The sequence below is a fragment of the Anomaloglossus baeobatrachus genome, chromosome 1 (assembly GCF_048569485.1).
Source record: "Anomaloglossus baeobatrachus isolate aAnoBae1 chromosome 1, aAnoBae1.hap1, whole genome shotgun sequence".
Lineage (NCBI taxonomy): Eukaryota > Metazoa > Chordata > Amphibia > Anura > Aromobatidae > Anomaloglossus > Anomaloglossus baeobatrachus.
In genome coordinates this window covers 775003214-775579929 of record NC_134353.1, presented here as the reverse complement: position 1 = coordinate 775579929, position 576716 = coordinate 775003214, and the positions used below count along the sequence as shown (strand labels likewise).

The 576716-nt window shown below is 45.6% G+C and overlaps 2 protein-coding genes and 1 long non-coding RNA gene across 8 annotated transcripts; 2 read left to right on the top strand and 1 right to left on the bottom strand.

Annotated features, from left to right (window-relative positions):
* Window positions 1-152099: 152099 nt before the first annotated feature.
* Window positions 152100-325374, bottom strand: C1H5orf63 (chromosome 1 C5orf63 homolog). 5 transcript variants are annotated; one of them, XM_075324762.1, is made up of 5 exons: window positions 325301-325329; window positions 299355-299481; window positions 204611-204712; window positions 184306-184362; window positions 152100-152717 (listed from the first exon to the last, which is right to left on the bottom strand). In XM_075324762.1, exons 2-5 carry the CDS (start codon window positions 299454-299456, stop codon window positions 152541-152543), a joined length of 438 nt encoding a protein of 145 aa, XP_075180877.1. In that variant the 5' UTR covers window positions 299457-299481; window positions 325301-325329; the 3' UTR covers window positions 152100-152540. The 5 variants fall into 5 exon arrangements, with proteins under 5 accessions (XP_075180877.1, XP_075180897.1, XP_075180885.1 ...); XM_075324782.1 differs by lacking the exon at window positions 299355-299481 and having other exon boundaries at window positions 325301-325374; XM_075324770.1 differs by lacking the exon at window positions 184306-184362 and having other exon boundaries at window positions 325301-325343.
* Window positions 173664-178255, top strand: LOC142251738 (uncharacterized). Its single transcript, XR_012725330.1, has 3 exons — window positions 173664-173865; window positions 175661-175776; window positions 178049-178255. It is a non-coding gene; the product is annotated as an uncharacterized LOC142251738 (long non-coding RNA).
* MEGF10 (multiple EGF like domains 10) lies at window positions 321815-498626 on the top strand. 2 transcript variants are annotated; one of them, XM_075324747.1, is made up of 25 exons: window positions 321815-322049; window positions 380277-380407; window positions 383808-383909; window positions 387372-387472; window positions 400566-400658; window positions 426984-427230; window positions 430261-430381; window positions 433814-433950; window positions 434210-434422; window positions 453911-454085; window positions 458721-458841; window positions 459929-460092; window positions 462578-462680; window positions 468257-468403; window positions 468492-468626; window positions 468757-468885; window positions 471777-471905; window positions 474985-475113; window positions 475368-475496; window positions 478064-478300; window positions 479105-479232; window positions 481688-481811; window positions 483484-483690; window positions 488356-488384; window positions 491743-491840. In XM_075324747.1, exons 2-25 carry the CDS (start codon window positions 380295-380297, stop codon window positions 491752-491754), a joined length of 3225 nt encoding a protein of 1074 aa, XP_075180862.1. In that variant the 5' UTR covers window positions 321815-322049; window positions 380277-380294; the 3' UTR covers window positions 491755-491840. The 2 variants fall into 2 exon arrangements, with proteins under 2 accessions (XP_075180862.1, XP_075180854.1); XM_075324739.1 differs by lacking the exon at window positions 488356-488384 and having other exon boundaries at window positions 491743-498626.
* The last annotated feature ends 78090 nt before the right edge of the window (window positions 498627-576716 follow it).

The following is a 576716-nucleotide window of genomic DNA, read 5'->3' as shown; positions in this document are numbered from 1 at the left end:
ACAGCTACACACAGCTTAAAAATTTAAAAAAAATCTCACCTTCTAGCACTCGCTCCACCGCACGGCCACAAGACGCCGGCGCCGCCTGCTGATGCTCCTCCATCTCCTAGGCAACAGGCCTGCAGCCCAGGAGAGGAGGCATGTCAGAGGGAGGAGAAATGTCTCCTCTGCTAGTAAACACCACTTTGAACTGCCGGCGCGATCACATCGGCAGTTCAAAGTGGCTGATTGTGGCGACAGCGCGCGTGCCAGAACAAAGGGCTCTGCGTGCCCAGTCTGGCACGCGTGCCATAGGTTCGCCATCACTGCCATAGGGTGTAGGGGCGACATGACAGCCCGGAGGGTAGGGAGTTGATAGGGTTAAACAGTGTTGGTTCGTTTAGGAATGAGGAAAAGAAGGTGATTGGTTAGGGGGTGGAGTGTGGTGGTAGGAAAGGAGTGAGCTTCATGGTGTATATAATAGGAGGTGGGAGTCAATTACCTCCTCTTGCACTTCCTGGATGACAGCTTCCCACCCACCCTCCCTTCTATTGTGTATTGTTATTATTGGTGTGTTTATATGCATGTATAATTATTCAATTTTAAGAGCCATTAAAAAAAAAATGAGAAAAGAAAGGATTGGAGAAAGTGTCGTGGAAAAAATAATAAAACAAAAAAAAAAAACGAAAGAAAAGAGATTATTTCTTTGTGGATTGTGATGTATATTGTCATTTGGGATTCTTGTAAGTGGGTGAATAAGATGGGTGGTAATGTGGGAATATATGTACAGTTAGGTCCAGAAATATTTGGACAGTGACACAATTTTCGCGAGTTGGGCTCTGCATGCCACCACATTGGATTTGAAATGAAACCTCTACAACAGAATTCAAGTGCAGATTGTAACGTTTAATTTGAAGGTTTGAACAAAAATATCTGATAGAAATTGTAGGAATTGTACACATTTCTTTACAAACACTCCACATTTTAGGAGGTCAAAAGTAATTGGACAAATAAACCAAACCCAAACAAAATATTTTTATTTTCAATATTTTGTTGCGAATCCTTTGGAGGCAATCACTGCCTTAAGTCTGGAACCCATGGACATCACCAAACGCTGGGTTTCCTCCTTCTTAATGCTTTGCCAGGCCTTTACAGCCGCAGCCTTCAGGTCTTGCTTGTTTGTGGGTCTTTCCGTCTTAAGTCTGGATTTGAGCAAGTGAAATGCATTCTCAATTGGGTTAAGATCTGGTGATTGACTTGGCCATTGCAGATTGTTCCACTTTTTTGCACTCATGAACTCCTGGGTAGCTTTGGCTGTATGCTTGGGGTCTTTGTCCATCTGTACTATGAAGCGCCGTCCGATCAACTTTGCGGCATTTGGCTGAATCTGGGCTGAAAGTATATCCCGGTACACTTCAGAATTCATCCGGCTACTCTTGTCTGCTGTTATGTCATCAATAAACACAAGTGACCCAGTGCCATTGAAAGCCATGCATGCCCATGCCATCACGTTGCCTCCACCATGTTTTACAGAGGATGTGGTGTGCCTTGGATCATGTGCCGTTCCCTTTCTTCTCCAAACTTTTTTCTTCCCATCATTCTGGTACAGGTTGATCTTTGTCTCATCTGTCCATAGAATACTTTTCCAGAACTGAGCTGGCTTCATGAGGTGTTTTTCAGCAAATTTAACTCTGGCCTGTCTATTTTTGGAATTGATGAATGGTTTGCACCTAGATGTGAACCCTTTGTATTTACTTTCATGGAGTCTTCTCTTTACAGTTGACTTAGAGACAGATACACCTACTTCACTGAGAGTGTTCTGGACTTCAGTTAATGTTGTGAACGGGTTCTTCTTCACCAAAGAAAGTATGCGGCGATCATCCACAACTGTTGTCATCCGTGGACGCCCAGGCCTTTTTGAGTTCCCAAGCTCACCAGTCAAATCCTTTTTTCTCAGAATGTACCCGGCTGTTGATTTTGCTACTCCAAGCATGTCTGCTATCTCTCTGATGGATTTTTCTTTTTTTTCAGCCTCAGGATGTTCTGCTTCACCTCAATTGAGAGTTCCTTAGACCGCATGTTGTCTGGTCACAGCAACAGCTTCCAAATGCAAAACCACACACCTGTAATCAACCCCAGACCTTTTAACTACTTTATTGATTACAGGTTAACGAGGGAGACGCCTTCAGAGTTAATTGCAGCCCTTAGAGTCCCTTGTCCAATTACTTTTGGTACCTTGAAAAAGAGGAGGCTATGCATTACAGAGCTATGATTCCTAAACCCTTTCTCCGATTTGGATGTGAAAACTCTCATATTGCAGCTGGGAGTGTGCACTTTCAGCCCATATTATATATATAATTGTATTTCTGAACATGTTTTTGTAAACAGCTAAAATAACAAAACTTGTGTCACTGTCCAAATATTTCTGGACCTAACTGTATATGTATATGTATATGATGTGTATGATGTATATGTGTATGGTCAGCATAAATAATGGGGATTATGTCCTTTGTCACAGCAGCGGGGGTAGGTCTGGTCCAGAGGAGCTCTAATTGTTACTGGTGTTTGGATGGAGAGCCACTGGGGAAGGTACAGTGGCTCCGGTTACTGGTGACCTGCAGGTACAAGGTTGTCTGCAGGGAGGAGGTATTGCTCCGTTGGTGATTAATGCCTTATATATGGGTCAAGGTTGTTGCCAAGGATTATATATTAAGGAGTTGATGGTTGCCAGGGAGTCACAGGTGGCTACAGTGGCCCAGGTGATAGGTAATAGAAAGTACGGGAGTTTTTGGTTTGGGTAAGGGTATTACTCCTTTGGTGACTTTTACCTCATTTAAATATGGGACTATTGTTATGGTCAGTGATCCATTTTGGTGAAATGGTATTCGCAGGAGGAGTCACTAGTTGGGGTCATGGTTCTGGATCCAAGTGCAGTGCAAGCACGTGGTTCTGCAAGGCATAGGGGTTTTGATCCGTAGGTGATTAATACCTCTTATCTCTGGGCTGGTTGCAGCCGGGGATGTTGTTGGATTAAAGTCGCTAACGGGCTTTAAGGTTTTTGAGGTCACAGTTACTGTTATGCACATGGGGGATGGATCCGTAGGCGATTGATGCCTCATATATCTTGGCTGGAGGTTGCGGCCGGGGATAATATTGGGCTGGAGGTAAAGAGAAATGTAAGGTTTTGAGACACGGTTGATACTTGATGCTTCTTGGGGGGGGTTTAATCCGTAGGTGATTAATGCCCCCATCTCTGGGTCGGTGTGTTGCGGCCAGGGATCGTGTTTCTGACGGTTGTGTGATTGAAGGGTCACTTGCGGAATACAGTGGCTTTGGTTACAGGGATCTTGCAGGCATGGGGTCCTGCCAGGTTGGGGTATTGATCCGTAGGTGATTAAAGCCTCGTATCTCTGGGTCGGTGTGTTGCGGCTAGGGATTGTGTTCTGGTGGTGGAGTATGGCTTCTGGACCGGACTTATGGTAGTGGTAGGTCTGGTCCAGAGGCGGTTTAACGGATAATGTTATTTGAGTGGAGAGTCACTTGTAGGATATAGTGGCTCCGGTTACAAGGATCTTGCAGGCATGGGTCCTGCAAGGTGGGGGGTATTGATCCGTAGGTGATTCATACCTCATCTCCGGCCCGGTGTGTGTTGCGGCCAGGGATCATGTTTTGGTGGTGGAAGGTGGTTTCTGGACCGGGCCTACCCAGGGTTACGTATTGTATTACGTACTGTATTATTATTATTATTATGGTATTACCTATTGTTAAATGTTGGGGACGCCCGTTGGACGGCGCCCCCTTGTGTAAGTGTGTAAACAATAGGCAATAAAGGGCTGCTGTGGCCATTTTTACCAAGTTGCAAGCAGTGTCCGTGTATTATTGATACCGGGTAAGGGTAATTGGGAATAATATAGGAATCAACGACCGGAAAATACCTCCTGGAAATATCATGGGAGAAGTTAAATGTTTCTTTGTTGTACTCTGTACCGACAAGTCATGGCTGGAAGAAGTAGTCATGGCGGTCTGGCCTAGATGGAAAAGACAAGAAATGTGAACAATTCCATCAGAAAAAACGTCGCCTGTACGTCATCACCTATAACAGTACCGTGACCTCTTGTAATTGCTGCAGGGCTAATATCTACCACTATATAGTCACCATATAGCAATAATTAATAATAATAATTAATAATTTTATTCATTTATATAGCGCTGGTAATTCCACAGCGCTTTACATACATTGGCAACATGTATTATTTAGCGATATATATATATATTATTAGCAATAATATGTGTCATCTGCTGAGGTTCCCCTATACCCATGATTAGACTGCGCCACCGTAGTTACTATGGTTATCTGGTTATGGGCCCACTGATATGTTTAACCAACCCCCCATGAGCTGAACTCTTTGCTATGCCTCTGCCCTAGCAGAATAATGAGATGGTGATGGTTTAGTAGTAGTGATGAGCGAGCATGCTTGTCACTACTCGGTACTCGCACGAGTATCACTGTACTCGGGCTGCTCGGCGGGGACCGAGTAATCTCGCGATACTCGTGCTTTACTCGTGGTCTTCATTTCTGCATGTTGGCGCTCTTTTGAGAGCCAGCCCTCATGCAGGGATTGGCTGGCAGACCACTGCAATGCCACAGCCCTGTTAGTTGTGGAATTGCAGTGATTGGCCGGCCTGCACAGCGTCACCGAGCCTTTATATCGGCCGGCGCGCTGTGCTCTGCTCACAGCTATTCTGACAGTGAGTGTAGGGAGAGTGTCGCTGATTCAGGGAAAGCTTTGCGGCCCTTTATAGTTAGTTCCGGAGCAGGGCTGCAAACAGTGTGACCAGAAGTCCTTCTCAGGACTATTCTAGTTGTATACAGGCAGGCAGGGTATAGCCAGGTCGGAGTACAGTAGCAGAGTCCTTCTCAGGACTATTGTTGCTATATACAGGCAGGGTATAGCCAGGTCGGAATACAGGCTAGTGACCAGAAGAGTCCTTGTCAGGACTATTGTAGCAGTATACAGGCAGGCAGGCAGGGTATATATAGCCATTCCTAGTGGTGACCGTATACCAGCCTTCATCATATCTGGGGCTGGTGTACACAGTCTAAAACAGTCCAGATAGTGTCTGACTTCTCAGTAATTGTCGCTCCTAAAAACCAGTTAGGTTCTTATTGCGTCCGTGCTTGCATTTAAAAACAGCACGTGTGTGGCAGTCGGTGGCAGGGTACAGGTGCGCGTTTTGCACAAACTATTATATAACGCACAAGTCTAGTGTATAATACACGTCAGTCAGCAGTGTCTGATAGTGTCAGACTTCTCAGTAATTGTCGCTCCTAAAACCCAGTTAGGTTCTTATTGCGTCCGTGCTTGCATTTAAAAACAGCACGTGTGTGGCAGTCGGTGGCAGGGTACAGGTGCGCGTTTTGCACAAACTATTATATAACGCACAAGTCTAGTGTATAATACACGTCAGTCAGCAGTGTCTGATAGTGTCAGACTTCTCAGTAATTGTCGCTCCTAAAAACCAGTTATGTTCTTATTGCGTCCGTGCTTGCATTTAAAAACAGCACGTGTGTGGCAGTCGGTGGCAGGGTACAGGTGCGCGCTTTGCACAAACTATTATATAACGCACAAGTCTAGTGTATAATACACGTCAGTCAGCAGTGTCTGATAGTGTCAGACTTCTCAGTAATTGTCGCTCCTAAAAACCAGTTAGGTTCTTATTGCGTCCGTGCTTGCATTTAAAAACAGCACGTGTGTGGCAGTCGGTGGCAGGGTACAGGTGCGCGTTTTGCACAAACTATTATATAACGCACAAGTCTAGTGTATAATACACGTCAGTCAGCAGTGTCTGATAGTGTCAGACTTCTCAGTAATTGTCGCTCCTAAAACCCAGTTAGGTTCTTATTGCGTCCGTGCTTGCATTTAAAAACAGCACGTGTGTGGCAGTCGGTGGCAGGGTACAGGTGCGCGTTTTGCACAAACTATTATATAACGCACAAGTCTAGTGTATAATACACGTCAGTCAGCAGTGTCTGATAGTGTCAGACTTCTCAGTAATTGTCGCTCCTAAAAACCAGTTATTTTCTTATTGCGTCCGTGCTTGCATTTAAAAACAGCACGTGTGTGGCAGTCGGTGGCAGGGTACAGGTGCGCGTTTTGCACAAACTATTATATAACGCACAAGTCTAGTGTATAATACACGTCAGTCAGCAGTGTCTGATAGTGTCAGACTTCTCAGTAATTGTCGCTCCTAAAAACCAGTTAGGTTCTTATTGCGTCCGTGCTTGCATTTAAAAACAGCACGTGTGTGGCAGTCGGTGGCAGGGTACAGGTGCGCGTTTTGCACAAACTATTATATAACGCACAAGTCTAGTGTATAATACACGTCAGTCAGCAGTGTCTGATAGTGTCAGACTTCTCAGTAATTGTCGCTCCTAAAAACCAGTTAGGTTCTTATTGCGTCCGTGCTTGCATTTAAAAACAGCACGTGTGTGGCAGTCGGTGGCAGGGTACAGGTGCGCGTTTTGCACAAACTATTATATAACGCACAAGTCTAGTGTATAATACACGTCAGTCAGCAGTGTCTGATAGTGTCAGACTTCTCAGTAATTGTCGCTCCTAAAAACCAGTTAGGTTCTTATTGCGTCCGTGCTTGCATTTAAAAACAGCACGTGTGTGGCAGTCGGTGGCAGGGTACAGGTGCGCGTTTTGCACAAACTATTATATAACGCACAAGTCTAGTGTATAATACACGTCAGTCAGCAGTGTCTGATAGTGTCAGACTTCTCAGTAATTGTCGCTCCTAAAAACCAGTTAGGTTCTTATTGCGTCCGTGCTTGCATTTAAAAACAGCACGTGTGTGGCAGTCGGTGGCAGGGTACAGGTGCGCGTTTTGCACAAACTATTATATAACGCACAAGTCTAGTGTATAATACACGTCAGTCAGCAGTGTCTGATAGTGTCAGACTTCTCAGTAATTGTCGCTCCTAAAAACCAGTTAGGTTCTTATTGCGTCCGTGCTTGCATTTAAAAACAGCACGTGTGTGGCAGTCGGTGGCAGCGTCAGGCTCCACGTTGTCCCTGGATAGAGACGTGCATGAGGGCCTCAAAACATTGTTCCCATTGCAAAGGAGTGGGTCTCCTGTCGTTGTAATGTCCATTCTGCAAAGAATGGGCGAAAAAATTTACCACTGGGGGTATACCTGAAACAAAGGCCTAAGTATTGCAATTTGTAACGGTCATCATCATGGTGGCGCATGAGGAGAAGGAGGAGCAGTCCAGCGATTAGCCAAACTCCAGAAGTGTGTACCCATGGGTGAGTGGAGGTACATGGCAAACTTTAAATTCCGCTCTCATTTGCTGGTGGTGTGGTGAAGTCTGGCCCAATCCAACCCTTGTTCATCTTGATCAGAGTCAGCTTGTCAGCATTTTCAGTTGACAGGCGGGTGCGTTTATCTGTAATGATTCCACCTGCGGCACTAAAAACACGCTCTGACAAAACGCTAGCAGCAGGGCAGGCCAGGCCTTCCAAGGCGTAGAGAGCCAATTCATGCCACGTGTCCAGCTTGGATACCCAATAATTGTAAGGCACAGAGGAATGTCGGAGTACAGTTGTTCGATCTGCAAGGTACTCCTTCAGCATCTGGGCAAACTTAGGATTTCTTGTGGCACTACCCCGCACCTCAGGGGCTGTGGTACGTGAGGGGCTGAGAAAACTGTCACACATCTTAAAGACTGTTCCCCTACCTCTGGCGGATTGGACTTGTGCCTCTCTCGGCTGTACGCCTCGGTTGTCCACTGATTCATGACCTATGCCGCTAGCGTTTTGTGAGGGGAATGCTTTGCCTACTTCCGTGACTATGGCCTTCTGGAACTGCTGCATTTTGCCTGACCTCTCCGCCTCGGGAATAAGAGACATAAAGTTCTCCTTTTAGCGTGGGTCTAACAGTGTTACCAACCAGTAATGATTGTCGGCCAAGATGTTCTTAACGCGAGGGTCACGAGACAGGCAGCTTACCATAAAGTCAGCCATGTGTGCCAGACTCTTAACAGCCATCACTTCAGTATCCTGACCGACACGATGACTGAACATGCTGTCCTCCTCCTCCTCATCATCTACCCTGTCCTCTGGCCAGCCACGCTGAACCGAGGATATGACTGCATGTCATATCCTCAATTTGGCCAGAGAGTTGCTCCATGTCTTCATCCTCCTCCTCGTCATAGCCCTCCACTGCACGTTGTGATGAGACGAGGCTGGGCTGTGTGTTATCATCACCCACACCCACTACTGTTTCTTGCTGAAACTCATCGCGCTCCGCCTGCAATGCATCATGTTTGTTTTCTGAGCAGAGACCATTTTAGAAGGCAGAGAAGCGGTATGGTGACGCTAATAATGTCGTCATCGCCGCTCACCATCTTGTTGTAGTCCTCAAAGTTTTGGCGGATGGTGCATAGGTCGGACATCCATCTCCACTCCTCAGGTGTTATGTGTGGAGTTTGACCCATTTCCCGACGGCTTAGGTGATGCAGGTACTCAACAACTGCCCTCTTCTGCTCACATATCCTGACCAACATGTGCAGAGTTGAATTCCAACGCGTGGGGACATCACACACCAGTCTGTGTGCCGGAAGATGCAAACGGCGTCTTAAGGCGGCAAGGCCGGCTGAAGCAGTAGGTGACTTTCGAAAATGTGCAGACAGGCGGCGAACTTTTACCAGCAGATCAGACAGCTCTGACTATGACTTTAGAAACCGCTGAACCTCGAGGTTGAGCACATGGGCCAAGCATGGAACATGTGTCAGCTGGCCTCGCCTCAAAGCCGCCACCAGGTTCCGGCCATTGTCACACACCACCTTTCCTGGCTTTAGGTTCAGAGTTGTGAGCCAGTGATCTGCCTGCTGTTTCAGAGCTGTCCACACCTCTTCTGCATTGTGGGGTTTGTCACCTATGCAGATTAGCTTCAGCACTGCCTGTTGCCGCTTCGCCGAGGCAGTGCTGCAGTGCTTCTGTGTCGCCTTGGACAAGCCAGGGGCCACAGAGCACAACACTTAAACACCCCACACTCCCTGCAGGCATATCATAGTCAAAACACAAAATCCTTGTTGCCTTCCCCAGGGGCTGTTGTCCACACCAGGGTGTGGAGCCAGGCGGTTGGTCTCCACCCACCGAGGAGGAGGGAAAACACAGGCAGTGAGAGTTAAGCTAAGGAAGTGGAAGGAGGAAAGTAGTAGAGAGGAGAAAAGTGACAGCAAAGAGCCTGAAGTTGGTCCGGGTGTGTGGCCTGGACAGGACAGCAAGGTTGGCAGGATGTGGTGACCGTCTGCAGTGGAGGCCGATTGGAGTCTGCCGTAAGGACCGTGGACGGGTGGTGACCCGGCCGTACCGGACCGGTATACAAAGCGAAGCCAGCACCATTGGCAGAGGACTTTCGGATCCCGGCAAGGCTTGGTGTCGCCGTGAATTTGCCAAATCCGTTATTGAAGGGGACCTCAGGGTTTCCAAACAGCCAAGTCCAGATAGAAGGCAACCGTACAACCGTGAAGGGGAGACACAGCCACCGGCAAGGGCAACCGTCTCCCAGGGCCAGCGCCTGTGGGCAAAAGGGGCTCCTCCGGCCCATATCCAGGTCAGGGAGCGGGTTACCGTTGGGAAACCATCACTACCAACACTTAACTTCGGTGCAGGGAGAGACAGTCATCACTAACCTGCAGGGAGGAACAACCGCAGCCGTCCGAGTGACCCGTCCATCCAGCCACTTGTTTTACCCTGAACTGTGTCATCATCATTGGGCTGAGTGAGTACCTCCGTGCCGTGCGGCACAGCGCTGCCCCTGCGACCATGCACTTCATCAGGCCCCGCAACCCGCCTGTCATCCATCTCTACCCCATCACCAGGCCCCGGGACAACCAACCCCCCTACCCACGTAGGGGAGAAATAACAACAAAGCTGCTCCCTGTCACAGGCTCCCGGGATCCCCGTCCAGAGCAGCGGTGGTGTCCACACAATCACCACAACCGTGGGTGGCGTCACGGACAATATCCCCAAAACCCAAACCACCCCTTTTCACTCACGGGCGAGTAGCGCCGCTCGAGTCCCCGGGATCCGGCCATCGCTCGAGCCAACGAGCAGCAGCAGCCGTAGAGCTGCGTCAGCCGGACCCGAGCAGTGGGAGAGCGCACCGTCCCCTCCTCCGCCAGCGACACTTACAGCTTGGGACTGGTGTGGAGGGTAAAGTGGATCAGGATGCGCAGGAGGAGGAGGAGGCTGAGGAGCATGACATTCCGGAGCTGTAGAGTGTGTGTGAAACCCTGACTGAGGTAGGGCCTGCAAAACTTGGTGTGTGAAGGACGTATTCCGTCCCTCGCTCAGACTGGGTCCCAGCTTGCACAATATTAACCCAGTGTGACGTCAACGAGATGTAGCGGCCTTGCCCACATGCACTTGTCCACGTGTCTGTGGTTAGGTGGACTTTGGCTGAAACAGCGTTGTTCCGGGCACGTGTGATGTTTTGTGACACGTGGTTAGTTATGCAATGCGGGGACGGCACACAGGGAGAAATAGTGGCGGCTGTGGACCGAGTAACGTGGGACAGCTGCCACCATCAGTTCGCGGAATGCTTCTGTCTCAACCAGCCTAAAAGGCAACATTTCCAGCGCAAGCAGTCGCGAAATGTTAGCATTTAGAACTGTGGCATGTGGGGTGTTGGCAGTGTATTTGCGCCTGCGCTCAAAGGTTTGCTGAATGGATAACTGAACGTTGCGCTGGGACAAGGACGTGCTTGATGATGGTGTTCTTTCTGCGTAGGCAACTGCAGGTGCAGGAGTGGAGGAGGCTTGTTCGCAGGCAGCATGGACAGGGGATTGGCTCGCATGCACAACCAGCGAAGACGTAGCAGTGACATCAGCAAGCACTGCTCCTCGACTCTGTTGTACTTCCCACAAAGTCGGGTGCTTGGCTGACATGTGCCTGATCATGCTGGTGGTGGTCAGGCTGCTAGTTTTGGTACCCCTGCTGATGCTGGCATGGCAGGTGTTGCAAATGGCCTTTTTAGAATCATCTGGAGCCAACTTAAAAAACTGCCAGTGTCAGAGTTCCTGGTTTTCCAGTTTTCTTTTGAAAGAGCTTGCCCTTTGTTAACATGGAGTTTTCTGTTATGTTGCCCTACTTCCTGTCCATCTGTTTAAAAGCCGCCCCTAAAGCTTAGTCCAGTGCCTGAGTATACTGCTTCCTGTGTGCTCCTGCCCTGCTGCTTTTGGTTCCTGATTGTTATTCGGATCCTCTTGGAAAACAACCGACACCGACTCTGGACTTCATCTGGTATCATCTAGCTGTACCTGGACTCCGTTTGCCGTCTTTGGTCGGAACTTCTGCCCGGTTCCTTCCGTTTAATACCACTCTGGACTCACATCACGTACAGACATTTTTCGACTTACCTATTGCCCTTTTGTGTCCCGGCTGCTGCGCATTTAGGGCTTCTGGGGTGATTGCCAGACAGTCCCTGTATAGGGGTTTGCTGTTGGTGGTCTCCCTGGGGGAGTCCGGTGCGCGGTACCGGGAATTCCCTTTCGCTCAGTCCCTGGAAGGTATTTCCTGTATTTATGTTCTACTGTGTTTTTGTTCCGTTTATGTACATATTTGCTGGTTGCATATTATAAATGTCTTGCACCAAGAACTCGTCTCTGGTTGTCATTGCCCTAACGCAATCGAAATCCTCAATACATACAATAGTATTACAGCCAGACTCGGGAAGACCTAACATTTGTACAGGCACCTTGTGTCGTGTTGTTCCGGGGAACAGTTGACTGACGTCTGCCTGGGGCCACCACTCTGCTTCTTACTGCCTGTTGTGATGCTACGCCTCCCTCCCCCTGTGCACTGCTGTCCTCGCTCTGCATATCCTCCTGCCAGGTTGGGTCAGTTACTGGATCATCCACCACGTCGTCTTCCTCTTCCGCACCCTGCTCCTCCTCCTGACTTCCTGACAATTGTGTCTCATCATCGGCCACCCCTTGTTGAGACACGTTGCCAACTTCGTGAGAACGTGGCTGCTCAAATATTTGTGCATCTGTACATACAATCTCGTCATGGCCCACTTCAACAGGAGCTGGCGAGAGGCCAGAATTTGTGAATGGAAACGTGAACGAACAGCTATTCCGAGTGTCCAAGTGTGGGATCAGTAATGTCCGTGGACGTGTACTCGGCCTGGTGGTAGGAAGGAGGATCAGGTTCTGAAATGTGCGGTGCAGTATCACGGCTACTGACACTTGACCGTGTGGAAGACAGAGTGTTTGTGGTGGTGCCAATCTGACTGGAAGCATTATCCGCTATCCAACTAACAACCTGTTGACACTGGTCTTGGTTCAAGAGGGGTGTACTGCTGCGGTCCCCAAGAATTTGGGACAGGACGTGCGAGCGACTAGATGTGGCCCTTTGTTGTGGCGAAATTAGAGCTTGCACACAACCTCGGTGTCTGCCTGCACCACCATCACGTCCACTTCCTTGTTCGTTGACAACGCCCTTGCGCATTTTGCAATGCTGTGCTGATGTGTATTCACTAGACTTGTGTGTTATATCCAAGTTTGTGCAAAACTCACACAAATGCAGCGGAAAGCTGCCACCAACAGGCACACACGTGCGGTTTTTAAATGCAAGCACGGAGGCACTAAGAACCTAACAGGTCTCTATCCAGGGACAACGTAGAGCCTCCCAATGTTTGGCTTCCCTGCCTAAGGGCTATACTATAATACACCCACTTCCTTCCAATGGGCACTTCAGGTTTACAGGCCTTCATGCACGTCTCTATCCAGGGACAACGTGGAGCCTCCCAATGTTTGGCTTCCCTGCCTAAGGGCTATACTATAATACACCCACTTCCTTCCAATGGGCACTTCAGGTTTACAGGCCTTCATGCACGTCTCTATCCAGGGACAACGTGGAGCCTCCCAATGTTTGGCTTCCCTGCCTAAGGGCTATACTATAATACACCCACTTCCTTCCAATGGGCACTTCAGGTTTACAGGCCTTCATGCACGTCTCTATCCAGGGACAACGTGGAGCCTCCCAATGTTTGGCTTCCCTGCCTAAGGGCTATACTATAATACACCCACTTCCTTCCAATGGGCACTTCAGGTTTACAGGCCTTCATGCACGTCTCTATCCAGGGACAACGTGGAGCCTCCCAATGTTTGGCTTCCCTGCCTAAGGGCTATACTATAATACACCCACTTCCTTCCAATGGGCACTTCAGGTTTACAGGCCTTCATGCACGTCTCTATCCAGGGACAACGTGGAGCCTCCCAATGTTTGGCTTCCCTGCCTAAGGGCTATACTATAATACACCCACTTCCTTCCAATGGGCACTTCAGGTTTACAGGCCTTCATGCACGTCTCTATCCAGGGACAACGTGGAGCCTCCCAATGTTTGGCTTCCCTGCCTAAGGGCTATACTATAATACACCCACTTCCTTCCAATGGGCACTTCAGGTTTACAGGCCTTCATGCACGTCTCTATCCAGGGACAACGTGGAGCCTCCCAATGTTTGGCTTCCCTGCCTAAGGGCTATACTATAATACACCCACTTCCTTCCAATGGGCACTTCAGGTTTACAGGCCTTCATGCACGTCTCTATCCAGGGACAACGTGGAGCCTCCCAATGTTTGGCTTCCCTGCCTAAGGGCTATACTATAATACACCCACTTCCTTCCAATGGGCACTTCAGGTTTACAGGCCTTCATGCACGTCTCTATCCAGGGACAACGTGGAGCCTCCCAATGTTTGGCTTCCCTGCCTAAGGGCTATACTATAATACACCCACTTCCTTCCAATGGGCACTTCAGGTTTACAGGCCTTCATGCACGTCTCTATCCAGGGACAACGTGGAGCCTCCCAATGTTTGGCTTCCCTGCCTAAGGGCTATACTATAATACACCCACTTCCTTCCAATGGGCACTTCAGGTTTACAGGCCTTCATGCACGTCTCTATCCAGGGACAACGTGGAGCCTCCCAATGTTTGGCTTCCCTGCCTAAGGGCTATACTATAATACACCCACTTCCTTCCAATGGGCACTTCAGGTTTACAGGCCTTCATGCACGTCTCTATCCAGGGACAACGTGGAGCCTCCCAATGTTTGGCTTCCCTGCCTAAGGGCTATACTATAATACACCCACTTCCTTCCAATGGGCACTTCAGGTTTACAGGCCTTCATGCACGTCTCTATCCAGGGACAACGTGGAGCCTCCCAATGTTTGGCTTCCCTGCCTAAGGGCTATACTATAATACACCCACTTCCTTCCAATGGGCACTTCAGGTTTACAGGCCTTCATGCACGTCTCTATCCAGGGACAACGTGGAGCCTCCCAATGTTTGGCTTCCCTGCCTAAGGGCTATACTATAATACACCCACTTCCTTCCAATGGGCACTTCAGGTTTACAGGCCTTCATGCACGTCTCTATCCAGGGACAACGTGGAGCCTCCCAATGTTTGGCTTCCCTGCCTAAGGGCTATACTATAATACACCCACTTCCTTCCAATGGGCACTTCAGGTTTACAGGCCTTCATGCACGTCTCTATCCAGGGACAACGTGGAGCCTCCCAATGTTTGGCTTCCCTGCCTAAGGGCTATACTATAATACACCCACTTCCTTCCAATGGGCACTTCAGGTTTACAGGCCTTCATGCACGTCTCTATCCAGGGACAACGTGGAGCCTCCCAATGTTTGGCTTCCCTGCCTAAGGGCTATACTATAATACACCCACTTCCTTCCAATGGGCACTTCAGGTTTACAGGCCTTCATGCACGTCTCTATCCAGGGACAACGTGGAGCCTCCCAATGTTTGGCTTCCCTGCCTAAGGGCTATACTATAATACACCCACTTCCTTCCAATGGGCACTTCAGGTTTACAGGCCTTCATGCACGTCTCTATCCAGGGACAACGTGGAGCCTCCCAATGTTTGGCTTCCCTGCCTAAGGGCTATACTATAATACACCCACTTCCTTCCAATGGGCACTTCAGGTTTACAGGCCTTCATGCACGTCTCTATCCAGGGACAACGTGGAGCCTCCCAATGTTTGGCTTCCCTGCCTAAGGGCTATACTATAATACACCCACTTCCTTCCAATGGGCACTTCAGGTTTACAGGCCTTCATGCACGTCTCTATCCAGGGACAACGTGGAGCCTCCCAATGTTTGGCTTCCCTGCCTAAGGGCTATACTATAATACACCCACTTCCTGCCAATGGGCACTTCAGGTTTACAGGCCTTCATGCACGTCTCTATCCAGGGACAACGTGGAGCCTCCCAATGTTTGGCTTCCCTGCCTAAGGGCTATACTATAATACACCCACTTCCTTCCAATGGGCACTTCAGGTTTACAGGCCTTCATGCACGTCTCTATCCAGGGACAACGTGGAGCCTCCCAATGTTTGGCTTCCCTGCCTAAGGGCTATACTATAATACACCCACTTCCTTCCAATGGGCACTTCAGGTTTACAGGCCTTCATGCACGTCTCTATCCAGGGACAACGTGGAGCCTCCCAATGTTTGGCTTCCCTGCCTAAGGGCTATACTATAATACACCCACTTCCTTCCAATGGGCACTTCAGGTTTACAGGCCTTCATGCACGTCTCTATCCAGGGACAACGTGGAGCCTCCCAATGTTTGGCTTCCCTGCCTAAGGGCTATACTATAATACACCCACTTCCTTCCAATGGGCACTTCAGGTTTACAGGCCTTCATGCACGTCTCTATCCAGGGACAACGTGGAGCCTCCCAATGTTTGGCTTCCCTGCCTAAGGGCTATACTATAATACACCCACTTCCTTCCAATGGGCACTTCAGGTTTACAGGCCTTCATGCACGTCTCTATCCAGGGACAACGTGGAGCCTCCCAATGTTTGGCTTCCCTGCCTAAGGGCTATACTATAATACACCCACTTCCTTCCAATGGGCACTTCAGGTTTACAGGCCTTCATGCACGTCTCTATCCAGGGACAACGTGGAGCCTCCCAATGTTTGGCTTCCCTGCCTAAGGGCTATACTATAATACACCCACTTCCTTCCAATGGGCACTTCAGGTTTACAGGCCTTCATGCACGTCTCTATCCAGGGACAACGTGGAGCCTCCCAATGTTTGGCTTCCCTGCCTAAGGGCTATACTATAATACACCCACTTCCTTCCAATGGGCACTTCAGGTTTACAGGCCTTCATGCACGTCTCTATCCAGGGACAACGTGGAGCCTCCCAATGTTTGGCTTCCCTGCCTAAGGGCTATACTATAATACACCCACTTCCTTCCAATGGGCACTTCAGGTTTACAGGCCTTCATGCACGTCTCTATCCAGGGACAACGTGGAGCCTCCCAATGTTTGGCTTCCCTGCCTAAGGGCTATACTATAATACACCCACTTCCTTCCAATGGGCACTTCAGGTTTACAGGCCTTCATGCACGTCTCTATCCAGGGACAACGTGGAGCCTCCCAATGTTTGGCTTCCCTGCCTAAGGGCTATACTATAATACACCCACTTCCTTCCAATGGGCACTTCAGGTTTACAGGCCCTCATGCACGTCTGTATGCAGGGGCATTGGTGAACCTCACAATTTAGGACTGCCCTGGCAAAGGAAAATACTACAAAGACTCACTTCCTCAAAATGGGCACATTAGACTCAAGAGGCCTTCATGTACGTCTCTTCTCAGGGACATCGAAGTGCCACACAATGTTTTCACGTAAAATCTTTCATGTATTGATCTCAAAAAGTAACATACACCAGCTCTATCTCACTATTGGGTATGTGCCCTTAACATTTCCGCCATGAAAAATCATTTTGGGGTCATTTTGGAAGGTTTTCTGGTGAGTCCGTAAAAATGGCGTAAAACGCGGACAAAATTGTTCACAGCTGTGACTTTTGAGTGATAAATGCTTCAAGGGGTCTTCCCCATGCTGTTGCCATGTCATTTGAGCACTCTTCTGAGACTTTTGTGACATTTTTAGGGTTTCTCCATGCTGCCGGGAGGTCATTTCACAAAAATACTCGGGTCTCCCATAGGATAACATTGGGCTCGTTGCTCGGGCCGAGTACACGAGTATCTTGGGAGGCTCGGCCCGAGCTTCGAGCACCCGAGCTTTTTAGTACTCGCTCATCACTATTTAGTAGCTGAAATCATCTGATTGATATGTTCCATTTAAAAGGAATCTGTCAGCAGGTTTTGTTACCCCATCTGAGAGCACATTATGTAGGGGCTGAGGTGTTGATTCTAGTTATGTGTCACTTACTGGACTGATTGTTGTAATTTTAATAAAACCGTTTTAATAAAATCGCTGTTTTATCAGCAGGAGATTATCACTACAGGACTAGGAAATCGGCTGACATGTAGTCCTCTATATTCATACACTTTGTTAAACCCCGCCCACATTAATGATTGCCAGTTTTCTGCCTATTCACAGTGTACACAGAAAGCTGCCAATCAGTGGTGTGGGTGGGGTTATACAGAATATCAGCATTCAGAAAACTGCAGCAGATATGTAGCGCCCTTGAACCACTCAGGGCACTACTAGGTACTGCATCCTCACCAGGATGCAGGGCCTACCCCCAGGGACCTGGAACACCAGTGTCAGTAACACCTGCACACATCAAAATCCCGGTTCCCACTCCACACCAGGGCTAATTGGATAGTCACATACCAGAGGGATGACCACCCAGAGGGCGGAGCCAGTCCAGGGGACTAGACAGCCTGGTGCGAGGGGACAGTGAGCAGTCAAGTAGTAGTGAGGGAAGTGGAAAGACGTTCTTAGAGCTGTGTCGTGTAATGGTGACCAGGGGGCACAGAAGAGTGGTCGCCAGGGTAGGTACACCCGAGTATCACTGTGACCAGAGCACCGACGGGGCACAGGGCCCTAGGTCAGGTGACAGTTTCATACGGCCTGGCAAATACCTGCACAGTGAGGGGACCGTCACGGACCTCACTGACCCACAGTTCCGGGGGCACCAGCAGTAAAGCAAGGATCAGGGTTCGGAACACGGACCGGCCGTACAGGGTCAACACTGCCCGCCGTACGGACAGGGAGACTGCCAAACAGGACATTCGGGCCCCAACCCAGATCCAAGCTATGGGAACCCAACCACACTGAGGGTGCCGGGGACAGAGCAACTGAGTCATCCAACTGGCACTGGAACTACAGGGACCTAAACCAGCCGTACAAGGGTCCACAGTGAGTAAAGACAGTTAACTTACAACCCTAGTGTGGCCTCCCTTCTTTGGCGAAAGTCTCCACCATTCATCTCCCATGGCTCAGCCCTACTTGCAGAGGGCCTACCACCATGGCTGCCATTACCAACAGCCCTAGGGGTAACCAACTCAGCAGTGGCGGTTCCATCATCTTAACCGCGTCCCGCAGGCGGCGACACACCAATGACTTTCATCTCGCCTGTAAATTCTTCCCATTAAAAAAGCACCCAGGTCATGGGATCAGGCAACGGCCACCAAAGTGACATTGCCCAGTTATAAACCGCACAGGACCAAGTACCCCACAACCCTGGGCGACACAGATAAAACAGTGATTTTATCAAAACAGCAGCAAATGATACAGCACCGGAATCAGGTTCTCTGCCTCTACAACAGGCCACTAACATATAGGGTAGCAAAAGCCTAGAGACAGATTCCCTTTAAACATTGGGCATGACTCGTACAGACCATACTCCCTGCATAGCACATTGATAGTTATACTAGTCAGTAAAATAGGAAAGGTATATTGCAAGTGTATAAGGAATTGACCTTTGAGGCATTTTGTGTCGCTGTGACTGATGGGATGTGATGAAAGAATGTGTGAGGCTGATTAGAAGCCTGGAAATATGATTAGACATTTTTTGAGATGTGAAATGTCTCTTATGCAAATGTGACTGTAATTTCCCTTTATAGGAATAAGATGGATTAAAGAAAACCATGAGAGCAATAGCAAGAAGCAGGAAAGTAATCACATGCTGCAATCAGGTCCACGTAACCTGCTCACATCTCATTAGGGCCTGATGTGGCACAGCATGCCATGGCACGCGCGGGCTCAGATGGCGAGCAGTCAGGGTGGCAATAGGAGGCACGTCTGGAGTCGGCACAAATACTATACCGGTATCTACAGCACAGAGGTTTCCTTGTCCCAAACACACATTAATATCAGGATGAAAGCTCCTTGGCAGCGCATGGGTATATTTCTATGTCCTGACAATGATATGGATGGCGTGTAGAATACCTTTCAAAATTGTTCATTCTAGCTGAGCTGAAGCCATAAATCTGTCACAACAGAACAGCTCATTTGGTGAGCACAGTGCTGCATGCCGCAACAATAAAGGATGAGATCATGTCTGTTCATATGAATGGCCCAGATGGTGCCCAATGCCTTGCATGTTTTCCAGGAGGTGGCTCGTAGCGGACCAGTAGACTTGGCTTATTTTTCGGATACCTTGGAGAGATACCCAACCTGAGCAGCATGATTTATATGGTGCGCTCAACCACGTATATGTTTGCAGGTAATAGACACACTTTGGTTTAGCTGGGGTACGATGCCGTGCGGAGTCAGACTCAGTGGTGATCTACTCGCAATGACAAATGGTTTATAGTTTCACATTTCTCTTCCGGGCTCCGCTGCCTCTGCGTATAGTCTAGGTAGAAATGGAAGCGAATGATTTAAAAAGCCAAGGGACCTCTTATCATATTGGATGAAAATGCTAAGTAGGAGAAACACTGAACCCACGGCAATATATGAGCTGCACTATCCAACGCAATATTCGGAAATTCCTCCATTCATTACGTGGTGTGTGTCACAAGATGAGGGATCATATCTAATACCAAACCCAAATTATACACAGGACACTAACCTGCAGAAAGGGAACCGAGAAAATCTACCCACTGGTGAGACGGCGTAGAAGTACTACACAGCTGAAAGCTTAGAAAGCTACTTACTGACATTATTACCAATTGCAATTTATAGAAATTTGCTAATGTACTGTCATACTGGAAGCGCGGAAGTCATTTAAAAGTAATACCTGAAGATAAGGGAACAGATCGTGCAAATAATTTTAGATTTGCTGAAGATTAATGTAAATGTATTTACTGCAGAGTGGTAACAATGTTCTCAGACTGCAATCCCAGAGAACATGTTCCTGATATGTCGCTTTTGTGAACACTTCAATTTCCCATAAAAAAAAGAATTATGGAGTATCATTGTTTAGAACTCTGCATTATGTTATTACTCTGTTGTTCCTCCGGGAAAGTATTCATAATAAACAGCTGGTTGTTATTGTGGCGCCCCTGACCTGGTCAGGCACCACTGAGTACTGCACCCATGCTGGGGACAGTACAATACAGGTAATCCAGAAGGCTGACAGGGGTGTGGAACACAGGCGCATAGTGATCAGGTCTCACACATGTACCCATGAGAGGACCCCTGGGGATCCCAGGAGGGGGCAAAGCCTATACCTCCACTGGAATAGTGGCAGGGGGTTAAAAGCCTCCATCTCCTCTCAAGGGGTGTGGTGGAGAGTCTGGTTGCTAGGTGGCGTAGGCAAGAACAGGAGAGGAGGAGCAGTGAGTCAGTTAGAAGGAGAACTCCAGAGGGCTCAGTGAGGAGCAGACCTGTGGAGCTGATGCTGTCTAACAGCGCCCGCGCAGTGACTACAGACGGGGGAGAACGGTCAACTAGGAGTGCTGCCTGAAAGCCAGCTTCAGCTAGAGAGTGCACGGAGTGGGAAGTAAGGAGACTGCTAGAGAGCACCAGGCCCAACCGGGCGGCAGATCCCGAAGCGAGGATAGATTCACCTTTCCCTGCTAAACCTGCCGGTGTGGGGCTCTTACAGCCCACACCACAACTACAAAAGCCGCAGCCACGTAACCGCAAGTAGGGCCCATAGGTCACAGGAGGCAAGAGGCTGGAGTGGCCTGGCCCGGGGAACAAGCACACGGCAAAACAAGAAGGGGAGAGAGGCTTGGAGCATCTTCCCTGGGTGACCCCCATAGGGACTCAAAGTCGGGGTCACCCCAAACCACCAAGGGCTAAGGAAGGCGAGTTTGTAGTCACCCTCATACAGTCAGCCGGAAGGATACCTGGTTCCCACCTGGTTCATCCCAGCTACGCCCGGGTTACTCACCCTGCCACCTGAAGTGAGTAAAAACCCTGAAAGACACTCTGCCTGTGTGTGGTCATTCTGCGACTTGTGGTACTACAGCTTTACAAAGGGCCCTGGGGCTTGCCTCACTCTCAGGAGGCTACTACACCCGACTGCACCCACCATCGGCCCCAGGTGCCTCCTAATCTGCAGTGGCGGTCCCCTCTGACCGCAAATCTGAGAGTGGCGTCACGATCAAGAATAGAAGATTCCCTACCTGTGACCAGCACCAGCTACGTGGAGTCCCTGAAGGTATGCACTGATACAACACCTGTGGGGCTTCACATCTGGCGCTGTGAACAGGATAAGGACTAGACCTGTTCAGACAGGTGACCATGTGCCTGGGCGGTCCGCTTGAAAAATTGGAAGCGCCGCCATATTGCCACCATGAAAAGCGCGCTGAAAAACAACAGCAGCCCGCGCTGGAAGAAGTTACCGCCCACGAAGAGGTGTGGCTACCCAGAGATCCCCTGCAGAGTTCTGACCTTGCCAGCTATGAGAGTGGAAGCGTCGAGAAACGGCGGAACAGAAAGGGAGCCACAAGCCTGCTGCTGGGAGCGGAGCTGCTGAAAGAGGCAGAGCAGAAACTGGACAGCTTGTTACAGGAGGCAGCGAAGAGTCCACTGCTGGGAGACCGTGCAGAAGACGGCGCAGAAGAAATGGCGTCTGACCGCAGGAACCCAGAACCAGGCTCCGCTGCCTGGTGGTACCAAGAGCTGGCCCAGTTTTGCAACCGGCTGGAGACCCGGGTCGTGGAGCAGATTCGGGAGGAACGGATGGAACTGCAGGAGCTGACCGCGGCGGTTCGGGCCTATGAAGGGAGAGCTGCATGCCGGGTGTCAGGCGGGACGGCGACGACGCAGACCCCAGTGCTACCAACAACGGGTGAGTCGAATGATGCCCCGGCCCGCGCAAGTGCCCCGACCCCTGCTGCCACGTCCGCGGTCCCTGAAGAGGCGTCCGGTGCGGCGACGCTGAAGCAGGCCGCAGCCACGCCAGGTGCGGCCCTCCAAGCCCCAGCGGCTGCAGCGATGCCCTGCTCGGCCCACCAAGACCCAGTCCCTGCAGCGATGCCCTGCCCGGCCCGCCAGGACCAGGCCGCCGCCATCCTGGGCGCGGCCCGCCAAGACCAGGCCGTCGCCATACAGGGCGCGGCCCGCCAAACCCAGACTGCTGCAGCGACGTCCAGCCCAGCCTGCACAGAGCCCCCTGCAACAGCGACACTGATCCAGGCCGCCGCCATGCCAGGCGCGGCCCGCCAAGACCAGGCCGCCGCCATGCCAGGCGCGGCCCGCCAAGGAAAGACTACCTCAGCATTTACCCCGGCCTGTAAGGCCAGAGCAGACACCGCTCCCCGGTCCACAGAGGTTCCTGATAGGCAGCCCACGGTGGGTGAAGACCCTGCATATTGGCAGATGAAGGCTGACCTGGAGGCCAAATTTCCACAATGGCTGGTGAGCCAGTACATACCCCCTCCGCATACCCCAAGGAGTCTCCTGCTAACTCCTGCAGCAGCTACACCAGAGAGTCCCTCACCTGGGCCGGCCGAAGAGCAGCCATCCCCGGCACTGCCACAGCTGGAGTGCCAGGAAGAACTAAGGGGGAGAGGAGGCCAGGAAGCAGAAGGGTTGACTCCGACTCCAGTGCCACCAGCAGCAGATGTGTATTCAGAGCCGGAAATGCTGCCATACTCCCGCTGGGACGAGGAGGACCTGACCCCCTCTGCAGAAGAAGATCTGCCCCAAAGCTTCACCTGGGAGCCCACAGGCATGGACCCAGCCCGCAAGACACGGCGCAGAAGAACACAGTTTGCTCCAGCACCACAGTCTCCTGAACAGAGAGCAGTCACCGCCAGAGACCTAAAGGAGAAGCGTTTGTTGAGAGAGTCCAAAGCCCAGGCTAGAGGACCCCTGTGTTATGGCGTAGTGGAAGATTTCAACTTGAAAAGTGGTTATGGCTTCATTGTAGCACCAGGAATAAAAGAAGGGATATTTGTAAACCGCAGAGATGTGAACGCTCATCTGCCAAGAGGACACCCTTGCAGAAATCTGAAAATGGGAGATTTGGTACAGTTTACCATGCACCAAGGTGAAAGGGGATTGTACGCACTTGATGTAACCTTACGTCCCAGCAAACCCTACAGCCATCCCATGCAACAAGAAAGACAAGAAAGACAAGAAAGACAAGAAAGACAAGAAAGACAAGAAAGACAAGATAGAGATAAAGAACCAGATGTAGAAACAGATGAAGACCAAGAACGGAAAGATAAAGATCCTACAGATGAAGAAAGAGACAAAGAGCAAGAAAGTCACAGGTGCCAGTGCCCAACGTGCCCTCGCCCTAGTGAAAAAGAGGAGTAAAGTAAAGTACAGAAAAGAAGTACAGAAGTTAAAGTTTTGAAAGTTTTGTTTGCAACGTTCAAGTTCAAGTAATGCGCCCACAAAAACTATTGTGAGAAATAAACTTTAAGGCTATGAACTTGCTATAGCCACAAACTCTCGCAGTGTAAATAGTTACACCAGTGGCACCACCACCAGGGCCAGCCTGTTTAGGGGCTTGGCTCGTCTGCAACCAGGGGGGCCCGTCCGTAGAAAAGGGCCTTGGCTCACCTGCGACCAGAGAGCACGCCTGTTTATGGGGCCTTGGCTCACCACCACAAAGAGGGTACCTGGTCAGCACCAACTGTGGAGGCCGCCTCTGAATCCTGCCAGAAGAGGCTGACGGCGCGGATCCACCAGGCCAGGTATACCCTGAAACCACCAGCCCATGAAAGCCGCCTCTACATCCTGCCAGAAGTGGCTGAAGTCGCGGCCAACGGGAGAGGAAGATTGGAGGAAAGGTCTGGGGAAGTAGATGGCCCAGACCTGGTTACCAACAGGACCGGTGACCTGCCTCCTGAGAGGGTTTTGGGTGGGTTAACGGACTTGTGGGTGGAGGATGGTGATGTCTGATACCTGGTGCTTTTAAATGTTTTACATGTTTTAATGTTTTATGCATTTTAAAATGTTGTCTTGCAGCCCGAGGACGTGCTGGTGATAACTAAGGGGGAATGTGGCGCCCCTGACCTGGTCAGGCACCACTGAGTACTGCACCCATGCTGGGGACAGTACAATACAGGTAATCCAGAAGGCTGACAGGGGTGTGGAACACAGGCGCATAGTGATCAGGTCTCACACATGTACCCATGAGAGGACCCCTGGGGATCCCAGGAGGGGGCAAAGCCTATACCTCCACTGGAATAGTGGCAGGGGGTTAAAAGCCTCCATCTCCTCTCAAGGGGTGTGGTGGAGAGTCTGGTTGCTAGGTGGCGTAGGCAAGAACAGGAGAGGAGGAGCAGTGAGTCAGTTAGAAGGAGAACTCCAGAGGGCTCAGTGAGGAGCAGACCTGTGGAGCTGATGCTGTCTAACAGCGCCCGCGCAGTGACTACAGACGGGGGAGAACGGTCAACTAGGAGTGCTGCCTGAAAGCCAGCTTCAGCTAGAGAGTGCACGGAGTGGGAAGTAAGGAGACTGCTAGAGAGCACCAGGCCCAACCGGGCGGCAGATCCCGAAGCGAGGATAGATTCACCTTTCCCTGCTAAACCTGCCGGTGTGGGGCTCTTACAGCCCACACCACAACTACAAAAGCCGCAGCCACGTAACCGCAAGTAGGGCCCATAGGTCACAGGAGGCAAGAGGCTGGAGTGGCCTGGCCCGGGGAACAAGCACACGGCAAAACAAGAAGGGGAGAGAGGCTTGGAGCATCTTCCCTGGGTGACCCCCATAGGGACTCAAAGTCGGGGTCACCCCAAACCACCAAGGGCTAAGGAAGGCGAGTTTGTAGTCACCCTCATACAGTCAGCCGGAAGGATACCTGGTTCCCACCTGGTTCATCCCAGCTACGCCCGGGTTACTCACCCTGCCACCTGAAGTGAGTAAAAACCCTGAAAGACACTCTGCCTGTGTGTGGTCATTCTGCGACTTGTGGTACTACAGCTTTACAAAGGGCCCTGGGGCTTGCCTCACTCTCAGGAGGCTACTACACCCGACTGCACCCACCATCGGCCCCAGGTGCCTCCTAATCTGCAGTGGCGGTCCCCTCTGACCGCAAATCTGAGAGTGGCGTCACGATCAAGAATAGAAGATTCCCTACCTGTGACCAGCACCAGCTACGTGGAGTCCCTGAAGGTATGCACTGATACAACACCTGTGGGGCTTCACATTATTGCTCCTGTTGGACGCAGGTGGTCCAACAGAAGGACGCAGGTGGTTCGTCGTTCCTGAGGCAGCACACATCGCTACATGTGACACCCCATGAACGACGAACACCACCGTACCGGCGTCCTCTGGCAACGAGGTGGGCGTGACTTCCATGCGGTTGCTCTCTGCCCCTCCGCTACTATTGGACGCCTGCCGTGTGACGCCGCACGAACCGCCCCCTTAGAAAAGAGGCTGTTCGCGGGCCACAGCAACATCGCTAGGAAGGTAAGTATGTGTGACGGCTCCTAGCGATATTGTGCGCCACAGGCAGCGATTTGCCCGTGACGCACAAACGACCCTGGGAAACTGGTGTCCTGGCGGTGGCGGTGTCTCCCCTTCACGGTCGGGATGTTGCCTTCAATCGGGACTTGGTTGTTAGGAGACAGACGTCCCCTTCACTGACGGATTTGGCAAATTATGGCGACTCTTAGCCTTGCCGGGATCCGAAAGGCCCCTGCCCTGGTGCTGACTGTTCTTCGTATACTGCTCCGGTACCGCCGGGTCACCACCCGTCCGCGGTCCTTCCAGCAACCTCCAAGCAGTCCCCCTGCAGACTATCACCGCCGTCTGCTGACCTTGCTGTCTCAGTCCGGGGCACACACCCGGACCAACTTCAGGCTTTACTACTCTCACTTTTCTGTCACTTCAGCTTTTCTCCTTAGCTCCACTACTACTTCCTTCTACTTTCACTTCCTTAACTGTTCTTGCTCCTCACTCAAGCTCTGCCTGAGCTAAACTGCCTGGTTTTCCCGCCTCCAGGGCTGTGAACTCCTCGGTGGGCGGAGCCAACCGCCTGGCCCACCCCCTGGTGTGGACATCAGCCTCTGGAGGAAGGCAAAAAGGATTTTGGGTTAGCTTGGTGTACCTGCAGGGAATGTGGGGTGCGTGTGGTGTTGTGACCTGTGACCCCTGGCTTGCCCAGGGCGTCACACTTTCACAAGCAACATTGCTAGCAATGTCGCTGCATGTAAAGCCCCTTAACTCTCGCTTTCTCTGTACTAATTAGACCTTAACTAGTCGCAGGAGTGCTTTTTACTCTGACTAGTCGGCCCTCTTTCCATGTTATCACGTCCCTGTGGGTGTGATAACATGAATTCCACAGGCCAGCATCATCATCATCTCCTGGAAACCTCGCGCATGTGAACGGCTCATATCAGCAGCGTCAGTGCATCTCAGAAGAAGAGTGGACTTTTCCTGGTTTCATTAGGCGCAATGCAGATGACCAGATGACACATCTATAAAGCCGGGAAGCATACACCATGCTTCTGCGATGCACTGACGCTGCTGAAATGAGGTACGTACATGCGCGAGATTTCCAGGAGTTGGCGGTAATGCTCATGGAAATCATGTTATCACACCCATAGGACTGTGATAACATGAGAAAAGGGATGACTAGTCAGGGGAACTAATGCCTCTGCGGACTAGTGTGACACCCTGGACTAGCCAGGTAGTCACATACATATCAACATACACACCCCCACCCTAGACAGTTACAACAGTCAACCAAAAACCCTTGTTGCCTTCCTCCAGGGTCTGATGTCCAAACCAGGTGGGGCGGAGCCAGGCGGTTGGCCCCACCCACCGAAGAGTTCACAGGCCTAGAGGCGGGAAAAGCAGGGAGTTAGAGTTTGGAGGTGAAAGTAGGAGGACACGAACTGCAAGTGTCTGGGTCGGAACCCAGGCACTGAAAGCAAGGTTGGCAGAGGGTGGTGACGTCTGCAGGAGTTAGTGGAACTCTGCAGAGCCGTAAGGACCGGGGTCGGGCGTTGGCCCGCCGGTACCGAACCGGGGAGCGGAGTGAGGCTAAGCACACAGGCAGGGCCATCGGACCCCGACCAGGCTTAGAGCCACCGTCAATAGTCAAATCCGAGTGTGACAGGAACCCCAGGGGTTTCCCAACAACCAAGTCCCAACAGAAGGCAACCGCTCAACCCGTGAGGATATACAGCCACCGCCACAGGCTAGAGATCCAAGGGCCAGTGCCTGCGGGCAAAACGGGCTCCTACAGCACCTATACGCCGGGGAGCGGACTACCGGTGGGCAACCACAGGAGTCAGAACATTGTAAAAGGTGCAGGGAAAGACAGCCACCATCAGCCGTCCGGGGAGAGCACAACAACAACACTGCAGCCGGCTGCGGGACCCGTCCGTACGGCCGTTTGGTTTACCAGAGACTCTGTCATTGATTTTCTGAGTGAGTACACCAGTGCCGTCCGGCACCGCGCCATCCCTGCAACCCTGCACTCCAGCCATCCAGCCTCCCCGTTACACCACCGGGCTCCGGGATCACCAAGCCCCTACCCACGGAGGGGACAACATTCTAGCTGCTCCCTACCATCTCTCCCGGGATCCCCGTTACCAGCAGCGGTGGTGCCATCATCACCACGTCCCGTGGGTGGCGTCACGAACAATCTCCCTAACCAAACCATCCCTATTCACTCACGGGTGAGGAGCGCTGCTCGAGTCCCCGGGTCTGGCCCACCGCTCGAGCCACCGAGCAGCAGGCCTAAATAGCATAGTAATAGCAAGATTTATAAGTCGTTTTTTTAAACATCCATATTAGTGAATAGCATTATACAGGGCTGGTTAGGCAAGGAATTTGGGCATACAGGTATGAATGCTGCTGGGCTGGAGGACATAGGGGACCTGACAGGATCCCTTTAAAAAGAATGCCAAGTCGGTGTGGGAGAAATTATATGCAAGACAATGCTCCCTGAAGAAAATGAATGCAAATAATCTTTTCAAGGAAGTAAAAAGGCTGGCCCACTGGTGCCATCAATTATAAGTGGGCACCAGTCATTGTTGACCCTATAATAAGCTTTGCCACATCATTGGATAATCAGGCCGACCAGATTCTTCAGGAAAAGACCTGCATCTACAAACAGATGTTTTAAGGATCTTACCCATTATCAGTGCAGAGTAGGATACTGGTTGGCTATGACATAAGCCCTCAAAGGAGTTCTAGGGGTAACATTTTTGCTTAAGGACAGCACAGAGCTGATGTAGGGAGACATATGTACCAGGCAATGTTTAGAATGTAGAGTTCAAAGAAATGCTCCTAAACTGTTATTTCATGGGGAATCCATGGGCAAAATTGAGTAAAACAGACTTGTCCTGTGGCAATAAATGATTAGGTAAATATTGTAATGATGGCCAGAGCCAGCTCAGTAGATAACGATTTGGGATACACTGGTACGTGAAGAGCGGTTATACCATAGACAACATATATACCGTATTTTTCGGACTATTAGACGCCCCGGATCATAAGACGCACCCTGGTTTTTGAGGAGGAAAATAAAATTTTAAGCAAAAAATGTGGTCATGAGACACTGTTATGGGGCGAGGAACTGCTGCCTACACTGTTATGGGGGTAATGTCCCCAAATTCTCTGCTAAGGTACCCCATCCTGGTAATGATCCTCCTGCCTTGTATATGTACCCCATCCTGGTATATGCCCTTATCCTGCTATATACTGGCATCCTGCTATATACCCCCATCCTGCTATATACCCCTATCCTGCTATATACTGCCCTCCTGCTATATGCTCCCCATCCTGATATATACTGCCATCCTGGTATATGCCCTTATCCTGCTATATACCCCCATCCTGCTATATACTGCCATCCTGCTATATGCCCTTATCCTGCTATATGCCCTTATCCATCCTGCTATATACCCCCATCCATCCTGCTATATACCCCATCCATCCTGCTATAAGGCCCCATCCTGCTATATGGCCCATCCTGCTATATGGCATGTATCCTGTATCACACAAAGAAATAAACGTTTATACTCACCTTTCCTCGCTCCATGCAGCATCGCTCCTCCCCCTGTCTGTGGCGGTAGCAGCGCCGCTGATCTGTGTGGAGCCGTCACTGTTCCCTGCAGCATTGCTCGTCCTGCTGTTTGCCGGTCAGCTGACCTGCGTGACTAGCGGCGCGCACAGCAATGACGTCATCGCTGTGCTCACCGCTTGCTACACAGATCAGCTGGCCGGCAGACAGGAGGAGATTGCGGTGCTGCAGGGGAACGGTGATGAGTGAGTGTACTGATTCACTGCCCCCGGCGCTGACCTGTGTGGAGCCGTTCCCCTGCAGCATTGCGATGTCCTCCTGTCTCCCGGCTGATGTGTGTGGAAAACGCGCACAGGGATGACGTCATCTCTTTGCTCACTGCTCGCTACACAGACCAGCTGGCCGGCAGACAGGAGGAGATCGCGGTGCTGCAGGGGAACGGTGACGAGTGAGTGTACCGTACTTATTCACTGCCCTCCGCGCTGATGATGATGCGCGGGGGGCAGTGAATACAGCTGCATATGATCACTCCAGGCTGTAGTTGCCAGGGATGATCACAGTCGGCTGTTTAATATGCGCACCCCCCGCTCATCATTCCGCCCAAATCTCAACGCTGAGGGATGATGGGCGGGATGATGGGCGTGCATATGTAATGAGCGGGCCCACGTGGTCACGGCAGGCGCTCCCACAGCTTGCTCGTGCCGCCGATGACCCGCTCCACCGCAGCACCCTCATTCCCGGCCGCAACCCTATATTCAGACCATAAGACGCACCCCCTACTTTCCCCCAACATTTGGGGGGAAAAAAGTGCGTCTTATGGTCTGAAAAATACGGTATGTTGACACCTCTCAATTTTTTAGTCTCTAAAGGTCTTTAACACCCTTCAGCTTCGTGATGTCATCATGGAAGAGTGGATGAGGCTTCCAGTTGCTCCTGTGAAGCTCTAGTGAACTCCATGCTCAAAAAAGTTACGGTAGTGTTTGAGAATAATGGTGTACTCACTTTTGTGATATATTACATATATATATATCTATATAGATAGATATATATATATAGATATATATACATACATATATACAGTGGGTATGGAAAGTATTCAGGCCCTTTACATTTTTCACTCTTGCTTTCATTCCAGCCATTTGGTAAATTCAAAAAAGTTCATTTTCTTTCTCATTAATGTACACTTTGCACCCCATCTTGACAGAAAAAAACAGAAATGTTTTTGCAAATTTATTAAACAAGAGAACTGAAATATCACATTGTCATAAGTATTCAGACCCTTTCCTCAGACACTTATATTTAAGTCACATGCTGTCCATTTCCTTGTGATCCTCCTTGAGATGGTTCTACTCCTTCATTGGAATCCAACTTGGTTTAGTTAAACTGATAGGACTTAATTTGGAAAGGCACACACCTGTCTATATAAGACCTCACAGCTCACAGTGCATGTCAGACCAAATCAGAATCATGAGGTCAAAGGAACTGTCTAAGGAGCTCAGAGACAGAATTGTGGCAAGGCACAGATCTGGCCAAGGTTACAAAACAATTTCTGCAGTACTCAAGGTCCCTAAGAGCACCGTGGCCTCCATAATCATTAAATGGAAGAAGTTTGGGACCACCAGAACTCTTCCTAGACCTGGCCGTCTAGCCAAACTGAGCAATCGAGGGAGAAGAGCCTTGGTGAGAGAGGTAAATAAGAACCCCAAGATCACTGTTGCTGAGCTCCAGAGATGCAGTAGAGAGAAGAAAGTTCCACAAAGTCAGCTATCACTACAGCCCTCCACCAGTCAGGCTTTTATGGCAGAGTGGCCTGACAGAAGTCTACTCAGTGCAAGACATATGAAAGCCCACATAGAGTTTGAAAAAAAAACACATGAAGGACTCCCAGACAATGAGAAATAAGATTATCTGGTCTGATGAGATGAAAATGGAACTTTTTGGTGATAATTCTAAGTGGTATGTGTGGAGAAAACCAGGCACTGCTCATCAGTTGCCCAATACAATGCCAACAGGGAAACATGGTGGTAGCAGCATCATGCTATGGGGGTGCTTTTCAGCTGCAGGGGCAGGATGACTGGTTGCAATTGAAGGAAAGATTAATGCGGCCAAGTACAGAGAGCGCAGCTCCCCGAGGAAGGTCACGAAACGTGCACGTCGGAGCACGCCACATTGGTTAGTCAGCACATATGGGTAAGTGTTTCACATTTATTATGGCTCTTTGACTTTAAATCCTGACGGTATATTTATATATGAGCTGGTAAATGTGAAACTAAGCATATTGCTCCCTATACACGCATATTATCAGCAGGTTGATGCCGTTTGATATTGTTGATGTGTACCTCCTGGTACATCCAGAAATAACCTCCTTGAGATACAACTTAGTTGTGTTTCAGCCTTAAAATCATTCACCTTTATGTGGACTTGGTTCTTTTTTCCCTCCCTCTGTGGGTTATGGTCTCGGTCATTGTTATCTGATTGTGATTTGCTCAGGTTAATTTTTGCATTATTAACTCTCTCTCAGCATTGATTTTTGGATCTATACCTATGCAATATAGCTTGAGCATCTCCATCTATGGTGATTTATTTATTGTCGGACTTTTCAGTGACTTCCACCATCCACATAGGGAGTTCCATTTATTCACTAAACGCTGGACATTGTCTATTTTTTCTGGTCAATATAACATCTTATATTTATGCCTCCTGCTGCACTCCTATAACGTTGTGTTATCCTCTATGTGCACTACCCGATAATTCTGGTTCTTGGTATGCCGGTTTTAGCCTCATTGTCTAGTATACCTATTATATTTATATTACTGGATGAATTTTTTCCTCTTATGTCTGCAATTTTGCATTAATAAAATATCATTGAATTTTCTTAAGAGGTTGATTTACTGTGTATTATTTTTGACCACTTTGTGGCCTCACTAGTAGAAGCCCCATTTTCTCTCTCTTGTTTTTCCAAGTACAGAGATACCCTGGAAGAAAACTTCTTCCAGAGAGCTCTGGACCTCAGACTTAGCCAAAGGTTCACCTTCCAACAAGACAATGACCCTATGCACACAGCTAAAATAACAAAGGAGAGGCTTCAGAACAACTCTGTAACCATTCCTGACTGTCCCAGCCAGAGCCCTGACCTAAACCCAATTGAGCATCTCTGGAGAGACCTGAAAATGGCTGTCCACCAACGTTCACTATCCAACCTGACGTAACTGGAGAGGATCTGCAAGGAAGAATGGCAGAGGATCCCCAAATCCAGGTGTGAAAAACTTGTTGCATTATTCCTTCATTCCCAATAAGACTCATGGCTGTACTAGCTCAAGATGGGGTGCAGAGTGTACATTAATGAGAAAAAAATGAGCTTTTTTCAATGAAAAAAAGAGTGAAAAATGTTAAGGAGTCTGAATACTTTCCGTACCCACTGAATATATATATATATATATATATATATATATATATATATATATATATATATATATATATATCCATACACTGTATAGAGCACTTTATTATAGTTCTGGCAATGGGGGGTTCTAAGCCCATGGGCAATTGAAAATTCAATCTTATGTACCAAAGTCTAGACATTCCTGTAATTACACCCCTATACTAATCAGGTACTTGTATTAGCACTCTTTCATGATATATAAGAAATGGTGTGTATTTAATGTGTTCATCCTAGTGTAGGACCCCCGATGACAGTGAGTGAATGGTAATAGGGCAATCAGACTCATTATAGATGTATTACATAAGGAAATTGCCTGTCCTGCTAGGACATCATTTACTTTTACAGGGTTGCTTCACTACAGGAAAATCAATAATGAAAGACATACAAAACTGCTTAAAACCTGCTCAAGTCACGGCTTGAAAACAGATCCCTCAGGAAAGATTGCAAAGTGATGTGACCTATGTACTGGAGAGGATCAGGAGTATGGGGGTTCAAAAAGCTGTGTGAATTTAATTTGCTTCTTGTCAAAAGGTTAATATTTTACTAGAATATGTCTGGTGTGGCAATACTCCTGGATGAATCACATCTGACAATGGTGCTGAACATTTTACAGAATATAAAAACCCTGCAGGTTTTTGACAAAGGCACATTATCACCAATATTTTCAAGCATGTCCTAGTATAGTGCTGTCAAAAATAACATGCACGTCCTGGGGTAACAACCATACCAGAAATAACAGATGCCTAACAACTAAGGGGCTACATTTCACTGAGACAAAAGGTCCAATTACTAATAGCTAAGGAAGGAAGGGGTGATGGAGTCACATTATTAAACCCGACGTGCTCTGTACCCCTCACTGCAACATTACTGTTTGAGTTATTCCTGTTGTACTGCAGCATTATGTGGTCATTATATAATACCTCTCAAAAGTGTGGACATATTTATTCATACAAATGATCTCCATGTCCTTATTCGAATGTGCACATTGTAAATTCAGACTGAAGGCAGCAAAACCATAGAGATGCAAAAACAGTCTTGAAAAAGTTCCCAAATGAACTCTTGAGGATGCATACCTATTCAATGGAAGCTATTCCAGGTTACAATTTGAAGAAGTTACTTGAAAGGAAGCCAGAGGGGAGTAAAGCTGTCATCAGTCTGAATCTACAATGTTCACATTCCAATGAATGTGTCCTAACTTTTGACCAGTACTATATTTTCATGTGACATCATCATATTTTATTGTCATTGTGCTATGAGAACAGAGTGCACATATTTACATTTTAAGGTAAATGCGACTCCATGGATAACGCAAATGCAACAAGCAAGTTCTAAAAAGTCAGACCCTGTATCATGTCCAAAATAGCCGTGTTGAAACAGCATAAACCCATAATATCGTCTGGATGTTGGAGATAAGGGAGACAAGGCAAGGCTTCCATTCCACTCATTCATGTTTAGAGCTGACTAATTAGTCTTGTTAATGAAGAGCTGTGAGGGTTTCTTATATGTAATTGTGTTTAATCACACAAATGTTTTCCATTCTGAGGAATAGGCAAAGGCTTTTGGGAGTCATCATCACCATGAGTTATTGAATAGATGATGATGTTGTGTTTCAGTTGACGGTTTGTTATTGCTGTACTGTGATGCATTGATATTCTATGCATGAAGGTAACGCTTGTTATGCTCCTGATATGTATCCCATGAATGGATTGCATGATGTAGCTTGTGGACAGTGGCGTACCGTCAACAGAGGCAGGCCACGCCACTGCTATGGGGCCCCATGAGCTGGGGGGCCCGCTGCGGCTGCCCACATGTACAGTGTCTAGGATGAGTTTCTCCTGCTCTGTTCCGCGTCTCTGTGGCTGAATTTGCATGCACATGCCCCTGGCTGATGCAGCACTATCCAGAGAGTGGAGGTTTGGACTCGGTGGCAGACAAGTGAGCAGCAGCATTGGTAATGGCTACTGCTTGTGGGCGGCTCTGCACGGCATCGACACTCAGCAGGGAGTCAGGCAGGTACAGTCACAAAACTGGAGACAGTAGCCCGGGCCCCAGCGGTGGTAGTAATCTACTTACGGGACGGTAGATGCTGGAGTGTATGGGTTCCGTCCAGGTAGAGCTGGAGTGTATGCGCCCCGTCCAGATAAGGCTGAAGTGTATGGGCTCAGTCCAGGTAGGGCTGAAGTGGATGGGCTCCGTCCAGGTAGGGCTGAAGTGAATGGGCTCCGTCCAGGTAGGGCTGAAGTGTATGGGCTCCGTCCAGGTAGGGCTGAAGTGTATGGGCTCCGTCCAGGTATGGCTGGGGTGTATGGGCCCTGTCCAGATAAGGCTGTAGTGTATGGTCTCAGTCCAGGTAAGGCTGAAGTGTATGGGCTCTGTCCAGGTAGGGCTGAAGTGTATGGGCTCTGTCCAGGTAGGGCTGAAGTGTATGGGCTCCGTCCAGGTAGGGCTGAAGTGTATGGGCTCCGTCCAGGTAGGGCTGAAGTGTATGAGCTCCGTCCAGGTAGGGCTGAAGTGTATGGGCTCCGTCCAGGTATGGCTGGGGTGTATGGGCTCCGTCCAGGTATGGATGGAGTGATAATGTATATGCTACCCCCCCCTTCCCGTAACATGTAGGCCCCATCCCATCAATAATGCATGGATGTCTATGCAGGGTGCATTATAATGCGTGGAGGACTATGCAGGGTGCATTATAATGCATGGAGGACTATGCAGGGTGCATTATAGTGCATGGAGGACTATGCAGGGTGCATTATAGTGCATGGAAGACTATGCGGGGGGCATTATAATGCACGGAGGACTATGTGGGGGGCATTATAATGCATGGAGGACTATGCGGGGGTCATTATAATGCATGGAGGACTATGTGGGGGGCATTATAATGCATGGAGGACTATGTGGGGGGCATTATAATGCATGGAGGACTATGCGGGAGGGCATTATAATGCATGGAGGACTATGTGGGGGGCATTATAATGCATAGAGGACTATACGGGAGGCATTATAATGCATGGAGGACTATGCGGGGGGCATTATACAATGTGGAGGGCTAGTGAGGACCATTATACATTGTGGAGGGCTAGTGGGAACCATTATACAATGTGGAGGGCTAGTGGGAACCATTATACAATGTGGAGGGCTAGTGGGAACCATTATACAATGTGGAGGGCTAGTGGGGACCATTATACAATCTGGAGGGCTAGTGGGGACCATTATACAATGTGGAGGGGTAGTGGGGACCATTATACAATGCGGAGGGCTAGTGGGGACCATTATACAATGTGGAAGGCTACTTGGAACCATTATACAATGTGGAGGGCTAGTGGGGACCATTATACAATGTGGAGGCCATTATACTTTATGTAGGTACATTATACTGTATGTAGGGTTCTTTATACAGTGTGGAAAGGTGTGGGAGTCACAGTTGGGGGATCATACTGTGTTGGAGTAGTTGAAGGGTGGTAAAGTAGGGTCATCATACTGTGCATGTGGAGTGTACTGTGGAGGAATTAACTGTGGGGGTATTGTGCAGTTTGTGAGACACTTTTGTTCGCATCAATCATACATTCTGGGTGCAATGAAAGGGAAATCCAGGGTCTCAATAGGAGGAAAATTAGTTTGTAACGTCTTCAAAGTTGTGCGCTATGCTCTCGATGACTAGCTGAATATATATATTTTTTTTTTGGGGGGGGGGGGGCCCAATTAGAAATTCTGCTATGGGGCCCCATGGTTTCTATGTACACCCCTGCTTGTGGACTGAGTCCTCAGTGCAAATAAATGCCTGCACCCTCCGCATAATAAGCAACTATATTGTCCAATCTTGTGGTCACAGTGTGAGTTAGTAGACTTTAGCTTAACCCTTTAACTTTAAAATGGATTGTCCAGTGAAAAGAAGTCATCACCTACCTAGAGGCTGGATGATAACAATTTGATTGGTGGACCTGCACTGATCAGCATAATAGGACACTTTTATCTCTGTTAGAATGGAGCTCATACCTTACCGTTCCATTCATTCCCTGTGGGGCTGCACTAAGCTTTTTCCAGCAGCTCCTCAGAGAAGGAATGGAATGGCGGTCAGCCATATGCAATGATGCTCCATTCTAATGGGGATAAAAGTGCCCCATCAGGCCGCATATCAACCATTGATATGTATTAAATTTGGACCCCACTGATGTGCTGGAATTTTCCAAGGGGGAATGTGGCAACCCTAAGGCATCAGGTGCCACAGGGTACTGAACCTGATCTAAGGTGCGGTGCTCATCCCGAATTCCTGGGAGATCAGTGCCGGTTCCACATAACACCACATACTTCACACCGCAGACTGTCCTCCCCAATGGGGACTGGGACCAGTACGGGTCACAAAGGTGGTCACCACAGCTGTTGGGTGTATAGGATGCCACTGCACCTAGGGGCTCCCGATCCACTGGGTCCAGGACTCATGGTCGGGGAGGAGGGGTCACCGGAGAGTGGGAGGATCCAAAGAACAGTTAGTGACAGAGTGGGGAGTCAGGAGGGATTTTGGTCGAGAGAGGAACTTACCTAGTGACGTCGGTGGGATATAGGAGTTACGGTCGCCAATGGGATACGTCAGTTCCCCGGGACCGGCGCAGTTGGGGTGCAGAGCCCTAGGTTAGGGGACGCTTCAAGCTTGCCTAATAAATCTACCGGGAGAGGAGATTCCACATTTTTTCACCCACCACAGTGTCCGAGGCACAGCCTGGGAATTGAGACTTAGATCCAGCCCACTACAGGTTTGCGTTGCCTGCGAACGAACCGGGACTTTTACACACAAGAAGGGGACCCCAAGTAGCTTTATGCCACGAGAACCCACCAACAACAGAGCGCATAGAGGAAGGGCCCACCAGTCATAATACCGGCACCGGGATCCGAAGAGTTCGGGATCTCCTATAGCCCATCTTTGTGGAGACCAGCACCCAATGGCATAAAAGACAACCAGTGAGTAAACAACTTAAACCACAATAAAAAAAATGGCACCAGAGAGCTGTGTTCCCACCCATGAAGGGTAAACACCCTCTGACCTCCAGCCTGCACATAGCGTCTGTTATTTTCACTGGCTGCCACTGTGTAAAGTTTAATAAGTTCAGTTCACTAATACACAGTACTCATCAGTGCTTGGCAGAGCACGGGACAGGGCTTATCTTTGGGCACTTTTTCTACTGCTCTCTGTATGCACGCAGTTTAATGTCTGTAATGCAGTAATGGTGGCCCGAATCAAAGTTCATTAAAATCAGTCCAAGGCACACGTTACCCGGGGTTACTGGGTCTGTTCACCCTGTTCGTGACGCCAAATGACACACCCGCCCCAGGGCCTTAGGCGATACTCGGAACCGGGCCAGGCTGGACTAATCCGGGGATGTCAGCGGTGGCGGGGCCCGACTCCGTGACCCTGGCGGTGTGTTATAAATGAAGAGGGGTGATGATTATATACAGTGGAATAAAGTTTGTGACGCCACCTGTGGTTTTTCGGCTATGTGAGCTGCCGCTGTGCTGTGGGTTTCCCGGGGCAGGTGATGAGGGCACAGCTGAGGTGTTTTACTCCCCACAGGTGGACCCGAGATAACCGTTGATTAAATGAAAGTCTATGATGGCAGGTTGTGACGCAGTAGGAATGGAGACAACACCAGAGTTTTGCAATAAGTCTTTTACTCACTGTATTGATTCAAGCTTTACAGTCTTTTTCGTCCATGCACAGTGTGCTGGGATCCTCAGTGATGGGAAACCACTGATCCCGAATAAGTCCGACCCCAGTAATGGTTCTCCTTTTGTTTGCCTATCCTGGCCGTCTCTCTGCACTAATTTTCTCCCTCCTGTCCTGCGCCTCCACACACAGTGCCCTGAGCCAGGGGCCGCGGACCAGCAATGGGACTTCTGCCTGCCTGGCTCCCTCTGGGGACTTTCAAAGGGATTTCTGCCTGCCTAGCTCCCTGGTCCTCTGTGGCCCCCTTCCAGCGGATTCATGTGCTGCGTATGGCCCAAAGGTGCGTACAACCACCCTGGCCTCTGGTGTTACTAGGAAGTCCTGAAGTATCATCCTAGCCTAGGGACCGGGACTCCGTTTGCGACCAATCCCTTCACTTTGAGCTACTGTCTGTGAAATGTGACGTGTCGCGGGCGGGGAGGAGGGCTCACCCCTTCTGCTCGGGTCCGGCGGCTGCTGCTCAGTGGTGGCTCGAGCGGTAGGCCGGATCCCGGGGGCTTCTCGAGTGGCACTCCTCGCCCGTGAGTGAAAAGGGGATTTTGGTTGGGGAGATTGTTTATTGTCCGTGACGCCACCCACGGTTGTGGTGATTGAGTGTACACCACCGCTGCTCTATATGGGGATCCCGGGGATGGTGAGGCGGAGCAGCCAGTTGTTGTGTTGTCCCTCCGTGGGTAGGGGTTGGTGATCCCGGGGCCCAGTGGGGTGCAGGGGCGCAGGGGCAGCGCTGTGCCTTGCGGCACTGAGGTACTCACTCAGCCAGTAAACACGACACAGTTCTCGGTAAACAAACGGCTGGTTGGACGGGTCCCTCGGACGGTTCACGGTGCTGCGGTTCCCTGCAGTTAGCGGTGACGGTCTCTTCCCTGCACCTTTGAAATGTCTGTTTGGTAGCGATGGATCCCCACCGGTTACCCGCTCCCCGACTACAATCTGGGCCGGAGGAGCTCCACACTTTGCCCGCAGGCGCCAGCCCTGGGAAACTGGTGCCTTGGCGGTGGCGGTGTTTCCCCGTTGTGGTTGGACCTTTGCCGTCAATCAGGACTTGCTTGCTGGGGGATCTACGTCCCCTTCACTAACGGATTTGGCAATTTACGGCGACTCCAAGCCTTGCCGGGATCCATAAGGCCCCTGCCTTGGTGCTGACTGCCCTTTGTATACCGCTCCAGACCCCCGGGCACACAGCCTCCGTGGTCCTTCCAGCAACCTCCAGACAGTCCCACTGCAGACCTTCACCACCGTCTGCTGACCTTGCTGACTCCGTATGGGCACACAGCCACAGACCAACTTCAGGCTTTCTGTCACTTCCACTGATGTTTCACTTCACTCTAGCTCCCTCCTGAGCTACACTCTGTTCACCTCCTACTCCTTCCTCTCCCTGGCTTAACTCCTCACACAAGCCCTGCCTGGGCTAAACTCGCTGTTTACTCAAGCTCGTCCCTGAGCTGACTGCCTGGTTTCTCCCCGCCTCCAGAGCTGTGAACTCCTCATTGGGCGGAGCCAACCGCCTGGCCCACCCCCTGGTGTGAATCATCAGCCTCTGGAGGAAGGCAACAAGGATTTGTGGGTTAGCTGGTGTACCTGCAGGGAATGTGGGGTGTGTGTGGTGTTGTGACCTGTGACCCCTGGCTTGCCCAGGGCGTCACATTCCCCCTTAGCAAAACGCAGACCGTCCTCGGGCTGCCCGTCCAACACCGGTTTTATTTTCCTTTTTGTTTTCTGTAAATGTAAAAAGGGTATAACATGATAAACGGTAAATTATGTACATTTTTAATAAATCTTCCCTTAACGGGAGGCACATTTCTTTAACGTTGCAAACGGTTTACGGTTACGGTTTCCGCTCTCTCCCACCCAAGCAACCTGGCCCTGATGCTGCCCCTAAAGCCAAGGCAGCACCCCTTGACCCACAGTCCAGCACAAGTTACCCGAGCGGGATCTGTCCTTTCCCTCCAGAGGGTAGCCACCGGTTCCTTTGGTGGCTGGGCCCCAGCCTGCTCTGCTGAGGGCCCTCCCTCCAACCTGCCTCTCCGGAGGCGGCATTGCGGAAACGGTAACGGCAAACAACTTATTTACAAGCCACTTAACGTTTGTGGTTGCCCTGCAAGTTCACGGGCTTGTCCATGGATAGTCCTCCATGCAAAACAACTTTGTAAACGGTCCCCACGGGGACAACGGTGCCGGCTCCAGCCGGTTGCAAATCACGGTAAATCAGGTGAGGTACTCAGTAATCATTTTCTTATCATTTTCAGAACTTTTTCAAACTTTTCAAACTTCTAAACAAAATGGTGGTCCCAACGGGGACTGGACAACGGTGCTCCGCTGCCCTACTCCAGGCCTTCAGCTTCATCCGAGGGAGGGGGTGCAGGACTCACTCTGCTCTCCTGGCTGCCCCGCAGCTTCACATCCAGGGCAAACCACCCCCTCTCTCCGCAGTGTCGGGTGTACCGAACAAGGTCTCCCGGAATTAGGTTGCGGCCGGGATGCTCCTCAGGCAGGTGGGCATTCACATCCCGCCAGGCTACAAACAATTCGGCCTCCAGGCCCGGCTCGTAGATGAACCCGTAGCCCCGGCGGACATCAAACCGCCTCACCTGCCCCTCGTACAACGGGCCCCGGACACGGAACGTGGCCTGGCGGAGATTTTCTTTTTCTCGGATAGCTCGGGCCACCAGCTCGGCCTTCTTCCGCTCCCTCTCGGCGATCTCCAGGCCCAGCGGTACCGGCTCCCTATCCCAATACGGCACTGCCACCAGCGCCGGCGCACGGGTCGGGCCCCGCGGGACATCTTGGACGTTGCCCACTGTCAGGAATCTGGGCGGCATGTCCCACGGTGTCTTGGCCTTGGGCGCTGCCTTGCAGCAACAACCCGGCGCTACCTCAGCCGAGGTGTGGGGGATGGGCATAGGGGCTTTCCGCTGCTGGGCCTTCGGCTCGGAGCGGATCATCGGCTCCGGCTCGGGGGATTTTTCAGGGGATGCCTCCGGTTCAGCTTTCGGAATCTTCCACGGTAACACCTCCGGAGTACTGCGGGCTCCGGCTACAGGTCGGCCCGCCTGGGCGGGGACGCTGGGTACTGCTACCGGTTGCGGTGGTAGCAGGCCTAGTGGCGGGGTCACGGCCTCCGGAACGAGTGGCGAGGGAGGCAGCGGGGGAGAAGGCTTGGACCGGGCCCCACAGCCGCGATGACCGGCCCTTCAAGGGCATCGGGACGTGGGTCACTCACCCTCCCTTTCTCCGCCTCCTCCTCGCGTCTCCGCACGGTGGCTATAACGTCCGGCATATCGGCCTCCCACTCCTCCATGAGGAGCTGCATCCTGACCTGCAACCTTTGGTAGAGCTGCGCGGTTCGGATTTCCACCCACGCCGCGGTTCCAGGCGCGGGGGCTACGGTGTCGCGGGACGGCATCCACATGATGGCTTCTTCTTTACTTCCAGGAACGGTATCTTTGCAGAGTCCTGGCGTCCCTGCTTTTATAGCCGCAGCTACATGCGTCCAGCCGCCATCGCGTCCCCCTTAGCTCTTTCCGGCCCCTCCTCTCTCGGGGCGGGGTTTTGGCTTTCGCGCCTCTGCTACTCGAGAAGACGCTCGAGCGGGAACTTTTCGCGCCAAAGATGGCGGTTTCTGAAATTTTTCTGCCGGATACCTCCGGCGGTAACAAGGCGCACCTCTACCAGACGGCAGAGCGGTAAGATCCTGTTCGTGACGCCAAGTTGTCGCGGGCGGGGAGGAGGGTGTGTCAGCACACTACGCTCACCCCTTCTGCTCGGGTCCGGCGGCTGCTGCTCAGTGGTGGCTCGAGCGGTGGGCCGGATCCCGGGGGCTTCTCGAGCGGCACTCCTCGCCCGTGAGTGAAAAGGGGATTTTGGTTGGGGAGATTGTTTATTGTCCGTGACGCCACCCACGGTTGTGGTGATTGAGTGTACACCACCGCTGCTCTATATGGGGATCCCGGGGATGGTGAGGCGGAGCAGCCAGTTGTTGTGTTGTCCCTCCGTGGGTAGGGGTTGGTGATCCCGGGGCCCAGTGGGGTGCAGGGGCGCAGGGGCAGCGCTGTGCCTTGCGGCACTGAGGTACTCACTCAGCCAGTAAACACGACACAGTTCTCGGTAAACAAATGGCTGGTTGGACGGGTCCCTCGGACGGTTCACGGTGCTGCGGTTCCCTGCAGTTAGCGGTGACGGTCTCTTCCCTGCACCTTTGAAATGTCTGTTTGGTAGCGATGGATCCCCACCGGTTACCCGCTCCCCGACTACAATCTGGGCCGGAGGAGCTCCACACTTTGCCCGCAGGCGCCGGCCCTGGGAAACTGGTGCCTTGGCGGTGGCGGTGTTTCCCCGTTGTGGTTGGACCTTTGCCGTCAATCAGGACTTGCTTGCTGGGGGATCTACGTCCCCTTCACTAACGGATTTGGCAATTTACGGCGACTCCAAGCCTTGCCGGGATCCGAAAGGCCCCTGCCTTGGTGCTGACTGCCCTTTGTATTCTGCTCCAGACCCCCGGGCACACAGCCTCCGTGGTCCTTCCAGCAACCTCCAGACAGTCCCACTGCAGACCTTCACCACCGTCTGCTGACCTTGCTGACTCCGTCTGGGCACACAGCCACAGACCAACTTCAGGCTTTCTGTCACTTCCACTGATGTTTCACTTCACTCTAGCTCCCTCCTGAGCTACACTCTGTTCACCTCCTACTCCTTCCTCTCCCTGGCTTAACTCCTCACACAAGCCCTGCCTGGGCTAAACTCGCTGTTTACTCAAGCTCGTCCCTGAGCTGACTGCCTGGTTTCTCCCCGCCTCCAGAGCTGTGAACTCCTCAGTGGGCGGAGCCAACCGCCTGGCCCACCCCCTGGTGTGAATCATCAGCCTCTGGAGGAAGGCAACAAGGATTTGTGGGTTAGCTGGTGTACCTGCAGGGAATGTGGGGTGTGTGTGGTGTTGTGACCTGTGACCCCTGGCTTGCCCAGGGCGTCACAGACGCACCGGACTAGTCGGGTCGTCCCAGGTAGTCACACACAACACCACACCCCCTTCCGATTAGGTAACACCAGTCAAACTAAAAACCTTGTCACCTGCCTCCAGGTTTGATGTCCACACCAGGGGGGCAGAGCCAGGCGGTTGGCTCCACCCACCGAGGAGTTCACAGGCCTGGAGGTAGGAAAACAGTCAAGTTCAGGGACTAGAACACACTAGTTCAAGTGCGAGTTGAGAGCAGTCAAGGTCACGGGCAGTCCTGTGTCCGGGCCCTGATAAGATACTACCAGGTGGCTGGGTCAGAGCCCAGTCGCCATTGGCAAGGAGGCAGACGGTGGTGGCCGCCTGCAGGAGACCGGGAAGACGACCGGTGGAACCGTAAGGGACCGGGACAGGGTAGTGGCCTGCCAGAACCGAACCGGGGAGCCAACTAGATACCGGAGCACCAGGCAGGGTACTCAGACCCAGTACAAAGCCCTGAACCGACAGGGCTGAGTCGAATCAACTGATTGTGGACTGGACTTAAGGACCTATCCCACACAAGTCCCGTTAGAAAACAACAGCCCAACCATACAGGGTAAAGCCACCGCCAAGGCATAGAGACCCAAAGGGCCAGCATCTGCGGGCAAATGGGCTCCTACAGCATATAAAAGTCAGGGAGCGGACTACCGGTGTCTAGGCATAGGAGTCAAACATTTACACACAGAGGTGCAGGAGAAAGGCGGAAACCACCACCTATTCTGGGAGAAGCTGCAGCCGGCTGCGGGCCCCGTTCATCACTCTGTTTGGTTTACCAAAGACTCCAGTGTCAGAGTGAGTACACCAGTGCCATCAGGCACCGCACCGCACTGCACCGCAACACTTCACCCTGCACCCCAGCCCTCGCCTACCGGGCCCCGGGACCAACACCCCCTACCCACGGAGAGGTCAACATCTAGGTGCGCCATTACACCACTCCCGGGAGCCCCCATACCTTCACAGCAGCGGTGGTGTCTACAATCACCGCAACCCGTGGGTGGCGTCATGAACTATCATCCCAAAACAAACCACCGCGGCCCCAGCCGTGGGACTCCTCACCCAAATCCCCGCATGTAGCGCCAACTCCCTTGCAGAGCGACGTGATCCCCGGGTCCGTGAGAGGCTCGAGCCACCACCCGTAGTACGAGCACGGATCCAAGCGGCTCGGCGGTCGCAACCGAGCCCACGGGGCGGTACAGAAACATGACTATAGGGGTATCTGACACACATCCCCTAAGTCACTGGGATCCTTTCTTACATCTCTTCAGAGCAGAGCAGGACCCCTAGGGCCCTCACCCTCTAAGGACCCCAGACAGCTCACCCTCTAAGCTCCACCCCCTGGATCATTCTAGAGACAGTGCATGGGGCTTAAGTGCCATAACCAGACTACTGGTCGCTATGTATTAATGGGACCTGCCTCGGCCCTGATCTAATGTGTGAGCTAATAATTCGGTGTCTGCAGGTTTTTGGTGCGTGAGCTGATAGATGGCCTCTCTCTTACCCAGGATGGGGCACCACACCTCTGACTGAGGTGCAGTACCGCGATGGTAGCCTCAGGGGCGCCATACTATCACCTATACCTTGGATAGAGGATAACTTGTTTTCATTGGACAACCCCTTTAAGGAAGATCTTTCTCCTTTTTTTTATTTTACCTTCCATTGTTGAGCTATTTCTAATCAACAAGGTTTTTGTTTCCTGCATGAAATTGGGTGAATCTTATCGGAATTTTCATGCTGAGTTCAAGAATAACTTCAGAATTACTCTATCACGTAAGATTTTTGAGAAAAATGCAATTATATGTATGCATTGAATACTGTCAAATTTGTAGTGGCATGTGATATTCTGAATGCAAAATCAGCAACAGCGATCAAGTTTAGAAATGTTTTGACATTGATTTTCGTTTATCACTGTCCGAAGATTCACGGACAAGATTCCAACAACAAAGAAGTAACAACCCCAGCACTCAAGTAGTAGACAAATATGGTAATTTTGAATATTTTTATTAGTATTTTTTGATAATCTGCAAAAAAGTGCACCAAGTAATTTAGCAAAACACCCGACGTTTCTGCTCCTGGAGCCTTTTTCAAGGACTCTTCCTCCTCCCCAGGCCCTCACCTACAGAAGCATTACATTTCCATCATTTCCTGACCTTAGGTCGAATTTGATATACTGCAAAAGTGTGGCACCTCACAGCATGTCCTTGATGGCAGTCCGCCAGTGACCCATGTCGCCTCTCTTTTACCTACACGCAAAACCTTGAAAAAGGCTCCAGTAGCCGAAACGTCGGGTGTTTTGCTAAATTACTTGGTGCACTTTTTTGCAGATTATCAAAAAATACTAATAAAAATATTCAAAATTACCATATTTGTCTACTATTTGATTGCTGGGGTTCTTACTTCTTTGTTGTTGGAATCTTGTCCGTGAATCTTCGGACAGTGTTAAACGAAAATCAATGTCAAAACTTAGTTTGTCTATTTACCCCAATAGCACCCCTATTTACTTATAGTGGTTGAGCCTGGCTTATCCTGCCTGCAAGATTCCAACAACAGTCACCCAGCATCGAGGGACTCCACCTTCCCTGATACCGCTTCTCCATCTGGAAAATGTCTTGATGAAATCTTTCACCATGTTCATCACTTACAGCGCTGAGGTTTAGTGGGAAAAAATCCAAATGTGAATAAAAGAAGTGTATTTTTAGTGACATGTTGCACTTCATTGACTTGTAAGCCTGTAGAAGACTTTCAACCTGTTCAACATAGTGTGGCGACTTGTAGTTGCCTAGAAAGTTGAACATGACATTCTTGAAGACCGACCATGCGACATGTTCTGCACTATGCAGAAGACCATCAAACTTACTATCATTTACTAGGTCTCGGATTTGTGGGCCAATGAAAGCCACCCTCTTTTATCTTGGCATCACTGATGCGTGAAAACGTCTGTCGCAAGTAAGCAAAGGCTTCAGTTTACTTGTTCATTGCTGTGACAAAGTTCTTCATTAATCCCAGTTTGATGTGCAGAAGCGGAAGGAATATCATCTTTTCATCTACCAATGGTTCGTGTTTTACATTCTTCTGCCCTGGAATCAACTTAAGCGGGCTTTACATGCTGCGATATCGGTACCGATATCGCTACCATGGATACCCGCCCCCATCTGTTGTGCAACACGGGCAAATCGCTGCCCGTGCCGCACAACATCACCCAGACACGTCACACATACTTACCTGCCCGGCGACGTCGCTGTGACCGGCGAACCGCCTCCTTTATAAGGGGGCGGTTCGTTCAGCGTCACAGCGACGTCACAGCTGCGTCACGGAACCGCCGCCCAATAGAAGCGGAGGGGCAGAGATGAGCGGGACGTAACATCCCGCCCACCTCTTTCCTTCCGCATAGCGGCTGGGAGGCAGGTAAGGAGAGGTTCCTCGTTCCTGCGGCGTCACACGGAGCGATGTGTGCTGCCGCAGGAACGAGGAACAAGGAACAACTTCATTACTGCTGCAGTAACGATATTTGAGAATGGACGATGCAAAATCGCTCATAGGTGTCACACGCAACGGCATCGCTAATGCGGCTGGATGTGCGTCACCAATTCCGTGACCCCAACGACTTTGCATTAGCGATGTCGTAGCGTGTAAAGCCCCCTTTACTGCGTAGTGGCCAGTCCTTCCTGATATAATGTGAATCTCTTGTGCGACTGTCCCATTCGCAAAGATTGTGTCTGGGCATACCTGAGAGTGCACAACTAATGCAATGCATGATTAGACAGGGCTTAAGTGCTGTATATTATAATAAAGAGAGTCCATGTTATGCATTTCATTGGTTTCTACCAAAAATGCACTTCTGAAATGAAACATTAATATAAGTGGCAATTTATTATTCACTATGTACAGTCCTTATTGTGACACCTCACCGAGCCCAAGATAGGAGCTTCAATCCTAACCTGGTATACCAGTCACCGGGCCAGTGGTTTGTAGAACAAAATATGGAGAACCCCGGCACACAACTGTGCCGGGGTTCTCCATATTTTGTACTGCTTTTTTCTCCCGAGCACCAGGTTTCTAGCAGTTGAGCCCAGCTTACCTCCTATCAGTGGTTTGTAGAAGTCGTGGCCTGGCCCGGTTCCATGGCCCCGTAGTGCACACTAAAAGGGGATTAGCAAGGAGTGTTCCAGGAGTGGTTGTCACCGGTTACAGTGGCGACTGGGGTCCCAGCCTCCTCCGCTGTGGACCCTTCCTCTGACCTTCCGTCCTCCAGGAGTGGAACGTATGATGTCGACTACACCACCTGTGGTATGCAGCTGGGATAAGGCCGCCGCTGCAGGTTACCTTGCCGGGGAAGATGTTGGGGTGTAGCCTGGATAGTATCGCTCCCCACAGGTGGAGCGGCCCCTGGGAGGGAGAACGGGGAACTGGAAATCGCCGTATCACAAGGCGATGTCAGAGTCACTGGGTTGAGGTTTTCAGGACCAGGATCCAGGACCCTCCAGGTATCCAGGTTTGGAGAACTATTACGGCAGTCTGATCCAGGTGCGGGCTGTGGTGCCGAGCTTACCCTCCGGCCACCACTTGCCAAGACTCGCACCCGGTCAGTCCATGTCACCTCCCCTTCTTTTCCTGGTCCTGGGGAGGCGGGGTTCCCAGCTCTCAGTGTGAATATCCAACAAAGGGGCGGGCACTGGTTTTTCGCGTCCCACTGCAAGGGCGGGCAAGTCCAGTCTCTGTTGGTACTCATGGCGCCCATCCCATTCTAAACGGATGCCATTTTACAGTCCCAGTCTGGTAGTCATGGTGCCCATGGCCATGGGCACAAAATAAACATACGACACATTCCAGTAAAGGCACGCAGTACCCATTGAATTGGGCACACAATCCTGCCGACTACGCCAATTGTGACACCCCATGGAGCCCAAGATAGGAGCTTCAATCCTAACCTGGTATATCCGTCGCCAGGCCAGTGGTTTGTAGAAGTCGTGGCCTGGCCCAGTTCCGTAGCCCCGTAGTGCACAGTAAAAGAGGATTTGCAAGGATTGTTCCTGGAGTGGTTGTCACCGGTTACGGTAGTGACTGGGGTCCCAGCCACTTCTGCTGTGGACCCTTCCTCCGACCTTCCCTCCTCCAGGAGTGGAATGGACAACTACACCAATTGCGACACCCCATGTGGCACCTGCCCCCCAGTGGTTGTCTTGGTGAATGGGAAGCTATTGGATGGCTAACTCTCCCTGTCCACCGAAGTCCACTCCCCCCTGTGGGGAAGGCACCTAACTGCATGTGTCATGTGTATTGGTGTGAGCACCGGCAAACCACCTGTCACTTACCCCAGATAGATACTGCTCCTTAATTCAGTTGCAGTACACTGTAGCGACCAGAGCCTCAGGGGCGCTACATTATCATTATAATTGTAAAATGAAAATATCTCGGAAATGGTATGTGCTACAGAAATTCTGATTACATTTTTTTATATCAGCGCCTCAAAATACATAAGGACAACATAGTTTAAATTAGGAAACAGAAAAAAAGTTAAGATTTGTTGACCAGTGTTTTTTTTTAAAGTCCAAATACACAATACCACAGGAGGGAAAGATTTCACTGGGGGCGTGTACTTCTTCATCTTTCTAACCCTGACCAATCATAAGCAAGCAGCAACACACTGGGGAAAAAATAACACACCCAACAACAGCAGTGACAAACAGTCTGAGTCTTCTCACTGCAGAGTGATGACGTGCTGGAGCACAGCGTGTGATTAACTGATAGCTTTCACCTCTCATCTCTGAGAATCAGTGTGGGGGAAAGGGGCAGTACTGGAACTCTGCTGTGCTCCAGAACATCATCACTTTGCACTGAGGAAAACAATTTGTTTATTAGTGATAACAGGGCAGAGAAGGGATCACATGTAGGCAGGTATAGTCTCTGGTGCAGCCAGAATGGCCGAAGCAGAAAGGATGGCTGGTACAAGCAGGTATAGAAGGTAGGGCAAGTACTGACAGGTGTAGGTTATGGAGCACAGGTACAGGTGGCGGGCACAGGATACATGGGACCTGACAACTAGCTAGCAAACAACTAACTAAGCACGTTGCTCAGGCACCTCCCTAGGGAGAGGATGCGTTCAATAGTCAGCTATGGCTGAGAGTCACTTCTGGGTAATAGTTTGCTAGCCTTTTAAGAGTAGGGAGAAAGCATGCACATGCCATAAGTGCACTACCTTGAGACCTGTGCAGCATGTATAGGTCCCAGGAGCAGGAGACACCTGGAGTACCCCCTCCCACCCTTACACGACCTCTTCACTGTTCCTGAAATAAATTTAAACCCCAGAAAGATGTCTACAGAGTTGAAGGGAATAGGAATGGCTAGTAGAAGGAGTAAACTGGATGTCTGCTGCTTAGTAGGCTATTTCCCAGCCCCTGAATGACTGATGAAACTGTTGCTAGAGTAGTCATCTCAGAGGATTCAGGAACACATTGGGATTCCACTCACCACTTGTCAAAGTCAAAAGCATCAGACAGGAAGCAGAACAGGATGGGAAGGTGGTACCTCAGAAGACCAGGACGGATGAGCACTAACCAGCACCCCTAGCTGATCACCTCTCTGCATTTTCAGTCCAGAACAGACTCGTGAGTATGGAGCCAAGGCAGACCCAGAAAAAGCAGGCAAGACAGGTTTGGAAGCACCAGGAAGGAAATCTCCGAAAGTGAAGTTCCCCCCATAGTTACAGGATCAGAAACAAAGCGTATGGGTTCCGACAGGAGTACTCCATCCACAGATGTGGTGTCTCAAGGGATTCTGAAGGTGTCGGATGGGAATTGGGTACCAAGCTACCACAGACTGTTTTATGAAGTTACCAGCAGATCCGGAATCTAGGTCAACCGTCTCAAAGAACCGAGAATTTCCATACGATACAGACATGGACAAGACCAATTGAGAAGAGCGATTGTTCCCGCCTAAGGTAGCCCCTGGTACTGACCCAAGACAAGAGAGCCAGGGCCTCATGAGAGAAACATGAATGAAGTATTTTGTTCCTCCGCAGTAGAATCACAGACCCTTGGTTCGATAATGTTCTTGTTGTTGCTCGGCCATCTTGATACAATTAACCTACATCAGTTCAGGAGCAGAAGTGGAAACTGGGAAGCCAGAGGCCTCTGGAGGAATGGAACTAGGCATATAGGTCACTTATCACGTCACCTCCATCGTTCCTGGAACCTGAGATTGATCCCAGTAGCCAAGAAAATGAGATCTGATACTGACTCAAAGTCGGAATTCATTGATGTAGCTGCAGGAGAGAGGATGCAGCAGGAGCGACTAGACCAGGCTTGTAAAAAACTTTCCTAAAGGCCTCCAGGAAGTCTAGGACTTCGGAGGTAACCGGGTCTCTTCTTTCCAAAAGAAGGTTGACCCAGGCGAGAGACTCTTCACTGAGGTGTGAAGTTAAGAATGCCACTTTGGCCCAGTGTGGTGGGCCAACAGTTCAAAGTGCACTAATGGATGAACCCTCAGCACTTCTTCCGCCATCAAAACGTGGTTGTCAGAGTTCCGGGATTTCCAGTTTTCTTCTGAAGGATCTTGCCCTTTGTTAACATGGAGTTTTCTGTTCTGTTGCCCTACTTCCTGTTCATCTGTTTAAAAGCCCGCCCCTAAGCTTAGTCTAGTTGCCTGAGTATACTGCTTCCTGTCTACTCCTGTCCTGCTGCTCTTGGTTCCTGATTGCTATTTGGATCCTGTTGAAACACCCGACACCGGCTCTGCAGTTCACCTGGTCTCATCAAGCTGTGCCCGGACTCCGTCTGCCGTCTCTGGTCGGCACTTCTGCCCGGTTCCTTCCGTTTCATATCCACCCTAGGACTCACATCACGTACGGACATTTTTGGACTATACCTGTTGCCCTTTCGTGTCCCGGCTGCTGCGCATTTAGGCCTTCTGGGGTGATCGCCAGACAGCCCCTGTATAGGGGTTCGCTCCTGGTGGTCTCCCTGGGGGAGCCCGGTGCGCGGCCCCAGGAATTCCCCTTTGCTCCGAACCTGGCAGGTATTTACTGTGTTTATGTTCTACTGTGTTTATGTTCTGTTCTGTGTACATATTGTTGGTTGCATATTATAAACGTCTTTGCACCAAGTACCCGTCTCTGGTTGTTATTGCCCTAACGCAATCGAAATCCTCAGTTCATACAATAGTATTACATTGGTGGAGCAGACAAACGAGGCTTGGATGTGGTCAGTGCTGGAGGTGCAGGTTGGACAGGTGCTGATACAGCTGGTCTCACCTGTGAGACATATCCTGGTACAATGCTGGAAGCGTAAGGGTGGCGGAGGCCATGGCCTCAGCAAACTGTAATACTCACCTGGGAGGCAAGAGGAAGTGGACCCACTAGACCACAGGGGAACTCGGGCTTACCATGACATGGGAGGGGCTTAACTAAGCACCTACTGGATATTTACCAGAGTCTTTGATGCGGAGGATGGGCTTGGTTGCTGGTAGACGCCAAATGCCACCCTCAGGGCAGTGTCCGGGACTGTGTCAGCTGACCCCGGGAGCGAGGATGCAGGGACGGGATCAGATGCAGACAGGATGGATGGCGCAGGCAGGTACGCAGGGTATGGAGATACTGAAAGGTATGGGAAGGTGAGCACAGGTATGGGTAATGGACACAGGAGACAAGGGACATGACAACTAGCTAGCAAGCAAACAGTAAACTGACTAAAAGCATGCTCAGGCTCATTCCTGGGAGACGTGTTAGGTGGGCACACTCCCTGGAAACATGAGGCAACAGGAGAGCATGTTGAAAGCCATGGAGGGGCAGGGATACACTCAGTCTGGCTGCGGCGGTGAGTATGTCAGTGTATGTCGGTGTCCCTGGCAAAGGGGAGAGGCATGACAGTGCAGGGATACTGGCATTACAACACTGTATATGTTTCCCATTTTATATATTTATTTTCAGAATAGCCTTAATTTTATGTCATTTATAAGTCATGATTCCTCCTGGGCATCTTGGTGCAATAGGTGACTTCTGCACTTTAGATTCCGGGTGTGTTGATCTGTCAGTATGCTGATTGACAGCTCAGATATCCAATCTGGTGCAAGGGCGTGCTAACCTTTTGATGTTTGCAACTGTCCAATCTAAGACTAGGAGGTTCTGGGTTTTCTAGGTGTGCCCTGTTCAGTCTGGTAGCCCAGCTATTTAGCTGAGCAGTCAGTCTGAGAACATTGCCAGTTGTAAGCTTCTGCTCAGTTGTGCAAGTTGGTCTCTTGAATCTGTTCTCTGGGAATTGATCTTTTGCTGTCTGACAATTGACTTTGACCGTCCTTTTGCCTTGTTCCTGTGCTCTGATCAGCTATCCTACAGGTATTCTGGCTCTGGGCCGTGACCTGTCTATGCCTCTGCCTATCCCCTTAATCTTAATGTGATCTCCTGGTATCTGACCCCAGAACGTTTGCTCACAACTTGCAGGTGTAGTGACTAGAGTTGAGCGCAGTTCGCGGTTCGAGGTTCTCCAGTTCGCGGCTCGAGTGATTTTGGGGGCTATTCTAGATAGAACTAGAACTCGAGCTTTTTGCTAAAGCTCGATAGTTCTAGATACGTTCGAGAACAGTTCTAGCAGCAAAAAGACCAGCTAATTACTAGCTGGCTTTCCGCTGTAATAGTGTAAGTCACTCTGTGACTCACACTATTATGAAATTTCAATGTATAGTGTGCGGGAACAGCGCATTCAGATCACTGCTGTATGGATAATGGCGATCGCCATTTTTTTTTTCCTTGTCTTCCTTCCCTAAGCGCGTGTGTGTAGTGGGGCGGACCAGCATGTCAGCCAATCCCAGACACACACACAGCTAAGTGTACTTTTAGCCAGAGAAGCAACGGCATGTGTGATAGGATGTTCATGTCACATGTCCCTGCATTATAAAAACGAGTATCTGCCCGTCCGGACGCCATTATCTCTTCTGCGTCCTTGGTGTCAGTCACCGCTGGCGCAGCGCCTATCTCCGAGACTGCTGTGTACGCTCTATACACAGCGCTGTACAGAATAGGGATAGCACTTTCTATCAGTCCTTTTAAGGGCTAATACCGGCAGGGTCAGAGCCATAGGTGACAGGTCAGTGAAAACAGAGTTTAACAGCTACACAAGATGACAGCGTCTGTGTAGCTAAGGTCAGGGATTTCCTCGCTGCATTTCCCCATTAGGAGGGATAGAAAGGCAGGCTTCCTTTCCTCTACCCAGACCCACAACCCAGGCACTGTACCCTCCTGCCCTTTGCACACTCAAACTCATTGTTACTAAGCCATTATACTAGCAAACACTGAGTGAACTTAGTGGCATCCTAAATGTGGCTGTTGGACTTCTGTATTGTCCCACTAGTGCAAAGATATTTGCAGCACGTCTGCCTGCATTGCACACTCAAACTCATTGTTACTAATCCATTATACTAGCAAACACTGAGTGAACTTCGTGGCATCCTAAACGTGGCTGTTGGACTTCTGTATTGTCCCACTAGTGCAAAGATATTTGCAGCACGTCTGCCTGCATTGCACACTCAAACTCATTGTTACTAAGCCATTATACTAGCAAACACTGAGTGAACTTAGTGGCATCCTAAACGTGGCTGTTGGACTTCTGGATTGTCCCACTAGTGCAAAGATATTTGCAGCACGTCTACCTGCACTGCACACTCAAACTCATTGTTACTAAGCCATTATACTATCAATCACTGAGTGAACTTAGTGGCATCCTAAACGTGGCTGTTGGACTTCTGTATTGTCCCACTAGTGCAAAGATATTTGCAGCACGTCTGCCTGCATTGCACACTCAAACTCATTGTTACTAAGCCATTATACTAGCAAACTATGCTGCCAGTTTAAGGGCCGTAGTTGCATTGTCAGGGATAATTATTGTTTATTCTGATGTTAATAAAGCTAGACCACCGCTGAAATCTACACCACCTCTCAATTTTTACTACCACATTTTAAGTGCACAATCTTGTCGCAATCAAAATGAGTGGAAAAATGACAGATGCTGGTGGAAAGGGGAAGAGGCGTGTTGGAAAAGGAAAAAAAGGGTTTGTCCGTGGGGAAGGTGGCAAAGCTCCATTAACATCTGCTGAAGATAGACCATCTTCCAGCAAAAGTAAGATGTCTACTACTTACCGTGGACAATCCGATGTGCTCCCTTTTTTACAGACACGAACAACTGGAACAAAGGTAGATGATGGCCAAAAAAGGAAAATGCTTGAATGGATCTCAAGTGGTCCAACAAGTGCCCTCTCCGCCACCTCAACTACCGCATCCAAAAAACACCAGTCCTCTGAGTTGTCATCCCAATCAAACTTGCTTTCTCCCAGCTCTGAAGTCTCCATCCGCCCTGCACAGTATGGTGGAACTGAGATGGCTGAGTCTGCAGAGCTGTTCAGTCACACTATAGCCTGGGAATCAGAGGTCTGCTCCCAAGCTACAGTGAGTACAGACCAGGAAATGGTCTGCAGTGATGCCCAGAACCTTTGTGACTCTGATTCAGGCCGTGAGGACCAAGTTTCTGAGCATAATGTTGACCCTTTTTCACAAACTGTAACACCTACTGTTATAGACAATGAGGAACATACTGATGACGATGAGACGCAGATACCAGATTGGGATGACAACTTAAATATTCGGTTAGGGCAAGAAGAGGCTCAGTCTGAGGGTGAGGGGAGTGCAAACACAACAATTGATGAGGAAGTTCTAGATCCCACCTACTGTCAACCCACAATCAGGCCCTCGAGGAGGTCAACAGAGATGGTGGAGGAGGATGCAACTGACGACGAAGTTACCTTGCGCCTTCCTGGACAGAGTAGGAGTACTGGTAGCACGTCTACAACTGCATCCTCAGCCACCCCTGTGCCTCTGAGCACTAGTCGGGGTGGATCAGCAGGTCGCATGCCCTCTAAGCCTTGCCTAGCCTGGTCCTTTTTTGACATAGCAAAAGATCGCCCAAAATATGTGATCTGTGCAATTTGTCATGATTGTGTTAGTAGAGGGCAAAACCTCAGCAGTTTGACAACTTCTTCCATGAATCGTCACATGAATAAATATCATATGTCCCGGTGGGAAGCTCACCGTGCTGCAATGCGGCCTAGCAAAGCGAACCATCCACCGCCTGCCCCTTCTAGTGCATCCGTGCGCTCTTTATCTTCTAGGACTGTGGGGACAGCTGTCACACCTGGTTTTCCACGCACAACTTCCACCACTGTAACCGCAACAGGCAGTTTGCTTGGTAGGTCGTCAGTTGGTTTGGAAGGGGAAACAAGTACGTGTGTACAGCTCTCTCAGACATCGATAGCACCAACGTTGGATGAAGGCGACATCATGTCTATGCCTGCACTTTCCTCACAAAGCTGCATTTTTCCAGGGACACCCTACTCAACACCGTCTACACACAGCAGCCAGATCTCTGTCCCTCAGATGTGGACAAATAAAAGGCCATTTCCTGCGACCCATGACAAAGCTAAGAGGTTGACTTTGTCCCTCTGTAAGCTCTTGGCTACCAAAATGCTGCCTTTCCACCTGGTGGACACACAGGATTTTAGAGACCTTATGTCTGTCGCTGTGCCCCAGTACCAGATGCCCAGTCGCCACTACTTCTCTAAGAAAGGTGTGCCCGCGCTACACCAGCATGTCGCACACAACATCACCGCTTCCTTGAGAAACTCTGTGTGTCAACGGGTGCATTTCACCACCGATACTTGGACCAGTAAGCATGGACAGGGACGTTACATGTCGCTGACTGGGCACTGGGTAACTATGGTGATAGATGGTGAAGGGTCTGCTGCACAAGTCTTGCCGTCCCCACGACTTGTGTGTCAATCCTCTGTCTGTCCAAGTTCCGCCACTGCTTCTGCCTCCTCCACCTCATCTGGGTCCTCCACCTCCGCCCCAAGCCTGCCTGGTCAGGCCACCAGCATTCGCACTGCGCAGAAGGAATCACGCACCCCTCATTACTATGCTGGCAGCAGAGCGCAACGGCATCAGGCGGTCTTTAGCTTGACATGTCTTGGGAATAAGAGTCACACAGCTGAGGAGTTGTGGTCAGCTCTGCGGTCCGAGTTTAATAAATGGTTGTCTCCACTCAACCTGCAGCCTGGTAAGGTCGTGTGCGACAATGCTGCAAACCTGGGTGCGGCCCTTCGCCTGGGCAAGGTGACACACGTGCCTTGTATGGGTCACGTGTTGAACCTTGTTGTCCAGCAATTTTTAACACACTATCCCGGCCTAGATGGCCTTCTGACCAGGGCACGAAAACTGTCTGCTCTTTTCCGCCGTTCAACCGCCGCAGCTGAGCGACTTGCATCGCTCCAGAAGTCTTTCGGCCTGCCGGTTCATTGCCTGAAATGCGATGTGCCGACACGCTGGAATTCGACTCTCCACATGTTACAGCGACTGTGGCAGCACCGCTGAGCCCTGGTGCAATACGTCATGACGTATAGCCTGGGCCAACGAGATGCAGAGGTGGGGCAGATCACCCTGATGGAGTGGTCTCAGATCAAGGACCTATGCACCCTTCTGCACAGTTTCGACATGGCGACGAATATGTTTAGCGCTGACAATGCCATTATCAGCATGACAATTCCAGTCATTTACATGCTGGAGCACACGCTAAACACTATTCGGAGTCAGGGGGTGAGACAACAGGAAGGGGAGGAACTACAGGAGGATTCATATGCGCAAGACACAACAACATCACCAAGGTCCAGACGTTCATCATCACCAACGCGGCAGGCATGGGACCATGGGGGACAGGGATCAACAAGGGCGCATGGTAGCAGGCGAAATGTTGAGGAAGTTGCACGAGAACATGAAGAAATGGAGGACGAACTGTCCATGGACATGGAAGACTCAGCGGATGAGGGAGACCTTGGTCAAATTTCTGTTGAAAGAGGTTGGGGGGAGATGTCAGAGGAAGCTAGAACGGTTAGCACCTCTATGCCACAAACACAGCGTGGACTTGGTCCGCATGGCTGCGCAAGACACATGAGCGCCTTCTTGCTGCACTACCTCCAACATGACCCTCGTATTGTCAAAATTAGAAGTGATGATGACTACTGGCTTGCCACACTATTAGATCCCCGGTACAAGTCCAAATTTTGTGACATAATTCCAGCCATAGAAAGGGACGCACGTATGCAGGAGTATCAGCAGAAGCTGTTACTCGATCTTAGCTCGGCTTTTCCACCAAACAACCGTGCAGGTGCAGGGAGTGAATCTCCCAGTTGTAACTTGACAAACATGGGATGGTCTCGTCATCTTCAACAGTCTACCCGTACCAGTAGCACCGTATCTGGTGCTGGTAACAGCAATTTTATGGAATCGTTTCATAATTTTTTTAGACCGTCCTTTGCAAGGCCACCAGAGACAACAAGTCTGACACATAGTCAACGGCTGGAGAGGATGATACAGGAGAATCTCCAAATGAACATAGATGCCATGACTTTGCAAATGGAGCCTTGCTCATTTTGGGCTTCAAATCTTGAAAAATGGCCAGAGCTCTCAACTTACGCCTTGGAGATTTTGTCGTGTCCAGCTGCCAGCGTTGTCTCTGAACGTGTCTTCAGTGCTGCTGGGTGTGTGCTGACAGATAAGCGCACGCGTCTGTCCAGTGACAATGTGGACAGACTAACGTTCATCAAAATGAACAAGTCATGGATCCACAAGGAATTTACTACCCCTGTGTCATCCTGGGGAGAGTAAATGCTTGTGGATTTGGAATGTGCTTGATGCAAATCAAAACATCCTGTTTGCAACTAGGGCACAAGTGCTGCCACTGATGAGGTGTCTGTGTGGCCCAATTTTTGGAAAAAAGGGAGACTCCGCTTGGAGTAACCCTTGCTTACATTGTTTTTAAAAATGATCCAAGATGAACAGAGCTGGGATCAGGAAAGACTTAGCTACCTACCCCGGTGTCATGCTGGGGACGGTTAATTATGGCGTATTTTTGAATGTGCTTGATGGAAATCAAAACATCCTGTTTGCAACTAGGGCACAAGTGCTGCCACTGATGGGGTGTCTGTGTGGCCCAATTTTTGGAAAAAAGGGAGACTCCGCTTGGAGTAACCCTTGCTTACATTGTTTTTAAAAATGATCCAAGATGAACAGAGCTGGGATCAGGAAAGACTTAGCTACCTACCCCGGTGTCATCCTGGGGACGGTTAAGAAAGGCGTATTTTTGAATGTGCTTGATGCAAATCTAGCTGTGAAGTGTACAACTGGGGCACAACTGCTGCCACTGAAGGGGTGGGTGTGTGTGTGGCCCAATTTTTGGAAAAAAGGGAGACTCCGCTTGGAGTAACCCTTGCTTACATTGTTTTTAAAAATGATCCAAGATGAACAGAGCTGGGATCAGGAAAGACTTAGCTACCTACCCCGGTGTCATGCTGGGGACAGTTAATTATAGCGTATTTTTGAATGTGCTTGATGCAAATCAAAACATCCTGTTTGCAACTAGGGCACAAGTGCTGCCACTGATGGGGTGTCTGTGGGGCCCAATTTTTGGAAAAAAGGGAGACTCCGCTTGGAGTAACCCTTGCTTACAGTGTTTTTAAAAAGGAGCCAAGATGAACAGAGCTGGGATCAGGAAAGACTTAGCTACCTACCCCGGTGTCATTCTGGGGACGGTTAAGAATGGCGTATTTTTGAATGTGCTTGATGCAAATCTAGCTGTGAAGTGTACAACTGGGGCACAACTGCTGCCACTGAAGGGGTTGGTGTCTGTGTGGCCCAATTTTTGGAAAAAAGGGAGACTCCGCTTGGAGTAACCCTTGCTTACAGTGTTTTTAAAAAGGAGCCAAGATGAACAGAGCTGGGATCAGGAAAGACTTAGCTACCTACCCCGGTGTCATCCTGTGGATGGTTAAGAATGGCGTATTTTTGAATGTGCTTGATGCAAATCTAGCTGTGAAGTGTACAACTGGGGCACAACTGCTGCCACTGAAGAGGTTGGTGTCTGTGGGGCCCAATTTTTGGAAAAAAGGGAGACTCCGCTTGGAGTAACCCTTGCTTACAGTGTTTTTAAAAAGGAGCCAAGATGAACAAGTCATGGTTCAGCAAAGACTTTGCTACCTACCCCGGTGTCATTCTGGGGACGGTTAAGAATGGCGTATTTTTGAATGTGCTTGATGCAAATCTAGCTGTGAAGTGTACAACTGGGGCACAACTGCTGCCACTGAAGGGGTGGGTGTGTGTGGGGCCCAATTTTTGGAAAAAAGGAGACTCCGCTTGGAGTAACCCTTGCTTGCCGTGTTTTTAAAAAGGAGCCAAGATGAACAAGTCATGGTTCAGCAAAGACTTTGCTACCTACCCGGGGGTCATCTTGGGAACGGTTAAGTATGGCGTATTTTTGAATGTGCTTGATGCAAATCTAGCTGTGAAGTGTACAACTGGGGCACAAGTGCTGCCACTGAAGGGGTGGGTGTGTGTGTGGCCCAATTTTTGGAAAAAAGGGAGATTCCGCTTGGAGACATCTTGCGGTGTTTTACATGATTTTAGAAGGGTGTGCCATGCCTATATCTGTGTCTCCTCCTCTTTTTCCTTGTCCAGCTCTTTTGTTTTCGCATGAGTATATGTCCTTGTCACTTTCCCATGTGTTTGTGTTGTGTTGTGAGTTGTTTGTCACCTTTTGCACACCTTTGAGGGTGTTTTCTAGGTGTTTTTATGTGTTTTTGATTGCCTGCCATTGTTTCCTATGCGGTTCGAGTTCGGTTCGTCGAACGTTCGACGAACTGAACTCGAATGAGACCTCCATTCGACAAACCGAACTCGAGCCGAACCACGACCGGTTCGCTCATCTCTAGTAGTGACTAGAGTCACCATAAGCATAATTGTGATCACTTTCAGTACAGTAATAAATATAAATAAGGGTATGCCAATGGCTTCCATCTGAACATATGCCAAAGGGACATTAAGGGACACCTTACACTCTGTAGCCCTGTACAGAATGTGCATTTTGGGTATTCCAAACCAAACGCAGAGGTAAAAAAAAGATGTTCATTTTTTTTTTCTTTAAATGCATTTTGATTTTTTCAACATGATAAACATGTAAACCATGCCAGCATAGCAATAAACACATTGCACACTGACACATTCATTTCCTATGGGCACGCAACTATTGTTTATGCTTCTGAGACACTTAATATTTACAAGCAGATATTTGATATATACTTTTTCTAGTATTTTACCTAGCTATTTAGACTGAATGCAGATTAGTTCTGAACCATTAATCTTCACACTTAGATGATATTGATTTTTTGATATGGTTTACGCTAATCTGGCAAGGTGCGCCTGAATAGCTGTCAAATTTGCAAGATCTGTGAGCTATAATGTAATACGTGAAGAAATGTCTTGATTTACAAGATGTCTGAGACTGTGGTGTATCTATAACTCTTCCACGATCGATAAGGCTGCTAGATTTTGAACAGCAATAATCTCTAAAAATACCTTCTGTTAAAGCAAACTGAATCGCTATATTAATTGTTTGATTGCAAATAGAATGCAGATTGCAGCCATCACATAATACTCAGAAGCAATAAAAGTTATGTGTTCAATATGATGTATGGATAACAGGGAAAATAACCTAGAGAGGGAAATAAAATAGTGCACATAATAAAAAAGAAATCTTTATTACTTGATCTTAAAAAGACCATATACTATATCAATATATATATATCAATATATATATATATATATATATATATCTCAATATATATATATATATATATATATATATATATATATATATATATATATATATATATATAAACAAAGTAACTCTCTACAAGGGCCTCTATGCTCGCCTGCACAAGTAATACCAGATCACTATAGAAAAAAATACCAATTGCTATTCAAGTATGCAAGTATGTTTGGTAGACCGGGTGGCAATTACATGGTAGAGCATATGAAAGAGACATAGTTAAAGGGCTATCATATGTAAATTACAGAGATCAATGTAATGTTAACAATGATCAGCAACAATTAAATATTAATAAAAACTGTACACTAGTAAAATAACAAGTCCAGGTACAACAAGAATCAATGCACTGAAGAAAAGCATTAAGGAAACCACTTAGGTGCCAGAAAACTATTGGCACCCAACTTTAAAGGGAACCTGTCACCCTTTTTTTCCCTAATAAACCAAAATTATCACCTTCTGCAGCTCCTGGGCTGCATTCTATGAAGGTGCACCTTGTCGCTGGCCCCCCTTGCAGACCCCAAAAAGAACTTTATAAAATCTCACGTTTCCTATGCAAATGACTGTGTTGGCCAGATGGGTGGGCTCTTTTTCGGCTCTTGTCCTTCCCTCTGGCCTTGCTCACCGTCCCCCTGTCATGATTTACATGGATGACGACACCCCCATCATCGTCCACGCTGCTGGCAAAGTCTCGCACAGGCGCAGTTCGCTGTGCCCCTATTGCGGGCCTGAGCAGAAATCTTCCTTCGCCGCCCCGGTTCTCCATGCGGCCAATCACCAGCCGCTTCACTGTCCCCTCCTTCAGACATATCAGACATCTGGAGGAAGTCAGAGAGCACTTCCTCCGGATGTTGGTTACATTCAAAGGAGAGAACAATAAAGAGGTGGCTGATTGGCCACAGTGATCGCGTGACATAACATGCCAGGTGAGCCCCAGGAGAGCCAGTCCGACACCACATGAACAGCACTGGCACCGAAGATAAGTATAACTGTTATCACTTTACTTGGTGGAAACATAGGAATTGTGAAGGGGTTTGAGAAGGTCAAGCTCTTTAAGTTTACGTTTTTCTTGTATAAACGTTTATAATTTTACATCCTTTTCTTCTTTAGGCCCAGACCACCACTCACCATTAGAATGAAGGAGTTACAGTATATCACTCCAATTAACAATATAGCTCTCTGATTTCATTAGGCGATTTTTTGCTCCAGTCTTCACTACCTAGAGCACCACAGCACCTCTTTACCCGTAAACATAGAGGTCTTGTCTTAAGGAACCTTAGTGACATAAACTGATTTGTCTCAGTTAAATTTAAAGGGATTGTTATGCATTAAAAATAATTATGGCCACTTGCTTCCAGAAACAGCAGACCAGAAATAACATTCACAACCTGGGAACAGGTGAGGCTCTTTTCTAAAGGAAACAGACATATTTTTCTAAATATGGAGAATACTTTTAAATGCTCACTGACTTTCCAACAAACTTTACATAAATCAACAGTACAAGCGAAATGATAAAAAAAAATTAGTAATTTATCAGTGAAGTTTGCTTACGTTTCACTTTCTAATTATGAGCCTCATCCTAAACTCACCATTCAAAGTTCAAAACAAGATGGAAAGCAAACTCACTGAGGAATCAGATGACAGCTGTTACGGGGCCATACGGCCAGGTCTCAGGGCTGGCAGGCCAAGGGAGGTCAGGAAAGCCGTGTCAAAGCACGAATTACAGAACAAAATCACCAGGTAAAGAGATGGTTAAAAACAAAGCTGGGGTCAGAACAGGATAATTACAAAAACTGACTGAACAAAGGAACCCGCAGCACAGCTATATCTGGCAGCCATGGAAGGTAACTTGAGGGTTTAAACAGCAGAAACCTTGCCAATGTGTCTAGCAGAAACTATAATAATCCCTGAAGTACCACCAGAAATGAAGGAGACAAGTTTGGTTGCAAGTTTGGCCATAAAACTGGGCCATCTGGTGGACCTGGCCGGTGTGACAGGCATGTGTTCACACACTGATGTTACAACAGCTGCCTGTTTAACACTAGAAGTCCCAGGGAGGGGTCATTTGACATTTCTACCATTGGAACCCTATGGAGCTTGAAATTCCTGGGACTTCTAGTGTTAACTCTACATAGAGAGGGAGGAGTAGCAAAAAAAGAGTCATAGACAAATCCTGCTGCTTCTTCTTGCATTTTTTCCCACCCCACTACTGGAGCTGCAACTACATTGCTGAGTACTGATGGATATGCATCTGCTGCATCTGTGCAATATAGAGACAGAAGAGCAGGAATTTCTTATACATCTGTATTATGTGTATGGGAGAGAACATAGCAGCTATTCTCCACTGATTAGTTCAGAGACAACTCAAGATATAGATAAAGCCTGCAGAGAGAAAAACTGGTGAAAAAAAAATAGGATTAACGTTATATAATAGCCAGAAATAGTGTTAATTCTCATGTAATGTCATACCAGAGCATACGCTCAACGTGCGGCACAATACAGGGGTAACAACGGGGTTGAAGGAAGGCCCTGGTGATAGGGAGAAGGGAGAGGGGACGCCTGCTGTCACTTACCTGACACCATATATATTGTTAGCAACAACCATCTACATATGGTTAATATTATATGACATTCAATACATGAATAATGTTTGAAAAATAATTAATTCAGTAAAATAGAAACTACCATGTAGAACCGGACAGAAAAGGGCTAATCGCTGTATGCTAGACTAAAACACCATGAAGAAAAAAACGATCAAGCGCCCATATTTATAAATATGGGCACTTGATCGTTTTTTCTTCGTGGTGTTTTTGTCACTTACCTGAGTCTGTACCCTATGCTCTCTAATGTCCATATAGGAGCCACATGCCTAGGCCCTCGCTTGCTCTGAACTCACCTTGGCTAATGAGAAAGCCAGCAAGACCACTGGTCTCACCACTGCAAAAACATAACACAAGGAAAGGGAGACAGACAAAGGAAAATAGATACAAAAAGGAAACATAAAGTAAAACACCCCAAGCTTCTCCAATGCAGCTAAACACCACAGCTGCAATTGTCACAATTCCTCATTTTCTTCCAGAGACTGGCTGCTTCCAAAATGGACAGCATAAGAATGAGATTCTATAACCATCATTAGATGGTAAGACACATGACTTTTTATAGCAAAGTGGAGTGGTCACAAAGAGATGTACCTGAGATTAAGGCTACAAAGGATAGCCAGATAGGACAGAGTCCTTAACCCCTACAACATAAAAAGAAAATTGCAGACCTGCACATAATAAGGCGTTGTGATTTGTGACCATCTGGTCTTATTCTACATATCAATGCGTCTTGATAAATGGCAGTAATGTCCATGGCTGCCCTGTCTACAGCTGCATCCTACTGCAATGACATTAATGAGTGATTAATGATTAGTTAAGTGTAGTGATCCCAGCATATCCGTGTAAGTTACTGACATTCTCAATGTTGGTCTGCACAATAAATCAGTTATATGAAACTATTTGTAACCAAATTAATTTAATAATATGATAGATTTATGGTTTGCAAGAAAATTAGACTCAGGACATTTTTGAGATATAATTAGATTAATTGTTGGATTGATGACTGGATTTAATGATATCTACCTCATTTCTAAAATAAGAGACATTCACACACAAATCTGTGCTGAGATAGGAATTAAATATGTGTTCGATCTGTTGTCTTTTGTTAGCCCCTTCTGCAAAATTCCAAACATCACAAACCTCACCAGTAAGTCCTGCAACTTTTTTAGAAAAAAAAACGGGGACAACAAAAGACAACAGATTGAAAATGTATATTTATGTTGCGTATTACTTGGATGAGTGTAATAAGACAAAAAAATTTGCATTGCACTTGTACCAATGTTAATCAATGAGGCAGCGGAACTGTAGTCTACATGAAAAATTCACAGCATGCTGCTAGTGTAAGGGCCCAAATGTTCCCTACTATCCACCCCCACAAAGTATCCACAGCTGATGGACAGTCCACAGACACGGTCTTGGGGATAACAGTTGCTTTAATATAGCAGGAACAAAGCAAATCAATACGGAATATATGTTTCACAGTCTCTCGTGGGTAGGCCACGGCAAATACAGCTTGGAGTTGAATGCTGAAGTGCAATTAGGGTACTGGAGCTTTAAGTGCACGATTTGTTTCAGAATTAATACTGGTATGCTTTAGGTTCAGAGTCTCTTGAGTTTAGAGGGTAGATATGATAAGATTGTACAGACCTGGAGTCCTGGGGTTAATTTCACTGCTAGTTCAGACACGTGCAGTACTTGTAAGCAAATGAAGACAGTTGCCCAGCGTGCTACGGGGAGCGGACGGCTAGTGCGTGGACAATGGCATGAAAGCCACTAATATTGCAGTGGGGCGGGAGACCCTCAAACGTCCCCAATCTGCGTGCAGTAGGGTCTGGTATATAGTCAGTATGCCCTACTGTCTGAAGAGATGCACAATGTCAGGATAGGAAGCCTTCAGCATATTGGCTGTAAAAATCAGGAAATGATAAAATTCTAGGCCTCGGGCCTAGGAGGAGTCTTGTGGTGAAGAGATTCTCCACATAATGTCTTCCCTCAGAGGAGACTCAGCCAGAACCAGCTCATTCCAGTTGTTTCTAGACAGAGGCTGGAGAATAGCTCCAACTATTGAGCCATGTGACCAAGAACTAGCCAATAGGATAACACCCAATGAACACTTCAGATTCTTACAGTTTTCACCAGTAGATGGTGCTAGAACACAACAAATGAAAAATGCTTTACTCATAACATATAGCATAATATTACATATAAGTAAATGTACTTAAAGAAACAGACACAATCTGGACCGGGCCACTACATACTCCCCCTCTGAAGGTGAGCCGTCCTCGGCGATTGTGCGATCGGAGGACTGCTAAGAAAGGAAGGAAATATATATTTAAGGCACAGTAACAATAAGGCAATGAACAAATGCAAAACATGAATGTGGTAGTGCCAATATGAGATAGAGTCTCTTTCCGCAATATACTATCGTCCATATGAAAGGCTCTGGAAAGGCACTTTAGTGGTCCAGTTTATAAGTCCATGGCTGTATACAGAAAATTGTGCAAATAATAAACAAGGTGCTTGGTATTACTCAGGTGCAGAGGCTTAAACATTACTAAACTGACCATCCAGCTAAATAAATAAACACAAGATTATATACTCATGGAAAAGGATATGACCTTTTAGTCTCTGTAGCGGGCTGGAAGTGTTCCTTTTGTGCTTCGCTCTGAACGCCTCAACACTTGATCTTCCTCTTGAGCAGGAAAGATATTGTTTGCTGGCTCAGGTGAAGTTGGCAGAGGAGCAGCAACTGGAGCAGGAACCGAGACGGGGACATATTGATAGCATGGAAGGATAAATTGAGTGTTGTAGAGGGACTCATCCACAGTAGGTTGTCTGGCTGGTGCTTCCATTGCAGGAATAGGTGTGTAGACCAGCAAGACTTGTGGAGGAGGTGATGACATCACTAGTAGATCCTCTTTGGTGCATAGCTTCATGCGGTTCCTGTGCACCATCTGTGGGGCCATTCCGGGTTTATTCACTTCATAGACATCTGACTCAGGATATGGGATAGCTGTAACTGTGTATGGCTCTGTTTCCCAGAGTGAGTCGAGTTTTCCTGTACGGTGGTACTTCTTTAGCCATACCTTGTCTCAAACTTGAAGTGGGGAAGCATTAGCTCTTTGATTGTAGCTCTCTTCTTGTTGACGGTAAGCTTCACCCATGCGGTAATCAACAATCTGTTGGGCTTCGTGTATTGTTCGCTGATGCTCTGAGACCCAATCAGTTTTTGGCAGGGGATTGATCACGTCAGGGACTTGGATTCCAAGAGAACGATCTTTTGGGAGCTGACCTTGTCTTCCAAACATCAGATAATATGGGGAGTAGCCTGTAGGACAGTGGACAGTTTGTTGTAGATTTCCACTAACTCGTCAAGCAATTGAGGCCATTCAGCTTGTTTGGTAACAGATGCTGTTCGCAGCATATTGATGAAGGTCTGGTTGACTTTCTCACAGAGGCCATTCCCTTGGGGATGATAGGCGGTTGTTCTCAGCTTTTTGCACTCATGGAATTGGCAGAGTTCTTGAAATAATTGTGACTCAAAGGCAGATCCACGATCTGTGAGGACTGCTTCAGGGCAACCGTAATGTCTCACATATTCACGGTAGAAGGTGATAGCTGTAGTCCGAGCTGTAAGGTCTTTTACTGGCACAACAGCAACCCACTTAGTATAGTGATCCACCATGGTTAAGGCATACGTGTAGCCTGAACGAGTTTGTGCTAGCTTCACATGATCAAGAGCGACTAGCTCGTTTGGTTTCTGAGAATGGATTGGATGGAGAGGAGCTCTGGCATCTTTCTTACCGACTTTGGTGAGGTTGCAAGCTGGACATTCACTACACCAATTTTCTATGTCTGACCGCATCCCAATCCAATAGAAGCGTTGGCGTATGGTGGCTTCAGTTTTGTGCACGCCAAAGTGTCCAGACTAGAGTTGAGCGCGGTTCGCGGTTCGAGGTTCTCCAGTTCTAGGCTCGAGTGATTTTGGGGGCTGTTCGAGATCGAACTAGAACTCGAGCTTTTTGCAAAAGCTCGATAGTTCTAGATACGTTCGAGAACGGTTCTAGCAGCAAAAAGCAGGGCTTTTTACAGCTACAGTGTGCAGGAGCCATCGCTGGCAGCCTGCCAGAAGCTGGTAACCAAGATAAACATCGGGTATCCAACCAAAGCGCTTTGGTTAGTAACCCGATGTTTATCCTAGTTACGTGCAGGAAGCCCACACTTCCCCGCTCAGCTTGCTCCGCCCCCTCCTGCCCGCGGCATGTACACATACACACACACACACACACACACACACACACACGGTCCCTGTCGGCTTACCTGCGGTGATGATGTCCCGCCATCCCGACCTCAGCGCTGTCACTGTCCTCCATGGCCGCCGCTTGTCACATCACCTTCTCTCGCTTCCAACCCGAGACTGACTAGCGGTGACGTCACGGGCCTCTCGCGATACTTGGCGTGAAGGCGCCGGTCATTGAACTCAGTGACAGGGGCTGTCAGTGTGCTGGAGATCAGCGCAGGTAATGTACCTCGCTGACAGCAGCACTTGTCATCCCCTGCAGTGACCTGGGCTGACCCATTGATGTTAGCTCAGGTCACTGCACTGCTCTCCCAGCCAATGGGGAACATCCTGCTCTTCATTGACTGGGACAGTGTGGATCGTCATGGCAACCCCTTGGATTACACCAGACCTGGATTTGTTTTTCTTTCTAATAAATTGGTTAAAGAGGGAATGTTTTGGGGAGTGTTTTTTCAAATAAAAATGTGTTTGTCGTCTATTTTTTTTTATTACTGACTGGGTTGGTGATGTCGGGTATCTGATAGACGCCTGACCTCACCAACCCCAGGGCTTGATGCCAGGTGACATTACACATCTGGTATTAACCCCATATATTACCCCGTTTGCCACCGCACCAGGGCGCGGGATGAGCTGGGGCGAAGCACCAGGATTGGCGCATCTAATGGATGCGCCACTTCTGGGGCGGCTGCGGCCTGCTATTTTTAGGCTGGGGAGAGTCCAATAACCATGGACCTCCTTAGTCTGAGAATATCAGACCCCAGCTGTCTGCTTTACCTTGGCTGGTGATCCAATTTTGGGGGGACCCCTACGTGTTTTTTTTTTTTTTAAATTATTTATTTAATTTAAAATAACAGCGTGGGGTGCCCTCAGTTTTGGATTACCAGCCAAGCTGAGGTTGCCAGCTGTGGTCTGCAGGCTGCAGCCGTCTGCTTTACCCTAGCTGGCTACAAAAATAGGGGGAACCCTACGTCATTTTTTTTTTTTTTCATTTTTTTGGCTAAATACAAAGCTAAGCACCCCTTAGTGCCACATGAAAGGCACCAAAGGGTGCAAAATTACAAAATGCAGGAGAGTGGGACATTATGTGTCTTTCTGCCATTATAATGACAGAAAAGACTGATATGAAGTGCACAAGCACAAGAAAATCACCAGAGCGCTCTACGCTGTGAAAAGCAGTAGAAAATGGCACTGGAGTGAACATGTGACCGCCTCATGTAGGATGAAGCTATGGATCCTGGGTAAATTTATGCATTTACCCTCCTTCAGTTTTTTTGCAGTACACAAAAAAACGGAAGGCACACGGATGACAAACAGATGACATACGGACCGTCTACGGAACAGAAACGGATGCCACACGGATGCACCCGTGAAAAAAAAACGGACTGTTTTTTGCAGACCACAAAAATGGATCGGTCGTGTTAATGTAGCCTTATTCTGATCTGCCGTTTATAAACAGCAGGCAGAAATAAGTGAATAACGCCCCCCAGCGTCAGAAAATCTCCGGGGTTTCAGGGCTAGCTGAGACCCTGGAGATCATGATTTAGGACGGTTTTTCCGGTCCCTGCTCACGTGATCACAGGTATACACCGTACACCGATGATCACGTTACAGTAAATGACAGCGCCGGTAAAAAATTATTTATCTCCCATCTGGCATGAACAAACACTTCTCCACTTCTTCTCCACTTCTCCACTTCTTCTCCACTTTTTCTCCACTTTTTCTCCACTTTTTCTACTTTTTTTCTCCACTTTTTCTCCACTTTTTCTACATTTTTTCTGCTCCTTTTCTCCACTTTTTCTCCATTTTTTCTCCATTTTTTCTCCACTTTTTCTCCACTTTTTCTCCACTTTTTCTCCATTTTTTCTCCACTTTTTCTCCACTTTTTCTCCACTTTTTCTCCACTTTTTCTCCACTTTTTCTCCATTTTTTCTCCACTTTTTCTCCATTTTTTCTCCATTTTTTCTCCACTTTTTCTCCATTTTTTCTCCACTTTTTCTCCACTTTCTCTCCATTTTTTCTCCACTTTTTCTCCACTTTTCTCCACTTTTTCTCCATTTTTTCTCCACTTTTTCTACATTTTTCTCCACTTTTTCTCCACTTTTTCTCCACTTTTTCTCCATTTTTTCTCCACTTTTTCTTCACTTTTTCTCCATTTTTTCTCCACTTTTTCTCCACTTTTTCTCCACTTTTTCTCCACTTTTTCTCCACTTTTTCTCCATTTTTTCTCCACTTTTTCTCCACTTTTTCTCCATTTTTTCTCTACTTTTTCTCCACTTTTTCTCCATTTTTTCTCCACTTTTTCTCAACTTTTTCTCCACTTTTTCCCACTTTTTCTCCATTTTTTCTCCACTTTTTCTCCACTTTTTCTCCACTTTTTCTCCACTTTTTCTATATTTTTTCTCCACTTTTTCTCCACTTTTTCTCCACTTTTTCTCCATTTTTTCTCTCCTTTTTCTCCCCTTTTTCTCCACTTTTTCTCCATTTTTTCTCCCCTTTTTCTCCACTTTTTCTCCATTTTTTCTCCACTTTTTCTCCACTTTTTCTACATTTTTTCTCCACTTTTTCTCCACTTTTTCTCCACTTTTTCTCCACTTTTTCTCCACTTTTTCTCCATTTTTTTCTCCACTTTTTCTCCGTTCTTTTTCTATGGTCGGTCTACCCATTAGCTCTGCCATGCATAGTGTAGCTCTATACCTACTGCACATGTTACTTTATGATTAACATCTCTTTCATACCAGAGCTGTCTAAGCCTACTCTGACCCCATATTTGTCATTACTATATTGTCCTTGTACTGTATTATGACATTTGTATCATGTGTTTCATTTCTTGCTGTGTTGCAATTTTTTTGCTGCATCCCAATTGTACCTCTACATTGTTCGAGTTTATGTTATTGTTCTCTCACTCTTATGTGATACTGATTATTGTCATTTTTCATGATTACATGCAGATAAGTCCAATCTGACGAAGGCTCAGGCCGAAACATCATTTGTAACTTGTTTTGGACAAAAACATATATGCTTATGAAAAAATTTTTTTTCTTAATACGGACCAATAAAGAGTAATTTTGCATTACTATCCGTTGTGACTTACTGACTTAGTCTGGGAGATTTAGAGTGCCGAGGTTACTCACTAATTTTATCTATTATTACCTCTGAGCACCTATATACCAGTGAGCAGAGCTTCCTCTACAGTAGTTCTCCTGATTAGGCATGCCCTTACCTCATGAGCAGGGCATTGCAGCTTTGGTAGCAACCATTACGACATGGACTCTGCTGCTGTGGACCCGGGGAGAGTGAGTGCAGATTCATTGCACCCACACTCCTCACATGAAGGGTCCGCACTCCTAGAAAATAGGGGATACGTTCCCTGAGTGTCTCCCCCCCATATTCTAGATGGTCCAGAGTCGTCGTGGGACCCCTTTATTTTTTTTCTTACAATAAATTGGTGAAAGAGGAAATGTTTTGGGGACTGTTTTTTCAAATAAATTTCTTTTGTCGATTTTTTGTTTTTGTTAGTACTGACAGTTTATGATGTTGGGTATCTAATAGACGCCATGACATCACAAACTGCTGGGCTTGATCTCAGGTGACTTTACAGCTAGTATCAACCCGATTTATTACCCCGTTTGCCACTGCACCAGGGCACGGGATGAGCTGGGGTGAAGCGCCAGGATTGGCGCATCTAGTGGATGCGCCACGTCTGGGGTGCCTGCGGCCTGCTATTTTTAGGCTGTGAAGGCCCAATAACTATGGACCTTCCCACCCTGAGAATACCAGACCACAGCTGTCCGCTTTACCTTGGCTGGTGATCCAATTTGGAGGGGACCCTACTTTTTTTGTGTAATTATTAATATTTATAAAATAATTATAAAAAAAGAGCCTGGGGGGACCTGCACATTGGATCCCCAACCACGGTAAAGCTCCCAGCTGTGGTTTTCAGGCTACAGACGTCTGCTTTACCCTAGCTGGCTATCAAAAATGGGGGTCCCAACGTCATTTTTTTTTTAACTATTTTTTAAATAGAAAAAATTAATGGGCTTCCCTGTATTTTGATTGCCAACCAAGGTAACGACAGGCAGATGGGGGTGGCAACCCATAGCTGTCTGCTTTATCCGCGCTGAGAATCAAAAATACCGCGGAGCGCTATGTCATTTTTTTTTAAAGATTTATTTTTACAGCACTGTGATGTCCAGCAATCAAAATACAGGGAAGCCCATTTTGTTTTTAGTTATTTAAATAAATAATTAAAAAAAATATATATGGGCTCCCGCTGCATTTTTTGTATTGCTAGCTAAGGGTAATCCAAGCAGCTACTGGCTGCTAACCCCCACTGCTTGGTGTTACCTTCACTGGCAATGGAAAATCCAGGGAAGCATTTTTTAATTTTTTGGCCAAAAAACTACAAAAAAAAGGACGTGAGCTTCGCCATATTTTTGTATGCTAGCCAGGTATAGCAGGTAGGTGCTGGAAGAGTTGGATACAGCGCCAGAAGATGGCGCTTCTATGAAAGTGCCATTTTCTGAGGCGGCTGCAGACTGCAATTCGCAGCAGTGGGGCCCAGAAAGCTCAGGCCAACCTGTGCTGCGTATTCCAATCCCCAGCTGCCTAGATGTACCTGGCTGGACACAAAAATGGAGCGAAGCCTACGTCATTTGTTTTCTAATTATTTCATGAAATTCATGAAATAATAAAAAAAGGGCTTCCCTTTATTTTTGGTTCCCAGCCGGGTACAAATAGGCAACTGGAGGTTTGGGGGCAGCCGTACCTGCCTGCTGTACCTGGCTAGCATACAAAAATATGGCGAAGCCCACATAATTTTTTCAGCAAAAAACTTCTGCATACAGTCCTGGATGGAGTATGCTGAGTATGCTGAGCCTTGTAGTTCTGCAGCTGCTGTGTGTCTGTATGGAGAAGAGCAGACAGCAGCTGCAGAACTACAAGGCTCAGCATACTCCATCCAGGACTGTATGCAGAAGTTTTTTGCCCACCAAAAAAATGACGTGGGCTTCGCCATATTATTGTATGATAGCCAGGTACAGCATGCAGCCACGGGCTGCCTCCAACCCCCAGTTGCCTATTTGTACCCGGCTGGGAACCAAAAATATAGGGAAGCCCGTTTTTTTTAATTATTTCACTTATTTCATGAAATAATTAAAAAACAAATGACGTGGGCTTCGCCCCATTTTTGTGTCCAGCCGGGTACAACTAGGCAGCTGGGGATTGGAATCCGCAGCACAGGTTAGCCCGAGGTTTCTGGGCGCCTCCGCTGCGAATTTCAGTCCGCAGCCGTCCCAGAAAATGGCGCTCTCATAGAAGCGCCATCATCTGGCGCTGTATCCAACTCTTCCAACAGCCCTGGAGCCGGGTGGCTTGTTGTGTAATCATGAGTTAATACTGGCTTTGTTTTACTAGCCAGTATTAAGCCAGAGATTCTTAATGTCAGGCACGTTTGACCCGGCCATTAAGAATCTCCAATAAAGGGTTAAAAAAAAGACACCACACAGAGAAAAAATACTTTAATAGAAATAAATACACAGACACATTAGAGACTCCATCTTTATTACCCCCTGTCAGCCCAATACATCCCCAATAAACCAGCGCTTAAAGAGGCTTAAAGCAGCAATTTCAGCGTTCCAAGTGCCTTTAAATGAATTTGAAGAAACTGCACTTCAGGATTGTAGTGAGGATTGTAGTGAGGATTTCTTGATGGGCTGGGGCACCTCATCCTCACTACAATCCTCACTACAATCGGGAAGCAGCGTGCAGCCTTCACTCCGTGAGTGATCAGTGCTGCTAGCGGTAACAGCGGTAACGCTGACAGACGCGTTACCATATCAACGGTGCTCCCGGAGCCGCGGTTAGCGGTGACGTCACTGCTAACTGCGTTGCTATGGCAACGGTGATCTCCGTTAATGACCGGCTGTGTCAGCCGGTCCCTAACGGAACGGGGAGTCGACCGTGTGCTAGAGCATATCGCCGGTACACGGCGATACACAAATGTGCACCGTGTACCAGAGAGATGCACTCGCAGGTCCTACATGATGTGTCATAGTCATGTGACCAGTCTGTAGCCAATGAGATAATAGCCACGTGACTGGTCACATGGCTATTTTGACGTCACGATAGGTCCTGCTTCTTTGCTGGCAGTGCCGGTCACCGGGAGGATTCAACGATCATCGGATGGAATAGCGGCAGGAGACAGAGTGCAGGAGGGATCGCGGGGACCGGTAAGTGTTATGGCAATGTTTATTAACTGTTTGTGTACATTTATCATGCATTTTTATGTGTTTGTGATTGCCTCCCATTATAGCCTATAGGTTTGAGTTCGGTTCGTCGAACGTTCGATGAACCGAACTCGAACGGGACCTCCGTTCGGCGAACCGACCTCGAGCCGAACCGCGACCGGTTCGCTCATCTCTAGTCCAGACTGGTCGTGGTAGGCATCAAGAACAATTCTGGCATCTCGCCGTGGGATTAGAATCTGATGTAGCCTTTCACCTGAAACCGGGTCTAAGGTATTGCGCAGGATCAAACCCTTTTGAATGAAGAGTCTTTTGCGCTGTCTCCAGAGACGATTAAGCTCAACATCAGGACATCTTCTGCGTCGTCTGAAGGGTATTCTCCCAGTAGTCAGGTAATCATAGATCTCACCTAGGACACGAGACTCATTTTGAAGAGTTTTCCATCTCGATGGATCTTGGAATAGGTCAGGTTTCTGTGGAGAAACATCATCAGTTTGTGTAGCAGCAACAGCATTTTGTGTAGCAAACCTTTGATAGAAGGGAGGCATCTCAACATCTTCCCACAGATCTTCCTCAGGAGACTCTTCTCCTTCGGCAAACGGGATAACATATCAGCATTGATGTTGATCTTGCCACTGCGATACTTAATATCAAAGCAGAAATTCGCTAATCTTGAAGCCCATTTCTGTTCAAGAGCACCTAGCCGTGCAGTATTGAGATGAGCGAGAGGATTATTGTCCGTGTAAACGGTGAAGGGTGTAGCAGCGAGGTAATCTTTGAACTTCTCTGTGACTGCCCACACAAGAGCTAGAAGCTCTAACTTGAACGAACTGTAATTGCTATCGTTTTTCTCTGCACCTCTCAAGCTTCGGCTGGCATATGCAATGACTCTCTCTTTGTCACCCTGGACTTGTGATAGTACCGCTCCGAGGCCTTGGTGGCTGGCATCCGTGTAGACACGGAAAGGATGATGGTAGTCAGGGTATGCCAGAATTGGAGGTGAAGTCAATAGACTTTTCAACATCTGAAAGGCAGTTTCTTGTCGCTCAGACCAATTAATTGGAAGTCTTCTGTCGTAGTTTTCTCTAGGGCAACCTCGTAGGAGCTCTGTATGGGGTTCTGCTATTTGCGCAAAATGAGGTATGAAGCGGCGGTAGTAGCCTGCAAAACCTAGGAAACTTCTGATTTCTTTGACGGTTCTTGGGGTGTTCCAGTTGTTCACAGCTGAGATCTTTTCAGGGTCAGGCTGGATACCTTCGGCACTTACAACATGACCCAGGTAGTTGACTTTCGGCTTGAGCAGATGACACTTTGGCGGTTTTAGTTTCAGGCCATGTTCAATAAGTACCTGGAATACTTCTGCAAGGTGGCATAGGAGGTCTTCATAAGTGCGAGAGTATACGACAACATCATCAAGATATAACAGAACGCTCTGGAAGTTGAGGTGACCAAGACATCTTTCCATGAGTCGCTGAAATGTAGCAGGTGCGTTGCATAACCCAAACAGCATACCGTTAAACTCAAAGAGTCCCATTGGGGTGGTGAAAGCTGTCTTCTCTCTATCCTCAGGAGCCATGGGTACTTGCCAGTAACTGCTGGTTAAATCAAGAGTGGAGAAGTATGCAGCTGAACCAAGAGCGGTGATAGATTCTTCAATCCGTGGAAGAGGATAGGCATCTTTGTGTGTAACATTATTGAACTTTCGGTCGTCGACACAAAATCTGATGTTACCATCCTTTTTCTTCACCAGGACGATGGGTGCAGCCCATGGGCTTTGACTTTCTCGGATGACTTCAGAATCTTTCATCTCTTTTAACAGCTTCTTTACTTGTTGATAGTTAGCAGGAGGTACTGGACGATGTCTTTCTTTGATAGGAGGATGATCACCTGTGTTGATCTTGTGCTGGATCAGAGTAGTCTTGCCGAAGTCAAGGGGGTGTTTGCTGAAAGCTTGGCTGTGTCGCTTAGCAAGTTTAGTTACACCATTGATGTATTCGATAGGAGTGTTAACATCTCCAACATTAAGTTCATTCCACCAGAAGGTAGTGGGTGTATTAGAGCCTTTGGGAGTGGCTTTTAATGACTTTTGATGAGCAAGTGTCTCTTCATCTATGATGTCTTCTGGATCAAGACTATACAGTTGAGCAACTGAATTAAACTTGTATAGCTCGATAGGAATATCACTTAGGTTGACTAGCCGTACTGGTACTCTACTGTTTGAGCCGGTGACAATACTTCTGGCAGCTTTTACCAGGGGCTGTCCTTCAATCTGGATGGAGTCAAGAAGAGCTACATAGTCCTCATTGTCAATTCCTGGTCGAGCTCGACACCAGACTAGAGTCTCGCTGTTGGCTGAGAGGGTAACTGGTCGTGCGTCGGTGATTCGAACACGGCAGATCTCACCTTTACTGTTGGCAAACTTCTGTTGGGCGCAGAGCGCTTTGATAGTCCGCTGAACAGCTTGCCTGTAAGGGGAAGAAGCAGAAGGGAGAGAAGCATGCAAGGCAGCGAGCAATTCAGCAAACACATGGCGAATGACATTCATGCCTAACACTACTGCTGTTGTATCTCCCTCAGCCTCAGTAACAATTACACCTTGACCTGGTAAATTGCGATCACCAATTTGGATTGTGGGTTCCCAGTAGCCTAGCTGGGAAATAGGTTGACCATTACTTGCAATTAAGTCTAACTTTGCTTTACCCACTGGATTCAGGAGATCAAAGTCCCAATTCTTTTCAAAGGCTCGTCGCTCAATTGTGGTGACTTGTGAACCAGTGTCCACTAAAGCTTCTAGAGGTACACCATCGATCCATATGGTTATATACGGGCATTTGTAGATGAACCGGGAAATCCATTGTGATTGTCCCTTTGGGCCCTTGTATTCCCCTCCCGAGGGATGGCCCTTGGCCTCGGGGGTGTCCCGTTTAACTTATAACATTGATACTTGTAGTGTCCAAGATGCTCACAATAAGTACAGTACGCACAATCACCAGATGGAGGCCTTCCAGGAGGGGGCCTATCAGGACTTGACCTACTAGAATGTGGCTCTTGGGACAATGTCCGATTTTCAGATGATTCACATGATGCAGGAGGTTGGCCTTTTAGCTCCTTTAAGGCTTGGCATACGGATTCAAGGACTTGGACAAGTGCATCCGTGGTAGGAGGTGCATGAATGAGAGTAGGGGCTTGCACAGACTGTGTGGCCTGCATAGGGGAAACAGGTGAAACAGGAGATACAGTAGAAGTTCCAGCAGTAAGGTTTGTGGAACGAGGCGCAAGAGCATAGCTGGTACAAGGTGAGTCAGTACCCACTACTCGCAGGGCTAGAGCTTTAAAGTCTAAGAAAGTCATGTTTGGATTTTGTGCTGCTAGCATGTGGAGTTGACTTTGTACTAGCCTGGAGTCCACACCTTCTATGAATCTGTCGGTGATTATGTTTTCTGCAGCAGCAGGATCTATAGTGTCTATTTGCTGTAAGGCCCTGTATGCAGACTGAAGGGCTAGTGCGTAGTCCCTAAGAGTCTCACCTGGTCCCTGACGTCTGTTGTAAAATTTGAGACGAACCTCGGTGGGTGATTGGCGTTCAAATTCTTTTCTCAGGCGGGTAAGGATCTGTTTTACATTGGTTTTCTCAGTAGATGGCCAGGAACGGACTTCCTCAGCAGCTGGTCCATCAAGCTGTCCCAGGAGAAGTTGTACCTGCTGATGGGGAGAAAGTGAGAAAAGCTCAAGAATATGCATCATCTTTTCTTTGAACCCAGCAAGTGTATGAGGATCTCCTTTGTAGCTTGGGAGACTAGAGGTTCCAATGAAGAATGGCATGCCGGTAGCCATGACAGGGACTGGAACTGGGTTGGCGGCATTAGCCCGTTCCACTGGAGCACTAGCTGATGAGGATGATGATACAGAGTTAATAGACTCGGCCTGGCCATTATGAAGAGGTTCAGACATTTTGGTGATGATGCAAGTACTGTCTCTTTAAGAATAATGATGACACTATAGCTTTAAGGGATGCACTGTTATGCACCAACACAGTCTCTGAGATGGAAGGCTCCCCCTCTTGAAAATAGCACTGCGGTGAATGAGGATTTGCACTTATTTGAGTAACTTGAAAGGCAGCAGAGTAGAAGAGCTGGTGCTGTTAACCCCAGCATGAAACAGGAAACAGTCTTTGGCAGTATTCACTGGCAAGATAGAGGTTAATGAGCAATGCTGAGACTTGTAGTGCAGTAAGAGAAGATAGGCACAGAGGAATGATCCTGTTCGTGACGCCAAATTCGACCTTTGTAAGGGCCCAGATGTTCCCTGCTATCCACTCCCACACAGTATCCACAGCTGATGGACAGTCCACAGACACGGTCTTGGGGATAACAGTTGCTTTAATATAGCAGGAACAAAGCAAATCAATACGGAATATATGTTTCACAGTCTCTCGTGGGTAGGCCACGGCAAATACAGCTTGGAGTTGAATGCTGAAGTGCAATTAGGGTACTGGAGCTTTAAATGCACGATTTGTTTCAGAATTAATACTGGTATGCTTTAGGTTCAGAGTCTCTTGAGTTTAGAGGGTAGATATGATAAGATTGTACAGACCTGGAGTCCTGGGGTTAATTTCACTGCTAGTTCAGACACGTGCAGTACTTGTAAGCAAATGAAGACAGTTGCCCAGCGTGCTACGGGGAGCAGACGGCTGGTGCGTGGACAATGGCATGAAAGCCACTAATATTGCAGTGGGGCGGGAGACCCTCAAACTTCCCCAATCTGCGTGCAGTAGGGTCTGGTATATAGTCAGTATGCCCTACTGTCTGAAGACATGCACAATGTCAGGATAGGAAGCCTTCAGCATATTGGCTGTAAAAATCAGGAAATGATAAAATTCTAGGCCTCGGGCCTAGGAGGAGTCTTGTGGTGAAGAGATTCTCCACATAATGTCTTCCCTCAGAGGAGACTCAGCCAGAACCAGCTCATTCCAGTTGTTTCTAGACAGAGGCTGGAGAATAGCTCCACCTATTGAGCCATGTGACCAAGAACTAGCCAATAGGATAACACCCAATGAACACTTCAGATTCTTACAGTTTTCACCAGTAGATGGTGCTAGAACACAACAAATGAAAAATGCTGTACTCATAACATATAGCATAATATTACATATAAGTAAATGTACTTAAAGAAACAGACACAATCTGGAGCGGGCCACTACACTAGTGGATTCATAAATCGGATGAGACTCGCCAATGCAAGTCTATGGGTGCGACAAGAAAATAAAGCAGCCACTTAGATGATCTGGATAGTGTACAATTTTTATTCACACATCTCAAAATAACCAGGAAATAGCATCATCCAAGCACAGCAAGTTTATAGCCAGAAAAATCCTGGCAAACAAGAAACAAAAATTAAACATACGTCCATGGAGAGAATGGAGAGAAAAGCAGACCATGTTGAGGAGAATATATGTGATGCTGCTCATTTTTATTGTCCAGGACAAGTGTGAACTGTGGGACCTCCGGGACCAAGACTATGTTGACCGGACAAGAACGGAAACAACCTGATGAAATATATGCCGCATAATATTTCCAAATTATGATGACAGCACACAAGAGGTTCAAAGTGTAAATAGGTGTTTTTTTATACGGTACAGTGTAATCCATTATATTCTACCAAATATATAAGCCGGCCAAATAGATTAGAGATAAAAAGCAATTCAACGATACAGTTATAAGTGGGCTACTACAGCCACAACTCTCCATCCATAGAATGGTGACTGAACCCACACCACCCCCATAACTGAAACCGGAGCATTGCTGGAAAGAATAAAGTTAATTTTCTTCCTGCAGCATGGTTTAATGTTCAGGCGTCGGGCAGGATCAGAATGCTATTAACCTGCAGACATCGTGGGTGTGTCACGGGTGACAGACAGTCCTGTGTTGTCCATCTATAGAAGGTAACAGCGTTTGGCAGCGCAAACTTCTCACTGACCTATTATTTCTGCTTTGTTTTCATCCCTTTCCATTTAGGGCTCTGTAGAGTTCCTCAGCCTGTCAGTTGATTTTCATCAGCACTTCCCTTGCTGTCTTTATGTACCTTCACTTCCTATTACTCGGTGCTCGTGATAGCTCTTATACCCTTAACAAGTCTTCAGTGCAAGCAGTCAGCTTGTATACATCTGTTGAAACTTTGTGTTTGTTGCAGTTTCTCTCCATGAGTCTTCTGGAGATATGATGTTTGTTCATTTTGCCCCTGTTTGTTATTCTTTCATCTTTAGAGCTTAGTGGGGTTGACTAAGCGCTCATCCCATCCGTTCCTTACCTAGGGCCTACTTGAGAGTTAACCAGTGTCAGGTATCCAGCTTGGCGCATAGGAGCAGAACTTATCTGAGGTGAGGGAAACCAGGGCCCAACGATAGGCTTGGTCAGGGGTCACCATCTTCCCCTTCCCTACACACAGAGTTTGCCTTCCCTTCCCTTTCACCGTTCGGTTAGTACTTCTCCATACCTAGCGTGAGAGCAGAGTAACTGACTGCCGGGTTGCCAGACTGCTGTGCCGCCATGTCCCACAATCCAACAGTCTAGCAATCTGGCAGCAGTTCAACTGCTGTGAACTCTAGTAAACTGACTGCAGGTTTGATAGACTGCTGAGCTGTCGTGTCCCGCAATCAGCAGCAATTTCAAACTAGTTCACTTAGAGCAGTGGGGAGCCCCAGGCTGTGAACTTCGGTGAACTGAGCGATGTCACTGATTCTCACAGCCATAGGCTTCCCCACTGCCTTTAGTGTGTCCCAGAGTGTGCAGTGATTAGTTGCGTTTTGCATCACTACAGCCTATGGATGTAGCAGATTCGGGAAAATCGTGTTGATTACGTTAAACTTGCAAGGGTGTATTATGTGTTACTAAAGCAGTGAAAGAGGATGTATGTATTTTTTATTTCAAATAAAGGATTTTTCTGTGTTGTGTTTTTTTATTTTGACTTACACCATTAGTGATGGGGGTGTTTCATAGACAACTCCCCTTTACTAACCTAGGGCTTGATAGCAGCTTTGATTTTTGAAAAATCAATCAAAACTATCAGCAACCTCACATATTAGCCCAATTGTCACCACACTAGGGCAATTGAAAGTCGGGTAAAGCGTGAGAATTTCCGCATTTAATGCGATTCTCCACTTTTGGGGCGGCTACTGGCTAGTATTTTTAGGCTGAGACAAGCCAATAACCATGCCAGCCTGATAATACCAGCACGCAGCTGTCAGCTTAACCATGATTTTGTTATCTAAAATGGGGGGACCCCATGCCATTTTTTTAAATTACTTAACTAATTTTAAAAAATGGAGTGGAATGCCCTCTATGTTTTATAACCAGCCACAATAAAGTGGACCGCTGGAGGTTGCAGTCTGTTGCAGCTGCTTTACCCACGATGGTTATCAAAAATATGTTCCAGCATGACATCCCAGATGCTCCCTACTCTTTTCCTGTTTACCATGGCTGCAGACATGACTGCCAATATATCACTCAGGCCAGTAATTTGTCTCAATCGTCTTGGGGAGTACTGAATATTGGTTGTGATGTCTGCAGGCAAAGTACAAAGAAGATGAGAGAGGAGCATCATGCACATGTTGTTAGAACATCAGGGAGTAAAAAGTTTTGTATATATTATTTAAAGAGGTTATTCACTACTATAACATTGATGGTGTATCATTAAGTTATGGTCACGAATGTCTGATAAGCCAAGGTCCGACACTCCGCACCCCTGCCAATCAGCAATTTTCGGTGCTCGTAGCAGCAGCAGGCAGGTGGAAATGCTCAGTTCAACAGCTGCTCTGTGTTCTAATAGTGTCCGCGGCCGGGTACTGCACATATGCCTTCTATTGATTTGAATGGGAGGCAGATTTGTAGTACCCAGCTGCGATCGCTTTCACTTGACTGAGCATTTCCGGCTGCCGCTCCCAGGACAGAGAACAAATGATTGGTGGGGGTGTGGAGTGTTGGACCTTGTCCGATCAGACATCGATGAACTATCCTATTTTAGTGGATTATTTTTTAAAAGTGAACCAACCTATTCCCATCATTGGATATAAAAGTACTACTAGTGATATTACATCCTATTTCAGGTGCAAGTGTATGGAGCAGGCTCAGTTGTAATATACAGCTGGCACCCACTGCTAAACAACAGCAACAGTAACTTGCTCCTATAGCTGCTGTTTAATCCCTCAAGCAATATTCTCAGTCAAAATCCGAAATGACTGCGTCTTTAAAAGATTAAAGTTAGGAAAACAAAATCTCTCAAAAAATCAACTTCATGAAGCAAATTTCATATTTGTTATTATTCCAAATTTTAACTTCCCACAAAGAAGTGAAAAAAATATACCGTGTGCAGACTTATTAGGCAAGTTGTATTTTAGAGGATTTTTTTTATTATTGATCAACGACAATGTTCTCAATCAACCCAAAAGACTCATAAATATCAAAGCTTAATATTTTTGGAAGTTGGAGTGGTTTTTTTTAGATTTGGCTATTTTAGGAGGATATCTGTTTGTGCAGGTAACTATTAGGGTATGTGCGCACGTTGCTTTTTACCTGCTTTTTACCTGCTTTTTTGCTGCTTTTTCTTCTGCGCTGTTTAATGCCAAAATGGATGTGTTCTTCTATTCAAGCAAAGTCTATGGGAATTTGGGTTTCTTGTTCACACTATGTTGTTCAAAATGCTGCCTTTTTGTGGCAGAACTTTGGTCAAAAACTCAGCTTTGCAGTGCAAAACCCAAATGGCAAAAACAATTGACATGTTGCTTCTTTGAAAAGCTGAGTTTTTGACCAAAGTTCTGCCACAAAAAGGCAGCATTTTGAACAACATAGTGTGAACAAGAAACCCAAATTCCCATAGACTTTGCTTGAATAGAAGAACACATCCATTTTGGCATTAAACAGCGCAGAAGAAAAAGCAGCAAAAAAGCAGGTAAAAAGCAGGTAAAAAGCAACGTGCGCACATACCCTTACTGTGCAGAATTATTAGGCAACTTAATAAAAACCAAATATATTCCCATCTCACTTGTTTATTTTCACCAAGTAAACCAATACAGTATAACTGCACAAAATTTAGAAATAAACATTTCTGACATGCAAAAACAAAACCTCAAAAAATTAGTGACCAATATAGCCACTTTTCTTTATGATGACACTCAACAGCCTACCATCCATAGATTCTGTCAGTTGCTTGATCTGTTTACGATCAACATTGCGTGCAGCAGCCACCACAGCCTCCCAGACACTGTTCCGAGAGGTGTACTGTTTTCCCTCCCTGTAGATCTCACATTTTATGAGGGACCACAGGTTCTCTATGGGGTTCAGATCAGGTGAACAAGGGAGCCATGTCATTATTTTTTCATCTTTTAGACCTTTACTAGCCAGCCACACTGTGGAGTGTTAGATGCATGTGATGGAGCATTGTCCTTCATGAAAATCATGTTTTTCTTGAACGACACCGACTTCTTCCTGTACCACTGCTTGAAGAAGTTGTCTTCCAGAAACTGGCAGTAGGTCTGGGAGTTGAGCTTCACTCCATCCTCAACCCGAAAAGGTCCCACAAGTTCATCTTTGATGATACCAGCCCATACCAGTACCCCACCTCCACCTTCCTGGTGTCTGAGTCGGAGTGGAGCTCTCTGCCCTTTACTGATCCAGCCTCTGGCCCATCCATCTGGCCCATCAAGAGTCACTCTCATTTCATCAGTCCAGAAAACCTTTGAAAAATCAGTCTTAATATATTTCTTGACCCAGTCTTGATGTTTTATCTTATGTTTCTTGTTCAAAGGTGGTCATTTTTGAGCCTTCCTTACCTTAGCCATGTCTCTGAGTATGGCACATCTTGTGCTGCTTTTTGATACTCCAGTAGCGCTGCAGCTCTGAAATATGGCCAAACTGGTGGCAAATGGCATCTTTGCAGCTTCACGCTTGATTTTCCTCAATTCATGGGCAGTTATTTTGCGCCTTTTTTGCCCAACACGCTTCTTGCGACCCTGTTGGCTATTTGTCATGAAACACTTGATTGTTCCGTGATCACGCTTCAAAACTTGGCAATTTCAAGACTGCTGCATCCCTCTGCAAGACATCTCACAATTTTGGACTTTTCAGAGCCAGTCAAATCTCTCTTCTGACCCACTTTTCCAAAGGAAAGGAAGTTGCCTAATAATTAAGCACACCTTTTATAGCATGTTGATGTCATTACACCACACCCCTCCTCATTACAGAGATGCACATCACCTTATTTACTTAATTGGTAGTTGGCGCTCAAGCCTATACAGCTTGGAGTAGGACAACATGTATAAAAAGTATCATATGATCAAAATACTCATTTGCCTAATAATTCTGCACACGGTGTATAAAAAGAAGCCAATTACTTGTTTTCTAGCGACCACTACTCAGCCCTAGGTATATTTTATAGGCTGTAGAGTGGTGACAGGTCTTTGAAGAGAATCTCCTTCAAAGGACCAAGAGCAGTAAGGAGTCAGGACAAAAAAACCTTTCATGATAGCATAATGCAAAAGAACTGATAAAAATACATGTAAATAATTTATTCAGAGACTTCACAAAGCCGAAAACATTGTTACTTCACAATTTACACAGCTACGTCACATAAATGTTCTCGAAAAATGAAGGAATCTTGGCCGTTTCACCAGTTTAATGTCTAAATTTACTGTGGCATTGACAGCCCTGGTTTGTCATCTGGCAAGATATAAACTGCACTCCATAAAAAGTGCATAGAAATTACATCAATAAAATTCAATTATAATGTTATATATATTCTTTGCTAGATTTTAACCTGAATGGTTAATTAACGCAATAAAATGCATACCTCCTTCCAGGAATATCTCCTAAAAATGACATAGTAAAAAGGAGCCAATATGTACAGAATAAATGAGTTAGGATTTCTTTTCCATTTATTCCACCCAGTGTTAAGCCTCATCATCGTCATAGAGAACAATGTAACAATAAGGCTGAGTAATGCCCACAAAGGGTTTATTTTTGTCTTTCTCTATTTTAAAGCCACGTATTTCATTAGATATGGATTAAATGGAGATATCATTTTTCTTGTGTATTGATCATTGTCTTATGCGCATGCTTTTCCATCCCAATATAGTTTTGCTGTTTGTATCCGTGAATATTGCACATTCTTTATTCTAAAGGTCAATCAAGTAAAATTAAAGATCCTCTTTTTTGTCTTTTACCCTTTATTGTGCCTTTTCAGAGCAAAACAAATGCACAATACTTTAAAATGTCATATCTTAGTCTTCAACTGTGTGAAAACAAAATTACGGTAGACAGGGCTCAGGCGGCAGGGAGGAGGGAGGTGAGCAGCTGACTGCTGAATAGAAATGAGTGGGCTGGAGAGAGCTCACTGGGATCTTAGACGTTAATACCTCAGCATGGAATGTAGTTACTGCACATACTTGGACAGACTCTGGTTGTCGGTCTCCTTGGCAACAAGCTGTACACTATGTCAGATTAAATCTCTTGTAGTAGATCGACATCAGATAGTAAAAGCAAGTTAATTGCAAACTTGCTTATTTTTATGCTGTATAATTTACTACACTAATTTGATAACATGAGAGTAACCCTTTAAAAAAAGGCTCAAATTAATGAATAAAGTGCAAACATAAAAGTTATTACAACAGCTTTTTTTACTGCAGAAATCAATGCACATTAACAACAATTAATTGGGGCCACAATGTCTATGTCACGATGATTGGGGAAAGCAGGGAACAGAGGCTCCTAGACTGACCCTCAGACTAGGGAGACCCTAGCTATCACTTATCTCAGAGTTACCTCTGAAGGTAAGGATGTCTGAGCCTCCTTCCTGACCTTGCTTCTGACCAGCCCTGATCCTATACCCCCTCACCCCCACCCCAATGGATGCTGGGAAAGGAGTGTGATAAAACCAACAGACATAGGCAAACAGGGGAAACCAAATCTCTATCTCACAGCAAGCTCACACAATGGTATAAGACAATAAGAGGTAAGGAGGAAAATAAGAGAAGGGAGGAAACAAGATGATTATAGAATTTTACAACAACTCCATGCACCGCACAATATAACTACCAGCAGGACTGACACACAGCAGCGCAAAGACCAACAAAGCAGTAAACTAGAGTTGGTGTGGAAAGACAGATTCCACCATCTTAAAAAGGCGGGGAGTACATGTGATAGGTTTCCAACAACATGTGATCCTAGAGGTAACCCGCAGGCTAGCAGAGGTTAACTCATGCTTCCCTGACCATTAATGACCACAAAGCTGGTCTATGCCTAAGCCTGCCTGTGAAACTCAGAAAAACCAGAGAAACCATAGTGTGGAGTGTTAGAATCTGTAGTGTGAACAGCGTCTGTTGCCGCCATGACACTTGGAGTGTTTTGAGCAAAACTCCATGTGACAGTTTAGCAGTACAGAAAATTCAAGATTCTGATCCTAAAATTTCTTGAGAATATGAGATTATCACATCTCACTTACAGTACACAACATACTTCAATGATAAATAGAAAAATACACTGGCGCTCACAAATAAGTGAATAAACAAGTTCTGTGACTCGCACAGAAAAGTTTATTACACTGCAAAAATAGTAGTAATAATAATGTTAGGAGCTACAGGTAGAATACAGGGTCTGTGTCAAGAAGTCCTGTCAAAATGGGAAAAACATATAAAAAAATAATAGCTACCGCGCTTCCAGATAAAAATAAAACACTTTGTAAAAGTGATGATAAACTTGCCTGATACGTCTTATGGTTATACCCCAGGCGCTCTGTCCTTCTAGTCCATGGCTGAGTGTATGCACCTTAGGTGTTCTGAGATACACTGGGGATAACCATTGAGAACCTAGGGGTAAGGTTGCTGAAAAACAAATTGCATAATTATATATAAGAATTTAAATTACTTTTGTTAATATACTGTATATAAAAAATATACATTTCTCAAAAAAAATATACATTGATTAATGGCCTCTGTTTTTTAAGAAATGTATATTTCTATTAGTATATATATATATATATATATATATATATATATATATATATATATATACTAACGAAAGTACTTTAAATTCTTATATATACTTATGCAATTTGTTGCCAGCAACCATACCCATGGGGTATAACCATAAGACATATCAGGCAAGTTTATCATCATTTTTACAAAGTGTTTTATTTTTATGTGGAAGCGCGGTAGCTATTATTATTTTATACTTCAATAATACTTACATCTTGATCAAGTAGATAACCTGTGTGCCAATTTATAGTAGCACTCCAGAACATAAAATTCTTTCAGTCTCTGACTTCCTGTAAGATACAAGCTGAGATCATCACCTGTCAAATCCTTCCTGGCAGCTTTCTGACCCTTATGCTTTCCATAGAACCCCAACTTCCTTGGTGCCCTGTATGTTCCCGTCATGCATGTTGTCATGTTGTACTGTAGTGCAGGCTTGGTCTGGCCCACCGGGGTACCGGGGAATCCCCCGGTAGGCTCCGGGCCCTCAGTGGGCTCCTGTGCCTTACATAGTGCGGGGCGCTTTATAGCGCCGTGGTGCCGCCGGTTTCTCGGGGCCGGCGTTATTTGTAGGCAGGGCCCCCACACTCTGATGGCTCCCCCCCTCCCATGCTCTGAGGGCCCCCAGCCTTTTAATCACAAACTGCAGCGATAGCACAAGTTCCGTTCTATCGCTGTAGTTTGCGTGTCTGCAGAAGGACCTGCGGTGACATCACAGTCATGTGATATCACCGTAGATCCTGCACTGCGGAAGTACCAGACCGCACCGCTATTCAAATGTACGCACATCTTTCAGACGCGCGTACATGTGAACAGTGCGGCCGGTGACAGGAGGCAGAGGAGCTGCTCAGCCTCGTACCGACACAGCGGCCGCCATCACACTGCCGCCGGAGCAGCAGAGGAGAGGACGCGCAGGGCTGCAGAGAAAAGGTAAGTTCTCAGAAGGAGCCGAAGGAAAAAAAAAAGTATATTCTCACCTGCTCTCCTCTGTTCCCGCGCTGACCACAGGACACAGCTCCGGCTGTGTGCTCCCATGCACGTCCCATCGCTGCAGGAGCTGCCGGTAATCACCTGACGCATCAGCTCATCGTAAGTCTCGCGGTGACGCCGGCTTAAACGATCAGCTGATGCCGTCAGGAGACTGCATCACTGATTATCGGCAGCTGCTGCAGCCATCAGACGGGAGTATTTTTTTTTTTTTACACTGATGCATCAGCTGATTGTATAAAATACTTTTATACAATCAGCTGTGTCAACCAATACACATAATTGAACTTGACAGATCATCTGATCGCTTTGCCTTCCAGCAAACTGATCAAATGATATTGGATCCGGATTGGACTGCGCGGGACCCTTAACCCAGGATTACTGCGGAGAAGGGGGGTTCTTTATTTCAATAAAGATGGAGTCACTAATTGTGTTGTGTTTTATTTCTAATAAAAATATTTTTCTGTGTGTTGTTTTTTTTTATCTGTACTGGAAATTCATGGTGGCCGTGTCTAATATTGGCGTGACACCATGAATTTCGGGCTTAGGGCTAGCTGATAATACACAGCTAGCCCCAAAACCCATTATTACCCAGCGAGCCACCCGTCACCAGGGCAGCTGGAAGAGTTGGATACAGCGCCAGAGGATGGCGCTTCTATTAAAGCGCCATTTTCTGGGGTGGCTGTAGACTGCAATTCGCAGCGGGGGTGCCCAGAAAGCTTGGGCACTGTGCACTGCGGATTCTAATCCCCAGCTGCCTAGTTGTACCTGGCTGGACTCGAAAATTGGGCGAAGCCCACATCATTTTTTTTTTTTAAATTAATTCATGAAATTCATGGAATTAAAAAAAAAAAAAGGGCTTCCCTATATTTTTGGTTCCCAGCCAGGTACAAATAGGCAGCTGGGGGTTGGGGGCAGCCCATAGCTGTCTGCTGTACCCGGCTAGCATACAAAAATATGGCGAAGCCCACGTCATTTTTTTGGAGGCAAAAAACTCCTGCATACAGTCCTGGATGGAGTATGCTGAACCTTGTAGTTCTGCAGCTGCTGTTTGCTCTCCTGCATACACTATTGGATGGAGTATGCTGAGCCTTGTAGTTCTGCTCCCCCTGCCTCTCCCTCCAGCATACAGTCCTGGATGGAGCATGCTGAGCCTTGTAGTTCTGCAGCTGCTGTCTGCTCTCCTGCATACACTAGTGGAGAATGAAGAACATATTGAAGAAGGAAATGACATCAGACCTTTTTTTCTTCAACAATCTTTAATGGCATTGTTCACTGATTAAAAAACGCAATGAGCAAAAACGCAGCGTTGTATTGTATAATGGGCATATAAGTGTCCTGTCAGGGATAAAAGTTCCCCAATCTTCCGGTCGGTGCGGTTTCCACTGGTCTGGTTCCACCGATCAATAAGTTATCACCACCTGTGCTTTACAGTCAGCGCTAAACTATAACGGGCATAGCAGCTAATAGATATTTGCATGTAGCTGTAGAGTGGTAGGCCCCTAGAGTTATTTCCCCTGGTAGGCCCCAGACACCCCAGTCCGACCCTGTTGTAGTGATATAGTAGATGAGTTCATACAATTTTTACCTGTAGATTACAAAACTCCTGTGACTCTTGATGTCTCTCTATGGTATCTGTGTCCAGAATTTTCCAGTATATGCTCTCACGTGGTTCTAGCAGGGAGTTACATCAGCATTCAGAAGAGAGAATGGTCAAGAGACAACAGGATCGTAGCGATGAATGGAAGTAAAACCCGCTTTACACACTGCAATGTATCTTACAATGTGTCGGCGGGGTCACGTCATAAGTGACGCAGATCCGGCATCGTAAGGTGCATTGCAGTGTGTGACAGGTATGTGCGATTGCGATTGAACGTTAAAATGTTCATCGCATACACATCGTACCTTTCTCTAGAATTGCACGTCAGATTGTTCATCGTACCCGGGGCAGCACACATCGCAGTGTGTGACACCCCGGGAACGATGAACAGATCTTACCTATGTCCTGCGCTACTGGCCCACAATGCGGAAGGAAGGAGGTGGGCAGGATGTTTACGTCTCGCTCAGCTCCGCCCCTCCGCTTCTATTGGCCGGCTGCCACGTGACGTCGATGTGACGCCGAACGTCCCTCCCACTCCAGGAAGTGGATGTTCGCCGCCCACATTGAGGTCGTATGGAAGGTAAGTGCGTGTGACGGGGGTTAATCGTCTGTGCGGCACGTTCAACAAATTAAACGTGCCGCACATACGATGGGGGCGTTGCAAATCACATACGATATTGTATGCGAAATTGCAACGTGTAAAGCAGGCTTTAAAGTCAGCCGAGGAAGATTTAACCAATAGGAATTGACTGCAAGAAAGACAACCCTTATGCATTAAGATGAAGGAGGAATAGTGAATGAAGAGTGATGTACAATACTTGACAGGGACACAGACCTATGGAAGACTGAGGAGACGCAAAAAAGGAATGTAAAAAGCCAAAAAACAATGGAGGGTGGAGATAATTCAGAAGAGGACCAGGAACTATACTGTTGAATATAAGGATAAATGACTAAATGACTGTGAATGAACATGAGGAATAGGAGATATTAGCAAAATAACATGTGACACTTGGTTTTAAAAAATGAACAAAAGAAAAAAAATGTTAATACAATTATTTAGATTATAATCATATCATATATAATAATTATAAGGGGGCTTTACACGCTATGACATCGCTAATGCGAACTCGTTGGGGTCACGGAATTGGTGACACACATCCAGCCGCATTAGCGATGCCGTTGCGTGTGACACATATGAGCGATTTTGCATCGTTGCAAAAATGTGCAAAATCGCTCATCGGTGACATGGGGGTCCATTCTCAAAAAAGATTACTGCAGCAGTAACGAAGTTGTTCCTCGTTCCTGCGGCAGCACACATCGCTCCGTGTGACACCGCAGGAACCTCTCCTTACCTGCCTCCCGGCCGCTATGCGGAAAGAAGGAGGTGGGCGGGATGTTACGTCCCGCTCATTTCCGCCCCTCCGCTTCTATTGGGCGGCGGTTCAGTGATGCAGCTGTGACGTCGCTGTGACGCTGAACGAACCGCCCCCTTAGAAAGGAGGCGGATCGCCGGTCACAGCGACGTTGCTACGCAGGTAAGTATGTGTGACGAGTCTGGGCGATGTTGTGCGGCACGGGCAGCGATTTGCCCGTGTCGCACAACAGATGGGGGCGGGTACCCACGCTAGCGATATCGGTACCGATATCGCAGCGTGTAAAGTAGCCTTTAGTGTCGGGTCCATTTACTGGGTTTCCTTCAGTCTTCATACAGTTAGGTCCAGAAATATTTGGACAGTGATACAATTTTCGCGAGTTGGGCTCTGCATGCCACCACATTGGATTTGAAATGAAACCTCTACAACAGAATTCAAGTGCAGATTGTAACGTTTAATTTGAAGGTTTGAACAAAAATATCTGATAGAAATTGTAGGAATTGTACACATTTCTTTACAAACACTCCACATTTTAGGAGGTCAAAAGTAATTGGACAAATAAACCAAACCCAAACAAAATATTTTTATTTTCAATATTTTGTTGCGAATCCTTTGGAGGCAATCACTGCCTTAAGTCTGGAACCCATGGACATCACCAAACGCTGGGTTTCCTCCTTCTTAATGCTTTGCCAGACCTTTACAGCCGCAGCCTTCAGATCTTGCTTGTTTGTGGGTCTTTCTGTCTTAAGTCTGGATTTGAGCAAGTGAAATGCATGCTCAATTGGGTTAAGATCTGGTGATTGACTAGGCCATTGCAGAATGTTCCACTTTTTTTCACTCATGAACTCCTGGGTAGCTTTGGCTGTATGCTTGGGGTCATTGTCCATCTGTACTATGAAGCGCTGTCCGATCAACTTTGCGGCATTTGGCTGAATCTCAGCTGAAAGTATATCCCGGTACACTTCAGAATTCATTCGGCTACTCTTGTCTGCTGTTATGTCATCAATAAACACAAGTGACCCAGTGCCATTGAAAGCCATGCATGCCCATGCCATCACGTTGCCTCCACCATGTTTTACAGAGGATGTGGTGTGCCTTGGATCATGTGCCGTTCCCTTTCTTCTCCAAACTTTTTTCTTCCCATCATTCTGGTACAGGTTGATCTTTGTCTCATCTGTCCATAGAATACTTTTCCAGAACTGAGCTGGCTTCATGAGGTGTTTTTCAGCAAATTTAACTCTGGCCTGTCTATTTTTGGAATTGATGAATGGTTTGCATCTAGATGTGAACCCTTTGTATTTACTTTCATGGAGTCTTCTCTTTACTGTTGACTTAGAGACAGATACACCTACTTCACTGAGAGTGTTCTGGACTTCAGTTGATGTTGTGAACGGGTTCTTCTTCACCAAAGAAAGTATGCGGCGATCATCCACCACTGTTGTCATCCGTGGACGCCCAGGCCTTTTTGAGTTCCCAAGCTCACCAGTCAATTCCTTTTTTCTCAGAATGTACCCGACTGTTGATTTTGCTACTCCAAGCATGTCTGCTATCTCTCTGATGGATTTTTTCAGCCTCAGGATGTTCTGCTTCACCTCAATTGAGAGTTCCTTAGACTGCATGTTGTCTGGTCACAGCAACAGCTTCCAAATGCAAAACCACACACCTGTAATCAACCCCAGACCTTTTAACTACTTCATTGATTACAGGTTAACGAGGGAGACGCCTTCAGAGTTAATTGCAGCCCTTAGAGTCCCTTGTCCAATTACTTTTGGTCCCTTGAAAAAGAGGAGGCTATGCATTACAGAGCTATGATTCCTAAACCCTTTCTCCGATTTGGATGTGAAAACTCTCATATTGCAGCTGGGAGTGTGCACTTTCAGCCCATATTATATATATAATTGTATTTCTGAACATGTTTTTGTAAACAGCTAAAATAACAAAACTTGTGTCACTGTCCAAATATTTCTGGACCTAACTGTATGCATCTCATAACTATAACCCTTCCAGAGCGAATACCCAAATCTAAACTGAGAAATATAGAAAATAGTGTAATCCCTACCTATACCTCCCAGGATGGTCTGGATCACAGCAGGAAACCACAATCCACAATACTGTAAATTTGAAAGCAGAATGCATGCTGCTGTTCATACCCTGCTGTATTTTGACTTTGGAACAGCAGACACAAAAGAGCAGCCATAGTATTTCTTATCCACATCATTGTAGGTTCTTCTATTCATTTCTAATGTATAAAATGGCAAAATATTCTAACTATTCCTGTTAAGGTGAACTCTTAACCAGAGATCACTAGTTGCCTACTGCCTGGCCGAATTGATATGGGCCAAGTGCATGCATAAAAGAATTCACACCAGACACAGTCGGATATGAAGTCTCTTCTTAGTCACAGTAGAAAATGGCACCAAACAGACAGAGAAGAGCATGCGTCCTCTTGATATAGGCTAGGGGCGTACACTAGTTCAGATATGCCCATTTAGTGGGACAGTCCATGAGCTAGCCAATGGGGAGATCCGTGTTGCTGTTGATGGGCGGGTCTGACTCCAGTGGATGAAACCATAATAATGGGAGGGACGTCATTTAGTGGATCCATGCTGATGGTTTGGTCTGTGATGTCTTCTGATCTTTTTGTTGGTCTTCTCTTATATGGTATCTTCTTACACCTGGACATTCCTTGCATTCCAGGCAAGGTGTGGAGAAACAGGCAATGACAGCCACCTTTATATCTGTGTCATGTATATGATCTGAAACCTGAATTATGTAAGGCAAATCGACATATTTCCCACAATGCCTTGTCAAGAGGTTAATTAAGTATTTCATCTTATGGCTCTCCTCAACATTCCTCTGGTTGAAATAAAATGCTTATTTAATAAACTTAGATTGCAATCTATAGCTGTTATCAATATTTAACACCATATACTATAGCGGTTGTGTTTAGAGAATGGTAAATGCAAATGTATGGATTATTCATTAAGGCAATTAAAGATCATCAAAATAAAGATTAACCATCAGCATCAACGTGTCAGATTACAGTAAACTGCTCTCATTTTATCTCTGGGTAAGTGGGCTTGTAATGTGAGAATTGTAGAAATTAAGAGAAATCATTTAGTAAGAATTACAAGAGATGCTGATTATTAAAACATGATAATGAAAAACCTTTTATACCCCAAGTAACTTCCGAATTTGGCTTTAAAGAGAACCTGTCACCTCGGAATATACTATTTACCTGCAGATATGGGGTTAATCTGCAGGTAAATAGCGTTAGGCCTAAGCCACACGGCGAGAAAATCGGTGCGAGTGGAGTGCGATAAAACATCGCATTCCCCTCGGACCAATTCTAGCCTGTGTGATAGCACACATGAGCGATTATTTTCTCAGCCCTAATCGGACCGAGAAAACAATCGCAGCATGCTGCGATTGTAATCCGAGACTCTTTCTCTCGCACCCATTCAAGTGAATGGGGCGAGAGAAAAATCGCACTGCACTCGCGGTACACCGGTGTACCGTGCGTGCAGAGCGAGAATGTCTATAGCCGGCTACACAGGCGAGAGGGAGAGAAATCCCTCCCTCCCCTCCTGAGTGCCGGCCCGCCCCCCGCAGCTGAGGTCTGCTCGCACGAACGGACCTCAGTTGCAAGGACACAAGCATGAGACTCGGCTCTGCTGTACTGCCAGCACGAGCCGAGTCTCATGCAAGGGGATCGCAGTAGTCCCCGTGTGGCCCCAGCCTTAGAAGGTTACTGAAAGTGTGGCTAAAGGGTGAAATTGAATTTATTTTCTCTAGAAGCCGCTTTCAGTCATGGGGGTGTTTAGGGAGCGGTACAGTCACCACTTACAGTACCATTCAATGCACTGTGAGCTGCGGCTGTTAGTACACCCTGGCACACTGATTGACAGCCGACTCTACAGCACATGTGCAGAAAGGCTCCATAGAGGTAGCTGAAGCGTGTTCAATACTTATTTCACCCGCTGTATATATATATATATATATATATATATATATATATATATACATATACAGTATGTAGTTATGTTTGTCTCTGATCGCTGTGGTGTTTTAGAAAATGACATACTGTACTTTAAAAGCTGCCAGGTACCAAGCAGCACAGAAGGCTAGCCGGACAGTGGACCCTGGTGGCTTCTCTCCAACTGATCACCCTGTGTGACAGGACTCTCCCTGTCTGCATGTAGAGGGAGAGATCTGTCAGTCAGTAACATCGGGCGGGGAGAAGCTGCCCTGTCGAGGATCTGCCTCCAAATGGTAAACCCCCCACTTATCAATCCATCTAGTTAGGGATAGACTCGGTAAGATTCTGCTGTATGAAAACATTGATGCAACACTGTCGGACAGTTTAGAAACTTTTTCTGCCATATGGAATCGGTGGATGGATTTGCATAAAGACCACGGCAACGACCTATATCATGTTTTACACCTATCTCCATGGTCTACCTTTGGATACAGACCTCTTCATGACTACAACCAAGTTTCAATGGCGTAGACACACACTTGTACCCCTCTTCCCCTTTTTCTTACACCTCAACCCTATAACTTCTCTCTAAAGGCTACTTTACACACTGCGATATCGGTCCCGATATCGCTAGTATGGGTACCCACCCCCATCTGTTGCGCGACACGGGCAAATCGCTGCCCGTGCCGCACAACATCGCCCAGACCCGTCACACATACCTGCCCGGCGACGTCGCTGTGACCGGCGAACCACCTCCTTTCTAAGGGGGCGGTACGTGCGGCGTCACAGCGACGTCACTGAGCGGCCGCCCAATAGAAGCGGAGGGGCGGAGATGAGCGGGACGTAACATCCCGCCCACCTCCTTCCTTCCTCATAGCGGCCGGGAGGCAGGTAAGGAGAGCTTCCTCGTTCCTGCGGCGTCACACATAGCGATGTGTGCTGCCGCAGGAGCGACGAACTATATCGTTACTGCTGCAGTAACGATAATCGAAAATGGACCCCCATGTCACCGATGAGCGATTTTGCACGTTTTTGCAACGATACAAAATCGCTCATCGGTGTCACATGCAGCAACATCGCTAATGCGGCCGGATGTGCGTCACAAATTCCGTGACCCCAACGACTCCGCATTAGCGATGTCGCAGCATGTAAAGCCCCCTTTAGTCTATCTCTTCTCTATTCCACTTTTTTCTTGAATTACCTTATTAGTTTGTATATGTTTTATTATTTCCATTTAATACATGAAATCATCCATAGTAATCCCCGTATATGCAAGTATATTATCTGTATTGTTGGAGAATTAATAAAAATAGTTTGAAACTAAAAAAAGTCATTTAAATGTTGAAATGCCACTATATGAGATAAATGAAAAATAAATACATAAATTAATGAATAAATAAAAAGCAGCAAAAATAAAAATATATATGTTAATATATACAATATGTGGAAAAAATGTGCCTGGTCAGGAATAGGGGTAAAAGGTCTAGTTTTTAATTGGCTATAACCAACCTTTGTTTTCTATCACTGAGTCACTTGTTAATTTAATTACACATATTTCCCCTGGTCCCAATGTTCTCAGTGTGTGTGCCAACTCTTCATGTGGCAGTATAAAAGCTGATCAGATTAGTTTGACAGTACCGATCCCTCAGAAACCCATGTTCATGCTGGATTGTGAGGTTATTCGGTCTTAAAAAACTCTGATAGAGGTTAAACTTAATGGTCTATAGATTCTTGGTTCACATTTCGACACTTTTTTTGAACATTCACATCATATTTGTATGAACAAGAACCAGTTGAAGTTTTATACTTAAAGGCGTGGTCCACTTTTATGACAACCCCTTGTCATTCCCTAATTTTGCCCCCATTAAAATATAAATACTCACCTCCCGTGCTGGCGACCTTCCAGTGATGTTGGCATTCAAGATCCGAAAGCTCAAGTGAGGTTGTGACGTCACGCAAGCCCCGCGCCCAATCACCACTGGTTTCTTTCCTTGCCTTTGAACATATGAAAGATCAACAGGAAGTGAGCGACCATCAAAGTCAGCTGATTGACTCAATTAAAGATGTTGGCCACTTTTTTTTGTTAGTGCAACTTTCCTCACAAACTGAAAAGAACTTGTGTCCATACAGTGGCTGCTCGTGGAAGAGCATGTGACCAGACCTGTCCATCAGCCTTTTAGCCTTTTACAATTGTAAAACACGTCACATGGTAAAGCTGCTTTTCCGTTGAAGGAGGCTCAAGGACAGGTCTGGTCACATGCTCCTCTGCCAGCGGTCATTTTATGGACTGAAGTTCTGGTCAGTTTGTGAGGAAAGCTGCATGAAGAAAAGAAAGCAGCCAACCTCTTTACCTAAGACTCCATCAGTGAACTCGTTCCGAGAGTCTAACAGAAAGTTTGTACCGCTTTTTCATGTCTTTTTTTCTGAGCTCCTCTGCGATGATTTATGACCACATATTACATAAAAGACCACTCTAAATCCACTGACGGACACAGACAGAATAGGGCCCATGTGCAAACGCAATATTTGGGCCCTTTGCAGCCCAAAAGCTCATAAAAATGTAAAATTGCACCTGCTATGAAGGTGGAAATGGGCCTCCTTACCTCATAGGCTCTTGTGCAGCAGAACAGATTGCACCAATGATATGTCATCCTCACTTCACAGACACTGTGTGTCAGCAGCCAGGAATAGCAGTCACGTGGCTGCAAGTATGCAATATACATACTTCCAGACAGAATCCAACTAGAGGGCGGCAGCCTCTCTCAATACATTTGGATTGAGTGAGACTATGCCATTCTAATCGGAATGTGGCCAGGACTATGTATACCATATGCTTGCAGCCACTTGACTGCCGTTCCTGGCTCTGACAGTGGAAAATCCACCCACCACATACTGCATGCGATGTGAGGATTTATACGTCTGAAGTCACATAGGTTGACTACAGACTTATGGATTTAGAATGGACAACCCCTTTTATAGTTAAAGTTAAATGAGCAGAAAAACTAAAAGTGTGTAAAAGCAAAAATGGTGCAAAATTTGTAATGAAACCTGATTGCAAAATAACTTTTTTTATCCCAAAAAACATGCATTTAAGTAAAAAATATACATTAATAATATATATACATATAACAAAAATAAGGAAATTGGGGTTCTCCAAAAAAATAAAATTCTTGCTTTTATTAAACCATATTAAATCCATGTTAGGCAGAAAGATAAAACATGCAAACGTGTATATGTATACTGTATGTATGTATATATCTATATATATATACATATATATTTACAGTTGAAACCAGACTTTCACATGCACTATCTAAAAAAACACGTATGCATGTTTTTCTCACTTTCTGTCATTTATTAACAAAAAATATTTATATTTGCCAAATGCCAGTATAATGAAAGCAAGAAAATGTTTTAAGGCATTTTTATTACTTTCTGCAAAGTCAAAAATTTACATACATTTCAGTACTATTTTGTACTATTGCCCTTAAACTGTATGACTTGGGTCAAATATTTTATTTTGGATATCCTTCCACAAGCTTCTCACAATAGTTGGTAGGAATTTGGGCCCATTCCTCCTGACAGAACTGGTGTAACTGAGCCATATTTGTAGGTTGCCGTGCTCGCACCTGCCATTTCAGCTTTGCCCATATATTTTCGGTAGAAGATCAGGGTTTTGTGATGGCCACTCCGAAACATTGACTTTGTTATCCTTAAGCCATTTAGCATCCAGTTTGGCAGTATGCTTCGGGTCATTGTCCATTTTGAAGCAAAAATACAACTTCGGCACTCAATTCTTTCACTACCAATGTTTTGTAGTTTTTGGCATTTCACACTTCTTTGGTCCTTTTTGTTCTACTTATATCCTTTTCATCTCCCCTTGTCTCATTAAATCTAGATCGCTCAGTTTCCTCCCATTGTTATATATTGAATAACTATATTCTGTGGTCTTCTACCTTTTTAAATGTATCAAGATGATGTTATATATAAAAAAATATATTTCTGTTATGTATTATATTGTAAAAATTCTATGCTATGTTTATGTCATTCAGACAGTTTATTGAAAAAGGTATAGCCGTAACGTCTTGGACGCTGTCATTTCTTTGAAAATCAAGTTTGAACCAATAAAAACAGAATTATTGTATCTGGACTTGTATTTCCATTTTTCCATCTATTGAGTGCCGAAGTTGTATTTTTTACTTGTTTGAGTTTTTTACTGCAGAGCACCAATTAACAGTTGAGCTAGGCCTCTTCTTGCATATATTGTCCATTTGGAAGACCCATTTCCACTCAAGCTTTAAGTTCCTGATTAATGTCTTGAGATGTTCCTTCAGTATTGCGACATAATCTTCTTTCCTCATTATTCCATCTATTTTTTGAAGTGCATCAGTTCCTCCTACAGCAAAACAACCCCACAACATAATGTTACCACCCCTGTGTTTCACAGTTGGGATTATGTTCTTAGACTTCAAAGTTTCTCCCTTTTGCTTCTAAACGTAATGATGGTCATTGTGGCCAAACAGTTCAATTTTAGTTTTTTCAGACCACAGGACAGGTCTCCAAAAATTAATTTATTCCTGTGTGCATTTGCAAAATTAATCAGGATTTTTTATGTTTCTTTTGGAGTAATAGTTTCTTTATGGTAGAGTGGCCTTTCAGCCCATGTTGATACAGTACTCGTTTCACTCTGGCTAATGGCACAATCTTATCAGCTTCCGTCATCATTTTCACAAGGTCTTTTGCTCTTTGGTTGATATGCACATGTCTGACCAAAGCACGTTCATCTCTGGTACACAGAACACGTCTCCTGTGTGGTATGATGGCTGGACATTCCCATCTTGTTTGCACTTGTGTATAATGGTTTGTACAGATGAACAAGGCACCTGCAGGTATCTGGAAATTGCAACCAAGGATGAACCAGACTTGGGCAAGTCCACAAATCTCTTCCTGAGATCTTGGCTGATTTCTTTTGACTTTCCTATGATGCTATACAAAGAAGCAGTGTGTTTCAGGTGTGCTTTAAAATACATCCAGAGGTGTGTCTCTAATTAACTCAGATGTTGCCAATAAACCTATCAGAAGCTTTCAAAGACATGACATCATCATACAGGCTGTCCCATGTTATTTAAAGGCAAAGTACTCTTAAGGCACCATCACACACTACGATATATCTAACGATATGTCGTCGGGGTCACGGAATTTGTGGCACACATCCGGCATCGGTAGAGATGTCGTAGCGTGTGACACCTCCGAACGACTGCTAACAAGCAAAAATACTCACCTTATCGTTGCTCGTTGACACATCGTTCATTTTCATAATGTCGTTCCTCCTTCTGCGCGCTGGTTGTTCGTCGTTCTTGAGGCAGCACACATCGCTACATGTGACACCCCAGGAACGACGAACACAGCTTACCTGCGTCCTGACGGCAATGAGGAAGAAAGGAGGAGGGTGGGGTGTTCCGGCTGCTCATCTCCACCCCTCCGCTTCTATTGGGCGGCCTCTGTGTGACGTCGCTGGGACACCAAACGTCCCACCTCCTTCAGGAAGAGGATGTTCGCCACCCACAGGGACGTCATTAGGGAGGTAAGTTGTGCATTGTGCGCCATGGGCAACGAATTGCCCGTGAAGCACAAACGACGGGGGTGGGTGCGATCGCACGATATATCATAGCGTGTAACGCCGCCTTTAGTGTATGGAAACTTTTGATTTTGCAGAAAGTACTAAAAATGTCTTAAAACATTTTCAAACTCTCATTATTCTGGCATATGGCAAACATAAATCATTTTGGTAATCCTAATTGACCTAAAACGGGAAAGGTTTATTCTGAGATCATGTTAGATAGTGAGAAAAACCTGCATATGTGTCTTTTTAGATAGTGTATGTAAACTTCTGGTTTATATACTGTATATACATTGTAATATGGCTGCCTGACACATCATGGTGGGGTCATATGTATCACAGAGGTGGTTATTCTTTATGATGTAAGCACCAAAGCAAACTCCAGTACTTATAGTACTGAGAGTGTTAATAAGGCGCGCCATGGACCGGGTATACAAACAGTCAAAGAGATGGGTGGGATTGGTTGCTCACATACTCCCACTCTGAAACATGGTATGCTGAACATAAAGTCTAGGTGAAATCATTACTCGACTGTATGCAGAGGTAAGAATTCCTTCTGTATGAAAACGCCACACTTGGACTAGTATGCAGGACTAACTCTGTAGTGTCACTTTAGTCCAAACAAGGTGGCACTGTGAGACTGGAGTAAAAGGAAGCCAAAAAGGATGGTGAGTGTAAGAATGGAGGCAGGGGACTTACATTTAAAGTGCTGGAGTAATGCTTTAAGTAGGCCCAAACAGGAAACAAAGTTCCACAGGTTCAATATCTGCCATCTTGGCAACTGGCTATTGCAGAACACAACAGCAGCCTCCAGTGGTAAGGAGAGAAATGCAGCACAACATCAAGGTGAATCATGTGAATCATAGTGGGAAGCTTATAAAAGTGTCTCATTTTCTTGTGTACTTTCAATTTTGAGGATATTGTCCCAGTTTATGGCAATAAAATAATCTCAGCCACTAGAAATGATCCTTCCTCAGGTTTTGTAGCCCCTATATTAAACATTGTATAAAAGGATGAGTGAAACATTTAGCTAATTTATCCCCAACCTATACATTTGATATTCAGTCCAGCGTATTGGTCAATGTTAGGTCTAAAAATGCCTCCTTCTTGCTGGGTCCTGTTTTTAGCAGGACGACCTTCCAAAAATTTGGGATAATAAAATATTTCAAAGAGGTCTCGGGATGTGCATGAAAGCTTGAGTTCTGCCTATTGTACAGTTGACATAGGTTATTATAAAATGGTTGCATACAGCATGGTGATATATCCAGTAACTAGCTTTAATAAAGCTGTTGAAAACCACAGCCTTATAGGGAACCTATCACATCCCCAAATGCTATCAACCTGCAGATGTGGTGTTAAAGCTGCCCAGACGCCACACTAAAAGTCTGTCTGCCAGGAAGAAATTATCTTTATTCCTCCCAGCAGCCTCTGGCTTTTTGTCATATAGAGTCAGCTGATTTGTCTTCAATCACTGCTCAGTACATAGTGAGCGATGGCTGGTACCACAACTCCTGCACTGACAGCCAACTTACCACAGATGAAACAAAGAGCCGGCTGTCAGTCTGTGCAGGAACATGGCTATGTACTGAGCAGTGGCTGAAGCCGTGCCTCTATGACTGAAAGCCTGAGGCTGCCGAGAGGAATAAAGTTAATTTCCTTTTGGTAGTCTTGTCTTCAGTGCGTTGGCAGGGCAGCATTAACGCTGTTAATCTGCAGATTAACACTATGTCCACAGGTTAATAGCATTTGGGGACACGACAGGACTCCTTCAAAGGCTCATTCCAACAAGTGTATTTTATGCCTCATATAGGTTGTGTCTTCACATGTATTTGTATATTTCAGTGTATGGATACATGTGCTGTATAATATTTTTTCAGTGTTTTGGGTCTTATTGAGTGCCCATACTGTTTTGTATTATACATGTCTCCTATCTTGGACAATTGTTTTGTTTTTGGCGATTTAAAGTGTTTTTTTTTTGTATTTAATACAATTGTTACAGTGTTGTGCTTATCAGCTTCTTTTTTTCCCTCCAGCTTTTTTTTTCACTTTGATTGACTTTGCATGGTAACTTAGGCCTTCAGCTTTCAATGAGAATGTGTGAATCAGTTTGCAATGCCAGATTAAGTGGCCGAATCAGTAATTTTTGTCCACTGAATTGAAGCCCTCTTTTGATTAGTCATACTAATGTAATATTATGCCAAACTGGTTATTCAAAAGAAGAGCAGCAGATACTGTACTCTAAGAGGTGGTTCTCAAGGCTCCTGTCCAGTGGCCACAGATTACTGACTTGGCCACTGGACAAGGTCCCATGAATCAATTTGCACCAAATCACTTCTCTAACAGATCATTCGTTGGAGAGAAAAATGTTACATAACCGATGCACTTCAGGCTAGAGCTCCATAGTGAAAAAGGGTTTCTTAGGCTTACTACAAAAAAGAAAAAATTATTAAATAACTAATTTGCAAGATCAAGGTTTTCTTATGCGTAAATAGGTCACAAATACCATTACTAGTGGCATGCACATTGTAACCTCAATGAAGAATATTAAAGGGTCTCTCATTCAGACATCCATTATTTTGCACGAGTGCCGTGTTTTCATGGATAGCACTCATACCTATAGTAGTAAATGGGGTCATTCACGTCTGTGATTTTGTACATACCAAGTGGAGCCGTATCAAACTTGGCAATGTAAAGCCTGCTTTACACGTTGCAATCTTGCATACGATATCGTATGTGATTTGCAACGCCCCCATCGTATGTGCGGCACGTTCAATTTGTTGAACGTGCCGCACATACGATTAACCCCCGTCACACGTACTTACCTTCCATACGACTAGAGATGAGCGAACCGGTCGCGGTTCGGCACGAGGTCGGTTCGCCGAACGGACCTCCCGTTCGAGTTCGGTTCGTCGAACGTTCGACGAACCGAACTCGAACTGCATAGGAAACAATGGCAGGCATTCACAAACACATAAAAACACCTAGAAAACACCCTCAAAGGTGTCCAAAAGGTGACAAACAACTCACAACACAACACAAACACATGGGAAAGTGACAAGGACATATACTCATGCGAAAACAAAAGAACTGGACAAGGAAAAAGAGGAGGACACACAGATATATGAGTATATGCAAGGAAACATCGATGCCATTACTGTGCAACTTGAGCCCTGCTCATTTTAGGCTTCCAATCTGGATAAATTGCCTGAGATTGTCACGTACGCCTTGGGGATCTTGTCGTGTCCTGCAGCCAGCATTCTCTCAGAACCTGTCTTCAGTGCTGCTGGGGGTCTGCTGGCAGATAAGCACACGCGTCTGTCCACTGACAATGTGGACATGGCTCTCAGAGGACTTTTCTTCCCCTGGGTCAGCCAGGGGATGGGAAAGGCACGCGTATTTTTGAGAGTGCTTCATGCAAAGCATCTTTTTCTTTTTCAAAAGGGGGGTCAACTGATGCCAGTCAAGTAGGGTGTGTGTGGCCCAATTAGTGGCAACGAGGGAGACTGTGGTTGGAGTCCCCTCGCTGTGTTTCTAAAAGAACCAAGATGAACAAGTCATTGCTCTCAGAGGACTTTTCTTCCCCTGGGTCAGCCAGGGGATGGGAAAGGCACGCGTATTTTTGAGAGTGCTCCATGCAAAGCATCTTTTTCTTTTTCAAAAGGGGGGTCAACTGATGCCAGTCAAGTGGGGTGTGTGTGGCCCAATTAGTGGCAATGAGGGAGACTGTGGTTGGAGTCCCCTCGCTGTGTTTCTAAAAGAACCAAGATGAACAAGTCATGGCTCTCAGAGGACTTTTCTTCCCCTGGGTCAGCCAGGGGACGGGAAAGGCACGCGTATTTTTGAGAGTGCTTCATGCAAAGCATCTTTTTCTTTTTCAAAAGGGGGGTCAACTGATGCCAGTCAAGTGGGGTGTGTGTGGCCCAATTAGTGGCAACGAGGGAGACTGTTGTTGGAGTCCCCTCGCTGTGTTTCTAAAAGAACCAAGATGAACAAGTCATGGCTCTCAGAGGACTTTTCTTCCCCTGGGTCAGCCAGGCGACGGGAAAGGCACGCGTATTTTTGAGAGTGCTTCATGCAAAGCATCTTTTTCATTTTGAAAAGGGGGATCAAGTGATGCCAGTCAAGTGGGGTGTGTGTGGCCCAATTAGTGGAAACGAGGGAAACTGTGGTTGGAGTCCCCTCGCTTTTGAAAAAAGAACCAAGATGAACAAGTCATGGCTCTCAGAGGACTTTTCTTCCCCTGGGTCATCCAGGGGACGTGAAAGGCAAGCGTATTTTTGAGAGTGCTTCATGCAAAGCATCTTTTTCATTTTGAAAAGGGGGATCAAGTGATGCCAGTCAAGTGGGGTGTGTGTGACCCAATTAGTGGAAACGAGGGAGACTGTGGTTGGAGTCCCCTCGCTGTGTTTTACATGATTTTCGAAGGGCATGACATGCCTAAGAGGTTGAGTTTCATCATCTGCAACTTGTTGGCAACAGAAAGGCTGTCTTTACACCCTTTTGAGACCGAGGATTTTCGAGACCTTATGCCCATTGCAGTACCCCAAGAGCCGATGGCAAGTCGTCACTCCTTCTCCAAGAAAGGCGTGCCCGCGCTACCACAGTAGGTCACACACAACCTCACCGATTCCTTGAGAAACTCTGTGTGTGACAGGGTGCATTTCACCACAGATACTTGGACCAGTAAGCATGGACAGGGGAGTTACATGTTGCTGACTGGGCACTGGGTAACTATGGTGAGAGATGGAGAAGAGTTTGCTGTACAAGTCTTGCCGTCCCCACGACTTGTGTGTCAATCCTTCCTCTGTATGTACAAGTTCCTCCACTGCTTCTGCCTCCTCAACCTCGTGTGGGTCCTCCACCTCGGCCCAAACCCTGTGTGGTCAGTCCACCCTTCCTTGTAACTGCGCCCAAGGAATCCCACACACCTCCTTACTATGCTGGCAGCAGAGCTCAAGGCCATCAGGCAGTCAAATGTTTACTTTGAAATGTAGGGGAAATGTGAGACACCGCTGAGGAATTGTGGACGGTTATCTCTGGAGAGTGAGACCGAGTTTCATCAATGGTTGTCTCCACTCAACCAGCAGCCAGGGAAGGTCGGGTGCGACAATGATGCAAACCAGTCTGCAACCCTTCTTCAGGGCAATGTGGCACACGTGCCTTGTATGGCTCACGTGTTGAACCTGGTTGTCCAGGAATTTTTAAAATACCATCCCGGCCTACATGGCCTTGTGCAGCGGGCACGCTGCTATGTGCTTACTTTCATCCTTCGCACCCAGCAGCTCAACAACTTTCATCGCTCCTGAAGTCTTAGGGTCTGGCGGTTAAACGCCAGAAATGCGATGTTCCGACACGCAGGAATTGGAATCTGCACATGTTGCAGCGTCTGTGGCAGCACCGCAGAGCCCTGCTGAAATACGGTATGATGTATATGTGACGCCCTGGGCAAGCCAGGGGTCACAGGTCATGCACCAACACACCCTACATCCCAGTCAGGAACACCAAAGCTAACCAAAAATCCTTGTTGCCTTCCTCCAGAGGCTGATGATTCACACCAGGGGGTGGGCCAGGTGGTTGGCTCCGCCCACCGAGGAGTTCACAGCTCTGGAGGCGGGAGAAACCAGGAGAAAGCTCAGGGGGAGCTTGAGTAAACAGCTAGTGAAGGAAGTAAAGTGGTAAAGGAGGAAAGCAAGAGTGGTGACAGGAAAGAAAGAGAGTGGAAAGCCTGAAGGGTCCAGCTGTGTGCAGGACCGGGTCAGCAAGGTCAGCAACGACGGTGACTGTCCAGAGGGGTGACTGTTCGGGAGTTCCTGGAAGGACCGCGGACGGGTAGTGACCCGGCGGTCTGGAGCAGCGTGCAAAGGACAGTCAGCACCAGGGCAGGGGCCTCTCGGACACCGGCAAGGCTAGGAGTCGCCATAATTTGCCGAATCCGTCAGTGAAGGGGACGTCGATCCCCCAACAACCAAGTCCCGATTGAAGGCAACAGTCCAACCATTAAGGAGGAACACTGCCACCGCCAAGGCACCAGTTCCTCAGGGCCAGCGTCTGCGGGCAAAGTAGAGCTCCTCCGGTCCAGCTTGAAGCCGGGGAGCGGGTTACCGGTGGGGACCCATCGCTACCAACTTAGAACCATCAGGTGCAGGTCAGAGGGACATCACCGTTACCTACTGGGAGAGCAAGTGCAGCCGTCCGTGGGAACCGTCTTTCCAGCCGTGTGGTTTACCGTAAAACTGTGTCAACGTCTCAGGCTGAGTGAGTACCACAGTGCCGCAAGGCACAGCGCTGCCCCCGCGTCCCTACGCCCACCAGGCCCTGCATCTCCCATCTCATCACCGGGCCCCGGGATCACCAACCCCTACCCACGGAGGGGCAACACAACACCTGGCTGCTCCGCATCACCATCCCCGGGATCCCCACATTGAGCAGCGGTGGTGAAATCACCACAACCGTGGGTGGCGTCACGGACAATAAACTATCCCCACACCCAACAACCCCCCATTCACTCGCGGGCGGGGAGGACGGTGTCAGCACACCACGGTCACCCCTTCTGCTCGGGTCCGGCGGCTGCTGCTCAGTGGTGGCTCGAGCTGTGGGCCGGATCCCGGGGGTTCTCGAGCGGCACTCCTCACCCGTGAGTGAAAGGGGGGTGTTGGGTGAGGGGATAGTTTATTGTCCGTGACGCCACCCACAGTTGTGGTGATTTCACCACCGCTGCTCAATATGGGGATCCCGGGGATGGTGATGCGGAGCAGCCAGGTGTTGCATTGCCCCTCCGTGGGTAGGGGTTGGTGATCCCGGGGCCCGGTGATGAGATGGGAGATGCAGGGCCTGGTGGGCGCAGGGACGCGGGGGCAGCGCCGTGCCTTGCGGCACTGTGGTACTCACTCAGCCTGAGACACTGACACAGTTCTTAGTAAAACACTCGGCTGGATGGATGTTGTTTCTCCCCTGACCCAGTTTGGTGGTGTAAGTCCTTTCTTCTACTTCCGTGCACCCTTCTCCTGCACTCCGGCTTCCAGCTGGCTCCCCGACTCTGTACCGGGGGGCCACTGCCCAGCCCCGGCTACCTGCGGTTCCACCAGCTGTCTCCCCGGCTCCCTGCAGACGGCACCTAGCGTCTGCCAGACTCTCTCTACGAGGCCCTAGGCTCCAACCTAGGCCCCTGGCTCTGTCTGCCTCTCTGCAGACCTTCACTCTTCCTCTCCTAGGACTAGACTGGGCTTGTTTCCTGTCTCAGGTCAGCTCACACCAGGGTGGGCGTCCCCATCTCCTCACTCCGCCCACCTGGTGTGTCAGCCCGAGGCAGAGAGCAGGTCACTTTGGGGATGTCTGCTGTGAACTGCTGGGGGTGGGGGTGTGTGTGTGTTGTTACCTGTGTCCCCTGGCTTGTCCAGGGCGACACATATACCCTGGGCTAACTTGATCCAGAGGTGGTGCAGATCACGCTGCTGGAGTGGTGTCAGATCAAGGACCTATGCACCCTTCTACACAGTTTACAAATGTCGACGAAGATGTTTAGCACTAGCGATGCCATTCTCAGCGTGACAATTCTGGTCATCTACAAGATGGAGCACACTGTAAGCATTATTCGGAGTCAGGTGTTGGTTCAAAAGGAAGGGGAGGAAGTACAGGAGGAGTCATATGCAGAAGGGATAATAAGATGTACAAGGTCCATACGTTGAGTGGCACCTAGGCGGCAGTCATGGTGGGGGATAGGGATTAACAAGGGCGCATAGTATCAGCAAAAATTGTTGAGGAAGGTGCAGGAGCCCATGAAGAAATGGAGGACGAACTTGCGATGGGCATGGAAGACTCAGCAGATGAGTGAGAGCTTGCTCACATTTCGGTTGTGCGAGGTTGGGGGGAGAGGGCAGAGGAAGGAGGCACGATTCTCACCTCTCTGCCACCAACAAACAAAGGACTTGGTCCTCCTGGATGCACAAGACACATGAGCGCCTTCTTGCTGCACTACCTACAACATGACCCTCGGATTGTACGAATTCGAAGTAATGCTAACTACTGGGTTGCCACACTGTGAGATCCCCGGTACAAGACAAAATTTGGCGAAATAATTCCTGCCATAGAAAGGGACGCACGTATACAGGAGTATCTGCAGAAGGTGGTACGGATTCTTAGATCTGCTTTTCCAGTAAACACCAGTGCTGCACAGAGTGAATCTCAACGCTTTGTCATGGATAGGAGGAAATGGGCTTTTACTTGTCCACATCTGACGGACCGAGGGCTGGCTGCTGGGCTGAGATGGCATTGAGTACGGTGTCCCTGCAGAGTTGCACTTTTGGTCATATACCAAATGAGTTGAAAAAGGACAAATGCTGGTGGAAAGGGGAACAGGTGTGTTGGAAAGGGGAAAAAAGTTTTTGTCCGTGGGTTTGGTGGTTAAGCAAAAGTAACATTTGATGAAGAAACACCATCTGTTACGGTGGGACTGGCAGATTTGGATAAGGTGGTATATAATATGTTAGCAGTATATAACGAAAATTAATAAGAAAAGAAAGAGAAAGGTATATATCCCCATCAGCAGTCAATGTCCACCGTGCTCCCAGATGGAAAAGGAGAGGTTGGCAAATGGAAGGTTAGGTGGAGGATACAGATCTGTGTGGCTATGAAACTAATAGTTGCCTGAACCGAGTTAGACGCCACTCGGATCTTGAGACTGGGAGCCCTGTTAGCGTCACAGGGTCCACACGCCCACCCAGCCCAGGAACTCCCTGTTAACATCACAGGGGCCATTGAGTACGTTGACCGTGTGCATTGGGGCCACACCTGTGGACAGCAGGCACATCAGCAGCAGCAGGCCTGTTAATGCCACTGGGCTGCACAAGCAGGACTTGTAGGACAGGAGCTGGTCTTAACCGTTCTGCATTACCAACTGTGGTGGCGGCCTGCATCGATGCCCTATCCCTGCCTACCTCTGGCCTAAAGCCGCAATGGGTTCAACACATGGAGGTGTGCTCTTTCGGAGCATAATAGAAGACTGCGCACCTCCTTGTTGGCTCCAGCCCGTTTTATAACCTGGGTCCGCCCCAAACCAGGGTGGACCACAATGCACCTCCTGGAGACAAAAGCAGAGTGACACGTCATGAGTGGCTTAACTAGCGTCCTATTTGGAACCGCAACTTCAATAATGTCCTCATGGCTGCCACGACACAAACACCTCACCAGTCATCGTCTGACCATCAATAATGAGGTGACAAGTCATAGGGGCGGGCCTCTGCAAGCCATTTGGGAGTGGCCTGGCCACATCGTCAGGACACCTGATGCCCTGTGGTCTATATGGGCCCCCCACATCAGGGGCAGGGCCAAAGAGTTCATTACCGGACCTAGTTTCTGATGCAGTAAGTGCCTGAGCATGGTCAGTTGCATGAAATAGAGTCTCTGAAAAAAGACTATCAGCTTTAGCATGGTGTCTCGGCACAAAACAGGACTTAGACCCGGCACGGAATGCAAGTACCTGTGCAAAGAGGCTTTTCACACTAAGTGTGGGAGCATGCGCTGTATCCCGAAATGAAGACTTAAGGCCCAGTCATACTAAACAACTTACCAGCGATCTCAACAACGATCAAACCTGATAGGGATCGCTGGTAAGTTGCTAGGAGGTTGCTGGTGAGATGTCACACTGCGACGCTCCAGCGATCCCACCAGCAACCTGACTTGGCAGGGATCGCTGGACCGTCGCTACACGAGTTGCTGGTGTGCTCACCAGCAACCCAGTGTCCCAGCCCCCAGCCAGCAGCGCCGTGTGGAAGATGCTGCGCTTGGTAACTAAGGTAAATATCGGGTAACCAACCCGATATATACCTTGGTTACCAGTGCACGCAGCTACACGTGCAAAGAGCAGGGAGCAGCGCACACCGCTTAGCGCTGGCTCCCTGCTCTCCTAGTTACAGCACACATTGGGTTAATTACCCGATGTGTGCTGCAGCTACATGTGCACAGAGCAGGGAGCAGCGCACAATGCTTAGCGCTGGCTCCCTGCTCTCCTAGTTACAGCACACATCGGGTTAATTACCCGATGTGTGCTGCAGCTACATGTGCACAGAGCAGGGAGCAGCGCACAATGCTTAGCGCTGGCTCCTTGCTCTCCTAGTTACAGCACAGATCGGGTTAATTACCCGATGTGTGCTGCAGCTACATGTGCACAGACCAGGGAGCAGCGCACAATGCTTAGCGCTGGCTCCTTGCTCTCCTAGTTACAGCACAGATCGGGTTAATTACCCGATGTGTGCTGCAGCTACATGTGCACAGAGCAGGGAGCCGCGCACAATGCTTAGCGCAGGCTCCCTGCTTTCCTAGTTACAGCACACATCGGGTTAATTACCCGATCTGTGCTGCAGCTACATGTGCACAGAGCAGGAGCCGGCACTGACAGTGAGAGCGGAGGAGGCTGGTAACAAAGGTAAATATCGGGTAACCAAGGACAGGGCTTCTTGGTTACCCGATGTTTACATTGGTTACCAGCCTCCGCAGAAGCCGGCTCCTGCTGCTTGCACATTTAGTTGTTGCTGTCTCGCTGTCACACACAGCGATCTGTGCTTCACAGCGGGACAGCAACAACTAAAAAATGGCCCAGGACATTCAGCAACAACCAGCGACCTCACAGCAGGGGCCAGGTTGTTGCTGGATGTCACACACAGCAACATCACTAGCAACATCGCTGCTACGTCACAAAAGTTGTTAGTTGGCAGCGATGTTGCTAGCGATGTTGCTTAGTGTGATGGGGCCTTTAGCGTCAGGAATGGCACCGTCAGGCTGAGCATACTCACTAGGCGAAACACTGTAGTTAGGCTCCAGCTGGGGTAAATCGGCACACGCATGCGCACTAGCTGCCTCTCCACACTTACACGTGGAGGAGAAATTGCTCTTCGGGTGTGGACTTGGAGATGCTGTCTATGAACAGAAGGAAAAGCTAAAGAAAGCCTCACTTTCTATCCCTCCGAATTATCAAATGCAGCAATGAATTCCCTGAGTTTGCTATAACATTAGCGTAGCAAAATGTGCATGAGGGTGTGATGCAGAGGTGCTAGAAATAGCTTGGCACCAGTGGGACAATAATGGAATACAACATCCAGTTCTATGATGCCACTAAATGGCAGTATATTTTGCTATCAATATAGCTTATTAAAAACAGAGCAGGAGGGTGTCCTGCACAGGTGCTAGAAATAGCTTGGCACCAGTGGGACAATAATGGAATACAACATCCAGTTCTATGATACCACTAAATGGCAGTATTTTTTGCTATCATTATAGCTTATTAAAAACAGAGCAGGAGGGTGTCCTGCACAGGTGCTGCACATAGATTTGCACCAGTGGGGCACTAATGGAGTACAACAGCCACTTCTTGTATGCCACTAAGTTTACTCAATTTTTGGTATTATAACGTCTTAGTAAGTAACAATGAGTTTGAATGTGCAATGCAGGCAGAGGTGCTGCAAATATCTTTGCACTAGTGGGGCTATACAGAAGTCCAACAGCCACTTTTAGGATGCCACTAAGTTTCCTCAGTGTTTGCTAGTATAATGGCTTAGTAACAATGAGTTTGAGTGTGCAATGCAGGCAGACGTGCTGCAAATATCTTTGCACTAGTGGGACTATACAGAAGTCCAATAGCCACGTTTAGGATGCCACTAAGTTCACTCAGTGTTTGCTAGTATAATGGCTTAGTAACAATGAGTTTGAGTGTGCAATGCAGGCAGAGGTGCTGCAAATATCTTTGCACTAGTGGGACTATACAGAAGTCCAATAGCCACGTTTAGGATGCCACTAAGTTCACTCAGTGTTTGCTAGTATAATGGCTTAGTAACAATGAGTTTGAGTGTGCAATGCAGGCAGACGTGCTGCAAATATCTGTGCACTACTGGGACTATACAGAAGTCCAATAGCCACGTTTAGGATGCCACTAAGTTTCCTCAGTGTTTGATAGTATAATGGCTTAGTAACAATGAGTTTGAGTGTGCAATGCAGGCAGACGTGCTGCAAATATCTTTGCACTAGTGGGACTATACAGAAGTCCAACAGCCACTTTTAGGATGCCACTAAGTTCACTCAGTGTGTGCTAGTATAATGGCTTAGTAACAATGAGTTTGAGTGTGCAATGCAGGCAGACGTGCTGCAAATATCTTTGCACTACTGGGACTATACAGAAGTCCAATAGCCACGTTTAGGATGCCACTAAGTTCACTCAGTGTTTGCTAGTATAATGGCTTAGTAACAATGAGTTTGAGTGTGCAATGCAGGCAGACGTGCTGCAAATATCTTTGCACTAGTGGGACTATACAGAGGTCCAACAGCCACTTTTAGAATGCCACTAAGTTTCCTCAGTGTTTGCTAGTATAATGGCTTAGTAACAATGAGTTTGAGTGTGCAATGCAGGCAGACGTGCTGCAAATATCTTTGCACTAGTGGGACTATACAGAAGTCCAATAGCCACGTTTAGGATGCCACTAAGTTCACTCAGTGTTTGCTAGTATAATGGCTTAGTAACAATGAGTTTGAGTGTGCAATGCAGGCAGAGGTGCTGCAAATATCTTTGCACTTGTGGGACGATACAGAAGTCCAACAGCCACGTTTAGGATGCCACTAAGTTCACTCAGTGTTTGCTAGTATAATGGCTTAGTAACAATGAGTTTGAGTGTGCAATGCAGGCAGACGTGCTGCAAATATCTTTGCACTAGTGGGACAATACAGAAGTCCAATAGCCACGTTTAGGATGCCACTAAGTTCACTCAGTGTTTGCTAGTATAATGGCTTAGTTATAATGAGTTTGAGTGTGCAATGCAGGCAGACGTGCTGCAAATATCTTTGCACCACTGGGACTATACAGAAGTCCAATAGCCACGTGTAGGATGCCACTAAGTTCACTCAGTGTTTGCTAGTATAATGGCTTAGTAACAATGAGTTTGAGTGTGCAATGCAGGCAGACATGCTGCAAATATCTGTGCACTACTGGGACTATACAGAAGTCCAATAGCCACGTTTAGGATGCCACTAAGTTCACTCAGTGTTTGCTAGTATAATGGCTTAGTAACAATGAGTTTGAGTGTGCAATGCAGGAAGACGTGCTGCAAATATCTTTGCACTAGTGGGACTATACAGAAGTCCAACAGCCACTTTTAGGATGCCACTAAGTTTCCTCAGTGTTTGCTAGTATAATGGCTTAGTAACAATGAGTTTGAGTGTGCAATGCAGGCAGAGGTGCTGCAAATATCTTTGCACTTGTGGGACGATACAGAAGTCCAACAGCCACGTTTAGGATGCCACTAAGTTCACTCAGTGTTTGCTAGTATAATGGCTTAGTAACAATGAGTTTGTGTGTGCAATGCAGGCAGAGGTGCTGCAAATATCTGTGCACTACTGGGACTATACAGAAGTCCAATAGCCACGTTTAGGATGCCACTAAGTTCACTCAGTGTTTGCTAGTATAATGGCTTAGTAACAATGAGTTTGAGTGTGCAGAGGACAGGAGGGTACAGTGCCAGGATTGTGGGGCTCTGGGTAGAGGAAAGGAAGCCTGCCTTTCTATCCCTCCTAATGGGGAAATGCAGCGAGGAAATCCCTGACCTTAGCTACACAGACGCTGTCATCTTGTGTAGCTGTTAAACTCTGTTTTCAGGACCTGTCACCTATGGCTCTGACCCTGCCGGTATGAGCCCTTAAAAGGACTGATAGAAAGTGCTATCCCTATGCTGTCCAGCGCTGTGTATCGAGCGTATACAACTGTATCGGCGATAGGAGCTGCGCCAGTGATGTCTGACACCAAGGACGCAGAAGAGATAATGGCGTCCGGACGGGCAGATACTCGTTTTTATAATGCAGGGACATGTGACATGGACATCCTATCACACATGCTGTTGCTTCTCTGGCTAAAAGTCCACTTAGATGTGTGTGTGTCTGGGATTGGCTGACATGCTGGCCCGCCCCACAAGACGCGCGCGCTTAGGGAAGGAAGACAAGGAAAAAAAAAAAAATGGCGATCGCCATTATACATACAGCAGTGATCTGAATGCGCTGTTCCCGCACACTATACACTGAAATGTCATAATAGTGTGAGTCACAGAGTGACTTACACTATTACAGCGGAAAGCCAGCTAGGAATTAGCTGTTTTTTTTGCTGCTAGAACCGTTCTCGAACGTTTCTAGAACTATCGAGCTTTTGCAAAAAAGCTCGAGTTCTAGTTCGATCTAGAACAGCCCCCAAAATCACTCGAGCCGCGAACTGGAGAACCACGAACCACGAACTGCGCTCAACTCTACATACGACCTCGATGTGGGCGGCGAACGTCCACTTCCTGGAGTGGGAGGGACGTTCGGTGTCACATCAACGCCACGCGGCAGCCGGCCAATAGATGCGGAGGGGCAGAGCTGAGTGGGACATAAACATCCCGCCCACCTCCTTCCTTCCGCAGAGCTGGCCGGAAGCCGCAGGACGCAGGTAAGATCTGTTCATCGTACCCGGGGTGTCACACGCTGCGATGTGTGCTACCTCGGGTACGATGAACAATCTAACGTTCAATTCTAGAGAAATGAACGATGTAAGTGCGATGAACATTTTAACGTTCAATCGCAATCGCATGTACCTGTCACACACTGCAATGTACCTTACGATGCCGGATGTGGGTCACTTACGACGTGACCCCGCCGACACATCGTAAGATACATTGCAGCATGTAAAGCGGGCTTTAGTCTATGGGTCCATGAAAAAAAAAATCAGACAGCACTTAGATACCATCTAAGTGAGGTCCGATTTTCACAGACTCCTAGTCAGGAAAATAATAATTTTTCATGTTTTCTTTTCATTTTTGAAAGAAACTGATGACCTAACTCTGATGACACTCGAATGAAAGTCATGCAGAAAAAAAATGGACATTTGAATGAGGCCTAACTTTCATATAACTTTTGTCAACCATTGGAAAGTCAGAGTTTTAATTGGGGGGGATCTGGGTGCTAAAACATTAAAGAAACAAATGAAGTAAATTGGGTAAACTGTAATGATCATGAGTGCGAGCAGGAGTGGACCTACTAGGCCGCAGCACCGGTTCACCTGAGGGGCGTGACTAGGCGCTTTTTGGATCTTCAACAGAGCCTCTGATGGTGAGGTTGGGCTTGGCTGCCAGTAGCCTTCACATGCTACTCAAGAAGACACGGTATTGTGACTGCTGGCCTCGGGGGCAGGGGTAAGGCTGAGGACAGTCTCTGATGCAGGCAGGTGTAACTGGGACAGCAGATGCATACTGTCATTTGCAAGGATGCAGGATTTAGCTGGTGTGGCAGATGTAGCGGATGCGGCTGGGATAGCAGGTACTGATAGGTGTAACACATTTGGCTAGCACAGCAGGCATGGATGGTATAGTGAGTGCAATATGTACCGTGGGCACGACAGGTACGACAGATATAGCAGGAACGGCTGGTAGAGATAGGTGCAACAGGTACATCAGATACTAGGATACAAACTCGTGTTAGAGAACTCAGCAACAGTACAGCAAACGGATACGAGACCTGGCAACTAGCAATGTGTCTCTAAGGATAGACCACATTGCCTAAGCTCCTCCCATACCGGTATGATGCCTTAAATACCTAGTTCCTCTCATAGGCTGAGAGGCAGTTCCAGGTTAGAGTGCGGTGGACCATTAAGAATATTGCACAAGCGCCCTAATTGTGCTCCCAGGTGACCTGTGTGGCATGCGCAAGCCCTGGGAGCCAGCAGCAGGGATCAGGGACACAGAAGCCACCACTGAGCGGTAGGATGAATGGGCCAGTGTTCCCGCCAAGGGAGGGGTGCAGGAGAATGTGGGGATGCCAGTAACGGTGTTACACCATGTATGTTAGCTTATTATTAAGATCAACTAGGTTGCTTGTCAGTAGAACAGAGACAGAAAGACTGAAGAATAGTGATGAGCGAGTATGCTTGTTACTACTCGGTACTCGCACGAGTATCACTGTACTCGGGCTACTCGGCGGGGACCGAGTAATCTCGCAATACTCGTGCTGTACTCGTGGTCTTCATCCCTGCATGTTGGCGCTCTTTTGAGAGCCAGCCCTCATGCAGGGATTGGCTGGCAGACCACTGCAATGCCACAGCCCTGTTAGTTGTGGAATTGCAGTGATTGGCCGGCCTTCACAGAGTGACCGAGCCTTTATACCGGCGGGCGCGCTGTGCTCTGCACACAGCCATCTCATATTCCATGCTTTCCACGCCCACAGGCGCCTATGATTGGTTGCAGTGAGACACGCCCCCACACTGAGTGACAGGTGTCTCACTGCACCCAATCACAGCAGCCGGTGGGCGTGTCTATACTGTGCAGTAAAATAAATAAATAAATAATTTAAAAAAACCGGCGTGCGGTCCCCCCAATTTTAATACCAGCCAGATAAAGCCATACAGCTGAAGGCTGGTATTCTCAGGATGGGGAGCCCCACGTTATGGGGAGCCCCGAACCCTAACAATATCAGTCAGCAGCCGCCCAGAATTGCCACATACATTAGATGCGACAGTTCTGGGACTGTACCCGGCTCTTCCCGATTTACCCTAGTGTGTTGGCAAATCGGGGTAATAAGGAGTTAATGGCAGCCCATAGCTGCCACTAAATCCTAGATTAATCATGTCAGGCGTCTCCCCGAGATTCCTTCCATGATTAATCTGTAAATTACAGTTAAAAAACACACACACCCGAAAAATCCTTTATTAGAAATAGAAAACACTAACAAAGTCCCTCATCACCAATTTATTAACCCCGACAAACCCTCCATGTCCGGCGTACTCCACAGTCCTCCAGCGTCGCATCCAGCTCTGCTACATTCAGGTGACAGGAGCTGCAGAATACACCGCCGCTCCGGTCAGCTTCACACAGCAACTGAGGTGAGTAGCGCGATCAGCTGCTGTCAGTCAGGTAACTCACGGCCACCGCTGGATCCAGCGGTGCCGCGATTAACCTCAGTGACAGCAGCTGATCGCTATACTCACCTCAATTGCTGCATGGAGCTGACCGGAGCGGCGGTGAGTAGCGCGATCAGCTGAGCTGTCACTGAGGTTACCCGCGGCCACCGCTGCATCCACCGCTGGATCCAGGTAACCTCAGTGACAGCTCAGCTGATCGCTATACTCACCTCAGTTGCTGTGTGAAGCTGACCGGAGCGGCGGTGTATTCTGCAGCTCCTGTCACCTTCATGCAGCACAGCTGGACGCGACGCTGGAGGTCCGTGGATTACGCCGGACATGGAGGGTTTGTCGGGGTTAATAAATTGGTGATGAGGGACTTTGTTAGTGTTTTTTATTTCTAATAAAGGATTTTTCGGGTGTGTGTGTTTTTTAACTGTAATTTACAGATTAATCATGGAAGGAATCTCGGGGAGACGCCTGACATGATTAATCTAGGATTTAGTGGCAGCTATGGGCTGCCATTAACTCCTTATTACCCCGATTTGCCAACGCACTAGGGTAAATCGGGAAGAGCCGGGTACAGTCCCAGAACTGTCGCATCTAATGTATGCGGCAATTCTGGGCGGCTGCTGACTGATATTGTTAGGCTGGGGGGCTCCCCATAACGTGGAGCTCCCCATCCTGAGAATACCAGCCTTCAGCCGTATGGCTTTATCTGGCTGGTATTAAAATTGGGGGGTCCGCACGCCGTTTTTTTTAATTATTTAATTATTTATTTCACTGCACAGTATACACACACACACCGGCTGCTGTGTTTGGGTGCAGTGAGACACCTGTCACTCAGCGTGGGGGCGTGTCTCACTGCAACCAATCATAGGCGCCGAAAAGCAGGAAAGCAGGGAATACGAGATTGTTTAATCTCCGGCTTTTTCAAAAGAGGAAAAGCTACCGGAGTTTAGTGAACACAGCTGTGCAGCGCTGCGGCAGTGATCGGGGAACGGTAAGTAAGAGAGAGGGGGGAGAATGACTGACAGACTGTGAGAGGGGGACAGACAAGACAGAGAGAGACCGACAGAGCGAGACCGACCGACGGGAGATAGAATGAAAAAAAAAATGACCGACATCGCTAGTAAAAAGCACAAAACGTGCGTTTTGGACATCGGAGTGCCACACAATGTTTTACGTAAAATCTTTCATGTATTAATCTCAAAAAGTAACATACACCAGCTCTATATCACTATTGGGTATGTGCCCTTAACATTTCCGCCATCAAAATTCATTTTGGTGTCATTTTGGAAGGTTTTCTGGTGAGTCCGTAAAAATGGCGTAAAACGCGGACAAAATTGTTCACAGCTGTGACTTTTGAGTGATAAATGCTTCAAGGGGTCTTCCCCATGCTGTTGCCATGTCATTTGAGCACTCTTCTGAGACTTTTGTGACATTTTTAGGGTTTCTACATGCTGCCGGGGGTCATTTCACAAAAATACTCGGGTCTCCCATAGGATAACATTGGGCTCGGTGCTCGGGCCGAGTACACGAGTATCTTGGGATGCTCGGCCCGAGCCTCGAGCACCCGAGCTTTTTAGTACTCGTTTATCACTACTGAAGAAGTGTACTACAAAGTAAACTATTATGTTTTAGCTACATCTAAAGCCTCATTCAGATATTTTTTCATATGTGTACTAACTTTTTTTAACAAATAACATATGGACCAATTATCTGCAAAAAACCCCAGATGTCCGATTTTGATATGATTTTTGGGTCTAACACCTATTTAAGTGAAGGACTTAGCAAAAAATAGAACAGCAAATGCATAATTTCTTAGGTACATGCTAGTGCCGTCCGATTTTCGTTGACTGTTTAAAGAGAAGTTAGAGAAACCTTCCCCAGTTTTTTTTTTGCTTTTGATAAAAACTGATGAAACACAGATAGTAAAAAGTGATAAACTGTTCACTGACGAAAAATCATTCTGTTTAACGAGCAAGAAAAAATTCTGATGGCGGAATTATGTCTTAGCCATTTTCAAGACTATGATGTCGCTCTCTGAATTGCTTTACACTCCTTTTGAAATTATTTCGTAGTACGACCTTCAACTTTTCAGTATAGATTAATTGATTGGTGGACATATTGTAAATCCAACCATCAAGTTTTGACTTTTATATCTCATTGAGCCTGGTGTGCTGTTCATCCTACTATGTTCTGAGTTGACTTTCTCAGTAGAATACTGGTAGGCAGGCTTAGTACACTGAACTACAAAAGTAGTGCAGGTTATTGTGTAAATTGATCACAAGTTGAAATCTCCTTCTGGCAATAATAAATATTGTAAAGAAAAAAAAAACTTTGTTACAGCTATGAAGTACAGTATATTACATATAAAAGATGCTGTAAATCACTGGGCAGCTGAGGTGCGGCGTTCATAAGTCGTCTACAGCATGTCCTTCCTAGGGCAAGTACACAAAGACTTGTAGGAGGCGCCAAAGTGACAGCAGAAAAATGGTGTGGGATTCAACAGTTAAAGAGAATCTGTAAGTCAATCAGCCTCTCTCTATGTTTATGATCTGCAAACGTTTTCCCTGAAACACGAGCACGTTTCAATGAAAAACCTACCTGGCTGCAATTGTGCAGCTATACTCTTATTACTCATAATTTGGCAGATAAATGGTGATTAGAGATGAGGGAACCGAAGGTTCCAGGTTCAGTGTCCATACCAATCACTGACTTTACAAAAAAACAGAGTTCGGAGTTCCGGTGGCTTACAAATGCAAACCACTCGCTTGAGCATCACTGTGCTTGGCTATGCTCAGTGCTCAGCCCTGTGTGAGCCGCTTGCAGTATTTGATCGTCTCACACGGGGGGTAGCAACAGCATGATAGGATGTAGTGTGCACCAAACAAACAAAAAAAATGGAAAAACTCTGCCCACCCGCCCCTGGAAATGATCTGTTTATGGCTGCCTGCATGTGGTCAGTGAGCCAAACTGCCCAATTAGTGACTTACATTTTGGTTCAGGTCAAGTCCGAGTCTCAGACCAAACTTTACCTAAAGTCCGGTGGAACCTGCCAACAAACTGAACTTCCACGGGTCAGCTTATCTCTAATGATGATGATTTCTTGTGCCTATTCCTGATACACGTAGGTTACAGCAGGCACATGTGGCACAATGTATTATGTTCACAGAACCCAAGGGTGAGATTGTTTTTAGCCTGGACAAGCCCTTTACCAGGATAAGGCTAAGTCTACACACTGCGTCTTCTTGACGCTGCGTTTTTTGCCTCAAAAAATGCACAAAAACGCACCCGTGGCAAAAAAAAATGCATGCGTTTTTACCGCGTTTTGGTGCGTTTTTTGCTGCATTTTTGCTCACTGCGTTTTTATGTGTTTTTGTTTATCAGTGAACATTGCCATTAAAGATTGTTGAAAAAAAAAAAAAAAAGGTCTGATGTCATTTCCCTCTTCAACTAGTTCTTCATTCTCCACTAGTGTATGCAGGAGATCAGACAGCTGCAGAACTACAAGGCTCAGCATGCTCCATCCAGGACTGTATGCTGCAGGGAGAGTCAAGGGGAGCAGACCTACAAGGCTCAGCATACTCCATCCACTAGTGGATGCAGAAGAGCAGGCAGCAGCTGCAGAACTACAAGGCTCAGCATCCTCCATCCAATAGTGTATGCAGGAGAGCAGACAGCAGCTGCAGAACTACAGGGCTCAGCATCTTCCATCCAATAGTGTATGCAGGACAGCAGACAGCAGCTGCCGAACTACAAGGCTCAGCATCCTCCTTCCAGGACTGTATGCAGGATTTCTTTGCCCTCCAAACAAAAAAAATGACATCGGCTTCGCCATATTTTTGTATGCTAGCCGGGTACAGCAGGCAGGTACGGGCTGCCCCCAGCTGCCTATTTGTACCTGGCTGGGAACCAAAAATATAGGGAAGCCCTTTTTTTTTTAATTATTTCATGAATTTCATGAAATAATTAAAAAAAAAATGACATGGGCTTCGCCCCATTTTTGTGTCCAGCCAGGTACAACTAAGCAGCTGGGGATTGGAATCCGCAATGCAGGGTGCCCAAGGTTTCTGGGCACCCCCGCTGCGAATTGCAGTCCGCAGCCACCCCAGAAAATGGCACTTTCATAGAAGCGCCATCTTCTGGCGCTGTATCCAACTCTTCCAGCTGCCCTGATGCCAGGTGGCTCGCTGGGTAATAATGGGGTTAGGGCTAGCTGTGTATTATCAGCTGTCCCTAAGCCCGAAATTCATGGTGTCATGCCAATATTAGACATGGCCACTATGAATTTCTAGTAAAGATAAAAAAAAAAACACAACACACAGAAAAATATTTTTATTAGAAATAAAACACAACACAATTAGTGACTCCATCTTTATTGAAATAAAGAACCCCCCTCCGCAGTAATCCTGGGTCAAGGGTCCCGCGCCGTGCAATCCGGATCCAATATCATCTGATCGGTTTGCTGGAAGGCAAAGTGATCAGATGATGTCAGGATCAAGGAAGTGATTCACATCACACAGCAGCTGATTGTATAAAAGCAGTTTATATGCATCAGTGCAAAAAAAAACAAAAGCAAAAAAAACCCAACTCACTTATGTGCTGATTACCGGCAGCTCCTGGAGCGGAGTCTGATCCCGTCCGATCGCTGCAGGAGCTGCCGGTAATCAGGGATGAAGTCTCCTGACGGCATCCGCTGATAGGTTAAGCCGGCCGGGCACTAAAAAGCCGGCGACACCGCTAGAATTACGATCAGCTGACGCGTCAGGTGACTGCATCAGGTGATCCATCGCCAGGTCCTGCAGGCATACGTACCCGGGGAGACTGCACACAGCTGGAGCAGCGGTACCAGGAGGAGGAGCTGGGAGTGGGCATAGCACCGGGAGTCTGCAGACAGGTGAGTATGACATGTTCACTTTTGTTTTCGCAGCTGCCTCCACCTCCAACCCAGACATGGCGCCGCACGGGAGCTGACATGCACAGGACTGGAGGTGGACGCAGCGGTGACAGTACCAGGAGGATTCACGCTTCTGTATTTACTGACAGAAGGAATCCTCTTCCTGTACATGTCACTTTACTACTTGTGCTTATAGATGCGTTTTTAGTCATAAAAACGCACTAAAACGCAGCTATATTTCCAATTTGCGGTTTTCATTGCGTTTTTGAACATCTCATTGATCTCAATGGGTGGAAAACGCAGTGAAAAACGCAAAAATAATTGACATGCTGCGTTTTTGTGGTGCCCACAAAAACGCAGCTAAAAAAACGCTGTGTGCAAACAGCAAAAATGAAAACTCATAGACTTTGCTGGGGAAGCAAATTCATGCAGTTTTCTGAGCAAAAACGCCGAAAAACACGCAAAAACGCCGCGAAAAACGCACTGTGTGAACTTACCCTAAGAAGAAAAAAAACCCTACAATATGCTTTAATCATGGTACCATCAGTACAATGCTCTTATATCATCCTAGGTTTAAATATATCAGATTGGAGTCAAATGGTAAAAATAACATTTAAGTATTGAATAGCAGTACTTAATCTTCACGACAAGTGAGAACAAAGAACTGAAGGTCACCATTGGGAACGCACAAGGTTCTTTTATTGAAGGCTGGCTGTCCTCCAGCGGGCAGGACGCCCCTCCAATGTACCTATCACATTAGGATTTGCGCATTGCATCAAGACAAGATTTTATTGACACTTTTGGGAAGAAATGTGATCAAAATACTAATGACTTAGCTGAAAAAAATGATATTTTACATAAGTGGTAAAGAATTTAATCTATACAATGCATTATGTGCATTGGGAAGTAATATAGCGCTCATTGCCATTTACAAGCACCAAACTCACTTTGAAGGGGTTAAGTTTTAAATTTCATCATTTTTCTCTCTAAATTACCACTTGATGTAATAATACTGTTTAATGGCCTCTCAGTTCTCCCCGGCATTAACATTTCACTTTGGTAATAGATATGTGGTTTCTGCTTTTCATTTATTAACCGACCAAAGGTCTGTTGCACAAATAAAAGTAAAAATCTTCATAAAATAAAAGACGAAAAGACAAAACTATCTGCTGAAAAACATTCTTGTAGCTCAAACCGCAACATCACAGGCATGAAAGGACTGATACTAAAAGGATATTTCATGTCTCAGGAGAGTCTGGAGGTACAAACGCAAGTCAACCTTTGCCACAGTCCAAACAGGGATGAATGGATTGATATCGCTTTATATCACTTAATGATTGCCCTTCACTGACATAGCGGGGACATCATGGCTACAGACCAGATTGCACTTAGAGGACAATCATTTCACACTTATCTGAACTCTGTGGGGGAGATTTATGTAAGATGCATTTACAATGCATGCTTAGGTTGGCCATTAGATGACTTTTGGCTGATTGGTTGACAGACATCTCAGCCGACTGTCCCATACATAGTAGCGCTTGCTCGGCCAAGCAACATTCCTGTGTTCTCCAAGAGAAAGCGGTCAACTGACACATTGGTCAGTGGCTTATCTGAAAAATAACACTGTGATTGGTAGTCTGTAAACAGAAAAGCGTGATCAACATCTCTGCTGACTGTCATGCTCCCCGGTCCGACCGCGCCACCCACCACCCGTTTGGCCGGATTTAGGCATGTGCGACTTGTGCGATCGCACAGGGCACCGACGACCATGCTTCAGGGGGGCGCAGCAGAGAGGTAAGAAGTTGTAAATTTCCTGGCTCCCCCGGTCCCAGCACTGCGTTTTTACTGTAACCGCCACCGGTTAATTACTTAGCTTTATGTAGCCCCTGGCCAGCCGGGCCCACCACCTTCACCAAGCCCCAGTCACAGCTGCAGCAGAAGGGCGCGGTGTCGCTTCAGCCACTACTGCAGTTGTACCACCCCGCGGCCTCGGCTGCGGCCACCGAGCCGCTCGGATCTGTGCTCGTGTACTGCGGGTGGTGGCTCGAGCCTCTCACGGACCCGGGGGTCACGTCGCTCTGCAAGGGGGTTGGCGTTACACGCGGGGATGTGGGGGTGTTTGGGTTTGAGGTGATAGTTTGTGACGCCACCCACAGATTCTGGCGATCGTGGACACCACCGCTGCGGTGAAGGTACAGGGACTCCCGGGAGCGGTGTATTGGCGCAGCTAGGTGTTGACCCCTCTGTGGGCAGGGGATGTTGGTCCCGGGGCCCGCTTGGCGAGGGTCGGGGTGCAGGGTGCGGTGTTGCGGTGCAGCGGGGTGCGGTGCCTGATGGCACTGGTGTACTCACTCTGACACAAGACACTGAAGTCACTGGTAAACCAAACGGAGTGATGAACGGGGCCTGCAGCCAGCTGCAGCTTTTCCAGTTAGGGTGGCAATGTCCGCCTTTCTCCTGCACCTGTATGTGAATCTTGACTCCTGTGTCTGGGCACCGGTAGTCCGCTCCCTGGCGTATAAGTGTCGTAGGAGCCCGTTTGCCCACAAACGCTGGCCCTTTGGATCTCTTGCCTTTGGCGGTGGCACTTATCCGGACGGGTTGGGCTGTTGCCTTCAATCGGGACTTAGGTGGGAATGAACCCCTGAGGTCCAGACCGCAATCAGTTGATTTGACTATGGTGGTGGCTTATAGCCAAGTTCGGGGTCTGAGTACCCTGCCTGGTGCTCCGGTATCCAGTTGGCTCCCCGGTTTGGTTCCGGCGGGCTACTACCCTGCCCCGGTCCCTTCCGGTTCCACCGGTCGTATTCCCGGTCTCCTGCAGGCGGCCACGACCATCTGCCTCCTTGCCAATGGTGACTGGGCTCCAACCCAGCCACCGGAGTAGTCTGTGGCAGGCCTGAGCACAGGTCTGCTTCTGGACACAACCTCTCTCAACTCCCTCCAACTTGACTCTTCAGAGCCAGACTACAACTCTTTTTTGTTTTCCCGCCTCCAGGCCTGTGAACTGCTCTATGGGTGGAGCCAACTGCCTGGCTCCACCCCCCTGGTGTGGACATCAAACCTGGAGGGTGGTGACAAGGTTTTTGTGTTTGACTGGTGTTACCTAACTGGAAGGGGTGTGATGTTGTGTGTGACTACCTGGGACGACCTAGATAGTCCAGGGCATCACGTTCCCCCTTGGTTTAATGCAGACCGTCCGCGGGCTGCCCGTCCATCACCGGTTTTATTTTTCTGTAAAAGTAAAGAAATAATCAAAATTTTGTAAACAGTATTACTTTGTCAAATCTTCCCTCACGGGAGGCACATTCTTGAACCGTTACAAACGGGAGCATTTTTATTAATAACAGGGGAACGGGTCCATGTCCTTCCGCTTTCCCACCCAAGCAACCTAGCCCTGATGCTGCCCCTAAGAAGTGGGCAGCACCCCTTTTCCCCAGTCCGGAAACAGGAACCTGGCCAGGCTACCCCAGCAGGGATGGGTACGGTGCTTCGCACCCGGCAGTCATTCAGAGGCACCACGTTCAAGGGGACCCCTGACCCAGAGGATGGTCACCGGTTCTGATGGTGACCGGACCCCAGCCTGCTTTGCTGCAAGTCCCTCCTCCAACCAGCCTCTCCTGAGATTGGCAGTTGTCGGAAGGGCAATTGGAGCATTATTTACAAGCCCAAAAGTTATTGGGTGGCCTGCAAGTTCTCAGCCTTAAAATATATAGTATAGACAGATAGGGGAAAATACCATAATATAATCTCATCCTAGTGGATTAAATATCATACCCCAATAAACGGATGTCATAGAATATACTCCAAAATTTAACTCAAAAACTCATGTAAAACACGTGTAGGAGACTGATTCAGATTAAAAAATATCAAATTTTATTAAATAACAACCAAAAAGGTAAATTCATTATACATACATGCAGATATGAGGTAAGTGGATTCTATATTCACCCACCCATCAATGAACCACCGAGGTCAACCCATCATAGTATCAAGACCATAAGTAAACAGCCAGTGCAGCAATAATAAAGACACACCATGTGATCAAAATAGTCACATCAGATAACAACAGTTTATGGACTTACCCATGGTGTGAGAATGGGGAGCCAGACAGTGGTGGTTCAGAGGTGGATAGGCAAATATCCTTCAACCCGGGTTGAATCAGTCTCCTACACGTGTTTTACACGAGTTTTTAAGTACTCAGCCTTGTTCATGATTACTCATGCAGGGTTTAGGGGGTGTGTGAAACGGGGACATCAGTCCTAACAGGGACGGGCACTTCAGTAACCAACGGGCTACCACAAAACAAACTGTTGGTCCCAACGGGGACTGCCCTTTTTGCAACGGGACAAAACTTCGCTGCCGACGCAGCCTCTTCCAGTCACTTTCCCCTGTCCACCACAGGGCAGCACGGGTCCCCAATGCCACGCTCACTCATGGTGGCACTGTCCATAAAGACCCCGTCTTCCACTGCCTGCGGTGCGGGTACGGTGGACTGGGCTCCACTTGTTGAACTGTCCTCGCTCCTTGAACTCCCTGCCGTCCTCCACCAGGGGCTCCGACCCCTGATGGCGCCCTCCGCGGCTCCGACCGCAGCGACGTTCATCAAGTCAGGCAGGGTCCGCCTCCTTCCACCCGGCGTACCGGATGGCATCCCACGGGGAACTCGGGGACGTTCAACAAAGGAAGACGGTGATGCAGGAACGGGACCTTTTTTTTAAAAAACTTCAACTTTAAAATATTGAACTTGAAACTTCAGGGGTTAATTCTTGCAACTTTAAGGTTCAGCACCGCTGGGACACACTCTGGCAAAGTGCCCGGGCAGGCCGCAACGCCTGCAGATTGGTACCAGCATGGCGGGTGGGGACTCATCTTCAGAGACGGAATCCGTATTATTGATTTTCTAAGGGAAATGCTTTATTTTCTGGAACAACTTCAAAGGTGCTAACACTTTTGGCCATGACTGTGTGTGTGTGTGTGTGTATATATATATTTAATACACACACATACGTTTTTCCAAGAATGGTGGTGAGTGTGGAGGGCTTGAGGGGTGGAGTCGGTGCTGGGGTGGGGTGTAATATCCATGGATTCGGCATAAATGGTTGAAATCGGAAGACCTCTAAAAAAACGAGATCAGACGTGGTGACATTAATGTGGATTTGAGGTGCAGATTCTCCAGCACAAATTTGTAATTTATTGTACATTTGAAGAGATCAATTTTCTTAGGATATAAAAAAAGATGGCCTCCTGTCCTCGTTTGTTTCCTGGGAAACTGGGTAAAAAATCAGTAGGGGGGCACCAAAGGGCAGTTTTGCACAGGGCGCCATTCAGGTTAAGGCCGGCCTGGAGCCTGGGGACCCCGCTCCCCGCTGAGCCCACTCTCCTGCTACATCGTCCATACCTTTTCCCTGTCAGTCCCGGCCCCGCGCCGCACACTCATTGCAGCCACCTGCGATCCAGCGTCCTGCCTCTCCTCCTGTGGTCTCAGCTCTGACTTCCGGGTTGCAGTCCTCACACATGCACACTAGAGGGCGCGCGCGTGCACTCACCTAGACTTAAAAGGCCAGCACAGCTGTCCGGGATTTGACTACTAATGAACCTTAGGTATTTAAGTCTTCCTATTCCCCACGGCCAGTGCTTGTTTAACGCGTCCCTGTAGTTTGTCTCATGTACCAGTTGTTCAGGTCCTTCTATGCCTGTGCTCGGTGTAACTCTGTCTATGCTTGCAGATCCCAAGTACCATTCTGAGCACACACCACAGCATGATCCCTGTAACCTGCACCAGTCTTTGGTTCTGGACTTCAGCCTGATCCTATTAACCTGCACCAGTCTCCGCTTCTGGACTTTAGCCTGACCCTGTTAACCTGCACCAGTCTCCGCTTCTGGACTTCAGCCTGATCTTGTTAACCTGCACAAGTCTCCGCTTCTGGACTTCAGCCTAATCCCCGTGAACTGCACCAGCCTTTACATAGTTACATAGTTACATAGTTACTTAGGTTGAAAAAAGACCTAGGTCCATCTAGTTCAACCTTCCTCCACCAGTTCTACATTTAGTCACTAAGTCATTTATAACCAACAATGTTTTGTGTACTGAGGAAATCATCCAGCCCTTTTTTAAAAGTTTAGTTCTGGACTTCTGCCTGATCCCATTAACCTGTACCTGGTTCAGATCGGATCCTGTATCCATAAGACTCTATCTAGTGACTCTTGCTGATCCTGGCTTCCGTGCATCTAGGCCCTCTACGGTTACGCCCGACAGTCCCTGTATAGGGCTTCGCTCGAGGCGGCGTCGCAGGGGAGTCCGGTGCATGGTCCAGTGGGCCCACTCCCAGGACTATCATTACACTGACCATCAGTTGGCCGGCACCCCAATACACATAAGACCATTGGCTGAACCCATCCACATCGGTAGGTTCAGCCGACTTTAATCTAATCTTTCTTGTGAATTAACATTTCTTCGGAATGCTTGCGTGGCGCCCTGGACAAGCCAGGACATCACAGGTACAGCAACAACACACCCACACCCCGGTTAGGAACACCAGAGTCACACACAAATCCTTGTTGCCTCCCTCCAGGGGCTGATGTCCACACCAGGTGGGGCGGAGCCAGGCGGTTGGCTCCACCCACTGAGGAGTTCACAGTCATGGAGGCGGGAAAAGGAAAAGAGAACAGTGAGAGACAGGGAGAGTGAAGGAGTGAAGTGGAAAAGGAGCAGTCTGACCGTGTCCGGGTACGTGGCCCGGGCACCTACAGCAAGGTTCGCAGACGGTGGTGACCGTCTGCAGGCGAGGCCGATTGACGCACAACCGTAAGGACCGGGGACGGGCGGTGGCATAAAATAAATAAAATGCAATAAGAAGCAATCAAAACATCATAATTGCCCCCAAATGGTATCAATAAAAATATCAGCTCAGGACACAAAAAATAAGGTCTCAAATTTCCACATTTTTTTTCCCCACTTAAATAAAAACAACAAGACCATCAATGTTTGTTATCTACAGTATATCACAGAAGTGAGTACACTCCTCATATTTTTGTGAGGACAACACTGAAGATATGACACTTTGATGTAGTAGAAAAGTAGTCAGTGTACAGCTTGTATAAGTGTAAATTTGGTGTGCCCTATAAATAACTCAAAACACAGTGTAAGATGGTTGCCAGACAAGTAGTTGATGGGCGGTATATATCGCAGAGGTACTTATCCTCTGTGATGTAATCCTGGGGGTAAACTCCAGTAGACTTAGTACTAAGAGAATTCTTAGGGCTCATCAAGGCCGGGCTTTACGAGCAGACAGAGAGATGGGTGGGTCTGGCTGCTCAGATACCCCCACCTATGAGTGTTGTACATGGGTTAAAATGGAGACTGTTTCACACAGGGTCTCTGAGTGTGGAGGTTGGAACACCTCCTGTGAGATCTCTTCATATGAGATTATGAGAGGTCGAATTCCCTAACGGACATATACATTCTTCTTGATACTTTATGCCAGAAAAAGGCTATTTTTGTTTCTAAATTACTGGAGCAGTTTATGAGGGTGGAATAAACCTGCTGAACCTAAATGAAAATTATTCCCGTCATTACCTCAATCAGCAGCCAAACGAGCCAGGGCTTTACAATTGGTGCTAGAGTGCGGGCAGTGTTCCCATGGACGTTTGATTGCTGCAGATGAACTGAATGTCATGCGTGAAGCCAGAAAGTGCGGGTGAACAGCATGGAGGACTTGAATAAACACCTAATCTAAGTCTAGCAGTAGCAATAGCAAGTGCAGCAACATCTAGCACAACAGAAAACAATAAGCTGCTGATGCAACAGATAGAGAAGCAGCAGGTGTTGAGCAGCAGCGGCAACAGCAGCAGGACCTGGAGCAGCAGATGGATCTTCTAGCCGAGGCAGTCCGTGGCAGGGTGAAAGCCCCACCCCTAATTCTAGGTGAAGACTCACACATCCAAAAAGCAGTCAAAAGAGCATTACAAAAGACGATCCTGGGGAATTTTTATCGTTTTCAAAAAGGTCGTTGAACGGGAGAAACTCCCATCAGAGCCGTGAGCAGAAGTGCTGGCGCCATATCTAGCTGGGGAGCCATGAAAGGCCTATCATGACTGGCCTTACAAGATGGCAAATAATATGAAAAATTAAAAACTGAAATATTGGCAAGGCTGGGTGTGACAATGACTATCAGGGCACAACAGGTCCACTGTTGGGTGTATCATTGTAAAAAACGCAATCATTCCCAGATGTTTTATTTGCTACTTCTGGTACAAAAATGGCTGGAGCCGGAGTCCTCCACCCCAGCGCAGATGGTGAAGTGGGTGGTAATAGATCAGTTTGTCCACTCCCTTCCAAGGCTGGTGCAGACATTGTTTGCCCAGGGAGATCCCCAAACCGCAGTTCGCCTGGTCGGTCTTGTTGAGAAGTACCCTTCTCATACTGGGGATCCTAAAAAGGGGGTGAATACCTAAAAGGAGGTGGTGAGTCCGAGCTCCAAAGAGGCGGCTGAGGTAGGGCCGAAGGCCAGTTTGCTGGACACGTCTTGACCCAGATCATATAGCCGCTCATTGTCCCCTGACCACTGAGCAGACAGACTCTAGCCTGGGTCCACAGTGTTCATATTACGCATATCCAACCTGCAGTGATGGACCATATGCATCCTATTAAAGTAAATGGTGTGCTGTGTTTATTCATGCAGCCCCAAACCATGACACTCCCACCATGTTTGACTGTAGACAAGACATAATTGTCTTTGTACGCCTCACCAGGTTGCTGACACAAATGCTTTACACCACCTGAAACAAATAAGTTTGGTCTCATCCAACCATTGGACATGGTTCCAATAATCCATGTCCTTAGTCGGCTTGTCTTCAGCAAATGGTTTGTGGGCTTTCTTGTGAATAATCCTTGCAAGAGGCTTCCTTCCGGGATGATAGCCATGCAGAACAATTTGATGCAGTGTGAAGCGTATGGTCTGAGCAGTGAAAGAATAACCCTACACTCCTTTAACCTCTGCAGCAATGCTTGCAGCACTCATACATCTATTGGGAAAAGACAACCTCTGGATATGACACTGAGCACGTGCACACAACTTCTTTGGTCGACCATGGTGAGGCCTGTTCTGAGTGGAATCGATTTTAACTACTGTATTGTCTAGGCCACTGTACTGCAGCTCAATTTCAGGGTGCTGGCATCTTTTTATAGCCTACGCCATCTTTATGTAGAGCAACAATTCTTTTTTTCAGATCCTCAGAGAATTCTTTGCCATTAGGTGCCATGTTGAACTTCCAGTGACCAGTAAGAGAGTGTGTGAGCACTAACACCAAATTTAACACAAACTGCTCCTCATTCACACCTGAGATCTTGTAACACTAATGAGTCATATGACACCAGGGAGGAAAAATGGCTAATTTGGCACAATTTGCCCATTTTTATTTAGGGGTGTACTCACTTTTGTTGCCAGCGGTCTAGCTATTAATGGCTGTGTGCTGAGTTACATAGAGGACACACCAAATTTACACTGCTGTACAAGCTGTACAATGACTACATTGTATCAAAGAGTCATATTTTCAGTGTTGTCCCATGAATGGATATAATAGAATATTTACAAAAATGTGAGGGTGTATTTACTCTCATGATATACAATTTTAAAGTATAATGAACAAAAAAATAAAAAAAAAACAAAAAAAATGTGAAATTGCCCTTATTTTTGCAATTTCAATGGAATTGGAATTTTTCCTGCTTTCCAGTGGATCACATGATAAAATTAATGGTGGGAAGTACAATTAGTTCCACAAACAAAAAGCCTTTACACAGCTATGTGGACAGAAAAATAAAAAAGTTATGCCTCTTGGAAGAAGGGGAAGAAAAAACAAAACCAAATACAAATCAAAATTGGCGGTGGCATGAAGGGGGTTATATGAGGACAATTATTCAACATGACATTAGTGAGAGACAAACGTATGTGAACGTTTAGGATTAGAAGATAATTTGAAGGTAAAATGAGGCTATGTGCGCATAGTGCGTTTTTCGCGGCGTTTTTGCGCATTTTTCGGGTGCGTTTTTGGCCTCAAAACTGCATGACTTTGCTTCCCCAGCAAAGTCTATGAGTTTTCATTTTTGCTGTCCGCACACAACTTTTTTTTTAAGCTGCGTTTTTGAGCTTGAAAAAAAAAATGGACATGTCAATTCTTTCCTGCGTTTTTCTGCGTTTTCCGTCCATGCGATGCATTGGAAAAACGCAGCAAAATGCAGGGATCAAAAACGCAGCAAAAAATGCACCAAATCGCGGTAAAAACGCATGCATTTTTTGACGCGTTTTTCGACACGGGTGCGTTTTTGTGCGTTATCGGCCAAAAACGCACAAAAACGCAGCGTCAAAAAAACGCAGCGTGCGCACATAGCCTTAGGGGTGCTTCACACGCAGCGAGATCGCTACTGAGATCGCTCATGAGTCACGTTTTTTGTGACCTCATTAGCGATCTCGCTGTGTGTGACACTGAGCAGCGATCTGGCCCCTGCTGTGAGATCGCTGCTCGTTACACACAGCCCTGGTTCGTTTTTTATTATTGTTCTCCCGCTGATAAGCACACATCGCTGTGTGTGACAGCGAGAGAGCAACAATCCTGAATGTGAAGGGAGCAGGAGCCGGCGTCTGATAGCCTGCGGTAAGCTGTAACTAAGGTAAACATTGGGTAACCAAGGTGGTTACCCGATATTTACCTTCGTTACCAGCCTCCGCAGCTCTCACGCTGCCAGTGCCGGCTCCTGCTCCCTGCACAGCTAAGCTAAGCGGTGTGCGCTGGTAACTAAAGTAAACATCGGGTAACCATACCCGATGTTTACCTTAGTTACCAGTGTCCACAGCTTCCAGACGCCGGCTTCGTGCAAGCGCAGCGTCGCTTGCACGTCGCTGCTGGCTGGGGGCTGGTCACTGGTCGCTGGTGAGATCTGCCTGTTTGACAGCTCACCAGCGACCATGTAGCGACACAGCAGCGATCCTGACCAGGTCAGATCGCTGGTGGGATCACTGCTGCGTCGCTAAAGTGTGAAGGTACCCTTAGAGTGGCGTTTTCCATCAATTGGAGTACAATCAGATGTGAGAGGGCAACTTGTTTTATTCACAGGACAAGGATCTATCAGAGTCTGTTGTTTGCAACACATCATGGTCTGTACAATGGAGAGTCTTGATGCTTATTAGATTGGAAAAAGTTACAAAACCTTATGTAATGAGCTTGGACTTCACTAATCCACAGTCACACAGATTTGTGTATAAATGGAAGAAATTCAAGACAGTTATTACCCTCTACAAGAGTAGTCAACCAACAAAAATCACTTCAAGAACACAGCATATGATAGTCAAGGAACCCCAATTAACTGATAAGCAACAAAAGGTCTATATAACATTAGCTAATGTTAACAAAGGTGGGGATGGTTCCGGAAAAACACTGCTCTCCAAAGAATAGTGCTATCCCGCGGTATCCATCTGCAGTTTGCTAAAGATCTGGGGGACATATACCAGGATAGGGCCCAGGCTGGGGGACACATATATACCAGGATAGGGCCCAGGCTGGGGGACACATATATACCAGGATAAGGCCAAGGCTGGGGAACATATACTGTATATACCAGCATAGTGGCCAGGCTGGGAGAAATATATATACCAGCCTGGGGGACACATATACCAAGATAGGACCCAGGCAGGGGGACATTTTATATATATATATATATATATATATATATATATATATATATATATATATATACAGTGCCTACAAGTAGTATTCAACCCCCTGCAGATTTAGCAGGTTTACACATTCGGAATTAACATGGCATTGTGACATTTGGACTGTAGATCAGCCTGGAAGTGTGAAATGCACTGCAGCAAAAAAAAATGTTATTTTTTTTTTTTAAATTGTGAAAAGTTTATTCAGAGGGTCATTTATTATTCAACCCCTCAAACCACAAGAATTCTGTTTGGTTCCCCTAAAGTATTAAGAAGTATTTCAGGCACAAAGAACAATGAGCTTCACATGTTTGGATTAATTATCTCTTTTTCCAGCCTTTTCTGACTAATTAAGAACTCCCCCAAACTTGTGAACAGCACTCATACATGGTCAACATGGGAAAGACAAAGGAGCATTCCAAGGCCATCAGAGACAAGATTGTGGAGGGTCACAAGGCTGGCAAGGGGTACAAAACCCTTTCCAAGGAGTTGGGCCTACCTGTCTCCACTGTTGGGAGCATCTTCCGGAAGTGGAAGGCTTATGGAACTACTGTTAGCCTTCCACGGCCTGGACAGCCTTTGAAAGTTTCCTCCCGTGCCGAGGCCAGGCTTGTCCGAAGAGTCAAGGCTAACCCAAGGACAACAAGGAAGGAGCTTCGGGAAGATCTCATGGCAGTGGGGACATTGGTCAATACCATAAGTAACGTACTCCACCGCAATGGTCTCCGTTCCAGACGAGCCCGTAAGGTACCTTTACTTTCAAAACATCATGTCAAGGCTCGTCTACAGTTTGCTCATGATCACTTGGAGGACTCTGAGACAGACTGGTTCAAGGTCCTCTGGTCTGATGAGACCAAGATCGAGATCTTTGGTGCCAACCACACACGTGACGTTTGGAGACTGGATGGTACTGCATACGACCCCAAGAATACCATCCCTACAGTCAAGCATGGTGGTGGCAGCATCATGCTGTGGGGCTGTTTCTCAGCCAAGGGGCCTGGCCATCTGGTCCGCATCCATGGGAAGATGGATAGCACTGCCTGCCTGGAGATTTTGGCCAAGAACCTCCGCTCCTCCATCAAGGATTTTAAGATGGGTCGTCATTTCATCTTCCAACAAGACAACGACCCAAAGCACACAGCCAAGAAAACCAAGGCCTGGTTCAAGAGGGAAAAAATCAAGGTGTTGCAGTGGCCTAGTCAGTCTCCTGACCTTAACCCAATTGAAAACTTGTGGCAGGAGCTCAAGATTAAAGTCCACATGAGACACCCAAAGAACCTAGATAACTTGGAGAAGATCTGCATGGAGGAGTGAGCCAAGATAACTCCAGAGACCTGTGCCGGCCTGATCAGGTCTTATAAAAGACGATTATTAGCTGTTATTGCAAACAAGGGTTATTCCACAAAATATTAAACCTAGGGGTTGAATAATAATTGACCCACACTTTTATGTTGAAAATTTATTAAAATTTAACTGAGCAACATAACTTGTTGGTTTGTAAGATTTATGCATCTGTTAATAAATCCTGCTCTTGTTTGAAGTTTGCAGGCTCTAACTTATTTGCATCTTATCAAACCTGCTAAATCTGCAGGGGGTTGAATACTACTTGTAGGCACTGTATACACCAGCATGGGGTCCAGGCTGGTAGATATATATATACCAGCATGGGGCCCAGGCTGGAGGACATATATATATACCAGGATAGATTCCAGGCTGGGGGACATATATAAACCAAGATAGGAACCAGGCTGGGGAACATATATATACCAGGATAGGACCCAGGCTGGGGGACATACAGTTAGGTCCAGAAATATTTGGACAGTGACACAAGTTATGTTATTTTAGCTGTTTACAAAAACATGTTCAGAAATACAATTATATATATAATATGGGCTGAAAGTGCACACTCCCAGCTGCAATATGAGAGTTTTCACATCCAAATCGGAGAAAGGGTTTAGGAATCATAGCTCTGTAATGCATAGCCTCCTCTTTTTCAAGGGACCAAAAGTAATTGGACAAGGGACTCTAAGGGCTGCAATTAACTCTGAAGGCATCTCCCTCGTTAACCTGTAATCAGTGAAGTAGTTAAAAGGTCTGGGGTTGATTACAGGTGTGTGGTTTTGCATTTGGAAGCTGTTGCTGTGACCAGACAACATGCGGTCTAAGTAACTCTCAATTGAGGTGAAGCAGAACATCCTGAGGCTGAAAAAAAAGAAAAAATCCATCAGAGAGATAGCAGACATGCTTGGAGTAGCAAAATCAACAGTCGGGTACATTCTGAGAAAAAAGGAATTGACTGGTGAGCTTGGGAACTCAAAAAGGACTGGGCGTCCACGGATGACAACAGTGGTGGATGATCGCCGCATACTTTCTTTGGTGAAGAAGAACCCGTTTACAACATCAACTGAAGTCCAGAACACTCTCAGTGAAGTAGGTGTATCTGTCTCTAAGTCAACAGTAAAGAGAAGACTCCATGAAAGTAAATACAAAGGGTTCACATCTAGATGCAAACCATTCATCAATTCCAAAAATAGACAGGCCAGAGTTAAATTTGCTGAAAAACACCTCATGAAGCCAGCTCAGTTCTGGAAAAGTATTCTATGGACAGATGAGACAAAGATCAACCTGTACCAGAATGATGGGAAGAAAAAAGTTTGGAGAAGAAAGGGAACGGCACATGATCCAAGGCACACCACATCCTCTGTAAAACATGGTGAAGGCAACGTGATGGCATGGGCATGCATGGCTTTCAATGGCACTGGGTCACTTGTGTTTATTGATGACATAACAGCAGACAAGAGTAGCCGGATGAATTCTGAAGTGTACCGGGATATACTTTCAGCCCAGATTCAGCCAAATGCCGCAAAGTTGATCGGACGGCGCTTCATTGTACAGATGGACAATGTCCCCAAGCATACAGCCAAAGCTACCCAGGAGTTCATGAGTGCAAAAAAGTGGAACATTCTGCAATGGCCAAGTCAATCACCAGATCTTAACCCAATTGAGCATGCATTTCACTTGCTCAAATCCAGACTTAAGACGGAAAGACCCACAAACAAGCAAGACCTGAAGGCTGCGGCTGTAAAGGCCTGGCAAAGCATTAAGAAGGAGGAAACCCAGTGTTTGGTGATATCCATGGGTTCCAGACTTAAGGCAGTGATTGCCTCCAAAGGATTCGCAACAAAATATTGAAAATAAAAATATTTTGTTTGGGTTTGGTTTATTTGTCCAATTACTTTTGACCTCCTAAAATGTGGAGTGTTTGTAAAGAAATGTGTACAATTCCTACAATTTCTATCAGATATTTTTGTTCAAACCTTCAAATTAAACGTTACAATCTGCACTTGAATTCTGTTGTAGAGGTTTCATTTCAAATCCAATGTGGTGGCATGCAGAGCCCAACTCGCGAAAATTGTGTCACTGTCCAAATATTTCTGGACCTAACTGTATATATATATATATATATATATATATATATATGTATATATATATATATATATATATATATATATATAATATATAAAGCTGAATGTGTGCGTGTATGTATGTTTGTGTGTGTGTGTGTGTGTATGTCCGGGATTGGGATCTGCACCGTCGCAGCTACAGCCACAAAATTTTGCACACTCACACGTCTGGACCCCGAAAGCGTCATGGGCTATGTTGTGAGACAAAATTTTAACCCTGCGCGTTCCAATTTACCAATCAATTTTGCCCCTATCGACATAATGGGGAAAAAGTGAAACGAAAAGTGTATCCGCACCGTCGCATTTACAATCATGAAATTTTGCACAGACACCTCATGTGACCCAGGGAACGTCGTAGACTATGTTTTGACAGGAAAATGTAACCCCGTGCCTTACAGTTACTCTCCAAAAAACATGGCTTCATTAAAGTAAATGGAGCCTGGAACTACAGGTTATTAGTAGGAGCTGTGATTGGTTGCTATAGGAACAAAAGACATTCATAGTATAAGAAGCTTATATGTGAGGTAATAAGATGTCGGTGGGGAAACGGATAGAGAGAGACAGAAAGAGATACAGACAGGGAAAGAGACAGAGAGATAGAGACAGACAGGGAAAGAGACAGACAGAGACAAACGGTGAGACAGACAGAGACAAACGGTGAAAGAGACAGACAGAGACAGACCTTGAAAGAGACAGACCTGGAAAGAAACAGACCTGGAAAGAGACAGACGGGGAAAGAGACAGACGGGGAAAGAGACAGACAGGGAAAGAGACAGACGGGGAAAGAGACAGACGGGGAAAGAGACAGACGGGGAAAGAGACAGATGGGGAAAGAGACAGATGGGGAAAGAGACAGACAGACATGCATACAGGGACAGAAACAGGCAGACAGGGAAGGAGGAGACAGTCAAAGAGACAGACAAAGATAGATGGGGAAAGACACAGACCTTGATAGAGACAGACAAGGAAAGAGACAGACAGAGACAGGCAGACAGGGAAAGAGACAGACAGGAAAAGACATAGTCAAAGAGACGGGGAGACAGACGGGGAAAGAGACAGACCTGGGAAAGAGACAGACCTAGAAAGAGACAGATGGGGAAAGAAACAGAGAGATAGAGATAGACAAAAAAAGAGACAGACAGACAGGTAGACAGGAAAAGAGACAGACGGGGAAAGAGACAGATGGGGAAAGAGACAGACAGGGAAAAAGACAGACCTGGAAAGAGACAGACCTGAAAAGAGACAGACCTGGAAAGAGACAGACGGAGCACATTACTTGGCAAATTTAGTTAAATCTGTGTGGAATATCTGTGGTGTTGAAATATATGTTGTGAAATGCTTCTATTAGCTTAGTTTTTGGCTTTTTTTATAAGTACATTTCTATCTATTTGTTTTGTGGTTTTTGTGTGCACAATAAATTTTTGTTAATACATTCTATTTTGTTAACAACAGTTATTAACCCGGGCGGAGCCGGGTAGTACAGCTAGTATGTATATATATATATATATATATATATACATACTAGCTGTACTACCCGGCTCCGCCCGGGTTAATAACTGCTGTTAACAAAATCGAATGTATTAAGAAAAATGTATTCTGCACACAAAAACCACAAAACAAATAGATATAAATGTAATTATAATGTCTCCTCCCTCTGTATATATCTCTCCATCTCTATCTCTTTGTCTGTCTCTTTCCCTGTCTGTCTCTAACTGTAAAGCGCGGGGTTATAATTTCCCCTCAAAACATAGCCTATGATGCTCTGAGGGTCCAGAAGTGTGAGTGTGCAAAATTTTGTGGCTGTAGCTGTGACTGTGCAGATACCAATCCCGGACACACACACACACACACACACACACACACATTCAGCCCTGTCTGTCTCTTTCCCTGTCAGTCTGTCTCTTTGTCTGTGTCAGTCTCTTTGTGTCTGTCTCTTACTTTGTCTATGTCTGTTTCTTTCCCTGTCTGTGTCTGTCTCTTTCCCTGGCTGCATTGTGACATGCCAACATTCCATATAAGGGCGTGGCCGCGCATTCTTCTGAAGTTCTGGCTGCACTGTGGCTCCCAGCTCCATTTGCTTTAATGGAGGCAGGTTTTTTGGTGAATAACTGTAAAGAGCGGGGTTAAAATTTCCCCTCAAAACATAGCCTATGACGCTCTCGGGGTCCAGAAGTGTGAGTGTGCAAAATTTTGTGGCTGTAGCTGCAACGGTGCGATTATTATTATTATTATTTATTATTACAGCGCCATTTATTCTATATATATATATATATATATATATATATAAATCAGGCAGACAGGAAAAGTGAATGACTCCATCAGAAAGAACGCCAGCTGTAAGTCACTATCTCTAACTGTACTGCCCTCTCTTGTATGTGCTGAAGACTGGATAAAAAAAAACAAATAAACCAGCTCAACTCAAAAATGGCATGTATTATAAGATGTGCACTGCACTGAAAATTCCAAACTGTACTATTTTAAAATTTGAGATTTTTGGCAAAAAATTGCAATTTCTTCAGTTACCCTACCACGTCATGGCAAATCTCTTTGGGGCAGTCCTACACTAAAATATTTTTATATAAATGTGCCATACGGCCTCACATATGAAAAAGTAGAACTGTTTAAAGCAGCACTTGCCTGGTGCTTTTCAATCCCGTACCCATGACTGAATCATGGCTGTGGGTGGGACAGGCCCAAGCAAATGCTGCATGAATTAAATAGCTTGTGGACAGGGCTTGATGGCTGAATGTGAACGGGCACCAATTGCCAAAATCAAGACAGGTGGAAAAACAAACCAAATTCAGGTGCACGGCAAGGTGGAGGTCAGCCACAGCTGAGGACTGGATACCTGGATACCAGGATGGGAGACATATGTACCAGGATTGGGGAAATTACTGCATAATGAAGGGGGGAGGCAATTCATATGTCTTTATATTATTTAGAATGGTACAGGAGCTCAGATGTATGAGTACCTGTACATACAAACATACATCTGAGCAACGTCCGGAGGGGGGCCCAGGTCCAAATTTCACCCTGGGGCCCATTGTACTCTAGTTACGGCACTAGTCACACCAAATACTTTAAACAAAGGTTCACATACTTCTGCAGCTCTCAGGCGTGATATATCACTTTCAATGAAAAAATGGAGCACTAGAATTTTTGACCTCAGATAAAAAGTACAAAATCAAACAAGTCAAATTTATACAGAAATATGGAATATTCTGAAGGGTTCTCAGGCTATCAAGTACCATTATATTCTCCCTGCTCATATTGAAAAATCAGCTTTTTTTCATTTGTCATTATCGCTTTGTCTTTTTTGTTTAGCTCTGTGACTCTTTAGTTGTTATTTTACACCATGCCTGATCAAGAAACCTCATTGTCATGCATTGCTCCCTTAGGCTCCACACTAAGCATATAATGCAGTGTATATTTATCTTTGAGTATTTTCTTATGATAAAAGTATGGCGTATGTAAAGCTGCTCAGGAGAGGATCACATATAAAAAGTTAATTTTCATAATACGGTATGAACAATTTCTAACATTGCAAATTGTTTGGGAAATGGTATAGAATTTGCCTCACATGTACTGTGCCTGGACAGTATAAAATGGTTTGTTTTTTTTAATGGACTTGTTTAGATAGCTAAACTTTCCATTGCTAATCATTTTAGTTGAGCAAAAAGATTTGCAAGACTTTTGTTACATACAGTTGAAACTAGAAGTTTACATACACTATGGAAAAAGACACATATGCAAGTTTTTCTCACTATCTGACATGAAATCAGAATAAACCTAGGTCACTTACGATTACCAAAATTATTTATATTTGCTAAGTACCAATATAATGAGAGACAGAATGTTTTAAGGCATTTTTATTACTTTGTGCAAAGTCAAAAGTTTACATACATTTTACTAGTATTTGGTACCATTGCCCTTAAATAAACTGTATGACTTGGGTCAAACATTTTGGATATTCTTCGACAAGTTTCTCACAATAGTTGGTTGGAATTTGGGCCCATTCCTCCTGACAGAACTGGTGTAACTGAGCCATGTTTGTAGGTCATCTTGCTCGCACCTGTCTTTTCAGCTTTGCCCATAAATTTTCAATAGGATTGAGATCAAGGCTTTATGATGGGCTCTCCAAAACATTGACTTTGTTATCCTTAAGGCTAAGTTCACATTTCCGCTAAAATCTATCAGTCACAATCCGCTGCTCTTGTAAACAGCGGAATCCGTTTAGCGGATTCCGCTGCTCCCATAGACTTGTATGAGCAGCGGATTGTGACTGGTGATGCTGCGTTGCACCCTCCGCCCGACTGATCAGTCGTGGAACGACTGACCGCCGGGCGGGAGGAACGCAGCATGTAACGTTTTTTGAGCAGCGCGATCCGTCGGATTTCGCTGCGCATGCTCTCTGGCTCCCTGCACATGTCACCAGCTTTGGTTGGTTACCCGATATTTACCCTGGTTACGGTGCAAGGAGCCAGCGCTAAGCGGTGTAGGCCCGTAACCAAGGTAAATATCGGGTAACCAAGGTAAACATCGGGTGCTTTGCTGTTACCCGATATTTAGGCTGGTTACGTGTGCAGGGAGGCCGACACTTCCCCGCTCGGCCCCGCCCCCTCCCGCACTCCGCACATGTATGTACACACACACACCTGTCCCCAGCCATGCAGACAAGCACTGACACCCTCGTCTGGCCCCGCCCCCTGCTCGGCTCCGCCCCCTCCCGCACTTTGCATGTGCACACACACATACATACATACATACATGCACATACACACACTCACTCACTCACACATACACTCACCTGTCCCCAGCCATGCAGACCGCAGCACTTCCACTGACATCCTCAGCGCTTGGCCCCGCCCCCCGCTCGGCTCCGCCCCCTCCCGCACTTTGCATGTGCACACACATACATACATACATACATGCACATACACACACTCACTCACAGATACACTCACCTGTCCCCAGCCATGCAGACCGCAGCACTTCTACTGACATCCTCAGCGCCTGGCCCTGCCCCCCGCTCGGCTCCGCCCCCTCCCGCACTTTGCATGTGCACACACATACATACATACATACATACATACATGCACATACACACACTCACTCACTCACAGATACACTCACCTGTCCCCAGCCATGCAGACCGCAGCACTTCCACTGACATCCTCAGCGCCTGGCCCCGCCCCCCGCTCGGCTCTGCCCCAGAACTCCGCCCCCCACACACAACGGAATCCGACAAAGAATTCTGTTCTTTGCCATCCGTTGTACAGCGTTGAACAGCGCATCAGTCACATGCGTCAAGCGACGCATGTGACTGATACAAATCAACGGAAATGTGAACTTAGCCTAAGACACTTTGTAACCAGTTTGGCAGTATGCTTCTGGTCATTGTCCATTTGGAAGACACATTTCTGCCAAAGCTTTAAGTTCCTGGCAGATGTCTTGAAATCTATTGCCACATAATCTTCTTTCCTCATAATGCCATCTATTTTCTGAAGTGCAACAGTCCCTCCTGCAGCAAAACAACCCCACAACATGATGCTGCCATCCCCGTGTTTCACAGTTTGAATGGTGTTCTTAGGCTTCACAGCTTCTCCCTTTTTCCTCCAAACATAATGACGGTCATTGTGGCCAAATAGTTCAATTTTAGCTTTGTCAGACCATAGGACATGTCTACAAAAGTGAAAGTCATTGTTCCTGTGTGCATTTGCAAACATTATTCTGGCTTTTTTATTTTGAGTAATGGCTTCCTCCTGACAGAGTGGCCTTTCAGCCCATGTTGATAAAGTACTCGTTTCACTGTGGAAAATGACACAATCTTACCAGTTTCCGCCAGCATCTTCACAAGGTCTTTTGCTTTTGTTCTTGGGTTGATATGCACGTGTCTGACCAAAGCACGTTCATCTCTGGTACACAGAACCCATCTCCTTCCTGAGCGGTATGATGGCTGAACATTCCCACCTTGTTTGTACTTGCATAAAATTGTTTGTACAGATGAACAAGGCACCTTAGGGTTTCTGGAAACTGCACCCAAGGATGAACCAGAGGTGTGCAAGTCCACAATTTTCTTCCTGAGATCTTGGCTGATTTCTTTTGACTTTCCTACAATGCTACACAAAGAAGCAGTGTGTTTCAGGTGTATATTACCATACATCCACAGGTGCGTCTCTAATTAACTCAGATGTTGCCAATAAACATATCAGAAGCTTCCAAAGACATGACATCATCATATGAACTGCCCATATTGTTTAAAGGCATAGTACTCTTAGGGGTACTTTGCACGCTGCGACATCGCTAGCCGATGATAGCGAAGCCGAGCGTGATAGTACCCACCCCCATCGCACATGCGGTATCTTGTGATAGCTGACGTAGCAAACATTATCGCTACGGCAGCTTCACATGCACTTACCTGCCCTGCGACGTCACTCTGGCCGGCAACCCGCCTCCTTCCTAAGGGGGTGGATAGTGCGGTGTCACAGCGATGTCACACGGCAGGCGGCCAATAGAAGCGGAGGGGGCGGAGATGAGTGGGATGTAAACATCCCGCCCACCTCCTTCCTTCCGCATAGTCGGTGGAGGCAGGTAAGGAGATGTTCCTTGCTCCTGCAGCTTCAAACACAGCGATGTGTGCTGCCGCAGGAACGAGGAACAACATCATACCTGTCGCTGCAGCGATATTATGGAAATGTCCGACACTACACAGATCACCGATTTACGACGCTTTTGCGATCGTTTATCGTCGCATCTAGGCTTTACACGTTGCAACGTCGTTACCGGCGCCGGATGTGCGTCACTTTTGATTTGACTCCGGCGATATCGCAGTAGCGATGTCGCAACGTGCAAAGTACCCCTTAGTGTATGTAAACTTTTGACTTTGCAGAAAATAATAAAAATGCCTTAAAATATTCTCTCATAATTCTGGCATTTGGCAAATATAAATACCGTATTTTTCGGATTAAAAGGTAGACTTTTCCCTCTAAAAATTTGGGAAGAAAATGAGGGGTACATCTTATAACCCAAATGTAGCTTATGCAATAGCAGGGACTAAAACGTAACCTTTAATATAACATATAAAATTGAGTGCAATGCATTAGACAAAATACAAGGTGCTAAAAGGGAAATAATATGGATAAATCTCACCCGATCTTTCTCCACAGGCAAGGATAAGCACCAATCGTAAGGATATCAATCACAGGCTGGAATGAACAGGGTCAGCAGTCAGGTTATCATGTATCAGCCCCTATCGTGCCCCGTAAATAGACTTACGCCCTGACAAGGGCAGCACGCTAGTAGGCTGTCTGCCCCGCAACCTCATCAATGAAACGCCCTCCCGACGCGTTTCCCTCTCAATAAAGAGAATTCATCAGGGGAAAGAAAAATATCAACTCGCAATGGCAGGGATTGGTACAAAAATTAACAAGTAAAAAAACTTGTGTGTGCAGAGATAGACGGTGGTACCATCTTTTTCTCTCCCCTGATGAACTCTCTTTATTGAGAGGGAAACGCGTCGGGAGGGGGTTTCTTTGATGAGGTTGCGGGGCAGACAGCTTACTAGGGTGCTGACCTTGTCAGGGCATAAGTCTATTTACGGGGCACGATAGGGGCTGATACATGATAAACTGACTGCTGACCCTGTTCATTCCAGTCTGTGATTCCTCTCCTTACGATTGGTGCTTATCCTTGCCTGTGGAGAAAGATCGGGTGGGAATTATCCATATTATTGCCCTTTTTGCAGCTTGTATTTTGTATAATGTACTGCACTTTGATACTCCATTTTATATGTTAGATTAAAGGTTAAGTTTTAGTCCCTGCTATTGTATTTGCACAATTTAGGACTACTGGGCGCTATCATCCTGCTTGAAGATTTTGCTTTTGTTTATCCAAATGTAGCTTACCCAGAGGTAGTGAAGAAGGCTGGCAGGAGGCAGGGACAATGCTATGGGCTGCCGGTGTTTTGCTGGGGGCTGCTTGCGCTGTGCTGGCAGCTACTGTGCAGGTGGCAGCTCCTGTGCTCGGGGCCTCTGAGCTGGTGGCTGCTGGGGGCCACTGTGCTTGTAGGCAGTGGCCATCCTTAGGTTGGCGGTGCAGCTTCAAATAATTGGCACGTGCGCAGGAGTCGGCGTGTGCGCAGATGAAGCTGTCAGCTTAAGATTTCATCTGCGCACATCCGCCTCCAGCCCAGCAGCGAAATTACTGGCGCCCGAAGGTGGCACGTGCATAGATGAGATCTCTGCTTGTCATTGAACCGATAGCTTAATCTGCGCACATGCCAACTCCAAGCGCCATTATTTGAAGCCGCACAGCGGCCCCCAGCATCTAAGGATGGCCCCTGCCTCACCAGGGCACCAGCACAGCGGCCCGCAGCCCACAGCAGTTTCTGGATCTTGCCTGCCTCAAACTGCCCGCAGCGAGCATCTGGGACACCCGCTGCACCAGTGCCCTGCTCCACCAATGCCCCTGCCTCCTGTGACACCGCTCCACCACCTCTGCCGCCCCCCTCCGGTAAAACACCACCAGATTATAAAACGGACCCTTTTTCCCCCATTTTTTTCTCTAAATTTGGGGTGCGTCTTATAAACCAAAAAATATGGTAATTTTGGTAAGCCTAATTACCAAAATTATTCTGATTTCAGATCAGATAGTGAGAAAAACTTGCATATGTGTCTTTTTAGATAGCGTATGTAAACTTCTAGTTTCAACTGTAGTTACATGGGTTGAAAAAAGATCTAGGTTCATCTAGTATAACCTTCCTCCACCAATTATAGATTTTGTCACTAAATTATTCATAAAAGACAATAGTTATATAGTTACGCAGGTTGGAAAGAGATATAGGTCCATCTAGTTCAACCAGTTTTCTAGTTTCGTGCAGCGGTCATGTTTGTAGTTTGTCGCTACTGGATCAGAGCATTGAGAACCACTTGGTACTGGTGACATACCAATGCCTCTTTCAATAAGTAGGCCTCATTTTCAAAAAATGAATTTTCGTCAACTGTCATGGCAGCGTCAGGATCTGTGAAAGTACAGATTCTGGCACTCTGCCTGCTAACTTCTCTGATGTCTGTGATCAGCCCAGGGAGACATGGGGGTTGAACTACAGACTTAAGGGTACTTTACACGCTGCGATATGGGTACCGATATCGCTAGCGAGCATACCCGCCCCCGTCAGTTGTGCGTCACGGGCAAATCGCTGCCCGAGGCGCACAACTTCGCTAACACCCGTCACACGGACTTACCTTCCCTGCAACGTCGCTCTGGCCGGCGAACCGCCTCCTTTCTAAGGGGGCAGTTCATGCAGCGTCACAGCGACGTCACACGGCAGCCGTCCAATAGCAGAGGAGGGGCGGAGATGAGCGGCCGGAACATGACGCCCACCTTCTTCCTTTCTCATTGCCGGTGGACGCAGGTAAGGAGATGTTCATCGTTCCTGTGGTGTCACACGTAGCGATGTGTGCTGCCGCAGGAACGACGAACAACATCGTACCTGCAGCAGCAACGATATTTGGGAAAGGAGCGACGTGTCAACGAGCAACGATTTTTCACGTTTTTGCGCTCATTGATCGTCGCTCCTTGGTGTCACACGCTGCGATGTCGCTAACGGCGCCGGATGTACGTCACTAACTACGTGACCCCGACAATATATCGTTAGCGATGTCGCAGTGGGTAAAGCACCCTTTAGGCAAGGTATCAAGAGTTAATCTGTGCTGGGCTGTTTGTTAGTTCTCTTTGATCACATTCTGTAGTGAAACCAGTCATGTTCACTCCTCTACTATAAATGCTAGCTGGACTATTGTCTGTTGAGATGTTGTGATTCATACATAGGCTATGTGCGCACGTAGCGTTCTGTCCCTGCAGAAATTTCTGCAGCGATTTGAACAGCACACGTGCGCTTCAAATCGCTGCAGAAAGAGTCCGTAATGAAAAAAAAAAAAAGCCAATTTCATGCACTCTGACTGCAGCCCCTCCCATAGACAGAGCGGGGGATGCATGCAGAGCGCACGGAATAAGTGACATGTCACTTCTTCGAACGCGCGCTTCGGGCAGCAGCCGAAGCGCTGCGCTCTAATACGCCACTTGCGCACGTCTCCTGCATAATCTTCATAGATTATGCTGGGTACGCAGGACGCATGCAGTTACGCTGCGGTGCAGATCGCAGCGTAACTGCATGCAATTACGCAACGTGCGCACATAGCCTTACTAGAGGTTGTTGTGCATTACTGCGATTGTGGTGCTAACCCATGTTGTCTTTTTGATGCTGCCCTCCTGCTTTGCTTTTCTCTTTTGTCTCTTACTGTTTATTCCTCTGAGTTTGAAGTGTTTTGGGTTTGCCCTGTCTGTCCTTAATCTATGTTTCCATCACACTCCTGCCCCTTTCCATTCCTGGGGGAGGAAACAGATTAGATCTAATCCGGAGAAAAGTAAGGCATGGCACTCTGGCATCTCCACCTGCAGGTCAGAGATAGCTTAGGGTCTCCTAGCGTGAGGGACAGTATAGGAGCACCCTGTCCCTCACTACACTGTGTGCCGAATTATTAGGCAAATTGTATTTTAGAGTATTTTTTTATTATTGATCAACAACTATGTTCTCAATCAACCCAAAAGACTCAAATATCAAAGCTCAATATTTTTGGAAGTCGGAGTGTTTTTTTTTTTTTAGATTTGGCTATCTTAGGAGGATATCTGTTTGTGCAGGTAACTATTACTGTGCAGAATTATTAGGCAACTGAATAAAAACAAAATATATTCCCATCTCACTTGTTTATTTTCCCCAGGTAAACCAATATAACTGCACAAAATTTAGAAACAAACATTTCTGACATGCAAAAACAAAACCCTAAAAAATTAGTGACCAATATAGCCACCTTTCTCTATGATGACACTCAACAGCTTGCCATCGATAGATTCTGTCAGTTGCTTGATCTGTTTATGATCAACACTGCGTGCAGCAGCCACCACAGCCTCCCAGACACTGTTCCGAGAGGTGTACTGTTTTCCCTCCCTGTAGATCTTACATTTTATGAGGGACCATAGGTTTTCTATGGGGTTCAGACCAGGTGAACAAGGGGGCCATGTCATTATTTTTTCATCTTTTAGACCTTTACTGGCTAGCCACGCTGTGGAGTAGTTGGATGCATGTGATGGAGCATTGTCCTGCATGAAAATCATGTTTTTCTTGAACGATACCGACTTCTTCCTGTACCACTGCTTGAAGTTGTTTTCCAGAAACTGGCAGTAGGTCTGGGAGTTGAGCTTCACGCCATCCTCAACCCGAAAAGGTCCCTCAAGTTCATCTTTGCTGATACCAGCCCATACCAGTACCCCACCTCTACCTTGCTGGCGTCTGAGTCGGAGTGGAGCTCTCTGCCCTTTACTGATCCAGCCTCTGGCCCATCAAGAGTCACTCTCATTTCATGAGTCCATAAAACCTTTGAAAAATCAGTCTTAAGATATTTCTTAGCCCAGTCTTGATGTTTAATCTTATGTTTCTTGTTCAAAGGTGGTCGTTTTTCAGCCTTCCTTACCTTGGCCATGTGCCTGAGTATGGCACACCTTGTGCTTTTTGATACTCCAGTAACATTGCAGCTCTGAAATACGGCCAAACTGGTGGCAAATGGCATCATGGCAGCTTCACGCTTGATTTTCCTCAATTCATGGGCAGTTATTTTGCGCCTTATTTGCCAATACGCTTCTTGTGACCCTGTTGGCTATTTGCCATGAAACGCTTGATTGTTCACTGATCACACTTCAAAAGTTTGGCAATTTCAAGACTGCTACATCCCTCTGCAAGACATCTCACAATGTTGGGACTTTTCAGAGCCCGTCAAATCTCTCTTTTGACCCATTTTGCCAAAGGAAAGGAATTTGCCTAATGATTAAGCACACCTTATATAGGGTGTTGATGTTATTACACCACACCCCTCCTCATTACAGAGATGAACATCACCTGATTTACTTAATTGGTAGTTGGCTCTCAAGCCTATACAGCTTGGAGTAGGAAAACATGTATAAAAAGTATCATGTGATCAAAATACTCATTTGACTAATAATTCTGCACACAGTGTATCCTGCAGACAACATCGTGACACTCATAATGTCATTATGTTGAGGTGCGATGCTCTGATTACGTCACAGGGGTCTATTAATCAGAAGAGGAGCTGTGGATGCAGCAGGTACTAAGAGGTTCACATCGCTCTGGTCCAGGGGCCACAACTACCAGTGTGGTTGCCACACTCTACTAATAATCTCTATTTGGACTATCAATGATCAAGGTTAGTTCAATGACAATTGTTATTAAGCTTATATTCAATTCACATTATATGGGTTTTTCTCTACTGACATGAGGTAGCGCATGGAATATTGAAGAATATTATACGACATTTTAATACAAATAATGTACACTTATATAAATAGAAGCTAAATAAAAAGAAAAAAACAAAGAAGCAAGAAACCTTAACAGACCAGATAAAGTAAATTGTTGTAGAGGTAGTTGACCTTTGGTGTTTCTTTCAGTTAATTTAGTGTATTTAGATCAATTTGTTCAGAGTATCGGGAAGTGTACAGCTTCATGGTACAACAAAAGAACAGCTGAAATCGATCCTTCAAACACCAGCAGCTGTGTGTGGCCGGCCATAATGAATGTGCCCGCACTAGTAAGTAATACAAGACATACCCTAAGGCTACAGCTGCACACAGACTTTTTGCAACAAGCTTTTTTCATTTCAACTATTAAAGTGGATATCTGTCTTCAACATTTATTTTTTTTAGCGAATTTGCTACACAGTGTTGCATTTTAAACCATAACACGGAGGATAATCTATGCTCTTTTGCTGAGCGAGTTGGAAATAGTGGTAAGACATGTAGTGCAAGCCACGTAAAGCAGGTTTTGGGTGCTTTGTAAATCTGCCCCAATGTGTTTCTTTAGACTGGTTAAAATTTTGGTAAATGGTTAAAATTCAGAAAATATCACTAAAATAAGTCTGTGTTTAGCAGCAGCAGCCTGTGGCTGAAATCACAAATGGCAATTTTGGTGCAGCTATTTGAGTCAAAACTAGGAGTGGATTCTCAGGGGTAGGAGAGAGAAGCAGTGTCCTAGTCCAGTACTGCAAGTGTTTCTGTAGCTTACTTGCAGCAGTTGCTTAGGACTCGCTGTTCTCTCATTTTCCCTTATTGTGATGTCATATCTGGCCTGCCTATTTAGTGAGGGGAAAACCAATCACAACATGTCCATGCTGCCTCCTCCTTCTTCTACCTCCTGTGGCGTTTGGTTATTGTCCTGCCTTCCAGTACTGACACAACATCTGCCAGTGCTGCCTTTTTCTAATGGCTGCCAGCTTATTGGGATTAGTTGGACAGGCTGAGCCTACACGCATTTAAGAAAAGTGGAAGGTAGTGCTCTTTTTGTCTTTTAACTGGTTTAAAAACTGGAAACAACCTTATGTAAATTAAAATGGTGATATTTCTAAAAATTCCCCCCCACACCTGACCAGGTTGGCAAAAGGGATCTAGAAGTGTGTCCCTCCAAATCGTTGTGTGACAGAGGGTCTCGGTATATGGGGCAGCAGCGCACAGTGATACTAGCATTGGATTAGTAATCCTATTGATCCCTGGTGTGTGCTGGAGAGGACTATAAATGTGTAGTTTGAAAAGAGCGTGGTGAGTTCTAAATACAGGAACGGAGCTAATCCCTATTGAACTGTGGTTAAGTGCTATACCTTTTGCTTTATGGCTAAGGTAGCAGCCTTACTATATTTTTTGTACCACCTCTCTGTGCTGTCTATGGTCACCTTCACCATATGCCACTGCTGCCTCACTGCCATATATACATTTGGCCACCTGCCTCCCTGCACACCAGGCATCTCTTCTTATGCCATGGACTTCCTTGCCCACTAAAAACCTTGTTACCTATGATGAGGTCTTAAGTTCCTAGACATCACTACTTAACCCTTTAAAACCCTGAAATTGTATTACTTTTCCTGAGCCATGTCCCCACCCACCAGCTGCTTCCATGATCCTGATGATGCCTTCTAAGAATCTTCCTGGTTGTAAGGAGCCTGACTATGACTTTCTACTACTTAAGGAGCCTTTCTACCAGTCGGGTGACTAGTTGCCCTGATAACGCTTTCCTCACTTATACCTGCAATAGAATATTCCTCACTTGCCAATTGCCGCCAGCACTTGGCACCTTCTGACCTGGAACGGCAATTAGACATCTCAGTGCATCTAATTCTACCTCTTTTATCTGTACTTCATTACATTCTCCCACAGTGCAGCTATAAAATACACATCTTACATATGTATGGTATATGCAGTATTATGTATTCTTTTTAGGTAGGCTCCTTTAGACAGAACACAGCAATCTTATGGCACGCTATACAGTATATTGAAGAACACTAAAAGGTCTAACATATTAGTAACATTTTATTTTGTATCCGTTAAATGATTATTGTTCCTAGGTGCATGCCTGTTAATAAATGCTTCAGTTGGAATAATATAACTATTTCAATTTTTTTTGCACCTTTTTGCCCACAGGATCAATATAAAATTAATTCTGATCTCAATGTACAAATTTCATGAAGACACTAGAATATCTATGGGCACAGAAAACAGTATATAAACAATATCAGTTTCAGTCTATATCTGGACAGCTGGACTGCATTCTGACCATCAATACAATAATTTACATTCTTAGCATGAGTTTTGTTTGTATTGCTATAGTTCTACTGCGTCATTGTGTATGGTAAACTCTGTACTGCAAACAGTCCAATGTTCAGTAATTATGTGTAAATAAATGAAATTATATTATATTTCCATCAAATAAGTAAAAAGAAGACATCTCATGAGTCATTTGACGTCATCTTCCCGCTCGAGCTTGCTTAGGTATCTCTCCAATTTCTTAATGTTTACTCTGTGCATCATCAGGAACTGTCCGTTTAGATGAAATACAGGAATATCATGTTTATAGCGCTCATACCAGGCCGTGTTCTCCGGGTGTGTGATATCCACTTGTTCTAAAACAAACTGAAACAAATAGAAAATAATACAGTGTTATCCACAAACTTCATTCATGATGTAAAATCTATGTAATGAGTTCTGTTATACAACTATAATATCAATGTAGGGATCTATCGGAATATGATCGTCTCATTATGGCAGGTGAGCTGGCACAGTCTGATTATAATGTACTCCGGCCTATTTATTACAATTTATCAGGAGCTGATCACAAACTGATGACTGATGTAAGAAATCAATAACAATACTTTATCAGACGTAAACAGAGATATTTTTTTACTTTGAAAATACAAAAATATCTATTATCCCATTTGTTCAACATAACACAATGGGGTGAAACATTAAGCATAATGTGCTAGAATTCCAGCTACATCTGAAAAGAAGAGTACATGATGTTTCAAATTGATTTTTTCGACAATATTTACTCCTCCGTCAATAGTTTTGAAAGGAGTGTAAAGAAGGAAACAGTCATATAATGTCCCAATATAGTAGTAGCACTCCAGGATTTGTTTTTCTTAAATTTCTCCATCTGTTAGCTACCAGTAATGAAAAGACATGGACACAATTATTGGTATGTTTTTATAGGGGTGTCTAGCCAAAAATGACGGGCCTGAAATCACTCTGTGACTGCAGACTTGTGAACCCTCACATCATACACACTGTCGTCAGCACTGAGAACAGTGGTCACGTGGCTGCGAGTATGTGATATGCATTCTCCCTGCCAGAATCTGGCTAGATTGTTGTGGTCTTGCTCAATACACTTACAGACTTGTCATTTTAGACCGGACAACACCTTTAAAGTACCCACAATGGTCACTGAAATAACTTACAAAAGTAATTTTCAATTTATATTTAATGAATATCAACTAATGAAAATCAGACATTAGTTTCCAATTGTGGTTCAAAAGAAGAACATAAAAAAAAAAATAATTTGTGAAAATGTCCTCGTCAGAAATGATACTACCACACAGAAAAGATTAAAAATAATTTAAACAGACACATAAGATATGCTGGTACGTCTCCCTGACTTTGATGCGGTCTTGCCAGCTGAACCTCTATCTGCCTCTAACAGGCGAGTGTGGAGTAGGGCTCTGCCATTGGCTATTAACCAGTTAAATGTTGCGGTCCATCCGTGTCAGCAGCATTTACAGCGCGCCATTCTAACTGCTCATCTGCCCTCACATGACTCAATTGCAGGACATGGATGTGTTGCTGTGACAGCCGGTGGACAACTGAAGACCCCAGTGCCTGTCATGATGGTACTTTCTGTGAAAGCCAGCCCGTGGCTGGCATCCATAGGAAACCATCATTTTTGCTACAAACAGGAATACTGTGGTTAAGTAATATTGAGTATTGATTAAGATGCCTCTCTCTGATCTTCAGGCTACTAGCATAACCTTTTTATTTTGTCTCTGAAATTATGTCTGATGAATTTTCTACTCAGCCGATAAACCCCCCCCCCCAACACGAACTCATGTCCACCACATTTAGTCTCCTTGGTAGCGGTGCTGAATCAGGGTTGCCAACTTGACTTTTAATATTTTCTGTACAGCTTATCAAAAAATAAAGAACAATTTTGGAAAACCACACTAAATCATTATGATTATAAGTGATCCATGTCTACAGCCCATAATTCTGATCAAAAGACATCAGCTGCATTCACTATGAGCTGTAAAATAATGATAATTACAGCTGAATTCATGTGTTTCCTACTTCCATGCCCTCATCTCCTTATTTTTCAGTACTTATCAAGGTTAACCCCTATCTTCTGTTTCTAGCTTGTATGATCTGTGCAGCAAAGGAGGTAAGTGTAAAGCCCTCATACTCTCCATTTTTTTTGTGTTTAGTTTCCCTTTGGCTTTTTCCCTTTACTCTTTTCCATCTATAACATGTACTAAATATAATTCCAGACCCCTTGTCTGTGAACCCCCCAATCTTCAACTTAAAAGGAAACAGTCACGTCAAATAAAGCTATCAACCTGCAGATATAGGGTTAATCTGCAGGTTAATCGCATTAGAAAGAAGCTTTGCCTCCATACTTAAAGTTCAGCATCTGAGAGTAAATGAACTTTGTGCCTCCCGTAGTCACCGGCTTTCAGTCATACAGTAGTGCTGTTGTGACTACAGTCACTGCTCGCAGTTGTAAGGGCGCCCTGACCCTTGGACAGCCAAATCCTCACTGGTATACATTTAGTATGGCAACCGGGCACATTTCTAACATTATTAATCGCACATCTGCAGGTTATTAGTGTTAACCAGCATGGCAGATTCCCTTTACGGAAATTTGTAATTGATTGATTCATAAGGAATGTGCTAAAGCACAAGTTCAGTATGTATGTGGTCAGTATTTTTCCTCAGTATTTGTAGCCAAAACCAGGAGTGGTTGAATAATGCAGAAGTGGTGCCCATGTTTCTATTATACTTTTACTTTGCTTATTATGCGATCTGCACCGCAGCGTAACTGCATGCGTCCTGCGTGCCCAGCACAATCTATGAAGATTGTGCCTAATCCATGCCCACGTGACGTATTAGAACGCAGTGCTTCGGCTACTGCCGAAGTGTTGTGTTCTAAGAAGTGACATGTCACTTCTTTCGTGTGCTCTGCATGCAGACCCCGCTCTGTCTATGGGAGAGGCTGCTATCAGAGCACATGAAATCGGCTTTTCAGTAAGGACTATTTCTGCAGCGATAGAACGCAACGTGGGCACATAGCCTTAGGGGTACTTTGCACGCTGCGACATCACAAGCCGATGCTGCGATGTCGAGCGCGATAGTCCCCGCCCCCGTCGTACGTGCGATATCTTGTGATAGCTGCCGTAGCAAACATTATCGCTATGGCAGCTTCACATGCACTCACCTGTCCTGCGATGTCGCTCTAGCCGGTGAACCACCTCCTTCCTAAGTGGGCGGGTCATGCGGCGTCACACGGCCAATAGCAACAGAGGGGCGGAGATGGGCATGATGTAAACATCCCGCCCACCTCCTTCCTTCTCATAGCAGCCGGGACGCAGGTAAGGTGATATTCCCCGCTCCTGCGGCTTCATACACAGCGATGTATGCTGCCGCAGGAACGAGGAACAACATCGTACCTGTCGCTGCACCGGCATTATGGAAATGTCGGAGACTACACCGATTATACGATAACGACGCTTTTGCGCTCGTTCATCGTATCAAAAAGGTTTTACACACTACGACATCGCAAGTGACGTCGAAATGTACGTCACTTTCGATTTGACCCCACCGACATCGCACCTGCGATGTCGTAGTGTGCAAAGCCGGCCTTAGTCTGAGACACTACACCTCAAAGTTCAACATAGAATAAACTTTAGCTAGTATGGGTGGAAGGTTTGAACTAGCATAAATAGGAGAACAGCATATGTGATAGGCCTCCCCACAACATGTGACCAAAGGAGCAAGCATACCAGCAGAGATTAACTCATGCTAGCCTGCATGAATCAGAATACAGCAGGCTGACACCCGAGTCTGCCTGTGTTGATCGCAGATACCATGGAAACCATTGGGCGGATTGCTATGCAGGCGTCACACGAGATGATCTATCGTGCGATGCATCGTCAGGGTCACGGTTTTCATAACGCACATCCGACATCGTTCACGACGTCGTCTTGTGTGACACCTACGTGCGATCGCAAATCAGTAAAAAATAGTCGATCATGTATTCGTCGCTTATTTTTAAAAAATCGTTTATTCTTAATAGCGCCGGTTGTTAATCGTTCCCGTGGCAGCACACGTCGCTCCGTGTGACACCCCGGGAACGATGAACACAGCTTACCTGCGTCCCGCGGCACCCACCGGCTATGCGGAAGGAAGGAGGTGGGCGGGATGTTTACCTCCCGCTCATCTCCGCCCCTCCGCTTCTATTGGCCGGCGGCTGTGTGACGTCGCTGTGACGCCGAACGACCCTCCCCCTTCAGGAAGAGGATGTTCGCTGCCCACAGCGAGATCACTCAGCAGGTAAGTGAACGTGACGGCGGTTTAACGACTTTGTACGACACGGGCAGCGATTTGCCCATGACACACAAATGACGGGAGCGGGTACGATCGGTCGTGCAATCGCACGATAGATCGTACCGTGTGAAGCCTGCATTAGAATCTGCAATCTGAATAGGGCTCAACACTATGACAGTCTGCGAAGTTTGTGCAATACTTTATGTGACAAAACTCCTGCCCATATTGTCCTTTAAAGACGCTGTTGAACTGTGCTTTTTGGTGCATTTATTCTTGCAGAAAACATGTGAACACTAGCAGAAAAGAAATGCATAAAAAACGCTACATGTGTACACTGCCATATACTTTCATCTCTTGGCGCTTGTGTGGAAAAATGTGGGGACACATTTTTATTGAGTGTCAGGATTCAAAGGCTGGCAAGAATTCCAGGAAGTGTTGCCACAGAACGGTCACGGGAAGAGAGTGCAGCCTTTATTTTCTTATCTATACTAAGTTTAAAAAAAAAATTTATATTAAAATCGAACATCGTATATAATTTAAAAAATAAAAAAAACTGAGATTTTATTTTTTGTCAAAATCATCCAGCCCTAACCCAGCCCAGAATATTCTCTTCGAATGTAGAATATCATTTGCCTATTGGCCATATTCTTTGAGACAACAGCCATTCTAAAAGGCCAGTTTTCTCATCAAATGTAGGTGGTCATCACAAAGAAGTTCTACTTTACTTCATTCACAAAAGAAATTCACTTGAAAATGTTAAAATAATCATTATACTTTAATGAAAAGAAAATTTGGAGCCAGTGACTAAAGAACTCAGCAAATTAAAAGGGACTATATCATTATAGACGATCCCTTTAGTTATGTTCACTGGTAACAGACAAAGGATGAATGACCTCTATATGAATGTTCTAGAAACCTTTTTCAACAGAAAGATTTTTGTTAACTGGAGAATATGGGATAAAATTTCAAAACACGTATTTTCTAAATTTCACCAATCAAATAATTGTTCTGATTGGAATCAACTGTGTTGATCCATTTTATACATATGTGTACTCTTACCCTAAGGCTATGTGCGCACTTTGCGACGAGGTAGTTGCAGTTCAAAAAGCATCCTCTGGCAGAAAGGACAATGCTTTTGGCTTTAAAAATGCATGTAAAACGCAAAGAAAATAGCCTATGTGCACCTTGCGGTTTTCATGAGTGTTTAGTGCTTTTCCGGTGCTTTTAGAAACGCTGCAGTTTTGTATTAAATTGAATGGATGGGAAACGCAGCCAAATTGGCAAAAACAATTGACGTGTTGCTTCTTGAAATGCTGAGTTTTTGCCCAAATTTATGCAAATTAAACGCAGCGTTTTGAACAGCAAAGTGCGCATAAGAAAGCTCAATGTCCCATTGACTTTGCTTGAAAAGCATAACGCAAGAATTTTGGCATGAAAACGCTGCAGTTGAAAAAGCAGTGGAAAAGCAGGTAAAAAAGCTAAGTGCGCACATAGCCTTAGGGCTTGTCCAGATGAGCGTATCATTGCTTCATGTGTGCCATAAAAAGCACAGAGAGAACAGCGAACCATGATATCCTGTGTGCCAGTGGACATGGCCAATTTCCACACAGACCATCACAGGATCCACTATTCTGGTCAATTTTATGAACCATAAAAATGCATGAAAAAAGAAAAAATGCCAGCTTACCAAGTTGATTCAGTGAATAGGCAGCTATGTCATACAGACACTCAGCATCGGATAAATGGCAGGAGCTCTTGCCAGCAATTGATATAAAGGTAGGATAAATCCAGCGAGCCAGGCTTGTGATGAATAAAAAATCTTTTTCTTTATTTCAAATGTAGATTAAAAAATCTTTTCAATAGCAGCATAGTACAAATACAGGCAAAGATGAAAAATTACTGCTGTAGAGCGCACGGCAAGACGCGTTTCAGCTAAACCTTTATCATGGCAATGATCAATATTTTGTGTGGTCAGCATTACTTGCAAATGCTGCTTTAACTCTTTGGGGCATGGAGTTCACTAGAGCCTTACAGGTTGTCACTAGAGTCCTCTTCAGCCAGGATCACTTATGCAGCCCCAAACCAAGGCACTCTCACCACCATGATTCACTGTAGGTAAGACATACTTGCCTTTGTACTCCTCATCTGGTTGCCACAACACACGTTTGACACCATCTGAACCAAATAAGTTTATCTTGGTCTCATCAGACCACAGCTCATGGTTTCAATAATCTATGACCTTTGTCTGCTTGTCTTCAGAAAACTCTTTGTGGGCTTTCTTGTGCATCATCTTTAAAACAGGTTTCCTTTTAGGACGACAGCCCTGCAGACTAATTTGATGTAGTGTGTGGTGTATGGTCTGAGCACTGACAGGCTGACCCCCCAAACCCTTTAACCTCTGTAGCAATGTTGGCATCATTAATATGTCTATTTTCAAAAGACAAATAGGAATAACGTTTAGAACACCATTCTAAGTCCGAACTGGGAGCAAAAACCTAAAAAAACATCACTATGGGGAGATAAGGTATGCACACCAGTGACTATGTAAGGGGAATACATGAAATAGCAGAAACTGCTGTGTGAATACTGACATGAAAAATTCAATAGCTATATGTAAGAGTGAAAATGTGAAAAATGGAATCTGCATTACTGCCATGAACATATGAATCAAGAGAAATTTAGCTATTGAATTGATCAATGCAATAGAGCCTCAACACTACGCCAAAGTATTTCTCTACGTTGGGGTCCCTAGCTTGTGTGTGTCCTCTCATGCAGTTAAAAAACCTACCGTGTATGGGAAGCTGAGACCCAGGCTATTTATGCGTATGATATGGATTGGCAATAGGTGTGGTTGGGGAGGGTTCACAAACGAAAAAATACTAACAAATAGAATGGTGTTCCAAACGTTATTCCTATTTGTTAGTATTTTTTCATTTGTGAACCCTCCCCAACCACACCTATTGCCAATCCATATCATACGCATAAATAGCCTGGGTCTCAGCTTCCCATACACGGTAGGTTTTTTAACTGCATGAGAGGACACACACAAGCTAGGGACCCCAACGTAGAGAAATACTTTGGCGTAGTGTTGGGGCTCTATTGCATTGATCAATTCAGTAGCTAAATTTCTCTTGATTCATATGTTCATGGCAGTAATGCAGATTCCATTTTTCACATATTCACTCTTGCATATAGCTATTGGATTTTTCAAGTCAGTATTCACACAGCAGTTTCTGCTATTTCATGTATTCCCCTTACATAGTCACTGGTGTGCATACCTTATTTTCAAAAGACAACCTCTGGATATGATGCTGAGCACTCATCTTCTTTGGTTAACCATGACCAAGCCTGTTTTGAGTGGAACCTGCTAAATCACTGTATGATCTTGACCACCATGCTGCAGCTCAGTTTGAGAGTGATAGCAATCTTCTAATAGCCTAGGCCATCTTAGTGTAGAGTAACAATTATTGTTTTCAGCTCCTCAGAGAATTCTTTGCAATGAGGTGCCAAGTTGAACTTCCAGTGACCAGTATGAGAGAGTGTGTGAGCGATAACACCAAATTTAACATATCTACTCCCCATCCACAGCTGAGACCTTGTAACACTAATGAGCGATAGGACAATGGTGATGGAAAATGGCTAGTTGGGCACAATTTGGACATGTTCACTTAGGGGGTGTACTTACTTTTGCTGCCAGCACTTTAGATATTAATAGCTTTGTGTTATTTAGAGGGAATCAAAAATTTACACAGTGTACAAGCTATACACTAATTACTTTACAGTGTATTAAAGTGTTATATCTTTAGTGTTGTCCCATGAAACGTTATAATAAAATATTTGCAAAAATATGAGGGATTTACTAACTTTTGTGATATACTGTACTACAGCATCACATTTTTACCCCGCACCTATATTCAAGCTGACTGTACAAGCCACTAAGGTCAGTGGAAATATTACTATACTTTGCCTACTTGTGCAACTTGTCATTTTACATTTAAAATGTATTTTACATTATCTGGGACCCTGTTGAACTGAGACTTGATTGTCCTGGTGTCAAACCATTATCGGTCTGCGATCCTGCTTCCTGCAGATAATATACATGTACACTCCTCATCTCCCCATGTACCGCCCATTAAGGTCAGCTCTTTGCGATCTGCCATGTCACTGATATGAGTGACATAATGCTGTGACTGATAACACTGAAAAACCAACATCTGCAGAAGGATGGGCTCATTTAGCATCTTCTATTCCATCCTATTAGGTGTAACTGACACAGCAGAAGCACGTAGGGAAACATCTAGTATACAATGTATATAGTACTATGAAATGACAGCGCATATCTGAGCAAACTTTATAATTAGTCAATAAATTCTGTGCTTAGCTTGTCTAAATTCTCCTATATCTTATGGCATGGTGTGCATTCATAGTAAATTCAGTCCCTCTAATTCGTACATATCACATGAATTATCCTGTTATTTTAGGCTTTCCATTTAGGTGCTAAATAGGTCTTCATAGATTTGACTTTGGACCATACACTAAAGGATAATGCTATTCAACCATTATGTTCGTGCTAACATGATATGTGAAAGCTTTCTGCAAACCTCTTTGTGTACCACTCTGCCCTGCAAAGCCTGTAAATAAGAGATCTCGTCTTGTTAAATATTTCATTCAGCTTTCTAGGAATGAAAAAGGGCAATGAGTGCAGAATTACAGGGTCAGATCATCAGACAAAGAAGGCAAAAATACTTAAGTGACAAAAACATTGTCCATCTCTATCAAAAGGGTGCTTTACATGCTGCGACATCGCTAATGATATATCGTCGGGGTCACGTCGTTAGTGACGCACATCCGGCGTTGTTAGCAACATCGAAGCGTGTGACACCTAGGAGCGACGATCAACGATCGCAAAAACGTCAAAAATCGTTGATCGTTGACACGTCACTCCTTTTCATAATATTGTTGGTGGTGCATGCCGCTGGTTGTTCGTCGGTCCTGTGGCATCACACATCGCTATGTGTGACACCGCAGGAACGATGAAAATCTCCTTACCTGCGTCCACCGGCAATGAGGAAGGAAGGAGGTGGGCGGCATGTTCCGCCCGCTCATCTTCACCCCTCCGCTTCTATTGAACGGCTGCCGTGTGACGTCGCTGTGATGCCTCACGAACCGCCCCCTTAGAAAGGAGGCAGTTCACCGGCCACAGCAACGTCGCAGGGAAGGTAAGTCCGTGTGACGGGTGTAAGCGATGTTGTGCGCCACAGGCAGCAATTTGCCCATGACGCACAACCGACGGGGTTGGGTATGCTCGCTAGCGATATCGCAGCGTGTAAAACCCTAGAGACTCTGGCATCTCCAATTTTATAGCAGACACCACAGCTGTATGGTAAAATGGATCTGAAAAAATGTACACTTAAGGCATGGACTTGTAAAATGTAATAAAAATATTCAGACTCCTCCAATTGGAAAAGTCTGGTCATATGCTCCTCCCCCAGCGGCCATTGTACACACAGAAGTGATGGTCAGTCCATGAGGCAATCTGCACGAAGAAGAGAAAGTGGCTGACCTCTTCATCTGAGAATCCACCAGCCTCAATAAAAGTTCCAAAGAAATTCAAGCTGTCCTGCAGGCTCAGCTCAGCACAAACTCTCCATCGACATTTGAATTAAATGAAATGTTATAACAGGAAACCCAGGAAGACTCCACTGCTGACACAGAGACATTAAAAAGATAGTTTGCCAAAATGTACGTGAGTAAGCCAAAATCATTATGGGAAAGAGTCTTGTGGATAGATAGGACCAAGACAGAGCTTTTTGGTAAAGCACATCATTCTACTGTTTACCGAAAACAGTTGTAGGCCTACAAAAAAAACAAAAATAAAAAAAACACAGTATCTACATTCAAATAGGTTCAAAGATATTGTGGGGGATGTTTTACGCCCTTTGGCACTGGGTGCCTTAACTGTATGCAAGACAACATGAAATCTGAAGATTATCAAATTATTTGGGGGTCACAATCTAATCCCCAGCATCAGAAAGCTAGGTTTGCATCATAGATAATGGGTCTTCCAGCAGGACATTGACCCTAAACATACTTCAAGAATCCCCCAGAAATAGATGGAAACAAAAGTGCTGGAGATTTTTAAGTGGTAGCAATGAGTGCAGATCTAAATCCCATTGAACATCTGAGGAGAGATCTTAAAATTGCTGTTGGAAGAAGGCGCCTTCAAATATGAGAGACCTGGAGCAGTTTGCAAAACAAGAGTAGTCCAAAATTCCAAGGGAGAGATGTAAGAAACTTGTTGATGGTTATTGGAAGTGATTGATTGCAATTATGTATTCTAAAGGGTAAGCAACCAAATATAAAGTTAAGGGTGCCAACAAATTTGTCCAGTCCATTTTTGAAGTGTTGTGTGAAATGATGTCCAACTTTCCTTTTTTCCTCATTTTTTGTGTTGTTCCAATATAGCAAAGTCCAAACAACTCACCACCTTAATGCTTCCACCTCCACTTGTAAATCTTTGTAGGAAAACTGGCAAGCCCATCGACCACAACTGGGCACTAATCATAGAAAATTTAGAAAAAAGATCCAGTGATTCTATAATTTTTTCTTTATTTAAACATAATAAAATTATTCCATTGGTCAGGGAAGGTATATATGTTATAAAAGTGCATCTCAATAAATTAGAATATCATCAAAAAGTTAATTTATTTAAGTAATTCAATACAAAAAGGGAAACACATATTATATTAAGTCATTACACACAGAGTGATCTGTTTCAAGTGTTTATTTCTGTTAATGTTGATGATTATTGGCTTACAGCCAATGAAAACCCAAAAGTCTTTATCTCAGATAATTAGAATATTATATAAGAACAACTGAAAAAATGATTTTAAACTCCGTAATGTTGGCCTACTGAAAAGTATGTACTGTAAATGCCTCAATACTTGGTCGGGGATCCTATTGTATGAATTACTGCATCAATGTGGCGTGGAATGGAGATCAGCCTGTGGCACTGCTGAGATGTTATGGAAGCCCAGGTTGCTTTGATAGCAGTCTTCAGCTCATCTGCATTGTTAGGTCTGGTCTCTCTCATCTTCCTCTTGACAATATCCCATAGATTCTCTATGGGGTTTAGGTCAGGTTGTTAAACCAGGAATTGGTACTTTTGGCAGTGAGGACAGGTGCCAAGTCCTCCTGGAAAATTAAATTTCCATCTCCAAAAAGCTTGTTGGCTGAGGGAAGCATGAAGTGGTCTAAAATTTCCTACATATTGCCCCTGACAGGTTCTCTTTAAGGGTGCCAACACTTTCGGCCATGATTGTATATACTGTGTTTATATGGGATTCCTCTGGGTACTCCAATTTCCCCCCACACTCCAAACACATACTGATGATAATCTCTGTAAAGTGATACAAAATATGATGGTGCTATATAAGCAATGCATAATATATGGTATATATGTATTTTTTTTTAAATTCATGTATTTTGTTCTAAAAAAAATTTTGAGACTTTACATAATCCTCTGCTACTTACTCTACGCATTAATATTTAGCACGACTTATCCAATAACTGAATTATAATGTAATTGTAGATGTGTAGATGCTTGTCATCTTTCCCTTTTTACGGGATTTCCCTCTCCTTCCTGCTCTTTACCTCTTCCCTAATAAAGATTTCCTTCCCTACCTTTCTCTTTCCCTTCCTCTCCTCCCTTATGTTTCAGATTCCTATTTGTTAAATGTTTATGTACAATATGAGTAAGTAACTAGGTTATGGCAAGCTTTTAATTGTTATTTATTACCGTATTGTACTGTACTGTATATATCCTTATGTTCAAATTATCCTATAAAAATATTTAAAACACATAAAAAAAATATTTTGTAATAATGTTTCACAACAAATTTTTTGTAGCCTATTATATATCAGCTGAGAGGAACTTATAAAAAAGTAAAAAAGAGGGACAAACTTTCCTGTCAGGGTACATGTCCACGATCAGGGTTCAGAGTTTTGGACGCAGCGTATTTCAGCTGCAGTATGTTTCAGCTGCGTCCAAAATGCTGCATTGTACAGTACAAGGACAGTGGATGGAATTTATAGAAATCTTATGCCCACTGTGTGTGTAGTGCCCGCAGTGTAAACTGACCTGCGGTGCAGCTCTCCAAGCCCCAATCATGTAAATTCTTTGCTGCTGAGTCACATGCGTCCTCCGTAGGGAGAACATAGCGAGAGACCACAGCGCCCCGAACCCTGATCGTGGGCACGACTCATGGCCCCGCAGGTCAGGATCCGCCCCGTCCAGGACGCAGCTGGTTCTGATCGAGAGCACATACTCTTAGACTGTCAGAAGGAGCTCCCTGACAGATTCTCAGATATCTGAGGTTGGCTACTTTCTCTTCTTCGTGCAGCTCCCCTCACAAACTGTCCAGGACTTCGGTCCCTAGAATGGCCGCTCCTGGAAGAGCATGTGACTAGACCTGTCCATCAGCCTTCTGTAACAGGAAAACAGCTTTCCAATGTGAGGTGTTTTTATAAATGGAGGAGGCCGATGGAAAGGTCTGGTCACATGCTTCTCAATGAATAGCCATTTTATGGACAGAAATGCTAGTCAGTTAGTGGGAAAAACTTCACTAACAAAAGAAAGTGGCCAATACCTTTTGGCCGCAATCACACATTCAGTATTTGGTCAGTATTTTACATCGGTATTTGCAAAATACTGACCAAATATTGTATGTGTGCACGTGGCCTTAAAGTAGCAATACAAGGAAGGAAGGGGAATTTAAGCACCAAGAGAATAGTGATGATCAGCAGCTTGGAGGAAGGCGAGCTCCTGCTGAGTCCAAAAGGGGGAGAGATGAATCCAGCAGAAAAGTTACCTAAACTAATGAATACTGACAGCAGGAACAATGGAAATTCAAAGAGCACTTTGCGCAGCCAAATGCTGTGACCTTCTATGGCCAGAAACCACATGACTGTCTCTCACCCGTGACAGTTATTTAACGTGCGCAGATGCACACCTTTCCCCACCGTTATTGTTGTCCCCATGATGTAATCACAGGGTGCTGATGGGTTGTCTTGACAGCCAGGGGTCAGCTGATGACCCCTGCCATTGTCATGACGAGCTTCCTGTGAATGCCAGCATTCACAGGAGATCAGCATTTCTGTCCTTTGAAAATAAAACAATTATAAAATACATCTATTTGGTATTGTCTGGTTTAGAAATTCCTGACCTATCAAAATATAAAATCAATTAATCCGATTGGTAAAGTGCGTAGCGAGAAAAAAAATTCAAAATTGTGTCCAAATCCATATGAATGCCTATGGATGTAGAATGGGATGTCATAAAAGCTCCTGTAGGTGTAATAAGTAGGTCCTCTAATACTTTTGCCCATGTAATGTATTTGCCACTTGAATTTTTCTTTTTAAGGGCGAATACTGTATGTCCATACATAAAGGCCCAGATCCATCATGACTGGTGTTTTGCATGCCAGACTTCATTTACTTTGGTAAGATGCGCCAAATTTACTAGAAGGCGTTTATCTCTTAGTAAAGTGTGAGACTGCAAGATATGTACTCCAGTCATAGTACATTTCTATTGTAATTCACTTTTGTGGCGTAAATTATAATGGAATTGCCGACTATGCTCAGCTACACCCCTTTCTGACTAAGTCACACGCACTCCTCAAAAAACTTTGGTGGAACAGTCTGGTGCTGATTAAAAACTTTACAACTTTTGTTACTTTTGCAACCAGTTTTACGACATTTCAATCACTTTTTAAGTCTTCCGGTTTAGTATATTGCATTAGTAATTCAATCGCAGAACCAAGAATGGAATCTGTGCTCATATTTGGTGCTTTGAACCCAATCCAGATATTGACTGTTCAGTGGTATACCGCCAATGGCAGCAGGCCACGCAACTGCTATGCGGCCCATGAGTCAAGGGGCCCAGTTCCAGCGCTGGCACCGGGCCCGCAGCCGAGTACCACACTGTCAACTGTATCGGCATCGCAGATGCCAATGCAATTGAAAGCATTGTTGAGAGAGAGAGAGCACTCTGTCTCTCATCATTCTCCGCTGTGTCTGCAGTGCTTTGGCTTTGACTTATCAGCACAGTGGAGCACGATGATGTCACTACTACATGCTGCTGTGAAGAGCAGCACAACAGTGGACACGCTGAGGAGACCAGAGCAGCGGGGGAATGAGGATAAGTATTTAATCACGGTTGCTATAAGATTTTGGGGGTGCATTAAACGATATGGGGGCTGCATACTACTATATGATATGGTGGGTGCATAATACTACATGGGGGCTTCATACTACTATATGGGGGTGTATAATACTATATAAGGGTTGCATACTACTATATGGGGGGTTGCATATTACTATACGAGGGCCATAATATATGAGAGCTGCATACTAGTATAAGCAGGCTGCACAATACTATATGGCGGTTGCATAATACTATATGGGGCTGCAAAATACTATATAACGGAATATAAGGGGTGCATAATACTATATGGAGGAAAATAACGGGTGCATAATACTATATGGAGGAATATAAGTGGTGCATAATACTATATGGAAGAATATGGGGGCTGAATAATACTGTATGGAGGAATATAAGGGCTGCATACTAATACATGTTGGTTGCATATTGCTATATGGGGGCTGCATAATACGCTGAGGAGGCCGGAGCAGCAGGGGAATGAGAAGAGAGTATGTATTTAATCACAGTGGTCAGAGGACTTTGGGGGTGTATTAAATGATATGGGGGCTGCATACTACTATATGGGGATGCATAATACTATATCGGGGCTTCGTACTACTATATGGGGGTGCATAATACTATATGGGGCTGTATACTACTATATAGGGGTGGTATATTACTATATGGGGGTGCATAATGCTATATGGGGCTGTATAATACTATATAGGAGCTGCATACTACTATATGGGGGTGCATAATACTATATGGGGCTGTATACTACTATATAGGGGTGGTATATTACTATATGGGGGTTACATATTACTATATGGGGCTGCATAGTACTATATGGGACTGCAGAATACTATATGGGGGCTGCGTAATATTATATGGAGCTGCATAATACTATATGGAGTGCCTAATAATATGCACTATAATATGCACTATAATAATACTATAAGGGTTGCATAATACTACATGGAGGAATACGGGAGCGGAGTAATACTATATGGGGCTGCATAATACTATATAGAGGAATATGGAAGCTGCATAATACTATATGGAGGAATAAAAGGGCTGCATACTTCTATATGAAGACTTTAAACTACTATATGGGGTTGCATAATGCTATATGGGGGCTGCATAATACTATATGGAGGAATATAGTCACTGCATACTATTATATATGGAGGAATATGTGGGCTGCATACTACTATATGGAGTAATATGGAGCTGCATTATATATGGAGGAATATGGGATGCATTATAATACATGGAGGACTAAGAGGAGTGCATTAAACTAAATGAAGGACTATGGCGTGCATAATACTATATGGAGGACTATGGAGAGTGTATTATAATATATAGAGGACCATGGGGAGTGCATTATAATAAATGCAGGTCTATGGAGTGCATTATTCGATATGAAGGACTATGGAGTGTGCATTATAATATATGGATAACGAGTGAGAATAATAATAAATTAATTACTATGGGGTGCATTAAACTATATGGTGAACTATGGGTGAAGCATTATAATATACAGTAGGGGTGGGGAACCTCCGGCCCGCGGGCCGTATGCGGCCCGCGACGACTTTTCCTGCGGCCCCCGAGCTGATTCCCGGGGACTGCAGTGCTGGAGCGGCAGCCGCATCTTGCTGGCTGCTGGCCCTTTAAAACCCCACACAGCGCGTTCAATGCTGAACGCTGCATTTCTTATACCTGAAAGACTACGTCCCCACGCTGGCACTGCCTACGTGGGGACGTACTTTGTAGGTGGGGTCGGCGTGAGGAGCGCTAAAATCAAACAGGAGAGGATTGACTGTCAATCATCCCCAAGGCCTATTCCCAGCGGCGGCAGCTCCCTGTACCCGGTGGTGGTGGCGGCTCCCTGTACCCGGCGACGGCGGCGGCTCCCTGTACCCGGCGACGGTGGCAGCTCCCAGTACCCGGCGGTGGTGGTGGCTTCCTGTACCCGGCGTCGTCGGTGGCTCCTTGTGCCCGGCGGTGGCTCTTTTTACCCGGTGGTGGCGGCTCCCTGCACCCGGCGGCGCCGGCTCCCTGTGTCCGGCAGCGGCGGTGGCGGCTACCTGTGCCCGGTGGCGGCGGCTCCTTGTGCCCGGCAGAAGCTGCTCCTCTCTGAGCACGCCAGCAGCGCTCTCCGTGCCCGCAGCCACCTCTAGCACTCAGTGATCCAGGCCTCCCCCAGTTTTCTAACTGCCTCCAAGCTCCCCCGGGTCTGCCTGTGCCCCCAGCGCTCTGTGCCCCTCCTTTCTCCCCAGTGATCTGTGCCCCCCCCAGTCCCCCCCAGTGATCTGTGCCGTCTCCCCAGTAATCTTTGTGCCCCCTCAGTCTCCCCAGTGATCTTTGTGCCCCCTCAGTCTCCCCAGTGATCTTTGTGCCCCTTCAGTCTCCCCAGTGATCTCTGTGCCCCTTCAGTCTCCCAGTGATCTCTGTGCCCCTTCAGTCTCCCCAGTGATTTGTGCCCGCCCCCAGTGATCTGTGCCCGCCCCCAGTGATCTGTGCCCGCCCCCTGTGATCTATGCCGTCTCCCCAGTGATCTGTGCCGTCTCCCCAGTGATCTGTGCTGTCTCCCCAGTCTCCCCAGTGATCTGTGCTGTCTCCCCAGTGATCTGTGCTGTCTCCCCAGTGATATTTGTGCCCCCTCAGTCTCCCAAGTGATCTTTGTGCCCCTTCAGTCTCCCCAGTGATCTCTGTTCCCCCCCAGTCTCCCCAGTGATCTGTGCAGTCTCCCCAGTGATCTCGGTGCCCCCCCCAGTCTTTCCAGTGATCTCTGTGCCCCCCCAGTCTCCCCAGTGATCTCTGTGCCCCGAGCCTCTCCCAGGTCTGTCTGTGCCTTCATCTTCTCCCATCCTTCTCTGTGCCATCTGTGCCCCCAGCATCCCCCAGGTTTGTCTGTGCCTCCAGCCTCTCCCATCATTCTCTGTGCCCCCAGGGCTGTCTTTGTCCCTCCGGCATCCCCCAGGGCTGTCTGCCCCCGGCTATGTATATAACCCCAGCAATGTTTATGCCCCCCAGTCTTGTCTGTGCAACCCAGTGATGTGTATATACCCCCAGTGATGTATGTACCCCCAGTGACGTCTATGCCCTGCTGCTTCCCTAGTGATGCATATTCCTCCCAGCCCTCCCCAGCAATGTTTATGCCCCCAGCTATGTCTGTGCTCCCCATCAATGATGTATGTAACCCCCAGTGATGTCTATGCCCCCAGCCTCCCCAGTGTTCTATATTCCTCCCAACCCTCCCCTGTGGTGTATATGCCCCCATACCCTCCTGTGATGTACATACAGCAGTCCCAAACAACTCAAACCTGGAAAAGCAGTTGTGAAAAGCAACAAGATCAACATCGCCTAATATTACAGCTGCACCAAAATGTAGAACTCCAGCCGCCACAGTGAGATAATTGTTTGACCAAATATATTAGAGTAATTTTAAAGTTGATAATTTTGTGCGGCCCCCGAAGGTTGGTAGAAATTTCCAAATGGCCCCCGGCAGAAAAAAGGTTCCCCACCCCTGATATACAGTATGGAGACCTATGAGGTGCATTATAATACATTGATGACTACGGGGTACATTAGACGATATGTAGGACTATGTGGGGCCCATAAGTTATGGAGGACTATGGGGAAGCACATTATACTATATGGAGGACTATATGGGGTCCAGTACTCTATGGAGGACTATATGTGACCCATTATACTAACAATGGAGAAAAAGACATGGATCACACATCCCAAAAAATACATTGATCTAAAAGCCGCTAGGCAAAAATTTAAATAGAACATGAGGTTCTTAGTTACCATTCTGATCAGACTGTATTAAGCCCACTGCCACGTCACGGCGAACCTCTTGAGTGGGTCCCTATTCTAAGCCTTGTAGTGCGGCACCGTGCACCAACCACTGCTACAGCGACAAAGCGCCAACAGGGCAGACGACCTGGTGCCTCACAGCACCCATGCTGCAAGGCAAAGCCCCCAAGGCTCCAGGCCGGACCGCCCCACCGACACGCACCACCACAACAGCGGCCACTACACGGTACCAGCACACAGTGAGAGGAGCTGCGCACTCACCTCCCACTGGCTCCCATGTGTGAACTGGGAGCAAAAAAAGGCTGACCCCTCTTGCAGTCTCCTGCTGATTAAAAACACCTGTGCCAAATGGGGGGAGTGCAGATCCAAGCAAAATAACCCATTATACTATGTGGAAGGCTTTGTGGGGCCCATTATATTATTGGAGGGCTATGAGGGAACTCTTATACTTTATCTAGTTATTTGAGGGCCATTATACTATACAGTTAGGTCCAGAAATATTTGGACAGTGACACAATTTTCGCGAGTTGGGCTCTGCATGCCACCACATTGGATTTGAAATTAAATCTCTACAACAGAATTCAAGTGCAGATTGTAACGTTTAATTGGAAGGTTTGAACAAAAATATCTGATAGAAATTGTAGGAATTGTACACATTTCTTTACAAACATTCCACATTTTAGGAGGTCAAAAGTAATTGGACAAATAAACCAAACCCAAACAAAATATTTTTATTTTCAATATTTTGTTGCGAATCCTTTGGAGGCAATCACTGCCTTAAGTCTGGAACCCATGGACATCACCAAACGCTGGGTTTCCTCCTTCTTAATGCTTTGCCAGGCCTTTACAGCAGCAGCCTTCAGGTCTTGCTTGTTTGTGGGTCTTTCCGTCTTAAGTCTGGATTTGAGCAAGTGAAATGCATGCTCAATTGGGTTAAGATCTGGTGATTGACTTGGCCATTGCAGAATGTTCCACTTTTTTGCACTCATGAACTCCTGGGTAGCTTTGGCTGTATGCTTGGGGTCATTGTCCATCTGTACTATGAAGCGCCGTCCGATCAACTTTGCGGCCTTTGGCTGAATCTGGGCTGAATGTATATCCCGGTATACTTCAGAATTCATCCGGCTACTCTTGTCTGCTGTTATGTCATCAATAAACACAAGTGACCCAGTGCCATTGAAAGCCATGCATGCCCATGCCATCACGTTGCCTCCACCATGTTTTACAGAGGATGTGGTGTGCCTTGGATCATGTGCCGTTCCCTTTCTTCTCCAAACTTTTTTCTTCCCATCATTCTGGTACAGGTTGATCTTTGTCTCATCTGTCCATAGAATACTTTTCCAGAACTGAGCTGGCTTCATGAGGTGTTTTTCAGCAAATTTAACTCTGGCCTGTCTATTTTTGGAATTGATGAATGGTTTGCATCTAGATGTGAACCCTTTGTATTTACTTTCATGGAGTCTTCTCTTTACTGTTGACTTAGAGACAGATACACCTACTTCACTGAGAGTGTTCTGGACTTCAGTTGATGTTGTGAACGGGTTCTTCTTCACCAAAGAAAGTATGCGGCGATCATCCACCACTGTTGTCATCCGTGGACGCCCAGGCCTTTTTGAGTTCCCAAACTCACCAGTCAATTCCTTTTTTCTCAGAATGTACCCAACTGTTGATTTTGCTACTCCAAGCATGTCTGCTATCTCTCTGATGGATTTTTTCTTTTTTTTCAGCCTCAGGATGTTCTGCTTCACCTCAATTGAGAGTTCCTTAGACCGCATGTTGTCTGGTCACAGCAACAGCTTCCAAATGCAAAACCACACACCTGTAATCAACCCCAGACCTTTTAACTACTTCATTGATTACAGGTTAACGAGGGAGACGCCTTCAGAGTTAATTGCAGTCCCTTGTCCACTTACTTTTGGTCCCTTGAAAAAGAGGAGGCTATGCATTACAGAGCTATGATTCCTAAACCCTTTTTCCGATTTGGATATGAAAACTCTCATATTGCAGCTGGGAGTGTGCACTTTCAGCCCATATTATATATATAATTGTATTTCTGAACATGTTTTTGTAAACAGCTAAAATAACAAAACTTGTGTCACTGTCCAAATATTTCTGGCCCTGACTGTATGCAAGCACACATACAGTGTGAAGGTTTGTATTGGATCTCTCATACTGTGCGGAGGACTATGTAGGGGCCATTATACTATTTGGAGGGAAAGTAGGGGCCATTACACTATATGTAGGCCCATTATACTGCATGGAGAGGTATGTGGGGGTCACAGTTGGGAATCTTATTGTGTCGGTTTCACCATTCATTGCCAGGGTGGTTGAAGGGGTGGTACAGTAGGGTCATCATACTGTGCATGTGGAGAAATTTACTGTGGGGTTTCATACAGTGTTTGTGGTGCCTTTTCTGTTGCCATCATACTTTATGGCTGCAATGAAACAATGAAAGGTAAATCTAGGGGCTTCAATAGGAAAAAAATTACTGTGTAACAACGACTGTAAAGTTGTGAAGTATGCCCTTCTGTGACCCAGCAGAATATTTATTTTTATTTTTTGAGGGGGGGGTGGAAATTAGAAATTCTGCTATGGGGCCCCATGATTTTTATCTACGCTTCTGTGACTGCCACCTAAGCCTCTGCCATTTACACGAGCCACAACTTCCACAACAGCCTCCTATCACAGCTAACAGCCTTTGTGTACAATCGGACAAATCAATGGATAGAACATGTCTACTGCTTCTAGAATAAATGATGCTCAGTAGAATGGTTTAGTATCTCATTTTTCCATTTTCTAAGCCCATCAAATAATAGCAGCGAAGATGAGGCCACCTGGAGAGTCAGCTAAGTGGAAAATAAATAGTCAGGATATTCATTATATATGAGAGCTAAATACTAACAGTAAAGATGGGAATCTGCAGTCTTATTTTTGTGCGTGATACAAAGTGTCTACTTCACATATTATCAAAGATTGATGGCTGCAGAGACGACTACAGAAGACACAGAAGGGGGAAAGCTGTGCTAGAATGGGACAATTCGAGCATTTTGTGACTGGTAACATCACTACTTTTGCAGTTGTGAGCGGCTTCGGTGCTCGATCAGACACCTATAAACAACAGCTGACAGATTAATCAGCCGCACAACATGTGCCAGATGGAGATCGGTGAGAGGACAGGTTTTTCTTACACACCCTGATTGATGGCTTATTTGATTGTGGATAGATGTGGAGAGCAGACAGGTATCCACCTGACACAGCACGCTACTATGTTCTGCGCGTCTGCGCAGCATGTGCCCTGTAATGCCAGATTTCATGTATAGATACACATAAGGAAATGGCAAATAGTAGTTTTTCATGATTTAAATATATTTTTATTAGAGATTTGATGTTTCTGAAACATTTATTATGATGACCAGAAAACTTTTCATGTGTTGACATTTGACAAACTCCAATTTTTTTTTTGTTTTTCTTCCACCCTTACTAATATTGTATAGGTTATATGTCTAATATCAGCTACCTGTGTATGGAGCGGGCTCAGAAGCTGGGTCTGCACCATACCCGGCAGATACCGACTGCATTCCACACTTGGCATCTACCTGTAATAGCAGCAATTAGATCAATAGCTCCGATTTCTACTGCTAGTCGCTGAAATGCTGTGGTCAGTCTCTGACAGTGGCATCGGGGTGTAAAGTGGGCTATTTCATGTGCACATATATCCCCGTGAAGTGACTGCAAGGTGGCTAGGGGTTGCCATGAAAGTCGGGGTGCTGTTGAAGGGCCTGATTTTGCCATGGCAATACTTCTTTGAAGCCCAGCCACAGGCTTGGCTTCATATGAGACTGTTGTTTTCTCGATATACTGCAATACCATTGTATTGCTTATATACTGTAGAACAAATGATCAGAGGATTGAAGGTTCAAGTTACCTAAGCGGACAAACACTTACGTGATAGTTAAAAAGAAAAAGATATTTAACAATAAAAAAATAATGAAAATTTGAATCACTACCCTTTACCCTATTTAAAAATAAAGAAATAAAAAATAAACATATTTGGTATCTCCATGTTTTTAAATGCCAGTCTATGAAAATATAAAACTGATAAGCCTGTGCTAATCTGTGTGGCAAAAACCGGAAAGACAAAAAAATTGAGTGACCAGAAATGCAGTTTTTCAGTTGTTGTAACTCGACAAAAAAGTGGAATAAGAAATGATCAAAACATAACAGTGACCCTAAAATGTTAGCAATGAAAATTCAGCTCTGCATGTAAAACAAGCCTTCGCCCTTGTGGTTTTCAAAAAAATACATTTTTAATTTTTTTTTTTTTTTTTTATACAAATTTGCAATTTTTTTTCCCATCACTTAAATAAATAATAAAAAAAAACCTTTATGAGTTTGGTATTGCCATAATTGTAATGAGCTGAAAAATCATGTTTCCAAGTCATTTTTTTCTTTGCAGGATGAAAAAATATTTCAGTGCTACCATTTATTTTTTTATATGACTTTTTGATCAGTTATTATTCCATTTTTTTCTGTCAATATAATGAAAAAGCTACATTTTTTTTATGGTGTCCATTGTACGGTTTGTAGTGCAGTTTTATAGCTTGGGTTATTGTGGACACAGCGATATATTGTTTTTACCTAAAACAGTGTTTTCATTGGTTATTATTTTGAATAGGATAGAAGAACGCAAAGAATTTAAAAAGTCTGTCACCGCAGTGCTTATAGTAATAATGAATCATTAGTTTATTAGGGCTATAAGCACTTTTTAAATTCTTTTTTCAACCTGAAGAAGGCTCTTTTAATGAGTTGAAACACGTTGTCATATATGGCATATCTATATGCACATGGCCATTTGTGTCTACGAAGTTCAATCTGTCAATACATATTTATAAAGTTTTTTTTACTAAACTGCTTTATTTCTTGGGAGCGCCAATCGCGGTCTTCTATTTCGTTCATGCAGCACCTGTGGTTTCTCCGACGGAGGAGTCTACTTACGCCTGATTGACCCATCAGCAAACCAAAAAATAGAAAAGTACACCAGAAATTTATGGTGACCTTTTATGCTTTTAAAATCAGGTGAGTGCATACACCTTTTTAGGCGCTTTTTATTTAGACACTTACAGTCATATGAAAAAGTTTGGGCACCCCTATTAATGTTAACCTTTTTTCTTTATAACAATTTGGGTTTTTGCAACAACTATTTCAGTTTCATATATCTAATAAATGATGGACTCAGCAATATTTCTGGATTGAAATGAGGTTTATTGTACTAACAGAAAATGTGCAATTCGCATTTAAACAAAATTTGACCGGTGCAAAAGTATGGGCACCTCAACATAAAAGTGACATTAATATTTTGTAGATCCTCCTTTTGCAAAAATAACAGCCTCTAGTCGCTTCCTGTAGCTTTTAATGAGTTCTTGGATCCTGGATGAAGGTATATTTGACCATTCCTGTTTACAAAACAATTCCAGTTTAGTTAAGTTTGATGGTAGCCGAGGATGGACAGCATGCTTCAAATCATCCCACAGATGTTCAATGATATTCAGGTCTGGGGAATGGGATGGCCATTCCAGAACATTGTAATTGTTCCTCTGCATGAATGCCTGAGTAGATTGGAGCAGTGTTTTGGATCATTGTCTTGCTGAAATATCCATCCCCTGCGTAACTTCAACTTCGTCACTGATTCTTGCACATTATTGTCAAGAATCTGCTGATACTGAGTTGAATCCATGCAACCCTCAACTTTAACAAGATTCCCGGTGCCGGCATTGGCCACACAGCCCCAAAGCATGATGGAACCTCTACCAAATTTTACTGTGGGTAGCAAGTGCTTTTCTTGGAATGACGTGTTTTTTTGCCTCCATGCATAACGCCTTTTTGTATGACCAAACAACTCAATCTTTGTTTCATCAGTCCACAGGACCTTCTTCCAAAATGTAACTGGCTTGTCCAAATGTGCTTTTGCATACCTCAGGCGCCTCTGTTTGTGGCGTGCTTGCAGAAACGGCTTCTTTCGCATCACTCTCCCATACAGCTTCTCCCTGTGCAACGTGCGCTGTATTGTTGACCGATGCACATTGACACCATCTGCAGCAAGATGATGCTGCAGGTCTTTGGAGGTGGTCTGTGGATTGTCCTTGACTGTTCTCACCATTCTCCTTCTCTGGCTTTCTGATATTTTTCTTTGCCTGCCACTTCTGGGCTTTACAAGAACTGTACCTGTGTTCTTCCGTTTCCTTACTATGTTCCTCACAGTGGAAACTGACAGTTTAAATCTCTGAGACAACTTTTTGTATCCTTCCCCTGAACAACTATGTTGAATAATCTTTGTTTTCAGATCATTTGAGAGTTTTTTTGAGGAGCCCATGATGCCACTTTTCATTGGAGATTCAAATAGGAGAACTACTTGCAAGTGGCCACCTTAAATACCTTTACTCATGATTGGATACACCTGCCTATGAAGTTCAAAGCTCAATGAGGTTAGAAAACCAATTTAGTGCTTTAGTAAGTCAGTAAAAAGTAGTTAGGAGTGTTCAAAACAAGAAATTGATAAGGGTGCCCATACTTATGCACCTGTCAAATTTAGTGTAAATGCGGATTGCACATTTTCTGTTAGTACAATAAACCTCATTTCAATCCAGAAATATTACTGAGTCCATCATCTATTAGATATATGAAACTGAAATAGCTGTTGCAAAAACCCAAATTGTTATAAAGAAAAAAGGTTAACATTAATAGGGGTGCCCAAACTTTTTCATATGACTGTACAAGCTCAGATAAGAGCCGCACTTTTTTGTTCCATCACTATCTGCTTGGTTATTATTTTATTTTTTCATACTTTTTTTAACCTTTTTTAAAATCTAATTTACTTTTTTTTTTATTGTCCTTAAATGAGCTTGAACTTTTACTTGCCTTATCGCTGATCTAATATACTGCAATACGTCTATACTGTCACATTGCATAATGTGTCATAAGTCTGTTGTTGTATTAAATACTTCTATACTGTAGGTTATCAGATGCCGGTTTTATACAGTTAGACCCTGCTAATTACAGAGCCTTACAGGCCACCGTAAGTCCATTACCTGGCCTCAGGTTATGATGCGACCCACATATTTGAGACCCTTGATCTTTAACTTCTCATAATTTTGTCTTTGACCATCATCTTGCTTGTTTAGTCGGTGTGTTGTAGACTGACATCATGGAACACTTTGATTGCACACACATAGACCTTTATTGAACTAATTATTGCTTTTAGTTGTTTTTTTTTTCATTCAGCTGTAACAATTTGGACTATCTCATGAAGTCCAAAAAATAAAATCAAATTTAAAATCCATTTTTATTTCAGTTTGTTATGAAAAAAATAAAAGGAAATGACAAGAAACGGTCTTATTAAATAACAATAGAAAGTAAAAAAAGTTCCATAAGACTCACAAGACTCCGGCTGAAGACCTGAAGGACGGCTGCCTGGAGAGTACTGCAACGGACGAGCATCCTCCGGTCTCAGCAGGTGTGAACCCAGCTAACAAAAATGTTGTAAAACGTATGGTAAATTTTTAGAGATGATATTAGACATACGGATCATCACCACGTCTATACTAATTCCTGATATTTCCCGATACTTACATCTCACAGCATTAAAGATGTCTGAATGCAAATGAAATACTTCAGAAGTGTGACAGCTCCTTGTAGCAGGCAGAGATCAACCCATACTGCTCAATTCCAGCAATCATCACCATTAATTCGTTCTGACTTATGTTTTCCATTAAGATATCAGATTACTCTCATGGTTCCTACTTGTACAACTAAATATGCTGAGATCCAGGCACAGAAATCTGAGCCATCACTGATCCTGAAATATGGTTTTCAATAAGAAAGCAAATCTGATTAGAGATGGTATATTATGTGAAATTTGATTCATGAGTCCAATTTATTTACCCATATATAATGTATTATTCCTGCTGAATGGATTTTGAATATTAATATTCTGATCTTAAAGGGAGTCTTGCACAAAATATTTTCTTCATCTAATGACTTTTCCATTACAATAAGACATATTGCATATAAAATTAGATGTTTTAAAAATAAATGGAACAATTATTATCATAATATATAGATTTCCTCCTGGTGTGATAGAACCCACTGGGTGATGGAATAAAATATCTCTCCATTATTATTTTTAATTTTATTTATTTACTAGCTGTAGTACCTGGCGTTGCCCGGGATAGTAACGGTTTCTCTCTCTCCCAGTCTCTGTCTGTCTGTCTCTTTCCCTGTCTGTCTCTGTATCTCTTTGTCTCTCTTTGTGAGTCTCTCTCTGTTTCTGTCTGTGTGTTTATCTGTGTGTCTGTCTGTGTCTGTATGTCTATCTCTGTCTATCTCTCTGTCTCTATATCAGTCTGTCTGTTTCTTGCTATCTGTCTCTGTGTGTCTGTCTCTTTCCCTGTCTGTTTATTTCTCCATCTCTCTGTTTGTCTCTCACTGTCTATTTCCCTGGCTGTCTCTTTGTCTGTCTGCCTGCCTGTCTCTTTCACTGTCTGCCTGCCTGTCTGCCTCTTGCCCTGTCTGCCTCTTGCCCTGTCTGCCTCTTGCCCTGTCTGCCTCTTGCCCTGTCTGCCTCTTGCCCTGTCTGCCTCTTGCCCTGTCTGTCTCTTGCCCTGTCTGCCTCTTGCCCTGTCTGTCTCTTGCCCTGTCTGTCTCTTGCCCTGTCTGTCTCTTGCCCTGTCTGTCTGTCTCTTTCCCTGTAAGTCTCTTTCCCTGTAAGTCTCTTTCCCTGTAAGTCTCTTTCCCTGTAAGTCTCTTTCCCTGTAAGTCTCTTTCCCTGTAAGTCTCTTTCCCTGTAAGTCTCTTTCCCTGTAAGTCTCTTTCCCTGTAAGTCTCTTTCCCTGTAAGTCTCTTTCCCTGTAAGTCTCTTTCCCTGTCTGCCTGTTTGTCTCTTTCCCTGTAAGTCTGTCCCTGTCTCTCTGTCTGTCTCTTTCCATGTCTGTCTCTTTCCCTGTCTGCCTCTGTCTGTATCTTTCCATGTCTGTCTCTTTCCCTGTCTGCCTCTGTCTATATTTTCCCATGTCTGTCTCTTTCCCTGTCTGCATCTGTTTGTCTCTTTCCCTGTAAGTCTTTCCCTGTCTGCCTGGCTATTTTTTCCTATATGTTTCTGTCTGTTTGACTATGTCTCTTTCCCTGTCTGCCTCTTTCTCTGTCTGTGCCTGACTGTCTCTCTCAGTCTGTCTCTCTCTATCCGTCTCTCCACCAACATCATATTACCTCACACATAAGCTTCTTATACTATCAATTTCCTTTGTTCCTATAGCAACCAATCACAGCGGCTATTAGTCCATTCACTTTAATGGAGGCAGGTTTTTCTGGAGAGTAACTGTAAAGAGCAGGGTTACATTTTCCCATCAAAACATAGTCTATGACATTCCCTGAGTTACATGGGGTGTCTGTGCAAAATTTCGTGATTTTAAATGTGGCGGTACGGATTCCTTTAGCGGACATACATACACACAAACACACAGCTTTATATATTAGATTTATATATCAATTTTTTTTAAGACAAGAGCTTGAGAAATAGCAATGTACAGCCATATATGAAAGCTTTCAGAAAAGGTCTGAAAAATCTTTAGTAGGAGTTGATGCTATTAGAATGAATTGAGTCAAAGTTGGCGGCTCTCAAAGTTGGCCGCATATCTTTTAATCTTTAACCTCCTCTCTTGGCCTTTCACAAATAACTAACTCTCCTACACATGAAGACAGGAATACATTGGACCTGGTCTTCTCTCGACTCTGCTCAGTGCATAATCTTACTAACTCCTCTCTCTTGCTCTCTGATCACAACCTTCTTTCATTCTCTGTCAAGAAATGTCAACCAACTCAGGACTAGATATGCGTGAACCTGCTGTTCAGGCCAAACACCAACTTTAAAAAAAAAAAAAAAAAGAAATCAGAGTTTGGGTTCGGAAGCTTTACATATGCTGGACACTGGCGGGAGCATCGCTGTGCTCGGGTACGCTTGGTGCTCAGCCTGCTGCAAGCTGCTTGTAGTGTTTGAATGGCTTGCACTGGGGGTAACAACAGCATCATTGGATGTAGTGTGCAAACACCTCCCATCCCCCAAAAGAAAAAAAAATTGAAAATTTCCGCTCACACTTGTCCGGAAGTTTTCTGGTTATGGCTGGCTGTATGTGGGTGGAAACTGAAACTGCCAATCAGTGACTTCATTGGGGATCGTGCCAAGTCCAAACCAGTGGAGGTACGGTTCAGCTGCAGCTGCCGAACCGACCTTCTATGGGCCCATCTCTACTCAGTATGCCCCCACCTACCACACTTTAAGCAATATACTGTACATATCATTAATATCAAGAAATGTATGAAGAATTTGTAGTCATTATTGGCCCCGATCTCCTCCCTCTCATATCCTGACTCTGCTCTGAATCATGATAATGAAACACTACAAAATACCCTGAATGAAGCTGCACCTATCACACACAGATCAATTCAGCAGAGATGGCACCAACCCTGGCACATGTTGCAAGCATATTTTCTCCAACGGTGCTACAGTTGTGCTGACCATCTGTTGGGAAAATGTAATCTAGCCGAAGATTTCATCTATTATAAGTTTATGTTTAAAACATAATACACCTTTCCAAACAAGCTTACTTCAACACCCTTATAACCTCACTATTCAACAATCCTAAACGACTCTTTGACACTTTTCATTCCCTCCTTGGTTCAAGAGTGCAGGCCCCAGCCACAAATCTCAGCGCGGATGATCTGGCCAATTATTTTCAAGAAAAGTTTGACCATATGGAACAGGAAATTTTCTCCCAGTCTCCTAATACCACGTATTTTCTTCCCTCCTGCACTACATCTAGCTCATGTTTAGAGATGAGCGGACCGATACTTTAAAGTTCTGTGTTCAAAGCAAACACAGATTTTACAAAAAAAAATAATAAAATCAGTGTTGAGTTTGAAGTTCAGGTGTTTAACGTATGCAAACCACTAGATCAAGCATCACTCTGCTTCCTCCTGGACGAACCATTTCATATGCGAAAAGTGCGTTGGGACCTTGCCCCTGTCTAATGAACTCTGATTTGTTAAGTGGATATTTTTCTATGTGATGCTGTGGATTTATACATAGACACACTTGTGTCTTTAATACTACTATTACTTTAGCTAGGTGCTTTTTTGTAGCGGCCCTGAACCCATCAGGGCACTACTAAGTACTGCATCCTGTCATAGATGCAGGGCCTACGCCCAGGGACCTGGAAGACCAGTGCCGGTAACATCAAAACATAAAAACATCCTCACCCCCCCATTAGGTATGACTAACTAGTCCGGGACCCAATGGATGGCCGCCTAGAGGGGGAGCCAGTCCAGTCCACTAGAAGGCAGCCCGGAGGGAGGGCCTGGGGCCAAGTACCCCATAGCCCTGGGTGACACATTTTCCTATCCTGCCTTACTCCTGTGTGGGATTGGGTTCATACATTGGGCACACATACATATACTTTGAACATCTACGTGCCCCTGTGCCTTTATTTGGATACGACCCATCCAGCCTTCTAAAAAATATCCTTTTCGCTATTGGTTATTTATTTATCCATTTAATATATATATATATTTATTTATATATATAAAAATTGGTATATAAATTATCTAATGATATATATCCATAGTGTTCTTCATACCTTTTGATTCATTGTATACATATATTTTTTTTTTATATACTACTTAGCATTACCACTTTTTTCAACATTCCAGCACTGCTGTGAGCCAGTTGCCTCCCATTTCATCTATTTGTCCTTGCTTGTTGTAGTTTCTAGTTTTATTATATCCTTTTTAATACATTTCAATAAATCTAATTATTTTATGGGGGTAATGCTCATGGTCAGTGTAAGGGCAACAAGTGGGATTAGTGAATCCACTGGAACATAGGGGGGATCCGGGCTTAACTAAGCACCTACCACGAGGCGGACACTAGGTACCACTCCCAGGGCAGTGACCAGGACTGTGGCAGCTGATCCCCAGAAAAATAGATGCATTCAGGTATAGGCACAGGTGCAAACAAGTACAGGCGGGTTGGCTGAGGCAGACAGGCAGGTGTGTACAAACAGGTATGGTGGGCACGGCAGGGAATGACAGGTATGGGAAGGCAGTTACAGATGACAGACACTAGAATAATATTAAAAAGAAAATGGCACTTCCTTCGTGTGGATTTAGAGAATAATGGGGTGCACTTCAGGTTCCAAAGCCATATAACGAGAAGTAACAAGGCACTCCCAGAGTAAGTTGAAAGGTATATTTTTTATGTGCGAAACAGAAGAACGTTTTCGGTCCAACATGGACCTTCCTCAGTAGCACATATGTGAGAGAAACTTAGCATGGACTGTCAGGCGCAGAATCCACCGCCGCATGGGGGCTGCGGTGGATTTCGCGCCTGACAGTCCATGCTACGTTTCTCTCACATATGTGCTACTGAGGAAGGTGCATGTTGGATGGAAAACGTTGTTCTGTTTCGCACACAAATAAATTTACCTTTCAACTTACTCTGAGAGTGCCTTAGACACTGGAATAATGGGACAGGAATAACGGGACAGGAGCACAGAACAACTAGCTAGCAGACTGAATACTAAAGTAATTGTACTGGTCCCTCCCCAAATAGGAGGGTGCTTTGAATACATGGTGCCTCTCATTCATTTCCCGGAAATAGCATGCCAGATCTTTAAAAGGAGGGTGACTGCGAGCACACGCGTACTAGGTGCGTTCCTGCAGAGCCGGTGTCCCACCTGAGAGCAGCATGATGTAAGCAAAGAGAACCTGAATTCAAGGATGTATCACTTAGATTACTGGGAACAGCCATTCTGAAACAATCAGAATTTTTAGATTGAGCCATCTTGATGAGCTGAGTAAGCTGCTCCTGCTTACATCACGCACTCAATACAGATTGGGCACTGACTCCTCACAGTCAAACAGACAAAGGGACATGCTGGACTGCCGTGCGCATGAAAAATTAGTCCGAACAACTTTGATTAAACAAACATAGCAAATGAACAACAGATCAGACTTTTTTAACCTTTGAAGCAGGCTGGCTTCAGCTTACATAGCAAAAACCTGCTCACAGATTCCCTCTAACAATGCATATTAGCCCTCACATATGGATTGTGGCGTAGGTGTGTAGTGATATTTGGGAGATGCCAAATACTATGCTTAGTGGATTATATTTGGTTTTCTAATAGACTCTGACGAGTTGTCTGGGCAGAAATTGAGTTTTATTATTCTTTGCTTATATAGCGCCATTACATTCTGCAGCGCTTATCATACATTATCATCATCTCCTTTGGGACTAAAAAGTATGTCTTTGGAGTGCAGGAGAAAATCCAAGTACACATGGGGAGAGCATATAGAAGATGGTGGGCTTTGAACTCAAGACCCAAGAGTGGCAAAGCAAAAGTGCTAACAACTACATGCTATGTAGAAGAACTAAATAAATAATGTATGCAGTTTGTATTATGAAATCTGGTGACAGATTTGTTTAACACTTTCTGATTATAGAAAAGTAGTTATGCTATTATTACAGTATGTGCATAGACAGACGTGATTATACTTTACCCTATCCATGTATGGTAGAAGAACGTCTTTGGCTTCATCACACAGCGGACATGGATTCTACAAATGACACATTCAAACACATTTAGCCACAAATGTCTACTAGCTGTAGTCAAATATTAAAGTGCTTTGTAAGAAAAATGACTGCAGTATAGATCAAATAAAATGACAATGTCAGTGGTTTTATGCTTTGTTTTTGCTGTTGTCTTTAAGGGTCACCTGATTTTTGCTCCCCCATCTAAGAGCAGCATAATGTTGGGACAGAGACCCCCGATTCCATCGATGTGTCACTTACTGAGCTGTTTGCTGTTATTTTGATAAAATCAATATTTTCTCTGCTACAGATCTAGCAGTTATACAGAGCTCATGAATATGCTGGACTAGTAAGTGACACACAGCTGGAATCAGGATCTCTGCCCCTATGTTATGCTGCTCTCACATTAGGTGGTAAAAACCTGGTGACTGATTCCCTTTGAAGTGGTTGACCACTACTCTGATATCCCCTTCTCAATCAGAGTGTTTGACACTATTAAAATAACACCTATAGTCGTTCTCCAGGGCCCACATGACGTAAGAACGTAGCTTATTGAACATCATAAGGAAGTGATATTTCATTTGTGTGAAGGTGGGGACAGTGAAGACAGCAATGATTTGGTACACGTTCGCATGACGTGACAACATCGCGTGAGCCCTGGGAGAGTAGGTGCCATCACCGCTGGAGTATAGGTGTTATTTTAACGGGGCAAACACTAATTGAGAAGGGGTTGTCTAGGTAGTGGACAACTCTTTTAAGAATTGTTTGAATTATTCCAAGGAATATGCAGATCTAAGAAGCACCACAGATACAATCATCTAGATACACCATTAGTGTTATATCACTCCTTGATTATATAGCGCAGTATGAAAGTCAAGGTAAATCAGGGATACCTATCTGAAAGGAAGTGAAGAAGGCCTAACACTTACATATATTTTTAAGTTTACAGTACAATTTAGATGCATTACTCTTACCTACAATGCTTTCCACAGTGCAGCACCATCCAACAAAATGGAGAAAGAAAAAGAGCAAGGGCACACGTTCCCTAAAAATATGACTTTATTACAAGGCAAGAGATTGAAGACATTGGGAGAATAGACTACAGCCGTTTCGCATGACTAGCATGCTTCTATTGTAGACCTGTATGCTGCTTGTTTTCTAAAGTGAACACCACGGATTCCTGGTAATTTTTGCCTCAAATATTTTGCCTATGAAAGTGGGTAGTGCCGGATTTTTTTCCTGTTTTTGGGGACCGTGCAGCACCTCCCGATATTGCCTGCCTTATCTATGCCCACCGCTCTACTTGTGCTCTAGCTTCATAATTCAGTCCTCCCATTCTCATCTTCAAGAAATGTTTCCTTGTTGCACCAGATCTTTTGTATGCGTTTCCCCAAAAATAGTTTTCCAACATCTACAGTTTTAAACTTTGCACTGAATGGTGGCTTTACAAGTTCCAAAAGAGACAGGATAACTTTATAATTGCTGGGGGAAATGACTCTAGAGCTCCAGCTGAATGGTGCAGAGGTTAATCAGGAGCACCACTGCTTCATTTAATCTAATAAAAGTGACGAAGATCAGCTGGAGTGCTGTGCTCAGCAATCTCTGGTGCTCCCATTAAGAATTAACGTAGAGGAAGTACACATAATTAGTGATGGTACTGTAAAAGTACGGATCCGCATGAGTTCAAAAGTACCCAACCACCGACCCCGGAGTTCTCAGGGAAACGATACAGGTCCAGCAACTTGGGTAATTAAATAAACAATAAAGAAAAAATAAAGAAAAAAAGGGTAAAGCAGGCGTATTAAACTTACCAAGTCTCTCAAGCAGCTGTACACTGCTTACGAGCTGCTCATTAACCTCATGCATATGCATTGCTTCCCCCGCCCACCGGCAGTCCGGCGTCTCTGGTTGCAGTCAGACGCACCCCCACCCTGTGTGACAGCGTGTCTGACTGCTTTCAATCAGAGATGCTGTCTGTCTATATTGGTGTAACAATAAATAAATAAATTGAGATACGGTACCCCTATATTATAATACCCAGCTCAGAAAAAGCATACGGCTATAGGCTGCAACCCCCAGCTGTGTGCTTATCTTATCTTGGCTGTGTATCAAAATAAGAGGGAACTCATGCAGCTTTTTTATTTTTATTTCAAATATATAATTAAAAAAAAAAAACGTTGTGCGGTCCCCCCAAATTTTGATACCGAACCATGATAATGCCAACTGCTGGTAGCTGGTAATCTCCGGCTAGGGAGGCCCATGCTTATTGGGTCACTCCAGCATAAAAATAGCAGCCTGCAGCTGCCCATTCATTAGATGCAACAATCCCGGAACTATAAACGGCTCATTCTGATTGCCGTGGTGCGGTAGCAATCAGGGTAATAAGGGGTTAATAACAGCTCCCAACTGCCACTAAGCCCTAGATTAGTAATGGGAGGCATCTATGAGACCCCCCCATTACGAAATTGTAAGTGAAAAAAAATAAACACAAACATTTGAAACATCCTTTATTTGAATTAAAATACAAAAAAACCCACCCTCTTTCACCCCTTTATTAACTCCCAAAATACCCAGGTTGGACATAATCCACAGCAAGGTCCTATGAAAATTTAAGCTCTGCTACATTACTGAAGGAACGGCACATGGACATAGAACACGACCACCTTCTGTGGGATTCAGGCAGAGACTGAGCCACAGTGATGAGCTGTGACATCGCTCAGGTTATTTGCAGTTAGAGCTTGTGGTTCCCATTGTTTTCTACCTGCGACCGCAGATAACCTGATTTCAGCTGACCTCATTAAACTGTGTGACCTTACTTCAGCTGAGTTCACAAACAGAAAATTGATGGGGTTTTTTGCCAAGAGATGCAGATTTGCTGCTGAAATTTCAACACCATATTCCTGCACCCAATTCACACCTCCTGGAGAAAAACAAAAAAAAACCCATGAAAACACCATACAGTTTTGATGCGATAGTAATGCGATTTTTTTGCCAGGAGGTGTAGATATAGTGTATAAATGTCAGCACCAAATCTGCATCTCTTGGTCCAAAAATGCACAAAAATGTTTTTTACGCCATTATGGTGCAGTTTTCTGCCAGGAGGTGTAAATTTGGTGTTGAAATCTGATGCAGAGACTTCACCACCAAATTTGCACCTCCCGGCAGAAAACCGCACTGAAACGGCGTGAAAACTGTTTTTGTGCATTTTTTTGCCAAGAGATGCAGATTTGGTGCTGACATTTTTACACCATATTCCTGCACCTAATCTGGCACTAAAATCGCATAAAAACTGTAGGGTTTATAATGCTGTATTGATGGGATTTTTTTTGCCAGGGGGTGTAGTTTGGGTGCAGGAATATAGTGTAAAAATTTCAGCACCAAATCTGCAGTTTTGTGCCAGGGGATGCATGTATGTGAACTCAGTGACCTCCCTGAGGTTACTGTGTTTAATGAAATTACTTGGTCAGGTTACCTGCGGTCACAGGTAGAGGACCGTGGGAACCACCAGTTGTGACCACAAATAAACTGAATGACATCACCGCTCATTGCTGCAGCTCAGTCTCTACCTGAATCCCACAGCGGGCGGTCATGTTATATACCCTTCAATAATGTATGTGACAAGGCAACCGGTTATATTGGGAATGACAGGTATGTACCACGGAAGTGGTGTGATCCTGGGATTTCTTTCTGGTACTTGTAGTGCCACAGACATTTTCTATAGTTTTAAATGGGCCAGGATTACGGAAGGCTAAGAGATGGGTGGGACTGGCCATCCACATACCCTTGCCTATGGGTGTGTCTGACACAGGTCTTAATTAGCTTGTTTGGCACATGGAGTCAGGGAGTGTGTTTTGGAGCAGTGTATGAGAAGCACTGCATGAGGAGCAGCCTCTGAGAGAAGAGAGGCTGTTTATCTCAGGTAGGTCAGAAACCTCTGGAAGGAAACCCACCTGAAGGAGCAGAGGGTTGGCTTCACACGTGAGTGAGTGGAGGCTGAGAGAGCCCCATTCAGATACACTTTATCTGAACTGTGAGGGTCTACAGTGACTATAACGGACCTATTCAAATTGTCTCTCCAGTAAAGGAGACAAACTCTAGCACAGCGCCACCTATTGGAAGTAGCGATCCTAAAAGTCACAAGTGGATTTTTAACAATCCTTAGCAATATGACTCAGGATATATAAGCCAGATCAGAATCCGAATTTGCAGACACAGTGTTTCGGGGTGCTTGCCCCTCGCCAGTGCAAAGTATGGGGTGTCTGATCTGGCTCATGAGAAAGCTATAACGAACCTGAAATCTGTCTGTATTTATGTTATGTTTTGAGGAGCGGTTTATGGTGTTGTTTTATTTTAAATAAACCGCTTGACTTTTAAAGGGATTTGTGTTCCTGTGCTATCTCGGAAACGCAGCTAAGTGAGTGTCCCCCATCATGTGAGCAGGCAATCGCTTACAGTAGCAGAGCTGGAATCGTTGTGGAATTTTGTGTGGTTTATGCCATACTTGAGTGTTTTGGGGATTAATAAAGGTGAGAAGAAGGGTGAGGTTTTTTTGTATTTAATTTAGAAAAAAAGGGATTTTTTTCGCTGTTGGACCCACCCCATTACTAATTTAGGGCTTAGTGGCAGTGGTGAGCTGTTATTAACCCCTTATTACCCCGATTGCCACTGCACAAGGGCAATAGGGATAAGCTGGGTAAAGTTCTGGGAGGATTGTCACATCTAATGGATGCGAAAATCCTGGGCTTCTGCTATTTTTAGGCTGGGGTCCCAATAACTATGGGTCTCCCCAAGCCTGAGAAAATCTTCCCCCAGTTGTCGACTTTATCATGATAAGGTATCAAAATTGCTGATTTTTTAAATTATTAATTTAAATAATTTTAAAAAAGCTGCATGCAGATCCTCTTTGTTTGATACACAGCCAAGATCAGCACACAGCTGGGGGCTACAGCCTGTAGCTGAATGCTTTATCTGTGCTGGTATCATAATATGGGGAGACCCTACGCCAATTTTTTTAATTCTTTATTTTTACACTATAGACATACAGACAGGGTCTGTGATTGAAAGCAGTCAAACACACTGTCATACAGGGTGGGGGCGCGTCTGACTGCAACCAAACGCTGGGATTGCCGGTGGGTGTGGGAAGCAGTGCATATGTATGAAGGATAATGAGCAGCCCCTGGGAGTAGTATGAGCGGCCTTGGGAGAAGCATTATAGCCACACAGCACACTGGTAAGTATATTGCGCCTGCTTTTCTCTGTTTTTGCCCTTTATATTTTAAAATTACCTGGGTGGCTGGATCCGGATCGGTACCCGGTGTTCCCTGAGAACTCCGGGCCCGGGGTTGGTGCACAGGTACTTTTGAACCCGTGCAGATCTGGACTTTTACAGTTCTGGTCCACCCATCATTATTCAAGAGCCATGGACATCTCTGTTTATTATGCAATAGCTATGAATGGTACTGCAAACGCTCTTACTTGTTGGGAGAGAGTTTATTGTACAATTTTTAGTCACTAAACAATGTACAGAACTTCTGGCACACTGCGGACCATTTGTATGATTAATGGGGGTGTCATGAGTTGGAACCCTAGCGATCTAAGATTGATGACCCACCTTAAAGGTAGGTAACCAATATAGAAGTCCCAGAAAACCACCGCAATGACTATCATTTAATGTTTTATATTGTTTGTCTGTGAACCCTCTAAATCAGGGGCCCCCAACCTGTGGCTTGTGAGCCACATGTGGCTTGCGGGCTTGTGATGTATGGCTCCCGACTGTCTTCCAGCTTGATGCATAAACACCAGGTTTAACAAGCTTCTATGAAGAGGACGTATCAATTTGTTAACGTTTGTGAGTAGTCCCAAATAGAAGAGAGATCTAATTTAACGTAGGTACCCCTGGATCTTGGTATACTGCCTCAGTGTGATTTCTGAGAGAAAGCTTTTGCTATCATTATACTGGTAATAGGGGCTCTGGGTGTCACTACTGTGAAGAGGGTGAGGGCTGGATGTGGCTTGCAAACCTCTCTCAGAGCTGAATGTGGCTCGCAAACCTCTCTCAGAGCTGAATGTGGCTCACAAACCTCTCTCAGAGCTGAATGTGGCTCGCAAGATCAGAAAGGTTGGGGTCCTCTGCTCTACAGTGTAAAAGCTAAGGAATATGTTGGCGATATACTATCATTGTATTAGTACTTATTTAAAATGCTTGTATCTTAGATGTGTTTAAAAGACTAATTATTAAGACCAGCAGCAGCTTAACTGGCAGCACATATAGGTTTAGGAATATTTATTGCTGCCTCCACTCCAACTTTTAAAAAGAAGGCTCATTTTGTTCGGCAAGATAGACTGTTTGATGGTGAGAACTTAATAGTATTTTCTGGCTGTTTATCATTCAGAGATTGAGCGTTTCAGAAGAGAAATTATTTATGGATGTATATAAAGGTTGTCAGCATTGCAAACTCCATTTTTCATCTGATACGATGTTGTCATGCACTGCCAATTTACAGGAGCTCTGCTTATTCAAATTACACTCTCAGACAGGAGAAAAACGGATTTATTTCCCTCTGATTACAGCCCATTACAGTTATAAGTCAAGAGAAGATTAGAATGCATTCAGAGGCAGAGCCAATCTTTTCGTCATGTGTATATATGACAAGAGTATAAAGAAACAAAAAAAATAGAAAATAAATTATGCCGAGATTTTTGCTTCAGTGAATGAAATAAAGAGCATTATCTGATTTACAACTGGCAGCATACATTTATACAAAGCCTTCATCAGAAATAGACTTCTGCACCAACAAAAGGCTCATATTAGCACAGCTCATCTTAGCACCGGCGTAGCCTTTAAGGTGACAGCACTTTAACCAGAAAATAGTGTCGATTTTAGAGATCATAAAAAATGAAATCACATTGAGTTTTATTTGTACTATTGATGTGTACAGCTTCATTTGCAGAAACATTTATAGCCGGTGTCTGGTGTCTCACTTTCACATTTCAATGTTCATATGCACACACTGGGCAGATATCATGATCCGTCCTAAAAAAGGACACAATATCTGCTAAAATACAGTGTGTGGACAATTATTAGGCCATTAGTATATAAGTTCAAAAAGTTAATAATAGTGATGAGCGAGCACTACCATGCTCGGGGTGCTCGGTACTCGTAAGCAGCAGTTGGATGGTCGGATGGGCTAAATTCGAGTATAATGGAAGTCAATGAGTAGTGTGAGCATTTGTCCCAGAAATCTTTTGGAAAAATGCTTGTGTTCCCCATTGACTTCCGTTATGCTTGGGTCATAGGTTGTGCCCATCCAACCATCCAAGTGCTAGTTATGAGTACCGAGCTCCCGAGCATGGCAGTGCTCGCTCATCACCAGCTAATAATTGTGAATATTTAAGAAAAGTAAAAGTGAGGTTTTGTCTTTCTTATGAGAATATCTATGTATGCAGAAAAATTAGGCAACTAAATGAAAAATGTACATTTTCCCATCTCAATTGTTTATTTTAGTTTCTTAAAATGAGAATAATAACCAAACAAATCAAAATGAACAAAAATAAATTTCTAACGTATCAAATATATACCGTATTTTTTGGACTATACAACGCATCCAAATTTGGACAACAGAAAATATTATTAAAACTACCCTGATGACGTCTAAATCTGTGCTCATGCCCTGGTGCTCTGGGAGAGAAAAGGAAGGTGTAATTAACTATTTCAAAGTGACAGAAGTATATTAGGAGGGTTGTAACTCAAAAATAATGTGTATTATATACTGTCCCCAACAGTGACATGACAAGGGCTCATGCAGTATACTTTGGTTGTAAAGTAAAGAATATAATACAGCCACTGGTGAAAGTTATCAAATGTCAAAAACAGCAGATTATAAAATTTAACTTTTATTGAGAGTTTCTCTAAAAAAAGGAAAGGAGAACCTTGCCTTTAATAAAAATAATGCCACGTGAAAGGTAAAGGGTGAAGTACTGTATAGCCCTTAAAAGACTGCAGAAGGGCCCATACACCCTATCATATGGCATAAACAAACAAACACAAAGGCTGGTTATTTATAACAACTGAACCAGGAGCACATGATTGAATTAGTATAAGCAGAACTCCAGACCTCAGGGTCGTCTCACCCTAGTGCTGCCTGCCTACAAAATTGTACCAGACCACATCCTCATATACCTGGTAAAGGGGATAGGTACACCACCACCTGTAAAGGTGTTGGAACAATCAAATAGAGCCCAATGATTCAAATCAAATCGACAAAGCTTCAGGGTTAATAGTCAAATCCCCACTGTATTTTTGTCTGATTAGTAAAATGGAACGATCTCACCCATGTTGGTGTATCTTGTTTCCATACAAACAGTTTGCCACCATCAACGGCGTATCCACGGACCCTTCCACTCTGGATCCGGGACCCCTTCCAAAGTGACAAGACCTGTTTTTATCCCCAATTCTCCTTCTCCCGACGCGTTTCCTATATGCTATTCTTCAGGGGAGTCTATATAAGGAGATGCAGGTTTTAATGAAAAAACCTCAAAGGGTTCACTATAAAGAGAAAAACGGGATAATAAGTGGGAGTCATAATTACAAAACCCCTATATGCATCCGATCTTTAGAGAAAACAAGGAAAAGTAAGCGACTTACCAGATGGTGACAGCTAGAATCCTCTCCGCTGTACACCTCTGTCCATAACAACCAGGTTTAAATGGTCGCCGCTTACCCGCCGGCGTCTGACATCACTTCCGCTGATGCGTCCACCGCTTCCGCTCCATGTAACGCAGCGGTGGAACGCAAGTCCCACATGAAGTCACGTCATAGCCGCCCGGCGCACACATGACACCTACAAAGGTAGGATGTATGAGTGGGACGCAGATGCGCCCATCGGGCCCGCCCCTTCGCCGCATACAGACAGCGCACTATTCGCGCATGCGCTAAGTCTATTTAAACGGACATTTCTTGCTTATCTGCTCTTTTAGCATATAGCAGACAGCGGAGCTAGGGTCCAAAAATACCAGATAATATGCACAGGTTTCTAAACCCAGGAAATTGTCTAAAATAACACACAAAACTAGATCTCAAAAAGAAGTTAATTCCCAAAAACAAATTGATGAAACATGAAGGGATAATTTCTAAAAGACGGCTAAAATGCCAGATAGCAAACAGAAGTGAATAACCCTGAGAGCGACTGGAGAGGCAAAATTGGCCGAGGATAACCAAATGAACCAGATGGAGAGGGAATTAATATTAGCTCAAGGTTTAAGATTAAAAAGCCCCCTTAGAGGGAGGAAAGGAAAAACTACCTGACACTCCACCACCAACTATAGCTGACTCACCCGGCTCGACCTACCTACCTGCGGAGGTCGGCACCCTAAAAAGACGGTGGTTGGCGCCCCCGCTCGTCCGATGACTCTCCCTCCTAACTAACAATAATCCTTCCATCTACAAAAAGGGTGCATAAGATAAAGACTCATTTAGACCATTAGGATAAACCGTATTGAGCCGAAAGATCCATCTACACTCTTTCTGGAGGATCTTTTTGTCCCAATCACCTCCTCGCTTGAGTGGTGGGACAACATCAATACCCTGAAAGGTGACATGGCCAGTATCGCCCCCATGAAACATGTTCACATGCTTCGCCAAAGGGGTATCATTTCCCAACCTGATGTCCCTAAGGTGTTCTCCTACACGCCTTCTGAATTCTCTCTTGGTTTTGCCTATGTACTCTTGTCCACAGGAACAGGTGACTTTATATATAACCCCTTTCGTCCGACAATTGACAAAACAACGTATCTCATATTCCTTCTCTGTATTCCTACTCCAGAATTTCTTTCCTACTCGCACCACACTGCAGGCCACACACCCATTACAACGAAAGCACCCCTTTAGACCGCTCCCAAGCCAGTCGCAACCCGTGCCTCTGCTGTCAAAAAAATGGCTGTGCGTCAACCTATCCTGCAAAGATCTAGCCTTTCTGTAGGTTATCTGCGGTTTTTCAGGGACAAATTTGCCAATGTCTGAATCCATTTTAAGGATCGACCAATGCCTCTCCAGTACCTCTCTCATAGCTCTTGAACCGTTGTTGAATGTAGTGATGAAGCGTACCAGCTCAGCCGCATCCCCCACTTTTGGCGGAGGGTGCAGGAGAGCCGGCCTTCCAACTCCACTAATCTCTTCTCGTGCCTGTTTAACAATCCTACCAGGGTACCCCCTCTCACGGAATCTACCTTCCAGATCGTCGAACTGTAGCATACACTTCTCTTCATTAGAGCAATTTCTCTTTATTCTGGAAAACTGTCCCTTAGGGATGCCCTTTTTCAAAGCAAATGGATGAGCACTCTCCCATCTCAATAGAGAGTTGGTTGCTGTCTCCTTACGATGGGTGCTGGTGACAATACTCCCTCCATCAGATTTTTCAATTAGGACATCCAAAAATGGCAGTCTTGAGTTGTTAACCTCGAAGGTGAAGAATAAACCAAGATTGTTCGTGTTTAACTTCCCCACCATTTGCGATAACTCAAGTTCTGACCCCCTCCACAAGATAAAGATGTCATCAATAAATCTGCACCAAAGCAGAATTTTATCTGTGGGGAGGCCAGAATCATCGCCAAACACCAGTGTCTCCTCCCACCAGCCCAGGAGCAAATTTGCGTACGATGGCGCACAAGGGCTGCCCATCGCGGTGCCCCTGAGCTGGTGGTAGAGTTGGTTTCCAAATGTGAACACATTACGTGTAAGGCAAAATTCCAGAATTTCCAAAAGGAAGGCATTATGTTCATTAAATTGCCTGCCCCTACCATTGAGAAAATGTGCCACAGCTCTAAGACCCAATTCATGTCTGATCGAGGAATACAATGATTCGACGTCAATACTAGCCAGTATAACGTCTTCTTCAAGGGTGATGTCTTCAACTTTTTTTAGGAGATCCGTTGTATCTTTTAAGTACGAATTAAGGGAGATGACGAAGGGTTTGAGGAGTTCATCCAGATATATTCCCAAATTCTGAGTAAGACTGCCCACTCCCGAGACTATCGGCCTCCCCTTGAGTGGATTTGTTTCTTTATGTATCTTTGGAAGACAATAAAAGGTGGGGGTCACCGGAAATCTCGGGAGTAAGAACTCAAATTCTCCTCTATCAATCAGACCAGCTCCCTTTGCTCTCACAAGGATATCCCTCAATTCACCCATGAAAACCTTCGTTGGGTTAACGGCAAGTTTGCCGTAACTCTCAACATCATTCAGGATGTTCAGGCACATGTCTCTATAGTCATCAACATTCAGTAGTACAATATTACCGCCTTTGTCCGATTTTTTTATAACTAAATCGGGGGAGCGTTCCAGCGACAGCAAGCCCCCTATTTCACTTTTGGAGAGGTTGAAGTCGGGGGAACGACCCACCCGAAGATTTTCAAGATCACGAGTGACAAGATTACAAAAGATCTCAATCGAGCCCACATCACTCAATGGCGGCGGCATCTTCTCACTCTTCTTTTTAAGGCGTGTAAATGGACCAAGGCCACTCAGGTTAGGATCAACTTCACCAATGTCATACAACAATCTCACGTCCTCTAGAAAGTCCTCAGATATACCCAACTCAGCACTCTGTTTTCTATTTTCTCTGACATAAAATTTCTTCCACTTCAATTTACGGATAAAAAGATTCAAATCTTTTACCCCTTCAAATTTATCAAAATCGGATGTAGGTACAAACCCCAGACCCTTACTCAAAACTGATCTCTCTGCTTCAGTAAGGTTATGTCCTGACAGATTAATTACTTGGGTTGACCCGGTGGTGGAATATTGCTTTGTCGTTGTTTGTTTCTGAGGGAGTAATGCGTTTGCTCTAAAAAACGGAAATTACCCCGTCCTTTCCCTTTATTTTTCCCTTTTCCACGAAAAGCAGTATTCCTACCTTCCACATCCGATACTTCTGTATCAGTCGAGGTGCTTTCAGGCTCACTCTGTCTGACGGGTCTACTGGAGAAGAAAGTATAAGCCTTATTATCTCTGAACTCCTGCAAATCTCTAATATAGAACTTATGCTTCTTTTCTTTAAGATGATATTGAAACTTTTCGATGGTGTTCTGCAGAGTCACCTCTTTTGCCGCAAATTCACCATCACCTGAAAAATTTTTTGTTATATCAATCTGTTCCTTTAAAGCTAATTCTAGATTTGCTAGATTTTTTGTTCCTCCTCCAGTAAACATGTCATCAGTCTGAGCGAGCAGTCAGTCACCTCCCTCTCCCATTTAAGAGCCAGTTCTGGGCTTTTGTACCTGAAACCGGGCACGAGAGAGATCCGTAGATATCGGGGACAATTTTATCCTTCAAATAATTTTCGAGCGACTGTACTTCCCACCATGAGGTGGTTCGCTCCCTATAAATCCTAGTCAGATCATTGAAAGCGCCATTGAGAGTTGGGGTATATTTTTTCTGAACAAAATTTCTTTCTGAGAACACTTCCTTGGCTTCCGAAATCCAGCTATTTGTATCTATACCTGTGGTCAAGAAACCTGCCATATCACAACGATCAGAAATCAATATAATACAGCCACTGGTGAAAGTTATCAAATGTCAAAAACAGCAGATTATAAAATTTAACTTTTATTGAGAGTTTCTCTAAAAAAAAAGGGAAAGGAGAACCTTGCCTTTAATAAAAATAATGCCACGTGAAAGGTAAAGGGTGAAGTACTGTATAGCCCTTAAAAGACTGCAGAAGGGCCCATACACCCTATCATATGGCATAAACAAACAAACACAAAGGCTGGTTATTTATAACAGCTGAACCAGGAGCACATGATTGAATTAGTATAAGGGCTAAGCCACACGGCGAGAAAATCGGTGCGAGTGGAGTGCGATAAAACATCGCATTCCACTCGGACCAATTCTAGCCTGTGTGTCAGCACACATGGGCGATTATTTTCTCAGCCCTAATCGGACTGAGAAAACAATCGCAGCATGCTGCGATTGTAATCCGAGACTCTTTCTCTCGCACCCATTCAAGTGAATGGGGCGAGAGAAAAATCGCACTGCACTCGCAGTACTGCAAGTGCAGTGCGAGAATGGCTATAGCTGACTACGCAGGAGAGAGGGAGAGAAATCCCTCCCTCCCCTCCTGAGTGCCGGCCCGCCCCCCGCAGCTGAGGTCTGCTCGCACGAACGGACCTCAGTTGCAAGGACACAAGCATGAGACTCGGCTCTGCTGTACTGCCAGCACGAGCCGAGTCTCATGCAAGGGGATCGCAGTAGTGCCCGTGTGGCCCCAGCCTAAGCAGAACTCCAGACCTCAGGGTAGAAACTCTCAATAAAAGTTAAATTTTATAATCTGCTGTTTTTGACATTTGATAACTTTCACCAGTGGCTGTATTATATTGATTTCTGATCGTTGTGATATGGCAGGTTTCTTGACCACAGGTATAGATACAAATAGCTGGATTTCGGAAGCCAAGGAAGTGTTCTCAGAAAGAAATTTTGTTCAGAAAAAATATACCCCAACTCTCAATGGCGCTTTCAATGATCTGACTAGGATTTATAGGGAGCGAACCACCTCATGGTGGGAAGTACAGTCGCTCGAAAATTATTTGAAGGAAAAAATTGTCCCCAGATATCTACGGATCTCTCTCGTGCCCGGTTTCAGGTACAAAAGCCCAGAACTGGCTCTTAAATGGGAGAGGGAGGTGACTGACTGCTCGCTCAGACTGATGACATGTTTACTGGAGGAGGAACGAAAAATCTAGCAAATCTAGAATTAGCTTTAAAGGAACAGATTGATATAACAAAAAAATTTTCAGGTGATGGTGAATTTGCGGCGAAAGAGGTGACTCTGCAGAACACCATCGAAAAGTTTCAATATCATCTTAAAGAAAAGAAGCATAAGTTCTATATTAGAGATTTGCAGGAGTTCAGAGATAATAAGGCTTATACTTTCTTCTCCAGTAGACCCGTCAGACAGAGTGAGCCTGAAAGCACCTCGACTGATACAGAAGTATCGGATGTGGAAGGTAGGAATACTGCTTTTCGTGGAAAAGGGAAAAATAAAGGGAAAGGACGGGGTAATTTCCGTTTTTTAGAGCAAACGCATTACTCCCTCAGAAACAAACAACGACAAAGCAATATTCCACCACCGGGTCAACCCAAGTAATTAATCTGTCAGGACATAACCTTACTGAAGCAGAGAGATCAGTTTTGAGTAAGGGTCTGGGGTTTGTACCTACATCCGATTTTGATAAATTTGAAGGGGTAAAAGATTTGAATCTTTTTATCCGTAAATTGAAGTGGAAGAAATTTTATGTCAGAGAAAATAGAAAACAGAGTGCTGAGTTGGGTATATCTGAGGACTTTCTAGAGGACGTGAGATTGTTGTATGACATTGGTGAAGTTGATCCTAACCTGAGTGGCCTTGGTCCATTTACACGCCTTAAAAAGAAGAGTGAGAAGATGCCGCCGCCATTGAGTGATGTGGGCTCGATTGAGATCTTTTGTAATCTTGTCACTCGTGATCTTGAAAATCTTCGGGTGGGTCGTTCCCGCGACTTGAACCTCTCCAAAAGTGAAATGGGGGGCTTGCTGTCGCTGCAACGCTCCCCCGATTTAGTTATAAAAAAAACGGACAAAGGCGGTAATGTTGTACTACTGAATGTTGATGACTATAGAGACATGTGCTTGAACATCCTGAATGATGTTGAGAGTTACGGCAAACTTGCCGTTAACCCAACGAAGGTTTTCATGGGTGAATTGAGGGATATCCTTGTGAGAGCAAAAGGAGCTGGTCTGATTGATAGAGGAGAATTTGATTTCTTACTCCCGAGATTTCCGGTGACCCCCACCTTTTATTGTCTTCCAAAGATACATAAAGGAACAAATCCACTCAAGGGGAGGCCGATAGTCTCGGGAATGGGCAGTCTTACTCAGAATTTGGGAATATATCTGGATGAACTCCTCAAACCCTTCGTCATCTCCCTTAATTCGTACTTAAAAGATACAACGGATCTCCTAAAAAAACTTGAAGACATCACTCTTGAAGAAGACGTTATACTGGCTAGTATTGACGTCGAATCATTGTATTCCTCGATCAGACATGAATTGGGTCTTAGAGCTGTGGCACATTTTCTCAATGGTAGGGGCAGGCAATTTAATGAACATAATGCCTTCCTTTTGGAAATTCTGGAATTTTGCCTTACACGTAATGTGTTCACATTTGGAAACCAACTCTACCACCAGCTCAGGGGCACCGCGATGGGCAGCCCTTGTGCGCCATCGTACGCAAATTTGCTCCTGGGCTGGTGGGAGGAGACACTGGTGTTTGGCGATGATTCTGGCCTCCCCACAGATAAAATTCTGCTTTGGTGCAGATTTATTGATGACATCTTTATCTTGTGGAGGGGGTCAGAACTTGAGTTATCGCAAATGGTGGGGAAGTTAAACACGAACAATCTTGGTTTATTCTTCACCTTCGAGGTTAACAACTCAAGACTGCCATTTTTGGATGTCCTAATTGAAAAATCTGATGGAGGGAGTATTGTCACCAGCACCCATCGTAAGGAGACAGCAACCAACTCTCTATTGAGATGGGAGAGTGCTCATCCATTTGCTTTGAAAAAGGGCATCCCTAAGGGACAGTTTTCCAGAATAAAGAGAAATTGCTCTAATGAAGAGAAGTGTATGCTACAGTTCGACGATCTGGAAGGTAGATTCCGTGAGAGGGGGTACCCTGGTAGGATTGTTAAACAGGCACGAGAAGAGATTAGTGGAGTTGGAAGGCCGGCTCTCCTGCACCCTCCGCCAAAAGTGGGGGATGCGGCTGAGCTGGTACGCTTCATCACTACATTCAACAACGGTTCAAGAGCTATGAGAGAGGTACTGGAGAGGCATTGGTCGATCCTTAAAATGGATTCAGACATTGGCAAATTTGTCCTTGAAAAACCGCAGATAACCTACAGAAAGGCTAGATCTTTGCAGGATAGGTTGACGCACAGCCATTTTTTTGACAGCAGAGGCACGGGTTGCGACTGGCTTGGGAGCGGTCTAAAGGGGTGCTTTCGTTGTAATGGGTGTGTGGCCTGCAGTGTGGTGCGAGTAGGAAAGAAATTCTGGAGTAGGAATACAGAGAAGGAATATGAGATACGTTGTTTTGTCAATTGTCAGACGAAAGGGGTTATATATAAAGTCACCTGTTCCTGTGGACAAGAGTACATAGGCAAAACCAAGAGAGAATTCAGAAGGCGTGTAGGAGAACACCTTAGGGACATCAGGTTGGGAAATGATACCCCTTTGGCGAAGCATGTGACCATGTTTCATGGGGGCGATACTGGCCATGTCACCTTTCAGGGTATTGATGTTGTCCCACCACTCAAGCGAGGAGGTGATTGGGACAAAAAGATCCTCCAGAAAGAGTGTAGATGGATCTTTCGGCTCAATACGGTTTATCCTAATGGTCTAAATGAGTCTTTATCTTATGCACCCTTTTTGTAGATGGAAGGATTATTGTTAGTTAGGAGGGAGAGTCATCGGACGAGCGGGGGCGCCAACCACCGTCTTTTTAGGGTGCCGACCTCCGCAGGTAGGTAGGTCGAGCCGGGTGAGTCAGCTATAGTTGGTGGTGGAGTGTCAGGTAGTTTTTCCTTTCCTCCCTCTAAGGGGGCTTTTTAATCTTAAACCTTGAGCTAATATTAATTCCCTCTCCATCTGGTTCATTTGGTTATCCTCGGCCAATTTTGCCTCTCCAGTCGCTCTCAGGGTTATTCACTTCTGTTTGCTATCTGGCATTTTAGCCGTCTTTTAGAAATTATCCCTTCATGTTTCATCAATTTGTTTTTGGGAATTAACTTCTTTTTGAGATCTAGTTTTGTGTGTTATTTTAGACAATTTCCTGGGTTTAGAAACCTGTGCATATTATCTGGTATTTTTGGACCCTAGCTCCGCTGTCTGCTATATGCTAAAAGAGCAGATAAGCAAGAAATGTCCGTTTAAATAGACTTAGCGCATGCGCGAATAGTGCGCTGTCTGTATGCGGCGAAGGGGCGGGCCAGATGGGCGCGTCTGCGTCCCACTCATACATCCTACCTTTGTAGGTGTCATGTGTGCGCCGGGCGGCTATGACGTGACTTCCTGTGGGACTTGCGTTCCACCGCTGCGTTACATGGAGCGGAAGCGGTGGACGCATCAGCGGAAGTGATGTCAGACGCCGGCGGGTAAGCGGCGACCATTTAAACCTGGTTGTTATGGACAGAGGTGTACAGCGGAGAGGATTCTAGCTGTCACCATCTGGTAAGTCGCTTACTTTTCCTTGTTTTCTCTAAAGATCGGATGCATATAGGGGTTTTGTAATTATGACTCCCACTTATTATCCCGTTTTTCTCTTTATAGTGAACCCTTTGAGGTTTTTTCATTAAAACCTGCATCTCCTTATATAGACTCCCCTGAAGAATAGCATATAGGAAACGCGTCGGGAGAAGGAGAATTGGGGATAAAAACAGGTCTTGTCACTTTGGAAGGGGTCCCGGATCCAGAGTGGAAGGGTCCGTGGATACGCCGTTGATGGTGGCAAACTGTTTGTATGGAAACAAGATACACCAACATGGGTGAGATCGTTCCATTTTACTAATCAGACAAAAATACAGTGGGGATTTGACTATTAACCCTGAAGCTTTGTCGATTTGATTTGAATCATTGGGCTCTATTTGATTGTTCCAACACCTTTACAGGTGGTGGTGTACCTATCCCCTTTACCAGGTATATGAGGATGTGGTCTGGTACAATTTTGTAGGCAGGCAGCACTAGGGTGAGACGACCCTGAGGTCTGGAGTTCTGCTTATACTAATTCAATCATGTGCTCCTGGTTCAGTTGTTATAAATAACCAGCCTTTGTGTTTGTTTGTTTATGCCATATGATAGGGTGTATGGGCCCTTCTGCAGTCTTTTAAGGGCTATACAGTACTTCACCCTTTACCTTTCACGTGGCATTATTTTTATTAAAGTCAAGGTTCTCCTTTCCTTTTTTTAGAGAAACTCTCAATAAAAGTTAAATTTTATAATCTGCTGTTTTTGTAAAGTAAAGAGCACAAATACATGTATTGTGGAAACAACTTTGTTTAAATAATTAAAAAGCCACATGGGGTCCCTCTTAATTTGATGTACAGGCAAGATAAGCACACGGTGGGGGGCTGCAGCCTGTAGTCTTATGCTTTATCTGTGCTGGTAATCACAATATGGGGGAGAAATCCTGGGTCAATTTTATTTATTTATTTTTACACCAATATAGATATTCACACAGCACCTGTGATTTCAAGCAGTCACACACACTGTCACACGGGGTGGGGGTGTGTCTGACTGTAACTAATCACAGATGCTGTGACTGCCGGTGAGCGGGAGAAACAGTGCATATGCATGAGGTTAATGAGCGGCCCCGTAAGTAGTGTTATCGCCATGCGGCAGACTAGTAAGTATAATGTGCTTATTCTAATCCCCCTATCCCTTCTACCACGATTTTAAAGCACATGATTCGGGTCCCTATGACTTATATGGGGACCGGCTTCCAGCCAGATATCCAAGATCAATTCCGGGCCTGAACCTGTTTTATTTATTTCTTTTTTTTAAATACAGTTGGACTCACTGATCCTGGTTATCGGCGGATTCGCACATCACTAGTTGGCAGTTTTACCCCCTTGACAGAGCAGCTTGGAGGAAGACTAGCTGCTCTGTTGAGGTGGAACAGCTGAATCAATGACAGGAGCGGTATAGGTTTGCCCTGTGCTGGGTACAAGAGGCAGGTGGTGGCCTCAGTTCTTTTTTACTATGAGCCTAAAAACTAAGTCCTGGACAACCCCTTTATTTATTCTGCTGTAAAAGTTAGCCACGTCCTTTTGTACATGCCCCATTCTTTGGAAAAATCCAGTTCTATTATTTGTGACAGGTGTCTCCTAGGTTGACATCTCTGTAACATTTCTGCTCCTACATTTCAGCAATGGGGCTCTCTGCACCAATCCCACCACTGATGAAAATCACTACGTGTCTAACATGTGAGAGTGTTCTAATAGTGCAGTTACAAACTCAGGTATACTATGTTTATTGTAAGAGAAAACCAAAACACTGCCCATTTATGTGGAATAGTGTGGAGACGCAATGCTCCATTGCCCTTTATTCATTCTTGTTCTCTACTCGGATGACTCACTGTTATTACAGAGGCTATAGTAAGATAGCCACTAGCCTATCCTACAGCCAGTTAGAAGCAGAACAAAGGGCGATACAGGGGGGTTAAGAACAGAAAAGCTGCTGTCATCCGAAGTATCCTTGTCTCAGTAGTGTTCCTTGTAAAGTCTTGTGGGCAATGCTCTTGTTCTAAGCAATGTTGGATGCCTCTGACAAATCTCCAGATACATATTACTGCCGATGCTACTGTTCAAGGAAATGTTTCTAGCCTTCAAAATAAAATGTTTTTAAAAGTTGACAAGAACCAAGATATGTGACAAATGTAAAGATTTATAGTCTATTTCTGACATTTCATTCAGATTGCAAAGCAAATCACATACTAAAGCTGACAAAATGTCAATGTAACTGCAGATCCTCACAAGATGTGCAGTTTACCACAGAGTAAAGCTGATTCTTAAAATCTGAAGACGAAACGTCTCCCTTCATTTACATATTTTATGTAGAAACGCTGACATTAGTCCTAGATACAAAAGGTCAAGGTAATGCTGTTCCTGATTATTTTTCACATTTTCACATTCTAATAAGGTGATCACATGGAAAATGTATGTTTGCAGTCACTATGTGACTGAGGATTGCCAAGTCCTGGTAGCGTGCAATATGCACACGGTCAGGATTTCACTCTGTTGTCTGCTCGAGGAGTGGTAACTTGACTGTGATTTGTATACAGAAGATCATGTGCCGACTAGCTTCTCATGCGCGTTTTTTTATAGTACATTGCGAGAAGCAAGAAAAGTTGGTACTCAGCATGTGACTACTACTATATATTGCATATTAGTGGTCACATGACAACCAATAAAGCAGGCAACATAGTGAATCCAGACAGTGTGCCTGCTACACACTGTCAGGAGTAGGCAATGTGTAAGATTGACAGCAGAAATTTAGCTAAAGCCCTAAGTTGTTATGGTCACATGCATTTTTAGCTGGTTCTTCATAGGACGGTTGGTTAAAGATGCTATTTTTTTCAGAAAATTCCATATTATTGTTACACTAATGATAATGCATTTCATAGTTTTAAGATTTCAAATGACAGAAGAAAAACTAAAAACGTTATTAGACACACATGCACATACCTTTGTAAAGAGCGTGAGCACTGGCTTCTCCTGTGCATAATGTCTTTTTCTCCATTGAACTGCTATAGGTTTTATTCTGTGCACATGTCTTAAATGGAACATCTGTGATGAGAACACATAGGGAGAGAAGAAGAGAGAGAAATGATTTAGCAGAATTCTTTGAATGTTGTTTGATAGAGCTCTCATTACATATATTTTGACTAAAGGTCCATTTAGATCCGTAAGACTAAATAAAATAGGATCTCTCATAAGATTTCACTATGCTAACTGTACACATTATAAATGAGATCTTACACCTGATGAGGCTGGTGTATATGCAATGAACCATTTAAAAGGATGGCACTCATCATCTGAACAGTACTGCCTCTGTTCTATACTTTGGTTGCACTAAATGAAATAATAACATTTTCAAAGTATACATCACAGCTACGTGGTCCTATCCTATCCCTAATCTCAGGGATACTCCTAATGGTGGAGATGCCAGAGTCCCATTTCTGGCCCTGCTCCTGACCAGACCTAGTGTGATTTTACCCCTCACTCTCCCACAAGGAAAGGACGGGGCAGGAGTGTGATGTTAAACACAGATGAAAACAGACAGGGAAAACACAAGACTCTGACACCCTGCTGCAGGATGGGACAATAAAAGATTCAGGAGGAAAACAAGAGTGGGAAGGAAACTACAAATGACAACTGGTATTTTTAACCATACATCTTTTTGTGGACTTTAAATGGCCAAATCACCTTACCACCACTAAAAAAATATATATACTCATGAATGATATTCCGACTCCTGTCTATAAATATAGCAATAATTTTATTTAGAAACATATACAGACAGAAAAATTCATCATAAATATAGAAATATAATATGTGGAAATTACAATATAAACAATCAGATAATGTCACAAATTCATATGAGAGACAAGAAAAATTGTGGGGACACCAATTCAATCCCTAAAATTAGAATCAAGCCTCTCAAGGAAGATCAATTCAAAACGTACGTTGGGGTTGAGCGCACCCTGGCACCAGTGCTCACGCCTGATTTAAGTATGGGCAAGTCCGGATCATTGTGGTTGTAGTTGTCAGCTTCACATGGTGGTTAGTCACTCTGTATAGTCAGAGGTGTGGTATGATGCTATTTTAGCACCACCTAGTGACTTGCTTAGGTATTGCGGGTATTCAGTTTTGTTCCTGACACTTTTTCCAATGTCTTAATTATATATATGGACTTTGACCCTACGTATTTGAGCTCAGGTGCCATGGTGCTGTTCTAATTTTAAAGCTTGAACTGGTGTCCCCACCATTTTTTTGACTCTATGAATTTGTGATATTTTCTGATTGTTTATATAGTAGCATTCACATATTATATTTCTATATTTATAATGAATTGTTCTGTCTGTATATGTTTCTAAATAAAATTATTTCTATATTTATAGACAGGAGTCGTAATATCATTCAAGAGTATATATATTTTTTTAGTGGTGGTAAGTTGATTTTGTTGTTTAAACTCCACAAAAAGGTGTGTGGATAAGAATATGTGTATATATGGGGAGTGGCCTGATTATACAGTGCCTTGCGAAAGTATTCGGCTCCTTTGTGGGCGTACTAACATGCTAATGAATGCGCAGCGTCAGAGGATGGTCGCGCTCACCTCTTCGCTGCCATCATGTCCAACGCTGGATTTCAGCTCAATGCGCATGACCCCAGAGTTTCGATCATGAGCACTATGAAGCTGGGTGTACGCGTCCTGGCTTCAAACTGAAGTACTGCGCATGACCGGAAGTTCGAGATCATATGAACTGAGCCGAAATCCAGCGTCGGACGTGATGGCGGCGGAGAGGTGAGCGAGATTATCCTGTGACGCTGCGCATTAATTAGCATGTTAGCACGCCCACAGGGGTGTACTAACATGCTAATGGGGCTCAGTAGCCAGGGGAACTAATCCCCGCACTCATTAGCATATGGTAAAAGATCTTTAGAAATACTTTTTCTAAAGATCTCTTTATCTATCCTAGTGTATACAGGGACGGTTATGCAGGGATTAGCAATATGCACCCAGAACAGCTCCTGGTTCTGGGTGCATATTGGACCTGACCGGATCCCTTTAAATAATTTTGATACGCCACTATTACTAATCTGTAAGTGGAAGTAAATAAACACAACAAATCCTTTGAAATAAAATACAAAAAAACCCACTCTTTTACCCCTTTATTAAGCCCCAAAACACCCCTGCGAGCCCGACATAATCCACACAAGGTCCCATGACGATTCCAGCTCTATTACATCTGAAGTTCACAGCGAGCGCCGTAGAACATGACTGCCCGTTGAGAGCTTCAGGCAGAGACAGAGTCAGCCACGCTATCAGCGGTGACGTCGCTCAGGTGATTTGCAGTCACAGCTGGACATTCCCACGGCCCTCCACCTGTGTATGCAGGTAACCTGACCTCAGGAGTCCTCAGTAAAGTCAGTAACCTCACCTGAGTGAGTGACCATTATTCCATTTGCCGTTTAGCAGAATTATAACTCCCAGCATATCCTGCACATCTTAAGGCATGCTGGGAGTTATAGTTCACCACAAGTGGTACAGCTTTTCGTTATGGTACTCTCTTTTAAATTAGTACTTAATCCTTGCCTCTTAACAGCTTCTCCGTGTGCTCAAATTAATGATTTCTCAATGCCCCTGCGCAAGACAGAAGGAAATGGACAGTGACATCCAGATTTTGAGCGTCGCTGATGAAATGAAGAGGCAGGGTCAGGGGGACTGTACGCTGTGCTGCTCCGGCCCTGCCTCTTCATTACGTCACTACAGCTTGTGATCTAGACGGATGACCTCTCACTTCCTCCTGTCTAGTGCAACGGCAGTGATTTCAGCAGGCCCAGGCAGAAAATATTAACCTGAACGCAAGGCTGATGAATGATGCCTGGCATGCTGGCTGCTAAAAACAATTTGTACGACTGCGGCACTGACAGACCTGCTGCCGCAGACACCCTGCTCCTGCCTCCTAGAAATCGAAAATGAATATTCACTGCTCCCCATGCCCATAATCCTGCCCACCTCTTGGCACTGGCAAGAGTAGCAGTGAATATTCATTTTCTTAAATAGTGGGTACAAGTGACTGTCCCTGCCATTTGCTTCCTGCAGGTGACACTGCTCCTGCTTCCTGTGACCCCGCTCCACCACTACCCCACAGAAGCCAGGTACGTTATAACTGGTCAATAGGACACACCCCACTTTACTCCCAAATTTTTTGGGAAAAAAGTGCATCTTATAGATAAAAAAAATACAGTATAGATGATCATAATATTACAGCTACTAATCTACTTTATTATATGCTGTATCATCAGGAAAAAAAGCAAGTTACCCAGTAACGTCCATAGTCACAGTAATTGAAACTGGTGTACTGGTCTTTTATATTATTGAAGAAGGAATGGGCACACAACATAGCTGCTGTCATTTCATATCTACCATTTCACACATTTAGAGTGAAATGCATAGCCGGCTTTAGATATGCTCAATGTAAAACGACTGGAATATATTACAGTGGATACACAAAGAGCCCAGCAGCAAATTTCTGACTCGGAATGAAAATAATAGTGTGAGTCTATGCAGTATTATATAGAACTTATATTACATGGAACTGGAGACCCAATCAAAAAGAAAAATACCGACAGCTTCTAACTATACAGCATAGGAAAACCTAGGCTCTGTCACAAGATTTCACAATGCAAACTGCACACTTTGTAAATGAGATCTCTTAGACCTGATGAGGCTAGTGTATTTGCAATGGAGTATTTTAAAAGACAAATGGCTGTACTCATCATCTGAACAGTACTGTCTCTGCTCTGTACTGGTTGCAATAAATGAAATAATAACATTTTCAAAGTATACACCGTACGCTACATTGGTGATTTAAGTAGGATGAATGAGCTTCTGCGAGTCATTGATCTCTTACATATTATAGCGTAAGGCTTGCAACATTAAAGAATGAGTATCCATTTGATCACAAATAGAAGCAGGCAATGTCTGAGAAAGGAAAAAAAATAGCTGAGGGGTGGTGGGGAGGGAAAAAAAAAATAATAAAAAAAAAGAACTATTAGGGTATGTGCACAGTATTTGAAAGCAGAAATGTTTGCATCTCCTGGCAGGAAAAGTGCAGAAGTAAAAACATGGATTTTTGCTGTGTTTTTGGACACAAAGGAATGCTACAGAGAGAGAAATAGATACAGATATAGACAAACATAATTGCACAACTCCTGACATATAATAAAATTGCACCCTGTGGAGATTATTGGACAGATCTTTAGAATTAAATAAATGATGTGCCCCCACATTTTTGAAAATCAGCAAAGGTAAAGCAGACAGCTTATATTATAAATGCATACAGTTGCACACTGAAAAAGCCAAAGATGTTCAAGGGAGAATATGGCACTGCATTACTGCAAAAGAGAGATATTTAGTTTATGTATTGGCTAATGCATGTATGCCCGGAATCCAACGGCAAGGTATATCGGCTTACATGCATTGGCCAATACATAAACTAAATATCTCTCTTTTGCAGTAATGCAGTGCCATATTTTCCCTTGTACATCTTTGGCTTTTTCAGTGTGCAACTGTGTGCATTTATAGTTACTATGTTTTTTTCAGTTAGCACCTGTTCACATTTGTTGGATGTGCGGGTCAGTTCTTTGATATTTCTAGTGAGTCTCTTTCTGTCTGGGCACTCCGCCCTAAGACCTGGCTGTTCAAAACCATTATAGCAGGAGCCTAGCTGCCCATACATGGAGGTTTGCAGTCCAAATAGTGGCATTTTGCCCAGATACGGATGTATTTAACCTAGATAGTGGCATTTAAGTTAGGTTCCTGGATTACAGAGATATACCTTGCCGTTGGTTTCCTGGCTTACATGCATTGGCCAATACATAAACTAAATATCTCTCTTTTGCAGTAATGCAGTGCCATATTTTCCCTTGTACATCTTTGGCTTTTTCAGTGTGCAACTGTGTGCATTTATAGTTACTATGTTTTTTCAGTTAGCACCTGTTCACATTTGTTGGATGTGCGGGTCAGTTTTTTGATATTTCTAGCTGATATTATCAGGCTGGGAAGGTCCATGGTTACTGGGCCCTTCCCAGCCTAAAAATACCATCCATCAGCTGTCCCAGAAGTGGCGTATGACAATAGATGCACATATTCTGGCGCTTCACCTCGACTCTTTCAGATTGCCCTGTTGTGGTGGCATTTGGGTTAATGGTAGTTGGTTGATGTCAGCTGTGTAGTGTCAGCTGGCATCAAGCCGTGGACATCAAATTACTAACCCAGTAAATAAAAAGAGAAACATACGCACACAAAATATTTAAATAAACACCCCCACACTTGCCCAGGTTCACCACTTTATATATACAGTGTGTCCACCCATATCCTGTCTACCGCCATTAACTTGAGAACGGCGGCAGCTATAGGCATAGGAGTGGTGTCTAGGTACAGTAAAGTAGCCATGCGTTACGCAATGAAACCACATATTATATATATATATATATATATATAAATATATATAAAAAAATCCATGCAGGCCAGTCGGTCGTAGTCTAGGAATTCTGCCGTAGAACAAAGGCTCTAGAAAATCAATATGGCTACCCCCTAAAAAAAATCCAGTGAAATCTGTGCTCCCAAATCCAAATGCCCTCCTCCTTCTGAGACCCTCTGTGGCTAAACTGTAGTAAGCAGCTATGTGGGTGGCATTATTGTAGTGGGGAGAGCTCACTTAATTTACGTGTCCTCAGAAGCAGAAGCTAGGCACAATATATGGGGGCACAATGTACAGTCAGGGCCAGAAATATTTGGACAGTGACACAAGTTTTGTTATTTTAGCTGTTTACAAAAACATGTTCAGTAATACAATTATATATATAATATGGGCTGAAAGTGCACACTCCCAGCTGCAATATGAGAGTTTTCACATCCAAATCAGAGAAAGGGTTTAGGAATCATAGCTCTGTAATGCATAGCCTCCTCTTTTTAAAGGGACCAAAAGTAATTGGACAAGGGACTCTAAGGGCTGCAATTAACTCTGAAGGCGTCTCCCTCGTTAACCTGTAATCAATGAAGTAGTTAAAAGGTCTGGGGTTGATTACAGGTGTGTGGTTTTGCATTTGGAAGCTGTTGCTGTGACCAGACAACATGTGGTCTAAGGAACTCTCAATTGAGGTGAAGCAGAACATCCTGAGGCTGAAAAAAAAGAAAAAATCCATCAGAGAGATAGCAGACATGCTTGGAGTAGCAAAATCAACAGTCGAGTACATTCTGAGAAAAAAGGAATTGACTGGTGAGCTTTGGAACTCAAAGGCCTGGGCGTCCACGGATGACAACAGTGGTGGATGATCGCCGCATACTTTCTTTGGTGAAGAAGAACCCGTTCACAACATCAACTGAAGTCCAGAACACTCTCAGTGAAGTAGGTGTATCTGTCTCTAAGTCAACAGTAAAGAGAAGACTCCATGAAAGTAAATACAAAGGGTTCACATCTAGATGCAAACCATTCATCAATTCTAAAAATAGACAGGCCAGAGTTAAATTTGCTGAAAAACACCTCATGAAGCCAGCTCAGTTCTGGAAAAGTATTCTATGGACAGATGAGACAAAGATCAACCTGTACCAGAATGATGGGAAGAAAAAAGTTTGGAGAAGAAAAGGAACGGCACATGATCCAAGGCACACCACATCCTCTGTAAAACATGGTGGAGGCAACGTGATGGCATGGGCATGCATGGCTTTCAATGGCACTGGGTCACTTGTGTTTATTGATGACATAACAGCAAACAAGAGTAGCCGGATGAATTCTGAAGTGTACCGGGATATACTTTCAGCCCAGATTCAGCCAAATGCCGCAAAGTTGATCGGACGGCGCTTCATAGTACAGATGGACAATGACCCCAAGCATACAGCCAAAGCTACCCAGGAGTTCATGAGTGCAAAAAAGTGGAACATTCTGCAATGGCCAAGTCAATCACCAGATCTTAACCCAATTGAGCATGCATTTCACTTGCTCAAATCCAGACTTAAGACGGAAAGACCCACAAACAAGCAAGACCTGAAGGCTGCGGCTGTAAAGGCCTGGCAAAGCATTAAGAAGGAGGAAACCCAGCGTTTGGTGATGTCCATGGGTTCCAGACTTAAGGCAGTGATTGCCTCCAAAGGATTCGCAACAAAATATTCAAAATAAAAATATTTTGTTTGGGTTTGGTTTATTTGTCCAATTAATTTTGACCTCCTAAAATGTGGAGTGTTTGTAAAGAAATGTGTACAATTCCTACAATTTCTATCAGATATTTTTGTTCAAACCTTCAAATTAAACGTTACAATCTGCACTTGAATTCTGTTGTAGAGGTTTAATTTCAAATCCAATGTGGTGGCATGCAGAGCCCAACTCGCGAAAATTGTGTCACTGTCCAAATATTTCTGGACCTAACTGTACAGACACTAAACTGGCATATTTGTAATTCTACAGAAAAAAAGTGTGGTGTGGATGCTATAAAATAGTCAATGAAATTGTGTAACACATTATGAAGTCCATTTTTCCCAATACCTATTGTCAAGATTAAAAATTTTAAAATAAAATAACATTTTAGCTGAAAGAAAAAACATAACTATCATTTTCACATACACATTTTAAAAGTTGTGTGAAGCACCTATGGGTTAAAAATGCTCATCGCACCCCTGCATAAACTCCTTGATGAGTCAAGTTTCAAAAATGAGATTACTAGTGGGGGTTTCTCATGTTTTCATACTTTAGGGGATCTGCAAATGTGACATGTGCCCACAATCTATTTCAGCCAAATTTGCTTTCTAAACTTCAAATATTGATCCATCCGATCTGAGCCCTCCCGTTTGTCGACATGTGGGGTATCCCCACACTCATGTGAAATAGAGTAACAAACTGTGGAATCCAGTTCTTGGTGGTACAAAGTGAAAAATTTTGTGCTAAAGCAACATTTTTGTGAAAAAAATGAAAATTGTCAATATGATGACCTAATGTTATCAAATTTTGTGAAATACGGTACCTGTGAGTTTAAAATGCTCACTATAGCCCTCTATAAAATCCTTTCCAATATGGGGTCACTTGTGTGTGTGTGTGTGTGTGTGTGTGTGTGTGTGGATGAGTGGAGGGGTTAGGCACCTTAGGGGTCCTGCAAATGCGACATGGTGCCCACAATCTATTTCAGCCAAAATTTACTTTAGAAAATTCAAATATTGTTCATTCCATTCCAAACCCTCCGAAACGCCACACTCATATGAAAGTGGGGAACAAACTGTGGGTCCACTTTTTAGTGTTGCCTCTTGTAAAAGTAATATATTCAATACTAAAGCAACATTTCTGGGAAAACAAATAAAATGTTTAATATGATGACTTAATGTTATCAATCTTTGTGAAGTACCATATTTTGTTTTATAGGACGCACCACAAATTGAGAGAAAAAAAAAGAAAAAAAGGGGGGTTCATCCTATTATCCGGTGGTGTCTTACCAAAGTGGGGGAGCAGCGGTGGTGGAGCAGGGCTGGAGGAGGCAGGGGCGGTGCTGGAGTAGGGCATACTGCCATTGGTGCAGCAGGTTTTCCTGCTTGCTGCAGACGACGGCGCTATAAGGCAGGAGGAACATACAGGAACTGTCGGCAGTGCGGGTTTCAAAGAAATGGTGCCCGGAGTCAGAGAGTGTGCAGATTGAGCAATCGCCTCAATCACAAGCTGAGATGTCATATGCGCACGCGCCACCTCCGGGCACCATTTTCCTTAAAGCCGCTGCTGGGAGATCAATGGGCTGGAGATGGCACGTGCGCAGATGAGATCTTGAGTAGAGAGCGCCATCTGTGCACGCGCTGACTTCAGGCGCCATTATTGGAAGCCCGCACCACTGACAATCAGGATGGCAGCCTCTGCCTCACCACCTGCAGCGCAGCAGAGCCCACAGAGCACAGCACAGCCCACAGCATAGCCCCTGCCTCCTGTGATCCTTCTCCAGCACAAGTTACATTACATTTGGCTTATAAGACGCAACCTTCATTTTTCTCCCAAATTTTTGGGAGGAAAAGTGGGTCTTATAATCTGAAAAAAACGGTACCTATGGGCTCAAAATGCTCACTATACCCCTGTGTTTTGAGTACTTTAAGGACTGCAGTTTTAGAATGGTGTCACTTTTGAGTATTGTGGTTGCTAAAAAAATAGTTTTGTAAATTGTGTTAAAAAAAATGAAAAATTGCTGATAAACTTTGAACCCTTCCAACTTCCTAACAAAAAAAGTGTTTCAAAACCGGTGCTGATGTATGGTAACACATGTTTATTATTAACTATTTTGGGTGACATAACTCTCTGGTTTAAGGGCATAAAAATTCAAAGTTTGAAAACTGCGAAATTTTCCCCAAACTGACGATTTTTTCACTGATGCAAAAATCATCAGCCTAAATTTACCATTAACATCAAGTACAATATGTCACAAAAAAAACAATCTCTAAATCACTGGGATTTGCTGAAACGTTCCAGAGTTATAACCTCATAAAGTGGCACTGGTCAGATTAAAAAAATTTGGCCTGGTCATTAAGGTCAAAATTGACTCATTAAAGGGAACCTATCAGGTCACATATGTGTTCTGACCTACAAGCAGGGTGATGTGTGGCCTAGTAACCCCTTCCTACCCATCCCTATGTTGTAATATTGTGTAATATGAATGTATAAAAAAAAAAAAAACGTTTTATTACTTACATGTTCCCTATGTAAATGATCAGAGAGGATAGTCCCCTGGGAGTTGCATTGCCACGTGGGCATTTGCATACTTTTCGTGGTATCACGCCCCTGTGGGCGTAATACCATGGATCTACATGAGCGATGTCACCGTCAGCTCCTTGAGATCCTGTGCGTGCACACTTACCATTCGCGCTGCCTTGTTTTCCGGGGGCTTGCTCTCTGCATTCTGCGCATAGTTGGAACCGCAGGAGTCTTCTGAGCAGGTGCAGTGGACGTCTGAAGCCGAGAAGCAAGCACCCGGATATCATGGCCGCGGGAATGGCAAACGCGTACGCACGGAATCTCAAGGAGCTGATGGTGACATTGCTCGTGTAAATCAATGGTATCACGTCCACAGGAGCATGATACCTCAGAAAGTATGCAAAAGCCCACGGGGCGATGCGACGCCGAGGGGCCTAGACCCTCTGATCATTTACATAGGGAACATGTAAGTAATAAAACATTTTTTATAAATTCATATTACACAATATTACAACACAGGGATGGGTAGGAAGGGGTTACTAGGCCACACATCACCCTGTTTGTAGGTCAGAATGCATATGGGACCTGATAGGTTCCCGTTAAGGGTTTTAAAAAATTCAAATAAAAAAACCAGTGACTCAAAAATCACAACAAACCAAAATGCTCTGTACATAGTATGTAACATCTGGTCACAACAAGGAAAACTATGTATATGCATCCTGCCAGGGGTTGAATAATTTTATCTCAGTATACACACTTTCAGTAAGAGAACCAGACAGCATTGTAATATTACTAACCTGCAGATTAACCCTATATCTGAAGGCAATAGCTTTTGGGGACAAGACCGATTCCCTATAACTACTGGAAATAACATTTGTGTAGTTTACCTCATTCCCCCCCTAAGCCTGTTTTCCCCTTCCTCACCAGGCCAAGTTTTACAATGCTGACCAATGTCACGGAGTGGTAATAACTACGCTTCAATATAGTCTAGTGATTCTGAGAATTTTTCTTTTGTGACATGTTGTTCTTCTGCTAGTGGTAAATTCTGATTGATGTGAATTGGGTTTATTCATGAAAATATAGAAAATTTGACAACAAAAATGTGAAACTTTCGGAATTTTCAAACTTTTAATTTTTATGCCCTGAAACCAGATTATTCAAATGCAAAATCGTTTTTCCAACAAAATTTACAAAACCAATTTTTTTAGGGATCGCATCACATTTGAAGTGATTTTGAGAAACTAAATGTAAATGCCTAAAAGTGACACCATTTTAAAAACTTCCCCCTCAGTGCTTAAAACCACATTCAAGACATGTATTAACCCTTTAGTTGCTTCACAGGAATTAAAGCAATGTGAAAGTAAAAAAATGAAAATTTTACATTTTTTTTCAACAAAAATATTGCTTTAGCCCCAAATTTTGCAATTTCACAAAGACAACAGGAGAAAATGCACCATACAATTTGCTGCACAATTTCTCCCGTGTACACGAATACCCATATGTGGTGGAAAACTACAGTTTGGGCACATGGCAGGACTCAAAAGTGAAGGAGCGCTATTTCATATTTAGAGTGCAAAATTGGTTGGAATAGATAGTGGATGAACCCCCTCCCAGCGTGACCCCAATTTGGAAACTACACTTTTCATGGAATTTATTTAAAGCTGTAGCGAATAGGAGAAAACGAATGGTACAAATTGTTTCCCAATTTCTCCGTATGCAAATACCAGATATGTGATCGAAAAATAGTTTTGAGGAAGAGTGCAAAGCTCAGAACGGGAGGAGTGTTATGTTGGCGTGCAGATTTTGCTAGAATGCTTTGAGGGTGTCATGTCACTATTGATTTTTCTAGAATAGTTTTCAGACTCCATATTTGAAGCCCAGAGGTGCCAGAAGAACTGACTCCACCTCAAATGTCCCCATTTTGCAAACTACACCCCTCTGGGATTTTATCTACAGGTGAAGTGGTGATTTTGACTCTATGAGTGTATTCCATAGACAAGCAGCAATGGATGTTGCCGAGTGAAAATTGGAAATCTGCCATTGTCGTGCCCATTACATTGCGCCCAGGTCGTGTTTCTGCAGACAAGCACCCTGTAAATTAAGCTGGCTCTCCTCACTAGAATAATGTCAAACATGGACACTAAATGTGGTTTGGCATACTGTGGGGCTCAGAAGTGAGGGTGGGCATTTGGATGTTGAAGTGCAAAATTTGCTGGATTGGGGAGAGCCATAGTGCTTTTCCTGAGCATTTGTATTAGCAGTAACATGAAAAACTTGTTTTCTGTGGATTGCGTTGAAGATTTTATTGGGAACACTTTACATAAAATTTGAACCACATTTATCCTGTGCTCTACGTTGAGCACTAACATCAGGGTTTTCATCTAAATCTTCAAATAATGTGATTCACATGACACTCCGAGAAATTCATTGACTATAATGAGTTACTATGGACTCTGTCTGGCATCTGTTCAGAGTTGTCCATTTCAAAACAACACAAACCTGGTTTTCCATGCTTTTATGCACACTTAAAAAGACGGACACCACCGGATTATAGGCTAGAGAGAGTCCAAAATGACTGCCTCTGCCTCCTTACAGGAAATCTTCCATTGGAAATTATGTCTGAATGATATATTTCAGAGATTTACATGGAAACCCTGTTGTAAGTGCTCAGCCTAGAGCGCAGGATAAATGTGAGCCGAGACTTACTGCAATCTTTCAGAGGCAAAATGAATAAAACAACAGCAGGTCAAGAATTTGTCTTATTTATTTTTCATGCCGTTCTCCATGTGGAATAAGTAATAAGATGTCTTTTTCCTTTGGGTCCATGCAATGCAATTAGAGTGATACCAGTTTTTTTACAGATTTTTTTATGCTTGGTTACTATCACACACTATAAAAACTCTTCTTTATTTTTAAAAAAAAAAACCATATGAATTGTCATAAGTTATAATGTTTATAGATTTTGCCGACAGTCATCTGAGAGCTTTTTTGCAGGATGAGTTGACATTTTTATTGGTAGCATTTTCGAGCACAACATTTTTTTTTATTACTTTCTATTCAGATGTTTGGGAGTCAGAATGAACGTGAAACAGTAATTTTTTTGGAAAAATTTTTCTTACACTGTTCACTATGTGGTAAAAGTGATAGTTTTATTCTTCACGTCAGTAAGATTGCCACAATATCACATTTATATGATTGTTTTTACAGTATGTTTTGCCGCTTTTACACAATAAAAACAATTATAGAAAAAAAAATGTTTTTACATCTCTATTCTGAGAGCTATAGCATTTTTATTTTTACTCTGACGGAGATGTGTGGTGGCTTTTTTGTTGTGGGACAAGATGACGGTTTTAGTTATATAATTTTTCTATACATATGACTTTGTGATAGCGTTTTATTCTACAGTACTTTTTTTCTGCAGCAGGATGAAAAATCATAGTTTTTGCCACTTTTTAAAAAATGTTTTGACAATGTTCAATGAAAGAGTTAACTAGTTTAACAGTTTTATAGATCGGGTTGTTTTGGAAATGGCGATATATGCACTTTTTATTATTTTTGATTTTACATAAAAATATGTATTGGTATAATTATTTTTACTTTTAATGTTATTTATTTGGGGATTTTAAAAAACATTTTTATTTTTATTTAGTCCTTCTATGGTATCACTGGTATAATGTGTTGCAATGCACAAACATTGCAACACATTACACCTGTCAGTGTGACAATGACAGAACGCCTTTTAGACCATGATCTTGGCATGGTCTAAAGGGCCACTGTAGCCAGCAAACTCGGATATCATTATTTGACCTATTATTTGACCTCAAATTGCCATGGCAATGACCGGCAGCCATTATTTGACCTCAAATTGCCATGGCAATGACCGGCAGCCTCTTCCAGCCAATGTTGCCATCGCTATTGATTCATGTCATTTAGAGCATGGAACCAACCCTGGCTGTGACAGCCAGAGCTTGGCTTACGCTCTCAGTCGCGATTGTTTGGGTACAGCCTATGTGCCCGCACGATCGCCATGATGTAGCCATATGTCCTAGGTCAAGAACCGCTTCAAGACCATGATATATGGGCATGTCAAAGGTCAAGAAAAGGTTAATAATTTCTAGAAATGTTGCTCCTGATTGTACCTTTGAACACTATTGAGGTAGAGCAGTAACAGTGCCCTAATGCTTAAAATCTTCAACAGAACATGTACATGATTAGTTAAGTAGCAGCATGATCTGTAACAAAGCCCTAAAAAATCCTGGTCCCATTTTTCTTTACTGCAGTTGGGACCAATTGAAGCAGATGGCTGCCTCTCCATTCAGTGTCTATCGGACTGATAGAGATAGTCAAGAATAGCAAGTGGAGCATCCATAGCTTTAATGGAGCAGCAATGGTTGTTACAATACCACTCCATTCAATCTCAACCTCAGTGAAGGGGGACAGGTAATTAACTAGATATTTATCACATATCATTAATAGCTAATAAATATCCTTTGTGAAAAGCCACCAAAGTTCACCATCCTCACCAGGCCAAAATTTGAAAACCTGATATGTCACTTCATGTCGAAATAACTTTGGGAAGTTTCTAGTAATTTTTTTTTTCAGGACACATTGTATTACAGTCCCTGACAGAAGTTCTGTCGCTTATCCATGTTATGTAAATACCAGCTTATTACCTGACTTTAAATTCATCCTTTGGTTTTATAAATTGCTCTTTTGAAAGCTGAAACCCTCCCACATTTGGTTTAGGTTATGAAAATAAAGTTGCTGCAAAGCTGAAATATTAATCATTTAATGAACACAGAAAGATCAGATTTTGGCAAGACAAAAGTTCTGTCGCCCACAGAAAGTAATGTGAAATTCAAACAAAGAATTAACTTCTAATACAAAGATATGTTGCATAACATTGGTGAATGAAGTTGTGGTGCTATTAGAGCCATATTTAATATTTTGTGTGACTTCCATGAGCTTGAAGGACTGCGTCCATGCGGTTCAACAATGATTCATACAATTTATTGATGAAGTCATCAGGAATAGCAAAGAATACAGTCTTACATGCCTCCCAGAGTTCATCTAGATTCTTTGGTTTTGTCTTCCAAGCTTCTTCTTTCATCCCACCCCAAACCTGCTCAATGATGTTCATGTCTGGTGACTGGGCTGGCCAGTCCTTGAGCACCTTGATCTTTTTTGCCAGGAATAACTTTGTTGTAGAGATGGATGTATGAGATGGAGCACCATCCTGCTGGAGAATTTGACTCCTTTTATGATTAGAAATGTAAAAGGTAGCTAATACTTCTTGATATTTTAGGCTACTGATATTGCCTTCCACCTTGCCAATGTTTCGCACACCCCCATACTGAATGTAACCCCAGACCATGATATTTCCATCATCAAACTTAACTGTTTTCTGGGTGTATTTTGGATCCATATGGGCTCCAGTAGGTCTCCTGCAGTATTTGTGATGGCTGTGGTGTAATTCAACTGAATATTCATCAGAGAAATCCACCTTCTGCCATTTTCCAGCGTCAATCTGTTTAGCAGGCTGTGGGACTTGGCAAATGCTTTTTAATTGCCTTTTGTTTAGTGCTGGCTTCTGGGCATTGATTCAACCATAAAGGCTATTTTGAGACAGAATCCTACAAACTGTTCTAGTTGACACAGGGACTTGAGATAACCAGGCCTGTTGGAGCTCTGCTGCAGTGGAAGTGGGGCTGCCTTTGGATTTTTTAACCAACAATCTTTTTTTAATTCTTTCTACTTGACGCTGAGACACATTAAAGGTGCCAGCCACCTCTCCAGTGGATCTGGTCTTCAGCCTCTAGATAATCAAGGCTTTGGTCGCAGGGTGGATTTTTGGCATGTTGTCAGAGGTCAAGTTGCAGGTCATGTGAAGGTCTAGGGTGCTGGGTTTCTTTTAATACACATCCACTAATTAACCGATCATTTAGTGAGCACAGGTGAGGATGTAAACTAGGATTGAGTGCATTATATGACAAAGCAACAAAACGTTTGTCTTGCCAAAATCTGACATTTCTGTGTTCATTAAATGATCAATATTTCAGCTTTGCAGCAACTTTATTTTCATAACCTAAACCAAATTTGGGAGGGTTTCAGCTTTCAAAAGAGTAATTTATAAAACCAATGGATGAATTCAAAGTCAGGTTATAAGCTTTTATTTACATAACATGTTACTGATAAATTTAGGTCAATATAATTTGCACTTAGTTATGAAAATATAGGAAATTTGAATTCGTTCAAAATTTGAAAAATCCCAAACTTTTCAAATTCAAAATTCTATCCTGCTAAAACATATAGCTAAAGCAAACAAAATAACTAATACATAACATTTATTGCATGTTTGTTTTATAAAACAGAATTTTTTTTCCAACAAAATTTTCAAAACCTTTTTAAACTGACTCTCACCGGTATGTATGGAAAAAAAACCCCACACAAACTTCATTTTAAAAACTACAGCCCTCAAACCGCATTTAGAAAGTTTGCTAACCCTTCAGGTGCTTCACAGAAAGTAACACAAAGTGGAGCAAAGCAAAAAAAAAAACAAACTACACAGAACAAAGCAGGGCTCAGAAGGGAAAGAGTGCTATCTAACTTTTAGGCTATGTGCGCACACTGCGGAACTGTTTCTTCAGCGAAAAACGCACCTACCTGTGGAAAAAACGCACCAAAAACGCATGCAGTTTTACCATGGTTTTGTTTTTGGTGCGGATTTACCGTATTTTTGCCTGCGGTATTGTCCCTGCGGTTTTTTAAAGGAAAAACACAGAAAAACGCAGAAAAGAAGTGACATGCTACTTCTTTTTGCTGCAGAACGTCTGCAGCAAAACCCGTAAGAAAAAAAAAACGCAGTGTGCGCACAGCATTTTGGATTTCTCACAGACTTTGGGGAAAGACTGCATGAAGATTATGAACAAAAACTGTACCAATTCTGCAGCAAAAATCATGGCAAATCCGCAGCAAAAACCGCAGTGTGCGCACAGTGCCTTTTTGGCTGGGATAGACAGCAGTTGAGAGGTCACATTGCAGAACCCGTAATGTGTCAAAAAAGCAGAAACCATCCACAAGTGCCCCATTTTGGAACCTACACTTCACAAATGGTGACAATTTCGCCAAAATGTGTGCATTACGAACACATCCTTTTTTAGCTATTTAGTGATAAAGCATCTACTCTTATACACGGCGATCCCCTGATGATTCAAAGTACTCAATATGGGTTTGAAGATATGCGTAGGGATATTTAATTAGGGTAGATAGCTATAATCGAGTCTACTAGTGTTTTTCTACACCTAGGATACTTTTGCTCTATCATTTCATTTTTCCCCCCTCTTGTTGCTATCTAGCAATAGGGAAAGCTTTAATAATTATTAGGTTTTAAAGCAATTATCGTTTTGGGAGATAGTACTGTTCACACTATTTGATCAGAGTAGTGAATTGATATTACCGGCGCTCCTATTTGCCTTTGGGAGTTTTCTACATTTCTATAATTGATCTCATTGTGGTGTTTATATCTGCTCGTAGTTTTAATTATAATTTATTCAAAGTTCAGTTTTAGTTTTAATTTATGTACTCCAACTGAATGAACAGCAAATTACTACACCCCTCAAGGAATTTATCTAGGGATATAGTGAGCATTTTGCATCCGTAGGTGCTTCACAGAATGTTAACATAGGATGGTGAAAATTAAAAATTGTGGACATCATGTCATTTACAGACACCCCCCACGTTGCCAAAAGAGCAGAAACTCCCCACACATGGAGTCGACACCCCTCAGAGAATTCATCTAGGCATGTGGTGAGCATCTTCGTCCTACAGTGTTTCAAGTTGGGCTGTAAAAGTTTTGATTTTTTCTACTAAAATGTTACTATAGGACCAAATTTATCATTTTCGCATGGGTAAGAAGAGAACATAGACCCCACAGCTTGTTTTGCAATTGTTTATGAAAGTAATAATATCCAATATGTGGTCGGAAATAATGTTTGGCCACACTGCAGAGCTCAGAAGATTTCACAGGAATGGTGAAATAGTGGGTGCTAGCTCATATTAGCTAAGCCAATGGCAGACCACCACCAAATGTTACCCCATTTTACAAACTTTACCCCTTAATGAATTCATTTAGGGGTCTAGGAGGATTTTGACTTCACAGGTATTTCAGTTTTATAACATCAGGTTGGGAAGATGAAAAGTTATTTTTTTTTTTAGTAAAATAGTGCTTTAGTCCAAAGGTTTTCATATTCACAAGGGTAACTTCTCGCTCGCCAGTTTATAACAGTTTTTCCTGAGTTTGCCAATACTATGTGGTCAGAAACTACTGTTTGGGCACACTGCATAGCTCAAAAGGGAGTATGGATTTTGCTGGAATGCTATGTCATATTAGCAAGGGCCCTGAGGAGTCCAAACAGCAGACTTTATTCGACTATTTTTAATACTACCAATAAAGAGACCAGATAGTTTCTACACCAATTACAGTATGTTGGCTTCATTCACGTGAGCAACAGTCGGGGTTCCCCTTCGAATAGTTTTTTTTTATGATTCCAATAGAAACCCCAAAGCAGTTCTTGGCAATGAGCCCTGTAAACGTATCAACCTAACCTAAATCAGAAATGAATAATCATGGATTTGTACACTTTGAAGCACTCTTTCATGCAAAGGCCATCTTTGTTGGGGCAGGTATTGCACTGATAAATAGTGTCCTTTCTTATTCCCCTTTTACGACAGATTATACTTTTTGTGCGACCTTCCTGTCCTTGAAATTTAGAGGCACTTACCAAAAATAAGTTGATCTGGTACAATACTGGAAACTTTAGTTTCAAAAATACTGGAGAGCTCCCTTTCCTATGTTTTGTAAGATTAAAAGCCCTAGTTAAAGGCCCTAGTTTCTACCTCCTGAAACTTAAGGAATGCATCAGTCTGGCTTGCAAATTGTGATAGCATGTAAGCATTATACAGTGCCATCTATACAATGTGCATGTCCAGTTAATTGTACCATGCTATTTTTTCCCTGCAGGGCTTTGGAAGGCTTGAGGAATAAATCTGCTAAATCAATCCATTCCATGTTCTTATTGTACTAAAAGATGCAATCTGGTTTGCAGGGATGTGCAGTCGGTAATCCAAATTTCCCTGACTCCAACTTCACGACTCTGACTCCCTCATACAGTTGGAACCAGAGATTTCCATCCACTATCTATAAAGACACATCTGCATGTTTTTCTCACTCTCTGACATGAAATCAGAATAAACCTTTCCCATTTTAGGTCAATTAAGAACCAAAATTATTTATATTTGCCAAATGCCAGTGTGACGGGTTCTTTCTCCCATATCACACAATCAACAGAGCAAGAGATGGCTGCACAATCCAAAGAGCATTTATTTCAAGCAAATCAAATGGTCCATAACATAATCCACTATACAGAGGGTAAAAATAGTAAAGAAACACGAATATAGACCAGTAATGGGATAAATGTCCAGGTCTCTGAGGAGCCACAGCTTTTCCTTCAGAGGTTCAATCCTGCTTCTTCTCTCTTGTAAATCTCACCCAGAATGACAAATCCCCCAGGTAAGCAGAGAGTTTAGGTGGATCCCAGGCCCCCTTCCCCAGTCTTAGGGACAGGAACACTACAGGGGGTGATTACCTACAGACAATACAATGTACACACAAGCAATTCAAATAATGGACAGTGAACCAAACATAAAATATGGACCTACACACCATGATACACAGTACTAGAGTTGAGCGCGGTTCGTGGTTCTCCAGTTCGCGGCTCGAGTGATTTTGGGGGCTGTTCTAGATCGAACTAGAACTCGAGCTTTTTTGCAAAAGCTTGATAGTTCTAGATACGTTCAAGAACGGTTCTAGCAGCAAAAAACCCAGCTAATTCCTAGCTGGCTTTCCGCTGTAATAGTGTAAGTCACTCTGTGACTCACACTATTATGACATTTCAGTGTATAGTGTGCGGGAACAGCGCATTCAGATCACGGCTGTTTGGATAATGGCGATCGCCATTTTTTTTTTTTTTCCTTGTCTTCCTTCCCTAAGCGCGCGCGTGTAGTGGGGAGGGCCAGCATGTCAGCCAATCCCAGACACACACACAGCTAAGTGGACTTTTAGCAAGAGAAGCAACGGCATGTGTGATAGGATGTCCATGTCACATGTCCCTGCATTATAAAAACGAGTATCTGCCCGTCCGGACGCCATTATCTCTTCTGCGTCCTTGGTGTCAGACATCACTGGCGCAGCTCCTATCGCCGATACAGCTGTATACACTCCATACACAGCGCTGGACAGCATAGGGATAGCACTTTCTATCAGTCCTTTTAAGGGCTCATACCGGCAGGGTCAGAGCCATAGGTGACAGGTCCTGAAAACAGAGTTTAACAGCTACACAAGATGACAGCGTCTGTGTAGCTAAGGTCAGGGATTTCCTCGCTGCATTTCCCCATTAGGAGGGATAGAAAGGCAGGCTTCCTTTCCTCTACCCAGAGACACACAACCCTGCCACTGTACCCTCCTGCCCTTTGCACACTCCAACTCATTGTTACTAAGCCATTATACTAGCAAACACTGAGTGAACTTGGTGGCATCCTAAACGTGGCTATTGGACTTCTGTATAGTCCCAGTAGTGCACAGATATTTGCAGCATGTCTAGATGCATTGCACACTCAAACTCATTATAACTAAGCCATTATACTAGCAAACACTGAGTGAACTTAGTGGCATCCTAAACATGGCTATTGGACTTCTGTATAGTCCCAGTAGTGCAAAGATATTTGCAGCACGTCTGGCTGCATTGCACACTTAAACTCATTATAACTAAGCCATTATACTAGCAAACACTGAGTGAACTTAGTGGCATCCTAAACGTGGCTATTGGACTTCTGTATAGTCCCAGTAGTGCAAAGATATTTGCTGCCAGTTTAAGGGCCGTAGTTGCATTGTCAGGGATATTTATTCTTTATTATTCTGCTGTTAATAAAGCTAGACCACCGCTGCAATCTACACCACCTCTCAATTTTTACTACCACATTTTCAGTGCACAATCTTGTCGCAATCAACATGAGTGGCAAAATGACAGATGCTGGTGGAAAGGGGAAGAGGCGTGGTGGAAAAGGAAAAAAAGGGTTTGTCCGTGGGGAAGGTGGCAAAGCTCCATTATCATCTGCTGAAGATAGACCATCTACCAGCAAAAGTAAGATGTCTACTACTTACCGTGGACAATCCGATGTGCTCCCTTTTTTACGGACACAAACAACAGGAACAAAGGTAGATGATGGCCAAAAAAGGAAAATGCTTGAATGGATCTCAAGTGGTCGAACAAGTGCCCTCTCAGCCACTTCAAGTACCGCATCCAAAAAACACCAGTCCTCTGAGTTGTCATCCCAATCAAACTTGCTTTCTCCCAGCTCTGAAGTCTCCATCAGCCCTGCACAGTATGGTTGAACTGAGATGGCTGAGTCTGCAGAGCTGTTCAGTCACACTATAGCCTGGGAATCAGAGGTCTGCTCCCAAGCTACAGTGAGTACAGACCAGGAAATGGTCTGCAGTGATGCCCAGAACCTTTGTGACTCTGATTCAGGCCGTGAGGACCAAGTTTCTGAGCATAATGTTGACCCTTTGTCACAAACTGTAACACCTGTGGTTATAGACAATGAGGAACATACTGATGACGATAAGACGCAGATACCAGATTGGGATGACAACTTAAATATTCGGTCAGGGCAAGAAGAGGCTCGGTCTGAGGGGGAGGGGAGTGCAAACACAACAATTGATGATGAAGTTCTAGATCCCACCTACTGTCAACCCCCAGTCAGGCACTCGAGGAGGTCAACAGAGGCGGTGGAGGAGGATGCAACCGACGACGAAGTTACCTTGCACCTTCCTGGACAGAGTCGGAGCACTGGTATCACGTCTACAACTGCATCATCAGCCACCACTCTGCCTCTGAGCACTAGTCGGGGGGGCTCAGCAGGTCACATGCCTCTAAGCCTTGCCTAGCCTGGTCCTTTTTTGACATAGAAAAAGATCGCCCAAATTATGTGATGTGTAAAATTTGTCGTGATTCTGTTAGTAGAGGTCAAAACCTCAGCAGTTTGACAACTTCTTCCATGAATCGTCACATGAATAAATATCATAGGTCCCAGTGGGAAGTTCACCGTGCTGCAATGCGGCCTAGCGGAGCGAACCATTCACGGCCTGCCCCTTCCAGTGCGTCCGCGCGCTCTTCATCTTCTAGGACTGTGGGGACAGCTGTCACACCTGGTTTTCCACGCACATCTTCCACCACTGTAACCGCAACAGGCAGTTTGCTTGGTCGGTCGTCAGTTGGTTTGGAAGGGGAAACAAGTGAGTGTGTACAGCTCTCTCAGACATCGATAGCACCAACGTTGGATGAAGGCAACATCATGTCTCCGCCTGCACTTTCCTCACAAACCTGCATTTTTCCAGGGACACCCTACTCAACACCGTCTACATACAGCAGCCAGATCTCTGTCCCTCAGATGTGGTCAAATAAAAGACCATTTCCTGCGACCCATGACAAAGCTAAGAGGTTGACTCTATCCCTCTGTAAGCTCTTGGCTACCGAAATGCTGCCTTTCCGCCTAGTGGACACACAGGATTTTAGAGGCCTTATGTCTGTCGCTGTGCCCCAGTACCAGATGCCTAGTCGCCACTACTTCTCTAAGAAAGGTGTGCCCGCGCTACACCAGCATGTCGCACACAACATCACCGCTTCCTTGAGAAACTCTGTGTGTCAACGGGTGCATTTCACCACCAATACTTGGACCAGTAAGCATGGACAGGGACGTTACATGTCGCTGACTGGGCACTGGGTAACTATGGTGATAGATGGTGAAGGGTCTGCTGCACAAGTCTTGCCGTCCCCACGACTTGTGTGTCAATCCTCTGTCTGTCCAAGTTCCGCCACTGCTTCTGCCTCCTCCACCTCATCTGTGTCCTCCACCTCCGCCCCATGCCTGCCTGGTCAGGCCACCAGCGTTCTCACTGCGCAGAAGGAATCACGCACCCCTCATTACTATGCTGGCAGCAGAGCGCAACGGCATCAGGCGGTCTTTAGCTTGACATGTCTTGGTAATAGGAGTCACACAGCTGAGGAGTTGTGGTCAGCTCTGCGGTCCGAGTTTAATAAATGGTTGTCTCCACTCAACCTGCAGCCTGGTAAGGACGTGTGCGACAATGCTGCAAACCTGGGTGCGGCCCTTCGCCTGGGCAAGGTGACACACGTGCCTTGTATGGCTCACGTGTTGAACCTTGTTGTCCAGCAATTTTTAACACACTATCCCGGCCTAGATGGCCTTCTGACCAGGGCACGAAAACTGTCTGCTCACTTCCGCCGTTCAACCGCCGCAGCTGAGCGACTTGCATCGCTCCAGAAGTCTTTCAGCCTGCCGGTTCATCGCCTGAAATGCGATGTGGCGACACGCTGGAATTCGACTCTCCACATGTTACAGCGACTGTGGCAGCATCGCCGAGCCCTGGTGCAATACGTCATGACGTATAGCCTGGGCCAACGAGATGCAGAGGTGGGGAAGATCACCCTGATGGAGAGGTCTCAGATCAAGGACCTATGCACCCTTCTGCACAGTTTCGACATGGCGACGAATATGTTTAGCGCTGACAATGCCATTATCAGCATGACAATTCCAGTCATTTACATGCTGGAGCACACGCTAAACACTATTCGGAGTCAGGGGGTGGGACAACAGGAAGGGGAGGAACAACAGGAGGATTCATATGCGCAAGACACAACATCACCAAGGTCCAGACGTTCATCATCACCAACGCGGCAGGCATGGGACCATGGGGGACAGGGATCAACAAGGGCGCATGGTAGCAGGCGAAATGTTGAGGAAGGTGCAGGAGAACATGAAGAAATGGAGGACGAACTGTCCATGGACATGGAAGACTCAGCAGATGAGGGAGACCTTGGTCAAATTTCAGTTGAAAGAGGTTGGGGGAGATGTCAGAGGAAGAAAGAACGGTTAGCACCTCTATGCCACAAACACAGCGTGGACTTGGTCCGCATGGCTGCGCAAGACACATGAGTGCCTTCTTGTTGCACTACCTCCAACATGACCCTCGTATTGTCAAAATTAGAAGTGATGATGACTACTGGCTTGCCACACTATTAGATCCCCGGTACAAGTCCAAATTTTGTGACATAAATCCAGCCATAGAAAGGGACGCACGTATGCAGGAGTATCAGCAGAAGCTGTTACTCGATCTTAGCTCGGCTTTTCCACCAAACAACCGTGCAGGTGCAGGGAGTGAATCTCCCAGTTGTAACTTGACAAACATGGGATGGTCTCGTCATCTTCAACAGTCTACCCGTACCAGTAGGACTGTATCTGGTGCTGGTAACAGCAATTTTATGGAATTTTTTCATAATTTTTTTAGACCATCCTTTGCAAGGCCACCAGAGACAACAAGTCTGACACATAGTCAACGGCTGGAGAGGATGATACAGGAGTATCTACAAATGAATATCGATGCCATGACTTTGCAAATGGAGCCTTGCTCATTTTGGGCTTCAAATCTAGAAAAATGGCCAGAGCTCTTCAGTTACGCCTTGGAGATTTTGTCGTGTCCAGCTGCCAGCGTTGTCTCTGAACGTGTCTTCAGTGCTGCTGGGTGTGTGCTGACAGATAAGCGCACGCGTCTGTCCAGTGACAATGTGGACAGACTGACGTTCATCAAAATGAACAAGTCATGGATCCACCAGAAATTTACTACCCCTGTGTCATCCTGGGGAGAGTAAATGCTTGTGGATTTGGAATGTGCTTGATGCAAATTTAGCTGTGAAGTGTACAACTAGGGCACAAGTGCTGCCACTGAATGGGTGGGTGTGTGTGGGGCACAATTTTTGGAAAAAAAGGGAGACTCCGCTTGGAGTAACCCTTGCTTGCTGTGCTTTTTAAAAATGATCCAAGATGAACAGAGCTGGGATCAGGAAAGAGTTTGCTACCTACCCCGGTGTCATCCTGGGGACGGTTAAGTATGGCGTATTTTTGAATGTGCTTGATGCAAATCTAGCTGTGAAGTGTACAACTAGGGCACAAGTGCTGCCACTGAATGGGTGGGTGTGTGTGGGGCACAATTTTTGGAAAAAAAGGGAGACTCCGCTTGGAGTAACCCTTGCTTGCTGTGTTTTTTAAAAATGATCCAAGATGAACAAAGCTGGGATCAGGAAAGAGTTTGCTACCTACCCCGGTGTCATCCTGGAGACGGTTAAGTATGGCGTATTTTTGAATGCGCTTGATGCAAATCTAGCTGTGAAGTGTACAACTAGGGCACAAGTGCTGCCACTGAATGGGTGGGTGTGTGTGGGGCACAATTTTAGGAAAAAAAAGGAGACTCCGCTTGGAGTCACCTTGCGGTGTTTTACATGATTTTAGAAGGGCATGCCATGCCTATATCTGTGTCTCGTCCTCTTTTTCCTCGTAACGCTGTTTTGTTTTCGCATGAGAATTTGTCCTTGTCACTTTCCCATGTGTTTGTGTTGTGTTGTGAGTTGTTTGTCACCTTTTGGACACCTTTGAGGGTGTTTTCTAGGTGTTTTTATGTGTTTGTGATTGCCTGCCATTGTTTCCTATGCAGTTCGAGTTCAGTTCGTCGAACGTTCGAAGAACCGAACTCGAACGGGAGGTCCGTTCGGCGAACCGACCTCGAGCCGAACCGCGACCGGTTCGCTCATCTCTACACAGTACATCATGTTCCACCATCACACCAGAATAATGAGGGATAGAGAACGTTTTAAGGCATTTTTATTACTTTCTTCAAAGTCAAAAGTTTACATACATTTCATTCAGTATTGGTACCATTGCGCTTAAACTGCATGACAATTAATTAAATATTTTAGGAGTCTGAGTCGGTCCATTTTATACCGACTCCAACTCCACCAAAATGAACACCAGCACTGCTGGTTTGGGGGTCTGGGTGAAGGTACCTCATACAGCAATTTCGGTGCTCTCATTTCCATGTATTATGGTTAAGATAAAGACATCTCAGCATGTTGTCACTATACTGACCCCTTTTTTCACACTTTCTAAACATCTGCCCAATAAGCGTCTTAGGACGACATCTCTGATTTCTGCTCACAGTTCAGCATTCTGGTAGCTCTAGCAAAGAGGGACTTGATGAGGGTATGGTGGTAGAGAATTTATCCACGTAGAGGTGTTAACGTGGGTGTAGTAGTGGGTGCACCAATTCCTACACAATTTTCCCACTCCCTGGTAAGGTGAATTTCAATGGGTTTATTCTGGGTGTCCTTCCCTTCATAAACACTAAATCTGTGGGTACATCCTGTGGAACACTTGCATTTTTATGCATTTTGATTTTGTACCTTGCAGCTATTCTTGGAATTTAACCCACCTCTTGAAATGATCTAAGGACTTAATTATGCAGAAGTTCCTTTGGGGAATGTAGACTTAAGCAAATTTGTTGATGAAGTAATCGATGACAAATTTTTAATATTTGGGTACATCTTGAGATGGACACTGTAAGTTATCATTATAATGCAGAAACTTGAGAATGGTCTCATAGGTCACACCCCACTGGGAAAATTGGAGTGTTATATAAAACAGCAATACCAATCAAAATGGTCCTTACCTTTAGTGACTTGCATCACTTTGTATAAGCAGGCCTCAAAATAGATGGGGACGGGCAATTCCCTTTTGGGCTGTTCACCCCGTCTATTTGGCTTTCTACAGGCAGATGCAAAACATAGTCAGATCCAGGTTCTGCTATGCCCCCATCTATTTTGAGGCCAGCTGGCACATAGTGAGGTGAGTTGCTAGAGTTGAGGACCATCCTGATCGGGTATACCTGGAAGCAGTGGGATGGCTTTTATGCTTTTTTGATCAAAATACTTTTAATGAAGTACGCTATGGTTTTTTTTTATGTATTACTACTTATTTACTTAATGCAGAGTATCTAGTCATTGTTTTTATTCTAGATTTTGTTTGGTAATGGCAGCGGTGTGAATGTGCAAGTTTTCAGATTCTGCAGGCTATGGTACCATATTTATACCCAGCAGGCTGCCCATAGTATCGTGGGCAACATTTGACGCTGTGGTTATGTTGAAAACGGCTCCTGGTACACTTTGGAGAAACGGCTGTACTACTAGTTCCACCACAAAATCAATTTAATGTAGAGTTGTTAGTTTACCTGGAATGAAGAGTAGAGGGGTCTGGCTACAGTACATTATACTACCTGATACCATAATACCAGGAGTAGGACTAATCTGATGTTTCCTTATTAAAGCCTCTTCATGACATTGCCAAGTGGTTTCGAGTTGGAAACTGGAATGGAGCAAAAGCAGTCCGGGATGGAGTTCTATGCTCTTCAGAAATTCCCGATTTTGTCTTGGATGCAATGAGAGCCTGAAGACCATTTGTGCACTGCCATGAAGAGGCCTACTACAAACTATGCTGTCTCTATTATCTTTTTTTTCTATCCTATTTGAAAAAAAATCCTGCAGCAAAATGTTAACATGAACACGTGCAATACTGATCAGAGCACAGTGGCCGCAGGCTGCGCACACAGAAGTGGTATGTATAAAATGTAAAAAAAAAAAAATCACAAAATGGAAAAAAAACAAACTGCTAAGCTTGGATGCTGAATCTTGATGTATGTCCCCGATCAGCAGGCCTCACACATAGGAGTGGCGTGAATGCAAAACCTGGCCAGAAATTGAGCATGGATTCTGATCCGTGATGGGCGGCACTCAACGGGACGAAGCAGCTGCAGGACAAGTTCACAGGGAAGGGTTTCGGATTTGGGAAGAAAGGAATTAGGAGACAGGACCCAGATTAGATATCAGCGATCAGGAGATTCAGGGGTCTGTCTTCAGTGGGATAAAACACCACAAAAGATAGTTGTAGTACACAAGCGTTTGTGTGTTGCAGGTAACGGAGGAGGGTAGTAGTGATCTAGCAGTGTACAAACTAAAATACGCAGAAAAGCATATAAGTAGAATATGTTGGCATAATTTTAAGTTATTGAGGTCCATCTACTAAAACATGTACAACATGGGTTTCGAGTATTACAATCTAGCAGAAGCTTGTTGTATCTCTAGCCGGGAGAGACAACTGGGAAAAAAGGAAGAGAAAACAGGAGATTGTAACAAATTCAGTCTTTACTATTTTCTGTTACATGTCAAATGTATAAAGCGTAGTTTTGCTTTACAAATGTGTTTGACCCAAGTACTTGACAAAAACCACTTTTTTGTTTCTCTATATTTTTCCGTTTCCTTCTTGTATTCACTAAACCTAACGTCTTTTATTATGTATTACACTTGATGTAATGTATGTCAGTTTTCCCTTGTTAAACATAAAACTGCAATAAAAAGGAAATAGTAAAGAGCATGAAAAATGTATTTACAAGGTGCAGTCATTTGGTCAGACAATAAGTGCTTGGCTGTAAGACAATCTATGCAGTTGAGCCTGGGAAAAAGGGAGCAGACAGATGATTACCGTAAAGTTAAACTTAAACTACACTTCATAAAATGCTTTTAGAAACAAAAAAAAAAAAAAAGAATATAGCAGGCAGCTTGTATTACAAAGCTCCAAGTTGCCATTGATGGCACCAACCAGTCAAACATTCAGACTATGTTATGTAATCGTAGATGCCCGAGTGCCACTTTAGACTACAGAGTTAAGGGCCATTTACACGCTGCGACATCGCTAACGCTATATCGTCGGGGTCACGGTGTTTGTGACGCACATCCGGCGCCGTTAGCGACATCGCAGCGTGTGACACCAAGGAGCGACCTTAAACGATCGCAAAAGAGACAAAAATCGTTGGAATATGAGAGGTAGTTCATTTACCAAAAATCGTTATATCGTACGTAGCGAGGTTGTTCCTCGTTCCTGAGTCAGCACACATCGCTGTGTGTGACACCGCAGGAGCGACGAACATCTCCTTAGCTCCGTCCGCTGGCAATGAGGAAGGAAGGAGGTGGGTGGCATGTTCCGGCCGCTCATCTCCGCACCTCCTCTGCTATTGGACGGCTGTTTTAGGACGTCGCTGTGATGTCGCTGTGACGCCGAACGCACCACTCCCTTGAAGGAGGGATTGTTCGGCGGTCATAGCAACGTCGCTGAACAGGTATGTGCGTGTGACGCTAACGTAGCGATAATGTTCGCTATGGTAGCGATCACCACATATCGTACCAACGACGGGGGCGGGTGCTAACGCTCACGACATCGCTAGCGATGTCGCAGCGTGTAAAGCACCCTTTAGTTTACCTAGACAAGGAAAATCAAGTTTCCATGATTCATGCCGTTTTAATGCTCAGATTGCACACATTTCTGCATTACACTTTTTAAAAAAGGATAACCGTGGAGGCCCATGAGATTACAAACATGACGGAGAAATCATTACTTGATCTCCTATTTCTTAAAGGGCAGGTCTACGTTTGATATGAATTTTGTTTTTGGTTAAATGCCCAAGTGAACAGTTAGCATAGAACATTGCATTAGAAGGTGGCCCCTGCCCACAATGAGGATAACACTGGCCGTAGGGAAATGTAATTGCTTTCCAAATTTATGAACAACTGCCTGACGGTTTTACCACTTCCAGCAGGGAGTATACAGGCAAAATGGTGCATATCGACATTTCTGATTATTGTTTGGCATTTGAGGTTTTAGAAAAAATGCTCCCAAATCAAGTAAGTTCACCAAATTTACATATAACTGGTGGTCATTATACCGTATTTGTCGGATTATAAGACTCACTTTTCCTCCCAAAAATATAGGAGGAAAATGAGGGGTGCGTCTTATAATCCGAACGTAGGTTACCTGGAGGTAGAGAATGGATTTTGTGCTGGCTGCGGTGGTGGCTGTGGGCGCGTGCTAGCTGTGTGAAGCAGGGCGATGCGGCCGGTGTCACAGATGATCTGTTGGAGGTGCGGGCTTCAAATAATGGCACCCAGAGTCGGCGTGTGCGCAGATGGAGCTCTCGGCTCAAGATCTCATCTACGCATGTGCCGCCTCCAGCCCATTGATTTCCCAGCAGCGGACCTTAAGGAAAATGATTCCCGGAAGTGGCGCATGCACAGATGAGATCCCAATCTGCTCATGCGCCAGCTCTGGGCGCCATTTCTTTGAAGCCCACACCGCTGACAGAGAATCTAGGACACCTGCCGCACCGCCTGCTCCACACAGCCCCCACCGCAGCACCTGCAGCATCACTCTACTCCAGCACCTCCCCTGCCTCCTGTAACTCCGCTCTACCACCGCCGCTGCCCCCCCCCCTCTCGTAAGACACCACCGGAGTATAAGATGGACACCATTATTTTTTTTTTATCTCTAAATTTAGGGTGCGTCTTATAATCCGGTGCGTCTTATAAAACGAAAAATACGATAATTCATTCTCCTTTAACAAGTATTGTATATTGTTCTGTACTGCACAAAACTCAAGCGCCAAATGCTAATAAGTCTGATTAACTTTTTTTCCCCCTTGCATAAAAATAAACCTACCCCCTGGAGTGGTATAATGAAATCTCTTCTGGGGACTATAGCAATATGTCCATGATCGGCCTTAGTCTGAGTGGTGCCCTTTGCAGGACTCTCCATTCTCCCTTATCTCCTCCATAAGGTAAGGACAAGTGTTCGGTCACTTACCCTCCACAAGACTGTTGACACACATCTATCCATGTAATACGACATAGTTGTATAGAAAGACAAGAACCGCACATCCAAAAAACATATTTTGATGCCGTTCAGCAAAAATGTATACACTTGAACATGAGGTTCTTGGTTTAACATTCTGATCAGACTATATGAAGTCCACTACCACAGCACTGGCGAATCTCTGAGTAGGTCAATAACTTTTTGAGGTCTCAAAGGTACGGCGCCATGTGCCAACCATCGCTGCAATTACAGTACACAAGCAGGGCAGGTGACCTGATGCTTCACAACACCCAGGCTGCAAGGCTGAGCCCTATGACTCCAGGCCAGACCACCCCACCGACACATAACTACCACAGCAATGGCCGCCACACAGAACCAACACCCTGTGAAAGGAACTGGACAACTCACCTTTTACGGGCTCCCAGTATGTGAACTGACAAAAACAAAGGCAGAACCCCTCTTCCAGTTTCCTGCTAACTAAAGATGCCTGTGCAAAATGGGGAGCGTGCTAGTCCAAGTAAAAGAAAAACAGAGCATCCATCCATAAGCTAAAGCACAAAAAACAAACAAAGCAACTAACAATCACATACACAGCCATCTTCGCACGTGTCCACCCTTTTTCCTGGACTCTATATTTACTCCTCAAAAATAAAAATTTAAAATGATGCATACAATTATTAACATGAAATTCACAGAATATTTTTCCAGACAGTTTAGGACAATGAATAAGCGCACAATGCAATAATTCAATATAATGGCCACCAGCTGGGAAATGACAATAGCCAAACGGAAGCCATTTATGTGTAAGGTTTTAAATATAGAAGATTTCCATGGAAATGACAGATCTAAAGTTCATAAGAAAGAACTTTTTTTGCATAACATTTTCCCTCCAACCCTCTGTCTGGAGAAAACACTAATAAGTCAGTGATGTGAGCACATTACAACATAAATTGCACACTCTAGTATTCCTTTCTTCCGTGTGTTTTAAAACACTGTGATAACCTTGCACCCCCTCGTTAGGTGACAATGAAAGTGAAAGCTAGACGTGAACAATGGGGGGTACAGCATATGGTTTTTTCTGCTAAAGCAACATTAAAATCAGCCCAAAGAGTAAGCTTTCAGAGGAACGGGCTTTTAATGTTCTTAAACCCGCTGCTTTGTTAGGCTCAAATAGGAAAAGGCAGAATGTTAGACTTCATAAGCACAGTGCTTATTAAAGATAAAGGCATTGATTCATGTAGCATTGAGACGGGCAGATTGGCGTACGGCTCAAGACTTTAACCTTCAAGTTTAAGGGTAATTAGTAACAAAACCGCCATCAAGACAAACCGCCAGCTACACGCGAACCTTAACACCTGAGCGCCCAGAGCAAGAATATTATGTGGTCTAACACAAACCAACCTTCATATACCGGAGGATCACATGTCTAGTTAATGGTGGAGCATGGCGAAGTGCCCCTACTGCCTCTAAAAATATGCCCCCTCACTTTGCCGGATTTACAAAGGGATTTCATCTTAGGGTGGCAGGGAATCACCCATACAAGCAGACAGAAATATGGTTAAACACAGTGATAGGAAAGGACCCACATTGGGGCAAATTTATCAGAATGGTCTAATTTTTAGCTAGTGCAAATTTAATCTGGACAGTCTAAATAGTGATGAGCGAGCACTACCATGCTTGTGTGCTCGGTTCTCGTGACGAGCAGTCACAGGCTCCAGTCATGTACCAAATATAATGGAGGTCAATGGGGAACTCAAGCATTTTTCTGGAAGATCGTGTAGATAAATGCTCAGGTTCCGCATTGACTTCAATTATACTTGGTACAAGAGTCAAGGACTTCCGAGTGTGTTACGAGTATCGAGCACGACAGTCCTTGCTCATCACTAGCGATAAATTTATCAAGGTGCTTTATGCCATTTAATAAACTGTTTTAATTTCATAGACTGTCCAGTTTACATTTACACTACTTATCTTATTTTGTGCCAAAAATGTGTGCAAAAAAAGTCATAAAAACTCTCTAAAACAAATAATTATGTTACAAGTCATCAAGGACAGGTTTTTTTTTTGCTTGATTTTATGGCAGAACTCTGGCAGACTTAGGGCGGCATTACACGAGACGATTTATCGTGCGATCGCATGAGCAATCGCACCCGCCCCCATCGTTTGTGCAGCACAGGCAATTTGTTGCCCGTGGCGCACAAAGTCGTTTACCCCGTCACACGTACTTACCTCCCGAACGACCTCGCTGAGGGCGGCGAACATCTTCTTCCTGAAGGGGGAGGGCCGTTCGGCGTCACAGCGACGTCACACAGCGGCTGCCCAATAGAAGCGGAGGGGCGGAGATGAGCGGGACGTAACATCCTGCCCACCTCCTTCCTTCAGCATTGCCGGCGGGACACAGGTAAGCTGTGTTCGTCGTTTCCAGGGTGTCACACGGAGCGATGTGTGCTGTCTCGGGAACGACGAACAACCGGCGCGCAGAAGGAGGAACGACTTTATGAAAATGAGCAACGATAAGGTGAGTATTTTTGCTCGTTCACAGTCGTTCGTAGCTGTCACACGCTACGATATCTCTAACGATGCCGGATGTGGGTCACTAATGACGTGACCCCGACGACATATCGCCCGATATATCGTAGCGTGTAACGCCGCTCTTAGTCTGATAAATCTGCCCCATAATGTCTTCTTTACCTCCATATAATGTGGGTATGGGTCAGTTCTGAGCAATGTAGTATCAGTGTTCTGTCAGTGTTTGTTTCAGACACAGTTAGACTATGTGCGGACCCTCTGAAAGATTACCGCACCTGTGGTTAAAAAAAACGCAGCAAACCGCACCAGAAAACCGCATGCGGTTTTACTGTGTTTTTTCCACGGGTTGTTCCCTGCGGATTTTGACCATTAACTAATGCAAAAACCACAGGTACCTGCGGATAAGAAGTGACATGCAATTCTTTTTGCTGCGGAAAACATGCAGCAAAACCTGTTGGTGAAAAAAACGCACTGTGCGCACAGCATTTTTTTTTTACCATAGGTTTTGCTGGGGAAGGACTGCAGCAAGGTTATGAACATTTTCTGCAGGAAAACATGCAGCAAAACCGCGGTAAAAACTGCATTGTGCGCACAGGGCCTTAATCTTTCATCCATAAACAGAGAAAATAAAGTACAACTATGGACAAAGTGGGCCTTCAGACTGGCATACTGATATTAATCTGTAATACCGAGCCACAATAGGATCATATAGTAAAACAGGGTGGCTTTAATCACAGGAAGAACCAAAACAGAAAAAAACTACAAATGCAAGATGTCCACCTGTTCTGTGTATGTTAGCTACAGTGCAATATTTGGTTTACAAATACTGATGAAATATTGATGTATGAACACTGCTCTGACTTCAAAGACTACTAAATAAACTGGCGTCTGTCTGATTTCCGCTTAAAGCACATTTAATAATTTTTATTTTTTTATACATAAAACCTCATTATTTTCAATGCCATCATTCTGCTTCAGTTTACATTTGCATGTTATGCAACGCATCCGTTTTCCACAAGAGTTCTGCTTCTGTTACCAAAATGGAACTCAAAAGAGTTGATTAAATATAAAAACAATTCCAAAGCTTTTCTTAAAGAGAATCTGTCATCCCCTTTGATAGTTTTAAGCTATTATTATGGGGATATAGGTAATAGGAGGGTGAAAGTAGTCTTACCTGTATGCCTCATAGTAGATGCCTTGTTCCACAAATATTACTTTAGATCACCATATGCAAATTAGCTTACCGGGCTACTGAGCGGTGTGTTTTGGCTACTGGGCAGTTGCTTCCCTGTAAGAAATCCCCGCCTCAGTGCTGCATCATCCTTCCAGTCACCTCCTTCCAGGGTCACAGCTGGCAAATACCATGTGTGTACAGTAGTGTGTTCTTCAGCTTGCGCTCATTCACCCCCATTGAATCTACTGCATGCGCGCTGGTGATTCAGCTTCACTTCCAATATCGGTGCACTGTTCTAAGTTGTCCTCCTGACTTCCTGCCTGCAAGTAGACAGACACACACTGTATACACACACACACACACACACAGGCAATTTTGCAGGCAGGAAGTCGGGAGGACAACTTAGAACAGCGCACCAATAACAGAAGTGGAACTGACTCACCAGCGCATGCGCACTAGATTCAATATGGGGTGAATAAACGCAGGCTAAAGAACACTCTACTGCGCACGCACAGGATTTAACAGCTGTGACGCTGTGACTCTGTCACTGACAGAAAGTGACAGGTAGAATAATAAAGCAGGGAGGCGGAGATCTCTTACAGGGAAGTAACCACCCAGTAGGCGAAACACACCGCCCAGTAGCCCGGTAGGCTAATTTGCATATATTGCTATCTAATGTAATATTTGTGGAATAAGGCATCTACTATGCGGCATACAGGTAAAAGTAGATTTTGGGTACTCACCGTAAAATCTCTTTCTCGGAGCCTTCATTGGGGGACAAAGGAAACCATGGGTGTATGCTGCTGGCACTTGGAGGCTGACACTATGCAAATAAAAAGTCGGCTCCTCCCCAGTAGTATACACCCACCGACCGGAGCTGAGAAGATCAGTTTGTGTAAAAGCAGTACGAGGAGAAGCTTGAAAACCAGAACATTCCGGATCCACTGAAGTCTTAGAAAAGGGCTGTGTCCCCCAATGAAGGCTCTGAGAAAGAGATTTTACGGTGAGTACCCAAAATCTACTTTCTCTATCGCTTCATTGGGGGACACAGGAAACCATGGGACGTCCTAAAGCAGTCCCCAAGGGTGGGGAAAGTAAGATCCGAAAACAGGGTAAGCAGAGACGAGATTCTGTGACCAGAACCTGGTCCTAGACACCGTAAGGAACCCCTACCCGGCCAGGAGCCGAAGTATAGGGGAAGAGTTAGAGTACTAGGGAGTACTAAGAACTAGTGTAAAATGCGTGTGCTGGGGATTAGGATGATCAGGGAAAAATGCATCCTCTGAGATCTGTACCTAAGAAAGCTAAGAATCTAAGGCGACTGACAACAATAGGTCGGGCTAAGAGAAAAAAGCCCGACAGGCCATGGTACTACGTTTGAGAGTGGAAGAATGAGCGAAGAACTAGGGCACCTGGTAGAGGTAGGTGCCAGGTAAGCGGAGGCCAACGGAGCCTTGGCCCTTTACTGCCGCAGGATGACTAAAAGGGCAAACCGACTGCCTAAAAGGGTGCAGGGGAGTCGAGATACTCGAGAAGAGTGTAAGGGAATTCCGCCATAGGGGAACTTGACCTGTTGATTACACAGCACCTGAGGGAAGCGATCTGACCCTAGTGGACGAAACAGCCTGCAGGCGGAAAATTAATACGGGAGATAATTCCCCTGTGTATGGAAGGGGTCCAGAGAACTTGTGAGGTCCGGAGAAAAATGACAAGGTTAAGGAGCCAAAGGAATTCCAATAACCAATTTCCACTATGACGTGACAGACAGGAAAACGGAGTCAGAGCATCTACAATGGCGTGACTGGGAAAACTCAAACTCTGGAATCGGGTACTAGGTGACCATTGCGGTGAATTACTGGAAGGAGAACCCCCTATGGGGGAGGGCTCCTGTGAATGAAAAAAGGCACAAGACTTGGGATGTATGACCTGGAATGGGAGAAGGAAGAACCCTTTCAAGGGGGACTCAAGGAAGGGCTCGGACTATGTCACCGGCCTAAGCGCTAGCCGACCAGAGGAGTGACGTCTATCCCTGGAAGGTGGCAAGGAAAATGGGAGAGTGACGGAAGAATTAATAAAATATTATTATTATTATAAAATGCGTCATCACGTCACAACTAGAAGTGACGACGAAGGGAAGGAAATGACCGAGAATATGTGAGTTTAAATGGTCTGGCAGGAACTCTGCTTGAAAAGTGCAGGGATGCACAAGCGTCTGAGACCAAGCGGTGGAGAGCGGTCGTGGAATTTGGTATGGCGGAGACTACGGAGAGATCTAGCATATCTCCAAGAGCCATCTAGAATGGCTACGAGAGAGGGAAAGGGAGGCAGACCCGGGACAGGGGAAATGAAGACCCCTCTTGGCCTGAAACTGAAGCAGGTCATGTCTAGGTGTTAGCGAAGATTGGCAGATCAGACGGGGACCACTCGCTGTAGTGTTGAGTGTTCGGGTGGAAACACCCAGTGGCCTGAGCCTTCAGGGCTCCCTGAAGGATTCTGTTGCGGAAAGTGGACAGAAGACAATCTTTGAAACCTACAGCTTGTCCGGAAGAGTGAGCCCAATGACTGGGCCGTCAGGATACTAGAAGTCCCTTGGGGAAACTGGTCCTCCGTGGAATCGATAATGGTTAGACGATCCTGTGTCTGGTTCTTAACTTCATCTGTTGACTGTTAAGGGACTGAGGAATCTGATCTCTATCTGAAAGAGAGAGAATGTAAGTAACGACCTATGGTTTTAAACATATACAGTACCTGACCGGAACCCTAGTGGAGGGCGCAGCCAAGGCTGGTCTAGGCCAAATAATAGGCGGATACCAGAAGTACTATGAACCACCCGAGGAAGGTGGCAGGAAGTAAAACGGACAACATACTGGTTAGCAGACAGAGCTGTACCTTGCTTACCTCATTTGAGAACCAAAATGACTGCTGCTTCAAGAAACGACGCAGCCAACGTACGGTCAAGAGAGAAGAAGCAGCCTTACCTCGTGGTTACCTTACATGAATGGTGCGAGGTAGGAGAAGGTCCCGGGCCACTGGGAAGCGACTAAAAGAGAGCTGCTGCTGTGCTGCGTCATGGGGTCCGTGTTTGCTGCCGGGAGTGAATCACACGACCCTCCAGTCAGATGGTCGCGTGTTACCTTACCTCGAGGTCACGCCAGACGTATGGATGCAGATCAGAGAAGTGAGTAAACAGCTGGTGCAGAAAGGAAAGACAATGAACTGGTCCAAAGGACCATGGCTTACCTCCTGTTCACCTGAATGAGTGGTCTGAAGTAGGAGAGAGCCCTGGGTCACTGGGAAGCAACTTAATGACAGTTGCAACCATGCCGCATCATGGGGTCCATGCAGAACACAGTCCTCGCCTCAGTCGAAGATGAGGGAGATACATGACCCACTAGGTGAGCTAGTCTGTTCGACTAACTGAGTCGTGAGCAGAGTAACACATACCTGTTACGGTATCCAGCTTCTGGTCTGGAGAAACGCTAGCCCATTGGATAGCGGGCAGGATCATCGATCTTGAATACTGGCACTGAATGTGACAGCTGCTGGCGTGCCAACTCATGGGGCAGTGATGGATGGAGCTCTCGCCTCGGTCGGAGATGAGCGGAAAAGCTGGACAAAGCACTTAAGCCTGTTGCTGTATCCGGCTTCTGGTTCACATAAGTGCTGGCCCATAGGATAGTGGGCAGGCTCATCAAATCACTGTCACGCTGTAGTATACAGGTGCATATAGAAATACTGGCACACAAGATAGAGGGCACATTCAAGAAACACTAGCACACCGGATGGTGGGTAGGTGCATAGAGACACACTGGATAGTGGATGCTGGCATGGCTCATCAAATCACTGTCACGCTGTAGTATACAGGTGCATATAGAATACTGGCACACAAGATAGAGGGCCAATTCAAGAAACACTAGCACAGCGGATGGTGGGTAAATACATAGACACACAGGATAGTGGATACTGGCACCCTGGAAGATGGACAGACATATAGAGACACTGGCACACAAGCAAGTGGACAGGTCTGTGGAACTGTCAATCTGGATGCTGGACAGGATGATAGAAAAAAAATTATTTTGCCCGCAGAAACAGACAGGTGCGAGTAGAGACCTGACACCCTAAACAGTGGGTAGGTTCACACAACACTGGTACAGTGGTGTAAACAGGTGCGTAAAGAAACAATGGCGCACTGAATAGTGAGCCGGCTCGAGAAAACACTGGTACACCAGAGTAAACAGATGCACGCAGTAACGCCGGCCCACTGGATAGCGGGCAGGATCCCAAAGGCACCTGGGTATTGGAGCACACAGGCATGACACAGACACTTGCACACTGGATAGTGGACAGGGAAGCGCTGGCACGGAGGTGTAGGCCAGTGCGTAGAGACGCTGACACACTGGATAGTGGACAAGTAGGAGGAAAACGCTGGCACACTGGTGTAAACTAGCACATAGAGAAAACACAGGCACACTGGTGTAGGCCAGTGCGTAGGGAAACGCAGGCACACTGGATAGTGGGCAAGTACATGAAGACACTGGCACACAGGTGAAGACCACGGGCACACTGGTGTAGACCAGTACAAGAGAAACACTGGCACACTGGGTAGTGGACAGGTACATGGGGACACTGGCACACTGTATAGTAGACAGGTACTTGGGGACCCCGGCGCGCTGGTGTAAAGCAGTGCATAGAGAAAACACTGGTACACTGGATAGAGGACAGGTACGTGGAGTCACTGGCACACTGGATAGTGGACAGGCTGAAGTTGAAAAAGTGGACAGGTAAAAAGAACACTGACCCTGTGGTAGATACAGTGCCTACAAGTAGTATTCAACCCCTGCAGATTTAGCTGGTTTACACATTCGGAATTAACTTGGCATTGTGACATTTGGACTGTAGATCAGCCTGGAAGTGTGAAATGCACTGCAGCAAAAAAGAATGTTATTTCTTTTTTTTTTAAATTGTGAAAAGTTTATTCAGAGGGTCATTTATTATTCAACCCCTCAAACCACAAGAATTCTGTTTGGTTCCCCTAAAGTATTAAGAAGTATTTCAGGCACAAAGAACAATGAGCTTCACATGTTTGGATTAATTATTTCTTTTTCCAGCCTTTTCTGACTAATTAAGACCCTCCCCAAACTTGTGAACAGCACTCATACTTGGTCAACATGGGAAAGACAAAGGAGCATTCCAAGGCCATCAGAGACAAGATCGTGGAGGGTCACAAGGCTGGCAAGGGGTACAAAACCCTTTCCAAGGAGTTGGGCCTACCTCTCTCCACTGTTGGGAGCATCATCCGGAAGTGGAAGGCTTATGGAACTACTGTTAGCCTTCCACGGCCTGGACAGCCTTTGAAAGTTTCCACCCGTGCCGAGGCCAAGGTTGTCCGAAGAGTCAAGGCTAACCCAAGGACAACAAGGAAGGAGCTCCGGGAAGATCTCATGGCAGTGGGGACATTGGTTTCAGTCAATACCATAAGTAACATACTCCACCGCAATGGCCTCCGTTCCAGACGAGCCCGTAAGGTACCTTTACTTTCAAAGCGTCATGTCAAGGCTCGTCTACAGTTTGCTAATGATCACTTGGAGGACTCTGAGACAGACTGGTTCAAGGTTCTCTGGTCTGATGAGACCAAGATCGAGATCTTTGGTGCCAACCACACACGTGACGTTTGGATACTGGATGGCACTGCATACGACCCCAAGAATACCATCCCTACAGTCAAGCATGGTGGTGGCAGCATCATGCTGTGGGGCTGTTTCTCAGCCAAGGGGCCTGGCCATCTGGTCCGCATCCATGGGAAGATGGATAGCACGGCCTACCTGGAGATTTTGGCCAAGAACCTCCGCTCCTCCATCAAGGATCTTAAGATGGGTCGTCATTTCATCTCCCAACAAGACAACGACCCAAAGCACACAGCCAAGAAAACCAAGGCCTGGTTCAAGAGGGAAAAAATCAAGGTGTTGCAGTGGCCTAGTCAGTCTCCTGACCTTAACCCAATTGAAAACTTGTGGAAGGAGCTCAAGATTAAAGTCCACATGAGACACCCAAAGAACCTAGATAACTTGGAGAAGATCTGCATGGAGGAGTGGGCCAAGATAACTCCAGAGACCTGTGCCTGCCTGATCAGGTCTTATAAAAGACGATTATTAGCTGTAATTGCAAACAAGGGTTATTCCACAAAATATTAAACCTAGGGGTTGAATAATAATTGACCCACACTTTTATGTTGAAAATTTATTAAAATTTAACTGAGCAACATAACTTGTTGGTTTGTAAGATTTATGCATCTGTTAATAAATCCTGCTCTTGTTTGAAGTTTGAAGGCTCTAACTTATTTGCATCTTATCAAACCTGCTAAATCTGCAGGGGGTTGAATACTACTTGTAGGCACTGTAGGTATATGACAGTAGATAGGGACATGAGGAACATTAACCCACAGATAGCGACCCTACGGTAGATAGGGACATGAGGAACACTGACACACTAGATAGTGGGTACAGGAGAGTAGGCAGAAGTACGAGACACACTGACAGTGGAAGTGGACAGGACCACAGAACACTGGAGTACCCCTAGAAATGGAGAAGGGTGACCTGCCAGAGGACCGGTGGCCCCTAGCATAGAGTGTGTGGAGAAGAGTGTTATCCCGCACTTGTAGAAGTGGGGGGGGGGGGAACTGGCACAAGCTGTAGCATGAGGTTGTTAATACTCCCAAGCTGAAGTAGCTCTATAGGCATGTAATATGTGTTAGAGGGGAGACAGCTCACTGTAAGTGAACGGCACTCCGGGATCAGGAGTAGATGCCTATGGTAGTAAATAGTGCTACCAACAAATAATAGGAAAATCGGTTTTGAGGTATGCTTAAGGCTTTTTTTTTTTTTTTTTACACACATCAGTCTTGCAGAGACTGGGATCAAATAAGTGAGGCCCAGGAGAGGAGAGTGGTGCCCGGGCAGCCCGGAGCGGTGACTGCGGGGGAGCTTGGCTGCAGGAAGTGCAGAGATCCATCTGCCTGCGGGGGTGCGCTGGGCCCTGAGTCGCACTGGCTGCCTGCGGGGGGTGCTGAAGCTGCAGCGGCAGCGTTACTTACCAAGCCGGGAGGCTGGAAGTGCGGGCAGAAATGACGTTCCCCGGGTGTCTCGGCGCCGGGAAGTGACGTCAGGCGCCAGGAAAGAGGGGGGTGGCGCTTGCACAAGAGAGCAGGAGGGCCGGATTGGGACCTCGCGCGATAGGGGGGATGGGCCAGAGTTTGAAAAGCCCGCGCGCGCGGACAGAGTTCCCGGCTGGGGGCGTGGCCTGGAGGACGCGCAGACACTGAGAGGGCCGCAATGGAGCCGGGGGCTAAATTTTAAAGGTAGGCCGCCGGAGGGGACGCCAGGTAGTGGACGCCACAGCAGAGGGGCCGACCGGGGGAGCACAGGGAGGCCACACTACAGGGGAAGCAAGCTACAGAGTGGCCTGTGGTGGAGGCTCTAAGGGAGATATATGACCCCCTGACCCAAGTGGAGAAGGGGCTGTGGGGTTTATATATATACACGGGATCCCTCCACCCATAACCCGGGACAGGGAAGAAGGAGGGGGGGGGTGCAGAGTACTTATCTTGAGGTCCCGGCTTGTCCTGAGGTGATCCTGGATCCATCCTGGAAGGCAAGAGAAGACATCTCGACGGTCATCCCGGGCATAGTCGAGGGGAGACCGGAAGGGTACCTCTCCATCCCAGGTACGGTCTCCGTCCTCCTACCCCACAATCAGGCTCGGGAGCGAGAGAGTTTGGGGAGGGGGGCAGGACCCTCCGCCTTTATCAGCGACGTCACACTTTTCCTCAGTGCAGATGCACCTCGAACACTCTTCTGTGTTGGAGGGGCTGGGTTCACTGCCAGAAAGACACGGAAGACAACAGTAGTGGCGGACGGACCCCACTCTGTGCGACCGGTCTCTATGTGGGAGAGCAGGGTGAGCGATTACACCCTGTCGCCCGACGAGCTGTGTCTGAAAAACAAAGGGAAAACATTAATAAAACACAACAATACAAATCTGAGGGGCTGAGAGCAGCCCCTGCGTGTCCAACCTCCTCAGACACTAAGCAAAAACTGATCTTCTCAGCTCCGGTCGGTGGGTGTAAACTACTGGGGAGGAGCCAACTTTGTATTTGCATAGTGTCAGCCTCCAAGTGCCAGCAGCATACACCCATGGTTTCCTGTGTCCCCCAATGAAGCGATAGAGAAAACTACTTTTACCCTCCTATTACCTGTATGGCCATAGTAATAGCTTAAAACGGTCAAGAGGGGTGACAGATTCCCTTTAAACTTGCTTGCTGTCATGCAGGGAAGCATTCTTATTTACATCTACAGGTTGAAATTCTGGGTTCAGTATTGTGCAGCCCTTCCACATGCCCCAACATACAACACGGCCCCGTAAAGTCTACAAATGGCTCAACGGTGTGAAAAAAGTCCAGCAGTGTGTCCAGTTGTACGTGAAAGTTTGCTAACTCAGAATTTTCCATATTTCTGCATAAATTGTACCTAAATCAGATTTTAACTTTCACACAAGTCCTAAAAGTAGATAAGGTGGAACCAAATGAAACAAATAATAAAAAAAATAGTTTAATCATTTTTACTTAAGGAAAATGATCCTATTCAGGTAAATTAGACTTTGGTGTTTTAAATCACTGGGATAACCAAAAGGTGCGAGTGGGCGACCTGATATATTTAGGCTGCGTTTACACACACTGGTCATGCTGCGGCTTTTAATTGCAGCAACCCTGTGCTGATGTGGTCTCGCCACTATTTTCCTTCACAGCCATTTCACCTGAAAGAACACACGGCTAAGGCCGCGCTCAGATCAGCTGTATTTTACCGCAGGTCCGGATCCGGTACAAATGCGTTTCAGCTCCATTCATTTAATAATCTATATATATAATTGCCTTATTCTGTCTGTCTGTCTGTCTGTCTGTCTGTCATACTCCGAAATTGTGTCCTTACGGTGACACAAAGCTGATTGGCCGCTGGGCTCGCCATGGCCCCGCCCCCCCCCACGGATTGGCCTCTCGCCCCGGCTCTCTGCAGGCCACGCCCCCCTCACGCAATGCACGCTCGCTCTCTCTGGCCCAACTGACACGGAGCCCCGATTCCCAGGTGAGTACACACACACATCAGATCACACTCACTCTCACACTCACTCTCACACACACCTCACACATCACAACATGCTGGGATATCGCTTGCTTCTACACCGGCTCCGTCAGGATCCCAGCAGCGCCAGACATAACCTTGCGATGCTGGGATCTTCACGGAGGCCGTGAAAGCTGGTAACCATTATACACATCGGGTAACTAAGGTCCCTTAGTTACCCGATGTGTATCATAGTTACCAGTGTACACCGGCTCACACTCACTCTCACACACACCTCACACACACATCACATCGCATCCACACATCAAGGTCCTGCAGCGCCGGAAAATACAGACACATAACAGCACACACACATAACAGCACACACATACACACACACAAATCAGATCACACTCACTCTCACACACACATCACATCGCATCCACATACTCACAACATCCTGGGATATCGCTTGCTTCTCGGCGGCGATACTGGCTGTTGTGATCTTCCAGGACCTGCCGGAGGATCACATGGCCAGAAGCATGTGATATCCCCGGATGTTGTGAGTATAAGCGCGTATGTGCGATATCGTCAGTGTCTGTGTGTGTGAGTGGATGCGATCGGGTGTGTGTGAGTGGATGCGATCGGGTGTGTGTGAGTGGATGCGATCGGGTGTGTGTGAGTGGATGCGATCGGGTGTGTGTGAGTGGATGCGATCGGGTGTGTGTGAGTGGATGCGATCGGGTGTGTGTGACTGGATGCGATCGGGTGTGTGAGTGTCGGCAGAGGAGCACGGCGTGCTGGAGGAGGCTGGGAGCAGAGAGGCTGATCATGGGGAAGGCTGGGAGGAGAGAGGCTGATGCTGGGGGAGGCTGGGAGGGGGAGGCTGGGACGAGGGAGGCTGATGCTGGTGGAGGCTGATGCTTGGGGAGGCTGGGAGCGGAAGGCTGATGCTGAGGGAGGCTGGGAGAGGGAGGCTGGGAGGAAGGAGGCTGGGAGGAGAGAGGCTGATCCTGGGGAAGGCTGGGAAGGGGAGGCTGATGCTGGGGGAGGCTGGAAGGAGAGAGGCTGGAAGGAGAGAGGCTGATGCTGGTGGAGGCTGATGCATGGGGAGGCTGATGCTGGGGGAGGCTGGAAGGAGAGAGGCTAATGCAGGTGGAGGCTGATGCTTGGGGAGGCTGATGCTGGGGGAGACTGGGAGGGGAAGGCTGATGCTGAGGGAGGCTGGGAGGAGAGAGGCTGATCCTGGGGAAGGCTGGGAACGGGAGGCTGATGCTGAGGGAGGCTGGAAGGAGAGAGGCTGATGCTGGGGGAGGCTGGAAGGAGAGAGGCTGATGCTGGTGGAGGCTGATGCTTGGGGAGGCTGATGCTGGGGGAGACTGGGAGCGGAAGGCTGATGCTGAGGGAGGCTGGGAGAGGGAGGCTGGGAGGAAGGAGGCTGGGAGGAGAGAGGCTGATCCTGGGGAAGGCTGGGAAGGGGAGGCTGATGCTGGGGAGGCTGGAAGGAGAGAGGCTGGAAGGAGAGAGGCTGATGCTGGTGGAGGCTGATGCATGGGGAGGCTGATGCTGGGGGAGACTGGGAGCAGAAGGCTGATGCTGAGGGAGGCTGGGAGGAAGGAGGCTGGGAGGAAGGAGGCTGGGAGGAGAGAGGCTGATCCTGGGGAAGGCTGGGAAGGGGAGGCTGATGCTGAGGGAAGCTGGAAGGAGAGAGGCTGATGCTGGGGGAGGCTGGAAGGAGAGAGGCTGAGGCTGGGAGGAGAGAGGCTGATGCTGGGGAAGGCTGATGCTGAGGGAGGCTGGGAGGGGAAAGCTGATGCTGGGGAAGGCTGGGAGGACGGAGGCTGGGAGGAGAGAGGCTGATCCTGGGGAAGGCTGGGAGAGGGAGGCTGATGCTGGAGGAGGCTGGAAGGAGAGAGGCTGATGCTGGCGGAGGCTGATGCTGGGGAGGCTGGGAGAGGGAGGCTGATGCTGAGGGAGGCTGGGAGGAGGGAGGCTGGGAGAGGTAGGCTGAGAGAAGAGAGGCTGATGCACACACACACACGCGCGCGCACTGCACAACACACCACACACACACACACACACTGGGAACCACAAACAACTGCCCTACACAGACACCCACACACACAGACAACGCTGCACACACACACAACACCCAACACACAAACACCGCGGCACACGCAAATATACGCACATACCGCACAACACACACATTGCTCAAAACATACCTCCCCCCAAAACACACCACACACACACAACGCTACAGACACACAGCGCTCCACAAACAACGCAACACACGCAACACACATACAACACCGCTCTCACCCCCCGTCACACCCAGACAACACCCAGAACATGTACAGCGCCTACACAAACACTTGGTAACTACAGACAACAACATCTCTCTCTATATATATATATATATATATATATATATATATATATATATATATATATATATATATATATAACAAAAATCATACAGGAACTACACAATACGTAAATTCTAGAATACCCGATGCGTAGAATCGGGCCACCTTCTAGTAATATAATAATAAGTTTTATTTCTATAGTGCCAACATATTCCGCAGCGCTTTACAATTAAGAGGGGACATGTAAAGACAATATGAGACAATACAAAATAACAAAATTAAGATACCAGGAGGAGTGAGGACCCTGCTCGTAAGCTTACAGTCTATGAGGAAATAGGGGAGACACAAAAGGTGAATGGGGGGGAGAAAAACTTGTCATATATGGCCCAGCCATCGATTTAATAGGGTATTCAAAAGCAGCTGCATGAACCCGTCGGTGAGAATTTATACAGGTACAGGGGACGAGAACTGGAAGTAACATTTTTTTGAAGGGCAGAAAGGGACTAGATTAGATCAGGGCAGTGAGGTGATAGGCTAGTCTAAAGAAATGCGATTTTAGGGCCCGCTTAAAGGTGTGGATGTTGGGAATTTATCGGATTTCTCTTGGTAGTGTGTTCCAGAGCATAGGCGCAGCTCGTGAGAAATTTTGAAGACGGGAGTGGGAGGTTCGAATTATTGAGGATATCAGTCTTAAGTCATTAGGAGAGCGGAGGGCATGGGTGGGGTGATAGACAGAGATGAGGGAGGAGATGTAGGGTGGTGCGGAACCGTGGAGAGCTTTGTAAGTGAGAGTAATAAGTTTATATTGGATTCTGTAACGGATAGGCAACCAGTGCAATGACTGGCACAGAGCAGAGGCATCAGTGAAGCGGCTGCAGAGGAAAATGATCCTGGCTGCGGAATTCAAAATAGATTGGAGAGGGGAGAGTTTAGTAACAGGGAGACCAATTAGTAAAAAGTTACAATAATCCAGGTGAGAATGAATGAGAGCGACAGTAAGAGTTTTTGCAGAGTCAACGGTAAGAAAAGGTCAAATTCTTGAGATGTTTTTGAGGTGGAAGTGACAAGAACGAGCAAGTGAACGAATGTGGGGAGTGAAGGAAAGATTGAAGTCAAATATAACCCCAACACAGCTAGCGTGCTGCTGGGGTGTAATGAGAGAACCACAAACAGAAATGGTAATATTGGCTTTCAGAAGGTTAGGAGAGGGAGGAAACAGGAGAAGTTCAGTTTTTGACAGGTTCAGTTTTAGATAGGAGACAATTGGTAGTATTTTGTAAGAGTGCAGGGGTGATGTCAGGAGAAGATGTGTACAGTTGGGTGTCATCAGCATAGAGATGGTACTGGAAACCAAATCTGCTGATTGCTTGTCCAATAGGGGCTGTGTATAGAGAGAACAGGAGGGGGCCTAGGACTGAACCCTGAGGAACCCCGACCGTAAGGGGAAGAGGAGAGGAAGAGGAGCCGGCAAAGGATACAGTGAATGAGCGGTCAGAGAGGTAAGAGAACCAGGAAAGAACGGTGTCCTTGAGCCCGATAGAGCGGAGCATAGTGAGTAGGAGCTGGTGATCCACAGTATCGAATGCAGCAGAGAGATCCAGGAGGATCAGCAGGGAGTAGTGACCATTAGATTTAGCTGTTAGTAAATCATTAGAGACTTTAGTAAGAGCAGTTTCAGTAGAATGTTAGGAGCGGAAACCGGATTGTAGAGGGTCGAGGAGAGAATTATCTGACAGATAGCGGATTAAACGGGAGTGGAGCAGGCGTTCCAGGAGTTTGGAAAATGAGAGATTAGAGACAGGTCTGTAGTTAGCGGCACAATTTTGGTCCAGGGATGAATTTTTTAAGTAATGGCTGTATGCTGGCATGTTTGAAGGAGGAGGGAAAGACACCGGAGGAGAGAGAGAGATTGAATATTTTACTTAGCTGAGTGGTGACAGCTGGGGTGACAGATTTAAGGAGATGTGAGGGAATAGGGTCACTGGTACAGGTAGTAGGGCGAGAAGATGCGAGGAGCCTGGTGACTTCTTCTTCTGTGACCAGATCAAAGAGTGAAAGTGAGCTAGATGAAGTGTAGGAGGGCAGACAATGTGTGGTGTTATGAGGCTGGGAGGAAATTTCCTGGCGTATATGGTCAATTTTTTCAATGGTCAATTTACTATGGAATCACGGCAATATGCGGTCACATGCGGTGCATCCCGTCGCGACTCCATTGGAGTTGAATTGAGCTGAAACGCATTTTTACCGGATTCGGCCCTGCGGCAAAATACCGCTGATGTGATCAGCGCTTAAATCTAATGGCCACGTAGTATTGCAGAGGAAATAGCAAATGTTGCAGATAATTCCCTACAAAATTAAAATGGTTTCCTCACAAAGTTGATTTTAATCAATATATCTTGGAATTATAATTTTCACAATTGTATGGGGTTTTTTTTTTAAAAAGTGTTCCTGTGCTGAGATAATCTTATATATGTGTCCCTGATATGTGCTGTCTAATGGCTGTGTCTGACCGTACAGGAACATGGTCTGATCATAGCACAGCTCCTGGGCAGGTGAAGACGTAAAAAAAACTTTACAGATAGCACAGCAGCGGTTCGCAAATATTTATTTCTATGAGGTAAAATATTTCTTAAAAACAGGTAGGGAAATGTTTTACCTCACAAAAGGAATCAGCTATGATCCTGAACTGTCATGCCTGTATGCTCTCTCTTTCTTCCTCCCCGGCCCAGGAGATGTATGATCAGACCATGTTCCTGTACGGTCAGACACAGCCATTACACAGTACATAGCAGGGACACATATATAAGATTATCTCTGCACAGGAACATTTTTATATAACTTCCAACTGCGGCAAATATTATTCTAAGATCTATTGATTAAAATCAATTTTAAAATTAAGTTTGTCAGTGGGTAAACTCCTTTAAGTGATTGTGAAGTGAAAAAGTGGTAAAATTGCTACTCCTGTAGTTAATAGCTGCTACATGACCGCTGAATAGGAATGCAGCCTTAGGTTATGTGCGCACTAGGCCGTTTTACCCGCGGATTTACCCGCGGATTTGCCGCGGAAATTTCTTGAGAAAGATTAGAAATCTTTCTGCAGACATTTCCCAGCAAAACCTAAGGGGAACAAAAAATAGCTGTGCGCATGCTGCGGATTTTTCTCAAGAAAATTTCTTGAGAAAATTTTCTCAAGAAACTTTCTTGAGAAAATGAGCATGTCCATTATTTTCCGCAGGTACCTGCGGAATACCCCCGGAATTTCACTCCATTCACTGTAATGTAATCGCGAAATACCGGGGGTATACCGCAGGTAGCAAATGATGTGCTGTATACCCCCGGTATAGCCGCGATTTAACTGCGGTAATGCTCATCGCTCCCTGCGGTTTTGCAGGGAGTGATGTCATTATGCCAGGAAGAGGAGGCGGAGCAGAGTAAACACAGACGTCACACTCCCTGGACGCCGCACAGAAGCGCTTCCGTGTGACGTCCGGCGGGTGCCCGTGCAGTCTGTGTCCTGCTGCAGCCCCGCGGCTGCCAGCACAGCAGTGTCGGTGTCTGCCCACAGTGTGTCAGTGTCTGCCCGCAGTGTCAGCAGCTTGTCACCCTGCAGCGCAGGTTAGACACTGACACACAGCAGTGCATGCAGCCGCGGGTGATGCCAAGCGCTGCTGTAAGGAGGTGAGATGAGATCATTACCTGCTGTGACGATCTCCTGCCTCCTGACATCACCGCTGTCACTGCTGTCTATGCCCGTCTCGCGAGCGGCCCGAGACTGTCACTAGCGGTGATGTCACGGGCTCTCGCGATACTGCCGACAACGCGGCAGGCATAGAAGTCAGTGACAGCGCTGATGGCAGGACTGCAGGAGATCATCACAGCAGGTAATGATCTCATCTATCCTCCTGACAGCAGCACTCGTCATCCCCTGCAGTGACCTGGGCTACTGATGTTAGCTCAGGTCACTGCATTGCTCTCCCAGCCAATGGGGAACATTCTGTTCTTCATTTACTGGGACAGTGACTATGGTATGGATCGCCGTGGGACCCCCCCTTATTGGATTATGCCGGACGTGGAATTGATTGTTCTTTTCAATAAATTGGTGAAAGAGGCTATGTGGGGAGTGTTTTTTCAAATAAAACTTTTTTTTGTTGTCTATTTTTTCTTACTGACTGGGTTGGTGATGTCGGGTATCTGATAGACGCGTGACATCACGAACCCCAGGGCTTGATGCCAGGTGACATTACACATCTGGCATCAACACCATATATTACCTCGTTTGCCAACGCACCAGGGCAACGGGATGAGTTGGGGTGAAGCGCCAGGATTGGCACGTCTAATGGATGCGCCACTTCTGGGGCGGCTGCGGCCTGCTATTTTTAGACTGGGGAGTATCCAATAACAGTGGACCTCCCTAGTCTGAGAATATCAGACCACAGCTGTCCGCTTTACCTTGGCTGGAGATCCAATTTGGGGGGGACCCCATGTTTTTTGTTTTAAATTATTTATTTAATGTAAAATAACAGCGTGGGGTGCCCTCTGTTTTGGATTACCAGCCAAGGTGAAGCTGCCAACGGTGGTCTGCAGGCTGTAGCCATCTGCTTTACCCTAGCTGGCTACAAAAGATAGGGGGGACCTCACATGGTTTTTTTTTTAATTATTTATTTATTTTATGGCTAAATACAAGGCTAGGCACCCTTTAGTGCCACATGAAAGTCACTAAAGGGTGCCAGGTTAGAATATGCAGATGGGTGGGACATTATATAGGTCTTTCTGATCTATCTATCTATTATCTATCTATCTATTCATCTATCCATCTTTCCCTCTATCCATTATCTGTCTATTGATTATCTATATTATTTATTGCAGTAGTTACAGCATAAAAAAAACGCAGGGACCAACCTGCGGAAAAAACGAGGCAAAACCGCGGCAAAAACGCATGCGTTTTTCCCGCGGATTTGGTGCGTTTTTTTAACGCAGGTGCGGTAATCTTCAACTCCCAGAAGTTTCTCAAGAAATTTTCTTGAGAAAAATCACTTTTCTAGTGCGCACATAGCCTAAGGCTGTATTTCCACAATAACGTTTAGGTGAGTTGTCGTTAATCAGCAGTAGATTATCATTAGAGGACTACTTGGCGTGTTACCAGCTAGTCCAGCATGTTCATGAGCTCTGTATAACTGCTAGATCTGCAGCAGAAAAAACATTGATTTTATCAAAATGACAGCAAAAGCTTAGTAAGTGACACATCGCTGGAATCAGGGTCTGTGTCTCTATATTATGCTGCTCTCCGATGGCAAAAAGTTGGTGACAGATTCCCTTTAAGACCATTATTACCCTCCTCAGCTGTAGTCAATCAGCAAAGACCACTTTAAGAGCAAGGCATTTAATGGTTTATGCACTCCAAAAACATTGCTGCCTGTATGTCATTTACTAAAGATCAGCTGGATAAGTCAGAAGGATATTAGAAGAATGTCTTGTGGACAGATGAGAAAAGAACAGAGCTCTTTGATTTAAATGATAATTGTTATGCTTGGAGAACAAACCCCCTGACATCGTAAAATCTTCAAGTGGGTGAAGCATTAACCCTAAGAACACAAAGCGTCCTACAAAAAAATGGTTAGAAAAGAACAAAGTAAAGATTTTGGAATGGCTATGTCACAATTCTAGCTTTAAAACGCACCAATCACCAGGATTTTCCTATATAACCTAAGGCCTTTGCTATACTGGCACTATCAGGCTGAGTCTATACCTACCTTTAGTTGTCAGCTAGGATGTATAGGTTTTGAAACGCAAGTAAAGCTTGTAAAATGAACAGTTTTTTGATTGGCAGCAGCTGCAGCAGTTAATAGCTGGGGTGGGGTTTGATAGGGATTTCCACCCCCTGCCTGTCAGTCCTCTCCCTATCTATTATTTATACAAATGCCATTATAGAAGGTTGTGTCTATAAATCATGGTGGCTAGAAGGACATTGCTGATGTCATACCCATGTGACCAGAAGGGGCGGGGCCTCAGCTAACAAAAATAATGTTGCTTCCTGGTATCAGCTATGTTGGTGGAGGCTCCGCCCCTTCTGGTCACATGGGTATGACGTCAGCAAGGTCCTTCAAGCCACAACCATTAGTAAAATGCTTCTACAATAAAATTTGCATAGATAGGGGGAGAACGGGCAGTCAGGGGGTGGAAATTAGTATCAAAACCCACCCTAGCTATTAGCTGCTACCAATCAAAAAACTGTTCATTTTACAAGCTTTAGTTGCTTGTGTTTCAAAATCTATGCATCCTGACAACTAAAAGTATGTAGAGACTCAGCCTGATAGTACTAGTATAGCACTGGCTTTAGCTTATATATGAGATTGGTGCGCTTTAGTTCTATAGAAATGATGTGAAAGGACCTGAAGTGAGTAGTTCATGCGAGAAAACCAACCAATATAACAGAATTGTAGCTGTTTTGTAGGGAGGAATGGGCTAAAATTTATCCAAGCTGATGTGCAGGACTAATCAATAGTGATGAGTGAGCAGTACCATGCTCGGGTGCTCGATGGGTGTGACTCGAGTATCCAAGTATAATGGAAGTCAATGGGGCACTCAAACATTTTTTCCATGAAATTTTTGGGAAAAATGCTTGAATCCCCCATTGACTTCCATTATACCCGGTACACTAGTCCATCTGAACACCAAATGCTCATTATGAGTACCGAGCACCCGAGCATGCTCTCTCATCACTGCTAATTAATTACCAGAAACATTTAGATGAAGATATTGCCGGACCAGATACACAGTAAAGGTTCACACATACTTTGACTCATAGCCATGTGATACTGGATCTGTTATCTCAATAAAAAAGCTAACTTTTTGTTACTCATTTTTATGATTTTATTCTCTACTTTTAGGACTTGTATGAATATTTGATCTAGTTTTAGGTTAAATTTATACAGAAATACAGAAAATTTTGATGGGTTCACAAACTTTCACAATTGCAAATATACCTTGGGTGTGTCATGCTGTACAAAGGCTAGGAAGACATAGTACAGCATAATCCTCAGGTGGCAGCAGAGTAGTGAAGGAGAGACAAAGAAACACTAACGGGAAAGGCAGCTGAAGTACAGCAGAGTAACTTCAGCAGGCAGTTAACAGGCGAGCCACCAGGGGGCAATAGAGTAGTCAAACAGTCAGGGTCTAGCCAGGAAAGACGAGTCACTGCAAAGGGAGGATCAACATCAGGTCAGAAAACAGAACTGAGTTGGAAGCCGGGAGATCAGGTATACAGAGGGAAACACAAACAACAGACAGCAGCGGGGAGTCAGGGACCGGGACAGGCAGACGAACGGGGGAGGGTCAAAGTCAGGACACAGTAGCAGGGAGGCAGAACAGATCAGGAACACTCACCAGAGCCAGTATATACACTGCAAGGCAGAAATATCACTGGCACTGAGCCATAGGTAGAGAGGCAATATATAGTGTCCTGGGATCCAGAGCGAGGCAAGGGAAGTTAACCCCTGACATGACCAGGCCAGAGCTGGGTGTAACCAACAGCAGGGAAAAGCCAGCCTGGATCATCACAGGGTGATCCAAATATGACTGTTTATGAATCTTTCATATAGGACTGTCTCAGCACACCACATCCCAGCTATGACATTGGCCCACACTTTACTCTCTGGGTTGTCTGTTTTTTGCTGTTATTGGTAAAATGATTTCAATAGAAAAAGGATATCCAGCATCCCATCAGAAAAAAAAAGCTAAAAATGACTTTCTCTCTACGAAACTTATCTATGTGTCCTGAATCTGTGAGGTTCTTAAAAAGGAACCTGTCATCCGAAATTTAGCTTGAAACCTAAAAGTTTCCCCCTCTGCAGCTCGTGGGTTGCATTCTAGCAAGGTTCCTGTACTTTTTGTGCCCCCTTTGAAACCAAATTAAATACTTTATAAAGTTGTACCTTTTTGTCTGCAATTCTTGTAAATTATCCATGGGGGCGGGCTCTCTTGCGTCCGTTGCTGTCCCTCCTGCAGATTGACATCGTCCCCCCACGCTCCATTTCATATCTCTGGATGCCGCCCACTGCGCCCGAGGTCCCGTGCATGCTAGGACCGCTGGTGACGTGGTCGCAGGCACGAGATTATGGGCGGCGCTGTGATTGCATCGCAAGTGCCCGCCCATAATCTCGTACCCGCCCTTTTCCCTCTGCCTCCAGCGTTTTGCGCAAGCACTGGCCAAATGACCCGACGTCACCTCCTTCCCATCCTGCCTTGCAGCAGGAAATATATGGGAGGAGCAGAGCAGGCCACCACAGGTTACAAAAAAAACCAAAACGTTTAGTGCTTTTCACTTTTCAGAAGACAATGTGTGTCTTTGTTTGATTTTACATGTTTTTTTTACTGAGTACGTCGCTCAGATCCTCTGCGCGTCTCCTCGTATCCTGTACTGTGCTGCTCCGCTCCTCCCATCTATTTCCTGCTGCAGGGCAGGATGGGAAGGAGGTGACATCGGGTCATCTGGCCAGCGCTTGCGCAGAACGCAGGAGGCAGAGGGAAGATCGCGGTCACGAGATTATGGGTGGGCACTTGCGATGCAATCACAGCGCTGCCCATAATCTGGTGCCTGCGACCACGTCACCAGCGATCCTCGCATGCACAGGACCTCGGGCGCAGTGGGCGGTGTCCTGAGATATGAAATGGAGCGTTGGGGGACGGCGTCAATCTGCAGGAGGGACAGCAACGGACGCAAGAGAGCCCGCCCCCATGGATAATTTACAAGAATTGCAGACAAAAAGGTACAACTTTATAAAGTGTTTAATTTGGTTTCAAAGGGGGCACAACAAGTACAGGAACCTTGCTAGAATGCAGCCCACTAGCTGCAGAGGGGGAAACTTTTAGGTTTAAAGCTAAATTTCTGATGACAGGTTCCCTTTAAGCGAAATTCTTGTTAAGTGGGTTACTCGTTAAGCGAGGTTCCACTGTATAGTGCAAGAATAGTATGTAGTGGATTCTTATTTGCATTTTATTGTTAAAAAAAAAAGTATAAAAATACTAATAAAATTTTCAGTGAATCCTGCTAAGTATGCAGTATAAATATATGAAAATTTTTAGACTTCATACTAATTTTAACATGACGATAATTAACAAGCAAAGCTTTCTGTAAATTTGTAACTCGGTTTACGAGAAAGCTTTGCTGTACGAGCAAAATCCTCACCGCACACACTTTTGGTTCCGTACATCCACCGCGCTCTGACCCGCACTTGCAGTCCACACAAACACACACATGTACACACAAAACACCCACAAACACACATATGTACGCACAAAACACACACACACGTACAAAACACACACACATGTACGCACAAATCACACACACACATGTACGCACAAAACACAAACACACATGTACGCACAAAACACACACACGTACGCACAAAACACACACAAACACACACATGTACGCACAAAACATACAAACACACACATGTACGCACAAAACACACAAACACACACATGTACGCACAAAACACAAACACACACATGTACGCACAAAACACACACACATGTACGCACAAAACACACACACACACATGTACGCACAAAACACACAAACACACATGTACGCACAAAACACAAACACACATGTACGCACAAAACACACACACATGTATGCAAAAAACACACACACACACATGTACGCACAAAACACACACAAACACGCACAAACAAACACGCATACACATACAGTATTATGCTCAGTTGCTCACCTTACCTTCTGTTCCATCGCCGGCCTCATGATTCTTGTAGTCCGCCGGTGCATTGCGACAAGGGAGGAATCCTCGCGGCGAAATACAAGACCCAGGAGGCCAGCGATGGAACGGAAGGGAAGGTGAGCATAATATGTGTACCTTCCGTTCCATCGCCGGTCTCCTGGGTCTTGTAATTCGTCGCTCCAGGCTGTGTATCGGTAACCATCGGCGACGAGGCAGGAACTTCCGCTGTCAGATGCTACTCAAAGGCAGCGCGCTGACCAATCAGAGGCTCCTGTCTTTGACGTCAGCGCTCTGGGTGCAGAAGTTCCTCCCTCATCGTCATGGTTACCCGATACACAGCCCGTGCTACAGAACAGCAAGTCCCAGCAGACTGGCGATGGAACGGAAGGAAAGGTGAGCATATAATATGTGCGTGTGTGCTTGTGTGTTTGTGTGTGTGTGTGTGTGTGTATGTTTGTGTGTGTTTGTGCATGTGTGTAAAGGCCCAATAGGGGACCAGGATGGGACATTTAACAAGTTGTGGAACGAATCGTCTGCATTGTAATGATTTCCTATGGGAAATCTTGCTTTGCTGAACGAGTAACTTGGTTAACAAGCACAGTCCCAGAACGGATTGTTCTCGTTAACCAAGTACCATTGTACTTGTATTTTTTGAGTTAGTGCCATTTTTGCATGCTCTTATATGGCATTTTCTTGAGTTTTGGACATGACAATAAATGACACTAAAATGAAAATCCCCAATCGGGTGTTATGTAGAAATAAATTTATTGGCGCTATAAAATGCGTTTTCCAGGCATCTCGTATCATGTTCCACAATTCGAGCAGAAGTAAAACACTACTGCCCATAAAGTAACAATCAGCCAACACGATGGGGAATTGCAACAAATGGATTCCGCATGTTCTCTCTAGAAAGTAATCTGTCAGGCTTGTCTCAGAAGCAAAACATTCTCTAGTGTTAATTAATGTGTTGCTACATATCACAAGCGTCTCCTTATGAAAACATTGCAGCTTCTGCTACTGATATCCGACTTCTCCTATTCCATATGGTAATTTATGCAAGATATGAAGAGCATTGTACAATCCAACTAAATTACATCTGACCCCTCTATACCCCTGGGATCTGCACACACATCATCCTCACTGACCGATGCACATGGCCATTTTGTGGCTCAGTATTATGTACATAGCTATAATAGGGCCCTCTGCATGGGCTCTGTGCTGTGCCTCTAATGTCACACAAAGACACAGGGAGGTCTTTTCTATCAGCTTACGTGAAAACCTAAAAGCCGAACAAAAATGTGTCATGCTCTATCAGATGCCGTATGTACTGGGGTATGCTACCCGAGAATCATTGCTCTTAGAGGAGAGTGAGGGGCTCCATAATATTGACTCTGTTTGGTGTCTAAGTACTAAGGCCACTTTTAAAGGGAATTTGTCAGGTGATTTTCTAGTACAATAATAATGTTTTCTTTAAATAGGGCTGAAGCTCTAACAGGATCAGTAAGTTTTATTGCTGTACCTTCTCCTGTTATCTTGTTGTAAGCTCTGGAGAATTCAGTGTGACGTAGGTGACATGGTTACCCGATATTTACCTTGGTTACCAGCGTCCGCAGCTTCTAGAAGCCGGCTCCCTGCACATGTAGCCAAGGTACACATCGGGTAACTATAAGCAAAGCACTTTGTTTAGTAACCCGATGTGTACTATGGTTACCAAGCACAGCGTTGTTACACGGGTCGCTGGTGGCTGATCTCTGTGGAGATCAGCCTGATTGACAGCTCACCAGCGACCATGTAGCGACGTTCTAGCAATCCCTGCCAGGTCAGATCGCTGGTGGGATCGCTGGAGCGTCGCTAAGTGTGACGGTACCTTAAGCCCTATTTAAAGATAACATTACTATAGTACTAGAAAATGACCTGACATATTCCCTTTAAGCAGTGCAGATTCAGTCTGTATATTGTGTTATTTAAAGGCCAAAACCACGAATGGGATAAAGACACAGAAAATGTAATTGGAAAAACTTATTTTTCTTTAGAACCTTTGATGCAAACTATTTTTATGTGTGATTACTCAGCAAACACAACTATGGCAGCCAATCACTAGACACAATGCATACATGCTGCATCTACTGGTATTAGCACTGCCTAATCAACCACAATAGTTATGTGCAGCACCTGCACCACTAGTGATTGCTAATGCAGGTAAACAAAGTTCAATGGATGTTCACGAGGGATTTAACAGATAAGAGGTTTTTTTGAGGATTTTGTTAAATATTGCTCCTACACAGATCGCTGTTGGTCTATATGCTGGTGCACATGGGAGATTTTCCACACGGACTTTAGATCTGCCTGGAAAAATTGCAGCATTATATAGTATTAGTCAGGTCCGATTTAGAGAACAGACAGGATCATATAGACAGTAAGCATATGCTAGATAGACCAACACATGGGGCAAGTGATGCGGACATGACTGGGCTGTAAAGATTAACGCTCATTTGAACTTTACCTAAGACTCACTTAAAGAGGGCCTCTTACTAGCTCCACAGTGCCCAGCTTTTGCTCTTATTCTATTCACACAGAATTTATCATTTATTCCATGGTTCCAGAGATATGGACATTTCATGTAGTTACTGTATTTTTATGTTCTTTTCTAGGTTTATTTACCATGATCGTGCTCTATGCCTTCAGCAATGTAGCAGAGCTGAAATTGTCATGGGACCTCGTGTTGTTTACATCGGACCTGCAGGGATGTTTTTGGGGTTAATGAAGTGGCGAAAGAGGGTGTCATTTTTGCTTTTTATTTCAAAGGATTTTTTCGGTGTTTGTGTTTATTTCTTTTCACTTACAGATTAGTAATGGAGGGGTCTCATAGACTATCCCTATCACTAATCTAGGGCTTAGTGGCAGCTGTGAGCTGCGATTAACTCCTCATTACCCCAATTGCCCTGGTGTGATGGCAAAGTAAAGTGCTTAGGCAGCTGCAGGCTGACATTTTTAGGCTGGGGGGCCCCAATAATCATAGCCCCCCGCCTGAGAATACCATCCCCCAGCTGTCGGGCTTTATTATGACTGCGTATCAAAATTGGGGGGACCGCACGCTGTGTTTTTTTAATTATTTATTTACATAATTAAAAAAAAAAGTTGCATGTGGTTCCATTTATTTTGATACACAGCCAAGATAAGCACACGGCTGGGACCTGCAGCTATAGGCTTTATCTGTGCTGGGTATCATAATATGAGGGAACCCTATGACAATTATTTTATTTTTACTGTATGATAGACCCACAGACAAGTGTCAGATATGCTGTGGGGGAGCGTCTGTCTGCACCCAACCACAGATGCCGGTGGGTAGAGAAATCAGTGCAAATGCAATGAAGATAATGAGCAGCCATGGAAGTGAATGGGTGGCCGCGGGAGCAGTGTACAGCCGTGATGGAACCTCAGTAAGTACAGCCAACTTGCATTATTATTTTTTTTCTTTATTCTTCCCTTTTGTTTTTTTTTAATTACCCAAGTGCCAGATCCGGATCAATACCCAAAATTCCTTGAGCATTTTGGGCCCGGCACTCGGGTACTTTTGAACCCGCGCGGGTCGGGACTTTTACAGTCTGGGTTCGCCCATCACTACTAATGACTCATTGAGACAATCCAATAATTGGTCCTAAAACGTTCATTTAATATTTAATCAAGTGTAAAAATCTTCATCATCGGCAGCACATTGCCCTTTGTGACCCACATCTAGACGGGTCTTGTTCATGCCGGTCTTGATCAGGAGATGTGCTGGACGTAGACCCTCCTGATTTATGAAGCGTGCCCCTCTTTATGATCAGGAGCGCTGATGAGTGATGTGTCTCTCTGTGTGCTCCTTGCCACAAATCCTACTCCAGTCCCTGCTGGAATAGAATTTGTACGGTAGTGAACACCGTTCTGCCTACTTTGTTGGAGCTGGGTGAAAATGGTGTGAGTGCAAAAAGTCAAATAATTTTAGCGTAGCCGCCAGTTGTGCCAAAATGATGTGACCTTTCAATGCTTATTACACTAGAACACTGGTGCAAACTTTGATGAATCGGGCCCATAAAATATTTGTTGGCCTGTCTACACCTGCCATCCTTACTGATCATAGAGGCAATGAGCAGCTATTGAATGGCCTGCATCAATAGTCTAAATGGCACACAAGGACCGGTTATCAAATTAATTGTAGGGTAGAAAGAATATGAATATGATAAGAATATGTTTGCAACTCAATAGGAATTATCATTGTGGCCCTCAAATAAAAACCTGTCCTGGTCAAGTGATCTCTCACATGGGAAAAATACGGCTGTATACACACAGTGAGCTCAAAAGAGGATTTTTATATGCAATATATATGATTTGCAAAAATCACATAAAAAAACAAAGCAAATATATTCTAGTTTTTCATTTATGTGTCATCCAACGCTTGTTTACAGACCTGGCACAGAGGATGACGAGCAGTAATGTGGACAGAGCAGTTGCTAATCTGATCGTTCTGTCCCCATATACAGTACATGCTAATAACAGAATATGTCATTTGTGATGCACGACTGATAATGATGTTTTCTTTGCCAACACCATCGAATCCCCTGATGAACGCTCGTTCACCGATTATCCACTGATATAAATTACTGCACCGTCACTCGAACAAGTTGAGACACTGAGTTCATACAGAAGATTAGAAATTGTATACATTTTATCATAAAAGAATGACCTTTATTAGAGGAAATAAAAATACCCCTTAAATCACATGCAAAAATGCCTTTTCTGCAGATTTCTGCACCAAAATATGTTCTGAAAATCTGCTCTGATTGCATTTTTTAGTTTAGGAACACTGGGATTCTGCACTTAAAGGGGTGGTCCACCCATTTTTTTTTTCCCCCAATGATTTTCACTTACCATTGTCTGCATCTTCTTCAATAGCCTCTATTTCCATTTCTGGCACTGAGCGGCGCTATCCTGCACGCTCAGTGCCTGTCACATGACCCCCTGGAGCTGTGGCCGCCGGCATCCTCTGACGTCCCGGCATTTCCGGGCTCTCAAACAAGACGGGTACGTCACAGGATGCCGGCGCCACTCACAGTGACTGACAGGGCTGTGGGCGGTGACTACCGCACGTCACAGCACAGCATCGAGGGGAGGAGCCGGAGAACTTTACTGTGGAGCGGTGAAAGCAGACGCTTACCAGCATTCAGCTGTGGCAGGTACGGGCTCCAGTGTGGAGTACAGGGGGGGTTTCCTCCACTGAAATCCCCCCTGTCACGCAAGTATCTGATCACACTGTCCACTCGCCCGCTCTGCTCAGCTGTCAGGAGAACGGGCGGTGTCGGCAGTGTGATCATATACTCCCACCAGCAGCACAGCTGCATGGGACCAATCTGCTCCACTCTGTCACCTGCACTACAAGTTCCAGAGTGGAGACAGTGACATGCTCTGCTCTGACACATAGTGTGCTGCATGTCACTAATTGTCTCCACTATGGGACTTGTAGTGCAGGTGACCGGATGATACATGTCACTGTCTCCACTCTGTGATTTCTGCTGCATACTACCAACTGTATACACTCTCACCTGCACAACAAGTCCCACAGTGGAGACAGTGACATGCAGCACACTATGTGTCAGAGCAGAGCATGTCACTGTCTCCACTGTGGGACTTGTAGTGCAGGTGAGAGTGTATACAGTTGGTACTATGCAGCAGAAATCACAGAGAGGGGCAGTTAGTGACATGTATCATCCGGTCACCTGCACTACAAGTCCCACAGTGGAGACAGTGACATGCAGCACAGAAAGACCAAAGGATAAAAGCTCTATTACCATGATTAGGCAGTGCACACAGGAAGGAGGGGAGGGAACTGTTGTGGTGGAGATCTGAGGGGAGGGAACAGTCAGAATGGGTTGGGAGATAGATTGCTAGTTACTGCAAAGGATTATGGAAGTTGTAGTAACTGAACACAGGAAGTTAAGAGAGAGATTAACTCCATCAGAGCTGGAGCCAGAAATGAAGATGTTATGCTAGACCATGATAAAAGATAATATTGGTAAAATAACGTGATAGATGTGTTTAGAGGCACATAATAGCAAGATTTATCAAAAAAAAAAAAAACAGTTTTGGTAACTGGACAACTTCTTTAACACGCTACTGCATTCTTTACACACCATTTTTATGGTCTGCATTAAAGCCTAAAAGGAAAAATGCACCAAAAATACACACAAATCAATGGAGTCCGTAAATACTTTTCATGAGATTATATTCACTCTTCTTGCATTGTTAAACATTGCATATTTTCTCAAGCAGGAGAGTCAGCACAAAAATTGCAGTATGTACTGTGTGAACATTGCCATAAAGCCAAGCGCGCACAGGACGGACAAACGCACAAAAAGCCATGTGAAATCCAACCATAATCTGCATCTTGTATCCACCTCCCGGTTCACGAGCATTAGAAAATTTCTCTGGGAGTTTTAAAATCAAAAATAAAAATTCACAGTAATAAGTAACAAGCCATTTATTCCTGGAAATCCCACATAGAAAAGCAGAAAATTATTCACACTGGGGGTAAATTCAGATTTCTCATGCATTTTTGCGGGATGGGGTGTTGGCATTTTTTTAGCCCCTTCAAAATATGCGGGGTTTTTTTTTTTATTATTATTGCTTTATTTTCAATGGGGCAAAAAGGGGGTGATTAGAGCTTTTGTGTTTTGGATTTTTTTTTCATATTTTAAACAATTTTTTTTTATACACTTTTTATTGTTGGGGATTTGAAGCTGATATACTCCAATTGCTTGTTTTGTACAGCAGAAATACTGATCTCCTGTGAATGCTGGTGGTCTGATGACGTTCACAGGAACTATCGTATTTTTCAGATTATAAGACGCACTTTTCCTCCTAAACAATTTGGGAGGAAAATGAGGGGTGCGTCTTAAAATCTGAATATAGCTCACTGGGGGGGCTGTCTGTACGGCGATCGGGTGCGTTCAGGGGGCCGGCTGCCTGTGGCTGCCTGCGGGCGGTCAGGTGCCTGTGGCTGCGTTCGGGCAGCCGGCTGCCTGTCGGTGCCAGCTACCTCTCTGTCCTGGAGGCCGGCTGCCTCTCTGTGGGGGTGGGTGGGCGGCCTGCTAGCTGCCACTCTGTGCGTGTGGCTGTGCAGACTACGGTGACTGTGCGGTAGGTGTACCAGTGTGTCCGCGGTCCCAGATTCAAATGATGGTGCCAGGAGTTAGCGCGTACGCAGATCGAGCCCTTGGATGAGAGCTCCATCTGCGCATGCGATGCTCCAGGCATCATCATTTGAACCGAGACCGCGGACAGACTGGGACACTTACCGCACCAGTCTGCTCCACTACTGACCCACCGCCGTTGCTGTCACTACTGCCACTGACCCGCCGCCGCTGCTGCCACTGACCCGCCACCGCTGCCACCACGGACCCGCCGCGGCTGCCAGCACAACCTCTGCCGCCCCCCTCCGGAAAGACAACACCGGAGTATAAGACGGACACCATTTTTATTTTTTTTTACTTTTTTTTTTTATCTGGAGTGTGTTTTATAATCCGGTGCGTCTTATAAAATGAAAAATACGGTATATTATGACAGTGACATTGGTTATCAGTAGAGATGGGCGAATAGTCAAATATTCGGGTTCGGATTCTTTGTGCTGAAACTTTTTTATCTACCTTGGAAGTAGATCTGAGAGGGCTGTAAAAATGCTACAATGGATGGAGAAGTGCTGAAACAGAATGGGAACAGCACGGGGAAGATGCCTGGATGCATTTCTGACTCCCATTTGTTTTTTGGTAATAATGTTGCCAAAATACTACAGAGGTTAAAGCAGGAGAGTAAAGGGTGCTTTACACGCTGTGACATCGCTAACGATATATCGTCAGGATCACGGTGTTGTAACGCACATATGGCGTCATTAGCGACATCGCAGAATGTAACACCTCTGAGCGACCTAAAAGGATCGCAAAAGAGTTGGTATTGGAGAGGTCGCTCCAACACCAAAAATCGTTGACAGGTGAGTAGCGAGGTTGTTTGTCGTTCCTGTGGCAGCACACATCCCTGTGTGTGACACCGCAGGAACGAGGAAACTCACCGTACCAGCGTCCACCGGCAATGAGGAAGGAATAAGGTGGGCGGGATGTTTGGCCCGCTCATCTCCGCCCCTCCGCTTCTATTGGCCGGCCGCTTAGTAGCACCGCAGTGACGTCGCTATGACGCCGAACGCACCTCCCCCTTGAGGGAGGGATTGTTCGGCGGTCACAGCGACGTCGCTGACAAGGTATGTGCATGTGACGCTGCCGTAGCGATAGTGTTCGCTACGGCAGTGATTACCACATATCACACGAACGACGGGGGCAGGTGCTATCGCTCGCAACATCGCTAGCAATCGCTAGCGATGTCGCAGCGTTTAAATCACCCTTTAGATTAGGCCAGAAATCTCAAACCCACCGAATGACAGCAGCAGAACATAAAGTTAATCCAAATGTTCCATTTTTTTCTGGTGCCTTCCCATGCATTCATTCCCACCCAAAAAAAGGGTATATGTGCTGCCCCTACGTCAGCAGCCGGGCTGCTCGGATCTGCAGTGGCTGTCGCAGCGTGTAAAGCACCCTTTATACTTACTGAGTTTCCCTGGCTGTCACATTGCTTCCTGGTTCAATCATTAAAGTACATGAATATGCACTGCTTCCCCTGCCCACCGTCTGTAGCAGTGTGTGGTTAGTTGTAGTCCTGCTTCCCCCACCCACCCTCTGTCGTTTGTGATTAGCTGCCATTACACTAGATCTCTGGGTCACCAGAAGTGGAGTGTAAAGATAAATAATTGGAAAAAATGTTGCAGGGTCCCCCATATTTTGATACCCAGTACTAATAAAGTAGACAGCTACAGGCTCCAGCTGTGTGCACTATCTTGGCTGTGTATCAAAATATGAGGGACCTCATACTTTTTTTTAATCATTTAAATAAATTAAAAAAAATACATTGTAAGGTCACCCCAAATTTTGATACCCTTGCAAGATAAAGCAGGCAGCTGGGGGCTGGTATTCTCAAGCTAGGGAGGCCAATGTTTTATTGGGCCCTTCCCAGCCTAAAAATAGCTGCCTGCAGCCACCCTAAAATTGTTGCATCCATTAGATGTGCCAACTCCAGCACCTTACTAGGCTCATCCCAATTGACCTGGTGTGGTGGAAATCGGGGTAATATAAGGGGTTAATGACAGCTGTGAGTTATCAATAATTCACAGATGGCATCAAGAGTAAGGTTAATAATGAGGAGTGGTCTATGAGATCCCCTCATTACTAATCCTGAAAAATCAAAAGAAATTAACACAAAATACAGAGAAAAATCATTAAATAAAAAAAAAAAAACACTCCCTTTCTCCAATTTAACCCCGAAAACACCCCTGCAGGTCCAACGTAATCCACAGACATGATGTCCCACAATAATCCCAGTACTGCTATATTTGAGGTCACAGTGCATGAACACAAAAAACGTGACTGAGCACTGCGGCGTCAGGGACACACTAACAGAGCTACAGCTGCGACCTGAGGTGAACTCATTGAACTCAGTAACCTAACCTCAGGTGAAGTCATTGAACTCAATGCCGGATTAGGCATGTGCACACGTTCAGTATTTAGTCGCAAACATTTCTGCACCATATCTACATCTCCTGGCAATAATCCGCACCAATATTGCATGCGTTTTGGTGCCAGGAGCTGCAGATTTGGTGCAGAAATGTCTGCAACCAAAAACTCAATGTGCTCGTATTGCCTACTCCGGTAATCTGGCATGGAGTTCAATGGTTTCACCTGAGGTCACAGCTGGTGTTTCCATGGTAACAAGTGTTATCACCGGTGAATCCACTGCCAGATCGCTGGACTGCCTGATTGCGGGACACAGCAGTCTGTCAGTCAGTATACCAGAGTTCACACTAGGGGCTCTCCCGCTGCCCTCAGTGAACTCAGTTGAACCTGCTGCTGGATTACTGGACTACTGTGCGGCCGTGTTCAGGAATCAGAGTCCAGCAGCAGGTTCAATTGAGCTCACTGACAGCAGCAGGGGAGCTCCATTGACCTGACTGCCGGACTGCTGGACTTTCAGATTGCCTGGCACGGCAGCACAGCAGTCCGGTAGCTGTGAGGCCCAGAAACCTTAAAGAAGTCTTTAAGGGAGATGTTAATGTCCCTTGACTTTCCAGCTGCTGGGATATCTGTCAGTAAGGTCACTGGAGCTCACACTCGGGGCTCCCCGTTGCCCTCAGTGAAAATTGATCCTGCTGCCCTCAGTGAAAGTTGAACACGCTGCATTCAGTGAAAGTGTAACCCATTGCCGAGCGGCCGTGTCCAACAATCAGACAGTGCGGCAATGGGTTCCACTTTCACTGAAGGCAGCAGAAAGCCCCGACTGTGAACTCCGATGACCTAACTGGCAAACTTTTGTGGTGCAGTGTTCCGTAATCCGGCAATGGGTTCACTGGCGGTCATACTTAGTACCATGGGAACTCGGCTGTGAATTCCGGTAACCTTACTGACGTCATATCTACTCACAGTCGGGTCTCCTGCTGTCTTCAGTGTGTCCCAGCAGCTGCAATGATCGGTATTGTTTTCCACCAGAGCAGCTTCTGGATGTAGCAGAGCCAGGATCGTCGTGGGACGTCATGGGGATCATGTCGGTCCTGTGGGGGTGTTTGGGGGTTAATAAATTGGTGAAAGAGGGTGTGTTTTTAATTTTAATTTAAAATAAAGTTGTGTGTTTGCTTTTTTCTTTTTACTTACAGGGTTGGTAATGGGGGGTCTCATAGATTCCTCTCCATTATCAACTCAGGGCTTAATGGCAGCTCTGATTTTTTACAAATCACAGCTGTCATTAACCCCTTATATTACCCCAAAAAAGAGAAAGAGAGACCTTCAAAAATTCATGATTAACACACCAATATCATAATAAATCCAAGAAAATTCCATATCAAGATAATAAGGTGCAATTTAATTCATTATATGACAACAAAATTGACAATGGATTTAAGGGATGTCATTTGGACACATAAAGTGCAGAAGTGCCTGTAAAATCACAACCAGGGAGGTGTGCCTGAAAGACCAGACCAGGGGTTTGGTAAGACATAGAAATACATAAGGACTATTACAGTAACAGGTATACAAAGTTCTATGATACAACGATTATATACAACAATTACATTTCATCAGGTTGGCTAGGTGTATAACACTACCCACTGTTCAGCAATCATAGATCATAATAAAACATGATATGCAGAATATAATATTGTACTTATGTATAAGAAAGTACATGCAGAATAAAGTATTCACCCTATGCATGGAGAAGTGCTGTCACAGCCTAAATCATGACCGTGGCAACCAGGGATCACAGAAACTCCCTTAGTGTATTCAAAGCAGGACCAGCAGGAAAAGTAACCTACCACAATGACCCCTGGACCTGGTACAGACACACCACCCTGCACCTCGACGCGTTTCGCTGTCGCTTCGAAGAATTTTTGATTGCTATCAGATTTGGCTACACAGCAAGGCTATGTGCGCACACTGCGTCTTTTTGACGCTACGTTTTTGTGCGTTTGTGGCTGCTAAAAACGCACAAAAACGCACCTGCGTCGAAAAAACGCATAAAAAACGCATGCGTTTTTGCCGCGATTTGGTGCGTTTTTGGCTGCGTTTTGCTGCGTTTTTCAAATGCATTGCATGGGGGGGAAACGCAGAAAAACGCAGGAAAGAACTGACATGTCCATTTTTTTTTAACTCAAAAACACAGGTAAAAAAACAGATGCGTGCGGACAGCAAAAATGAAAACTCATAGACTTTGCTGGGGAAGCAAAGTCCTGCAGTTTTGAGGCCAAAAACGCACCCGAAAAACGCACAAAAACGCACTGTGCGCACATAGCCCAACTTTGGGTGCAATAACGCTGCTCCATGGCGGCAAAACGCAGATAACCGGGGTCAGATCCATAAGGAACCACAAGAAGCAAATCACAAATCACCCAGCTGCCTCCGATCTCCTGCAGTGCAGCATCTCCAGCATTACACTGCACAGTACACTGAACAGCTCTGCAGCACACAGGAGTGCTCTGCAGCACACAGGAGTGCTCTGCAGCACACAGGACTGCTCTGCAGCACACAGGACTGCTCTGCACATCCCCCTCCCCCCAGTGTCGCCCCTCACATTGACCTAAGGAATGCACAGACCTACACAGCTGTTACGATCATACACTAAGGACCAGTTACATGGCAATGGCCGGGGTCCTGCGCCCCACGCGTGCTTCACCCACCCTGTCTGTGTCCCACGGAGTCACTCAGCCCTGGACAAGAAAAGCAGCAGCCGAGCTACTTCCTGGTGCCGGAGCTGATCAGACACCGCCCTCTAGTGGGGAGCGGACTCCAGCACATGCTGCAGGCTGAGCACAGCCACATTCCCTCACAAACAAACTCTTTAAAGGGAACCTGTCAGGTGTAATATGTACCAAGAACCACGAGCAAGTCTGGGTGTATACTGCTAATCCCTGCCTCACCATCCCTGTATAGACTAGAATATATAAAGGGATCTTTAGAAAAAGTATTTCTAAAGATTTTTTACCATATGCTAATGAGTGCAGGGACTAGTCCCAATGGCTAGTTGGCCCCATTAGCATGTTAGTATGCCCTTGTGGGCCCCTGTGGGTGTGATAACATGCTAATGCATGTGCAGCGTCAGAGGATGATCTCACTCACCTCTCCGCTGCCATCACGTCCGACGCTAGATTTCGGCTCAGTGCACATGACCCCGGAGTTTCTGGGCATGCGCACTACCTCAGTTTGAAGCCAGGACGCGTAACACGGCTTCATGGTGAGTGAGATCATCCACTGACGCTGCATATTCATTACCATGTTAGCACGCCTACAGGGACTCACAAGGGCATACTAACATGCTAATGAGCCGACTAGTCCCCCGCGCTCATTAGCATACGATGAAATAAATATTTTTTTCTAAAATCTCTTTATCTATGCTAGTGTCAGTGGCGTAGCAAGGGGGGGCAGAGGGGGCGGTCCGCCCCAGGTGGCACGTGTCAGTGGCGAAATCGCGGCCCCGGAGTCTCGGTGGTTGCGATCGGTGTGCAAAAACCTTAGATTTGGGGAGGAGGGGACCTCTGCCTGATCTCAGCAGGAGTGGTGTTTCCCCCCCGGACCTACGGAGGCTATGACTGGCTGACGAACGCCGGTCAGCCAATCACAGCCACTGTGATACTTCAGCCATTGAAAATGGCTGAAACATTGAAATCCAGCCATGATCAGTGCAGCTATAGCACTGTTCACTGGCTGGAGCTGGGTGAACTTTGTTTCACCTGCCCCCAACTCTGATTGGAGAGATCGGCCTTGTGACCGATCTCTCCAATCACCTTGGATCTGGGGCCGGTGACCTGTAGGTGAAAGCTGAGGAGAGTGATCCCTGCAAGTGCCATTTGGTAATTGTCCCCAATCCACCGCTGCCCCCACCACTGCCCCCTTTCACCTGCGCTGCCGCCGCAACAGCAGTAGTCACCGCCCCTGATCCACCGCCGCTACTGCCTTCGATTTGCCACCGCCCTCCTCCATTTGCTGCCCAACTCCATTCACCACCGCTCTCCCCATCAGCCGCTGCCCCCTGCATCCACCACCGCTCTCCCCATCATCCGCTTCCCCCCTGCATCTCTGCTGCCCCAGCAGCGGACCAAACCGCTCGGATCCGGGGGGGGTATTCGTTCGTGGCTCGAGGGTATCCGGACCCGGGGGGCTCAGGGGCCACACTCCAATGCAAAAGGGGTATTTACAGGGGATATGGTATAGTTCGTGATGCCACCCGTGGTGTACGGTAGTTGGGAGTACCGCCGCTGTCGTTGGGAGTACCCGGGGTGATGGAGTGGGGCAGCCACCTGACGTTGCCCTCTATGAGTAGGGACAGGCCCCAGGACTCTGTTTGGAGATGCTGGGATGCAGTGCAGGGGTCAGTTGGGTACTCACTCAGCAATGAAGCAGACGCTGACAAGAGGGTAAACCAAGTCTCTGAACGTCGTTGCCTCTCGAGGGGAGCTCGTCCTGGTCCCATCCTCTGCAGTGTTGCTGGTGGTCTGTAACCTGCCTCCTGGCACTACGTTTTAGATTGTCCGTTGTGGTCCGGTAGCTTGGAGCTATCCGGGCCCCGCTCCCCACTGTGACTAAGTGAAGGAGCCTGCTCTCAGGAGCTCACATTTGGGATTTCAGTGGGCTGCTTGCTAGGAAAGCCCTATGCCCCTCGTTTCGCTAGTGCCCCCAATCTCTGAGCTTCGTGGGAACAGTCCATAAAAGCCCCGTTCTCCTCAGGTTAATTGCCGGGTTGCCTGAAGCTTCTCCCCGACCTAGAGTCCGTGTACCCAGTCGTGCCTTCGGACCCGGACCGGTCATAGAACCAGGCTTCCGGCCGTCCTCCTCGACGGGTTCCAGGCACCTAGCCTCAATCCCCTGCGATCGGGGGTCCGACTCCTCTAGGTCCAGACCACCGTCTTCAACCTAGTTTACTTCTCCCCTGGGAGCTCCAACTCCCAGCTCCCTCAGAGCTCCTCACAGCTCAAGGGTCACTACTCAACTGACTGACCTTGACACCTCCCTGTCTGACCCCTAGGTGAGCGGCCCTATTCCTGCTTAAGCAGCCCACTGGTGTGCCTGACAGGTGTGGTGCAAAGTGTATCTAGGATTTGTGAATGCTGATGGAGGCAGCACCGCAGAATAGAGAACCATGGGGGGGTTGAATACTGCACGGGTAGGGCAGTTTGTGCAGTACCCTGTGATGACCTGAATAGTCCAGGGGCGTGACACATCCACCACTGCTCTCCCCATCAGCCACTGCCCCCCTTCATACGCCACTGCTCTCCTCATCAGCCGCTGCCCCCCGTCATACGCCACCACTCTCCCCTTCAGCCGCTGTCCCCCTCCATCCGTCATCCAATACCCAAGATACCCAAGTTATAGATTTTCTGTATTATCGATGGCCAATGGAGGGGGGCGGCAAATTTGACGACCGCCCCGGGTGGCAAAAGCAGTTGCTACGCCACTGGCTACTGTATACAGGGATGGTTAGGCAGGGATTAGCAATATGCGCCCAGAACTGCTCGTGGTACTGGGTACATATTGCACTTGACAGATTCCCTTTCCTAATGTCAGTCTCAGCCGCTGCTTCTCATTTCTCTAATTGTCTATAGCGCTGACATCACATCATCACTGCAGCCAATCAGCAAGCTCAGCAGCTTGTGCCATTAATCCTGGGCTCTGTTATTGACTTCTGCGCTGTCGACATGTCAGTCCTGCAGAGAAGACTCAGCACTGGACCTGGGAATTTTTTTTTTTTTAAAGGAAGCTTCATCAGGTTCCCAAAATTCCAACCATGAATTTATTGCTGTCGTTATACTCTAAAAGACTAGCACCGCTTGTATATCTAGGATTTTCAGTCCAGATGACACTAGTTCTGTGTTAAATATGTTACATTTACCGCATTTATATTCTTTGGGTTTGACACACATATCTTGTATTGTCGATCACTGTATGCTGTGGACCTAATAACCTCGCCTATTATATAACAACATATTTGATATTATTAATAACTATATATCCATGGTTTTACATTACAAATTACTGGATGCCAGCCCATGATTACCAGTGTCTTTCTATGTTACATGTCACTGTGTACCTTGTTACTTTTATAGGATGTTTAATAAAGAATTGATATTTTTATATGCAAAGATAACAGTTTGTTGTATATAATTTAACTTCATATGGAGATTTGTCCCAATCCGTTGGATTTGTTTTTTTGTATATATGTCTTTATACGCTTCCTAACAAGCCCTCTTATTTATTTCTGCATATGCCCCCCATATGCCCCCCAATTAGTTTGCGACTAATTGTAGATTTCCTTACATAAATCATCCCACTGATCATGTTATCAGCACCTGTGGACATCATTAATGTGATCTACAAGAGCGGCGTCACTGCTGGATCTTTCCAAATTTCTGCCTCTCTGATGAGCAGTAATCTGGGTGAACGCTTCATCGGCGCACTGCACATACCCTTGTGTTTCACAGTTGGGGTCGTGTTCTTAGACTTTTTTCTTCCAAGCATAATGATTGTCATTATGGTCAAACAGTTCAATTTTAGTTTTGTAAAGCCACAAGACATGACTCCAAAAATTAAGGTCTATGTTCCTGTGTGCGTTTGCAAACATTATTCTGGCTATTTTATGTTTCCTTTGGAGTAATGGCTTCTTCCTGGCAGAGTGACCTTTTAGTCCATGTAGATACAGTACTCGTTTTGCTGTGGATAATCACACAATCTTACCAGCTTCCACCAGCATCTTGACAAGATCTTTTGCTTTTGTTCTTGGGTTGATATGCACATGGCAAAAGTGCCATAGCCCAATATGGGTTGAAGATAAAACCCTCCAAGTGCTTCCTCCTGAAGCCCCGAGTGAAATATTTAGGCCACATCATGAGTGCTGCTGGAGTCCAGCCAGACCCAGACAAAATAGCTCCAGTGAGAGACTGGCCTGCTCCTACCACAGTCAAGGAAGTGAAGAGTTTCCTGGGATTCAACAGTTACTATCGAAGATAAATGCCAAAATTTGCCCAGATAGCGGGTTCCCTCCATGAGCTCCTAAAGGGGCTGCTCAAACACTGCCAGAAGGCCAGACTCCCAATGTATGGGAAAGCTGACAGAGAAGCCGCATTCCAGCTACTGAAAGAGAAGCTAACTCAGCCACTGGTCCTGGGGTATCCGTATTACAGTTTACCCTTTAACCTATATACGGATGCCAGCAAAAAAGGCTTAGGAGCAGTGCTTTCCCAGATGTAGGACATAACTGAAAGAGTAATTGCCTTTACCAGTCGCTCACTTAGAGAGCCCAAGCAAAACACTCAAACTGGAGTTCATTGCTCTGGTCTAGGAAGTAACTGAGATACTTAAGGACTATCTGGCTGCCTCAATCTTTACCGCTTACACAGATAATAATCCATTGGCACATCTAAATTCAGCCTGTCTGGGAGCTATGGAGCAGAGTTGGGCCTCCCATTTGGCCAACTTCAGCTTTAGGCTACATTCACATGACCGTCCCGTTTTTGCAGTCAGCAAAAAACGGTCCTGTTTTTTCACGGATGCATCCGTGTGATATCCGATATGCCAATCCTGGTGCTTTTACCCTGCTCATCCCAATGCCCTGGTGTGGTGGCACACGGGGTAATATATAGGGTTGATAACAGATGTGTAATGTCACCTGGCATCAAGCCCTGGGGTTAGTGATGTCACGGTGTCTATCAGATAGCCAACATCACAACCCAGTCAGTTATAAAAAAAAAAAATAGACGACAAACAAATTTTTATTTGAAAAAACACTCCCCAATACATTCCCTCTTTTTCACCAATTTATTGAAAAGTAAAAACAAAGCCGGGTCTGGCGTAACCCAATAAGGTTGTCCCACGATGATCAATACTCACTGTCCCAGTCAATGAAGAACAGAACGTTCCCCATTGCCTGGGATAGCAGTGCAGTGACCTGAGCTAACATCATGAGATCAGCCCAGGTTACTGCAGGGCATGACCAGCGCTGACTTCAGTAGGTTAGCTAGGTACATTACCTGCGGTAATGGAAGCTGCTGCACTTCTGACGTCAGCACTGGTCATTGACTTCTATGCCCGCTGCGTTCTCAGATCATCTCTCGCGAGCGTCCTGTGACGTCACCACTAGTCACAGTCCCGGGCCACCCGCAAGAGGTGATGTGAGAACACGGTTGTCAGTGACAAGAGCTGACGTCAGGAGTGCAGGGCTTCATCACAGCAGGTAATGAACTTTACTAATTTCCTGATGGTAACGCTCATCATCCCCGCGGCTACTCGCACTGCAGTGCAGGCAGATGCTGACACACTGTAGAGCGGCCAGGCGCTGACACACTGCAGTGCGAGCAGCCATGTGGCTGGCGGGGGAGCGGGACACAGACTGCACGGGCACCCGGCGGAAGTCACACGGAAGTGCTTCCGTGTGGCTTCCGGGGATTTAGCGGGAACAATGACTTGTATTCAGTCACGGTCCATTATTACGGAACAGAAAAGGACATGTTCCATAATAACGGAATGGACATACGGCATCCGATCTGTTTTTTTGTAGGATCGGATGCACACGGAAGTGCTTCCATGTGACATCAGATCCTACACAAAAGACAAGATGGTCCTGTCCGTGAGTCCGCAATAAACAGGAACTGACCATGACAGATGGAACGGTCATGTGAATGATCCCTTATTATAAGATACAGGGCAGGCAAAGCCAATGATAATGTCGATGCCTTGTCCAGGCTACCTGCTCGGACGGAACTCAAATCCCTGGGATGATCAGTAGGAAGATATGGATATACCTGCTTTTTATACCCGATTTGCCTGGCAAGAGGCCCTACAGGTCAAACAGCAGATTTCTAGGACTATTGATGCTCCCAAGCAAGGTGATTTCCTGCCTGGCAGAATCTCCAGGCAGAGAGCAGAGATATTGGAGAACTTCTGGATTACTTTTTCTAGTGGACAGGTGCCAGAAAGAATCTGGAGGAAGAGAGCTGATGCAGAACTGGAATGCCTTTGGTGACAGAGGACGCTGCTCTTTCTACAGCAGGGCCTATTGTATCAAAGAACCTTGGATCCAGTCACTTATAATCATCCAAGTGGTGGTTCTTAGAAGGGACGCTAAAATGGTTCTGGACATTTATCACAACCAGTCTGGTCACTTTGAGCTCCAGAAGACAGAGGACACCATCAGACAATGTTGTATTGGATCAATATGAGAGCTGACCCTTATTGGCATGTTCAAGGTGGTTCCTCCACACAAGTGAACTTACTGGCCAAGACTTCTCCCGGAGCTAGTGTATCTCTACAATAATCCCACGCACTGCTCCACTGGATATACCCCTTACTATTTGATGTTCGGAAGACATGGGCACTTTCCTGCTGACATTGCTCTGGATAGCTCTCGATCAGACTCAGAGCCTCTCCTTTCTGAATGTGATTGGATCAATGAGCACCAGAGATACTTGGAAGATGCCAAAGAAATTGTAGACTCTTAATTTAAAAAGTCTCAACAAAGACAGTAGCAAAACTTTGACCTCCATGCGTGGGAGACATTATGGGTCAGTGGGGGCATTATGAAGCAAATTGGGACATTATAAGGCAGTGGGAGACATTATGGGTCAGTGGGGGACATTATGAAGCAAATTGGAACATTATTGGTTAGTGGGAGACATTATAAAGCAAACTGGGACATTATCAAGCAAATTGGGGCATTATAAAGCTTATTGGGACATTATGAGGATATGGGGGACATTATAGCGTAAATTGGAACATTGTGGAGAAATGAGACATTATAGGGCAATGGGAACATTATGGAACAATGGAGGAAATTAGGAAGCAAATTGGGACATTATGGAGCAATGGGGGACATTATGGGGCAATGACGGTCATTATGATGCAATTAGGAAGGGGATTGTGAAAGGCAACATAGTATAATGAGGAGCTGGGGGGAATTTATGCAGAGATGTAGTATGAGGGAGATATTATAGAAAGGCAAGTTTTTTAGGGACATTATGGAAAAGGGAACTTTGTGGGCCTATTTTGGAGAGGAGCAGTGTGTGGAGGAATATTTTGTGCAGGAAGCAATTAACAACCCCTTCTGATTCCACTTATTTTCCCAGACATTATTAAATAAAGGTGGCCAGTATGAGAGACCTTATTAAATAAAAGGTGCCAGGATGAGGGACATAATTACTATATTAGGCCAGAATGAGGGACATATGTCGCTGGCGGGGAGGAGGGTGTCAGCACACCGCGCTCACCCCTTCTGCTCGGGTCCGGCGGCCGCTGCTCAGTGGTGGCTCGAGCTGTAAGCCGGATCCCGGGGGTTTCTCGAGCGGCACTCCTCGCCCGTGAGTGAAAGGGGTTTGTTGGGTGTGGGGATTGTTTATAGTCCGTGACGCCACCCACGGTTGTGGTGATTTCACCACCGCTGCTCAATCCCGGGGATGGTGATGCGGAACAGCCAGGTGTTGTGTTGCCCCTCCGTGGGTAGGGGTTGGTGATCCCGGGGCCCGGTGATGGCTTGGGAGGTGCAGGGCCTGGTGGGCGCAGGGACGCGGGGGCAGCGCTGTGCCTTGCGGCACTGTGGTACTCACTCAGCCTGAGACGTTGACACAGTTTGTACGGTAAACCAAACGGCTGGTAAGACGGTCCCACGGACGGCTGCAATTGCTCTCCCAGTAGGTGACGGTGATATCCCTCTTCCTTGCACCTTGTGTACTTGTTCGTTGCGATGGGTCCCCACCGGTAACCCGCTCCCCGGCTTCAAGCTGGGCCGGAGGAGCTCTACTCTTTGCCCGCAGGCGCTGGCCCTCAGAAACTGGTGCCCTGGCGGTGGCGGTGTCTCTGTTGTACAGGTTGGGCTGTTGCCTTCACTCGGGTCTTGGTTGTTGAGGGATCTACGTCCCCTTCACTGACGGATTCGGCAATTTACGGCGACTCCAAGCCTTGCCGGGGTCCGAGAGGCCCCTGCCCTGGTGCTGACTGTCCTTCGGAACACTGCTCCAGACCACCGGGCACACAGCTTACGGGGTCCTTCCAGGAACTTCCAAACGGTCCCCCTCCAGACAGTCACCGCCGTTGCTGACCTTGCTGACCTGCCCTGCACACAGCTGGACTCTTCAGGCTTTTCTCTCTCTGTCACCACTCTTGCTTTCCTCCTTTACCACTTTTCTTTCCTTCACTTTCACTTAGTTGTTTACTCTTTTCTAGCCCTCAGCTAGACTTCACTCTTGCCCTGCCTGGGCTCAACTCTTCCCGGGCTCTAACTGCCTGGTTTCTCCCGCCTCCAGAGCTGTGATCTCCTTGGTGGGCGGAGCCAACCGCCTGGCCCACCCCCTGGTGTGAATCATCAGCCTCTGGAGGAAGGCAACAAGGATTTTTGGTTCAGCTTAGATGTGCCTACCTGGGATGTAGGGTGTGGCGGTGTGCGACCTGTGTCCCCTGGCTTGCCCAGGGCGACACATTCCCCCTTAGCAAAATGCAGACCGTCCGCGGGCTGCCGTCCTACACCGGATTTATTTTTCTGAAAAAAAGGGGATAACAAGGTAAATCAACAAAAATACATTTTCAATAACTCTTCCCAAAACGGGAGGCACATTTTACTTTAACGTTGCAACGGTTTACGGTTACGGTTTCCGCTCTCTCCCACCCAAGTAACCTGGCCCTGATGCTGCCCCTAAAGCCCAGGCAGCACCCCTTGACCCACAGTCCAGCACACGGTACCCGAGCGGGATCTGTCCTTCCCTCCAGAGGGTAGCCACCGGTTCCTTTGGTGGCTGGGCCCCAGCCTGCTCTGCTGAGGGCCCTCCCTCCAACCTGCCTCTCCGGAGGCGGCCTGCGGAAAACGGTAACGGCAAACAACATATTTACAAGCCACTTACGTCTGTGGTTGCCCTGCAAGTTCACGGGCTTGTCCATGGATAGTTCCCATGCATTTTTAAACGGTCCCCACAGGGACAACGGTGCCGGCTCCAGCCGGTTGCAAATCACACGGTGAATCAGGTGAAACTTCGGTTATCATCTTTTCATATCATATTTCAAAACTTTTCAAACTAGCAAACAAACACTCTTTACATTCCCTGACTCCCTTGTACTCACAGAACGGTCTCCCTGTACCTAAGTGGAGGTCTACCTAGGTTGGAACGGGTGGACCTTCGGGGACCGGTGTCAGTGGTGCTAGACAGTGGGGTAGAGGGAACAATCGGCTCCTCCTCCCGGCTATAGTGTGGGGCAGGCGGAGGCGTAGGGGAGCTGGGTACAGGTTCATCCCTGGGCACTGGCACTGGTTCTGGCTCACGGTTAACCGCTTCCACTACTTCTTCATCCACGGGTTGTGGGAACAGTATCACTGGAAGAATCACCGCGCCGTTCTGTGTAGGCCAGTTTGCTGGGAAGTCACCCATTACCGTGTGGATCACCTCTGCTGCCTCCTCCGCTGGTGGAGGAACCGGTACTTCAGCCTCTGCCTTCAACGCTGGGGGGCACCTTTTTAGATGGTCCCGTGAAACTGTGGCCAGGGTGCCCCCTTGGTCACAACTGATCTGGTAGGCTTTCCCATCTTCCCATTCTGTGGGTTGTATGACGTAAGGGACTTGCTCCCACTGATCATCCAGCTTGTGGGCCTTCCTTTTCCGTTTCAACACTACATCTCCTGGCTGGAAGGGACCCGCGGACGCCTTCTGATTGAACCGGTGCTCCTGCTGTTCTCGACTTCGACTGAGGTTTTTCTCCACATACTCCTGGATTTGCCGGTATTGTGCTCTCCTCCGACTTTCCCACTCCGCCGTCGAAGGGAGTGCTTCTGGGGCCTCCAACCCCATCTCCAGGTCCACCGGCAGGCGGCCAGGCCGAGCCCTCATCAGATACGCTGGGGTGCACTTCGTCGAACTAGAGGGGATATTATTGTACATGTCGACCAAGTCGGGTAACTTTTCCGGCCACAGGTTCCGTTCTTCCAGCGGTAGCGTCTTGAGAAGCCCCAGGACCAAGTGGTTCATCTTCTCGCACATGCCGTTGGTTTGGGCGTGGTACGGAGTGGTCCGGATTTTCTTGCAGCCGTACAACTGGCAGAATTCGTGGAACACCTCCGCTTCAAAGGCCGGGCCTTGGTCAGTCAGCACCTTTGCGGGGTACCCATGAGGTCGGCAAAAATAAGCCTGGAACGCTCGAGCAGCAGTTCGACCAGTCAGGTCCTTAACGGGGACTACCACCATAAATCTTGAGTAGTGGTCTACCATGGTCAATGCGTAGATGTACCCACTTCGGCTAGGGGTGAGCTTGACATGGTCTAGGGCGACCAACTCCAGCGGCTGATGGGTAACTATTGGATGTAAGGGTGCCCTCTGGCTAGTCTCGTCCTTTCTCCTCAGCGTACAAGGACCGCACTCTCGGCACCAGGCTTCCACTGATTCACGCATCCCACTCCAATAGAACCGCTCCCTCAACAGCATCTCCAGCTTCTTCCACCCGAAGTGGCCAGCACCATCATGGTATGCCCGCAGGACAGTAGCGACGTCAGCTTGAGGAATGACCAACTGGCATACTTTCTCATGGGTCTTCGGGTTGATCAGCTCACGGTACAGCTTCCCTTGGTGTAGGTAAAGCCGTTTCCGTTCCTTCCACAAGCGTTGTGCTTCGGCTGGGGCGGCCGGGTCTATTCCCGTAGCACCTTGTTCCACCAGAGTCTTGACAAGGTGGACAGCCGGCGCTTGGTCCTGAGCTTCCTGCCACTCTTGACTGGGCCGTGGGTCCAGATCCACTTGTTGCTGATGTACATGTACCCTCTCAGGAGGCGGCTGGTGAAACGCAGGCAACTCAATCTCCTCGAGGTCGTCGTCCTCGCACCCTTCTTCTGACAAATGGGGCATTCGGGAGAGTGCATCCGCATTTATGTTGACGCGACCGGCTCGGTACTTTATGGTGAAATCATAGTTGGCTAGCCGGGCTACCCACCGCTGCTCCAACGCGCCCAACTTGGCCGTGTTCAGGTGAGTCAGTGGATTGTTGTCCGTAAACGCGGTGAATGTTGCTGCCACCAAGTAGTGGCGGAACCGCTCCGTGATAGCCCACACCAACGCCAATAGCTCGAGCTTGAAGGAGCTATAGTTCTCAGGGTTCCTTTCAGTCGGCCGGAGTTTTCGGCTAGCATAGGCAATCACCTTCTCCTTTCCCTCCTGGACCTGGGATAGGACCGCTCCTAGCCCCACGTTACTAGCGTCCGTGTGGAGGATGAACGGGCGCCCATAATCAGGGTACGCCAGGACCTCTTCTCCGGTCAAGGCCGCCTTCAACTGACAAAAGGACTCTTCATGCTTGTGCTCCCACGACAGTGGGGCTCCAATGGGTCTACCACCTTTGGTCTGTCCCACGAGGAGGTCTTGCATGGGGGCAGCCATCTTCGTATACCCCTTTATGAAGCGCCGATAGTACCCCACCAGACCCAGAAACTGCCTTACTTCCCTTACTGTAGTTGGTCTCGGCCAGCTCTGGATGGCAGTAATCTTCTCAGGGTCGGGGGCGACACCATCCGCACTCACCACATGCCCTAGGTACTGCACCCTGGGTTTCAGCAGGTGGCATTTAGAGGGCTTCAATTTCATTCCGTACTTGGCAAGGGACGCGAACACCTCGGCCAGGTGCTCCAGATGGGCCTCATACGTCTGGGAATAAACAATCACATCATCCAAGTACAGCAGGACGGTCTCGAAGTTTAAATGTCCCAGACAGCACTCCATCAGCCGTTGGAAGGTTCCGGGGGCATTGCACAGCCCAAACGGCATGCTATTGAATTCGCACAGCCCCATCGGGGTGGTGAAGGCGGTCTTCTCCCGGTCCTCTGGGGCCACGGCCACCTGCCAGTATCCGCTGGTGAGGTCAAGGGTCGAGAAGTAGTTTGCAGTTCTCAGTGCAGCCAAAGACTCTTCAATACGAGGTAATGGGTCTTTATGGGTTATCTGGTTGATCTTCTGGTAGTCCACACACATCCGCATGGTACCATCCTTCTTCTTGACCAGTACCAACGGAGCGGCCCAGGGACTACAGCTGTCCCGAATAACCCCTGCCTCCTTCATATTCCTCAACATATCCTTGGCACACTGGTAATGTGCAGGGGGAATAGGTCTATACCTCTCTTTGATAGGGGGATGTTCACCGGTGGGGATGTGGTGTTGGACCCCCTTGATCTGCCCAAAGTCTAGGGGGTGCTTACTAAAAACCTGTTCGTACTCCTGCACCACCCTGTATACCCCTGCCCTGTGATGTGTAGGGGTATCATCAGTGCCTACATGCAGCTGTTGATGCCACTCCTTTGTCTCCCCCTGGGGTGGGGAAGTGCCGGTGGTAGGTGGGAGTGTGGATGGACTGGCTTCATGGATAGTGTGAGGGTCCAGGGTGAGCAGCTTGGCAATGGTGGCATACCGGGGAAGCCTGACTTCTTCCTCCCCACAGTTCAGCACTCTCACAGGCACTCTCCCTTTCTTCACATCCACCACCCCTCGGGCGGCCATTACAGTGGGCCAGTGCTCGGAAGGCATAGGCTCCATCATCGCAGGGTAGTCACGCCCCTGAAGCCCTACTGCTGCCCTACACCAGATCATCATCTCACTCCTAGGGGGCACAGTCAATGGAGCAACATCCATCACTTTCACTCCACCAATCTCCCCTCCTGTTGAGCTCACATGCTGGCGGTACATCAGGGCTCGGATCTCACGTTGCACAGCCCTCTGCCGGCTCCCTGCCGCTGTGGTGGCTAGCTGTTGTAATAGGGTTAACACATCAGCCATGCAGTGCTCCATCACATTGGTTCCCAGCACTATTTTCGGGTTATGATCACTGGGCTCATTCATGATCACAATCATACCCTGGTGTTGCAGTTCGGCTTGCTCCACTGTCATAGCCACTTGTTTATACCCCACCTGGGTCAATGGGAGTCCATTAGCGGCAATCAATGTTATACTATTGTCTGGGGGCGCCAGTTCGTCTACGGCCCAATACCGCTGGTACAACGTGTACGGTATGGTAGTTACCTGTGATCCAGTGTCCAAGAGAGCCATCACTGGTATGCCGTCCACAGCCACGGGGATGATAGGGCGGGCCCCGATATATCGGTCCCGCCAGTCCGGGGGGCCACGATGTTCTACTCCTGAGGATTGGCCCGGGGCCCCAGGGGTTGCTCGTTTAACGGGCACTGTCGGTAGTAATGGCCCGGCTTACGGCACTTGTAGCAGATTGGGGGTCTGCTCCGCGGGTTGTTAGCACTTGTCCGCTGCATCCAGGGAACATCCTCGGGACTGTCAGCAAGCTGTATCTGTGCCGGAGGCTGAGGTCTGGTCAGAGGTTGCAGTGCAGCCAGGACTTTGGCAAGGTCTCCGTCCATGCGACGGACCTGGGCTGCCAGTTCTTCCACTGTGCTGCTCGGGGCTGCAGGTGTTGGAGAGGTTGATTTGGCTGAGGCCGCCACCACAGGAGCCGTCTCGACGGGCCACGGGGCGGGTTCCAGAACTTCGGTTGCTGGGGGCTGTAGTGCTTTAATGGCCCGCTCCTTTAACACAGCAAAGTCCACATCAGGGTGTTCCAGGGCCCACAGCCGAAGTTGTTTACGATCCTCAGGGGACCTCATCCCCTGCGCAAATTGCTCCACTAACATCTTGTTGCTGTCCGCCTCATTAATAGGGTTCACCCGCTTCAGCGTGCGGAGGGCGGTCTGCAAACGTAGAGCATAGTCCCGAATGCTATCCCCAGCTCGTTGCCGGCACTGGTAAAACTGCATCCTCAGCTCAGCTTCAGTCCGGGTCTCGAAGGCAGTCTGTAGCTTCTCAAAGATGGTGGCTACAGAGAGCCGGTCCCCCTCGGCCCAGATCTCCGCTTCCTGCTCCGCCGCACCGGTTAACTGGCCTAGCACTATCGCTGCACGTTGCTTATCAGTCAGGGGGTACAGCTCTAGCAACGGGTTAAGCTTTTTCCGGAAGGCCTGTAGGGCATCCGGTTTCCCGTCATACTGCGGTAGCCAGGCAGCTCCGGGCACATAGGGCAAGGAGAACGGCATGACCTGAGCGAGCGTGGGGGTCGCGGCACCTCCCGCCGGTACGGCCGGGACCTGGGCAGGTCCATTCCCATCCGCGGGTGCCGCTGCGGCTGCGACCACCGCTCCTCCAGCGGCTCCGTCGGGCGCAGACATCTTGTTTCCGTCCCCCTTAGCTCTTTCCGGCCCCTCCTCTCTCGGGGCGGGGTTTTGGCCTTCGCGCCTCTACTGCTCGAGAAGACGCTCGAGCGGGAACTTTTCGCGCCAAAGATGGCGGCTTCTGAAATTTTTCTGCCGGATACCTCCGGCGGTAACAAGGCGCACCTCTACCAGACGGCAGAGCGGTAAGATCCTGTTCGTGACGCCAAGTTGTCGCGGGCGGGGAGGAGGGTGTCAGCACACCGCGCTCACCCCTTCTGCTCGGGTCCGGCGGCCGCTGCTCAGTGGTGGCTCGAGCTGTAAGCCGGATCCTGGGGGTTTCTCGAGCGGCACTCCTCGCCCGTGAGTGAAAGGGGTTTGTTGGATGTGGGGATTGTTTATAGTCCGTGACGCCACCCACGGTTGTGGTGATTTCACCACCGCTGCTCAATACGGGGATCCCGGGGATGGTGATGCGGAACAGCCAGGTGTTGTGTTGCCCCTCCGTGGGTAGGGGTTGGTGATCCCGGGGCCCGGTGATGGCTTGGGAGGTGCAGGGCCTGGTGGGCGCAGGGACGCGGGGGCAGCGCTGTGCCTTGCGGCACTGTGGTACTCACTCAGCCTGAGACGTTGACACAGTTTGTACGGTAAACCAAACGGCTGGTAAGACGGTCCCACGGACGGCTGCAATTGCTCTCCCAGTAGGTGACGGTGATGTCCCTCTTCCTTGCACCTTGTGTACTTGTTGGTTGCGATGGGTCCCCACCGGTAACCCGCTCCCCGGCTTCAAGCTGGGCCGGAGGAGCTCTACTCTTTGCCCGCAGGCGCTGGCCCTCAGAAACTGGTGCCCTGGCGGTGGCGGTGTCTCTGTTGTACAGGTTGGGCTGTTGCCTTCACTCGGGTCTTGGTTGTTGAGGGATCTACGTCCCCTTCACTGACGGATTCGGCAATTTACGGCGACTCCAAGCCTTGCCGGGGTCCGAGAGGCCCCTGCCCTGGTGCTGACTGTCCTTCGGAACACTGCTCCAGACCACCGGGCACACAGCCTACGGGGTCCTTCCAGAAACTTCCAAACGGTCCCCCTCCAGACAGTCACCGCCGTTGCTGACCTTGCTGACCTGCCCTGCACACAGCTGGACTCTTCAGGCTTTTCTCTCTCTGTCACCACTCTTGCTTTCCTCCTTTACCACTTTTCTTTCCTTCACTTTCACTTAGTTGTTTACTCTTTTCTAGCCCTCAGCTAGACTTCACTCTTGCCCTGCCTGGGCTCAACTCTTCCCGGGCTCTAACTGCCTGGTTTCTCCCGCCTCCAGAGCTGTGATCTCCTTGGTGGGCGGAGCCAACCGCCTGGCCCACCCCCTGGTGTGAATCATCAGCCTCTGGAGGAAGGCAACAAGGATTTTTGGTTCAGCTTAGATGTGCCTACCTGGGATGTAGGGTGTGGCGGTGTGCGACCTGTGTCCCCTGGCTTGCCCAGGGCGACACACATACATTATTGGTTTATGGTAGCAAGTGGAGCATAATTACTGTAGGGGCAATGTAGGGGACTTTACTGATGAAATATAAGTTAAATTTGAAAATACTGTCTCCCATGGGAGAACAAAAGTCTGATGTAGTGTAGAAATTGGTGAAAAAGTGTGGAATGTGCTCTGGAAGTGATCAGCTATAGGTGACTGTGTGTTATTTTCTGCAGAGTCGAGTCATGGCAGGAAGAAGTGATGGTGGTCAGTGCCAGGTGAAGAGGAAAAGCGAAGAGGAATAACTTCAGTTAGAGATGTCACTGGTAAGACAGTGTATTATATGTACACACACACTATACACTATAAATAGAGCTCCTGTGTATAATGTCACTGGTGATCACTGCATTACCTGTACACTAACACTATATATAGAGCTCCAGTGTATAATGGGCGGCTCGGTGGCTGAGTGGTTAGCACTACAGCCTTGCAGTGCTGGGGTCCTGGGGTCTAATCCACCCATAACAACATCTGCATGGAGTTTGTATGTTCTCCCTGTGCTTGCGTGGGTTTCCTCCGGGTACTCTGATTTCCTCCCACATTCAAAAAGACATACTGATAGGGATCATATGTTGTGTACTTACGTTGTTGTGAGCCACTCCGAGTCTTTGGAGATGGGGCGGCACATAAGTTCGACCAATAAATAATGTTACTGGTGATCATTGTAGTACCTGTACACTATATACATAGCTCCTGTCTAAACTAGCACTGATGATAATATTAGTGTTATTAGTATTGTGATTTTTATTCATGATTATTATTGTAATATTATACATCCCTGTGTGGTAGTAATATGTGGTCTGGTCACGGTGTGCTGGTATTTGTCTCTTGTGTGTGCCATTATTTGGTCATTATGTGGGCTGGTCATAGTGGCATGGTATTTCTCCCTTGTATCTGGTTGTATTCTGTCACTATGTGGGGTAATATGTTATCTGGTCATGGTGTGGCGGTATTTCTCCCTTGTATGTGGTATTATTTTTTTTGGTATAGTGGATTGTGTTGTGTATGGAGGTCACTTTTTCTCTCTATAAGGCCGGCTTCTCACTTGCGATTTTCTCGCAGTAGTGCAATGCGAGAAATTCTCGCATTGCACTCGGACACATGTTATTCAATGATTCAGCTCTCATCTGCAATTTTTTTTCTCACTCCAAATCGGACTGAGAAAAAAAATCGCAGCAAGCTGCTTTTTGGCGAGTTTCACGCACGAGTCTCTCCAATGCAACTCTATGGGAGCGTGAAAAAAAAAGCATGTCACACAGACCGGCACTCACACCATCCTAGTGCCATTCGTTTTTCTAAATACATTAATCGCATGTTTCTCAAAACACTGGAAATGAGTGAGGTCTCCCAATGTCGGTCAATTATAGAGATTGACCGACATTGCGAGACCTCACTCATTTCCAGTGTTTTGAGAAACATACGATTAATGTCAGTCGGTCTCTCCCTCGGTCTCTATTCTCTCTCTGTCGGTCGGTCTCTCTCTGTCCATGTCGGTCTATCCCACTCCCCCCCATCTCTCATACTCACCGATCCCCGATCACCAGCGTGGTGCTGCAAGGCGATCACACTGCTCCGGCGGCTTCTCCTCTTTTGAAAAGGCCGGCCGCTCATTATTCAATCTCGTATTCCCTGCTTTCCCCGCCCACCGGCGCCTATGATTGGTTGCAGTCAGACACTCCCCCACGATGAGTGACAGCTGTCTCACAGCAACCAATCACAGCTGCCAGTGGGCAGGTCTATTTCATGCAGTTAACAAAAAAAAAAATAATTAAAAAAAAAAACGGCGTGCGGTTCCCCCCAATTTTAATACCAGCCAGGGTAAAGCCACACGGCTGCTGGCTGGTATTCTCAGGATGGGGAGCCCCACGTTATGGGGAGCCCCCCACCCTAACAATATCAGCCAGGATCCGCCTGGAATAGCCGCTCCATTAGATGCGACTGTCCCGGGACTGTACCCGGCCATCCGGAATTGCCCTGGTGCGATGGCAATTGAGATAATAAGGAGTTAATGGCAGCAGCCCATAGCTGCCACTAAGTCCTAGATTAATCATGGCAGGCGTCTCCCCGAGATACCTTCTATGATTAACCTGTAAGATAAACGAAAATAAAGACATACACCAAAAAATCCTTTATTTGAAATAAATGACAAAAAAAACAACCTCTTTCACCACTTTATTAAACCCCCAAATACCCCTCCAGGTCCGACGTAATCCACAGAGGTCCCTCGACGCTGTCAGCTCTGCTACATCGGAAGCTGACAGACAGCGGTCACAGACCACGACCGCTCTCTGTGAGCTCCCCGCAGCGACTGAAGTGAGTCGCGCTATCAGCAGTGATGTCACTCAGGTTACCCGCGGCCACAGATCTCAGCAGGAGGACTTCTGCTGTAGCCGCGGGTGACCTCAGTGATGGCACCGCTGATAGCGCGGCTCACTGTGGTCACCGAGGGGATTTGCGGTCACCGGTGAGACCTTCACCGGTAACCGAAAATCAGGCCATGCCACACAGACAGAGCCGCGGGATGACAATGAAGTCGGGTGACGTTCATCCGACTTCATTCTGATCGCGTGACTCTTTGTCTGCTGTCAGCGGCCATTCAGCTCTGCAACATGGCTCTGTCTGTGGCTGCTCTCAGCGGCCATGTAGCAGAGCTGAATGGCAGATGACAGCTGCTGAGAAAAAAAAAGGATTACACACGGATCACACACTCATTACACACACTCTGCAACCCTAGAAACAATTAAAAAAAAAAAGCATCGCACTTGCATTGCACACTGACCTAACGTGAACTAAAATTGTCCGAGTTTTTTTCAGGCAACTCGGACCGATATTACACGCATAGGTGTGTTTCCAGCCTAATAGAAACACTGGCACCACTGCTGCATTTATCACCCACTCCTGGTTTTGGCTACAAATACTGAGGTAACATACTAACCAAATTAATCAGTGGAGGTCTGATTGCTAGGACCAGCACCAATCGGCAATAATGTGCAACTTTTATCCCATTTACATTTCATGTTTGACTCAACCCGTGATCCATTCATTCGCTCTACACATCTCACATAGAGGACAGTAGTGACATCATCGCGTTCCACTGTGCTGACAAGTCAGAGTGCAGACACAGTGGGAGAATGTTGAGGGAGGGAGCGCGCCGCTCACTCATCATTGTATTCAATTGTATTGGCATCTGCAATGCTGATACAATTGAAAGTGCGATCCTCGGCGGGGGGCCCGGTGCCAGCACTGCCACCAGGCCCCATAGCAGTCGCATGGCCTGCCGCCACTGACTGAGGTCTTCAGGCCCCTTGAACCTCCGGGTCCAGTTGTGATGGCGATTGTTCCGCCCCTGTGCAATTGCTATCTGCTATTTGATGCACTATTCTGGTTCATGACCCAAACCAAATTAATGTACACTGTATTTGTTGTGGGATTTTTTTCCTCGTAGAGAGACGGAACAGTTACTAAAACAATCGGTGTCTGAACAAGGCTTAATGAAACGTGAATCTGTAAAAAAACACAAAAACTGATGTGCCAATAATTCCATAAATTCTAAGGTTACATATGCTGTACTGGTATAAAACATTACAGTATAGGATTTGAGGGCACAACAGAACTACATTGTGATCCTTTTATTCTTTGCAGAAAAGGTTCTTAAATTGGGAAACCCAAATATATAAATTTAAAATTAATGTAAAAAACATGAATCAATCAGATCTTGCTACAGTTAAACATTATTGTACTGTGATGAGATTCCAATGGACCTTTCCATTGCACACGTCTTTGTTAACCCTTTGAACACCAGGGGGAGCAGTTTGACTTAAAATGACATCTATCACACAAAGACTGCTCATTCAAAATAAAGTTGGACAAGAATCTAACATTGTGTCGCTTTAACTTCTCCAGTAACATTGCCCCATAGAAGTGCATGTAGATTAGTCCTTTAATGTTTTAAGCTGTTGTTATGATGATGTTTATAGATATATGTCCTGCCAAAACAACGGGTAAAAAATAAGAAAGGGACTTTGTTACGTAAAATAATTTGTTATATTCCAGCATTTACGAATATCATGCAGCTCCATAAAGTCCTGCACATGTATATCTGTATCCAACAACAGAATGTTGTGTAATAAGAGATACTGATATTGGGCATAAAAGCTTGTATCAAAATAATAGGAATATGAAGAACATCAATATTCTACCTTATTTTCAGCCTGAGTGTGATGCGACAAACATCGGATCATACTCCGAGCAATTTTATTCTATGGGGACGAGCACGTCAGATTTTTTTCATTTGGACCGAGTCAGTTCGAGGAAAAAATCTCTGTATGCTCAAGTCTGATCTGATCAGATCACTCTCGGCCATGCAAGTCAATGGGTCCATTGAAAATATCGGACTACACTCAGATGACATCTGATTACAGTCTGATTTTCACACACTCATAGCCACTGGGTCTCCCGGCAAGGGTACCAGAGCTCACAGCAATCAGGTCTCGCAGCAGCTTTCAACCCGGTAACTTTAAGGTATCCTTTAAGAGAGACCTTATTCTCTTTAAGGTATCCTTTAAGAGAGCCTTTAACATTCCTTGAGTTCCCAGCTGCTTGGACATCTGGAGGCTATGAACTGTTACCAGAGTTCAAAACCTTCAGGTGTCCTAACAGCTGGGAACTGCATGAAATTTAAAGACTCTCTTAAAGGCTCCTTTAAGGTTTCCAAGCCTTACAGCTGCCGGGGGACCTAGAGGCTGTGAGCTCCGGTAACCTTTAGGTTACCAGAGCTCACAGCGATTGGGTGTTGTGGCAGCTTTCAACCAGGTAACTTTAAGGGAGAATATAAGAGAACCTTTACGTTTCTTGGAGTTCCCGGCTCTTGGGACACCTGAAAGCTTTGAACATTTCACATCCTCCAGATGTCCCTGCAGCTGGGAACTCAAGGAACTTTAAAAGCTCTCTTAAAAGCTCTCTTTAGGGCTCCACTCTTCCACAAAACCTAATGTCTCCACTGTTTTCAGGGAGAAACTGGAGACAGGAGGTAGGGGACCGCAACTTATCTGGCTCCAGTTGACTGAAGGTGGTGGTGGTGGGGGTCTGGACAGCTAACTCACTCGGGTGGGTGGGAGGACTTCTCCCTCTGATTTGTTTTCCTCTTTCTCTGCCTGGCTCCAGCAGACCGACTCAAAGGGGGGCATTTCAGGCAGGTCCTCAGGGGCTTTACCTCTGCCGGCCTCATTGGTGGGGAAATTGGTCCTTGCAGATACCGCCTCCGCTTCAGGAAGCTACTTCTCCCATCCAGTCCCAGTGCTGGATCCAGACCTCTCTGCAGACGGGGCCCAATACTGGGTGCTGTACCGTACTCCATGTTACATACATGGGGACGCATGGTCCGTGCCCACTGCTCTAGGAGCATGACTGTCACCTGCGGCCCTAGGTATCATTAGACGGATGGTGTTCTCCATCTCTGCCTCACTTTCAGCATAACTCATCTTATCCGGTAATAAGTCTACACCAAAATGGCACTGGCCCATGATGTGACACTATCTTCCGCTGGGTGTTTCCTGCACTTCGCCCTCATTGCTGGGGTAACCAAACACAGACTGCCATATACAGAGGGTAGGTATGCACTGACAATTCATAATGTTTAATAAGTGGGCCCGGAAGAGAGTCTGACTACAGGGATTTCCCTGTCCAATCACAGCCATGCCAATACGCAAACTTTCAAGTCTATAGGTGCATTCAAAACGTCGGATGCCATTCGGATGTCATCTGAGTGCAGTCCGGTATACGCCAACAGAGACAATGGATAGGATGGAGAAATTAATCTCTCCATCTTATCCTCACCTGTGATCCGATTCTCATGTGAAAGAACCATATCACTGTAAACTGACACTTGTCTCAAACTCTAATCAGAGTGTGAGCTGAGTGGCATTAACATAATCAGTCCAATTCTCTTGCATGAGAGCTTATTTTTAAAGATCATTAGTTAGTAGGGATGAGGGAACCCAAACGGTAAAGTTGCAGCCCATAGCTGTCTGCTTTACCTATGCTGGTTATCAAAAATAAGGCAGGCATGACAGCATTATTTTTTCTATTTCTTATCCACATTTGTGTGCATGGCAATTGTCCTGCTCTTAACCCCATTTTGCTTCCTTTTGCAGCCCCTAGCCCTCACTATGACCATCTTATGCCTTGTTCACACACTGCGTTTTTACCTGCGTTTTTTTGCATTTTTGCTGCAGAAATTTCTTGAGAAAATGGTTGTAACCTTTCTGCAGACATTCCCCAGCAAAAGTTATGGAAAAAAAATACCTGTGCGCACACTGCGTTTTTTTCTCAAGAATGTTCTTTCTGCAGAATTTCACAAGAAAAAGAATGAGTATGTCACTTCTTTTCTGCAAGTACCTGCGTTTTTTACCATAGATAATGGTAAAAAATTGTAAATGGTAAAAAAAAGGCAGGAACCAACCTGCGGAAAAAACGCATCAAGATGCATCAAAAACGTGTAAAAACGCATGCATTTTCAGTGCGTTATTGGTGCGTTTTTTGAACGCAAGTGCGCTAATCTTTCAGACTCAAGACATTTCTTGAGAAAAATCCTTTTAAGCTATTTTACAGCACTAAAGTTTGGGCACCCTTTGACTTATATGGGGTTTGTCATCTGAGGTTAAGCCCAAGTCCGGGCGAACCCGAACATTCACGATTCTGCTCATCCATATTAGCTAGATAAAGGGCTAATTTAGGCTAAGTTCACATTTCCGTTGTTTTGTATCAGTCACATGCGTCGCTTGACGCATGTGACTGATGCGCTGTTCAACGCTGTACAACGGATGACAAAGAACAGAATTCTTTGTCGGATTCCGTTGTGTGCGGGGGGCAGAGTTCGGGGGCGGGGGGAGGGGGAGCCGAGCGGGGCCGTGGCACTGAGGATGTCAGTGCCGCAGGGACTGCAGGACAGGTGAGTGTGTGTGTGTGTGTGTGTGAGAGTGAGTGTGTGTGTGTGTGTATACACATGCTGAATGCGGGAGGGGCGGAGCTGAGCGGGGGGCGGGGCCAGGCGCTGAGGATGTCAGTGGCAGTGCTGTGGTCTGCATGGCTGGGGACAGGTGAGTGTATGTGTGAGTGTGTGTGTGTGTGTGTGTGTACATGCGGAGTGCGGGAGGGGACGGAGCCGAGCGGGGGGCGGGGCCAGACGAGGGTGTCAGTGGCAGTGCTTGTCTGCATGGCTGGGGACAGGTGTGTGTGTGTGTGTGTGTACACACATTTGCGGAGTGCGGGAGGGGGCGGGGCCAAGCGGGGAAGTGTCGGCCTCCCTGCACACGTAACCAGACTAAATATCGGGTAGCAAAACACCCGGTGTTTACCTTGGTTACCCGATATTTACCTTGGTGACGGGCCTACACCGCTTAGCGCTGGCTCCTTGCATCGTAACCAGGGTAAATATCGGGTAACCAACCAAAGCTGGTGACGTGTGCAGGGAGCCAGAGAGCATGCGCAGCGAAATCCGATGGATCGCGCTGCTCAAAAAATGTTACATGCTGCATTCCTCCTGCCCAGCAGTCAGTCGTTCCACGACTGATCAGTCAGGCGGAGGGTGCAACGCAGCATCATCAGTCACAATCCGCTGCTCATACAAGTCTATGGGAGCAACGGAATCCGCTAAACGGATTCCGTTGTTTACAAGAGCAGTGGATTGTGACTGATACATTTTAGCGGAAATGTGAACTTAGCCTAACACTATTTAGAAAGTTGCTTTGTGTTTAGCAAGCAGATGAACAATTAAAGGGTGTACATAACATTTATCCTTTTATTGTATAGGTGGGAACTGCCAAACTCCATCACCTCTAAATTGTAATTAAATAATTGCAATATGACATACAGTACATTATTTTATTACACTTGTAATTATTTATTGGAAAGATTACAAAGGATTAAAGGTTTATCTCATGAAAATGACACCCATTTACATGGAATCCAGAGGGGTGATCTGCTGATCATTGCATCTACAGCTTCTTGTGATCAGCTGCAGGGGAAGCCATATCTGGCTCGATAGATCTTCTGCAGGGAGTTTAGAGTCCCCCCAAGTATGTCCATAAAGGTGTATTTCCATCTCAGACCTTTATGGCATGTCGTCCACACCACTGTAGTGGCATCCACATATTTTCTACCTTTACTTATCATACATTTATGGCATATCCAGTCTAGAAAAACCTAATAAGCCATAAATGTACACAAACTAGTTGTGGAGTAATCTCGAGATCACATTATACTTTCCACAAATAAGGGGTACGGTCCTACCAAGCTCGGTGTCCCCTTCATCCTTAGCTCCAGAAGCTTCCAGCACCAAACAGAACTATTCTCTGTGCACAGCTCACACTAAAAAGCCCGGTTGTGCCCCCCTGTGCCTGCAGCCGGGCTGCTGTTGCTTGGATCCGGATACGCGGTGGCTCAAGGGGTCTCCGGACCCGGGGGTCGCGCGGCCACTCGACTGAAAAGGGGGGGGGGGGACAATGTACAGGGGATTAGGAAAGTCTGTGATGCCACCCACGGTGCGTGGTAATGTGGGGACCACCGCTGCCACTGGGGAGCCCGGTGACGATGGTGTGGCAGCCTGATGTTTACCCCTCCGTGGGTAGAAGGTTTGTGTCCCGGGGCCCGTTGATGGTGAGATGGTAGTTGGGTGCCGTTGGGTATAGGAACAGGGGTTTTCAAAGTACTCACTCAGTCCTGGAATAACTACACCGACAGCTCGTAAACCAGAATTCTGAGCACCACTGTAGCTTGTAGGGAGCACGCTTGGGTCCGTGCCCTTGGTGTTGCTGTTAGTCTGTGGCCCTGTCCTTGGCACCTTCGTCTCTGTTGGACCCTGTGGGTATAAAACTCTTCGGGTCCTGCTCACCCGTATGGCTAATGGAGTGAGCTTGCTCTCAGGGTTCACGCGTAGGAATTCTTTGGACTGTAGTGGGAAAGTCCAATCCAATCGGTGCGCTAGTACCCCGATTTGGAGCGGGTTGGGGATGACACTTAAAGTCTTCACCCCCGTCGGGTAAATTACCGGAACGCGTGAAGCTACTTTCCGGCCTAGGGTCCACGTACCCCGTCATTCCCTGGCCCTGGTGATAGCTCAAGGCTGCTGGCCGCCCTCTTCGGCAGTCCGTGCACCTTGACAATGTCCCCTGCGAACGGGGTTCCAGCTCCTACCAGGCCCAGACCAACGTCTGCCACTTAGTACACAGGAGCTCTCCTCCGGGACCTCTCCCTCTCAGAGAGTCACTTCACCTCCTCTCCTTTCACTCTACTCGACTCGACTCTCTCCAATCAACTCTCAACTTTAGTCACTTTCCTCACTTTCCCCTCACCAACCCCCCCCATGTAGGCATCCCTATTCCCTTCTGGCCCCCCAATGGTGTGTCTGGTAGGTTAAAGTGGGAAGTGTTCCTAGGATTTTGAATGGCTAAGCTGTTAGCAACACCAAAGGACCAGGACCCGTAACCAAGGAGGGTGAATACTGTGCAGAAGGGCAGATTGCACAATACCCTGTGACAACCTGATAGGCCAGGGCGTCACATGGTCACTTAGCAGTTTCCACATGCTGTACTCTGCTCAATCTCCCTAGCAGAGTGAGAGACCCAGGTGAACACCTGCCCTGTTTCTTAGTCAAAGCTAGCCAGGTGCATCTGATCAGGAACTGTAGTGCTAGGACTTAACCCAAAACCCCTTGGCTTTGCTACACCCATAAAATGGAACGTTGTATACTTGCAGAGCAATGTTGTTCCTGTCATATAGGTACTGTGATTCCCAGCAGTCATGGGACATCATTATGTCATATGACCGTAGTAGCAAATCAGTGATGACTGATTGGCTGCAGCCTTTATTGTTCCGTCATAAGCAGAAGAAAACAACACTGAAGGGTTGTGTAACGCCTGCCTGGATCCACAGACTCAAACGGGCTGTAATGGAGAGGCTAGAGGGAAGCCAATCACCAAGCAGGACCCCCAGAACCCTGAAACCCTCTAACCCCTATACAGGGATTTGTAATTACACAGGGCCCTGGAGATCACTACCTGTGGAAGGCTGCAGTCCGAGAGAGTAGTCGTCAGGCAGGGTCAAACCATGAATTGCAGAACAGGGACAGAATCGTCAGGCAAGGACGTAATCAGAAAACAAGCAGTGGTTAAATCCGGATCGGGCAGCGAGGTACATAAACAGCAGGCAGGAGAGGTAGTCAGGAAACAAGCAGAGATCAGCACACAGGAATCACTATACAAATAACACAGGAACCAGGAATAGAACTATCTCTGGCAGTGGTCAGATGACAGGAGGGGGAATAAGAAGGGTGTGGTGTCTTCCCATTGGCTGCAGGTGAATGATGCCAACTTCAGCTGGAAGACACACGCCACCTACAGTCAGCCAGTGGTACTGCAGGTTCCAGGGAAACCCAGCCTAGTTGATGAGCGGAGTCTGCGCTCAGCAGAGCCACGGGCACCGACTCCTGTCCCATCACCAGCACTATCCATGGCGTTAACATAACATCACCTGGTGATCGGAGCAAAAGTCACAGGAGCGGACTCCGGTGGGGACCTGACAGGTTGCAGCTGATCAGGGGTCACGTGTCATAATTCTATAACATAATTACCAGGAATATAGGAGCAGTGCCGTTAAGGCAGGTATCAAGCTTTTTTTTTTTTTATAATGGAACATGCAGTGGTTTTTTAGTGGTAAACAAATCCATTAAGCTAGAAATGAAATGCAGAGTGACCTTGATTAACAAATGTTTTCGCTCTTGCATAATATAAATGATGGGTTCAGGCCAAATTCAGTTTTTTTATGGTAACCTATAAAACAGCATCAGAAAAATCTTTTGCCTTGTTTTGGTTATAGTTTAGTGAGTGGCAGTGTAATTTTTCATATATTTGTAGGGCCATACATAGGGCCTAGAAACAGTCATAGGACGTCATGAACGGTGCGCTGATAAATGGTGGTTGTCATCAGGATGATAAGTGGATATGTTATGGTAACTCTGTCCCTTCTTCTAAGTAATAGATGATGTGACAATACCCTTTATGCAGACATACAACTCCTTCATCATTTCTTTGGCTGAATAATCGCTCCTACTTCATGCTTACATCAGTAGAAAATTGGAGTGTGATGCAGAAGGCAGGCTCCATACAGACTGGATGAAGTGAGACGATCCTCCATGGGATTAACATTGCCATCTGTACATTCATAATGAAGTCCCATACAGTAATATGACTGGGAGAAAGAAGAAGTAATTCATCACTTTGCTTGGGATGACCCAATGAAGCACTTACTACAGAATTCTTATACTGTATCAAAACTTAAATAAAATATTATATCTTGGGACATCTACAAAAGAAAAGCAATAAATATTCCATATGTTTGTAGCCTTATAAACACACCGTTGTACAAACCAGGAAAAAGAATAACACTTGAACGTTCAGAAGTCACTCAATTTGTAAAATTGCCTTTAACGAGGACATGTTATCACATTATGTGCTGAGTGCTGGAGTCCTCGCCATTATGTGTGTGCCCTCCCTTGATATTATTGAGCTGCCGGTGCCCGTCTACGCACCACTAATTGGCAGCATATAGGGGTAAAGTTGTCAATCAGCTGTAAGAGGGTGGGGGTAATTGTACCTCATTAATGGGATGACCAAGCACTAGTGGAGTATCCCAAGGGGTCTGGGGAATACTCGTCACCAGACCGGTGAGGCTCAGGGGGTTGTCACAGGTGGCCCTGCCCGTTTTCGTGACCCCGAGGTGTCCACGAAAGGGATGGTTGGAAAAGGATGAACGGGTTGAGGACATTGGAAGTAGCAGTTGTCTTGTGACGCCACCTATGGTACGTGGCCAGGGATCGGCCGCCGCTGCGGGTGCTGTTCTCTGGGGAGGATGGTGTCACAGCCGGGATGGTTCAGCTCCTCACAGGTAGAGCTAGGCCCCAGGGAGGATGATGGGGTGACAGTCTATGGTGGTATATGCTGGGGTGCAGGACTGAGGATGCCGACAACACAGGCCGGTAGTTTCTTTTACCTTTTACTGGTCAGTTGTTATGGTCCTGCAGTTACAGTGGTCCGGTCAGCCTGGTAGCAGTGGGGGATCTCTCCTTGCCAGGTTGGTTGGAGGCCTTCTTTAGTGCGCTCTGTGCATGGATTGCTGTGGCCTGAAGCAGCACAGCATTCCCCTTCTTAGATGCTATATGCCTTGTCCCTTGTGGCAGGCAGCGAGCGCCAGATGTAGGGCCCGCTTGTATTTCTGCGGCCCCAGGCTCTATTGTGCTTTTAGCTTTGGGAGTTTCTGGTGGACCAGGAGATGTGGAATCTCCTGCCCTCTGGGATTACTGCTGGACCGTTAGCACCCGACAATCGAGGACTCCGGTGTCCTGGTTCCTGCACTCGGTCCTGGAAAGCTTACATGACAGCTCTCTTACAGCGACCGTTCTCTTTACTCGCCTCTTGTGTTCAGTGGTCCCTCTTCCTGTTCCTCTGTCTAACCCCTCCCCAGCCCAGAATGCACAAGGGAAGCTCGCCCCAAACAAAATTGAGCTCCCCCTTCTGGCCTGAGTTAGGAAGTGTTGTGTGTAATGGTACCTGACATGGAGATTTTCCCTGCTGCTTCCAGGCATAGCATTGCCCCCTGGTGAGGAAAACAATGCCATTGTGGCTCCCATGACCACCTTCCATTACAGTTAATAAAGGGTGAATTTACAGCAGGGAACCCAGTAAGTGACCCACCTAGGGACAGATTCTCATCAGTTATAAAACATATAAAATATTTTTCAAGGAGATAAAACATCAGGCTCTGTTTTACTATGAGTTTACTGAGGGCATACAGCTCATTTTATACCTATAATAAATTATATAGACCTATTGATTCCCAATCATAACTGCTTGTTGCACCATTTAGAACCTGACAAATTCTATTAACATATGTGATTTTTTTTGTCCTGAAGAAAGAGAAATTGCCCTCAGAAACGCATCGACATTAAAAACAACCTTCTAATCATCTTGTCTGAATTTTTCCAGAGTCGCGCAGTGAATTCCTATCTTTTTTTCTTTAAGGAAAAATTATAAGGAGGAACTCCAACACACCCTGGAACACACGTAAACTAGGGCCTCAGAAATTATTTACATTTAGGATTGGAACTTCAGTGGCCAACAACAAGGAGTCCCGGATTTGATGCCACTACTTGGGGTACAACTGGCACAACAATGAACTTCAGGAATCCGACTCCCATTTCACTAAAGCTAAGGTGGGTGGCAGCTCTTCCTTTGCTGGCTCAGGGCATCAGTCAACCTCAATGCTTCAGACCCGCAACACACATCCGTTTAATTTGTACGTGTGCGGTACGTATTTGCACGTACCGGAGACACGTACACACGGAGACCCATGGTAGATGGCACACACACGTAAAATCACACGGAACGTGTGTCCGTGTGATAAGTACGTGTGTGCGCTTTTCTACACGGACATGTCCGTTTTTGTCCGGCATCACGCAGGCACGGACCCGCTAAAGTCTATGGGTACGTGCCTGCACGGACCGGACCGCGCGTGTTCATCACGTTCCGTGCGTGTGCGTTTTTACACTAGCGATCTTTTTTTTTTTTTAAATTAAATTCAGTATACTTACCTTTTGTTCTGCTGTTTTCAGTCATACTTACATTGGCGCTCGGTTTTTTTCTTCCCCCGGCTCATACCACTCCCCAATCACCAGCGCGGCGAGGAACAGCTGTGCAGAGAATACGCGGCAACAATTACTTTGAATATGCCGGCCGCTCATTAATCAATCTCGTATTCCCTGCTTTCCCCACCCACCGACACCTATGATTGGTTACAGTCAGACACGCCCCCCACGCTGAGTGACAGGTGTCTCACTGCACCCAATCACAGCAGCCGGTGGGTGTGTCTATACTGTGCAGTAAAATAAATAAATAAATAATTTAAAAAAACGGCGTGCGGTCCCCCCCATTTTAATACCAGCCAGATAAAGCCATACGGCTGAAGGCTGGTATTCTCAGGATGGGGAGCCCCACGTTATGGGGAGCCCCCCAGCCTAACAATATCAGTCAGCAGCCGCCCAGAATTGCCGCATACATTATATGCGACAGTTCTGGGACTGTACCCGGCTCTTCCCGATTTGCCCTGGTGCGTTGGCAAATCGGGGTGATAAGGAGTTTTTGGCAGCCCATAGCTGCCAATAAGTCCTAGATTAATCATGTCAGGCGTCTCCCCGAGATACCTTCCATGATTAATCTGTAAGTGACAGTAAATAAACACACACACACCCGAAAGGGAATACGAGATTGATTAATGAGCGGCCGGCATTTTCAAAGTAATTGTTGCCGCGTATTCTCTGCACAGCTGTTCCTCGCCGCGCTGTTGATCGGGGAGCGGTAAGTATGAGAGAGGGCTGCTAATTTCAGTCACTCGGGGGATTAGCGGTCACTGGTGAATCCTTCGCAGGTGACCGCTAATCAGTACGTGGCACACAGACAGAGCTGCGGCATGACAATGAAGTCGGGTGAAGTTCACCCGAGTTCATTCTCATCGCGCAACTCTGTCTGCTGTCAGCCGACATGTATCAACGACATTGTGCAACACACAAACGGACATTCCACACGGACATTCCACGTACACATACACGGGCATTTTACACACAAACACGGACATTTTACACGTACACACGGCTCGCATATGCCATCACACGGATGCCATATGTACCGAAGAAACGCCCCAAAAAACGGAACACGGACCCGAAAAACGGACCGTAAGACACGTACTTTTTTTTGCGGAAGTGTGTTTTAGGCCTCAAATAGACTGCAGCAGGGGTTTCAAAACATTTGATTAATCTTCTTGGAGTCGTTGGCCAATGAAAATTGATTAATTATGTGGGGGACACTTCTCCATCCCATCCTGGGCAAAGAACACCACAAGTCCTTTATCCATTTATTCACACAAGAGGTGCATTTGTATGAATGCATATCTATTTTTCTTTTTAAATGGAAGGAGTTTAGGCAAATCTGAGCCTTACAGGCTGCAGTCACCGCTCCCTCCCTTCTTAGGGCTCATGTGCACGTTGCGTAATTGCATGCATTTACGCTGCGTCCCCTGCACAATCTATGAAGATTGTGCATGAGACGTGCGCACGTTTTTAGTGGCGCTGGAGCATAATAATTAATAGGTGCATCCGCCTGTCAACTGAAAATGCTGACAGCACTGACTGTTCTCAAAATGAACAAGGCCTGGGTAAGCCCAGACTTGTCAACCTTAAGCCTGCTTTACACGTTGCAATTTCGCATACGATACGTATGCGATTTGCAACGCCCCAATCGTATGTGTGGCACGTTCAATTTGTTGAACGTGACGCACATACGAGTAACTCCCGTCACACGTACTTACCCGTCCATACGACCTCGCTGTGGGCGGCGAACGTCCACTTCCTGGAGTGGGAGGGACGTTCAGCGTCACAGCGACGTCACGCGGCAGCCGGCCAATAGAAGCGGAGGGGCAGAGCTGAGCGAGACGTAAACATCCCGCCCACCTCCTTCCTTCCGCATTGCTGGCCGGGAGCCGCAGGACGCTGGTAAGATCTGTTCATCGTTCCCGGGGTGTCACACACTGCGATGTGTGCTACCCCGGGTACGATGAATAATCTGACGTGCAATTCTAGAGACAGGTACGACGTGTATGCTATGAACGTTTTAACGTTCAATCGCAATCGCACGTACCTGTCACACACTGCAATGTACTTACGATGCCGGATGTGCGTCACTTACGACGTGACCCCGCCGACACATTGTAAGATACATTGCAGCGTGTAAAGTGGGCTTTAGTGGATGTCAACAGCAAAACATAAAGCCAATTGAAATGTTGCTTTTTTCTATTTTTTTTTTCCATGGACCCTTTCCCACCCCAAAAAGAGTATACAGTTCATGGTTTATTATTTTTCTTATCCTCCTCCTTCTCTTTCTACACCATATCAAAAGGGTTATCATGTGGCCCTCGCACCAAATTTTTAAAGGGCATGAGGCGGCCTTCACGCATAATTTGACTCACCACAGACTTAAGGGTGCTTTACACACTGCGACATTGCTAGTGATCGCTAGCGATGTCGCGAGCGATAGCACCCGCCCCCGTCGTTCGTGCGATATGTGGTGATCGCTGCCGTAGCGAACAATATCGCTACGGCAGCGTCAAATGCACAAAGCTACCAAAATCCTTGTTGCCTTCCTCCAGGGGCTGATGTTCACACCAGGGGGTGGGCCTGGCGGTTGGCTCCGCCCACCGTGGAGTACACGGCCCTGAAGTCGGGAAGAACCAGGCAGATAGAAGTGGAAGTTCCAAGTAGAAGGAAGTGGTAGAGGAGCTAAGTGAAAGTGAAGTGGCAGTAGAGCAAGGAAGAAAAGGAACAAAAGTGCACGTAGAAAGGCCTGACGTGAGTCCAGCTAAGTGCAGGACAGGTCAGCAAGGTCAGCAACAGCGGTGATCGTCTGGAGGGGGACTGCTCGGAGGTTGCTGGAAGGACCGCGGTCGAGTAGTGGCCCGGCGGTCTGGAGCAGTATACAAAGGACAGTCAGCACCAGGGCAGGGGCCTCTCGGACCCCGGCAAGGCTAGGAGTCGCCATAATTTGCCGAATCCGTCAGTGAAGGGGACGTCGATCCCCCAACAACCAAGTCCCGATTGAAGACAACCGTCCAACCATTAGTGAGGAACACTGCCACCGCCAGGGCACCAGCTCCTCAGGGCCAGCGTCTGCGGGCAAAGTAGGGCTCCTCCGGCCCATATCCAAGCCGGGGAGCGGGTTACCGGTGGGAACCCATCGCTACCAACTTAGAAACATCAGGTGCAGGTCAGAGGGACATCACCGTTACCTGCTGGGAGAGCAAGTGCAGCCGTCCGTGGGAACCGTCTTTCCAGCCGTGTGGTTTACCGTAAAACTGTGTCAACGTCTCAGGCTGAGTGAGTACCACAGTGCCGCAAGGCACAGCGCTGCCCCCGCGTCCCTGCGCCCACCAGGCCATGCACCCTGACACCCCATCACCGGGCCCCGGGATCACCAACCCCTACCCACGGAGGGGCAACACAACACCTGGCTGCTCCGCATCACCACTCCCGGGATCCCCATATTGAGCAGCGGTGGTGCTACAAATCACCACAACCGTGGGTGGCGTCACGGACAATCTCCCCAACAGAATCCCCCTTTTCACTCACGGGCGAGGAGTGTCGCTCGAGAACCCCCGGGATCCGGCCCACCGCTCGAGCCACCACTGAGCAGCAGCAGCCGGACCCGAGCAGAGGGGTGAGCGTGGTGCTGGCACCCTGCTCCCCACCCGCGACAACTTGGCGTAACGAACAGGATCTTACCGCTCTGCCGTTGGGTAGAGATGCGCCTTGTGACCGCCGGAGGTATCCGGCTGAAAATTTCCAGAAGTCGCCATCTTTGGCGCGAAAAGTTCCCGCTTGAGCGTCTTCTCGAGTAGCAGAGGCGCAAAGGCCAAAACTCCGCCCCAATAGAGGAGTGGCCGGAAAGAAGCTAAGGGGGACGCGATGGCGGCTGGCGGCATGTAACCGCAGCTATAAAAGCAGGGACGCCAGGACTCTGCAGTCACTCCGTTCCTGGAAGAAGAAGTCGCTATGTGGATGCCGTCCCGAAACACCGTGGCCCCCGCTCCGGGAACCGCAGCGTGGGTGGAAATCCGGACCGCACAGCTCCACCTAAGGCTGCAGGTCAAGATGCAGCTCCTCTTGGAGGAGTGGGAGACCGACATGGCGGACGTTATAGCCACCGTGCGGAGACGCGAGGAGGAGGCGGAGGAAGGGAGGGTGAGTGACCCACGCCCCTATGTACCCGAGGGACCGGTCGCTGTGGCTGAGGGACCCGGTACAAGCCCTCTCCCTCCGCTGCCTTCTTCGCCACCCGTCTTGGAGGCCGTGACCCCGCCACTAGGCCCGCTGCCACCGCAACCGGTAGCGATACCCAGCATGCCCGCCCCGGCGGGCCGACCTGTAGCCGGAGCCCGTAGCAAGTCGGAGGTGTTGCCGTGGAAGGCCCCGAAGTCTGCACCGGAGGCAGCCCCTGAGAAGTTCCCTGAGTCGGAGCCGATGACCCGCTCCGAGCCGAAGGCCAAGCCGCGGAAAGCCCCTGTGCCCATCCCCCACACCTCGGCTGAGGTAGCGCCGGGTTGTTGCTGTAAGGCAGCGCCCAAGGCCAAGACATCGCGGGACACGCCGCCCAGATTCCTGACAGTGGGCAACGTCCAGGATGTCCCGCGGGGCCCGACCCGTGCGCCGGAGCTCGCAGCAGCGCCGTATTGGGACAGGGAGCCGGTACCGCTGGGCCTGGAGATCGGAGAGAGGGAGAGGAAGAAGGCCGAGCTGGTGGCCCGAGCTATCCGAGAAAAGGAGAATCTCCGCCAGGCCACGTTCCGTGTCCGGGGTCCGCTGTACGAGGGGCAGGTGAGGCGGTTTGATGTCCGCCGGGGCTACGGGTTTATCTATGAACCGGGCCTGGAGGCCGAAGTGTTTGTAGCCCGGCGGGATGTGAATGCCACCTGCCTGAGGAGCATCCCGGCCGCAACCTAATGCCGGGAGACATTGTTCAGTACACCCGACACTACGGAGAGAGGGGGTGGTTTGCCCTGGATGTGAAACTGCGGGGCAGCCAGGAGAGCAGAGTGAGTCCTGCACCCCCTCCCTCGGATGAAGCTGAAGGCCTGGAGTAGGGCAGCGGAGCACCGTTGTCCAGTCCCCGTTGGGACCACCAGAGTGTTGTTTGAAAGTTGAAAAAGTTTAAGTTTGCAAAAATGATGATACCGAGTACTTCACCAGATTATCTTTGTGATTGAACCGGCCGGAGCCGGCACCGTTGTCCCCGTGGGGACCGTTTAAAAAGTTAGCATGGGAACTATCCATGGACAAGCCCGTGAACTTGCAGGGCAACCACAAACGTTAAGTGGCTTGTAAATATGTTGTTTTACTGTACCGTTTTCCGCAGTTGCCGCCTCCGGAGAGGCAGGTTGGAGGGAGGGCCCTCAGCAGAGCAGGCTGGGGCCCAGCCACCAAAGGAACCGATGGCTACCCTCTGGAGGGGAAGGACAGATCCCGCTCGGGTGACTTGTGCTGGACTGTGGGTCAAGGGGTGCTGCCTGGACTTTAGGGGCAGCATCAGGGCCAGGTTGCTTGGGTGGGAGAGAGCGGAAACCGTACCCGTAAAACCGTTTAGTAACGTTTAAGAAATGTGCCTCCCGTTGTGCGAAGATATTATGATTTATATGTTATCTTTTTACATTTTACAGAAAATAAAACCGGTGTTGGACGGGCAGCCCGCGGACGGTCTGCATTTTGCTAAGGGGGAATGTGACGCCCTGGGCAAGCCAGGGGTCACAGATCATCACACCACCACACCCTACATCCCAGTTAGGAACACCAAAGCTACCAAAATCCTTGTTGCCTTCCTCCAGGGGCTGATGTTCACACCAGGGGGTGGGCCAGGCGGTTGGCTCCGCCCACCGTGGAGTACACAGCCCTGGAGGCGGGAAGAACCAGGCAGATAGAAGTGGAAGTTCCAAGTAGAAGGAAGTGGTAGAGGAGCTAAGTGAAAGTGAAGTGGCAGTAGAGCAAGGAAGAAAAGGAACAAAAGTGCACGTAGAAAGGCCTGACGTGAGTCCAGCTAAGTGCAGGACAGGTCAGCAAGGTCAGCAACAGCAGTGATCGTCTGGAGGGGGACTGCTCGGAGGTTGCTGGAAGGACCGCGGTCGAGTAGTGGCCCGGCGGTCTGGAGCAGTATACAAAGGACAGTCAGCACCAGGGCAGGGGCCTCTCGGACCCCGGCAAGGCTAGGAGTCGCCATAATTTGCCGAATCCGTCAGTGAAGAGGACGTCGATCCCCCAACAACCAAGTCCCGATTGAAGACAACCGTCCAACCATTAGTGAGGAACACCGCTAGATGTTAACCCCTCGTGGGTAGGGGTTGATGCCCCAGGGCTCAGTGTCCAGAACACGGGATGTGATGGCTGTTGGTGGTGATGCACCGGGCCGGACCGGAGGTGTTGGTGTACTCACGATTGAATAAATGCACATGAGTCTGCTGGTAAACTAAGGTGTCAGTGGCTGGATGCCGCTTCAGGGTGTATACGGTTCCCACAACTGGCTGGTGTACCAATGTCCCTTCCTCCGGCACTCTGTATTTTCCTTCTATTTTAGACGACCTCGTATAGAACGGGGAAGTCCACTCCCGGTTTGGTTTTGGTTGGGAGATGTGCCCACGAAAACTGACCCTTACGATCTCAGTGGGTTGTTGCGGATACCCTATCCCCCACGATGGGCTGCCGTTTCGCTCTCTCTGGGCTAACACTCTGGAACAACGTCTGGAACCTTGCTCTTGGCCTGGTTAATTAGAGAAGGGGCTTGCAACCGTCTTCTAACTAGGGTCCAGGTACCCCGCCTGTGCACGGTTTCCGGACCGGATCTCCGCTATCGGTACCGGCGGGCTCCAACCCTGTCTCGGTCCACTTTGGATTTCCCATGACCGGACTCCCGTCGTCTTTGGACACGGTCCACTGCTTGCCACCTAGCCAGTAGACCAGGGCCACTACCCTGGCTACCCTTCACTAGGCTCAGACTCAACTTGTCTCCAACTTGCACTTCCACTTCACTTGAACTCTAACTTGAACTAACTGGTTCACTCCCCCGGATCCTCAAGACCCCTAGGTGGGCGCTCCCAATCCGCCTGTTCCCGCCCACTGGTGTGTCCTTCCTACCCTTAGGGGGGTGGCTAGGATTTTGTGGCTGATGGAACCTGGTGTGGGATGGTGTTGTGTAGAGTGGAGTGTTTTTCTGTGACCACCCGGTGGGCACCAGGGCGTCACACTCCCGCTTGGTTTAATACAGCCCGTCCACGGGTTGTCCAACCACTGACTTTCTTTTTCTGGAAATGAACGGGAAAAAGGTAAAAAACATGTTAAGATCAATTCTTCCCTTTATGGGAGGCACATTACTTCAACATTGCAAAAACAGGGTTAAACATTACTTTCCCCTCCTCCGTTCGTCAGCCAAACAACCTGGTACCTTGGTACCACCTCTAATCATGGTGGGCACCCCTTTTCCCCAGTCCCAAGCTGTTCCAGGTAACGCCTGCATGGTCCGGGTAAAAAGTTCCTTACCCAGCAGCCCATCTCAAGGGCCCATAGTCCGGGGACCCTTGGCCTGGAGGTCAGCCACCGGTTTCATTAGTGACTGGGCCTCGGCCTACTCCACCGCAGGCCCTTCCTCCAATCTACCTCTCCAGAGGCTGTGCAGGGTGAGGAGTAACAAGAAAGTAGGTAGGGATATTTACAGGGCCCAAGAAAGTTTTTGGGGTGACCTCACCAGTCCTGAGGTCTTGGTCCATTTTTAACTGTTAACGGGGTAAATTTTAACAAATCAACGGGTAGCTGGAAACCACTACCATTTACACTCCATCTTCCAATGGGGACCGGGAGGGGCTTTGGAGACATGGCTGCCCATCGACCACCATCCACTTTTTAATGTCCAGGGCGAACCACCCCCTTTCTCCGCAGTGTCGGGTGTAACTCACCAGGTCCCCGGGTTCCAGATCTCGGCCTGGGTCACCTGTCGGTAGATGAGGGGCCACATCCCTCCGGGACACAAAAATTTCGGAGTCCAGTCCCGGCTCGTAGATGAACCCCCATCCCTTTTGGGGGTTAAAGTGGCAGACTTGCTCTCGGTAGGTCGGGCCTCGGCTTTGCACTTTTCCCGAGAAGCGATTTCCTGTCTCAGCTGCCGCTGCTGTCGCTCCCAGTACGGGGCACAGGTACAGCGCTCCTCCTCCTGCTCGGGAGCTTGGCCCACACGGACGCCCTCGGTGCTGGCTACAACCAGCCTTTCTCTCTGCCGAGGGTCCCCTCTTTCACTGGCCTTCTCTGCTTCCCTGCAGTTACATCCCGGCTGCTCCACAGCTGGGACCGGGCACTGGGTAACAACTTGCGCGGCTACCGTGGGTGCCTCCTGATTGGGCGCTGCCTCCATTGTAGCCGGGCGGACTGCCGGGGCCGACATCATCATAGTAGCGGCCGGGCGGCCTGCCGGAGCCGACGTCATCACAGTTGCGGCCGGGCGGACTGCCGGAGTCGGGGGTGACGTCACTATTGCTGCGACCTGGCTCGGGGCCGGAGGGGATGTCTTCCGGACTGCAGTTCGGCGCGGGGCCGGGATGGGTGGCGGAGTGGGGTTACAGGTAGGACCCGAGGTCCCCATTGCTGGATCCTCTTCACTAGGCAGGACTGGTTCCACTGCCATTATTTGGGGTAGCGGGCCGATTGGGTTGCTGGCCGCGAACACGGGCAGTGAGGGAGGCGATGTGGCGGACGCGTGCAGGCCGGACCCCTCAGCTGGTACGGCCGGTTCCTGGGGAACATAGGGGCGTGGGTCACCGCTTACCTGCTCCTCCAAGGCCATCTCCATCTCGCGAGCCCGGTCAGCTGAAGCCAGGCCCTTCATTTCGGTGGTTCACCGCGTCATGAGGAAATGAGCCTTGGCCTGGACCCTCCGACACATCCTCTTCGTCTGCGCTTCAATCCAGTCAGAGGTCCTGGGAACGGGCCTCTCCACATGCTGGTTGTCAGACCCCTGAGACATCCTGCCGCTTGCTCATCCAGGAACGGGATTTGGCAAAGTCCTGGTGTCCCTGCCTTTTATCTTTTTGTGTCACATGCCGCTTTTTCTGTCCTCACCCTTGGTTTTTTCGACAGCAGTCTCCCGGGACCTACTGTCCTTTTTGCTTCCTGTCAGGGGAGTCACCAACTTCCGCCCGCGTTCCCAGGGGGCGGGGCTTAAACTTCACGCTCTTTTTCGGGGAAGAAGATGCTGGGCTTGTTGTTTTTCGGGTCCAAAAATGGCGGTAAAATGGTGGCTGTCAAAATTTTTTGAAACGGAGCACCGTTTACAGTCCAAAACAAGGCACACTTCCACCAGGTAGTTGAATGGGTTACAATCCTGTTCGTGACGCCAGGTTTTGAGGTGTGCCGCCCCCATGTCAGCAGCCGGGCGTAATATGTATAGGGGATTGTTGTAGATACTTCGTGATGCCACCCACGGTGTGTGGTACGATGGAGTACCACCGCTGCTGTTGGGGATCACCCGGGGGCGATGGAATGGCAGCTGGATGTTAACCCCTCCGTGGGTAGGGGTGGATGCCCTGGGGCTCAGTGTCCAGAACACTGGAGGTGATGGCTGTTAGTAGTGATGCACCCGGAGCGTGTTGATGTACTCACGATTGAATAAATACACACGAGTCTGCTGGTAAGCCAAGATGTCAGTGACCGGCTGCCGCTTCAGGGTGTATACGGTTCCCACACCCGGCCGGTGTACCAATGTCCCTTCCTCCGGCACTCTGTATTTTCCTTCTATTTTAGACGACCTCGTATGGACCGGGGAAGTCCACTCCCGGTTTGGTTTTGGTTGGGACATGTGCCCACGGAAAACTGACCCTTGGGATCTCAGTGGGTTGTTGCGGATACCCTATCCCCCGCGGTGGGCTGCTGTTTTGCTCTCTCTGGGCTAACACTCTGGAACAACGTCTGGAACCTTGCTCTCGGCCTGGTTAATTAGAGAAGGGGCTTGCAACCGCCTTCTAACTAGGGTCCAGGTACCCCGCCTGTGCACGGTTTCCGGACCGGATCTCCGCTGTCGGAACCGGCGGGCTCCAACCCTGTCTCGGTCCACTTTGGATTTCCCGCGACCGGACTCCCGTCGCCTTTGGACACGGTCCACTGCTTGCCACCTAGCCAGTAGACCAGGGCCACTACCCTGGCTACCCTTCACTAGGCTCAGACTCGACTTCTCTCCAACTTGCACTTCCACTTCACTTGAACTCTAACTTGAACTAACTGGTTCCCTCCCCCAGATCTTCAAGACCCCTAGGTGGGCGCTCCCAATCCGCCTGTTCCCACCCACTGGTGTGTCCTTCCTATCCTGAGGGGGGTGGCTAGGATTTTGTGGCTGATGGAACCTGGTGTGGGATGGTGTTGTGTGGGGTGTAGTGTTTTTCTGTGACCACCTTGCGGCGCCAGAGCGTCACATATACAGTTCATGGTTTCTTCTTTTTCTTGCCCTCATCCTCTTCCACAATATCTACAGAAGCATCATTCGGGGTTTGCTCAAAACTTTTAGAGGTCTATCAGGCAGCCCTCACTCATAATTTTTAGAGGGCCATCAGAGACAGTATAGTGGCCAGAAAGAGAAGGTGGCAACTTTTCCCAGAACACCCACACACAGCAAGTACCAGGGTCAAAGGTTAAGTGTTCCCCAGTCTGCCACTTTTTTTTTTAAAGAAAATATGGATGATAGAAGAATTGTCATTTGTAACCTGTGCCGTACCAAGATCAGCAGGGGCCTGATCACTATCAACCTGACCACCACCAGCATGCTCAGACTATGTCATCAAAGCACCTGACTAGATAGGCCAAATGCCTGGGTAAACAATCAAGGTCTTCGGGCGTCATCACTGCCTCTTCCCTTGTGCTATCTGCTTGACAATCCCATGTCCATAATGCAGATGCTTCCTGCCCTGCACCTTTACAAATGTGATGCCCTGGCCTATCAGGTCGTCACAGGGTATTGTGCAATCTGCCCTTCTGTGCAATATCCACCTACTCCTTGGTTACGGCTCCCTAACCAATGGTGTTGCCAAAACCAGCTAATCAAAATCCTAGAAACACTCTGCACCACACCCACCAGACACACCAGTGGACGGCCTGAGTGGAATAGGGTTGCCCACTTGGGGGGTTGGTTAAGGGGAGGTCAGGAGTGTCAGGAGTAGACCAGTGTAGTGTTGAAAGTGAAGGAGAGAGGAGGTCAGAAGCCGGGCTCCTTGGAAGTACTAGGTAGCAGACGGTGGTCTGGGCCTAGTAGGAGCTGGTCGCAGGGAATAGTGACAAGGGGCACGGTATTGTCGAGGAGGACAGCCGGCGGCCTTGTACCATCACCGGGCTGGGACCAGGGCACGATGGGGTACGTGGACCCTAGGTCAGGGAGTAGCTTCAGGCAACCTGACAATTCACCCAACGAGTATGAAGCCTTCAAGATCCACTCTCCACCTGCTCCAAAATCGGGGTACTAGCGCAACGAGGGGGATAGGACTTTCCACTAAAACGGTCCAGGAAATCCCAAGTGTGAACCCTGAGAGCAAGCTCCCTCAGTTAGCCATACTGGGGAGCGGGACCCGACTAGTTTCAAGCTATAGGGGCCAACTAAGAAGAGGACAAAGTGCCAAGGGAAAGGGCACAGATCATCAGGCAACACCAGCAGGAACGGGACCCAAACGTGCTCCCCTCAGTGGCAGCGGTGTCCAGAACTTTGGTTTACTAAGTTGTTGGTGTCAGCTTTATGGACTGAGTGAGTACGCAAGTGACCCTTCCCTCCCCAATGGCACATCCCCGTCACTATCACCTAGTCCCAGGGCATTCCCCCCTACCCGTGGAGGGGTTAAACACCTAGCTGCCCACTCCATCGCCACCGGGTACTCCCCAGCTGCAGCGGTGGTATTCTATCTTACCATACACCAAACTCACGTCACGATCTGTAGATACACCATCCCCTGTAAGTATCCCCTTCATTTGAGTAGCCGCACGGCCCTGGGCCCGGACGCCCCTCAAGCCACCGCGGATCCGGATCCGAGCAGCTCGGCTGCTGACGTGGGGGCGGCACAAATGCAGTATTTTTGTTAAAAAAAAGCCGATTTCATGCGCTCGGGATGCTGCCCCCACCATAGACAGAGTAGTAGCTGCATCCAGAACGCAGAAATACTTGACATGCTGCTTTTATGAACGCACGGATTTGGGTCAAAATTTTAGCTCATAAAAGCATTGTGCGCACTTCTCATGCACAATCTACATAGATTGTGCAGGGGATGCAGGATGCATGCATTTACGCTGCAGTGCTACACGCAGCGTAAATGCATGTGAGTACGCAACGTGCGCATGAGCCCTTAATCTGATGGACTTGCCTGGCAGAAACCTTCCTCATTCTGCCTTTATCAGCACAAACACGTATGTGCTCAGAATGAGCTGCAAATCTCTTCACAGTACGATGATCATGCTTAAGTTTTCATAAAATATCTAATGTTTTCATCCCTTGTCCAAGGCATTGCACTATTTGATGCCTTTTGGCAGCAGAGAGATCCTTTTTCTTTCCCATGTTAGGCTGTGTGCGCACTTTGCGTTGAGTTAGTTGCAATTCTAAACGCATCCTCTGGCAGAAATTGTCTTTGTCAAATTTGGTTTTGACAACAAAAACGCTTAAAATACGCTTGCTTTTTTACCGTGTTTTGGCCGTGTTTTTACCGCATTTTACATGCTTTTTCATTGCTTAAAGTCACATGCGTTTTGAATACAAATACACTACTAAATAAAGTTTAAACATTAAAACACTATGAAAAAAAGGAAAAAAATGATAACAAATATCATGATTAAAATCAAACACAAAATAGCTAATTTTATTAAAATGATAACTGTGTTCTAATATTTATGTATAAAATAACGTTAAATTATTGATTTTCTTTAATTTAATTGTCGGACTATGTGTGTGTGTACAGGGACATATCATGCCCTTAATATAATGTCAAAAACACGCGTTTATTTTGTCATAAAAGCATGCATTCTGCATCAAAAAAGCATGTAAAACGCTGGGATTTTGATCCAGGATGCGTTTTGAAAGTTCTCATTGACTCTAATGTTAGCAAAACGCTGCCAAAATATCAAAAACAATTGACATGCTGCTTCTTTAGGCTGTATGCGCACTTTGCGTTTTTTCATGCGTTTCCACAGCGTTTTCAACTACAGCGTTTTAATGCCAAAATGCATGCGTTTTGATTTCCAAGCAAAGTCTATGGGAAACTGTGATTTCTTGTGCGCACAATGCTGTTAAAAACGCAGCGCTTTAGTTGCAGAAAATTTGGCAAAAACTCAGCGTTTAAAGAAGCAGCATGTCAATTGTTTTTGCCATTTTGGCAGCGTTTTGCTAACATTAGAGTCAATGAGAACTTTGAAAACGCATCCTGAATCAAAATCCCAGCGTTTTACATGCTTTTTTGATGCAGAAAACATGCTTTTTTGACAAAATAAACGCATGTGTTTATGCCTTTATAATAATGGCATGATATGTCCCTTTAGGCTATGTGTCCACGTTGCTTTTTACCTGCTTTTTACCTGCTTTTTTGCTGCTTTTTCAACTGCAGCGTTTAATGCCAAAATAGATGTGTTCTGCTTTTCAAGCAAAGTCTATGGGAATTTGGGTTTCTTGTCCGCACTATGCAGTTCAAACTGCAGCCTTTTTCTGGCAGAAATTTGGTCAAAAACTCAGCTTTGCAGTTCAAAACGCAAATGGCAAAAACAATTGACATGTCAATTGTTTTTGCCATTTGGGTTTTGCACCAAGGGCATGGAACCGAGCAACGGCCACCAAAGTGACATTCCCCAGTTTTTCACCGCCCGGGACCGAGTGCCCCCTAACCCTGGGCGACACACTTTCTACAAGAGATGAGCATTTTTCCCGGTCTGAGCGATGCTGCTCTGATCGGGAGAAATGAATGAGCAATCAGACTACTGATTGTTACAGGGGTCCTAGTAAAATTAAAAAAAAAAAGTTTTAAAAAATGTTTTAAAAAATAAAAAAAATAAATAAAATAAGAAATATACACTTATTTGGTATCGACGCATTGAAAAATGCCCGATCTATAAAAATATAAAATCAATTAACCTGATCAGTAAACGGCGTAGCGGCAAAAAATTCCAAATGGCAAAATTACGTTTTTGCGCTAAATGCAATAACAAGCGATCAAAATATAGTACAGTATCTGCGCAAAAATGGTACAGTTGAAAACGTCAGCGCGAGACGCAAAAAGTAAGCCATCACTGAGCCATAGATCCTGAAAAATAAGAACGCTACAGGTCGCAGAAAATGGCACAAATATATGCCACTTTTTTCGGACAAACGTTTGATTTTTTTGAACCCCTTAGGTAAAAGTAAACCTATACAAGTTTGGTGTCTACGAACTCGCACCAACCTCAGCAATCACACTGACACATCAGTTTTACCATATAGTGAACAGGGTGAATAAAATATCTCAAAAACAATTATGCAATTGCACTTTTTTGCAATTTTTCCGCATTTGGAATCTTTTTGCTGTTTTCTAGTACACTATATGGTCAAACTCATGGTTTCATTTAGAAGTACAGCTCGTTACGTAAAAAACGAGCCCTCACATGACCATATTGACTAAAAAATAAAAATAGTTACGACTCTCGGAAGAAGAACGACGGACAAAAAATGGAAAGTGCAAATTCATCCGGTCGTGAAGGGGTTAATAATATCTCTAATGTGTCTGTGTGTGCATGTATGATGTGTATCTGTGTATGTCAGTGTATATGACTGTAGAAGTGTATGTCTGTCTATATGTATTTTTTGTGAATTTGTCTTTAAATATGTATGTGTACGTATCTGTGTATGTGTGTCTCTATGTGTGGATGGGGCCCCCTGAGACTCTTTCGCCCGGGGCCCACAAAAACCTGGAGCCCCGCCCTGGGCACACTATACTCGACTACTGCAACCTCCTGCTCTCTGGCCTCCCTTCCAACACTCTTGCACCCCTCCAATCTATCCTAAACTCTGCGGCCCGCTTAATCCACCTCTCCCCTCGCTATTCCCCAGCATCGCCACTCTGCCAATCCCTTCACTGGCTTCCCATCAACCAACGACTCCAGTTCAAAACATTAACCATGACATACAAAGCCATCCACAACCTGTCTCCTCCTTACATCTGTGACCTAGTCTCCCGGTACCTACCTGCACACAACCTCAGATCCTCACAAGATCTCCTCCTCTACTCCTCTCTTATCTCCTCTTCCCACAATCGCGTACAAGATTTCTCCCGTGCCTCCCCCATACTCTGGAACGCTCTACCTCAGCATATCAGACTCTCCCCTACCATGGAAAGCTTCAAGAGGAACCTCAAGACCCACCTCTTCCAACAAGCCTATGTGACGCCCTAGGCAAGCCAGGGGTCACAGGTCGCAACACTACCACACCCTACACCCCAGTTAGGAACACCAAGGCTAACCAAAAATCCTTGTTGCCTTCCTCCAGGGGCTGATGTTCACACCAGGGGGTGGGCCAGGCGGTTGGCTCCGCCCACCGAGGAGTTCACAGCCCTGGAGGCGGGAGAACCAGGCAGTTCAAGTTAGGGGAGTGAAGTAGAAGGAAGCAGTAGTGGAGCTAAAGAGAAAAGCTGAAGTGACAGAAAAGTGACAGTAGTAAAGCCTGAAGTTGGTCCGGGTGTGTGCCCCGGACAGTGACAGCAAGGTCAGCAGACGGCGGTGATAGTCTGCAGGGGGACTGCTCGGAGGTTGCTGGAAGTATCGCGGACGGGTGGTGACCCGGCGGTCTGGAGCAGTAATCGAAGAACAGTCAGCACCAGGGCAGGGGCCTTTCGGATCCCGGCAAGGCTAGGAGTCACCATAGTTTGCCAAATCCGTCAGTGAAGGGGACGTCTGTCTCCTAACAACCAAGTCCCGATTGAAGGCAACAGTCCAACCGTAACAGAGAGACACCGCCACCGCTAGGGCACCAGTTTCTCAGGGCCAGCGCCTGTGGGCAAAGTAGGGCTCCTCCGGCCCATATCCAAGCCGGGGAGCGGGTTACCGGTGGGAACCCATCGCAACTATCATCATCTTAGGTGCAGGAAAAAGGGACCGTCACCTACTGGGGAAAGCAAGTGCAGCCGTCCGTGGGAACCGTCTTTCCAGCCGTGTGTTTTACCGAGAACTGTGTCATCGTCTCAGGCTGAGTGAGTACCACAGTGCCGCAAGGCACAGAGCTGCCCCCGCGTCCCTGCACCCCACCGAGCCCTGCATCACCCACCTCATCACTGGGCCCCGGGTCAACCAACCCCCTACCCACGGAGGGGAGGACTAACATCTGGCTGCTCCATACCACCACTCCCGGGATCCCCATACAGAGCAGCGGTGGTGTCAACAAATCACCACAACCGTGGGTGGCATCACGGACAATAAACAATCCCAAATCCCAATCCCATTTCACTCACGGGCGAGGAACGCCGCTTGAGTCCCCGGGATCCGGCCCATCGCTCGAGCCACCGAGCAGCGGCAGCAGCAGGCCGCAGCAGCCGGACCCGAGCAGTGGGAGGGCGCGGCGTCCCCTCCTCCGCCCGCGACAACTTGGCGTCACGAACAGGATCTTACCGCTCTGCCGTTGGGTAGAGGTGCGCCTTGTGACCGCCGGAGGTATCCGGCTGAAAAATTTCAGAAGTCGCCATCTTTGGCGCGAAAAGTTCCCGCTCGAGCGTCTTCTCGAGTAGTAGAGGCGCGAAGGCCAAAACCACGCCCCGAGAGAGGAGGGGCCGGAAAGAGGCTAAGGGGGACGATATGGCGACTGGATGTATGTAGCGCGCGGCTGTACGAGCCAGGACGCTGGGACCCTGTGATTTGCCGAGCCTTGCAAAGAAATGTCTGTTCCGCCCAGTTACGCGGAGGCTACTGAGCCGGTGCCCGGGACAGCGGCATGGCTAAGGGCCCGAACGGCAGGGATCTGCCGACACTACCGGAGCCAGATCTGCAGGTTGATGGAACAGTGGACCGCGGAGGTGGAGAATGTAGCTGCGGTTGCACGAGTATATGGAATGGAGGCCATGATGGAGGAGCTGGTGAGTGACCCACGCCCCTATGTCCCCGAGGGACCGGCCGCTGCGGCTGAGGGACCCGGTCTGCCCCTGGCCCCCACGCCACCTCCGTCCTCCTTACCCGTACACCGTACTGCGCCTGGCCCGTCGGGCGTACACCCCTCCGTGACTGTGGCCGAGAGAGTAGCCAGCCTAGAGGCTACGGCAGCTGGTAGCCACCCGTCTGGTGCAGAGGCCGACGATAGCGATTCCGGGCCTGACACCGAGCCCGTGTCGGAAGAGGATGAAGGAGTCGTCGCTCTGCATGGCACGGAAGCCACCTATGTTCCCCGGAGTGGAAATAATGGGTATCAGGCGGCCCTTCCTCGCCGTGCTTGCTATGCCTTGGAGGGGCTGGTGCCCGTGTTCTTCCACCCAGAGCCGGGTGAGGAGGACGAAAGTGCACAGTAAAGGCAGCGGAGCACCGTTGTCCAGTCCCCGTTGGGACCACCATTGTCTGAGTTTTGTTTAAAAGTTTGTTGAAAAATGATGATAAGTAAAATGAAACCGTGAAGTTCACCTGATTCAACCGTGATTGGAAACCGGCCGTAGCCGGCACCGTTGTCCCCGCGGGGACCGCTTGAAAAATTGTTTGCATAGAAACTTCTATGGACAAGCCCGTGAACTTGCAGGGCAACCACAAACGTTAAGTGGCATGTAAATAAGTTGTTTTACCGTTACCGTTTCCGCAATTGCCGCCTCCGGAGAGGCAGGTTGAAGGGAGGGCCCTCAGCAGAGCAGGCTGGGGCCCAGACACCACAGGAACCGGTGGCTACCCTCTGGAGGGGAATGACAGATCCCGCTCGGGTAACTTGTGCTGGACTGGGGTCAAGGAGTGCTGCCTGGGCTTTAGGGGCAGCATCAGGGCCAGGTTGCTTGGGTGGGAGAGAGCGGAGACCGTAACCGTAAACCATTTGCAACGTTTAAGAACCGAACCTCCCGATGTGGGATGATGTTATAATTTGTATTATGTTTACCGTTTTACCTTTTATATATTTTTCAGAAAATAAAACCGGTGTTGGATGGGCAGCCCGCGGACGGTCTGCATTTTGCTAAGGGGGAATGTGACGCCCTGGGCAAGCCAGGGGTCACAGGTCGCAACACTACCACACCCTACACCCCAGTTAGGAACACCAAGGCTAACGAAAAATCCTTGTTGCCTTCCTCCAGGGGCTGATGTTCACACCAGGGGGTGGGCCAGGCGGTTGGCTCCGCCCACCGAGGAGTTCACAGCCCTGGAGGCGGGAGAACCAGGCAGTTCAAGTTAGGAGAGTGAAGTAGAAGGAAGCAGTAGTGGAGCTAAAGAGAAAAGCTGAAGTGACAGAAAAGTGACAGTAGTAAAGCCTGAAGTTGGTCCGGGTGTGTGCCCCGGACAGTGATAGCAAGGTCAGCAGACGGCGGTGATAGTCTGCAGGGGAACTGCTCGGAGGTTGCTGGAAGGATCGCGGACGGGTGGTGACCCGGCGGTCTGGAGCAGTATACGAAGAACAGTCAGCACCAGGGCAGGGGCCTTTCGGATCCCGGCAAGGCTAGGAGTCGCCATAATTTGCCAAATCCGTCAGTGAAGGGGACGTCTGTCTCCTAACAACCAAGTCCCGATTGAAGGCAACAGTCCAACCGTAACAGAGAGACACCGCCACCGCCAGGGCACCAGTTTCTCAGGGCCAGCTCCTGCGGGCAAAGTGGGGCTCCTCCGGCCCATATCCAAGCCGGGGAGCGGGTTACCGGTGGGAACCCATCGCAACCATCATCATCTTAGGTGCAGAAAAAAGGGACCGTCAACGTCACCTACTGGGGAAAGCAAGTGCAGCCGTCCGTGGGAACCGTCTTTCCAGCCGTGTGTTTTACCGAGAACTGTGTCATCGTCTCAGGCTGAGTGAGTACCACAGTGCCGCAAGACACAGAGCTGCCCCCGCGTCCCTGCACCCCACCGAGCCCTGCATCACCCACCTCATCACTGGGCCCCGGGTCAACCAACCCCCTACCCACGGAGGGGAGGACTAACATCTGGCTGCTCCATACCACCACTCCCGGGATCCCCATACAGAGCAGCGGTGGTGTCAACAAATCACCACAACCGTGGGTGGCGTCACGGACAATAAAAAATCCCAAATCCCAATCCCCTTTCACTCACGGGCGAGGAACGCCGCTCGAGTCCCCGGGATCCGGCCCATCGCTCGAGCCACCGAGCAGCGGCAGCAGCAGGCCGCAGCAGCCGGACCCGAGCAGTGGGAGGGCGCGGCGTCCCCTCCTCCTCCCGCGACACCTACAACCTACAATAACCTTCAGTCCAGTACACCACTGCGCAACCAGCTCTGTTCTCACCTATTGTACCCTCACCCATTCCCTGTAGACTGTGACCCCTCGCGGGCAGGGTCCTCTCTCCTCCTATACCAGTCTGTTTTGTACTGTTAATGATTGTTGTACGTATACCCTCTCTCACTTGTAAAGCGCCATGGAAAAAATGGCGCTATAATAATAATAAATAATAATAACAATAATAATATACAAATATTTTAGAGTTCACAACATTCAAATATTATAGTTGAATCAATCACAAATTTCCTAAATGTAAACTTGGAAAGTTCTGAAAGAAAAAAAAAAAAGTTCCATATGTTACAGGATTTTGTGAGTAATCAGTTTAGTTCCATGAGTTTCCATGACTTCAGCATTTCTTCTAGTCCTGCTCTTGAGAAACTATGATGGAGCAATGAAACTCCTTTTGGTGTTTTTCTCAGCAGATACAACAATAGGTCTATATGAGGCAGCCAGTGAATGATGCCTGGCCTCCCCGCCCCCTCCCCAACCTCACAGCCCTTCTGAATGGGACTGAGAACAGTGACAACAGGAGCTGAGAGCAAAGCACTGAAGTCTGGAGGCTCCTCAGAGCTTCACATCTCAGGACCAGCAGGGGCTTGCCCTCTACAGAACACACATTTTGGGGGCTTTACATTTCTTCTTCTACTTATTTTATTCTTATGGAAGGGAATTCATGAAAAGTCTGAAAGTTACACCAGGATCTCAATGATCCAGATACTGGAGGACTATCATCAAAGTCAGTAGCAGAGGTAAGAAACCTTGTACCTATATTCTGCATGCTGGGATACTTCTCTGCACTGTCCCCAAGCTTGTGTAATTAATATGCCTTTATTCTCATAACTTCTCACTGTCTTTAAGAGATGAGCACCTTCATATTCCTGATTTCATTACACTGATCGAGTCTCTTCTCCAACAATTAGGACACATAGACTTGTATGGACGACGATGCATTGAGATGTCAGGTCTGATGTACACTTCAATATTAATTTAATTTATTGGCCCATTGTATTAAATGAGATGGGAAATTGATAATTTGGTAAATCACATAGCTCAATATACTCCTCTATAGCCTCTATATACAGCACACCACTTTCTTCAATGCAAAGTTTACTTGTTATAAAAGTAATGCTCTTGGATCTGGTCACTGTTTGCGTTCACTAGATACAAAAGCTACCCAGTGCTGTTACATCGGGTTCATTATGGGTTCCTGCTGACATGTCTTCTGCTAATGTGACGCATTGATCTTGTAAAAGTGATAAATGAATCTATTGTCAGCACTCAGCGATAAATCTTCTTTCCAATCTATACAATGGAGTTTAATTTAAGCATGCCTGTCCCATAAAGTATTAAGTGAATATACTGGACAACACCCCTTATGTTTAAGCAGGTAATTCACCAAAAATGAATAGTTCACGTGGGAAAATGTGGCTTGTTTTCCATTTTTGATAATTGGTTCTGTTTTTATTGTATGTATTAGGGTACTTTCACACTTGCGTTTTTTTCCTTCAGTTGCAATCCGCCGTTTTGGAAAACAGCGCAATCCATTAATGGATTCCGCTGCTATCCATAGACTTGTATGGACGACGCATTGCGATGGATGGTCCTGCGTTGCATCTGCCAGGCGTAAAGAATGCAGCATCTATAGCTTTTCTGTGCTCCCCAGAACGTCAAAAAAACGCAATGTGCTGGATTCCGTCGTCATTCGTCATTTTTATAATAGAAGCCTGTAGTGGTGGAATCCGTCATTTGAAGGATTCCTGTGACGGATCCGTCTTTACACAACTGCGCATGCTCAGTTGAGTAAATTGCTGATAAAAAAAGCTACAACGGATTCTGTTGTTTTGCAGGATCCGTCGCATCAGTTGTGCCACAATATGCAACGCATCCTTTACATTCGTCACACAACACAATGCGACGGATGCCGCACAACGCAAGTGTGAATCTAGCCTTAGAAATCATTTATCCAAACACCATCTACCTGGGCTGTGGAGGTGGTGAGCCAAACTTCTGATTCAGACACCTCTGTTTCTCCACACTCCACACTTTATAAGGTTTCCATCATAAAGATTAATTTCTGAACAAATACTTTACTAGATATGTGTAAGGCCTCATTCAGAAGTTCATGATTTTTCCGGTATGTATAATCTATAAACACAGACTTTCGTTCATTAGCGCTTTGGATCCAAGTTCCATCAGTCACGGTGTCCGTTTTTACCATCAGTATTTCATCAGTGATTCTTCACATATAAAAAAAGAAATCCTCTTCTATCCACTACAATGTTAATCAGAGGCAGCAGAAGGACTGCACACTAATGTGATCCGTATGCCATATGTGATTTTCATGGACCCATAGACTGTATTGGTAATTTTCATCCATGACTGAGATAAAAAACGAACATATCAGAGCGCCTCATGGACATGTGAATAGCACCATAGACGTTACTGGGTACATGTAATAATCATGGATAGAACACGGACAGCTGACTAACATCTAAATGTGGAAAAGACTAGATGCATTTAATAACTCCATGGTACAATACAACCAGCTCTGACACCACCCAAAGATCCCACCGACTCCATGTCTCTGACTCCCCAAATCTGCTACCTGCAATAGAAAAAAGCTTGGGCCCGCTTCTTCACTTCAGGGTTTAAGTTACTCTTCTTTTATTGTCTGTTGGTATTTGGTGATGGTTTTTGTACAAAATTCTTTAAAATGGTGCACGTCTTCCATGAATAGTTTGCAAAGTGAAAAATGTTCCCTATTTCTTTAAAGAGAGTCTGTAACCAGGATTATGCATATTAAGGTAAAAGTATGGCTGTTGTACAGATTCAATAGATATCTTCAGAGAAGAACTCCGCCTCCTGATTTAGGTTTGGGTTTCCTACGCTTTCAGTGCATTGGGGCGGGACTGGGGGTAGGATCTTCAGCTCTGCCTCGCCTCCTCCGCCTGCCTCTGGTGTCTGTATCTTCCTCCTTTACTAAAACTCATGACGGCAGGTGGTGCTTACGCATATTTATCTCCCAGCGGGCTTCAGTAAAATGGTGCCAGTGGAGGCTTAAGCAGTTAATGTAGCTGAGCTGCAATAGCATGAACAACCGAGGTCTGGGTTGACACTGTTTCTGAAAGAAAGCAGCCATGTTTCTCTAATCCTGGACCACCCCTTTAAGGAAACTGTATGTTGCTGAAATACAAAATATGCAAGCCGAGGACAGTATACAAAATCAGAAAACCCTTTAAACTACTTCAAGTCTGCCCCATAGACTTTAAACGTCCTCTCTTATTCCTGCACTGACTTTCTAAAACGTCAGTGCAGTTTAATCAGCTTTCACAAGAACGTGAGGCTGGGGGAGCAAAGTTGCGTCACACTCAAGCAGACTTCTCAGTGAAGATAAACATGGTTTATTACCATGTAATCCTTCTCGATATGTGTATACACGACATTGAACTAGAACTGTGCATATACATTCGGAGGCACTCACCCTGCCTTCATCTCCGAACCCAGTGAATATGTGATCACTAAGTATAGGGAGGGAGCGGGAAACAATGAAATAGAAAAAAAAGTCTAAATAACAGAAAAATGAAATAATAAAAAGACGATACCAGTCTAAATCTCTGTTTCTAGCTTCGCCCAAATCGAACAAATATGTCCAATATATAAAAATATTTTTTATGCAATGGGTTAACACTTTTAACTCTGTTTATCTTTATATTTTCCCCCAATATCATGAATAAAATAGATTAAAAAACACAAAAATTAAGCCCAAAAGAGGCAAAAATAATTTGAATATCTGAAAAAAAATTATAGAACGTCTAAAAATGTATGCATGATAAAACCTGAAAATATCCGTGGTCAGGAAGGGGTAAATGGCCCAGTCTTGAAATGGTTAAGAACAACTGAGTTATTAATATAGGAACCCGTTTGTCTGCACTGTAGTGATAACATTGAAGGCTTTGCATGTTTATATTCGTTTTCAGGACCTGCATACGACAACACTTACATTTTCTGTTTCGGTAGTGCCCAATATCACGGTAGCGATGCTGTAGACACGGGATACACTGACTGGACCTTGTGTTTGTGTTTACACCTGCTGGACGGCAGCTGGAGATTTGGTCACAGGAGCACAGTGCTCCAGTTACAGCCCAGTGCCTGCCCAGTAAGCCGTGGAAACACTGGTTTTTGGCAAAAACATGATGCATTTTGAGCAAGGCATGGAAAGTGAATTAGAGACACCCACCATGTGGAAACAGGTGTAGAAGACATTAGGTCTATTTAGTTTTGTAATTACAATAATGGCAGATGACCGGTAGATAATACAGATACTTTTGCTTCTGGAAATTCACTTCTACAAATCAGTACAGCAAATTGTTACATTACAAAACTCCACTTTCTTTTTTAAAAGGAAAAGTTTCCAACTCTGGAAAGGAATAATGTGCCGAAAGTTTGTGCTCTGCAGTTTCAAACTTTGTACAAACCCGGAAATGTCACCATTCCTATGTGATCTACGCGGACCAGGGGGGCATAATGAAGACATGGATTGCTTTTTAAAGGTCATCACCATGATATTCAGTCATTGTCAACTGAAATATGCAATTTAAAATCAGAAGAAAAAAATCCATCCTTATATACTCTAAAGGGTGCTTTACATGCTGTGACATCGCTAGCGCCGTCATTTGTGCGACATTTGGTGATTGCTGCCGAAGCGAACATTAATCGCTACGGCAGCGTCAGACGCACATACCTTTTCAGCGACATCGCTGTGACCGCCGAATAATCCCTCCTTCAAGGGGGAGGTGCATTCGGCGTCATAGCGACGTCACTGCGGCGTCACTAAGCGGCCGCCTAATAGCAGAGGAGGGGCGGAGATGAGCGGCCGGAACATCACGCCCACCCTCTTCCTTCCTCATTGCCGGTGGACGCGGGTAAGGAGATGTTCGTCGTTCCTGCGGCGTCACACACAGCGATGTGTGACGCCGCAGGAACAGCGAACAACCAGCGGCATCATGCACCACCAACGATATTCTGAAAAGGAGCGACATGTCAGCGATCAACGATTTTTGACGTTTTTGCGATCGTTGCTCGTCGCTCCTTGGTGTCACATGCTGTGATGTCGCTAACGACGCTGGATGTGCGCCTCTAACGACGTGACCCCGACGATATATCGTTAGTGATGTCGCAGCGTGTAAAGCACCCTTTAGTGTCCTGCTACACTGATGAGGGGCAAATACCCTGACTGTCTATAGACTGTCATTCTGTCCCTGGTCATGTTGCAAGCCACATCTCCAAGTTGGCACTGGCAAGATTTTTTTTGTTCTGTAGGGGCATGTGCACACGACATCTTTTTAGGTCTGCGCACTAAGCAATTTTTCAAAACAAGGACACTTCAGGAATTGGCGGATTTTTTTTTTTAGATTTTATTTGGATGTTTCCTGAGAGCTAGTTCAGTGTTTTTCAGCTGCAGGCTTGGTTTCTTTGACAGCTTTTCCATTGTTTTTGGGGCATTTCTTTTACTTTTCATTTTTCAGACTATAAAATAATGAAGAATCCGCTAGCAGTTTTTCAAGCAAAACGCTGACAAAACTCTCAAAAAAAGTCAAGATGTCTTCCAGGGATCTTTAAAGGCTTCCTATTGAATTGTAATGTAAAGTATAAAACGTCTTCAAAGCAAAAGAAGCCTGAAGAACAGTCTGCTAACGTCTTTTAGCTACTTGCTGCCTTTGGAAGCATGAAGAGGTTAAAAAAGATGCATAAAAGACTTCACATATGGACAGCAAGTACTTTTTACCTACAAATGGATATGTTTAGTCATTTTAACGTTGTGTTGGCGCTTTTAAAGGCATATTTTCCTGTAGAGCTAATTTGTATACTTCTCTCTCATGGAATATTGCCTGCAAGACTCGATCCTGAGCTGGTCTTTTTAGGCTATGTGTCCACGGGAGAATGTTGCTGTGGATTTCTCTGCATCAAAATCCGCGGCTTTCCCGCAAAACCCGCACCTTTTCAAAGGTGGGGATTTGCCGCGGATTTGCCGTGAATTTGATGCGGATTTTGGTGCGGATTTTTTCCCAAGTTTAAAGCCAAAATCCGGATGAAAATCCGCAACAATAATTGACATTTTTTGACAGATTTTTCCGGATCAAAATCGGCACCAAATCCGCTGCGGAAAAATCCGCAGCATGGGCACAGCATTTCCAAAATGCCATAGAAATGGCTGGGAAGTGCCGGAGCTGCAGATTTTCGGGAAATCCGCGGCTTTTCCGCGAGAAATCCGCGGCAAAATCCGCGCATTTTCCGCAGCGTGGACACATAGCCTTAAAGGGAATCTGTCAGCAGATTTTTGCTACCTCATATAAGAGCAGCATAATGTAGGCAAAGAGATCCTGAATCCAACAATGTATCACTTAAGGCTGCTTTACACGCAGCGACATCGCTAGCAATAGCACCCGCCCCCGTAGTTTGTGCGTCACAGGCAAATCGCTGCCCATTGCGAACAATATTGCTGGTACGCGTCACACCAACTTACCTTCCTAACGACGTCACTGTTGCCGGCGAACAACCTCTTTTTTTTTTTTTTTAAGGGGGGCGGTTAGTGCGGCGTCACAGCAACGTCACACAGCGGGCCACCAATTGAAGCGGAGGGGCGGAGAGCAGCCGCATGAACGTCACTCCCACCTTGTTCGTCGTTCCCGAGGTGTCACACGTAGCGATGTCTGCTGCCTCAGGAACGACGAACAACCTGCGTCCCAAACGAGCAACGATATTTTGAAAATGGACGACGTGTCAACAATCAACGATTTGGTGAGTATTTGGGATCATTAACGGTCGCTCGAAAGTGTCATACACAACGACGTCGGTAACGAGGCTGGATGTGCGTCACGAATTCTGTGACCCCAGCGACATCTCGTTAGCGATGTCGTTGCGTGTAACGGGGCCTTTAGATTACTGGGAACAGCCATTCTGACACAATCAGAGTTTTTAGATTTAGCCATGTAGCAGAGCTGAGAGAGCTGTCCCCGCCCACACCAGGCTCTCAGAGATTGTACAATGACAGTGAGGTGTCAATCAGAGGAGGGGGTGTGCTGGACTGCCATGTGTGTGATATTGTAGTACGAGCAATGATAAGTCCTGTTGCTTAAACAAACATAGCAAAATAGTAAACAACAAATATACCTTGGCAAGGCTGGCATCCCCTAATTCTCTGTGTTAACCCTTGCAGCATGCTGGCTTCAGATTACATAGCAAAAACCTGCTAACAAATTTCCTTTAAGGAGAACACTTCTCCCTACTTCTGGTATAATGAAATACACATGCAGTTTTTGGAGTTTTTTCTTTTTTTACTAAAATAAGATGTAAAGAGATTAAATGAAATAGACAAAAGAAACTACCACTTCTTTTTTTTTTTTTTGCCCACGCCTGTATTTGTCTCTAGTAACTGTATCAAAAACTGTACATGATTACAGCCTTATTGAATCTGAAACAGCAAAAATGTTTTTGTTTTTTTTTTCCCTTGAATATTTGATTTCTAATTACAGCATTTGAGGTTTTTTTTATCAGTTTTTGTAAGTGAATGGTCTTCTGTGATGAAATCTTGACCCATATGGTTTCAGGTTATACTTGCCAAGCTTCTTTCTGGAAACCACACTTTTAAGAAACCGATCTGTAAGATTTCACAATACAAAATGCATACATTACTGAATAGATTTAGTATCTGATGAACCTGGAGCCCTTTGAAAAATCCCATTCTGCCAGAATAGCCGTATAATGATTATTGAAAGTGTAAGCTCAGCCCTCGCCCGCATTGCCTGATGGACAGTTCATCGCTGTCCCTCCTGCTCAGTACTAGCTGTCCGGTTGGTTGAGTGGAAATCAAATACATTGATCTTAAGGGATCTCTCACTCACTAGCTGGACTCTTAGGCGGGCTTTGCATGTTGCGACATCGCAAGCCGATGCTGCGATGTCGCACGCGATAGTCCCCGCCCCCGTCGCAGGTACGATATCGTGTGATAGCTGGCGTAGCAAACATTATCGCTACGCCAGCTTCACATGCACTCACCTGCCCTGCGACCGTCGCTCTGGCCGGCGACCCGCCTCCTTCCTAAGGGGGCGGGTCGTGCGGTGTCATAGCGACGTCACACGGCAGGCGGCCAATAGCGGCGGAGGGGCGGAGATGAGCAGGATATAAACATCCCGCCCACCTCCTTCCTTCCTTAGAGCCACTGGCGGCAGGTAAGGAGATGTTCCTCGCTCCTGCGGCTTTACACACAGCAATGTGTGCTGCCGCAGGAACGAGGAACAGCATCGTACCTGTCGCAGCAGCGTAATTATGAAAAAGTCGGAGCCTGCAACGATGATACAATAACGACGCTTTTGCGCTCGTTAATCGTATCATCTAGGATTTACACACAACGATGTCGAAAGTGACGCCGGATGTGCGTCACTTTCGATTTGACCCCACCAACATCGCACGTGCGATGTTGCAACGTGCAAAGCCGCCCTTAGGCTGAGGCCACACAGGCATGCGAGTAAATCGCATGACACTCGGCTCCAGCTCTGCTGGAGTGAAAGCCAAGTGTCATGCCACTGTGATGTGATCCTGCAATCGGGGCACAGCCACGGTGGAGAAGGCAGGTGCTGCGGGGGAGAGGGAGGGATTAATCCCTCCATCTCCTCCCTTGTCAGCTGATGCGTATATCGCACTGCACTCCGCTGTAATGCGAGTGCAGTGCGATGTTTCTCTTGCACCTGTAGACTTGTATGGGTGCGAGAGAAAACAAATGGATTCCACCCGCAGCATGCTGTGATTATTTTCCCGTTCCGATTAGGGCTGAGAAAAAAATCGACCATGGGAGTGACCCCATTGAGTAATGCGATATTTTTATCACATTCAACTCTCTCTGGTTTTCTCGCCATGTGTCCTTAGTCTTCAGGGCTAATATATTAAAGAGTGTACAACAGAAAAATGGCATAAAACACTTTGAATAGTCTTTAAAATTTATGACATGACTTTTGGCGCTTTCACTCCGGATTCAACCAGCTCAGCTAAAATGGGTGGAGATGTGGAAGGACCTTTCGTCAGGATGGGGCGTTTCTATGCCCTCCTCTCAGATTCATCGAAAGTGATGGCGTTTCTTATGCCAGAAATGTTACTTCAGTTCTTATTTGTGGCATATGCCGCCATGCCCCTCGACAAGAAGTACCAAATTGATCAAGTAGCGTGCTCCTCTTAATAAATTTGGCACACCTTATTCTTGTACGCCCATAATTAACATTAGAGTATGAAATTCCAGTCCTAAAGATCGGGGCCTTAGAATCTTAGATGACTCTTTATTTATCAGGATTATTAAGTCATTCTCAATCTACATTCAAAGAAGTATATTTTTGGTCCGAGTGCTCTACGTGGAGAAAACTGACCGTACGAGGAAATGTTATTCACTATTGCTAAATCTTTATTTTTATATAGCGCTAACATATTCCGCAGCGCTTTACATTCATCAGGAACACTGTCCCGATTGGGGCTCACAATCTAAAGTCCCTATCAGTATGTCTTTGTGTGGGTTTCCTCCGACACTCTAAACACGAGGAGAACATACAAAATCCATGCAGATGGTGTTCTTGGTAGTATTCGAACCCAGGACCCCAGCGCTGCAAGACTGCAGTGCTAACCACTGAGCCACCGTGCTGCCCCTACTGCTAACTTTTTTTCACACGGATCAAATATCCTTATGAAAAAAAAATCTTTGTGTGCCCTGGTCTATTCCATCTTTTGGATGATATTCACCTATTTATGTTTATGGGTACACAATAAAATATTGTATTCCAGATGGATCAACCATATAGCATCTGATTTTTTACAGATATTTTGCAAATCTTTATATAGCAATCAAAATGGTTATGTAAATCTTATTCACTGCTCATGTATAAAAATGGATAATAATAATAAGTTTTATTTCTATAGCGCCAACATATTCCGCAGCGCTTTACAATTAAGAGGGGACATGTACAGACAATATGAGACAATACAAAATAACAAAATTAAGATACCAAGAGGAGTGAGTGCCCTGCTCGTAAGCTTACAGTCTATGAGGAAATAGGGGAGGCACGAAAGGTGAATGGGGGGGAGAAAAGCTTGTCATATATGGTCCAGCCATCGATTTAATAGGGTATTCAAAAGCAGCTGCATGAACCCGTCGGTGAGAATTTATACAGGTACAGGGGACGAGAACTGGAAGTAAAATTTTTGAAGGGCAGAAAGGGACTAGATTAGATCAGGGCAGTGAGGTGATAGGCTAGACTAAAGAAATGCGTTTTTAGGGCCCGCTTAAAGGTGTGGATGTTGGGAATTAATCGGAATTCTCTTGGTAGTGTGTTCCAGAGCATAGGCGCAGCTCGTGAGATATCATACGGATTGCAGATTTTAGCTGAATAATTGATATTTTGAACTAAACAGTTGCACAAACCATTGAGGATGAAAAAGAAAGCAATTTTTATGGTGTACAAAATGAATGAACCATGTCTGGCTTTTTGAAGTCTTTGATGTAAAAATTGTTAAAATCCATAAGATAAAAAACTTAACTTAAAAATAAAAAGTTCTAGAATACCCAACTGATGAATCAGGCACTCAGAGTGCAACGTGTTACAAGATTTCCCATTGATTTAAATAGATGACATGTAATAGAACATTTCTTTCTCGTATGGTGCCACACAGCTGATTGTCAGTAGGTAGAGAACCAGGGCCTATGTTGATTATGCTGCCATTGTTTCATTATGAGATGGGCTTGTGCTTTTGGGTTTATTCCTTTTTTTTTTTTTTTTTAATAATTCAGGACTATTGTTGTAGACACTATTATTGAGTGTTATCTTATAGGAAATCTGTCATCAGGTTTTTACTATATAATCTAATAGCACCTTGATGTAGAGGCAGACTGCCTGATTCCAGGGATGTGTCACTTACTGGGCTCCTTGCTGTTATTTTGATAAAATCACTGTTTTCACTGCTGCAGATCTAAACGTTATCTAAATGTGCAGCTTTGTATAACTCTACCCCATATCACAGGCCCACATGGCATGAGACAAGTAGTCCTTTAGAGATAATCTCCAGCTGATAAAACACTGATTTTATTGAAACTGCAACAAGCAGCCCAGTAAGTGATATATTGCTGGAATCAGGCTCACTGACCAAATATCATGCTGCTCTCAGATTAAATAGCAAGGATCTGCTGACAAATTTTCTTTAGATGATGCTCTTTTAGGATACAAAGTTATGTCACATCAGTATATCATTGATCTTCTTTTCCATGGGATCTATTCATTTGATGCCTTCCATTTTAACTGCTGTAAGTAATTTGCAGGTTTTTGGGAGGGTTGCTTTGTGGCTGATTTTTCTTACTCTGATGCCTGGGAACTGTCAGAGAGCTTTCTACTTTGCTTTTTGGCATGTGTATTTGGGGTTTGAAAAGCATCTCATTCTAAGGACAGATGCTATTTCTGATGTATCTAGGGTATGATGCTCCTGTAATAATTACTGACTTCACTTAGGAATGTCTTCAGCAATGAATAGAGAAATATTTGTATGTCCTTGATTTTTATGCTTGCCTTTTAATATTTTTATGCTTTCATATAATACATGTTTGATGCATTATTGTAGCAGGTTGTATTTTCCATGCTGCCTTCCTCTGGTGGAGTATAGCTAGGACCCTTACTATACAAATAATGTCCTTATTATATGGAAGCTTAGAAATCCCTGGTGCTTGTATGCAGGAGTGCAGTGGGCGGTCCTGTTAGTGATTGATGTGCTGCCCCTGCAGCTGATCAAACCGCTTGGATCTGGGGGTGGTGATTACTCGTGGCTTTAGCGTCTCCGGACCTGGGGGCTAGGGGCCACACTCAAATGGAAAGGGGGGTATGTACAGGGGAGATATAGTTAGCTTGTGACGCTACCCGTGGTGTGCGGTAATTGGGAGTACCGCCGCTGCCATTGGGAGCACCCGGGGTGATGGAGTGGGGCAGCAAGGTGTCGTTGCCCTCCATGGGTTTGGGAAGGCACCGATACTGTGGGATGCAAGGGAATGCGCAGGCTCACTGGTTGCAAGGGTTAACTGAGTACTCACTCAGCAAGAAAGCAGACGCTGACAACCGGGTAAACCAAGTCTCTAACTGCCGCTGTCTCCTGAGGGGAGCTCGTCCGGGTCCCGTCTCCTGCAGCACTGCCTGGGGGTCCGTGACCTGCCTCCTGGCACAAAATTTAGATTGTCCGTTGTGGTCCGGTAACTTGGAGCTGTCCGGGTCCCACTCCCCACTGTGGTAAGTGGAGGAGCCTGCTCTCAGGGCTCACTCTTGGGATTTCAGTGGGCCGCTTGTTAGAAAAGCCCTGTCCCCCTCATTGCGCTAGTGTCCCCGATCTCTGAGCTTCGTGGGAACAGTCCATAAAGGCCCTGTCCTCCACAGGTTAATTGCCGGGTCTCCTGAAGCTTCTTCTCGACCTAGGGTCCGTGTACCTTGATGTGCCTTTGGTTCCGGACCGGTGAGAGGACCAGGCTGCTGACCGTCCTCCTTGACAGGTTCCAGGCACCTAGCCTCAATCCCCTGCAACCAGGGGTCCGACTCTTCTAGGTCCAGACCACCGTCTGCGACCTAGTCTGCTTCCCCTGGGAGCCACTACTCCCAGCTTCCTCAGAGCTCCTCACAGCTCGAGGGTTACTACTCGACTCCCCTGACACCTCCCACCTCCCTGCCTGACCCCTAGGTGGACAGCCCTATTCCTGCTTAAGCAGCCCACTGGTGTGCCTGACAGGTGTGGTGCAAGATGTATCTAGGATTTGTGAATGCTGGTGGAGGCAGTACTGCAGGACAGAGACCCAGAACCATGGGAGCTTCAATACTGCACGGGGAGGGCAGTTTGTGCAGCACCCTGTGACGCCTTAATAGTCCAGGGGCGTCACATTGACAGCTATTTCTGAATACACAGCAATACAGGGAAGACTGTCAATCACTGGAAAGGACCACCCACCGGACTCTTGCATGCAAACACCAGGGATTTCAATTAATAAAATGTAATCTTTACTTTTCCCCAAAAAATTGATATCAATCTGCTCAGCTCCTCCTGCGGTGAAACATCACGCCTGCAATTCAGATACTATTTTCAATGTGACAGGTTCCTCTTGCATTGATTCAGAGTCGGTTGTCAGTCAGTGTCGGGAGGAATGGTTACAGCCACCATTCACTATGCATCACATGCCGTGCCTCTATGACTGAAAGCTGGAGGCTGCCAGGAGTAATAGTTACTTCCTCCCAGGAGCTGTCAGTGCAGCAACCGCTCAGTATCAGAATGCTATTAACCTGTAAATTAACCCTAAATCTACAGGTTCATAGCATTTTTTCATATGACAGATTCCCGTTAGCTTGAAACTAGGGAAAGGGGCATAACAATCTCTTATCCAACATAAGGTTTTGTGTTACCATGTATTTAAGAAAAATAGATTATTGGGGCTTCTTTTGTTAAGAAGGGAGTCCATTTCTCCTTTTAGTCAATGAAACAAATTCTAGGTACCGGGATATGAAATCTAGTGTTGGTTGGCAGCTCCTGAAGCTAAAGGAACCCTTTGATTGACCCTCTGAAGCTCGAAAGACACTATGCTATAACTTAGAATGTGTCCTGCAGTTTTGTCTATAGTTTTATCTGATGATGACCACTTCCTTAGGTGGCGGTTTAAGGTTTCTTCGGTTATTTGGGTTTACTGTTAGAGAGCTTCTGCGTTCTTTTTTGCGTCTTCTTCAGTATTCTAAGACTTGAAAGGGTGTGAGGTCCCATAAGTTTTTGTCTCGTGTCCTGGAATTGAGGGGTATGATGGCCTATAATAACCAGCTGCACAGGGGGACACATTTTCTTTCTTTGATATGTGGTTATAGAGTTGTATAGATTTGCCTGTATGGATGTGAATACCAAACACATTTCAGATATAGTACTCCTGGAACATCTGAGAGGGAATATCAATTCTGCATTTATTATATTAGCTTTCATATTCCAGATCATGCGAAATTAAATGAACACTTTTTATAGGGCCGCTGGGGAAATAAATTGAGCTCACTATAAACATTTAAATGTACACAATGGAGTTTCTGATCATTGATCACATAAATTAGTTTTTCGATATGAAACATGATTTGATGCACATAATCATTTTATCTAACGTGCAACAGATAAATTGATGAGACTCGTAAATGAGAAACATTGGCATCAAAGAATCACAGAACAGCAATAATTTATCATGCACATAACAGAGAGCGTGAATGATTATTCCAAGCTCAGAAAAAGAAGCCTCAAGTAGGCGACTGTCAGATCCTTTCTTCTGTTCTCCTGTCAAGGGTGTGTCACGGGTGACAGACAGTCATGTGGTTTCTGGTCATAGAAGGTCACAATGTTTTGATGCACAGAATTCTCCCTGACTTTCCATTGTTCCTGCTGTAAGTATTCATTGGTATAGGTAGCTTTCCTGCTGGATTCATCTGTCCCCCTTTTGGACCCAGCAGGAGCTCACCTTACACCCTGCTGCTGATCATCAGCATTATCTTGGTGCTTAAATACTCCTTCCTTCCTTGAACTGATGCTGGGGATATTTTTCAGTTCATTCAAGCCTTGGTTGCAAGCAGATGGCTTGTACTCCTCTGTGGTGTCATTGCTGAAAACTTTGCTGAACTTCTACCTGTGTCATATGTAGATAAGTAGTTCATGCATTTTCTCCCTGTATGTTCTCCTTTTGTCATCTATAGTGTGTAGTGAGGTTGACAAGGAGCTCATCCCACCCGTTCCCTATTTAGGGCCCAGCACTAGGGATATCTAGGGTCAGGTATCTGTCTTGGAGCATAGGTTCCGCACCTATCTAGGGTGGTGTAGGAGCCCAGGGACCAGCAGTAGGTTTGGTCAGGGTCACCATCTTCTCCCTTCCCTAGACACAGGGTTTCCCTTCCCTTTCGCCGTTCGCTTGGTACTTCCCCCGTACCTAGCGTGACATCTCCATTTTGCTAATTGTGGAAACTAATACAATGATGGGGGCAGTTTTTGTTCCCTCCTTGTTTTAGGATTTATGTTGCTTGAAAGTTAAAATGGTAGAACATGTATTGGAGTAACATTTCTGACGTACGAAACGCCACCACGTTCCTAAACTTTGATGGTCGGGCATAGTCACTACCCACCCACTCATTTTCGCAGATCGTGAAAATGCCCAAAGCTGCTAACGTAGCCCAAAATGTTTGCAATTATTCAAAGTTTTTTATGCCAAAACGCATACAGTTTTCTGTATCGGCCTGAATATGTTTTCTCAGAGTAGAACACAAACCTTAAACACAATGAAATTTACATTTTTGTAGAAATCATTTTCAGATGTTGTAAACTATTCACACGAGGAAAGTGGTGGTAGAAGAAGAGTGCTATGATTTACTTAGCATGTAATTGTAAAAGAATGTCATTTTTCAAAATAACTGGAATTTCATAATTGAAAAGTCTATCACGCTTCCTCCATCCGGATTACTTTACCAGCGAATTAGTCTTGATTTCTAAGGAGATTCTGTGAACGCTACTTTGCACATTCAAACCTATGAGAGCATGACGTCTAAAAGCGTCCGTGCATGGACACGATGTGCGGGAGCTTAAAGTCGCTTTGTCAGAGGTCATTTGAACAAGATACCTGTTAAATCAGCTTTTCTTCTAAACGCGAAGACTGTGAAATAATGAAATGCCTGACTGTTGCTGATGAAAACAAGTGATGTATTCTCATTTTGCTGACCATTTGTGGGGATGAGACACACACTGTTTAGAAGCTAAGGATTTCTGGACTATGAGCTTAGACATATCCAAGATTCATAACGGTGCATGGCTTTATACTAGTGAAAAACATAATTGGCCTTATAGTAGGCAATTCATTATTGTGACCCAGTCTTCTGGCATCTGTGTATTGCTTTCTCTAGTCCTGAGAAAGAGACACGAATAGGACCTGGGTCCAAAATTCCCATTTTCACCATTTGGGATATGCGTTTAAAGGAGTTTGTCACCAGCATTTCACACCTGAAACTATGTATATGAGACTGGAACTCTTTTAAAGACAAGTCTGTAACACCTTTTATATAGCCAGTCTGATGCTTCAGTACTAAGAAAATGAAAGGATATGCAAATGAGACTGAAGAGCTATTGAAGAATGGAAACCTCTGTCACTCCAGCTCTATTCCCTGCCCAGCACTGCCTACTCTTGCCTGACTGACAATCTCTATGCAGTGTGACTTTTGGCAAAAAAGTTGTCAGTCAAGCAGAAGGAAACAGTGCTGGGCAGGGAATAGAGCTGGAGTGACAGAGTCCTCAGATCTACAAATAGTTCTACAGCCTCATTTCCATATAAATTCACACACTTATTTTTCAGTAGCTGAGGAACAGACTGGCCATGTAAAAGAATTACTGTGCTTGCCTTTGAAAGAAGTACATGTCTATATAAATAGTTTGGGGTGTAAAATATTGCTGATAAAGTTGTCATGAGTCTTTGAGATTCCTACTGGTTTCTATACTTGTGTAAGGGGGTACAAAGCTCTGTCAGCCCTGCAGAGGTAGCCGACATATATACCCTGTTTCCCCTAAAATAAGACATCCCCTAAAAATAAGACTGAAAGAAGTCAAAACAGGGAGCGCAGGTGAAGAGTCTCAGGGCAGGAGTAACGGTGAGACCGGTAATTAAAACTGCTCACCTGGAGTGGTTGTGCAGCCCTCGCACAACCACGATAATAGACGGGAGTGTAATGTTCTGCTGTCAGGAGGATTATCCGTAAGATCCTTCCAGGGAGACGGATTCCTGTAAGCCTGATCCAGCCGCGGGTTAGTGGAGGGAATAGGTGTCCAAAAGGTCCTGGTTTTGATGAAGCCTCCATTTAAGCAGCTCTTGCCATGGACCCCCGAAGGGGGAAATAGGTGTCAATAAAAGTGAATCATGGTCTAATAGAGCGCTATGGAGGTCACAAATCGTTTAGTAAGTTTTATTTGTTTTATCAATAACACAAATAAAACTTACTAAACGATTTGTGACCTCCATAGCGCTCTATTAGACCATGATTCACTTTTATTGATCCCCTAAAAATAAGACCTAGTAGAGGTTTTGCTGAATTAATAAATATAAGGCCTCCCCTGAAAGTAAGACCTAGCTAAGTTTTTGTTTGGCAGCATGCCCGTCGAACAGAACACCAAGGCATGTTGTACATGGAAATAATGGTAGTAACAAGAAATTCTTGATAGGATTCATAGTTTGTCTGTTTATGCTGGTTTGTGATGAAAACTACTGTACAGTATATAATAAATGTTCATTTTTTGTTCAACAATAAATATGAATTCTTCTTCATCGAAAAATAAGACATCCCCTGAAAATAAGACCTAGTGCATCTTTGGGAGCAAAAATTAATATAAGACACTGTCTTATTTTCGGGGAAACACGGTAGCATGTAATAAAGTGTTGTGCAGTATGTTGTGTGGCCACCAGGTGGCAGTTTGGCTCGATTGACTGCTTTCCTTGCTACCCTGTGGGTAAGAAGGGGTTAGTGACAGGGAGGGCAGGATGTTATAAAAGGGGGTAGTTGTAGGAAGAGGACAGGAGAGTCTGTCTCGGGCGGGGGCCGGCTTCCCCGTCGCGGGGGCTGCTCAGGGAGATCGCGCCCGGATCCGGTGCCTTCTCCTCGGTGGCTCAAGCGGGGACGGACCCGGAGCTCGAGCAGCGCTCCTCGCCCATGAGTGAAAAGGGGAATTGGGATTGGTTTTTGGGATGGACAGAGTTCGTGACGCCACCCACGGGTTGTGGTGATGGTAGGCACCACCGCTGCTGGTGACGGGGTTCCCGGGAGCGATGGTGGGGAGCAGCTAGGTGTTGACCCCTCCATGGGTAGTGGCTGTTGGTGCCGGGGCCCGGTGGCTGGCTGGATTCCCGTAGGATGGGGGGATCGCAGGGTGCAGGGTTGTGGTGCAGCGTGGCATGGTGCCGGATGGCACTGGTGTACTCACTCAAACACAGATGGACAGAGTCTCTGGTAAACCAAATGGCTGGATGGACGGGGCCCGCAGCCGGCTGCAGTGTTTCCCTGGATGGGTTGATGGTGGCTGTTGGTTCAGGCTGCACCTGTGTTTGTATATTGACTCCAATGCCTGGGCACCGGTAGTACGCTCCCCGACGTATATGAGCCAGAGGAGCCCCTTTGCCCGCAGACGCTGGCCCTTTAGATCTCTGGCCCTTGGCGGTGGCACTTATCCGGAATGGTTGGGCTGTTGCCTTCAATCGGGACTTGGTTGAGAATGAACCCCTGAGGTCTAGACCGCAACCAGAGAATTTGACTAGAGGTTGACTATAAGCCTAGTCGGGGTCTGAGTACCCTGCTTGGTGCTTGGCTCCAATCGGCTCCCCGGTTCGGTACTGGCGGGCCAGAGCCCGACCCCGGTCCTACAGTTCCGCTGACCTTTGCCAACTCCTGCAGACGGCCACCACCGTCTGCCGACCTTGCTGGAAGTGCCCGGGCTCTGACCCAGACACACACAGATCTTGCTCCTCACTCACTACAGACTACAACTGGACTGACTGCTGTGTTTTTCCCGCCTCCAGGCTGTGAACTCCTCGGTGGACGGGGCCAACCGCCTGGCTCCGCCCCACCTGGTGTGGACATCAACCCTGGAGGGTGGCAACAAGGATTTAATGTTTGACTGGTGTGACCTGTCCAGGGAAGGGGTTGTATGGTGTTATGTAGTGACCTGTGACCCCTGGGGTCCAGGGCGTCACAAGTCCATAGAGAGGAGAATGTGAACACAAGCCCAATTTATTGATTTTACCAGACCCTCAGAGTCAACTTCATACCCTGGACACGTGGGGTCCCGAACAAGTAGAACTGAAGAAAACTACGTCCTCTGTACGTGGGGTTAGTCCAGACGATGTGAGTGTTGCCTGTTCCCAGGAAGGAGTTCCTAACGATTCCCTGCAGTAAGCTGATGGTTAGTATGCCCTAAGGATAGGGTGGGGGGCCAAGTGTGTGAGCAGAGGATGAGCTTGCCATGTACTGAGAGGTCAGGGGAAGGGATGAGGGGCCTAGTGATGCCTTCTGAGACCCAGGTGCCAGGGCAGCGTTCAGCTGGGAAATTGTATTATGTAAAGAACATTACATGGTACCATGATGGGGTCAGAAGTGGTGGCCATGAGATGCGAGGTGTTGTGAAGACATCTAAAAGTAAAGTTCCAGTGTTTGAAAAGATTCAGAATCCCCCTGTGTCTGAATTATTGCCTCAGAGGATGAATGGACTTTTGTGGAAGTATATTTGTACTGGAGTAGGGACCCGGGTGCAAGGGGTTAACATCTGGATGCGCTGTGGCCTAGAAGCCCCTGTGATGACTACCATGGCCCCCACAAGCCATTGCAACACTTGTGTCAATCTCAGGTCTTAAATACTAATGACATATTCCTAATGCAGGGCATAATATTTGATCATTAAACATCCAATTTCCGACACTCCCAACAATTTGATAAATGAAGGGGCTGGGGGGAATCATTTCATTGTTTTACCAGGCACTTCTGTTTACATTTTATAGTGGCTTTTCCGTGTACTGCAGCTCAGTCCCATTCACTTAAAGGGAATCTGTCAGTAGGTTTTTTTCTACCGAGATCCAGACTCCAACGATTTATCATTGAGATCATTGGGAGCAGCCATTCTAACGCAATCAGAATTTTTAGATTTAGTCATGTAGTAGAGCTGAGAGAGCTATCCCCGCCCACACCAGGCTCTCAACAGAGATTGTACATTGACAGAGAGGTGTCAATTAGGGGAGGGGTGCGCTGGACTGCCTGCGCTTGACTTTGTAGTCCAAACAATGATAAGTCCAGCTGCTTATACAAACATAGCAAATAAACAACAGATCGACCTTGACAAGACAGGCATCCCTAAATCCTCTGTGTTAACCCTTGCAGCAGACTGGCTTCAGCTTATATAGCAATAAACTGCTGACAGATTCCCTTTAAATGATCCAGATTCCAGAGCCCTGGAGAGCAGCAGTACAAGGCACATCCACTGCAAAAGATACAAATGTGTCTAATAAGCACTGAAAAAGACTCAGCAGCTACATCAGTCAGCTTATTGTGGGATGCCAAGAGCTGAACCATGATGATCTATCATAAGGTCATTAATATTAAAATACTGGAAAGCCTCCTTAAATATATTTATATTTCAGATCAGAACCCATGCAACATACAATCTGCTAATACAGAGTTCCAAAAAGTAAATGAATATTAGACTATTGACATGTGCAGCTAACTCGGGGCTATAACAACACTGTGTGACACTTTGGTTTAACACATTTAGAGGCCAAGTCATTAAGACTGTATGTTAGTGAAAGCCTCACTAGAGTATGGTACGCCAAATTTATTAAGAAGATACTTAATGAATTTAGCGCATCTCCTCTGTAGCATATAGCTCTCCAAAAATGGTTTGTAGGAAATGCCAATACTTTTGATGAATTTGCCGGGCAGACACAACTACACCCTGTCCCGCTTTGGCTCCTTCCCAGCTACACCAGTTTTGGCGAAGCTGCTTCAAACTTGCAAACGCCAAAAGTTGGTAACATTTTGGGTAATTCCACATTTTTTCTGCAATAATTTTGTGACTTTTCAAAATATTTTACACCAGTTTTCTGATGAAAACACTTTGTGAAATTGCCCCATGATGTCTTTAAGCACCACTCCATTTTTGTTTTATATCATCAGAGTAATGCCACTAATCTAAGATCCCTGCACTTAATCTCATACTTACCAGCAGCCGTCTTCTGTTATTGGCACTGCTCTGGATGTGATCAGACTGTGATCTGCTGGATCCATTGTTTGCTGGGCGATCCGGAAGTCACAACAGTATAACACTCTGAGAGCCAGAAGGTTGCACACATAGACTTACATTAAGAGCTTGTGACTGTTACCTCTGACTTAAGTCACATGATGATTGGGTGGATCTGTATCGGAGCTGATGAGGGCAGCTGGTAAGTAAAATACTTAGGCTCAGGGACCTAACATTAGTGGGACCACTCCAGTGCTAAAGTAAAAAAATGCTGGCGTGGTGCTTTAAGAAACTCTAAGGTCATGTCGATGAAGTCTGTACAGTGGAATATGGAGTCCTCAGAGCTTCAGGCCAAGGCGCCTCCATACAGCATTGTATCCTCTACTAGGCAAGAATACCTGAAATCAGATATGTTTTGAGAAATAACTGTTACAGAACCACGATAAGAGATCTCAGCTATGAAATGGGATAATAATGCGGCACAGTATGCCTTACAGAATTATGTGATTGGTGGATCCATACTCCACACACCCATTTTACAGATATGGGTGAGTCTTTTTAGGAGTCGAATAAATTGTTACTTATGTATCCACTCATTTTACATTTAAAGAAACTGTAATCACAAATAAAGACAGTACACGGATTGTGTTTGCAGTATGACGGAAATATATAACTATGGCTGCTTTCACACCTCCGGTTTCTGCAATGTGGCACAATCCGGCACTTTGCAGGAAAATCGCAACCGGTTTTTTTTGCTGTCGGTTGCGTTTTTTCTGCATAGACTTTAATTAGTTCTGCATTGTGCCGCAAGACCTTGCGTTCCATCCGGTTTTTGCCGCATGCGGCAGATTTAGCCGATGCGGCGGCCAGATGGAACGTTGCCTGGCACGTTTTTTCGTGCGGCAAAAAAACCCGCATCGCGCCGCATTCGGCCGATGCGGTGCATTTTTCAATGCATGCCTATGGCGGCCGGATGCGGCGCGATGCAGCAAAAACCGCATCCGGCCGCCGCATGCGGTTTTTGCCACTGCGCATGCTCAGTAGCATGCCGCAAGCGGCAAAAACCGGACGGGCCACATGGGAAAAACTTATGCAAAGGATGCGGTGTTTTCACCGCATCCGTTGCATAGCTTGCACAGCCGGATTGAGCCGCACAGCTCAAGCCGGATGTGTGAAAGCAGCCTATATGATCATGTAATGTTGAACACTTAAGCTGGTGTCACACACAGCGACAACGACAACGACGTCGCTGCTACGTCACCATTTTCTGTGACGTTGCAGCGACGTCCCGTCGCTGTCGCTGTGTGTGACATCCAGCAACGACCTGGCCCCTGCTGTGAGGTCGCCGGTCGTTGCTGAATGTCCAGCTTCATTTTTTGGTCGTCACTCTCCCGCTGTGACACACACATCGCTGTGTGTGACAGCGAGAGAGCGACGAAATGAAGCGAGCAGGAGCCGGCACTGGCAGCTGCGGTAAGCTGTAACCAGCGTAAACATCGGGTAACCAAGGGAAGACCTTTCCCTGGTTACCCGATGTTTACGCTGGTTACCAGCCTCCGCCGCCCTTGCTGCCAGTGCCGGCTCCTGCACTGTGACATGTGGCTGCAGTACGCATCGGGTAATTAACCCGATGTATACTGTAGCAAGGAGAGCAAGGAGCCAGCGCTAAGCAGTGCACGCGGCTCCCTGCTCTCTGAACTGTGACATGTAGCTGCAGCACACATCGGGTTAATTAACCCGATGTGTGCTGCAGGAGAGCAAGGAGCCAGCGCTAAGCGCGGCTCCCTGCTCTCTGAACTGTGACATGTAGCTGCAGCACACATCGGGTTAATTAACCCGATGTGTGCTGCAGGAGAGCAAGGAGCCAGCGCTAAGCGCGGCTCCCTGCTCTCTGAACATGTAGCACAGCGACGTTATGATCGCTGCTTCTGCTGTGTTTGACAGCTAAGCAGCGATCATAACAGCGACTTACAAGGTCGCTGTTACGTCACCGAAAATGGTGACGTAACAGCGACGTCGTTGTCGCTGTCGTTTAGTGTGAACCCAGCTTTAACACTGGTTCCTAAAAGCGGTCAATGCAACCAAGACTCCTTCAGTGAACAAAAGATGTGTAATGGCATTAAAGTGACAGTCGTACAATAGAAGCATCGTTAATGGATGACCGCGTATAGTGCTGTACAGTCTGGACTTGTACCAGGCTTCATTCTTCTAGGAGGCATTCAGTGGTTATAGGTCACTGATGATATTGGAGCGCTGTGATTTATTGTTCCTATCTCATTGGCTTCTTGATTATATGTGAGCTATGGGTTATAAAAACAAGGATTTATACTCCCCAATAGGTAGGTGTTAAAGTCAATGTGCAGTATGTCTGTAAATATTAATAAAGATGTTTTACAGGTTTAAAATATTGATACGTTATAGTAAAGATAGAGAAATATGAGATCAGAGGAGATATGACATCCTACATCCCCAACGATCAGGTATTTTCAGCTCTTGCGGAGATTGGATGTGAAGAGTGTATGAACACCTCTGGTCACTGTGTTGTCACCTGCTGCAGCTCAGTTCTTAATAAAGTGAATAGGAGCTGAGTGGCAGAACCCTAGAACTTGTATTATGACAGCGCTGTTTACATCCACCCACCGCAATAACCAAGAACAGCTGACTGATGGGGTGCCGGGTGTCCCACCTCTTTCCACCTGATATACAGTGGGGAAAAAGAACTATTTAACTATTTAGTCAGCCACCAATTGTGTAAGTTCTCCCACTTAAAAAAATGAGAGGCCTGTAATTGACATCATAGGTAGACTACAACTATGAGAGTCAAAATGAGAAAACAAATCCAGAAAATCACCGTCTCTGATTTGGCAAGATTATTTTTGCAAATTATGGTGGAAAATAAGTATTTAGTCATCTAAAAACATAGAAGATTTCTGGCTCTCACAGACCTGTAACTTCTTTGTTAAGAAGCTCCTCTGTCCTCCACTCATTACCTGTAGTAATGGCATCTGTTTGAACTTAGTATAAAAGACCTGTCCACAACCTCAAACAATCACACTCCAAACACCACTATAGTGAAGACCAAAGAGCTGTCGAAGGACACTAGAAACAAAACTGTAGCCCTGCACCAGATGACCTAAATTTAATATGGAATACGTCTAACTTTGATATGATTCTGCATAGCTTGTACCTGTAGGTTTCCAAAGTATTTTTTCTTACCATTTGAACTTAGGGAATGTAAATCGTAATCTATAAATTGCTGATGTGCACCAATAGAAAGATCACATAGAATCAAGTCTTCACTAATGTACCTTGGAATGGATTTCACTTTGGAGTGTTATATAGTGTAGACTATACTGTTGTGTGGCATGTGTAGGTTGCGTCAGAAAACAAGAACCACAACCACCCAAATTATTTTAAGACAATTAAAGAGGTTGTCTCATGAAGGCAATCACTTTTATACTGACCACAGCCTGGCAATCAGCTGATTACTTCTTCAGAAACCCTGAATGATCAGATCCTATTGCATGGTAGAAATGCAGATTCCATTGTGGATGAAATCTAGTATTTGTGTACCGCCCCGCGGTTGCGACCGCCTAGCCGCTTGGATCTGTGCTTGTACGGTGGGTGGTGGCTCGAGCCTCTCACGGACCCGGGGGTCACGTCGCTCTGCAAGGGAGTTGGCGTTACACGCAGGGACTTGATGGGGAGTTCCACGGCCGGGGCCGCGGCGGTTTGATTTGGGATGTAAGTTCGTGACGCCACCCACGGGTTGTTGTGATTGGATGGACACCACCGCTGCCGTTAACTAGGCCTCCCGGGGACGGTGTTGTGCAGCTTGGTGTTGACCCCTTCGTGGGTAGGGGAGCAATGGTCCCGGGGGCCCGAGGGAGGTGCTGAGGCGGGGGAGCGGGTACGTGCTGGGTGCTGATGCTGTGCAGCGCGGTGCGCGGCCCGAAGGCACTGGTGTACTCACTATGACACAATACACTGGAGTCTCTGGTAAACCAAACTGGGTGATGAACGGGGCTCGCAGCCGGCTGCAGCTTCTTACAGAATAGGTTGGTGGTTTCCGCCTTTCTCCTGCACCTCCTTGTATGAATGTTTTGACTCCTATGCCTAAGCAACGGTAGTCCGCTCCCCGACTTGTATATGCCGTAGGAGCCCGTTTGCCTGCAGACGCTGGCCTTTTGGGTCTCTATGCCTTGGCGGTGGCTTTACCCTGTATGGTTGGGCTGTTGTCTTCTAACGGGTCTTGTGTGGGATAGGTCCTTAAGTCCAGTCCTCAATCAGTTGATTTGACTCGGCCCTGTCCGTTCAGGGCTTTGTACTGGGTCTGAGTATCCCTCCTGGTGCTCCGGTTTCCAATTGGTTCCCCGGTTCGGTACCGGCGGGCCACCGCCCGACCCCGGTCCCTACAGTTCCACTGGCTGTAATCCCAGCTCCTGCAGGCGGCCACCACCGTCTGCCTCCTTGCCAAAGATGACTGGGCTCCGACCCAGCCACCGGAGTAGACTGTTGGCAGGCCTGGACACAGGTCTGCCCTTGAACTTGACTTCTCTCTACTCTGCACTACAACTTGTGTCTTTGTTTTCCTGCCTCCAAGCCTGTGAACTCCTCGGTGGGCGGAGCCAACCACCTGGCTCCGCCCCCGCTCGTGTGGACATCAAACCTGGAGAGTGGTGACAAGTGTTTCTAGGTTGGCTGCTGTCACCTAATCGGGAGGGAGGGTGTGTGTGTGTTACTACCTGGGACGACCTGACTAGTCCAGGGCGTCACATTTGCATGCCAGCCATTTAAATGATCATGTAATGTATACTGATGGCCCAGGCCCAAAGCAGGAGCCTTTCTTACTTCCTCTATGACTTTCATAACATATGAAACAGGATTGTCTTAAAGGGAACCTGTCACCAGATTAAACTAAAAAAATCACCTTCCTTCTGCAGCTCCTGGGCTGCATTCTATGAAGGTGCACCTTGGCCCTGACTCCCCTTCCAGACCCCAAAAATAACTTTATAAAACTTGGCCCTTAGGTATACTAATTATCTGTGTTGGCCAGATGGGCGGGCTCATTTTCTGCTCCTGTCCCCCCTCCTGCTGCTGATCCCCGTCCTCCTTCCTTGATTTGACGGGATGACGCCCTCCGTCATCCTCCTCAGCGCATTTTCAAATCTCTCGCCTGTGCAGTTAGGTCGGCTTGCCCAGGCGCTGTTCGCTCTGCCATATCGCAGGCAGAGCAGAGAACATAGCTGCCCTCGCTCACACCGGTGAAGTAAATGCGCAGGCGCGAGATTATGGGCGGGTACAAGCATGGCGCTGGTGAGGTCGGTGCTGTGCATGGGCAGCTATGTTTTCTGCTCTGCCCGCGATAGGTGACGGGACAACCCCTTTAAGACTGTTACCATTATGTCTTATACCTGTGGATTTGCTCTGATATGCTATATCTTGACTCACTTTTTTCTTTCATCATTCTGAAATCCTCTATAGAGAATAGTTCACCGAGAAACTGAGTTACCTCATTCTGTACGTATGGCTAATACACATAGGGATAGGTACTGTATATGACGACATAAAACTGATTTGGCTTTTTTTTTAAGGTTATTTTTTTATGTTTTTTAGCTTTTTTTTTCGTTTAGCAACATGTTGTATTTTTCGTCATCTGTCCCGCTGTCTGCTTCCCCACCATTCTCCATGCCTATAATTCCCATGCATTCCACCAGGTTCTGGTATTTACTTACATGAATGACATAAAGGGCCATGCATGAATCCTGATGTATTGCAGATGGACTGTGGACTATGCCCCATCATAGGATAGCGCAATACTCGGCTACATGGGTCAGCATGGTAACAATTTTAGCCGGACTGGAGTAAGATGAGACGCTCTTCAGTATTCTACAAGTAAAGTCTTCCTTTTCTTCATCATTTCTTACAAACAGCTTGTTACGGAGCGGTGCCAAACTGTGTGGAAGGAGACGGCTCCCCCCTATTCATGTCATGATGCAAATGATTCCTGGGAGATCTCCACCGGAGAGGAATGTTCATTAGGCCGCTGAGTACAATTATCGCTGCCGTGGATTTTAATTATCTATGTAATTATATTCTGGGGTCTCCACTGATTATAGCCCATGCACCTTATCCATATGGTGTCAATGAGGTAATAATGCATTACAAGGCTCTTTATTAAAAACATAGGGGCTATCGCTTAGATTTAGCAGAATTTGGCCTCCAAGACCCTAGGGAAGACCAGTGGAGAAGCTGCAATGGATGTGTTGGTTGTTTCTGCTTTCTAGGTGTTTTGCTAGAAGGAAAAGCTGATCTGTGTGTGTTCCTGATATTTGGGCAGGAATTTAGGGAGGTACAATGGTAAAGGGCTCTGATGAAACACATGCAGCGCTCTCGCAACATAACAACATCACATAAGGGACTGCAAATATAGCACCGACATTGCTGCAACCACACCGGACCAGGAGGTGAGTGTATGATGGTCATATTCTACATGGAGGTAGTTTACTTTTAGGAGTAGTTCATTTCGTGGACAACCCCTTTAAATGGCTGTAAAAAAAAAAAAAAAAAAAAAGTTGTATAGCTTTGGACAGTAGACTTTTTTTAAAATGAGAATTTTACCCCGGTGAGGTAAGAGACCTGTGCATCTTTGGCATTATTAAGCTATACCCATATGGTTCAATTGTAGACATACATTAACCTTGTAGATCTGTACAACTAAAGCACAATGGACCAGCCGACGATCTGATCTGTATGGGGGTCTCTCAGTTACTCCCTGACATTAGATGTTGGGGAAGAGAAGGTTTGGGCAGTTGTAACTTCAATGTCCAATCCTTTTGCTTTCAGGGGAGAGAAGCTGCCCCCTGGGGTGTCTGGCCGCAGTTTTCTCCTCTCTCCGCTCTGAGAACACCTAAACGCTCATCCGAACAAATGCTCCTGTGTATGGGGAAGTCGTGAGACATAATTGCATTCCATACATTGATTTGCACCACGTGACATGGATTTCTACAAAACATCACAATGAGCATGTCACCATTTTTGGAGTGCTGTCCCATATCCCAACATGTAGTAATCATAATAATATTAGCAAATACCTCAAATTAGAAAGGTAGTATAGTTCTCCTGATTAGCTATGTCACTTACCTCATGTGCAGGGCATCGCAGCTAAGGTAGTCATGGTTATGACCACTCATATAGTGACAGTTAGTTAATAGTGGTAGTAACCATGGATATGTAAGCTGCTACAATGCCCTGCACATGAGGTAAGTGACAACAGAAGAACTAATTGGCGCTTTATTTGCTAATAATATTATTAATACACCTACTACATATTGGGATAGTGTCTTTGAGATGGGAATACCCATTTAACCATTGTCTATAATCACTAGTTGTACCAATCTACATGAGGTCACATTGACCCCTTGGTACCAAACAAGGGTTAAGGCTATCATGTGTTATCTATGGTTTTACATAGGACTGAAGGTAAACTTGCTACCTTTAAATGACACATCCCGCTCTGCTATAGTCAATGTATGAACAATATACATACCAGACCTTTATGGATGTGGTGTAATATTTGACCAGCAGCAATTTACTTTTCCTTATTGAAGAACAAAATAATGAGTCCTGGGACACAATGGCCCTTTGCTACTGGATTAATCCGCAGCACATGCAGTCGATCCATGAAAACCCTTCAGAAAACAGAAAGTTTGTTGTACTTGTGAGTAACAGTTGCTGCAGTCCGGGAGGGGCAGCTGTTGTGCAGCTTGTTAGGAAATAAAGGGAAATCTGATCGTTTAATCTTTTCTGTTTTTCTCAGACATAGTTTGCAAATGGCAACTGTTCTAGTCTGCCGCGTTCTACATATGAAGCAGATATGCAGACTTTCAAGTAAACATTTCAGTGTGTGACTAATACAACCCCTCTACTGAGCAGGGAACAAATGTGGCACAGGCAGTGCCCGGCGTAAAAGGTCCTTCCCAAAAATCTAACTCAGTGTGTTATTGTGTAGTTGTGCTCCAGGATGGGACATAACCAGGGAGGAGACTGACAGCGTATGCGCCATGGGTGGTGGGTGACTAGAGGGCAACAAGTCAGTCGGCCTTGGCTAGGATACTGATCTACAGGGAAATATTCAAATTGTCTCTCCACGAAGGAGACAAACTCTAGCGCAACCTATTGGAAGTAGCAATCCTAAAAGTCAAAAGCGGCTTTTTAAACAAGCCTTTTCATATGACTTCACCTCAAAACACCATGTCTGCAAATTGGGGTTCAGATCTGGTTTAAATCCCAAGTCAGGTACCTGCCTGTTTATCCGGTGATGATCTCTGCCAGCTCAGATGGTGATTTATCTGCTTCATTTCACCTAACGTCAACAGAACAGCGCCTTCTTTTCTGGTCTGCACTGTTAAAGGTCGTCACTGTTGACAGTGCAGACATCACGCTGATTGACAGCCAACTCCCTGCAGGCAATCCGCATAATATCAGCAGCAATACCCCTTTGTCAGAGTGTAGGAGGAGTGAGGGCCAGGCCCTCCTCTGTAGTCATACCCAGCACACCACTGTCAAATGCACTGTCTGTTCTGATCTGTTATGTGTGATTTCGCCACCAGGTGGCAGGATTGGGACACAGTTCTCCTGGTACCTGGATAGGCAGGGAGTAGTTGTGGGAGGAGGATAGGGTTATAAATAGAAGGGACAGGAAATAGACCGGAGGAGAGTCCCCCAGTATGGCGTAGATGTGACCAGCCCACAAAGATGATTGTGGCCCGATGGGTCAACCCTGCGACTGGGATACATGGGATCTGAATGCGGATTGTACGAACTGCATCCCCCAGGAGAGGGGTAAAGTTCTGCTTTCGGGGGTCTGGCATCTGTTTTCTTGGCGGATAATGATCTGAGAATCCCACACACACGCTGAAGGTCAGTGCGTCCTCAGGTGCAGGGTATGACTGGATGGCTTGGGCACAGATGAAGAGACCTGTCGGTTGCGGCCCTTCTTGCGCTTCGGTGTACCTTGTGGGTGGGGTGAATGGGCTCAATTGACTTTATGACCCTGTATCGTGCCAGTGTGATGCGTTGTAGTGGAAGGAGAGGCCTAGTGGTAGTAAAGAACCCGGGTGCCAGGAAGATGGATTGCTACTAAAGTGTATGAGTAACTAAATTTGTGAAGAACCCCTATGGGAGGAATGCTGGTGCCGTAAGGAATGGACCGAAGGAATACTGGAGACTGTAACAGATAAAAATAAACTTGGATTGCTAGTTTACCATTGAGACTGTTTCTGGACTCTTTGTTATTGTTTGTGTGCCGCATGAGAACTGAAAAATAGTCCGTCCTGTGAGAGTTTTGGTGACGGGGAGGCGAGGGGTTAACTGGCAAGGTGTGCTGAGCCCTGTTGTTTCCCTGACTGCTACGACTACCCGCTGCCTGCCCCGTGCCAACCACCACAAGAGCAGAGGGAAAGAGAAGGAGGAACAGTCCGAGAACGCTCTGAGCCAGCAGAGAGATAGCAACTACTTTCCTGTAAGTTTTTAGCCCCAGAGGGAAAAAATAATCAAAGTCCCAGATAACCCCCATAGCAGAGGAATTGCACAATGTAGACTTGTAAGTGAAAATGCTTCAGAATTTTGTGGAGAATATGTATTACTACTAAGACCTCCTTCAGGCATCCATAATTATTCTTGTACATAAAAATACGGACTCTTTTTCATCAGTGTTTTTGCATTTGACTTTCATGAGGGTTTGGTGACTGTCAGTTTTGACAATCAGTGTGTCATCAGGGATTTTCACTTAGAAATAAATCATTAACAGAGCTTCACCAATGATAATCATGGACAGCACACATATTCTGTTCCACTGACGTCATCTTTGCGCGATCTGTGATTTCTGCAGACCCATAAACTTTCAATGGGTAATTTTGATTGCCATAGGCTGAGAGGTACTTCCAGGAAATGGTGCGCTGGCCCTTTAAGAGAAGGGCAGAAGTGTGCGCACACGCTCTAGGAGCACTCTCAGAGGACCTGTGTGGCGTGCACAGGCCCCAGGAGGGGGAAGCAGAGAACGTCCACGTTGAGGATTGGAGGGAAGCAAGGCAGCTTGGTGGGGGCCGGCCGTGGTGGGGAGTGAGTCAGCGTTCCTGCAGGGGGGGGGGGTGGCAGTGCAGAGACGCTGGCGCTACAGTACCAGGTGGTAGATGAGTGTTAGACAAACCCATTGATTGCAGGGGGACTGGATAACTATCTAATGTGTTGGTATGTTGACTCTCCCCACAAGGTAAACATTATGAGAAAGTAGGATCTCGACCCTTACATTAGATTAATGCTGCCAAACCATAGGCGGAATACTTCCAACATGTGCATTGTCTGGTACACAATTATTCACAAAGGCTAAATAAAGATAAGGCACAAATTCTGACACCACCCACAGGCCTTATGATACACACAGATATAAGGTACCCTGGCATGGAGATGATATATTGAATAGACCACCTCTTACAATAAAGAGATGTCTGAAAGATATACTGCCGGAGACCACAGTAGGTGGTGAAAAGCCATGGAGCCTGGAAAACGGAATGTTACCCCAGGTGGTGTAACCATCTCTTGTATCAAACCGGCAGCCAAACCTGTATTCTACCAGAGACCAAAGCCGAGATGTGGTGGTAGGCCAGGGAGCCTGTAAGAATGTGATGTCTCCCCACACATATCGCCACCGGATGTGGCTTTCTCAAGGGCTAGGTAAAAATGAGTGAGGTCACTTATGCTTGAGTGAGTTATATCTAGTGATCGCAATGGAATTGCTCACCAGCTGACAGTATTGATTGCCCCAGCCGTTGCCTTTGTGCCCAGTACATAACAGATGGAGAAAGCATTTTAGAATCCAGGGTCGTAACCCAGAAGTGACAAATTCTGAAAGCACGGCCTCACTGCGCATGCCCAAAGATTCCACACATGCGCACTGTGGTCTGCTGCCATGGTGCCCAATATGTAGGAGATGGAGGGAGTATGTTAGAATCTGGGATCGTAACCCGGAAGTGATGATGAAACCTAGCAGCACGGCCTCACTGCGCATGCCCAAAGAATCCTCACCACCTTTCCCCTGGTGGTGATCCCTGTAGGGGAATGGTGCCCTCCTAAATATTCTTGGCTTGTATTTGGCACCATGGGAGCAGGCCACACTGCGCATTTGTGGAATCTTTGGGCATGCGCAGTGAAGCCGTGTTGTCAGAATTTGTCACTTCCTGGTTACGACCCCAGATTCTAACATGCTTCATCTGTCTCTTATGTATTGGGCACAATGGCAATGGCAGGGGTAATCAGTACTGTCAGCTGGTGAGTAATTCCGTAGCTTTCACTAGATATATAACTCACTCAAGAATAAGTGACCTCTTTCATTTTTATCCAGCCCTTGAGAAAGCCACATCAGGTGGCGATACGCGTGGGGCAACATCCCATTCTTACAGGCTCCCTGGCCTTCCACCACTCACCTCGGCTTTGATCTCTGGTAGTATATACGTGTCGCTGCCGGTTTAATACAAGAGATGATTACACCACCTAGGGTAACATTCCGTTTTCCAGGCTCCCTGGCTTTTCACCAGCTACTGTGGTCTACGGCAGTATCTTTCAGACATCTCTTTATTGTAAAAGGTGGTGTATTCAATATATCATCTCCATGCCAGGGTACCTTTATATCTGTGTATATCATAAGGCCTGTGGGTGGTGTCAGAATTTGTGCCTTATCTATATTTAGCCTTCGTGCATTGTGTGGTACACGATTGTGTCTAATTTTTGGACTGTATGCTTAATACCTTTTGTGGGCTTAATTATTACATTTTTCTTAGGATACTGTGCATGTACCTTATTCCTTCTTCACTTCTAATGACAGTTAGGGTTGGCAGTGAGATCTGAGCTGGGTAGACACATCAGTCACATGATATCTCACAGAGAAAGCTGGCTCTAACCTTCTCTGGGGGTGTTTGTTTTTTCCCCTGAACGACATTGGCTGCTTATGATTGGGCAATATCATGCAAGGGAAAAAGTAAATTCCCTCAATGTTGGGTACCATAAACTTTACCAGCTAATATCTCTGCAATGGAGATGAGAAGTATAATATCGCTAGTGAGCAGTCGTTGTGACAGTGACTGAGAAGGTGTCTGCTGATACATTCTGACATACTGGACATGCACAAAAAGCTCCAAATGGGAGATATTTTAATTTTAATAATACATTGAGTAGACATTCACTGTGTGGACGCCTTTGTCAGATGTCATGTTATGAAGATGTCGCTAAACCACTTCAGATTTGAAGATGCTTTGGGTCCATTAGCTCAGATCTTTTGTTCTTCTATGACACCTGCAGTCTTTGAATTGCCGAATTTACTTTGATTTAGTGAAACCCTTTATATATTTCAAGTCAGCTGAGTCAGGCTTTTAGGAGATTGTTCTTATACATTCCAGTTAGAGAGATCAATGGAGGCAAAACAAACATCAGTCTATTTCATGGAACATGGCAGATTGTGATACTATGAAGTGTATCAATTCATGTCATATTATATAGGATTAATACTAAAGTTATAAATATACAGCAAATCAATCACATTAATATATCACAGTGCATTATTCTCTCACATTCAGCTCTTCGATATGTGATGATGACTACCTGGGTAAACATTTACAAACCTCACTATCACTGTCCCCATTGAGGCTCACAATTTAAATTCCCTATCATGACATGTGGAAAGAAATCAGAGAGAGAACACGTAAACTCCTTGCATGTGTTCTTGGTGGGACTTCAACCCTGGACCTTAGTGCTGCTAACCACTGAGCCACTGCCTCTATTCTACTGCTGCTGAATTGTATGCTCTAATTATCACAGGTATATTAAACAACTTACCAATAGATCTTTTCCTTCTAAAAAAAATGTAAACTACTTGATGATTTTGTTAAGATCAGCAAACTAGACTGTGTATGGTGGCAACCAGAAGGTTCATCACTCAGCCAATAAATATCTCATGTAGTATAGTGACCAGAAGCCAACTCTCTTTGATATGTAAAGATGGCTATATGGCTATATCCGTTATATAGCTGTTTGCCAACAACTGGCTCTGTCAACTGCCCTGGGTGAATTAACATTTGGCTGCGCTAAGTGTTCATATGTTTTCAATGGGAGGAGAGAGAAGAGAAAGCTGCTGCCAGACACCTCTGAGAAAGCAAACTACTCGATTCTTATCTTCCCTCACATCATCTTCCTGGGAAGAGTTTGGATGCCTACAAAAGATTAGTGGGTTTCTCCAACTTTCACTGTGGTCTTATCATAATATATGCTCACAACCCAAGTCAAGGGTCCTCATGCTTGTGAGTCCCCACATTAAATTTAAAGGCTAAACCACAAAAATTATCCAATGTAATTCACTTATAAATCTGCCAAATTTTGCACATACCACCCCCTATAGGATGACCCTCTAGGCTCCATTTACCCTCCAGTTGCCATTAGAACTATTCTGTTGTAGTTCCACTTCTCTTGGTTAACGATGCACAGTGCACTCTTTCACAGATCGATTGATGTCTGCATAGCACTGCTTACATCTCTGACAAAGTGTATTCTAAAGGGTGCTTTACACGCTGCGACATCGCTAACGATATATCGTCGGGGTCATGTCCTTAGTGACGCACATCCGGCGCCGGTAGTGACATCGCAGCGTGTGACACCAAGGAGCGACGATCAACGATCCCAAATGCGTCAAAAATCATTGATCGTTTCCTCCTTTTCATAATATCTTTGGTGGTGCATGGTTGTTCGTTCTTTCTGTGGCATCACACATCGTTATGTGTGACACCGCAGGAACGACGAACATCTCCTTACCTGCGTCCTCCGGCAATGAGGAAGGAAGGAGGTGGGCAGGCATGTTCCGGCCGCTCATCTCCGCCTCTCCTCTGCTATTGGGCGGCCGCTTAGTGACGCCGCAGTGACGTCGCTATGACGCCAAACGCACCTCCCCCTTGAAGGAGGGATTGTTCGGCGGTCACAGCGACGTCACTGAAAAGGTATGTGCGTGTGACGCTGCCGTAGCGATAATGTTCGCTACGGCAGCAATTACCAAATGTTTCACGAATGACGGGGGCGGGTGTTATCACGCACGACATCGCTAGCAATCGCTAGCGATGTCGCAGTGTGTAAAGCACCCTTAAGTCTAACTTAAGAATATACTCTATGGTCTTGTACAATATCTTCCATTACTGATTTTATTTTCTGCCATTTGCATCAGTGTAGCCAAGTGTGTGTTTTTACCTTAATGTTAGCTGGTTTCCAGCAGAGCTCAACTCTCCTGCGTTCAGCAATGGGGTCTGTAAAAACTAGGCAGTGCAGTGCTAAGCTGTGTTTTTTGTCTGTTGTATAGTGGTATTACTAATAGACCGAAAGACTAATTTCTCTAAAATCAATTTTTATTTATAAATATTAAAATAATTAATTCAAGCCATATTTTTCATGTGCAGCTATATTGGTCAGTGAGCACACACCCGGTCGTGCAAAGCTAGATGTACTTAAAGGGAATATTAATCTAGGAGGGTGAGTTATAGCCCAAGATGATTTTACTCGTTAAAGGGATGTCGCTGTGATGTATAGATAGGGGCCAGGTCATAAATCCCTAGTCTTTCTCCTTCCTAGCCGCGGAGGTAATACGCCATACAGTTTTGGGCGCCCCCGCTCAACGTTAGCTATCCCTAGTACACCCTAAAACCTAACTGTGTGCCAAAAATTGACCCAAAGCCCAAAGGGGTACAGATAGTGCTGAAGTCAAAGTGGTTCAATCATACTAGGTGCATAGTCAGAACACTAGTAAATGTTAAGTATGATTGCTGGTCATAGAAAAAAATCCCCAATCGGAATATTTATGCACTCGCTCCCCTCTAACAATATATGAAAAAATAGGGGGGAGGGAGTACTACAGGTAGCCTCTTAGGTCTGCTACCCAGTGCATTCGACCAACAAATTTAGTTCATGGACCCGTAATTATTTGAATCCCAGTTGGGTAAACTTATCTTGCTGGAGAATGAACTCCCAGAAGAATCCCTGGGATTGTTCTGGGAGTTCATTCTCCAGCAAGATAAATTTACCCAACTGGGATTCAAATAGTTACGGGTCCATGAACTAATTTGTTGGTCGAATGCACTGGGTAGCAGACCTAAGAGGCTACCTGTAGTACTCCCTCCCCCCTATATTTTCATATATTGTTAGAGGGGAGCGAGTGCATAAATATTCCGATTGGGGATTTTTTTCTATGACCAGCAATCATACGTAACATTTACTAGTGTTCTGACTATGCACCTAGTATGATTGAACCACTTTGACTTCAGCACTATCTATACCCCTTTGGGCTTTGGGTCAATTTTTGGCACACAGTTAAGTTTTAGGGTGTACTAGGGATAGCTAACGTTGAGCGGGGGCGCCCAAAACTGTATGGCGTATTACCTCCGCGGCTAGGAAGGAGAAAGACTAGGGATTTATGACCTGGCCCCTATCTATACATCACAGCGACATCCCTTTAACGAGTAAAGTCATCTTGGGCTATACCTCCCCCTCCTAGATTAATATTCCCTTTAAGTACATCTAGCTTTGCACGACCGGGTGTGTGCTCACTCACCGATATAGCTGCACATGAAAAATATGGCTTGATTTAATTATTTTAATATTTATAAATAAAAATTGATTTTAGAGAAATTAGTCTTTCGGTCTATTAGCAGTATTTTACCCTAATTATTCATAAAAATTGGTGTTCATTATGTATAGTGGTATTAAACTGCAAATGGTGCTCTGTTGATGCATATGGTAGAAATCCTCTGCCATATGCATCAACAAAGCAGAACTTGAATTTTCACATTACTGTTCTGTCAGCCGCAGGTAACAAACGCGGCTCAGCTTTGCACTTCCTAATTATTATAAGCTCCATTGTGCAAGTGTGCAGGAAAGTTGAGGTCTGCTAGAAACCAGCTAACAATGAGATTAAGGCTGGAATCACATGATCGTATGAAAAAATGGTCCCATTCTCATCCAGGAGTCTTGGACAAGCGGTGTCCGTGTAGTATTTCGTGTGCACTGCATGTGCTATGTGAGTGTGGGATTTTTTTTCCTCACTTGCCATTCGTGTACTGTCAGTGTGCTGTCCATGTCCAATCCGTTTTTTCTCAGCAACTATTAGTCATCTACAGTCATTTACAGGACCATTTACAGTGTTATTTGATACATGATAGTTATGTATCCATAAAAACAGATGTCATAAGGAAGGTCTGTGTGCCGACCGTGTGGCGTTAGCTTTTTTTTTCCCACCCATTGACTTGTATTGGCGAGACTTGCACGATTTAAGCATCCAATCACAGCATGTTGCGACTTTTTCAGAATCTGGATGACAAAAATGCTGACCAACTGCTCTGCCTCATTGACTAACATTGGTCCGAGTGCAATGCGAGATTTTCTCGTATTGCATTTGCTCGAGTCATACACCCATGTGAGCATACCCTCAATGGCACAAGCAGCTATACTGAAGTAGATGGCAGAACATAAAATCAGCAAGGCAGGGTACTGTAGAGGAGCAAAGAATGCACAGAAGCATATGGAGAGTTCTACACTTAAATTAGCTTAATGATAATGCAGAGAGGAGCACCCAAAAGGAGTGAGGGGTATACTGCACTAAGGCTGGATTCACATGATGGTATGGCACCAATTGCGATATGCTAATGATCCTCGGCTCCTGCTATGCTGTGAGTGTGAGCAGAGTATCATGCAACTGTGATCCGATCCTGCGATCGGATCACAGCTGCGGAGGAGAGGGCGGGATTAATCTCCCCATCTCCTTTGTTGTCAGCTGATGCAATTATCGCACTACACTCGACTATCATCCGAGTGCAGTCCGATGTTTCCCTCGCACCCATAGACTTGTATGGGTGCGAGTGACATGGCTCTCGCTGACAATCACAGCATGCTGCGACTTTTCTCTCATCCAGAATTTGGATGAGAAAAAAGCTAACCATCTGCTCGCCCCTCATTGAACAACATTTGTCCGAGTGCAATGCGAGATTTGTTTTCTATTGCACTCGTCCGATCCATACGTTTGTGTGAGTGTACCCTAAAGATAAGCAAAGTGCTCCTTGGAAATGTGGGTTTAGAAGATATCCATAAGACCACCAATTCTGCTATGTGATTCTGTATACACTAAAGGGCAGATAGAGAAAAGGGAAAAAAACACATGTACATAAAAGAAATGTTATGTTGGGCTTAATCTGTTTATTAACAAGCATGCATCTACTATGTTTTGTAAAAAAAAAAAAATTGTAGGAATCTGAATAACCTTTTAAGTTGTACAACATAGAGATTTGTTAATGAATACAGTATCCAACAATTGAATTTTAGTCATCTATAAATCCACTGGACTATGGTAGTTATTTCTCAGTGACACAATGAATCTAAAAGCCTCTCAGGTGCATGTGGGAGTCCGTAAACACAAGAATAAGTGGCTCTTTCTTATGTCAAAGCTTCATTGTCGTGTGTATTTGTCAGGTTTTCTCCACTTGTACAGCGCATGTAAGAAACTGAGCATGAGAGTCTCTGTGTTTGATGTTGGCTGCCATTGTGTACCTACAAAGCCCAGGTGTCCTAGACCTTCTCAGATCTTAAGACTTGCTTGAAACCTTTACAAGACATCGAATATTTTTTTAGTTTCCCACCACAACCGTGTTTCATTATTTCTACAGCACGATTGTCAAATATGATTTCCATATTAATGACAACTTTCAGCGAGGTTCACGGAAGATGCCTCCTGAATAAAAAATGGAATAACACAGTTGCTTAATCACTTAATTGATTTTTAGAAAAATAATAATTTGCATAATTCAGTCTCTTTTGAATATGAAGATTTTTTCCTCATCATTACTTGTGATGTAGATATTTGGGTGCAATACTAAATGTGACAAAAGCTTCATTTCAAGCATTAGCGAGCGATGTCCTCAACTCATTATTACCCTCTACACATAGGATTATTCACTAATGAATAAAAAAATAGACAAGATAATTGGATTGTCTTTACTAGTAACACTTTAATTTGTTAATGGTTAGTCATAGCTGTGTGTAATGTCTTTCCTTAACTTTACAAATTAGTCATTTTTGAGAGGAAAGCACAAATTAACCCCTCCAGCCCCGGGGCGATTTTTTTTTTTTTTTTTGGGTTTTCCTCCCCTTCAAAAGCCATAACTTTTTTATTTTACCGTCAATATTGCCATATGAGGGCTTCTTTTTTTTAAATGAGTTGTATCTTTGAATGATCCCATTCATTCTGCCGCATAAAGTATTGCAAAATGGGGAGAAAATTCCAAGTGCAATGAAATAGCAAAAAAAAGTGAAATTGCCTAATTGTTTTTTTTTGTTTTTTTTTATTTACCATGTTCATTATTTGGTAAAACTGACCTGACATTATGATTCTCCAGGTCAGTATGAGTTCGTAGATAACAAACATATATACCATATTTTTCGCTTTATAAGACGCACTTTTGTTCCCCCAAATTTTGGGGAAAAGTAGGGAGTGCGTCTTATAATCCGAATATATGGATTATATACTGCAGGGCCCCGGGGAGGTGAGGGCAGCTCTGGAGCGGTGCTGGAGGCTGAGGCAGGCTGGTGAAGGCTGCAGGAGGCAGCGGGAGATCTCCTGCTCCCTCTAATATAATATGTACTGCCGCTGTCCATCACCGTGGTGCTGAAACTGCACTGCGGTGATGGGCTGGGGGAGCGGCGCATATTATATGTGCCTGTGCCCCCCTTTGATGGCACATGCCATATGCCATATGGTCCACATGCTGCTGCCCATCCTAAAATAAAAAAGCTTTACTTACCTCCTTCAGCGCTGATCTCCCAGTGTCTCCCTGCTGCTGTGATCAGGCACGCAGAGATGATGTCACTCTGCTGTGCCTATCACATGACCGGCACCGAGAAGCAGGAAGTGGAGGAGCTCAGCAGCACGGAGGGAGACACGAGGGAGGACAGAACTGGAGAAGGTTAGTAAAGAGTTTTTTTATTTTACTATGAGCAGCAGCATGGGGGCCATATCAAACACAGGGGGACGTGTGCCATCCATAACGGGCCATGGGCAGCACAGGTGGACATGTGCCATCCATAGGGGGCCATGGGCAGCGAAGGTGGACGTGTGCCATCGATAGGGGGCCATGGGCAGCACAGGTGGACATGTGCCATCCATAGGGGGCCATGGGCAGCGAAGGTGGACGTGTGCCATCGATAGGGGGCCATGGGCAGCACAAGGGGATGTGTGCCATCCATAGGGGGCCATGGGCAGCACAAGGGGAAATGTGCCATCCATAGGGGGCCATGGGCAGCACAGGGGGACGTGTGCCATCCATAGGAGACCTGTGCCAGCTATAGTGGACGTGTGCCAGCAATAGGGGACATGTGCCACCAATAGGAGACTTGTGCCACCGATAGGGGACGTGTGCCAGCACAGGGGGACATGTGCCATAAATAGGGGACATGTGCCATCAATAGGAGACGTGTGCCATAAATAGGGGATGTGTGCCATCAATAGGGGACATGTGGCATCACTGGGGGACGTGTGTCAGCACAAGGGGGCTATATTCAATATAAGGGGGCCATATTCAGATTAAGGGGGCTAATTTTAGGATGGGGGGCCATGAGGGACATATACCCTATATGATTTGTTAGACGGACACCGGCATTATAAGACAGACCCCACTTAACATTAAAAAAAAAATCTCTTTTCCTTCACCAAATTTGGTCTTATAAAGCGAAAAATACGGTAGTTTTACTTTTATCTAAGTGGTAAAACAAATCAGAAGTTTGTAAAAAAGAAAAAAAAAAGAATCATGCTTTTGGCGTAATTTGTTTTGTGTTTTCCCACCAAGACTCAAACCGACAACCTTCAACATTGTAGGCAGGAGCTAAATCCTTGAGCCAGAAGTTCTGTTGATATCAGTGGGAGGATTTTGAATACTTGAAGCTGCATTACAGCCTCTGATTCCACAGGCAAATTATGCTGGTACAATAGAGATACATTGTATATAGCAGTGTATTTCTATGTTCCTGTATTCTAGTGAGAATAAATGAGATTTTTCCTATAAAATAACTAAAAAAATAATAAAAAACAAATGCAATAATGACATTTTTAATACACTTTTAAAAAAAGTAAACATCACAAATCAGTAAATAATGACAATCACAACAGAGTGATCAGATTGTTTATGGGTGATCCATATATAGCATAAAAAATATGATTGTTAATTTTTTTTTTTTTTATTTAATAGAGGACAATTAATAAAAATGTAAAGCTGAGGCTGTGTTCATATGTAGCGTAAATGCTGCGTTTTTTTCTACTGCTTTTTTTCCTGCACATTTTCTGCAGGTGTCCGCACCACATGACACAATAACAATTTTCTCTGATTATTCTGTGGTTTTTATGCGCTTTCCCCCTTATTTGATGTGAATCCAGGTTTATAAATGCAACAGTGTTTTTTTTTTCTTGTGTTTTTGTTTCAGGCTCCACATAGAAGTTTTTTAAGGATAAAAAGCACCAAAGAGGAGAAAGAAAAAGCGTCTTTAGACTCACCAAGAGCGGAGATTTCATGAAATCCCACCCACTTTGCTTGAACACTTAGGCGGGCTTTGCACACAAGTGACGTACTTCCGGCATCGCATGCGACATCGCAGTGTGTAAAGCCTAGATGATACAATTAACGAGCGCAAAAGCGTCGCAATCGTATCATCGGTGCAGCGTCGGCGTAATCCATAATTACGCTGACACGACGGTCCGATGTTGTTCCTCGCTCCTGCGGCAGCACACATCGCTGTGTGTGAAGCCGCAGGAGCAAGGAACATCTCCTACCGGCGTCACCGCGGCTTCCGTAGGTTATGCGGAAGGAAGGAGGTGGGCGGGATGTTTACATCCTGCTCATCTCCGCCCCTCCGCTCCTATTGGCCGCCTGCCGTGTGACGTCGCAGTGACGCCGCACGACCCGCCCCCTTAATAAGGAGGCGGGTCGCCGGCCAGAGCGACGGTCACAGGGCAGGTGAGTGCATGTGAAGCCGGCGTAGCGATAATTTTCGCTACACCAGCTTTCACAAGATATTGTACCTGCGACGGGGGCGGGGACTATCACGTGCGACATCGCAGCATCGGCTTGCGATGTCGCAACGTGCAAAGCCCGCCTAAGTCCTTGTTCACATGTAGTGTAAAATGTTGCATTTTTTTCTGCTGCTTTTTTTGCACAGAAAATCTGTGTTCAAACCCATGTAAAAAACTGGTTACTTTTTTAAATGCAGAATCAAAGCTTTTCTGTACTATGAAAAAAAGTTAAAGGGAATCTGTCACCAGGTTTTTGCTCCCCCATCTGAGAACAGCATAATGTAGAGACAGAGACCCTGATTCCAGTGATGTGTCACTTACTGAGCTGTTTACTGTCATTTTGATAAAATCAATGTTTTCTCTGCTGCAGATCTAGCAGTTATACAGAGCTCATGAATATGCTGGGCTACCTGGCAGCAGGGGACGTAGTCCTCTAATGATAACCTACTGCTAATTAAACAGTGATTTTATGAAAACTTGACTAAGCAGCCCAGTAAGTGACACATCACTGGAATCAGAATCTCTGCCTCCACATTATGCTGCCCTCAGATTAGTTGTTAAAAACCTGGTAACAGATTCCTTTTAAAAATGCGCTTACATATGCACCAAAAAACGCATCAGGGGAAGCTGCATAAAAAATGCAATAGAAATGGCATAATCAGAGGAGATTGTTATTGTGCAGTTTGGGAAAAACACCTGCAGAAGCATGGACTCTGGATCCATTTCCTATGAATCGATTCACTCATCTCTAGTCACAACCATCCTGGATACAGCAGACAGTCCTGGATTTGGGTCTATGCAAAGCAGTCTCGGGTGTCTGCTGAATGTCCCTTACTGCCACTGGTCCTCTGTCATCTCCTCCTGCCCGAGTACAAGGAAATAATAAATGGGTGTGGCTTGGGGTGTGACTAGGGGCGTGGTCAAATTTTGTGCACCGTATAATTTGTCCCTTTATCTGTAATTCAAAATTTAGAGGTATGCCCAACTCTAGTTCTGGGGGCACTATGGCTGGCTTTCTGTATAACTGCTATTTTAACCCTGTATGGGTGCCTGATAATTGCCACCATGCTACTGACACTTGACAGCAAAAAAGCATTTGTCACAGTGTAAACAGGATGCCATATTTGGACAGGGTAGCGGCTCTGCTTGGCATTAGAGTGGGGTGTGAACCTTAGCTCTAGTATAAATCTTATAAACTTCTGCGAAATGACAAGGAGGAAAATAAAGAGCATGGAGGAAATAACCAGACAATAAGAGGAATTCCACAGCACACCAAGCAACATGCAGTAAATCACCAGTTACTGGAACACAACAGCACATGGACCGATTTAGCAAAAGCTATAGTCTGCATGGCAAGACAGAATCCTCTATCTTAAAATGGTGGGGAGTAACTGTGATAGGTCTCCCACAACATGTAATCAAAAAGGTAACAGCAGGTTACCAGAAATTAACTCCTGCTAGTCTGATCACTAATAAGCACACAGCTGGTCAACGCCTGAGCCTGCCTGTGCAACTCAGAAGTACCAGAGAAACCATAGTGAGGAGTGTCAGTGTCTGTAGTCTGAACAGCGTCTGATGTTGCCATGACACTTGACGAGTTTGAAGCCAAATACTGTGTGACAATTATAGGTTGAGGTATAACCTGTTTAGGATATGCCATGTATATATCTAAATGGAAACTCAGTGATATACACTATTTGGACAAAAGAATTGAAATGCACCTCTTAACTAGAGATGGGCAAATAGTAACTATTTGTGTTTGGAAAATGCTTAGTGAGTACAACTCGAGCATTTGTCACAGCAAGAAAAATGCTCGGACTCCCCATTGACTTGCATTAGGTTTGTTATTTGTAATGAATACCGGAATAGTACATTGGGATTCATTACAAATAATCCAAACACAAATAGTTACTATTCACTCATCACTACTCTTAACCCCTTCATGACATATGACGTTCATGTACTTCATATGCCGGGCCTTTGATGTGGGCTTGCAAGCCAAGCCCCATCTTTCCTGGCAGATGACGGCTGATTTAATTAGCCATAATGTGCCTTTAACTTCCTGTTAAATGCTGCTGTCAATCTTTGCCTATGGCATTTAACATGTGCAGGTAGGGAGCGTGTCATTCCTCGTGCCGATAGGTTGTAATGACTGCTGGAGTCTTATGAAGACCCCCATGCCTGTCATTACAGTGTTCATAGGAGATTATGATTTTAATTGTGGAATTACTTTTTTTTTTTGCAATTTCTACAAACTTTCCATTTCCAGTACACTATATGAAAGAATGAATGGTGTCATTCAAAAGCACGTCCTGCAAAAAAATCAAGCCCTTAGACTGCTATGGGGATCAAAAAAGAAAAAAAAAAAGGGGGGGGAACGAAAATGAAGAAAACGTCAAATCACCCGAGTATGAAGGGGTTAATAACTGAATTGAGGTTTTGCAGTGCTGTTGTCACAGGTGTATGAAGTGCAGCACCTATCTATGCAGTATACCTTTACTAACGTTTGAGAAAGAGTGGATCATTGTACAGAGTTTACCGAATTTGAGTGTGGTCCGGTAATAGGATGTCAGTGTCTGTCAAGTCAGTTTGTGAAACTTCTACATATTCAACAATCAGCTGTAAGTGGTAAACCACTAAATATGGCGCTGTAGTTACTGAAACCTCAGCTTTGTTATGCAATCCCAAACATTATGACGTTTCTGTATTAAAATTCAGACCATCAGACAGATGCTATAGCATACTAAGGTAAATAAAACTCTGTGTATGAAGAATGGTAGCTGCCATAAATAGAAGGCACTACACTCATCATGACAGCGACTATCCTTCCTATACAGTGTTTTTGTTACACACCTGTCCCTGATCCAGGCTCTGCTCCCCTCTCCCCGGTCCACCGAACTCAAGCCTGGCATACTCACATGTAATTTTCTGCCTAGGCCTATATGAGGCCCACCAAGACACACACCTGTGTCTTGGTACTAAAGGGAATCTGTCTGCAGGTTTTTACTATGCAATCAAACGTATGCATACTGCAAGGGTTAATACAGAGATTTCAGCAATGTGTCTCTTTTGACACTGTGTGTAGTTGTTTATGTGCAATGTTTGTTTTATCTTCAGGAGATTATTGCCAGACTAGGTTAGCTAGAGACAAAAACCAATTAGAAATAGCTTGAAAGGGAGTATAAATTGCACAAACCATCAAGAAAACCCCCCTAAAAACAATTTTATTAGATTAATTTAAAATCTGGTATCCAAAAAAACAAAAAAGCAAAAAATATTTTCGGGTAAGGTGCTCAGATATCTTCTCTCGGTAGAGATTGGGCTAATAGCCCTCTTTCTTCCCCTACCTTATCACGGAGGTTGGCACCCTAAGGATACGAAATGGCGCCCCCCCCTCAACGACGGCTTGCCCTTCTTCCCCTGCACTAGTCTTAACGTGCAGCAAAACTGGGAATTACGGGAGTGCTGGAATTAACACTAATTAAATACCGATCTCACCTAGGTTAAAACTTCAGAAAAAGTGAGTCAAACACCAAAAACCCAAAGGGTCAGTGAAAAAATTCAAACCCCTCTTAGTCTATTGGAGGCAGTAATTATCTTATATATTCTCCAAATTGGACATACAAGAACATCCCTTATAGCATAAATAATCAGGGAACAACAATATTCAGTGATAAAAATGTCATATATAGCTTCAATGTTTTGCTAATAAATATGCCAAATATCAATATACTGTCCCAGTTGTTAAACAAAAAATATAGGTTATCATGTAAACATAAACTCTCATAGCAGCAACTTAGGCTAGTTTCACACTTGCGTTGAACGGCATCCGTTGCATTGCGTTGTGTGACGGATGCAACGGATGTGTTGCATATAGTGGCACAACGGATGCAACGGATGCTGCAAAACAACGGAATCCGTTTTTAGATTTATTTTTTTTTTACAGTTTTACCGGCGGCAGACTATTGTGAACGATCAGCTGATCGCTCCCAGTAGCCGGCCGCCGGGTGATCAGCTGATCGCTCCCAGTAGCCGGCCGCCGGGTGATCAGCTGATCGCTCCCTGCAGCCGGCCGCCGGGTGATCAGCTGATCGCTCCCAGTAGCCGGCCGCCGGGTGATCAGCTGATCGCTCCCAGTAGCCGGCCGCCGGGTGATCAGCTGATCGCTCCCTGCAGCCGGGTGATCAGCTGATCGTTCCCTGCAGCCGGCCGCCGGGTGATCAGCTGAGCGCTGTCACTTGCCGGCCACCGGGTGATCAGCTGAGCGCTGTCACTTGCCGGCCGCGGGTTGATCAGCTGAGCGCTGTCACTTGCCGGCCGCCAGGTGATCAGCTGATCGCCCCCTGCAGCCGGCCACCGGGTGATCAGCTGAGCGCTGTCACTTGCCGGCACCCGGGCATGCCGGCGGCCGGGCATGCCAGCGGGCGGGTGCTCAGCTGAGCGCTGTGACTTGGCGGCCGGGCATGCCGGTGGCCGGTCGCTCAGCTGAGCGCTGTCACTTGCCGACGGCCGGGCGCTCAGCTGAACGTTCGGCCACCACGAGCCAAAATATAGTTTGTGATTTAAAAAAAGAAAAAAAAAAGAAAGAGCATGCGCAGTGAAATCCAGAGGATTCCGCTGCTCAAAACAACGTTACATGCTGTGTTCCTCCTGCTGGGCGGAAGCAACGGAGCGTCGCCCAGCGGAAGCAACGCAGGTCCTTTTGGTACAATCCGTCAACCATACAAGTCTATGGGAAACAGAGCGGATTGTAACAGAAGGAAAACAACGCAAGTGTGAAAGTACCCTTAGATAGCAGTTAGCAGCATCAGGTTTTCTGTAAACAAATTCTCTCTTAGCAGCAGATAAGCAAAGACAGATTTTCTTAATAGCAGCAATTTTTAGTATGCAAATCTGTCATCAAGCAGCTTTTACACATATAGAATACAAATGAGAGTCTCATACTACCTTGTATAAGAAAATAATGGGACACAAAAGAACATCCAAGCCTATTAGTAAGCCTTAAGATATTAAAACGCCATATATGCAAACAATATCACTGAAAAAAACAGACCAAAATTAGTCAGCAAATGCATGATAAACACTGGTACTTAGCTCCGGGTGGCCAGATTGCCACTATCCTTCCCGGTATTTAGCTCCAGGTGGCCAGGTTGCCACTATCCTTCGCGACGCGTTTCCCCCTGGCATATAAAATCTCCAGAGTTCATCAGGGGCTTCCTCAATGGGGGTTCCTTTTAGACCTGCAGCAACACAATCCTGCCGCTCGCCTAACCAGGTCAGTATTCTGTTTTTTTCTTGTTTGACTCACTTTTTCTGAAGTTTTAACCTTGGTGAGATCGGTATTTAATTAGTGTTATTTCCAGCACTCCCGTAATTCCCAGTTTAGCTGCACGTTAAGACTAGTGCAGGGAAAGAAGGGCAAGCCGTCATTGAGTGGGGGCGCCATTTCGTATCCTTAGGGTGCCAACCTCCGTGGTAAGGTAGGGGAAGAAAAAGGGCTATTGGCCCAATCCCTACCAAGAGACGAAATCTGAGCACCTTACCCGAAAATATTTTTTGCTTTTTTGTTTTTTGGATACCAGATTTTAAATTAATCTAATAAAATTGTTTTTAGGGTTTTTTTCTTGATGGTTTGTGTAGGTTAGGTAGAGGTCAATTAGTCCGGCAGGCTACTACTGTGATTATATACAAAGTCTATAGACGGTGAGCTGCTAGAGTGCCTGGTGTGGACAGCGGCAGTTTTCTGAGCTCTGCTATATGCTAAATCTAAAAACTCTGTCTGAACTGTTGCACCTAGTAATAATCTAAGTGATACTTCCTTGGATCCAGGGTGTCTCTGCCTACACCATGCTGCTTTAAGATGAAGTAGCAAAAATCTGCTGACAGACTCTTGGTATCCTGTGTCCTGTCTGCCTGCGGTATTCAGAGCTTTTAGTACCTGCTCCATAGCTGCCCTCCGGTGTCCTGTCTGCCTGCGGCATACAGTCATTCCTTGTTTCCTGCACGATTTATCTGTGTGCTGCACTGATGTCCATCGTTTGTGCCCACCCGGACCTCGGGCATGGAGAATCCACCTCACCAGGTGAGCAGAAACAGCTTTATTCATTTGATCTCATCTCTACGCAACAGCAATCCGTTTTATGAAGGAACATATTGTTCGGGATTGTATTATAAAACTGATGTTTCAATATCTACACTTGAGGAGTCCGGCATTCTTTTTTAGTAATTTGCTATATGGGGTAGTATCCTATCCATGCACCCATCAAAATGGAGTAACGTATAAATGGTTTTATTGTGATGAATCATGTCAAGTGTGTAAAGGTCACTAATGCCCTGCTAGCTGCAAAGTTCCATAGCTCCTCTGGCAGATCAGTACAAACGTGTGTGCCTGGAGTTTCATGACATAGGTTTCCATGGCCAAGCAGCTACATGCAAGCCTTACAACACCAAGTGTGACGCCCTGAGTAAGCCAGGTGTCACAGGTCATAACACCACCACACCCTACACCCCGGATAGGTACACCAAAGCTACACAAAAATCCTTGTTGCCTTCCTCCAGGGGCTGATGTCCACACCAGAAGGGTGGGCCAGGCGGTTGGCTCCGCCCACCGAGGAGTTCACAGCCCTGGAGGCGGGAAAACCAAGAGATGAGTTTTAGAGTTGAAGTGAAGTGGTAGAGGAGCAAGAGAGGAGATGAAGTGGAGAGTTCAAAGTGAGAGGAAGGAGTAGGAGGACGGTGAGAGTAGTGACAGTAAAAGTGACAGTTGAGAAAGCCTGAAGTTGGTCCGGGTGTGTGCCCTGGACTGAGAACAGCAAGGTTAGCAGACGGTGGTGACTGTCTGCAGGAGAGGCTGATCGGAGGTTGCCGGAAGGACCGTGGACGGGTGGTGGCCCGGCGGAACCGGAGCGGTATACGAAGAGAAGCCAGCACCATTGGCAGGGGCCTTTCGGATCCTGGCAAGGCTAGGAGTCGCCGTGAATTTGCCAAATCCGTCAGTGAAGGGGACCTCTGGGTCTCCCAACAACCAAGTCCCGATTGAAGGCAACAGTCCAACCGTGAAGGAGAGACACCGCCACCGCCAAGGCACCAGTTTCTCAGGGCCAGCGCCTGCGGGCAAAGAAGGGCTCCTCCGGCACATATCCAAGCCGGGGAGCGGGTTACCGGTGGGAATCCATCGCTACCAACATAGACTTAGGTGCAGGAAAAGGGACCGTCACGTCAACTACTGGGGAAAAGCAACAGCAGCCGTCCGTGGGAACCGTCTTTCCAGCCGTGTGTTTTACCGAGGACTGTGTCACCGTCTCAGGCTGAGTGAATACCACAGTGCCGTGAGGCACAGCGCTGCCCCCGCGTCCCTGCACCCCACCAAGCCCTGCACCGGCCCTGCCATCCAGCATCCCCCACCTTATCACCGGGCCCCGGGACAACCACCCCCTACCCACGGAGGGGAGAACTAACAACTTTGCTGCTCCCTGTCACCGCTCCCGGGATCCCCATACAGAGCAGCGGTGGTGTCCATACAATCACCACAACCGTGGGTGGCGTCACGGACAATAAACTATCCCAACAACCAAACCCCTTTTCACTCACGGGCGAGGAGCGCCGCTCGAGTCCCCGGGATCCGGCCCATCGCTCGAGCCACCGAGCAGCAGCAGGCCGCAGCAGCAGCGGCAGCCGGACCCGAGCAGTGGGAGAGCGCAGCGTCCCCTGCTCCGCCCGCGACAACTTGGCGTCACGAACAGGATCTTACCGCTCTGCCGTTGGGTAGAGGTGCGCCTTGTTACCGCCGGAGGTGTCCGGCCAGAAAATTTCAGAAGCCGCCATCTTTGGCGCGAAAAGTTCCCGCTCGAGCGTCTTCTAGAGTAGTGGAGGCACGAAGGGCAAGACCCCGTCCTGATGGAGGAGGGGCCGGAAAGAGGCGAAGGGGGACAAAATGGCGGCTGGCCGCATGTGAGCGCGGCTGTGGAAGCAGGGACGCCAGGACCCTGTGGCCATTTACTGGTTCCTGGAAGAGGCCACTGCTAAAGATGCTGAGTCCGACCAGCAACACCGAGGTCCCCGCGCCTGTCACTGCAGCGCAGGTGGAAGTCGGGACCGTCCAGCTAAGCAGCCGTCTGCAGGTCCGCATGCAGCTCCTCCTGGAGGAGTGGGAGGCCGACATGGCGGCCATACGGAGACGCGAGGTAGAGGGAGTCTTGGAAGGGAGGGTAAGTGACCCACGCCCCTGTACCTCTAGTGGGTCGGTCATCGCGGCTGAGGGACCCGGTCCATACCCGCTCGCCCTGCTACCTCCCCCGCTACCCGTGTTGGCTGCTGCTGCCCCGCCACTAGGCCCGCTACCACCACCACCGGTAGCGGTACCCTGCCAGTTCGCCCCGGCGGACCGACCTGCAGCAGAAGCTCGTGACCACCCTGATCCGCTTCAATGGAAGAAGCCGAAGGCTGAGGCCGTCAGCAAAGATGCACCGAAGGCACGGCGGGGATGCAGCTGCCAGGAGGCAGAGCAGGCCATGTCACAGCAGGGTCCCTCATTACTGAAGGTGCCGGTCGTGGCCGATACGGAGGGACTCTGGCTGGGTCCGTCCCCTGCACACACTGAACCGGAGCAAGCAGAAAGTGCTCCAGACTGGGAGCGGCGGCAACGGCAGCTGCGCAGAGAGATCGATGCCCGAGAGGGGTATAGAGCGGATGTGCATGCCCGCATGTATATGGAAGAAGATCGCCTGCAGCGAGCTACCATTGGGGTCCAGAGCAGTGCACCATGTGAAGTTGGCACTAGAGCCCCACGAGTGAGAATGGACTGTTGAGCCGCAAAAGGCAGCGGAGCACCGTTGCACAGTCCCCGTTGGGACCACCACTGTGTGTGTTGAAAGTTTTAAAAAGTTTTGTAAAAATGAGAAAATGATTACCGTGAAAGTAACCTGATTGTCTACCGTGATTGGAACCAGCCGTTGCCGGCATTGTTGTCCCCGTGGGGACCATCTAGCTGCATAGGAACTCCTATGGACAAGCCCGTGAACTTGCAGGGAAACCACAAACGTTAAGTGGGTTGTAAATAAAAATCTGTTGTTGCAGCTAACCGTTACTGCCTCCGGAGAGGCAGGTTGGAGGGAGGGCCCGCAGTGGAGCAGGCTGGGGCCCAGCCACCACAGGAACCGGTGGCTACCCTCTGGAGGGGAAGGACAGATCCCGCTCGGGTAACTTGGTGCAGGACTAGGGTCAAGGGGTGCTGCCTGGGTTTTAGGGGCAGCATCAGGGCCAGGTTACTTGGGTGGGAGAGAGCGGCAGCCGCAACCGTTTTAATGTTCCGTAACATTTAAGCAAAGCACCTCCCGATGTGGGATGAAGTTATTTTACTTGTATGTCATGTTTTTTTATATATCTTTTCAGAAAAATAAAACCGGTGTTGGACGGGCAGCCCGCGGACAGTCTGCATTTTGCTAAGGGGGAATGTGACGCCCTGGGCAAGCCAGGGGTCACAGGTCATAACACCACCACACCCTACACCCCGGATAGGTACACCAAAGCTACACAAAAATCCTTGTTGCCTTCCTCCAGGGGCTGATGTCCACACCAGGGGGGTGGGCCAGGTGGTTGGCTCCGCCCACCGAGGAGTTCATAGCCCTGGAGGCGGGAAAACCAGGAGATGAGTGAAGTGGTAGAGGAGCAAGAGAGGAGATGAAGTGGAGAGTTCAAAGTGAGAGGAAGGAGTAGGAGGACGGTGAGAGTAGTGACAGTAAAAGTGACAGTTGAGAAAGCCTGAAGTTGTTCCGGGTGTGTGCCCCGGACTGAGAACAGCAAGGTTAGCAGACGGCGGTGACTGTCTGCAGGAGAGGCTGATCGGAGGTTGCCGAAAGGACCGTGGACGGGTGGTGGCCCGGCGGTACCAGAGCGGTATACGAAGAGAAGCCAGCACCATTGGCAGGGGCCTTTCGGATCCCGGAAAGGCTAGGAGTCGCCGTGAATTTGCCAAATCCGTCAGTGAAGGGGACCTCTGGGTCTCCCAACAACCAAGTCCCGATTGAAGGCAACAGTCCAACCGTTAGAGAGAGACACCGCCACCGCCAAGGCACCAGTTTCTCAGGGCCAGCGCCTGCGGGCAAAGAAGGGCTCCTCCGGCACATATCCAAGCCGGGGAGCCGGGGAACCCATCACTACCAACATAGACTTAGGTGCAGGAAAAGGGACCGTCACCGTCAACTACTGGGGAAAAGCAACAGCAGCCGTCCGTGGGAACCGTCTTTCCAGCCGTGTGTTTTACCGAGGACTGTGTCACCGTCTCAGGCTGAGTGAGTACCACAGTGCCGTGAGGCACAGCGCTGCCCCCGCGTCCCTGCACCCCACCAAGCCCTGCACCGGCACTGCCATCCAGCATCCCCCACCTTATCACCGGGCCCCGGGACAACCACCCCCTACCCACGGAGGGGAGAACTAACAACTTTGCTGCTCCCTGTCACCGCTCCCGGGATCCCCATACAGAGCAGCAGTGGTGTCCATACAATCACCACAACCGTGGGTGGCGTCACGGACAATAAACTATCCCAACAACCAAACCCCTTTTCACTCACGGGCGAGGAGCGCCGCTCGAGTCCCCGAGATCCGGCCCATCGCTCAAGCCACCGAGCAGCAGCAGGCCGCAGCGGCAGCCGGACCCGAGCAGTGGGAGAGCGTAGCGTCCCCTCCTCCACCCGCGACACAAGCATAATGCCAAGCGTTGGATGGAGTGGTGTAAAGCATACTTGAATCTAAAGAAGTTCTTTAGAGTAACCAACCAGACTTCTCTATTTAGGAGTCTGATGGATGAGTCTGGGTCTGGCGGATCGAACACCAGAAGAATGTTATCTAGTTGATGCATTGTTTCAACTATAAAGTTTGGTGGAGGAGGTATAATGATACGGGGTTCTTTTTAAAGGGGGTTATAATAAACCCCTTCTTTGCACTGAAGGGAACTCTTAATGCTTCACAAGGGCAAGACATTTTGGACAATTGCGTGCTTCCTTTTCGGTTCCAGCATGACTGCCCAGGTTTGGTGTTTGTTATGGATCAACATGACTGACCTTGACTTGATCACTTTAAATTTAAAATTACTTTTTGGATAAAATATAACAGATATGGCATACCAGGACCACATATATACTTATCAGGATGAATGGGAAAAATTCCAGTAGACAGTTAACCCTAGAACGCATACCTGGGGCCTCGCAGGCCTGCTAGGTTACTTGTTTTCTATGGTAGATTTCTATGGTTGCGCATTCTAGGGTTAAAAAATCTTGTAGAAAGTCTTCCCATAATAATAAAAGCTATAATAGCGGCAAAGGTGGGGATGAACGGTGGATTTTTTGGAGATCATTTCCATATTAATGCGTTTGGATTTAGAATGGGCGGTCATAAATATCGATGTAGGTGTACTGTGTCAATGTCACCATACTTTTATCCATATAGTGTGTTATGTAGGACCACAAGTACTATATAGATTCCAATGCTCAAGATCCCCGATTTATAAGGTTAAATTTGATTGCGATATAATGTAGAAAATGTAGAAAAATAGCTTCTTCCCCAGCTATAGCTTCTTGTACATTGAGGACTTTGAAAATTAAAGTCCTGTTCTGCTGGTGCCCCACAAGCAGCTCTAAATATATAATTAATAAGTTGGTGTTATAGCCCTCACTTTATTTCCCACAGTGTACGATGTGCATGAAATAAAGGCGTAATAATTAATTATATTTTACTACTGCTGTGAACAAGCTGAAAACAAATTCGGAGATGTTTCTAATTTGGGTTGTTTGTAGTATAATGGCAGCACGCGGGATAGTGATCTGTAATTTAACCCAGCGGTAAAGATAATAACAGACAACAGAGTCATGAAAAGACTTTAACGTCATGTGATTCTGAATTTCTTCATAAAACAATTGTTCATTAAGTTGATTTATTGAGTTAATCGCAGAAAGGCCTCCTTTGAAAATGTGGCCTCTATATCCTCACGGGTTTGGTATACCAGGTGTGCCTTTGTAAGATATCATACTGTGCCCTAGAAGATAGAATATCTCCATCATATAGTGCCTTCATATTGAATCAGAGGCTCACAGAGGTAAGAATACCACACAGAGCTATAAGACTGAGCAGACATAACCTGCCATTTCTAAACCAATGCTCTATATATATATATATATATATATATATATATATATATATATATATATATATATATATATATATATATATATATATATATATACATATATATATATGTGTGTGTGTGTATGTGTGTGTATGTACGTATGTGTGTGTATGTACGTATGTGTGTGTGTGTGTGTGTATATGTGTGTATATATATATATATATATATATATATATATATATATATATATATATATATATATATATATATATATACAGTTAGGTCCAGAAATATTTGGACAGTGACACAAGTTTTGTTATTTTAGCTGTTTACAAAAACATGTTCAGAAATACAATTATATATATAATATGGGCTGAAAGTGCACACTCCCAGCTGCAATATGAGAGTTTTCACATCCAAATCGGAGAAAGGGTTTAGGAATCATAGCTCTGTAATGCATAGTCTCCTCTTTTTCAAGGGACCAAAAGTAATTGGACAAGGGACTCTAAGGGCTACAATTAACTCTGAAGGCGTCTCCCTCGTTAACCTGTAATCAATGAAGTAGTTAAAAGGTCTGGGGTTGATTACAGGTGCGTGGTTTTGCATTTGGAAGCTGTTGCTGTGACCAGACAACATGCGGTCTAAGGAACTCTCAATTGAGGTGAAGCAGAACATCCTGAGGCTGAAAAAAAAGAAAAAATCCATCAGAGAGATAGCAGACATGCTTGGAGTAGCAAAATCAACAGTCGGGTACATTCTGAGAAAAAAGGAATTGACTGGTGAGCTTGGGAACTCAAAAAGGCCTGGGCGTCCACGGATGACAACAGTGGTGGATGATCGCCGCATACTTTCTTTGGGGAAGAAGAACCCATTCACAACATCAACTGAAGTCCAGAACACTCTCAGTGAAGTAGGTGTATCTGTCTCTAAGTCAACAGTAAAGAGAAGACTCCATGAAAGTAAATACAAAGGGTTCACATCTAGATGCAAACCATTCATCAATTCCAAAAATAGACAGGCCAGAGTTAAATTTGCTGAAAAACACCTCATGAAGCCAGCTCAGTTCTGGAAAAGTATTCTATGGACAGATGAGACAAAGATCAACCTGTACCAGAATGATGGGAAGAAAAAAGTTTTGGAGAAGAAAGGGAACGGCACATGTTCCAAGGCACACCACATCCTCTGTAAAACATGGTGGAGGCAACGTGATGGCATGGGCATGCATGACTTTCAATGGCACTGGGTCACTTGTGTTTATTGATGACATAACAGCAGACAAGAGTAGCCGGATGAATTCTGAAGTGTACCGGGATATACTTTCAGCCCAGATTCAGCCAAATGCCGCAAAGTTGATCAGACAGTGCTTCATAGTACAGATGGACAATGACCCCAAGCATACAGCCAAAGCTACCCAGGAGTTCATGAGTGCAAAAAAGTGGAACATTCTGCAATGGCCAAGTCAATCACCAGATCTTAACCCAATTGGGCATGCATTTCACTTGCTCAAATCCAGACTTAAGACGGAAAGACCCACAAACAAGCAAGACCTGAAGGCTGCGGCTGTAAAGGCCTGGCAAAGCATTAAGAAGGAGGAAACCCAGCGTTTGGTGATGTCCTGGGTTCCAGACTTAAGGCAGTGATTGGCTCCAAAGGATTCGGAACAAAATATTGAAAATAAAAATATTTGTTTGGGTTTGGTTTATTTGTCCAATTACTTTTGACCTCCTAAAATGTGGAGTGTTTGTAAAGAAATGTGTACAATTCCTACAATTTCTATCAGATATTTTTGTTCAAACCTTCAAATTAAACGTTACAATCTGCACTTGAATTCTGTTGTAGAGGTTTCATTTCAAATCCAATGTGGTGACATGCAGAGCCCAACTCGCGAAAATTGTGTCACTGTCCAAATATTTCTGGACCTAACTGTGTATATGTGTCAGGGCCGGGCGGTCGGGCAGACCCAGGAGGTGGATCCACTGAGCCGAACTCTAAGATGGTGGTAGGGAGTCCGGTAGCTGAAGCACTGATGGGCAGCAGAACAGTCCGTGCAAGTGAAGGTAGCGGAGGAGTCCCTGGGACCACGGAGTCACAGATGGCAGTCCGGGTGACGTAGCTCAGGTTCGGAAGCCAAGATGATGTCAGGCGGGGTCCGGAACCTTTGGAGCGAGATGACGGGTCACCGCAGGGATCCGAGATGGTACGGACTGTCAGATGGCAGACGGACAGCGTGCGGGGCTCGGAATTCAGCAGGACTGGATGGCGAGGCGGGATCAGCTCTAGAAGAGAGATACGTAAGTATGGCAGGAAAACACAAGGAGACCTGACTCCTAGCTCAGAAAACACGAAGATCAGGCCCCGCCCCCTTGGACAAGAACCCCCTTTATACCCCGTACCTGTCTAACCTCATTTCCTGTTAATGGGCGCTGGCCCTTTAAGAAAGGGTCAGTGACCGCGCGCGCGCCCTAATGCGCATGCGCGCGGCCCGGGTGCCAGAAGCCAGGGAAGGAGGCTGAGAGGAGGACGCAGGGGAGCCGGCCAGGGCCTGGGAGGCCGTCGGGCGCCGGGATCGGCGGCCAGGGAGCCTAGGAAGGACGGGCACAAGAGACTGGGACGCGGGGAGCGTGGCAGGTGAGCCGGGGAGCGGGACAGGAGACCCGGGAAGGGGAGCCGAGGGCCCGGGGAGCGTGACAATATGTGTGTATATATATATATATAATAGGAATATTGACAAGACACTACATTGTTGGGTGGAAATCGGTCACAGCTTTACTCTCTTTTATCAAACAAAACATAAACCAATCTTAATACACGATCCCGCCAGGATATGCCAAGCACCAAGCCGGTGTGAAATTCCGCCTTTTTCGGGCCTTTTTCATAAATTATGCCACTGTGACTTTAATTACACAATTAACTGTGAACAAAACAACAATAAAACATAAATTATTTCCACATTGTGAAAAATCAACATAACTTATAATGTCATCGGATCCCAGGACACTGGGGGAAGAGGAAGTGGATCCTCTGATGTCTTATATATGTATGGGGTAGGAATCAAATCCTATAGGCTATGAAGGGAGAGAAGGGGAGAAGCAGGAGAACGACCCCAATGCAACTCAGCCAATCACATCTGCGGATGGGGCAGAAAATATGCTGACTGCTCCACAGTCTGGCATACAAGACTATAACTTTTTAGAGGCCACCAAAAAGCATGCTCATAAGGCCATATTGAGAGATAATTGACGGTATACATTTCTGCTTTGAAGTCACTTTTTACTGAAGGTGAAATTGCTATTCCTTTTTTATGAACTATCTAGTGCAACCACTTATGGCATAGAAAAAGCCTGTGCTGAGCTATGAGGGCATCCACATTATTTGCCATCCTGCCATGCTTTGTGAGTATTGATATTGGGGCTTTCCCAAGGCCAGTGTATGATTAATGAGAATTCCAGTAGTGAAACCGACTGTAAACAACATGTTTAGGCCTTATCCAGATGTCCATATATCACAAGTACGGACTGTGACTAATGTCTGACCAAGAGTCTCCTCACCCAAATTTAAAAGCCCCATAAACTTAGATGATGCTGTTGAGTTTGGGTTCGGAGACCTGCAGTCAGGACGGAAGAAATGGTCCATACGCAGACATAATTCAGACATCCGTATATCAGGGGGTAACAGGGATCTACAATATGAGGAATTGTCCAAACCTGTCAGACCCTTTAAGTAAATAAGTAAATTAACAGTAAGGTGGGAATAGTTATATAGAAATGCTCTAGAAGCATGGCTTTTATTTTATGGTGTATAGGCTATACTGTAGTTTTTACAAGAGCTCCAGTGAAATGTCAGCATAGTGTTACACTACATTTTGCAATGGATAAATTATAAGTTGGGTATATTTGTTTTACCAAAAGCAACACATTTGTTCTTCTTGGTCCATGTTTTATATGTCACTATAAAGAGAAAATAGCGCTTATGAGTAGTACCCGCTGGTCTAATATTAAATTTAGATGTATAAGGGTTTGCTCACCTGGTGGGGTTGTGCGCCCTCGCACAACCCCGGTGTTAGTTGTATAGATCCTCCAATCTTGTCTGGATTGGGAGTTTGGAGCCTTGGTGTCGATCCTATTAGATCGTGATCCTTGTTGGAGATGTCCGGACACAGGACCGCTGGTTTCCTCCTGAGATCCCCGGCACTCTGGGCTCTGGAGTGTTACAGCGATCCGCCGTTCTCCAGCTACGGTTTCCACTTCCAAATGGAGTGCCTATGTCCTGCTGCAGCTCTGACCGAATCCCTCAGAAGGGAGTGTGCATATAGTAGGTAATTGGATTATCGGTCTGGTGAGCGCTGTCAATGCACAGGTTCCATTAAGGTTAAAGTTGCTTTATTATTAAAAAATATTTCACAATGCTCCTGTTATTCAGATACAACGCGTTTCAGCATCACATCAATGCTTTCCTCAGGTATAACCTACAACGCGTTTCAGCATCACATCAATGCTTTCCTCAGGTATTTATACCTGAGGAAAGCATTGATGTGATGCTGAAACGCGTTGTATCTGAATAACAGGAGCATTGTGAAATATTTTTTAATAATAAAGCAACTTTAACCTTAATGGAACCTGTGCATTGACAGCGCTCGCCAGACCGATAATCCAATTACCTACTACATGTTTTATATGTGACCTTTTATCAAAGTATTAAGTTCAAAGATGATCATCTATACCGTCTGACTTCCACCAAGCTGCAGCTGTCCATGAGTTTTCATACCTTGTTGGAATTAACAGATGGTAAATCCTTCCCTGACATGATGTATGTCCTCACAGGTGAACCTTGTAGGTTTTACATATTATTCTTGATTAGTTACAATGGTTACTTATTACCATGGGTTATTGTCTTTTTCAACAGGTCGTTTCATGCCAGAAGATGTTGTCGGTGTCTCACTGCCATGGGCTGCTTGCGATAGCTTTGTACCAATGGCTGGGAATATCTTTTTCTCTCAATCTCGAGGATCCAAATGTGTGTAGCCACTGGGAAAGGTAAGTCTGTGCCTAATGGAAGAACTGATGTCAAACGGATCTGTTTATAACAGAAACCAAAATGAATGCAACTGATACCATTGATAATCAACAGGACCCAATGCCTTTTAATGGGGTTACTAGTATTTTGTAGAGGTGTCTGCCATTTTTTAAGGAATAATAGCTCCAAATATATATACCGTATTTTTCGCTTTATAAGACGCACTTTTGTTCCCCCAAATTTTGGGGGAAAGTAGGGGGTGCATCTTATAAACTGAATATACGGATTATATACTGCAGGGTCCAGGGGAGGTGGGGGCCGCTCCGGAGCGGTGCTGGGGGTGGCTGGGGGGGCTGGTAGAGGCTTGTGAAGCTGCGGGCGGCAGCGTTTGATCTCCTGCACCCACTCATATAATATGCACAGCCGCTGTCCATCACCATAGTGCTGAAACTGCACCGCGGCGATGGGCTGGGGGAGCTGTGCATATTATCTGCCTGTGCTTACCTTTGATCGCACATGCCCCCTCCCCCTGTGTTAGATATGGCCCCCATGCTGCTGCCCATAGTAGAATAATAAACTCTTTACTCACCTCCTCCAGCGTGTCGGCCCGGTCTCCTTCCTGCCGCTGTGATCATGCACGCAGAGATATCTCTCTGCTGTCCCGATCACATGACCGGCACTAGAACCAGGAAGTAGGAAGTGCAGAAGACAGGAGGAGCTCAACCCCGAGGAGGGAGACACGAGACAGGACAGTGCTGCAGAAGGTAAGGAAAGAGTTTATTTTACTAAAAGCAGCAGCATGGGGCCGTGTGTGCCATCCACAGGGGGCCGTGTGTGCCAGCCACAGGGGGCCGTGTGTGCCAGCCACAGGGGACCGTGTGCCAGCCACAGGGGGCCGTGTGTGCCAGCCACGGGGGGCTATATTCAATATAAGGTGGCCATATCCAGATTAAGGGGGCTAATTTTAGGATGGGGGGCTATGAGGGACATATACTCTATATGATTTGTTAGACGGACACTGGCATTATAAGACGGACCCCATTTATTAAAAAAAATTCTCTATTCCTTCACCAAATTTAGGGGTGTGTCTCATAATCCGGTGCGTCTTATAAAGCGAAAAATACGGTATATATTTTTTCATTCCCCCACCGATCTATTTTTGATAATTTATGGAAATTAGTCCAAATGCTTTAGAAGTATAAACAATATGTAAATAGTCATTATATTATTATCAATTACTATGTTTCATTCATTGAAGACATCTTTCTCTCCTCTGGATATAAAGAAGTACATGTATAATATATGAGCCACATCCCCAGGAGACAATAAGTCAATATCAACAGTTCAGTGGAATAGGCTTCTGGCTATTCCATTCATAAATTACACCACCCATAGACTTGTGCTGATGTCTTTGATCTGCTTATATTTCACTTCTTTGTTGCCTTTTTCAATTATAATTTTTATTGTACTTTTAATATAAACGGACTGGGAAATAAATTGTGCAATGTATTTGTAAAGCTGAAGTAGACCAACTCTTTCTAACTCTTGCATTTTCTAACTTTTATTTTGATGAACCTGAATATATATAAGGTGCAGAATAAAAAGCAATCACTAATATAAACCTACTGTACTTTGGGAATTAGAAATAGGGGCTTTCAGGACTAACAATAAAGGCCTGTAAAATGTTGGATGCTTTTTGCTCTGCAGCTTCTAGGAACTGATTTGTGTGAAAATATCAGTAAACAAAACCATGACTTTTGGATATTAGCTGGCCACTTACTCCACATTGCTGTATAACAAAAACTACAGGAAACACAAACTGCGGAATAAATACACAAAACCTTTAAGCTGCATTTACATTGAAAGACAATCGTGCTCTTAACAATCCTCGTTTCACGATATTTCAATGTAAACAGGCTGCCGATCACCCAATAAATGAGTAAAGTGATCTTTTGCACAGCACAGGTCTTTTTCAGCAGTGCGTCCCCCTGTGTAGACCGCACTCTTGCCGCCGAGAACTGTGGCAGTCAATGCACACTAAGCAATCTATTAGAGATTGTTTACACTGGTCTGCCTGTGTAAACAGATTATTAAACAACCGCTGGCAAAGGTTTACTGATAGGCGGTTGTTTAGTGCCATCAGTCATTCAGTGTTGGGTCCATCTATATTGATCCTTAGGGTTACTTTTCACGTTGCGACATCGCTACTGCGATGTCGTCGGGGTCAAATCGAATGTAGCGCACATCTGGCGCCAGTAACGACGTCGCAACGTGTTAAGCCTAGATGCACCAATAAACGATCGCAAAAGCGCCGTAAATCGGTGATCTGTGTAGTGTCGGTCATTTTCATAATTCTGCTGCAGCGACAGGTACGATGTTGTTCCTCGGTCCTGCGGCAGCACACATCGCTGTGTATGAAGCCGCAGAGGCAAGGAACATCTCCTTACCTGCCTCCACCGGCTATGAGGAAGGAAGGAGGTGGGCGGGATGTTTACGTACCGCTCATCTACGCCCCTTCGCTTCTATTGACCGACTGCCGTGTGACGTCGCTGTGACGCCGCACAACCCGCCCCCTTAGGAAGGAAGCGGGTCGCCAGCCAGAGCAACGTCACAGGGCAGGTAAGTCCGTGTGAATCTGCCGTAGCGATCATTTTTGCTACGGCAGCTATAACAAGATATTGCATGTGCGATGTGGGCGGGTACTATCGCGCTCGGCATTGCTATCATCGGCTAGCGAACTACAATAGGTACAATCGCACCCGGGCCCTGGAGCCTAGGGGGCCGCAAAAGTCCCTTTTACCTATATGAAAAGACCAGTGCTATTAAAGACTTTCAATAATTAGAGGTTCATGAGCGTCAAGTTTCACCACTGCCCGAAGGAGACAGGTGAAATTCTAGAAATTGTAATTCAGGGATAGTGTAAGCTCTCCATCGGTTTTAGCACCCAGCCAGACAGCAATATACAGGTGACAAGCTCCAACTTGCTATTCTAGTAGAGCCAGTACACCATATGGGCACCTATGACCTTAATGAACATCCTCACTCCTGTTTTTAATGACCATGCCCCCTGGATGACATTACCATTACTACATTCTTCAGGCTTTGGCCACTTCTAAAGTCCGGCGTGTTCATTGCCATGAGGTTTAATATCTTTTATTAGTTAAAATTTAAACCACCAGAACTTCTACCAGATTTTTGTGTACTTAATTCAATTGCTTGAATGTACAACATATCTGTATAATATATAACCTGGGAAAAAGGTAACAAAACAGGGAATAAAGCCTTATCAAAAAACCATGAAGTGTTGCCCACCATTGGCTTATAACATTATTATAACATTAACTCATCATAGTCATATCATAGTTTTATGTGATACCAAATATAAAATGGCAACCCTAATTGTTGTACATGTCTTCACAGCTATTCTGTGACCGTTCAGGAATCATATGCACATCCGTTTGACCAGGTCTATTACACCAGCTGCACAGATATACTGAACTGGTTCAAATGCACAAGACACAGGTAAGCTGTTCATTCGTTGTTATTCCTAGCTATGCACTGTATATATGAGGGGCTGCTGATAAGTCTTTGGCTTTGTGATTTTTTTTTTGTTTCTATGGTAACAAATGTTACATCATATGAAAGCCTTATGTGTCTAATATATGTTTTCAAAATTTTGTGTTTGTTGCTTATGGCAACAGTGTTTTACGTATGCGGGAAAACAAAATGGCAAAATCTAATGCGATATTTACAGCAACCGAGAGCAGAGGAGTGATAAAATTCTTGTTTCTGCAAGGAAAATCCACAAAGGATATTCATGGTGATATGTCGCAGACATTGGGGGATCAATGCCCTTCATATTCCACAGTTAAGAACTGGGTTGCCAAAATTTAAAAAACGGGCAACTTCTGCACCAATGATGAGGAATGTCCTGGCCGACCGAGAGCGATTGTTGTTCTGGAGATTGTCAATGCTTTGCACAACCTCATACTGGAGAAATCGACACATTTTTGCTAAAGTAATAGCAGACATCATGGGGATTTCCCATGAACGTGTTTGTCTCATTATCCATGAACATTTGGATATGAAGAAGCTATCTGCAAAGTGGGTCCCCAAATGTTTGAAAACAGATCAGAGAACCATGCGAGTGAAAACTTCCAGATCCATTTGTCAGCATTTCCGGACCAATAAGATGATGAAACTTTACATTTATTCCACATACTCTCCACTGATGTCCACACACTTGTTACATCGGTATTCCAAGTTCTGTAAACCTAGCAAAAAGAAGGATTTCAGTTGTACCTTAAACCAGGCATCTATAGCAGCCATGGCATCAGAAATGGTGTGAAATTTGGTACCCTTGAGGTGTTTCTTCAGGTTTGGAAACAGATGATAGTCAGGGGGAGCTAGATCTGGTGAATAAGGTGGGTGGTCAACCAGCTGTAAGTCCAGCTCTACCAGTTTTGCCATGGTACCTTGTGCAGTATGAGCGGAGGCATTGTCTTGCAGGAACAAGATTCCTTTGGGCAGCTTGTCGCGCCTTTTGGCCTTCATCAGAACAGCCTTCAATTGGTCCAAATTTTTAATGTAATACCTTGCATTGATGATGGAACCCTTTTGAAGGTAGATTACAACACAAACTCATCTGACTTCTCACATTTCCAGCCCTGACCCCATCTATTCCCGACCTGCACAAACTCCTCATCCTGATACCCCAATACTGAGCCACTGCTGCCATATGTGCCCCTATTACTGCACCTGCTGTGTGGTACAATAACAGTGCTCCTCTTACCACCCCACATACTAATGCCACCGCTGTACCCCCACATGGTAATAATGCCTCATTTGTGCCCTCTAGATGGTAAAATTGCCCCCTCAAAAATATTATTGCCCTTGTGCAAGTGCCCTAGAAAAGCGTCCATTTTGCCTCTGGAATGTAATAATGCCCCCAGTGTGCCTGTGATGGTCACAACACCCTGAGTGCTCCTATAACAATAATGCTTCTTAAGTGTCCACTACTTAACATTTAACAATGTCTCCTGAATTTCCCAGGTGCAGCTCTCTATACACAATATGATGGGCTACATAGCTCTCTATACAGATTGTGATGTCCCCAAAGTTCTCTATACACTGTATGATGGGCCCACAGCTCCCCTATATACATTATAATGGGCCCATAACTCCCCTATACACAGTATAAGGTGCCAGAACTCTCCTATACACAGTATAATGGGCCCACAGCTCCCCTATATACATTATAATGGGCCCACAACTCTCCTATATAAATTATAATGGACCCATAACTCTCCTATACAAAGTATGATGAGCCCACACCTCCCCTACACACAGTATAATGGGCCCACAGCTTCCCTATACACAGTATAATGTGCCCACAGCTCCCCTATGCACAGTATAATGGGTCCACAGCTTCCCTATGCACAGTATAATGGGTCCATAACTCCCCTATATACAGTATGATGGGCCCACACCTCCCCTATACACAGTATGATGGGCCCACACCTCCCCTATACACAGTATGATGGGCCCACACCTCCCCTATACACAGTATGATGGGCCCACAACTCCCCTATACACAGTATGATGGGCCCACACCTCCCCTATACACAGTATGATGGGCCCACACCTCCCCTATACACAGTATGATGGGCCCACACCTCCCCTATACACAGTATGATGGCCCCACACCTCCCCTATACATAGTATGATGGGCCCACACCTCCCCTATACATAGTATGATGGGTCTACACCTCCCCTATACACAGTATGATGGGCCCACACCTCCCCTATACACAGTATGATGGGCCCACACCTCCCCTATACACAGTATGATGGGCCCACACCTCCCCTATACATAGTATGATGGGTCTACACCTCCCCTATACATAGTATGATGGGCCCACACCTCCCCTATACATAGTATGATGGGTCTACACCTCCCCTATACACAGTATGATGGGCCCACACCTCCCCTATACACAGTATGATGGGCCCACACCTCCCCTATACACAGTATGATGGGCCCACACCTCCCCTATACATAGTATGATGGGCCCACACCTCCCCTATACATAGTATGATGGGCCCACACCTCCCCTATACACAGTATGATGGGCCCACAGCTCCCCTATACACAGTATGATGGGTCCACAGCTCTCCTATACACAGTATGATGGGCCCACAGCTCTCCTATACACAGTATGATGGCCCCACAGCTCCCCTATACACAGTCTGATGTGCCCACTACATGTTATCAGGCCCTTATAATATATAGCCCCCCCCATACACATCCCCTCAGTACATACATGTGATCAGGCTTTTATAATGTGCAGCGCCCCTCTCCCACACACACACATCCCCTCAGTACATACGTTATCAGGCCCCCACACTGCACAGTAATGGACACTGCCCCCTGTCACCACAGTAAATCTCTCCCCTCCCCCACTGCACACAATCTTAGATCCTCTCTGCCTCTTACCAGCAGCCCCTAGCTCCATGTGCAGCAGAGGAAATCACTGAGACAGGAGGGAGAAGGAGGAGAAGGCGGCACTGAGCACCGCACAGGTCCTTGGGAAACCGCAGCAGGGAATCCTCTGCAAACAGTGCGCTGTGTGATAGGACCTAAACCTCGTGACACGGCCAAGCCACTGTATTTAAAGGTGCAGTGTCACTGATACAGTTAATAGTATTGTAGCTCCGAGTGGGCCCCCTCTGAGCACGGGGCCCGGGCGACCGCACCCTCTGCCCCCCCCGCGAGCTACGCTACTGAGCTGAATACAATATACTATTTCATCTTTGACCCAGCACTCATTCAGACATGTGTGGTGGTTCCTAGGGGTCCTAAAGTAGAGGTCTCCTTTGTTCTGAAGAACAAAAGTACAAATTGCCTTATACATTATTAATAAATATTCCAGTATACATTGCTAAATTTGGATTTCAAATGAGATTTTTTTGTATTTTCTACAGAATTAGTTACCGCACTGCTTATAGGCGAGGAGAAAAGACTATGTACAGGAGGAAATCTCAATGTTGCCCTGGGTTTTATGAAAGCAAGGACGTGTGTGTGCGTAAGTATATTTCACAAATTCTACAAAACTATGGGACAGTTGATGTGCAACTCATAAAGAGTCATTCGAGGTTGGGGGGGGCAGCTTCTCCTACATAATTACCTACTTTTATAATTGTCTTGACCAGTTTCACCAAGCTACTGTATATGATAGACTGGCCAATATGTAGTACTTACCACAATTGACCTGATACAATATTGATATTGTGGGTTATGAGGTTTCATTGATGATGTCTGTTTATAAATGTGGTCATTTCTGACCATAAAACATTCGTCAGCTCTAGCCAGAAATAGGACTTGGAATTTACCACTTTCGCTACTGTGGACTCTTGACAGATGCTTGATTTACTTCTCACAAATTAATGGATTGGGTCCAAGGATGTATAAATCATATTTCTTAGTCACTTCATTCTTGAATCGGTGTCATCTTCACTGACTACAAGTAATGATTACTGCACAGGTCATCATGGTAAGTGAGTTAATATTGACATTAAAAACTATTGGAGTAAGGTACAGATATCTTCTTAAAGGAAACCTTTCCGATGCAATATGCACCCAGAACCACGAGCAGTTCTGGGTGCATATTGCTAATCCCTGCCTAAATCCCTTGTATACACTAGCATAGATAAAAGGATCTTTAGAAAAAGTATTTCTAAAGATCTTTCATGATATGTTAATGAGCGCAGAGACTAGTCGCAAGGGTGTTAGTTCCTGTGCTCATTCCAGACTCTTAGCATGTATGCTTAGCGTCATCAGAGGTGACTTGCATACCTGTGTCCGTTGTCACCACATCAGATGTCGGACAGTGCGCATGATCAGGTACTTCCGGTCATGCGCACTAGACCTCTCTGAAGCTGGAATGCGTACACCTGGCTTCATAGTGCGCATGACTGGATGTGTGGTGACTTCTGATCATGCGCACTGCCCGACAACAGACACGGGTCCGGCCGCGGCTGCTGCTGCTCGGTGGTGGCTCGAGCGGTGGGCCGGATCCCGGGGACTCGAGCGGCATTCCTCGCCCGTGAGTGAAAAGGGGATTTTGATTGTGGGGATTTGATTATTGTCCGTGACGCCACCCACGGTTGTGGTGATATTGGTGACACCACCGCTGCTCTAGGCGGGGATCCCGGGAGCGGTGACAGGGAGCAGCCTTGTTGTTAGTTCTCCCCTCCGTGGGTAGGGGGTTGGTTGCCCCGGGGCACGGTGATGGGGGTAGGGATGGATGACAGGCAGGTTACAGGGCCTGGTGAGGTGCAGGGTCGCGGGGGCAGCGCTGTGCCGCACGGCATGGTGGTACTCACTCAGCCAATGATGAGGACACAGTTCGCGGTAAAACACACGGCTGGATGGACGGGTCCCACAGACCGCTGCGGTGTTGTTTCTCCCGGCAGGTTGATGGTGACTGTCTTTCCCTGCACCTATGTACGGTAGATGGTTCCAATGGGTTCCCACCGGTAACCCGCTCCCCAGCTTGGATATGGGCTGGAGGAGCCCCTTTTGCCCGTAGGCTCTGGCCCTGGGAAACTGTTGCGTTGGCGGTGGCGGTGTCTCCCTCTCTTGGTTGGACTGTTGCCTTCTGTCGGGACTTAGCTGCTGGGAAACCCAGGAGGTTCCCTTCACTAACGAATTTGGCAAATTCACGGCGACTCCTAGCCTTGCCGGGGTCCGTAAGCCCCTGCCAGATAGTGCTGGCTTCTCTTTGCGTACCGGTCCGGTACCGCCGGGCCACCGCCCGTCCACGGTCGATACGGTAAGCTCTGATAGGCCACTCATGCAGACTGTCACCACCGTCTGCCAACCTTGCTGCTCCGTCCGGGCCACACACCCGGACCAACTTTAGTCTGCTCAGCTGCCACTTTCCTTCCTTCCACTTTCACTTCCCTAGCTGAACTCCTTACTTTTCCCGCCTCCAGGACTGTGAACTCCTCGGTGGGCGGGGCCAAGCGCCTGGCCCACCCCCTGGTGTGGACATCAGCCCCTGGAGGAAGGCAAAAAGGGTTTTGTGTCTGACTTCGGTGTGCCTGACCGGGAGTGTGGGGTGTGTGGGTGTTGTGCTCTGTGGCCCCTGGCTTGTTCAGGGCGCCACATTCCCCCTTAGTTAAATGCAGACCGTCCGCGGGCTGCCCATCCATCACCGGTTTTATTTTCACAAACTGAAGAATAGAAAAACGGTAACACATTACAATTAAAATAACATCATCCCACATCGGGAGGTACTCTTACTTAAACGTTACGGGTACGGCTTCCGCTCTCTCCCACCCAAGCAACCTGGCCCTGATGCTGCCCCTAAGCAAACGGGCAGCACCCCTTGACCCCAGTCCTGCACAAGTTGCCCGAGCGGGTTCTGTCCTTTTCAGGGGACCCACTTCCATGGGGAACCCCTGAAACCCCCAGAGGATCACCACCGGTTCCGGTGCTGGCTGGGCCCCAGCCTGCTCCACTGCGGGCCATTCCTCCAATCTGCCTCTCCGGAGGCGGTAACGGTGGAAGCCACAACAACATTATTTACATGCCACAAGTTTGTGGTTGCCCTGCCAGTTCTCGGGCTTGTCCGTAGTAGTTTCTACGCATATAGGGGGTCCCAACGGGGACCAGTTGCCGGCAACGACCGGTTCTAAGCAGGCTGACAATCAGGTAGCAAATCAGATGACATCTCGGTTGATCCTTCACTTATCATTCATTTAAACGGTACTTTGTGGTCCCAACGGGGAACAACTTGCAGCGGGACTCCGCTGACTTTGGAGCAGCTACCACCGCAGGGGGTCGGCCCACTCGGGGACCGGTCGGTATATCAAGTTCTCCTTCCACAGGCAGTTACCACTGACGGCCGTTAAGAACGGTGGCGGGGGCAGCGTGGTCGGAACCTCCTCCTCCATCAGTGACATTCTCTCTGGACCTCCAGCTGCGGTGCTGGCCCCAGGCTCCCATGCAATAAGGGCTGGTTCTGGGGTTTGGGTGGACTGGTCGCGACGCGGCACGGCCGCAGCGGCCCCTTGCTCACGGGCCACCACTACGGCAACCATCCTGCGCATCTCCGCCTTCCAGTCCAGCAGCTGCTGCAGGCTCTGTGCCCTCACCTTCAAGGAGAACCGGCCCAGCTCCCGTTCCAGCCACGCAGCGGTCCCGGCGGGGAGCTCACCCGGGCCGCAGTCTTCAAAGGCTACTCCTCCTCGGTTCCCCCAGAGCTTGGACGCTCCGCTAGTGGGTACTCCCGCGCTCCAATTCGAGGACGCCGCCATCTCGCCATCCGTGTCCCCCTTAGTCTCTTTCCAGCTCCTCCTCTACAGGGGCGGGGTTTTGGCCTTCGCGCCTCCACTACTCGAGGAGACGCTCGAGCGGGAACTTTTCTCGCCCAAGATGGCGGCTTCTCAAATTTTCCGGCCGGACACCTCCGGCGGTTACAAGGTGCACCTCTACCAGACGGCAGAGCGGTAAGATCCTGTTCGTGACGCCAAGTTGTCGCGGGCTGAGGAGGGGACGCTGCGCTCTCCCACTGCTCGGGTCCGGCCGCGGCTGCTGCGGCTGCTGCTGCTCGGTGGTGGCTTCACTAACGAATTCGGCAAATTCACGGTGACTCCTAGCCTTGCCGGGGTCCGTAAGCCCCTGTCAGATGGTGCTGGCTTCTCTTTGCGTACCGGTCCGGTACCGCCGGGCCACCGCCCGTCCACGGTCGTTACGGTAAGCTCTGATAGGCCACTCATGCAGATGGTCACCACCGTCTGCCAACCTTGCTGCTCCATCCGGGCCACACACCCGGACCAACTTTAGTCTGCTCAGCTGCCACTTTCCTTCCTTCCACTTTCACTTCCCTAGCTGAACTCCTTACTTTTCCCGCCTCCAGGACTGTGAACTCCTCGGTGGGCGGGGCCAAGCGCCTGGCCCACCCCCTGGTGTGGACATCAGCCCCTGGAAGAAGGCAACAAGGGTTTTGTGTCTGACTTCGGTGTGCCTGACCGGTAGTGTGGGGTGTGTGGGTGTTGTGCTCTGTGGCCCCTGGCTTGTCCAGGGCGCCACATATGCGCGTCACTGCTGATGATGCTAGGCAATGGGCATTGACTAGCATGTTAGCACGCCCTGTGGGAGTGCTAACATACTAAGAGGCCGGAATGAGCGCAGGAACTAATGCCCTTGCGACTAGTCCCCACACTAATTAGCATATGATAACAGATCTTTATAAATAAAATACTTTTTCTAAAGATCTCTTTATCTATGCTACTAAATGTTGGAACAGTTAGGCAGGGATTAGCAATATACACCCAGAACTGCTCGTGGTCCTGGGTGCATATTGCACCTGACAGGTTCCCCTTAAAACCACTTGAATTAAAGGGCCAATCTCTGGTAGGATAACCCCCAAAGATCAGCTTGTATATCCAGAGGAAGCCACGCTTAGCTACACATTTCTCCTGCAATTCATGAACGTGTCCGTTCCACCAAAGCAAGAAATTATAAAGCATTACAGAACTGCCCCCTATTCGGGCTCATAAAGGGGGTCACTAGTTTATACACTAGTTTATACAGACACGGTGTTCTTCATAATCGATAATAACTTTGTGATGCTGTAAAATATTAGCACATATATGTTTTTTATTGGAATAAATACTACATTTACATCACTGCATCTAACGTTTAGCAATTTGCCTGTCATACGTTGTGGCGCTGCCTTTTGAACGTTGTACACACAATTTTCGCTATACACATAATTTTATAAAGGATTTAATACAGCAGAACTCTTGGTTGACAGACATGATTGACACCTGTGAGGGTAAATACATCCATTATACGCTGTAATACTCAGAAATGGGAAAGACTATTATCTCCTTTTACTCGTTCTGCTCAGTCTTCTGTTTCATGACACTGAGGCTGTGACGGGTAAGAGCAGATGTCTAGACATTACTGTCCGGAGAACTCTGTATAGAGGCGGAACCAAATTTATAACCATATGATCTACAGAGTAATAAGTCCACTACTCTATCCGTATGTAAGAGTTTTGAAAACACGTTCAGGTCTCATACAGTAGAGCTTATGTGTTAATTGAGATTGTGCCATCACAACATACTTCCATGGCCTTCTCCAACTAAAAATTCAAACTATGTAGAAGAGTCGATAAGTGTTCAGCAATGGGCAGCTTTGGGGTCAATACAATAAGATAATACATACGAGTACTACTCGCCCCTACACCCGACTCCTGAGCCCCAGGTTTGCAGCTCCCATGGTGTCTGTCAGGCCATGAGTGGTACCGTCTGACCATCGGTGATCGACTGATGCCGCAATTGATTGAATTCAGGTTTAGGAGCGGACAATCATCATCCACAGGACAACTCACTGACAGTTCATGATGTTACCACTTCATGTGGAAACCACGGGAGCATCAGTGTTGGAGAGAGGTGATAATTAAAAAGGGTGGTGGGTGGGGGGTGATTATTATTGTTTTTAACCCTCTGTCTTCCCACTGTGGAATTTAACAGAGTATCACTTTAAAGGTTATTTATCCTTTCATACACAAGATGTATTAAAGCACGCTGTTGCTACCTTCAGTTCAGTCCAATATGTCCAAGAACTGTCAGGATTCTTGTAGACTGTAACTTACCATCCACTCTTTTTGAGTGAGCCATTATCCTTTATCAACATTCTACCAGCACTATAGGAGCTGGAAATTAATTTCCCTCAGTTCCCAGTATTCATTGCTCTTGTCATTGTGCATTGACTTGCTTGCCCCAGACTGAAAGCCCATCTGACAGACAGGAGAGCAGACGAAGAGAGACAAAGACCTGCTGACCTCCCTCTATTGTGTCTTCTTTGACACCAGAGAAGGAATATACTTGACTTATTTAATTAAAAATATAGTATCCTTCCAAAAACTATCAATAATAACATCAGCTTGCCATTAAAACATCACTCCAGCGTTTGTTTGTTTTTTGGTGCTGGAGTAGTATTTTTAATCTAAGGTCACTGCCCCTGGTAATATATGTCGCGGGCGGAGGAGGGGACGCTGCGCTCACCACACTCGGGTCCAGCGCTGCTGCTGCTCGGTGGCTCGAGCGGCGGGCCGGATCCGGGGACTCGAGCAGCGCTCCTCGCTCGTGAGTGAAAAGGGGAATGGTTTTGGGGATTTATTGTCCGTGACGCCACCCACGGTTGTGGTGAGGTTGTGACACCACCGCTGCTCTGGACGGGGATCCCGGGAGCGATGACAGGGAGCAGCTTGGATGTTGTTCTTCCCCTCCGTAGGTAGGGGGGGTTGGTTGTCCCGGGGCCCGGTGAGGGAGGGATGGCAGGCGGGTGACGGGGCCTGGTGAGGTGCAGGGTCGCGGGGGCAGCGCGGTGCCGCACGGCACGGTCGTACTCACTCAGCCAATGATGAATGCAAAGTCTCCGGTAAAACAAACGGCTGGATGGACGGGTCCCACAGACGGCTGCGGTGGTTCTTCTCCCGGTAGGTTGGCGGTGACTGCCTTTCCCTGCACCTGTGTTATGTTCTCGGTTCTGGTGGCTTCCCACCGGTAACCCGCTCCCCAGCTTGGATGGAGGCTCAGGGAGCCCCTTTTGCCCGCAGGCTCTGGCCCTGGGAACTGTAGCCTTGGCGGTGACTGTATTTCCCTTCACGGTTTGAGCGGTTGCCTTCAATCGGGTCTTGACTGCTGGGAAACCCCGGAGGTTCCCTTCGCTAACGGATTTGACCGGTTTTACGGCGACTTCAAGCTTGGTCGGGGTCCGTAGGCCCTGCTGAATGGTGCTGGCTTCTCTTCGTTCCCCGGTCCAGTACCGGTGGGCCACCGCCCGTCCCCGATCCTTACGGTTCACGTCAATCAGCCCCTCCTGCAGACGGTCACCACCGTCTGCCAACCTTGCTTTATGTGCCCGGGCCACGCACCCGGACACGGTCAGTCTGCTCCACTACCACTTCACTCCTCACTCTACTCTCCAACTTCCACTCTACACTTCAACCGCTTCCTTTTCCCGCCTCCAGGACTGTGAACTCCTCGGCGGGTGGGGTCAACCGCCTGGCTCCACCCCCTGGTGTGGACATCAGCCCCTGGAGGGAGGCAACAAGGATTTTGGCTGGCCTTGATGTGCCTAGCCGGGGTGTGGGGTGTGTTGTTGTAGTACCTGTGACATCCTGGCTTGTCCAGGGCGCCACATTCCCCCTTAGTAAAATGCAGACCGTCTGCAGGCTGCCCGTCCATCACTGGTTTTATTTTTGTTAACTGCAAAGATAGAAAAACGGTAAAAACACATGTAAACATCATAAACATTTACAACGGTACGGCTTCCGCTCTTCTCCCACCCAAACAACCTGGCCCTGATGCTGCCCCTAAGAAATAGGCAGCACCCCTTGACCCCAGTCCAGAACCAAGTTGCCCAAGCGGGTACGGTCCTTTTCAGGGGGCCCGCGTCCATGGGGACCCCTGAACCCCCGGAGGATCGCCACCGGTTACGGTAGTGGCGGGCCTGGGCCATCCCTTTCCTCCAGGCCCATCCTCCAAATCAGCCTCTCCAGGGGCGGTAACTGTGTAAGCCAACACTTATTTACATTCCACTAAGTTTGTGGTTGCCCTGCACGTTCTCGGGCTTGTCCATAAGCAGTTCTTTAAGCACGGTTGCAGAAAGTCCCTACGGGGACTAGTTGCCGGCAACGGCTGGTTTAATCACGGTTCCAATCAGATAAACTTCGGTTGATCAATCTTATCATTCAAAACTTTTAACTGTTACTGATGATCCCAACGGGGACAACTTGCAGCGGGGCTCCGCTGCCATCACTGCTCACTTTCGTCCTCCTCACCCGGCCCCGGGTGGAAGAACACAGGTACCAGCCCCTCCAGCGCATAGCAGGTGCGACAAGGAAGGGCCGCCCGGTATCCATTGTTCCCGCCCCGGGAGATGTAAGTGGCCTCCGTGCCATACAGGGCGACGACTCCCTCGTCCTCCTCCGAAACAGGCTCTGTGTCAGGTCCGGAGTCACTATCATCTGTCCCTGTGCCAGGCGGTTTGCCGCCAGCTGCCGCAGTCTCCGTGCTCACCATTCTTTCGGCTACTGTTACAAGGGGGTGTAAGTCAGATGGACCAGCAGTAGCGGGGTGCACGGGCAGGGAAGACGGAGGCGGCATGGGGGCCAGGGGTAGACCGGGTCCCTCAGCCGCAACGGCCGGTCCCTCGGGGATACAGGGGCATGGGTCACTCACCAGCTCCTCCATCGTGGCCTCCATTCCATACACCCGGGCGACCGCAGCTACCTCCTCGGTCCACTGCTCCATCAGCAGACATATCTGACTCCGGTAGCGCCGGCAGATCCCTGCCGTTCGGGCCCTGAGCCACGCCGCTGTTCAGGGCACTGGCTCCGTAACCTCTGCGTAGCTGGACGAGGTGGACATGTTGGTAGCGGTACTTTCCAGGAACCAGCAGATCGCAGAGTCCCGGCGTCCCTGCTTTTATAGCCGTGAGCTACATGCGGCCAGACGCCATTGGTCCCCCTTAGTCTTTTTCCGGCTCCTCCTCTACAGGGGCGGGGTTTCGGCTTTCGCGCCTCCACTGCTCGAGGAGACGCTCGAGCGGGGACTTTTCGCGCCCAAAATGGCGGCTTCTCAAAATTTTCGGCCGGACACCTCCGGCGGTCACAAGGCGCACCTCTACCAGACAGCAGAGCGGTAAGATCCTGTTCATGACGCCAAGTTGTCGCGGGCGGAGGTGGGGACGCTGCGCTCTCCACGCTCGGGTCCGGCGCTGCTGCTGCTCGGTGGCTCGAGCAGTGGGCCGGATCCGGGGACTCAAGCGGCGCTCCTCGTCCATGAGTGAAAAGGGGAATTGTTTTGCGGATTTATTGTCCGTGACTCCACCTACGGTTGTGGTGAGGTTGTGACACCACCGCTGCTCTGGACGGGGAACCCGGGAGCGATGACAGGGAGCAGCTTGGATGTTGTTCTTCCCCTCCGTGGGTAGGGGGGTTGGTTGTCCCGGGGTCCGGTGAGGGAGGGATGGCAGGCGGGTTACGGGGCCTGGTGAGGTGCAGGGTCGCGGGGGCAGCGCGGTGCCACACGGCACGGTCGTACTCACTCAGCCAATGATGAATGCAAAGTCTCCGGTAAAACAAACGGCTGGATGGACGGGTCCCACAGACGGCTGCGGTGGTTCTTCTCCCGGTAGGTTGGCGGTGACTGCCTTTCCCTGCACCTGTGTTATGTTCTCGGTTCTGGTGGCTTCCCACCGGTAACCCGCTCTCCAGCTTGGATGGAGGCTGAGGGAGCCCCTTTTGCCCGCAGGCTCTGGCCCTGGGAACTGTAGCCTTGGCGGTGACTGTATTTCCCTTCATGGTTTGAGCGGTTGCCTTCAATCGGGTCTTGACTGCTGGGAAACCCCGGAGGTTCCCTTCACTAACGGATTTGACCGGTTTTACGGCGACTCCAAGCCTGGTCAGGGTCCGTAGGCCCTGCCGAATGGTGCTGGCTTCTCTTCGTTCCCCGGTCCGGTACCGGCGGGCCACCGCCCGTCCCCGGTCCTTACGGTTCACGTCAATCAGCCCCTCCTGCAGACGGTCGCCAACCTTGCTGTATGTGCCCGGGCCACGCACCCGGACACGGTCAGTCTGCTCCACTACCACTTTACTCCTCAACTCCTCACTCTACTCTCCAACTTCCATTCTACACTTCAACCGCTTCCTTTTTCCACCTCCAGGACTGTGAACTCCTCGGCGGGTGGGGCCAACCGCCTGGCTCCACCCCCTGGTGTGGACATCAGCCCCTGGAGGGAGGCAACAAGGATTTTGTCTGGCCTTGATGTGCCTAGCCGGGGTGTGGGGTGTGTTGTTGTATTACCTGTGACGTCCTGGCTTGTCTAGGGCGCCACATATACAAACCCTTCGGTATTTTCACCTATTTCAGCATCACTCCGGTCCCACAGCGCCATCTTGTTACCTCAATTTTTGACTGACTGTAAGTCAGAATTTAACAGGCTCTCAATACAAGTCTATGATAGCCAAAAAAAAGCTCTCATAGATTGGTATTGAGTTGTGACCTCGGACACGCTCCATAAAACACTGCAGCTGCCAGCAGGTCACAAACTGGAGAAGACTGACAGGAGCGGCGGTGATAGAAAATGAAGGCGCCGGAGCAGGGGACTTGGATATAAAGCACCACGAGTGGTGGAATAAAAAAATGCCGAAGGGCTGCTTTACAAAAAATATTTTTTTTATCACTATTTAAAGAAAAAGCAAAGAACAAGCCCTCATATAGTTATGTTGGCTAAACACTTATGAGATAAAAATGGAAGTTAAAAAAAAATTGCCCAGGAGTAAAGGGCTAATATATATAGTCTGTAACAAGCCGCAAACAAACCCCAAGTAATTTCTGAACAGGATATTGTGTAGGAAGAAAGCCGATGTCCAAGAAATTTCACTCCACATGTTTTCAGAAAGTTTCTTTGCAGAGAAGTTAGGAGGGTGGGGTGAGGAGAACTGGAAGGTAGCATGGCCTGCCCTCAGTCACTAACCCTCTGGAGATTGTGATGGAGTCTTAGCTTTCGGAATAATAGAAAATTTAGGTAGGCCAACCTTTTTGCTTTTATGATCGAAACATATTTCTGATTTAGTTGCCATTTTAATTACCTGGATTCATCCCAATACATGTAACAATAGAAGCTCCATCACTAGATCTGTACACACATAATACTACATAAACACCACCATAGGGTCTACTGCCAGCTGTGGCCAAGCTGTCCCTTCAGTTGGTAACTCCGGATGGCAGCACGCCAGTTAAGTAAGCCAAACTGAAATAATAAGCCAAGTCACAGAGTGAGGGGAGGACGGTATTAAGTTAGTGCTAGAGGAAGGCTACAAACGCCTACTCCTTCTATTATGAAGATCGCCTTTTTCAGCTCCAATTTCAGAGAGAATTCCTAGTAAAAGTTTCCCCAATTTGGATTTGGCATTGCTAATATTATTGTATAAGCAGCTGTTCAAACATAACGCTTCATGCTGTATTACGTCCCTAATTACTAAGCCGAAGACAGAGAGGAGGAAGTTACAAAGTGAGATGATAAAAAGTACATTAGATTTGGAGGGGTAGACTGAAGAAAGGCAAGGCTATCATAATCTATGCAAATTGACTAAAGTATTAAAGGATAATTCATCTTTTATAAAGTGATGATATATTGCCAGGATATCCCATGACTTTGTGAGCAGTGGAAGTCCGATTTATGGCAGAAATTTGGAACAAACACTGGAGATTTAGGTGCTAAGATAGACATACATCAGGGCCTAATGACGTTGGTAAGAGTCCTCCTCCCATACGTGACATTCAAATACTGGTGCCTCCTTATGTAGTATAAGGGTATATAGGACACCTTATTCACTCGGGTCTGGGTGCGACTGACACCTCTCACAGCTATTAAAATGATGATATTAACAACTAGGTCACCAAGAATTATTAGTAAGGTTCTCAGTAATGGCAGGAATGGGATGTAATTACTCCAAACTACATTTTTTAAGAAAATATTGTGCTTTTTTCTTGACCAAGTATATGCCATATTCTAAATTTATCCCATTTCCACTAAATTTAGTTTATTGTGTCAGGTTTTGTTCAGTTTTTTTAGCCCTAGATTTCCCATTTCATCTTGTTTAGATCATTAGTATTGATGAGCAAGCACGATCATGCTCAGGTGCTTGGTACTCATAATGAGTAGTTGGATGTGCTTGACACGTGTATCAAGTATAATGGAAGTCAATGAGGAACTTGAGCATTTTTCTGGGAAATCTTCTCCTTATTGAGTTCCATTATACTCAGTACTCGAGGCGGGCCCAACTGAGCATCCAACTAGTCATTACGAGTACCAATCACTCGAACATGGTAGTGCTCGCTCATCACTAATCATTCGTTTTCAAAGCCTTGGTTAGCTAGTATCCACAGTACTCACAAATCAAGGACTCTGGGCTTCCCATATCTCAGGGCAGTTGGACATCCTTAAAGGTACCTTCACACATAATGACTTACCTGCGATCCCGAAAACGATGCGACCTGATAGGGATCGCAGGTAAGTCGCTGGGAGGTCGCAGGTGAGATGTCACAGTCAGATCTTACCAGCGATGCAGGAACGATACAGGTCGCAGTAGCGACCTGTATAACGATCTCAGCAGTCACTGTGACCCTGTCACACAGTGTCAAACACAGCGATGTGTCCTGCCCAGCAGGACATCGCCTTTGAAGAAAATGGCCTGGACCATTCTGCAACGACTAGCGATCTCACAGCAGGGGCCTGATCGCTGGTAAGTGTCACACATAACGAGATCGCTAACGGGATCGCTACTGCGTCACCAAAATGGTGACTCAGCTGCGATCTCGCTAGCGATCTCGTTATGTGTGACAGTACCTTTACTCTTTCGTTATTTATGGCAAGAAATGATGGATGAATAGGAGACCAGGAACATGCAACATGTGTAAAAACTTGGTGAATTCTATGATCCCATATGAACAAGCAGTCTCTGTACATAAAAAACGTCCTGCCACATTCCAAAAGGTTTGGAGCAGCTGGTGTCAGTCCCCGCTGACTTCATGCTTGTCACAGAATCTCTTCTCTGCCCCTAGGGTGCTTGGCTGCTAATCAGTGAATAGTCAATTATTGACAAGAATCCCATGCCTATTATCAGTAATAATAAATAACTATCTTCTATATGTGGTCAGAGGGATTAGAGGTTTCCACTTTTCCTTTCAAGAACACTGTCGTTATGGGAAATATGAACAAATGCACGGAAGCTGTGTCCATTTAGTTGCATTACGAGTGTTTGCTACTATCTCTCATCCATGGACTTTTTTTTTTTTTGTATACATGACCATTTTTACCTATATTTGATTTTTGGTTATTTACGGTACTTTGCAATAAAAAACAGAGGTTTAAAGCAGGGGCCTGAATAATTTTTATTCCCCCATTTAACAGTATTTGCTCATCTGGCATCTAATTCATGTATCCTTGTAAATAGTAAACTTAAAAATATATATAAAAAATAAAAAAAATTGTTTGAAAAATGTAAAGAAAAATGGAATAAATGTAATTCTGTCCTGATCTGCTAGTAGACCATTTGGCTTACTCTTCTTTCTTTTGATGTGTGACAGCTCACTGTGCTGATAAATGTGTCCACGGCCGCTGCATAGCCCCCAACACCTGTCAGTGCGAGCCGGGATGGGGAGGCCCCAACTGCTCCAGTGGTAAGTACTCAGCTGCTGCCGTCCGTCTCTGATGGGTCTGCTCTTCTCTCTGGGAATATTGGGATCACACTGGTAATGATTTACTCCATTTCCATACGTTGTTATACTTTTTTATAGAGCTAATACTAATTATCAGTTGAGTGAAACCTGTACAAATCATTTTACGGGACCTAATTATTAAATCTGACTTATCATGAAAGTGTGAATAAATAGAGCAGTTTTGTAATTTGTAGGTTGGTATCTATTCTAATATCAAGTAAAATTGTCACTTGTATGTTAAAATGTATTTTTATTTATTTTAGTCATTCAGTACCGTAAGTATACTGTTTATGCTGTCATTTTAGAGGTTTTGTGTTGTCAGACTTTTATTATTGTACATGTTAGACTTCAATAATGGGTGTTCTGAATGCATGAGGTACAACATATGTGAAAGTGTAAAGAAATACACATAAATGCCAGTTAACACCGCTCCCTTAAAGGGTTATTCCCATCTCCAAAATCCTATCCTGATAAATAGTAGGTGTAATAATAATAATAATAATAATAATAATATTTAGCAAATAGTTCCAATTAGAAATGTAATATAGTTCTCCTGATTCACTATGTCACTTACCTCATGTTCAGGGCATTGCAGGACCTTAGGTATCCATGTTTACGACTATGCATATAGTCACAGTTAGTCAGTTAGTTGCTAATGGTCATAACCATGGATACCTAAGGTCCTGCAATGCCAAGAACATGAGGTAATCAATATAGCAAATCAAGAGAACTATACTACATTTCTAATTGGAGGCATTTTGCTAATATTATTATTATTACACCTACTACATATAGGGATAGGACCTTGGGGATGGAAATAACGCTGAGTGTCAGGACTACATCTGACGCTGTCCACATAGCAGAGTCTGACACTCCACACGATGCTGCTTTTGAGTTGCACAGACAGGCTCGGGCGTCGACCTGCTGTACTCGTGTTAGTTACCGGGTGTGCAGGAGTTAATTTTTGCTAGCCCGTGGGTTACTGCTTGAGTCACTTGTTGCAGGAGACCTATCACACTTGTCTTCGCCCTTTGTAAGATGGTGGAGCCTGGTCTCTTATGCCGATGATGGCTTTATGCGATCCCAGTCCTTGTGCTTTGATATCCTGTTGCTGGTGAACTTCTGTGTGCGGTTTGGTGCATTGTGGAAATTGTTGTCTGATTAATTCCTCCCTTCCTTCAGTTTTCGCCTAAACACGTATTGTCTGTATGTTTGTGAGTGAATGCTGTCAGTTTGAGTTTTTGTTTTCCCCCGTTTGTTTATTTGTGTGGGATTAATCACTCCTGTCCCGGCCCCCTAATGGGGGATGGGAGGGGGGCCACTAGACCAGGGTTGTTCAGGAGCTAGGGCTAGGAAGGCGGCCCAAACATTGTCACCTTCAGACGTATCTTTGTGATCAGAGTCAGCCAGTTTAGATTCCCCAGTTCCTAGTTATCTAGTCACAACCTATGACTCCTGCCTCTGCCTCTAGCTCATCCGTCCTTAGCTAGCTCTTCTCTTCTCCCACTGTCATAGAATCACATACGTAACAACCACTTTCTCCTATCTCAGTAATAGGAAAGTCTTCACTGAATACAGAATTTACCTCAGAATTGAGAATTTTGATAATGACTGATTAATTCTGGCAGAGAAAGAAGCAGATTTGTCTGATAAGATATATTACAAAGATGCTTATTTTTTATGTGAACTATTGATTTATGAAATAAAAATTAAACCGACGGTTACACTTTAAATCTTGTTTTTCTTTTTGTATTCTAAAAACTTGAAACAAAGTGTGTGTAGGAGGCCGAAGCGGGTGGTGTCTTCTTACTGTGAGGCTTGTTGTGTTTTGTCTTTGTGCACCTATTATTTATGCATTTGTACGCTGAACCATTTATTGGTGTGTAATTTGGCCATTACCTATTACTTATCTTGGTGTGTGGTGCTGAGTCTTTGGCATTACTTCACTTTATTAGATTTACTAGGTGGTTCTTGTAACATCAGCCACTAATTGTTACTTAACCTCTCACAAGTAGTTTTTACCTCATAGTATATAGATATGTATTGTATATATTTAGTGATGACATTGTTCTTAGTTGTGAGTAATTATTATGCAAATCCATTTATATCATTTAGTTTCCTAACATTTATTTTCAGCTAATCAGGTCTGATACTTCTGGTAACTTATATGTGACAGTTTTTGTTACAGGGCCATATAACTTGCTGTTAGCCTGTAATTTTTATTTTTGTATTTGCCAATATCTGTCAAGAATACTGTATATCAAATATACAGTATATCACAAAAGTGAGTACACTCCTCACATTTTTGTAAATATTTTATATATTTTCATGGGATGACACTGAAGATACCGTATTTTTCAGACTATAAGACGCACCTGACCATAAGACGCACCCTGGTTTTAGAGGAGGAAAATAGGAAAATAAAATTTTAAGCAAAAAATGTGGTCATGACACACTTATGGGGCGAGGATCTGCTGCTGACACTGTTATGGGGTAATGTCCTGCTCATATACTCCCCAGCCTGCTCATATACTCCCCATCCTGCTCATATACTCCCCATCCTGCTCATATACTCCCCATCCTGCTCATATACTGCCCATCCTGCTCTTATACTCCCCATCCTGCTCATATACTCCCCATCCTGCTCATATACTCCCCAGCCTGCTATATACCTTCATCCTCCTCATATACTCCCCAGCCTGCTATATACCCTCATCCTCCTCATATACTCCTATCCTGCTCATATACTCCCCAGCCTGCTATATACTCCCCATGCTGCTCATAATATACTCCTATCCTGCTATATGCCCTCATCCTGCTCATATACTCCCCATACTGCTCATATACTCCCCAGCCTGCTATATACCCTCATCCTGCTCAAAAACTCCCCATGCTGCTCATAATATACCCCTATCCTGCTATATGCCTTCATCCTGGTGTATGGCCGCATCCTGTGGCACATAAAAAAAATAAACGTTCATACTCACCTCACCTCACTCCCTGCAGCACCACTCCTCTTACCGTCTATGTCAGCGGCAGCGCTGCTGATTGCAGCCGTCCCCCTGCAGCATCGCAATGTCCTCCGGTGGTCTGTGCCAGCGGCTGCGTGTGGACACGTGCGCACAGCGATGACGTCATCGCTGTGCGCGCCGCTAGTCACGCAAGTCAGTTGACCGGACAGACGAGAGGAGGAGAGATGCTGCAGGGGAACGTTGAGTAATCTGTACTGATTCACTGCCCCCCGCACTGATGATGATGCGCGGGGGGCAGTGAATACAGCCGCACATGATCACTCCAGGCTGCAGTTGCCAGGGGTGATCATGCGGACCGACTGTTTATCCCTCGCCCATCCTCCCGCCTACCTGTCAGTGCCGGGTTCAGCGCTGAGAGATGGGTGGGAGGATGGGCGTGCATATTAAATGAGCGGGTCCACGTGGTCATGGCAGGCTGCTACAGCCTGCTCGTGCCCCCGATGACCCGCTCCACCACAGCACCCTCATTCCCCGCAGCCACAGTCAGACCATAAGACGCACCCCCAACTTTCCCCCAACATTTGGGGGGAAAAAAGTGCGTCTTATGGTCCGAAAAATACGGTATAACATTTATGATACAATGTAAAGTAGTCAGTGTACAGCTTGTATAACAGTGTAAATTTGGTGTGACCTCTATATAACTCAACATACAGCCATTAATGTCTAAACCATTGGCAACAAAAGTAAGTACACCCCTAAAGTGAAAATTACCAAATTGTGTTATACAAGCTGTACACTGACTACTTTAAATTGTATCAAAGTGTCGTATCTTCAGTGCTGTCCCATGAATACATATAATAAAATATTTACAAAATTGTAAAGTGTGTAATCACTTTTGTGATGGACTGTATATACATGACTGAGGGCAAGTAATTAGATTTTCCATGCAATTTAATATTGGTAACAATATCAGTGTTTTTACATTACAAGTATCTTTGGAGATGTCTTATATTTAAAGTAATACTATTTAATAAGATGATAGGAACTTGTTCCTGCCTCCTCATTGATGATATAATTTGCTTTTCTCTTAAAGTAGATCTAACACTAGATTTACTACATAGATCCTTAGGCTATGTGCGCACATTGCGTACTGGCCCTGCAGAAATTTCCGCAGCGATTTGAACAGCACACGTGCGCTTCAAATCGCTGCAGAAAGAGTCCGTAGTGAAAAAAAAAAAAAGCCGATTCCATGCGCTCTGACTGCAGCCCCTCCCATAGACCGAGCAGGGGCTGCATGCAGAGCGCAGGAAAGAAGTGACATGTCACTTCTTAGAACGCACGCTTCGGGCAGCAGCCGAAGCGCTGCGCTCTAATACGCCACGTGCGTACATCTCCTGCATAATCTTAATAGATTATGCTGGGGACACATGCAGTTACGCTGCGGTGCAGATCGCAGCATAACTGCATGCAAATACGCAACGTGCGCACATAGCCTTAGACCTGTTACAAATGCTGCATTTACTTTGAAAATCCATATTAGAATGGCTGTATAATGTTATGTAATGTTAAATCTGAAAAGGGGTATACATAAAAACAAGGACAGTATTCATGAACAATACAAGTCACCGACTGATACAGGAGGAGAGAGGACCCTGCCCGTGAGTCCACTGTCTACAGGGGATGGGTGAAGATACAGTAGGTGAGGGTAGAGCTTGCCATGCAGCAATATAGAGGACTGAGGGTTACTGAAGGTTGTAGGCTTGTCAGAAGAGGAGGGTCTTTAGGTTCTTTTTTAAGGTTTCTACAGTAGGGTAGAGTCTGATATGTTGGCGTAGTGCTGCAGAGTATGGGGGATGCATAGAAGAAATCTTGAATGTGATTGTGGGAAGAGGAGATAAGAAGAGAGGCGAGAAGGAGATCTTGTGAGCCTTGGAGGTTGCGTGCAGTTAGGTACTGGGAGACTAGGTCACAGATGTATGGGGGAGTCAGGTTGCAGGTGGCTTTGTATGTCATGGTTAGGGTTTTTATCTGGTCTGTGGGCAATAGTAATCCAGTGAACAGAGTAATGGAGTGGAGAAGCTGGGGAATAGTGAGGAGACAGGTGAAATAGTTGGGCAGCAGAGTTTAGGATCGATTTGGAGGGGTGAAAGAGTGTTAGAAGGGAGGCCACAGAGCAGGAGGTTGCAGTAGTCAAGGCGGGAGATGATGAGGTCATGCATTAATGTTTTTGCAGAATCTTGGTTAAGGAGTGTATGGTTCCGGAAAATATTTTTGCGTTGGACTTGGCAAGAGGTGGGAGAGGCTCGGATATATGGATATTTAACACCTTACCAATATAGGACGTACTGACATTGATGTGGACTCACAAGCTAAGCTTGCATCTTTCCCTACACATGTTGGCTGATCTTATCAGCTGATTTGTGCATCTAACAGCTATGGGTGGATCAGAGATCCGCCCACAACTGTTAACCAGTTAAATCCCACTGTCAATCTCTGACAGCGGGATTTAACACGTGTGGAACACATCATTCCCTACTCCCAATGACGTGCCTGTGATGTCATTGCGATGCGCCAAAGGGTTGCATCACAGCCGTGGCTCAGCTGATAACATAGCGAACTTCCTGTGAATGCCAGCTACGAGCTCACGTTCATAAGAGATGATGCATTTCTCTGTATAGCACAAGCGATCAGACGATCACAACTTTAAATTATCTAAATCGACTAGTAAATACAATAAAAAGTTAAGAAAAAAAGGTTTTAAAAATATGAAAAATACCCAGAAGTTCAAATCCACTCCCTTTTAATAACACAATTAAAAAAAAAATACACATTTGGTATTGACGTGTGCAGAAATGTTCAATCTATCAAAATATAAAATAAATGAATCCGATCGGTAAACAGCGTAACGTAAAAATAATTTCAGAATACCACAATTACGTTTTTTGGCCGTTGTAACATTGTAATAAAATGCAATCAAAATATCGTGTATATATACAGTATATCCCAAAAATATACTGGTAAAAATGTCAGCTCAGGGTGCAAAAAATACAGTATGTTCTCACAGAGCCCCAGATCCTGAAAAATTAGAGCGTTACAGGTCTCGGAAAATGGCGACAAGGTACATAAATTAAAAAAATTGGGGAATTGCATTTTTTTTTTTGCGGTTTCACTGCACTTGGAATTTTTTTTCACATTTTCCAGTACAATCCATGAAAACATGAATGGCGTCTTTCAGACTCATCCCACAAAAAACAGGCCCTCATATGGCTATATTGACTAAAAAATAATAAAGTTATGGTTTTTGGATGAAGTGGAGGGAAAAACAAAAACACGGAAAATGGCCATGGCATGAAGGGGTTAATAATGTAAAAAGTTTGCGTGGTGAAGTCAGGTGATGGATCCTCCTAAATTCAGGAGGAGTACTGTAAATCATGAATATACTCCGTAGAATGATATTCCGACCTCATATAAAGAATGTGTTGGGGCGGTGGGGACTAGGTGGCACCTCCATAATGTGTCTGCATTCCACACTGTGTCCTGCTTTGACATCTTGTCATTCAGAAGAGGATTATAAAGAAATGAGCAATCTCCTCGCTGGGTGCTGAATCAGACTCTGAGACATTGGTTTGGACAGATTCCAGTGGTCACACAGACATACAAATTCAGATTTAGTTTCATTGACTGGTTTTTGTAAATCTCCCCATGTTATGCAGTAGTAACATGACTAGCCACTAGACAAAGGAGGCTCCTAATTTGGGTTTACAGTGTTAATGCTCTACGTCTGTGGACTTGTCTGGAATGTCTCATAGAAGTAGGTATTATATTACAGTGATAAAACACAGACCATACCCGGGCCAATAAAAGCCATCAGCTTATGTAGTGTGAATATAGTAAAGTAATATAGGTCCCCATATCAGTACTTCTCCAGAAGCTGGCCCTACCTAACCTAGGCACTGATAGCCCTGTAGAAAATGTAAAAAATTACCAATATTCCATTAAATCCCTAATTGCACCAATTCTCCAACGCCAAGGCTTCTTTTTTTAATGTGAGACCACAAAGAGCAGTGATTGTCTGCAGTGGTCACATGAATGTATGACACATAACTGTAGCAGAATAAACAGAAACTAACATGGACCTCCAAAGCAACAGATCTGGAGCACTGGCTATTGTGTTTCTTGCTGCCAAGCATCTTTATTTAATGATGGAGCACCCCTTTAAGACACTGTACCCAAACAAAAACTTTTTATATAACTTAAATGGTACTACAGAGTTTTCCTCAAATGCTAATGTGAATTTGCACAAATAAAACATGCAGGAAGAAGGATTTGCCTTGTAAGGATAGGGTTTTAAGACTGGAGATTATGGTAATCGAGACATGTTATAATAGAGTAAAGCGGGGTTTACACGCTACGATATCGTTAATGATTTATCGTCGGGGTCACGTTGTTTGTGATGCACATCCGGCGTCATTAACGATATCGCAGCGTGTGACACTTATGAGCGACCTTAAACGATCGCAAAAGCGGTCAAAATCATTTGCTGCGGAGAGGCCGTCCTGAAACAAAAAATCGTTTGTTTTTTTTAGCGACGTTGTTCCTCGTTCCTGCGGCACCACACATCGCTATGTGTGACACCGCAGGAACGATGAACATCTCCTTACCTGCCTCCTCCGGCAATGAGGAAGGAAGGAGGTATGCGGGATGGTACGTCCTGCTCATCTCCGCCCCTCCGCTTCTATTGGACGCCTGCCGTGTGACGTCGCTGTGACGCCGCACGAACCGCCCTCTTAGAAAGGAGGCGGTTCGCCAGCCAGAGTGACGTCGCAGAGCTACGGCAGCGATCACACAATATCGCACGTACGACGGGGGCGGGTGCTATCGCGCTCGACATCGCTTGCCGATGCTAGCGATATCGCAGCATGTAAACCCCGCTTAATACTTGTGATACTAAATGACTGGATTCTTATTTCTCCTGTCAAACTCCATCTCTAGAGCAGGCTCTTTTTTTTATATAATTATAAAATTCATTTTATTTTCTGATGATCGAGTCTGGTATTGCCACTCAGCCTGCAATGCTACGCACAACCCACGGTCAGTTTTTAAACAATAGATACACTTTAACATTAATTATACACATCACATAAAAATGTTGCTGCAGAATGATTGTGTAGAAAATCCTCCATGGATAAATTCCACATGAAAATTAACAGAGTGAAAGTGATTTGTTAATTGGAATGGGTGCTGATACCACAACCGAAATGTCTCTATAGTATCTATGTTTTTTATCAGTTGCTCCGAAGCCAGCATTTTCTGTATCACTATGGTATATAATGCCGAACATTGTGTTCAGCTATAAAATGTGACAAAACAGTGTACTTGTAAGAGAAAGATGGGTAACTAACAAGTAATGATAAGCCTGAACTGCTATGCTCGGGTGCTCTGTACTCGAAACAAGCAGATCAGACTAGATTCGAGTACCAAGTATAATGGAAGTCAGTGGGAAACTCAAGCATTTTTCTGAAGGATTTCTTGGAAAAATGCTTGAGTTTCCCATTGACTTCCACTATACTCAGTACTCAAGTTGAGCCCATCCGAGTGTCCGACCTGCTCGTTTCGAGCACCCCAGCATGGTAGTGTCCACTCATCACTACTAGTAAGGCTTTCAACGTAAAATGCTAATACTGAAATACCCCCATCAACATACATATGCAGTAAATTGAGCAAACACAATAGAGCCCTGGATGTAATCTGAGCAGATAGCAGCCCTCATCCCTTGGAGCTACTCTATCAAGCCATCCATCACACATGATCAGGATCACTTAGAAGATACAATTCATGAACTTTAAAGGCTCTAACATTGATTTGCCCATTTTATTGGTTTAGTTATAAAGAATTAACAAGACCTGATAAATTGTCTTTTAGTTTTCCTTTTGGATTTGTAAAGTTGCGTGCACAAAAAAATGTAGGACAAATCTAATAACCATGCAGAATATATACTACAAAGAAAGCCTTGTACTGTTATTAGTACCTTGTGTCAATCTATCATCACCTATCCTTGGCTGGAAACAGAGGAGTAAGAACAGACTTCTCGCCCTCTAGAAATGATGTAAAATGGATTAATTATTCCGAATGTTATAATTAGGCCACACCTGATGAGGAGAGTCATTCTGCCAAATCCTTATTTTGGGACTTTGATGTGTTGTACTCACATTTCCCACCTGCTCCCAAAGGCACCACACAGCTCATAGCAATCACGGCACAACATGAATGGTGGCATCTCACTCCATTTACAGCATTAGGACTCTCAATAGATCCTTCTCCGGACTGTCCTACATTATACAGGCTTAGACATGTAAAGGAGGTGGTAAAATAATTGTGACCTTTTGTGATTTCATATAAAATCTGTGTAAATATTTATTAGTAATTGTACCATACAGGTAGAAACATGTTTTAAGGATACCCCTCATTGAAAATATATGTCTAGTAACCTGTAAAAATGGCACTTGTGTTGACCTCAATTTCCAGATTTGTCTGTTCAACCAGAACAGATTTCCATTAACGACAACAAGAAATAGCACCTGGATCACCCAGGCCATGGCTATAATGCACTATCCAAGGATAGACCATGTGTCACCTGACAGACTATGGTGGTATCTAAGACGAAGGCACATAACCTTACAGTGGACATCTTTCATTGTAGGTGAAATGTAGAGTAACCTTTTAATTTAATTTTTATTTGATAAATCAATATTAAACATGAAAACAAGCAACTTTGTAACATATCTTATTAAAGAAATCTGCTCTTTTCTCCTCCTGAATTGATCTTTTACTCTCAGTGGAAAAAATATGTAAAATCTGTATTCAGCGAAGACAGATTTTCCCATTACTGAGATAGGAAATGACAGTGCTTTAAAATTCTGTGCAGAGTGGAGGAGCTGGAGGCAGACGCAGACATTCTGTTGTAAGTTCTCCTGAAATGACAGTTAAAGTTCCCCAAAGAACTTTATGAACATCAATTGTCATCTCCTGTCTAAGTAATGGGAAAACCTGTATTCACTGACGACAGATTCTACCTGTGAACTGAAAATTTTTGAAAATGAAAGATCAGTCCAGGATCAGAAAGAATCAGTGATCTCTACTAATATATATTACAACTAATGTTGAGTGAGAGTGCTTGGTACTGCATCGGGGTACCCAGATACTTACAGTGGTCGACTGAGTATCGAGGGTGCTCTGTTGTGTCTTCTGTGAAATGACCACAATGCACAGGCTTCACTGCATATGTGCAGGTACAGGCACTTGCTGTCTCCGAATGGCTCTTGTGGGGGTAAAATAGCATTTTCGAAGGTAGTGTGTCAAAAGAAAAAAAAAAACCTTCCTTCTCCCCGGAAATGCTCCGTATATGGCTGGCTGTATGTGGTGAGGAGTTGATGTGATGCTAGTCTTTATTTATGGGTAGCACGAACAGAAGAGTAGTCAGATCAGACATGATCAGGTACCAGGGGTACATGTAAAGGATTCCAGGAGGAAACAAAGGCATAGTCAGGTAACAATCAGGGGTCAAGATTTCAGGAAGGCATGTATGGATACAAGGAGTAAACTAAGACGTGGTCAGGTAACGGTCCGAGGTCAAAATACCAGGAGGTAGCGTCAAGAACAGGGAGCAGGCAGAGGAGAGTTAAACAACAGCCTGGGGTCAGGCAGCAAGGATCAGAACACAGGAATACTGGCTAACAGCACACTCACAAAACCAGAAAGTACGACTGGCAGGGTTCTGCGAGAACTTGTGTGTCGCCCAGGGATATAGGGTACTCGGTCCCGGGTGGTGTATTGCTGGGGAAATGTCACTTGGTGGTCGTTGCCCAGTTCTGTGTCCTGGAGACGCTTTTTTAAAAGGGGTATATTTACAGGGGAGATTAAATGAAAGTTTATACGTGATGCCACTTGCAGGTTGTGGCTATATGGATGGAGCCGCCGCTGCACAGTTCTCACTACTAGGGCTGGTGTTGGTGGCAGCCTGGATGTTAGGCCCTCCACAAATAGGGCCAGGCCTCAGAGGATAGGTGATGTAGATGGGTAAAGAAAGAAGGTAGGCCACACAAGGAGTTGCAGTGTAACTGGTTCCTTTACTCACAGTCAGATGGAAACTGGTCACCCGAAAAAGGCTGGTCTTGACCGCTGGTCCCCTTCGTTACAGTGCCGGTTTAGTGCCCCGGTGGCTTCTTTCCCCTGCAACGGTCTTTGGTAGGTGGGTCACCGTGGCTTGGTGCGTCTGGGAGTTCCTTCCTGGCAGTCTCTCAACAGTATTCCAAATGACTGTAGTGTGAACCCTGTGGGGTCGGAGTCTCTGGTCCTGTTCCCCGGTTCTCCCGTTGCTACTGAGTCCCGAACTTCAAGGTCAGTGAGGTCATTGATGATCCCCTCACTGTGCAGATTTTATCAGGTCTGCCTGGAGCGTTTGCCTGACCTACGATTCTGTACCCCATTGGTGCTATGGTTCCGGGAGCACTCCACCGTACTCCACTGGCAACCAAACGCTTGGGCCCTCAGGTCATCGTCACACCGTCAATTGGTCCGTCCGTCACCGACGACGACTCACTCTCCACTCTCAAACTGTCCACTGTCTTCCCCTCCCACCTGGTCATCTAGAGGACTGGATTGGCTCCACCTCTAAGTGGCCATCCATTAGGTCCAACCCTAGTCTGGCACTAGTCTATGGGGAATTTGGGGATAAAACAGGGATTATTTGGAATGTTTTTATTCTTACCAGCACTGGTCTTCTGGGTCCCTGGGGGTAGGCCCTGCATCCTAGTGGGGATGCAGTACCTTGTAGCTCCCTGATGGCTTCAGGGGCGCTACACTTGCTCAGTTAAGAAGCAGAGCAATTATCTGGAAGATGGAACACCTGAGCACCTCCCAGAACCAGAATGGAAGCCTGCGATATCAATCTACACTGACAGCTCAGTACACCAGATAAACACAGCAGAGCCTTTCATAGTGTGCGAGATTCTCTGCACAGAGGAATCATGAAAGTTGAGCTGCCCAATCAGTGACTTCCATTACACTCGTTATTCGACTTGAGCATTTTCAGAGAGACTCTAGGACTGAGCACCCAAGCATTTTAGTGCTCTCCCATCTTTAATTAAAAAGTTTCATATTTTCACATATTTTATTTAAAAAAAAAACAAAAAAAAAAAAACCGTTACTCTTTAAAGTTTTGGTGTGGTTTAATGGAGGACTTGAAAGTGTTGCCACATTAGGACAACCCGGTACATGTGTCCTATTGATGAATTGTTCCACTGTTCAATGACCCCCTGTATGACCTAGAACTTCAAGCCATGGAGCATCTGCAGCTACTTTTCTAGACCTTGCATGCCATATGAAACAAGAATATGGACAAACCACCTAAGCCCTCCTTCACATGTTTCTAGTATGTGTGGTGATTGTGTTTTTCAAGGATATGACACATACTCATTATAATGTATGCTGCTATTAACATGTTCATGTTCCGTGCAAAACACATGGACATGTCCGTTTTCTCTGGCAGCACGGATGACATAGGCCAATACAAGTCTATGGTCCTGTGAAAAACACGTACAGCACACACATTTGTTTGCAGTACATGTTTAATATTGAAAAGTATAGGAGAAGCCATATAATTTATTTAGTTAATGAATAATGATCCATCCATGAAAAACAATGATGACACCTGATAGTAAAAATGGACACACGGCTGACACACTGATGATACGGGTACCATTTCGTTACATATGTGTTTAAACACCTAAGGCCTATCACCCAAAATGGCTGCCGAAGGAGAATTGTATGCCTGGCTGCACAAAATGTGACGGATTCAGATGTCCCCCCCAGTGTCACAACCTGTGTGATATGTGATCTATAAGTAGAATGAAGTGTTCCCCTTTAGGCTGCTTTCACACTACGTTTTTTTAACATGCGTCATGAACGTTTTTTTAATGGAAAAACGGATCCAGTGCAAATGCGTTTTCATTTCAATGCATTCGCGTCAACATGCGTTTGCGTGCGTTATAGTGAGGATCCAGCGACTTGCAGTTTTTTAACTTTTTTCAAAAACGCTACTTGTAGCGTTTTTGAGCTGTGTCCAAATACTGCAAATTGCTGGATCCTGACTATACTGCACGCAAACGTATGTGAACGCTGGCATGCTGATAGACAGGATCCTGCTTGCTCTACTGAGCATGCCCAGAAACCAGCCTGGCGTGATCAGTCTCTCTCTCCCCCTCCCTCTCTCCCCCTCCGCCTCCTCTCTCTCCGCGGGGCCTGAGAGCTGCGGAGGCTCGTAACCAAGGTAAACATTGGGTAACTTGCTTGGATACTCGATGTTTACCTTGGTTACGTGTGCAGGGAGCCCGGCTCCTAGCAGCTGCAGACGCTCGTAACCAAGGTAAATATCGGGTATCCAAGCAAGTTACCCGATGTTTACCTTGGTTACGAGCCTCCGCAGCTGTCAGATGCCGGCTCCCAGTCTGTCACGTTCAGTTCCCCTCACATGACTCCAATGCCCGCCCATAAACTTCAAATGACAGGATCCTGCATAATAACATATGCGTTTGCATGCGTTTTTCTTTGTAAAAACAGGATCCGCTTTTACAGCAAAAAAACGTTCATGACGCATGTTAAAAAAACGTAGTGTGAAAGCAGCCTTAATTGTGTGGGTTTTTTCTGTGTTTGTTTGTTTATTTTCATTTTATTTACTTCTCATGCCATCCTCATAGGTTTTCCTACTGGTGTGAATATTTTCCACATCTACTGTTCATCGCTCCTATAGTAATACAATTCTGATGCCAAAGTTATATTTCCCTTTTTAATTTAAAGAACAAGAATTGAATTTCTTAGTACAATAGGAATGGATTACAATACGTGCGCAAGCCAGTAATAAAATTCTACCTCAGGATATGGGTTTGGAGAGTATGCAAAAGAAACTGACTGCAAATCTTCAAAGGAAGCAAACAACACTGCACATTTCTTTTGTGTGCGCTCTTCATGGCTCAGAAAGCATCGACAAAATGACAAAATGGCCTAGATTCTTCAATAGAAATCCTTCTTTAGAAAACAGGACACTGCATGAGGGCACAGTTGCCATAGGGGTAGAAAACCCACCGTGCAGTAAATGAATTTCTGAGGAACAAAGGGGTTGAAATAAAATCCACATTTTGATATTGTTGTCTTGAGTTTCAAAGCAGCAGAGCTTTTATGTAGGACACGAGGGCCTGGACTGATTTTTATACTCTATTGCTCTAGATATTACGGCATTCTGCTACATGGTCAGTATTAGGTCAAGAGCCTGGATTGGCTGAAATCATTGTATTTATGCCATCTCCTCTTTAATGAGCCTTACCAGAATCATCCGTGGTGCTCAATGCAACTTTGATCCAGGCTAAGGCCCCTTTCACACATCAGTTTTTTGGCATGAGTCGCAATCCATCGAAATGTGAGAAAAACAGATCCAGTGCTGGATCAGTTTATTTTCTCCTTGACTTGTATTAGCAACGGATTGCGACGGATGGCCTGACGTTGCAGCCGTTGTTAGACAGATCCATTGAAAAATCTCTGTGCGGCTTACTGAAGTCTCTCCCTCTCCCTCAATTGACAGATCCGTTTTTTTTACAGGATCCGTTGCATCAGTTTTACCACAATCTGCCACGAATCCGTTCCATCAGTCACAAGACGGTTTGTGACTGATGGCAAAAAACTGATGTGTGAAAGAGGCCTAAGTGCTTTACAACAGTGCTCTGTGCTGCTGAGAACTATTGGGCCATGTTCACTCATGGAGGAAATGCAGCAGAGTTTCAATCTTGATAGGTGGGCTGAAAATCTACAAGATTGAACATATCTTTTTATCATGTGCTGAGAAAAAATATCCGAGGGTCAATTGACTCATGACAAATATTTTTGAGGGTATGAGCTGCTGATTTCACCTTTTGCAACGGATATAGTAAAATCTGCTGACTTCAGCATGTAAGTAGGATAGCACATGGTTTCACTGCCACGTGCCCCCAGTCACATTCCAACATCGGCTGCCGGCTAATTCAAAATGAATATTCACTACTCAGTGAATATTAATTTTCTTTAATAGCGGACATACGGGATCGCCCCAGCTGTGGCAGGAAGTTGGTAGCTTGGGAGATCAGTATGTCTGCTATTAAAGAAAATTAATATTTACTGTCCCCCCCCAAGCCCATAGCTTCAGTGCAGAGAAGTAAGGCTGGAATCACACTTGTGCGTGTAAAATCAGACCGAGTCTTATGCTAGAAAGTACCATGAGCTCTGTTCAAGTGTTGATGAGTGTGCAATGCAACAGCAATGCGTTTCTGTGATTTTTCAATTGATTGTAGTCCATGTGCAATCCGTGTGTGATCTGTATGGGATCCGTTTTAATTCTCAGCAGCTATGTCATCTGCCATTCAGCTCTGCTACATGGCCGCTGACAGCAGACACAGACAGAGCCATGTAGCAGAGCTGAATGGCCGCTGACAGCAGACACAGACAGAGCCGCGCGATCAGAATGAAGTCGGATGAACTTCACCCGACTTCACTGTCAACCCGCGGCTCTGTCTGTGTGTCATGGCCTGATTTTTGGTCACCGGTGAAGGTCTCACTGGTGACCGCAAATCCCCTGAGTGACAGTGATCTGCGCTATCAGTGGTGCCGTCATTGAGCTTACCCGCGGCCACAGCAGAAGTCCTCCACCTGAGAGCGGTGGCCGCGGGTAACCTGAGTGACGTCATCGCTGATCGCGCAACTCACTTCAGCTGCTCTGTGGAGCTCACAGAGAGCGGTCGTGGTCTGTGTTCGCTCTCTGTCAGCTTCTGATGTAGCAGAGCTAAAGGCGTCGTGGGACCTTGTGTGGATTATGTTGGACCTGGAGGTGTTTTTGAGGGGTTAATAAAGTGGTGGGAGAGGGTGTATTTTTGTCTTTTATTTCAAATAAAGGATTTTTTGATGTTTGTGTTTATTTACTTTCTCTACAGTTTAGTGATGGGGGTGTCTCAGTGACGCCTGCCATCATTAAGCTAGGACTTAGTGGAAGCTATGGGCTGCCAAGCTATGGGCTACCAAGAGCTGGGTAGAGTCCCAGAACTAATTGACTGGATTACGTCGGACCTGGAGGGGTATTTGGGGACTTTAATAAAATGGTGAAAGAGGTTGTTGTTTTTTGTCATTTATTACAAATAAAGGATTTTTTGGATGTGTGTGTTTATTTTCTTTAACTAACAGGTTAATCATGGAAGGTGTCTCGGGGAGATGCCTGCCATGATTAAACTAGGACTTAGTGGCAGCTATGGGCTGCTGCTATTAACTCCTTATTACCTCGATTGCCACCGCACCAGGGCAATTCGGGATGAGCCGGGTACAGTCCCGGGACTGTCGCATCTAATGGATGCAGGCTGATATTTTTAGGGTAACGATAACGTGGGGCTCCCCATCCTGACAATACCAGCCTCCAGCCGTATGGCTTTACCCTGGCTGGTATCAAAATTGAAGGGGACCGCAAGTCAATTTTTTTAAATTATTTATTTATTTATTTTACTGCATGATATAGACACGCCCACCGGCAGCTGTTATTGGTTGCAGTGAGACAGCTGTCACTCATCGTGGGGGCGTGTCTGACTTCAACCAATCATAGGCGCCGGTGGGCGGGGAAGGCAGTGAATGCGTGATGGAATAATGAGCGGCCGGCTTTTTCAAAAGAGAAGCCTCCACAGTGTGAACACCGTGCAGCGCCGATGATCGTGGATCGGTGAGTATGAGAGAGGGGGGGAGAGGGATAGACCGACATGGACAGAGAGAGAGATAGAGACAGAGAGAGAGATCGACAGACTGATCGACCGACAGAGAGAGAATAGAGACCGAGAGGTAGAGACCGACTGACAGAGATAGAGATTGACCGACATTGTCAGACCTCACTCATTTCCAGTGTTTTCTGAAACATGCGATAAATGTATTTAGAAAAACGGATGTCACTAGGATGGTGTGTGTGCCGTCCGTGTGACATCCATTTATTTACACGCTCCCATAGAGTTGCATTGGAGAGACTCGCGCGAGAAATTCACCAAAATGCAGCATGCTTAGAGCTTGTACAGCAATTCGTGGAGGATCTATGACCCTGTAAGGTGCCTCCATATTGCATCATTGCTTCTAAGAAGAGCCTGATTTTTGACATTGTTTAAACCAAGTTTTATGTTCAATATGATCTTATTGTCACTTTCTTAAATTAGAATGAAAACAAGATTTCAGGACATTTTACTACTGGACCTCATAACATACTGACACTTCTCTGTAGGGATCATTTCTCAACAGTTATCTCGTTGGTCATACCGCATTTTTTTTTTTTCTTTCAATTGGAGTCAGCATGAATTTTTTTAGACATATGAATGTACAGATTTCCATGGGTTCTATATTAAGTGTATGAGATAGTATGCAATGAACAAATTTGGTGCCTAAAGGGCGTTTTACATGCTGCAACATCGCTAACGACATATCGTCGGGGTCACGGTGTTTGTGACGCACATCTGGCGTCGTTAGCAACGTTGCAGCGTGTAACACGTATGAGCGACCTTAAATGATCGCAAAAGAGGCAAAAATCGTTGGTATGTGAGTCATCGTTCACTTACCAAAAATCGTTGCCTATTCCGTAGCGAGGTTGTTTGTCTTACCTGCGGCACCACACATCGCTATGTGTGACACCACAGGAACGAGCAACAACCTCGTTCCTGCGGCCTGCCACAATGAGGAAGGAAGGAGTTGGGCGGGATGTTTGTCCCACTAATCTCCGCCCCTCCGCTTGTATTGGACGGCTGCCGTGTAACGTCGCTGTGACACCGCACGTACCGCTCCCTTAGAAAGGAGGCGGTTCACCGGCCACAGCGACGTCGCAGGGAAGGTAAGTCCGTGTGACGGGTGTAAGCGATGTTGTGCGCCACGGGCAGCGATTTGCCCGTGATGCACAACCGACGGGGGAGGGTACACTCGCTAGCGATATCGATAGCGATATCACAGTGTGTAAAGTACCCTTAACTCCATCAACCAGGTTGATTTTAGTGACTAGATTCGTCACTCGGGAACATATCTTGAGCTGCGCTACTGTGAAATCTACAGTGTAAGTGTGTACCAGTATATACAGTGGGTGCAACTATAACATGACCATGCACATCACAAGAGAAAATATTACAATATTACGATTAAAAAGTGGAAAAAACACATCAGAAATTCTGTCCTTCAGCAGTATGGGAACAGTTTTGTATTTTGCACAAAATACATGACAGATATAGATGGGAGAAACTCGGACACTTATAGCGGGATATTTGGACAGGCTGACTAAATACGAAGACAAACGGAAAAGTGCAAATTACTTTTATATTCCTTAAGAGATCGTAAATGTAGACTGCTTTCCAACCTCTATCTGCTGCCAAAAAATAATGGAGCGAGAGCATATGAAATAAGATTCGTCAGGATAGTAGTCACCTTTAGGGAATACAGTGTCGCCAGGAGGATAAATTTCCTTACCGTTAATGGAGCTCTTAGCTACAAAATTAGGGTAACCCAGACAGACAATTGGTCCTAAGCTTGACCTTGAAGTTAGAGATCAGACCTTGTGGTCCCAAATCAGCTTGAATTCCATATGACTACTTGTAACCCAAATACATCTTTATTTCAGATAAACAGCTGTGCTTCTTATGTTACCTACCAGCCATACTAGACGGTATTCATTCAACATACTAGTGATAATTAGGTTGTATGCATTAGTCTTTAACACTTTGCGGAATAGTAAATCATGATGATGATAAAACCCGATGTAATAGTTGATAGCACAACGACAGTACCGTAAATGCCAAAATCTATTTTTTTTTTTTTTTTTTACACAACATTACTGAGAAAATACTGCAGTAAATAATCAGTGACCCATTAGTCAACAGTGTATGATGTAGACAACCCCTATAAATGTCTGCCAGACTGAAATTCTAGGTATTTTTTTTTTTCTTGTTTGTTTTTTTTAATATAACATGTTTAGAAATTGTTTTGAAAAATATATGTTCTGACAATGATCTTTTTGTTTCCAAATCTGTGTTAAAAGGGGCTGTTACATCACAATTAGGTTGCACAACCTTTAACCACTAGTGACTGAGAACATTTGCAAATCTTCGGCCCCGATTCATAAAGACTGGTGCTGTTTATGCCAGTCCAGATGAAGGGGAGAGCTGGAGTTAGAGGTAACTGATTTATTAAAAGGTTCATGCAGGGCCTGGAGTAAGGTTTGTGGCATATGACATGTCACAGCTCTTCAAGAATTAAGATGAGCAGGCATCACCACACCCTATTCCCCCACCCCATTCCTACCCTAAGGGCAGAGTCACACTACCGTATATGGCATCCGATGCTAGAGCATCGGGTGTGATATGATAATAACCCTCGGCTTCTGCTCCGCTCCGAGCATGAGCCAAGTGTCATGCAACTGTGATCCAATCCTGCGATCAGATCACAGCTGCGGAGGAGAGGGAGGGATTACTCTCTCCATCTCCTCCATTGTCAGCCTGTGTGTATATCGCACTGCACTTGGATGACATCTGAGTGCAGTCTGATGTTTCACACGCACCATAGACTTGTATGGGTGCAAGTGATGAGAGACCCGCAGCATGCTGCAATTTTTTCCTCAGTCTGAGCTGCACCATTTTCTTAAAAGGGGCCAAGTGCAATGCAAGATTTTCTCTCATTGCTCTTGTGCTAGTCATACGCCAGTGTGATGCTACCCTAACTAGCATAAAAACACCAAAAATTGCAACATTTTTGTAAAACCTCACATTGTGCAAAAAATTCTGACGTTTCAAAATGTAAAGACTGATACATTTTATCTGAAGCAACCACTACAGGATAAATGGCATATTAAATATTCCTTCATTGAAATGAAAGTCCATATATGGGCAGTCTGTGTCCTTCAGGGTGAGAAGTCATAACTAATTTTAAAGGGGTTGTCCACTACTCGGTCAAGTCCCCTAACAAGACACTGCACTCTCTTGTTGATAAAATGAAGACAAAAGTTACCAAAGATGGTCACCATCTTTTGTCGCCATCAAATAAATAATCACTTTTTTGCAAAGGAAAAAACTTTTTGTCTTCATTTTATCAACAAGAGAGTGCAGTGTCTATTATATAATACGTTCTGGGACTATTGACCCCACACTAGCACCTCTAATGAAACCATACTCTAGCTGAGTGCACACCAATACCCTATAACTCTGAAGTCCCCTAACAAGTCAGACATCCGGAACAAATGAGAGTGCAGCCACAGCTCTCGCTTCCTCCGCATGTCAATTACGTCCAAAAGAGTGGACAGTGAAGAAAGTGCTGATTGGCCCCAGGGATAGCATGACATAAGAATGTCATATGATCCCTTGGAGAGCTGGTGCTGACACCACTGGTAAGGCACAGTCACTGGAGGTGAGAATAGATGGCTTTATTTGATGGAAACAAAGGGATTAAGAAAGAGATGTCCGAGTAGTTGACCACCTCTTTAATATTATTTACATTTGTTTAAGGTAAATTTAAGACCATCTCCATTCCCATACTAAAGTCATGATTACACTGCATATATTTATATTATATATATATAATATAATATAATATAATATATATTTGTTTAATGGGTTAGTTGATGAATTATCAAGCTCCTGTAATTATTTTATATTCTATTCTATCCGATTCAGAAATACAGTTGAAAACCCTTTGCAAAGCTCAGTTATAATAAAATGATTAGGAAATTTGAGAGCTCTGCATGCCAATAAATACCACACCCATAATGGTACTTAGGAAGCGCTCTATAACTGAGTCATCTCTGCCTACTTGTAGTTTGGATATTTGCTTTGGAACAGCTGAAGTTGCTATTCTGCCCCGCAGTCCTCAGACTGGGCCGAGCACAAACATTTCCGGTGACTTAAATCTGTCCCTTGGATTAGTTCATATTAAGACTCCGGGATAAGAATTGACCAAGAGGTGTAAAGTCCTTAAACAAAAAGAATGTTCATTTCTTGCAAACCCAACAAAAGAAAGTATAATAAGTAGATTTCCAGCTTTTGCGTAATAAGGATTTTATTTGAACTACTGCCTTAATTTGGTTGAGTTTTTGTAGACATAAGCCTCTGCTTGTTTGTAGTCTGTTAACCGTCTTCCAATGAGTAGTTAATCACATTGCTAAATTTCTGTACCTTGGTAATAAACTGTGATGTTATTGAGGTTATCTGCCTCTTAGGCCACGTGCGCAAGTTGCGTTTTTTTTGCGTTTCCGCAGCGTTTTAAGCTGCAGCATCACATTGTCAAAATGCATGCATTCTGCTTCCCCAGCAAAGTCTATGAGAATCATGAAAAATACGTGCGCACGTTGCTTTTTTGAACGCAGCATTTTGAAAGTAAAAAATTTGACAAAATCTCTGTGTTTAGAAAAGCAGCATGTCACTTCTTTTGTGCGTTTTGGCAGCGTTCTACACCCATTGATATCAATGAGTTGTTGGAAAACGCTACCAAAATGCTAAGCAGTGCGTTTGAACTGCATTTTTGTTGCGATCCGCATTTTTATTTGACATAACAAATGCAGGTCTTTCGGTCTCTCTCTCTCTGTCGATGTCAGTCTCTCCCTCCCAACCCCTCTCTCATACTCACCGATCCCTGATCACCGGCATGGCGCTGCCCGGCGTTCACACTCTGGCGGCTTCTCCTCTTTTGAAAATGCCGGCCACTCATTATTCCATCTCGTAGTCCCGGCTTCCCCCGCCCACCGGAGCCTATGATTGGTTGCAGTCACACACGCCCCCACGCTGAGTGACAGCTGTCTCACTGCAACCAATCACAGCCGTCGGTGGCGTGTCTATATCGTGCAGTAAAATAAATAAATAATTAAAAAAGAACAACGCGCGGCCCCCACCCAAATGATACCCAGCAGAGATATAGCCACACAGCTGTGGGCTGGTATTCTCAGGATGGGGAGCGCCACGTTATGGGGAACCTCCCATCCTAAAAATATCAGCCAGCAGCTGCCCGGAATAGCCGCATCCATTAGATGCGACAGTACCGGGACTCTACCCGGCTCTTCCCGTTGCCCTGGTGTGGTGGCGATCGGGGTAATAAGGAGTTAATGGCAGCCCATAGCTTCCACTAAGTCCTAGCTTAGTGATGGCAGGCATCACTGAGACACCCCCCCATCACTAAACTGTAGAGAAAGTAAATAAACACAAACACAGAAAAATCCTTTTATTTGAAATAAAAGACAAAAATACACCCTGTCTCACCACTTTAATAACCCCTCAAAAACACCTCCAGATCCGACGTAATCCACACAAGGTCCCACGACGCTTAAAGCTCTGCTACATCGGAAGCTGACAGCGAGCGGCCATAGAGAAGGACTGCTCGCTGTGAACTCCACGCAGCAACTGAAGTGAGTTGCGCGATCAGCTGTGCTGTCACTGAGGTTACCCGTGGCCACCGCTCTCAGGTGGAGGACTGCAGCTGTGGCCGCAAGTAACCTGAGTGACGGCTGATCGCTGATCGCTCAGCTCACTTCAGTCACTCAGGGGATTTGCGGTCACAGGTGAGTCCTTCACATGTGACCGCAAATCAGGATGTGACACAGAGCTGCGCAACGTCAGTGAACTCGGGTGAAGCCCTGTCGTCACTGCTGTGGACTCCTGTGTTCTGGCACTGACCTCTGAGGCTCATCTGAGTTCATGACAGCCCACAGAGACAGAGCCGCGGGATGACAATGAAGTCGAGTGAAGTTCATCCGAGTTCATTCTCATCGCCTGGCTCTGTCTGTGTCTGCTGTCAGCGGGCATGTAGCAGAGTTGAATTGCCGGGAGACCGGACTGACAATGCATCCAAAACGCAAGTAAAATGCATGCAAAAAACATCCAAAATACATGCGTTTTGGATGCATTCTTTTTGTCAAAACGCAGTTATGTGCGCACGTTGCGTACAGTTCACTGCAGAAATTTCTGCAGCGATCTGAAGAGCACATGTGCGCTTTAAATCGCTGCAGAAATGTCCGTAGTGAAGCCGATTCCATGCACTCTGCCTGCAGCTCCTGCCATAGACAGAGCAGGAGCTGCCGGCAAAGCGCAGGAAAGAAGTGACATGTCACTTCTTTTTACGCAGCGCTTCGGCAGTAGCCGAAGCGCTGCGCTCTAAAACGCCACGTGCGCACGGCCCCTGCACAATCTCCATAGACTGTGCAGGGGACGCAGGACGCATGCAGTTACGCTGCGCTACAAAGCGCAGCGTAACTGCATGTATTTACGCAACGTTCGCACATAGCCTGAAGTCTGCCAGAGGGTGCGCTTTTTTCTGCACTGGTCAGGAGGCAGTGTGCGCACATTCTCTTACAGTGATTAAAACAACCCAAACACGCAAAATGGTGTGAAATATGTAAAATAAAAAAGTAAGACCTTACCTATGTACTCCATGGATCTGTAAACTTCCTGCTCTGACTGAACAGAGATGTGACCACTGCAGCTAAATCGCATCCCAACAAAGTCTGTGAGAATCCTGAAGTGCTTTGCACACTTTGCAGATTTTTTTTCTTGCAATTTAATGTAGAAATTGACAGTCAATTATTTCTGAGGTTTTTTTCCAGCATTTTTCCTATTGCAATGCATAAAAAAAAAAAAAATAATCATAAAAAAGCTGCAAAAAACGCACGTTTTTTCTGCAGCGTTTTTCCTGCCAAGAGATGCAGTTGTAAGTGCAGAAAATCTGTAAAAAACTGTAGCACCCACGGGGCAGGGGGTGAAATGTACTCGCCGCCGGGCTGGTGATGTCGGGTCTGGGATGTCATGGGTGGCCCTGCCCAGCTTCATGGCCCTGAAGTGTACAATAAAAGGGAGGAGGATGGAGGATAGGATGATGGTGGGATGATGGAGGTTGAAGAGGTTGGGAGTTGTAGTTGTCTCATGACGCCACCTATGGTACGCGACCAGGTATTAGCCGCCGCTGTGGGTGATGTCCTCCGGGGCTGGTGGTGTCGCAGCAAGGATGGTGGTGCTCCCCACAGGTGGAGCAGGCCCTGAGGAGGATAATGAGGGACAGTAACAGCAGTTGGCGCCAAAGCACAGGGCGACGGCAATAAGAGGCTGAGTCAGCTGCTGCGGTTCCAGGTTTTTTTTACTCACAGTTCAAGTGCTGCCCTGAGGGTACCGGTCTCTGCCATCATGGGCCCCAGCCGATCCCGAATAATTCGGAGGTTACTGCCGGTGTTCCCACTGTGTGTCACTTTCTGGTCGGGATCCCTCCAATCCCATGGATGGAATGTGGAACGGGCTGCAGGTATTTCCTGCACTCGCTGCAGACCCTGGAATCCTTAGTAGCTGTAGAGAACCCGGGCTGAGCTGTCTGCTCCAAGCCATGAGTCTTGTAGTGCTCCCAGAAGTGTGAAGGTAGAGAGAATATGCCTGGACCAAAGTCCCGACTGTGCTCCTTACCCCAAGCTGTGCCCTGGGATAACTTACTATGCGTGAAGATGCTCCTTCCTTTTCCCCCAGTGGTGCCTACCCCCCGGTGGTTGTTCTAGTGACTGGGAAAGTCCCATGCCTCGTGATGGCCTCCCCCCTGTCTACCCTAGGCCAATCCCAGTGGGAAAGCACCTAACTGTGTGTGGTTTGTGAATGTGAGAAACACCAGCAGTTAACCTCTTCCTTAACCGGAATGCGTACCGCGCCTTAAGTGAGGTGCAGTACCCTGTGGCGACTGAAGCCTCAGGGGCACCATAGGAACATACCCAAAGAATTTGATAGGGACCAGGAAATGTCACTATAAAAGTAGTGGTGGATCATTAAGGATTTACTTATCAAATTATATTCTGCCATTCTGAGAGTTATTTAAAATATTTTAAGTTGCCGAACAACTCCTTTAACTATTTAAATATGGGTTTTGCAGCATCTGTGTAAAACATTTTTGCTGTTAACTTACTGTCTAAACTAAACTGAAGGGAAGGAAGGGCAGGAGTGTGTTGGCAACACAGATATAGACAGACAGGGAAAAAACAAAACTCAAACACACTGCAAACTCACAGGAACAAACAGTAAGAAACTAACGAGAAAAGAAAGAGATAAGGCAGCAACAAAGGTTAACACCACAACTGCTCACAATAATATAGTACTACAACCACCAGTAATTCTGAATCACAATCTCAACAAAACAGTAAAGAGGAGCTATAGCAGATATCAAAGGAACAGTACAGCCAGCATATATAGGAGGGGAGCGAATGTGACTGGCTCCGCCACAGCATGTGATCAAAGAAGACTAACAAACAGCCCAGCAGGGATAAATTCTTGCTAGCCTCCCTAGGAACTACAGGTCTGTGCGTTGGTGCCCACGTCTGCCTGCGCTGACCACAGACATCAGGGAAGTCAGTAGTCAGAGTGCCAGAATCTGTAGTCTCCACAGATTCTGCCTGCCATGACAGTCAGCGATGTTTGTAAAAACCTCTGTGACACTATTTAGGAAATTGGATTGGAAGTCTTGATTAGCACTTTATTTACACTATAACTTAGAGCCACTAGTGGGGGTTTCATTTTGCGTTTCTGTCACTTTTTAGCACTGTATGTGTAACTATTCTTGATGTAAAGTGGCTGTCCCCAATTGAGCAGCATTAAACTCAACGGTGTCCATCATAATCAGTTGGCAATTATAGATGAATGCCCTAATATTAGTATGAGCATGTAGCCCAGGACAACTTCTCCATATTTGCAGAAAATCCCCCCTTCTGATCACAATATACCTGTTTATAGCAGCTCCAGATTTTATCCTAAAGCAGCTTACCAGTTTAAAGCATTTCTTGGACAACTCATGCTTTCACCACCATATCCTGGAACAATTAGGGGCTTAAGTTCAAGTTGGCATTCCAGGACATTAATGTCATCTTTTCCTTGGTTGGGTGTTGTGTGCAATGTTGGCCTCGCAAGAACCAGCTTCATAACATCACATGTGCTCGACTCTACGGATCTAATGCTTTGTGCCATCCTCTCATTTACACTGCTGAAAGATGTAAGACATCTGACATTTCAGTATTTTTCATTCTTCATCAAATAGGTCATTAAGAACATGCATTCACTTCTTTCCACTGTGGGATTTATGCTGTAACTCATACATGGTTTCTATGTTTAATATACTATTACTCAGATTTTCTTCCCACTTCAACAGATCTTAAAAACCTGTTGTCTTTTTCATGAACAGTTTTGAATGTTGGTTCTTTGTCTAGACGTTAATTAGAATGTAACTATCGTTTTTTTGGCAGCTTGCGATGTTGATCATTGGGGGCCACATTGTAGCAGTCGATGCCAGTGCAAAAATGGAGCTCTTTGTAATCCCATTACTGGAGCTTGTCACTGCGCTGCCGGCTTTAAGGGCTGGCGTTGTGAGGAACGTTGTGACCAAGGGACATATGGAAATGATTGCCACCAAAAATGCCAATGCCAAAATGGAGCCACTTGTGATCATATTACTGGAGAGTGCAGATGTCCCCCTGGTTATACTGGAGCCTTGTAAGTATCTGTTAAAGATGTATAATGTTTTATAGCAATACACAAACTGAGTTAGTAAATGCTTTGTGTAATAAAGGGAATCTTTCACATTGAGACATGCTATTTATCTTAAGATATAGGGTTATTCTGGAGGTACACAGCATTTAAATCCTCTGTAGTTGGCTTACTGTAGTAGTGTCTACAGAGAGAAGAAAATTAAGTTTTATACTCCTGCAACTGCTCGCTTCCAGTCATCAGGGTTAAACAGTTATTTGCTGTAGTCCCTGCTCACTATACAGGGGGCACAATAATTGACAGCCTGCTCTGCACACCACACGCTCTGGAGCAGGCTGTCAATCTAAATTACAGGAGAGTAGGAATGAGCGGACTGATGGAAGTTTGCGTACACGGAGTTCGGCCAAACATTAGCTAAAAGTTCAGTTCGGGACCTAGACTTGACGAAAAAAACTCAAAAAAATCATTAAAATATTTTTTAAAAGATTATTATGACACCCAGTGTTTACCATATAACAACACAGTAATTGTGTGTGTGTGTGTATATGTCGCGGGCGGGGAGGACGCCGTCGCTGCTGCGCTCTCGCTAACGCTCGGGTCCGGCGCTGCTGCGGCTGCTCGGTGGCTCGAGCGGTGGGCCGGATCCGGGGACTCGAGCGGCGCTCCTCTCCCGTGAGTGAAAGGGGTGGTTGGTTTGGGGGATTTAGTCTGTGACGCCACCCACGGGACGTGGTGAAGATAGGCACCACCGCTGCTGATGACGGGGATCCTGGGAGCGATGGTAAGGAGCAGCTGGGATGTTGTCTTCCCCCTCGGTGAGTAGGGGTCGGTGGTCCCGGGGCCCGGTGATGTTGTGACGGGGAGGCAGGGTTGGCGAGGTGCAGGGTTGCAGGGACAGCGCGGCGCGGTGCCGGATGGCACGGGTGTACTCACTCAGCAAGAAAGGTACAAAGTCCTCGGTAAACCAAACGGCTGGATGGACGGGTCCCGCAGCCGGCTGCAGTGCTTCTCCCTGGACAGGTGATGGTGGCTGTCTTTCCCTGCACGATGTTCTCTTTCTGACTACTATGGATTCCCAGCGGTAGTCCGCTCCATGGTGTATGGGTACCGGAGGAGCCCGTTTGCCTGCAGATGCTGGCCCTTGGGTCTCTAGCTTTAGGCGGTAGCTGTATACCCTCACGGTGTGGGCGGTTGCCTTCAATCGGGACTTTTGCTGTTGTGAAACCCCTGGGGCTCCAGTCACATTTGGATCTGACTATTGTCGGCAGCTCCAAGCCTGGTCGGGGTCCGATGGCCCTGCCTGTGTGTGCTGGCTTCACTTCGCTCCCCGGTCGGTACCGGCGGGCCGTCACCCATCCCCGGGCCAGAAAGGGCCAGCCGACGTGGAAACTGGAGCGCCCGAGAACGTATGGTGTCATACCCTCCGTTGTTAGGCAGGAACAAGTTCCTTAGGGTTTCCTAGGGATCCCATTGATTAGTTCCTATTTTCCCTCTCTAAGCCCTGTTGATATATACAATTACTGTGTTGTTATATGGTAAACACTGGGTGTCATAATAATCTTTTTAAAAATATTTCAATGAAGATAGTCAATTTTATTAGGTTTTTGAGTTTTTTTCGTAAATTATATTCACTACTCCGTCCGCTTGCATTATAATTTTGAAATTTTGGACCTGGACTTGACCCAAACTTTACCCCAGGACCTAAATTTTGGTGCTTTTAAATTGTCTTAGTAGAGGGTTGCAAAAGAGGGCAATTGCCTTGCAAACAGGTGGAAATGGAATAACTAAAAAAAAAAAAAATGGTGTGGGCTCATACCTATTTTTGAGAACCAGTGCAGATAAAGCACAGTTGCTGGCTGCAACCCTCAGCTGTCTGCTTTACCTTGTCTGGTTATCAAAAATATAGGGGGCGCCATGCTGTTCATTTAAATTATTTATTTAATTATTTAAAAAAAGTAATGGGGTTCTCCCTATTCTTCATAACCAGACAGCTGGAGCCTAGTATTATCAGGCTGGGAAGGCCCATGGTTATTAAACCCTACCCTAAAAATAGCATCCCACAGCAGCCCCAGAAGTGGTGCATCCATTAGCTGTAGTACTTCTGGCTCTTCCTGATTGCACTGATGTATTGGCAATTGGGTTAATACTTTTTTGGTTGATGTCAGCTGTGAATTGACAGCTGGCATCAATCCCAGGGACTAGTAATGGATGTGGTCTATCAGACACCTCCATTACTAACCCAACAAGTATAAAGTTAAAAAACACAGACTCTGGAAAATAGTTTATTTGAATAAAGACTTTCCCACACGCCCTCCCTCGTTCACCAATTTATTAATTTGAAGTAAATCCTGCAAGTTCTGACTTAATCGTAATGTCCCACAACGTCCATCAATTCCTATGATGCCTCGTTCTGAGAACGAGGCTCCATAGGCCACTGCCGGTCAGGAGCAGGCCTGGAATGCCTCACAATGGTGAGGCAGTGACCGCTGACCGGCAGTGACCTCTGGAGCCTCATTTTGAGAACATTCTCAGAACACATTTTGTTTTGTAATCCGATGTGCCAGGGCTCAGAAATCAAGCAAAGCCACATGCAAATTGGCCTAGAAGTACATTCAGAGTGTGTCTATTGACTCTAATATTGGATTGTTTAACGTTATTAGAAATAAATCATTGTAATTAATTTTATACTATTTAATATTTATAAAAAAATATAGCCTGCAAATTATCTAAGACATTATCTGTCAATTATGACATATAAATAATAGTGATTCAGTGCTATTATTAGGAAATTAAATTGGATTTTTTTCTGTTCTGACCCGCTAAAACAACATAAAAATATCTAGAAATGAAAGGTCCAAACTTAAGCATTTATGGCATATTAAGGTGCAGGTTCCACCCTTGAAAACCACAACTATCTGGTAAACAGTGGTTGGTGTCCATTGCAGTCTATATGGTTTACAGAAAGAACTTACCACTTTAAAATAATATAGACTTGTGAATCAGGTTTTAACCAGTGTATTTTTTTCTGCCATTTAGCTGTGAAGATCTTTGCCCTCCTGGTAAGCACGGCCCTCAGTGTGAGGAAAGATGTCCATGTCAGAATGGTGGAGTTTGCCACCACGTCACTGGAGAATGCAGTTGCCCCGCGGGGTGGATGGTACGTCACATGAACTCATTACTCTAGTTACATTCGGCCAGCTTTAACTATGCAATGTAATCAATGAAAAATAATTAACTAATTCAGTCAATAACCTTTTTCTCTAACTTGCTGAATGACCTTTGGTGAAAATAGTAATTAATTAAGTGACACAATGCAACAGACTGCCCTCATAATCCCGCCTGGAGGAGTGTGAGTCTATTATAATATGATGCACGCCAGATAATTACATTTAAAAGCTTAGTCTAAGGTAATTGATTTGTTTGCTGGAGAACGATCCACTCTCAGCACTATTATGTATGGAATTATAATAATAGGACTTGTTACTTAATTTAGCAGTACAAAGAGTGTCGTAATGCGACACAAACCAACATATTAGCAAAATAGCAATACTGCATTGGATTAAATATTGTATTGGTGTGTTCTATATTGCTATGGAAAAGCCTGTGCTCCAGCTACGGCGTCATTTTAATGTTTCACCGGTAGAAATCAATGGTGCCAGGCAATAACCTACAATCTTCACTTAAAGGCCTAAGACACACAGCATGAAAATCGGAGTGAGTGTAATGCGATAAAACATCGCATTCCACTCGGACCAATATTAGGCTATGTGCGCACGTGTGTGTATTGCATGCAGTTACGCTGCTTTCTGCACTGCAGCGTAACTGCATGCGTCCTGCGTCCCCAGCACAATCTATGAAGATTGTGCATGAGACGTGCGCACGTGGCATATTAGAACGTAGTGATTCGGATGCTGCCCGAAGCGTGCGTTCTAAGAAGTGACATGTCACTTCTTTCGTGCGCTTTACATGCTGTCTATAGGGAGAGGCAGCATGCAGAGTGCACGAATTCTGCAGGCTCCAGACGCTTCAGAACGGAGCTTTTCAGCTGCACTCTGAAGCGGACCTTTTCTGTGCGGTGCAGAGCACACACATGCGCACATAGCCTAAGCCTAAGTGCCAGCACCCATGAGCGATTTTTTTTCTCAGCCCTAATCGGACCGAAAAAACAATCGCAGCATGCTTCGACTGTAATGTGTTCCTGGTTTCTCTCGCAACCATTCAAGTCTATGGGGCGAGAGAAAAATCGCACTGCACTCGCGGTACACCGGTGTACCGTGAATGCAGGGGGCGAGAATCGCAATAGCCAGCTACGGAGGAGAGAGGGAGATAAATCCCTCCCCTCCTCAGCGCTGGCCCTCCCCTCCTCAGCACCGGCCCTCCTCTCCTCAGCACCGGCCCTCTCCTCCTCAGCGCTGGCCCTCCCCTCCTCAGTGCCGGCCCGCCCCCCGCAGTTGAGGTCTGATCGCATAATCGTACCTCAGTTGCAGAGACACTCGCATGACACTCGGCTCCCACTGTGCTGCCAGCATGAACCAAGTGTCATGCGAGGATCGCATTAGTCCTCCTTGTGGCCCAAGCCAAAGGGTTATTCTCATGTTCGTTAATGGTTTGAATTAAAGAATTTACTTGATTACTGTTCATTGCCTAAGTTACCAGCCACCACTGCAGTTTAACAGTGGTGCTTAGGTAGGAGCACAGTGCTTACAAGCTATTTTCTATAGAGGTGGTCAGTGCTGCTCAGAAGCTGTCAGGATCACTGGATCAGACCAGTTTCTGTGCAACTACTCTCCTCTGATGCAAAAGAGGCAAAGCTGTCTCTGTTTACAGCATCGGAGAGAGTGCACATTTCAGGCCATCATAGCGACCATGCCACTGGCCTGAACTGTCAATCAATCAGAAGCGCTCCACCTGCCATCAAGCAGGAGCAAGGGAGGTGATGACCTTTTCTACATCATTGCTGGAGCTAGGTGGAAGTTTATCCCCTTAGATGCCTTTTGTCAAACTTGACAGTGACATCTAAGTGGTAAGAGCAGAGTCGTTCTCTGTCACCTCATTGCATAAAATAGAAATGGCATGTTATGGCTGTAAAACTTAAATACGACCACCGTGGTTGCCTTGTTAGTATGGTGCCAGCGCAGGAGTTCAGCACTTTAGTAGACACTGGGTGACCTTGGCATGTAAGCGGATATTCAGGTATCTCTGACATCTCATAGCCATTGGCCATGGGATAATGGAGTATGATTGGTTTGTTATGGTAGCCAGAGACTTAATGAAGAGCCCTGTGTCTACCAGGGTAGTATTTTTATTAACCCTTGATTAGTGCTTAATAGGGGGCAGGTGATAGGACAATATGCTTCAATATACTATTGTAGTGTTTTGTACCCGCAACCAAGTGGGATTAAAGAAAATGAAAAAAAGTTTCAAAGCATATAAAAAAATTGTTAAATTTGAAAATCTAAAAAAGTAAACATATTAGGCATTGCCGCGTCCGTAAAAGTAAGAACTATCAAAATATGACATTGCAATGTATAAATAGAGCAGCAGTGCACATGTGCATCCATGCCACTGTATTCAATCCCAAATAAAAAATTAAACAATGGAGCGCATGTGAAGGGTCTGGGAGATAGCGGTGAGGAGGAGAAAAAGAATCTGCTCACCTGATGTGGTTGTGCAGCCCTCGCACAACTACGGTGTAAGACGGGAGTGTGATGTCAGAGCTCTTCTAACCGGTTAGCCCACGATGTCCATCCAGGGAAGCAAATTCCTGAAAAGCTGGTCACATGACATATCACTGGGCGCCTCTGGTAATCTGACCTCTGTACCAAGCAGCTCTTGCCGTGAACCCACAGAGGGGAAAATCAGCAGTAAAGAATGGAAGCACGGGCTGATAGAGCGCTAAGGAGGCCACAGTATTAGAAAACCATACATTCTACAAAAATTAATCTATCAGCCACAACGCGTTTTGATATACACAATATCTTCATCAGGTGGATATGGCGATATCCACCTGATGAAGATATTGTGTATATCGAAACGCGTTGTGGCTGATAGAAAACCATAAATTCTACAAAAACTAATCTAATACTGTGGCCTCCTTAGCGCTCTATCAGACCATGCTTCCATTCTTTACTATTGTATTCAATCCCAGCTTCAGTGATGAAAAACTATTACCTCAAGACCCTATTCGAGTGATCTGAAGGCTCCCAATTATGGGAGGCCCCCAGCTATCAGACATGTATCACCTATGCTGTGGCCCTGGAGCTTGCCTCCAGTATGCACATACCAGCCATTGCATCAAGATGAAATAATATTCAGTTCTGAGTATTTTGAATGTTATCTTCAGTATACACATACATCCTCCAGACCTTTGATCCATAGAAATTAAATACATTTCATACATTGCTTTGTGTCAGGTAATATTGTGCTGTAATCCATGACATTTTATAGTATGATCTGTAATAGTTTATATTCTTCTGCCTCGGGGTAATTGTCTACAATTGATGGGGTCAGGTGCTTACTTTAATTATCTGCAGTCACAATGCGTTCATCATTTTTTGTCGCTACATGATAACCTTCTGTTTTAATTTAGGGCACAGTCTGTGGCCAGCCTTGCCCTGAGGGTCGCTATGGCAGAAACTGTACTCAGGAGTGCCAGTGTCACAATGGCGGCACATGTGATTCTGCTACCGGTCAATGTCACTGCAGCCCTGGATACAACGGAGAACGGTGAGGAATAGAATGATGTGTAGTTCAGGATCTAATGGTGGTCTTCTCTTGTACATTTGTAAAATTGAGAATGATGGTACAAATTAGAATTTTCTTTTATTTTGAGGCTGTGTAAAATACTTTTGTTTTAGAATGTATTTACTAAATCATCATCCCCTCTATTGTCTTCATGTAAAACCACGTTCTAGGTGAATTTCTGCAGGTTGCTAATCCTAATGAATCATACCTACAGTCATATTCTGTTTTTAAATGTGTTTAGATGCCAGGAAGAATGCCCTGTAGGGCTGTATGGAATGAACTGCGCCGAGACGTGCCAATGTCTTAATGGCGGAAAATGTTACCACATCAGTGGTGCTTGCCTTTGTGAACCAGGCTATACCGGGAAACACTGTGAAAAGACTCTGTGCTCAGAGGGCGTCTATGGGATGAAGTGTGATAAAACATGCCCATGCCATGGAAAGAATACACAAAGGTAACGTGAAATTTGTCTTCAAATACAATAAAAAAATAAGAACATGTTTACTAGTCTTCTGTATCGTACAAACATATAGTAGACTTGTCATGAGTAGGGTTATTGTATATGTAGGAGTGCACAAATACATGCATGAGCACAAGCTCAACAACTGATATAGCCCATGATTGAGTTGTATTGGGATTCAGTGTTCTACTTTTTGTTAAAGGGGTTGTTCATTTTAATTAGTTTTGGATTAGTTATTTTCCTGTACATAAAAACAACAGGCAGCTGTACTTACACATTTCTGACCCAGATCTGGCTCTCTGCTGCTATCGACGGTCTTAATTGATGTGGTTACAGTGGTGCCATCACGTGACTGTTACAGCCAATCACTGAGCACCAGATTGCATCAGTGACATCACTGCTGCAACAGCCACATCAACAAAGATAAGAGGCAGTAGCAGAATCTGCACTAGAGAACCAATGGGCAAGTACATCTGTCTTTGTTATATTTATGCACAGGGACTCAAAGTATTCAAAAAACATGAAAATGGACAACCCCTTTAAGATTCCAACTAATGCAAAAAAACAGAGGTTCCTGACATTCTATTGAAATCTGGGTCCTGTGGTGTAAATGGCTTTAATGAGAATTTCAACAAGTCATATGCACTAATAAAGCTAATACGTTTGTGTGTCCAGAAGTTCCAAGACATGGAAAAGAAGAATAAAGGGTTCACCATATACCAAGTTCTATTCCAATTGTTATTAAACGATTCATCTTAAGGATTCTTTTCTCTGATCATCTGACATCATCAATGAAAGTTGTAGTGCTATCCTCCAATGGTGGGACACACTAATGAAAAATAATTAACAATCTTGTATTGTAATGTTGAAATTTCAACTTTTTGTGATGTATTGATCCTAATACCAATGACAGCTAATAATATTAAAAACATCCAAATTAAATTTCATGTAAATAAGGCTTCAAGAGGTCTTAATTTTAAAGGACATTCATTGCTTGAAGTAGTAATATTGGATGAATGTAATATGTAGTGTATCCCTTTTATTGGGGTTGACCATTTCCCTTACATTGATGGTCTATCCTTAGAACAAGTAATCAATATCTATTCAGCAGCGCTATATCACATGGCACCCCTGCTGATCAGTTGTTCTTGGCGGCGGTTGGAAGCGCTCAGTTGCACATCCACCCCTTAATGATTCAAATACTGTACCTGGCTATGGTCTTTATATAGTTGATGGAACTGTACTGAGCAGCTTTTTCAATTGAGCATGTCCGACTGCTGCAGGCAATAAGAACATCTGATGGGCGGGGTGCTGTGTGTCACACCTCCACAGATCAGACTAAGGTCATCAATGTAAGAGTCCTGGAAAACCCCTTTAATGACTAGTGAATTCTTTGTTTTTACACTTATTTTTTTCTTCTCATTCCTCCAAGAGCCAAACTTTTTAATTTTTTTTGTTGACCTAAATGTATTACAGCTTGTTGTTTTTTTTTTTTTGTGGGACAAGCTGTAATTTTGAACAAATCATTTATTTTGCTATACAATGTACTGAAAAATGGAAAAAAAAATCCAAATTTGCTGAAATGGTGAAAATGGGTTTTAGGCTATGTGCGCACTTACCGGATTTTTCGCGGATTTTGCCGCGGATTTGCTGCATGTTTCGCTGCAGAAAATGTTCATAACATCTCTGCAGTGAATCACCAGCAAATCCTATGGAGAAAAAAAATCCTGTGCGCACTGGGCGGAATTTGACAGCTGCATGTTTTGCTGCGGGAATCCCGCAGCAAAAACAAGTGCATGTCACTTCTTTTCCGCACATCGCTGCGGGATTTCACTCCATTGACTCAATGTTAATCATGAAATCCCGCAGGGAATAACGCAGGCAGCAAATTCTGTGCGGTTCACTGCTTTTTCCTGCGTTATTCCCTGCGGTATTTTGCGGTTTACCTCCGGTAATGTGCATCACTTGCTTGCGGTTTTGCAGGGAAGTGATGTCATTACAGGAAGAGGAAGCCGTGCAGAGTAAACACACACAGATCACAGACACACACACACATCACAGACATAGATCACATAGACACAGACACATAGAACACACATAGAAAGAAAACGGAAATATAGAAAAAAAAGAATGTGGGCTCCGCTGCATATTTACCTTCCAGCCGAGGTAAGCACACAGCGGCGGCCCGGTATTCTCAGGCTGGGGAGGGAGAGGGGCAGGGTAATGTCCCCCGCCTCACTCCCACCTCCACAGCCGAGAATATCAGCCGCAGCTGCCCCGGCACTGTCGCATGCAATATGCGGCAGCGCCGGCGTGTCCTCGGCTCTTCTTGCCACCGTGTAGCAGTGGTGACAAGGTAATACAAGGGGTTAATGGTGATGGGGGACCACCGCCATTAACCCCAGGCTTGATCATGGCAGCGTCTATGTGACAGCTGACATGATCAACCCGTAAGTAAAGTGAAAAAAACACAGACACCGAAAAATCCTTTATTTTAAATAAAACCAACAAGCCTCGTTCACCATTTTATTAACCCCTCCCAAACAAAGCTCCGGCGTAATCCACAGCTCCGACATCCACAGCTCCGGCTCCTGCGTCCTGCACTGCTGACATCCAGCCGCGACTGTCACAGACACAGGCTGAATGCAGCAGACAGCAGAGGTAATTACCGGTCATTTCCCACGGCCGGTAATGTGAACTCACTGCCGACCGTGGGAAATGCAGCGATCTGTCTATCCCTCTATCTATCTATCCCTCTGTCTGTCTATCTATCTATCTATCTATCTATCTATCCCTCTATCTATTCTTCTGTCTATCTACTATCAGAATTAAATGTATTTTTTTTTTTTTTTTTTCTTCAATGTGCTTTATTGCATTGAATGCAATAAAGCACATCCCAACCCGCACGCGGCAAAACCGCGGCAATACCGCGAACAATACCGCGGTAAAGCCGCGGCAAACCGCGGCAAACCGCATGCGGTTTTCGGGTGCGGTTTCCCGCGGTTTTTTACCGCGGGTGCGGTAATCTTTGAGAGGATGCGGAATTTTCTCAAGAAAATTCCATTTCCCAGTGCGCACAGAGCCTTAATGTTTATAGTTTATTGTGCAATACAAATAGGTCAGTAGATTACGCCGATACCATATTTGCATCAATATTTTTGTATTTAAATGATAATTTTTCTATCAGAATTTTGTAAAATATAGTTTTTAGGTTTGTGTTGCCATTTTCTGAGACCATTACTGTTGTTATTTTTCTGTCAATTCAGCTTTTTTGAGGGCTTGTTTTTTGCATGGTGGAGTAAAGGTTTTATTTTTACCAATTTACATTACATATAACATTTTGACCAATATTTTTGCCCTTACACTGTTTACAATAGAAATTAATTAATTTTAGATTATGATCGAATTTGATAGATTCCCAAGTACCCGACATCTGTTTTTTTTCCTTTCTTGATTTTAAATGGGTTAAAAGGGGGAGTGATTGGAATGTTTGTATGTTTTGCATTTTAGTATATATTTAAAAACGTACTTTGTTTTTTACATTATTTTTAGTTGCCATAGAGCACTTGAACATACAATATAAGGAACAAATCATTTTCTCCTATGGAGCTCAGTGTAATATACAGTCATATGAAAAAGTTTGGGCACCCCTATTAATGTTAACCTTTTTTCTTTATAACAATTTGGGTTTTTGCAACAGCTATTTCAGTTTCATATAGCTAATAACTGATGGATTGAGTAATATTTCTGGATTGAAATGAGGTTTATTGTCCTAACAGAAAATGTGCAATCCGCATTTAAACAAAATTTGACCGGTGCAAAAGTATGGGCACCCTTACCAATTTCTTGATTTGAACACTCCTAACTACTTTTTACTGACTTACTAAAGCACTAATTTGGTTTTGTAAACTTATTGAGCGTTGAACTTCGTAGGCAGGTGTATCCAATCATGAGAAAAGGTATTTAAATTGGCCACTTGCAAGTAGTTCTCCTATTTGAATCTCCTATGAAGAGTGGCATCATGGGCTCCTAAAAACAACTCTCAAATGATCTGAAAACAAAGATTATTCAACATAGTTGTTCAGGGGAAGGATACAAAAAGTTGTCTCAGAGATTTAAACTGTCAGTTTCAACTGTGAGGAACATAGTAAGGAAACGGAAGAACACAGGTACAGTTCTTGTTAAGCCCAGAAGTGGCAGGCCAAGAAAAATATCAGAAAGGCAGAGAAGAAAAATGGTGAGAACAGTCAAGGACAATCCACAGGCCACCTCCAAAGACCTGCAGCATCATCTTGCTGCAGATGGTGTCAATGTGCATCGGTCAACAATACAGCGCACGTTGCACAAGGAGAAGCTCTATGGGAGAGTGATGCGAAAGAAGCCGTTTCTGCAAGCACGCCACAAACAGAGTCGCCTGAGGTATGCAAAAGCACATTTGGACAAGCCAGTTACATTTTGGAAGAAGGTCCTCTGGACTGATGAAACAAAGATTGAGTTGTTTGGTCATACAAAAAGGCATTATGCATGGAGGTAAAAAAACACGGTATTCCAAGAAAAGCACTTGCTACCCACAGTAAATTTGGTGGAGGTTCCATCATGCTTTGGGGCTGTGTGGCCAATGCCGGCACTGGGAATCTTGTTAAAGTTGAGGGTCGCATTGATTCAACTCAGTATCAGCAGATTCTTGACAATAATGTGCAAGAATCAGTGACGAAGTTGAAGTTACGCAGGGGATGGATATTTCAGCAAGACAATGATCCAAAACACCGCTCCAAATCTACTCAGGCATTCATGCAGAGGAACAATTACAGTGTTCTGGAATGGCCATCCCAGTCCCCAGACCTGAATATCATTGAACATCTGTGGGATGATTTGAAACGGGCTGTCCATGCTCGGCGACCATCAAACTTAACTGAACTGGAATTGTTTTGTAAACAGGAATGGTCAAATATACCTTCATCCAGGATCCAGGAACTCATTAAAAGCTACAGGAAGCAACTAGAGGCTGTTATTTTTGCAAAAGGAGGATCTACAAAATATTAATGTCACTTTTATGTTGAGGTGCCCATACTTTTGAACCGGTCAAATTTTGTTTAAATGTGGATTGCACATTTTCTGTTAGTACAATAAACCTCATTTCAATCCAGAAATATTACTCAGTCCATCAGTTATTAGATATATGAAACTGAAATAGCTGTTGCAAAAACCCAAATTTTTATAAAGAAAAAAGCTTTACATTAATAGGGGTGCCGAAAATTTTTCATATGACTGTAGCCAGCATCTATTGGGTGTGGAGGGAGCTTAGCTCTTGAGCCCCCACCACGCATACAGACCACTGCCGAGGACATTGATTCATGTTTTAATGTGAGAAGGAGTTAGCGTGTCCTACATAAAGCAGTATTTTGTATATTAAGACCACCGTAATAATAAAAGGGCTGACTAGTAAAGCAGTTTGTGTAATTAGGAGTTTATCATTCTGGGAAGGATCGCCGTAAAGGTGAAATGTTTCTCTTCCTATAATCTGTATTCACATTCGTTTATTTAATATACAGTGTATTCAGCATTTCCTGGATTTTACTGGTATGTAGTAGAAGAAAATGGCATCAACAATCCCCATTAGTTAAAGCAATTTCATTTATTGACTTTAGGTTCTGTGATTAATCAGCGTTGAGACGATAGTTAATGCTTTGCTGGCTCATCTCGGCTATGCAAGATTATAACTACTCATTCCAGACACATACCCCCAAGCAAAGCTGGCTTGGACACAATGTGAAAAGAAAGGGATGCCTGGTCATTACTCATGCTAAGCCAAAAGTATCATAAAAACAAGCACAGCAGCTCTGTCTGTTAGAATAACTGTGCTCAGTGTATTTCAAAATAACATAGACTTTCAAGAAATTGGGTTGCGCTTTCCCAATTTTGTTGAGTTATTTCACAAGGCTTAGCCACAAATTATAGTACAGTATATACTAGGGGTGCACAATATTTTTTGTTCCAAAGACCACATTTTCATATTGAACCAATTCAAGGGCTGCAAAAAAAGTTATGGCAGTACTTACATGAATACATCACTAGAACCACAGCCAGTACATGAATACATCACCAGAGGTTTTGAGTATCTGAGGAGGATGAGAGTTTCTGCTGAAAATGAAGTGTCAATGCACCCTTACTTACACTCAGTTTTGCCGCAGAAACTGTGCAGAAACATGCCAAACTTTCCTCAAAACTCCCCAGTTTTTTTAGTTTTAAAATAGCCATGTAGCAAGTCATCTGACGAGACACAAGATTAAAAGCAACATCAGTACATGAATCCATTACCAGAACTACCATCAGTACATGAATGCAGCACCAAAAACAACGTTAGTACATGAATAAATCACCAGAACTAAAAGAGGTAAATACATTTCAATACAGGAAGAGCATAACCAACATCTACTTGTTCTGTGTGAGCCGCAAGAAATCTTTTGGAGGGCCTAATGCAAGCCTGGTATATACACTCAGTGTGCCCCCTGGCATGTCCTGGAATGTGCCCATTATTGTATGTTTATATTCTGCTATAGATACATAAACTACTGGTGGAATAAAATATTAAAATAGGAAGAAAACAATTTTGCTTACTTTATGGCTATACCTAGATCAAATATGATCTGAAGCCCTTGTGTTCCTATTCATATCTTAACAGCCATCTGCCAAAACAGTAATCCCACATTCCTTCATTAGGATTAACATGTGTGAACTTGCACTTTAAGACCAACAGCTACACATGCAGCCACAGACTTATCTAATGTAATTATATACAGTACTAGCTGTACTACCCAGCTTCGCCCGGGTTAATAACTGTTGTTAACAAAATAGAATGTATTAACAAAAATTTATTCTGCACAAAAAAAACACAGAACTAATAGATAGAAATGTAATTATTAAAAGGCAAAAACTAAGGTAATAGAAGCATTTCACAACATATATTTCAACACCACAGATATTCCACACAGATTTAACTAAATTGGCCAGGTAATGTGCTCCGTCTGTCTCTTTCCCCGTCTGTCTCTTTCCCCGTCTGTCTCTTTCCCCGTCTGTCTCTTTCCCCGTCTGTCTCTTTCCCCATCTTACTCTTTCCCCGTCTGTCTCTTTCCCCGTTTGTCTCTTTCCCCGTCTGTCTCTTTCCCCGTCTGCCTCTTTCCCCATCTGCCTGTCTCTGTCTGTCTCTTTTTTTTGTCTGTCTCTATCTCTGTTTCTTTCCCCATCTGTCTCTTTTTAGGTCTGTCTCTTTCCCAGGTCTGTCTCTATTTCTGTCTCTTTCCCCATCTGTCTCTTTCTTCGTCTGTCTCTTTCCCCGTCTGTCTCCTTCCCCGTCTGTCTCTTTCCCCGTCTGTCTCTTTCCCCGTCTGTCTCTTTCCCCGTCTGTCTCTTTCCAGGTCTGTCTCTTTCCAGGTCTGTCTCTGTCTCTTTCACCGTTTGTCTCTGTCTGTCTCTTTCCCTGCCTGTTTCCAGGCTCCATTTACTTTAATGGAGCCATGTTTTTTGGAGAGTAACTGTAAAGCGCGGGGTTACATTTTCCTGTCAAAACATAGTCTACGACAATCCCTGGGTCACATGAAGTATCTGTGCAAAATTTCGTGATTGTAAATGCGACGGTGCGGATACACTTTTCGTTTCACTTTTTCCCGATTATGTAGATAGGGGCAAAATGGATTGGTAAATTGGAACGTGTGGGGTTAAAATTTCACCTCACAACATAGCCTATGACGCTCTCGGGGTCCAGAAGTGAGTGTGCAAAATGCTGTGGTTGTAGCTACGACGGTGCAGATGCCAATCCCGGACACACACACACACACACACACACACACACACACTCTCATTCATTCATTCATTCATTCATTCATTCAGCTTTATATATTAGATAACAAACATGAAACTAACTCTGAAAACACCATAATTAAAATGGTTTTACTATTCACAGCATCAGTTTTCTGCTTTTTTCACAACTGTAGTAAACAAAATGAAGAATGCCAAGTGGATTTCATAGCAGAAAAATGACAATATCCAAATAGAATAATACACATTTAAAAAGAAACTCCTAATGCTGCCTATATACAATGAGGTCTGTAAAATCTATCAGCTAAAAGTGCCCATACAAATGAAACAGCTGACCACTATTTCTTTTAACTTCCCCAAATACATACATATTCAGATTGTGAGTGTTAATGTGTTTTCAATCTAGAGGGGAGTTAAGGTACCGTCAAACATAACGAGATCGCTAGCTAACACATAACGAAACATCGCTGTGTTTGACACTCTGTGACAGGGTCACAGTGACTGCTGAGATCGTTATACAGGTCACTACTGCGACCTGTATCGTTCCTGCATCGCTGGTAAGGTCTGACTGTGTGACATCTCACCAGCGACCTCCCAGCGACTTACCAGCGATCTGTTACGAACTGGCGCCGCCATAGCCGCAAGCAGCCTGCTGCAGTTCCTGTTGCGCCCAGGCGCCGGCTGCCGTTCTTGGCCGTGCCTCGGGTCGTCCAGTTGGCTGTTCCTTCCACCACGTTTAAGTGTGGAGAGGCGGCTAGTGCGCATGCGTGCGCCGATTTACCCCAGCCAGAGTCTAAGCCCGGTGTTTTGCCTAGTGAGCATGCTTAGCCTGATTGTGTTATGTCTGAGACTAAGTCCTCAGTTCAGGCAACTGAGCACGCTCCCACAATTAACCCTAACAGCCTCTTTGCACAGGTACTTGGACTTCGTGCTGTGTCTAAGTTCTGGGATGTGCCTACTGAGCATGCTCAAACTGATAGTCTGCTTTCTGAGCCTGTTGCTCAGGCTACTGAGCATGCTCAGGCACTTAGTGCATCAGAGGCTAGGTCCGGTAAGGACCTCACTGAGCATGTCCGTGAGGTGGCAGGCTCTGATAGGGCAGAGGGTGTCAGGTGTCCTGATGACGTGGTAACTCCGGACTGGCTTGCAGAGGCCCGCCCCTATGATCTGGCACCTCACCATTGGTCATCAGACGATGACTGGTGAAGTGTTTGGGGCGTGGCTGCCATGAGGTCATCAATGACGTGGCGGTTCCAGATAGGTCGCATGTGACGTCACTGATGACATGGCACTCTGGTATTGGACCTTGGTGGTTCCACCCTGGGTTTGGGGCGGACCCAGGTTATAAAAGGGGCTGGAGACAACATGGAGGTGCGCAGTCTTCATTTAGAGTTCTTGGTGGCATAAGCCTTGTTGGAAGCGGTAGGTAGGGCTAGGCGAACGGTGCCTGTCACGCCAAGATTCGTGGCTCAGCACATGAGGGTCAGGCGCCGTGCTTCCTTGCTACCGTTCCTGTTGTGCTAGAGCAGTCCAGTGGCGTTAACTGGGCTGCGGCTGCTGCATCACCTGTTCAGTTGTGCCTCCTACGCACACGGACAGAATACCTGTTGCGTCACCTGTCCGAGAGTGCCCTCTACGCACACGGACAGTGTACCTGCTGCGCCACCTGTCCGGTTGTGCCCTCTACGTGCACGGACAGCTCACCCCAGAACCCCTGTGAAGTTAACAGGGTGTTCCTGGATTGGGTGTGTGAACCCTATTATCCTCCTCGGCTTCCCAGTCAAATGCTACTGGTGTGACTACCTGGTCTGACGTGTCCTTTACACACGTGGCCAGTCGAGTGGTGGCCAGAAACGCTAATCAGAGGACCGCTCGGCCTGACGTGTCTTACACACGTGGCCGACAGGGCGCTGTCGCAGCGGTCTTCTCGGTCAACGCTAACTGGTTACCATCCGGCCTGACGTGGTCGGAGTAGCGTCCGCTCCGCCGAAATGCTAACTGGGTTGTCATCCGGTCTGACGTGTCCCTACACACGTGACCGGTTCCTTGAGTTATCTCAGAGCCATCCAGCTCTATAGTCTCCGCCTAACCCACAGGGTGCCAGCAGCTCCATTACCATCTGGACCACGGTGGGCCCCGACTGGTGATTGGGATATATACCCCTGGTCCTAATCTGCCGGTCCCCCCGTAACAGACTGCGCCAGGGTCTGGCTGGCATGGCGGAGATGGAGCAGCTACGTCAGTTCATACTGCAGCTTGATGCCAGAGTGAGGTCTCTGGAGAAGTCTGCTCTTGCTGCTGATATGGATGATGTGGTGGCTCAAGCGGCTGCAATGGTGTCCGTCACCAAGCCTACTCCAACCCTCCCTCACCTCTCGCTGCCCAACAAGTTTACGGGGAACAGCAAGGCATGTAGGGGATTCGTGAACCAGTGCTCAGTCCATCTAGAGCTGTTGGCTGCACGGTTTCCTACAGAGAGGTCGAAGGTGGGGTTTATCATCTCCTTGCTCTCTGATAGACCACTGGAGTGGGCTACACCATTGTGGGAGAGGAATGACCCCGTAGTACAGGACTCTAAGGAGTTTTTGGAGTCCTTGCGACAAGTGTTCCTGGGGCCTCAGGTCACTCACGACTCGGCCCTACAGCTACTGACTTTGGAGCAGGGGCGTACCTCCTCAAGTCAATATGCTGTGAGTTTCAGGACACTTGCTGCAGAACTGGGGTGGTCAGAGAGGACTCTCATTCCACTGTTCTGGAGGGGATTAGCCTCGCATGTGAAGGACGCATTAGCGTCGCGTGAGGTACCAACTACCCTTGAGGGCCTCATGACTCTGGCTACCCGCATTGAACTGCGGACCTCCGAACGTCAGCTGGAGCGCAGGTCAGAGGGTCGTTCAGCCACTGTACTGGTCTCTCCTACTGCACCTCCCTTAGAGGACATATCTGTCCCTATGGACATCGCTAGGGTTGGTGTTGCTAGGTCTTCGAGTCGCAAGGGCATTTCCTGTTTCGCTTGTGGGCAGTATGGTCATTATGCCAACCGTTGCCCAAAGCGTCAGGGTAAGCGACCGCGATTGGTGACCATAGCTGGAGGTAGACTGGACTCTGCGTCATCCATTAGGGTGACGTTTCCCGCGTCCATTTCCTTTAAGGGGTCAACATGGTCCACAAGGGCAAGTGTGGACACAGGTGCTGGGGATAGTTTCATCTCCTCCTCTTTTGCCCGGCGGCATGCCATCCCGCTGGTGCAAATGCCAAGGCCAGTGAGAGTCCGTGTGGTGGATGGGTCCTTGTTGCCCAAGGTAATTCACCAGCGGACAGTGCCCATTACCCTTGCCATGTCATCTGGGCATAGGGAGACCATTTCATTTCTGGTTCTCCCTAAGGGTGCAGATGATATTCTGCTGGGTATTCCTTGGTTGAAGCGGCATTCCCCACATATCGACAGGTCGTCTGGGGTGATTACGCGGTGGAGCGAGTCTTGTAGCTCCCACTGCATGTCTCCATCTTCTGTCCGTCGCTCAGTGGTATCTGTGGCGACTATAGACCATTCGAGTGGGAGGGCCGCTAGAGGGGGGGTACTGTTACGAACTGGCGCTGCCATAGCCGCAAGCAGCCTGCTGCGGTTCCTGTTGCGCCTAGGCGCCGGCTGCCGTTCTTGGCCGTGCCTCGGGTCGTCCAGTTGGCTGTTCCTTCCACCACGTCTAAGTGTGGAGAGGCGGCTAGTGCGCATGCGTGCGCCGATTTACCCCAGCCAGAGTCTAAACCCGGTGTTTTGCCTAGTGAGCATGCTTAGCCTGATTGTGTTATGTCTGAGACTAAGTCCTCAGTTCAGGCAACTGAGCATGCTCCCACAATTAACCCTAACAGCCTCTTTGCACAGGTACTTGGACTTCGTGCTGTGTCTAAGTTCTGGGATGTGCCTACTGAGCATGCTCAAACTGATAGTCTGCTTTCTGAGCCTGTTGCTCAGGCCATCCATATCTCAGAGCCATCCAGCTCTATAGTCTCCGCCTAACCCACAGGGTGCCAGCAGCTCCATTACCATCTGGAGCACGGTGGGCCCCAACTGGCGATTGGGATATATACCCCTGGTCCTAATCTGCCGGTCCCCCCGTAACACGATCCCTATCAGGTCGAATCGTTTTCGGGATCGCTGGTAAGTCGTTGTGTGTGTGTGACTGGGCCTTTAGTCACTATCAGACACCCCTGGCAGCGGCTTATCTCAAGGGAGAATAATAACTTTGGGGTTTGAATTGAAACTGTTCCACCCTTATCTCATAGCATCTGTCAGTGGGCCTGGAGCTAGAGATGTGCGATTTATAATGGAATGAGACTGTCTCTCCACACATGAATAAATGTTACTGATATATTATTATTAGTGATGAGTGAGCATGCTCAGCACTGTTCAAATACTCAATCGAGCATCTGGATGCTCAGGTATGCTCATTACTTGACTGAATATCACAGGTGCTTGAGCGCTCTGATCAAGTCGCCCCGCATGTCTCTCGGCTGTTAAACAACCAATAAACTTGCGAGGATTGCCTGCCATACACGATAATGCCGAAGCCATGTTGGCTACTGACATTACTGTGATTGGCCGGCCACATCGCATTGGGTCTTATATGAGATCCGGGGATGCGATGCTTGGCACACTGTCCTCTGGAAGCAGTTCAGGGACAGTTGATTTAGTAGGGTTTAGATTAGAGCAGGGTATGTACAATTGCACCCTTTATTGCCTTTCATGTGGTACTAATGAGTGTTTTTAGCCTGGTTTAACTTAAATAAATACTTTAAAAATATGGCATGGGTTTTGCCACGATTTTTGATAACCAGCCAAAGTAAAGCAGACAGCTACGGTCTGATATTATCAGGTTGGTGTCATGCGATGTTCAGCTCTGTGCACACCTGCTGGCATGGTGGTGTCAGACTCTGTTCACACTACAGAGTCTGACAAGCAACCTGTGGCTTCTGGATTGTTCTGCCAGAGCCGGTCATCGGCTGGTTCAGGTTCACTGGTATTCAACCCTGCAGACTGGTAAGCTGGACCTAAATGCTCAGTTTGTTGATTGCCAAGTGCGGCTGTCTCCTCCCTATATTAAGCACACCTTCCTTCTTGTATGTGCCGATGATAGCTTCAGCAATCCCAGTCTTGGTGTTTCTACCATTCATGGTTATCTGTGCTGAAGTGCTGAGGGGTGTGAACCTTTCCCAGTTGTGCGTTACTTACTCCCCTTTTATATTACTCCCCAGTACACATGTTGTCTCTCCTGTGTTTTTTGAGTGCTGTGTGTACGAGTTTCAGTTCTCCCTTTTCCATGTCGTTTTGTGGTTTTTTTTATTTGCGTTTCCCAGCCCGCCCTAAGGGTGGAGGAGAGGGGGGAGTAAGATCAGGGTCCGGACAGGAGTTAGGGCCATGTTGGGGGCTTGGATCTGGTAACCATCAAACCTTCCTCCGATATAAGAAACAGCGCAGGGTCGCATGTCTGAGGGCCAGTTTACGGGCCCCTGTCCCATCTCCATATACCCCATGACAAATAAGAAGATTATTGGGAAGGTTATTTAGCCCTACTCAGCCTAAAAACATAAACCTGCAGCTGCCCCAGAATTGGTGCATCACATTGTGTAATGTCAGCTGGCATCAAACCCAAGGGTTAGTAATGGTAAGGCATCTATCACAGACCCCCATTACTAACCCAGTAAGTGTAAAGTGAAAAATACACACAGAAATAATAGTTAATTTGAATAAAGACTCCCCCACAGTATCCCTCATTCACCAATATATTATTTTAAAAAAAAAAAAATGAAGCTCCATAGGTTGCTGCCATACCCGGAATTTGTCATGCGCAGTGACATCCGTAACTCAGTGACATCTCCACACATGAGAAATTCTAGGTCTGACACTGGCCAAGAGTGATCTATGAAGCCTTATTTTCAGAACGAGGCTCCATAGGTCTCTCCCCATCAGCGCCAGACCCAGAATTTCTCATGTGCGATGAAGTTAGTAACTCGGTGACATCACCGCGCTTAAGAAATTTTGTGTCTGGCGATGATTGGGAGCGACCTAAAGAGCCTCATTCTCTGAACAAAGCTCCACAGGTTGGCGTACCGATTCGGCGAACATCGTGGGACCAGTACACTGTGGATTGCATCAGAGTTTTGTGGGTTTTTTTTTAAATAATACATTTGTGAACCAGGGAAAGTGTGGGGGAGTCTTTATTCATATAAAATATTTTTTTCCTATGTGTGTATTTTCTCACTTTACACTTACTGGGTTAGTAATGGGGGTGTCTGATAGATACCTTTTCATTACTAACCCCTGGGCCTGATGCCAGCTGACACTGCACAGCTGACATCAACCCCAAAAAATATTACCCTGGTTGCCACTGCACCAGGGCAATCAGGAAGAGCTGGGGTGAAGCACCAGAACAGGCGCATCTAATGTGATGTGCCAATTGTGGCTGCAGACTGATATTTTTGTGCTGGGACGGGCCAAGCAACCATGGACCTTCCCAGCCTGAAAAGATCATCCCCCCGCTGTTTGCTTTACCTTGGCTGGTGATCAAAATTCGGTAGGACCCCATGTCCCTTTTAAAAATTATTTATTTATTTCCCAACAGTGACCTAGGAGTCAGAGATGTGCCCAGGCGTCTTCCCCATGCTGTTCCCTTTTCATTTCAGCACTGTTTTCATCCATTTTATTAATTTTTCTGCCCCTTCCAGCTCTCCTAGGGAAGTCTGCGGGAAAAATGCTTGAGTTCCCCATTGACTTCCATTATGTTCGTTACTCGAATTAAGCCCATCCGAACATTGTACCGGCTCGATTCAAGTAACAAGCACTCAAGTAGTTGAGTCCTCACTCATCACTAATATTATACTTGTTCATTGCTCTGTATTTAAATTTTTTATATTGGTGTGCCCATCCTCACATCCCACAACATCATCTGTCATGCATGTTCAGTAGGCCTACACACACAGATAATTGGTCATTACAAATTGCTGGGTTCAGGTGACGTTTTACCAATATGTATGATAGTCTTCAGGGACAGTGTAGAACAGGCAACACCTTAATACACATTGCACATATATTTATTTAGTATGTTCCTGAATATTAGTGATAGCATGAAAAATTGTACATTTTGTTTTTAAATGGATTGACTAACCTGGTCATTGATTCCTACAGTACAAATGTGGCATGTCAGAAGATCCTTTCATAGCAGTACCCATTAAACTACCAGCATTGTATTACCTGTAAGAACAATATATTATCTTTGGTTAGAGATTAGACTGTAAAGCCCCCCCCATGCAAAGTAGATGGCTGTTGGCCAAAAGATGGCATCTCCACTCCTGACTTGTTCTCTATGAAAGAGACACTGTTCAAAATCGTATATGCTGGTTCCTTATGTCCCCCAACATCATCTGTCGGTGAAGAGTCGTGGCTTCCCCTGATATCAGTAGGTTTGGTTGATATTCGTCTAATATTACCGAGGCCTTAGGAAAACAAAGTGTAAGGGCACATTCACATAATGTTTTTTACTCCATTTAGTAGCCCCATTGGGGTTTTTGTTCAAACCCCTCTCCCTTCCCCCCGCAGAACAGGATTTGTGTGTATGTACTAATGGAGCTATTGACTATAATAGTGCAGATGGAGTCACCATGTGTGTATACGCCTATTGGAGGCAGACAGCAAGACATAGACTACGTTTTGCTGTGCCCTGCCAATACACCCAAAAATGATGCACGACAGAGCACTTGCTGATTCTGTCTGCATCACTGTAGTCAAAGAAAGTGAAAGAGGCCTAAATAAAATTGTGCAAAAAGCAAACTAAGTGCATCTGTTTCCTTATTTTTATAGAGCAAATTACATTAAAAAAGCAGATTTAAGTACAGACACTTCTGCTAATCCTGCAAGTTCTGCAGAAATTACATAGATGCACGCTGTAAACATTCAGTTTTCTCATGTCTCTATTGGGCAAGATCTTTCTCATTAGGGATATGGAAAAACTAGCTATTATTACTTGTAGTCAAGGGCATTTGTGCTTATAGTAATGTTATTTCTCATTAGAAATAGCGCAAACTTTGGGTTGCATTCAAAGGAATCTGTCACCAGGTTTTTGCTACCCCATCTGAGATATCTTCTGCAGATCTACCAGTTTTCTGAATACTGAGTTCTGTATAACCCCGAAATCACCACTGATTGGCAGCTTTATGTATACTGTGAAGGTGCCAATGAGTGGTCGGGGCGGAGGTATACAAAGCTTATAAATATGAAGAACTTTCAAAATGGTATTCCACGTGAATACATCGTTGTTATTGACTTCCATCCAATATATCTGAAGTGGTCTCGTTTGACCAACCCAACAAATGTATTGGTTCATAAATATAAAGAACTACATGGCAGCAGGTTACTGGTCCTCTGGTTTTGTCTCTGTTATGTTGCGCTCAGATTAGGTGACAGATTCCCTTTAACTGCCTTCTCCCACTGTAATAAGTTAAGTAGTTTAGTTTTCATTGCTTTACCTCCCATTCACCATGTTAATTCCTCAGACGCCCAGCGGAGGCTGACAGTCTGAAGATCCTCATAAAACAATCTTCACATTGACAAAACATTGGATTTGCTTCTTAGACCTGCCCTTGTAGTGAGCGGGAGGAGAGTTGCACAAGTGTCCTATTGTACTGCTCGTGCTGACATGCGTCCTATCCCACAGCTGACCGTGTCAGTATAATATGTGGCAGCAGCTGCTTACTGTAGGGTCAATGGGACTGCTGTTCCAGGTAGAGACAGATGGTCTCCTGGCCAGGTAATAGACGGATGGCTGCAGCCTTTAGCAGCAAAGGTCAATGCAGCAATCTGTTTTCTTGCCATGTGCTCAACAGAAGATAAAATAATCAGTGCACAAAATGTTATAAATTAATTCTACTGTTCTGCAAATGCAATGAAAAATATAGCTTGTGGCCTTATTATTAACATGGTATGACATTGTTGAATGATGATGGTTACATGCCCTTAAATTTGACGAATAGTGCCCATGCCTAATGAACTTTGCAATGTAGCTCTATAATGTGGGTAATATGAGCAGATTTTCTTATATTTATCATGTATTTAAGATATAACTTGCATTTTAACAAAACAGGGAACACTTTGAAATTAACTCATTACAACAGACACAGAGCCCTTATAATGAGAAGTATAGGAGCCTCTTATGGTAATCACTATAGTCCTATAAAAAAAAAAACATCCCCCCTACTGGCATTCTTATAAGTCTAATTTTGTTTTGGATCTCACAGGAAAATTTAGAAAATCAAGTAGCACTTATCATGCTTAAAATTCCTTTTATTCAAACCTTTAATACATAGTGGTAGAAAGCAAGATGTGTGTAGGACGATGGCCATTTTGCATCTTTATACGCTTCCACCGATTCCAATATAGCATGACTTCACACTACTTCCTATTAAATAGTTTTACACTCTACGTCATGATAGCCAAACAAAAATTTAAAAAAATGACAAATATCAAATACCATAACAATTATAAAAACACTGACCAGTCAGTTTTATTGTTAAAACTCAATGGGCTTTGTGCATTCAGGGACAAAATCTATTTGGATTCCCTTCTCAAGAGGAATCAAGTTCTTATGTTCTCCCTGTTTGTAGGACTGGAAAGAGTTAAGTAACCTGAACAAAGTGGAGATCATCACAGACTGCTCTTGAAAAGGGAATCCAAATGGAACGCAAAGGGTCCATTGGGTTTAATGATAAGTGACCTGTCAATTTTTTCTAATTGTTAGGTATTTACTACTTAATTGTCATTTCATTGAATTTTTGTGTGGTTATCAAGACGTATGGTATAAAACTATTTAAGAGGAAGTAGTTTGATGTTATGCTGTATTGAAACCCATCAAACCGTATACAGACGCGACATGGCCATCGTCCTACTCACTTCCCGCGCTCTCCTACTATGTTTTAAAGTTTCAAATAAAAGGAATTTTAAGGATGGTGAGTGCTACCTGATTTTCTACACTTTTCTGCAGTCATCGACTTTTTTCAACAGCAGCATTGTGATATTCTATTGTCAGAGTGTTTGCTCAATTCTATCAGTAAGGTGTTCAGCTAGTGCCAAAATATTTTCTTGCAATGGCACTTGTTTTGGATCTCTCCTTACATTTTGGGAAGACAGATTTGGATCACTTTTTCCTTAAACCCATCATTATTACTTCTTTATTGACTATTAGGATTGCTACCCCAGTTGGGTTGCACTAGAGTTCTAATCCGCTTCCTATTTGAAGAGGATATTTGCATATTTAAATTCCAAGATAAGCATTGCATGACCTAGGGGTACTTCTCACATAGCGAGATCGCTAGCGAGATCGCTGCTGAGTCACAGGTTTTGTGACGTAGCAGTGACCTCATCAGCGATCTTGCTGTGTGTAACACTAAGCAGCGACCTGGCCCCTGCTGTGAAATCGCTGATCAATACACACTGTTCTGCTTGATTTTTTGCTCGGTGGTCTCCCGCTGTGCAGCACACATCGGCGTGTTTGACGGCGGGAGCCCAACGAGCACTGACTCTGTGTAAGCAGCGTACGCTTGTAACCAGGGTAAATATCGGGTAACTAAGCAAAGCGCTTTGCTTAGTAACCCGATGTGTACCCTGGTTACCAGCGTACACTGCTTAGCTCTGGCTCCCTGTATACGTAGCTAGGGTACACATCGGGTTACTAAGCAAAGCGCTTTGCTTAGTTACCCGATATTTACCCTGTCTACGTGTGCAGGGAGCCATCGCTAAGCGGTGTACGCTGGTAACCAGGGTAAATATCAGGTAACTAATCAAAGCGCTTTGCTTAGTAACCCAATGTGTACCCTGGCTACGTGTGCAGGGAGCCAGAGCTAAGCGGTGTACGCTGGTAACCAGGGTAAATATCGGGTAACCAAGCAAAGCGCTTTGCTTAGTTACCCGATATTTACCCTGGTTACCAAGCGCAGCATCGTTACAGGAGCCGCTGGTGGCTGGTCTCTGGTGAGATCTGCCTGCTTGACAGCTCACCAGCGACCATGTAGCCGACGCACCAGTGATCCTGACCAGGTCATATCGTGGTCGGAATCGCTGGTACGCCGTTTAGTGAGACGGTACCCTTGTAAGACTCCTTACTCCGGCTTGGCTCTCACTTCATGGAGAAACGTTCTACCTTGGACCGTACTGGTGTGGCTATACACATTAAATAATAATAATTTTTACTTCTATATTTCACACACATCTATCTGATAATGCTGAGCTATCCTGCAGAAGGGTCATCAATATATTATAACTGGACAAACCCTTTAAAACAATATAAAATTTGTGGAAATAAATAGCCATATCTGTTAAAGATGTTTTTATATTATATTATTTTAAAATGACTGATCAAGGCAAAATCTAAAAATGAATTTTCAATTTAAGACAATAACATTCTAATTCTTTAAATTGTGTTTTATATATTTTTTAAAATTTTATAAAACAATTGTGCTTTTAAAATCAAGGCATAAAGGTAAAAACATTTGTGTTCATCAGAAATGAATAGTTTAGCACTGTTGTCTTTAAAACAATGTTGGGGAAAAATGGGATAATTTTTCTCTTGGTGTCATATTCGGCCTCCGGATCATTTGTTGACTGGTCTCTTTCATCCTCAGCTGTCATCCTATGTCTGGAGAATGTTCCTGTAAGCCGGGCTGGTCTGGACTCTACTGCAATGAGACTTGTTCTCCCGGCTTCTATGGCGAATCCTGTCAGCAGATTTGCAGCTGCCAAAATGGGGCAGACTGTGATAGCGTGACTGGGAAATGCATCTGTGCTCCGGGTTTTACGGTAAATCAGAACCTAAGCTGCTCTATTTCCTGTTCTTGTATGTTTATAAGAAAAGGAGCCTAAATTGTTAGATGTTAATGGCTATAGGCTGTTGGTTATACATGTATCTGACGCATTTCACCTCCACTATTGTTGGGCTTTATAAACTTATACAGAGACCCTAACTGGTAAAGAAGCAACAGTATGTGCACACGTTGTTGACCGGAAAAACGTTGCTTAATAGCTACACGCTTTTGCATGTGATTTTGATGCGTGTTTTTCCTATTCTTTTGAATCGGTGAAAAATACTGCAAAATTGAACCAAAAAAGGTTTATGAGGGCACCACGGCAATGAGATGGGATCAATGCAAAAACACACACTTGTATGATCAAGGCAAGGCAAGGCCTTAAAAATACTGCAAAAACGCTGAAGGAATTCACATTGCTCGCACAGTAAAATGCTGCATTTTAGTGCTAAGAATGTGCAGAAAAACAAGGGAAAAAAGCAGCAGAATTGCGACATGTGAACATAAACTTACACTAATTTAGAGCCCAGTGCAGGAATTCTGGATGTCACTCACACAGAAAATACCAAGAATACGTCAGTATAAAGGCCCCGTCACACACAGAGATAAATCTTTGGCAGATCTGTGGTTGCAGTGAAATCATGGACATATTGTTCCATTTGTACACAGCCACAAATCTGGCACTGATTGTCCACAATTTCACTGCAACCACCGATCTGCCACAGATCTGCCGCAGATTTATCTCTGTGTGTGACAGGGCCTTAAGGCTTGGCTCACACAACAGTATACAAAAATTGTCCCTTTCATCCAGAAAAGTGGTACAATTTTTACTTACTTGACATCTGTATGTAATCCGCTTTTTTTTTTTTTACAAGAGCAGATATTAACATTAAGGCGGGCTTTGCACACTACGACATCGCAAGCCGATGCTGTGATGCCGAGCGCGATAGTCCCCGCCCCCGTCGCAGCTGCGATATTTTTGTGATAGCTGCCGTAGCAAATATTATCGCTATGGCAGCTTCACATGCACTCACCTGCCGTGCGACGTCGCTGTGGCCGGCGAACCGCCTCCTTATTAAGGGGGTGGGTCGTGCGGCGTCACTGCGACGTCACACGGCAGGCGGCCAATAGGAGCGGAGGGGCGGAGATGAGCGGGATGTAAACATCCCGCCCACCTCTGTCCTTCCGCATAGCCGACGGGAGCCGCGGTGACGCAGGTAGGAGATGTTCCTCGCTCCTGCGACTTCACACACAATAATGTGTGCTGCCGCAGGAGCGAGGAACAACGGACCATGGCGTCAGCGTAATTATGGAATTCGCCGACGCTACACCGATGATACGATTACGACGCTTTTGCGATCATTAATTGTATCATCTAGGATTTACACACTATGATGTCGAGAGCGACGCAGGAAGTGCGTCACTTTCGACATGACCCCACCGACATCGCACCTGCGATGTCGTAGTGTGCAAAGCCCGCCTTACAGTTTAATTTGTTACAGAATTGGAATGTATCTGTAAAAATCGGATGCTGTGGCATCCAAGTATTTTTCTCGTACCCATACAATTGAATGGGTGAGTCTCATCCGATTACGGAGCAAAATGCACTGTCAGTGAAAAAAAAATCGGTCTTCTGCACTGCCTCAATAAATTACATTGTAAGTGCTGTCTGGTTTTGTCATGGATAGCTCTCGGACTGACAATACAGTAGTGTGAACCTGGCCTAAAAGGGAGTTTGTATATGTGATCTGTAAACTACATTTTCTTTGGGGAAAGGACAACCACCTAGTTGATGGGTACACATGCCTCCTAAGTAAGTTTATTTATTATGCTTGCCTATATAGCACCATCAGATTCTGCAGCACTTTGGAACTCAGTATGTCTTTAGAGTACCTGAAGAAACTACCTGAAGTACCCCACAAAGTCTTTGCAGATGTTGTCCTTGCTGGGATTTAAACCCAGGACCCCAAAACTTCAAAGCAACAGTGCTAACCACTGAGCCACCGTGCTGCCAGTGGTTGAATACCTTCGTTCCCATGCAATCACTGCTTCAGGTGAAGTCTTGATGGATGGTAAAGTTTTACCCAAATTGGACTTTATCTCAGAATATTTTGAAGGAGATGTTTTGAAGACTTATGCTTTTACTAAAAATATTGTAAAAATATGATGGAAAAATATGACGCCATGTACAAAATGTATTCACTGCTATATTGTAACATTCAAGAGCTTGACCAATTCTTGTAGTTCCCAAGTTCCACAGTTGTTATAGATGTCTACATTTGTTAGGCCAACAGTTAGAAATAACATACAACCTCCATAAACCGTTAGTTCTGTCCACATTACATAAGTGATGCAATTCTGAGGGTAATGGTAGGCTGGAATTTGGAATGGTTGGTTGGGTGCTATTGCTTGGTGGCTGTCCTTTACCCAGAGAAAATGTAGTTTGCCGATTTTAAATTCCTGCAAACTCCCTTTTTTATACAGGAGGTGTGGCGCCCCTGACCTGGTCAGGCACCACTGAGTACTGCACCCATGCTGGGGACAGTACAACACAGGTAATCCAGAAGGCTGACTGGGGTGTGGAACACAGGCGCATAGTGACCAGGTCTCACACATGTACCCATGAGAGGACCCCTGGGGATCCCAGGAGGGGGCAAGCCTTCACCTTCACTGGAATAGTGGAGGGGGTAGAGCCTCCATCTCCTCTCAAGGGGTGTGGTGGAGAGTCTGGTTGCTAGGTGGCGTAGGCAAGAACAGGAGAGGAGGAGCAGTGAGCCAGTGCAGTGTAGAGTCCAGGGAGCTCAAGTGAGGAGCAGATCCCTGGAGCTGTGCAATCTGACAGCGTCCGCGCAGTGGCTACAGACGGGGGAGAACGGTCAACTAGGAGTGCTGCCTGAAAGCCAGCTTCAGCTAGGGAGTGCAACGGAGTGGGAAGTAAGGAGACTGCTAGAGAGTACCAGGCCCAACCGGGCGGCAGATCCCGAAGCGGGGATAGATTCAACTTTCTTCTGCTAAACCTGCCGGTGTGGGGCTCTTAAAGCCCACACCACAACACTACAAAAGCCGCAGCCACGTAACCACAAGTTAGGGCCCATAGGTCATAGGAGGCAAGAGGCTGGAGTGGCCTGGTCCGGGGAACAAGCACACGGCGAAACAAGAAGGGGAGAGAGGCTTGGAGCATCTTCCCTGGGTGACCCCCATAGGGACTCAAAGTCGGGGTTACCCCAAACCACCAAGGGCTAAGGAAGGCGAGTCAGTAGTCACCCTCATAAAGTCAGCCTGAAGGATACCTGGTTCCACCTGGTTCGTCCCAGCTACGCCCGGGTTACTCACCCTGCCATCAAATGTGAGTAAAAACCCTGAAAGACACTCTGCCTGTGTGGTCATTCTGCGACTTGTAGTACTACAAACCTACACCGGGCCCTGGGGCTTGCCTCACTCTCAGGAGGCTACTACATCCGACTGCACCCACCATCAGCCCCAGGCGTCCCCTAACCTGCAGTGGCGGTCCCCACTGACCGCAATACTGAGAGTGGCGTCACGATCAAACAAGAAGATTTCCTACCAGTGACGGAGATCCAGCAACGTGGAGTCCCTGAAGGTAATGCACCGACACCGACACAACACCTGCGGGGCTTCACAGAGGCAGCCACCTAGAAACAGCTCAAGGGTAGAGTAGTACACACCTGGCTAGTATCATTAATTGTAAAGACAAAGGACCTGATAAATCAAAGCTTTTACGCCAGGAAAACACCTGAAGGAAAGCATAACACCAATCAGAAATTTACCTCAGGGGAAGCATCAACCTAGTTAAGACTTTACTGGAGGGGAAGCACCATCATTTCAATCAGAACTTCATCTTACGGGAAGTGCCACCTCAATTAGGACTTCACCTGAGGGGAAGCACCACCCCTAGTAGGACTTCACTGAGGGGAAGCACCACCCCAATCAGGACTTTACCTGAGGGGAAGCTCAACCCAAATGAGGACTTCACCTGAGGGGAAGCACCACCCCAAGTAGGACTTGGATTTCACCGGAGGAGAATCACAGACCCTATCCTGACTTCACCTGAGGGGAAGCACCACCCTAATCCTGACTTTGCCTGAGGAAATGATTGTATGGCAAATAATTCCTTCAGTGACTTATCCAGGTGGCATTTATGAGGCAGTTGCATGTACCCATCAGTTGGTTGATGTGGCTATTGCCCAAAGAAAAGATGGTCCATATAATCTGGAATCCAAAGTTAATGATACTAGCTTTCCTTGAACACCCATTTGGGAAGTATATAGAAAGTGAAGAGATGTCATACAACAATCCCCTCTATTAGGGTACACCTGCTGGCAGTTAGACCTGTAAAAGTATTGAGTGTGTATCCATTCATCCAATAAAGAATCCTGGAGCCCTAACAACTTAACATCAGTGGTAACATTACTAATATTAAGACCATTGTATGATATAGATAAGGCTAAACTCCTTTAAAGCATTGTATGAAACTGGTATGTGCAAGGGACATGAGAAAATAACCCTTTGAGTGTTTTTATGTCTGTGTTTGTGTTATTTGTCTTTTAATAACTCCCAGTGTGTCATGAAATGATGATGTTAATGATCTCATAAAATCTTGCTGTTCCAGGGAGTGGCTTGCTCAATAGCTTGTCCAGCTGGCACATATGGAAGTAACTGCTCCTCTGGATGTATGTGTAAGAATAACGCCATTTGCTCCCCAGTTGATGGTTCCTGCACATGTAAAGCAGGTAGGATAGCTTAGAATTCTGTAAAACAATTAATGGGCAAAAAAATGCCAATAGTTGAAAGCGGAAGATCTCTTCTTTACCGTGTGAAATACTAGTGTGTTGTTAAAAAATTGACAGTAGCCAGTATTAGAATTACACATGCAGAACCTGAATAGTTTGACAAACTTTCTCCTATGACCTTCATTTTGTTATAGGTCTAAGGGATTTTTTCAGACTAGTGTGTTATAAACCACATTTGGTCAAACTCTCGCTGGTGCGAGATGAGCCTAATATATCATGTCTGTGCACCAGAAAGTCAAATCCATGACAGCTATAATTTATGTTGATATCACATGTAATTTATAGTAGACCCCTCCTTTTGCCGATTCAGTGGCTTCGTTGACATCACGCCAACAAAGTAATGGCTTTTCCAGTCTGCTCTGTTGACAGGCTGTGACTGCTGATAATATGATGATTGACAGCCAGCTCTCGGCTGCCAAGCTGCGGGAAACCAGTTGACAATCAGCATGACACTGGCTATCACACGCTGTTGTAAAGCAGCCCGGAATAAGAAGAGCTGCTCTGTTGACATGGAGCAGCTTAATCACCTGCAGGAGCGGTCATTGACTGCTCTGTTCCAGCGCAGGTACAACAAGCAGGTAGTTGCCCCGTTAGTTGTTTGGCTCATAGTAAAAAAAGAGTCTCGGACCACCACTTTAATAAATTCCCCAATAATTATATATCATACAAAGATTCCTTTTTATATTCCTTTTGCCTCCTTTTTAAATATGCATGCTTTTTTTCTTGTGGCATTAGTCATGTTGGAAGTTCTTGATTTTTCTTCCTTAGTATGTATGTTACAAGTAGTGGAGAACCTATAAACACCCTGTATAATAGTGTCATTGTCTAGTGTGACGGACCTTACAAAAAACCTGTATATTGGGCAGAACTTCACAATAACTATGATTAATAATATGGAGGTTGCTCAGACAGTCTCTATGTTGTTTCAGAGTAAACCTAAATATTGTATAAAGTATTATATTTATATTTTATTACATATTTTGTATGAATAAGTAGCTACTTGTAGTTGACATATTTTTGTTCTTAGGTTGGTATGGTGTGGACTGCTCTATTAACTGCCCTCGGGGATCTTGGGGTTTGGGATGTAATTTCACTTGCCAATGTCAGAACGGAGGAGCCTGTAACGCACTGACTGGAACATGCACCTGTCCCCCTGGCTGGAGGGGGCTGAACTGTGAACTTTCATGCCAGGTAAAATGTTCAGATATTTTCATTTTTTATAGCACCCATAATACATCAATTTCCTACTATTTCCTTTTGAAAAAAACAAAAACAGATATACTCTAAAAAATTATGTCATACATGGGAATTTATAGACCTGTGCTTTATACAATGTGCAAATTAGCAATCCTTACACTCCAGAAGTCCTTTGCAGGGCCAATAACTGATACACATATGCACAGCGGGTGAAATAAGTATTGAACTCATCATCAATTTTCTAAGTAAATAGATATATCTATCATATATATGTCCTATTGACATGAATTTCTGACCAGATATTGGTAACAATTCATCTAATCCACACAGACAAAGAAATCAAACCACAGATATCCATAAAATTTGTATAGTAATAACAAATGACATAGGAAAGAAAGAGAGGTGCAAAAAGCCATGGAAAGTCATGACACCAGCTGAAATCTATCAGTAATTAGAACGCTATCCTGCTACTTAGTGAAAAGTAATATCAACTGTTTCAACTGATGGCCTATAAAAAGGGGTCTGAATACCAAGGTACACAGAAAATATCTCATGATGGGTAAAACAGTGAGCTGTTTCAATACCTTCGTAACCTTATTGTTGCAAAACAGGCTGATGGCATTGGTTACAGAACAATTTCTAAACTACTGAAAATTCAAGTGAGCAGTGTTGAGGCCAATATTCGAAAATCGAAAAGACATCTTTTTGCCATAAACCGGCCATGACCAGGTGGTCCCAACAAGATTTCAGGCAAAGGAGTGAAAAGAATTATCAGATGAGTTGTCCAAGAGCCAAGGATCACCTGTGGAGAGCTATAGAAAGACCTGGAATCAGAAGGTTCAATTGTTTCAAAGAAAATGATAAGTAATGCACTCAGCCTCCAACGCCTGCATGCAAGCTCCATTGCTGAACATAAAAGCATGTTCAAATGCAGTTCAAGTCTGCTCAATAACATTTAGACATGACTATGAAGTACTGAGAGAATATAACAGATGAGACCAAAATTGAACCCTTTGGATGCAATCCTACACTCCCAAAAACACCATACCAACGGTGGAGTTTGGAGGTGGGGATATCATGGTGTGCGGCTGTTTTTCAGAATACGGCACAGGCAAATTTTAAATAATTGAAGGAAAGATGAATGGTCAAATGTACCGAAAATGTTTTGATAAAAATCTGCTGCAATCTACCAGGATGATGAAGATAAAGGAGGGTAGACATTTTGGCAAGACGATGATGCTAAACACACAGCCAAAGAATCTTTCAATCGGTTTCAGAGAAAAAAAATAAAGTTCCTAGACTGACCTAGCAAATCACCTGACCTAAATCCAATAGAAAATTTATGAAAGGAAATAAAGCTCAGAGTTCATAGAAGGAGGAGCCCATGAAACCTTCAGGATTTGAAGAGTGAGTGTATGGATGAATGGGCCAAAATCACACCCGAGCAATGAATGCCACTAGTTTCTCCTTACAGGAGGTGTCTTGAGGCTGTCATCAGCAAAAAAGGCTTATCTACAAACTATTAAATAATTTTCAGTAATCGTGTTCAATACTTTTTCCATGTAACATTTCTCCTTATTACACATCACATAATTTATGGACATTCAAGGTTTGATTTCTTTGCCTGGGTGGATTGGATGGGTTGTTACCGACATCTGATGATAAATTCATGTCAATAGCACCTTTAGAAATATATTTACTTGGTGATATATTCAATACTTATTTCTCCCACTCTATTTCTTCCCTTCACAATAAATAAATTCTCCATTGACATGTTTCTGTGAGATTGAGCTATTAAAGTGTCTTAAAGGGAATCTGTCAGCAGGCTTTTGCTATGTAAGCTGAAGCCAGCATGCTGTAGGGGTTAAAAAAGAAAAAATAACTTTACTTCTTTTATCTGGCTCTGTGTTGTTGTTTACTTAACTAAAGGCTTAATCACTTGGTGATTATCATTGCTCTGACTAGATTGCTCGTGCCATGTTGTCCAGCACGCCCCATCCTCTGATTGGCAGCTCACGCTCTATTCTAGAGTCTGGTGTGGGCGGGACACCTATCTCATCTATGCTACTTTGCTAAATCTAAATCTATAACTTCAGATTATATCAGAATGACTACACCCAGTAAGGAAAGTGATACATTGTTAGATTCAGAGTCTCTTTGCCTACATTATGCTGCTCTCAGATGATGTAGCAAAAACCTGACAGATTCACTTTTTAAAATCTGAACTACCAATATGTTGCCAAACAGTATTTAAGATATTTCTTGTGAAAATCAGCAAATGAAGGCAAAGAAAAATCAGGATTGTGATATTTTAGAGATCATTTTAGAGATCATATTATGTAAACATATAACCTACTGATATATCCCTTGGTTATAATTGAGTATATTGATGTATAATAAAATATCTGCTTTATCACAGAAATGTCCTTCATCTTTTATTACCTTACACAATTCTAAATATTGTTGTTTTTATTTAAAGGATGGCACCTATGGAATGAATTGCACTGAACGTTGTGATTGCAGTCACGCTGATGGATGTCACCCAGCCACTGGGTACTGTCGCTGCCTAGCAGGATGGGCAGGTAGGTTACAAGTTTATAGACTATGAAACTTATCACCTTCAAAGATGAGCATATCATTCAATCATTAGAAGTGTAGAGTAATGAGTCTGTCATGAAGGATGTAGCTCACCTCTTACTCTTCCCGGTATAGTGACCCCAGGTCATTGAGCATGCTCACAGCACTCTTCAAAAAAGGCAATAATGTATGTAATGCTCATGTGGCTGCTTTATAGAAAATCTTTGTAACTGCTGTTCAAAGGTTCAGAAAAGCATCTTAATCAAATTGCTGCCCATAATAATTTAAAGAAAAAGAAAGGTAATATCAAAGTTAAGGACTATAAATGAATGTCTTGCTGATCAGCTAATCACTGAGGCCCCTCAGCTGATCAATGGTAAGGTGAGTTCAATGTCCATTGGGGGCACATGGTACCCTATTAATATCTCCTAGTGATATACTGCCCCTTCCAGTTATTGCATTGTATTACTCTGCTCCTTATGTGCCTACTATTCCATTGACCCTTTATATTCAGACTCATCCCTTGTATATTTATTACTCTGCTGATAATACTCATCGGTGCCTTTCCCTTCTATATTTTACCCACTTTTTGATTACTGTTCTGCTTCACATCTCTACCTGACCTTCTGGACTTGACCTTGGCTATTCATTCACTATGTGTTTCATTTTGTCATTGCACCCATTTCTGTGGTATGAACCAAGCTGACCAACCATTTTACATTCCACTCGCTTCACTGGCCAGCTGAACGTAAATAATGGGCTAAACCACAAAGGCCAGACACCTGTAAAGGGATGAAAGTGTGAAAACAACAGTGTGCATTCTACCCACTAAGCACAGTGGCTTGTTCCAAGTCAGACCATTACCAATAAAAGAATACAAATATATACTGTGGATTTGGAAAATAAAATCTAATTATAAAAAAAACCCAATATAGGTGATCCATTACCCTAATTCAATGTAAAGTCTGCTTGGGATCACAGTCTCAGGATGACTGTCACAGACAGACTAGAGGCTATCCACCCACTCAGCAGGATCTCGAGAACCCCGAAACCCTTTAACACCGATACAGAGATCTGGAATTACTACAGGGTCTAGGAGGTCGCTGCCTATGAAAGTCTGCAATCAAGAGAAGAGTAGTCATCAGGCAGGGTCAAACCAGGAGGCACAAAAAGGGACAAAATCTGCAGGCAAGAGCGTAGTCAGGAAATCAGGCTGAGGTCAAACTGGAGATTGCCACGATGTACAAAAACGTTAGGCAGGAGAGTTGTCAGAGAGCAGGGAGAGGTCAAAACACAGGGATCGATAATACAGGACATAGTGTGGACCAGAGACAATCAGTAATACCTAGACTCTGTTGGAGACTTGACAATCAGTTCATAGCATCAAATAAAACCAAGAATGGCCGCTTGTGACAAGAGCAAGAGCAGCTCAGGTTTTCACAAAATAAATTGACTTAAAAGTGACTAACGTTTTATATACTTGTATCATATTGTACATCTTTTACAGTAAAAAGGAACCTCTTTAAGTGTTTTTGTTCCTGTTGCTTAACTTAGTAAAAAACTGTGGGCAGCTTGTAGTTTTATGTTGCTAGCTGGTGTCGCATCCAAAAACCCACACTACTGACTGGCCAGGAAAGAAAGAAATGGCAATAAAATACAGTGGAAAATGGAAATATCTGCTGTCTCGGGCAATGGGTTTACATTACGGTCTGTTGGATACAAGCTATATTAGAGCTGTGGCTCGAGAGGGAATGTTGATTACACAAGACAGTTACAATAGTGCAGCAAGCAGAAAGACATGAGCACTTCTGAGCAACTGGGTGAAGTTTTATCACGAGCCCTCAGTAATTGCCTAGCAACTTGTGAGGACCATCAAAGACCTCTTTGTCCGGAGCCCTGGCAAAAAAAAAATTCCTTCACAAATCTCCTTATCGACATCAAAACAGACCAAAATCTGTCAGAAAACCAGTTTTCCTTTAGAGGCCGCACTTACAGCAGAACAAGCACCTTCTTGTAGATAACATCCAAGGCGTCCCGTGTCCTTCACACTGTACAGGACATTGTGTATGCGTGACACAAGAGGCTTCACACACTTTGGCCAAGTTTCTGTAACTTATAGAAGGTGGATATTTGTCAACTTTCCTTTCATACTATGGCATAAATCATCCATTCACTTTTCGGGCCGCTTTGATTGTTAAAGCGGAGCAGACACAATTAGATTTGAGACGCTTGCTGGCATGTAATCTGCACACAGAGCATTCACAGAAGAATATGCTACTCCTAAAAAACCCTATTTTACTTATTGCTTTTCCTTAGGACCAAAGTGTCGTGTCCATTAAAGCGGGGCTGTGCCATAATTAGGAGTTCTTGTTATAGGTTTGTTCTTGGCCAGAGATTAGTGGCTCGGTCAAGGATTTTCTTCTGTGCCGTTTTATTACACAAGTAGAAAAAAAGAAGTTGAACAAAACAGGGCACTATGAATGAGCCTCTCAGTGCAGCGTTCTGGAGCGGTCAAATGACGTGATTTCCTTTTGTGGCCTCCATCATTTGTTGTAGGATTAATAGTAATCTGCTCGGGCTCATTAGAAATTAACCCTTAGGTTTATCTAAGAATCAATATTTAATGAAAACAAATTGCAAGCTCATACAGATGATGTGAATTTCTCTGTCAGGAAAGTTGGACATGATATCATCTTTATATATCTATTTTGCCTTTGGTTTTTGATATGATTTTAGAATGATGAATATATATTTTTAACAATTTAAAAAATAGACAATTCTCAATTGCGTTCAGTTTACTATTTCATTGAATTTTCATAGTCGCTATATAGTGTGTCCACCCATATCCTGTCCACCGCCATTAACTTGAGAATGGCGGCAGCTATAGGCATAGAAGTGGTGCCTAGGTATAGTAAAGTAGCCATGCGCTACGCAATGAAACCACCTATAGCACCACCTGGTGGAAAACAACGGAGTTCGCATTTTTATCTCAAAAACGGAACGAGATAGAGAAAAAAAGTGAATTAAAAAATTGTAGGGCATCATCAATTCAATACGAATTGACACCTTGCATACAGAAATGCTATGATATGAAACCCATGACCCCCCCCCCCAAAAAAACATTGTATGCTGATGACGCATATGGCACTCATTTAACTTTGATGCTCAAAGTGCTACCGTCAGCTGCAATGCACATCTGGACTCTGGACAGCATACTGTATCTTGCTGCATGTTGTGCAATATGGTAGGTGACACGTTTGCACAGCATCTGTGATACGTCGTCATAGGTCCTGCAATATTGATTGAGGGGTTGCATACACCTGCTGTTTGATGTGACCTCACAGAAAGAAGTCCAATGTGGTCAGGTCAGGTGAACATGGAGGCCACTCCACACAGCCTCCATACCCAATGACTTGTAGGTAGGTCTCCATGAGGTATCGCTTCACGTCCGCAGCCTTGAGAGTTTTACATGTTCTAATCATAGCATTTCTGTATGCAAGGTGTCGATTCGTATTGAATTGATGATGCCCTAGAACTTTGTAAATCACTTTTTTTTCTCTATCTCGTTCCGTTTTCAAGATAAAAATGCTAACTCTGTTGTTTTCCACCAGGTGGCACTATAGGTGGTTTTGCTGCGTAGCGCATGGATACTTTATTATACCTAGACACCACTTCTATGCTTATAACTGCCGCCGTTGTCAAGTTAATGGCGGTGGACAGGATATAGGTGGACACATTGTATGATGACAGGCATAGTTGCCCCAATAAAAAAATCTGTACTAAGATCCTGATGAGAAATACATTGACTCCAGCCACTTTTGGACAATTTCATATACAAATACTGTTTAATGGTAACCTGACAGCTGCCCTAGCCCCCCTAAATGCCACCATGACAGTATTGCACATTTTGCCCACATTCTTACATGCCCCGTTTTGTTGGTTTGCAATTTCCTAACTAAAAGTAAAATTAATTTTTAAAATGTACGTAAATCAGTGAGTGATTAGGGAATGTTAACTTCCCTGGACTAATCCTCTTTCTACTTATGTAAGCACAGCCCTGTGGGCGTGAGTGACATGATTTGCAAGAGCCACGTTATCGTTGGCTATTTGCAAAGATGAGATCTGCATCATTGCTGCCTCCCAGGGCATGCGCACTGTGCTTGATGATGACAAGAATGACAACTGACTTCACTACAAATTCCCAATGAGACAGAATGTTGCGCGCATGTGTGGAGTTAACAAGGGGCCTGGGGTGATGTCGCTTTTACAAATCATGTCGTTCACACCCACATGGGCGTGCTTACACAAGAAGAGGGAGGATTCATCTGGGGAAATCAACGCCCCTCCAAATACCTTCTCACCACTATACTTTACATAGTACGAGCAAATGTTTTAGAGTTAATTTTACATTTTTTTTAGCTCTTGCTAGGCAAAATAGAAAAGGGCTTATTTGAATGTAGGGAGAGGGTACAAATAGTCATAGTGGTGGTGTAGTGGGGCTAGGCCGCTGTAAGGTGCCCTTTAAGTGTGTCTACTATATTGTCAGGATCAGACAGTCTGAAGAAAGGGAACACACTAAAAAACTTTTACTATATGATCAAACAAGGTTTACAGCTTTTTTTCTTGTGCCTATTCTGGTCCCTCACATGGCATTTTTAGTAGTAGTGTTTTATGAGGCATTTGAGCTATAGATTTGAATGGGTGCGGGTCTTCTGAGATATGCTGCCAATCGCAGCATGCAGTGATTTCTTTTCTCATGCCGATTTGGCAAAAAAAACCGCTCATCAGCACTGCTCTATAGTATAAAATTGGATGGAGCGAGTGCTATCCAGAAAAACATCAGACAGCACTTGGGCCGTGTAATATGCACATGTGAGCGTAAGCTAAAGGGAGGCAGAAGCTGGCGGGAGAAGTATAAGCTCTAGTGTTAGCAGCTTATACAGTTGACACTGAATCAACATGCCTTTCAAAACCAATATATGCTTTTGCCCTAAATAGTAATCTGGAAAATATCAGATATGCTTTCAGGATAATACGAAGCCTTAAAGAGGTTGTCCACTACTTTGACATTGATGGTCTATGCTTAGGATAGGCCATCAATGGCTGATCGGCTGCGGTCCGATATCTCGCATACCCGCCAATCAGCTCTTCTCGGTCCCGGCGGCGGTAGCAGGCAACCAGAAATGCTCAATTCCAGTGCTGCTCCGTCTTTTGATAGCAGCCAAGGCCAGGTACTGCACATCTGCCGCCTATTGATGTGCAGTACCCAGCTGCGGCCGTTATCAGAAGACTGAGCAGCACCGGAACTGAGCATTCCTAGCTGCCTGCTGCCGGGACCGAGAGCAGCTGATTAGCATGGGTACGAGTGTCGGACCCCAGCTCATCGGGCATTGATGACCTATCCTAAGTATAGGCCATCAATGTCAAGATAGTGGACAACCCCCTTAAAACTAGCACACATACATTGAAGAAAAAAAAAAGCTGAAAGGTGCACACATCATGCATAGCATCTTAACAATATTAAGTTTATTCTTGGATATAGACTCTATTCTTATATTATTTTATCATTTCTTTTGACTAGGCATGCACTGTGACAGTGTCTGTCCGGGGGGACACTGGGGACCAAACTGCTCAAAGGCTTGTAACTGTATGAATGGCGCTTCCTGTTCACCGGATGAGGGGATTTGTGAATGTGCACCAGGCTACAGGGGAACCACATGTCAAAGGAGTGAGTATAACCAGTCTTGCATGTATTCTTATATGTGTGTGGATGTGCTACTATTTATGTAATTACTTTATGCTTTATGTGCTTGCAGTTTGTTCTCCTGGATTTTTTGGACATCGATGTAGCCAAGCTTGTCCACAATGTGTCCACAGCAATGGTCCCTGTCACCATATGACGGGCATGTGTGACTGCCTAGCTGGATTCATGGGTTCACTGTGTAATGAAGGTGAAACTTTTCACTTTTTGTGTTTTCTTTCTTTTTTTTTTCTTACCATTGCACAAGTAGAAATATTAGGCGAGGTGGTCAGCAGGACAATTAGTGTACAACTAAATTCTTGTACTATTTTCCCCATTAGTTTGTCCCAGCGGCCGCTATGGAAAGAATTGTGCTGGCATTTGTACATGTACCAACAATGGAACTTGTAACCCCATCGATGGATCTTGCCAATGTTACCCTGGGTGGATTGGCAGCGATTGCTCCCAGTGTAAGGTTATTTTGTTTATTGAAGCAACTTTGTGTTGCCATGTTGTATTTATGCTTGTAAATGTATTTTTCCAACTAAGTTTAGATCATCTGTAGACAATGTTTATCCTATGTAGCTTTGGTTACAGGCAGAAACATTATGTTATCCAGAAAAATGTAGAGGCAGCTGAAGCGGCCATCAGATTCAATAACGAATTAGGAGCAATTAAGAACAGGAATCTAGGACACCAAAGAATTAGCCAACTCTTTACATTTTACACATTTGAAACTTCTGTTGAGGCCACATAATAATACCCTCACTAATAAGACTTTCTGCCCACAAGGAAGGAAGCCGACATAGGCAGAAAGAGTTATGACACCCTGTTCATAGCAGGAACTAAAAGGAGTAAAATCCAGACAAAGGTCTCCGTGTAAAATGATCCAATTCATGTGGAAAAAAAAGAGATCTTTCATTGTCTAATTATAAGTCATGGCTTTCACATAAGAGGACATGACCTACAATTTTACACAGACATTCCAAGGCTATTTGAAAAGTGAATTAACCCGGAAGACAACACAGTATTTATTCTCATTTATATGACATAGCATAAATGCCAATTCCTTGTTATTGATTTACTACTAGACTCATGCTATTAAGAGATTAGCCGCTGCGTCATTTTCTGTAATGCCGCGTCCCTTACTTTGCATCTTCTACTCCTCTATGACCGCATCCGCTCAGACCATAAGATGACGACAGATAGAGGGACTCATGACAAGAAGCACCTGGTCACAATCTCTTATGAAACCGACTATTATATGGACGATCTGGGACCTGGTCAAGGAATGAAAAAGGAAAATAGTCCATGCCAAGTGGGTTTAATCAGAGGTTGTGGACAGACGATTTTTGTCATATTTCCCTCCATTTGCAATGACAGAGTGAAAACTGTCAAGGGGAGAGAACAATATGTGAACCACAGGGATTGGTTCACAGATTATGGAAACGGCGCAATACTTCTCAAATTTATTTGTAAGCCGCCTATTTTAATGTTTACGATAGTAATTTTAGAAATAGAATATCTAAAGTAGTCAATCTCTTAAAGAAGCAGGTAACCAAGGGAAATTGAAATGCTTAAAGGAGTGGTGTGATAGCAAATGGATATTTCTTTTAAATCTCTATATGATGCTATAATCTAAGCTCATTTCTAACATACTTGTATTAAAAATTCCATACAGTTCGCTAACTACGTTATATAACTATTCTATTTTTCTTCTATTTCCTCTCTGATAATGACTTTTTTGACAAATCTAATGCATACTGGGATACTTAAATGACCTGTCATCAGGGGACATAGTCTATGGCAATGACTGCGGCCTCTGCCACCTCCCTGCAATGAAGTGTCATCATGATGCTTGTTTCAGGGGCTGGTATGTGCCTGCAGTTTTGATTCCTCTCTACTGTGTCTGTCCTTCTCTGCTGTGTCTGTCCTTCTCTGCTGTGTCTGTCCTTCTCTGCTGTGTCTGTCCCTCTCTGCTGTGTCTGTCCCTCTCTGCTGTGTCTGTCCCTATCTGCTGTGTCTGTCCCTATCTGCTGTGTCTGTCCCTCTCTGCTGTGTCTGTCCCTCTCTGCTGTGTCTGTCCCTCTCTGCTGTGTCTGTCCCTCTCTGCTGTGTCTGTCCCTCTCTGCTGTGTCTGTCCCTCTCTGCTGTGTCTGTCCCTCCCTGCTGTGTCTGTCCCTCCCTGCTGTGTCTGTCCCTCCCTGCTGTGTCTGTCCCTCCCTGCTGTGTCTGTCCCTCCCTGCTGTGTCTGTCCCTCCCTGCTGTGTCTGTCCCTCCCTGCTGTGTCTGTCCCTCCCTGCTGTGTCTGTCCCTCCCTGCTGTGTCTGTCCCTCCCTGCTGTGTCTGTCCCTCCCTGCTGTGTCTGTCCCTCCCTGCTGTGTCTGTCCCTCCCTGCTGTGTCTGTCCCTCCCTGCTGTCTCTGTCCCTCCCTGCTGTCTGTCCCTCCCTGCTGTCTCTGTCCCTCCCTGTTGTGCTTGTCCTTCCCTGCTGTGCCTGTCCCTCCCTGATATGCGCTTTGCACTAGGCATAGCCAAGCTCCATTATGGGCTCAGAACAGTAATCACAGAGCGGTGTGTGTACCTGGTATTCAGGAGACCAATAAAGTCATTAGCAAGGGCTGCACTGGTCTTCTGCATTCCGGGTACACACACCGCTCTGAAATTTACTGTTCTGAGCCCATAACGGAGCTTGTCTGTGCCCAGTTCAGATAGCAGTGTGGGCACATTGCAGTGTGGGCAGAATTTCTATAGCGTGAGGACAGATCATATATAGCAGGGAGGGACGGACACAGCAGGCACAAACCAGCCCCTAAATAAAGCATCATGATGGTGCTTCCTTTCAGGGAGGGGACAGATGCAGCAGCCACTGCCACAGACTGTGCCCCCTGATGATGCTTCATTTGAATATCCCAGCATGCACTGAGATTCTCAAACGATTCATTATCAGAGAGGAAATAGAAAAAAACAAATAGAATAGTAGTTAGTGTAGTTAGGCAACTGTATGGGATTTTTAATACAAGAATATTAGAAAGTAGCCTAGATTATAGCATGAAATAGGGATTTAAATGAAATTTACTTTTGCTTTCGGACTACACACAGCAGCATATCTTTGGATCCCAAAACCTTGTAAGATGGCCCTTAGTAGCCTCCAGAGGCTACTCAGAGATATTGTACTCCATTAATGAATTCCCAAAGTAACAATACAGAATAATTGTATTGAAATAATGAAGTTAGATTCACATACTGGAAAATTCTATAATTTTCTAAATCGATAATTAAAATTTGAGTCAGAAATGAAGGAAGTTTAGGGAATTTTGGAAGAATGATGCTAAACTTATAAAACATGTGGTTAATTTCAGCGTGTCCTCCCAGTCACTGGGGTCCCAACTGTATTCACACCTGTAACTGCCACAATGGAGCCTTCTGCAGTGCATATGACGGGGAGTGCAAATGTTCTCCTGGATGGACTGGACTGTACTGTACGCAAAGTAAGATCTATAATGTAGTAGAACCGGGGATTGAATGAAACTTCATTTATATATCATTTTACTATATTAAAAATTCATATTTTTAAAAAATAGATAATAAAAAGTATGAGATATTTAGATTTGTATATGCATATGTTCTGCATGATGAAGGAATTTGTGAATAATCTGTAAATTCAGGAATTAAAACACTCAGTGGTCAAGCTGTAATTATCTTGCTTCGAGAGACCCTTTAATTTGATCATTTTGAAGTCATGTGATGTCTGTGTTCTCCAGGAGAATATGTATTAGTTCTAAATAATAAATTGTTAGATTAGGATTTTAACTTTCCATTAAAACAATAATTACCATAATGTGTTCTAAATCAACTGTATCAATAACATGGAAGCATGATAACCAGAGAAGGACTGGGAATCCTCGTACTACAAAAAGTGCTGGTGTTGTCAATAGTAGCTATTAAATTCAATGGATCAATAGTTTTTCTTTCTTTTTGCAGCACACAACTCATTGGGGATAGAGAAATAGCAGAGTGCAAACTCTTACAATGTGACTTGTTTTGGGTGATTTTTCAGAATGAGCTGTCAAAAGTGCTTAATTGAGTAATACTATTATATCTGCCTATAGTATGACTTGGAGTCTGCATGTTCAGCAGATTTGTAGGCCAATTTCTAATTTTTAGTTTTCCCCGAGGTCAACTCCAAGGAGAGAGGAAGCCAGCTGCTCTTATATCTCCGGTACACAGCACATAGAAATAAGGGGTCAGTAATAGAAGCACGGTGGACATTATACAACAGTATTAATGGAGTTGTCTTAGCTTCTGAAAAATGGCAAATTGCAAAGAGTTTGTAAAGCAAACAACTTTGCAATTTAACTTAAAACATAGGAATTTTTAAAGGGAACCTGTCAAGTCCAATATGCACCCAGAACAATGAGCAGTTCTGGGTGCAAATCTCTAATCCCTTCCAAACTGTCCCAGCATCTAGCAGCATACATAAAGAGATCTTTAGAAAAACTATTTCTAAAGATCCTTTATAATATGCTAATGAGCATAGTAGGGACTAGTCACAAGGGCGTGATTTTCCCCCGACTAGTCCGCCCTCTTAGCATGTTAGCAAGTCCACAGTGTTTAGGGTCAGTGCACGTGATCAGAGTGCCCGGCAATTCCAGTCATACACACTAGACCTCTCTGCCGGGATATGTACACCCAGCTTCGTAGTGCGCATGACCGGAAGTGTCGGGTATTCTGATCGTGTGCACTCACCCTAAGGCTGGCATCTGAGGCGGTGACAACGGGCACAGGTATGCACGGCACTGCCTATGACGCTGGGCAATGGGCATTGAATAGCATGTTAGCATGCCCCTGGGGACATGCTAACATGCTAATAGGGCAGACTAGTCGGGGGAAAATCACGCCCTTGTGGGTAGTCCCTGAGTTCATTAGCAAATCATGAAGGATCTTTAGAAATACTTTTTTCTAAGGATCTCTATGTATGCTACTAGATGCTGGGATGGTTAAGCAGGGATTAGAGATATGCACCCAGAACTGCTTGTGGTTCTGGGTGCATATTGGACCTGGCAGGTTCCCTTTAACTCTACATAGACAACTCATTGCCTAGCTTACCGGTTACCACTGCAGTGTATCAGAGGTGACTGATTTCCTGGGTAAGGAGTGAGGGCTTGCAAGTGGTCTCTGCTACCTGCATCGGAGATATGACTTAACTGACAATCTTCAGGAGTGCCCCGTCCTACGGCAACTAGGAAGCCGGGAAACAGGGGAGCAGTTTGCTCCTGAATATTGAAGAAGAGAATAACCCTTTTAATAGTTATTCCCAATATCATAAATAGGTTTTATAATTATGTACAGTAAAACTTAATTTTCTCCCTGTACTGTAGTTGCTGCTCCAGTAAGCTGCCAGACAAGGTTTAAATGCAATTTAGTGCTCAAGCAGACATTTGTACAACACAGTCCAAGCACGGAATGGTTTCAGGTCTTCCAACGAAAGCATGGCAACCTCATAGAAATATATGAAGCTGTCATGCTCGGGTAGGGAGACCTGCGGTCAGTCCATGCATTGAGGTCTGTGTTTAGACCATGTTGCATGGATGTCTGCATGAGCCCTTATCTGGAGATTATCACTATATCAGCAGTTAAAAAGTGTAAATAGCATTTCTGGAGGTCACAGGTTCCCTTTAAGGGGTACTTCACACACAGTGAGATCGCTACTGAGATCGCTGCTGAGTCACGGTTTTTGTGACACAGCAGTGACCTCATTAGCGATCTCGCTGTGTGTGACACTGAGCAGCGATCTGGCCCCTGCTGTGAGATCGCTGCTCGTTACACACAGCCCTGGTTTGTTTTTTTATTGTTGCTTTCCCGCTGATAAGCACACATCGCTGTGTGTGACAGCGAGAGAGCAACAATCCTGTATGTGCAGGGAGCAGGAGCCAGCGTCTGACAGCCTGCGGTAAGCTGTAACCAAGGTAAACATCGGGTAACCAAGGTGGTTACCCGATATTTACCTTCGTTACCAGCCTCCGCAGCTCTCGCGCTGCCAGTGCCGGCTCCTGCTCCCTGCACACGCTAAGCTAAGCGGTGTGCACTGGTAACTAAGGTAAACATCGGGTAACCATACCCGATGTTTACCTTAGTTACCAGTGTCCGCAGCTTCCAGACACCGGCTCCGTGCAAGCGCAGCGTCGCTTGCACGTCGCTGCTGGCTGGGGGCTGGTCACTGGTCGCTGGTGAGATCTGCCTGTTTGACAGCTTACCAGCGACCATGTAGTGATGCAGCAGCGATCCTGACCAGGTCAGATCGCTGGTGGGATCGCTGCTGCATCGCTAAAGTGTGACGGTACCCTTAAATGAGGAATTTTTCTGTAATAAGATATATCACAAAGTTTCTTATTCTTGCTTATACTAGTGATTTCTGCCCAAAAAAAAAAATCAACCATATGAAGAAGCAGTACATATGCTCCACCAACATTAGATACAACTCCCCCTAACTGTGGATATGCTATTTCTTTGCTATAGTAATTGGTAAGGCCCTCGTGATAAATAATAACATTGTCATCATTCCTATAGGATGCCCACTGGGTTACTTTGGAAAGGAATGTTCCCGAGTGTGCCAGTGTCAAAATGGTGCCGACTGTGACCATATAACTGGGCAGTGTACATGTCGCACGGGATTCATGGGAAAACACTGTGAACAGAGTAAGTCCAACTATATGTAGTGCTTTGGGGGGATGATAACTCTTAAGACTGATTTCCATTATATTGGTTCACCAATCTCAGGGACAGACATATGACTGGTTCAACCTGTGTGTTCGCACAGGGGCCTAAAAGGTCAGGGGGCCCGTTTATACCTCCAAAGCAGGTGGAATTGTATATTTTAATGAGCTTTTAGGCCACGAGTCCACCAGTGACTAATCTAGCTATTCTCATGTCCATTTTCTGTGTCCTGTTAGAATGCCCGGCTGGTTCATATGGATACGGATGCCGACAGGTTTGTGATTGTGTTAACAATTCCACATGCGACCACATTACTGGAACCTGTTACTGCAGCCCAGGCTGGAAAGGGACAAGGTGTGACCAAGGTGAGGTGTATGAGAAGCATTCAGTACTATGATAGGACAGATACAGTTAGGTCCAGAAATATTTGGACAGTGACACAAGTTTTGTTATTTTAGCTGTTTACAAAAACATGTTCAGAAATACAATTATATATATATAATATGGGTTTTCACATCCAAATGGGAGAAAGGGTTTAGGAATCATAGCTCTGTAATGCATAGCCTCCTCTTTTTAAAGGGACCAAAAGTAATTGGACAAGGGACTCTAAGGGCTGCAATTAACTCTGAAGGCGTCTCCCTCGTTAACCTGTAATCAATGAAGTAGGTAAAAGGTCTGGGGTTGATTACAGGTGTGTGGTTTTGCATTTGGAAGCTGTTGCTGTGACCAGACAACATGCGGTCTAAGGAACTCTCAATTGAGGTGAAGCAGAACATCCTGAGGCTGAAAAAAAAGAAAAAATCCATCAGAGAGATAGCAGACATGCATGGAGTAGCAAAATCAACAGTCGGGTACATTCTGAGAAAAAAGGAATTGACTGGTGAGCTTGGGAACTCAAAAAGGCCTGGGCGTCCACGGATGACAACAGTGGTGGATGATCGCCGCATACTTTCTTTGGTGAAGAAGAACCCGTTCACAACATCAACTGAAGTCCAGAACACTCTCAGTGAAGTAGGTGTATCTGTCTCTAAGTCAACAGTAAAGAGAAGACTCCATGAAAGTAAATACAAAGGGTTCACATCTAGATGCAAACCATTCATCAATTCCAAAAATAGACAGGCCAGAGTTAAATTTGCTGAAAAACACCTCATGAAGCCAGCACAGTTCTGGAAAAGTATTCTATGGACAGATGAGACAAAGATCAACCTGTACCAGAATGATGGGAAGAAAAAAGTTTGGAGAAGAAAGGGAACGGCACATGATCCAAGGCACACCACATCCTCTGTAAAACATGGTTGAGGCAACGTGATGGCATGGGTATGCATGGCTTTCAATGGCACTGGGTCACTTGTGTTTATTAATGACATAACAGCAGACAAGAGTAGCCGGATGAATTCTGAAGTGTACCGGGATATACTTTCAGCCCAGATTCAGCCAAATGCCGCAAAGTTGATCGGACGGCGCTTCATAGTACAGATGGACAATGACACCAAGCATACAGCCAAAGCTACCCAGGAGTTCATGAGTGCAAAAAAGTGCAACATTCTGCAATGGCCAAGTCAATCACCAGATCTTAACCCAATTGAGCATGCATTTCACTTGCTCAAATCCAGACTTAAGACGGAAAGACCCACAAACAAGCAAGACCTGAAGGCTGCGGCTGTAAAGGCCTGGCAAAGCATTAAGAAGGAGGAAACCCAGCGTTTGGTCATGTCCATGGGTTCCAGACTTAAGGCAGTGATTGCCTCCAAAGGATTCGCAACAAAATATTGAAAATAAAAATATTTTGTTTGGGTTTGGTTTATTTGTCCAATTACTTTTGACCTTCTAAAATGTGGAGTGTTTGTAAAGAAATGTGTACAATTCCTACAATTTCTATCAGATATTTTTGTTCAAACCTTCAAATTAAACGTTACAATCTGCACTTGAATTCTGTTGTAGAGGTTTCATTTCAAATCCAATGTGGTGGCATGCAGAGCCCAACTCGCGAAAATTGTGTCACTGTCCAAATATTTCTGGACCTAACTGTATGTCAGAGTATATGTAAATTGAACTACCGTATTTGTGTTCGTTACCTAGTTGTATTGAATAATGACAATACCAAACAGTTTAACAAGACATATAACACAATGCAATGCATGCATTTCATTATTTTAGTCTTAGTTATAGCAAAGTAGTAAGGCCTGGGCCACACGGGGGCTACTGAGATTCTCGCATGATACTCTGCTTACGCTGGCAGCACAGCAGGAGCCGAGTGTCATGCGAGTGTCACTGCAACTGAGGTCCGATGATGCAATCGTACCAAAGCTGCGGGGGCGGGCCGGCTCTGAGGAGCGGTAGGCCGGTGCTAAGGAGGGGCGGGCCAGCACGGAGGAGGGGAGGGAGGTATTTATCTCCCTCTCTGCTCCATTGCGGGTTATTGCCATTCTCGCACTGCACTCGCGATACACCAGTGTAATGCGAGTGCAGTGTAATCTTTCTCTCGCCCATAGACTTGAATGGGTGCGAGAGAAAGAGTCTCACATTACAATCGCAGCATGCTGCGATTATTTTCTCGGTCCGATTGGGGCCGAGAAAATAATCGCTCATGGGTGCTGGGACATAGGTTGATATTGTTCCGAGTGGAATCTGATGTTTTATCGCATTCTATTCGGTCTGATTTTCATGCCGTGTGGCTTAGGCTTAATATTTCACTGGTTTTAATGTGATTTTTATGAAATTACGTTATTAATGGTGGACTCACAATGAGCATATTATATGTAGAAATTGTAATTATCTGTTCTGTACAACGAGGCGTCCACATTATGAAATAGTCATTTATTGTCTTTTGTACGATAAGTTGATTCATTGTCTCAGCTAATGACCTCTTACTTAATTCACCCCCTCTTATCAGCGTGTGCTAATTAATTTTCTCCCTGCTATTCCCTTCTAGCTGTAATGATAATTGTAGGAAACCTGAACAGCCTGACCCGCACCAGCGCTGCCATCCCTGCTGACACGTACCAGATTGGTGCCATTGCTGGCATCATTATCCTTGTCCTGGTTGTCCTGTTCCTGTTAGCCCTTTTTATTATCTATAGACATAAACAGAAGGGCAAAGAGACAACGATGCCATCTGTATCCTACACCCCCACCGTCCGAGTCCTCAGCACAGATTATACCATTGCAGGTAACAACTTACTATATAAAAAACACTCGGCCTGTTTTTTGTTTTAATTGAGATATTTTTTGCCTGCTTTTTCATTTAATTTGCACCTATATAAAAATGACATTCTATATCTTTTTGCCTGTTTCTTATGTTCATCATTGTGGACAGGGTTTTTGTTTTCTAGATGTTTTCGACTCATTCATCATTTTTTTTTAAGAAGTCGCAAAATTTGTTGCAAATGTTTCCAGTCCCACCATAGTGATTTTATGTAAGCTAGGCATTTTAGGGCAAATTTTGGAGCTATTTAGAGAAATAATACAAAAGAAAAAAGAAAAGTAACTTAAAAAACACAAATGATGAATTGGGGCCCATGTGCCTGTTTTAATTAAACAAATGTAAAACGTTAAATAAGTAAGGCTGGGTTCACATTGCCATAGCCAGTACATTAAGTGACACTCTCATGGCTTATGTCCGAACCCCTGTAAAACAGGAATGGGGCATATGCGCCGACGGGTCCAATGACTGTAGTGATGCTGACGGAGTTGTTGTGCATAATTATCAGCCATAATTTACATTATGTAATCATTTACAGTTACTTATACAGCAAGATGTACATTAAATGTTAGATAATGTATTGTATATGCAGGCAAGAGCAAACATAAGGAAGAATAAAGACATAACATAGATTTGTACTCTGCTCAACTCTTCAGATTATAAACCCTGAGATACAGATGATGTAATGTATTCAGTGGGGAAAAGCTGGTTTTGATGTGATAACACTGGAAATGCTAAGTTTTAAGACCAAAAATATTTAATTTCACACAGATACTCTCCCGCACAATAATGGAGCAAATCCTAACAGCCAGTACTTCTCTAATCCAAGCTACCACACATTGAGTCAGTGCACAAGTGGACCTCACCTTAACAATATGGACAGAATGGTTGTTTCCAAGGTAAGGCATCAAATCTACATGGTTATTTTCCATAACTACTACTTAGGCCGAAAAGAGCTGTAGCACTGAGACCTTTCATTCTCAGCATTGTGAAGGGTACTGAAAGTTGGACCTCAATAATCATAAGATCATGATAAATCCCATTAGTTTATGACATGGGACTAACTGTAACGCTAGATACAGGAAAGTACCAGGCTAAAGGGAAAGGAAGGGAAACACTGTGTCTAGGGGTGGGGAAGATGGTGACCCCTGACCAAACCTACTGCTGGTCCCTGGGGTCCATCACCACCCAAGACAGGTTCTGCACCTATGCGCCAACAGGATACCTGATCCTAGGTATCCCTAGGGCTGGGCCCTAAATAAAGAATGGATGGGGTGAACTCTTTGTCAACCCCACTAAACACTAAAGATAACAAGGAGGACATACAGGGGGAAAATGTATGAACTACGTATCCACAGCTGACTCAGGTAGACGTTCTGGAAAGTAACAGCAATAACACCACAGATGATTACAAGCCACCTGCATGCAACCAGAGCTTGAATGAACTGATAATATCACCAGCACAAGTTCAGGAAAGATAGGAATATTTAAGCACATGGAAAATACTGATAATGAGCAGTTGGATGGAAGGAGGGCTCTGCTGGGTCTTATAGGAGAACAGATAAAAACACAGCAGGAAAGCTACCTAATACAATGAATACTAACAGCAGGAACAATAAAACGTCAGGGAGCATTTTGTGCTGCCAAACGCTGTGACCTTCTATTGCCAGAAACCACATGACTGTCTGTCACCCATGACACACCCGTGACACTAAAGCTGGGTTTACACGCTGCAACATCGCAAAGGACATCGCTGTAATGTCACCGGTTTGGTGACGCAATAGCGACCTCCCTAAGTCTCTGCTAAGTCTCTGGTGAGCGTTCAAACAGGCAAACCTGGCCAACAACGCAACAGCGATCCGGACCTGCAGAGCGACCTAGCTGGTTGTTGGGGACGTTGATAAGCAGCCTTTTGAAAGGGAAGTTGCTAACAAAGTCGCTGAAAAGGCTTCACACACTGAAACTTCATGCTGCACAGCGGGAAACAAAGGACCTAGGAATGGTCCTGAACGATTTGTAACGATTACAACTTCACAGCAGGGGCCAGGTCGCTGGTAGGATTCACACACTGCAACATCGCAAACAACATCGCTATTGCGTCACAAAACCGGTGACGTTACAGCGATGTCGTTTGAGATGTTGCAGTGTGTAAACCCAGCTTAACCCTTTAGCAAGTTTTACCACTGGTATTACTTCCTTTACAAATATCCCCTACATTATCTTCTCCACATAGTCATCTTGATTGTATGAACTCTAATATATTGGCAATGATGGCGACACGTGTATAACATCTTAATGTTAAACTAGAAATTGAACCAACTACTGGAGGAATTCCAGAAATTCTGCTCTTTACTCATGTTCTGCTGGGGTATTTTGAGGCCACAATAATGAGATTCCTGCTGTTTAGATTGACTTGGCATTCATGGAAGTAGTTTTTGGGCTAAAAATACTACACTAGATTTCTCTTCAATGATTACATAGTTACCTCCTCATACCTAAATTTTTTAACACACCAATCAAGGCACCCCCAAAACAAGGCTTTCAAAATTTACATGATTTAGCTTGACCCTCGTGTTGCTCCGTGTGCAAAAGCTGAATCTGGATGTATGTACCTTTATAAAAATCAATCTGTTACTTAAAGGTGTTGTGCACTACTAGGAGAACCCCATCTGATTCCACATTTTCTGAGGTAAAATTAAAAGCATATACTCACCTCCCGTGGCGGCGCTGTTGCATTGGTGTCCTGGCTCACATTCTCTGGGTTCATGGCTGGCCAACTGCAGCTACCGTTGACTTCCTGTTGATTGCTGCTGTGTTTGAAGACAGGAACGGTAATTGGACGAGGGACTCATGTGACGTCACAAAGTAATGAGCCCTGAAAATTTGAGCCAGAACACCACTGGAACGGTGCCGGAACCAGAGGTGAGTATAGGCTTTAAAGGGGTTGTCCTGGTTGTGGACAACCCCTTTACCTTCATATTTTTTTTTGTTTTAAGTCTATCCCTAGAAAATTGACTGCCATCAATGTCTGTTTATATATTAATAGGAGTAGAAAGTACTATCCTCAAAGGACTTTTCTATCAATAAATCAATAGTACCAATTAATTATTTAACATTTTCTTTTTTGTTTGTTAAGTCATTACAAGTACTTCAGACTAAAGCAATAACACTAAGTAGAGTTCCACAAAAATAAAGCATTATTGACTGATTGATTATCATCATCTATTAATGATATGGTAAGATGATATCCTCTAGACCAGTGCTTTTTATATTGATGTGTATAGTAAAGGTTTAGTGCAACTGATCTGCAATAAAAAATTACAATACATTTAGCATTTTCTTTTTTTCAACCAGTCAAAAAGCAGTCAGCTCTTTGTAAACCTCAAGAGTTTGGATCCTGGGAAGAGATCACACACAATTGATTACACAGGAACTCTGCCAGCAGACTGGAAGCAAGGAGGATTTCTGACTGACCATGGTAATGCTAAGGATGCGATATGACCTCTATACACTGTGCACAACAAATGAGTGGCAAATCAGCACTATATAAAACTGAAAAGTAGCTTTATACAGTGTGATTTATTTCACAGTACAGTACTGTATCTGCGCAGGGAGGGAGGTACAGTACTGTACAGGGGTGGGGAGGCCTCTCGTCATGCTTATATTGTGAAATCTTGTTCGTTTACTATGTTATAATTTTTTAAAAATGTCAGCTTTTCTTGCAAAATGCTCTCAAACCAGGTTACTCTTAAGCCAAGGTTCCACAGTATATTATAAACTAGAGTTGAGTAAATCTTACGATATTCAATTTGGCCAGTTTCACTCAATTTGTAGGGTGATAGTGGGAACTTTGCCTGGAAGGCATATATGTCCAGCTGTCATCCAGCTCTTCGATTGGATTAGTTCTGCCTTCCTTGCTTTTCAGCCGCTTCCACTTCTTCTCTCTTCTGGGTCTTCTCTCTCTTTCGTTGACGAGGCCCTACACATCTGTGTTGGGCATGTCACTGGTCATTATGCTTCACCCTCCACGAGGGGTCTAATCAGTTGTGTTGCCAGAAAAAAGAAGACCAAAAGGCTAAAAAAGAACCGATTGTGGAGCCAAGCGATGGTGTGATAGGTATGGGCAAAGCTAAGGAAAGGTGATTATAAGAGTTTATTTTTTTACCCTTTTCTTTCCCTTCAGAATCCAGCAAAGTTGCCTCTAGATGGCCGGATACTGCAGTATAGAGCTTAGCTACCAGACTAAAGGGGGTGTTACACGCAGCGATATCCTGTGAAAGTACCCGCCCCCGTCGTTTGTGCGCCATGGGTAAATCGCTGCGGGTGGTGCACAAAATCATTAGGAGCCGTCACACGGTCTTACCTGCCTAGCGACGTCGATGTTGCCGGCGAACCGCCTCCTTTCTAAGGGGGTGGTTCGTGCGGCGTCACAGCGGCGTCACTAAGCGGCTGCCCAATAGAAGCGGAGGGGCGGAGATGAGCGGGACATAACATCCCGCCCACCTCCTTCCTTCCTCAATGCCGGTGGCTGAAGGTAAGCTGCAGTTCGTCGTTCCCGAGGTGTCACACGTAGCGATGTGTGCTGCCTCGGGAACGACTAACAACCTGCGTGCGCAACAATCAACGATTATTTAAAAAGGAACGACGTGTCAACGATGGATGATAAGGTGAGTATTTTCCATTGTTAGCGGTCGTTCCTTGCTGTCACACGCAACGACATCGCTAACGATGCTGGATGTGCGTCACGGAATCTGTGACCCCGGCGGATCGTTAGATCCTTCGTTGCGTGTAACGGGGCCTTTAGGAAGAGCATTTGCAATGAGACCTATATTTTCATTTGTTCATATTTTAATCATAAGGCTATTCAGTTTGTTATTATTACATAGTTTTTAAATCTGAAGAAAAAAATATCAATTTTACATAAGAACCTAATATTCTTACTTGAGGAAATGAAAAACTCCTGCACTAAGGGGAATGTAGTAAGGTGTCTACAAAATGGTGCAGTAAATAACTTTTTAATCTTATGAAATACAAGTATTTGATATTTCCAGTGCAATTTATATGTATTAGAAGTAAAAGATACTATTACAGCATAATACACTGTTTATTACGTACACTCGTCTGAACCTCTTGGTTTATGGTTTTCCCAGGTCTCTTGAAGAGTTCTGCATATAGCATTAGTAGTTGTTCATTGAGCAGTACTGAAAACCCATATGCAACCATCAAGGACCCACCACTTCTTCTACCAAAACACACAGAGTGTGGCTATGTGGAGATGAAGTCACCGGCACGCCGAGACTCTGCCTATGCAGAGATAAGTAATACCAGCTTGGCCACCAAGAATGTGTATGAAGTTGGTAAGTGTTCCTTTAATTCATTCTGTACTTTTATTTTCCTTTCCTTACTAAAGGAAAAACTGTCAGCAAGTTTATACATATGGAAGTTCTGTAGTGGAATGGCTGTGTAGGCGTTTGTCCCCCCATAAAAGTGACACTTTTTTGTAGCGATCCGATGTGCCAGTCTTAAGAAATCTAGCGTAAAAGGAATACAAATCAAGTGCAAATCTTCATGCAAGTGCACAGGAGGAAGAAGCAGATCAAGTGCATGGTTTCGCCCCAGTGCACTTCCAGGCTGATTTTCATATGGCTTTTAGATTTCTCATGACTGGCACATCGGATCTCTAAAAAAAGGTATGTTTCTAATTGGGGGACAGGCTATACCACTACTTAAGTATGCAAAATGTGCTGACATTTACCGTGTGTCTCATGTAAATTGATGATTTAGTCTGTGTCTTTAATATGAGACATCTTCTTTCTGAATTTTCAATGTAATGTACTTGAATTTAAAATAGAGCAGCATGAACATGATGTCATTCATGGAATCATTAAAGACTAGAGATGGGCGGACCAAGACTGCAAAAATCCGGATCTGCGCGGGTTCAAAAGTACCTGAGCACTGACCCCGGGCCCAGAGTTCTCAGGGAACTCTGGGTAATGTTCTGGGTGCGGCAACTCGAGTAATTAAAAAAAAAATAAAGGAAAGAGAGAGAAAAAAAGGGAAAAACAGGCGGGTTATGCTTACCGAGTCTGTCGCGAGGCTGTACACTGCTTCCGGGCCGCTCATTAACCTCATACACGTGTACTGCTTCTGCCGCCCACCGGCAGTCCCCGAATCTTTGATTGGATGCAATCAGAGGCGCCTCCACCCCGAGTAGCAGCATGCCTGACTGCTTTCAATCCGAAAATGATGGGTATACGGCACTCCTGGTGGTTATAATTGGTGCTCAGATAAGGTCCAAGCCCGTCTTCATATGAAGAAAAGAATCTGGCACTCAAAAATGAAGTGATAGCAAAAAGATCCCTTTTAATTGGGTGAACAAGGTACTAGTCATGCATAATTTCTTTGACGTTTCGGTCAATTAATGACCTTCCTCATATATACACTGTTATAAGTGCTGGGTAGATATATTGCAATCCATTCACCAAAGTGATATTGCTACATCTCATGCCAACCTCCTACACCTGACCTGATCCCACAGCTACCATATTCAGCAGCGTCTCACAGCTGATTGCAATATATCTACCTAGCACTTATGACAGTGTATATATGAGGAAGGTAATTAATTGACTGAAACGTCAAAGAAATTATACACGACTACCTTGTTCATCCAACTAAAGGGATCTTTTTGCTTTCACTTCATTTTTGAGTGCCAGATTCTTTTTTTCATATGCTTTCAATCAGAGACATTGTGTGTGTCTATATTGGTGTAAAAATAAATAAATAAAATTGGCATAAGGTCCCCCATATTATGATACCCAGCACCGATAATGTATATGGCTACAGGCTGCAGCCCCCAGCTGTATCTAGCTGTGTAGCAAAATAAGAGGGACCACATATGGCTTTTTAAAATTATTTAAATAAATAATTTTAAAAATCAGCGTGCGTTCCTCCCCAATTTTGATACCCAGCAATGATAAAGCCAATGCTTATTGGCGCCCCCCCAGCCTACAAATAGCAGCCTGCTGCTGCCCAGGATTATCACATCCCTTAGATGTGACAATCCCGGAACTTTACCCGTCTCATCACGATTGTCCTGGTGCAGTGGCAATCAAGGTAAGAAGGGGTTAAAAACAACTCACAGCTGCCACTAAGCCCTAGATTAGTAATGGGAGGTGTCTATGAAACCCACCATTACTAGTCTGTAAGTGAAAAGAAATAAACACAAACACCAAAAAAATCCTTTATTTGAAATAAAATACACACACCCTCTTTCATCCCTTTATTAACCCCCAAAACACCCACGTCCCTCGTAATCCACACAAGATTGCACGACGATTCCAGCACTGCTACATCTGAATTGACAGCACGCTGGCACAGATATGACCGCCCGCTGTGAGTTTCAGGCAGAGCATGACTGAGCCGCGCAATGAGCGGTGACGTCACTCAGGTTATTTGTTATCACAACTGGAGGTTCCTACAGTCTTCCAACTGTGACGACAGGTAACCTGACGTCAGGTGACCTCATTGAACTGAGTGACCTCACCTCAAGTGAAGTCACTGAGTTCACAGACCTGCATCTCCTGGCAGAAAAAAAGATGCGGATTTGGTGCTAAAATTTCTACACCATATTCCTGCACCCAATCTACAGCTCCTGACAACAAAAAAATGCATCAAAACACCATGAGGTGCAAATTCAGTGCTGAAAGGTTTCCACCAGATTTCAGCACCAAATTTGCACCTGCTGACAGAAAATTTCACCGAAACGGCGTCAAAACCATTTTTGTGCATTTTTTTGCCAAGAGACACAGATATGGTGCTGAAATTTATACAATATATTCCTGCACCCAATCTACACCTCCTGGCAAAAAAATTGCATCACTATTGCATCAAAATCACATTTTTTTGCCAGGAGGTGTACATTGGGTGCAGGTATATAGTGTAGAAATTTTAGCACCAAATCTGTATCTCTTGGCAACAAAAATGTGGTTTTATTCAAGGAGATGCAGGTCTGTGAACTCAGTGACCTCATCGGAGGTGAGGTCATTCAGTTCAATGAGATCACCGGAGGTCAGGTTACCTGCGATCACAGGTGGAGGACCATGGGAACCTCCAGCTGTGACTGCAAATAATCTGAGTGACGTTACCACTCATCGCATGGCTCAGTCATTCTCTGCATGAAGCTCACAGTGGTCAGTCATGTTCTATGCCCGCATGCTGTCACTACAGATGTAGCAGAGTTGGAATCATCATGGGACCTTATGTGGATTATGTTGGACCTGGGTGTTTTGGAGGTTAATTAAGGGGTAAAAGAGTGTGTGTGTATTTTAATTTCAATAAAGCATTTTTTCAGTGTTTGTGTTTATTTCTTTTCACTTACAAATTAGTAATGGGGGTCTCATTGATGTCTCCCATTACTAATCTAGGGCTTAGTGGTAGCTGTCACCAGTTATTAACCGCTTAATGCCTCGATTGCCACCGCACCAGGGCAATCAGGATGAGCTAGGTAAAGTTCCATAATTGTCGCAGCTGATGGATGCAACAATCCCGGGCAGCTGCAGGCTATTATTTTTAGGCTGGAGGGCCCAATAAGAATGAATCTCCCCAGCCTGAGAATACCAGCCACCAGCTGTCAGCTTTATCATGGCTACGTATTAAAATTTTGGGGGGGGACCACACGCCATTTTTTAAAATTATTTACATTTTTTATTTATTTATTTGTTTAAAAAAAAAACCACAGCATGCAATCCTTTTTTGATACAGTACACAGCCAATATAAGTGTACGCCTCGGGGCTGCAGTCTGTAGCTGTATGCTTTATTTGTGCTGGGTATCATAATATGGGGGACCCTATGCCAATTTTCTTATTTATTTTTACAGCAATATAGACACACACAGACAGCGTCTCTGATTGAAAACAGTCAAACACGCTGTCACACAGGGTGTGGGCACCTCTGACTGCAACCAGAGATGTGGGGACTGCCGGTAGGTGGGGAAGTAGCGTTGGAGGCATGCAGCGACTGGTAAATATAATGCACCTGCTCCAATCCCCCTATTCCTTCTACCACCATTTTTAAGCTCCTGATTTGGCTCCTCATAGACTTATATGAGGACCAGCGTCCAGCCAGATATCTGGGATCAATTGTGGGTCCGAAACGGGTTTTTTCTAAACCCGATGAGACATGCGATCCTAGGTATCTGCAAGTCCGCCTATCACTATTAAAGGCATCTCTCAATACAAAAAAAATATTGGGGTACAAAATTAAAAAAAAAGTTCTCAATCACTGATCCCCCTCTGCTCTTGCACTGCCCATTTCTCCATTGGTCTTTATTTATTGATGCTTCAATGATGTTCTGAAAGAGACATGCAGCCGATCACGGGCTGTAGTCAGTCAATAATATGGCCTATGCTGCATCATGAAGTAGAGGCTGGGGGTAGAAAGCATCAAAACCCGAGTGGCAGGGGATCGATATGGGGAGTATGCCTGTGTAGTATATTTTGCTTCCCTGGACAACCCCTTTAAAGAGGTTGTCCACTACTTTTACATTAATGGCCAATCCTTAGGATAGGTCATCGATGTCTGATCGTGTGGGATCTGACACCCCAGCCTCCTCGTTGATCAGCTATTTTCAGTGCCAGCCAAGGCAGTAGGTGGCCAGAAATGCTCAGTTCCGGAGCTGCCCCGTCAACTGATAGTGGCCTCGGTCGGGTACTGTGTATCCTCCTCTCATTCAAATCAATAGGAGGCGGATGTGCAGTACCAGCTGTCTTCCGCAGCCATCCTCACCGAAAAAAGCTGATCAGTGGGGGTGCGGGGTGTTAGATCAGATATTGAATTGGTGATGTATCCTAAGGATATGCCATCAATGTAAAAGTAGTGGATAACCTCTTTGACATCTGATCTCTAATCATTTTCATTTTACCCAGCAGAAAGCTTGCTGTGTCATACAAAAGATAACTCATTTATGGGATAGGAGGGAAGCAATTATTTTAGATAGTTACATTGTTGTTGCTTTTTATTGCAGCACATTATTTTTCAAGGCCACCTAAAATGGTAAGGCACTCTTGACTGAAACGTTTTAGTGTGCATGTATGATTATCTGAAATGGTTTTTTTCTTTTTATTTGGATTATGTTGGTGAGATCTTCTGTGAGGTACAGAGATTCTACATTTTTCACTTATGTTGTGGATAGATGATACATTATTTTTTTGTGAGGCAAAGTCATTTACCTGTCAATGAGATGGTTTTGAACATAAGGGGTACTTTTCACGTTGCGACATCGCTACTGCGATATTGTCGTGGTCAAATCGAAAGTGACGCACATCCAGCGCCAGTAACGACATCGCAACATGTAAAGCCTAGATGCACCGATAAACGATCGCAAAAGCATCGTAAATCAGTGATCTGTGTAGTGTCGGTCATTTCTATAATTTCGCTGCAGCAACAGGTATGATGTTGTTCCTCGTTCCTGCGGCAGCACACTTCACTGTGTATGAAGCCGCAGGAGTGAGGAACATCTCCTACCTGCGTCCAGCAGCTATGCGGAAGGGAGGGTGTGGGCGGGATGTTTACGTCCCGCTCATCTCCGCCCCTCCGCTTCTATTGGCCGCCTGCTGTGTTACGTCGCTGTGATGTCGCACGACCCGCCCCCTTAGGAAGGAGGCGGGTCGTCGGCCAGAGCGACGTCGCAGGGCAGGATAGTGCGTGTGAAGCTGCCGTAGCGATAATGTTCGCTACGGCAGCTATCACAAGATATCGCATGTGCGATGGGGGCGGGTACTATCGCGCTCTGCATTGCTATCATCGGCTAGCGATGTCGTATCGTGCAAAGTACCCCTAAGGCTTAATTTAGAGGAAATCAGTCACATGATCCATTTGCTGCCCGAACCACAGGCATCATGAATAAGAGATCACCTCCTGCATTACAAACAAGTGCTGAGTGTTTTAGAATACAGTGTTTCAGAATAAAACATATATGTTTGTGATGCAGGAGATGGTCTGTGATTCATGGTGCCCGTTGTTCAGGCAGCATGAATCACGTGACAAGTTCTGTTGATGGGAATTGTCCAATTTAAAAAGCAAAACCAAAATAACTCCATGGTACAAAAAAATTACGAGAAGGGCAGGTCAAGACTCTCATCTATTAGTCAGAATGGAGAACATTTTCAAGAAATGTCTCTTACTTGAGGACTTCACATACAAGAAAATAGCACCACAACCAGTAGTACATCCATGATGTACTGTATCATAGAAGAGCAGACAGGGGTCCACACAACTATCCAAGTTTCAGAAAAATTCTCAATGAAAAATGTAGAAAAATCGCAGCAGTCCAATGGTGTAATAAAGATGTAGATTTATTCTCCCAAATATGTGTAGAAACATTTTGTACCTTGTTAGGTCTTTTTTTTAAGCCTGAAAAAGACACAGTGAGGGTCGAAACGTTGCAACATGTCTGCTAGAATAAATCTACACTTTTATCACACCATTGTGTTGGTGGACTTGGTATGTCTGTTCATTATACAGCCTTTTGACATCACTATGGACCATCTAATGTTTTCCCTTGCTTCTACTTTTTATACATGTGGGAGTCAGCTGCACGCCACACTGTGATGAATTTTTCAGCCGACCCTTCTAAGACAAAAGGACTTGGAGTTTGTAGAACCTCTTCCCCTGGTGACAGTTGTGCACATATGTCTTTACTGTTTCCCAAACTGGATATATCTATTAAACCTATTCTAAAAAACTAGAGCTGCAAAAAGCAAATAATAGTTATTGATAGTATATGCAGTATATTGTACATACAATTTATTAAAATGAAAAGAGGTCACCACCCCCAAGCAGCAACATAATATGTAGTACATGAGTGACTATTTTACAATGTTATAGATTAGGAGAAACAATTTGCTATAGAGAAAGAAGTGCTAAGAGCTCATTCGGATGTCTGGTTTTTTTTCTGAAAAACTGACCAATTTTTTTGCTCAGAGTTTCAGCCAACTTTCACTACTTTGGTCCAAGTGTCATCAAATTTTCTTGTACATAAAAAAAATTCTCTTTTCTTATCTAGCAGTCTTTAAAAGCTGTACTGTATCCGAATGCTATCTGAATTTTTTATGGACCCACAGACTTGCGTTGTCAATTTTGATCTGACTCTTGAATCAATAACAGGCATGTCTCTGTGATTTTGCCCAGACATGTGAACAGCCCTGTAGGTGCTATCCATGAAAAACACAGATAATACTCCTACAAGAAAAAGTGAGCCATAATAATAATAATAATTTATTCATTTATATAGCGCTATTGATTCTACAGCACTTTACATACATTGGCAACACTGTCCCCATTGGGGCTCACAATCTATGGTCCCTATCTGCATGTTTTTGGAGTGTGGGAGGAAACCGGGGTACCTGGAGGAAACCCATGGAGATACGGGGAGAAGATACAAACTGCTTGCAGATAGTGTCCTTGGTGGGATTTGAACCCAGGACCCCAGCGCTGCAAGACTGTAGTGCTAACCACTGAGCCACCGTGCTGCCCTGAGGGGCAGATTCATTAAGACTGGCATTGTATACACTAGTCTTAATGAAGAGCTTGCTGGAGTACAATGCACTATGTGTCGTGTGCCACTTAATTAATTTGGCACATCTTCTCAGTGATGTGCACCTCACCAGAAATGCTACTCCGGGGACTGGAGACTTGTGTTGTAATAATCACTGGCACCATTGGTGAATTTTACAAGTAAGCTTATCCATACCCTGACTTCTGGTCATCTTTGCCTTTTTTGTCGAAGCTGCAGCAAACTGGCATGAAAATGTTGAAAGTCATAAAAGTTTTGACTACAACTTCGACTTTTCAAAGCATTTTAAACTAGTTTTCTAGCTGAATTGGCCCTTGAAGGCAGTCTGTCAGCAGGTTTTTGCTACCTCATCTGAGAGCAGCATGACATAGGCAAAGAGATCCTGAAAACAAACATGTATCACTTAGATTCCTGGGTGCAGCTGTTCTGACACAATCACAATTTTTAGTTACGATTTAGCAGAGTTGAGTAACCTTCCCTGCCCTCACCAGGCTCTCAATAGAAATTGTACATTTACAGTGAGGTATCAATCAGAGGAGGAGGTGTGCCGGACTGCCATGTGTGTGATTTTTTTTTTTTTTTTTAGCCCAAGCAATGATATCTGCTGCTTAAACAAACATAGCAAATAAACAACACATTATACCCTGACAAGACAGGCATCTCTGAATTCTTGCAGCATGCTGTCGTCAGCTTACTTAGCAAAAACCGGCTGACAGATTCCCTTTGAATGTCTGTAAAAAAGAAATTTGAAAAAAGCTTTCATAAATAATTACTAAATGGGTTAATTTCATATGATAATAAGTGACGGTACTATATATTTACATTATTTTTCCTTAGAACCTACCGTGAGTCTTGCCCAAGGAGGATTCAACAGTAACTGTAAAGCCAGCCAAGATCTCTATGACCTTCCTAAGAACAGTCACATTCCATGTCACTACGACCTTCTTCCTGTCCGAGACAGCAGTTCATCTACTAAGAATGAGGCAACCAGTGAATGATAGTAGCAATCAATCAAACCCCAGCATACTACGGCTGACTCCTGCTGAACTGTATGCTTCAGTTCACTAGACTGCTATCAAGTGAGACTACTGTCCTCGGCATTACCTGACTGCACCAGCAAAGCTGGAATCCTTGTTTGCCAAGGAAAGGACAAGCCTAAAGATGAGATGGATGAAGTAGCAATGCTGACTTGACAATATACAAGAGCTATTCATTGAGCTCACCGATTTGCTGTATAACAATAGAGAATATTTCCAGCCTTTGAAATACATACCACTAACACTTTGCCCGCACGAGCCGGAAAGCTTTCATTCCATAGATCCGCATTGATCAGTTCTAATTTCCTGATGGTGAAAATACATTTTTTAGATTGTTCTTTCATTTGCACTGACCTGGCTTTGTTATACAAGTCAGTGAGTGTGTGTATAATAGTACTGTGTATTAGTATGTTAGAGGTGCTGTGGCGGTACAACTCAACTGAATGGAGATTTGAAGACCACATGTTAAACCATTACATGAGACGTAAGCCAGGGTTTAGTCGGTGAGTGGCAGTATTTGTGTGTACATATGTAAAAACCCTGGAGGTGTCTACCACATTTTATTATTGTATGGTAGTTCCACTGTGGGCGTTATTTATACTTATTTTGAGGAATCCTTCACAAATCAAACTTGATGCTTTAGTTTAACAAAACTAAAATGGGTAATATGTTTCAGGGTATACAGTATATAGAAGGATGGCTTTAACCATCATATAGAGATCGCAAATAGTTTTATGAATGAATCGGGGACAAGACAGACTAAAACGTCGCTAACGTAAAGCTCGCTGATTCTACATTAAAACTACATGACACAGTCACACATTATGGTAAAATAAGGTGTGAAGAGCACAGTATGTGTTTAAATGTTTTTTTGACTCTTCAATAAATGGCTTACCTGTAGGACGGGCCATCAGTGTATGACCGGTGGGGATCTTCACTGGTCTACAGAACAGGGCTGAGTTGAATTTTAAGGCCATAACTATCCTGAGAAAAAGGCCTAAGAAACCCTTTAAAATTGCAAATTAGCATACTGTTTATTTACACAAGGTAAACAGAGTAATGTATAATTACATCAAAATTACCTTCTAAGAAGTCGTTTTGTGAACCAGGAATCTGTTTATAAGAATAGCTTTGTAATTTTAGGGATATTGCCAGAACCCACAAAATTGCAGATTCCATTCTGGGTAATGACTGGGTAAACAGCTGCACATTGTAAAAGGAAGGGCAGATTACTGCACAAAATATAATTTTAGAACTCAAGTAGGAATCTTACATTTTCTCGGTCTCATTGACGGGATGTTGACTTTATGAGCCGAAAGGAATTTCTTCCAATTATTTTCTATGTACATTGGAATTAAGATGCTACGTACTAATGAGAAACCTAGATACCTGCAGCAAATTGTGGTTGGCCATTAACCTTCAGGACTCATGGGACTATTTTAACTGCCAAATATCTCTTCACATATTTGGATCACTATTTTTTTTTTTTTGGGGGGGGGGAGGGGTTTGCATTATGCAAGGTGCATATCAGCAACTATCACCAGTTATTTCTCCTGAGGCTGTATAGTGAACCTGCCAATCGTTGTACAAGACCAGTGTTATTAATCTGAGGTTTTTTTAATATGTGTTGTATTATAGCAAATACTTTACAGTGCCATGTGTAGATTATTTTTATGCTACAAACTGAATTCCTGTGCATACTTAAGGTACCTTTTATTTTATTTTCTTTTATAATGAAATTAGATTTTATGCTTTATGCTTAAGCTGGACTTTTGCATAGCTCTTTACTGTTAATCTTTTTTTACCTTTTTGTTCTAATTTTTCGATCCAAGAACCTTCTTTTGTATTCTTTACTTCAGTATTGCTTGCAAAGTATATTCTTACACAATTTAATTTGGGTCAATTTTCCAGTCAACTAAAAAACAAATATATTGCCATATGGTATAATTAAAATGTATAACCTTAGGGGCAAGGTATTGATTCTGCATGTATTTCTTTTTTTTATGACTGAGAAAACTTGAATTGAGCCAAACCTTTACGTTCTAAGTTTGGTTGAGGAGAAGGTCTGTAGTGATAACTATTGGAGGGAGCAATATTAGAAATCAATATTGACTCTTTAAAGAGCCATGTAGGATGACTTAAAGGGAATCTCTAAGCAGGATTTCACACCCCAAACTATTTATTCAAATACAGTATATACTTCTTTCAAAGACAAGCCCATTAATACCTTAATCTAGCAAATCTATTTCTCCATTACTAGGAAAGCAGAGTTTCAATTGTTATGCAAATGAGGCTGAAGAGCTATTTGTAGATCTGAAGCCTCTGATCTCCAGCTCTATTCCCCCCTCAGCCCCCCTCCTCCTTCTTGACTGAGAACCCCTTTGCCTGAAGTCACACAGCATAGAGAGTGTTTGATTTGTCCTGATAAAGAAGCCTTGAGGGCTTTGAACCGCGTTGACTAATAAATCTTACTATAATCTACATGGTTTAGATTGTTTGGAAGCACGGAGGTTTTAACCCTTTCTTTTACTTTATTGTTTGATCTCCACGTGGGTTCTGCGGCAACCTACAAGCCTTTATGGTGGTTGTGACTCACAACCACAGAAGGTGAGCCTCTCCTATATATTATTTACTGTTTATATATTGGATAAGACCCTAGTTGAGCAATTTTTCTTTCCAGCTATATTTGACCATAGAGACTGTTAGACAAGCAGGAGGAGATAGTGCTTGGTGAGGATTAGATCTGGAGTGACAGAGGCTTCAGATCTATAGCCTTTTACATTTCATCCTCTTTTACATTTCAATGCAAATGCTGATTTAGTAACGGTTGATCGGACCGGCCATACAAAGGTATTGCTGGACTTGTCTCTGAAAGAGCTACATGCACATAGAAATAGTTTAAGTGTTGAAATTATGTTGATATATTACCTTTACGTCATAAAGCCAAAACAGATTCTTCAACAAAATGAAAAGATACTCCATGTTCTCCTGTTAGAGAAGATTTTGGTTTTCCAAGAGACTGTTCTCTAGCTTTTTGAAGAGGTTATTTGCATACCTTTTCCCAGGGACCACTGCCTGGCCTGTAAGCTTCCCTACACAGTTTTGACACTCTGCTCAATGAGAAACGTTACCTCCCAGATTTGAATTTGGAGGAAAAGTATAATAATAATAATATATGAAGAAGAATTAAGGATGGTCCAAATTATGTAAATCATTTTTTGCAATTTTGTATTGTGCCTAAAATTTAAGGGTGCTGATGAATGACTGTATTTTATGTAATTGTACTGTGCTATTGCCGTTATTTTTCTGATCTGTGGCATGTCTAAAATGCACCATTTTGTAGGCCAAACCAATGTTTATGAGAATAGAGCCTATGATTCCTAAATGACTGTAGAATGACTCCTAAATTTAGGTGAAAAGGTATAGAATGCGACTATCCTCCAAAACCTAGAATGCCTAAACCTTAAAAACAATATTATACTGATTCACTTTTCTTTAAGGCCTCTTTACACACTGCGATATTGGTACCGATATCGCCATCGTGCGTACCTGCCCCCATCTGTTGTGCGACACGGGCAAATCGCTGCCTGTGTTGAACAACATCGCCCGGACCTGTCACACTACTTACCTTCCTAGCGACGTGGCTGTGACCGGCGAACCGCCTCCTTTCTAAGGGGGCGGTTCGTTCAGCGTCACAGCAACGTCACTGCAGCGTCACTGAACCGCCGCCCAATAGAAGCGGAGGGGCAGAGATGAGCGGAACGAACATCCCGCCCACCTCCTTCCTTCCGCATTGTGGCCGGGAGTCAGGTAAGGAGAGCTTCCTCGTTCCTGCGGTGTCACACGGAGCGAAGTGTGCTACTGCAGGAACGAGGAACAACTTTGTTACTGCTGCAGTAACAATATTTGAGAATGGACCCCCATGTTGCCGATGATCGATTTTGCACGTTTTTGCGACGATGCAAAATCGCTCATAGGTGTCACACGCAACGACATCGCTACAGCGGCCGGATGTGCGTCACAAAATCGGTGACCCCAATGAGATCGCTGTAGCAATCTCATAGCGTGTAAAGTCCGCTTTAGTCTTCTTCATTATCCAAGAGGTGTATATGCGACTGAACAGTAGGTTTACCTCACCATATTTATAATAAATTAGAATAGAAAAACTATTTCCATACTTTCAATGTTACTATAGTTGTTCTAATCTCAAGTCTGTAAAGTTCATACATAGAAGACTGACTTTCATAATGATAAAGGGCTTAAAACAATTGTGCAGGATTACAAAACACAGATGTTTTCCATAAAACAGCACCACACCTTAGTATGGGTTGTGTTGATCATTTCAGTACAGCTTCATTAAAGTGTGTAGGAGTTGCAATACTACACACAACCTGTGAACAGATGTGGTGCTATTTGTTAGAAGAAAGTTGCCTTGTTTGTTTCATCCTTGATTATAGTATCTCTTTAAATTCTATACAATGATATAAAATGAGCATTTGTGTGGAGTTATTCATTGTCATTTTTTCCATTTACATTTACATTTTTCTACTGAAATAATTTGTTTTGTTTTCACTGTAAATTGAAGGTTGAATTTTTTTGTATGAAGTTCATTTGTTCATCTGTTTTACAATTAAAAGAATTATATAGTGAAAAGTTAGCTGAACAACTAATTACTTCCATGTAATAAACCATTATAAAATCCATATGCGTTCAAATCCCGAGCTAAAGAACTTGTGGCTTGGCATCTCAAAGTAATTAGAACTCTGTTTTGTGAGTTCTTTAATTGTAACTTAAAAAAACAACCTCTTGGGTGTTATAAGTTATAGGGTGCCCCAACAAGAATGTTAACAGTTATTTCGGATATGCTAGACAAATCCCCTGGAACTTCAGGGAGGCTACAATAAAAAGAAGAGATTTGAATTTTTGGAACAGCTGGAAACTATTAGGATACCAAAAGCCTCCCAGAACTACCTGAATATTTCCAGTTTATGATGCTCGAATGCTGCGTCATGAGACTTAGATACACGTTCAAGGGACTGGAACAGTTTTGCTCACTGCCATTTGGCCACACAAATACCTCTCCTAAGTGTTGTTACCTTCAAAACAGCTATTTTTGGCCAAGAAAAGCTATCATGGTCTGTAAAAAGAGGATGTGGTTTGTGAAAAGGGAGTGTTTATCCCCCAAAAAACAATTAGGCTTAGCGCACTGCAATCTTAAGTCTCCTGGAAAATAGTTTCTAAAAGTTGACAAGTATGGTCTAAAATAATGGAACATTGATATTGAATGGAGTATTTCAGGGAGATAAAAAAATCTTCTAATGACCATGACCTCATAAACTATAAAGATGGCATCCATAGTGCTGTTCCTCCCCCTCACACTACCTGTAATTAAGTGTGATGTTGGAGCTGCTTCTTAGTGCTACCCCTCCCTTCTGGGACAGGGGGCATGGCCTGCTACCTGTGGTTAGTAACAGCCAGCCCCCTGATTGTCTGTTTCCCTGCAGTTCGAGAAAAAGGGGTGTGACAGGTTGTAACCACACACCCAGTTCTTGGACTGCAGGTACACAAATATTATCAGGGGGCTGGCTGTTACCAACAGCATGGAACAGACCACACCCCTGATGTGTGATGTAATGTCTCAGAAGGGAGGGGGCACGCCAAAGAGCAGCTCCAGTGTCACACTGAATTACAGGTACTGTGATGGAAGGAATAACACTATGGATCTCATCTTCATAGTTTGCATGCATGGCCATTAGAATAATTTTATATCTACCCACTGTACGCCTTGAAAGGTTTCAGGGTTGTAGCTCTATTTGAAATAAATCTGTTGAACACCACTGTACGAGGAAGGTGGTCTGTTATATAGCAATAAAAAAGAGGTACTGTACACTTGTGTCATAATTCAAACCTTAAACAGTTTCCATCCTTTTATTAAAGATTGAATAACCTTCTAAATAGGGATACAAAGAAGCCATACCTGTGATCTCATTGTTTAGAAATAATATGATACTGTATGAGTGTTTTTTTTGTTTTAGCTTATTGTGTGTGTATATACATCAGTTATTGTGTTACAAGATGGAGGACACTGTTTGTACTTCAGCCGGTTTGAGGAAGCTTGGTACCCTGTTATTTTAATGCTCTTGTCAAAAAAACAAAACAAAAAAAAGTCTTTATTAAGATATTTTTGTACTTCTTCCACAATAAAATCTATATTGTTTAAACACAACATGATATATCATGAAATAATTTCATTTATTGTTAGAATTCCTGCAATATGCTGACGGACCATCGTGACAAATGATGTTCCCTATGGTTAAGTGGTATGGAAATTTTAACACTCCGTGGATAATAGTTTGATTTCTCTATAGATCACCAAATTCTTTAAGGCATGTTTTGAAATATGGCTCAATTATTGTTTCTCCAAGATTTTGCACCAATCTGGAAGAATAGGAACAGTATGGGAATAGATGCACTGTTTTGTACAAAGTATACGAATTTCTGCTCAACAATTGCCACTGCAAAAATATGTTGGTCTATACATGTGTTTTTAAAGCTTGAGGTATCTCTGTTAAACACAATGGACAATAAAGCCACTAATATTACATGAATTGGACATGTTGTGGTTTGCAGACTATTCTGTAACTAAAATCTTAAATAAATAATTGTGCTTTTTTTTACATTTTATTATATTTGTTGAATTCATGATTTTTTTTTCGTAAACCAATAGCATTCTCAGGCTTTTCTCTAACATTTGTCTTAAATTCATGAAACTTCTTGGTAAGCCAAAAATATATCTTTAGAAAAGTGTCCAGGATTCTAGTAGCCAAAGGATCAACTTATCCAGGGTCTTGCCAATAATAGCTATGTATCTGTTTTGTCTCACCTGGTGAGAAGGATCTTTAATGCCCTTGGTCCAGATGGGCAGTTATTATGCAGCTCAGACAGATGACGTTTGTGCTACAGGGAGATCTATATGGAACAAAGGAAGCTGTTGTGGAAGTACGGCAACAGAAGGAGCAAATGGGAATCACGGGCTCCGATCAAGATTATGGCAACAGGTATAACAGAATTGTAATCCGCAAAGAGGTAAAAGGAGAATCAGTAATTAGAAACTGTTGAAGAAGAGTTAACTTTGTCACACAGCCCAATACACAGCTGCCAGTGATACAGCACAGTTGACTCAGTGCTATAGAAAAGCTAAGCTTGCCACTGAGTTCAGTAGAGAGCTGGTAGCTGTATGGTAGGTTTGACTCATCAATATTACAGAGCTGAGTTTGTCATAGAGTCCAAACAAAAAAAATCAGTAGTGTAGCAGAGTTACCCAGCGATATAGCCGACCTGGGTTTGACAGAGTTCAAGGCAGAATTGACCAGTGGTATAGCAGAATTACCCAGTAATGTAGAAAAGATGGGTTTACCAAGAGGTCCAAGGGCTAAAGCAGTTCATTATAATGGCATAGATCCCAATTACCTGAATACTCAGATGTCAAAGAGTAGAGATAGCTGGCCTAGGCAGGAGGAGGACACAGAGCTCAGTGCTGTAGCCAAGACGGGTGAGAAAAAGCTATCTGCCTTCTGTCCAAAAATGAAACAAATATGGGGAGCTGCTGCTGTTTTGAAACCTTGCAGGCTAATCAAATGCAACTTGGTATCCGCAGTCTATTCCAATCACATAATGCTCCTTCCCTTCTGAACCTTGAGTGACCAAACTATTTCAGACCAGATATGGGATATTGTTATACTCAGGAGAACTTGCAAAACGAATTGTGTAGCCCATTTTCTTCTGTTAGGCCTCGTTCAGACATTTGTGTTTGATGTACAAATGTCATCAGTATTTGGATCAGACTTTTTTCAGTGTTTTCTCCTTGCGTCAGTTTATACCATCAGACTTTTGTGACGCTCTTGGACTAGTCAGGTCGTCACAGGGTACTGCATGCTCTTTATCTCCCAGTGCAGTACTCAACCCCTCTTTGTTTCGAGTTCCCAACTTGCAGCACTGCCTCCATCAGCATCCAAAAATCCCAATCACACCTCGCACCACACCCTGTCAGGCACACCAGTGGGCTGCTAAGCTGGAATAGGGCCGCCCACCTAGGCGTAAGGCACGGAGGTGGGAGGTGACAAGCGAGTTGGCTCCAGGGGAGCGAAGTGAGAGGAGAGTTGAATGGTAGCCCTCAAGTAGTTTGGAGCTTGGGGGAAGCTGGGAGTTGGAGCTCCCAGGGGAGGAGAAGATTGGGTTGCAGACGGTGGTCTGGACCCAGAGGAGTCGGACACCCGGTCGCGGGATATTGGGACTAGGTACCTGGATTTAGTCTTGGAGGACGGTCGGTAGCTCAAGTACAATAGCCGGTTTGGGGCCGAAAGCACGTCAGGGTACTGGACCCTAGGTCGGGGAGAGGCTTCAAACAACCCGGCAACTAACCTGCGGAGGATAAGACCTTTATGGACTGTCACCACGAAGCTCAGAGATCGGGGGCACTAGCGCAACAAGTGGAATAGGGCTTTCCAACCAAAGCAGCCCACTGAAATCCCAAGCGTGAGATCCTGAGAACACAGCTTCTATACACCAAAAGTGGGGAGCAGGGCCTAGACAGCTTCAAGCTTACGGGCCACTTGGTACTCCCAACGGCAGTGGCGGTACTCCGTTACCGCACACCACGGGTGGCATCACAAACTATCTAATTCCCTGTAAATAACCCCCCATCACATTTTAGAGTGACCCTGACCCCCCGGGTCCGGAGAACCTCGAGCCAAGAGCAGAGACACCCGGATCCGAGCGGTTCGACTGCTGCTGGAGCGGCACACTTTCATCAGTGTTTTTCTTGTGTGTCTAATATACTACAAAGCTTCTCCTATACATTGTAACTACTGATGAGCGAGTACTAAAAAGCTCGGGTGCTCGAGGCTCGGGCCGAGCATCCCAAGATACTCGTGTACTCGGCCAGAGCACCGAGCCCAATGTTATCCTATGGGAGACCCGAGTATTTTTCTGAAATGACGCCCGGCAGCATGTAGAAACCCTAAAAATGTCACAAAAGTCTCATAAGAGTGCGCAAATGACATGGCAACAGCATGGGGAAGACCCCTTGAAGCATTTATCACTCAAAAGTCACAGCTGTGAATAATTTTGTCCGAGTTTTACGCCATTTTTACGGACTCATCAGAAAACCTTCCAAAATGACACCAAAATGAATTTTCATGGCGGAAATGTTAAGGGCGCATACCCAATAGTGAGATAGAGCTGGTGTATGTTACTTTTTGAGATTAATACATGAAAGATTTTACGTAAAACATTGTGTGGCACTCCGATGTCCAAAACGCACGTTTTGTGCTTTTTACTAGCGATGTCGGTCATTTTTTTTTTTCATTCTATCTCCCGTCGGTCGGTCTCGCTCTGTCGGTCTCTCTCTGTCTTGTCTGTCTCCCTCTCACAGTCTGTCGGTCATTCTCCCCCCTCTCTCTTACTTACCGTTCCCCGATCACTGCCGCGGCGCTGCACAGCTGTTCACTAAACTCCAGCGGCTTTTCCTCTTTTGAAAAAGCCGGCCGCTCATTAAACAATCTCGTATTCCCTGCTTTCCTGCTTTTCGGCGCCTATGATTGGTTGCAGTGAGACACGCCCCCACGCTGAGTGACAGGTGTCTCACTGCACCCAAACACAGCAGCCGGTGGGTGTGTGTATACTGTGCAGTGAAATAAATAATTAAATAATTTAAAAAAATGGCGTGCGGTCCCCCCAATTTTAATACCAGCCAGATGAAGCCATACGGCTGAAGGCTGGTATTCTCAGGATGGGGAGCTCCACGTTATGTGGAGCCTCCCAGCCTAACAATATCAGTCAGCAGCCGCCCAGAATTGCCGCATACATTATATGTGACAGTTCTGGGACTGTACCTGGCTCTTCCCGATTTACCCTAGTGCGTTGGCAAATCGGGGTAATAAGGAGTTAATGGCAGCCCATAGCTGCCACTAAATCCTAGATTAATCATGTCAGGCGTCTCCCCGAGATTCCTTCCATGATTAATCTGTAAATTACAGTTAAAAAACACACACACACGAAAAATCCTTTATTAGAAATAAAAAACAATAACAAAGTCCCTCATCACCAATTTATTAACCCCGACAAACCCTCCATGTCCGGCGTAATCCACGGACCTCCAGCGTCGCATCCAGCTCTGCTGCATGCAGGTGACAGGAGCAGCAGAGGACACCGCCGCCGCTCCGGTCAGCTTCACACAGCAACTGAGGTGAGTATAGCGATCAGCTGAGCTGTCACTGAGGTCACCTGGATGCAGCGGTGGCCGCGGGTAACCTCAGTGACAGCTCAGCTGATCACGCTACTCACCGCCGCTCCGGTCAGCTCCATGCAGCAACTGAGGTGAGTATAGCGATCAGCTGCTGTCACTGAGGTTAATCTCGGCACCGCTGGATCCAGCGGTGGTTGTGAGTTACCTGACTGACAGCAGCTGATCGCTATACTCACCTCAGTTGCTGTGTGAAGCTGACCGGAGCGGCGGTGTCTTCTGCTGCTCCTGTCACCTGCATGCAGCAGAGCTGGATGCGACGCTGGAGGTCCGTGGATTACGCCGGACATGGAGGGTTTGTCGGGGTTAATAAATTGGTGATGAGGGACTTTGTTATTGTTTTTTATTTCTAATAAAGGATTTTTCGTGTGTGTGTGTTTTTTAACTGTAATTTACAGATTAATCATGGAAGGAATCTTGGGGAGACGCCTGACATGATTAATCTAGGATTTAGTGGCAGCTATGGGCTGCCATTAACTCCTTATTACCCCGATTTGCCAACGCACTAGGGTAAATCGAGAAGAGCCGGGTACAGTCCCAGAACTGTCGCATCTAATGTATGCGGCAATTCTGGGCGGCTGCTGACTGATATTGTTAGGGTGGGGGCTCCCCATAACGTGAGGCTCCCCATCCTGAGAATACCAGCCTTCAGCTGTATGGCTTAATCTGGCTGGTATTAAAATTGGGGGGACCGCACGCCGGGTTTTTTTAATTATTTATTTATTTTACTGCACAGTATAGACACGCCCACCGGCTGCTGTGATTGGGTGCAGTGAGACACCTGTCACTCAGCGTGGGGGCGTGTCTCACTGCAACCAATCATAGACGCCTGTGGGCGTGGAAAGCAGGGAATATGAGATGGCTGTGTGCAGAACACAGCGCGCCCGCCGGTATAAAGGCTCGGTCACGCTGTGAAGGCCGGCCAATCACTGCAATTCCGCAACTAACAGGGCTGTGGCATTGCAGTGGTCTGCCAGCCAATCCCTGCATGAGGGCTGGCTCTCAAAAGAGCGCCAACATGCAAAGATGAAGACCACGAGTACAGCACGAGTATCGCGAAATTACTCGGTACCCGCCGAGTAGCCCGAGTACAGTGATACTCGTGCGAGTACCGAGTAGTAACAAGCATACTCGCTCATCACTAATTGTAACGTTAATCATGGACAGCACACAGACTGCACACTGATGCCATTCATGTGTGGTATATAATTCTCAAGGACTTTTAGAATTATACTTGTCCTTTTCATACGTGATATTGATAAAAAACTAACATGTCTACGTGATTTTTGCACTGATACAAAGTCCTCAAAACCCAACGACTTGGGAACACCCGCATAGACTATAATGGGTACGTGTTCTATCCAAAAAAATCAAGGATAGAATATGTATGTGAAAAGCAGATGTCTGAATGAAGCCTTGGCCTTGAAAAATACAAAATGTGGACGCTAAAGCAACATTTTTGAGGAAAAAATAAAACTATTATTTTTCAGTCCAAATTTTATAAACTTTTGTAAAGTACCAAAATGATCAATCTACCACTAGATGAATTTCTTAATGGTTATAGTTTCCAAAATGGGGTAAACCGAACAGTACTTTTCAACCACATATAGGACATTGTTCTCAGAAGACATTTCACAACAAATTGCAAGGTTTATTTTCACTTATTATCCCTTATGAAACTGAAAAATGAATTGATTTGTGAACATAAAAAATAAAAGTAAATAAGGTAGTGCAAGTAACTGAATGATATCATAAGTTTAACAATATTTTCAGCCTGCCTGGCACATGAATCTATTAGAGCCATAATTAAAGATTATACATGCAGTCACAATCAATCAAGGCACAGTGGAAAATGAAGCAGCAGGAAGAAATTACAAATCCTTCACAGAAGTTTGCAAAATGACCTTTTAGTTTAAATACAATGTGATTGAGCAGACTCTAAGGGTTTGTCCATTTAGGCTAATGAAGACCTCACGACTATTTTTAGCATTGTGTATATTGTCATTTTACAGTTTGACCCCTTCTGTCTACATCTGCCACTAAGAAATAATTCAGTATTTATTCATATTCCTTATACTGTATAGTCACAATATATCCGAACTGTAGCAACGTACACAGACTAACATCATACAGACAGTATATTCTGTGGCAATGGACTTGTTGGAGTGGTATATGTATGTTACTGGTCATATATTATATATGGATTAAGAACCAGATGTAACATTAAAAAAGGTAAGGAACAGATTATGCCAAGGCCCATTGGAATTATCATCTTTACTAGAGCTTGTTCAGAAGACTGTATAATGTCCATGTGCTGTGTGAATGTTAAACAGGTAGCACATACAGGTTCAGACTGGCCATCAGGAGAACCGGTGAATCCGCCGGTAGGCCCCACCCGCACAAAACACTTGATTCTCTATATATAATGACAAAGGTAGTGTCTAATCATTCCTTTAACAATCTACTCAGTTGATTATTATATAGAAGTATAGGTAAATTTGTGAATGAGGTTAATGTAATACCTGCAGTCGATCATTGGCACCCCAGTCCAACACTGAGCATACATACAGTACACTGATTAATACAAGTCAATGTGGTAGTTCCCATGAACATTTTTACATAGATCGATAGTCTGTGTGTTAAAAATCACAGCATGCACTACTAGTATTTCAGATCAGACACCCAAAAAGAGAGGACATAAGGTTTACCATTCGTATGTCATGTGTTTTTCACCAATTCATTAAAATCCATTACAATTATTAAAATAGGAAATTGTATTTGACCTTTTATTGTTTATTAAAGTGTTAATTTAAAAATGGATGCCATACAGATTGCATACAAATGTAGAAAAAAATGGACATATGGATTTCAAAACAGATGAAATATCTGTTTTCTGGATATAAACCAGACAATTTTGCATATACCTGTCTGAGTCTGGCCAAAGACAAAGCAATGTTGTGTTTCCAGTGCTGGCACTAGACCCAGGGTTTCATGGTAAGGGACACTTATGCTTAGATACATGAGTGTTTTTGCAAGGCTTCTGGTGTAAAACAGTTTTAGAATTTGTTAAGGCCGCTTTACATGCTATGACATCGCTAAAGCGATCTCGCTGGGGTCACGGATTTTGTGACGCACAGCCAGTTGCTTTAGCGATGTCTTTGCGTGTGACACCTATGAGCGATTTTGAATCGTCGCAAAAACGGTCAAAATCGCTCATCGGTGACATGGGGGTCCACTCTCGAATATCGTTGCTGCTGCAGTAACGATGTAGTTCGTCATTCCTGTGGCAGCACACATCGCTCCGTATGACACCGCAGGAACAAGGAACCTCTCCTTACCTGCGTCCCGCTCGCAATGAGGAAGGAAGGAGGTGGGCGGGTTGTTATGTCCCGTTCATCTCCGGTGACGCTGCACGGACCGCCCCCTTAGAAAGGAGGCAGATCGCCGGTCACAGCGACGTCGCTAGGCAGGTAAGTAGTGTGACAGGTCTGGGCGATGTTGTGCTCCACGGGCAGCGATTTGCCCGTGTCGCACAACCGATGGGGGCGGGTACCCACGCTAGCGATATCGGTACCGATATCGCAGCATGTAAAGTGGCCTTTAAAGTTTTGCACTCTGTACAGATTTGCCTGGTTCAAACATAAAACTGTCATTAAGAACTATCTAAAGCATAAGGAACAGCAGAGTCCTGGAAGTGATGATATGGAGTCCACAAAGCCCCAATCTCAACATCATCAGTTCTGTCTAGGATTACATGAACAAAGAGAAGGATTTGTACAAGCCTACAGTCACAGATTAGATCCCCCACGATGCTTACAATCTACTGTATGAGTTGCTTCAAAAACTGTGTACGGTGTACCTAAAGAAATTGATGCTGTTTGAAGGCAAAGGGTGGTCACACCAATTATTGATTCGACTTACAATTTTATTTTGTTAATTTACTTTGCATTTTGTTAAAGGGAATCTGTCAACAGGTTTTTGCTATATGATCTGAGAGCAGCATGATGTAGGCAAAGAGATTCTGAATCCAACTATGTATCAGTTAGTTAATTGGATGCAGTGGCTCTGACACAATCAGAATCTTTAAATGTAGCATATTGTAATGCTCTCTATGTACATTGGCTATAGACAGTAAGATGCTAATTACAAGAGGGGGCGGAGTCGGACAACATGGCACGAGCCAACTAGTCATAGCAATGATAATCTCTCACTGATTAAACACTTGTTGGAGTCTGTTTCAACCCCTACCTCATACTGTTCTCAGATTACACAGCAAAATCTGCTGACAAATATCCTTAAATTGATAAAAAATAATCAATTTACACTTATATTCTACAAAGCATTCTTACATTGCAGTAACTTTTTCCACACCTATCTAAAATGTTTGCACAACACGGTATCTAATATATAAAGCTGAATGTGTGTGTGTGTATGTATGTCCGGGATTGGCATCTGCACCGTCGCAGCTACAGCCACAAAATTTTGCACACTCACACGTCTGGACCCCGAGAGCGTCATAGGCTTTGTTGTGAGGCGAAATTTTAACCCCGTGCGTTCCAATTTACCAATAAATTTTTCCCCTATCTACATAATGGTGAAAAAGTGAAACGAAAAGTGTATCCGCACCATCACATTTACAATCACGAAAATTTGCACAGACACCTCATGTGACCCAGGGAACGTCATAGACTATTTTTTGACAGGAAAATTTAACCCCACGCTTTACAGTTACTCTCCAAAAAAACATGCCTCCATTAAAGTAAATGGAGCCGCCTGGAACTACAGGTTATTAGTAGGAGCTGTGATTGGTTGCTATAGGAACAAAAGACATTCATAGTATAAGAAGCTTATATGTGAGGTAATAAGATGTCGGTGGGGAGATGGATAGAGAGAGACAGACAGAGACAAACGGTGAAAGAGACAGACAGAGACAGACGGTGAAAGAGACAAACGGTGAAAGAGACAGACGGTGAAAGAGACAGACAGAGACAGATGGGGAAAGAGACAGATGGGAAAAAAGACAGACCTGAAAAGAGACAGATGGGGATAGAGACAGATGGGGAAAGAGACAGACAGACATGCAGACAGGGACAGAGACAGGCAGACAGGGAAGGAGGAGACAGCCAGAGAGAAAGATATATGGGGAAAGACACAGACCTTGATAGAGACAGAGAAATAGAGACAGACAAGGAAAGAGAAAGACAGAGACAGGCAGACAGGGAAAGAGACAGACAGGAAAAGACACAGACAAAGAGACGGGGAGACAGATGGGGAAAGAGACAGACCTGGGAAAGAGACAGACCTAGAAAAAGACAGATGGGGAAAGAAACAGAGAGATAGACAAAAAAAGAGACAGACAGAGACAGGCAGACGGGGAGGAGGCAGACGGAGAAGGAGACAGACGGGGAAAGAGACAGACGGGGAAAGAGACAGACGGGGAAAGAGACAGATGGAGCACATTACTTGGCCAATTTAGTTAAATCTGTGTGGAATATCTGTGTTGTTGAAATATATGTTGTGAAATGCTTCTATTAGCTTAGTTTTTGCCTTTTAATAATTACATTGCTATCTATTTGTTCTGTGAATTTTGTGCTCAGAATAAATTTTTGTTAATACATTATATTTTGTTAACAACAGTTATTAACCCGGGCGAAGCCTCCCTCCTTTTTCAATTTCAAGGACCTTTCACCAGTTTTGGCATGTTAAACAGGCCACATCATAGAGTAGTGACTTCAGAACTGAGAAAATGGAACTTATGTGTATTTCTTAATTTCTTCCCTCTGATGCAGAGATATTAAGTTATACAATTTAAGTACTGATTTACAATAAGGCCAGGGGGCAATTACTTCTGCCTCTGCATCATGTGGACCAATGAAAAGCAGGGAGCAACATACAGTTAGGTCCAGAAATATTTGGACAGTGACACAATTTTCGCGAGTTGGGCTCTGCATGCCACCACATTGGATTTGAAATGAAACCTCTACAACAGAATTCAAGTGCAGATTGTAACGTTTAATTTGAAGGTTTGAACAAAAATATCTGATAGAAATTGTAGGAATTGTACACATTTCTTTACAAACACTCCACATTTTAGGAGGTCAAAAGTAATTAGACAAATAAACCAAACCCAAACAAAATATTTTTATTTTCAATATTTTGTTGCGAATCCTTTGGAGGCAATCACTGCCTTAAGTCTGGAACCCATGGACATCACCAAACGCTGGGTTTCCTCCTTCTTAATGCTTTGCCAGGCCTTTACAGCTGCAGCCTTCAGGTCTTGCTTGTTTGTGGGTCTTTCCGTCTTAAGTCTGGATTTGAGCAAGTGAAATGCATGCTCAATTGGGTTAAGATCTGGTGATTGACTTGGCCACTGCAGGATGTTCCACTTTTTTGCACTCATGAACTCCTGGGTAGCTTTGGCTGTATGCTTGGGGTCATTGTCCATCTGTACTATGAAGCGCCGTCCGATCAACTTTGCGGCATTTGGCTGAATCTGGGCTGAAAGTATATCCCGGTACACTTCAGAATTCATCCGGCTACTCTTGTCTGCTGTTATGTCATCAATAAACACAAGTGACCCAGTGCCATTGAAAGCCATGCATGCCCATGCCATCACGTTGCCTCCACCATGTTTTACAGAGGATGTGGTGTGCCTTGGATCATGTGCCGTTCCCTTTCTTCTCCAAACTTTTTTCTTCCCATCATTATGGTACAGGTTGATCTTTGTCTCATCTGTCCATAGAAAACTTTTCCAGAACTGAGCTGGCTTCATGAGGTGTTTTTCAGCAAATTTAACTCTGGCCTGTCTATTTTTGGAATTGATGAATGGTTTGCATCTAGATGTGAACCCTTTGTATTTACTTTCATGGAGTCTTCTCTTTACTGTTGACTTAGAGACAGATACACCTACTTCACTGAGAGTGTTCTGGACTTCAGTTGATGTTGTGAACGGGTTCTTCTTCACCAAAGAAAGTATGCGGCGATCATCCACCACTGTTGTCATCCGTGGACGCCCAGGCCTTTTTGAGTTTCCAAGCTCACCAGTCAATTCCTTTTTTCTCAGAATGTACCCGACTGTTGATTTTGCTACTCCAAGCATGTCTGCTATCTCTCTGATGAATTTTTTCTTTTTTTCAGCCTCAGGATGTTCTGCTTCACCTCAATTGAGAGTTCCTTAGACCGCATGTTGTCTGGTCACAGCAACAGCTTCCAAATGCAAAACCACACACCTGTAATCAACCCCAGACCTTTTAACTACTTCATTGATTACAGGTTAACGAGGGAGACGCCTTCAGAGTTAATTGCAGCCCTTAGAGTCCCTTGTCCAATTACTTTTGGTCCCTTGAAAAAGAGGAGGCTATGCATTACAGAGCTATGATTCCTAAACCCTTTCTCCGATTTGGATGTGAAAACTCTCATATTGCAGCTGGGAGTGTGCACTTTCAGCCCATATTATATATATAATTGTATTTCTAAACATGTTTTTGTAAACAGCTAAAATAACAAAACTTGTGTCACTGTCCAAATATTTCTGGACCTAACTGTACAATGAAAAAAAACAAACATGCCCCCATAATAGCCTATGTGAAGCCCTGTGCTCACCTGCAGGTCGCCTCAGGGACTCCACGTGCTGAGAATCTTCCGGCAACAGGTAGGTCAGGTTAACTTCAATAGGAATCATGACGCCATGCAGTTTAGAGAGCGTCTGGGGCTGATGGTAAATGCAGTCTGATCTTATGGCCTCCCGAGAGTGAGGCTGGCCCGAGGGGCTCAGGTGTAAGTCTGTAGTACCACAGGTCGCAGAAGAACTCACACACAGGCAGCAATGTCTTTCAGGGTTTTTACTCACTTTTGCTGGTAGAGTGAGACAACCGGGGCGATGCTATGACGAACCAGTTGGAACCAGATATCCTTCAGGCTGATCCAGGGGTGACTGTCACCTCGCCTTCCTAGTCCTTCTTGTTTTGGATGACCCCTGACTTGGAGTACTGAGGGAATCACCCAGGGAAGTTGCAACTGCCTTTCTCCCCTTTCTGGCCCGTTTGCTGGCAGTGTGGACCAAGTAAAGAACTGGCTTCTTGCCCCATCTCACTTATGTGCCCCCTCGTTGCTGCTGATGCTGCGAACTCTGTGTAGGTTTGTGAGGCACATTCAGCACCCTCACCAGCAGGTTTAGCAGACCGAATACTTGGTTTGTTGCTCTAGGGACCTGTTTCCCCGTGCGGGCCTGGTCTACCAGGAGTCTCCTTACTCAGTCACCTCGCTCCTTCCTGAGGTGCCTTTCAGTCTGACGGTGTGGTAACCGAACTCCCCCACCAACAGCCACTACACGTGCAGGGTCTGACTAGTGACACTGCGCTCGTCCTCCTTCTGCGACTGCACACTGCGCTTCCTCACTTCAGACTGGTTCACTACTGCCTCCCTACTGTGCCTGCCACTGCAGCCTAGCAACCAGCTTCTCCATCCCACCACTAGCTGAGATGTGGAGGTCACACCCCCTCCTGGGTCTGCCCAGGGGTCCCCTCTATGGTGTGTGTGAGAACTAGTCACTATGTGTCTGTGTGTCCACACCCTAGTCAGCCTTTGGGATTACCTGTTTCTACTGACCCAGCATGGGTGCAGTACTCAGTGGTGCCTGACCAGGTCAGGGGCGCCACACCTACAGCAGGTTTTCTTCCATGTGAGACAATTAATGACAGAGAGATGAATCAAAGTAAACGGCATCCAACATCAGGTGAAAGACTGCTGTATTCTGCGATAGAAGTGACGTTTTCATTTCTTCATAGGTCTTTTTCAAGCCTACAAATTAGGGTAACAGTAACAAGCCAGGTTGAAATAGCATAAATCTGGCGCCATGTACATAGCTGGTGGCATTATACAAAGATGATTTTTTTTTCTGTGGGATAGTAATGAAGAGGAACTACATCTTTTTCAGGAAGAATTAATTCAGGTTTTTACAGAATTACGTTTACGCTTATCAGTTGGAAAATGGACATACAATTTTAGACATTTTGGTATATAAAGAGAATGAACTCCTGTACACTGATTTCTTTGTTAACACTACTTACAGAAATAGTCTTTTCTACCATAATAGTAACCATCCACATAAAATGGTAGAGTAGCTACCATGGAATGAATCTTGATAGCTAGGAATATAGTGTAATGTGATACGAAAGTAGATGACAGGCTTGAGGAGACGTGTGAAAAGTTTATTTCCAGGGGCTACCTGATGAGAGAAGTACTACATTTTAAGTTGAAGGCCCGGCAGGCTTTGAATCATGAGGATCTCTTAAGGAACGTCAAATTTTAAAATAAAAGAGAATTTCCATTGTGTCCACTTATAACCCTTTGAGTGGGAGGTTATCTGGGATTTTAAGAACGCACTGGTCACTTTTATGTAGAGGACATCCTATGATTAAGGATTTTAAATTTCTCCCTTTATAGGCGTGGTTCCAATTTAAAGGATATGCAGGTGAAGTCAGATGTAGGATACAGACAACATTGAGCAGCCCAGAAATGTGTTATTTCCCTTGACTGCGATGTGCATGTTGTGGGAATATACGGAAGGGTCATTTTTTCTCACTTCCTCATATGGGTAGAAGGTACATAATAGGTACACGTGTGAGTAGCTATGTAGTCTATGTAATATCTTGCTCTATGTGAGATACGGGCTTCCATTAGCAAGCACAAAAGTACAATCAGTAGGAGTCTTATAGACCTAGCAAGTTCCTTAGCATTTTATAGAAATAAAAACATTTTGAGTTATTACAGTGCACCAGTTCCTAGGAGAGGAGGAGATTAATTGGAACTACTGAACAAAAAGAGCTATGGTGAATATATAAATTGTATTGCTTGCAATATTGAGTATAATATACATGGATGCCTCTTTGAATAGTTCTTCAAGATTTATTTATTCAGATTTTATCATCAGAGGTATACACTGTGTGCAGAATTATTAGGCAAATGAGTATTTTGATCACATGATACTTTTCATACATGTTGTCCTATTCCAAGCTGTATAGGCTTGAGAGCCAACTACCAATTAAGTAAATCAGGGTGTGGTGTAATGACTAGAGATGAGCGAACCGGTCCCGGTTCGGCTCGAAGTCGGCTCGCCGAACGGGGGTCCCGTTCGAGTTCGGTTCGTCGAACGTTCGACGAACCGAACTCGAACGTATAGGCTAGAATGGGAGGCAATCACAAACACATAAAAATGCATGATAAATGTACACAAACAGTTAATAAACATTGCCATAACACTTACTGGTCCTCGCGATCCCTTCTGCACTCTGTCTCCTGCCGCTATTCCATCCGATGATCGCTGAATCCTCCCGGTGACCGGCACTGCCAGCAGAGATGCAGGACCTATCGTGACGTCAAAATAGCCATGTGACCAGTCACGTGGCTATTATCTCATTGGCTACAGACTGGTCACATGACTATGACACGTCATGTAGGACCTGCGAGTGCATCTCTCCGGTACACGGTGCACATATGTGTATCGCCGTGTACCGGCGACATGCTCTAGCACACGGTCGACTCCCCGTTCCGTTAGGGACCGGCTGACACAGCCGGTCATTAACGGAGATCACCGTTGCCATAGAAACGCAGTTAGCGGTGATGTCACCGCTAACCGCGGCTCCGAGAGCACCGTTGCTATGGTAACGCGTCTGTCAGCGTTACCGCTGTTACCGCTGACAGCCAGCACTGATCACTCACGGAGTGAAGGCTGCACGATTGTAGTGAGCATTGTAGTGAGGATGGAGGTTCCCCAGCCCCTAGTGATGAGCTGGTGAATCTCATCCTCACTACAATCGTCACTACTACTACACTAGAAAGAAAGAAGACAGAAGAGCAGGATCGTGGAGGGCTGACAGGGGGTAATAAAGATGGAGTCTCTAATGTGTCTGTGTATTTATTTCTATTAAAGTATTTTTTCTCTGTGTGGTGTTTTTTTTAACCCTTTATTGGAGATTCTTAATGGCCGGGTCAAACGTGCCTGACATTAAGAATCTCTGGCTTAATACTGGCTAGTAAAACAAAGCCAGTATTAACTCATGATTACCCAACAAGCCACCCGGCTCCAGGGCTGTTGGAAGAGTTGGATACAGCGCCAGATGATGGCGCTTCTATGAGAGCGCCATTTTCTGGGACGGCTGCGGACTGAAATTCGCAGCAGAGGCGCCCACAAACCTCGGGCTAACCTGTGCTGCGGATTCCAATACCCAGCTGCCTAGTTGTACCCGGCTGGACACAAAAATGGGGCGAAGCCCACGTCATTTGTTTTTTAATTATTTCATGAAATAAGTGAAATAATTAAAAAAAAAACGGGCTTCCCTATATTTTTGGTTCCCAGCCGGGTACAAATAGGCAACTGGGGGTTGGAGGCAGCCCGTGGCTGCCTGCTGTACCTGGCTAGCATACAAAAATATGGCGAAGCTCACGTCCTTTTTTTTGTAGTTTTTTGGCAAAAAAAATAAAAAATGCTTCCCTGGATTTTCCATTGCCAGTGAAGGTAACACCAAGCAGTGGGGGTTAGCCGCCAGTAGCTGCTTGGATTACCCTTAGCTAGCAATACAAAAAATGCAGCGGGAGCCCATATATATTTTTTTTAATTATTTATTTAAATAACTAAAAATAAAATGGGCTTCCCTGTATTTTGATTGCTAGACATCACAGTGCTGTAAAAATAAATCTTTAAAAAAATGACGTAGCGCTCCGCGGTATTTTTGATTCTCAGCGCAGATAAAGCAGACAGCTATGGGTTGCCACCCCCATCTGCCTGCCGTTACCTTGGTTGGCAATCAAAATACAGGGAAGCCCATTAATTTTTTCTATTTAAAAAATGGTTAAAAAAAAAAATGACGTTGGGTCCCCCCAGTTTTGATAGCCAGCTAGGGTAAAGCAGACGGCTGTAGCCTGAAAACCACAGCTGGCAGCTTTACCGTGGTTGGGGATCCAATGTGGAGGTCCCCTCAGGCTCTTTTTTATAATTATTTTATAAATATTAATAATTACACAATAAAAGTAGGGTCCCCCCCAAATTGGATCACCAGCCAAGGTAAAGCGGACAGCTGTGGTCTGGTATTCTCAGGGTGGGAAGGTCCATAGTTATTGGGCCTTCACAGCCTAAAAATAGCAGGCCGCAGGCACCCCAGACGTGGCGCATCCACTAGATGCGCCAATCCTGGCGCTTCACCCCAGCTCATCCCGTGCCCTGGTGCAGTGGCAAACGGGGTAATAAATCGGGTTGATACTAGCTGTAAAGTCACCTGAGATCAAGCCCAGCAGTTTGTGATGTCATGGCGTCTATTAGATACCCAACATCATAAACTGTCAGTACTAACAAAAAAAAAAAATCGACAAAAGAAATTTATTTGAAAAAACAGTCCCCAAAACATTTCCTCTTTCACCAATTTATTGTAAGAAAAAAAATAAAGGGGTCCCACGACGACTCTGGACTGTCTAGAATATGGGGGGGAGACACTCAGGGAACGTATCCCCCATTTTCTAGGAGTGCGGACCCTTCATGTGAGGAGTGTGTGTGCAATGAATCTGCACTCACTCTCCCCGGGTCCACAGCAGCAGAGTCCATGTTGTAATGGTTGCTACCAAAGCTGCAATGCCCTGCTCATGAGGTAAGGGCATGCCTAATCAGGAGAACTACTGTAGAGGAAGCTCTGCTCACTGGTATATAGGTGCTCAGAGGTAATAATAGATACAATTAGTGAGTAACCTCGGCACTCTAAATCTCCCAGACTAAGTCAGTAAGTCACAACGGATAGTAATGCAAAATCACTCTTTATTGGTCCGTATTAAGAAAAAAATGTTTTTCATAAGCATATATGTTTTTGTCCAAAACAAGTTACAAATGACGTTTCAGCCTGAGCCTTCGTCAGATTGGACTTATCTGCATGTAATCATGAAAAATGACAATAATCAGTATCACATAAGAGTGAGAGAACAATAACATAAACTCGAACAATGTAGAGGTACAATTGGGATGCAGCAAAAAAATTGCAACACAGCAAGAAATGAAACACATGATACAAATGTCATAATACAGTACAAGGACAATATAGTAATGACAAATATGGGGTCAGAGTAGACTTAGACAGCTCTGGTACGAAAGAGATGTCAATCATAAAGTAACATGTGCAGTAGGTGTAGAGCTACAGTATGCATGGCAGAGCTAATGGGTAGACCGACCATAGAAAAAGAACGGAGAAAAAGTGGAGAAAAAGTGGAGAAAAAAATGGAGAAAAAGTGGAGAAAAAGTGGAGAAAAAAATGGAGAAAAAGTGGAGAAAAAGTGGAGAATAAGTGGAGAATAAGTGGAGAAAAAGTGGAGAAAAAGTGGAGAATAAGTGGAGAAAAAGTGGAGAAAAAGTGGAGAAAAAGTGGAGAAAAAGTGGAGAATAAGTGGAGAAAAAAATGGAGAAAAAGTGGAGAATAAGTGGAGAAAAAGAGGAGAAAAAGTGGAGAAAAAAAAGGAGAAAAAGTGGAGAAAAAGTGGAGAAAAAAGTGGAGAAAAAATGGAGAAAAAGTGGAGAAAAAGTGGAGAAAAAATGGAGAAAAAGTGGAGAAAAAGTGGAGAAAACGTGGAGTAAAAGTGGAGAATAAGTGGAGAAAAAGTGGAGAAAAAGTGGAGAAAAAGTGGAAAATAAGTGGAGAAAAAGTGGAGAATAAGTGGAGAAAAAGTGGAGAAAAAGTGGAGAAAAAGTGGAGAAAAAGTGGAGAAAAAGTGGATAAAAACTGGAGAATAAGTGGAGAAAAAGTGGAAAATAAGTGGAGAAAAAGTGGAGAATAAGTGGAGAATAAGTGGAGAAAAAAATGGAGAAAAAGTGGAGAATAAGTGGAGAAAAAAATGGAGAAAAAGTGGAGAAAAAAATGGAGAAAAAGTGGAGAAAAAGTGGAGAAAAAGTGGAGAAAAAAATGGAGAAAAAGTGGAGAAAAAGTGGAGTAAAAATGGAGAAAAAGTGGAGAAAAAGTGGAGAAAAAATGTAGAAAAAGTGGAGAAAAAGTGGAGAAAAAAATGGGGAAAAAGTGGAGAAAAAGTGGAGAAAAAATGGAGAAAAAGTGGAGAAAAAGTGGAGCAAAAGTGGAGAAAAAGTGGAGAAAAAATGGAGAAAAAGTGGAGAAAAAGTGGAGAAAAAGTAGAGAAAAAGTAGAGAAAAAAATGTAGAAAAAGTGGAGAAAAAAATGGAGAAAAAGTGGAGAAAAAGTGGAGTAAAAATGGAGAAAAAGTGGAGAAAAAATGGAGAAAAAAATGTAGAAAAAGTGGAGAAAAAAATGGAGAAAAAGTGGAGAAAAAGTGGAGAAAAAGTGGAGATAAAATGGAGAAAAAGTGGAGAAAAAGTAGAGAAAAAAAATGGAGAAAAAGTGGAGAAAAAGTGGAGTAAAAATGGAGAAAAAGTGGAGAAAAAATGGAGAAAAAAATGGATAAAAAGTGGAGAAAAAGTGGAGAAAAAGTGGAGAAAAAGTGGAGAAAAAATGGATAAAAAGTGGAGAATAAGTGGAGAAAAAGTGGAGAAAAAAATGGAGAAAAAGTGGAGAAAAAGTGGAGAAAAAGTGGAGAAAAAGTGGAGAAAAAAATGGAGAAAAAGTGGAGAAAAAGTGGAGAAAAAGTGGAGAAAATGTGGAGAAAAAAATGGAGAAAAAGTGGAGAAAAAGTGGAGAAAAAATGAAAAAGTGGAGAAAAAGTGGAGAAAAAGTAGAGAAAAAAATGGAGAAAAAGTGGAGAAAAAGTGGAGTAAAAATGGAGAAAAAGTGGAGAAAAAATGGAGAAAAAGTGGAGAAAAAATGGATAAAAAGTGGAGAAAAAGTGAAGAAAAAGTGGAGAAAAAATGGAGAAAAAATGGAGAAAAAATTTTTAGAAAAAGTGGAGAAAAAGTGGAGAAAAAAATGGAGAAAAAGTGGAGAAAAAGTGGAGTACCCTTTGGTGCCTTTCATGTGGCACTAAGGGGTGCTTAGCTTTGTATTTAGCCAAAAAAATGAAAAAAAAAAATGACGTAGGGTTCCCCCTAGTTTTGTAGCCAGCTAGGGTAAAGCAGACGGCTGCAGCCTGCAGACCACAGCTGGCAACCTCACCTTGGCTGGTAATCCAAAACTGAGGGCACCCCACGCTGTTATTTTAAATTAAATAAATAATTAAAAAAAAAACCACGTAGGGGTCACCCAAAATTGGATCACCAGCCAAGGTAAAGCAGACAGCTGGGGCCTGATATTCTCAGACTAGGGAGGTCCATGGTTATTGGACTCTCCCCAGCCTAAAAATAGCAGGCCGCAGCCGCCCCAGAAGTGGCGCATCCATTAGATGCGCCAATCCTGGTGCTTCGCCCCAGCTCATCCCGCGCCCTGGTGCGGTGGCAAACGGGGTAATATATGGGGTTAATACCAGGTGTGTAATGTCACCTGGCATCAAGCCCTGGGGTTGGTGAGGTCAGGCGTCTATCAGATACCCGACATCACCAACCCAGTCAGTAATAAAAAAAATAGACGACAAACACATTTTTATTTGAAAAAACACTCCCCAAAACATTCCCTCTTTAACCAATTTATTAGATTGAAAAACAAATCCAGGTCTGGTGTAATCCAAGGGGTTGCCATGACGATCCACACTGTCCCAGTCAATGAAGAGCAGGATGTTCCCCATTGGCTGGGAGAGCAATCCAGTGACCTGAGCTAACATCAATGGGTCAGCCCAGGTCACTGCAGGGCATGACAAGTGCTGCTGTCAGCGAGGTACATTACCTGCGCTGATCTCCAGCACACTGACAGCCCCTGTCACTGAGTTCAATTACCGCCGCCTTCACAGCCAAGAATCGCGAGAGGCCCGTGACGTCACCGCTAGTCAGTCTCGGGTCGGAAGCGAGAGAAGGTGATGTGACAAGCGGCGACCATGGAGGACAGTGACAGCACTGAGGTCGGGATGGCGGGACTTCATCACCGCAGGCAGGGCCGGCTCCAGGTTTTTGTGGGCCCCGGGCGGAAGAGTCTCAGTGGGTCCCATACACACGCAGACACACACACATACACAGATACATACACGTACATATACATATTTAAAGACAAACTCACAAAAATACATATAAACAGACAAATCTATACAGTCATATACACTGACATACATAGATACACATCATACATGCATACATACAGAGACACACACTGCTATGCTGCATACATACATACAGACACACACATACTGCTCTGCATGCATACATACATATAGACAGACACACACACACTGCTCTGCTACATACATACATATAGACAGACACACACACACTGCTCTGCTGCATACATACATACAGACAGACACGCATACTGCTCTGCTGCATACATACATGCATACATACAGACACACACACACACTGCTCTGCTGCATACATACATACAGACACGCATACTGCTCTGCTGCATACATACATGCATACATACATACAGACAGACAGACACGCATACTGCTCTTCTGCATACATACATACATACATACAGACAGACAGACACGCATACTGCTCTGCATGCATACATACATACATACATACAGACAGACAGACACGCATACTGCTCTGCATGCATACATACAGACACGCATACTGCTCTGCTGCATACATACATGCATACATACAGACACGCATACTGCTCTGCTGCATACATACATGCATACATACAGACACGCATACTGCTCTGCTGCATACATACATGCATACATACAGACACGCATACTGCTCTGCTGCATATATACATGCATACATACAGACACGCATACTGCTCTGCTGCATATATACATGCATACATACAGACACGCATACTGCTCTGCTGCATACATACATGCATACATACAGACACGCATACTGCTCTGCTGCATATATACATACATACATACAGACACGCATACTGCTCTGCTGCATATATACATACATACAGACATGCATACTGCTCTGCTGCATATATACATACATACATACAGACACATATACTGCTCTGCTGCATATATACATGCATACATACAGACACGCATACTGCTCTGCTGCATACATACATGCATACATACAGACAGACACGCATATTGCTCTGCTGCATACATACATACATACATACAGACACGCACACTGCTCTGCTGCATATATACATACATACACGCATACTGCTCTGCTGCATATATACATACATACATACAGACACGCATACTGCTCTGCTGCATATATACATACATACATACAGACACGCATACTGCTCTGCTGCATATATACATACATACATACAGACACGTATACTGCTCTGCTGCATACATACATGCATACATACATACAGACACGCATATTGCTCTGCTGCATATATATACATACATACAGACATGCATACTACTTTGCTACATATATGCATACATACATACAGACACGCATACTGCTCTGCTGCATATATACATACATACAGACACGCATACTGCTCTGCTGCATATATACATACATACAGACACGCATACTGCTCTGCTGCATATATACATACATAGAGACACGCATACTGCTCTGCTGCATATATACATACATACATACAGACACGCATACTGCTCTGCTGCATATATACATACATACATACAGACACGCATACTGCTCTGCTGCATACATACATACATATAGACACGCATACTGCTCTGCTGCATATATACATACATACATACAGACACGCATACTGCTCTGCTGCATATATACATACATACATACAGACACGTATACTGCTCTGCTGCATACATACATGCATACAGACACGCATACTGCTCTGCTGCATATATATATACAGACAGACACGCATACTACTCTGCTACATATATACATACATACAGACACGTATACTGCTCTGCTGCATACATACATGCATACATACAGACACGCATACTGCTCTGCTGCATATATACATACATACAGACACGCATACTGCTCTGCTGCATATATACATACATACAGATACGCATACTGCTCTGCTGCATATATACATACATACAGACACGCATACTGCTCTGCTGCATATATACATACATACAGACACGCATACTGCTCTGCTGCATATATACATACATATAGACACGCATACTGCTCTGCTGCATATATACATACATACATACAGACACGCATACTGCTCTGCTGCATATATACATACATATAGACACGCATACTGCTCTGCTGCATATATACATACATACATACAGACACGCATACTGCTCTGCTGCATATATACATACATACATACAGACACGTATACTGCTCTGCTGCATACATACATGCATACATACAGACAGACACGCATATTGCTCTGCTGCATATATATATACAGACAGACACGCATACTACTCTGCTACATATATACATACATACAGACACGTATACTGTTCTGCTGCATGCATACATGCATACATACAGACACGCATACTACTCTGCTACATATATACATACATACAGACACGCATATTGCTCTGCTGCATATATATATACATACATACAGACATGCATACTACTTTGCTACATATATACATACATACATACAGACACGCATACTGCTCTGCTGCATATATACATACATACATACAGACACGCATACTACTCTGCTGCATATATACATACATACAGACACGCATACTGCTCTGCTGCATATATACATACATACATACAGACACGCATACTGCTCTGCTGCATATATACATACATACATACAGACACGCATACTGCTCTGCTGCATATATACATACATACAGACACGCATACTGCTCTGCTGCATATATACATACAGACACGCATACTGCTCTGCTGCATATATACATACATACATACAGACACGCATACTGCTCTGCTGCATACATACATACATATAGACACGCATACTGCTCTGCTGCATATATACATACATACATACAGACACGCATACTGCTCTGCTGCATATATACATACAGACACGCATACTGCTCTGCTGCATATATACATACATATAGACACGCATACTGCTCTGCTGCATATATACATACATACAGACACGCATACTGCTCTGCTGCATATATACATACATACATACAGACACGCATACTGCTCTGCTGCATACATACATACATATAGACACGCATACTGCTCTGCTGCATACATACATACATATAGACACGCATACTGCTCTGCTGCATATATACATACATACATACAGACACGCATACTGCTCTGCTGCATATATACATACATACAGACACGCATACTGCTCTGCTGCATATATACATACATACAGACACGCATACTGCTTTGCTGCATATATACATACATACAGACACGCATACTGCTCTGCTGCATATATACATACATACAGACACGCATACTGCTCTGCTGCATATATACATACATACATACAGACACGCATACTGCTCTGCTGCATACATACATACATATAGACACGCATACTGCTCTGCTGCATACATACATACATATAGACACGCATACTGCTCTGCTGCATATATACATACATACAGACACGCATACTGCTCTGCTGCATATATACATACATACATACAGACACGCATACTGCTCTGCTGCATATATACATACATACAGACACGCATACTGCTCTGCTGCATATATACATACATACAGACACGCATACTGCTCTGCTGCATATATACATACATACATACAGACACGCATACTGCTCTGCTGCATACATACATACATATAGACACGCATACTGCTCTGCTGCATACATACATACATATAGACACGCATACTGCTGTGCTGCATATATACATACATATAGACACGCATACTGCTCTGCTGCATGCATACATACAAACACACACCTTGCTCTGCGGGGCCCACACACGCGGCTCCGGGGGTCACACACACGGCTCTGCGGGGCCCACACACGCACGGGGGGACAGGGAGGGGCGGGGAGGGAGTGATGTCCCACATACTGATCAGGTCACGGTGCAGATGGGGCCCACACAGCGCCGGAGGGAAGCGATGTGCTGGGGGTCGCTGGCTGGCACTGTGACTCCTTCATCTGTGCGACCGAGCAGGACGCCGGGCGGTAGCTCCGCCCACAGATGATGCTCAATGCAGGAGAACACAGTGGCCTTAAAGGGCCGGCAGGCACAGTTTCCAGTGCCAAGGACTGCTGCCCCCGGGCCGACCGCAGGTAAGCCGAGCGGGACCGTGTGTGTGTGTGTGTGTGTGTGTGTGTGTGTACGTGTGTACATGCCGCGGGCAGGAGGGGGCGGAGTGAGCTGAGCGGGGAAGTGTGGGCTTCCTGCACGTAACTAGGGTAAACATCGGGTTACTAACCAAAGCGCTTTGGTTGGATACCCGATGTTTATCTTGGTTACCAGCTTCTGGCAGGCTGCCAGCGATGGCTCCTGCACACTGTAGCTGTAAAAAGCCCTGCTTTTTGCTGCTAGAACTGTTCTCGAACTTATCTAGAACTATCGAGCTTTTGCAAAAAGCTCGAGTTCTAGTTCGATCTCGAACAGCCCCCAAAATCACTCGAGCCTAGAACTGGAGAACCTCGAACCTCGAACCGCGCTCAACTCTAGTAATGACATCAACACCATATATAAGGTGTGCTTAATTATTAGGCAACTTCCTTTCCTTTGGCAAAATGGGTCAGAAGAGAGATTTGATGGGCTCTGAAAAGTCCAAAATTGTGAGATGTCTTGCAAAGGGATGCAGCAGTCTTGAAATTGCCAAACGTTTGAAGTGTGATCTCCAAACAATCAAGCATTTCATGGCAAATAGCCAACAGGGTCGCAAGAAGCGTGTTTGGCAAAAAAGGGCCAAAATAACTGCCCATGAATTGAGGAAAATCAAGCGTGAAGCTGCCAAGATGCCATTTGCCATCAGTTTGGCCATATTTCAGAACTGCAACGTTACTGGAGTATCAAAAAGCACAAGGTGTGCTATACTCAGGGACATGGCCAAGGTAAGGAAGGCTGAAAAACGACCACATTTGAACAAGAAACATAAGATAAAATGTCAAGACAGGGCCAAGAAATATCTTAAGACTGATTTTTCAAAGGTTTTATGGACTGATGAAAAGAGAGTGACTCTTGATGGGCCAGATGGATGGGCCAGAGGCTGGATCAGTAAAGCGCAGAGAGCTGCACTCTGACTCAGACACCAGCAAGGTGGAGGTGGGGTACAGGTATGGGCTGGTATCATCAAAGATTAACTTGTGGGACCTTTTCGGGTTGAGTATGGAGTGAAGCTCAACCCCTGGACCTACTGCTAGTTTCTGAAAGACAACTTCAAGCAGTGGTACAGGAAGAAGAAGTCGGTATTGTTCAAGAAAAACATGATTTTCATGCAGGACAATGCTCCATCACATGCATCCAACTACTCCACAGCGTGACTGGCCAGTCAAGGTCTAAAAGATGAAAAAATAATGACATGGCCCCATTGTTCACCTGATCTGAACCCCATAGAGAACCTGTGGTCCCTCATAAAATGTGAGATCTACAGGGAGGGAAAACAGTACACCTCTCGGAATAGTGTCTGGCAGGCTGTGGTGGCTGCTGCACGCAATGTTGATCGTAATCAGCTCAAGCAATGACAGAATCTATGGATGGTAGGCTGTTGAGTGTCATCCTAAAGAAAGGTGGCTGTATTGGTCACTAATTTTTTGGGGTTTTGTTATTGCATGTCAGAAATGTTTATTTCTAAATTGTGTGCAGTTTTATTGGTTTACCTGGTGAAAATAAACAAGTGAGATGGGAATATATTTGGGTTTTATTTACTTGCCTAATAATTGTGCACAGTAATAGTTACCTGCAAAAACAGATATCCTCCTAAGATAGCGAAATCTAAGAAAACCCCACTCCAACTTCCAAAAATATTAAACTTTGATATTTATGAGTCTTTTGGGTTGATTGAGAACATAGTTGTTGATCAATAAGAAAAACAATCCTCTAAAATGCAACTTGCCTTATAATTCTGCACACAGTGTATAATGGTTCTAGCATTTTTTTTTTCTTACATTTTTGGGGGTTTACAGCTGTATGCATAAGAATCACATGAGGACAGTGACTGAAGACAGAGACTTTGAGTGTGGAGTCTTGGTTGTTTGTAAGTTGGGATTTGTGTGTTCCTTGATCCGCCTTTCTCCTCTCCTATATTTCATATGGTATATTCATGAGTTTTGATTATTGATCATGCATTTCTTGTCAATGAAAATAAAGTTCTTTTTGGGTTTTTGGGTTAATATACTGTAAATGTAATTGAGATAGGATTACATCTGTCCATCATGACTACACGTTACCTGTTTGTGTCACTTCAAGATAATGAGGTATTGTCCTCATTAATACAAACAAGGACCGTCCTTAGGTTAATATTTAGGACTATATGATCCCTGTTGCCATAGTATGAGTGAAATGTTCCTTTTAGTATGTATAAGTTCCGTAATGTTGATGAGGTGATAGGATCATGTGAGTCCTGTTACCATGGTATGAGTAAATGGCATCCTTATGCACTATTGGCCATATGTGCTGAAAATTGCTGTCATGTGACCGCCTTTGAGTGACTTCAGTGACATGTGTGTTTCTATGAATGACGTCGTCGCCAGCTCCTGGATTGTACGAGGAGGACGCATGCAAATGAATGAGATAAACAGCGTCAACACATGCACACTTTGGTAATATCCGTGATTGGAGAAGTTTAACACATAATCGAGGAAATGGATTTGATTGGCCTACAGTTACCTGGTCGATGAAAATTATTCTTTAGGATTGGACGATAGGGACACTCATTATAATACACCTGTCACACAGTGACTACCGAGGTTCTGCCAGGAATAAGGGAACCCTCAGCAAGCACCTAAACAAACAGGATACACTGGAAACACAGTACAAAGGTGAGCCCTGGTACAAAGGAAAGGAGAGAGGAGTAACCTCCTGCACTCATCTGTGGTTGTTCTCTGCACTCACTAACGTTCCTAAATGGGTTCTTTCAGCCCATCACGAATCACATGCCTAGGAAGACAGACAAGAGGAAATAGACACCAAAGGAAAACACTGCAATTGACAAAAAACCTCAGCTTCTTCCAGAAACTGGCTCCTTCCAAAGTGGACAGATAAGATATGAGAATCTATAACCGACATCAGATGTGAAGACACGTGACTATTTATAGTGAAGAGGAGTGTTCAGAATGAGCTGCACCTGGAATTAAGTATGATTATGCCCCACTGAATCCCTGTTCAGTATGAATGGCCCCCTATGACGCTGATTGGCCCCAATTCAGTATGATTGGACTCCACAATTAGTGGCATTTAAAAAACAAAAAAAAAACACTATTTACCTCGCCCGCTCCCCTGTCACACTGTGTAGTGTGCACAGTGAGGCTATAACACAGCAGGATGTGATGTAGTGATGTCATGGCACACCTCCACTATACAGGGTTTCAGATTCACATGCGCAAACTGAATTGAGGATCACGGAGACTTCAGCTTCCTGATCCACCATACTATTAAATGATATTTACATCCTCAGGATGTGGATACCGCTGAAATTGTGATGACATGGGTGTAAAGGGAGAGGGCCCCCACAGCTCAAAGTCTGCTGCGAGCGTGAGCTGAGTGTCATTCTACTGTGATCTGATCCTCTCGTAAGCAAGAATTGGAGCACAGGTGAGGAGAAGGAGATTTAATTTCTCCATGATCCCTATTGCCTGTCTCTGCGTATATCGGACTGCAATTGGATGACATTTGAGTGCAGTCCAGTGTTTCAAATGCACCCATAGAATTTGTATGTGTGCGAGTGAGCCGAAGCATGCTGCCAAACGCAGCATGCTTCAATTTTTTCTGATGTTTATTTGGCATGAGAAAAAGCTCACAGATCTGCTCTGCCTCATTGAATAACATTGGACAGAGTACAATGTGAGATTTTCTTGCATTGCACTGCTCCATATTATACACTAGTGGGAGCGTATCCTTAAACTCAGGCAGTGTCCTCCCACCTGGGCTCAGTTTAAATGACTTGGTGGAATATCATCACTTGTACGTTTTAGGTTCGTGCACAATCTGAAATGAAGGAGAAAAGACAGGACCAGCTGGAGGAAATTAGCTCATTCTGTGCTCTGCACTGGAATTGGGATGGAACAGCAGCCAAAATAGACATGGCTTCCCACTGCTCCTTGTTATTTTGGAGAGTATCGAGAAGTTTTACCTTAGCCGATGCACTGCTATAGAAGTTCAGTAGCCATGTTGTAGACATGGGAAGCAGGAGAGTCAGCAATACCCTTCGCCTAAGCAAAAAGTAGGGGGATTAACTCCAGATATAAAACTGCCTTTTTTTAGAAGTAAAATATGTCCTAGTCCATTGAACACTTTTCAGAAATTCAAGTGACAAATCTTTGCATTACTTCCATGGTCCCGTTTTTCCAAGCTAAGTTGGCTCAATTTTTTCCAGCATCATGTTATAAAAAAGACTACCCGCCTCTTATGTTTAGATTAATATCGGCTGAGTAACTATTGACTCTCCCCCAAGATTATCTGTCAGAGGAGAGTCAGGATCGACATGGTGAATTACAATACTCAATCCCTATGCCGCCAAACATGCATGTGTATGGGTGGCTGGTGGTTGACAGAGCTATCATAAATAGGCATTTGGCCAATTGCTATCTGAGGTGTTTGGGCACCTCTAACCTAGTTATTGTCATGATCGTCTCCCTGCAGGTTGAGACCAGTGACAGCCTTTGGACTGGAGTGTCTCATCTGGCTCTCTTCATTTAAATGGGTCTCATTTCTCTTGGCACTGAAGTGGTTAAGTGCCAGTTTTGCTATTGCAGCTTTTCCAAAGCAGTTCCTTGCACAGTGATCAGCTGCACTTACTAAGTAGTCACGCCCTTCAGCTTTAAATTGTGGTGTATGCCAGCATTCCCTGTTAAAGAGACAAAGTCTTTTGTGTCCTAGCCACATTTGAGGAAGGTTCTCCAAGACAAGTTCCTGTGCTCAGGCTATATCCTTTTGGTTGTTATTTTTCCCCCTGTTTGTCTTAACTTCCTTAGTGTGTTGTTAGTGCAGCGGTCAGGTCTAGTGAACCCCACCTGCCCCTCTCTAGTAAGGGTTACTATAGGGCCTGCCTAGGATCCCAGGTTCCTGTTCGGCGACAATTGCGAAAACTGTATAGGGACTGGTGAGGAGAGAAGGAACAGTTGCAGGTGAGATTAGGAGGTGCCCACTTACCCCTCTCACTAGTTCCAGGGCCTCACTTTGTTTTTGTGTCCCCAGTGCCCCCTTTTCCTGTTTTTTTGTTGTGCTTCAGACACATGTAGATCTGAACGCACCTCGCCACACTTGCTACAATCGGCAAGCGTGACATTATCTTCAGCCGTATCCATTTTTTCCTTGTGTCACTATGGCTCAGGCTGCTGCGTTCGCACAATTGATCCAGACCCTCTCTCAGGAGGTCACGGATCTACGCTCCCAGGCTGTGCAGTAATACAATAAGCCAAGACCATCTGGAAACAAACTGCGTCCTCCTGGTCCGGTGAATGGTATTGACCAGGTTGTGTACATTTTTTCCATCTGTATGTCTCAGTTCACCATTGCAATAAAGGTAGTTATAGGTGGAAAAACTGAGACGATGTCTGTGTTGGTGGACAGCGGAGCCGGTGCCAATTTGGTGGATTCTTGCTTTGCGCAGACTCGGGGTCTGATGAGTAGTGCACTGTCAAGATCCATTCCCATCCAAGCTATTGACTCGGCTACGCTCAGCCAAAGAAAGTTCACACATACCGTGCCTAATATCAACCTGCAGGTGGGCTCTGTTCATAACGGAACGTTTATACTGTTATGTCTTGGAGGGCTTGCCCACTCCTATTGTGGTGGTGCTTCCCTGGTTGAGAGGCATAACCATGTCTGACTGGCAGTCAGGGGAAGTTGTCAATTGGGGCAGTTTTTGTGAGACTAAGTGCCTGGGTGCTACCATTGCTGCGGTACTTATTAAGCACCCACCACCCTGCTCACCAGTAGTGACCTCTAATGCGTCAAATAAAATTAAGGGAGAGAGTAGGCCTCAATGTGGCTCCAGTAGAGGTGATTGGGGGAGGGTAGTCAGTCCCTCTAAGTGTGTGGTTCCAAAGTGTAAGTTGTTGAGTAGGTGGGGAGACTCCTCTGTTGTTGGCTCTTACAGGAGTTCTTCCTCTACTAGCCGCTGCATGTGTGTGAATAAACGTCCAGGTCCGGATGTGTGCAAAAATGACCTTGTCTGAGTGTCCACCAAGAACACCAGGTGGAAGTGTGTGTCTGGGGCTGTAGGCTGAAGGTTGATCAGTCCATTTAGGGTTCTTAACATCTTAAATCCTATGGCCGTACGGCTGGAGTTACCCTAAGAATTAAACACCCATGACAGTCCACTGGTCCCTATAACGGAAGTGTGTTCCCCCACCAGTAACTGGAGGGACCTGTTCACATTTAAATGACAGTACCAATCTTGATAGTCCGGAGGCCTCTCATTAAGAAGGAGGTACTGTCATGATCGTCTCCCTGCATGTTGAGACCAGTGACAGCCTTTGGACTGGAGCCTCTCAACTGGCTCTCTTCATTTAAATGGGTTTCATTTCTCTTGGCACTGAAGTGGGTAAGTGCCAGTTTGCTATTGCAGATTTTCCAAAGCAGTTCCTTGCTGAGAGTTTAGCTGCACTTAATAAGAAGTTATGCCATCAGCCTTAAATTGTGGTGTATCCCAGCATTTCCTGCTGAAAATACAAAGTCTTTTGTGACCTGGCCACCTTTGAGGAAGGTAATAAACAGAATTAGGACCCTGCTTCACCTTGTAGGTGCTCAGGAGAAAAAGGGGAAAGTAGCAAAAAGTAAACTCCGGCACTCTACCCCAAAAAAAAATCAAACAAATGTTCTGATTCAAAAGGGTTCTTTATTACATGAAAGTCCAAAAACAAAGGATGTCCAAACAAAATGTTTTGACCAATATGGTCTTCATCAAAGGACTATCTAAATACAAGTGAAAACATAAATTAATGCAGAACCAAAATTACATGATCAAATCATAGATAAAAGAAAGAAAAAAAGACAAAAATAAGCTCCACTCAGAGGAGAGAAACATTTTACAAAAGCCATTGAATAACATGTCATGACTTAGGACAGTATCAAGGCAACATTGAGCGCCATAGTGTCTTAGGGACGGGACCATATAGTCTAATGCCTAAGTTCTAGAAAGCGCCAGTATTAGTGAGTTACCTGTGAACAGCAGGAAATGGTGAGATAAAGGTCAAAGATGCAATGAATCCCAAAGGGGACTGGTATCCACAGTATGTTATACTTTTTAAAGGACCTACCAGGGTAAAAGGAGAATCAGTAGTAGTCATGGAAATGCATAGGCATAGGAGGGTCATTAGAGGCAGGCACGTATAAGAGTATATAAATGACATGTGTATCCCATAGATTGTAAGCTTTTGAGCAGGGCCCTCATTCCTACTGTAGCTGTTGAATTATGTACTATTTTGTTTTGTATTTGTCTATACAACCCCCCACCAGATTGTAAAGTGCTGTGGAATATGTTGGCGCTATATAAATAAACTTTATTATTATTATTATGTGTATCCCCGTATCCTATTGTTGATAAGGGAACCCATATCCACCGTAGGCAGTATAAGGTCAAATGACAAGGGATCATGTACTGAATCGGGTATGTCACCGTATATGATTCCCATATAGGGAGTGATGTACATGGCAATATCTCCTCATAGGGAAAATTAGATAATAAATATACATAAAAGTAGTACAAATATGTACTACTAAATATGTAAAAAAATATGTCAGTAGTACAAAAAATTGAGAATAAGCCATAGAGAGGGAGGCTATCCATCAATAATGTGCCTATGTGAGGATAAAGATACATACTCACGTAAATTATATGTCACTTGGGATAGTCCTCATGTGGGAAAAGAGGAATATGTCATTGTATCCTGATGAAATAAACGTGGTTGTAAGGTATATATTTCACTAAAATAGTGAAAGTACTAAAGCTACAGTGAAAATGACATACCTGTATATCAGATAGTAATAAATGAATGTGGAAACGAGCAAAAAAAAGCTCATACATGAATGTAGACATCAAAATTAGTATTAGGATACTGAAAAATTATCTGAGTGAATACCTAGGGAGGATAAAGAATTAGGGGTTGCACATGATAACACGGATATTCACAAATAGTGAGAGTCCGTCTCTTAGAGATACCTGTGTGGCGTAAGACTGGTAGTCTGGGAAAGGACATCCGCATGTATCATGAGGGTATAAGCCAATATTTGCAGGGATGCACGTCAAAAGTGAGGTCCCAATGGAAATCTAATGTGATAAAATCAAGTAATGAGGATACTTATCTATGTCAGTAGACATCCAGAATAACTGGCCATAACAAACCTTGTTAGGATAACTGTAAGGTACAAGGTACAACCGTAACGGGTAAAGAACTGCATAAAGGAAAAAAGGGGGATAGACATGATGAGACCCAGTGGTAAGTCACTGCATCGCATCTTCAAGCTATTCACGAGAAACTGTGTGAAAGGAGAGGACGGACCGGCTCCCTGTGTAGAGCGGTAAGTGAACGCCAGTGCTAGTGAGGTTTTTAAAGGGCAAAGGTGTCCATGTCACTTCCTGCAATCATGAATCGGGAAGTGAAGACATAAAGCGCAGATGACGTTTGCGTTCTACGTGTCACGTGACAAATTTTACCTTCAGCGTAGGGGGCCTGCTATGGGTTAAAACATGGCACCCCCCTACGCTAATATTTCATGACCTTTTTTGAGGATAAGTTCATTCACCCCCATCCACTAATCATAGATCATGCCCTGATCTGGCGCAGATACATTGACGACATTTTTGTGGTCTGGGATGGGAGCCTTGATTCTTTGCTAGAATTTTTTTAGCAACATTAATTCATGCATGGAGAATCTTTCCTTCACCATACACCACGATACCAAGCAGATTAATTTTTTTGGACTGTATGATCATTTAACAGGAGGATGGATCCCTAGTGACGGATATTTACACAAAACCAACGGATAGAAACAGCCTATTACTATACAGTAGCAACCATCCCAAACATATGAAAAGATCATTACCCCTGTCCCAACATCTACGAGTTGATCGTCTTGTCTCCAATGAGACAAAAACTACTCGTCATCAGGAGATGAGCAATAAATTCCTAGATAGAGGATATCCCCTCACAGTGCCTTCGAATACCCAGCCACGACTGACCCGGTCACGTGAACCAAGTAGTCGTATACCCTTTATCAATACTTATCACCCGTTTTCTCCAATACTTAAACAAATAGTACTGAAACATTGGTCCCTATTGTCTATGGCATACCCACAAGTGGTGGAGTTTGGTATTCCGCTCCTTTTTTGCTTCAAACGCTCTGATAATCTTAAAAATCAACTGGTCCGTGCAGACGTAGGTTACACTCTTCAGAAATCACGACAAACCTTTTTCAACACACAGCAACGGGGCACATTTCCATGTTTAGGGTGTGCACAATGCTCTAATGTTACCAAGGATGGGACATTCACTCACCCCAGAACAGGTAAAATATTCAACATTAATGGCCTGTTCACTTGTAACAGCACTTATGTAATGTACCTTGTTAAGTGCCGGAGCGGTCTCGGGTATGTGGGTGAGACCACCCAACATATCCGGGACTGCATAAATAAGCACAAATCCAATATTCATTGTGGCTGGATACTGTTGCCTATCCCTCATCATTTAATTTCAAAGGGACATACTATTTCCCAGTTGCGCTTTCAAGTGATAGATCATGTGGATGTTATCCATAGGGGAGGCAACAGGGTTAGGCGATTACGTGAGGCAGAAGCTAGGTGGATTCACACCCTAGACACAACCGTCGACACGAATCAGGACTCTGATATGTGGGATACCCACATATTCATATATGTGGTATCTTTCCCTCCCCCCTCTCCCTCTTCCTTTTACCCTCCCCCTCAACCCCTTCTTTTGGACATTAATGAGACTTTTTGCAGCTCTGTTCCCTGATGGTATAAGTTACCCACGTTATATTGTTGTTACTCTGTCTTTTTGATATGGTTCCTTTCCTCTTTAAAATTTCTAGGTATCCATTACTCTGGGAATACATTTATTACTGATCCATGTATTCAGTGTATATGCTGTTTAATCTTGAATATTGCTATTGACACAGTATCATGCTGGCGATAACTTTCCCCTTTTGGTCTCCCTATATTATACATTTACTTGTAATAGGGTATTATACAGCAACGCATAATACCTATAATACCTATAGTATTTAAATAATTATAGCTGTAATTATGGAGATTATAACATATATCTCTCTTTCTTTTCAGAATTACTGATCCCGCACTTTCCATACACTACCCCCAGCTGCACGCATCCATGTGTCACGGAATCTTGCAGTAATAGGAGTCCTTCACCTATAGTTCACTCCTCCTGGACCAGGAACGCCCATCCTAACGACCATCATCCCCAGGACACACCTCCCTACACACTAGCCCGTAGTCACGTTATCCGCAAACCGAAAGTGACGTTACAGGAGGTCACGTGACACGTGGAGCGCAAACGTCATCTGCGCTTTATGTCTTCACTTCCTGATTCATGATTGCAGGAAGTGACATGGACACCTTTGCCCTTTAAAAACCTCACTAGCACTGGCGTTCACTTACCGCTCTACACAGGGAGCCGGTCCGTCCTCTCCTTTCACACAGGTTCTGGTGAGTAGCTTGAAGATGCAATGCAGTGACTTACCGCTGGGTCTCATCATGTCTCTCCTCCTTTTTTCCTCTATGCAGTTCTTTACCCGTTACGGTTGTACCTTGTACCTTACAGTTATCCTGACAAGGTTTGTTATGGCCAGTTATTCTAGATGTCTACTGACATAGATAAGTATCCTCATTACTTGATTTTATCACGTTAGATTTCCATTGGGACCTCACTTTTGACGTGCATCCCTGCACATATTGGCTTATACCCTCATCATACATGCGGATGTCCTTTCCCAGACTACCAGTCTGATGCCACAAAGGTATCCCTAAGAGACGGACTCTCACTATTTGTGAATATCTGTGTTATCATGTGCAACCCCTAGTTCTTTATCCTCCCTAGGTATTCACTCGGATATTTTTTCAGTATCCTAATACTAATTTTGATGTCTACATTCATGTATGAGCTTTTTTTGCTCGTTTTCACATTCATTTATTACTATCTGATATACAGGTATGTCATTTTCACTGTAGCTTTAGTACTTTCACTATTTTAGTGAAATATATACCCTACAACCACGTTTATTTCATCAGGATACAATGACATATTCCTCTTTTCCCACATGAGGACTATCCCAAGTGACATATAATTTACGTGAGTATGTATCTTTATCCTCACATAGGCACATTCTTGACGGATAGCCTCCCTCTCTATGGCTTATGCTCAATTTTTTGCACTACTAGATACTTTTATGTATATTTATTATCTAATTTTCCCTATGAGGAGATATTGCCATGTACATCACTCCTTATATGGGAATCACATACGGTGACATACCCGATTCAGTACATGATCCCTTGTCATTTGACCTTATACTGCCTACGGTGGATATGGGTTCCCTTATCAACAATAGGATACGAGGATACACATGTCATTTATATACTCTTATACGTGCCTGCCTCTAAAGAGCCTCCTATGCCTATGCATTTCCATGACTACTACTGATTGTCCTTTTACCCTGGTAGGTCCTTTAAAAAGTATAACATACTGTGGATACCAGTTCCCTTTGGGATTCACTCCATTGCATCTTTGACCTTTATCTCACCATTTCCTGCTGTTCACAGGTAACTCACTAATACTGGCACTTTCTAGAACTAAAGGCTGCTTTACACGCTACGACATCGCTAATGCTATGTCGTTGGGGTCACGGAATTTGTGACGCACATCCGGCCGCATTAGCGATGTTGTTGCGTGTGACACCTATGAGCAATTTTGCATCGTTGGAAAAACATGCAAAATCACTCATCGGTGACATGGGGGTCCCTTCTCGAATATCGCTGCTGCTTAAAGGCACGATGTAGTTCGTTGTTCCAGCGGCAGCACACATCGCTCCGTGTGACACCGCTGGAACAAGGAACCTCTCCTTACCAGCGTCCTGCCCGCAATGAGGAAGGAAGGAGGTGGGCGGGATGTTTGTCCCGCTCATCTCCGCTGCTGTGAAGTCGCTGTGATGCTGAAGGAACCGCCCCCTTAGAAAGGAGGTGGTTCGCCGGTCACAGCGACGTCGCTAGGCAGGTAAGTAGTGTGACAGGTCCGGGCGATGTTGTGCGACACGGGCAGCGATTTGCCCGTGTCGCACAACCGATGGGGGCGGGTACGCATGCTAGCAATATCGGTCATGATATCGCAGCGTGTAAAGCGGCCTTTAGGTATTAGTCTATATGGTCCCCTCCCTTATAAGACACTATGGCGCTCAATGTCGCCTTGATACTGTCCTAAGTCATGACATGTTATTCAATGGCTTTTGTAAAATGTTTCTCTCCTCTGAGTGGAGCTTCTTTTTTTTTAATTTTTTTCTTTCTTTAATGTATGATTTGATCATGTAATTTTGGTTCTGTATAAATTTATGTTTTCACTTGTATTTAGATAGTCCTTTGATGAAGACCATATTGGTCGAAACGTTTTGTCTGGACATCCTTTGTTTTTGGACTTTCATGTAATAAAGAACCCTTTAGAATCAGAACATTTGTTTGATATTCTTTTGGGGTAGAGTGCCGGAGTTTACTTTTTGCTACCTTTGAGGAAGGTTCTGCAAGTCAAGTTCCTGTGTTCAGGCTATATCCTTTTGGTTGTTATTTTTGCTCCTGTTTGTCTTTACTTCCCTGGTGTGTGTTTGTGCAGCGGTGAGGTCTAGTGAACCCCACTTGCCCCTCTCTAGTAAGGGTTACTATAGAGCCTTCCTAGGGTCCCAGGTTCTTGTTTGGCGACAGTTGTCGAGACTGTATAGGGACTGGTGAGGAGAGAAGGGACAGTTGCAGGTGAGGTTAGGAGGTGCCCACTTTCTCACTAGTTCCAGAGCCTCACATTGTTTTCATGTCTCCGATGCCACCCTTTCTTGTGTTTTTTTGTTGTGCTTCAGATGTACGTAGGTCTGAACGTACCTCGCCATGCTTGCTACAACCGGCAAGCATGACAGTTATCTGCCTACAAACCCGTTCTAGTTATAATATATGGTGGAGTCACATAATACATTTTCTCCTGCATCTGCTCTTAAGGAAGGCACTCATCCCTTATGTCACAATCTACTCCTGAAGACTAATATATTGTGCAGCAAAAGTAAATTAATAAATAACAAAATTATTGATGGAAGACAAATGACAAGGTTACAATAGCTACTGTACTTCTACAAAGCCGAAAATACTGGAAACCCGAAGCTAGTACAATCACCGCACACAATCAGTGTAATGTGTGATTTTTACCAAATATTCTAGAAATTATACAACTATAAAGATCTTTTTGGATACAGTTTTCCAGCTGATGCTGTAAACAATGCATGTTTTATGAAACCTTATTAGCTGTAATAACCTTTTCAATGTAATTGTATACCATATTTATTAGCGTTATGACAAGGCAGTAACATGAGAGTAAATTTCGAACTTTTCATCTCCATTCATCATCCTACATCTGTTGATAGATTCCTGCTAGCAAATGTTTGGTGTCTGGCTAGACATTTGTTGAGTACTGTATAAAATGTCTAAAATACAATAACATAAATGATATATCCATCTAAAGTAAAAATGTTTCTGCCAAATTGTCACGTTATGCAGTAACATGTTGGTGCAAAGAAATTGAATCCTCTAAAATAAGATTTAGGCCAAGAGCGTGGGCACCTCTTGCTAAAATCATCCAAATACCAAAATGAGTGATCAACGCACGTAAGAATTCTGCTAAAGTCATTACTTAAAACAAGGATTTTTCTTCAATCTGCTGCAATTTAGAAGTTAATCAGGAAATCTTTTATATTTAGTTGTTATCGTCCAATAACATAAAAATCTAAATTACATATTTAGCGGGTAAAACTATTTGAGTAGAGTTGCTTTTAAATTCTCATTCTGAAGCTGAATGGCACTGAAGTATTTACCGTATTTTTCGTTTTTAAGACGCACCGGATTATAAGACGCACCCCAAATTTGGAGAAAAAAAAAGGTGAAAAAAAAAATATGGGGTCCGTTTTATAATCTGGTGATGTCTTACCAGGGAGAGTATGCAGCAGCGGAGCGGGGTGATGCAGCCCAGATACTAACTGCGGTTTCTGCTCTGGGCGGGGCTGGTGATGCCGCTCTGTGCGGGGCTGGTGACGCCACTCTGTGCGGGGCCGGTGACGCCGCTCTGTGCGGGGCCGGTGACGCCGCTCTGTGCTGTGCGGGGGTAGGGAGTCACCGGCCATTCTGAAGATGTCGGCGGTCTCCGGTGAGGCCTTCAAATAATGGCGGTCATAGTCGGCGCATGCGCAGATGACAGCTTGAGCTGAGAGCTCCATCTGCGCAGGCGCTGACTCTAGGCGCCACTATTTGAATCCCTGACCGCTGATATCTTCAGAATCGCTGATATCTTCAGAATGACCGCCCGCCGAGCAGCACAAAGCAGCCTCTCGCCGAGCAGCACAAAGCAGCCGCGCGCCGAGCAGCACATAACAGCCGTGCGCCGAGCAGAACAGAACAGTCGCACACAGAGCAAAGCCGAACAGAGGGGAGCCGATGCACACAACAGCGCCGTACTGACAAGCACCGGCAGCACCCGGTAAGCTACATTCGGATTTTAAGACGCAACCCTCATTTTCCTCCCAAATTTTTGGGAACAAAAGTGCGTCATATAATCCAAAAAATAAGGTACTTATGTTTTCTGAATGGTACCTTTATGTGAGACACATGATTCTAAAGGCCTTCAAACCAAAACTAAACAAAAAATGTTTTGGAAAACTGATAATTTGTGCTAAAGGTTCTAAAGTCTGGTGCATAGTTACGGAAAATTGGCGCAAATCTGGTGCCTTTTGGTGGGAATGAACCCTTAAAATGGACTTGTCACCAAGACAAAAGTGGTCAGTTTTGGTCCTGTTGTAGGCTGAGTTTACATGTGCTGTAATTATTAGTTAGAAAAGATCCTGCAGAGATCAGTTGACAAAATGATTTCTGCTGTATCCAGTTTTATTAATGTGGAAGTCTATGAATCCATTCTCCATGGACTCCAATGTTAAAAAAATGGATCTGGTAGACATCAGCTATTTAACAATGGAGAAAAAGTTATGTTTGCACAAGTCCTGGTGGTTTCATTTTTAACTACCGTATTTTCCAGCATATAAGATGACTGGGGGTATAAGACAACCCCCAACTTTTCCAGTTAAAATATAGAGTTTGGGATATATCGTATATACTCGAGTGTAAGCCGACCTGAGTAATGTGCCCATTGTTTAGTGAAATCCCCTGATGTAATGTCCAATGCAGTAATAAGTCCATTGTTTAATAATGCCCACCTGCTGTAATGTCCCCATTGTATAGTAATGTGCCCTGCTGTAATGTCCCCTGCAGTAATGTCTCCATTGTTTAATAATGTCCTCCTGCTGATTCCCTTCTGTCTCCTACCATGCAGTTGTTTGCACACAATAAAAGATATTCTCACCTCTCCTCTGTGCCCTCAATGCCTCCAGCTGCACACACAGACCCCTTCGTGATAGCGTGAACAGAGCGGCTGCTGCAGGATGTTGTCATGGCTTTAGTACAGTTGAATGCTTTACGGCGCCACAAAGCATTCAACTGTAGTAAAGCGTGTCCAATACACAGGGCCGCCGCTACTGTCAGCGCTTTACTGCAGTTGAATGCTTTGTGGCGCCGTAAAGCATTCAACTGTAGTAAAGCAATGACGACATCCTGCAGTGGCCGCTCCGTGCACGGACGCTATCACGGAGGGGTCTGTGTGCCAGTGGACTGCAAGGCACAGCTGTAGGCACCGCGGGCACGGAGGAAAGGTGAGAATATCTTTTATTGTGTGTAAAGCCATGATGACACCTGGCGTATAAGACGACCCCCTGACTTTTGAGATTTTCAGGTGTTAAAAAGTCATCTTATATGCCGGAAAATACGGTAATAAAAGATATTAACACTAGAACTACTGGACTCGTGACACCCATATAGAAATACATAGTGCAAAGTAGTCAAAATGACTACCTCAGTAGTTCTAGTGTTAAACCTCATGGCAATGAACAGGCTGGACTTTAGAAGTGGCCAAAGCCTGAAGAATGTAATGGTAATGTAATGCATGGGGCATGGTCATTGAGAACAGGAGTGAGGATGTTCATTAAGGTCATTGGTGCCCATATGGTGTACTGGCTCTACTAGAATGGCAAGTTGGAGCTTGTCACCTGTACAATGCTGTCTGGCCGGGTGCTAAAACCGATGGAGAGCTTACACTATCCCTGAATTACAATTTCTAGAATTTCACCCATCTCCTTCGGGCAGTGGTGTAACTTGAAGCTCATGGACCCCTAATTATTGAAAGTCTTTATTCGCACTGGTCTTTTCATATAGGCCAAAGGGACTTATTGGGCACTCAAGGCTCCATTGCCCGGGTGTGATTGCAACCATTGTACCTATGGTAGTTATGCCCCTGCCCTCGGGGATCTTTGAGTTTCAAAGTGGCATTAAGGTAAATCAAAAAAATAAAAGGATCCATTTACACGGATCGAACCGAATGACCTGTGTTGCTAAACAACCGCCAATCAGGAAACCTTTACTTATCAGTGGATGTTTAATAATCTGTTTACACAGGCAGACCAGGGTAAATGATGCGCACTGATCTGTAAGGCTGACAAGGTTGACATGTCCTGTAATCATCTGTTATAACGGATCCTGCAGAGATCCGTTGGCAAAATCATTTCTGCTGGATCCGTTTGTTTTTAACATTTAAATCTATGGATCCGTTCTCCATAGACTCAAATGATAAAAAAACAAGTCCAGCTGACATCAGTTATTTAATAACGGACCAAAAAAGTTGTGTTTGCAGAACTTTTTCCCAACAGATCTTTCCAGGATCCGTTTTAACGGATGACTACAGAACATGTGAACTCAGCTTTATTCTGCTATTCCCCGAAGTGATCTGTATTTATTATCGGACATGCAATTGCAACAATATGAGCCTTTTTACTTAGATTTTTTTTTTTCCAAGGGGGCGTTGCTTTCATGTTACTTGGGGTAGGGGGCATGTCTATAGGGTGTCCTAAATTTTTACGATCATGTGAATAATGTCCCCTTAGTAAAGACATAATTATTTGCGGAACCACATGGCGGATTGAAAAAAACCCCAAAACCATGAAACAGAAATAGAATACTGGAGAGCAACTGGAAAAGAGCAAAAAACGGTCATGGTGACAAGTTTAGTTTAGGACGACTTCTTAAAAAGGTTTTCCATGCGAAAAGTGAAAAAAATGACATATATTGATAATTCAGAGGTTGGAGCAGTGGCCAGAATTTGGCAACTGTGGAAAATCTGCAGCATCTCGTGAATTCTTCACTACACTGAAATCCCCATTCACATGCATTGAACTGAAAACTCAGTAACTGACACAAGTATATGAGATTCACTTGAATATTGAAAAGTGAAAATGCATCAATGGACTGGAGAACAGATTAACATTAGTCTATATTAATTTGACTTTACTGAATTTATAGCACTTATTCCAGTCCACCCAGGGACCAATCCACACCGGTTAGGTACGTGATACAAAGTAAGCAGTTTTGTTACCTGCAAAGCGTGTGACAAGCACCACCTGGTGGTCACCCACTATAACTGCATCGCCAGGATATACAGTACAAATACAATATTATGACAATACATCTTTATTATTTCCATTTCTGATTTACAGTTTTTGTTATGCAGTTCTACATAAGAAACTATCATGATATTTTAAATGTTTTAATTTTTGTCAAAAAAAACAACAGTAAGGATGGATTTATTAATATCAGTCCATATAAATACGTCACATGTCCTATTAATAAATATGCCTCGGCCTCAAAATAAATCCATCATGCTACGATTTTCCAAAATGTTCAAAAATAAAAAAAAGTGTTGAAAATCTTTGATAATATATTTCTATTTGGAATAATTCTGAAGTCACATCCTAGAACATGTTAACGAAAAATAATGCCATGGCTTCATAAATATCCGAATGCCGTATTTTGATGCATTTATGCCATTATTTCAAGATTTGGTATTTATGTGCAGTGCTACAATATTACTGTATTTCCAGACAATGGGAATCTTTACCAATAGACATAACATTTCCATGTGTGAAAATTTAAGTTGCATATGATTAGGCTATGTGCACTCAGAGCTTATAATGCTTCTTCTTTGGAGAGTAAATGGAAGGGTTTTTCATATCTTGAAGTGGTTTGGAAAGATACTTTTCCTGGAGCAGTCTTTTATGTGCAAAGAACGTCTTTTTCAGGCAGAATCCTCCTGGAACCGACCTGAGAAGAGAAAGTGCCATAAAACTGACCCTAAAAATGGACATAATGCACCCGACATGGACGACTGCCCCACAAGGGAACATGCGAATCCTCCAGTGGGCCCCTGTGCATGAGTGACTTACCCATTCTAGGGGCAAATCTCTAAATCGCTTGCACCTATACTGTTGATATAGACAAAAAACATGGCAAAAAAACAAAACAACTGCAAAAAGTAACAGCAAAAATGCTTCACGAAAAAGATTGCTAACATTTTCCTGAAATGACTTTGCCAATAAAAATCGATGGCTCCGCCAGTGGAATAAGGCTATACTGGCCTGCAGGGAGATCATTTGGAACTCTATACATGTGGTATATTTGAATGTGAAGATCCAGTTGGTTTATGTACAACCCCCCCCCCCTCAGGGTTTTTTTCTTTTTAACCCTTTATTGTCCATTATAAATATAATAAAATATTTCACTATTTTTCGTGAGTAGGTTACTTTACGTATTATAAGGTTACTAGTGCCTCTTTTACACCATTTTTTTACTCTTTATTTTTGACTATATGCTTTCTTGGTGTTTGGTACAGAGTTCAATATATAAGCAGTGCAGGGCCTTATTTTTTTATTTTGGAGAACTGAGCACAAAAAATGACAATGAATATAATGTAAGTCGTGTACAGGGTGGGCTTCCAGTATACAGCAAAACCATGCACCAGGAAAGCGATTCTAGGCAGATGAATTGATAAAGGATTGCTTTACTTTACAAAAACAGAACAATATAAATACAAGGCCTAAGGCCAACACCACTGTGCTGTGCCACCCGTAACGGCGATTTATGTCACCTTCTCACCAACCTTTGCCTAACCAACGGATTGTCTGACAGTTGCCTAATACCTAGTAATCCCTTTGGGAAGCAGGAGTAATTTTGTGTGCGTGTGCGAACACGCCCTACCAGTGGTGCAGCATAAGAGCTCACAACTTATCCACCCAAACATAAACAAATCCCATAAACCCCCTGAATACCCTTAATGCTGAAGCCTCACAGAGAGGGCATATGGTAAAAGTGGGATGGCAAACCACACAGCTCAGCAACACAGTCTTAGAAATCTTATAGAGCAACAGTCAATGCAAACGTGTGGCGCTGGCCCTTTAAAGTTTTAAATGTACAGTGCCTACAAGTAGTATTCAACCCCCTGCAGATTTAGCAGGTTTACACATTCGAAATTAACTTGGCATTGTGACATTTGGACTGTAGATCAGCCTGGAAGTGTGAAATGCACTGCAGCAAAAAAGAATGTTATTTCTTTTTTTTTTTTAAATTGTGAAAAGTTGATTCAGAGGGTCATTTATTATTCAACCCCTCAAACCACCAGAATTCTGTTTGGTTCCCCTAAAGTATTAAGAAGTATTTCAGGCACAAAGAACAATGAGCTTCACATGTTTGGATTAATTATCTCTTTTTCCAGCCTTTTCTGACTAATTAAGACCCTCCCCAAACTTGTGAACAGCACTCATACTTGGTCAACATGGGAAAGACAAAGGAGCATTCCAAGGCCATCAGAGACAAGATCGTGGAGGGTCACAAGGCTGGCAAGGGGTACAAAACCCTTTCCAAGGAGTTGGGCCTACCTGTCTCCACTGTTGGGAGCATCATCCGGAAGTGGAAGGCTTATGGAACTACTGTTAGCCTTCCACGGCCTGGACAGCCTTTGAAAGTTTCCACCCGTGCCGAGGCCAGGCTTGTCCGAAGAGTCAAGGCTAACCCAAGAACAACAAGGAAGGAGCTCCGGGAAGATCTCATGGCAGTGGGGACATTGGTTTCAGTCAATACCATAAGTAACGTACTCCACCGCAATGGTTTCCGTTCCAGACGAGCCCGTAAGGTACCTTTAATTTCAAAGCGTCATGTCAAGGCTCGTCTACAGTTTGCTCATGATCACTTGGAGGACTCTGAGACAGACTGGTTCAAGGTTCCCTGGTCTGATGAGACCAAGATCGAGATCTTTGGTGCCAACCACACACGTGACGTTTGGAGACTGGATGGCACTGCATACGACCCCAAAAATACCATCCCTACAGTCAAGCATGGTGGTGGCAGCATCATGCTGTGGGGCTGTTTCTCAGCCAAGGGGCCTGGCCATCTGGTCCGCATCCATGGGAAGATGGATAGCACGGCCTACCTGGAGATTTTGGCCAAGAACCTCCGCTCCTCTATCAAGGATCTTAAGATGGGTCGTCATTTCATCTTCCAACAAAACAACGACCCAAAGCACACAGTCAAGAAAACCAAGGCCTGGTTCAAGAGGGAAAAAATCAAGGTGTTGCAGTGGCCTAGTCAGTCTCCTGACCTTAACCCAATTGAAAACTTGTGGAAGGAGCTCAAGATTAAAGTCCACATGAGACACCCAAAGAACCTAGATAACTTGGAGAAGATCTGCATGGAGGAGTGGGCCACGATAACTCCAGAGACCTGTGCCGGCCTGATCAGGTCTTATAAAAGACGATTATTAGCTGTAATTGCAAACAAGGGTTATTCCACAAAATATTAAACCTAGGGGTTGAATAATAATTGACCCACACTTTTATGTTGAAAATGTATTAAAATTTAACTGAGCAACATAACTTGTTGGTTTGTAAGATTTATGCATCTGTTAATAAATCCTTCTCTTGTTTGAAGTTTGCAGGCTCTAACTTATTTGCATCTTATCAAACCTGCTAAATCTGCAGGGGGTTGAATACTACTTGTAGGCACTGTAACTGTAAACTGACACAGCAGAGCAGGCAAGTCTTAATGTGTGTATATAGTCAGCCTAACCAGAACAGATAGGTGTTTTAGTATCAAAATATAAAGTGTAGTGTGCACACGATCCTGGGCCCAGCCTACCATATCCAGCTGCCATAACCAGAGACTTGGAGATCCTCTAACGGTGAATAGGTATAGCCAGCAACTGCAGAATAGTGATCTCCAACACAGAATGCTGCTCACATGCGTCTCAGTCCTCCTCGCTAAACTCCAACATGAATCTTCTCCCAATTCACTTAAATGTTTCTGCAACGGCTCCTTTCCATTACGCACACCTCCTCAGCCCTCTTAGTCCAGTCGAGATGTTGCTATAGTAATCAAACAGTTGAATACAGATGCAAAATGTGGCCTCTTTTACCTGGTCAGTAACAATGCATACAATGAACAGTAAATACGTGTTTTGCAGCAGTTCACAGTAGATCAAGGTTACTAATATACTCTCATCCTCTCACATACCACCCCACTTGAGGTTGGCACCCCCTACACACCTCCCCAAATAAACTCATGCTGTGCATAGTGTTGTGGAGGAACACTCATTTAAGACCTAGTAATCCTTCGCAGTGGTGGAACATCCACCACCTCTGGGACATTATCTGTTGGGAGAACCGCGGGTGGTATAACACTTTCTCTGGAGGGTAAGACCACAGTCATAGGGCTTTCAGCCTGCGGAGGAGTGGGTACAGCCCACAGTCAGCATCCACAGAGGGTTCCACTCCCACCATTTCAGGGTTAGGTGTCGCCTCTGCAGGTGCGGGATCCACAAATGCACACCTTTGAAGCATGTTACGATGGAGATTTATGGTCGGACCCCCAGTTCCCACTGGTTTCACCTCATACACAGGAATATCAGGTCCTACCTTCTCTTTACAACATACGGTACTGCCTCCCACCGATCATCTAGTTTTCCAGACCATCTTTTAGTTCTAACCAGTACCCTTTCATCTGGAACAAACACGTTCCCCTGAACCGGTCCCGGGTCAGGGTGTACAATCTGTTTCCACCGGTCACCTACCACCCTATGCACTGTACATAGCCGGCATCGGTGCTCCTGCACCCATGCGGTGGTGGTCCTGGGAGGGTCAGAAACGAGGTTAGGCATGTGTAAATCCTCAATCTCTCTACCTGCCCTCCCAAACATTAGCATGTGGGGCAAGTACTCTGTTGTGCTATGTATTCGGTTATTGTATGCTCACATGAGCTCAGCCAGGTATTCCGGTCAGCGTGCTTTTTCACCATCTTCTAGAGTCCGTAGCATCTGTAGAAGTGTGAGGAAGAAGGAGTTCATGTGTAAACATTTTTTATTAAGCAAAAAAAGGGGGGGTGGGATTTTGGTGAACACACATGTAAAAAAGTTAAAAACATACAGAAAAGGAGGGACACCGGTGTAGGCATGTAAGACACAGATTTGAAAAATTGGGGCAATGTATATATGGGGGTACAATCACCTCACAATATATGATTTGTATAATGAAATGTCTCATAGACTAAATACAAATATAAATGATCTTATATTAAAGTGGCAAGTGCATGTAGGGAAAATTCAATAGAAAAATATATTAATAGGAAGATGTCATATAAGGAACTAGTTCTTAAATCAGGCGATAGCAAAAGAAGATTGCTTAAACATGGAACAATTTCCCTATATGTAATAGCCCACACATATTTTACTCCTCTAAGGCAAAGTGCTAAATACGTAGAAATGTCAACTCAGCATATCTCCAAAGGCAAAAGTAAAGTAACCTACTGTATGTCTATTCAGTCATGTACAGCAAAGTGCCAGGTGCATAAAGAGGCCAAGTGATGAAGCTACAGACGGGACACACTTGACTCCCGGTGAAACACGTGTCGGTGGGTTAGGGGGAAGCTTCTGGTCTGGGATCCAGCTTTTGCCAGATAATATTGGCACTTACACTTTATGGTGTGTACATGATCATATTAGGTATAATGATGACACTTTCATGACCTCTTTATGCACCTGGCACTTTGCTGTAGATTACTGAATAGATGTAGGTTAATTTACTTTTGCCTTTGGAGATATGCTGACCTTTCTACGTATTTGGCACTTTGCCTTAGCGTTCCCGTATAGAGGCTGTGATCACGGTTGGAATCTGTCATGCTCTCCGGGTCCCATCGCCACCTGTCACTCACCGCTCCGGTCTCCACTTCCCCTGCCCGCGGCGGTTCCTCTCACTCCCCCCCCTGTACGTCCTCTGTGCCTGCCGCCCGCCGGTCCCGGCGTTCCCCAGCCACCCCGGACACGCTGCCTGGCTCCCCTGCATCTCCTTCACTGCTTCCTGCACTGGTCTCCGGCACCCGGGCTTCGCGCATGCGCATTAGGGCGCGCGCGCTCACTCACCTCTTCTTAAAGGGCCAGCGTCCCGGAAACAGGATATGGATGATTTCAGGTACAGGCTACATAAAACTCCCTTTTTCATATGGCCGGCGCCTGATCAACATGTTCCCAGAGCTAGATGTTCAGGTCCCTCTGTGCCTTGCACTCTGATTAACCCTGTCTCTTCCGCAGAGCCCGTCTGCCGTCCTGACCTGATCTCAGAGTGCCGATCTCCCAGGAAGTGTTCCGGTGACTGTTTGCTGAGGATCCCGCCATCTCCCATCAGTCTGAACCCGTCACCTGGACTTCACCTGGATACTTCAGCCTGCACGTCCCGCTGGATCCGGACCCCGTCGGCTGGGACTACTTGGCACCTGTACCCGGTTCCCGCCATTTGTCCTGCCTCCGGTTCCCGTTGGACTCTTGTTCATCTCCCATGCCAATCTCTGAAGGACCCGTACTCCGTACTCCCTGTGTTCCGGCTGCCGTGCATTTAGGCCCTCTGGTGGGGTGACCAGACAGTTCCTGTATAGGGGTTAGGTCTTGATTGCCTCTCTGGGAGAGTCCGGTGCACGGTCCCGTGAATCCACCTCCAGGACATTACAGTTTGATCAGGCCATGGATTCCGCCGGAGCACAAACGTCCCAGCTGGCCGGTTTACAACAGGAACTGGTACAACAACGCGAGACCCAATCTCACATGCTGGCTTTTATGTCGTCAGTGGACACCCGTCTGAATAATCTCCAAGCAACAGCTACATCCCTGTCGGATCAGAACATGGCAGCGGCTTCCGTAGTGGCTTCGTCCTCAACCTCGAAACTCCATCTGGCTTCTCCGCCCCGGTACGCCGGGGACCCAAGACCTGTAGAGGTTTCTTAAATCAATGCTCGTTGCATTTCACGTTACTTCCACACCTCTTCGCATCTGATCAAGCAAAGGTGGCCTTTCTGATGTCCCATCTGGAGGGCGAAGCTCTGGCCTGGATTAATCCCTTATGGGAGAAAGAAGATCCAGTGACATCCGGGTATTCCTTGAGGCCTTCCGTAACACCTTCAACGAACCGGGACGCACCACCTCGGCCGCCTCTTCGCTCCTCCGGCTACGCCAAGGAACCCTAACGGTGGGCCAGTACGCCATCCAGTTCCGTACGCTTGCTTCTGAGCTAGGATGGAACAATAAGGCATTAACAGCAGCCTTCTGGGAAGGCCTCTCCGGCCGCATCAAGGACGAGTTAGCCGGTCGTGATGTCCCTCCTACCCTGAATGGTCTGGTCTCTCAAGCAACCCGGATTGATCTCCGTTTCCAGGAACGGTCTAAGGAGGTATCTCGGGAGAGAAGACGGACTCGTCACGCCTCCACTCCGCAGAGGTCCACCGCCCCTCAGTCAGCACCACCCGGTATCTCTATTCCCGAATCCATGCAAATAGACCGTCTAGGAGAAGCCGCGCAATGCCGCGCAGAGCAGCTCACCAAGGGCCTGGGCTTCTACTGTGGAAGCAGTGCACACCTGCTTTGTTCCTGTCCCGAGAAGCCGGAAAACTCCAAAGCCTAGGGTTGGTAGGAGAGGCCACCATGGGTACCGGAACCCTCTCGGACCCGGTGACGCTGACCGTCCAAGTGACGATGGAGGAGACCCGGTTCACAACAGAGGCGTACCTTGATTCAGGGGCAGCGGGCAATTTCATCCAACAGGCTACGGTGGACAAATACCGGGTACCTGTCATCCCGCTTTCAAAACCCCTTGTGATCGCTTCCGTGGATGGAAAAACCCCTATCTGAACCCGTATTGTTTATTACCAAACCCGTGGAACTCTGTATTGGCGCTCTGCATACCAAAAAGATTGCCCTATATGTCCTCCCGAAACTGGCTCACTCACTCCTGCTGGGCCTACCCTGGTTACGAGTTCATGAACCCGTCGTCAGTTGGCGTTCTGGAGAAATCACCCGTTGGGGCCTGTGATGTCATGAGAACTGTCTGCAGTCTGTACGGCCCGTCCATCAGTCTCCGGCACCGGAGTCCCTACCGGGACTGCCTTCCGCATATTGGTCGTTTGCGGACGTTTTTGACAAGAAGGAAGCAGAGGTGTTACCGCCAAATTGACCTTACGACTGTGCCATTTACTTGCTGCCAGGCACTACCCCTCCTCGCGGACGGATCTATCCCTTGTCCCCTGCCGAGACTCAGGCCATGTGGGACTACATTGCGGACAACCTGGCAAGGGGGTTCATCAGGAGGTCCTCGTCTCCTGCGGGAGCAGGGTTTTTCTTCTACAAGAAGAAAGAAGGTGACTTACGCCCTTGCATTGATTACCGGGGCTTGAACCAGATCACCGTAAAGAATAAATACCCTCTATGAGCTATTCGGCCGGCTCAGGGGGGCCTGGATCTTCACCAAGCTAGACCTTCGCGGAGCTTACAACCTGGTCCGTATTCGCCCAGGAGACGAATGGAAGACGGCATTCAACACCCGTAACGGGCACTACGAGTACTGTGTGATGCCCTTTGGTCTCTGTAATGCCCCGGCTGTCTTCCAGGAACTGGTGAACGACGTTTTCCGGGATCTTCTCTATGTCTGTGTGGTCATATATCTGGACGATATCCTGGTTTATTCCCCGGACTTGCCGACCCACCGAAAAAACGTACGACTCATTCTGCAAAGGCTTTGGGAGAACCGTCTGTACGCCAAGTACGAAAAATGTGTGTTTGAACGGTCGTCCCTTCCCTTTCTCGGCTACGTGAATACCGACACGGGCCTGCAGATGGACCCGAGAAGGTGTCTTCTATCCTCAAGTGACCTCCTCCCTCCGGACTGAAAGCCATTCAACGCTTCCTAGGCTTCGTCAATTATTATCGCCAGTTCATTCCCCACTTCCCTGCTCTGACGGCGCCTCTCTCCACTTTGACCAAGAAGGGGGCCAACCCGAAAGACTGGTTACCTAAGGCCGATGCCGCGTTCTGTTCCTTGAAACAGGCATTTGCCTCCTCTCCCATTCTCCACAGACCGGAGTTGAACCGACAATTCACCTTGGAGGTGGACGCTTCCTCCTCAGGAGTCGGGGCCGTACTCATGCAGAAGTCGTCCACCGGGAAGATGGTCACCTGCGGCTTCTTCTCCAAAATCTTCTCGGCACCAGAACGCAACAACACCATTGGCGATCGGGAGCTCCTAGCTGTCAAGTTGGCTCTGGAGGAATGGCGGTACCTGTTGGAGGGTGCGGTATACCCGGGTGTTATCTACACCGACCATAAAAACCTGGAGTACCTGCGATCCGCTCGAAGACTTAACCCACGACAAGCCCGGTGGTCCTTGTTCTTTGCTCGGTTTGACTTCCAACTTCATTCCGGCCCGCGGACAAGAACGTTCGGGCGGATGCCTTGTCCCGGTCTTTTGATCCGGTGGAGCAAGAGGAAGAGACAAACCAGTCTATCATTTGCCCTAGTAAGATCGTTCCGGTGGCTCCCATCACCCTGGCACAGATACCCCCGGGAAGACCTTTGTCACAGAGACTGACAGACTCAAGGTCCTTCAGTGGGGGCATTCTTCAAGAGTGGCCGGACATGCCAGTCAGAAGAAAACGTTGAGTACTATCGTCCGTCACTATTGGTGGCCGTCCCTCCTTAAGGATGTCGTCTCCTTTGTCTCCGCTTGTCCCTCCTGTGCCCGGAACAAGACGCCCAAGCACTTGCCCTATGGCCGTCTCCTGCCTCTACCGATTCCCTCCGCTTCATGGCAACACATTGTCATGGATTTTATCACGAACTTGCCTTTGTCCTCCGGACATATGGTCATCTGGGTCGTGGTGGATCGTTTCTCGAAGATGGCTCATTTCATCCCCATGGTCGGGCTGCCTTCTGCCCAGGAGCTCGCTGATGCCTTCATTCAGCATATCTTCCGGCTGCACGGCTTTCCCTTGCATATAGTGTCCGACAGGGGAACCCAGTTCACCTCGCGCTTCTGGAGGGTGCTCTGTGAACATCTGGGAGTGTCTCTGGACTTTTCCTCGGCCTACCATCCCCAGTCGAATGGCCAAGTGGAATGTGTCAACCAGGTCTTGACTTCCTTTCTTCGACACTTCGTCAACGTCCATCATGACGACTGGTCCACGCTTCTCCCTTGGGTGGAGTTCTCCCATAATCATCACGTCAGTGAATCCTCCTCCAGTTCTCCCTTCTATGTTGTCTACGGTCTTCAGCCTTCTGTTCCATTACCGGTGTCCTCGACTTCTGATGTTCCTGCTGTGGATGCCCTGTCCAGAGACTTCTCTAAGATATGGAGTACTGTTAAATCCTCCCTTGAACGTGCTTCCGCTAAGATTAAGAAACATGTGGAGACGCCTTGACCCTCCTTGCTTCTCTCCTCGGGATTTGGTATGGCTTTCCTCCCAATACATCCGGTTGAAGATTACTTCTTACAATTTGGGTCCGTGGTACATTGGTCCTTTCAAGGTCGTCAAAAGGATCAACGAGGTCTCCTACAAGCTGCAGCTCCCTGCCACGATGCGGATCCCGAACTCCTTCCACGTCTCCTTACTCAAGCCAGTCATCCTTGGTCCCTTCTCCTCTGATGCCAGTATTCCTCCTCCTATTGCTGACGACGATGTGTACGCGGTAAGAGATGTAGTGGCCATGAAGACCATGCGGGGTAAGCAGTTCTTCCTTGTTGATTGGGAGGGCTACGGTCCCAAGGACCGGTCCTGGGAACCCCGGGAGAATGTTGGCACTCCTCTGATACGCGACTTCTTCTCCCGATTGCGGGGAGGAGGACGTGAGGGGGGGTACTGTCATGCTCCCCGGGTCCCGTCGCCGCCTGTCACTCACCGCTCCTGTCTCCGGTTCCCCTGCCCGCGGCGGTTCCTCTCACTGCCCCCCCCGTATGTCCTCTGTGTCTGTGCCTGCCGCCCACCGGTCCCGGCATTCCCCGGCCACCCCGGACACGCTGCCTGGCTCCCCTGCATCTCCTTCACTGCTTCCTGCACTGGTCTCCGGCACCCGGGCCTCGCGCATGTGCATTAGGGCGCGCGCGCTCACTCACCTCTTCTTAAAGGGTCAGCGTCCCGGAAACAGGATATGGGTGATTTCAGGTACAGGCTATACAAGACTCCCTTTTTCATATGGCCGGCGCCTGATCAACGTGTTCCCAGAGCTAGATGTTCAGGTCCCTATGTGCCTTGCACTCTGATTAGCCCTGTCTCTTCCGCAGAGCCCGTCTGCCGCCTTGACCTGGTCCCAGAGTGCCGATCTCCCAGGAAGTGTTCTGGTGACTGTTTGCTGAGGATCCCGCCATCTCCCGTCAGCCTGAACCCGTCACCTGGACTTCACCTGGATACTTGAGCCTGCACGTCCCGCTGGATCCGGACTGAAGGACCTGTACTCCGTACTCCCTGTGTTCCGGCTGCTGTGCATTTAGGCCCTCTGGTGAGGTGACCAGACAGTCCCTGTATAGGGGTTAGCTCTCGGTTGCCTCTCTAGGGGAGTCCGGTGCACTGTCCAGTGAATCCACCTCCAGGACGTTACAGAATCTCATGTTCGATTACAATTGTGCACTTGAAATCTTTATCATGACATGAGAAAGCCTCCTGAAACTCCCACAGGGTATCTTCCAGAAGCTTTTGCTGAGCAGGAGTTAGGGTTCCACGGTCCACTCTCATCTGTTCCATTAACACTTGCCCACACCATCCTGCCGACTATGCCAAAATGTAAGTCGTGTACAGGGTGGGCTACCCAGTATAAGGCAAAACCACACACCAAGAAAGCGACTCTAGGCAGTTGAATTGATCAAGGATTACTTACTTTACAAAAACAGAAAGGCATCCAGAAAACAGAACAGTATAAATACAAGGCCTAAGGAACCATCTCAGATTCAGTCTTGGCATTACAATCTCTGGCTAGGGGTCCATACCATCGATAAGCCCAGCAGAGTGGTCCTCTAGATCCTTGCATGTCGGATGAGCCCCTTTTGATGGGCCCCTGAGCCCGGGTCATAATGTGCGGAGGAACATGGGGGGGTCTGGGTAATTTCCAGAGACTAGGTAAGCTCCCTTTTCATTCGGGACACTTCCAATTGAAGGTCTTTCAACTCTTTCTGCAGGGTCTGGACCACATCTTTCAAGGTCTCACAGTCTTCAGACCCCGATCGGCCCCCTGTCACCTCGGTGCTGTTTACCGCTTACACAGCCAAAGGCATGGGTTCCTCTTCTCTCTCTACAGCAGCCAGGTAAACCTTGTAGAATGTGAGGTCAGTCGTTGTCTGGGTCATTTCCTGCAGCTTGTCCTGTATGAATTTGTTGGCTAACACCCTACAATGAACTGATCTCGCAGAAGCCAGTCTACCTCCCGGAAGGCTCCCATGGCCCTTGGATCTCGCCGTTGTACTTCATTCAACATCTCCTGCAGGGCATTGGAGTAATACATTACTGTTTCGCAATCCCATTGTGATCGGTTAAAGAAACAGCTTCGCTGTTGTGTTACTTTGGTTCGTCCTCCCCGAGCTCCTTCCAGCAGAGTGAATATTTTTTCTAGGGTGTCCCTCTCAGACTTGGGCCATACCATTTCCGTCCGTCTAACATCACCCTCTAAAGTATTCAATGCTACTTCGGAACCCAGCTTGGGGTCAGGTTGCACATATTAACTACGCTCCATAGCCTTTTAAGGCCCCGTCACACTAAGCAACATCGCTAGCAACATCGCTGCTAACGAACAACTTTTGTGACGTAGCAGCGATGTTGCTAGTGATGTTGCTTAGTGTGACATCCAGCAACAACCTGGCCCCTGCTGTGAGGTCGTTGGTTGTTGCTGAATGTCCTGGGCCATTTTTTAGTTGTTGCTGTCCCACTGTGAAGCACAGATCGCTGTGTGTGACAGCAACAACTAAATGTGCAGGCAGCAGGAGCCGGCTTCTGTGGACACTGGTAACCACGGTAAACATCGGGTAACCAAGAAGCCCTGTCCTTGGTTACCCGATATTTACCTTCGTTACCAGCCTCCTCCGCTCTCAGTCAGTGCCGGCTCCTGCTTCTTGCACGTGTAGCAGAGTACACATCGGTAATTAACCCCATGTGTACTGTAGCTAGGAGAGCAGGGAGCCAGCGCTAAGCATTGTGCGCTGCTCCCTGCTCTGTGCACATTTAGCTGCAGTACACATCGGGTAATTAACCCGATGTGTGCTGTAACTAGGAGAGCAGGGAGCCAACGCTAAGCGGTGTGTGCTGCTCCCTGCTCTGTGCACATGTAGCTGCAGCACACATCGGGTAATTAACCCGATGTGTGCTGTAATTAGGAGAGCAGGGAGCCAGCGCTAAGCGGTGTGCGCTGTTCCCTGCTCTCTGCTCTCTGCACGTGTAGCTGCGTGCGCTGGTAACCAAGGTAAATATCGGGTTGGTTACCCGATATTTACCTTAGTTACCAAGCGCAGCATATTCCACGCGGCGCTGCTGGCTGGGGGCTGGGACACTGGTTGCTGGTGAGCTCACCAGCAACTCGTGTAGCCACGCTCCAGCGATCCCTGCCAGGTCAGGTTGCTGGTGGGATCGCTGGAGCGTCGCAGTGTGACATCTCACCAGCAACCTCCTAGCAACTTACCAGCGATCCCTATCAGGTTGGATCGTTGTTGGGATCGCTGGTAAGTTGTTTAGTGTGACTGGGCCTTTAGTCCAGTTGAAAAGTCAGTTGAGATGTTGTTATAGTAACCAAACAGTCAAATGCAGATACAAAACAGCGGCCTCTTGTGGCTGGTCAGTAACAATGCATACAATGAACAGTAAATAAGTGTTTTGCAGCAGTTCACAGTGGATCAAGGTCACTTATATACTCTCACCCTCTCACAATAAGACAAAAAAGACAACTATGAAAAATGGGATAAAAAGAGAAAAATATACCACACGAGTGCTATCCAATATTTTATCAGCACTCAGTCCACTATAATACCATGGGGCAGTGCTGAACCCAATCGAGATGGGTTGGGGTAAGCTGGACCGCAGAGTCAAGGCAAAAGGGCCAACAAGTGCTAAGCATCTCTGGGAACTCCTTCAAGACTGTTGGAAAATCATTTCTGGTGACTACCTCTTGAAGCTCATCAAGAGAATGCCAAGAGTGAGCAAAGCAGTAATCAAAGCAAAAAGTGGCTACTTTGAAGAACCTAGAATATAAGACATATTTTCAGTTGTTTCACACTTTTTTAAGTATTTCATTCCACATGTTTTAAGTCATAGTTTTGATGCCTTCAATGTGAATCTACAATTTTCAGAGTCCTCAAAATAAAGAAAACTGGCAGTGATATGAGGACATGCTTGCTGCAATTTTTATGTAGACTTTGTTATAAAGGCACTGATTGTAACTGACAAATGTTGGCACTCTGGAACATCCTCAGTATCAGCTTAAAGGGCTCTTTACACACAGCGACATCGCTAGCAATGTCGCTGGTGAAAGCACCCGCCCTCGTCAATTGTGCGTCACGGGCAAATCGCTGCCTGTGGCGCACAACATCGGTCACACGCACTTACCTGCCTAGCGACGTCTCTGTGGCCGGCGAACCGCCTGCTTTCTAAGAGGGCGGTTTGTGCGGCGTCACAGTGACGTCACTAAGCGGACACCCGGAGGGGCGGAGATGAGCGGTCGGAACATCCCGCCCACCTCCTTCCTCCATCATTGCCGGCGGTTGCAGGTAAGGTGATGTTCCTCGTTCCTGCGGTGTCACACGTAGCGATGTGTGCTGCCGCAGGAACGACGAACAATCTGCGTCCTGCAACAGCAACGATAATCAGGAAAGGAATGACGCGTCAACGATCAACGATTAGGTAATTTTTGATCGTTAACGGCCGTTCGTGCGTTTCACACGCAACGACGTCGCTAACGAGGCCGAATGTGCGTAACGAATTCCATGACCCCAACGACATCTCGTTAGCGATGTCGTTGCATGTAAAGTGGCCGTAAAGGGGTAAAGTAATTTTCTGCTGGACCCAACAAAGAGGTCTGGGGCCTGAGGAAATGGCTGAAATGTTTGGGAAAGTGATGAAACTGAATGGGGAGAGCCTGGAGAATATGCTTTCATGCATTTCTGAGTCACATATGGTTTCTGGGAATAAGAATGTCACAGTATTACGTAACTTTAACAGATGCACAAGAACACCTACCAAACCTAATCTAAATTGCATTTTACAGGCCAAAAAGGGGTTATAAAATGACGTGGGGTCCCCCTGTTTTTCATATGCAGCACAGGAACAGAAGCATCAGCAGGCTGCTACCCTCAGCTGTCTGCTGTACCTTGACTGGTTATGAAAAATAGAGGGTATCCCAGACTTTGTTTTAAATTATTTTATTTATTTATTTTTTAAGAAATGATGTGGGATCCCCCCATTTTTCTAAAACCAGCCAAGGTACAGCAGACGACTGGGGGCTTATATTATTAGGGTGGGAAGGGCCATCATTACTTGGCCCTTTCCAGCCTAACAATAGCAGCCCACAACTGCCCCAGAAGTGGTGCATCCATAAGATGCACCAATTCTGGCGCTGGACCCAGCTCTTTCCAATTGCCCTGGTGCAGTGGCAATCGAGGTAATAAGGAGTTAATAACAGCCCATAGCTCCCACTGAATCCTAGATTAGTGATGGCAGTCCTCTACGAGACCCTGCCCCCATCACAAATCTGTAAGTGAAAGTAAATAAACACAGCCCCACACAAAACACAAAAAATCCTTTATTTGGAATAAAATACAAAAAGCACCCTCTTTCACCACGTTATTAACCCCCAATCACTCCTGCATGTCGGAAGTAATCCACACGAGGTCCCAAAGCGATTTAGCTATGCTACATCCCTGTCCTGTCACAGCAAGCGTCATGAAGCATGACTGCCCACTGTGAGTGCAGCTGCGAGGCCCCGCAGTACAGCATGTGTCGCAGCAGTGACATGACAGATTCACCATGGACAGTTTCAGGCCGCAACTGAACTGAGCCACGCAATCAGCGGTGACGTCACTCAGGTGAGTCATTCACTTGTGGCTCCCTTGAGTCACGGCCTGATTTGCAGTCACAGGTGGAGGAGTTCAGCTGTGGCTCACTTCAGTCACTCGGGTGATTTTCTATCATGGGTGGAGGACTTTGGATTCGGCCGCAGCAAACATGACTGACGTTACCGCTGACCGCGTGGCTCACTTCAGTTGCTGCGTGGAGCTCACAACGGGCAGTCTTGTTCTATGGCGCTCGCTGTGAGCGTCAGATGTAGCAGTGCTAGAAGCATTGTGGGACCTCGTGTGGACTATGTTGGACCTGCAGGGGTGTTATTGGGGTTAATAAAATGGTGAAAGAGTGCTTTTTTGTCTTTTATTTCAAATAAAGAATTTTTGGGGTATTTATTAGGGATGAGCAAATATAATTGCCACTATTCGGTATCCGACGGATAATAGGGTATCCGAGGTTTTCACTATCCGACGGCTAATATGGTATTTGCTCCGGTACTTTCATTTTCGTTTCTCGACTTCCTGGCGCCATTTTCCAGCCAATGAACACATCTGACGTTGCTTGCCCTCCCATTAACGCCGCAGCTATCTTTGTTGTGGTGTTACTGTGATTGGCTTAGCCGCAAAGCATCATAGGGGCTATATAAGGCAGCCGCCATTTTGTGTGCACGCATTTATTCCTGAGCTGCCGGTGTAGTGAGACTGTACTGTGGGCGGTACAGCGTTTTTCCAGCCAACTAATACTAGTCCTTCTAAGGGCTGAAGCTATTTAGCATTAGCTGTTAGGGACTGTGTAAATCATAGAAACAGGTATAGGGGCAGTGCAGTTCGTTCTATGAGATAGTGTTCCTGCTGCAGAATCCAAAATAGTCATTCTAAGGGCTGAAGATATTTAGCATTAGCTATTAGGGACTGTGTAAATTATAGAAACAGGTATAGGGACCGTGCAGTTTGTTCTATGAGATAGTGTTCCTGCTGCAGAATCCAAAATAGTCCTTATAAGGGCTGAAGATAATTAGCATTAGCTGTTAGGGACTGTGTAAATCATAGAAACAGGTATAGGGACAGTGCAGTTTGTTCTATGAGATAGTGTTCCTGCTGCAGAATCCAAAATAGACCTTTTAAGGGCTGAAGACAGTGTCCACTGTGCTATCAGCTGTGTAAATCATTGAACTGCTGCTGCAAAAAAATCCTCTTCTTAGTGCTGCATATGGTCTGTTCCTGCAGTGTGTGATATAGGGACAGCTAGGGACAGCTTACTCACAGGCAGGGAGAGATTTAAAGCTGTCCTGATATCTGCTACTAATAATCAACAATCTCAGCACTGCTACATTTCTTGTGTCTGTTATACTAGCAATAGGTATTAGGCTATGTGCCCACGCTGCGGAAAATGCGCGGATTTTGCCGCGGATTTCTCGCGGAAAAGCCGCGGATTTCCCGAAAATCTGCAGCAGCGGCACTTCCCAGCCATTTCTATGGCTTTTTGGAAATGCTGTGCCCATGCTGCGGATTTTTCCGCGGCGGATTTGGTGCGGATTTTGATCCGGAAAAATCTGCAACATGTCAATTATTGTTGCGGATTTTGATCCGGATTTTGGCTTCAGAATTGGGGAAAAAAAAAAATCCGCACCAAAATCCGCGGCAATTCCGCGGTAAATCCGCGGCAAATCCGCACCTTTGAAAAGGTGCGGATTTTGCGGGAAAGCCGCGGATTTTCATGCAGAAAAATCCGCAGCAACATTCTACCGTGGACACATAGCCTTACAACTTGCAAAAAAAAGCTCCCAAAATTGTAAAAACAACGGGTTCAGGTGTAGTGTAGTGCCTGTCAGCCACCATCTGAATTCACAGTCTGAGTGTTACCCAATTTTTATTAATACTTGCTGTCAGGGTCAGTAATTGTGCCTCAAGGCCAGTACCTTCCTAGCAACAACTTTGTACAGTTTTGGGGGCTTCATAACTTACAGCACCTACATAGTGGCTTGCTGCAATTAACACACAGTCTCAGTGTTACCCAATTTATATTAATATTTGTTGTCAGGATCACAACTTCTGCTTCAAGGCCAGTACCTTCCTAGCAACAACCTTGTATAGTTTTGGGGGCTTCATATCTTACAGCACCTACATAGTGCCTTGCTCTTACTAAAACACAGTCTGAGTGCCAAAAACCAATACTAAAAGAAAAGTGTTGTCAAACCCTGTTTTCTTTTGGGGCTGAAAGACATTCACAACATCTTTGTCGACTCCTCCAAGTGATAGTTTGTCCAATAAAGGTACCTTTTGGTTTTTAGACTTACAGAAACAGCTATCGTGAGAAACTATTAACGCAAGTTTAACAATCCGGCATAAGTGTTGTTCCACTGCCTGTAGAAAAGGTCACATTACAGTATTTACCTTGAATAATCAAACCATAAAAAATGAGAAAAAGAGGGGGTAAGGGCCGTGGTAGTGACAGTGTTGGTCGCCCAAGCAGTGTGATTGAGCCAAAGAAAAAGGTTCCTGCTTTATCGACCTCTGCCTTCGTATCCCAATTTTCTTCTCCACGTGGGAAAGCACTCTTGCGCCTGAACAGTGCGAACAGGTAATGGGTTGGACAGCAGAAAATGCCTCCTGTTACTTGCCGAGTAGCAAATCCCAAGGGTCCACACAGACAGATTTGAGTAGCCCAGAGGCTGGCCCATCGAATCCTCAGCCTGGTCATCCTTCTTCACAACATCAGTATTCTAAGGAAACATATGACACCAAAGCAGGTTACTCTGAGGAACTGTTTACGGGACCCTTTGACCTTTCATGCCTCTCACCGCGCAACACCATCAACGCAGGTGAAGCCGTGGTGTGCAGTGATGCAAAGATCTTTGAGCACCCAAGGCCAGAAGAAAGCCATGTTGTTGGCCGTGACATGCTGGGCAATCAGGTGGAAGTATTGGAGGATGATGAGACACAATTGCCTCAGGTCAGCCTCAAAACCTCCATTACCAAAGATGTTGACCTTCAGGAATTTGAAGACGACCTGGTCGATAATGAGGTGTCTGATCCAACATAGACGGGTGGCATGGACTGCGAGAGCAGCAGTGCAGAAGAGCATGTGCCCATAGTCCACAATCAGGCTGTAAGGGTTTCGACCACTGCCAGAAGTCAATCAACTGTGCACATGACAACACCACCTGTGGCATCTCAGAGTCCAATGGTCTGTGCACCATCTGTGCCATCTCATAGTCCAAGGGTCCGTGCACCACCTCAGCCATCTCAGAGTCCAAGGGTCCGTGGTGCGATTGTGTGGGAGTTTTTTTCCAAGAGTCCTTCAGACCAAACGGTTGCCATTTGTCAAATCTGTCAGACCAAGCTTAAAAGAGGCAAAAATACTTCCAGCTTGGGCACCTCCAGCATGAGAAACCATAAGTTAGCCAAGCACACCACTAAGTGGTTGACAACTCTAGGTGAAAAACATGATTTCCAGACTCAAAACTCTGCCACTTCTCCTAGGCTGCCTGCTTCCCAAAGTGGTGTGCAAGAAGGTGGTGCTGATGCCTCCTTCTCCCAACCTGATGTTGGCCAAACTCAATCATCAACGACATCAGCTTCGGTGTCCCAGCATTCCGTTCAGTTGTCCTTACCACAGACCTTTGAAAAGACACGAAAATAGCCCGCTACGCACCCCAGGGCAGAAACCATAATTGCACACATTGCACAATTGATAGCCCTTGAGATGTTACCGTATCGGCTTGTGGGAAGAGAGGCTATATGTGATCTTTTTGTGGTGTTAGAACATCGGTACTCTGTGCCTAGCCACCACTATTTTTCTCGTTGTGCTGCTCCACAATCACGTGTCCGTAAACATCAAACGGGCTCTCACCAACGCCATAACAGGGAAGGTCCACTTAACCACAGACACGTGGACAAGTGGAAGTGGAATGGGACGCTACATCTCACTGATGGCACACTGGGTGAACCTGGTGGCGGCTGGTACAGAGTCTGAGTCGGCAACATCCCATATAATTCCCACACCAAGAATAGCGGGGCCCACTTCAATCACAGTTTCAGTAGCCTGCTACACAGCAACAACTCCCTTCTCCTCCTACTCGTCATCTGGCTCCTGTGCGTCCTCCTCAACCTCCGCCGGTGTCCAACTGTCGACATCATTCCCCAGCTGGGATCTCTGCAGCACTGCCTCGGCTAGCATCAACACGCTCTACTGAAGCTCATCTGCATCGGTGACAAATCTCACATGGCACCTGAGTTTTTGAAAGCAATAACTGAGCAGACAGATGAAAGGCTTGAGCGTTTGGATCTCCGTCCAGGGATGGTTGTGTGCGATAATGGTCGTAATCTGTTGGCGGCTTTAAAGCTTGGAAAGCTTGTACACGTTCCTTGTATGGCCCACGTTGTAAATTTAGTTCAGCACTTTCTGAAGAAATACCCTGGGATACCAGACCTACTTACAAAAGTATGACGTATTAGTGCACATTTCCGCAAGTCATCTCCCTCTTTTGCTGGCCTGGCAGTGCTGCAGCAGCACTTACACTTGCCTCTTCACAGACTAATATGTGACCTCCCTACGAGATGGAATTCAACCTATCATATGTTGGCCAGGATTCATGAGCAGCAGAGGGCAGTATCCCAATTCCAGCTGGAATATGCCCGTCAGACGCAGCTGCCAGACATAAGTACTGCCGAGTGGGTGTGGATTGCAGACATTTGGCAGGTCTTGGAGAATTTTGATTACTGTACCAACATTGTGAGCAGTGAGGATGCTGTTATCAGCATTACAATTCCACTGATTTGTTTATTAAAATGCTCTCTGGATGGTCTGACTGACCAAAGTGTTCATGCACCAGAGTTGTCTGTGGATCCAGACTTCACAATAGTTGCTACTAATCCACACAACCTCGGCGAACAAGCTCAGGCCACCTTTGCTCAGCATCATGAGGTTGAGGAGGATGATGAAGAACAGGAATGCTTTGAAGTTGGTAACCAAGGGATTGACAACCCAAGCTTCAGGGCTGCCCAGCATGGATGGCCTGAGGAGGAGCAGGAGGAGCAGAGACAGACTGAGGAGGAGAGGAGGTTTAGGGAGACAGAATGTATTCTTAGCAGTGACACACAAAGGTTTCCAGTTTGGGGTTCGGAGTCGGACACATGGCACAGTTCATGTCACACTGCCTTTCTCATGACTGTCGGATAGTCCACATTTTGAAAGACAACAAATACTGGTTATGTACCTTCCTTGACCCACGCTACAAAGACAAATTTGCTTCGCTACTTGTGGAGGCAAATAAGGATTGTACTATGGAAACAGTCAGGAGGGCTGTAGTGGAGCAGTTGATGAAACGATTACCCTCAGACCATGCTGGCATCACAGGTAGCGTGTCATCTCACACTACAGGATTACAAGAGAGGGCTATGCATAGGAGGACAACACAGGTGGGGGACTAATGTGCCAAAACTAGTCCATTTTCCACAAACCGTCAACTGCGAATCAGATACCGGTTGGGAGAACAATGACAAGGAGGGAACAGTTAAGTAAGATGGTGAGGGACTATGTAGGTGACCGTATCAGCATGCTTTCCGAGTCTACTGTTCCCTTTAACTATTGGGTTTCCAAGCTCAACACTTGGCCGACCTCGCGTTATACGCTTTGTAAGTGTTTGCTTGCCCTGCTGCGAGTGTGTTGTCTGAGCGTGTTTTCAGCTCAGCGGGGTCAATAATAACAGATAGTCGCACAGGACTATCCATGGAAAGTGCAGACAGTTTGACCATGATCAAAATGAACCATAGCTGGATTTCCCCAGAGTATCTCAGGCCGCCTGTTAACAATACCCAATAATAAGTGTAGCCCCAAAATTTGGATTTCTTAAGTTCAAATAAGTTCCATTGTTTCTCATTCAAAACTATTTTGTCTTCTATCATTAATGACACCGCATGACTAATGTAACTTGTTATGCTGCTGCCATGTACCGTATTTTTCGCTTTATAAGACGCACTTTTGTTCCCCCAAATTTTGGGGGAAAGTAGGGGGTGCGTCTTATAAACCGAATATACGGATTATATACTGCAGGGTCCAGGGGAGGTGGGGCCGCTCTGGAGCGGTGCTGGGGGAGCTGGTGGAGGCTGGTATAGACTTGTGAAGCTGAGGGCGGCAGCGTTTGATCTCCTCCACCCGCTCATATAATATGCACAGCTGCTGTCCACCCCTGTGGTGCTGAAATTGCACCGCGGTGATGGGCTGGGGGAGCTGTGCATATTATATCTGCCCGTGCTTCCCTTTGCTCACAAATGCCCCCTCCCCCTGTGTTATCTATGGCCCCCATGCTGCTACCCATAGTAAAATAATAAACTCGTTACTCACCTCCTCCAGCATCTGCCGTCTCCCTCCTGCCGCTATGATCAGGCATGCAGAGATAACACACTGCTGTGCCGATCACATGACCGGGACTGTGAACCAGGAAATGCAGGAGGCCAGAGTTCAACCCTGAGGAGGGGTACACGAGGGAGCACAGCGCTGGAGAAGGTAAGGAAAGAGTTTATTTTACTAAAAGCAGCAGCATGGGGCAGCGTGTGTGCCAGCCACAGGGGCCAGGGTGTGTGCCAGCCACAGGGGCCAGCGTGTGTGCCAGCCACAGGGGCCAGCGTGTGTGCCAGCCACAGGGGCCAGGGTGTGTGCCAGCCACAGGGGCCAGCGTGTGTGCCAGCCACAGGGGCCAGCGTGTGTGCCAGCCACAGGGGCCAGCGTGTGTGCCAGCCACAGGGGCCAGCGTGTGTGCCAGCCACAGGGGCCAGGGTGTGTGCTAGCCACAGGGGCCAGGGTGTGTGCCAGCCACAGGGGCCAGCAAGTGTGCCAGCCACAGGGGCCAGCGTGTGTGCCGGCCACAGGGGCCAGCGTGTGTGCCAGCCACAGGGGCCAGCGTGTGTGCCAGCCACAGGGGCCAGCGTGTGTGCCAGCCACAGGGGCCAGCGTGTGTGCCAGCCACAGGGGGCAGCGTGTGTGACAGCCACAGGGGGCAGCGTGTGTGCCAGCCACAGGGGGCAGCGTGTTTGACAGCCACAGGGGGCAGCGTGTGTGACAGCCACAGGGGGCAGCGTGTGTGACAGCCACAGGGGGCAGCGTGTGTGACAGCCACAGGGGGCTGCGTGTGTGACAGCCACAGGGGGCTGCGTGTGTGACAGCCACAGGGGGCAGCGTGTGTGACAGCCACAGGGGGCAGCGTGTGTGCCAGCCACGGGGCAGCGTGTGTGCCAGCCACAGGGGGCAGCGTGTGTGCCAGCCACAGGGGCCAGGGTGTGTGCCAGCCACAGGGGCCAGGGTGTGTGCCAGCCACAGGGGCCAGGGTGTGTGCCAGCCACAGGGGCCAGGGTGTGTGCCAGCCACAGGGGCCAGGGTGTGTGCCAGCCACAGGGGCCAGCGTGTGTGCCAGCCACAGGGGGCAGCGTGTGTGCCAGCCACAGGGGGCAGCGTGTGTGACAACCACAGGGGGCAGAGTGTGTGCCAGCCACAGGGGGTAGCGTGTGTGCCAGCCACAGGGGGCCAGTTTGTGCCAGCCACAGGGGCCAGCGTGTGTGCCAGCCACAGAGGGCAGTGTGTGTGCCAGCCACAGGGGGCAGCGTGTGTGACAGCCACAGGGGGCAGCGTGTGTGACAGCCACAGGGGGCAGCGTGTGTGCCAGCCACAGGGGGTAGCGTGTGTGCCAGCCACAGGGGGCCAGTTTGTGCCAGCCACAGGGGGCAGCGTGCCAGCCATAGGGGACATGTTGCATCACTGGGGGACGTGTGCCAGCCCAAGGGGGCTATATTCAATATAAGGTGGCCATATCCAGATTAAGGGGGCTAATTTTAGGATGGGGGCTATGAGGGACATATACTCTATATGATTTGTTAGACAGACACTGGCATTATTAGACGGACCCCATTTATTAAAAAAAATTCTCTATTCCTTCACCAAATTTGGGGGTGCGTCTTATAATCCGGTGCGTCTTATAAAGCGAAAAATACGGTAATTGTTTGGCCCAATACCCAGGGCAATATTTTTCAAGCCTTTGTACATTATACACTAGGCTACACTGTCTAGAACAATTGTTCAGGCAATCTCTATTTGTGTTCTTTATTGATGCTGTGCTCCATGGTGTGTTACGCATGGCCCCCTGCAAAACCAACATTTTTTTTAGCTTCTTGACATGTTATGCCCTGTTGCTTATGCTATCAATTTTTTTTAAAAGAAGCTGTTGGGAGCTCTTGGGAGTACCTTGTGATGCCTAGCTACATGATGTCTGAACCACTACACCCTAGGGGAACTGAATGTATTAAACTCCTTGGCATGTTATGCCCTGTTGCTTATGCTACCAATTTTTTTTAGAAGAAGCTGTTGGGAGCTCTTGGGAGTACCTTGTGATGCTTAGCTACATGATGTCTGAACCACTACATCCTAGGGGAATTGAATGTATTAATCTCTTTGTCATGTTATGCCCTGTTGCAAATCCTACCGATTTTTTAAAAAAAAAGCTGTTGGGAGCTCTTAGGAGTACCTTGTGATGCTTAGCTACATGATGTCTGAACCACTACACCCTAGGGGAATTGAATGTATTAATCTCCGTGGCATGTTATGCCCTGTTGCAAATCCTACCAATTTTTTGAAAAAAAAAAACTGTTGGGAGCTGTTGGGAGTAACTTCTGATGCTGTGCTACATGGTATTTGAACCATTCGTCCCTGTAGAAACGGATTTTTTTTAAATCCTCGGTGTTAGCTAGTGGAATAAAGCCTGAGTTCCAGAGTGAAACAATTGCCACTTCCACGGTGCTGCATGCTTCACAACTGCGGTCTAGGAAGCAGGTGATGATGCCTCCTGCTCCCAACCTGCTTTTGGTCAGATGCAATCATCATCAAAAACATTAGCTTCGATGTCCCAGCGTGGCGTTCTTTTGTCCATAAAACATACATTTCTGAATCATTTGAATAGAATTTGAATAGAGGGCCGGTGGTGTTGGAGTTGGTGGAGGAGGAGGAGGAGGGTAAGGCCAACACCCAAATGGCCACATTGGAATAGCACTGTAAAGTGTTATGGAGTACGTATTCCAACTTTCACACTAATGATATAGGGGACGCAGAAAACTACAAATGACTGCCGTCCCTCCCCAATGTATGTTACAGGGCCCACCTGGGAGTCCTAAGAAGTCTGAGATTTGAGGACAGCCAGTGGCCCTTTCTACATTTGAATAGAGGGCCACTGGAGCCGTGGTGCTGGTGGAGGAGTAGGAGGGCAAGGTCAACATCCCAACGGGCACATTGTAGCTGACCTTTTAAAGTGCTGTCAAATTTGTCCCAAAAAAGGAGGTGTGAGACAGACACCAATATAATGTATAAGTTACAGCCCTTTCTAATCGAAAAAGAAGGAAAAATGTAAAAAACTAAACATGTGAACATATGCAAAAGTGTTTTTTTTGGAGGTCGGGGCTTGATTTGACATTTTATTACAGTTATTAGGCACTAGAAACGGTTTCTTAGAAATGTCTCCTCTTTTACTTTAGTTTGAGAGCTGTTCTGGCGACTATGTAAACGCTGCGTGCTATTCTGAGCACGTTATTCAAAGAGACCAGAAATGCAGTCAGGCACCTTCTACAGGCTATTCCCATACTATTTCTGCCTTTTCCCATCCATTTCAGTCTTTTCCTCAGTCACCACAGGTCACCAACAGGTCCAACGTAAAATTATTCCAGTTTCGCATAGACTTACATTGAGGGTCGAATATTTACGAATACTCGAATAGCGGCGAGGTATTCACCGGATATCCGTCGAAGCGAATAATAGAGTATTCGACTGGGGAGAGCCTAATACCCATAGGCCTCCCCAGTCTGACTATACCAGCCCCCAGCTGTGGGGCTTTATCTTCGCTGGGTATCAGAATTGGGGGAACCACATGCCTTTTTTAAAATTATTTTATTTTACTGTATGATATAGACCCGCCCACCAGTGTCTGTCATTGGTTGCCATCAGACAGCTGTCACTTAGCATGGGGGCACATCTGACTACAACTAATCACAGATGCCTGAGGTTGGGAGAAGCAGTGAATATGTATGAGCCTAATGAACGGCCCCGGAAGAAGAATGAGAGGTAGCGGGAGCAGGATGACAGCTGCGCTGGTGACTGGTGAGTATGAAGCGCTTGGAGAGCGAGAGACAGAGAGAGAGGCTCCGGATGCAAAATGGCGACGGAAGGGCTTTTATAGACCCTATGACACTGTGCAGCCAGCCAATCACGGTAATGCCACAACCAAGATGGGTGCGGCATTAATGTGATTGATTAAGAAGCCCAGCATGTTTAGTGGCTGCACATCAGGCACCAAACCTTCTGGGCGGGACATACAACTATCCTGAGGCGAGTACACAAAAAGTCGCAATGTAACTAGTAACCCGAATACCGTACTATCCATGCGAGTAGCAAATAGTAACGATTACACTTGCTCATCACTAGTTACAATTTGTGGCCGGGAGTAAGCACATGGCATGAAGGTGTATTGTATATGTGAAGTGATCAGTGCTGGGAACTGCAGAATAGCTCTTATTTCAGATAAGAAGGATATATTGATAACCTAGCCTGACATGTCAACACCTTTAACAACATATGTCAGTATTGCTGTCTTTCTTCAACGGTAGCAACTATAACTAAATTGCTCTGAGCCACAAGGGAAAAATCAGTGTAATTAGTAGGTACAAGAAAAAATGTTAGTCATTGTTATTTACTTGAACATAAACGTATTGCTGGTGTTCTAGATGTGAACGTATATAATTATCACAACTATTCCCAGGGGCGTATGAAGTGTTACCGAGTAAAAACTAGTGCACAAAGACCAATATCACTGTCATACAGTCACATATAGCACTTCTGCACTGACACTCTGCAGACCTTATAAGTGTATAAAGAACAGGTAATTCAACAACACCAATTTTGTATACATAAGACGTTTTTATTAGGGATGAACAAACCAGAACTGTGAAGTTTGGTGTTCGTACAAACACCTTGAGTCTAGTGCTAAACACCAAACACAGACTTTTGCCTGTACGTCCAGTTCCTATTCGGGTTTGTCACCCGAATAAAACTTGTTGAAAGGTTGCAGTGCAACCAATCAGCAAGCTTTTCGGCTGTGGGCACTTCCGGAGCCATTGCTGTCATACCAAGTATTGGTATGGCTGTGATTGACCGGCGCACTCCGTCACTCGGCCTGTTTAAAGGCCGGATCATGGGCCGCGGCAACATTTTGCCTTTACTAAAATAGGGAGAGAAAGCTGTTGAAAAGCGGGACGGTGATGAGTGCAGTTAGGAGAAAAAATAAATTGTAGGGATAGTACTCTGTACGAGTGAGGGACTGTGATAGGTGTAGGAAATCAAACACAACGCTGCATCCCACAGCTTTGTGTAGAGGTACAAAACAGCAGTGTACAGACAGTATAATCTGTTCACTCAATCTTGCCAAAAACAGAGTTTTTTCACAACGTGCCTTGCTGTGGCAACATCTCTGCAACCTTACACTACGTTGCATCCAGCAGCTTTGCATAGAGGTACAAAACAGCGTACAAGCGGTGTAATCTATTAGCTCAATCTAGCCATAAACAGAGTTTTTCACACCATGCCTTGCTGTGGCAGTAGCTCTACATCCGTTGCATCCAGCAGCTTTGCATAGTGGTTCAAAACAGCGTTCAGGCGATGTAATTTCTTAGCTGAATCTAGCCAAAAACATAGTTTCTCACAGCGTGCCTTGCTATGGCAACAGCTCTGCATCATTATATTACATTGCAACCCCAAGCTGTGCGCAACGGTACAAAACAGCGTACAGGCGGTGTAATCTATTAGCTCAATCTAGTCAAAAACAGAGTCTTCCACAGCATGCCTTGCTGTGGCAATAGCTCTTATACTGCGTTGCAAACCACAGCTTTGCGTAGCGGTGCAAAACAGCTGCATACATGCTTTGTTATAATAGTTCTCTATATACAGGCCGTATATTAATCTGAACTTGTTTGTGTGCCAAACAATGAGGAGAACCTGTAATAGGGTACGTCACCGTGGTGATGATGATGATGGTGTAGGTGCTTAAGGGCAAGGACGTGGTAGATGTGAACCTGCTACGCTTCAAACTGAAACATCTTCCTCCTCTGCATACAACGTCATCTCTTAGGCCCGAGTACCGCTGCATGAATGGTGAGGCAAGACCATGTTGAGGCGGTTTTAGTTTATATGGCTACCAGTGCCTCCAGTTCCTTTGCATTGTCTTCCACCTGTTCCACACCTGAAAGCTCAGAGTCGTCTCCAAAGTTCCATGGTCATCTTCCACCTCAACCGATCCAAAATCAGCCAAGCAGTGTGAGCCACAAAGCCTGCAGCAGGGTCATTCCATGTCAAGTGGACCAGTTTTAAAAATCGTCCCCACTCGACCTTCTCCGATTTTGCTGAAAATTTATAAGGATGTACATGTATGTTTGAAAAGAGGTTCTGTAAATTTTTAGGGCCAGATCTCAAATATATTGGGCACTGTTGACCTTTCACTGGAGGGTCCACCAAGCCTGTGGCTTAAGCTAAGAGGATTTTGCAAACTTTGGCACATACCCATTAGAGTTCTATACTGGCTATGATGCTGAAATTTGGCATACTAGCTCAACTTTTGCTGCTAAACACGATAAAACTATTACCAGCTATGACAAAACAATATTTTGGCCGCAATTTTGTGTCAAAGTAGCTTGTAAAACGCCTCGCATAAAATTTATGCCTAACTTTGCCCATATATAACTCAAGACCAAAAACCAATAGTAACTGGTGCTTTGCCCTGTACACCAAACATCTACATGACTTTGCATTGCTGCAATATCACGGTAAAAGCATATGTATTTGTGGAAATATTCACACCCACATATGATGAAAAACTTAAAAAACCCGAATTTTACCTATTTTTAGGTCAAATTTCTCAAAAAGGGTACCCCTAAAATATATTAATTCTGATATCATTAGAAAGAGCACATTTTTCTCTACAAGGATCATTGGGGTTTTTTTGGAGTCTCTCAGTTTAAGAAAAGAAAAATGCCACTGAACATGGTGTTATTTATTAATACGCAATGAATGGTAACTGCACTACTCAAACCCTTGCGTTGGTCCATGGTGGATATACCACAACCAATTCCCTAAGAATTGGTCTTATAATCCTATTAAGAATTGTAATAATGCTGTCTTTTGAGAATTAGCAGCCCCATCGCCTAGCCTGAGGGTGGGTGTCTTTGCCTAGGATCCCAAGCCTAATATTGAGTATCTTTTATTGGTTCCCAAGCCATAATGTTCAGTCTAAGTGGTCTGGAATTGTTTCTGAATTTGCAACATAATGGGTTCAGAGAAGCTGTATTGTCGGCCCATTGCTGTTGCAGCTGGTGCTGGAATTATTGCAATGATTGACTTCTCGGGAATCCAGCATGTATCATTTCTCAAAGGCCAGTGAAAGAAGCTAGCTGGTCCATGAGGATGCATAAAATTTATTAATGCATCATGGTCGTCGACTGAAATTTCAGAAATATTTCCAATCCACCAGTTCCTATCGTAAATGCAGGAAATGTATTGCCCTGGCTGGAGGTTTGCAATTGGCACAAAAGGCATTTCTGATCTTACAGATCTATCTACTTGTGCAATGAAAGATGATGGCTCATTTCACACCCTTGAAATGCCAATCTTTTTGTCATCAATTGGCACAAACTGGTGATTTTCTCTTGTTCCAGCAATTGTATGTCTATCTTTGAACCTTTCCTCTTGAACTACCAGTATTTCGTCAAATTTTTCTTTTGGAACAAAAAAAAAACTTGATTCCATGCAGTTGCTCATTGCAAAAGTTCAATAAATCCACCTGGGTCAGTATTTGGTTTTCAGTTGGGCGTTGAAGACTGGCACGAGCTGCCAACCTCTTTGCTGTCCCTCCAATCCCATCACAGGGCGACTTTCCATGACTGGTACCAAAAAAATTCCATTCAGCGCTGATATTGAAATCAGCATTGTGGTGGCACAAGTTGAGAAAATTTGGGAAATTTTTGTACTGGGCTGCAGATCCATCGCTGAAGTCGTGGATATGATGAATCCCATAGATGAGAGTCTTGAGATACTCCACAATTACTGTTAAGAAAGTGTGGAATGCAACTGTGTCATGTCGTGAGCAATCACTGATTAGTTATTATTAGTTATTATTATTAGTCAATAACTTTTCATAAATAAAAAGGTTTATAGGTTTTTGATTATAATAGACATTGCTAGCAACAATACAACTCTGTAACGTGATAAGAATCTGAAAATGAAACACAAAATCAATGCATTACGCGCATAAATAACACCATGTTCAGTGGCATTTTTCTTTTCTTAAACTGAGAGACTCAAAAAAACCCCCCAATGATCCTTGTAAAGAAAAATGTGCTATTTCTAATGATCAGAATTAATATATTTTAGGGGTACCATTTTGAGAAATTTGACCTAAAAATAGGTAAAATTCGGGTTTTTTTAAATTTTTCATCCTATGTGGTTGTGAATATTTCCACAAATACATATGCTTTGACCGTGATATTGCAGCAATGCAAAGTCATGTAGATGTTTGGTGTACAGGGCAAAGCACCAGTTACTATTGGTTTTTGGTCTTGAGTTATATAGGGGCAAAGTTAGGCATAAATTTTATGCGAGGCATTTTACAAGCTACTTTGACACAAAATTGCGGCCGAAATATTGTTTTGTCATAGCCGGTAATAATTTTATCGTGTTTAGCAGCAAAAGTTGAGCTAGTATGCCAAATTTAAGCATCATAGCCAGTATAGAACTCTTATGGCTATGTGCCAAAGTTTGCAAAATCCTCTTAGCTGAAGCCGCTTGGTGGACCCTCCAGTGAAAGGTCAACAGTGCCCAATGTATTTGAGATCTGGCCCTAAAAATTTACAGAACCTCTTTTGAAACATACATGTACATCCTTATAAATTTTCAGCAAAATCGGAGGTCGAGTGGGGACCACTGGTCCACTTGACATGGAATGACCCAGCAGCCACCTATGCTTTTGAATGACTCTGCTGGCTGAAGTCCTGTGGCCCATCCACCTGGCCCTGCCCCTGAGATGGAAGATACCAAGTGCACTGACGTCCAACTACTTGTGCTGGAGGATGAGTCCATGGGAGGGCTGATGGATATGGTCTGCGGATCACTGCCCCACTGCTTAGATGATGATGAAACACAGGTTACCAACTGCTGCAGCTTTCGTCAGTGTGCAGACTGAAAAGGAGGGCGTGCTGAGGAGTGGGTGGAAAATGATGCAAGGGATGATGACAAGGTGCTTGACCCCACCTGGAGCAAAGACCTTGATAGTGACGTGGGCAGTACTGAAGAAAAGGAGGCATTCAGCCAGATGGACCAGAAAAACATGAAAAGAGGGAGCATGGGGCAAAAGCCCTGTGGACGGCACAGAGCCACTAAGTCCGTTTCTACCGCCCATCGTGCCAGTTAAAACCTCCCAGCAAAGCCAGCTCAAAAGAACTCCCTGACATGGCATTTCTCCCAGGAATGTGCTGATGACAAGAGAGTGGTGGTTTAGAAGATGTGCCGTCAGAGCCTGAAGTGAGCTAAAAATCTTCTCAACCTAAGCATCAACTGCATGGTGCATCATACAAGTGCTTCTCAATCAATTAGAATATCATGAAAAAGTTAATTTATTTCAGTAATTCAATACAAAAAAGGGAAACGCATATATTATATAGAGTCATTATAAACAGAGTTGTCTATTTCAAGTGTATATTTCTTTGAATGTTGATGATTATGGCTTACAGCCAATAAAAACCCAAAAGTCATTATCTCAGAAAATTGAAATATTTTATAAGACCAACTGAAAAAATAATTTTCTAAAAATTTTTAGAAATGTCGGCTCACTGAAAAGGTATGTACAGTAAATGCACTCAATACTTGGTCGGGGCCCCTTTTGCATGAATTACTGCATCAATGCGGCGTGGCATGGACGTGATCATCCTGTGGCACTGCTGAGGTGTTATGGAAGCCCAGGTTGCTTTGATAGCAGTCTTCAGTTCATCTGGATTGTTGGGTCTGGTGTCTCTCATCTTTCTATTATAATACCCACTCCATAGATTCTCTATGGGGTTTAGGTTAGGCGAGTTTGCTGGCTAAACAAGCACAGTGATATTGTGATTATTAAACCAGGTATTCATATTTTTGGCAGAGTGGACAGGTGCCACGTCCTGCTGGAAAATTAAATTTCCATCTCCAAAAAGCAGGTTGGCAGAGGGAAGCATGAAGTGCTCTAAAATTTCCTGGTAGACAGCTACGCTGACTTTGGTCTTGATAAAACACATTGGACCTACACCAGCAGATAACATGGCTCCCCAAATCATCACTGATTGTGGAAACATCCCACTAGACCTCAAGTAGCTAGGTTTGTGTGCCTTGATAAAACACAGTGGATCTACACCAGCAGATGACATGGCTCTCTAAACCATCACTGATTGTGGAAACTTCACACTAGACCTCAAGCAGATTGGATGGTGGCTTCTCCACTCTTCCTCCAGACTTTGGGACCTTGATTTCCAAATTAAATGCAAATTTTACTTTCATCTGAAAACACCTTGGACCACTGAGCAACAGTCCAGTTCTTTTTCTCCTTTGCCCAGGTAAGATGATTCTGGCATTGTTTATTGGTCTTGAGTGGCTTCACACAAAGAATGCGACAGTTGTAGCCCATGTCCTTCATACGTCTGTGCGAGGTGGCTCCTGAAGCACTGACTCCAGCAGCAGTCCACTCATTGAGAATCTCCCCTAAATTATTGAACGGCCTTTTCTTACCAATCCTTTTATGACTGTTATTGTTATCCACAATCGGCTTCTGCAACTTTTTCTCCCACACTTTTTACTTCTACTCAACATTCCATTAATATGCTTGGATACAGTACTCTGTGAACAGCCAGTTTCTTTAGCAATGACCTTTTGTGGCTTACCATCCTTATGGAGTGTGTTAATGACTGCCTTCTGGACATCTGTGAAGTCAGCAGTCTTCCCCATGATTGTGTAGCATACTGAACCAGACTAAAGGCTACTTTATATGCTGCGACATCGCTAGCGATCTCATTAGCGATGTGAAATTCTAGATCGCAAGTGCGATCTATAGAGGTCGCACATGCGTAAAATGACCTATGTGCGAACTCAAAAGATCGCACTTGCGATCTAGAATTTCACATCGCTAATGAGATCGCTAGCGATGTCGTAGCATGTAAAGTAGCCTTAAGGCGGGCTTTACACGTTGCGACATCGCTACCGATATATCGTCGGGGTCACATCGTTAGTGACGCACATCCGGCGCCGGTAGCGACATCGCAATGTGTAAGTCCTCAGTGCGACGATGAACGAGCGCAAAAGCGCAAAAAATTGCTGACCTGTGTCACGTCGTTCATTTCCATAATGTTGTTACTGCTGCAGATACGATGTTGTTTGTCGTTCCTGCAGCAACACACATCGCTGTGTGTGAAACCGCAGGAGCGACAAACATCTCCTTACCTGCGTCCACCGACAATGCGGAAGAAGGTGGGCAGGATGTTATGTCCCGCTCATCTCCGCCCCTCCGCTTCTATTGGCCGGCCGCTTAGTGACATTGCGGTGACGCCGAACGCACCTCCACCTTGAAGGAGGGATTGTTCGGCGGTCACAGCGACGTCGCTGACCAGGTATGTGCGTGTGAAGCTGCCATAGCGATGTTTGCTACGGCAGCAAGCACCAGATATTGCATGTGCGATGGGGGGTCGGGTCATATCGCGCTCGACAGCGCTAGCAATTGCAGCGTGTAAAGCCCGCCTACAGCAAACTATATGGAGATAAGGTATGCACACTAGTGACTATGCAAGGGGAATACATGTAATAGCAGAAACTGCTGTGTGAATACTGACATGAAAAATCCAATAGCTATATGTAAGAATGAAAATGTGAAAAATGGAACCATGGAACCTGCATTACTGCCATGAACATATGAATAAAGAGAAATTTAGCTATTGAATTGATCAATGCAACAGAGCCCCAACACTACGCCAAAGTATTTCTCTACGTTGGGGTCCTTAGCTAGTGTGTGTCCTCTCATACAGTTAAAAAACCTACCGTGTATGGGAAGCTGAGACCGAAGCTATATATGCGTATGATGTGGATTGGCAATAGGTGTGAGTGGGGTGGGTTCGCAAACGAAAAACTACTAACAAATAAGGAATAACGTTTGGAACACCATTCTAAGTCTGAACTGGGTGCAAAAACCTAAATAATTATTTAGTTTCTGCTATTACATGTATTCCCCTTGCATAGTCACTGGTGTGCATACCCTATCTCCATATAGTGATGTTTATTTAGGTTTTTGCACCCAGTTCAGACTTAGAATGGTGTTCCAAACGTTATTCCTTATTCGCCTACAGCAAACCACCTTGTGAAGATGCTGGTGAAACTGGTAAGATTGTTTCATTATCCACACTAAAACAAGTAGTGTATCAACATGGGCTGAAAGGCCACTCTGCGAGGAAGAAGCCTGTACTCCAAAAGAAACATAAAAAAGCCTGAGTAACGTTTGCAAATGCACAAAGGAACACAGAACTTAATTTTGGAGCCATGTCCTGTGTTCTGATGAAACTAAAATTGAACTTGTTTGGCCAAAATGACCATCACTACGTTTGGAGGAAAAAGGGAGAAGCTTTGAAGCCTAAGAACACCATCTCAACTGTGAAACACGGGGGTGGCAGCATCATGTTGTGGGATTGTTTTACTGCAGGAGGGACTGGTGCACTTCACAAAATAGATGGCATCATGAGGAAAAAAGATTATGTGGCAATACTGAAACATCTCAAGACATCAGCCAGAAACTTAAAGATTGGGCGGAAATGGGTCTTCCAAATTGACAATGACCCGAAGCATACTGCCAAACTGGTTACAAAGTGTCTTAAGAATAACAAATTTAATGTTTTGGAGTGGACATCACAAAACCCTGATCTCTATCTGTTGAAAATTTATGGGCAAAGCTGAAAAGTGAGGTGCAAGCAAGATGACCTACAAACATGGCTCAGTTACACCAGTTCTTTCAGGAGGAATGGGCATAAATTCCTAACAACTATTGTGAGAAGCTTGTGGAAGGATATCCAAAATGTTTGCCCAAAGTCATTCAGTTTAAGTGCAATGGTACCAACTACAAATGATATCTATGTAAACTTTTGACTTTGCAGAAAGTAATAAAAATGCCTTAAAACATTCTCTCTCTCATTATTCTGGCATTTGGCAGATATAAATAATTTTTGTAATCCTAAGTGACGTAAAACAGGAGAGGTTTATTCTGATTTCATGTCAGATAGCGAGAAAAACATGCATATGTCTTTTTAGATAGTGTGTGTAAACTTCTGGTTTCAACTGTATACGAGGGGCTGCTGCCAAGTCTTTGGCATTGTGATTTTTTGTTTCTATGGTAACGAATGTTACATTACATGAAGCCTTATGTGTCTAAGGCCCTGTGCGCACACTGCGTTTTTGGTGCAGAATTGGTGCAGTTTATGTTTATATACTGCATGCACTACTTCCTTAGCAAAGTCTATGAGAAATCTGAAATGCTGTGCACACGTTGCTTTTTTCCTTCCTTTCTGTAGCAAAAAGCAGCATGCAACTTCATTTCTGCAGGTCCCAGCGTTTTGCCATTGGTAATGTTTAAAAAACACAGGGACAAAAACACACCAAAAGATGCATTTGTTTTTTTGGGTGTGTTTTTCTGCCAGAGGGTGCATTTTTTTGCACACAAAGCCGAATTTTTTCATTTTGTGTTTGTTGCTTATGGTAAGTGTTCTAGGCACGCGGGAAAACAAAATGGTGGGGTCTAATGCGATATTCATAGCAACAGAGCAGAGGAGTGATAAAATTCTTCTTTCTGCAAGGATAGTCCGTGAAGGATATTCATGGTGATATGTCGCAGACATTGGGGGATCAATGCCCTTCATATTCCACAATTAAAAACTGGGTTGCCAAATCTAAAATGGGCCACTACAGCACCAATGCTGAGGAATGTCCTAGACAACCGAAAGTGTTTGCTTTTCCGGAGACTGTCGATGCTTTGCACAACCTCATACTGGAGAATTGACGAATTTCAGCTGAAGCAATAGCAGACATGGGGATTTCCCATGAACGTGTTTGTGTCATTATCTATGAACATTTGTACATGAGGAAGCCATCTGCAAAGTTGGTCCCCAAATGTCTGACAACAGATCAGAGAAGCATGCGAATGAAAACTTCCCGGTACATTTGTCAGCGTTCCCGGACTGATGAGAACTTCATGGATCGATTACTATGGAGACTTGGATTTATTTGTATGACCCTGATAACAAGAAGCAGTCAAAAGAGTGGAGGCACAGTGGTTCTCCTCATCCAAAGAAGTTCAGGGTGCAAAACCAGCCACTAAGGTGATGGTGTCTGTGTTCTGGGATAAGGAGGGCATGCTGCTAGTGGACTACCTTCAAAAGGGTTCCACCATCAATGCAAACTATTATTACATTGAACTTTTCGACCAATTGAAGGCAGCTCTGAAGGCCAAAAGACGCGGCAAGCAAAGGAATCTTGTTCCTGCAAGACAACACCTCTGCTCACACTGCACAAGCAAGCACAGCAAAACTGGCAGAGCTGGGCTTCCAGCTGGTTGACCACCCACCTTATTCACCAGACCTAGCTCCCTCTGACTATCATCTGTTTCCAAACCTAAAGAAACACTTCAAGGGTACCAAATTTCACACCATTTCTGATGCTATGGATGCTGCGGATGCTTGATTTGAGGCACAACAAAATCCTTCTTTTTGCTAGACTTACAGAACTTGAAATACTGATGTAAGAAGTG

What these genes read in the sequence shown, in the direction of transcription:
- C1H5orf63 (XM_075324762.1), bottom strand. Translation starts at nt 299,456, where the DNA reads ATGAATGTACAGATGGCAATGTTAATCCCATGGAGGATCGTCTCACTT. An exon ending in CACTCCAATTTTCTACTGAT is followed by an intron (nt 204,713 to 299,354) that starts GTAAGCATGAAG and finishes TTCTCATCACAG; the next exon opens with ATGTTCCATTTAAGACATGT. An exon ending in TTCTACCATACATGGATAGG is followed by an intron (nt 152,718 to 184,305) that starts GTAAAGTATAAT and finishes TATTTGTTTCAG; the next exon opens with TTTGTTTTAGAACAAGTGGA.
- MEGF10 (XM_075324739.1), top strand. Translation starts at nt 380,295, where the DNA reads ATGTTGTCGGTGTCTCACTGCCATGGGCTGCTTGCGATAGCTTTGTAC. An exon ending in CCTGGATACAACGGAGAACG is followed by an intron (nt 433,951 to 434,209) that starts GTGAGGAATAGA and finishes AAATGTGTTTAG; the next exon opens with ATGCCAGGAAGAATGCCCTG. An exon ending in TTCCTGCACATGTAAAGCAG is followed by an intron (nt 458,842 to 459,928) that starts GTAGGATAGCTT and finishes TTTTGTTCTTAG; the next exon opens with GTTGGTATGGTGTGGACTGC.